Source organism: Podarcis erhardii (genome assembly GCF_964252035.2).
Source record: "Podarcis erhardii genome assembly, chromosome: Z".
NCBI lineage: Eukaryota > Metazoa > Chordata > Lepidosauria > Squamata > Lacertidae > Podarcis > Podarcis erhardii.
In genome coordinates, this window is record NC_138504.1 from 15,964,168 (window position 1) to 16,540,883 (window position 576,716).

Genomic DNA, 576,716 nt, shown 5'->3' on the forward strand with positions numbered 1-576,716 from the left:
TACTGGATCTATTTTTAAAAAAGCAATGTAGACTAAAGCCGCTTCTGGGACCCCTCTGAGATTAGGGGCCCTGAAGCTTCACTAGTTTCATAGTAGCTCCACTCCTGAGGGTAGGCATGGTGCAAATGCGTCACTGGAGCCAATCCTGCACTTCTGCTGATGTGTTTTCACTTTTCTGCTGCCTCAGCCATTCTCTTCTTCCTTCTGGTAATCAAAAGTGACCCACCTTGCCAAGAAGATAGCATAGGGGCTCTGTCCCACGCAGCAAACTGCCTTTGCACTTTGGCAGGGTTAGTCCTGTTCACAGGCTACCTTAGAATCATAGAATCATCAAAATTTGGAGTTGGATGGTACCACAGCGATCATCTAGTGTAAGCCTCTGCAATGCAGGAATTTTTGCCCAGCATGGGACTCAAACCCACAACCCTGAGATTAAAAGTCTCCTGCTATACCGACTATGCTGTTTTAAGAAAAGACGATGGGATGCCAATCTGGATGCTTGCTCTGTTACTCATCACCTACTTCTGAGGATAATATAAGAAGTTTAAAGAACTTTGTGCTTTTAAAGTACAGTGTTAAGCATATGTGAAAATTAAAAGAATGTTACTTGAAATGTCTAGCTATCTCCACTGCCGTATGTTTTATTGGCTTGTTATTTGCTTACAAAATACATCTTCCAAAGCCATGGTTACTTCTCAAATTTTTATCCTCCTGCTCTCCCGCACCCTGACTATTTTAAAAAGTGTTGCTTTATCACATTTAAGCCAGATGGAGGCCTGATACTTAACTTTATTTTGGTTCATCACATCCAGACGTTGGGCTGGAATTTAAAGGTCCTTCCATAACCTTGCAATTCCCCCATATGGGGTGAGGTGGTGGTGGTGGAAGCAAGCATCACAAGTTACATGGCTGAAAATGATTTAACAAACAGGAGAATACTGGGAAAGAAGCTGATCTAGTGTGAAATGTGAATTTCTGCAAGAATATAAAACTTACATAAGAGAAAGCTTGAGATAACAGTTATGAGTTACTTAAAATGTAATTGGCTGCACTATGTTCTGGGATTGCTTTTTCCGTGCAGAGAGTTTGACATTTGCATATCCATATGGCAAAAAAATTATGTTTGGGGGAGAATAGCAACACCTGGGAAATGACTTAAGTGGTCGGAGTCATAAATTTATGGTACGTAAATACAGACCAAGAAGCACATAAATATAAGCTGTTGGTGGCTGATGAGATAAAATGGTATTATTTCTATGGTTTGAAAGTTCCCTGTTTTTCTCCCCGCCTTGCTCCCACAAAGCTGCTGTTATCAAGCTGGTGTTCTTACATACCTGAGCACCAAAGGCTATAAACAACAACTTTGATTTAAACACACCGAGCAAGGCAATGAGTGCCACCCATCACTTACGCCAACATGTTTTTATCAGCTTTCTGCCAACAATAATGGTTCATGCTTAGAATAGCCCACTGAAAACATATCCTCATCTCATGTCACCACCCTTTTCTTTCCTCCTTTCCCCCCGCACCAAGCTTTCCAAAGCGACTTCCTACAAAATGATATTAATCACTCTCCGCTCCATTGCAAGACACCAGCGATAACTTGATTAGCTTGGCTATTTGATGTGCAGAACTGGAAAGGAGCAAATAAATGAAGCATCAGCTCTCAGCATCTGTGCTCCCAGATAGGCCCGTGATTGGATTAATTGTCAAGGTGTATACCATTTCTCAACAACAATATTTGTCAAGGCAGTGGAAATTGTCTAATAGAATAATCGCCTTTACAAATAAAGTGTGGCACACTCTATATCAATTGTCATTCCTCTGTCATTGTGTGGCAGGAGCACTGCAGTACAGTTCATACTGATAAGTGTTTTCTTACCTTTATTGTCTATCCCTTTCAGGGACCAAACCAACTTAATCTAGACATGGAAGGTGCATGCCCTAGCTTAGAGGACCTGAGGTCAGTGTCTTGAGCTGGAAGCTGAAGAAAGCAAAGAAGCCAGTCTAGTGTAGAAGTTAGAGTGTCAGCCTGGGAAACCAGGGTTCAAATCCCCACTGAGCCATGGACCTCACCACATTACTTTGGGGCAGTCATAGCATATCAGGCTTACCTAACTCACAGGGCTATTGTGAGGATAAAATGGTGTGAGGGAGAGCCATGTACATTACCTTGAGCTCTTAGGAGGAAAGGTGGAATATACAGGCAATGCATTAAAAAACGCTGCTACGTTTTCCAGGCAAAGTATGGCCCCATCTGCACTATTCATTTAAAGCAGCATCGTACCATGGCTTCCCCCCACCCCCACCCAAGAATCCTGGGAAATGTAGTTTGTTAAGCCTTCTACGCCTACCACACGTCTTCTAATGTGGCTCCACAGAAAGTTAAGCTAGGTGGAGAATTGGGAGTAAGGGGGAACAAGAAAGGAAGGGAATATAGCTGCCTCAAAGCTCCAGAAGACAGGATAATAAACAGAATAATAAACTTCAGTCCCCATGATTCTTTTTTGGGAAGCCATGGCTGATTAAAGTGATACAACAGAGCTTTAAATGTACAGTGCAGATGGAGTCAATCAAGAACAGTGTCAAGTTTAGCATCCCAGGGGTGGGTCACAATCCAGCTTGTATGCCCCACTTACCTGAGCTATAAAATATTCCAGCTTTTGTTTGTTTGTTTGTTTGTTTATGAAACAGTTGCAAGTTAATGATGTAGATCTTGCCCTGAGACTTGCAGTCTAAGATAAAGTAAATTTGCAATTGTCCCAGCTCCTATCCAGTCCATGAAGACTGAGGCTTTTACCTGAGGGTAAAGAAGGAATCTGTATTAAGCTGGAAAAGAGATACAGGCTCCCTCAAAAGTAGCCAAACTCCACTAGCCAAACTCTTTCTCTCTAGCCCTCGCCTAAGCAGATGTGTGATGTGTTCAGTAGCTAATAGCCACCAGTCATTAAAGGCCATTAAGTAAGTATATTTGGCTATAATTCAAAAACTTTAGGATAAAGTCATTTTGTATATCCAAATAGCACACTTAAAAAACAACAACTGATATAGTCTCAATATTCTATATGTTGTTCTACACTTCAGGACACAGTATGTTTTGTCTATTTCAGAGGTGAATTGGTTTTATTTTGTTGGAATTAGAAAGTATGATCATTACGGTTAGCAGGTTAGGAAGCATAAAGCTTTCTCTCTCTGTGTGTGTGTGTGTGTGCACATATATACATTGAAATCATGATTAGCATTTAGCACTCACATTTTGCTCTTCTATAGCCATTAATAATTGAGGACTAATTCACTGAAAATGCAGAAATCTGATGAGGTATGAACTATACAACTATTTCAGGAGGTAAGAAATGTGGATGGATTTATCATTTATTTAGATGATCATAAAGGCCTTTCAAAACCCATCACGAGGAAAATATCAAAGGGCTTTAGATCTGCATTCCTTCTGCATCGAGCAAGCAGCAGAACTGACCGGTACATTGAATGATATTTCCATAAACTAAAAAAGCCTCCATATAATTGTTCTAAAAGTTGTTCTTGGTTCTTCTCTCCATCTGCAAATATTATCAGGAATTAACTAGTGTAGAAATAAAGAAGCCGCTGCTAGTCTTATAAGGTGATTGAGGATATCGGCATGCTTTCCAAACAACAAAGAGAAATAATCTGTTGAAATCAATAAGGTTCATTGGCTTTCACGTGGGTTATTTGCTCTTTAAAGTGTCCTTTTAAGTAAACATTTCTTTTAAGTAGCTTATTGGTGGCTTAGCTTTGGCAGGAATATTTTGCTTATATTTTTGTAAAAGCACATAGAAAGGGGGGACACAAACTGTTTTAAATGTTAGATCACTAAAGACACTCACACCATGAAGCCCTTGTTGTTTCATATGATTTCTACATGTGTGTAAAATACCCATGTGCATGAGTAATGTGCAGGATGTATCATCACCTGTATATGTTGATCACTTATGCATCACCATAAAAGGAAGAGAAAAAACAGCTATAATACATACATACATCATTTTACTTGTATGTCATCTTCCCAGAGTTCCAAACATGCTCAAGGCAGCTTAACAACATGAAAAAATTATATAACTGCAATGTAACAAAAGTACTCATTAAGAATAAACAAAACATCAAAAAGGTACACAGCCAAACTGAAACAATTTCCACATAATTCACGAGATACAAAAACACACACACTCCCCACAACAAAACTCCCCAGACAACACCCCAGCCCAAGATTCTGTTCAGCAGCCTCAGCTTCTATAGCCAGAGTCGGTCAGGGCCCTGCCCTCCCAGGACAGGTGAAAAAGGCCTGCAAGGCAGGGAACAGGTCTTCCCAGGACTCTCCTTCTTATTAGATTTCTAGACATACCACCCATGTCCCAGTGGGGTGGGAGGAATACGCTGCCCAAGACAGAATTCCTCAGGTCACCTCCTTGGTGCACCATTGTCCATGCTTGCTAGGCAGGGCTTTTTTTCTAGAAAAAGGTGGTGGAACTTGCTGAGCACCCACCCAAAGTTTTTGAGCTTTTTTTAGGGGAGGCAGCCAAAGTTGTTTTTAGGGGAGCACCCACCTTCTCTTCTTCGTCCCCACTGCCACGTTAGGTCTAACTTGGCTCTTGTTTGAAAACTATGTTTAAGGGTTTCACCCAGCCAAACTACAGGATGGAATGCGAAACTTGTGAAGTGATCACACGAAGAATGCCATGCAGTTTCTACCACCAAAGTATGCCCGCCCCCAAAAAATGCCAGAATAAATTCCAAGCATTTTTAGGACAGAGTCTGTCCAAAGTAACTTGAACAAAAACAACTTATCCAGCCGGAGCTCACCATAAAGGGCAATGGCACCCACCTGAGAGGTGTCAGAACTGGGTTCCTGTGAGTTCTGGCTGAAAAAAACAAAACCCTGAACCTATCCCTCCCTTTGATCTTCAAAAATATGTTTGGATAAGGTCTTAGCATTGTAGCATGCTAACAACAGCTTACACAATCAATGTAAGAGAGCCAGTGTGGTGTAGTGGTTAAGAGCAGGAGACTCGTAATCTGGTGAACTGGGTTTCGCGTCTCCGCTCCTCCACATGCAGCTGCTGGGTGACCTTGGGCTAGTCACACTTCTTTGAAGTCTCTCAGCCCCACTCACCTCACAGAGTGTTTGTTGTGGGGGAGGAAGGGAAAGGAGAATGTTAGCCGCTTTGAGACTCCTTTGGGTAGTGATAAAGCGGGATATCAAATCCAAACTCATCATCATGTGCCTGTTATTATTCAGCACCATCCATCCAGCGATTGCACTTCTGATTTTTACTTTGTGTTTCAAAGCACACACCAATATATTAATTTTAATGATTTACATACTGCTTAATATCTCAGTTTGTAAGGGGAGCCCAACAGCGATGCAAATGTGATACAGCATAAAGCCAATTAGCCATAAAATTGAGGGGAGGGGCCTTATGAAATTTTTAAAAAAACAATTCATCAAGTGCTGCCAGAAATTGAACAGAGAAGGGAGCTGCCTGATCTCAGATGGGAGGAGTCCCACAGAATTGTGAAAGCAATGCTTAACACATGACAAATGTTAGCAGTACTCTAACCTAGAGTTTACCAGAACATAGATGACAAAGGTTAGGCTATCCTAACTTGAGGAGAAGCTGTTTGAATTCAAAGAATTATTCTAATGGAGGACCTTAATGGGGTGGGCTCTCTGGATATGGACAGAACTCAAAGGAAAAAAGATACATGTCAAGGGAAACATTTTTTTACGTTAGGGGAAAACAGTGATTTAATTGACATATGGAGATTAAAACACCCACTAGAAAGACAATTTAGTTTCTTCTCAGAACCAAATCAAAATGCAGGACAGATTGATTATATCTGGATTTCCAGAGATTTAACGCCAAGGGTAATAAAATCAGAAATTCTTCCAAGAACTCTCTCGGATCATAATACAATAACCATGGAGTTGAAAGGAAAAGAAGAAACCTCATTTAGGTGGAGAATGAATGAGGGACTGTTGGATGATCAAAAAATAACGGGGAAAGCTTAAAAAATCCTAATAGATTATTTTGAATTGAATTTAAACAAAGGAATTGACCTAAATGTGATATGGGATGCATGTAAAGTGATAATAAGAGGCTTCTTAATTCAGCAAAACGCAATTCAAAAAAGAACAAGAGAGAGAGAAAAGGAAGAGATAATGAAACAAATAATTGAAAATGAAAAGAAATTGATTTTTAAAAATCCAGCTAATAACCAAGTGAAACAAAATATAAAAATTCTACAGATTCAGTTTTTGATATTAATAAATCAAGAGATTGAGTGGAAAATTAAATTATTGAATTAAAGAAGCTTTGAGTTTTGCAAATAAGCCAGGCAAATTGTTAGCCTGGCAGTTAAAAAAGAGACAAAAACAGAATACAATTACTAAACTCACAGTTGAAGGGAAAACAATAGACAATCTGGGAGAGATAAGGAAGAATTTCCAAAAGTTTTATAATAAATTATATAAAAAGGAAAAAGAGGATAAGTTAAATATAGAAGAATAGACTGCAGAAAATTTCCACAGAGAAAAAGAACCAGCTAAATTCCCTTATAACGATTGATGAAGTACAATCAGTGATTAAACAAGCAGAATTAGAAGGGTCCCAGGACCGGATGGATTGACAGCAAAATTTTGCAATAAGTTTATAGACCAACTAGCATACTATGTTATGAATAGTATCTTGATGGGTAAGAAGCTCCCAGAGACATGGAAAGAGGCCTATATTATGTTAATCCCTAAGCAAGACACAGACTTAATGCAGGTCAAAAACTATAGGCCAATTTCACTTCTGAACAATGATTATAGAGAATAGACTGAAAGAAGTATTGAGAGAGGTGATAGGAAAGGACCAAACTGGATTCTTACCTGGGAGACAAATGAAAGACAATGTCAGGAACATAATTGATATAATTGAATATTTGGATTCTAGGAAAGACAAACAAGCAGCTTTGATTTTTATAGTTGCCGAGAATGCATTTGATAATGTGTCTTGGTATTTTATGGGGGGGGGGGATATAATTTATGGATATGGGTCCAATGTTTCTTAATGGTATTCAAGCTATATATTCTGAACAAAATGCAAGACTATTAGTCAATAATACTTTGACTGAAAAGATTGAGATAACGAAAGAAACTAGACAGGAGTGCCCGCTGTCACCACTATTGTTTATAACGGTCCTAGAGGGACCTATTGAGGGACCTATATAAACCCATGTATGTGTCCCAGAGCTTCCTCTTTCGGCCCGCCCACCTCTCTCTAATTTTAGGGCATTTTGCAATTGACCTTGCTATGCTGTCGTGTGTTGTCTGTCATTGGGACAGGGACACGGCAGGAATTTTCCCCACTTGGCTGATTGACTGTGGCCATTTGGGTTTTGCCTGCCGCATAGCAATTCGTCACAACTTGTAAGGTTGCGGATAGGCACTGGTTCATGTGATAGGGATGGGAGAATGGTCTCGCCATCCCTATGTGAAGAGTTCCATTAAAGGAATCCAGGGACTTAACTTGGTTTGGTCAACCCCCGAAAGGGGGTTGTTCCCGTGCCTGAGTCCAGGGGAGCATCTCCAGAGTGAACAGAGTCTGTTCCCAGGCTTTTTACCTGCCTCAGGTATTCACCCTTCACTGACCTATGATAGAGCTCTGGGTCAGCGCTACCTGCAAGGGTGTAGGGAGCTAGTTGAACCAGAGCCTATGAAACCACTCACTTTTCTGTAATCAATAAAGTTGTGGCCTAAATTCTGCCAAAAACCAAAACTAAAATTTGAGTCAAATGTGTCTTTACCTGTATTTAAGGGGAAGGTCTCTGGGTGTGAACACACAAATGCAAGGGGAAGGAATGGAATTTCTTTCATATGTGGTGGATTTGTACTAAGACCAAAGCCTACTGGGATATGATAGATAATGAATTGAAAAAGGTTTTTAAAAATACATTTAGCCAAAAAAAGAGGTTTTCTTATTGGTTATAATAGGAGAAGAAATTCCCAAAAAAGAAATAAACATATTTATATATGCTACCACTGTGGCGAGGACACTTTTAGCCCAGAAATCGAAGCAGCAGGAACTTCCAACATTGGAAGAATGGCAGACTAAGATGATTGAATATGCAGAACTGGCGAAGCTGGCAGGGAAAATCCGAAACCAGTGTGATGAACTGTTTGAAAAGGACTGGAGTAAATTTTTACAATATATGAAGGAACACTGTAAATATTTGAAAATGTTTGCAGGACTGACTTAAAATATTTTGTAAGGTTAAGACTTTACAAATATCAGAGTTACTGTTTTTTTAAGTGCGGAAAGGAGGTAATTAGGGGGATATAGAAATGCTAAGATGAATGTGAATATCTATAGAACCCAGGGAGTGGGAAGGGAGGAAGTCGATGCTCGGTTTGAGCAAAGATATATGTGATGACATGATTTTATTTGATTGTAGCAAAGGGAAAAAAGGAAAACTTCAAAGGGAGTGTAAACCCATCGAGAGCAGGCAACCTCCCATGTATTAGGTCTAGGGAACAGCCTCAGTCCTATCTGGATTGAGCTTCAGTTTCTTGGCTCTCATCCAGTCCGTTGCCAAGGCAAGACACATCCAGTCCATCACATCCACTGCCACACCTGCAGATGTAAAGGAGAAGCATAGTTGTGTATTTTTTCCTAAATTAAAAATCTTGCAACATTTTTTGTAGGGGAGTTGTTCCAGCCCTGTGATCATTTTCACTGCCCCTTTTTTGAACCTTTTCCAGGTGCATTTTGAGGTGAAGCAATTGGCATTCACCCTTTTCACAGCTGTGTAAATGTGTTTCTCCTTTGAAGTCAAATGTGACTGTGTTGGACTTCTCTTGGCAATTATCCACTTAACTAGACACTGAGCCTCATCGCAGTATGCCCACTGTTCCCTATCAGTTCAACATTTCTTTCATCTGGCACTAGTTCCTGGGCACCACTTAAGATTAAATTCAGGGTCACCTCCCTGCTCTGGCCAGTTTAATGACCATCTGTTCTAGGTGACAGTCATTTATGCTATCTAGAAATGTTGCATCTTTATTGAAATGGCCTCTTCCGATTTGATTTTGGGAGAAAATCTGCCATTAAAACATAGTATGAAGATAAAAATACTGGTCTACAATGTGGAGTAGAGGAGTTTGCTATCAGTCTTGAGACAGTTGGAACTTATTATTACTATCACACAAGACCGCTTAAATTCCTCTATCTGTGGGTATATTCATGTTAGCAGCTTGAAATACAGCAAAGTCATTTCCTCCCACTGTGCTTCAAGCCACATTTGCATGATGCTGTTCACATCAGAGGGTGGGTGGGGGTGTCTTCACCTGACTTGCATGGCCTTTTCAGTTTCCCTGTCCCTGGAACCCCCTGGAACTCCCTGGAGCTGTTGTCTGTGCATGCATTGTTCATCTGGATATGCACAATGGCTGTCAAATGATCACCATGAAGTGTGGCTTAGGTTTCCTAGTTGGATTGAGGTTGGTTTGAGAAGAAAAAAAAATGCATCAAACAGCACTATTTGTCAAGAACCCACAGCGTCAATATGGACTGTAGCCAATGTTGTGTGAATGCGGCTTCAAAAACTAGCAGCTGGGGTGCACTGGATGGAAAGTAAGCAGCAATGTAAGCATACCCCGGGTCTCTGCTATCCTCTCTTTCTCTGTTGTGCTGAGACACTTCCTGCTTGTTGTTCCCTCACTCTGTGCTGTCCCTTGGGTCGCTGATTTATTCCTTCTGCTGACATTCCTAACTATCTTGCTGATGGAGCAAACCTAAGACCCAGCTGGGAGCTGCAGGGCTGAATGGAGTAGTGAAACTGCCACTGGCCAGGACAGAAAGGAAGATGATATCTTCCTTGATTATTGCTGTACCAGCTCCAGGCTGGCACAGAATAGAGTCATTGCTTGGTGGCCAGGCTGTTTCCAGTAACTGGACCAGCTTAGGATTTTCCTCCATTTGAGGACTGTTACATCACTGCAAATGGTAGCCTGTAAATCCCTGCACAACTGGCTGATGCAATAGGACCATCCATGGTGGAGGAACACTCCCAACCACAGCAGAGCTCAGTGGGGCTCAGTTGTGCCACCTCCACCTCAGACTATGTCATGAACCCCATAGAAACGCCATGGAGGGATGGGCAGAACCCAAATAGGTAGGTGAAGAGATAGGGAGCTGGAGCTATATGACCCATGGGGAATGCCCAAGCAGGGTTGTGGGTGGGGGGAGGCAGAATTGTGGCCAATGCCTGAGCTGGAGGAGGGAGCAGTGATCAAGAGAGTCAGGAGCTGAATTCTGGTGAAGGTTCAAGCAGGTTGTCAGATAAGTGCCCCATCCCTGTGATATTGTACACCTCCAGTCAGGCACTTCCCCAAAAGCCACCTGGCTCCCCATGCCAGTATGGAGCCTCCTCTACAGGAGGCAGCTGGCAGTAAGTCAGATTGTGAGTCACCATCTCCATTGCTAAGGACACAGAGAGACTGGTACCAACATGAGCAAACCTCACAAGCCCTTCCCTCTCACAGAAGTGCCCATTTGGTTGCAGAGCAGAAGCTCCTCTCATTTTTTTTATGCCAGCCTTGCTCTTCAAAAGGGTATGCTAACTTGTTGCATCAACCTCTCAGCTCATGCTTAAGCCATGCAATTTACCTGCTGTGCCTTTAACCCTTACTTTGCCCATGTATCACAGAAGTATGCATTAAATAATTTGGCAGAAACGGAAACCTGAGTTCAAGTTTTTCATCCAGCGGTGAGAGCTAAGACAGGCTTAGCACCCCCTCCCCAACCTCCAGTGTTGTGGATCAGGAGTTAGGATGGCTCTGTGAGTTCCACCAACACATTTCAGGACTTATGCAAGCTCTAGTGTGGCAATCAATGTACGTGCTCTGAGGATATGTCCTCAATTTATTATCATCATCCCACAAACGGTTTTCTAATTCATAGTGTCCTCTTCCTCCCTGAAGGTATTCCCCAGTGTTGCTTTTCTCAGCAATTATCTTAAGCTAGATGTCTCTTGGATGTTATAAAATGCTCAATGACTAATAAAAAAAAATAAAAAAGTTGTTTCCAGATTGTTGCTGCTCATAACACTTGCATTAAAATGTTTACTCATCAACATTTTATTTTATTTTATTTCATTGCTGCTACATCAACAGATTTTTTTTTATTAAAAAAGAATGCTTAATTCTGAAAGTGCTGTGACTGGGAAGCTGACAGTGTAGCTTGGTTCTCTTCCCGAAATGTCAATGAGAATCAGCTAGGCCTACTACAACTACAACAACTACTACTACTATTATTTTTTTAGATTCTTAATTTAATTATTGGAAACAGCTGTACGTACACAGTTTGCCTAATGTGTTTGCGCAAATGGTAAAGCTGTTTGGACTCTAAAATTTAAACTAATCCACATGCAGCTGAATAAACAGGAATACCCCTCCCCTCCTACATACCACAAACAAGTTTAATTTCATTGGGAACAGGGATGCTTTGCCAGCTGTTTCACAGCACTGTTAAACTGTATATATAGCCCGACCTTTGTGTGGAGGGGTGTTGTTAGAGTGTGAACTAAGGCCCAGGGGTGCCAACTTGAATAAAATATTGGGGGGACCCAGGTAACACCCTGCACCATATACGGTAATCAATCACAAGACACAGCACACAAACCCCATCTGAATGGCAAAGCCCATCAAGCTTAGGGGGAGGTTGGTCCGGTCCCTCAAATATTTTATTGGGGGGCTGCAAGGAACTTGGCCCCTAGGAGTTCGCTCCTATGCTAAGGACCCTTCTGCAGCATCAATTTAAAGTACTATCATGCCACTTTAATGCTATTTTGGAATGGGTTGTTGTCATTATAACAGGAAAACAGCAGGGGGGAAAACAACCATATGTCAGGAGTGCTCTGATGGTGTTTCCTGCTTGGGGGTTGGACTCGATGGCCCTTGTGGTCTCTTCCAACTCTATGATTCTATGATTCTATGAAAAGAGTAAAAGCTCCAGCACTATGACCATGATCCAAATCTCCCCACATTCTAGATACTGTTGTTGTTTTTTAAGTGGCAATCCTATTCACAGATTTCTTGTATAACTTCTAGTTTACCCCTTATATCCTTTGGAATTAAGCAAAGAAGCCAATCCATTTAAAAGAAAGAAAACCCAACCCAACCCAGTTCCCAAAATCCTCCCTTTACCCATGGAAAACTTGGTAAAATGGCTTTGTTAACAGAAGCAGTACCACTTTGCCATTGCCCTTCTAATTTATCACCCTATCTTTTTAGACTGCCAAAACAGCTGCAATGAGAAGGAACTTGAAAATCTAAAGGGTTTTGAAATGCATCCATGAATTCCACAGAGTATTACATATTACGTTGGGGAGCTTCAGAATAGAATTGTATTCTCTCAACTAAAAAGGCAACAAATGTATAGAAGTGAAGAGATATTGCTCTAACCCCGCATTTTCAGCAAGTCCCAGTGATGGCTTTGTCTCTTTCAAACCTCTGCTGTCTGGCTTTCATTGCAGAACCTCTCCAGAACAGGCTGTTAACTTCAATTTGCGCCTTTTTATTATTTGGTTCTTTTTGTCAAGTTTCACCTGAAGTGGCTGCACTGTTGTTAATAGATACCCAGGTGAAAAACAGCTTTGCACCATCTCAGCGAAAGGTCTTTAAAAGGCAAGGTTAAGTAAGCCATCAACTATTTCCCCCCTCTCTAAATTTAATAGCCCAGTTACTATTAAGTACATCAATGGAGAATGTGAACTCTTCAGTACAAGAGGTGCAGTGTATCTTTGTCCCTAGAAAGCAGTTAGCCTTATAGGACAAATTATATTTTTATAAAAAGAAAGAAAGAATGAAAGAAATGCAGCTTATAAAAGAGAATGCTACATACAATTTTAATTAATCTGCTGGTGACTTTATAGACAGTAATTGCGGCTGTTAGTCTACAATTTGCATTAGTATTAAATTCTGCATGCAGTCAATTTTCCCCATGATTGAAGCTTTATTTAGGCAAATTGCAGCTCCAGCAACTGTTGACTGAGAAGTAAGGAACATCTTTGGCAAAACCTTCTAACAACTCAAGTTGAAGCAGTTGCTTTTAATTATCAGCTAGTATGGATTTTAATGTTTCATATTCCAAGTTGTTTCATCCTAGAGGTCCTCACTAAGCTCACACTTAGTTGTAAAATACAACAACGCTTTATTAGTCACGATTCACCTACATTTTAGTAAATGCAGAATTATATCCTCATGCACTCATGTTTGGAATGTACATAGGAAGCTGGCTTGTATCAGACCCTTTTGCCCTCCTTCTAGCCTCAAGACTCTGGAGAACCACGTCCATACAGACTGGATAATATTCGGTTAGAATACTGGAATGGGGAATTTCAGCTAATCATACTCTTAACCATAATCAGGGCCGGCTCACAAATGAAGCGGGGTGCAGCAGCATCCACAGGAGAAACCTGGGAAGAGGCGGCACACCTGCCCTCTTCTGTCTTACACAGAAGGGTCACCATAGCTGCTGTATAAAGTGGCAGCAACAGCAGGAGAGTGACTTCTCTTCCTCTTCCTCCTTCTCCAGGTGGCACCTCTATCTGGGTGGCTGCAGCCAATATATATGCTGCTCTCATAGTTTATATATGAGAGCAGCAAGCCTATTTGTTGAAGTCACCTAACGTGCTTTAATCCTAACCTGCTTGCTCTTTGTCTCTGGGTCAGGCAATGGTGAGAATGCAGATCACTGGTAAATAATTGGCATCACTGAACTGCTCAGTTGCCATTACAAGCCCAATAATATGGAAACTCCTTTAGTAACATCTGTGGAGTGGGGTAATTAATATTCATGGGCAGATAAGGATTTTATTTATAAATAATGATTTTACAATGCAGTTTATTTCTCAACTGCTGCTATAAAATGGAAATTGCCTTCACAGCTGCTACAGAGTACAAACATTAATAACCACACATCTATCTAGTTCCAAACTCCCTGTTATTGGCTAAATTCACTTCGGTTATGCATGACCCACTGCTGCATATGGATATTAATTTCATGAGCAGTTTAAGAACTTCAGCACTAATCAAGCATCATAGTTTTGATTTTACTTTGTATCCTTGTTACACTGTAAAGAGTTTACGCTCCCCCCCCAAAAAAATATATGCTAGTTTTGAAATAGATCTCAAAAGTGCATTCTAACCCAGCCCTTAGAAAACACTAAAATGTTTGGATTCAACTAAGTTCTATTTAGAGTAGACCCATTGAAATTGATGGATCTAAGTTAGTCATGTCTCTTAATTTCAGGGCTCTGAATAGAATTGACATCATATGAAAACCCTGGATTTATTAGGGCATAAACACTGGTTTTGTTCCCAGAAATAATTCTGCACCAAGTCACCAAAGTTCCCATTGGTTAAACAAGCTGAGCCCCAGGCCAGCCAAGATGACTCATAAGCAGCTTGGTTAGCTCTATTTAGCAATGGAAAAGCCTGCTGTTGATTAGCTCAGCTTCAACAATAACCTATCTCTGTTGCTATGCAAAATGACATGGCAAGATTACTTACCTAGAAGGAGCAGATTTGAGGGAATAACTCTTGCCATTTAAGATTGCCAAATTATGCTTAGTTTCCTGGTTCGCTCTCCAATTCACCAGAAATAAGGGTTCTTACCACCTTTTTTTAAAAGGCAGTATCTATAAACAAACCTTGATATTTTTTGGCTGGGTGACAACATCCACTTCATACAATCTAATCTCTCCACTACAAATAAAAATCTGTCACAAAGAGCAGAGATAGCTGCCTTTCTTAACCTTGGGTCCTCAGGTGTTGTTGGCCTACAACTTGCATCATTCCTGACCACTGTGGGCCTGCTAACTAGGAACAGAGTACAACACCATCTGGGGACCCAAAGTTGAGAAAGACAGCTTCAGAGAATTCCTTCTCAAACTGGGTCACTACATGGTGACTATGTTCCACCAGTGGTGGCTGGTGCTCATTGGGATTGGTAGGGCAGAAGGAGGAAGACCAGTAGTAGATGAGAGCCAATGGCAGGCAGAGCAGGACCCAGAGTGGTTGGAAGAAAGAAGGTAGCCAGCTGGGGGCTGACTTGAGAGCAGAATGAGTTTGGTGGGGCAGTGCTTCATTATCCCCAATGGATCAGCCCCGTTGTGTTCTACCTCCACTGTCAAAGGCAGCATACCTCTGAATACCAGTTACTAGCAATCACAGGAGGAGAGAGTGCTGCTGCAGGTCCCGGTTGACCACAGTGGATTAGATGGGCCTTTAGCTTGACCAAATAGTGCTCTTCTTGTGTTCTTGTTGTTGTTTAGTCGTTTAGTCGTGTCCGACTCTTCGTGACCCCATGGACCAGAGCACGCCAGGCACTTTTGTCTTCTACTGCCTCCCGCAGTTTAGTCAAACTCATGCTGGTAGCTTTGAGAACACTGTCCAACCATCTTGTCCTCTGTCGTCCCCTTCTCCTTGTGCCCTCCATCTTTCCCAACATCAGGGTCTTTTCCATGGAGTCTTCTCTTCTCATGAGGTGGCCAAAGTATTGGAGCCTCAGCTTCACGATCTGTCCTTCCAGTGAGCACTCAGGGCTGATTTCCTTAAGAATGGAGAGGTTTGATCTTCTTGCAGTCCATGGGACTCTCAAGAGTCTCCTCCAACACCATAATTCAAAAGCATCAATTCTTCGGCGATCAGCCTTCTTTATGGTCCAGCTCTCACTTTCATACATCACTACTGGGAAAACCATGGCTTTAACTATACGGACCTCTGTTGGCAAGGTGATGTCTCTGCTTTTTAAGACAGGGCATTAATTTCTCCCAAATCAGCTATTTAATTATCTTAAGAACAAAACATTCTAATGATGAGGCTATCAACAAACTCACATAAGTGGCTTTACTTGCCTTTCCTTCTTTCATTTCTGAATGGGGCTAGGGAGTTCTAACCACCCTGGGGGGGGGGGGAACCTTGACCATACCTCCTTATCACAATGACTTTGCCTGGCTGATCCTCATATGGGGGATCAGAAACAAGTCACAGACTATAGATCTCAATGACAAACAGCCACTCCTCCCTCATGAACATTCATGCACTGATTCCCCCCCCCCCCTTTCATTTCTGGGCCGCTATAATTACAGTTTGCTGTGATCTCCATATTAGGCAAATAATGTTTAGAGTACAGTTTGTAATTATTGTGTAGAAATTAGGACTATGCACAGTTGTTTGATTTGGACATTATGGCAAAGTATAGTTAGAGAAACATGGAAAATGATGTTTTTCTTATATGGGGTGGCATACAAATGTCGAATAATATAAATTTTGTTATTAATTTCACTTAATATTATACAATTTAGTGCCAAATTGGAATTCTAAGCTATTTACAAGTGCAAAAAAGCAATTCCACCACAAGCATTAAAATATCCATTATCAAAATACACAATAAAATTGTCCCATCAAAACAACACAGCAAGGAGCCTCGTGTTGAGAGATCAAGGGGATGCCTGTGGAAACAGGTGCTTTTTCCAAAGTTAATGGAATACCAGTACAGATTGGGGGTTGTCTAATTTTTCAGCAGGAAGTGCATTTCATGACACTGGTGCCCCTGTGTTAAAAAAAATCCCTCTCTACATTCCCACAGGTCAATAATCATTAGGCAGTAGAAAGGCTAACTGAATTTCATTTGTTGATCTTAAAACCATTATTAAGCAATGGAGAAGAAGTAAATTTTCCAGGTTGCCCGTTCCAAATAAGTAATTATTAGTGCCTGAGAAGGAAGAAGGCAGAGTAGGAGTAAGCCTACAAGCCTACAACACATTCTTAGATCACCAAATCATGGCGGATCCTCTGCAGTTTCGAGGATCACTTAATCTGAGTCCATAGGGGTACAAGTGTTATGGCTGTGCATAAATAAAGAAGAAGCACTCAGTACATGCTTCTCTGTTATTACTACATATATTTTTCAGGATGGAGTCCTGAGATTTAAAGTTGATTTCACAGTAAGGTCTGGGGCTCAGGTGACTCTTCCTAGTTTATTTCATTTTCTAAATTTAATTGACTTTTATGCTGCCTTTCAGGATAACATCATCCCAGTTAATAAATCATCAACAAGGGGTGGTAGCCAACTGAGGTTTGTTCAGAGTAAACCCACTGAAATTAATGCACCTAATGTAGCTGTGCTCATTAATTTCAATGGGTGTATTCTGAACAAAACAAAGCTGACTATCACACAAGGACAATAAAACAACATTATTTACGTCACACTTAAAATAAATGCAGCAGTTAAATATAAAAAGCAAACCATGCAAAAACCCCTCCCAAACTATTGCAATATTCAAGTTAACAGCTGGCCCATCTTGCTTTAGTGCATCTTCAGTAGCAAGCATCTAGAAGCACTGGGTGATCCGTATTAGGTTTAGCCCCATGTCAGCTCCAGGGCAGAGGGTTTTCCACTGGAACTGGTTGTGCTGCTTTGAACAATAGGAAGAGACAAGACAGAATCGTCTGCCAAGTTCAGAGGCAAGGTGAGCCTTAAATACCTGCCCTGCTCTTACCCTCCTGAGCAGGCACTATGCCAGCACTGCTGTTGCTGAACTGGCTTAACTCGCAGGCACAAAGTCACTTCATGGTCTTGACTTGCTTGCAGCAATGCTGTTTTTATTTCACGCTTCCATAGGATGAACAGGGCTGCTCATCCCTATGATGAGACAGGATTAATAAATTACATTTTAAGAATGAATGCAGTGAATCAAACCTGTGCATATATGCAATAATAATAGCAGAGAGCCTCTGAACAAATACTAAATGCTTTCCCCTCACCTATGCGAAGAGAAATGTTGTGGGCGGAGGGAGATTTTGGAGCCAAACAACAGGGTGGGGCTGAAAAACCTTTATTCATCAGGAGATACTATGAGAGTAAATAAGTGAGAAGCAATTCAGGTTTAGCCAGAGGGAACGAGCTGAGCAGGTGTTCCTTAGACAGTCTAGAAAGCATCATATGTAAATTTGCTTCTGCACCTATATATATCAGTTAATATAGTATTTTTATTTGTTTACTTGGTTAAGGGCAGCTGCCCCCCTCCCGCCCCCCTGGCTACACCCATGATATGTCCTGCAGTTGTTTAAACTGTCTTCATATTTACAAATATACAGTGTTTATAAGTGCAATTGCTTTAACTTTTTATACAGACTCTCTCTCTCTCTCTCTCTCAAGTTATTGTAAATTGCTTTGGGATGACTCATGAGAAGCAATTCATAAAGTAAATAAGAATTAATATATATATAAATAGTACGCTGCAATCTTGGGTATCTTCTCCACCAAGGAAGATGCATGACTGTCCCAAACATCTAATACAAGTGAAGGAAAAATTCAGTTAATGCAATCAAACACTGGTGAGGGCTCATCATTGAGACAGTGAAGGCAGGAAGAAAGGCATGCTTTGCTACCTCCATTGTACCCTCATTGTACCCTCATCCAGCAGAGCTTTTCCGGGTAGTGCAGGACCTGTTACAGTCCAATCTGAAGGAAGTGGCAGAACTGATGGCAGCTTGCTTGCAAAGCATTTTGAGGATAAAATTGCTTGCATCCATTGAGATCTTGACTTTGCTATTACATAAAGGTAAAGGTACCCCTGACCATTAGGTCCAGTCGCGGACGACTCTGGGGTTGCAGCACTCATCTCGCTCTATAGGCCGAGGGAGCCAGCGTTTGTCCACAGACAGCTTCCGGGTCATGTGGCCAGCAAGACTAAGCCACTTCTGGCGAATCAGAGCAGCGCACGGAAACGCCGTTTACCTTCCCGCCGGAGTGGTACCTGTTTATCTACTTGCACTTTGACATGCTTTCGAACTGCTAGGTTGGCAGGAGCAGGGAGCAGCTCACTCCTTTGTGGCGATTCGAACCGCTGACCTTCCAATCGGCAAGCCCTAGGCTCAGTGGTTTAGACCACAGCGCCACCCGCGTCCCTTGCTATTACATTGCCATATTTCAAAAAGTAAAAACCAGGACACCCTGAAAGTTGTTGAGCATTTTTTCTTTTTTTTTTTTTTTACAAAAATGCTCTCCAAAAGTGTGATTTTTCGATTGACTTACCTAAGTTCCAGGACATTTCAGAAATTCTCCTGGAAGTCAATTCCGCTGGACGTCTGGCAGCCCTACTATTACAGCAGATGAATCTTAAGGGCTGCCCAGAGCACAGGCTTCTCCTGTTGTGTCGGATAAGTTTCAGTTGGTAAGGCTCAGGGAGACCATTGTGCTCTGGACCCTTGCCCCTCATGGCTGATAAAAGCTAGCAGGTAAGGGACATTTTATGCAAACTGATGTACTCATTTGTCCTTTTCTTTTTTGATGCATTAAGTGGCTTCTTAGCAAAACTGCAGGCCCTCACTCAGAAGAGTAAATGAGCAGCCTCCCCCGCCAAAAAACAGGGGGAGTTGTAATCCTGAAGGAGGCAGGGCCAAATTTACTTTATTGCTCAAAGACTCACAAAAAACTTTCACGATCTAATGTGTGTGGGGGGGGGGAGCAGGAATGAAATCTGAAATGACCTATCAATCAAATGTTTATTCGGCTTTACGCCCATCATGAAACACAACACAACAAAACAAATCAAATAAAACAGCGGACTCGTACAAGCCACAAGTAGTATAAAACAGTTCACAACTCACAAGGACAAATGTTGGCCAATTCATAAGAAAAGTTTAAGATTAAGATTAAGATTAAAATTAAAATTAAAATTTTTTTGCACTACACTAAAATCAATATCTGATGTCGTTATAGAAAATTCTTATAACTATCAATAATCAGCTAACATTCCATTCCGTCTCTTGTACGAGAGGACGGCTGTTAGGAATTTAGCAACCTGTAGGGTAATATAAGGATCCACTGAAAGTGGTAGCATTTCTTGCTATTCATAGAATTGTCAATCTGCATATCAGATTTCTCCACGCTTGGCTGTAAATCAGAGTGCAACATATTTTTTTTTTGCCTAAAATAAATGCAAAATAAGAATATATTTTTTTTAAGCCTGAAACAAGTTTGCTCAGGAGAGCTGACCTTCAGGTGAACTTTTCTTCTAGACCACCTTCTCTTTGGAAGACAGCTCTTCCCAGTCCTGTGGTGCCAACGCGCTAGTGTCCTTAGCATCGCAGTATGAGCCTTGTTGCTGCAGATATACACCCCCATGTGCTTACACAGACCATATGTGATCTCTCCCCTTTTGTTTTTAAAAGGTGATTGAGAATAGGCAGCACAGAAGGCAGCACCAAAAGTTCTCAAAACATTTTGGTTGCGCATATGTGTTCATAAGTGGTAACTTTCAGGCTGTACTCCTGCTTCCATTATTGCGGCTTAGAAAATGTCATAGAAGAACAGCAAAATCCAGATCCACAGGGAAGATATCTAGCTTGATTTCTATCACAGAGTCTGTAGCACAGACAATTTGGCCACTACAATGTCAGAGCGGAGCAGAAGCAAGCAAACATGGAAAATGAAGATGTACTTAAGTCCACATCCGGCAATCTCTCTGAAGTCAAAGAATGGGAAAATACTTCCATGTTCATATAAATATTTCAAATTCCTAAGTGGAAGCAGACCATTTTTAAACCCTGTAGAAAAGACCCAAAGAGTAGCTTACATGTCTACTCAGAAGTAAGCCCAGAACAAATCAGATTAAAGATGGGGGACTTGGATCTAAATCAACGCATCCATATTTCCCAAGTTGGCACAGACGGTGAGTGTTGAGCATAGATGTGAAAGCACCTTCAGAAACCATGGTCTCCCACATTTATTATATCATTTACTTGCCAACTCTGTTTCAAAAGGTACACCACCACTTTTTTCTTTACTTGATTACTAGTATGCATTAAATGCAATTACCTCCCAGTTGCTCTTATTTTGCCTCCTGCTACACCATCTGTCTTATATGGAAACATGACAAAGGCCAAATTTTGCACACCAGATTTTGAAATCTTGTATCTTTAAATTCTGAACATTTGAAAAAAATGCTATGGCAATAAACTATGTGATATAAATATATTCCCTATACTTTTAAAGGGAAGTATAGATTTATGTTTACTGAGGTATACCACTAAATCCCACCGAAGTGGTTTTCCTTATGCGACAAGTATACTGAATTTATTATTGTGAAATGTTGGAGGGTATGCTATTGTTGCACAAAAAACTCCTGTTTGTGAAACTAAGAGCACCTTTCCTGGTTAGGCTCTACTTTGGATCTACCAAGCAACCCTATCAATTACTGCACTTTATTTTTTACATTTATCCTTTATTTTTATTGGGTTTTATAAGCAAGAATAATGTCATACAAATAAGTATACCAAGTTTTCTCATGTCATATGTATACCACAAAAATAGCATAATAAATGTGGAAAAATATCTACAACATATGTTTCATTATTAGTGGTCAATGTATGAGTTCTTGGTTTATGAATTGATTTAAACAATTAGGAAGAAGAAGAAAATTTCAGTATTGTATTTTAATATTTTGCTGGAAGCTGCCAGATGGGTGGGGTATAAATAATAAATATTATTATTATTATTATTATTATTATTATTATTATTATTATTGAAAAGGGGGGTAAGAGGGGGAGGGGTGTGGGGTGTGGTTATGCTTCTATTATTCTACTTAGTGTGTGTGAGGGGTTGTGGTATCACTATTTGATACCACAACCCCTCACACACACTAAGTAGAATAATGGGAAACAGCCTTATTAGAAAAACTAACCAATAAACTGAAACTGACACGGGGACAAATAAAAGAAGACGCCTTCACCCCGGTTTGGTTCCTTTTATCACATACACAGCCCAACAAGACAACAACAAGAATTCCCCAATAGCATACGAATCAATCTAGCTAACCTGATTAAAAAATACACACCCATCCCCCCTCACACACAAAAACAGTTCTCACTACAGACAACCAAAGACAACCAACCACACCCTAAGCCTCACCCAACCTCTCTCACCACCAAGGAAATACAACAAGTGAATAGTAAGAGAACCCATATTTTATATCCTGCCATTTCACCAAGAATCTTTGTGTATGTGGTTCTCCTTCTTTCTCCCTACCTGTCACTTCCGGGTTTTATTCTCACAACAACCCTGTGAAATAGATTAGGCTGAGATAACCCAAGTTTACCAAGTGAGCTTCATGCGTAAATAGGGATTTGAATCCACGGCTCCCCAGCCCTACTCTGACACTTGAATCACCACACCATGCTGGCTCTCCCCGTATGGTACATTCCTAAGCACACTTACAAATTGATCTCAATGTGATTTACTTCTGAGAAACTGTGTTCAGAAGTACACTATTAGTCAGTTTGTTGCAGCATTTGGAAGGTTCCATAAACCAAACTGGGTGGAAAACCTGGTACCCAGCCTTGGGCAGCTACAAAGGACCAAAAAATTTACAGCATCTCTTCCTTCTGCCAGTGATAGAATCTAACGCATTTGTCCCAATTTCTCTAGTGTCTTTACAGGCTCCCCCACCCATGTCCACCAGAGTGCATTCTAATTGACTACTCAGAAGTAAGTCTCATTGAGTTCAATAGGACTTATTCTCAGGGAAGTGGGTATAGGACTGTAGCCTTGTTTACTGGTTAGCAAGCCCAATAAAGCTTATGTACACCAGGGAACACCCAAAGTTCTATCCTCCAGAGACAACAATCGGAACAGCAATTATGCTTGCAAATTGTGGTTAAATCACTGGAAGCAATTAGCACTTAGTGATTTCCTCATTGTGTGCAATGAACACTGCTTCTAACCTTGGAGTTAGCCTTTTTGTTTCCATATCAACAGAAATTATACTGCCCTTGCATTGATGTTCTGCTTCATCAAACAGGAAATTAGCATCTTTAGAAATCTACATGCATTTACCCATAAGGCTTCTAAAAGGCTCTCCACAGAGAGCAATTTCTGCTGGTCCCTTGAAACTTTCTCTTAGGCATTCAGATGTGAACTAAGAATTGAAGCAACAATCATTTCAAGCTCAGTCTTATGACCAATCAGTCTTAGTATGCCTTGGGAAACTGGTAGGGTGGCTATGTGTCCTGCTCTAGAGATAACAGTCTGCTGGAGCAACTAGACATGAGAAGCGGTTAATTTCCTTCATGAGCATAAATCACCCCAAAGGTGAGCTTATAGCAGGTGCAAGGCTCAGTGCCTTGACTATATTTGTGATTAATGAATGTCAGCACAGTGATCCGTTAGTTTGTGAGTCATCGTAAGTCTGTTGGTGTTACCTTGTCCAGTGTTACATCTTGAATTACTGGACTTATTTAGAGCCAGAGAAATACTTTGTACTTGTTTGTATCTGTATATATCTGTATCTGCAAAAGCCTACAAGCTGTATATATCTACACCCAGAACTGTTTTACTGAGCCTTATCTTCTGCAACAGTAAACTAGCTGAACTACTGAAGTTCTGCTTCTGTATGGTGACTGGTACTGGGAGCAATTTCCACTGCATGGGTATCTCACCTGAGATTCCCAACAAGTTCTATATTTGAAGGGCTATTGGAGGCCACTCTTTGAAGGGCTGTTTGATCCTAGCTTGATTTTAATATAAAGAACCATAAGAAGGAGTCTTGAACCTGGACAGCAGATAGAGCAGGCACACAGGTCAACTAGCCACAGTCTTCACCCACTAGGGTAATAATGTTGTATTTTTATTAAAATTATAGTAACCATTTCTAAATTATTTCTAAATACATACACATTAGAATATGCACCTATCTGTGCCCACTTTTGTTCCCAGCTGCATTTGTTCTCTGCCTCACCCTGCCTTCGTGTGCAAATAGCCATCCCAAAAACTGTGAGTCCATGTAACTGGGGTCCAGTTCCATACTGTCCAGTATGAAGCTTCAAGTGAACATAAGAAGAGCCAGGCTGGATCAGAACAAAGGCTCATCTTGTCCAACATCCTGCTCTCACAGTTACCAGACAGGCTATAGGTGACCTGGAAGCAGAACCAGTGTGAAACAGTACTGTCTCCACTTGTTATTCCTAGCAACTAGCATACTTCCTCCAACCATGAATGCAGAACATAGTGATTATGATGCTAAAGATGACTACTTTATGAGCTGCCAATAGTCTGAAATGAGGAAAAGTTTATGTCAAGAACTCCCTGAGTCTTCTGAAATCTGTGGAATGAGATGAAAGAGCAGGTAGTAATTTTGAATGGCAAGAGCTACAGAGATGGAAAATCTAACACTATCAGCTTATTTTAGCCATTTTATCTGCTGGCAACTGAGCGCATTAAGCCACGATATCCGAAATGCACTAGAAACAGATCCATGTCACACAGGATGAATTTCCTATATAAGTTGTCACATGAAGAACAAATATGAGTGCTCTCACTCTCTGAGAGATGAGAGAGGAAGGCCTTTCCATGAGTCAGCCTTAAACCAACTACCATTTGCTGCTGTCCTTCCCACAACTGCCTCCATAAGCCATCTTTTACACCTGAGTCAGGACCAGCCCAATACATTTTGGCACCTGAGGTCTAATTCCTGGATCCAGCACAGATTCAATTGCTGGAATAGCCAGGCCAGGCTGATAATGGTCCTCTTCTTAAGGGCTGTTAAGGGAACAATTTGGCAGAGGACAATTGGGTGGACCTCCCTACCTCAAAGGTCTGTTAGCTAGAAAGACAAAAAGGCAGAGTTGAGAATTGAGTGATGTGAACAAGAAGCTGGATGCAAAAGCAGCAGACTGGAAAGGCAGAGACAGAGCCATGCCTGATTAACACCATGCCCTTGGGGTGTTAAGGATGTGAACTCCTCCGTCATAGGATAAGGTTGTATATATTTGCAAATAAAGAGTCTCTGCTGTGCCTCATTCCAAAAGGCAATGTGAACTCTACGTAAGCACCTGGAGATTGAGGTGGTGTGCAACACTATCATAGGGCAGTAACAAGAAAATAGACATGTTCTGCTGCTGTTCCTATACCGTGAAAACTTATCCTCCACACACACCCAGGTTTTTGCTGGCACCTTTTTCATGGTTTATTTGCTTTTACATGTTTTATTGGTTTTTTAGGTTGTATTTACCTTTAATGGCATGCTGTTTGTTTTTTAGACTGTACACTGCTTAGAGATTTTAGAAATAGTAAATGGTTTACAGAAGCTTTTAAATAAAATAGATAAAAGCAGACAAAATGCTCCATAAGAAAAGTTGGTGATTATCCTGCTCTGTTAGGGTTTAAGAGCTTACATGAGAAGCGGCAGGAATGGTCAGAATCTCTTCTGGCTTTGGATGCTGTAGTCCCTGCTGCCTGAGCTACACAAAGTTGTTGCAACCAAGGATTAAAGTCATTGGAAGGCTTAAGAGGACAGGCAAGACCTACCCTTTAGGTGGCTCCACTTCCTGGAAGAGCTGCCGGCAATCCTTAAAGGGCCCAAAGATGACTCCACAGTTGCATGATTGGGAAGCAAGAGAAGCTACATTCTAGAAGCCCAAGGATGATGACAGGAACAGTACAGAAGGGGTTTTTGAGGACTTATTCCCTGCTGAATGGGGAATCTGTGAGTTGTCTAAATGTAACTACTCCTCAAGGTGACACAGATCCAGATGCAAGCAACATGATATATGAGAACCTGTCTTCAACAAGGTACAGCTTTCAATTTTAGGTTCAAATCTGAGACACTTAAGTCCAATTGTCAGTTGTGAAAAGCCATGGATGTGAAAAACTCATGCAGACTTGTTTGTTGCCCCTGGCAAAAGCTGAAAGGAACTCTGTTAATCAACAGAATTAGTTGCCATCTCTGCAATAGACTGCTCAACACTAAAAACTTCACTTTATGCAGTGCATAGTTAATAAAAATGAGCATTAAGTACTACAGTTTTATGATTGTTGTAACAAGACTGGTATTCTGCCAGCGCTATTATCTACTGTCAAAGTTAGCAAATGGTGTTTACAGCTATCATACCCACGAACAGCAGTGGTAATAACTATTGTGAGGCATAGGAGAAATCTTTGTGTATCTGATAAATGACTGCACAAACTCTCTGATTAAAGTAGCTGAAGGTCAGTCTGGACATAGCAATGACAACCACATTTTTTTCATTTGTGCTTGCCCCACAAACATGCTCTTTCTGTAATTTCTTTCATTGAAAGGGGCATATGGGTGAGGGGAGTTAAGTCTTCTTCCTCACCACCACTTTCCATCTGGTTGCCTGAGCACCTTCCCTCCCTCTGACAAGCTCCAAAATAGAAAACGAGTTAGATAAAAAGTGCTTGGCTGATGGAATACATCAGATGCGGGAAATATGTCATCCTCCAGGTGCTGCTGGTCTTCAGCTCCATTCAGTCCCAGCCAGCATCACCAATGGCCAGATATGATGGGAGCTGTAGTATACCATAACACGAGGGCCATAGTTTCCCCATCCTTAGATACACTCCATGGGCAGCAGGCCCTTGACAGAACATCTGCTTTGCATGCAGATTGCCCCAGGTTCAAGCCCAGTATCTCCAGTAGGGCTGGGAGAGACTTCTGGCCTGAAACCCCAGAGAGCTTCTGCTCTGAACTGCTGACCCAAAGGAGGGATCATGGTCCAAGGATACCAAAGGAGGATGTCCAAAACACCAGATTGATGAATCCCAGCACTTTATTAAAGGAAAGGTGTAGACTTAGAGCAAATCAGCCTGCCAGGTCTCCCAGCCTTTACAGACATGGGGATGGACACAACAGCAAGGAGATGGCTTGTCTGCACCCAAGCAAACATCCACACACTCTTTATACACAAAGCAGCATATGTCACTTCGGTCAGGATGTCCCATCACTTCACCTGACCAGATGAGGGCACAGGTGGGGTAGCTCCAAAACAGATCATGTGGCTTCCCAAAGCTACAGAAGTGATTTTTGCCCATCAGGACTAGTTTATTTGAATCTTATCAGCTGGTACATACCTAACTGCAAACATCAGTTGGTCCTAGGAGGCTTATCTGGTGTGATAATAACAACAGCAACATGTATGCCTACCTTTCATTTTCATTTCCTGCTATGTACCCAATGTGAAGTTCATCCAAAATGTTGGGGGAAATTAAAATGGCAGCTAAATCCATTTGTCCATTGCTGCTTGGAGTAGCTGGGGGGGGGGGGAGTGAAGCTAGGCTCAAGGCAGATGTCAAGGATGGGCCATGCCATGGTACTGCAGTTCTGACAGCTGCTTCAAGATGCTTGGTGCTGATCAACAAAGTGGTTAAGTTATGTGCAGTTTATATGGCTGTTTATTTATTTTATTTATCATTATTTATTATTAAAATTGTATAGTGCTCCATACCCACAGGTCTCATAAAATCACAATATTAAAATGCTTAATGTTTGAATGAAGATTCATCCATGATTCCCTTCCATGCCAGACAGTCCTTTAGGAAGACCATACTTCCTGTGATCATACTAAAGTATTTCAGAATACAGAAGACATCATACTCTCCTTTCAAACTACCAACATAATTTCATCCTGTTACTCTAATAGTCGATACCAAACAAGCATTGGTCATACACAAGACTCACATTCCAGGCATATGCAGCTTTTGTTCTAGAAGTTAACCTCTGGTATTGTTCAAATGTAATAATAATAATATTTTTTATTTATACCCTGCCCTCCCCAGCCAAGGCTGGGCTCAGGGCGGCTAACAAGCAATAATAAAAACAAGTTGAATGAATACAATTTAAAAACAAAATTAAAATACAACATTTAAATACTGAAACATTAAAATATTAAAATGTAGCCTCATCGCAGGAGGAGAAAGGAAAAGAAAAAAGAAAGAGGGGGAGGGAATCAAATTGGCTCGAAGCCAAAGGCCAGGCGGAACAACTCTGTCTTACAGGCCCTGCGGAAAGAAATCAGATCCTGCAGGGCCCTGGTCTCATGAGCAGAGCGTTCCACCAGGCCGGAGCCAGAGTTGAAAAGGCCCTGGCTCTGGTTGAGGCTAATCTAACTTCCTTAGGGCCTGGGACCACTAGGGTGTTGCTATTTATGGATCTTGAGGCTCTCTGTGGGGCATACTGGGAGAGGCGGTCCCGTAGGTACGAGGGTCCTAGGCCACAAAGGGCTTGAAAGGTCAAAAGCAGCACCTTAAATCTGACCCTGTACTCCACCGGGAGCCAGTGCAGCTGGAAAAGCACTGGGTGAATATGCTCCCATGGCAGAGACCCCGTGAGGAGCCTTGCTGCAGCATTCTGCACCCACTGGAGTTTCTGGGACAGCTTCAAGGGCAGCCCCACGTAGAGCGAATTATAGTAGTCAAGCCTGGAGGTGACCGTCTCATGGATCACTGTGGCCAATGTAGTCTAATAGCTATGAAAGACAGTAAAAAAGCATCTAGTTTAACTCTATTCTCTAAGCCAGGGGATAGAATAAAAGATTTATCTAGCACCAGCAGGGAAGTTGAAGACATCCAGATGTTGCTTTGAGACAATTTCAACACTCAGCTCTGTAAGATCAGCAATTAATTCTATGGCTTCCGTAAGAAGTACAGATCTGCTGCATAAGAACTTTGGTCTAACATATGTGGTATACTTGATTTATTATTTTTTATAGGGCCAAGAAACAAAATTGTGTATTAAAAAGATATTGTAAAAGTGAAGGATAACCTTTGTAGTGAAGAGATTGGTGTTGCTGAGGCTGGGGTCACTAATATTGGATCATCATTAAAAGTTATAATCTGAAACTGTTTAGAACGTCTGTGGAAAATGTCTGTCTAGTATTTCCCCTCCCCCCTCCCCAATTACAATCATATGCCATATTTTGCCACCCTTTTTGCTAGCAGGTACTGGAGGTTTGCCTGCTTATTATAATTAATACATAAATATATTAGTATCACACACCTCTTTTTTATCAGAAGCTCCACAGCTTAATTGGAGACTGGCACAAAGCTCACCAAGGCATTGGTGTGGAATCTATTTTCAGTTCCTAGCTAAGCCTTGTAAGGTGTACAAAAACAATGCATTTTTTTCTCATGAGTCAGTAACCACTACCAGGCACAACTTATCTAGAATTAGGGGAAACGTTGAAAGCAGTGTGTGAAACTTCCAACGGGGATCACTGAGTATCTATGTAATTAGTTGTGTTTCTTTAATATTACAGACATCTCCTTTGCTATTCTATTTTTAAAATTCCATTTATATCTCCCACCTTTCTTCCATCAACCCATGTGGTTCTCAAGGAGTCATCTATCTTGTCACTGATGAGACCTTAATCAAGATAGTAGTCTCTCATATCATATGGCTGGATATCAATATGGATTAGGATTGTTTGAAGATAATGTACGAGACCAAGATGTCTTTACATTCTGATGGTTCAACATGGTGTAGGGAACAGAATGCTGTATTGGTACTGTACACGGGGGCCCAGATTTAAATTCCAACACAATAATTTCATGTATTATTCCTTAGCACCCCTTTCTCCCTTCTCTTTTTAATGAAAGTAATATATGCAGTTCAGGTATTTTGTGTGTGTGTGTGTGTGTGTGTGTGTGTGTGTGTGTGTAGATACAGTAGGTTAGGCTGGCTGTGTTTCTGTTACAGTACAAGGAACAAAGATTGACCGATTTATTATGACACAAGTTTTCCATCACATGCATCATGAAGTTTCATCTCGTCTCTCTCTCTATCTCACACACTCACGTGGAGGGCTAACAAAAGTAAAGAAAATGTGGCAAATCAAATAAACTTTAAGCAAATGAACCGCAGTGATAATTCACCACGGCAGTAACTGGTGATAAAGGCAATCATTCTAGGGCTGCTAGGTTAATGAGCACCAGTCGCATGGCAGGAAAGCATTGTCTCTATCATGCCTAAACAGATCGGCTCAAACTCCTCGATAAGTCCCGATTCAGCACTTTCAACTTGTGAAATATCTTTTTGTAGCTGGAATATCCAGGTCGGGAGTGGGGTGTTCTGGCAGAGGGACCCTGTTGAATTCCCACCTGTGCAGTGAAGCACCAGGATCCCTGTGCCAGGGAAGGTCTGAAGAGAGGTCTGAGCCTTGACAGACGCTGCCCCCTCCCCCTTTCCCTCCCCTACTTCTTAATCCACTCCTTTCTTGTGACTCATCTCCCTTTCACAAACCCTTCTCTCTCCCCTCCTGCCTGCCTTCCATCCGGGCACTCACTTCCGCCAGGCTTTTCCTTTCGGCGCTCACCCAAGTCTTCTTCGAACCGCTTCCGGGCCCCATCCCTCGTTCACCCTCAGCCACGAGTGAGGGCATCGGCGCGCCTTGGCGGCTTCAGCGTGCCAAGAGGTTTGCGCGTGCGCACACAGGAGAAGACCCCTGTGCGCGAGAGAGACGGGAGGGTGGGGGGAAGTGTTGAGTTTACGTCCCGCCGTCTCCTTCCTTCGATTCCCCGGCCCGTCTGCCGTCAGGGCGCGCGTAAGGGAGGGGGAGGGGGAGGGGTGGGTGGGTAAACGAGCGCGTGCGCAGAAAGCCGCCAGTCGCGCGCCGAGTGCCCTGACAGGAGCGGAGCGAGCGTGAGGAGAGCAAGGCGGCGACCAAAAAAAAAAAAAAGGGGGGGGGGTTGGGGGGTGGGAAAGAGACTTGGCGAGGCGGGGCGGGCGCCTCCCTTCATCCCGCCATGAGTGCCTGAGGGAAGGGAGAGAGAGAGAGAGAGAGAGGCAAGGGAAGAGAGGCGGCATGGAGAACCAGGGAGCCGGCGGTGAGGAACCGCCGGGTAAGATGAACCCGAGGCGGGGCGGTGTCGGAGGCGGCGGCTGGCGCGCCCCTGAGGATGAGACTAAGAACAAGCCCAAGCTGGTGAGTGAGGAGGTGGGGGGGGGGGCGGCGCGCAGGGCTGACCGGGGCTTAAAGCGTTGCGTGGGGTGGAGGGTGTTATGCTGTCGAGGGGGCAGCTCGCAGCACACCCGGCCTGGCCTAACCCAGCCTTTTTAAAAACGGAGGGCAGGTGGGATGGGGGTTAGGGGTTAAGGTGTTGGGGGGGGGGCGTTTCAGGCGAGAGTTTTTAAAAACTCTAGAAGCTCGCGGGGGGCACCGTTGCTTCTGTTTCGTCAGCCGCCTCGCTCGAGGGCCTCTAGGCGACGTGCAGTAGAACAACAACAAACAAACAAACCCCAGTTTCAGTAGTGATAAACGACCAATGGGTTCCGACTAGGGGGGGAAATCCTGCGAAGCTGGACTAAAAGACGCCGTGAAATAGCACCACTTCTCTGGTTCCTGCTGCTAAAGGGGCAGTTACTGGGGTGGGGTGGGGTGGGAAGTTTGCAATCTGCTGTGCGTGTGTGTGGAAGTGGAGGGGAGAATACATTGACTAGGTTTGCTTAGGGGTGGAGCATATTTCACAGGCCCTGCTCCTGTGACATCCTGCACAGAGGCTTGGGTTGCCAGCTGTCTCTAGAGGCTCTGCTCTTGTGCCCTACAGGGGTTTTGAGGCGAGGCAGCAATGGGCTGGTTAAGGCTCTTGTGGCATGGAGGTGGACTGGGTTTTCCTTTTGGCTTTTATGGATCAAGTGACTGTTAAAGGCACAGCTGCTGGGGTTGTTTGAAGTGTTGGTAATCCTTGAGGTGGCCAGAAGACTGCCTTTAATAGATTTCCTTAATAGCTATGTGTGTTTGGGGTGAGGTGGGAAATTAAGGGTCAGCTGCTTATCTCATCTCTTGTGCTTTTCACTGAGGCTTGACTTTACTATTTTGTTTGTTTTTGCTCATTGTTACCTGGTTCTTCCTCCTACACATTTTCATAACAGGTCACATAGAATCATGGAATTGTAGAGTTTGAAGGTATCCCGAAGGTCATCTAGTCCAACACTCTGCAATGCAGGAATCCTGCCCACAGCTGTCTCTGGGTGGCCTCAAACCACCAACCTTCTGGTTAACAACAGGCAGATGCACTATGGTTGAAGGATAGTTGTGAGTGGCATGGCTTGGTAGGATTTGAACTTTGATCTCCCTGGTGCCAAATCAACATGCCTAACTCCTATACCAGGCTTCCTCAAATTCGGCCCTCCAGATGTTTTTGGCCTACAACTCCCATGATCCCTAGCTAGCAGGACTAGTGGTCAGGGATGATGGGAATCGTAGTTTCAAAACATCTGAAGGGCCGAGTTTGAGAAAGCCTGCCCTATACCATCCTGACTCTAAATTCTTTCACCTGTGGCTTTTCACAGAAGATTGGTTATCAACTGCAGTGACTGGCCATGTTATTAGGACTTTCCACAGAGGTTTGAGATGCAGAAAGCAGCAGGTGATGCTTTTCATGGTATAGAGATGGATACTCTAATTTGCTCCTTGTTGCAGGCCAGACTACTGTTAGGAGCAGCTTTAAGTACTGTTTGAAAAGTTGGCAGCCCTTTGAAGGCAGAAAGAGGGAGAGTGCTTGAGCTTGTAATTTTTTTTTAGAGAACCTAGGTAGGCTCTTAAATGTTGGCAACTTTTACTGTTGCCAAGACCATATAACACCGGTCTTGAAAGACCTACATTGGCTCCCTGTACGTTTCCGAGCACAATTCAAAGTGTTGGTGCTGACCTTTAAAGCCCTAAATGGCCTCGGTCCAGTATATCTGAAGGAGCGTCTCCTCCCCCATCATTCTGCCCGGACACTGAGGTCCAGCTCCGAGGGCCTTCTGGCGGTTCCCTCACTGCGAGAGGCCAAGTTGCAGGGAACCAGGCAGAGGGCCTTCTCGGTGGTGGCGCCCGCCCTGTGGAATGCCCTCCCATCGGATGTCAAGGCGATGGACAACTACCTGACATTCAGAAGACATCTGAAGGCAGCCCTGTTCAGGGAAGTTTTTAATATGTGACATTTTAGTGTATTTTTTATCTCTGTTGGAAGCCGCCCAGAGTGGCTGGGGAAACCCAGCCAGATGGGCGGGGTACAAATAATAAATTATTATTATTATTATTATTATTACTGGCCTAGTTCCTTTGACTTGAACAGAACCACAATAAAACACACACAAAGTGTTAGTGTTGTGTTAGTACTTGAGTGCTGGACTCAAATGCCCACTCAGCCATAATAATAATAATAATTTATTATTTATACCCCGCCCATCTGGCTGGGCCTCCCCAGCCGCTCTGGCGGCTTCCAAAAAATATTAAAATACTGTAATACATCAAACATTAAAAGCTTCCCTAAACAGGGCTGCCTTCAGATGTCTTCTAAAAGTCTGGTAGTTGTTGTTCTCTTTGACTTCTGGTGGAAGGGCATTCCACAGGGAGGGCGCCACTACCGAGAAGGCCCTCTGCCTGGTTCCCTGTTACTTGGCCTTTCACAGTGAGGGAACCGCCAGAAGGCCCTCGGTGCTGGACCTCAGTGTCCGGGTAGAACAATGGGGGTGGAGACGCTCCTGGGTGAAGCTCACTGGGTGTAATTGGGCTAGTCACTAGCTTAAGTCTAACCTACCTCACAGGGTTCTTGTGGGCATTAAATGTGGAGGGGTGGAACTATGCACACAACCTTGAGTTCCTTGGAGAAAAGGTGGAATATAAAGTCAGCAAATAAACAGATGAAATACAGTGGTACCTTGGATTACAGACGCTTCAGGATACAGACGCTTCAGTTTACAGACTCCACTAACCCAGAAATAGTACCTCGGGTTAAGAACGTTCCTTCAGGATGAGAACAGAAATCGTGCGCCGACGCCGGGAGGCCCCATTAGCTAAAGGTTAAGAACAGTTTCAGGTTAAGAACGGACCTCCAGATCGAATTAGGTTCTTAACCCGAGGTACCATTGTAAATTAAACAGGCAGAAAAACAAACAAGTGGTGGTGTGGCATTATTTGAAACTGACAAATACTTTTGTAGCATGAACTACAGTGGTACCTTGGGTTAAGTACTTAATTCGTTCCGGAGGTCTGTTCTTAACCTGAAACTGTTCTTAACCTGAAGCACCACTTTAGGTAATGGGGGCTCCTGCTGCTGCCACGCCGCCGGAGCACGATTTCTGTTCTCATCCTGAAGCAAAATTCTTACCCTGAAGCACTATTTCTGGGTTAGCGGGGTCTGTAACCTCAAGCATATGTAACCCAAGGTACTGTACAGGATTAAATTACTCCATTGCTCTTCGTATCAGTAGTAGAAAAATCCTCACTTGCTACATTTCTGCATTTTAGACTACTGTTAAAAACACCTGAAGAAAGCCAGTAAAAAGTTGCTTCCCCTGGGCCTTCAGATAATTAAATAAATAAAGAAGGAGGAGGAGGATAGGTGTGGGCCAGGCAGCAAGATAGGGTTGGTAGTAGATACTCAACAGATAAACCTTTCACTGCCCCCAATATGCAGTGATTGGAAATCACTTCATTTCATATCGGACATCTGTTGCTTCCCTGACTAGTATGTAGCTGTTGATGGCACTGGAGCCCTACTGTGAAAAAGAAGACAGCAACCATATCCAAAGAGTTGTCCATTTCTTTTGGTCTTAGCAATGTTCTAAATCTTGAAGAACCATCTGACAAGACTTTAATAGTTTCATATTTTCTCTTATTTGCATCTCCAGACTTGGAAGAGCCACACCTGTTAGGTTTCGACTGGTTCACAACTACCACATACACTTTGCCCTTGTTCTCAGGTAGTGTGGTGTTGGCTTGGTGTCAAGTTATTCTGAGATGGACGGGGTATCTCATCTCTTTTGGAATGTTCTGGGGTTATGGTGGTTTTGGTTTTTCCATAGTGGATTATGATGGAATTATGCAGTGAAGCAATGAGCGACTTTTGAAACAAGCAAGACTTGCCCTTCACTGGCTGGTTTGGAGTCAGACTTCTGGTTCCCCTATGTATGGAGAAATGCCAAGTGGAGCCAGTCATAGGTTGCAGTTGGTAGTGTGAGGCTGGCATGGTGTCTGCGTGGTGACATTCCATTGAATGATGCCTTGTAGTATTTACTTTGGGCTATTTTACACTGAATCAAACTCTTGTTCACATAATCTTCGTTAGTCCATTCTGAGAGCAGTTCTTATAAAGATATTATCCATATTGCTATCCAAAATCTTATTAGTGGAAGATACCTGGGCTTGAACATAGGATATTTTTTACATGTTTCATTGTTTAAAGTGTAAATTTAGTTTAATGGTGTTTCATATGTCACATTTTCTTCCTTCTGGTTCATCATTGACACGTTCCAAGCCATGGTTTATTATGCATATGGACACTGTTCATAATTTGCTATTTTCATGGATTTTTGCCAGGAATTCTATAGTTGGGTATCAGATGTGGCATATGAAGCAACTCTTAGAAGAGATACTAATAAATGTGGTAGGAACCCTTGACCATTTTCTCCTTCCAGCAGAAATGAATAGTAAATTAGCTTCTCTCAGCCTTGATTAAGACTCGCAGCATAATCCTATGCAGAGATACACATAATTTTGCATAGGATTGTGCTGACAAATGGAGCTGATTTAGAGATGGCAATTTTAAGTGTAGCTGGCCTGAAAAATATGCACGAGCAATACTGGACCTGGAATAGCTTCTGTGTTGACCCTTTAGCATTTAAGGATGGGGTGTGACAGAAAAATATAAAGCACTCTTACCTGGCTTTGACAATGGTATGCCATGTTTAACTATTTTTGTGTGTGTTTTGGGGCAGTGTTAGAAACTCAGATATATAAGCTAGGGTCCAACTGGCTCCTTAAGTCAAGGTTACAGAGAATATCTAGTTGCTATTTTGGGGCAAGACGGCTCTAAGGCCTTATTTTTCAAATGATCGACTGACTGTGATTGATTATCAGTTAAGCATCTGGCTAGTTCAGATGACAACCTCGAGCAAGGTAAAGAGCTTTGACAACTTTAAGAAGAAAAGTCACTTGATCCAGGGACAGTCCACATATATATTGGCCTGTTTCTACCACTTTTTCTTAATGGTAACATGGACCATTCATAATGTAAGAATATTCTTCACAACTGTGACCAAGGCAGTAGGGTGGGTAAGTGAAGACAAGCAACAATTAACTATAACATTGTTCACTGCTCCTGCTCAGGCTGCACAAAAAATATTGGTTTCTGAAATTTAATCTGATTGTGCAGATAAAATCTAAGTGAGCGAATTCTGGAAGATGTGGTATTAGTGTGTGAAAACAGTCAAGATCCAGTGATCCCCAGGCATGCACCTCTAGATTGTGGAGATGTCAGGTATCTTCACTTGGTTGCAAGTGGCAAATAGCCAGGTGCAAAATGCACCTGGTGCCTGACTACTGGTAATTTTGAACACTTGTTTGGGGACACCATGTTTTGGCACTAAACTCAGAAGAAGCTCAGCAGTGTCTGTATGCTGGTGCTAAGGATGTGCAAGGCTTGGGATCTAAAGGACCCAATCTTGATTTTCACTTTGTGAGTAATGTTTTGGTTTTTTGGATGTGGTATATTACCCACATATACAGCTGCCTCTTCCTGCAATTGACTACAACTAACAGTAACCACCTGTGGGTCAACAATTGTAACAGGAAATCTTCTGTAGCTGTGTTTTTAACAATATGATTCAATTTTCAAAAATGAGTGATGCTATTTGCATCAGAAAAATGTGATACAAAGCTTGTTTGCATTCAGGTCTAATCTAAGCCAGTTTTGGATATAATATTTTCCCTCCCCATATGCCACAGAACAACACTCTCTTAGGAAAATGAATGGTTTTGGGTATCATTCTCATTTAAAGTCCTGTTGAGGAAAACATGTCCTGCTGTTATGGATGTCTGTTACATCCTTTGGACTTATACTGATCCTATAGGTCTGGAAGACAGAACTTTGATCAAAGTTACCAAAGTTATGCACTGTTCTTCTGTAACTGGTGGGGAGGCATGTGCAGCGTGGTACTCCACTGGTCACATGTGGGAAATGGCCACGCTTCTAAGGTGCGTAAGCAAGTGGCAAATTGCATGGAAGTGTGCCAGACTATTTTCATTACCCACCTAAACATTCAGGCGCCTCTCACTTCTTTCATACTCAAATTTGTAAGAAGATTCTGCACACCTAAGCTCAGTGAAACTGACTTAATCACATCTACAGTTGTGACTGTTCTGTATTGCTTATGTAGCTCTTCTTATAAAACCTACTTGGGAAGAATGATTGTAGCCTTGCACGCTGTGCTACCCTTCATATTTTAGTTGCTATATGCTGCTTTTCTGTATGTTATGTAACAAAAAAGTATAGATATAATGAACTATCTTTTGAGCTTCAAGTTAGCAACAAGGATGCTTTACAGTTATATTAATAATATGGTAACAGTTATTTGCTGGTAAAAGCTTATAGTGTTGAGGACTTATATAATTGAACTGATAGAGCAGTTTCCGCAGGAACAGTTATGTCACTCCACTTTAAGGATGATTTCTTTCCTTGATAAGAAGGGAGCCTAGCCCCAGCCCATGCCATGTTGCACTGTTGTGGGGTTGTGGTAGCAACCACAATTTATCATTCAGGATGAAACTGACCAGACCATAATCTGTCTGGTCAGTGTTAAAATAACATCCTAGAGCAGTTCTGAAAGTATCAAGCATGTGGAGGGCATACAGAGCAGTCTCTTGGGCTGTTTTGTTTTGCCTTGTTTTAAAGTGTTTAGAATTAATATTTTGAGGAGGTTCTAAATTTGTACAGCTTTTCAAATCTGAAATCTCAAACATCTTATTTCCTTAAGATCCCAAAGTAAAATTCAGTTTAGGTACTATTTTATTGAGAACATAGTCCTGAAGATATCTCTATATCTCTGAAGATAAAGTTTGTTCAGTTTATTTTTGGCCTTGTAACTGAAGAAGTTGTCCTGGCAACTGCCTTGCACATAATTTACAGGGTTGAAAACCTGCCAAATTTAACTTTCTAAATTCTGGACCCACTTTGTTGTCTTCACTTTGATCTATCAGTCACTCTGCCCACAAATATAACTTATTGGTAAAGATAAAGGGACCCCTGACCATTAGGTCAAGACGTGGACAACTCTGGAGTTGCGGCGCTCATCTTGCTTAACTGGCCGAGGGAGCCGGCGTACAGCTTCTGGATCATGTGGCCAGCATGACTAAGCCGCTTCTGGCAAACCAGAGCAGCGCACGGAAACGCCGTTTACCTTCCCGCCGGAGCAGTACCTGACAATACAGTGGTACCTCGGGTTAAGAACTTAATTCGTTCTGGAGGTCTGTTCCTAACCTGAAACTGTTCTTAACCTGAAGCACCACTTTAGCTACTGCTACCGCTGCGCTGCCACACAATTTCTGTTCTCATCCTGAAGCAAAGTTCTTAACTCGAGGTAATATTTCTGGGTTAGTGGAGTCTAACCTGAATCGTATGTAACCTGGTACCTCTTGTTATGTACTTAATCCGTTCTGGAGGGCTGTTCATAATTGGAAACCGCTTGTAACATGAGACGCACTTTCGCGAATGATGCCTCCCGCTGCTGCTACGCCGCTGGAGTGCGACTTCCGCATGCATCCTGGGGCAAAATTTGCAACAAGGGGCATCTACTTCCGGATTAGCAGAGCGCATAACCCGAAGCATTCGTAAGGGGGATAGTATGTAACATGAGGTACCACTGTAGTTAGCTTTCCCGAACGCTGAAAACCCAGAGGTAAATGCTTCAGTTTTTGAACTTTTTTGGAAGCCGAATGTCCCATGTGGCTTCCGCTTGAGTGCAGGAACCTCTTGCAACCAATTGGAAGCCGCATCTCGGTGGTCGAACTTTTCAGAAGCTGAATGGGTTTCCAGAATGGATTATGTTCGACAACTGAGGTTTGACTGTATTGTCTTTCTTGGGATAGTTTGTGATTTGTTACAGCACAGTACTATACTATGTAACAATATGATTTGTGTTAGCCTAATGTGACTGTCATTTAACTGCTGATAATTCCTGAAATTATACATTGACTGCGGGATAAATTTGTTTAAAATGGAAAGCAAAGCAAAATACTTTTTTCTAAATCTGAGATTCCAAATAATTCTGCTCCAGCACAGGAAATGCAGCACAGGAAATGCAGCAATGTGTTTAGTACTACATACCATGCATGCCAGTGAGTTGGATTATGCATAAGAGGTTTCCTAGAGAAAAAGACTCAAGTTATCATGGCCTTATTGTTAGAAAGGTGTTTATATATTGTGACCTAAATATTCTAGGTACATTGTTTTTGCTTTTTGCTTTAAATTTTGCTGTGAACTTCATGTGTGCAGGCAGAACTGTACGTTGTGCTGAAATGTAGACCTTCGTTGTTTCAGTTCTGTAAGTTGTGACAGGTCAATTCAAGTAAGTATGTAAAATTGGATATGAATATTATTTAGTGAAATACTGATTGCAGTCAATTCACAATTGACAAAAAAGTGAGCTTATGGAGGCTAGCAGTATTTTTAGGTACTTTGACTCTCTCTTCTTAATATGTCTGGGGCTTCAAAACTACAGGTGGTGTTAATGTGTACAGTTAATGGGATATGACTGGCCGTGCTAGATTTGAAGTTGGACAGACATTTATCTAGTAGTGTGTGGCTTTGCTATCTTCTTTGAAACATCAGAACCTATTTGTCCTACAGGGACCCTGAATTCTATCTCTAGTAACTTGTGGTCTGGTTTGTGTAGGTTAACTGTGCAAGAAGGACAGATGACACAATGGATTAACTTAGATTATTTTTTATTTCTTCTCATTACAAACCATGTGACAAAGCCAGAGTCGTTGAATGTTGTGCTACTGTAGTACCGTATTTTTTGCCCTATAAGACACACTTTTCCCCCTCTAAAAAGTAAGGGGAAATGTGTGTGCCTCTTATGGAGCGAATGCAGGTGGGAGGCTCTGCTCAGCGCTCCCTTTAAAGAGCCGTGTGTAGCGTGTGTGCGGGTCTTTGTGGCTTTTCCCCAAGGAGGGAGATGGGCTGCCCTTTTCCCTCCTTGGGGAAAAGCCCCCAAGAGCCGCACACACACTCAGTGCGCTCTTTAAAGGGAGCGCAGCTCTTGGGGGAGCCTTAGCCACGCACAGCCTCTCGTGGGCAGGGGATGAAGGCTCCTCTTGCCCGGGAGAGGCTGCGCGCAGCTAAGCCAGAAGCCAGGACAGCCAGTGGGATCGCTGTGCTCCGATCCCGCTGGCTGTTCTAGCTTCTGGCTTAGCCACGCGAAGCCTCCGCAGGGCATGGGGAGCCTTCATCCCTGTGCCCTGCAGAGGCTTCGCAGGGCTATCCAAAACTAGAACAGCTAGAGGGAGTGCTGTGCAGTGCTTCCTCCAGCTGTCCTAGCTTCTGGATTAGCCACGTGAAGCCTCCGCAGGGCAGCGGGGAGCCTTCATCCCGCTGCCCTGTGGAGGCTTCATGTGGCTATCCCTGGCTTTTGCGGGAGATGGGGGAAGGAACAGAGCGCACGGCTCTGTCCCTTCCCCCACCTCCCAGAAAAGCCCCCAAGAGCCGCGCTCTCTTTAAAGAGCGCACGGCTCTTGCGGGAGTAAAGCCAGTAGGCTTGCTTTCGCTGAAGCCAGGAGGGCAAGAGGGATCGGTGCGCACCAATCCCGCTTGCTCTCCTGGCTTCAGGGATAGCCCTGCAAAGTCTCCTGAGTGAAGATGGAGGAGCGCTTCCTCTTAGCTCAGGATGCTTTGCGTTGTTTTCTTATTTCTTGTTTTCCTCCCCTAAAAACTAGGTGCTTCTTATCGTCTGGTACGTCTAATAGAGCAAAAAATACGGTAATACATAGTGTTATAAACCTATGCTACAGTTGTAATAACGGAATGTCTACGAACCTTTTTTTTTTGCAATGAAATTTATTATTTTTATGATTCATAGAATTTATAGAGTTGGAAGGGACCACTAGGATCATCTGGTCCAACCCCCTGCTGGGCTTGAACCCACAACCCTGAGATTAGGAATCTCAAGCTCTACCAACTGAGCTATCCCAGTATTCAATTGATTTCCATACTGCCTTATATTTTAAAGGGGGGAAAATATCAAAGTGTTTTAAAACACATTAAAACATCAAATAAAACAATCCTGAATACAACAAATTCAAGCTTCAAGGAAAATATTTCAGATCCTTCTTGTAGTGACAATTGGCTTTCCCTTTATTTATTTATTTATTTATTTATTTATTTGCCTACTTAATTTATATAGCTGCCCCATAACAGAAGTACTCTAGGAGGCTAGTACGGTGTTGTGGTTAGAGTGTCAGACTAGGACCCGAGAGATCAGGGTTCAAATCCCCCCTCAGTCATAAAGCTCATTGGGCCAGTCACCTTATGCCAGTCACAGCCTCTCAATCTATCTCACAGGGTTGTTGTAGGGATAAGGAGGAGGGTGAACTGTGTACTCCTTGGAGAAAGATATAGGATATAATGCAATAAATAAGCTTCTACTTACTTGCTTATGAAAACTGGAGGTGCCAGGCAGATGGAGTTGTCAGATGCCAACCTGGCATCCAGAGATCTCCATGTGGTCGCAATTGTACCCATGACAGTCAAAAAACATGCTGCGTCTAATAGAGAATTTCTAATACTGGTAATATGGGTTAATACTGCTTTCCATCTAGATCAGAGGTTCCCAAACTTGTTTGGCCTACCACCCCATTTTCAGGGGAAAAAAATTCAGTGCCTCTCTGGAAATCTACCTTCTTTAAGCAAGCAAACAAACAAAGATGCAGTGACAAATCTGTGTTCTTTTATGTATCTATATTTCTACCTACATCCTACAACATAGTACATAAAGATGTTGTTATAAGTAAGACACAGCGGTAAGTGTCATTACACAACTGTTGAAACATGTACAAACAATTTTTCAAAACTGGCCGAGGAGGTGGACTAGGCTCCCAGATTAAAAACCCACGTGGCGGACTAGAGTGAAGCCTGCTGGCTCAGTTGATCTGCCCAGTGTTAGGGCTTGTGCCACTGCCGCCTGTCATTGGCCCAACAGGCAGGTAAGCTGTGAGCCACTTCCTGGGCCTGGGTGAATCGGAAAAGGGTATACTGAAGCCCAGGTAATACCCCTTTGGTCCAGCATGACCACTGGTTCCAGGGGAGATCTGGCAGTAAGCGTCATTTCACAACAGATGAAACATGTACTGTACAAATGGTTTTTCACAATTTTCTTATGTGTCCACTGCCCCTTTTCAGCACCCCCCCCCCAGTTACACCTGAGGCTACTACCACCCCCTGGATCATTCCAGCACCCCCCAGGGGCCATTATCGCCCACTTTGGGAAACACATCTGGATGTAAATGGTAGAAGTCTAATGTGCAAACCCTTCCTGCATTGCAAATGTTAATGAAGAATAATAATTAATGATGGTAGTGAATTACTTCCTTTTCTCTGGCCTCAATCTTCCATCATTCAGCTTTGATGGATATGGTCAGACCTTAAGATTCTTTTCCTGGTTAGCTACCATCTGTTCTGACCCTGTCAGTGTATATGTGAAATTATATATATATTTCCCTAATGTGCATTAGTTTACATTTATATTGAACTTCATTTTACATTTTAAACAGTTTGGTGATAGTACTTCGGCTTCGTGGGTAAGCATGTGTAAGAATGGGCTGTATTTAGCCCATTAGTTTCTCTTGGAATTGCTTAAAAGTTACTGAATGTCTTGATGCACATATGAATGTCATTTGAATGACATGTTTCTGTATTATTATTTATAAAATTTATATACAACCCTATACCCATAGATCTCAGGGTAGTTCATGACATAAAATCACATATAAAAAACAGAAAATACATAACAAAAACAACCCAATAATTTCCCCTTAAAAAAATATTCCAGTAAGCTTCTGGAACTATGGATGGTGCACATATCAGAAAAAAACTAAAGTACACAACAATTGGTTTATTGTACTCAACTGAAGGCAGAAATCTCTATAAACAGAGTAAGAGATAGTCGTTCAGAACAGTTTGCAGAACTCCACCAGCTTTGGATCCTTGTTACTTCTCTAACTGGTGGTAAATTAAACCAATGAACAATAATTTAAGTACAGATGTAGCATAGGAAAATAGTGAGTTTTATGCAGACTTCACTGAGCAAAGTATAAATATATGTTGATACTATGCTATCAGTAATGAATTCATGAGAGTTGGTTTCCATGTTGGCACAAATTATGACCAAATTCTTCCATATATTGTTGGTTCTGTTTGCTGTAGCTGACATTAGCTAGACAACATATTGGAACAACCACAACAAACATTTCAGAATATAAATAAGTTTAAGTGTCCATTGGAATGAATGCTTACTATGGCTGTTTTTTCAGTTTAATAAAAGCATTTTCAGAATGTTTTTATGTGTGTGTAGATTCCATCGAAGCATATAAAAAATATTTGCCTGTAACATTTTTGAACACAAACCAACATGTGTCTATATTGTAGAAGGTTACTTAATCTGAGTCATTTTGAGAGTTGCAGAGACTGAAACACGGGAAATTGCAGATTTTTCAGTATGGATAGTAATTTATGTCAAGAGGCTCTGTGTGTGGATTTGGTGCCTCCCCACCCAAATGGCTCCACAATCCACACCAAGTTTACCAACTTTACAAAGAAACATAGGCAGCAAATACTTTCAGAGCATGTCAGGTCCCAGACTTTCTATATAGTACACTCATATGCATGCACATTCAGAAGTATGTATTATTGAATTCAGTGAGACTTCAAGGTAAGTGTAGGATTGTAGTCTTAAACGATCATGTAAGAGTCATAAATGGGAACAGCAAAGAATCTTGGGGCTGCAGTCTATTATATTTTAGTATTCCTGAAATAGGGTTTTTCTTTAGTTTGGAACCATATCAATGAGCATGAAAGTGATCAGGAGTTCGTTTCATGCCATGAAAATGAACCTCAAAACTACAGGATGAGTGAAGGAATTAGGCTGCCTTTTAAACAAGGCAGGACTGGATTAGGCCTGCCAGCCAGATCTTTATTTTCCCTTACTCCCAAGGGCTTGGTTTGACAAGTGGGCAGTGCCAGCTACCTCTCGGGCACCTCATGTCACAGTAATGTCAGGCTGTCCATTTTTGATCACATGGTTTGAAATCATACCTTGCAGGTAAAGGGACAGCCTTTAAGGGTTGCCAACTTTGCTTAACATAGAGTTTGCCTTAAAAAAATAATAATTGGTTTTTAAACAAATACACATACAATGACCATTAAACACTTATCCAGCAGTGTTTCTAATAGTGTTTGTTCTACCCATTGTCTCTACAAATACACTTGCATATTCAACATTCAAACATATTACTTAATGTATCCTCTCCACTGAGAATATTGAGTGATTGGTATAACAATGTTTTGATTTGGGTCATTAACATCATTTGCATTTTTCACAGCTGCTATCTATTGGGTCAGCATTTTCACTGACATCCATCACAAGTCTAGGGTCTCTTTCCTGGTTAGTTACTACAAGTTCAGATCTTATAAACATATATATGCATTAGTTTACATATGCTAACACTGAATCGTACTTGCCATTTTAATATTTGCCTCTTCCTTCCTTTTTTGATTTCCTTGTTGTTCAAAGGTCCAGTGACTTCCATTGGCAATTTCCTGCTTCTAATGCATGTAAATACCTTGTCATTGTTGGCCTTTTTGTTTTTAGTGATGTGCTCCTCAAATTGTTTTTTTTCTTATTTCCTGCTTGTGTTTCTTTTGCCAGAGTTTGTGTTCCTTTTCCTCCTTATTTGAACAAGATTTCTGTTTTCTGAAGGAAATCTTGTTTCTATTGGCTTTATTGATACTGTTCATTGAACATGTTGGCATTCTCTTGACTGGTGGTGCCTTTTCTGAATTTTTAGTGTTGTGGTTTTGAATTACCCCCTAGGATTCTGAAAACAGCTATTATGTTGTGGAGGATGACTGAAGCCAGTGGGCTGGTTTTGTGTGTGAAAGTATTCTTACATGGGATTGTATTTTAGCATGTGATCTATCTGCATTCTGAAGTGATACTGTCCAAGGAAGAGGTCATATGCTTTTTGTGAAGCTTTAGGTTTGGCTTAGAAGCTTTGGAAATCCTATGTTTGGATCAAATGGACGAATCCTTTCTTTTGGGACCCTGTGAGTTCTAGCATATCTGCTAGCAAGGGACAGATTTTCATCCTCTACAGTAGATGGACACTGGACATACTTTTTAGACAACTGATCACTACAAGTACTTATATTTCCCAGGAGTTGGGTCTACAGTCACATCTGGCATATGGAAATGTTTTGAATTTTAGAACGTGCTGTTTGTGAATGGTAACAAAACTTTAACTTAGTGTATATTCGGACAACTATCATATTGTTTTGTGTTCTCCAGTTCTTTGAGTAGTGAGAAGTTCCATGGGCAGCACTACTTGGATTATTTATACACAAGTAGAACATAGGGGTAGTCAAGTAGCATATCTGCTATTGTATACTACATTTTTGGAGAGTTTTGCATTCCACCCCCAGGGCATTCTGACTCTGCCCCCCAAATGGTTTTGTGAAACACACACACCTTACACTCACCCCCTTTCCTTAGCTTCCACATTATCTTGGCCTCTTCCATTCAAAATGCTCAAATATCTCTAGCTATGTTCTGATCATTAGCTTTCCTTTAGAACATCTGCTAGTCATTCTAGTCACCTAACAAGCAACTTGCCTCACAAGTATGGCCAGAGCATGCATTATTTATTTATTTATTTAAATTTATATATCACACCCTTCCTCCTGGAAAACTCCAGAGCAGCATCCACGTAAGTACCGGTAATAAAAATATACCCAAATTATGTGTCTGAATAGGCCCATCCAACCAGAAAAGATTTCAGCAGGCAGCTAAAGGAGAACAGTCTTATCTGTCTTATTTGATGTTCTCATCATCAAAATGATAATTTGGGTGCTTCTTTCAGTTGTAGCATCTGCATGTGATGAGGTTATCCTCATGTGAATAGACTTGTTGGTGGTTGGTAGTAGTACAAAATAGTGTACTGTTACACATATGCAAAATAAGTTTAAAATAACACAATAATTCTTAATTGTCTTTCTGTGAGATTAAGCACCTCAAAATGTGCAAAGCTATTATTACTTACTTAATTTATATGCTAAGATAATTTCCAAGTGTAATTTCTACTTTTAAATTTTCTAAATTCTACTTTTAAATTAGGACTTTGAAACATGCATGGAACCATCTCTGCTATAAGAACATTAGTGTTAGATGCAACTAAACGCATAGCATTGTGTGCTGCTCTGTAGGTGGTGTAACATTTGATCAGAATTTGGATGATTGCTGCCTCAGGTGGAAGATGTCAGGGGACAGCAACAATTTCTCCTAGGTCTTGAGTTTGGATGTTTTTGAAATTAGACTCTTTATATGTTCTTGCCTTCTGTGTGAGATACATCTAACGTGGGCCCAGTAATTTGTTTATTAGAGTGAACGTGCCTTGCTGTATACCTAGGAAAACCACAGGCATCACTTCAAACTAGTTACAAACCTATGCTTCAGCTAGAAGGTTTAATTAGACCATTTGCTGTCCTGCCAGTTACATGCTTAGTGGTTAAGCAAAGTATACTCTCTTGGTGCTTTGTATACCATTGTGTGCTCCCACTTTCTTGTCCTTGTGGTTTTCCTCTTCTTTAGAAGCTGTGGGTGTGGTTGCTCAGAAATGCTGCCCTAATCTTCCTGCTCTTGCACTTTCCTCATCAAATGTTTCACGGTTGTTAGTTCTGTGGAGACTCCTAGTGGTCAGTTGAAGTTAATTCCATGTGGTAGAGCTGCTTGCCACTGAATTTAATACAGTATGTTAAACTAAGCCTTTTTAAAATTATTTCTTAAATGAAGCTGTTGTATACTTGGATGGGTTTACTGGTGCTGTAGCTTTAATAGTATTTTTAGTAGATTCATTTTATAATAGTTGCAAGCTATGTACTGTACTTCATGCACGCTACAGAATTTGAAATTTAGCAAAGCATTTTCTTTAAATAATAATGGAGAGCCAGAAGGACAGTGTAAACTTGAACATAGTCTTCCTTTTCTCCTCTGCTTCCACCAGAGAGTTCAAAATTGGGGTGTGGGTATGAAGGGGATGGCTGGCTTGTGAAAAGTGCTGTGTGAGACACAGAGAAGGGACTATCTTCCAGGAGAAGAGGCTAGGAGAAGAAACGGAAGCTCCCAGGCGAGAGCTGGGAGGATCCACCCTCTTCTGTGTGAGACAAAGGTTAAGATCTACTTTTGAGAGAGGGCTTTGTATTTTTCTTTCTCTTTTCCTTTCCTTTTTTATTTTTATTTATAGTAGTTTTTTTTAATTGTACAGTGGTACCTCTACTCATGCTCACCTTCAGTTCTGTATCCTTTGGGATATGTGCGCAGCAAACCAGAAAGTATTTTTCTGGGTTTTGTGATGTGCAGAAGCGCACTGCACGCATGCGCAGAAGCAGCGGCACCGGATATGCACACCTAGGGATCCGACTGGAGCTCCAGAACGGATCCCATGTGCAACCGGAGGTACCAGTGTATTGTATGATGAAAAGTTTCAATAAAAATATGCCAAAATTGGGGTGCAGGTGATTTTTGTGTCGCGGTTTTTAGAGGTTTTTTTTCAAACTGGACAGTGTTGAAATAATGCAGATGCTTTTTGGTTATTAAGGATGTACTCTTTACAGCAGCCTTTCTCATCATCCCTAGTTAGCAGGGCCAGTGGTCAGGAATGATGTGAGTTGTAGTCCAACAACATCTGGGGATCCAAGGTTGGGACTGGCTGCCTTAGAGAAATGAATTACAATAGGCAAACTATTCCTGCCCATATAAATATTCAGTTTTCTGAATAGTTTGGGATCATATGTTTTTCAGAAACTTTGTAGTCTTGTGAGTAAGATGAATTTTAGTCCCAAGTTCCTCATATCAATTCTGCCATTACAGGAAGATTAGAGTTCAGACTGTTAATGGAGCTAAACATCAGTAAAAGATATACTTCAGGGACACTAACTGCAATAATTGACTGGTAACAGCTTGACATGTATACTTTCACATGGTATCATTGATTGAACACTAAAGACTTGTTTTGTCATTGGATAAGTTATTTGGTCATTGTTAAAAATAAGGAAACACAAGTTGTAATAGCTTTGGTCCTTGTTTGCAATAGACCTAAAAGTGAAGTATCAATATTTTTACAATTTAAATTAGTGTATAAAGCACATTAAAACCAGTTGCTTAAATGAACAACATCTCCAACATAATTTACTTGGCAGTAACAAGCAAAATTTAGTGAAATGTGTCTATTGGTGAGTACACTTAGGATAATTAGAATACAGCATGAGTTCCATAGTTAGATCTAAACTGTTATATGAAAAAGTAGTGTTGAGTGTATGTGTATGTAATGAATTTTGAGTTCAGGGCTATAATGTGGGAGAGAAGAATCTAATTCCAAAATGTGTCAATCCTTATATACTTTAGTGTGTCTGTAAGAGAGAGAGAACCAGGTAAAACAATACTAAGTGAACTCAAGTACCTCATACCGTGGTGCCCCGCAAGACGAACGCCTCGGAAAACGAAAAACTCGCTAGACGAAGGAGTTTTTCGTTTTCTTAGCCGCTTCGCAAGACGCATCTCCCTATGGGCTTGCTTCCCAAAACGAAGCTTGCCCCGCAAGCTCCGGGGATAGCGGGGAAGCGCAGCGCGTCTTCCCCGCTGTCCCCGGACCTCTTTTGAAGCAAGGGGCAGCGGGGAGAAGATCGCTTCTCCCCGTTGCCAGGCCCGCAATCTCCGGGGACAGAGGGGAAGGCGCGCGGCGCTTCCCCTCTGTCCCCGGACGGTCTCCATAGGAACGCATTGATTGATTTTCAATGCATTCCTATGGGAAACTGTGCTTCGCAAGACGAAAAACTCGCAAGAAGAAAAAACTTGCGGAACAAATTAATTTCGTCTTGAGAGGCACCACTGTATAATAAACCTAGTATATTACACTTGATGTTAGCCAAAAGGCCAATAAGTTTTATCCAGAATAACGCTGTAAAAATAAAGGTCCCTTACCTTTCCTGCCCCAACCTGGCCACAGTGATCCATGCGACGGTCACCTCCAGGCTTGACTACTGTAATTCTGCCCTTGAAGCTGTCCCAGAAACTCCAGTGGGTGCAGAATGCTGCAGCGAGGCTCCTCACGGGGTCTCTGCCATGGGAGCTTATTCACCCAGTGCTTTTCCAGCTGCACTGGCTCCCGGTGGAGTACAGGGTCAGATTTAAGGTACTGGTTTTGACCTTTAAAGCCCTTCATGCCTTAGGACCCTCGTACCTATGGGACCACCTCTCCCGGTATACCCCACGGAGGACCTTAAGGTCCATAAATAGCAACACCCTAGAGGTCTCGGGCCCTAAGAAAGTCAGATTAGCCTCAACCAGAGCCAGGGCCTTTTCAACAGTGGCTCCGGTCTGGTGGAACACTCTGTCTCATGAGACCAGGGCCCTGCAGGATCTGATTTCTTTCTGCAGGGCCTAAGACAGAGCTGTTCTGCCTGGTCTTTGGCTTGGAATAAATTTGATTCCCTCCCCCTCTTTCTTTCTTTTTTCCTTTCTCCTCCTGTGATAGAATTCCTATTTGGGGACTTCCCTGGCTTTTTTCTGGCCCTTGTAGGAGCAGTTTGGATAGTTAGCCTTGGTGAAGACTTGACGTTTTCACCCCCCAAAAAGTTTTTGATTTGAGTTTCCATTGAAATGAGGCTGCATTTTAATGTATTTTAATCTTGTTTTTTAAGTTGTATCTCAAACAATTTGTTTTTATATCGGGTGTTAGCTGCCCTGAGCCCGGTGTTGGCTGGGGAGGGCGGGTTATAAATAAAATTTATTATTATGTAGTGGTACCTCGGGTTACATGCGCTTCAGGTTACATACGCTTCAGGTTACAGACTCCGCTAACCCAGAAATAGTACCTCGGGTTAAGAACCTTGCTTCAGGATGAGAACAGAAATCATGCTCTGGTGGCGCGGCAGCAGCGGGAGCCCGCATTAGCTAAAGTGGTGTTTCAGGTTAAGAACAGTATCAGCTTAAGAACGGACCTCCGGAACGAATTAAGTACTCTGGTTCACTAGAAGCGGCTTAGTCATGCTGGCCACATGACCCAGAAGCTGTACGCTGGCTCCCTCAGCCAATAAAGCGAGATGAGCACTGCAACCCCAGAGTCGGCCACGACTGGACCTAATTGTCAGGGGTCCCTTTACCTTTACCACTGTATTAAGATAATGTCCGTGTTTCTATTAGCACTATAAGGGGACAATAACTTCATCCACAGTTGCCTTGAGCCATTTTATTTCTGTGATAAATCATTGGAAGTATAAGTATAAAGAGTGCTACATCATATTTTGAGGGACTGTACGTTTGGTATGTCCTGTACTAAGTAAAGTGTGTAAGATGCTGCTCATGCCTCACAAGCTGATTTTCTCTTAAGTCAAATCTCTGGGCCATTCTTCAAACAATAAAATAAGGTTTTACCAGGAAATGAAAGCCTTCTGATGAGGATAGGAAAAGCTTCACACAGCTCATAATATCATCTTCTTTCTCACTGTCAACCAACCCAGCCAGAAAGCTCCTTAGACAAACCTATAACAAGGACTGGCTAGAATATTGTCCTTGTCTTTGTCACTTGTTATATATTTAGAGTATCATATAGTTCAGAGGTTTTCTTCAAACTTTTTGAACAAAGCTTTGTTTGGTGACTAAAAAGGTGTGAACCACAGTGCTGCCTAAGCAGTTTATTTATTTAGTCAAAGACTGTCCTGTATTGTGTATAAATATTTTGCTGTGTGTTCAGTCCAATGTAATGTTGTATTAGATGCTATTTATTTTTCTCTGTTAACACCCAACACCCAATTTCTTTTTGTTTTGACAATGATACAGTAATGTCAAAACGAGGTTCAAGTGATATGGTATACTAGTAACATACAGTCAATATAAAATTTGGTAGTGCTGGCTTTAAATGCGTTATACCTGGTATGAAAGCATTTTGTGAGAAAATAATGAAAAAAGCTTTAGAAACAAGTAAAAAACAAGCTTTGGGAACTTCATGTTAATTTCAAAAGGTATGTTGGGTAATATGCTGTTTTCTTTTCTTCTTTTTTTAAAAAATTAACTAGAATCTTCAGATAAAAACTTTGGCAGATGATATGGTAAGAGTCTTATGTGCTGGGTTTGTGTCTCTTTCTAGTGCATGCTGCTTCTGCTGCATAAGAGTAATTATGACCAGTGGGACATGAATATTGTGAAGTGTTCCACCATGTAAGGAAAGACTGAGGAAGCTGTTTTCCTTTACATGTTGGACTCCTGACTCCCATCAGCTCCAGTCAGCATTACCAGTGTCTAGGGATTAAGGGGGTTGTGTTCCAGCAACACCTGAAGGGCCATAGGTTCACTGTTCTTGCTATAAGGGAACAAACTTTGGAAAAGCTATTTCTTGCCTATTTGGTTTTAAATAACTACTTTCCCTGATACTTTCCTCCTTTTAATCCTTTCAACCCTGATGCTGTCAAAGACTTTCAGATGTAGATACTGTCTCTCTCATTAGTAATATGACATGTGGCACCCTGTAACACTCCAGTGCAGTGGTGGCTAATCATTTTGGCAAGTGCATTACAAGTCAAGTCCAGAGTCTGAGGTAGCATTTACCTCTCTATCCCTTGATGTGGTATTTGCATCTAACTTATAACCTCCTAAGGTGCCTGTAGTCTTGCCTGACTGTAGCCTTTCTGTTGGTATATGAGCTCTATAGCTCCTATCAAAATGTGCCACAAACCCCTGCTTTCTATATCACTCATGATATATTTGCCACAGGTAACGTCCATTATAATGAATACTTAATAAGTGTTATTAAAGTATGCTAAAGAACACATCCATTATAATGGATATTACAAATTATTGTATTCTTTGAAGAAATAGACTACCTCTGTAATTTTGCATTTTATGTGCATGGAGAACAAGGGTGGAAAGCATTTCCTGTAGAGCTCCAATATTACCCATCTCTCACATAACTGGGTTGTATCCAGTTAATTCATTTTAAGCAAAACTTTGTCCCATGCTTCCTGTAAGACCATCCAGTAGGAGAAGTAGTGGCTGTTGAATATGCAAGCTTGCATGCAGTACTTGCACAGAGAAGAAATCTACTAAACCATTTACTGACAATTCTGTGCTGCTTAACGTTCCCTTCAGCTAATGCTTGTAAAAGATCTTGAAGCAATATAACAGCTAACTTGTTTGTCTGATGAATCCTAAAAAAGAGACTGTACTTAAACCTAGAGTGACTTTTAAGATGTTTTGATCCAAGCCTATCATGAACATAATTAAGTAATCCATGGCTCTGTCATTTTGGATATATCCAGTTCAGCCGTCCTCTGGTTTGTAGTTGAGAACTGGATATTACCTGAAGACTTTGAATGCTTACCTATATAGATAGAGCTGTATACATTACAAATCTGTGAACACAAGCATAGAGTTTAGTTTTGGAAACTCATCCTTACATGGTGATTTCTAGCATGAAAGGCTGCGGGGAAAATACGGTTCAAAAAGGATGCGTAATATCTTCTGAAATCCCAGTCAGATCCAGATTTTCCTGATTAGTAGCAAAATACTTTTATACAAAATGAGCATATTTTCTCCAGTTGTCTGACTTAACAGATTTAGATTTCACTTTTTCTTAAACCAAATTCTGAGCTATTTTGAGCTATCTTGGTTGAGAATTTTGAGACTCTGAACTTAAAAGACTACACATTGCCCTGTTTCTAGGCAAGTGATGCTATGCACCACATTATTTGGACTAAAATTGCATCTGATTTAAATAGACAAATTGTACATTATATTCTGTAGAGAAATATTGCATTTTAAAGGGGAGTACACCCCATGATTAGGCAAAACAAAGCTCTGAAGTACAGTCTCAGAATTGTATCTGTATGGCTTATTTATCTTCAGCACGATTATTAATTTTAGCATGCAAAGTGGAAGTAAATGATTTTCTCTTATATGTTACCCCTAATAGAAAGTATTTGTGTTCTTTCTGCAGCGTGACAGAATAACCAGTTTTAGGAAATCGGGCGTCAAAAAGGAGAAACTTCTCATTCAGCACCCCATTGACTCCCAGGCTTCTATAAATGAATTGCCAGTGGCTCAGCCACTATTTGATGAACGTTCAATGAATTTATCAGAAAAAGAAGTTATGGATTTGTTTGAAAAAATGATGGTAAGCTTTTTGCTTGACAAGCATGTGTTTGTATTGTGAACAATACATAAAATTAGACTTCTGTGTTATCAGTTGTCGTAACTCTGTTATTGAGCTTCTGAGCAAAACGGTTAATCCTTGCTCCAAGACCAATGCAGACACTAATTAAATAGTGAATGAGAAGGAGATACATTAGTGTGTGAATATTCCAACATACATTTTAATTTGATTGTCTTGGATAGAGGACTGGAAGGCACGTTTCAGTTGCCATGGGGATGTTACCCCAAAATTGTTGGGGTTTTTTGAGATAAATCAGTGGCTAGGAGTTGTAGTGTGGTGGAGATGCCTAATGAATGAACAGTATATGCAGATTATGGTTAGGAAAACTATTGTCATCATAGAGAGACAATTCTCACTGTCTTTCTCAAGGTCATTGCTTGCTTCCTTACCTGGAATGTTATCATGGAAGGATGTTTGTATCTGGCCTGGTTTACATGAAACATTTTAAAATAGTTAAAATAAGCTGTATTTTAATGTGAATGTGCTGATGCACACTGATGAAAGCATGGGACCTTCTCTGCTCCTGATATTTTGTTGCCAGGGAGGGAACAGACCAGAATTAAGGTTGTTACTGCATTTGAACATGGGTTTGTGGTTTCTTTTTTCTCCACACAAGTGGTAAGTCAATTTTTTAAAAATTGCTTACTATTTGTGGTCTTTTTGAGAAACTAAATATAAGTTTGGGTTTCCACATAACAAACCAGACTCTAACCTGTTTCCTCATAGGTGCACCAAGAGAGGAGTGAAATGGCCAAAATTCCAGCTGTGTGCACCAGGGCACTGCATGCTCACATTAAAACATAGTTTATTTTGTTTTACTGAGATGTGAGTGAAGAGGTAGACCCCAAATTATTACTTGGGCAGTTAACTGCACTACTGGACTTGTTGCATTCTGTTGCTTAGCATTGAGCATGTGTGTATATGAGCATGCTGGAAATTGTGCATTAATGTTGTTCATATAAACAGATAGTTTAGGATGATGATGTGAAATAGCCTGTCTAGAGTAAACCAGTCATCCCTCCTTTCTCTTTAAACATAGAGCAATTCTTAGCATCTGTACTCATGAAGATTAACTGAAACTATGAAATATTAATCCAATCCTGGCAATGTTATGATTATTTACTTACAGGAAGACATGAACCTGAATGAAGAACGAAAAGCGCCTTTACGGAATAAGGACTTGACCACAAAACGTGAGATGGTTGTCCAGTACATTTCTGCAACTGCCAAATCTGTAAGTAGGAAGTCTCCCACCCTCAAAGATAGGTCAGACTAATACTCTTAACATCATCTGCAGTTTCAACTCAAATCTTCAGATTTCTGCTTCAGTTTATCCTTCCTAGAGTGCTTACAAAGCTTTCTTCATAAAATCCTTTAAAATGCCTTCAACGATGGATAAAAGCCTTAATTAGAATGTATTACATATTTCACAACTGCTTGGTAATCTAAAACATGATGCTGTCTTTACTGTAAACCATTAAGTATCCTAAATCCACTGCTCCAGAATAATCATTAGGGCTTTTCTCAGTATCTCTTACACAGTAAATGCCACAAATGTGGGAGATGCTGATAGTAATTTGAAAACAAGGTGTAAAAGTATCCTAGTTTCAAACCATGTTCTTTGGTACTGGCTGACTGTCCTAGTTTCTGTAGTTTCTGGCTTTCAAATTGATTCATTCAAAGGGCAGCCCCATATACAGCCTATTAGGACAGCTTCAATAAATTATTTGATGCAGCAAGGAACTACTGTGAAAAATGACTTTTGCTTGCATTATTATTGTTGTTGTTACTATTAATTAATTAAATTTATATACCACCCTTTATCCAAGAATCACAGAGCAGTTTACAGTATAAAAACACAAACATAATAACATAACAAACAACACAATAACTACCTCCCTGCACTCATATACATACATAAAGGGTTCTTTGAAACCTAACCAGTGATTCTAATTGCAGAAGTAGTGGGAAATAATAAACACCTGATGATGATGATGATGATGATAATGATAATAAAACATCACTTTAGTGACCTAGATTGAGGTTGTTAAATTCTAGTTTGCAGCTTTCCTTCCCGTGAAATAACCCGTTGCTTTTCATGGGACAATATGTATAGTTTGTTAGGTAATCTGCTCTTCTAGACTTTGAAATGGGCACAGTGTCACATTCCAAGTCTGAAAGTGGGATAGTTTAAGTGTCTTCATAAGCATACCATATTTGTATGTTCAATGAATGTTGACTTTCAATGAGCATGCAAAGAACTCTTAATTTTTTTTTAGGTGAAGTCTTATGATGCTGAAGTTCTCTGTTAATGGACAAGTGAGGAAGCATTTCCCCCTACTAGGTATATTTCCCCGCTGATCGTTGTCTACCTCAGAGCTGGCGGAGCTATAGTGGACCAGATTGTTTTCACACACCCACACCCATGGACCAAATATGACAGGCAGTTGAGGTCACACACCTGTTAATCACAATGACATTACCTAACCTAACTTTTTTTGCCCACACATTTTGTTGAGAAATCATGCAAAGTATCAGAGTTCTCTGCGGCAATCAGCTGAATGTTGTGCAAGACCCCACTGTAGAATGTTCTGCAAGGGAGTTTTCAGGACCCAACAAGCAGGAGATTGTTGGGTCATGTGAAGTCCTTTGTGCAGATATTTGCAGGTGCCCTGAACAGCTTGTTGATTGGGCCTGCAAACCACTTTGGCTGATCCAGGTTTTTACCTGCTGAACACCTGATGTTGTATGTCATGTAGGCCAGGTGCTTAGCTGAACTGGATTTTGTGCCCAAATGAGGAGGTCTGATGGTCTGAAGATTTCCATCTGTGGTTTACCAACTTGTTCTTTTAATAGGAAAATAAAAGGATGCATGAATTTATCATTTTCACAGTATCCGTTTAAAACATTTTTGAACATACGTGCGACAGACACCTTTATCCTTAAATGTTACTTAGAAGTGAGTGAACAGAGATTGCTTTTGAGTAAAACTATTTAGGATTTTAGGTTTAATCCAATGTTAAAGAGATTTTATGCATGTCTTCATGCATGTCTCTTGATCACTTCCTCGCTTTCTTTTAATGAAAACATTCACAATACATAGCAGTTGCCGAGAACCACCTGAAGTTAACGTCTAATCCATTTGTTCCTTCAGCTCTTGTGGCACTCCTTTACAAGCTGCTGAATGTCAACTTAAGTCACACATTGTAGCACTATCCAGACATACTAGCTGCATGCTTTCTAATTTGCCTGGGTATCCAAGGGCAGAAATATGTTTCCAAGTGATAAGTGAAATTTGCCACTAGCCTTATTTCAGTAGAATTACATGATGTGCACGGTTTTACTTTGAAATTCCAATGAATCTTTTCCCAGTTTTGTATTCAAGTTATTGTTTATAGTAAAGTGCTTTGGGAAACCCAAGCTTGCATATTCAGTACTATTTTTCAAATACCTAAAGGCAGAAATATAATCATTCTACATAACTAAATCAGAGTGCAAAATGCAGATAACAGTGCATGAATAATCATGTATTAAAATGAAGTAGTAAATGAGATTATATTTGTGTTTGCCCAATTTGTGTATAAATGTGGAGCAGAATGGAGAGAATTCCGAAGTTGAGGCAGTGTAACAGCACACACAATCAAACTTAAACTACACATGACTAAATTTATTTGAAATAACTTGTTTTATTTGTTGATCTCAGCTGTTATGAGTGAAAATACACATTGCAGCCACTTTGCTAATTGGACACACGGGCCTCATACACATGTCTTTAAAAATCTGAGTTGAAGGCATTACATCTTACTCAATGTAATTCAGTTGTGCAATTCACAGCTTCATTAAAACAAAAAAATAGGATAATAGACTGAAAATATTTTGCTTGAACTTCATCAGGATTTAAAAGTATTATTGGTAAGAATAATGTGAAGGGTTTAAAGCTATTTTTTAGGATGTATTTGTATGGGGAAAGATCATCATCTTTAAATAATGATTAGAACTGTGTTCCTAACCTTGCATTAATATACTACTTTGTTGTAATAATTCATATAACCATTCAAGTTTATTTTTACATAGCAGTAAAATCCTAATTGGGGCATTATTTGCTTTGTGTTGACCAACATGAGAGTAAGGACTATGGGAATGGGACTTCACTAGGATCTAGAACTCTGAAAGGTTGGGGTTCCTGATCCAGAATAAACCTTTACATGTACAACTATATGATGCCCAATTTTTAGAGACACTTATACAGTGCATGAGAAGTGAGCTATACAGTGTAGCCTTACTCCTTGCTCTCACTGGTGAACATTGAAACTAAGTATGTTGAGCAAGCTTAAGTGTGTATAAGCCAGTGAGGTATAATGGGTACACCAGGACTAGAGAGGCTTGATGAAAATCCTTCTTTGTTCACTTAAGTGGCCTTAAAGTCTAACCTTTTTATGGTAAATCAACCATATTGTTTTTTCAGGATAAATTTAGTGAATCCAATTTATTTTACTTGTACCTGCCCTTTACCCTAAGTTCCCAGGGTAAAGGTAAAGGGACCCCTGACCATTAGGTCCAGTCACGGACGACTCTGGGGTTGCGACGCTTATCTCGCTTTATTGGCCAAGGGAGCCGGCGTACAGTTTCTGGGTCATGTGGCCAGAATGACTAAGCCGCTTCTGGCGAACCAGAGCAGCGCACGGAAACGCTGTTTACCTTGTCGCCGGAGCAGTACCTATTTATCTACTTGCACTTTGATGTGCTTTCAAACTGCTAGGTGGGCAGGAGCAGGGACCAAGCAATGGGAGTTCACCCTGTCATGGGGATTCGAACCACTGACCTTCTGATCGGCAAGCCCTAGGCTCTGTGGTTTAACCCACAGCGCCACCCGCGTCCCTTATTGGTAGCCACCTGCAAATCACTGCTTTTGTCCCCACCCCCATATGCTCCAAAGCTTCTCTTACAATAGTCAGTTTGGGGTGGATGGCAGCTCAGTCATAGATTCCAAATTCTGTGACCTCTTCATCTCCTTGGGAGCGAAGAAAAGATCCAAAGCAGCCATTATTACTAAGGATTGTAGGAGGAATTGGTGGCGGTGGTGGGCTGGGCTAGGGGTAAGGACCCCTTACCTTCTCCACTGTGAATAATTGATCATCTACTGCCACTGTCTTCCGTGCTACAGTTTATTTCGCCTGTTCAACTGCAAATTTAGTGGGTACCTGTGCTCTATGTTTGAGTGTAATTTAGTTGCTGAGTAACCAGTAACCTTACTACAAATGGATACTATTGCACTGACAATACAGTGGTACCTCGTGTTACGTACTTAATCTGTTCTGGAGGGCCGTTCGTAACTGGAAACTGCTCATAACATGAGACAACCTTCTGTTCAGCAAGCCCTAGGCTCTGAGTAGGTCACAACAATTTAAGATACAACATTAAAACATTCTAAAACAAATTACAAGAATAGAGTGGGTCCTAAAAATATACATCTTGGATGTCAAAGGCCAGATTAGGATAAACATGTGGTAATTATGCATGGTTATGTATCTCAGGATCGTAAAGTTAATGTTGAACACTGGATAATAAAGATATACTTTTTCCAGAGGTTGTAGCATGGCTTTTTGTCCTGTATTAGTAAAGCAGCTTGGTGTGCCAACTTTAAGATTTATTTATTTTTAATGTCCTGCCAGTTATGTCAAAACTTAGCATATGCTTCGCGTAGATGAAATGTAAGTCTAATAAGTAACATTCTGATATGCAGCAGCTCTTCAGATGAGAGAAAAGAAAGCTGGAAGAAATCTGTACATTATCTGACTGGGGGGTGGGCAGGGGAGTGGGCAGAGGATGAATAACTACAACTGTTTCTTCAAGTGCGGTGCTTTGTACAATAACTTTAATGCCAACTTTGCTTTAGAAGGGAGAAAGCACACACCATTTTTTTAGTAGTACACAAGAATAGTTAGTATACCAAACACATTTTTCAGAACTTGGTGCTAAACCAAACTCTGCCAGCCAACTCTAGGCCAAGAAAAGTGTAGCTAGAGGGGGCAATGTTTATAGCAAAATCTCAGCTGTAAAGTTGTCCACAAACTGCATCTTACTGAGCAGAGTACTGTTTGAAAAACAAATGAATACGTTTCACTGAGGTACAGTAACTTGCCATTATTTTCCACTGTGACCTTGATCTTAAGGAATTCAAAAACATTTCTTTGATAGCCAGGACAGGTGTTGGTACCAGGGGTCCTTGGGCAGCTGTTGACACCCCATTTCTTACACTTGCCCCCTCTCTATCCATGCTGGGTGATTGGATCTGTGAACCACTCACCATTTTAATTATTTACAATTATGTTTACATACTTGGTGCTGTGGAAATTAAAATAGCCACCCCCACCCCACCCTGTGTTGCTACATACTTTAAAAACTTGGGGTGGAAGTGCAATTTGCATATACTTATTTATATGCCTTTGGGAAACAAATGTGGCTAGCAAGGGGTCTCACCAGAACTTAGCCTTGCATTGCACCCAAATAACATATATGCAGAGTTGAAACAAAACATCTCAAAACATGAGGGGAAGGTGCAAGAGATACATACATAGCCCACTCTCAAAGACCTGTCATCCCACTGCCCATCAACCTCTACAATCCCAGTTGGGTAATCCAGCTGTCTGGCACAGATTACTGTTAACTGTGACCCTTAAGCTTGGAGCCAGCCTTATATGAAGCATGTTGTCATTCTTCTCTTACTGATAACACTTATCTGACTTTGACAGTTTGCATGATTTTATTTTAAAAAGGATGCTGATTAATCTGTTATCTCCCTTACCTGTCTCTGTTATGTGCCAATTCAGTACAGTGGTATCTCGGGTTACAAACGCTTCGGGTTGCAAACACTTCGGTTTACAAACTCCACTAACCTGGAAGTAGTACCTCGGGTTGAGAACTTTGCCCCAGGATAAGAACGGAAACCGTGTGCCGGTGGTGCGGCGGCAGTGGGAGGCCCCATTAGTGAAAGTGCTGCCTCAGGTTAAGGATGGCTCTGGGTTAAGAACGGACCTCCAGAACGAATTAAGTTGATAACACGAGGTACCACTGTACTCCAATTCATACATTTCAAAATACCCAAATAGAGCAGTCCTATTGCTACAATTATATGCAGAAACTGCTCTATTTGGGTATTTTGAAATGTATGAATTGGAGTACAGTGGTACCTTGTGTTATTATTTGAACTGTGGGTGTGTGGGTGAGTGTCCATGCTGGTATCTGATTCCCAAAATTACTGGCCTGCTAGCACAATTTGGGATACAGGAAGTGGAGAAATTATAATTTATTTTTCAGATAAATTTTACCCACTGTGCACCATAAGGTTTCTAGGTGTGTTTTCAGAATATAACTCAATATTTAAATCAGTTAAAATACTAGAGTGGGTGCTTGAGAACTGGGCATTGCTTTAGACATACTGATTTTGACACTGCTTCTATTACCTGACTATGGCTCATTCTTAGGAAATGAAAGGCATTAAAACATAGGGTGAGGTGGGAATCTGGTTTATATCAAGGGTTCAGGATAAAACTGGTGCCTTCTGCAAATCAAAAATATTACTTTACCCAGAAATGCTCTCTACGTAGTAATTTGACTTTGTGCTTTTCTGATGAGGCAGCAGGCAGGTCTACCACGAAGTTCTCAGTGTTGGTGCAATAGCAGTTGTCTGCATTGACTGTTGGAATGCCTAAGTACATAGCAAAATACTGTTCTACTATTATCCAGCAGTTGTGGCCAGCTGTGTTGCACTTTTATTTAATTTATTTATGGTATTTATCTACGGCTTTTCAGGTGGTCTTCACATAACAGTTTACATAAGATTACAACAGTTAGACCACTTCCTAAAAAAAATTTGCAGTGAGACAACTTACTTGTTTAGAAAAGCTGTTACTGACACCCCCCCCCCCACTTCGGGCAAGGTCATCCTGCAGACACACTTGTGGCAATTGGGGGTGGGACCACTTACAGGAGCCACTATGTTTCTACAATTGTTGTAGAACATAAATCTGCATGTGCCATAAGAGCTGTATATAACTGCCTGCTAGATAATTATTCATTTACTGTGTAGTGCTAGTTTGTCCCAATTCAGGGTTGCATATTTTTCTTCAATCAATCCCATGTCCTTGGACATCAGTGCAAAGGAGAGATGTAGGGCAATAACTTGTCCCCTGTCACGAACCCTGATAGTTCTAAAAACAAATTCCCAGTTTGAGATGAGAAATACATAAGATTTCATGTTGGAAAAAACATTACTCCAATGCGTTACATTTAAGCACTTAAACATTCAGATGGGTTTCTTTAATTCAAGTGAAGTACCATCCAAATTAAAATGCTGGTATTACAGGCATCTCCTCAATACAGTATTTTTGTGGAAAATAATGAAAGTACTGCTGCAAATTAAGTTATTTGCTGCAGTATGCCACTTTTATAAAACAATACTCAAAAGAGTGTGCTTAATTTTGATGGCAGGTATTAAATGTGTGCCTAATAAATAAGCATTTTCAGTTATTGTGTATGCATGAACTAATAAATAACATATCCCTAGCCAAATAAGTCCATTTCTTCATATTAAAACGTTCTGGAAGTACACAATTATAATTCAGTTTGTATTTTGTTTTTCAGCTTGTTGAAATGACTCTGTGAATATATTCTATGTTTTAACATTAAATATCATTAACAGTTACTAACTACTAAGCTCTTGGCTACTTGTGTGAAATGCTTCAGCTTACTAATTCTGCTTTTTTTATTTATCTCTTATTACTGCTCTCCGTTGATCACTGCATGCAGATTATCGGAAATAAAGTTCCGGTGAGTACCACTGTAGTCTGTCACCACTTGCAGATCCACAATATAACACTTGGAAAAATGTGCATATTGTTTGCAATTATTGTACTTGTATTGGCCTCTTGAATGTCTCTTTGGTATGTATAATGCATTTCTGGCATGCAAATTTAGAACAATATACTTACATTAAAATGCAACTTTTTATTCCAGATTTCCTAAACAAATCTGCTTTTTTAAAGTTCAGATGCAGCCTTAAGTAGCAAAATTAAAACTTCATTATGGCAAGTGCAATAGTTTGAAAATGGTAATTTCTATTGTCAGACAGTAATGAATTACTTCTCATTGTGATATTTGGGTTGGGGGGTGATGTGGGCCTGAATATAGTATTCAGCATTTGCTGGATTTGGTTACCATCTCCAACCCCTAGTATCCAGTGAAAATGGCTTTCTTGCTTCTTACTGCGGGAGGGGGGGGGAGTGCACACCTTTTGCATTTTTCTTACATATATATCCTAACTATCTTACATCATGAAAGGCAAGAACCGTGTGGTTCCAGATCAGAAGCCCTGGAGTGCAGCCACTTCCTGCTGAAAGCAGAGATTGCCATCCATGCTGATCCGATCTGTGCTGATTGCGAACCCTGCTGGTATTGGCTACAGGGATCTTCCTTTGCAGCCTGACTTGAGTTCAATCCAAGTTGCAAAGGAACATTTTTCTTTGCATCAACAGTCTGAACTCAAGCTGAGTGGCAAAGAAAGGAAGGAAAAGAATTGAAAGCACACTTAAGAGTTTTTGTTTCTGAAGTTGGCTTACCTATTAAAGTGTCCTGCAGGGGGTTGGGTAGCTCAGAATCTGGCCTGCTGACCGGATCCTGTTCTTTCCCCCAATCAGGATAATATATATCACATTGCTGTTTAACAGGTTTTTAAGGCAATTATTCCATGACATTGTCACAGCTGCCTTGGGGAAAGGAAAAAGAGCAAAGGAGCAAAGGAGGCAGCTAGTCAACATCAGTGCCTATTTCATCTGGACTGTCCCTTCCACCACCAAACCCCTGACCAACTGTTCATATTATAACATTCATATGTTTTAGTGTTAAAATAGTAATCTGCCTTCCATGTCTTGGCAGAAAGGTCGTATATATACTTAAGAAATAAATAAACATTAGGACTTAAATGTAAAAATGCTTATTGTTTAAATCTTAGTAGTAATGTCTGTTAAAGCTAGTTGTCTATAGAGCTTGCTGCTTATTGCCATTTCTTTCCTTGATATACATCCTTGGTCTAGGGTGGATTTTGGTGAAAAGTGAACACAAACAGCACAATGCAGAAGACAATAGAACTACTGGTAGTGGAGGTAGCCATTTGAAATTAGAGCCCCATACCAGCAGAACTGCTGTAATCCTTCACTGGGAGCAGATTTGACAGTTCCTTATATATTCAGACATAGTGCAAAATTGAGTTATAATTTCAGTGAGAGATTTAACACAATAAAACATGAAAGTAGAACAATGAATTTCCTCAGAATGTGTTTCCAGAACACACTTCAGAAATGAAGCTGGTTTAAATGCAAACCAGGCACAAAGTGCTGCAGTTGAAACATTTTTCTTTGCTTTTGTGCAATTTGTTGCCTCTCAAAGTAAATGAAGCCTGCTTTTTTAAAAAAGAGAGAGCAAGAAATAAAGGTTTGAAGCAGTGTTCAGTTCTTGTGTGCTGAAAACAGGCTGAGATTTTTCTTTAGCTTCATATAGGATAGAATTGTTTTGGTTCTTAGGAACTTAAACTAGTCAAAAATGTTAGTGTTTCAGCTATTGAAATGTTAACACATACACTCCTGTAGGTAGTAAAGTGACATACTGCAGATGAAGATTGAAGTATGTTTTAATAATTTGTATTGTAGGTTATACATTTTCATTGTAACAAAGATACATCAGTGAAACTGTCTTGAAAAATTTCAAAGCGGTTGCTTTGTTCCTCTGTTTGTATTATACTAGTCTTCTAAAATGAATAACTTAAATACTGAGCCATAATATACTCAAAAGGTAAATTATTTCACATTAATATAAATATTCTTCTTGCTCTATAAAAAGAGTTTCAGTCCATTTTATAGTTCATTACATATAAGCAACTAAAAGAATTGACTGTTGAATCACCTTTCATGTTCTCCATCACAGAATATTGTATTAAAGGAAACAGAACCAAGCTTTAGCACTTTAAATTAGCATGTCTATAGCAAAAGAAGATGAACAGAATAATGCTGATAGGTTGCTGCAAGCAAAAAGAAATTGAGAGACAATAATCCTGTTAAGAATTAACCACTATGAACTGTGGTTAGGAATATTCAGGTGAAAGGCTTTGAAAATGGAGTTTGAAAGCCATCTCTCAAAAACAGCAGTTTTAAGAGAATTCAGATAGAAGATACCGTAGAATAGAGCTTTCCAAACTGTGCGCAGGACATGTTAGTGTGTTGGCTGCAGTGTGTAGGTGTGTTGTGTGAACATTTCCCGCACTCCTCCCAGGGCTGGAAAGGTGTTAGTCTAGCCTCTGGTTGGCTAGTAAAACTGAATTACCGTGTCATGAAATCATGCATGTCTAAAAAGTGTGTCACCAACATGAAACGTTTGGAAAGCTCTGCCATAGAATTATCACTGCATACTTTAGCCAGTGCCGTAGCTGTAGTTATTGGGAGGGTGCTATTTGCTTATGGAGGATCCTTTCCTGATGCCCTGTTTCATACAAACATGCATGCATGACTTCGGATAGTGGGTTTTCAGAAACTGCCATGTTACATCATCTTAGTTAATTTACATATTTCAAAATATTGGTTAAATTTAATCTGAGGGTAGGTGGAAGAGTGGAATTCTAGTTATGAAATGAAATCCTCTTCCAGTTTTTGATTTTGCCAAAAGGTTTAGATTTGAAATACTTGAGAGTGCTTAAATCCCAAAGAAATTCAAGAAATCACCAGATACATAAAATAATTCTTTACTTCCATGAATTATTTTATGTATTTTGTGATTTCTTAAATAAACTGTTTCCAGAGTTTGTCTAATCATTTTAAAGGGCACATTTCATTAAACTGTAGTATAGATTTTTCTGGTACTAAAAGCTTTGTATAAAAATTGTCATGGTTGCCACTGTTGGGTAGTATCTGGCATTACTCCCTAAATACGTTTGAGTAAGAGTAATGTGGACGGACTGGTGGCATGGTTACTTGTAACAACAGTACCTCTTGTCATACATAGTCTATGTAGATATGCTTCCAGACCTACAGGATGTGATGATGCCAGCTCTTATAAGGACGTTTTCATATTATTGTTTATTTGAATTATGGATTGATTTTGTAGTTGTAAATTGCTCAGAAGCCATTTTGTTATATATGTGATATGTAAATTAATAAATAATAAGGTACACAATCAGTGTTAGGCTCAAAATGGACCTATTTCAGACTTACAGTGGTTTGAATTGGGCTTCAGCCATTGCTTAATTAGCTAAATCTGGCTATTTTGTAAGTTTGACAATGTTGATGGCATTGCTGGGAGCTGTATAAATGAAAAATACCTTGATCAAACATGTCTAACTGCTTAAAGAGACAGAAGAAGGATTAGTGTGCTTGGTGTGGTCCCTGATATAATTAACTACCAAATACATAGAAATCCTGTTAGAGATGCTGTGGGTGAAAAGAAGTGTGAAAAATATCTGACCTGTCTTCATTAAATTCAGGCAGAGACCATATAGAGCTAAGGAGCTTTAGGAACTGCCTATTAATAATAACCAGTCTTCTGAGATAAGCCAAGTTCCTGTGACTTACCAAAACCACAGTGATAATTCATTCTCTTTTGATAAAGAGATGTTTGCTCATTCTTCAAGATTTTGAGCATCATAGCCTTAAAGACTGATTAGCTGATACTTCAGTGCCAGAATATTGCTTGAATTACGTATTTTAGCTGATATTTTTCAGCAGTAGTACCACCTAAATAGATAGATGGAATCTGTCAAGAGCTCTATATTATAGTTTTATTGTACAGCGAATGAGGCATGTACTCTAGCTGTATTTGAAACCAGATAAAAGAACTTTGAATCAGAGGGCAATAATTAAATTGTGCAGAAACATTTTTCTTAAATCACTAATTTTACTATCGCAAATCTGAGTCCCTCCCATTTGTTCATCTTTCATTGTCCTTTATTTGGGAAGAATAATAAAGAGGAAAATTAAGTCCCAAATGAGTCCATCATATTGATGCACTGCACAATTAACACAGATAAGGTAAGAGAATCATAGCTACAAATAGGGAGTGTTTAAAGAAATGGTGACTTCATAGGAGTGATTCCTGATTTGCGCCAGGATTGCTGCTGTATCTTGAAAAAAGATGCTGCCACGTTGGATTATTTCACTACATGATGCCAGTATGCCTTTGATTTGCCACCACAAATTCTAGGTCAGGAGAATTGCCTTGGCAGAGTAAGGACAAACAGGAATTCCTTGATGTAGCCCACACTGTTTGGGGTTATTTTAAATCTCCATTATCCAGGAAGAATGGTCCATCCCTAAAATCTTGTTGATTAATGAAAAGGAAAAGTGGTGTTGGGGAACCATACCATTTTCACCATCTTGGAATTACAGGGTAAATTGCCAGAAAAATGCAGTTGAATGATAAGACTTAAAATATTTTATAGTGATTTAATGTTTCTGGGCCAGAACCCACTACACACACATGTGTGTGTAAATTTGGAGTTTAATTGTAATGGACTGTAAAAGTACAGTCTGTGATAAATGAATTAGAATTTAAAAGTAAACAAAGTTACCCTGCAGAACAGCATTGATTGGTGAGTCATCTTCACATAGGAGTAAACGTAGCATTGCTGAATAATTTAATACCTTTAGGTGGAATAGGAAGACTCTGAAGGCAGGAAATGAGAACCTGTGGTCATTCTAGATGTTGTTACTCTCTGATTCCCAGCAGCCCCAATCATCATTGCTAATGGTCAGGAATGATGGGAGTCCTAGTCCCACAGGTTCCCCAACACGACCTTAAGGATTGTTAAATGTAGCTGATGGATGAAGCCCTCTTCAAATCTGGAGAAAACAATAGTTTTAGGAAAGCTAAAGTTGGTATGGTACAGTTATTATGCAGAGCACACATGTTCTCTTTCTTTATTTTTTCCTATCAGCTCTTCTCAAATAGATTTCCCAGGTTTTTAAATGTACTGAGAATGTAGAAAATCTGTCTGCCCATACTACAGTAGGGCAAAATAAATGGCAATGTTAGCATAATAGAAAACTTAATAAGTTTTCAGCTTTTTAATGATAGAAATTTAGGTGGGTGGGTGTAGGAGTGGACATTTAGTGAACAGGCCTCCCATCTGGACATAATTTTAGCACAAGGGTGGCTAATCTGTGACCTGCATTTGGCCCACCAAGCCATAGGAAAGGACACAACAGGCCCTGCAGCTGTATTTCCCAATCTGATAAGGAGATAAAGCTTTCTACCTACTCTTTTAGGGAGCCTCCCTAAAGAGCAGACAGAATGGTCTTTCCTCCTCTGAACTTTGAACTAGGCAATTCTATGCTAAGACTGGAAACAAAGTTTTTCTGCTTTTTTTTTTAAGACTAAAATGTATCATTTCTACCCCTGAGCTAAGAGCATGGGGTGGGAAGAAATGCTGCCTTTTATTTTTCCACATAAGTGGAAAGCCATCTCAGTGGCTGCAGTGGAGAGGTCTGGAAATGCTGATAGTATGTGTGTGTGCATGTATGTGAGAGATCTGTATTCCTGTATGTGCAGTTTGCATGCAAATGCTCTCAGCAAGAGCCGTATCGGCACCCCCCTGCCCGCCCTTATGCCCCTAGCTAGGAGATGTAGCCAAATCACCACTGTCCCTTGTGCCCTTATCACTCTCCAGCTCTCTGTCTTTCTTCCCTCTGTGCCCTGCTGGGCACTCTGCTCATGTTTCTAATAATGCTGCTGGCCGACTGGGGAGGGGGCCCTGCAGGGCTGTTGTAATGACCCGCACCAGTGGCTGAATTTTACTGCCAAGGCACCCAGAGGAGCCTGCATACTTTGCCCAGCTGTCCAGAGCAGCAGAGGAATGGCCTGGGGAGCAAGCTCATACCCACCTGAGGCAAAGTTGAGAGGTTTGATTTTTGTACCTCTCTGGACTGCATCTTTGACAGGCCAGCCTAAGTATGCCCCTGTGTGCAAGCAAATATTGGTCACACACACCACAAGCCATCAGTGTTGTCCTTGTACCAAAAAAGGTTAGCCATCCCAATTTTAAAAGTTATTGTGTAATGTACTGATAATCTTCTGGAGAGTTCCTCTTCTAACCAGTACCCCTATCCTTGAGTGTCTTGTGGGGAAATGCAGATATTATAAGTAGGTATAAATTATTGTTTTTCTATGTACCATATAGCAAAGCAGTAGGATGTTGATGCTATCAAGTGATATTGGTCTAATGAGCTTAGAGATCTGTACTGATCTCAACTGTTGAATCTCTAGCCTCATTAACCTTTCAAGACTGACTGTTCATTAGTAGCTTGACCAAGCAACCAGGCACTTAAGGATTGAAATTTTACTGCCTTTGTATCTAAAATCAAGCCATACACTGAGGGGGAAAAGTATTTGATCCCCTGCTAAATTTGCCCATTTGCCCTCTGACAAAGAAATGACCAGTCCATAATTTTAATGGTAGGTTTATTACAGCTGTGAGAGATAGGATAACAACAAGAAACCCCTCAGAAACCCAGAGGACAAGGGGTTAAATACTCACTCCCAACCCCAGCACCATTTTGCCAGGACTGGTCCATGACATTTTGTTTCCAGAGGCAAAGATGAACATGAAATATAGGGAGCTAGTTTATACCAACATGATTGGTCAATGTAACTAAGTTTTATCTACACCAACTGGCAGCTGCTCTCCAGAGTTTTGAGGTAGGAGTGTTTCCCAGCCTTACCTGAAGATGCTGAGGATTGAACTTGTGACCTTTTGCAAGCAAAGCAGGTTTCCCAACACTGAATATCACCCCCAATGCACCACACTACGTTCCACATGCAGAAGTTGGCAACTGAAACTTACTTCTGCATTAATTACACAGCTGGAGACAGCATGCAAACCTAGCAGGCATTTGGTGTGGCCATAGCTTCCTCATCCCTCTTCTACAGAAATCTTACTCTAATCGCTTTCTCTAGAGTGGAGAATATGTGTAAGCGAGAATATTTGCTCCCCTCTGGAGAGAGCGTCTATAAAGCAATGCAAAAGCAAAATGCTTTATAAAGCACTTACAGTGCCATGAGACAGGATCGCTGACCTTTATTTGTTACAGGCAAAAAGTAGATCAAGAAGATCAAGAGAATAAGGAACACAGAGTGCTTATTATTCTTCGCTTAGCAGAAATTAGAACATCTAAATTTGTATAGTATTTCTTTCTAAATCCCCAATAGGGATGGAGACAGCTCTACTGAGGCACCATGGAATCTGCATAGACCTGAAAGAGCTGCTTCTCCCACCTTTTTGATGGGTTCTTTCCCTCTGACTGCTTCTCATTGGTTGTGGCTCCTTACTGCATTCTGCCCAGTGTCAGCCCAAAATAAAAACTTCATCTGAACTTGATACCCTTTTTTGTTTACTAATGTAATTGTGCATATGCAATGCATGACAAACACATGGGCATTAAAAGCCCATTACCATAAATAGCTGCTGTATAGAAAACCACTATTTAGAGGAAGCTGGTGATCCATAATGAACTGAAAAGTTAAAAGCCTCATGGGTTTAAGTGACCGATGTAGTACCTAAACAAAACAAGGTAAATTATAGAGCTATGTCCTGTTTTGCCAGAGGAGAAAGCAATTAACAGTAATCCAAACAGAGTAGAGAAGCCAATTTTCATTGCAGCATGCTTGACGTTGTAATGAAGCTTTATTGATTACATAATGGGTATGGGTCATGAAAATGAAATTGTGGCAGAACAATTTAAGTTGATATCTGTCGTGGTAGAAGTTATGGGAAGCTACAAGTTATGGGAAGCATGTAAGGCATGTCTATATTTTATAACATCAGTATAAAAACTCATTTGCTGTCAAATTGCCAACATAGCTGGGAACTGTAGTTCTGTGTAAAAGATATCCAACAGTATTTGCTGTTCTTGAAAAAATATATTTCCTAGTGTTCTTTGGGGAATCCATGGTAGTTAAAATAGTTTTGGACCATTGTGTAGAGATACTGTTAATCATGAATATGACAGTTTAAGAAATCACATGTGGATTGAATATTTCTCCTGTTAAAATAATAAGATTTCAAGAACTGAAGTCTACGTTATGAAATAGCTTATTCAGGCTGTAGAGGGTACCAGGAAGGCATACGTTTGTTTTGATGAGCTTGTTTTGTTTTGTTTACCTGTATGTTAGTTGCCTTTTCCTTTTTGTGCTGGATAAATTGTTGTTATTTATAAATTATTGTTATTTATTAGTAGCTTTACTCATAAAGTTCAAAGTGACTTACAGACAGAAGTAAGTCTGTAAATATCAAAACCAATCACAGTAAACACAAATATGTCTAAACAAAAGAGGACACATTTAGCAACTCATGCTCCAGCAAAAGAGGTCATACATACATAAAAACCCTCCACTTTAAAAGCCAAACTCCAGGCAGAAAAGAAAGTTTTTGGCTGAAATACAATAGATGAATTAATTAAATTAATTAAAATGAAGTTTTTATTCTGTACATGAAGATTAAAAGAAACTGTTCTTTGAAGGGAAAAAATGGTTCTTTTATCTCCTTTCCATGTGCATAAAGCTTACCTGCAAAAGGTTTTTTGCAAAATTTTATGAATTCTATTACTCAGTTTTATAATGCTTTGTAGAGTAAGGTTTGGGGGGGGGCAACTCTTACCAATGATGCAGGTTAGGTGGAGAGAGTGACTTTTTAATTATCTAGTAACATTTTAACTATGTTAATTTAAAAAAATTATTTCAGGAGAGAGAAAGTCTCCAGCAGATATGCAAACTATAAATATGGGAGAAATGCAATAGTGTTTACTGTATGAATTATGCAGTGTACGTTATATACATAGAGAGAGAGACAGCACGCGCAAAGTGGTTCAAAGTGTGAGATCTGAGGCAGATAAGATCCTCTGTTCAAATTTTCCCTTTGCCATAGTTTTTACTTAACTCCCTTAGAGGTTCTACTTAGACATCCCATGTATAGTATGAGAATAAGAATGCTGACCTACCTTACAAGGCTGTTGAAAATGCTAATTTCTGTGAAGTGCTTGAAATGCTTGACATTCTCTATATAAATGCTAAGTGCAACATTCACTAATATACACATTAACTCTCACTAATTTGTCAATGGTTATGGCTGTTTAAAATAGAAGAGTACATCCTTGCTTCTGAAAACAAATTGAAAAATAATTTTCTTATAGCATAGTTCTGTGAATGTTTTCAGAGTGGCTTTTCTTTAATGAGAAGAAATGAAGCAGTCTAACACTTGAAATGAAATGGAAAGTAATTATGATGATGTTGACTCATTAGAAAGCACTAAACACTTCTTACCTGCTCATCCCTGGAAAGACATAGAGGCTGTATTTTGGGAGGAAACACAATTTTTGCCTAAATAAGCATAGATACACTCTTCTGCTACCTGAGTATGTGCCAAACTGCTGAGAATTAGAATATGAATAATTAGCCACAGTGGCTGTTCAGACATAACCCTAAAATGATTTAGTGAATGTTTATGTGAATGAGCCTGTATGAGCATTGGGTTTATTTGCTTCCTTCTTCTCTTCCTTGCATGGCTTCTGCTTTTAAACTAATCTTTGTTCTCTGTTATGTTGGTCCTCTGAACTGTTGTTGCTTCAAATAAGCGAGGATTAAATATAGATTTGATCTGTGTTTGCATATGAAAGGTATTATATTCTGAACCAATGCTCCAGGCCCACAGTTCAGTTGTTCTTGGTGATATAAGATTAAGATTAAACATTGTTGGTGTTTAGTCATGTCCGACTCTTCATGACCCCATGGACCAGAGCACGCCAGGCAGTTCTGTCTTCCACTGCCTCCCACAGTTTGGTCAAACTCATGCTAGTAGCTTCAAGAACACTGTCCAACCATCTCATCCTCTGTCGTCCCCTTATCCTTGTACCCTCAATCTTTCCAAACATCAGGGTCTTTTCGAGAGTCTTCTCTTCTCATGAGGTGACCAAAGTATTGGAGCCTCAGCTTCATGATCTGTCCTTCCAGTGAGCACTCAGGGCTGATTTCCTTAAGAATGGAGAGGTTTGATCTTCTTGCAGTCCATGGGACTCTCAAGAGTCTCCTCCAGCACCATAATTCAAAAGCATCAATTCTTTGGCGATCAGCCTTCTTTATGGTCCAGCTCTCACTTCCATACATCACTACTGGGAAAACCATGGCTTTAACTATACGGACCTTTGTTGGCAAGGTGATGTCTCTGCTTTTTAAGATGCTGTCTAGGTTTGCCATCGCCTTTCTCCCAAGGAGCAGGCGTCTTTTAATTTCATGATTGCTGTCACCATCTGCAGTGATCATGGAACCCAAGAAAGTAAAATCTCTCACTGCCTCCATTTCTTCCGCTTCTATTTGCCAGGAGGTGATGGGACCAGTGGCCATGATCTTAGTTGGTTTTTTTATGTTGAGCTTCAGACCATATTTTGCTCTCTCCTCTTTCACCCTCATTAAAAGGTTCTTTAATTCCTTCTCACTTTCTGCCTCATCTTCATATCTGAGGTTGTTGATATTTCTTCTGGCAATCTTAATTCCAGCTTGGGATCCATCCAGTCCAGCCTTTCACATGATGAATTCTTCATATAAGTTAAATAAGCAGGGAGACAATATACAGCTTTGTCGTACTCCTTTCTCAATTTTGAACCAATCATTTGTTCCATATCCAGTTCTAACTGTAGCTTCTTGTCCCACATAGAGATTTCTCAGGAGACAGATAAGGTGATCAGGCACTCCCATTTCTTTAAGAACTTGCCACAGTTTGCTGTGGTCGGCACAGTCAAAGGCTTTTGCGTAGTCAGTGAAGCAGAAATAGATGTTTTTCTGGAACTCTCTAGCTTTCTCCATAATCCAGTGCATGTTTGCAATTTGGTCTCTGGTTCCTCTGCCCTTTTGAAATCCAGCTTGCACTTCTGGGAGTTCTCTGTCCATATACTACTTAAGCCTGCCTTGTAGAATTTTAAGCATTACTTTGATAGCGTGTGAAATTAGTGCAATTGTGCAGTCTTTGGCACTGCCCTTCTTTGGGATTGGGATGTACACTGATCTTCTCCAATCCTCTGGCCACTGCTGAGTTTTCCAAACTTGCTGGCATATTGAGTGTAGCACCTTAATTAACAGCATCATCTTTTTAAATTTTAAATAGTTCAGCTTGAATGTCATCACCTCCAATGGCCTTGTTATTGGCATAGTGATACTGAATTGACTTATGCATTTTGAAAAGTTCCGTGTAAATATCCCATAGAGATCAGAATCATAATTGTCTGTCTAATTCTTTCCATGTCTTGTAATAAGGCTTTGACATTACCACCTGCAGTATGTGATGATGGTCAAATTCTTAGATTAGATAAGTCTTATAGCCACTCCTGCAGATTTGTGTATGTTGGAAAGCAGGTTTTAACTTGATATGATTTAAGCTAATGAATTCCAGATGACAGGTCCATATGGCTTATATAGTGACTGCCTTTTGAGGCTTCTGGTTTTTTGTAATCTATAAGTATGGAAAATTACCTTGTCTTTTTCAGTTTTTGACTAGCTTGCTCTTACATTTCTCTGCTGACTCTAGGAGTGCCTCTTTATTAGTTTAAAAACTTGTTCAGCAATGCTTGCAGCAGCATTTTTAGTACCTTGTCTGCTGCTTTCCATTTCTGGGAAACCTTTTTTGATCCCCCCCCCTTTATACATTTTTAGCCTGGAAGCTCTGGGTGTCTCCTGTAGTGTGCTTCAAATCTTTCTTTTTATAAACCATCTTTGTGCTGCTTTCATATTGACCTTCACTCTTAAACTGCCTTCCAAGATGATGCTAGAATTATTACTTCAGTAATGCAAAGTGGCAGTGAAGAGAAACAGGAATTTTGTTATACAGACATATAATGGGGATAAAAAAGACAGTTATAGAGAAGTATGGAACGACTCACAGTACCTGTACGTAGACACCACAAGCTACATTTCAGTATAAGCCTGTTACTGCTATTCAGATGTTTGCATTGAACATGTAGTTTGAATTTACTGTTCTGGAAGGTGGTAGAATGGGAAGTATTAAGGGGAGAGGCACTTCGAATCTCTAAATACAATCATTATTTAAATGTATTCACCTTTCAGATCCTCCACTTCAAGAGGAAAGCATTTGTTATGTTTGGGATGTTCACCCTTCGGTACAGCTTTCAGTGTCAGGAATAGAAGGGGAAAGAGTTGATGTATGCATGTGAGAGTGGGCCATAATAATTTAGTAGTCAGCAGTCTTTTGATTGCTGCATTGATATACCCTACTCTCTCTCACACATCTGCTCTTTCACCCTCTGTCCTTTACTTTATGAACTGTATCAAGAGATAGTACGTTCTGATGTTGAGATCCATTTCCGTTATTCATGAATTTAAAACAAAACAAAGCCATACTTGCAGCTAAAGTCTTAAAAAAAGGTGAATGAAGAGACACTAAATTCACAAATAGTGCTTGAACAGATTCTAGTTTTGTACTGTTGATGCTTTATGGCAGGATTAAAAAGAAAGCAAATATTCAAAGCTTCATTATAATATTGCTCACAGTATAAATATTTCTGTTTAAAATTGAAGCAAAATTGATGTGTGTTACTGATCAAGCTGATATTAATATCAGCGACTGTGCCACCTTGATTAAGATGGGTTTATTGAGTTCTGAATTCTTGACATTCATTTTTAGTGAATATTCAGCCAAGCTATAGTTGCCATAAAATAGAAAGGGGAGGGTAAGAAGTGTAAAAACCCCAAAAACCTCCCTTAAGTAAAAAAAACTATCACATGTAAATTTGACAGATTTTTGTATGAATTGAGGTAGGAATTATTTAAAGGTATACACTGTTCAAGAACTAAGACTACTTCCCTGTTGCATTGTGATTGTAACACAAAGTAGAATGCTGATTGCATTAACAGATGTGATAACCAGCTATGGTTGTTGATACCCATGACTTCTATGGATGTGCATTTAAGCATACACTTCCTTGTTTCTGTGGCCTGTGCTTCCTCCCACATATGCCCAAAACACATGTCCCATAGCAGGTATACTACAAAAAAGGCACTAAAGATTAGCCTAAAAATGGAAACCTTGTCATTTTGATATTGATATTGATTTTGTTTAATTTTGTTAATTTGTTTTTGTTGAGTACAAGGGAAATTGAAGAAATGTGTAAGCTGTTATTTGTTTTGATCCGTAAAGAATTACGAATTAAACTTTATTTTGTTTTACAGGTTAGCATGACACTGTGCAACAAAATTTGACAAAAGTCATGCCTCTGAGATAAAAATAGCTATTTCCTATAGATTTTTAGGTGCTGAGCATGAATATGACAATAAAAACACAAAATTGACTACTTTTTCTTAGAGAGCTGCAATAGTTTTTTATATAATGAAGAAATGCTTATATATGACATGTATTGGTAAAAGCCTTCTACATCTCATGCCGCTTTGCTTGTTACTTGTATAGCTGCTTAGGATTGTCTCTGGCAAATATCCAGCAGTAGTCAGCCAACATGGAAATGGACTACTTTCACTGGTATCATTTCTCCATTGTTACAATTTCCGGATGAAAACTGTTCACCGTGCTTATCACTAACCATATTGCAGTTGATGGGGAATAAATCCAAGTGGGATTGGAGAAAGTGTATCTTTAAGGACATTTTGCAGCCAAATTTGTGATACAGAGACAATGCCAACCAGTTCCTTGTAGTTTTCTGTCCTGACATTCCCAAGGAAGTTAGTTGACACAAGACAAAATGCATCCCAAACTTTTTTCTTGTCACCTTGAAGCAGGTTGTCGAACATCTGGTCTTTAAAGAGCTCATGGGTCAGAGGATCCACAAAAATTCTGTCTTTAATTTTTGCTTCACTGAGTTGATGGAATTTGTTAGATTGAAAGCTGATCCTGTCTAAGTCCATGGCTTTTATGAAATTTTTCATAAGACCAAGTTTGATGTGTAGCGGTGGATTTTTTGTGTTTCTGCCAGTGCTGGGTGTTCCACATTCTTCTCTCTAACCTTCAGAGATTTCCGTTGAGACCGTTCTCTCTTCACATAGTGAAGAAAAAAAACACCCAGTGGCATTTGTATATCCCAGCTGCAGACCCATCAACACAGACACTGCTTTCAAGTCACCACAGAGATGTCATCCATACCTGCTGTATTGAAAGCAGTCTAACAGCTATTTTAGGTTGTCATAGCTTTCTTTCATGTAGACAGCGTGTTCTGACTAGAATGGGTGGGAATCAGATGGTGTGTTCGGGCCCACTACTTTTTCCTTATGATGCCTCCAGAAACAGGTAGTACCATGTAGAAGGAGCAGTTGGTTTTGTGCATAGGGAACAGCAAATGACATTACCCCTCTTTTATGCCTTTCAGCCATTTTGGAAGATTTCTTGCACACATACTGCAGCATATGTGTGGGGTCCAGGCCTTGTCCTGTTCCCTGATATTGCATCTGAAATAAAGCTGATAACACCTTTGCCCCCCCCCTATTGGAGTTATGGCCCTTTTCTGGCTTACAAACATTTCCTATTAATGTAACAATTGTTAACACATGTATGAGGCATCACTACCTCTGGATTTACAGTCCAGGGATTACTTGTGTAGTACTTATGACACAGGAGTAATGGGAGATTAACCCATGAAGTCACACAAATGACTTGCTCACCCTGTGAGACTTCACTTCTTATCAGCAATCTCAACATCTTATTTCAGCGATCTTAAAGTTGCAATGTCGTGACTCAACTGCATTACTCAGCTGTATGCCCTTGGTCTTGGGAGTGGTGTGTATAACGGACTGATGCATTAAGATGCCATATTTCACAATCTGGAATTAGAAATATAACATTGCCAAATGAAATTATGTACTTAATGCGGACTGGGTCATTTTTACATGACCTATCTCCTAAATAGGAGCCAATCAACAAATGTTATTGTAATTTTCGTGATCAGCACCTCAAAATTAGTAAAGATTGGGTGTTTACATTTCAGAGGTACTTTGTGTGTTGTGCAGTGTTATGTTTAACTGGGTTTCACAGTAACTTCTAACCCTGGTTTAAAGTTTATTGAAGGCATGAGAAGATACAAACTGTTTTAACCAGCTTGTGGAGACTATCAGAGGTCACAAAGAGAAAGGAAAAATATATGAAAATAACAACAAGAGATGTGGAAAAACAATAAGAAAGGACTGGATAGTACTGTGAACATCATATGGTTAGATTTGTGGACATTAAAACAGCAGCAAGAAGCAAGAAGTTGATTGGATCCCCTTCAGAACTTGAAATATGGGTACCCCCAACAAAAATTTAAAATTCGGCTGTGTAATTTGGAATTTATGTAATTTGGTTTGATTTGATGTGATTGGTCGGTTAAAAAAAATTATTCTTAAAAAAAAGAAAAAAGAGAAGGCATGAGAAGAGAAGGGATTGTGGGAATGAACAGTATATTCCAACAACTCATTCCTTAACTATGGTTAAAGAATCATTATTTCTGCATAGGACCACCATAGATCACCATAGATGTGCAAGAACTATGATCATCATAATTATTTATTAATTAAATTTGTACACCGCCCATCATCTGTACATCTCAGGGCGGTTCACACAATAAAATTACAATATAAAAAAACCACAACATGCATAATAAAAATAGGAACAAAAAGAGTGAAACTTGGAGATATGATGAAACACCAGTCTTGCTTAAGTTGACATATGTGTTTGTAAAATAACTCTTTGTATTCTGATACATTTATAACACTCTCTTTTTCTTCCCCTAAAAAGGGAGGCCTGAAAAATAGTAAACACGAATGCACTCTGTCATCTCAAGAATATGTCCATGAACTACGATCGGGTATCTCAGAGGAAAAACTTCTGAACTGCTTAGAGTCCCTGAGAGTCTCTCTAACGAGTAATCCAGTCAGGTAGGTAATGAAAATTGTTATCCAAGGAAATTGCATTTGTAAAGTGATGTATGTTAAAAAAGTACAGAATTAGCCAGTTCCAAATAAAAATGTCTCCTGCTGCAGGGATTATGATTTGTTTTTCACTATGAGCATTATTTACTTAGGCCTTAAAACATAATTGGGACTTCATGTAGAAGAAACCCTAATTTAGATTTTTGTGTCAAAAGGATGAAGTCCCTATTTTGTGTGTGTGTGTGTGTGTGTGTGTGTGTGTGTGTATGTGTATGCAGCTTCTATTTTGATCCCCCAAACTTTAAAAAAACCCATACTGTGTAGGAGATACTGTTGTGACTACAGCATTTATTTAAAGACCTACTTTCATTGAAAAATCTATTTGAAGGATTGAACACTTTGATGGCTGATAATTAATTAGGTTATTTATCCTTGGTAAATGAAACAAAAGACTGAAAAATGATACCTGTTGCTGGGTAAGCTGTGAAAAGCTCTATGTATGGTATTTTTGTTAATATGCCTTCTTGAATTCAAAATGTCTCCACATCTTGTTTAATACATCATAGTGGGCTGATATTCAAGGAATTTTGACAGATGGTTCATTTAATTATGTTTTGTCTTAATAGAGGTTTTAATGGAGGTAGGAGAGTGGTAGATAAGGAAAGGGCATAGAGTATGAACCTGCAAGGCCATTTCCCCCAAACCATGCCCACCTGTCGTATCTGCTGCTGCCTTCCACGAGGTGATATCAGCTGTTGAATGGAGTTCAATCCTGCTTGGGGCTGCTTTGCCAGTGTGTTCCCCATAGGGAATATGGTGGTGGATCAGACCTCTCCCCCTTCACTGGGGGTAAACTTCAACAGGTGGCTGGGAACACTTACTATTCACTTGGCATCATCATGACAGTGGTTGGATAATAGCTGAGTTACCCCACCAATCTGTCAAAGTTGGTCCATGGAGCAGAGTGCAATAAATATGGAGCCTGGTTCACTTGATCTTGAAAGTTTTATATAACACATTCTTGTTGAAGAGTTGCTTGCCCTTCCTAGTTCCTCAATATCTGTCTTCTTAAATGTGTTCAATAACAGCATTAGAACCTTTTGTTTGCAGGCTACCAGAACCAGCACAAACTATCACCTTTGATAGATCCGATGACAGCAGTCACCTCTTAAATTTAATGGGATGGTAGAAACAGCATTAAGCATGAAACACTTTGTTATATAGCTGATTGGGGTGGATTGCTGTGTCTGAGTGTTAGCATTTACTATTCATGCAGAAAAAGTGATTTGGAAACAACATATTTAAGCACAAAGATGTAAATAATGTGTTGAGAAATCACATATAATTGGCTTCATAATTGACTGTGGGATTCTTACACTCTGTTATATTTATTATTATAGTCGTTCACCACTATAGTAATAAATATTACATTTGTTTTCACATGACTTATTAGTAATAATCAGTTATCCTTTGCTACTAGGTTGCACAGGAACAACTCTGTCACAGTAACAAAGTAAAAATACGAATATAGATAGGATTGATGTGAAAATGCAGGTATGCATTTTCATTCCGGAAACTATTCCTGTTTCTTAGAACAGAAAATGTGTTTTAATACTTTTAGCAATGCATGTGAGCTTCAAATATGTGGGAAGTAGCTTGTGAGGTGTATGGCATAGGATAGCAAACAAGGACTTGTATCTAAACGACATTCACTGGAGTTTTCCTGCCTAATTCCTTCTGCAGTCCCTTGCACCCCCCTAAGAAAAGGTGATGGGTGGGAAGGTATGGGTAATGGAAAAGGGTGATCATGTGAACCTGTGAATGAAAGTGCCTCTGTTTTAGTTGCATAGTTCTTCTAGATCCATTTACTCTTGGATATATACTCTGGCTTATTTCTTCCAAAACGCAAAGATTTTGTGAAAACAGTATATTGGTTTCTGTGAGACTGAGATTAGTGGATGAGGTGGTGAACAAGTAGTCTTTTAAAAGAGCAGAACTCTTTACTATTGGGAACAGCAAGGAAGCCTTTGTATGAGTTGGGAGTATTATCTGACCTTGTCTGTCTTATGAGGAATGAGAATTCCTTTGCAGATGTTGTTAATTTTCCCCAGCTCTCCTGCAAGCAAATTTTGGCCAGATCTGGACAGTGGCACACAGTGAATCCTGCTTTCCCAGCTGTCCAGTTTGAGAACCATTGTGAGGGATTCCTGACACCTGAATCATATCCACACCATAAATTTGAAACATTCTTATACTATTTTAGCAGTCATGGTTTTCCCCAAAGAGTCCTGGGGACTGTAGTTTGTTAAGTGTGCTGAGAGCTGTTAGGAGGCCTTTGTAGAGCTACAGTTCCTAGGATTCTTTAGGGGAAGCTGTAACTGTTAACATGACATAAGAGTGCTTTAAAAGTGGTTGTTGGCATCTGTCTGTCTCAAGAGACAATGGAGTACCTCCAGGAGTGAAGCCAAACTGCTGGAGAGTCACAGCACCTGCTGTGGCTATCAGAATATCTCTATCAGGACAGGTGACATTGACATCAGCTTTTTACCTTTCTTGACAGCATTGTTCAACTTCTGTGTTGTTCAACAACCAGCAGTTTGTTTTTCGCGTTTTACACCACTGCATTTTCATCCAATTAAGGCATTCTGGGTCTGGCTCTTTATTCCTGGATCATACTTGTATGAAAATGTACTTCTTGTTTATACTGGTCCTAACACTGCAAAACACATAGCATACTTGGACAAAGTGTTTCAAGCCCAGCACATTTCTGAGGACCCTTCCCTTTGGCTGCTGAAGGCAAAGTGAGAAAGGAAACTTAACATGTAAACATGACCTTGATGTGTCTGTCCCAGTGTAAAGACAAGAAAGCAAATTCAGTCCTTTGAGACCTGCTTTGAAAGATCCAGGCTGTCTGAGTCCTTGAGACTAAGATTGCAACCCCATCACTGTTTTATTGTTACCTCTGCCTTCTCTGTTAATTGTGCTTGTATTCATCTCACGAATTAGTGTTATCTATTCTTTCGCCACATTTCCCCCTTTTATTGTCACCTTTTGAATCTTGTCTAAATTGTGATTCTTGGGCTTATCTATTTCTTGGTGCTCTCAGTTGCTACTATAGTTTCTACTGCTGTCTTTATTCAGATGACTTTCAAGCCTCCTTTTGGTTCTATCAGAGAAGTATCACTGCTAATACATTCATATTCATATTCATATTCTTAATAACTTTGTGTCTAAGCCTGAAACTAGATTGTGCTGTGGTTGAGGCTAGAGTTCTCTCTTTGAATACATCTGAAGGTAAAGTCCTAGGAGGAAGGTGGTAGTTCCTTATCCTTTTTTAATGCTCACAGTCTCTGGTTTGTGTTTTTTTTATGATATATGAGCAGAACAGTGGTACAAATATTAAAATATAACTATTTGCTTGATCAGCTTTACTTCTTGTTTCCTTTGAGCCTTATATATAAAACTTGCTTTAACCTTTCAACAAGACTTTTTAAATATGAACATGCACAGTAAAATCTTAAGTATGCCTTCCCTCGTCTCTTACTCCACCCATTCATTCAACCCTAAAAACAAATTATCAATCATGTCACATAATGGGGAAAATAAAGAAAATGGAAGGAGAGGCTAGGCAGTAAATAGGTGTGAATTTTGTTAAATCTACAACTAGCATGCTGTCAGTTAAGTGCTACAGCCTCCTTGACTACTATGTTTCAGTGTGTAACAGGCTCACTCTTTTCAAGTACTGCAAGTTAAATAATTTGGCTATTGCAATGCAAAAATTAAAATGTGATTCTGTTTAACCTTCCTCCAAAATGGAATAGTAATAGAACCAGAAGTGAAATGAAGTTCCACTTTGTTCTGTGTACTTCTGGTAGTAATTGTGGTTAGTAACCCAAGGTAACGAAATATGTCCAAAATTCGGTGAATTCATATCTCAATGATCTGCTGAATTAATTGTAATCTTAAATAAGACATGTTAATACTTTACTATTTCATGTAGGCATGGGAGAATGAGATGGGGTATGTATGACCTACCCTTCATTGGAATAGGTTCTCAGAAGTCTGTGGTTTTGAACTATGGAATTGGGTTTAGTACTTTAAAAGTTATGCCTATTTGTTTAATTTTTCTACCCTGCTTTTTGAAGCTAAAAGTCACCCAGTGCAGGATACAGAATAATAAAAGTAGCATACAAACAGCACCATTGTGTGAGTTCCCAAGATGTATACATACATAGATGCAAAAAGAATCTAAAGTGGGGTGACCCAACTTTTCATACCAGGTAGGCTGTAAGAGTACTTTGACATGGAACGCGCAGACAGCATGCTGCCTTGTCGCGTGGCAGGGGGGAAGCAAAACCAAAGTTTGATTCCCCCCAGCTTTTGCATTGCCTTCCCAGAGCTGGCTAAGCAAGGCACTGGGCTTTGGGAAGGAGGCACAAAGCTTCCCTCGCAAAGCCTAGAGAAAGCACTAACTAGGCTTTGCGAAGGAGATGGGAGGACTCTAGGACACTGTCAGAGCCCTCATGCCTCCTTCTCAGAGCGCAGCGCATTGCTTACCTGGCTTTAGGAAGGCAGCATGAGGGGGGAGGCATCAAATGTTAAAGGCTTTCTAAAGAGAAAATGTCACCACTATCAGCACCACCCAAAGATAGTCAACAGCTTTAATATTTAATGCTGGTGAGACACCAATGATTCCACTTGGTGATAACCTTCTTGAGGAAGTGATGCACACTTTTAGCACCACTACAAAGAAGGCCATGCCCTTTGCATAGTTGCATGTTTGATTTCTCCACAAGCATAAGTCAATGCTCTTTAGAAGATATTAAAACAAAGGGAGGTTTGTAAAAGTTTTATAGCCAGTACTTTTAATTTCCTCTAGGTTCCCTCACAGACACATTGTCATTTATTAGTCCATAGTCTTTTTCACTCTGATGAGTTATTGTCTCTGTTCATGATCTTTATTATGCATTTCTTCAAGTAGCAATCTTGAACCTAGATGGCTCTAGAGAGCCATCTAGTGACTGAGGGTTGTATAAACACCACCAAAAATAAAATACAGAACAAAAAATATGAATAGTTAGCACACACTCTTGACAGATTGCTGAAATATGTTGGTAATTGTGGATATGATAGTAGCTGTTCCTTTATGCTTTCCATGTGACTATTCAAAGTATTTCGCTTTTTATCAACAAAGGATGGGAATTGCTGCAATAAAAATATAAGCTTGCTATAGGTTTTGTTTTATAAATGGGATTGTTGCATGTTCAAAGCATTAATGGAATATTATTGAATGCTTGGTGTGCTGAATACTCTGCTCATTTATTTGAGTTCAGAAACTCAATCTTTTAGATATATGAAGTCAACAGTTCCAAAAATGTCAACAGCAGCTCTTGAGTTGCATTGTTCTGAAGGTATCCTCTTGGTTTTCCTTTGGCCACTTAAATTTGTGTGTCAGCTCTCCTGCTTGTACAGCTGAAGGAACTTGGGCAGGAAGTTTGCAGACATAAAGGTAATGCTTAAGGGAGAGAGATAGAGAAAAGCAAATTAGCAAAGGCTTTACCATTAATTATTGGGAGCTCTACTGCTAATTTAAATAAATTCAAAAGACTAGATCTACCTCAGCAACTATATTGTAAAAATAAGAAAATGTGGAACCCAAGGCAAATTGTAAGGTTATTATATTATTGTTTATATAGTGCCACCTGGTTACTTGCTCCTTCACAGGTCCTTGCTGCAATGAGTTTATAGTTTACATTGTGACAGTGCTGAAGCTCATATAAATGAATCTGTATAAATCTGTAAGGATTAAACTGTAAACTCATTGTGGAAAACATTTGTCTCTCCCCCCCCATTAGGCAGTGATGGGTACCATGGGCTGGCATGACCATAAGTAACATTTTAAAGATAGCTAATAAAAAAAAGAAGAGCAAAAGTAAAGACACTTATTAGTTTCTTGAATATTACACATACTTAATACTAAATAACTTGTAACATGTAACAGTTGACCATATGATTCTTGGAGCAAGGAGGACTACACCTTTCTATTTTCCTACCATTCTCTATTTCTCCATGCAGCTTTGAAATATCACTCTTTTATTTGATGTTCAGTGATGTGACTTACGCTTTGAGATTACTGCTGGGAATGGAACACCATTAGAGGTGCATTCTGTTGCATACCATACATACCACTGAACTCTACCCTCTGATGTTGCACTAACATTGAAAGTGACAACATATTAACACTGAATTTCTTCACACGAGGTCTGTTTTGCCTCCTGCACAAGAATTTGCTCATTTTATAAAAGCCACAGTTTATATGGGAAGTGCAAACTTGAATTATTGGACCTCTGTGTTGATGGAATTGCCATTTTCACATATCCATAGTCTTTCTTGCATATATTGTGTTTTACCTTTACCTTTACTAGCATTGCTTTACTAGCAATGGCTAAAAACACTTTGAAAGCTGCGTCAGAAATGTCATAGTTTCTTAGGTACCACTTATGCAACAGTATGTACACAAGTAGAAGAATAGTTTGAATGTCAGTGAAGAATCTGGAAGATGCAAACATTTAAAAAAGTGCTCCCAGAGATTTTCAGAAATTCAGAAATGAAAGGATATGATTTGTTGATTATCTGTCTAGTTCAGTAGAGCTCAGAGATCATAGAGGAAGAAGAAAAACTTACCTGTATATTCACTGGTAAGCCACTCCATTGGGGAATGGGGTTAGAAAAATAATACCAGAAAGTAAAGAAATGCTGCCTTTGGACAGTGGACATTCTGTGTATCAGTAACTAGATGCCTAGGGGATCTGCATTTTGCTCTCTGAGAGGAGTATCAACTGCCCACAGGCTTCCAATCTAGAGATGTCTGAGTGATGTGGAGGGTTGGTATTCGTGCCAGTGAGATTTGCTGACATTTTATTTTGGGAAATAGGAGGGGAATCTCGACTTGCTGCCTTGCAACTTGCCTTCAGAGTGGCTCACCAATAAGTCTTTTGTTGATCAAAGCCTAGAATTTTTCTTTAGCTCTCCAGCCACCAAACACAACTCTTTCCCTAAGTCCTGGGCTATTTTTCCTGCAGCCAAATTCTTTCACTTCCCTCGCTGCACTTATACTGTTTACCAGAACTCTATTGTTCATTCTTCTCCTTCAGCAGTAATATTTCAGCTTCCTGGTCAGTGGTGGTTATGTGTGGTATGTGTGTTCGTAGGATGTTGCTAGATTGCAGACTACAGCTGGCCATTATTTAGCCTTTATATCTCCAACACAAAGTGACATACAGTGGTACCTCGGGTTACAAACACTTTGGGTTACAGACTCCATTAACCCAGAAGTAGTACCTCGGGTTAAGAACTTTACCTTAGGATGAGAACAGAAATCGCGTGCCAGCAGTACAGAGGCCCCATTAGCTTAAGAAAGCATGTTAACTAATCCATGGGAAGAAGTAAGAAAATATGCAAATAAGGGCTTCAGTGGGGTTGGTGTCTCAATCCTGCTTTCTATTGTTCAGGGCAGTGTTAAATTCAAAGGAGTTAAAGGGAACACAAAATCCCTAGTAGAGCCATAGGTTCATTCGTCTTTCTCTGGCCTTGAACTACATATCCCCTAGATCATAATCATGAAATCCTTAAGACTGAGAAAAACAGGAAGCAAATGAACTTTGCAAGTACAGTGGTACCTCTGGTTACAAACTTAATTCGGTCCGGAGGTCTGCTCTTAACCTGAAACCATTCTTAACTTGTTAACATGCTTTCTTAAGCTTAATTGATGATTATGAACATGACTGCCTTTCGTGTGTGCGTGTGTGCTCGTGTGCATTTCTGTTGTGTGAATGTGTATGACCCATTGGGAGGGAAAAATGTTTAGAAGATTAAATATTCCAGATAAACAAACTGTTAATCCATGTGGTGCATGTGTTGCTGCTGCTGCTGTTGAGGCAGTTAAATAGTTTTATTACCTAATAATATTATGTCACATAATACTGTAATACTTATAACACAGGGATTTTCTGTTCCATAAGATGCTAGCAGTTTTGGATTCCTTAATATCACAAACTAGGCTGGTGAGACAGATGTTGGAGGTTAATCTCTGTGTTTATATACACATTCAACATTATCATCAACCTCTTGTATGTGTATTGGAGCCCCTTTGTCTGTAACAGGCACTTGGTTCGTATGACTAACTTTTGCCTATTGTGATTCTGTAAAAAAGGAAATGTAAACTATTTTGCATTTTATTTTTATACAGTTGGGTTAACAATTTTGGACATGAAGGGCTTGGGCTTCTGTTGGATGTTCTTGAGAAGCTTCTGGACAAGAGACAGTAAGTACAGACATGCTCAGTGAAAGGGATAGTTAAAAAAGGGGAGCAGTTAATACAGTGTCTTACTGTTGGTATTCCCCCCCCCCCTTAAAGGCAAGAAAGTATTGACAAGAAGAATCAGCATAAGCTTATACAGTGCCTCAAAGCATTTATGAATAATAAGGTAAGAATTTCAGTTTCTTCTGGTTTTTCCTTCAAGTGAGTTCAGTTTATGTGGTCATGAGTGACTCTCTCTGTGTGTGTGTGTATTTATAAACAGCTGAAATTAGGAAAGGGAAATTTGGCCTATGGGTGACAATGCTTTACCTGTATTTCTGTAATTACTTCTGTCAGAAGAGAAAAATGGGCAGCTAATTTATCATTTACTTCATTGGTTAACAAGTATATAAAGTGTTGTGAAAACTTACATTCAAGATTTTGGAAGATACACACAATTACATTTCTGAGAGTAGGAACACAGTCACAATTTTTTCCATGCTCCTTTCTGCAGTCCACTAAGTTATGATGTCCATTTAACAGAATAAAGTATTGTGTGGTTGAGTTGGGATTGGGGGCTATGCACCACATGGATGGGCATCATTAAAGGCCCTCCTTCTCTTCAGCCTCTCAGATCAAGCTGAGTGTGAACATGCATCTGCATGTTGTTCATCATTGCTAATCTTAATTGGTAGCATGTGGAATAACTTAAACTCATAACCCACGGATACTGCAGAGTTATGTGGAATGAGAGGGAAGAAAAAAGTGCCCCCCGCATAGGTTTTTATTATTATTAAGGAAACATTGAAACACACACAAACACATGAGGTGTGCATCTTGGTATGTCCACATGGTGGACTCAAGCTGGAAAAATACTTAGCGATCTTATAAAGATGTTATACTAACAGCACGATCCTAACCATGTGCACACAAATGTAAGTCCTTTTGAATGCAGTGGAGTTTACTGACTGGTAGCTTAAGAAAGGATAGAGAACCAAAAACTTTGACTTGCTATTACATTATAGACTACTTTTCTGGAATATTCTTACATTTTTTTTTTGGAATTTCATGATAATAAAATAAGACAATGCAAGGTATATAACACTCGTTTCTAATATAGGTCCACTGCATCCCCCCCATCCCATTCTACTAAATTGAAGGTGGAATTACCAGTTTTTCTCCAGAAGGAGTCCTGTGGCCTTAAAGCAGGTGGTGGCAACCTAAGGCCCATGGGCCACAAGCGGCCCATGAGGGTCGTTTAACCGGCCCCCGAGCCGCCCGCTTGGCGAGTCCCCACGCACTGTGCTAATCCAGCGCAGTGCTGTGTGGGGACTCGCTTCCGCGGCACCAGAAATTGTTTCTGCGCAGATGCAGATGCCAGAAATCACGGGTGCGTGTGCTCACACATGCATGCGATCCAGCCCACAGAGGGATTTCCGCTGGAGTGAACCGGCCCAGGCAAGGTAAACCTTGCCGACCCCTGCCTTAAAGACTAAACATTTTTGTAGCATGATTGCAAACCTATGCATACATATCTGGGAATAAGCTCCATTGAACTAAGTATAGCTTGCATTCTGATGCACCAGCTCAACCAGTCAAACACATTGAGCTTTAACAAAGGATATTCAGTCAGCTGAGATTCAACCTTTACCTTTTTAATTAGAAATGCAAGCAATTTAGCAAGGAAGTTTTAACATTTAAACTGGTAGCCTCAAGTAGCAATCCCATCAGGTAGCGTTGTTTTTTAAACTGGATTCTCTCATTGCTTCCGCTGATTAGCATAGATAAAGTAAGACCCAGCAGAGATCAGATAGGATTCTTCCAAATCATCACCTCTGGAATTGGAGCTAATCTGTCACAAACAGTAGTAAAGCTTGAAAACCTCATTGACACATCACTTACTGGACAGAGGGGAGAGGGTTTGCCCCCAAAGTGGGTTTAGAAGGCTATCATTCACAGATGTTTTGATATTATAATAATTTATTTCAAGTTGTGGAAACTGTAATTTGATCAGCATGTGTGTATAGAGGGGAATTATTTTGGATATAACTATTCCAATTTTCATTTTTTATAGTATGGATTGCAAAGAATCCTAGGAGATGAAAGAAGCCTTCTTTTACTTGCCAGAGCAATTGATCCAAAGCAACCAAATATGATGACTGAAACAGTAAAAATACTTTCTGCCATTTGTATTGTTGGAGAAGAAAATGTGTAAGTAACATCATAACACTTAGATATTGGTCAATTTAATTTCAGTGTTTTATATCCAAGATCTTCTGTATGTCCAGCCAACCTATTTTGCCTTTCTATTTTATGGCCCAAGAGACTTCATGATCCCTACTCTTGACAGCAGCAGCATCCTGCTTTGAATAGAGAATAAGGTTATTAATGTCCAGTAGTATTGATGGCTATTTGCTGCCTTCATGATCAGAAGCAGCATGCCGGGGAATAATTGCTGGAGAGGACTGTTACTCTCATGGCTTGCTTCTGGGCTTCCTTTAGGCATCTGGTTGGCACTGTGGGAAACAGGATGCTTCATTTGATAAGCCTTTGGTTTGATCTAGCAGGGCTCTTCTCATGTTTTCTTTTCACACTTTCCTGTGAATTTTGGCTTGAGGTGTGACCTGCATTGCTGAGAGTGTCATAATGCATGCTTTTTTTAGTGCAAAGAAAGAAAGACTGGGTGGAACTGAGTAGATTTGTTACAGGAGAAGTAGAGGGGTGGTGGCTTTCTTGCACCATGGGCCAGTGGGGTGTAGTGTTTAGTGTGTTGGATGTGGATCTTGGAAACCAGGGTTCAAATCCCCACTTAGCCAAGAAGCTCACTGTGTGAACTTGGGACGATCAATGCCTCTCAGTCTAAACTACCACACTGAGTAATTGTTGGATTAAATGATAAAGAGAAGAATCATGGATGCCACCTTGAGCTCATTGCAGAGGAAAGGTTGGATAGGAATACAATGAATAAAAATAAAGAATTAAGAATTAACATCAGCATTCCATAATAGAAGTATGTTGCAAGAAGTGTGTGTATGTGTATGAGTGTTTTCAGACATAAAAAACGAACCATGAATCCTTATGTTGGATAATTTTTAAAAACTGACCTGCCTGCCTCTAAACAAATAATACTGCATATCGTAATATGGAGAAGGGTAATATTATAGCCTTCAATCCTAAGATAGTTTCCTTCTGTGAACTTCCTTAACTTATCTATCCCTTTCTTCCACCTGAATCCCCTGAGAAGCCTTTTTGGAGAACCTCCACCTAAGTTTAAGCAACTGTCCCTTTCCCCAGCACCCACCCTGCACATTGTTCAGCAAGGCACTGCAGCCTTCCAGAGAGACTTTTAGTGGGATGCATTTGACTGCTGTGGGAGGAAAAAATGTGAAACTTTTCTATCTGTGATCTTCCTTCACTTACCTCCAGATTCAAACCATAATGTCTTGGTTTAAGTTTTGTGTTTGTATACACATACTTTGAAAAAAATACAAAATCCTATTAAGAAAAAGAAATATGTTTATGAGTAGCCTATTAGATTCTAAGAGATAAAGTACATGAATGCCTTATAATGCTTATTCTTAAAATAAAAAATTTCTGTTTCAGTCTGGACAAAATTTTGGGAGCCATAACAATTGCTGCTGAGAGAAATAATGGAGAGCGGTTCTCAAACATTGTGGAGGGGCTTGAGAATCATGAAGCTTTGCAGTTACAGGTGGGATTCCTTGGTTTACAACCATAACTATTATCCTAGTTTAGACTATTTAAATGATTTGTTAAAAAAAATTGTGTAACAAGTGGCTGCTGAAGAATATAGTTAAGACATAGCTTTTTTTTGGAGGGCTAAAGGTTTGGCGCCCAAATAAATATTTGCTTCAAGATTCTTTAATTCACAGTTTCACGTATATTTTAGACATTTGAAATTAGACAACTTCTTTCCTTTAATGCAGTGTTAATAAATTTTTTTGAGAAAGTGTTTGAAATTAAGTGCCCAATAGTTTTAACGTCTCTGTTTATGAAAAACATGGCCCTTTATTCTACATGAAAATAGTTTCATTGGCTGTAGCATGGGAAAATAAATACTTGCATGGTCTCCACACACAACGATATGCCTTCATTCTCCCTGACTCTTGTTTAGTTCTGCCCTAGTTCAAGTGTCTTCTGCTTCTGGGCAGAATCTAACCAGTCAGCAGGTTATCTCCCAGTCACAAAAGTTTTCAATTGTTGCTTGGGGAAAGGGCTGTAGCTAAGCAGTAAAGCATCTGTTCTGTATGCAGAAAGTCCCTAGTTCAGTCCTTGGCTTTTCTGGGTAGGACTGAGCACATTCCCTGTCTGAAACTCTGGAGAGCTGCTGTCAGTCAGTGTAGACAGTATTGAGCTAGATGGTCTGACTCAGGGTAAGGCGGCTTCCTATGTATTTGCTGCATGTGAGCCATACACATGGGGCTACATGTTTCTGTTACATGGACAGTGTTTCCATGTTGTGAATTGTGAGTGAATCCTTCTGCATTCAAGAGATGAATTGTGTGCACAAATGTGTGTGTGGAGGCCATGCATTCACAAAGTCCCTTAGGTTGTGGTCTGCATAACTGATCTACATAATAGAAAGGTTTTTCCATTTGTATGTCAGTGGTGTAGGTTATTGTATTTTTAGGTATGAATATACAGTACTCAGATGGCTGGTTACGGTACTCAGTTTACTGTGAGGGTTTTTCCTCACATATTGTATATTAGCTCTGCATCACAAGAAAGGTAAAATCAAGTCCTGGAATACCAACTTGTGAATGAGATAACGATTGAGTTCATGACTTCTGCCCTGTAAGGTTAAGGCCATAAGACAAAAAATATTTTTGTGATCTTGGCATGACAATATGAAAACTTTGAGTGCTAGAAAGAACCAAAAGGAAAGATTATGTTCCATAAAAGGTCAAGGTTATGCTGCAATAGCATCCCCTTTTCTTTGATGAATGCAAGCTATGTTATGAAGAGTGTAATTGCCAAGTTTCTTTTCTGTAACACTGAGCAATGTAAAGCAAAATTCTTTTTATTACTTGGTCCTAGGTGATATAAAATGTCCAGACATATAAAAGTGATGTATAAAAATGTCATGGAGATGTGTATGATTCCAGTGCCAGCCTAGATGTCTGCTTAGTCTGATGTTTGTTGAAACGGACTAAAATAAGCATGTCCTTATCTGTATTCCCCCTCCCTGAAAAATCTTTAATTTAGTATTTTTGGACATGTCTAGATTTGCATTACATCAATTTTTACTCCTACCAAAGTGTAGTTGAGAATGTTTCCTGCACTTTTATTTAAAACTTTAGGCTGCTTGCAGACAAGAGTATCACAATGAATCGCTGTAACTGCTTGCAAGGGCAGAATGCTTATTCAAACTGCTGCTAACTATCCTTATTGGTGGAACAGCAAAATTTCCTTGAAAAGTTTCTGTACCTTATAGTCTAACAACAACAACAACAACAACAACAACAACAACAATTTTACTATTTATACGCTGCCCATCTGGCTGGGTTTCCCCAGCCACTCTGGGTGGCTTACAGCATACATCAAACAGCATACATCAAAACATCAAACATTAAAAACTTACCAATACAGGGCTGCCTTCAGATGTCTTCTAAAAGTTATGTAGTTTTTTATTTCCTTGACATCTGAAGGGCAGGCGCTACTGCCAAGAAGGCCCTCTGCCTGGTCCCTTGTAACTTTGCTTCTCTCAGTGAGGGAACCACCAGAAGACCCTTGAAGGAGGATCTCAGTGTCTGGACTGAACTATGGGGGTAGAGATGCTCCTTCAGGTATACTGAGCTAAGGTTGTGTAGGGCTTTTGTAAAGGTCAGCACCAGCACTTTGAATTGTGCTTGGAGCCAGTGAAGATCCTTTAGGACCAGTGTTACATGGTCCTGGTGGCTACTCCCAGTCACCAGCCTTGCTGCTACATTCTGGATTAGTTGTAGTTTCCAAGTCACTTTCAAAGGTAGCCCCATGTAGAATGCATTGCAGTAGTCTAAGTAATCTAGGTTCTCTTTTCCTTTTTTAAGGGGAACACTTAAAAGTTATTGTCATTTTGCCCTTTAGACCTTCTGTTATGGTGCCCAGTGCCCTGCTTCTAAGGCAACGGGTAAGAGCTAGATAAAAGAAAAGGGGAAACTCCCTGTGATCAAGAATATATAACTTTACATCACATATTAAGATCAACACATATATTTATAGCATTACATGTACTGCCATTCTGATGCATTCGGTTATACTGGTGTCACAGTGAATCCACTTTAAAGGCTTTTGCAAGTTTTATGATCTCTCTCATCCGAACTCCTTGACTGAAGGTACAACTGCAAGACTCATTAACTTGTTTCTGACTGAAATGTTCACTTTACCAGTATTAATACAAGCAATTAAGCCAGAATTTCTTCTGGCAAAAACAATCACAGCAGATGGCACCTTTTCTCTCTATTAATTTTCGATTGGACATGTACTTTGGCTTGTTCAGTCATGTCACAGTCATAACATAACAAGGATCATTCAGGCAAGTACAATGACAGCATTGTATGCATGTATGGTACTGGAAGATTTCACCAGCTTGCAGCAGTCTGTATAGAAAAGTTACACTTTTCTGGTGTCTCTGGGCACAGATTTCATGTACAACTTGTAGTGCTGCTAAAAACTAAGTGGTGAAAAATGAGGCTCAGTCTTTGCTCCCTCTTAGAAAATACTGGCCAGTAGCTTTTCCCAAATAAGACTTGCTTTTAATCTTTTAGCTAAACTTGGTACTCTCTAATACATGGTGGTCCAAAATGTGGCCTGAGGTCTGCCTGTGGTCCTTGAGACCTTCTTGGGCAGCCCTTGGCAACATTTGACAACCATCTGCCCTGCAGCCCTCACACTGCCATCCTGAAGTGCTGAGTTTTGGGAAAGAAGTGTGAGGCTCTGACAGGGTTTTCGAGTCCTCTTGCCACCTTCTCAAAGTCTCGTTTGCACTTTCCCAGCTTTGTAAATAAGCTGGGGAGGACTCTATTACCTTGCCAGAGCCTCACACTCCTTCCCTAAGCCTAGCACCTCATTTAGTTGCCTTTGGGAAGGCAGTGTGAGGGCTGCAAGGATGTGTGTATATGCACGTGCGCCAAATTTTGGCCTTGCTTTGCCTTCCCATGTGCATGACAAGGCATTGTTCTGTGTCGAAGTACTCTTGTGGCCCACTTGTTATGAAAAGGGCTGCACTGCCCTAATAATATCTCTTAATAATAAGTTCCACCATCTACAGTGTTATATCTAACTCAAACACCAGCATTTAATTATAATGCACAGCTTTTGACACATACTTCATGGAGGTCAGTCTAAGTGGGATGCATTATTGGCAATATAGTTTTATTGTAAAGTATATTACTGTGTTGCTCCATAAAATAAGTTTTTAGTTAGAATGTACATTTCCTTATTTAAGAACGTTTTTCCCCCTACTATGTTTATTGCTTGTGTGCATTGAGAAGGCTGAATCTAATAAGCTGCTTTTACCATAATTTTTAATTACAGGCAGCCTGCATGCAGTTCATAAATGCCCTTGTCACTTCCCCTGAAGATCTTGATTTTAGGATACACTTGAGAAATGAATTCCTGCGCTGTGGACTAAAGAAAATATTGCCAGTAAGTTATTTGCAGAGGTACTACTAATGCACTGAATACCATGACTGCTTGCCTTATGATGATAAATCATACACAAGTTTTTCATGCTGCAACCAAGTATGACTTTAATGGTTATTTATAATTTGTAATCATAGTGAAATGGGAGCAAAATGCGACAGCATGGTTAGTTATCCTGTTCATCTAGGAATTTATCTGTTTTTAGTATATACTGTATATTGGATAAGTAAAACAGACATGGGGATTTAGGTTTTAAATCCACCTTTGCATGATAGACTTTACTATCTGGAATTGCAGTATTTAAGGATCAACTCCCCCATCTTCAAATGACTTACAAGAAGAGCAGGATAATGATAACAAAGCAATTATGACAGATAACAATACACTTCCATCTTGTGTTTGCTGTTAATTGCAAGAAAAAGGTGCCGTCTGTAACTAAACAATACAAGCATATTGAGCATATCATTAGAATAATAGAACAATAGAACAATAGAATTGAAGAGTTGGATGGGACCCAAGGGCATCTAGTCCAACCCCCTGCAACCCACAACAATGTTGGAATTTCAGCTAAAGCATACATGACAGATAGTCATCCAACCTCTGCTAAAAATCTCCAAGGAAGGAGAGTCCTCCCCCTCCCAAGGAATACTGTTCCTCTCTCAAACAGCACTGTCAGAAAGTTTTTCTGTTTAGTTGGAATCTCCTTCCTTTTGAAGCCATTTGTTCAGGTCCTGGCCTCCAGAGCAGGAGAAGACTAACATGGTCAATCTTCCATGTGACAACCCTTGAGATATTTTAAGATGGCTGTCATATCTCCTCTCAGTTTCTTCTTTTCCAGGCTAAACATACCACTCAACCACTCCTAATAAGGATTGGTTTCCAGGCCCTTTATCATCTTGGTCACCCTCCTCTGTACACGTTCCAGCTTGTCAATATTTTTCTTAAATTGTGGTGCCCAGAACTGGATACAGTACTCCAGGTGTGTTGTGACCAAGGCAGAATAGAAAGGGGCTATACTTTCCTTGTTTGGAAGACTATACTTCTTTTGATGCAGCCTAGAATAGCATTTACTTTTTTTTGCTGCTGCATGACACTGTTGACTCATGTTAAGATTGTGGTCCACCAGGACCCCTAGATCCTTTTTACATGTATTACTGGCAAGCCAGGTGTTCCACATCTTATATTTGTGCTGCTAGTTCTTCCTGTCTAAGTGTAGAACCATACATTTGTCCCTACTGAAATTTGTTTTGCTAGTTTTGGCCTAGTTTTCTAATATGTTAAGGTCATCTTGAATCCTGATTCTGTCTTCTGTGACATTAACTACCCCCACCCAGTTTGGTGTCATTTGCAAATTTTATGACCATCCCCTCAGTACTTTCATCCAAGTTGTTTATTACTACATTGAGCAACAACGGGCCCAGGACAGAACCCTGCAGTACCCCACTTGTCACTCTTTTCCAGGATGACGATGAACCATTAGTGAGGACTCTTTGAGTTTGGTCAGTCAACCATTTACAAATCCACCTAATAGTTACTTCGTCTAGCCCACATTTTACCAGCTTCTCTACAAGATGGGGAACTTTGTCAAAAGCCTTACAGAAATCAAGATACACTATATCCACAGCATTCCCCTGATCCAGAGAGAGAGAGGGGGGGGGGAGTTTAGTCAGGCGTGACTTGTTTTTGAGAGATCCATGTTTGGTCTTAGTAATCACAGCATCCTTTTCTAAGTGCTCAAAGATAGACTGTAGAATTATCTGTTCTAGGACTTTTCCTGGTATCAGTGTCAAGCTCACTGGTCAGTAGTTAATTGTGTCTTCTTTCCCACCTTTTTGAAGGTGGAGACATTTGCCCACCTCTAGTGGGGACCTCACAGTTTCTCCAGTAATTCTCAAAGATTATAGACAAAGCCTCTGAGATTCCCCCGCTAACTCCTTTAGTAACCTTTGGTGCAGGTTATCAGGTCCTGGAGATTTGAATTCATTTAAAGTACCACCTCTTTTCCTATGTTGGGCTTTTCCTTTCTTGCATTGTTTATTCTGTCATCACCAGGTTAGGCATCACTTTCCTTTTGAGTGAAGACAGAGGTAAAGTAGATGTTGAGCAGTTCTGCCTTTTCTCTGTCACCCAATAGCAGTTTTCCATGTGGAGGACTTACTACTTGCTTGCCTTCCTCTTGCTTTGAACATAGCTGAAGAAACTTTTAAAATTCTTTTTAACCTCTCTTGCAAGCCTGAGTTCACTCTGTGCTTTGCTTGCCTCAGCTTCTCCCTGAAAGTGTTGTACACTCTTAGTTTGTGATTTCCCCTGTCTTCTACATATTAAAGTGGTACCTCGGGTTACATACGCTTCAGGTTACAGATTCCGCTAACCCAGAAATATTACCTTGGGTTATGAACTTTGCTTCAGGTGGTGCAGCAGCAGCAGGAGGCCCCATTAGCTAAAGTGGTACTTCAGGGTTAAGAACAGTTTCAGGTTAAGAATGGACCTCCGGAACGAATTAAGTACTGTACCCGAGATACCACTGTATATATGCACTTTTTATGCAGCTGCACTGCTTTCTTTAGGTGCCTCCCACTTCTTTAGGTGCGCTCCACATCTTGCCCAGTGTGGATAGGTGGACCCAGGGCTTTTTTCCGGTGGGAACTCATCGGAACTCAGTCCCGGCACCTCTCAGGTGGGCTCCAGCCCCTCTCAAGTGGGCTACATTGCCATTCTAAGAGAACAAATGAGGTGCTCATGGTGAGTTCCAGCACCTCTTTCTAGAAAAATAGCACTGGGTGGACCTCAAGTTGCTGTACCTTCTCTTCCAGCAAGGCAACGAGCTTGCACTTGCTGCAGGTGTAGTTTTGCATGTTCTCAGGCTGAAGACAATCATGGCACAGGTTACTGCAGCAGCCCCCTCAATGCCCATGTCTCTTGGTTTCACACACAGCATGAGACAGCATTGTGGGCTTCTCCTCATCAAACTCCCTCTCTAAACGCCCTCACAAACGTCACTGTTTATAACTCCTGGTCATGAGAGTTTCACCTGTTGGATTTCTTTCTGTAGTGCTCAAATTAAAAGTGCAGCAGCCCTGCCTTCCTGATGGGGCTATTGCCACTGTTCCTATGGTCCATGTTTGAACCTGCTGCCGTGCTAAGATGGTGGCATCCATAAGGTCCAATGCTTGAAGAGAGGATGTGTAGGGAAATCACAGAGATGAGTTTTGCTAAATGCTGAAAGGGAGGCACAGCCAGCTGGGAAGTTCTGAGCAATTTTTGTACCCTACCTCTCCACTTTTTCTTGTTTGCTTTCTTACTTGATTTATTACTGCCTGGACATTGGGAGAGAGGCAAGTGGGAAACCAGGAAGAGGAAGCTTCCCCCTCCTCATATTTTTTCCAGCCAGCTCGTCTTTGCTCCCTTGTTTCATCCTTCATGGATTAAGCGCAGATTAAAAACTCAACTCTGGAGACCCAGGGAGTGCCTGGGGAAGCGGCATGGGAAGACAACCTGAGGATCTAGACTGGGGTGTGTTGGTGGTGTTGAAGACGGGGCTGTGCTTGGCACAGCTTCTCTTCCTCCTGTTTGGCTTCCACCGGGAAGGGTCACCACAGCATAAGGAGATGGGAAGAGGCTGGAAAGTCTTTCTCCTGGAGCCTCAAGGAGGCCACCCTCCTACCAGTTAGCATTTTAAAACATTTTACAGTATATTTAAAATATATACTATTTTTCTAAAAAATACTCTCAGATTTTTTTAAGGGGAAGAAGGTAAGACACACATTGAAAATGATAGCTGCTAGGTCCCCTAAAAGAATCTGGTAAATAGAGAATGTGTTATTTACCAGGAACAGCTGGAGCACAGATAAAGGGAGTGAATTGTTTGCACACTGATTTACTAATGCAAAGGCACTACTGCCAGTAAGTTAAAGATATATGGTGGCACGTGGTGACCCAACTCTCTATTTTGATTCTGATGCTTCACAGAGGGCTGCATGGACAAAATGAATGAAGGTGAAATCTCATTGCATGAGCACTAAATATAACCCAGAATTAAGTTGATAGAATGCCATCATAGTTGCCAAGAACAATATTTGATTGTGATTCTGAATTCTAAACAAGCTGTGATGGAGAAAAGTTTCTTGAAGCCCATATAGAAGGGAAATCACAAAATGATAAAAGAAGGCATGGTTTGTTGTGGTAATGCAAGTCTAAAGCTAATCTGGGTATAGTTGGTTAGTGGCACAGCTTATGTTCCCCAAATCATACCCTATACTTGATAGCCGTGTTGGATCTATTTGTGTGAACTGAAGTTATAAGTATACTTTGACTCCTGTGCAAGCTCTTAAAATCTCCTAGAAGTTTGTAATAAAAATTCCAATCTCCGATATCCATTTCATCTTCCTGATGCCATGATGGTAGAACTTCTTTTCTCATTAGTCAATTTAAGTGTATATAGAATAGAAAACTATGTTCTTGTAATTTTCTATTATAAACAGCTCCTATAAACAAGTAATAAGAGTTATGACTCTTAGACCAGCATTTATAAGATCTCAAATAGTAGCCCTCTGCACCTATGGTACACAGAAAACAGCTTTTGGAATCCTGGGTAGCTTCCAATGCAGTTTGTGATATGTTAGTCTAGGGAAATGAGAGCAAAAATCGGACTGGCTGAACACAAGCGTTTGGTTCTACTAATGTAACACTGAATATCAACCTCAGTTGAAAAAAACATGTAACATATTCTCTGTTTAGCTTGCTGTTGTGCTAAATTTATTCCATTAGTATAAAATCAAGATATACTTTCAGTTACCGTATTTTTCGCTCTATAACACGCACCCGACCATAACACGCACATAGTTTTTAGAGGAGGAAAATCCGTAGGCATGCCACCCGTAGGCATTCCCTCCATAACACGCACAGACATTTCCCCTTAATTTTTAGGAGGAAAAAAGTGAGTCTTATGGTGCAAAAAATACGGTATGTTCTTTTTTTCTAAAAGCCCAGTATACAGCTGAACAACACTTATATCTAATTATTGGTTCTACGTTTTCCAAGGAAAGCTGAATTTATTTAGCTACAAAAACAAATGGGTTGCTGAAAATGCACTTCCATAATAGTATTAGATGGGCTGTACAGGGCCACCCCTATACTGTATAAATAGCAGAAGTGACAATAACTTTCTTGGGTAAGTGCTCCTTGCAGCATCAGCCTTTTGCATTTTAACACGTGGCTATAATTTTTCCCAACACTCTCTTGTAACATCGAACACTTGGTATTTCATCAAGCAAATGCTGCAACTATAATATGGTTCAGTGGGGAGAACTGCAACTTTATCACCTATTTTCTTAAAAACCTCAGCATTTTAAAATATTATGACCTCAATCCTCTGTTGAATTATTTCATTGCCAAAGAAGAATTAGATTAATTCTATTTAATGAGTTTGACTTTCCCTAAGGATTGTTTATATAGACCATAGGTTGAACTCGAGGAAAACAAAATAGTTTTGTGAGGTGATCATACCTTATTTTCTATAAATTGTGCTTGCTTAGAGAATTTTTGAAAGAAGACATAAGCCGTTACATAAATTATGGTTACTATATTCTTTCAAAACTTGTGGGTTCTAAACTACAAGTGTTACCTTCTGGGTGTGACATTACTCTATATTTTTTTCCTAATTCTCTGTTTTAATATAAAAGGACTCTAAACAAAATATGCAGAGTGTTCCTGTCCAGGGTTCCAGCCAATCAGTCCTCTTCATGGATACTCCATTCTATCTTTCTTTCTACCCACCCTGGCTTTCCGTTTCCCTCACCCTGACCAATTAGCATTCTGTGTTCACTGAGCATGCTTAGTTCTCACTAAGCTGTTTGGGTCTCTCCCCCCAATCATCCTGCCCCCAAGATATCACCACCACCACCACCATTAATTCATTTTACATACTGCCCTTTAGCAAAAGATCCCAGGGCGATGTACAACATTAACACATTTTACAGAGCACAATAATAAAAACATAATAAGCAAAATAATAGATAGCATAACAATTAAATAAGCGTAATAACACCCACCCACCCTCACACCAATTATTTAATGTCCAAAAGCTTGGACTGTTTTTGCCTGGTGCCTAAAGACATGTAATGATAGTGCCAGATTAGGCATCCCCAACCTTCGGCCCTCCAGATGTTTTGAGACTACAATTCCCATCATCCCTGACCACTGGTCCTGTTAGCTAGGGATCATGGGAGTTGTAGGCCAAAACATCTGGAGGGCCGCAGGTTGGGGATGCCTGTGCTAGATGAGTCCCTTTGGGGAGAGCATTCCACAAACATGGAGCCACCACAGAAAAGGTCCGTTCTTGTGTTGCCATTCTCCTAACCTCTCAGGGAAGGGATTGCATAAAGAAGGGCCTGGCATTCTTTATGTATTCTACAAGCATTATGGTTCTCCAAGCGATTTTGGCTACATAATGGTGAGACATTCCCCCAGAAGTTTGGAATCAGAATATAAGATGTGATTGAGCTAGCACGTTTTCCTTTAGTCTTTACATTCTTCTCTACTTCTGCTTATTGTTTATATTAATTATGTCCATGGGCTGTGCACTTAACTGTAATCATATCATACTGTTGTGTGACATGCATATGCTCAATGGAAATGCTCTATAAAAACTGTCTTTTCCTTTGCTTGTCTGGTTGTAGTCTCAGTTTACAATGCTACTTGTCCCATTCAAAAGAGGGAGTCAGTGTAGGTGGTATTCAACTAAGTCCTACTCAGAGTAGACCCACTAAAATTAATGAACCTAATTTAGTCATGCCCATTAAGTTCAGTGGGTCTACTCAGAGTAGGACTAGCATTAAATACCACTCCATGCTTGCTCAGGTTGTTGGGACTCTGGCAGATACCATTTTTTATATATGTATATATAAAACCATTGTTTTAAAATTAGTATAAAAGGTAAGGGACCCCTGATAGTTAAGTCCAGTTGTGAACGACTCTGGGGTTGCGGCGCTCATCTCGCTTTACTGGCCGAGGGAGCCGACGTTTGTCTGCAGATAGTTTTTCCGGATCATGTGGCCAGCATGATTAAGCCGCTTCTGCGAAACCAAAGCAGTGCACGGAAACACTGTTTACCTTCCCGCCGGAGCGGTACCTATTTATGTATTTGGACTTTGACGTGCTTTCGAACTGCTAGGTTGGCAGGAGCTGGGACCAAGCAACGGGAGCTCACCCCGTCGCGGGGATTCAAACTGCCAACCTTCCAATTGGCAAGCCCTAGGCTCAGTGGTTTAGACCACAGTGCCACCTGCGTCCCTTTAAAAAAATTAGTATAGGTATAACAAATTGGACGCAGGTGGCGCTGTGGGTTAAACCACAGAGCCTAGGACTTGCCGATCAGAAGGTTGGCGGTTCAAATCCCCATGAGCTCCTGTTGCTTGGTCCCTGCTCCTGCCAACCTAGCAGTTCGAAAACACGTCAAAGTGCAAGTAGATAGTGCAGTGGGAAGGTAAACGGCGTTTCCGTGCGCTGCTCTGGTTCGCCAGAAGTGGCTTAGTCATGCTGGCCACATGACCTGGAAGCTGTATGCCGGCTCCCTCAGCCAATAAAGCAAGATGAGCTCCACAACCCCAGAGTCGGTCACAACTGGACCTAATGGTCAGGGGTCCATTTACCTTTTTAACAAATTGGAACTGGGAACAAAATGGTGTATTTTAATTGAAGTTATCATTTTTCCTGAGCAACACATAAATATAAGAGAGGTAGTTTGAAAAATAACCATATTTTATTATTGAAAATTTAAAATAGTTGTTGACTGGCAGAAAAAAAAAGTTTATTAAAATACATCTATCTAAAGGCTTGCTTTTGTTTCGTGTTTGCCAACAAAACTTGAAAAGTTAATAGCACAAAATACGTTACAGCCAGGTTCCGAAGGATCTTATAAGGCATATAAGGCAAAATTATTTTCTGTTGGTGTCTAGATTCATATTTTTATTAGGTTATTTGAAATTCCGGCTGCAGTCATAATTATGTCCTAACCTTTGGCATAATTTAGACTTTAATTTGAATGTGCAGTTAAGGATCCACATTTTAATGAGGGAATATAGATGTGTAAAGTGAAGGTGATAGATTAGTGCAGATAATCGGTTGCTTACTCATTTAATAAAGCAGGGTGTTAGTAGGTCTGATCAATTAAGGAATGGTTCTTAGGAACAACTTTTGCACAGACAGGTTTATAGTGGAACATCCTGACTGGCAGATGTTCACCCTTAATTAAACCTTTTATTCTACAAATTCAAGTCTTCTTATTTGTATGTAGCCTTCAAGTTAGTATAATTAGGTTTTTAGTGAAAATAACATTTGGGGTAAATTAAAATAGGTTTATTAATATTTTAAGTGTGTTTCAAAACTTAAGGCCTCTTAAGATTGAACTAAGTTTCTCTGCTTCATTGAAATAGTGGCCTGGATCAAATAGTAGCTGATATAGAGGGATAATTCATCATTCAGTTCTAGGTGTTGGATAATGATCGTGACCTTTTCAATGAGCTTAAATTCAGGATAACTCTCAGCTAAGCTTTATTTGTCAGCAGGACTATTTCAAAGTTAAGTAGATTGTGGATGGTTAGAAATCTAGAAAGAAAAAGTTAGTATTTCTGATAATGTTTCTCAGCCCCTTCATAATACATTGCAGACCAAGATCCAGCAGGCTTTCTTGTGAGTAAAAGCACCATACTGATTTCTTAAATAACATGATTATTATATACTGCTTTCTTTTTGTTTGCTATTGTTTGCATCAAAGTAATGCTTTCATTTTGCCTGCAAGAGGTTTTATTATTTATGCATAATGCATGGGAAAAGTTTGACTTTCTTTGCATCTTCTTTGCATTTATACATCTCCATATTATTACTTAAAAACAAGATAAGTTTTTAGTGTTGCATGGTTCAATGACTTACAGGTCTCTGCCTACTTGATACTTCTGGTATGAACATGGGATAGTCATCATTCCTCAATACAGTGAGTTCTGTTCTATGTGGCTAACTGTGGGCTCCACATTGCTGACATTTTTGTTGTAGGCGCCACACCTGGTCATCTTACTTCTCCTATTATCGTCTTTGAATGTCCTCACTTGTGATTATCGAATGTCTTTTGAAATCTGCAAGATAAAAGGGATCATAGTAAAAGAACTTCAAGGTGATATATTAATCCCAACAATCTCTAGTGTGGCATGCTGTAAAAGTTTGGATTTTTCTTTTTTTCTTTTAAAACAACAACAACAACTTTGATGCATGCTGTTTTTACTGTGTTACAAATTAATAATTACTCTAGTATTTAAACACAAGTAGGAACCTAGGCAAAAAATTGTTTTATATAAAAACAGGAGTACTATGCAGGATGCAGTAAGCAATATAGTCATACTGTGAGATTTAAAGTTCACCAGATGTATGTTGTAATGATACATACATTGCAATTTGTTAGAAGTATTTTAAATCAAACAAAAACTGGTAGAAATCAACTACTAAACCAGATTCATATTATTAACAGCCAATAATTGTTCATACTTAGCATTTAAAGGAAGGGAGGAATACAGCTCCACTGTATAGTCAAAGCTGCTTAGAACATAGTACTCTTCAGCCAGTATGCTTTATACTCAGTATGATAGATTTAATGTCTATCCTTTCATATGTCTTCATAGTCTATGAAGGCAGAGTGATTGTTCTGATATAAGGTAATAGGATATGATCATATACATACACTCCTTAGGAGGAAGAGTTTCACCTTGTAGGACCTACAACTGGGAATGAAATACATTTCCAGCAGAGAGTGCCACCCAAGGATAGATACTCGCCATGGGTAGTCTTGAGAAATGAATTTATCACAGCCAGACCACTCTCAAAATTCAGAAATTTAAATACCATCAACACCTTTTTCCATAAGGTCTGACAGTCTATTATAATAATAAAAAAACCGCATTGAAAGAGCTCCGTATTCTGGACAGATATGCACCATTGTAACCTCATTTGAATTAGAATTGTTCAAATTGAGACTTTGAGGTTAATGTCGACAAGCATTAATAGTGCAACATGACTACAAAATAAAGATGCCAGTCTACTGTGATTATGCAACTGAAGGTAACACTTTCACATAGTATTTTAGTTTATGACTGTTCATGGAGAATGCATGAGCAAAACCAGTTCCTTAATGAGCACATTACATGGAATAGGCATTTACGGTTGTAGTGGCAGAGTTGGAGCAGCAATTTAAGCAGAATTCTCAATAAGCCATACTTGGGACTGTTGTGCTTGAATATATCCATGTGCTTCATTCAAATGCAGTCAGTGTTGCAAGCAATTTGTGTCATAGCTGCATGACTCCTTCAAGGTATTTTTCAGCTGCTGTACTGGATCAAGTTTTTATTTGATCTAGAAAGTTTTTGATGTTTGTATGCCTATAAAGTACATAATAAGGTGAAAATTTGTTACACTTTTGCTTTGTCTATGGTATATCATGTACATGTATCAGCAACCAATTGTCCTAAGTCTGTATGTATCATACTGTGGCGAAACATATTTCTTACTTAAATATACAGAGGATGAGAAGAACATACGGTGGTTGCAAACTCAACATATGACCTTCAACTGTGTGGTTATGCTTGGTTGTACTGTAGGTATAGAAGAGTTGAAAAGTATGCCATTAAGATAAGTTTTATGATAAACTATTCAATTTATTTTATGGAATAATAGGATCTAAAAGAGAAGGAGAATGAAGAACTGGATATTCAGTTGAAAGTGTTTGATGAAAACAAAGAAGAAGACTTAATTGAGTTGGCCCACCGCCTCAGTGACATCAAAGTGGAAATGGAATATCCTTTTAAAGGACTGTACAATTTTATTAGAAATGAATGCTTGCAGAAAATAGCTTTTTGCAGTAGTGCTAGGTATTATAATCTCATTACTTGGGGCATGCATGAGGAAGTGGAGAATATGTGCTGGCATGTTATTTCAAACTGGGCATAGACCAGTTGGCATTAATAATAAGTCAATAAGACATACGTACAATTTTTGGAACTTTCCCCTTGATTCACGGAAAGTGCATCTTATTTAAACAGATAGTTGAGAAGCTATAGACTAGGAGTAACTATTGAAGAGTATACGTTGAATGTCTGGAAATAAAGTATAAGGAGAATTAGATGCGAGAGAATTGGCCAACTAATGGAAATCAGTATGTGAAATTTAGTATCCCCAGTATTTCTTCTTGACCCCATTGTCTCCTTAGGGTTCTCAGGTCACAATGCTGCAGTAACAGTTGTAGTCACAACTAGTGGAATTACCTTGCATGATCTAGGATAGCATTCCCCAACTGGGTGCCCACCAGATGTTTGGACCACAACTCCAGTCAGCTCTAGCCAATATGGCTGTGCTAAGTGGAACTGATTGGAGTTGTAGTAAAATAATAATAATCTGAAGAGCATCCATTTCGGAAAGGCTGGATTTTATTTATTTATTTCCCACCTTTTTCTCTGACACCAGCTTGCAAGTAAAATAGAAACAGCTAAAACATATTTTAAAATAATTAAAACCAATTAAACATGCACATGGTTGTATTGTAAGACATAACTTTAAACATCGGAGGGAAAAGTAAGTTTAAAAGAGGCACATATATTCCCTTCTCTTATGATAACCAGCTTCTGTAGTTAAACATAAGTAGAAGAGGAGCTCAAAAAGCAAAGGTGACACTTAATTTGGCTTTTGTTTCTTGTGACCACTTTACCAAGGATTACACCTAATGCTTCTGTCATCTCTTTTCTCACAGATTTTATCCCTTTCAGCCTGTGCCTTCTTGGCTTCCTAATTTATGGTTCCCAGTCCTACAACCCCTTCCTACTTGCCTGCCCATTTCCTTTCCAGTTTTGGAGGTTTGGCAGCTTGTCCTGTAGTCAAACTGTAGTCAAAATATATTGGCTAGTGGAAGCAAGTAAACCTCATAAACTTTGGTTGAAAGTTGGCTTGTTTCACAAACTATAGTTAAGATTAATCACAGTTTCCCTAGATTTGGATGATACTGCAAAGCTTCTAAAGTCATTGTAACTGCACCAGATTGGAGTAGTGGGAGTGCATGGGCAGGGGAGGCTAAGTTTATGTTTATAGCAGACCAGTAAGTGTAATAATATGTCTCTGAATTCCTAACAGTGTAACTTTTCTAAAACTTTAGTTCAAAATTCAGAAAACAATTCTTACTTCCTTGGTAATAGAAATGCTTCATTTCGCTTTACGGTCAGGTTTGTCAGTCTGTGTTAATCGTATAATGAAAAAGTGAGAATTTTCTTACCAGGTTTATATATTACTCATATATTTTTGGATAATTATTTTCAATAATTACTCAGTTTTATCTTTTTTTGTTGTTGTTTTGATGACACATTTTATTACATATTATTAGTTTTGGTTGGTTGTTTTAAGACCCCACCCTGATGTCTGCATAGATAAATAACAGAAATAAATAATTTATATTCTTTATTTATTTATAATTTAAATAAATAAAACTATGTAATATATTGTATTTGCACTAATTCTATGTTTCTAAGCACTGAAGATATTAGAGGCATAAAAATCATTACACAGAGATACTGGCTTCTCAAGGAACCCAGTAACTTATCAGAAGAGCAGCATCTCAACTAGATAGGACAGAGGGGAATCAAACAAGCATCAATCAAATCTTGATTTCAAAGAAGGCTGAAGTTTTGGAACAGTACATAGTGTCAGTTTGAATAAAGCCGTATCTTGGTTTTCGAATAGAATGCGTTCACTTCCAAAACATTCAGAAACGAAGGCGCTGCTTCTGTCTGGACATTTGGCTTCCAAGGCAAAGTTTGCAAACCGGAACACCTACTTCTGGGTTTGCGGTGTTTGAGTTCCAAGTTAGTTCATGAACTAAGCTGTTCGAAAACCAAGGTACGACTGTACTTCTATATTTAATAGTGAATTATACGTTTCATGTTTATGAGTAGCAGAAAATCAAAATTCCATGAAGAGGAATATTAAGAATAGTAATTCATTACATGAATAGTTATTTTGGGATCTAAATAGATACTTTAGGTGTGCAGAAAGGCTTGTGTGCTGCCTTGCACACAGAAGAAATTTTAAGGGCTCTTTAGGCCTAATCTTCAAGAATGCAGTGTTAATTTATGGGTGCGTTTTTCTGTAGAACAATTTTGGTATTTCCTTGACAATCCTTGTACTGATGTGAATGAGGTCTACCACCTATTGTATAACATGCTGAGAGAAACAGCATCTGAAAACTACTTCCTATCTATTTTACAACATTTTCTACTAATCAGGAATGATTATTATGTCCGGTAAGTCAGCAGTGATTTTTATGTCCAATAAGTCAGCAATTTTTGAATTTCAGTTTAAAATTTGGTGTTCACATAACAGAGTGTCACACTACTCATTATTTGTATGTACAAGTGCATACAATTCACTGGACAAAAGTGAGGCTCTTTGGAAAGGGGATGAGGTATGGAAAAGCTTTATTTACGTATAGTTTACAGACCTAGAAAAATGATGTAGTTCCACAGCTCCCATACATGGAGGATTTGTTAGGGAATTAGGACATCTGATTATTCCTTCTATATTGCCATCCAGTCTTTCCTCTTGGCATGAGGAGCAGACAGGAAGGTTTGATTGGGGTCTCCCATCTCCAGTAATAGCTTCGTGTATACTTTGTGGAATTGTACTGAGCGGAGAAGTGGTAAATAGCATATTGAACCTAGATAAATCCTCTGCACGCAAAATTTTTGCACATTTGCAGGATTATACCACCATGAACAGAACAGCAACCCTTCAGTTGTTATGTATGAAAATGGACTAGCTCCCATCAGTTATTAAGTAGACTAAAATGTTTCTTCCTTATTTTTAAAAGTGCCTTGGTTATTAAAATCAATACATTTTTGTGTTTTTTTTGGCAACCAGACCTCAATATTACAAGATAATAGAAGAATGCGTTTCACAGATAGTATTGCACTGTAGTGGTATGGATCCTGACTTCAAGTGTAGAGGAAGGTTGGATGTAGATTTCACTCACCTTGTAGGTATGTGAGCATCATAATGTTATACTATTTTAGTAATTATTGTTTAAGGATTCTCTCCCCCCACCCCAAGATCACCATTTATGTAGTATAGGCATGTTTCAACCAAAGTTAAGCCATTTTAAGTTCTGTTCTTCCTCTGGTAGAGAGTTGAATGTATAAGTCTTCTATTGAAAACACTATGTATAAAAGGGGGTTAATTTTTTTATGTGGATTATGCTCTAGATTTTTAATTAGTGGAATCTATGCCACACACAGTACTTCTATATGGAGGCTTTCTGTTCGTTCTATTATTACAAATGTTCCATATCAAAATTCTCTTGATTCAGTGTTATTGGTTAGGTGAAACCCGAAATAGATGCACATGCATTGGAGCAGCTAGCAGTGACTACAGTGGGCTCTATTGTACCATGCTGTAGCTTTCAGTCTTCTTCCAAAATGTGTGAGCTTGTCCCACCCCCCATTCATGTTTGACTAGTTAGCAAGCTGAATAGAAAGATTCAAATATGAGTAATGATAGGCACATACAAGTTGTTGAAAGTGCTCCTGGATAAAAATGTATATCATTCATAGAGAACAGGAATGCTTCAGTGGCCATTATGTTTTCGTTAAATGTCAGAACTTTGGATCATAAACTTTTTAGGTAGAAAAATCTCTTATAAAGCAATTTTCTGCTCAGCCGATGAGGTACTAGTGCTGTCCAGTTAGCATTACATTGCTACAAAGTTGAATTTGTAATTAAAAATATGAATTTTTTAAACTTTATTGAATCAAGAAATGTTAAATTTTTGAAATTTTTTGTTGTGCTCAGAATCAGTGTTCATTCAGTATACCTCATCTGCATATTTGCCTTGTAAAGTGGATTTTGCATTGGTCTTTATGGTTTAATTTTTTTAGATTGCTGCGTGGACAAAGCAAAAGTGGAAGAAAGTGAGCAAAAAGCTTCAGAATTTTCCAAAAAGGTAGGTACAAGGGAAATTTCTAGCACGGAACACTTTTTTCTTTCTATAATTTGAGATTCCATAATTAATAGACACAACCTGTTTCTTTTTAATTTTAAATTGTTTTAATAGTTTTTCATATTGTATTTCTACATTGTTGTAATGTGCCCTGGGATCTTAAGTGGGAGATAGATATACAGTGGTACCTCAGGTTACATACGCTTCAGGTTACAGACTCCGCTAACCCAGAAATACTACCTCAGGTTAAGAACTTTGCTTCAGGATGAGAACAGAAATCGCATGGCGGCATCAGGAGGCCCCATTAGCTAAAGTGGTGCTTCACGTTAAGAACGGACCTCTGGAACGAATTAAGTACTTAACCCGAGGTACCACTGTAATTGAAATATAGCAAATTAACTGTGCCTGAAACAGGGCAAATTTGAACTATTTATCTGAACTTCATTTATGTATTATTTATTTATTACATTTCTATACCGCTCTACACCCAAAGATCTCAGCCAGTTCACAACATAAAAAAAAAAAAAAATTACAACACAAAAAGCGTAATACAAACAAAAATAAAGCAAAGCTAATAACCCCCTGCCACAAACACATTTAAAAGGCCATAGAATGTTTAAACAGCCAAAGGCCTAGTTTTAGAGAAATGTTTTTGCCTGGTGCCTAAAGATATGTAATGAAGGCGCCAGGCAAGCCTCCCTAGAAAATGCATTCCACAAACGGAGCCGTCACAGAAAAGGCTCATTCTTGTGTTGCCATTCTCTGGAGGAGGCACATAAAGAAGGGCCTTAGATGATGATCACAGAGTCTGAGTCGGTTCATATGAGGAGAAGTGGTCCTTGAGGTATTGAGGTCCTGGGCTGAACAGCAGCAGCAGCAGCAGCAGCAACAACAACAACACCCTGATAACTGACTGGGTTTCCCCAGCCACTTTGCGCAGCTTACAGCACATAAAAATGGTAAAACACTAGACATTTACAATTTCCTGATACAGGGTTGCCTTCAGATATCTTCTAGACATCTGAAGTCAGTTAGTTGTTTATTTCCTGATGGGAGGGCATTTCACAGGGCAGGCGCCACCACCGAGAAGGCCCTCTGCCTGGTTCCCTGCAACCTCACTTCTCACAGTGTGGGAAATGCCAGAAGGCCCTTGGAGCTGAATGATGGGGGTGAAAACGCTTCTTCAGGTATACTGGACCAAGGCCATTTAGGGCTTTAAAGGTCAACAACACCAACACTTTGAATTGTGTTGGAAATTTACTGGGAGCTAATGTAGGTCTTTAAGGACAGGTGTTATGTGGTCCTGGTGGCCACTCCCAGTCACTAGTCTAGCTGTCACATTCTGGATTAGTTGTAGTTTCCAAATAACCTTCAAAGGTAGCCCCACATAGAGCACATTGCAGTAGTCCAAGTAGGAGATAACCAGAGCATGCACCACTCTGGTAGGGTCTCAGAATTGACATGCCCCTCCATGGACAGCTGTGAGTCCAGAATGATTCCCAGACTGCGCACCTAGTCCTTCAGGGGCACAGCTATCCCATTCAGGACCAGAGAGTCCTACACACCAGCCCACCCCCTGTCCCCCCCAAAACAGTACCTCTGTCTTGTCAGGATTCAACCTCAGTCCGGTAGCTGCCATCCATCCTCTAACCACCATCAGAAACTCACACAGGACATTCACTGCCCTCACTGGTTCTGATTAAAAAGAGAGGTAGAGCTGGGTATCATCCGCATACTGATGCAACACCCAGACCAACCCCCCGGTTTCTCCCTGGATGAAGTAGCCTATTTCTCCTGACTAGCGCTGACATGGTTGACTGTGATCAAAATGTAATGGACCTGGCAACAGACCCACATCACAGTTTGAATTTGTCTAATAAGCAGGCGGAAAAACTCTGTTTTTCTTGGTCAGTTTTGATCAAATGGAGGAATTCGAGCTATTCCTATGCTGAAGGGCCAGGAAGGATAGTTTTGCATTTTGAACAAAACAGTTTTAACTTGCCTCCTGTTGGCTGCCTTGCTGTGCCAACCACGTGTACTGTGTTAGCTATATGGAATCATTCCCTATAAGCCCATAGGGAGGTTGAAAGGGCAGGTTCAACAGTAGTTTATTTAGGGGACTTCTTGAAAAAGAGCAGTGTAAAACCATTCATCTACTGCATTCTGATTTCACTAGGTTAATATTCTATGTTGGGGATATGTGTTTGTGGGGGTTTTTTTGCGGGGAGAGGAGTGGTTAAAGTTTGCTAAGTCAATCAGTTTAACTCTCTTCTGTAGAAGTTCTACCTACAAATCTTCTAGAGATACTGCTTTTTTGGGATCAATATATTTGACTGCTAGAATGTTACACATAATCTGAAAAAGGTTCATGTACTATGGCAAAATTTGTAGAGGTAATTTATCATGCCATAGGCTATTTTGCCACAAACTCAGTCTTTTTATTTCTCTCTATATTTCTGGCAGCAGTCTCCTCTATTAATTCATCTTTATCTTGAATAAAGCATTTGAAAAATCTGCTGTACTAGAGAAATAAGCATATTGAAAAGGGATTAACACTTTTCAAGATACTGTGCATGTATTAGCTACCATCCAGTTCAACATGTTTTCTAAAATAAATTGATCAAATTTGATTATTATGAGTTATTGGAAACATGTGCTTCAGTATTCCTTTCAAAGTTTGTTGAGTTTTAAAGTCCTCACTTATTCATGCTGGGAATGCTTCTTCCATTGAAACCAGTATTATATGCTGGTGGCTCCTACAACTGAGCAGATTTGGTAAATTTGAATAATGGTACATCACCCTTGAAAGCTACAGAACTTGAAAAAACACCAACACACCATTTTTTTTGTATTTAGACTTCCACTTTTCAAATGAAAATCAAATTTAACTAGTTTTAAAGATAGCCTATAAGAAAATTTACTTCTTTTAATTGCAAAGAATATTTGCATCACATAAAAGCTTTGGATTTTCATACTAGCAGAACAACCTACCTTATGATGGAAAGGAAATGACATTAACTAAACAAGTATAACAACATTCTATTTGTTTCGTTTGTGTACATGACAAACACATGCATTCATACTCTAACTCAGTTCTGCCTAGCATTATCTAGAAGATTGTCTGCTGTTCAAATACAGATATAAACAAAAAGCTGTGGAAGGTTGTACATGTATTGTTTATTTAACTGAACACAGTTGAAGTGACAGCCCCACCCCATTACAGTGCCAGGTTGGGAGGAAGTAAATTTAGATCTGTTTTCCCCATATCATGGTCCGTTCCCTGTGTGGTCATAAAGTTTTCACATTGTAGGCCCAGGCAGAGTGGAGCCAGTGGCAGGGGTTGAAATAATAACATCAACAAAGTACATGGGGTAACAATATTGGGACTGAAAAGGCCACAGTTTTATTGGTTACAGGTGTCAGATGGTTTGGCATATGTATTGGGTGTATATATACTGAAATCAACCAGCCAAACTGCTGGTTAAGTATAGAGTTGACCAAGTTAAGAGTCACCCTGTGTTGTGCAGTTACTCTTAGTGACCACTAAGATCACTCAGTGGAGGTGATAAGGCCTGTTAACCCCTGAGCTTGGGAATCTGTACAAGAAGTGTCCCCAGGTTCCCTTAAGGGGATACCCCATGACTGCAGGGCAAACGGGGCCCACCCTCCACCCACCTGGCCTAAGGATGCAACCCAATGCATTTCTGCCTGCAAGTTTGTGGCAATTGCTATGAGGAAATGAAACCAGCAGACAGGCCCAATTTGTCTTCAGGGAAAATTTCTCCCTGGCCCGAATATAGCAACTGATAAAATCCATAACAAGATCCATCCAGGGCTTACCTGCTCACCTTTAGGTAGCCTGCAAACCATAGAAATAAGACAGGGAAGGTAGGAAATCCAGCACTGACTAACTGGAAGAGTCCTGGTGTGGCTGATCGAGCGAACCGGAAGGAATAATTTCTTACTCAGGTCTGCTCCCCAGCCACATCCTCCAGCTCACCTACTGGTGAGACTTGCAAGTGAGCACCTGTCTGTTGGTGTGCCAAAAGGAACCAGAAGTGCCCCCTTCCATGAAACCAAAGCTTGAAAAGGGAAACAAGCTCTGCCATTCTGCACCAGGGCCTCAACTGCTGCTCCCAGCAAGTTCTGTGGGAATGGACATTCTATAGCAAGTGATAAGATTCCTCTGAACTTCTAGTCTTTTTGATTATGACCAAAATGTTTCAGGGGGAAGAGGACTGAGGTAAATCTGTCAAATGTTTTTGGAGGAAGTGGACTGAAGTAAATCTGCCCTTTTAGTATTTTAAATATTACAGCATTTATATGCATAATATTAAGTTTTAAAAGCAGGTCCTTAAGATTATGCAGATTCTAATGAAAATGCCTAAGATGTTGAGTCTTGTGTACCTGCAAGTTGACAGGAATGTGTGAGAAGCTGACTCTAGATATTCATTGGTGTGAATGCTTTAAGCCCAGGAAAATTGAAGAAAAAAATATTTGGCTAGTCTAGGAAGCCTAGCAGGCTTCTATTATTTTACTCAATCTATATACCACCCTTGTGAAAGTTAAAGCATTATGTTTGGACAAAGATGGATGACTGCTTCTATGTTGGTGATCATTGCAGTTTGATGAAGAATTCTCAGCTCGACAGGAGGCACAAGCTGAGCTTCAAAAACGAGAAGAGAAAATCAAAGAACTTGAAACTCAAATCCAGCAGTTACAAACCCAGGTAATATAACAAGATGGATTTTACATGTTTTCAAAATGTGTTCTACTTTGGGGAAGTATGGAATTAACTTTTAAAAAATTAAGGGGGAATTACTAGCAGTGGGCTAAAGATAGATGGCAGGAGAAATATTGCATCACTGTTTCAAATCAGACAGTGTGACTGGTTCCTTCTACTGGTCTATGTATGAGCAGGAGCATCACTGACTGGTCATCTTACAAAATTTACCTAATGATCTCAAGGCAGCATACATGCTACCTCCCCCAACCCTTCTATTCTTACAGCAACACTGTGAGATAGGTTAGGCTGAAAGAATGAGTAACTACCCAAAGTAACCCACTAAGTGGGTGAGTGTGGATGTGAATCTATGTTAGTCCAACACCTTAACCACTACTCTATTTAAATAAATTGGGGAGGAGGATGTACTTTAGCTCTGATACGACCCTGAATCACTTTGGCTGAAAGAAGAAATCATGTACAAATATGCTTCTTTGTTGAATTTTATGGCCCTTTCTGATTGCTCTGTAAGCAATAGTCACATCTGTGGCATTAAAACATGAACACTGGATCATCTTGGAAACACAAGACTCTTCCATATTTGAAGATATTCTGTAAGCAACTGCCAACACTCTTTTATGTGCATTTTGGTTTTGCGATGATGTTTGTTTTATTTTTTTAATGTGCTTGTTGGTTAGAAAGCTTAGTGTAACTTCTCCGGAAATGAATGTTGCTTAAGGCATATAATGCAAACTGTAAATGAAAATTTATGTTTGAGTCACTTGCACTGAGAGGATATTACAGAAGATATCTTCTTTTGGGCACTTTAAATACAGTTGGTGGTATGGAGAAATTTTGTTGGTCATATTAATGAGCTCAAATGCTTACTAAATCCCTAAGAAGCAGAATTGTCTCTGTGCCACTGTTGGTTAACATTTAGTGTCAGCTGGGTACTGTGTGTACATAGTACACAGGACACAGAAGGTATACCAGTTATAGAAATCATATCTCTATTTAGAGATAAGAGGGTAGAATCATAGGACAGACTGTCTTTTCTTTTAAAGGAACAGTTGAAAAATAAAAGTTTGAAAGTTCAGCTATTTGGAGTCTGCTGGTAGAAAATCACTTGCTCTAGTGAAGTTTATTCTAGACGGAGAAGTCTGGAGAGTAGATTTCTAATTTATGACTTCTTATCCTAGTGGTACCATATTATGTGGTATTTTGACCAAGGCCTCACTCAAATGGTATTGCTGAAAGCTTATATTAGAACAGATAATAAACTTCCCTGGTGTTATCTTGTCAGTAGAAGTGAACATTTTTAAGCATCACAGCCAAGAGCCAGATCCTCTTCCTAATTTCTCAGCCTGCACAGTTAACATCATTTTGAAGATGGATTTTCTGAGGTAGTGAATATTTGAATATGGGAACCTTAAGATGATAATTCGGTTTCAGCCATTTGGCTTCCTTTTTAACAGTTCTATGAATACCACACAGATAAAAATATCTTAAGCCCTTGGAAAGTATTTTGTTAATGGACCTTTTTTTCTTGTTTTCAAATGTCACTTCATTAATTCTCTTGATCTATTTTAATATGAAGAAACTCTTTAAAAAGTTGCATATGGCGCTTACTAATGTAGTGCCAAAAATATAACCCATTTCTGTTAAATGACTCATACTGATTTTAAAATGATTCCATCCCCCCTTGGTAAAGACCACATTCTTTTTCATTATGGGTTTCATCTCTGTGAAATCCTTCAGCAATGTAGAATAGAATATAGTTGGAACAACCTTGCTTACATGAGCAATCTGGGAAACATGGAAAATGTTCTGGTTCTCGTAATATGCAGGTTGTCATTTACATGAGAATTTACTTGATGCCTCTGGTGTCTCTTGTGTGGCCAGCATTTTCTCTGTTCCCTTTTTCAACCCTCAGATCTAAAACATGCTTATTTTGTAGGCTCCTGTGTCTTCAAGTGGCTCACCTCCTGCAGGAGTACCACCTCCGCCACCACCACCACCTCCTCTTCCAGGTGGTTTAGCCTCTGCAGCACCACCTCCTCCTCCTCCACCACCACCACTTCCTGGTGGTATTCCACCTCCACCACCTCCTTTGCCTGGAGGGTCTATACCACCTCCACCTCCACCTATGTTTGGTGGACCACCACCACCTCCTCCTCCTTTTGGAGGGATTCCACCTATAGGAGCTGCACCAGCACTGCCTTTTGGAATGAAACAGAAGAAGAAGTACAACCCTGAAGTATCTATGAAGAGAATCAACTGGGCAAAGGTATATAAATTTAATTTCACCAATATTTTCACCACTTTTATGATCTTTAAAGGAAAGAATGGCAGGAATTTTGTTTTGAACATAAGAATTCTAGAATTTAAACTCTTTCTAATTTTAGGGCTGATAAATTTTCAATAGTCGCAATTTGTTAACCTTTAAAACTCATTTGTAGGATGGAGTAATCTGAAGGGATTTGGGACACTTTTTCTTAAGAGTAGTGATAGCTGTAGGAAGTGCTGTGCAAACCTGTGGAAACATAACTTAATTAAAAATATTATTATTGAACAACAATATCAATGCACTTGAAGATAAAAACAAGAATTAACAACAAAATAATATAAGCTCATCACAATGAGCTTTTGATAGTAAAGTCAAACAAAAATAAAAATGAAATGAAATGAATACAATTATAAAATTATAAATGGGATATAAAAACACAATTTATGGTCTAATCAAACCCCCAAATAGCACTATTACCTTATTTTCCTTTAGAAATCCAAGGAATGCCTAATAAATATCTCATTACCTATTTGTGAACTGCTGCCAGATTAATAATTGTCAGGTATTGGAGGACCCTTAATGAAAATCTCTTTGAAGCCTGGCTATCACAGACAGGGGACTGTACTTATGGACAAGCTTTACAATGAGAGCACCATACTGGAAAGAAAACACAAACTTCTATGCAACATAGTATCCTTTTATTGGGACGCGAGTGGCGCTGTGGGTTAAACCACAGAGCCTAGGACTTGCCGATCAGAAGCTTGGCAGTTCGAATCCCTGCGATGGGGTGAGCTCCCGTTGCTCGGTCCCTGCTCCTGCCAACCTAGCAGTTCAAAAGCACGTCAAAGTGCAAGTAGATAAATAGGTACCGCTCCAGCGGGAAGGTAAATGGTGTTTCTGTGCACTGCTCTGGTTCGCCAGAAGCAGCTTAGTGATGCTGGCCACATGACCCGGAAGCTGTATGCCGGCTCCCTCGGCCAATAAAGCGAGATGAGTGCCGCACCTCCAGAGTCAGTCACGACTAGACCTAATGGCCAGGGGTCCCTTTACCTTTACCTTTTATCCTTTTATTTAATATGTGTCAGGGGAGAGTTAGAAGTTTCCAGTTTATCAGAGGGAGAAAGCATTCCCCAAGGGGGGGAAGGAGAGCAGTGAATCTAATAGAAGAGAGCAAGAGGAACAACAGGGAGGGACTGGCTGTTCACAGGAAAGGCAAGGGTTAAGTTCTAGCTCAGATTCGAGGAGGGGAGATACAAGCCAGCTCTAGCCAGGAGGTTAGAAAAAAGAGTGGGAAAACAAAGGGAAGGGCGTCTTCGCCATTTTGAGAGTGGCTGGTCACGGAGAAGCAGAGCTCAGAAGGTATCTGAAAGAAGTGACTCTGAGGAATAATATTTAAGAACCGTTTATAAGATTGTTTTCTTAATAAGCAATAAAAAGTTATAAAAGAACAAGAAGCGTTTGTATGGTGATCTGAAGAGGACAGCGACCAGGCCTGACAGAATACCTTCTGCTCTGCGCCTCTTCACTATAAGTAAGAAGGAGAAGCCAAAATGGAGGGAGCTGTGGCGCCAGTTGGGCAAGGAGAAACCCCAGCGCTCCAGCTAACATTACAGGACTTATGGCAACAGAACTTACAGTTGAAAAGTCAAGTCGACATACTATCAGCAGCACTGGGAGAACATAGAACCATGTTGCAAGCGACGTGTGGAGATAGAGTGAGTAAAACATTTACTGTACGTCCACGTAGCTTCAAGGGAGAAAGCTCTGAATACATGGCTTTCAAGACAGAAATTTCTTACATAATTGAGATAAAGGATAAAGAATTTCAATCTGAGCAAGAGAAGGTTGCTTATGTGATTAATTTCTTGGAAGGGAAGGCTAAGGACTGTGTTATACCCCTAATATCTCGAAGGGATGCCGCCCTATGAAATCTACAAATGTTTCTGCAGCATCTAGACACGATTTTCTTAGACCCTGCGCATGAAATAACCACAGCTAGGCAGCTGTTGAGAATGAGACAAGGAAAAGACACTGTGGGAGTTTATTTGTCCAACTTTAGTTTGCTGGTGCAGAAATTAAAATGGGATCTGAATTCCCCAACAGTTGCAGCCCTTTTTAGGGAAGGACTGAATAATGAGATTTTAGACCAATTGGCCCAAATGCCAGAACCTAGTTCCTTGGATTCTCTGGTCCGAACGTGCCTGCAATTGAGCCTACGCGTGGAATGGAGGGCTAGTGAAAAGAAGGAACAATGGAGACCACGGTGGCGGGAAAACAATATTATCGAAAGTACAGAGAGCAGAGTGGGCAACATGCCAGGATGAGAGCGGCCAGAGACCATGGAATTAGAAGCAGCCAGACCCCTCCCAGTTACTACCTCTTCCATGGTAAGAGGAAATGCAGGGAGAGGAAGAGACACGAGACGTTGCTTTGTCTGTGGAAAACCAGGGCATCTAGCACAACAATGTCGCAATCGTAAAGGATGGGAGTCTCTATCTGGAGCAGACATGGGAGAAGGCAATTGCCCAAAGGAACTGCATCAGGGAAACGAAGGTCCCCGGCTGGAAATGGGAGCTTGCAGCCGGGTGGAGAAGCAATAGAAGGCTCTCACGTGGAACCACCTATTCCAGGACTAACGGTGAAGGTGCAACTACAACTACCCAATGGACACAGGGTCCAGGTAGAGGCGCTGTTAGACTCAGGAGCGTCAGCAGATTTCATAGACCAGAAGTTGGTACAGGAACACAAAATCGCTTTGTTACCTTTGAATTTCCCACTGCGAGTGAAAACAATCAACGGCAGACCGCTACTTTCAGGAGAAGTGACTTATGAGACTCCACCAATGATAATGGATGGAGATACAAGCCAGCTCTAGCCAGAAGGTTAGAAAAAAGAGCGGGAAAGCGAAGGGAAGGGCGCCTTCGACATTTTGAGGGTGGCTGGTCACGGAGAAGCAGAGCTCAGAAGGTATCTGAAAGAAGTGACTCTGAGGAATAATATTTAAGAACCGTTTATAAGATTGTTTTCTTAATAAGCAATAAAAAGTTATAAAAGAACAAGAAGCATTTGTGTGGTGATCTGAAGAGGACAACGACCAGACCTGACAATATGCACAAACTATTGAGCATGACTTTCATCCACCAGCATCACACAGAACATTGCAGATGGAATGACACTTTAATCTGACACCTACATCCAATGAACCACAACTGGGATTGCTTCTGTTCTATTTCGCCACCCCCTTTTTTGATGACACTGTACTCTAATGACTTCCTGTTATTGTTGCTATTATTCTCTTCTCTACTTTTATTTATGCAATTAATTCGTAACGGAATATCAATAAGATACTTTTGAAAAAACCCATACAACTTACATTGTGCAATGAAGGAAATGGGGAAAAAGAAAAAGGTGTTGCCTGTTTATAGACATCAACAAATAAAATTTTATTTCAAGGGGATTTGCTACCTGTGTGACTGTGATGTCATATACTTAATAACCCCCCAAATAAATGTGAAATTAGGATTATAATCACCCTTGGTACTTGAATATATCTATCTATCCGCGATAGCAATGGACATAACTTTATTGAACCATGTTTCTAATGCAGTGTTTCTCAACCGGTGTTCCGCGGCACACTAGTGTGCCGCGAGACGTTGCCTGGTGTGCTGTGGGAGGGCACACTCATTGAAAGCAAACAAGCATTATGGCGGCGGCGGCAGCAGCGGCAGCAACGACGGCAGAGGCAGCGCTTAGGCCCGGCCCACATCGCCTCGGCTCACAGGCTCCGGGCGCCGACGCCGCCCCCTCCTCCCGCCGCCAGGACGCGCGATTGGGTGGCGGGCGCTGGGCAGGCGGTGCTCCGCTGGCCCGGCTGAGGAGCGAGCGCAGGCGGAGAGGGGCGGTCGGGGCGCCGCTGCGCCTTCCCGGGGCGCCCAGTCCGCGCGCGGCGGGAGGCAGCTCCACTGGAGCCACTTACCTCGGAGGAAACGGGCACGGGGAGCAGGGCAGTTGGAGGAGGGCTAGGCCTCGACCCTGCGGCGGGGCAGGGTTAGGCGCGCCTCAGGCCGGCATCCGTCAGGGTTTCGCCCGCCCAGCTTGGGCCTGGGACCCGGCTGCAAGAAGTGCACCGCCAGCATTTAAAAATCGCCCGGGACAGCGGAGGACTTCTCCGCTGTCCTGGGGCGATTTAAAAGCCCCCGGGAAGGCAGGCAGGGGGGACAAAGACTTTTGCTCCCCGCCCGCCTTCAGAAGAGGTCCAGGACCTCTTCTGAAGGCTGGCGGGGGGTGAAAGTCTTTGCTCCCCCCTGCCTGCCTTCCCGGGAGAGCGGAGAAACGCAGCGTGTTTCTCCGCTGTCCCGGACAGCTTTTGAAGGCAGGCAGAGGGGAGCAAAGACTTTCGCCCCCCGCCAGCCTTCAGAAGAGGTCCTGGACCTCTTCTGAAGGCTGGCGGGGGGCAAAAGTCCTTGCTCCCCCCTGCCTGCCTTCCCGGGAGAGCGTAGAAACGCAGCACGTTTCTCCTCTGTCCCGGACGGCTTTTGAAGGGGGGGAGCAAAGACTTTCCACTCTCCCGGGAAGGCAGGCACGGGGGAGCAAAGACCTTTGCCCCCCGCCTGCCTTCAGAAGAGGCCCTGGACCTCTTCTGAAGGCGGGCGGGGGGCGAAAGTCTTTGCTCCCCTCTGCCTGCCTTCAAAAGCTGTCCGGGACAGCGGAGAAACACGCTGCGTTTCTCCGCTCTCCCGGGAAGGCAGGCAGGGGGGAGCAAAGACTTTCACCCCCCGCCAGCCTTCAGAAGAGGTCCTGGACCTCTTCTGAAGGCGGGCGGGGGAACAAAAGTCTTTGCTCCCCCCGCCTGCCTTCAAAAGCCGTCCAGGATAGCGGGAAGCGCTTCCCTGCTATCCCGGACTGCTTTTAAAATGCTGGCGGTGGGGAGCAAAGCCTTTCGGCCCCCGCCGGCCTTCCTGGACCTCTTCTGAAGGCCGGAGGGGGGGGAAGGCTTTGCTCCCCACCACCAGCATTTAAAAGAGGTCCCCTGAAATTTCCCTATAGGCTTTCTTCTTGCGAAGCAAGCCCATAGGGAAATTCATCTTGCGAAGTGCCTCAAAAAACGGAAAACCCTTTCGTCTTGCGGGTTTTCAGTCTTGCGAGGCATTCGTCTTGCGGGGCACCACTGTATATATAGTCAATATAGGCACAGAGTTAATTTTTTAAACATTTTCTAATGGTGGTGTGCCTCGAGATTTTTTTCATGAAACAAGTGTGCCTTTGCCCAAAAAAGGTTGGGAAACACTGTTCTAATGTATATCATGAAGCATCTTTCCAGCTCTGAGCAATTTCCAAATAAGTAGATATATGTACAATTAACTGTTTACATATCTGCATTACCTTTATACAAAATAAGCAAAATCCGTAGTTTAGGGGCCAGGATCACATTTTTACGTACAAGTGTACTGATTTCTGTAAACAAATTGTTTCCAAAATTTATGAACTTCGGTATGACTTAGACATTTTCCATCTGAATATATTTAAAGAGTGAAAATTACAGGAGCAATAGCAGCATTTTACAAAGCCATCATAAACAGTTTTCATTATATCTGCACTAAAGGAAGGTAGTTAACTTTTTAGCCTGACATAGGCTGTCTTGTCTATTTAAGGAGGACAGCTGCATTTTTTATTTTTTATTTTTAGAACCATATCCACATATTTTGTCCCTTTTAAAATAAAATGTGGACATTTTCTTTGATTATTGCAAAGCACAGTTATATGCTTTCTTTGTTCACCATTGTGAGGTTCACTTCACTGATATAGGTTGTTTTTATAAATAAGTTTATTGCTTTTCATTCTAGTCTAGTAGCTGAGGCGGAGGATGTTGATATTTATGTGCATGATTTTATATAACTTCAGGACAGAAATTTAATCTAATGACACTTTTGAAGGTAATCCTTTCTGAAGTTTATATACATTAGGAATGCATGGCATAACACATTACTCTTAACATTCTGTGAGGCTTAGGGTTCTGATGTATAAACACCATGTATTATTATCTTATTCAATATGTTCAGAGAAATGCATTTGAATAGATCTTCATTTTATCTGCACATAAAATTATTGTACAATATAGGAACACAATGAGCTCTTTTGGACGGGACTGTTCAGTGTGCCCTCCATATGTTGTTGGACTACATTTACTATCAGCCTTAGCCACCAGTACCAGTGACCAGTGATTGAAGTTGTAGTCCAGCAACACCTAGTGGGGCACAGGTTAACCTCTTCCTACTCAGGAAAAGTTCAGTCTTCATTCTGAAAACTTGTGAAAGGAAAAGGCTCAGATCAATTTTTTCACCTTCATTAAAAAGCATCAGAAGGTGCCAGTTCCGTACTCTTTCCAAGTCTGTTGCACTGTTTTTGTGAAAACTTATCTCTTTATGCTTACACTCCCACTTCTCTTTTGTTTGATGAAGAAGTTCGAAGTTGAAATACTGCTTTCTAAAAATTTCCTGTTCAATTTTGTGGCTTACATCTTGTCATTGTCATGCATTGTACTTAACTGATGATTGCACAGTCACTAAGCACCTAACAAATTTTATTTCAGGTTGAACCACAGGAAATAACAGAGAATTGTTTTTGGATAAAAGCAAAAGAAGAAAAATTTGAAAACCCAGATCTGTTTGCAAAGCTGGCTCTCACTTTTGCTACACACATGAAAGGTAGGTACTTCGTTCTTTTCCCCTAAATAGTCTGTGAATAATAGATATGTAATTTTTTGCTTTTAATATTGTTATACCACCAGTGTGCATGGTGTTTTAAAAAGTAACATAAGCAATAAATAAATAAATACCATTGGGCAATAATTCCAAGATTCATACAGTCTACATTTAAAAGGGGAAGATAACAGGAAAGAATGAAGGAGATGCAAGTAGGGTAACAGGTACAGAATATGTGTAAGTTCAGAGTAATGTAGTCAGGCTTAGTTGATCTAGGTTAAATTGACTGAGTGGTTAAGCAAAAGATCAAACAGAGTTTTGAGGAAGCATTCTGAAGTAAACATGAATCACCGGTGCTATGGAAGGGAGTCCTAGCATAAAGGACAAAGGGAAAGAAAATGCATTTATTCCCAGGGTGTGGCTGCTGTTGCATTCTGACAGCTTCTGGGAGCCACAGGTGAGAGCTGAGTGCAGGGTGGAGACCAAAGGGATACAAACTACCCCAGAAGGAACACAACATGTTGCTCCACCAGAGGTACTACCACTCCTCTAAAACCCTAAATAACCTGCTAAACCAGGTGAGAGTAGCTAATGTGTCTCAAACCCTCAGTGAGTTAGGAACTTCCCTTTCATGCAAGGACAGGCTCCAGCAGTTGAGACCAATGGTAGGTCCAGTGTTCAAGAAAGTGGTTTCTTGTGCTTTAGGAGCAGAGTTTCCCAACCTTTTTCTGACCGTGGCCCCCTTCCGACCTTGTTTCCTTCCTGTGCCCCCCATGGGCATAGCCAAAGGTAGGTGGGTGGGTGGGAATCTGCCCTCCAATAAGTAAAAATCAATACAAATCAATACACACCTGAGGTTCTGCCCCTCCTAACAAAAGCCTGCCCCCTAACAAAAATCCTGGCTATGCCTATGTCCCCCCCCCCCCATGGTAGAAAGGTATATATTTAAATGTTTTGTTTGTAAACATAACATGTTTTATTTATATTTTTTATAATTTATACAAAATACAGTTACATAAAATGATAGGAACATAATGAAATATTGTTGAAGCAGATAAACATGGAATCAGAGATTTGGAAGGGACCCCAAGGGTCATCTTTCTAGTGCAGCCCCCTGCAACATAGGAAACTCAGGTAAAGCATCCATGACAGGTGGCCATCCAACCTCAGAATCCTCCAAGGAAGGAGAGTCCAGAAACCTCCAAGGAAGGGGAGTTCAGTCCAAAAGGCGCACAGAAAGTTCTGATATATGGAATAATTTTAAAAAGCAAGTGGTCCTCACTGACCTGACCCAAAACGATCTTGTAATCTGGAGGAGCCCTGGCTGCCTATAGCCCCACACACCCTTACCTTGTGGCAAGGCCCACTGAACTCAGCATGGCTTTCTTCTGAGTAGACACTTAGTTATTTACTAGTCAGCAGCACCAAATGACCCTGCTTGAGTGGTGCTGGGGTGGATTTTAACCCGTTCCTTGTAGAGCTGGGTGGTTGTTCTGCAAGGTTGGGAAGGTTCCCAAAAGGTTGGGAAACATCTGAAGGCCTGATCTGCTAGGCGCTGGGGTGGATTGTACCCCATACCTTGAGGAGTCAGGCCCAGGCTGCCACCCAGCCCAGCACTGGTGGCAGCAGCAAGCAGCTCTGGCTCACTCAGCCCTACCCATTGCCACCTCACTACCGCACTTACCTGACCTGGGGTTCTGGATCATGGGCTCTGCTGGTCTAAATGTGAGCCTCAGAAATCGTCTTCTCCTGCTGGAAACAAACCAGGACTGCTCCATGAAAATACCGTATTTTTCGCACCATAGGACGCACCGGACAATAGGACGCACCTTGTTTTAGAGGGGGGAGAACAAGAAAAAAAATTATCCCCCTCTCTGCCCAGCGCCCCTTCAGCGAAGCGGCCGGAGGCACTGCGCAGAGAGGGGGAGAATTTCCCCCCTCATCTTTTCCCGCACTAAAACAAGGTGCCGTTTAAGGTGCGTTCAGGCGGCTACCTTGGAAGTCTGGAGAGCGAGAGGGGTCGGGAAGCCCACCACCAGCCCCAAAGAGCAGGGTGCCCCTCGCGCCGGGCGGCAGGCTGCTATCCGCAGCGAGGGGAGCCCTGCTGTGAACTCCGGCAGGGCTCCCCACACTGCGGATCTCTGCCCGGTGCGAGGGACGCTCTGCTTCAGGGCGCACTTCGCGCCGGGCGGCAGGCTATCACCCTGGATGGTGCTTTGGACAACTCCTTTAGCTAAGTACCGTATTTTTCGCTCTATAACACGCACCTGACCATAACACGCACATCGTTTTTAGAGGAGGAAAACAAGGGAAAAAACATTCTGAATGAAACAGTGGATGTATCATTTTTGGGCCTCATGCTGTGGCCACAGACATGTGATCTGATGGTGAATTTGGGGTGACCCAATGCAAAAATCCTGAGAATTCCTGTGGATCCATGCTTTGTAACCACGTTTTTGCACCATTGCAGCCCCAGGCAACAGTGGGTGCGTGATTTTTTTGGTGCAGGCTGTAGCCATGGACATGCTATGTGATTTGATGGTGAATTTGGGGTGACCCAATGCAAAGATCCTGAGAATCCCTGTGGATCCATGCTTTGTACCCACGTTTTTGCACCATTTCAGCCCCAGGCAACAGTGGGTGCGTGATTTTTTTGGTGCAGGCTGTAGCCATGGACATGCTATGTGATCTGATGGTGAATTTGGGGTGACCCAATGCAAAGATCCTGAGGATCCATGTGGCTTTGTAACCACATTTTAAGTGGGGAGCGAAGGAAAAACAAATAAGGGACATGAGAGGGGTGTGCAGAGAAGCAGCTGGCTAAGAATGCAGGAGAGGGATTTAATGGGAGGGAGGAAAGAAAGGCAAAAGTTTTCCCCCACCCAAGCCAGCTCTCTCTCTCTCTCTCTCTCTCTCCCTCCCTCCCTCCCTCCCTCCCTCCCCCCCTCCCCCTCTCTCCCTTCCCCCCTCTCTCTCCCCTCTGCTTGCCTGGAGGGGAGGGGCTTTCCCTGCTCTTTGTTCCGTTTCAGCAAACACAGCAACGAAACAGAGGAGGGTGGGCAGTAAGACCCTGAGGCAGAATGCAGGAAAGCAGCCGCTTCCTCTTTTCAGGTTTCGCTTCTCCGTGCAGCGCCGCGATTTGAGTTTTTGCCTGATTTTTGCCTGATTTTTCGGCTCCAGGGACCACACATTCGCTCTATAACACGCACAGACATTTCCCCTTCCTTTTTAGGAGAAAAAATCTGCGTGTTATAGAGGGAAAAATACGGTAGTTCCTCATGTATTGTTCTGTTTTCCTTTGGACCACATCAGCAAGGTTGAGAGGGGGATATTGCTGTCTGGGCAGCCCAGGACCTTTTAACACATTTCCTAGGCTTGCGCCCTGGAGAGGTCACTTTTGATGCAGTGTTTTTTTTCTAGAAAAATACATGCTGGTACTTACCATGAAGTTGTTACAGTAAGTGCCACACTTTTGAACAACAAAAAACAGGTGCCGGTACCCTTGAGTACCCCCAGGGGAAAAAACCAGCTGCTTTGGTGCTGCTAACCCAGTAGTTTGACCTAACTCCTAGAGGCACACTTGGTTGTCTCTCAAGACAGACAGATTCCAACTAGACTTTCCAACTGCTAAGGGTTGTAGAGCTTGAAAAGCCAAGCTTATGGGGCAGGAATGTTTTATAGAATCTGTTGGAGGAGAAAGGGCTATGTTGGGGTTTGAGTGAATGTAAAGGTGAGGATTAATTTATGTGTATAATTCTCAAATAGAACATTATAGAATTCTGCAGTTGCAATATGGTTGAAATACTTGGAGTGAAGCCTTTATTTTCGTATTTCCTGATAGAGGCCTTTCAGTCTCTTCTCATGTAGATCCAAATTGGGTTTCCTGGGTGATAAACAGACACCAGAAATAGGTTTTAATAAGCTTTTAGTGAGTATCATAAGATATGAAGTACAATGATTTCAAATTTGCTTATTCTAGCCTTGGGACACAAGGCATATTTTTGTGTAAATTGCATAACAGCATAGTAATTGTGCTCCTGGGGTATGCTAGACATGAATTTCCTCTACATGGCTAAGGCAAATAACTGTCAAGTGTTGTCAGGTTTGTTGCAGCATTGCTTCTCCAGTCAAATTCAGTTAAGAGATCTCTACTGAATGCAATAGTAATATATCAAACTCTAATTTAGGCTTAGTTCCCCCCCCTTCCTGTCTAGTTCTCTTCTCTCCCCCTTTTCCTATGTTATATCCAAATCGCCTTATACTTATCCCTGTTGAAAATGTAAATGGAGACATCATCAAATCCTTGAGGTCTGATTTGTTGGCTATATTATGAGGGATTAAATGATAACCATACATTAAAGTTAACCCAGAAGAAGTATTTCAGCTGGGTGAGATTTATGGTTGGTAATAAAGGAAGTGACAAGAAGTTGAGCACTAACAGGTCTAATAAACTGATGGCCACGATGAAAGCGTTTTAGCAGTGGAATTGCAGTGAAATATTAAAAACAACAACCTGCAACAGTAAAAATGCTGCTAAAATTATTTTTACCACAGTTTTGATTGCAGCAGATGTTGTCTGTCAGATTTCAAGCTGTGATATGGTATTGCTGGAAGACCAGGAAGGATTACCCTGAATGTTCACATCTGCCTTTACTACATCTAGAACCTTTTTATTAGCCACTTTTAATTTGGCTATGTTACTAATTTACCATTACTCATTGACTTTCAAATGTTGTTCATTAACTACCACAAAACAAGAATTTTTAAATAGTTATTATAAACAAAATGTTGCTTACCTACAGACTTAATAATTTTGTTATAATATACCATGTTGGGAGTGGTAACCTGAGTGTTAAATTTCATTATCATTCCTAAACCTGTGTATTCGCGTGACTATGTCTACAAGAACTATGTGCCTCTTAAATAAATTCAGCAGACACAATTTTATATTGCCTTCAACTGACTTATTTGACTTATTTGAAGATACATTTATAGCTTGGTGAATAGAGAAGCGGAACTAAATGATGCCAGAAGCCTTGACTTGTATCTCAGGGCGGTCAGCAAGTTTGGAAACTAGATATAGCTGCCATGGGTTTAGTTGTTCCAAAGGCACGTTTTTGTGATGCCAAGATTGATAGCTACCATTATTTGTAATGTTGCATCTTGAAAAGTCTGAAACTCGGTTCAGACAAATACATTGATGTATTTTCCTTGTATTCTGTACAGTGAAGTGGAAATATCTCTTGTTGTTTTTTTCCCCTATCAAGAGGGACCATAAACTTCTGCTATTTTCTTTATGAATCTGCACTAATATAGATGAATGCAAGATTATAAAGAAGGTATTGACTGACAAATATGTGAAATTTATTTTTAACTGTGTGTCACCTTTCAGCTGAATGATGGGGGGAATTAGAATCATAGCATTTGAATCCTCATCGTAATTTTTTTAATGACTTTTGGGCTTTAAAAAACGCCAAGAATAATAACAAAATAATGTTAGGGGGAGGGGAGAGCAGCTCACTAGTTGAGAACATATGTTTGTCTGTACAGCTTATGTAACCTGAGGTATAGAGTTAAGCACTCTTAATTCTTTTATTGATTTTATTTAATCTTTGCTTGCTTAACTGTCAGCTAGGGGTGTGTGGCTGTGTGTGTGTGTGTGTGTGAGAGAGAGAGAGAGAGAGAGAAGCAAACTGAATTTTAGCTTCCTGTTCAGGCTTCCCAGGCTTCCCATTCAGTGAAAAGTGGAAAATCCTTGCACCTTTTTAATACAGTTACAAGTGTGGGAACACAGTGTAGACTTCAGTTCATTTGCAAATTTTCATTTTATATTTATAAACTCATTACAAATGTGATTGCAAATTAAAGTAATATGCAGGGGTTACCTTCATCTCGTCATTGCACTCTTGTCCCAACCTGATTGAACTTTTGCAGATATCTGATGTTCACTTTTACTTTTTGCCAGGAAAGCCTTTTCTAGTATGCATGCACAGAAGTTGTTTACTTTGATGTAGAACTCATGGTAAAATATTATGATTGGCAAATTATGGAAACACTTAAGTCAGATACATACAGAACACTTTTAGAAACAATATCAGAAACAATTGACATGAGCACTGGTAGAAGCAGAAGGGACGTACCTCATTTGATAAACTTTGTTTCAAGTATGAAATCATAAGGGGAGGGGGCGGAATCCCAATTACTCAGGAAATAAGTAAAATAAAAAGGGGAAGTTCTGAAGAATTGTGTTAGACACATTGAAGGAGTTTGGAGTTTTCTGTCTGTTTTGAACAGCAGACTCCATACCATATAGCATTGCTTCTGTAAGACCTTCTAGTTTCAGCACTGGTGGTGACCATTTTGCATGGGAGTTCTGTTGCTGGACCTGCGTGCATCAGCAGAGTGTGTATAAACACACCCCATCTTGCTCTGTTTTGCCTTCTTCTGGGTCCAAAAGTACCCACGCGCCTGTGTGCCAATTGGACATGCCTAAAATTATCGCTGCCTGTAATAGGTTGCTGTTTCTTTTGTTGGTGAAGAGAGTAGTACAGTGGTACCTCTGGTTACATACTTAATTCGTTCCGGAGGTCCATTCTTAACCTGAAACTGTTCTTAACCTGAAGTACCACTTTAGCTAAAGAACTTGGTGAGTGGCATTACAGGAGAAAATTGGAGAAGAGGCAGTAGCATGGCCATTGCTGATTGTCAGATGGAGACCAGACTTACTTTCCTCAGCCTTTTCTGATGCACCTAATGAACAGCAACCTTTGGAAGAACCATAGGGTTAGGGTATGACAAGATTTATGGCACTTCCCCTGTACAACTGGTTGTAGATGGGCTTGCTTCTGGATAAGAAACTGGAACAACTGGGATGGTGCTACATGGGTAAACCTTGCTTCCAAATGACAAGGCGTAGTACTAGAAAGCGATGGCTTCAGTGACAGGGTATACATGTGACTAGTGGTTGATATTTTAGGGCTTTTTAAACAAATCTTTTTTATACACTAAGATCATTTTATTATAAGTTGGTGAGAACCTATTTAGTATGTTTATAATTTATTTTTAATAAAAAATATTTCATTTTCTGGTATATACTTATTTTTTTCTGGTAGGAAGGCAATTACATCATACATACAATCACCTATCACTGTGGGAGTGACTCTGAAAGGAGGAAAGATCTGCTTTGTCTCAGCAGATAACTGAACAGTTTACCTTTCTGGAAGAATGCAAATGGCCAAGGGTGTGTGTGCTTCTGGAGCTATTCTCTTTGGATTTAGAATATGATATAATTGAATGAAACCAACCTTATAATTAACAGGAATGGATTTAAATGTGCAAAATGTGTTGGTGACAATAGGGCAGGCAAAATTGACTGTTAAGTGGTTTCTGTTTAACTTATCAATCTTTCAATAATTGCTATCTGACGCATAGTTCTTAATAATTGAGATTGGCTAAGTCACAAGACTTATGGAATAAGCTTGATGCATATTCACAAAGCAGGTTTCCGTTCTTAGACATAGTTCTGACTATTGTATTTTGGGGGTTTCTGAAAAAGAGTAGAGGCTTAAAAGTAGCAATTATCTGGGTCTGTTAGAAGTACACTAAGATACAGCTTCATTGCACCTGCTGTTCAATACTGCTTCACATGTTAGCTCCTGTTATCTCTAACTACCAGCCATGCTGCCTAGGCTGATGAGACTTGAGTCCAGTAGCAACTGGAGGTCCATAGCAGTGAACCTTCAGCTGCCTGAAACTGATGAGTAAGCCAATTAAATATTTCTCTTCAGAACACTGTCTAGTTGTGATTCCTGCTTTGCAGGAGTTTGGTCTACATGACCCTTGGTAGTTTCCATGATTACATGATACTGTGTGCAGGATTGCATTGCGAATCCAACAACAGCTTGTGTCATGGAGTTGATCAAGCTCTTATTTTTATTGAAAACTTTAAAATTGATTTTTTTATTGGGGAAGTATCATATTTTAATACAGTTTAAATAATTCTAGTGGGGGAGGTGATGGGGACCTGAATTATGTTTGACCTTATTAATTTTAATTGTGCATGATTTAATAAAGGCAACATTATGGCTTTACAGGCTACAGTATTCTTTATCCTTTTAACTAATGACCTTGTGAAATGTCACACCTTGTGAAATGTGTCAGAAGAGTTCTTGATGTATTTAAATTCATCTTTGAAGGTCAATAATTCTATTACGCCATTTTTTCGGAAATATGTTGACAGAAATTAGTGATGTAGCCCAATGCTAGCTGACAGTGTCGCTTAAAAATAATGTCTAGCAGTTTGGTTGACTTGAAAGAGACCTACCATAAAGACTTATGTTGGTTTAAGTCTGTACTTAAACCAGTTGAACAACTGAACAAAAAGGATTGTGTTAATTTTTGGCTCTTGTAATTTAGGTTGTGTATTCTGCTAGTGAAGAATAGTGATACTCTGAAGAAATTAATTTTGTGTACTGTAGATCGGGAAAGGTAGTAATTGATATATAAAAGCCTTTAATAGCTGTGCATAATGACAAAGTTCCATTGCCAGTTTCTAGAGGGTGAGTGAAACTACTTCTTTTCTTCTTCTTGCATTTTGGTCATTTCACATAATTTGTGTTTTTATTTATTTGAAAAAATGGAACACAGTATAAAATTATCCCTTCACCCATTTCTATGACGGCAACCCTGAATTTTAGTGGGTTTGTGTCCAACTACGTTATTACTTTCCTTAAAACTTAGGACAATTAAAGCATTGAATATATTGCAGCAAAGCTGTCAGATACTTAGCAACAAGCAGATGCTTCCAGATGAGAGAAACTTTCATGATTCTTTTCACTTATATTCAGGAATCTCCATATGAAAATATTTCTTCTAAAATTAGTAATATAAAATTGCATAATTTGGGTTGCAGGCATGAACAGATAAAACTTCCACAGTGTTTTGGGAGATAAAAGTATATTGGGCCGTACTTACTTACTTAAAATCAAATATTGGGTTTCTTCCCTTCCCTTCTGCACACTAGGCTTCCTCTGATTTCAGAACCAGCCACAAGAGGGCACATTTATGAACAAGACTGGTTCTTCAGTTGCAAATGGTTGTTAGTCACAAGGGTGATGTGCTTGCCGTGATGCAGGCATAGGCTTGGGAATCAGAAATCTCTGAAGGTGATTAATGGGAATAAAGGAATAAATAACCCTATGTTGGAGTCTTCTTGGCTTCAAACTGCAGGTGGCTCTCTTGATCTTCTGGATAGCTCATGCTGAATAACTTCAGCCCAGCCTTTTTTTTAATCACTCCTCACACCCCATTATGTATGTGAGTGCCACACAGTGGATAACGGATAACTGTTCAAAGATTAAAAGGCTAATTTTCAACTGGGGAATAGGGAACTGAAGCAAAACAGTTAGGTATCTCAGTATATGATTTATACGAATGTCAATATTGCCAGTGTTAGTGGAGAAGCTGCAAGATAGTCATATTACCTATGTGTGTGACTTTAGGACTGTGTCATTGTTTCATCAGTAAGAATTCATTCATAAAGTTAGTTGTGGCTTGCCTTGCTCAGGTTTTTTTTTGGGGGGGGGTATAATTCTGGATATTTGATTTTTTCCAAAAATTGGTGAATGGTTCCTTGACAAAGTGGCCTAGAACACAAATAGGATAACTTTCACAAATAGGAAATAATTTAATAAACACTTTATCTATAGCAAAATTCAACCCAGACATTGAATCTTCATTCTCATTAAACTTTCATAGCCAAAATTGCTGCAGAAGAACATGGATTGCAAATTGACCTTAAGGATGATAGACGCAGCTTTGCTGCAGCTGGGCCATTGTTTAAAAGCTTCCCTGTGTGGGCCTCCCAGGAATTGCTTGTATGTTCTCTCTTTTGTGTAAACTTTTTGTTTGAGAAGCCACTCTGCAAACACTAGCCATTCGATAGCACCTGCTTCTGTTGTAGGGTGTGTGAGTCTTTTTTTGTTGTTGAGAGAGCATCAGTCCACTTCATTCATCCCTATACAAAAGACCTCAATAAGAAGCAGGATACCAGTGACGCCAGCCCAAACCAATGCTTCTAGCAACATTGAGCTTGTAAACATTGAGCTTTCTCTGGTTTATCTTTTGTTCAACAGACAGTTATACAGGAACCTATTTTTCAAAGTAAAATAGCCACCATGGGAGTGTAGATTTATTCTCTTTCATAAGGAAATGCAGATAGAGATAAAGATAGATATAAATATAGGCAAAATGAAGTTAGTTTTCCAAGGCTAGTTTTTACATTGAGTTTATTACTTAAAGCAGTGGTTGAAGATGACTCGCAGATTTGTGGAGTCTTATCTGAGACTTTTTAGTGAAATGTTTTGTAAGCATTTGTTTGGAAGTCTTCAGAACCTACTTTAGGTTGTAGAATATTGACATCCTCACTTACTGTAGCATTTAATGCCTTTACTGAATTCTGTTAGTGGTTAGCTTGTTTTATAGAGAGAAGTGTGTCTGAATTTGGATTCCAAAATTAAGAGGTAGATTTTTTGGCTCAGGTTCAATGTAACACTGAGCTGCAGCTTACTGCTGCAATCCGTGAGTGTGTTTGAACTTCAGGTTTACATGTTCTTCCACTCTTTCTTCTTCCTGGTGCATCCCAGAGAAGGAAATCCAAAGCAACAGTTTAGACTAACTAAACTGGTTTGCTGCTACGTTTGTTGTTTAAAATATGGGTTACTGTGACAAGTCAATTACACTGTGATGTTGAATTGTTGAATAATCTAATTGATAGAATTATAGAATTATAGAGAATTCAGGATAAGCAAACTGCATTTTCCTCTTCACATATAATGGCAAATTGTGGTTAATGAAACTTTAGAAGCATGTGATGTCCTCTTCCTGGTGTTTGCTGATGAGAGGAGGAGGGAACATTCAGCAGGCTCATACACAAAATGCTAAACTCTAGCTTTGTGTTATTTCAGCACAACCATTGGCTACACAGTTTAAATCATGACACTCATTCCGTAGTTCCTTACTGCTACTGTCTTTATAGTTGCTCCTGTTAGAGAATTTGTACAGGCTTTCACTCATGTGGTTGCTTCTAACAGCACAATTACAGAACATATAAGTCACTTGCATGTTTTGTTAATATGCGGCTGGAAGAAACCACATGACTGAAAGTCTGTACAAATAGTCTGATCAGTACAGTTATACCTTGGAAGTCGAACAGAATCTGTTCCGGAAGTCCGTTTGACTTCCAAAACATTTGGAAACCAAGTTGCAGTTTCCGATAGGCTGCAGGAAGCTCCAAGGTACAACTGTATATGCAACTGCAGAGGAAGTGGTAGTCATGCCACTAAGAGAACATGTAAATGATGACTTTCTCTTTGGTGTATGATGTGGGAGGGGCATTTTGCTGAGCCAAAAAATAGAGAAACAAGGCCTTGCTCATTTGTAGTCACTTATATACAGGAGTCCCTTTACCTTTTATATACTGAAAATTGCATGTATAGATCATGGCGACCATTAGAAGTGATGAATTAAGAATATCATGCCTTGTGAATACCATGACCTGCCTTTGAAGGAAAAGCTGGCAATCTAGGACTGGTCTTGTATAATACGTGAGAGAAGGCAAAAGGGAGTTAAACAAAAATATGGATATTTAATGAATTCAGTTAATACACTTGAGATTTCTCTGCTTCAGTGTTAGTTCTTCCTAACCACCTCCTGATATTCGTGAAGAATTAATTTTCAAGTGATCCAGGCCAGGTGGGAATGTTATCTTAGCTACTTAGGAACACTCTGTTTAATATTCTCCATGCTAAAATTAAGTAATGGCAGAGGTGAGGAGGAATGAGTGAGTTTGGGATTTATAATCACTGAAGAGGTGCCTCCGTATAACAGTGAGCACTATATTTTTCTCAACGTTGTTGGTCTCCAAGGTCCCCATTAAACAGGATAAGGATTGCTACTTCTCAGAACTTGTCAGATCCATGGCATACAACTTGCATGCACAATTGAGGCACTAAGGACACTGGTCTACCTTTGTGATAACCTTGTTTATACATTTAGAGAACATATTGACTACTGTATGCATTATTTCTACAGCAGAACTAGAGCTGTTCTTGTAAAGGTTTTGTAAGAAATACACAGGAGGAAGGAAGCAAGAAGCTTTGGATTCTAAAATGTCTAATTCAGTCACAGTGATACAGTGCTCAAATGAACTGTGGCAAATTTAATGAGCAATCGAGGACAGAGACACATGTACTGGACACACTAGGGAAAGAGATTATGTGTACAGGGACTAATTAGCATGAAATATGAATACATTCGTATAAGTAGTCTTGATCTATGGGCCTCCTATATTATAGGAAATGATTTTTGCATGAGTTTAATGAAGAGAAATTCAGAACTTGGTCTGTGGTAGAGAATTTTAAAATAGTACTTGAGCTTTTGGATTTCAGGAAACTTAAATGTTGTGGGGGAAGTTGTGCTAGTGATGGCCTAAATCAAATCAAAAACATCTATCTTTCATATTGCAATGTCAAAGCAAGACAATATATTCGTATAGACTTCAGTAATTTTATCTAATGAACATTAAAACCAGATATGTGAGGTGGGATACATTCGATTACAGCGGTACCTCGGGTTACAGACGCTTCAGGTTAATGACTATGCTAACCCGGAAGTAGTACCTCAAGTTAAGAACTTTGCTTCAGGATGAGAACAGAAATCATGTGGTGGTGGCGCGACAGCAGTGGGAGGCCCCATTAGCTAAAGCGGTACCTCAGGTTAAGAACAGTTTCAGGTTAAGAACGGACCTCCAGAACGAATTAAGTTCTTAACCCAAAGTACCACTGTATAATTATACAAGTAGAGCAAACTGTACTACTGTACTTTGTGACTAAGCCAGTTCCTTTCCTCTTCAATTTCCTCAGCCTTTACGTCTAAGAAGCCACTCCGATTATTATAGCTACAGTACTTTGAAAAAAAGTCCTAAAGCGTAATTTTTATTCACATCAACTATAACATTGCTCATAATACTTTAATGGCTGCTCTGGCCAACTACATTTCTCCCCACATGGCTACTCCATTGTTTGTCCCTCACTTTTCCTCATGGCTTCTCTCTATTCCCCCCACATCTCCTCTCTCATTTCTCACCTCATTGGTGTTCCCGTCCCCTTCTCATTGCTCCTTCCCTTCCTTCCCTTCTCATGATTGGGAAGGCCATGTCTCTCTTTGTCTTTTCTTTCTCTCTCACCTCCTCAATGTCCCAGACATACAATGAAAACACTTTCAGTACTTGGTTGGTCTCTAAGGTGCTACAGGAAGGAATTTTTTTATTTTGTTACGACTGTGGCAGACCAACACGGCTACCTACCTGTAATGAAAACACTGCTAGTGTCTTTGCTCAGGTATCATAGAATCTCAGAGGGTAACATGGACAGCTTGTAAGAAACTGGCGGCTGCTTCCTCAAATTGTGTACAGTGGTACCTCAGGTTACATACGCTTCAGGTTACAGACTCCGCTAACCCAGAAATAGTGCTTCAGGTTAAGAACTTTGCTTCAGGATGAGAACAGAAATCGTGCTCCGGTGGCGCGGCAGCAGCAGGAGGCCCCATTAGCTAAAGTGGTGCTTCAGGTTAAGAACAGTTTCAGGTTAAGTATGGACCTCCGGAACGAATTAAGTACTTAACCTGAGGTACCACTGTATTTCTGTCACAGAGGGGAATAGAGAATGTGACAGTTTTTTGGCATGACCTTGAGGACACTGTCGTATCCATGGGCACCATGTTGGGAAAGCCTGATTTAGTGCTACATTTGCAAGCTAGGATGGGCTTGATTGAAGACTTAGTGTTGCAAGTCCTCCCCATGAACAGCTGGACTTTACTAACATTTATCTGAACTTTCAAGAATTTAGCTTCTTGTTTCATGTGATTTAGAGGTCTTGTTTTAAAAGAATCTTAACAGTTTCTAAACAAACCAAAATGGGATGGTTCTGAATGCAGGGGGTGGGGAAACAGTACTTAAAGTTCTTAATGTAAAAATGTTTCATTGTACTCAGTGCATTTCAGAATTAATGATTTCCTTCATCAGGGGCAAAACTTTATACCAGCAACGTGCAAAGATTAACTTAAAATGTTTTAGATTTAGGTAGGTAGCCGTGTTGGTCTGACACAGTTGAAATATATATAAAAAATTAAATGTCCAGTAACACCTTAGAGGTATCTGAACATGAAAGCTACTGGACAATTTTTTAAATTTTTTTTTTAAAATTTGACACTGTTCTCCTTTCCCTTGCTTTTAAACATGTCACCTTCAAAGGACCAGGTGTGCAGCCTAGCGGTCATTTTGGACTCACAGCTGTCCATGTGCAGGTTAATTCTATGTCGAGGGCAGCTGTCTACTAGCTCCATTTGGTATGGTGGCTGAAACACTATCTGCCTGTGCACTGTCTCGCCGGAGTGGTACATGCTCTTGTTATCTCCCACTTGCAATGCTCTCTACATAGAACTACTGAATACATAATGCATCAGCTAGACTGGTGCCTGGGAGCAGCTGCCAGGACCATATAGCACCAATTCTAAAGGATCTATACTGGGCCAGTATGTTTTTGAGCACAATTCAAATTGTTGATGTTGATTTTTAAAGCCCTAAATGGCCTCAGTCCTGGCCTCAGGTAGAGACACTCCTTCAGGAGCATCTCTACCTCCACTGTCCAGCCAAGACAATGAGATACAGCTCTGAGGGCCTTCTGGCAGTTCCAACACTGTGAATCGTGAAGCTACAGGGAACCAGGCAGAGGGCCTTCTCAGTAGTGGCACCCGTCCTGTGGATGTCACCCCCCATCAGATGTCAAACAGACTTTTAGAAGACATCTGAAGGGGGCCCTGTTCAGGGAAGTTTTTAAAGGTTGATGTTTTACTGTGCTTTTAATATTTTGTTAGGAGCCACCCAGTCAGATGGGGGCATATAAGTAATAATAATAATTATCATTATTATAATGGGTTGTGAAGATAATTTGTTTAGCTAACTAGGGACTGTTATATACCATAGTGAAACGAAACACTCGCAAAATCATGACCATGAGGGAGAAAGAGGGAATATTGTATCTGTGTGCGTGTGATCACAGGTTTGTAGCTTGAACATCTACCAGTTTGTTTGTTTATTTAATGTTATGTTCTACCCATCGTTCCAAGAAAACCCACTTAAACTATGGTTCAACATTATATGTGAATCTGCACACAGAGAGTCATTCTTAGAGGCCCTGAATTAATTATATGGATCTGAAATAATGAATATTTTGGGTGCCAATATTTGACACTTTCTTATGGACAAACTTTTATTGTTGCACAAAAAGAATGAGGGTATGAGTTATCAATTTATTTTTAATTTTTGACATACAGTGGTACCTCAGGTTACAAATGCTTCGGGTTACAAACACTTCAGGTTACAAACTCTGCTAACCCAGAAATAGTACCTTGGGTTGAGAACTTTGCCCCAGGATGAGAACGAAAATTGTGCAGCAGCGGCAGCGGAAGCCCTCATTAGTGAAAGCGTGCCTCAGGTTAAGAACGGTTTTGGGTTAAGAACGGACCTCTGGAACGAATTAAGTTTGTAACCCGAGGTACCACTGTACAATAAATTTCTTGTAGGATATCAATGAATATTGAATCTTAGCGTTTATCGCTAAGGCACAGTTGGGCATATTGCAGCCATTTTTGCCTAGGAATGATTTGGATTTCTTCAAGTGTATAGCTAAGAATTAATTTACTATATAATAGCATGCCCAAAAATAATCAAAGATCACAAAGATTCTAAATGCATTGAAGAAATAAATATTCTTGAAAGCTGATAATCGGAATGAAATACATGGGTTTAGACATATTTTTCTTAATAATGTGTGTGTGTGTGTGTGTGCGTGTGTGTATGTGTGTGTGTATATATATATATATATATATATATATATATATATATATCTCAATCATATGTGTGTGATGTTTTCTGCCAAATTCATGGGCAATACTAGAAATTTCTAAAAAAATCATACCATCAGCCTAATTTTATGTCCCTGTTCTACACACATATTAGATTTTTTTTTTCAGAATACAATATTTTGAATTATGGGTGGAAATTGACAGCAAAGCTGAATAAGGCTGTTGGCAGACAGCTTCCAGTATCTAAAAGTGTGTTGATTAGACATTCTGAGATAATGTGGCATTTGTGTCTTACCAGAATACTTCAGTCTATGCAACAAATGATTAAACACATAAGAAAACCATTAATAAGATGCATGTCATAAAAATACTAATCTTTTGTGTGTAATTGTCAGATCTTTTTTAGTCATTAAACTAAAACTAGTTTTGATCATCATTAGTGAGGAACCAGATGCTTGATGAATAATTTAGTGATTGATTTTTTGTATTGCCTGATATATGTGTAGCCACAGCACTGAGTATTGCATGTCACTATTGCATCTATTTTAAATAAATTGTCTGTTTGCTGATGAGTACCACAGCCATCATATTTATTCTCTATATTTTTGGAATTGGTATAAATTTCTCATATTAATTTCTCTATGAAGTTATTATATTGAATTTAGTGAGGTTTAGTTTTACCTGCTAAATATAAGAGAAGCAGCATAAAAACTTTCATTCCTTTTTGTGACAGAGTAGTAAGAACAGGAGCGCCTGGCAGAGACTTGACCTCTTTGGTTTTATGTAGGGTTCTCTTTATTAGCTGAACCACTGTAAAAGTAGACATATATGTGAAGCAGGACACACACACACATACACACATGAAAATTGTTTTGCACATCAGTTATGAAGTTAACTTATCAGGACAGAATATTCCTATAGCTATATTATATATAGATAATATAGCAATAGCAATATATATTGCTATTTGTCAACTTGGAGTCAACTTGGATTTCCAGTTTCCTAGCTTAGAAATGACAGAATCCTTAAAGAAAACACATATATTTTCCTCCAGATTTGTCACAACTTTGCAGATATCCACAATAGTAATCTCTGCAATGAGCGGAAAAAAGACATTTTGAATTCTAGGAAGTGTGTTACATCCCTGTCTAGGTTGGTGACAAAGGGCATTAAAACAAAGTATTGAACTCATCTAAGCTTTTAAAATCAATACTAAGTTGCTACCCAAGCAAGAGTAGCTATTATGCTTGACCACAATTAAACTCCTAATGACACAGCCTGGGAAATGCTAGCCATTTTAATATAACTTCTGTCTAGCTATCACCAGTGGGAATGGGTGACTTCTAAAAGATGAACAATGCTTCAAGTATGACCATTAGAAAGTAAATGATCAATAGCAAAGAAAATGAGACATTTAACTGGAATTTATTAAGGTATATTTTTAGACTAGAATTGAGTCTGTGTGGGAGAAAAATGGAAGTGCCACAGTAGGAATTTGATCTATTTCTGTTTTCACCTATCTTATAGTTGCAGTGCAGACACTGTTTCCTGTCATAGTTAGGAGACTGGGGCATGCTGTGACCTTGCATGCACCTTGTTCTGCTCTCTCTCAGTCTTCCCTCTTCATTTGCTTTGACCTTAACTTATTTATGTATTCAACTTATTAGCCGCTTACTACAAAAAATCTAAAGTGTCTTGCGGAAAGGTTAGGAGCCAAAAAGGCATTGTTTAAAAGCAAAAGGATACCTTTCAATAACTAGTAACCCCCCCCCCCGAAAATAGCAGAAAAAATCAGCAGCAATAACATTTCAACAAATAGGTCACTATACAACTAGAGGCAGTCCTGCCTGGGAGAAGAGATGTTTTAACCTGGTACCAGAAATATGTTAATGATGGCAGCAGATGGACCTCACAGGAAAGAGCAATCCACAGATGCATTGTCACAGCTGGAAAGGCCATCCTGCGGAAGGCTTTAGACTGAATGGTTCAGGCAGGTTCATAACAGGAGAGGTGCCCTGAAAGAAAGTTGTTGTGATCCTGTCTGTAAAGGGCTTTTTAGCTTAAAACTAGCGCTTTGAATTGGGTTTGGAAACATATAGGCAACCTGACCAACTGTGCCAAGATCAGTGTTATGTAATTGTCTCTCCTCAAGCCTATCAGCAGTCCGACAGCCAGATTCTGCTCTGACTGCAATTTCTGGATCATCTTAAAAGGCAGTTGCCATATAATGCATTTCATTAATTTAATCTCGAGGTTACCAGAGCACAGAGGACTGCAGCTAGGTTATCCCTGTCCAGGTAGGGTCACAGCTGGGCAACTCACTAAAGCTGGTGTCATTGCATGCCACCAAGGTTGCCTGTACCTCAAGTGACTCCCAAACGATAGATCTTCTCTTTCAGAGGGAGCATGACCTCTGTCAAAAGCAGGCTAAACATCACAAATATGGTCAGAGAACCATCTACCTGCCATGTCTCAGTCTTGGCTGGATGAACCTGCAGTTTACTGGGCCTCACCCAGCTCATTATTGCAACCATGAAACAGACGGACACATTCACCACGTGATCTGCAGAAGATGAAGAGGGGAAATAGAGGGAAGACAAAACTTTTCTTTGGTTGCAATTCATTATTTAAGTGGGCAGAATACTTTTCAGAGCAAGCAATCTTGAATACACTTCCTTAAGGGAAAGAGCTGCTTCTTTTTCTTGTATGTCATATGCTTCCTTCCAGAAATAGAAGACAACAGTGGCTTTTAGCACTCAAAGTGTATTTTATTTTAAAATTGTTATAGTTTAATCCTCTCTCAAGTTTTTCCTCACTCTTTAATTTTAAAATGATTTGTACAGTAAGGATAGTGTGATTTGTGAGACAGTTGCACAGCTTTCTGCAGTAACATATAGCTGTATACCTTTGAATGGTATGTAGACAATGATATTTAGAACTTTTTATGGGCATTTTGTGTTTCTACTCTCAAGGCAGTAAATCAGCCCACTGCTTGAAAAGATACAGGAAAGAAAGAGAAAGGAGGGGACAGACAATGTTGAAACAGTAATTTATAATCAGGTTTCCATGTTGTAATCCATTCATTCCTTAAACAAGAGTACTTGCTAACTGGTTGCTATAAAAAACTAAATTTGCAACTAAAGACCTAGATAGCACGTCTAATTCTTCTTAATTCAGTTTATATAATTCCACCTATCACTAAAAGGCTCCAGAGTGGGATGCATATAATACAAAAGTGGAAGAAGAAAATTCAGCAAATAAGCAGCCAAACATTTCCAAACACAAATAAGCATGTAATAAAAATAAATAAATAACTGGCATAGTTCCTTAAACCCTCCCATAGCTTTGTGCAAAAAGGTGTCTTCAACTGCTGTTGAAAGGTAAACAATGTCAGTGCCAGACACAAGTCAGAGGAAGGTCATTCCACAGATGGGGCACAACTGCTAAGGCTGTATCCTGTATCTAGTGCCCTGTGCTTTTCACCTGGTAAGGGAAAAGGTGGACATTCAGTTGTAGTGAGGTGTTTCTTCAGGTATTTGGGTCCCACATTATTTAGAGCTTTCAACACATTGAATTGGGTTAAGAAATAAATAGGCAGCCAGTACTACACTGTTGTTAAATGTAATCAGTTAACCACTATGGCATCTTCATTCTGCGCTAGATATAGATTCTGAGCTATCTTCAAAGTAGTCACAAGTTCGACACTGTTTCACACACTAGCTAAACCTTATAATAGGTACTTGTTGCCACTGATACCACTTGGGCTTCTAGTGACAAAGCTAGTTCTAGAAGTATACCCAAGCTATGCATCTTCATTGAAGGGAAGTGCAGAGCAGGCTATCTGTGCAATATTCAGATGCAATAATCTCTAATCCATAGCGCCATCATCTTGTCAGGATTGAGTTTCAGCTTGATGGCTAATGTCTAGTCTGATACTAATATTTAAATATATTCATATGTTTAAGGCCCATATTTATCCATGTTCAACCATGACACCTTCTAGATGATTGGTAAAACTTTTCCTACTTGAATTTGTCAAATCTTGTTTCTAGAGTCCTCTTTCTTAGTGGCAATCACTCATAAATTAAATGTTAATTATGCATTTGTAAAAACTTCGTATCTCGGCCTGCAATTTCACTGTGAATTCAAATGAGACTTCAGTGCTCTCTGGATCTTTGAAATGTGGTTGACTATTAACCATTCCATTATACAGTGGCTTGAATACTGATATAAATATGTGAAAGAGAAGCTTTATTTGGGTCAGAAATATTTTCAGTCAGTTTTTGAACGTATTGGTAGAGGAATATTGAAGGCACCAGAAACATACGCAACTAATGTTTGCCTGAAACTGTATCTGTTCTTCTATCACTTTTGTATGTGGGGACTGATTAAAAACAAATAATACTAATAATAATTTTATTGTTTATACCCCAACCAACTGGCTGGGTTTTCCCAGCCACTCTGGGCGGCTTCTGGCAAAATATAAAAAATAATAAAATGTCAGACATTAAAATCTTCCCTGAACAGGGCTGCCTTCAGATGTGTTCTAAAAGTTGTGTAATTCTTTATCTCCCTAACATAGAAAACCTGAATAAGTGATATAATTTTTTTTAATGGTGATAACCACAGTAATACATGTAATTCATAAACTTAAAGAGGATATATTGTTTGCAGCTGCCACATTATACAAGGTTTTTTAAAGGCTGAAATTGGAATACATCAAAGACTTTACCCAGTATTTTGTAATGAATGCAGTTCTATTAGAAATTGGAAACTTGTATGCAAGCAATATAGATTGTCTGATTTGTATAGGCAGAAAAAGGTTTAACATCAAGTGAATATGCTATGCCTATTCCCTTATCTGGATAAATGGCTGATGAATATGTATTTTTTTGCACGGGCACATATGGCAAAAGAGAGAAATGTACAAAATAAGATGAAGGATCTGAAATATTTGTGGCAAAAGTAGGTACTTTGAAGTTTTGGATAAATAGCTGAACTATGTGGAATACTTATCTCTTTCCCTGTTTTTTCATGTTTATCCCAGGTGGAGTTTGTGTATTTAATTAAAATGAAGAAGAATATTTACAGGTGTTCTTCTACTATGTTAATTTAAATTCAAGGATAAAGTAGAATTATTCATACAAACTCTCAGTAGAATGCTTCTGGCGGAAGACTTTATATCTATGTAATAAGCAACTCTTTGGACTAAGAATTGTGTTTGCTATGTTCACAGCTGTCTTTCAACAACCAGTGTCTGAAAACTAGTAAAAAGAAACTGGCCTTTTGGTTATGAAGTTTGTTAATGAATCACTTACAGAGGGCTGTTTGCTGAAAGGCCTTAATGTTTGTTAAAATGCCAGGGATCTCTTCTACAGTGGTGCCCCGCAAGACGAATGCCTCGCAAGACGGAAAACTCGCTAGACGAAAGAGTTTTCCGTTTTGGAGGTGCTTTGCAAAACGAATTTCCTATGGGCTTGCTTTGCAAGACGAAAATGTCTTGCGAGTTCCTGCGGGTTTTTTTTCCTTCCCCCCCCTTTTTCTAAGCCGCTTATCCGCTAAGCCGATAAGCCGCTAAAAGCCGCTAAGCCGCTAATAGCGCTAATCCGCTAAGCCGTCAATGGGCTTGCTTCGCAAGACGAAAAAACCGCTAGATGAAGAGAATCGCGGAACAGATTCTTTTCGTCTTGCGAGGTATCACTGTATGTGTATACACAAAAACACAGAGATGCTTAATAGTATTCCCAGTCTGTAAATTGTGCTAATTGTCACAAGTTGATAATGGAGAAGGGAAACTCCAGAGGTTTGATTTCTATAACTCACAACTGGATTTTAATAACAATAAAATGATTATAAAAATAGAGGAATATGTCTCCTCATCTTCTGTTACTCAAAGAGAGTCAAATTTTAAAATATTAATATTCATATTATATCACATTAAGTCAAATAGGTGTTATTTTGGCAGGTTAACATCTAATTGGTGAATCATAAACAGCACTGAATCTGCTATTTTTTGCCCCGGAATTGTTTTGTTTTTTTACTCACTTAAAAAATAAAGGTTCTGGAAAGAGTTGGTTGTAATGATATACATTGCACTTTGTTTAGGTATGCATGAATAATCTGAAGCTGACTCCATCAGGCTGGCTGATGAAGCAACATTATCTCACATGCTTTTGGTTTTGTTCTTATGCTAGCACTGACAAACAGATGCAACTTTACATCAATTATTCTTCTCATTTTTAATGTAGTTTTCGTATCTGGCAGGCTTTGATACAGTAACTTTTGATTTAACTTGATATCACAGTCTAAAAATGAATCCTCCTTGTCCTTAAAAAACAAAACAAAAAACCACCTTGTCAGGATTGTTGGCTTTTATGATTACAGGGAGGATTGGAATGCAGCAGAGACACTTTATTTTCACTGCAGGAGCTGATAAATGTGCAATTTGCATCTCTTCCAGGTGGCATCATATGTATGCAGTTAGATCACACAGCTGTTGACTTAATTGGAAAATGGGTGTGGCTAGCAGGTGCTTTGGAAATCTGGGATGAAGAGCTATTCTCAATTCATCTCGTATTGTATTGTCTTCAGCAGGTTGGGGAATATGGATAATTTCATCAACGGCATCTGATTCCGTATCAGTCTGTCTTCTCCCTCCACCCCTGGCCCGATATTGAGTATTGTCATGTGGAAGATAATAGTGAATATCTGCTTCCATAAAGCCCAAGTGATCACAGTTGTAATATAATTTTCTCTGAGAATACCCTGGATGTAACATTAGAAAATTTCTGTGAAGCTGCTAGAATTTTCTTATTTTTTGTTTCTTGTACATGGGAATTTTACAAAGTTCTGACCATTTGGTAGACTAGTTGTTTATCCTTTTTCTATTTCTCTGTAGAGTCTAAGTCCTTGTAACAAGTTATACGGAATAACTTTGATATATTCTATTGCAACACCCAGAAGAGCCTGCCTTTTGAGTAAATGTCAAAATGGTAATAGTCTTTCATCTTGTATGCTCAGGGACAAAAATGGGGAGTTTTTAGGAAGCTAAATAATTTTAACCGGCTCTGAAAGCCTTTCTTATCTATTGTTATGTAGGAAGGGATGTTGTTGAAGTCTTCCCACAGGAAAGGATACATGCTGACTGTGACTGGGGTGAACAGGGTCCATTGCTTATGAAAGCAGAATTGTATATTGAAGAATTTTGTAAAAAGAGAAATCCTTATTTAAATAGTGTCCAGGTCCACTTTGAATTGTTAAGAAAAAGTCATTGTAAATTGTTGTCTTTATTCATAACAAATGGACATCCGGCTGCAGAAATAAAAATTGCTTAGAAACAGGTCAAGCAGCAGTAAAGATATCACTAATTCTACTATCTTACATTATGTTCCCTAAGTTAATCAAGCCCCACCTATTTAAAGGTTTCAGGTGCATTAATTCTGTGAGAGAAGGTGTGTGTGTGTGTGTGTGTGTGTGTGTGTGTAGAAGTTAAGAAGGAGAAAAAAGAAAAGGGAAAATCTGTATTTATATTCAAGTTTTGATGTAGTCTCTGACTGCTGTTGAAATTTAACTGCCTTTTACAAATACTATTAGCTGGTTTGCTAAACCAAGCCTTGTTTTAGTGAGACCACATAAACATGTAGCCTATGGAGGGGAGCTCACAACTGCTAGTCTTTTTAATGGGAGCAGGTGGCACTGTGGTCTAAACCACTGAGCCTCTTGGGCTTGCTAATCAGAAGGTCGGCAGCTGGAATCCGCATGACGGGGTGAGCTCCCGTTGCTCTGTCCCAGCTTCTGCCAACCTAGCAGTTCGAAAGCACACCAGTGCAAGTAAATAAATAGGTACTGATGTGGCGGGAAGGTAGATGGCATTTCCGTGCCCTCTGGCTTACATCATGGTGTGCCGTTGCACCAGAAGTGGTTTAGTCATGCTGGCCACATGACCCAGAAAGCTGTCTGTGGACAAACGTTGGCTCCCTTGGCCTGAAGTGAGAGGAGCGCTGCACCCCATAGTCACCTTTGACTGGACTTAACCATCCAGACGTCCTTTACCTTTTTTACCTTTAGTCTTTTTTAAAGCAACATTGTGCTAAGCTAAGCTAAACCAAGGTTTGGCTTAGAATGCCACCGAAACTGAGACTTGTGGTTAAACTCTTTCTTCACTAACTATTAGCTATAGCCAATGCTATTTTCCTTTTTTTTAAAAAAAATGTTTAGGTATACTCTCATTTTGACTCAAGAAAATCACCATTTTATAGTTCGAATCGGGTAAAATAAATACAGTAAATGGACAAAAGTACAAAGATTCACAAAATGTTTAGGGGTATGTGTCCCCTTGTGTCCCCCTAGAAAAAAGCACTGGTTATAGCCAATAACAGTTGGGTAGACCAGGATTGGATAGCAATGTTTTTGAGTTATAGCTACCGTCAGTTGTTTGGGTCACGCTAATTACCTTGCTTCAGTGGACATATCCTGCATTCTTCTTTCTGCTTAGTCTTTATTCCTTGTCAGATCTCACCCACCTTCCCTTTCAAGATCAGTACTTGCCACTTCACCATTTTTCAAGTGAAGAATTGCATTTAAACCATCTCTCCATAGCTGCCTTTAAGTATCATGTATGTTAAGAAAATAAACTTCATCAAAATATTCTCAGAGTTACTAGATTTCAGAGGAATCCTGTTAGCATTGAATTCTAGGGAGTTTTTTTTAAGTAGGGGGAACAAAACACCTGGAGGAAAGTTGCTTGGAATGATGAACAGGGGTATTATTTATATATTTCCTTCTTTAAAAAATCATTAAAAGGCTCAGAAAGATTGCTATTGTATTACAAAGTGCTGCATTTGGCCTCTCTTCCATTGTATTGCTTCACAGAGGGCACCTCCCTCCCTTCCTCTTAGGAACAAAATCTTTATTCTCTTTCCCATGAGCTACCTGAAAGAGTCAGAACTGCGCTCTAAGCAAAAGCAGACAGAGCTCCATTCTGATATGACCCAGGAGCAGTTCTGACTGTCACGAACAATTCCTTCCCTGGGGATTTGGTTGCAGTACATCCCTTCAGAATGCATCATTGCCCTTATTGTGTCCCAAACTAAATAGACACTTGTACTAAACAGGCAAGTGTGTGTGTGTGTGTGGAGGGGGAGGCTAGCGGTCACATTGATTTTGTGAAACTTTTCCCATCTATAAAATAGAACTTTAGATATTGACTTCACATACTGCTCCCCCCTAAATTTCAGACACAATTTTTATACAGTTGGAGGAAGCAGGCAATGCTACCATAACTTAGGTATTTAATGGTTCATAAGAATAATACTGTTAAACATCATTGTAGATCACCCTGAATAAAAATTTTTGTTGAAGAGAATTAATGATATTGTATCCTGGCAACCTGACCGGGGTGGGGGTTGAGGAGGGAGAGAAACCACTTAACCACAGCTTGAATAATGTTTAAAGGCTAGTAATTTTAACAAAGACTCTTCTCCTCTCTTATTTTTGAAAGCCAACCATGAAACTGTCTAGAAAAAAATGAAAGTAGAAAGCTATCCATTTTCTATTAATTTCTCTGTATACTACAAATGCTTCAGAATACTTCAACATTTTAATTAAGTGTGGGTAAAATGTTATGACTGAAACAGAAGGTAATAAGCCCACTTGTTAAATCCTCTGCTTCATAAGAACAAGTTTCACGTATTATAAACATGAAGAAATTTAAGTGGTGCTGTACTGACCTCTTGTTCTATATTCCGGCTGCTTTTCTTCAGTTGCATTGTGATTTCATCATTCAGTGTTGAGTGCTGTGTGCCACGTACACTACATGCTGACTTTTCATATCTCTTGAACTTTCCACAACAGAGGGTTCATAAGCACTAAAGTGTTAGTCTATTTTCTAGGATACTCCCTTTAACATCATTCTTTCCGCATGGAGTCATAAACACAAAGGGAAATGACTTTCTGATAGTCAAATATGCATTCAAACCTGGGGGTTCGAACCAGGCAACAATTAATAACATGTAGTAAAGTCTCTTAAAACTGAAACACCTACTTAAGAATGCTACCTTATTTACTAGGCATGAATGCTTAAGCAATTGTAAAACCTACATTGCTTTATGCTTCCCCCATCCCTTTCAGGAGGAATTTCAAAATACTAGGAGGCAAGCATGACCGTGCTGCATCATAATTTTATGAGTGGTGATGATCAGAGGTTTAGTGGTTCATAAGAAGGCCCCCTTTTACTATTTCATTATATCTATTTTTAAAATTAATATATCACCCTTGGGTATGTGGGATGTTAGGGAGGAATAGCACCTCTGGTGGGGGACATGTTGTACCCCCCCCCCCGGGGTAGTTTATCCACCTTTGGTCCCCACCCTGCACTCAGCTCTCACCCGTGGCCCCTAGAAGCAGTCAACATGCAACAGTGGCCACATCCCTGGAAATGGCTTTGACTGGGCGGCTAAACCAGGTGTCTCAAACCTTTGGTGAGTTAAGGACTGGCCCAACTTGCAAAAAAGGGCTCCGGGGGATTGAGTAGACGAGGCCAATAGTTGGTCCAGCAGTTCAGAAGGTGAAATGAGGGGCAGATGGGGCTTGCCAACCTCAAGATGGAACCTTGAGATGGAAGATAACCCATCTCATAGAAGGAAAGCTCCAATCCAAAACCTCTGCTGCCTTATGGCTGTACTCATTCATTAGAAAGGCTTTGGGAGTAACCCCCGAGGAAAAATCTTCTACCAGTCTTTGCAGCCACAGCAGGCACACTCCATTGTCTTTTGAGGTAGACAGATGCCAGCAAAAACAAATACTAGGAATCTCATGGTGGTTTACAGCATAAATATACAAAATAATAATTTTTTAAAATAATAAAAACATGAACTAAACCAAAGCAATCCAGTAACCCTCCCTCCAACAAACAAATTTTAAAGGACATAGAATGTTAATCAGCCAAAAGCTTAGTTGAAGAGGAATGTTTTAGCCTTGCACCTAAATATGTATAATGAAGGTGCCAGGTGAGCCTCCCTAGAGAGAGCATTCCACAAATGGGGAGCAACTGTAGAAAAGGCCTGTTCTTACGTTGCCACATTCTGGATGCTTCATTCATTAGCTCCTGTTCTGCCCCTCATAGTAAACTGTACTGCTCTAGGGTAGGATTAGCAGCATTTTCTAGTGTGCCTTCCCAAAGTAAGTTGTCATATCTTCAAAATGTAAAAGTTCATGATCCTGCCCAATTAATAATTAATGACACATTCAACATGAAAAAGAAGCTTCAGGGGAGGCCAAAATATTTTCTGAAATGCTTCTCTCCAGCTTCAATTTCATACTCGTTTATTGCTGTATTCAGTGAATCTTTCTTCCTATACAGTGGTACCTCGGGTAACAAACACTTCAGGTTACAGACTCCGCTAACCTGGAAGTAATACTTTGGGTTAAGAACTTTGCTCCAGGCTGAGAACAGAAATCCGGCGCTGGATGCGTGGCAGCAGCAGGAGGCCCATTAGCTAAAGTGGTACCTCAGGTTAAGAACGGTTTCAGGTTAAGAACGGACCCCCGGAACAAATTAAGTTTGTAACCAAAGGTACCACTCTATACATAAAAACTGCATCTTCCTATACAGGGATACCTTGGGTTACATACGCTTCAGGTTACATACGCTTCAGGTTACATACAGACTCCGCTAACCCAGAAATAGTACCTCGGGTTAAGAACTTTGCTTCAGGATGAGAACAGAAATCACGCGGTGGTGGTGGTGACAGCAGCAGCAGCAGGTGGCCCCATTAGCTAAAGTGGTGCTTCAGGTTAAGAACAGTTTAAGAACAGTTTCAGGTTAAGAACGGACCTCCGGAACGAATTAAATACTTAACCCGAGGTATACATAAAAAATTAAGGTTGTTGCCATGCTGTGCAGTTCACAGGGGGTGGCTTGTGAACTCCAGCCTGAGGACCAGTAGACAGGAATTGATGAAGCAGCTCTGATGGTTGTTGGCCAAGAGACCCTGTTTAACAGAATGGGGAAAGCCATTCTGTGACTTGTGAAGCACCCAGCCTTAAAAGCACACAAAATTTAACAGAGGGAGGAGAGGTTATTCACAGAGCAGTTTGACAAGCTGCTCTGTGAAGAGCCTCTTCACTTTAAAAGGGGATGAAGCAAGCTGTGAGGGGAGGGAGAAGAGCTTGGGGTAAGCTGTGGGGAAGGCTGGTGGTGGGAGACAGGTGAGGTGGTAGGGAAATGGTCAGATGTGTGGGGAAGGCGTTAGCAGATAGATGAGAAGGGTGATTAGGGAAAGCAGGGGAGGCAGTCTCTAGTAGTAGCATATTTATGCTTGAAAGCTAGCACTTTCTGATAACAGTCATGTCATTACAGAGTCTATGAGGTTTTACTGTATAGTGATGTCACTAAGGGAAATGAAGCTATTTCAATGGGAAGGCATGACTTTCTGAATATGACATTTTCCTCACTTGAATTAGTAGGGCCTTATCACTGGGTCTTTTAAGGTAGGGCCTTTTCATTGTCTCCCATTCAACATCATGGCAAGTGAAGCTGTATCTTTTCCTCTGGGCTTTTGGAGGCAAGAATGAATAGTTCATTGAGGTCAGTGTGTGGTACCTGTTGTGCTCTTATGTTGTCCTCTCTTTATATTGAGTGCACTTTATATGAATTTTAATTGGTTTTAGAAATATGTATTGGTTTGTTTTAAAATGTAGTATACCAACCTAGGGGGACATGGGTGGCGCTGTGGGTTAAACCATCTTGGTTCTCCCCTATATGAAACATGCATAGTAAGATGCCCTAAAACGTTCACAGTACAGATGTTATCTTGATTCCTAAAAGCATATGCTATTAAATAGGTAATGCAAGCCTTTCCAGCCAATTAGATTTGAAAACTTTCTTTTGACTGGAATAGTGATTTAAGACTTTTGTTTATGGGAACAGATAGGCACTGTTTGTTTGCAGCTGTTTTGTAACCCTACAAAAGACGCAGTTAGTGGCAGTGTTAGATCAGTAAGTATTTAACGGTTCACAGTGTGACAAACTTACCTCATGATAACCTGAACTGTCATCCAGAGAATATCAAACTGTATCTTCTTCTGCTGAATGAGAACCAATTTTGGGTGTGTGGGGGTGGGAGGAGGAGGAAGAGGAGTTTGGATTTGATATCCCTCCTTTCACTCCCTTTAAGGGGTCTCAAAGCGGCTCACATTCTCCTTTCCCTTCCTCCCCCACAACACACACTCTGTGAGGTGAGTGGGGCTGAGAGACTTCACAGAAGTGTGACTGGCCCAAGGTCACCCAGCAGCTGCATGTGGAGGAGCGGAGATGCGAACCCGGTTTCCCAGATTACGAGACTACCGCTCTTAACCACTACACCACACTGGGGTGTGTGTGTCATTTCTCTCTGTCTAACCTTACTTGATTATAGAGGTATTCTTCCGTGTTGGCAAAGCAGTTGCTAAAAGTACTTCATATCAGTTTGCTGAATGCATCTCACTATTTCTACTTACGTTTTCATCTATCACAGCTGAATATTTAGTTTCATAAATGTATCCTGTAAAAGAGAGGTGGAAAAACTCTAGTCCATGGGGCTAATTAGGCTCACTAGGTATCCTCATTTGGCTCTCAAGGCTGTTTAAGCCAAGGCCACCCAGATGTCTTATCAGCTGACATCATATGACATCAGCTAAGCCATGCCCACTTGTTTATCAGCTGTCATCAAACAGTGGTGAATTCAAGCCATTGTTGTAAAGAAAAGTTCCTTTGCAGCTGCGGCTTAACATTATTATTATAATTTTGTACCTTATCTCATCATGCTGCTGAGTATTTGATGGGATAAGGTGCCCAATTCAAAAATTCAAACATCACCTAAGCTGAAGTTGTAGCTGCACACTCCCAACTGAACCTTTGTAGCCACAGCTTTACATTGCCTTGACTTTGTTTATTAAATTTATACACCACAGTTCCTCCCAAATTTGTTAGGGGATTGACTGTTGATGTGATTTGAGGAGGGTTGGCTGTATATGGCTGTAGTCTTCCAGCCAAAAGTTGTTCTCCATCTCTGCTGTAAAATTATACCACTGTATAATTTTTTTGCTGTACTTTCCCTTATGAGAGTAGAGTAGTCAAACTGGGAGATAAAAAATGTTGGTTTGTTCATTTGTCCCACTGGGAAAGGAAATTGTTGATGGCCGCAGGTAGACTCTGCCATGAGAGAAATGCTCCCTACCTCGTAACATTATTTTTAAAAAACTAATCCATCCTTCATCAGAACATATGGGGGGCACAACATAAATAGAAATTTAAAATACAGAATCAAATAAAGCATAACAGATAAGCAATACAGTAATAAAGACCAACACAGTGAGACGTCTCTGGATGCATCTTTGATGGGAGGGGGGAGGTTGTTGTTTGGAGCTGATGGCATAGTTCTAGATTAGTATCAACTAGCTTGAATGATCAGACTAGTATTTTTATAGTACTGTTATATTTGAAGATGAAGATTCAGTAAAATTGTGTTAGTCAGTGCAGACAATACTTCTCCCAAAACACGTGCCAATCCATAGGTTAGCAGTACATCACAGAATCTATATCTGGAGGTGACTGCATGTGTGGAAGGACATTGCTCTGCACTCATTTATGATATCCTGGATGATGTGTCTCTTATACTTTTTCATCATAAATCGTGTCAATTCAGTTTCCCTGTTCCTGTAACTAAATTTGTTTGGAAGCTGTTATTGGCATGGGATATTGTAAATCTGAGTTTTGATTCTAAGATCATAGTAATTATAAATGTAAGCTACTATTCTACAAATATCTGACAACTGAATATACATTTTGAACGACTGGATATTCCTGTACCTCAAAAATTGCTATATAAAACAGGCATTTTTGGTTAACAGTTCAATAACCCCTGCCTTTTGCTATATGTGGTCACTGTTGGTGACAATGTTTTGCTTTGTCTTAACGTTAGAAGAATTAAATCATGCAAAGGTAATGTTTAATGGTGTTCAGTAATTGAGTTAATGATCAAGTGTGAGACACAGTAGGTATTGTGCAGCTGTTAATTTTCAAAACCCATGTGTTTCCAGATTTTGGGATGAGCTAATAGTGAAGTTTTGCTTAATTAAGTCTCTGAACCATTACATTCTTGTGGGTTTTCCTTTTCACCAGAACAATTGGATGCATTTAATTTCCTTCAAATTTTTGGCTTACCTTGGTTAATGTCATTGTTTCTTGTGCGGGCACCAAGCAGGTGTCATAATAAAATTATCCTTTCAGGGGAATACATTAGTTTACAGGTGTAGGCAATGCAACAATAGATCCATCTCTCGGCTGTACATGCAGTACATAGCATTAAGAGTACAATGGAAAACAAACTCTTACAGCATGTTGCATCAGCTTTTCTTCTCCTGCTTTGATAAACAAATACGTTATTGCTCACAAAATAGATCACGGTATTAAATGAAAACAAAATATTGGTTGCTTACCAACAGGTTTAATTTAGATCCTGTATTTGATTTGTTTTTTTAAGCATTTAACTCTGACTTTACCGACACCTGAACCGTTTTTCATTTCTCTTGACCATGTTCCAATTAATGTGTGGCCTCATTGAAAAAATAACATAGGGATTGGCATTGCCTGGTTGCAACCAGTAGGAGGCTCTGATGTGCTGAAGAAATTGTGATAACACTTTCATTCTCTCAAATCACTGATGTAGATGGGCAAGGGCAATAGAGCTACCTACACATCAGCTTTAGACAGTGCCTGTTGGATTTGCTCTGAAGCAGTTCATTAATCAATTTTAGCAATGACATTTTTTTTTATTCCACAACAAAGTTGAAATGTCACTGTTCATGTTTCATGCAGGTTTTCACCATGCACATGATGGGTTGATCTCTGTTTATTAATGGAAATTCTTAAGTTTAACATAAAAAGCACAGCCATGGAAATATTGTGAAAGTTTAAACAGTTTGGGTGTAGAAGCTTTGCTTCTGTTAGGTCTGCACATACTGATAAATGTCCCCTTTGTTTAGCAGTTAAAAAGCCTGTCGAGAATACAGAAGAAAAGAAGGTGTCTCTGCCTAAGAAAAGAGTTAAAGAGCTACGGATATTGGATGGGAAGACTGCACAGAATTTGTGTATGTAATAGGTTTTTCATCTTGCACAGTCCTTGTCTGAGCCTAAACCTTAAGGGTTTTAAAAAACTTTGTGAGACCTTTCTGTTGTCATTCATTTGATAGTTAGAAAGAAATGTCTTAATGTAGAAACTGTTGCCTGACAAGCATCGCTGTCTTCATTAGCTGTGGCTCCTTGGACTGCATGAAATTTGAGGTATTAGCTAATTTTATCTGGGAGACTGTGACTCTGGACATCAGCAGTAGATGAAATTATGTTCAAGAGTACTCTGATTCAATAAGGTAATGATGGAGTGACCTGTTTCATAGTTAGGTCAAACTTGAATGCCTAGGAGAAAGAACACTCCTGTATACTTATGCCTCTCCACACTTACCAGAGCCAAGAATGTTCCTGTGCTGTTGACCATAAACAGTGTCTGAGGACACTGATGTAACAACAAAGGTATTATTTAAGAGGCGTGGAAGTCATTTGCAATCCTAGAGTTGTCATAGAGCTGGTTCCTCTTTCATCAGGACCCGTATTTAGTTTATTTAATCAGAGTGATGCATCTTTGTACTATAACACGGGTAGCACTGTGGTCTAAACCACTGAGCCTCTTGGGCTTGCTGATTGGAAGGTCAGCAGTTCAGATCAATGTGACAGGGTGAGCCCCCGTTGCTCCGCTCCTAGCTTCTGCTAACCTAGCAGTTCGAAAGCATACCAATGCAAGTAGATAAATAGGTGACAGGAAGGTAAATGGCGTTTCTGTGTACTCTGGCACTCATCACAGTCCCCCGTGTATCAGTAGCAGTTTATTCATGCTGGAAAGCTGACACGGAAAGCTGTCTGTGGACAAATGCGCGGCCTGAAAAGTGAGATGTGCACCGCACCCCATAGTCATCTTTGACTGGACTTAACCGTCCGTCTTTTACCTGTTACTATAAGGTCATGTTTTTCTCCACCAGGCCTCACCCCCACTCCAAGATTTAATCTGGCCTGACACGAGCATTTAGAGTTTACTTAAATGCAGAAGCCTCACTTGTGTGTAGATGAGTTTATTCCCATGTTGGTGTGCACAGTGGATTAATACTTAGTGTCTCACCATAAACCCTACTGCCCCTTCCTCAAACAAAAGCCTATGCTGTAATCCTATGCCCACTTTATGTGGGAGACATGCCTAAATACCAATCATACTTAAGGTATTTTTTTTTATTGAAATGATTTTTGTTGTTGTTTAATTGATGCTTTTCCAATGACAATTTTAACGTAACAATACAAAGTAAAAGTCATTTCCATTTGACAGTAGACTCTGAAATAGTGGTGTTTCATTTCAGCAATTTTCCTGGGATCTTTCCGTATGCCTTATGAAGAAATAAAATATATTATTCTAGAAGTGGATGAATTAAAACTGAGTGAAGCACTGATTCAGGTAAGTTAACATAGCATCTCTTAGAATCACAGTTTAAATCATCAGAATGATAACCTATTCAATTATCCATATCTTGGTAACATGTTCTTATTTTTATTATGTACTTTGTGGTATTATTCTGTATTTTTATGCTGTGAACCACTCTCAGATCTTTGGATAAAGGGTGGCATACAAATATAATAAATAAAATAATAATTAGTAATAAATATTCACCATAGTGTGGTATGGGGTTAATGACGTCACATACACCAGGGGTTGCCAATGTAGTGCCTTTCAGAAGCTGTAGAACTACTATTCCCATCATTCCTGGCCATTAGTGATGTTGGCTAAGACTAGTGAGAGTTAGAATCCAATTAGTATTTCTGCCATGGTATCTATATGAATAATAAATATCTGGGGGACACCACATTGGCTACCCCTGACATACCTGCTATAGGGAAACTGATTCAGAACGGAGCTGCTTGTAAACTTTAAATGTCTTAAATTAACACTATGATTGACCTAGATGTGTGCTCCACTTGAACCACTGTGTTGCCATTTGTAAATTTTGAAATATTAATTCACAGTGTTCATTTGAACTACATCAGAGGTGGGTAATCTATAAACCTCCAGATGTTGTTGGATTCCAACTCCCATTTGGCCCAGCCAGCATGGGCAATAATTTGGCATGGTGGGAGTCGGAGTCCAGTAATATCTGAAGGCCCCCAGGTTCTCCACTCCAAATGCTTTCTTCACTCTTTCTGGAAAGCCTAGGACTGTTTTAAATAGGTTGTGTCCAACTAAGTTCTGCTCAAGTTCTATACAAATCGCCCAACGATCCTTTTAGGAACAAATTTACAGATTAGATTGCTAATTTTATTTTAGTGGGCACTCATGTTTCAAGTTAAAAATATCTCCTCTTTGTTTGAGACCTCATCATATGAGGCAATTGGGGCAGTTAATTATCCTTTTAAAATTCGTAAACCTTCTGTTAATCTTACATTTCGTTCTATACCTGCCCCCAGTTTCTGATGCTTATGATGAGAGTTAAATGCAGAAGCCTCCCCTTGCATGCAGCCAGTAGATGTGCCTGCTCATTTAAAGATAATTTCAGGATGATTATGCAAGCATAAGCCTCAAAATGATTGGCTCCTGTGGCTTGCAAATGTCCCAAGTCAAAGGATACAAGCATAACCCCCCCCCCCCCAGCAATTTGGTGGAGGAAGTAGAGGGGTTAGAAAACATGATGGGGGCTCCCCCCCCTCTTCTCCTTGATGCTTTTTTTTCAGAGGAGAGTGCAGGAAAGAGAATCTTTCATATTTAAATACTGGACTGCCAGACGACTTTCCTTGTGTTTTAGAAATAAATTTATGGAGGTTCAGAAATCTTAGTGGGAGGCAACATGCTACACAATAAGAACTATTTCCAAATTGTCATCATGTTGGGATTCCTAGTCTCCTTAAAATAAATAAATGAATGGTCCACAGGCCTTCACATATAAAGTTCCAGACAATAAAGTGAAAGGCAGCTGACTGCAAAACCCACTAACAATACATTGTTATTGCTAAAAATTAGAACAAAAAATAACCAATTTGGCTTAACTATTCAGCAGAAGTTGCTTATTTTTTTAAGGAAGCTTGAAATACAAGCTTTGTAACTAAATCAGTTATATAAGATTAGGTCTGTTTTCATTTAACACAAATCCAGAGTTATTGGCTTATCATTTATTTATTTATTTTGCAAAAGGGTAGCATGTGGTCTGATAGCTTTCATCTTACTCCTTCCCTGGCATGAGCAGGATAAAGAATGAAGCCTTGGTTTCATATTATATCTGAACCAGGGATAAATAAGTGAGCAGCAAACCATTATTTAAGGTTCGTTAGCGATTGCATGCTAGACATGTCAAAAAGGGCAGGGCCAAAACCATCCTAACACATCCATCTATCCATTCATATAAACATACAACCCAACATGCAATACATTACGCAGAGAGAGAGAGTGACTTAATGAGATGTTTTGAAGCTTCTTGTTTGAGACAAGAAATGTATGCATTCATATGAACATACAACCCAACATGCAGTACATTACACACAGAGAGAGAGTGCAGATCACACACACAAAAAATAAGATTTGGCATAAGGCAGCCTCCTGTGCTGTCTATACCAGTAGATTTAACTAAGAATCATAGGTATAATAATTGGGAGTATATTGATAACAACTTCTGTATGTCATATATCCTTAAATTTGTTAAGTATCCAATCTGGGTACATTATGATGGGTTTTATAATGAAAAATCCATGTGTGACCAAGGCTTGAGTGACTTAATGAGATGTTTTGAGACAAGAAAGAAAGGTTACATTTTTGTATGCAAGAAAAGGCACCGTGGTTCAATATCTTCACTTAACTAACCTTTAAGTGTGCAATTAACATTTAAAGAAAATAAAAGTTTGTGGAATACTGTTGAATAATTGCAAAAATGTGGAAAGTAGTTAAATGTCTCAGTTCTGTTTAACAGACAGTTTTTTTAACATCACAGTGCTGACATGCCATAAAATTAGAGCTATGAGGCATGAACGATTGAATACAAAGTGTTTTAATGCTGTCACAAACACTTTCTTTTGACTATCCTGTCTAAAACTGGATCAGTAAGGTGCCACTTGAAATGTGATTCTATGCAAAATATTGTACTGTTCTGTTATGCTGTGAATGTGTTAGCGGGTGCATGTATGGTATGTATTAAAATTAGAACTGGGGACAACTGTCATACCTTCATCGTAATGAAGGCTGCTTGTTAATCCAAGGTTGGTATTTTTTGTTTGCCTTCTGCATAGTTTTATAAACTAGCCTGCAGTCTAATGACATTTCCATCTAGCATTTACATATGGAAACAGGGAAACTTCCTTGGAATATTTTGCAACATAAGGTGTAAACAAAACTCACTCAATTCTGATCAATGTCAGAATCAGATGTTCTTAAGAACAGTTTAACTTTATACATACAGCTCCAATAGCTGTTCACACTGAAATGGAAATAGAAAAAATAAATCTGGGTAGCATTTGGTGAAATGTTAGGTTATGGTGGTTGACTCTGATAAAGTGATTTTGCTACCTCTTGCAACTTTGTGGTGAAGGAGTCCCTTGCTCCAATAAATGGTAGTAAGAAAATACACCATGCTTTAGCAGGTGATGGCGAACTACATTTTCACCACTATTTAGAAGAATGCTTTGCCACAACAGGATTGCAGTGGAAAGAAAATTCAGTGAATGCCACATTAAAATGATCATAAAAATATTCAAAAAACTATTTTGAGTTTCTCCACAAACTTTGATAGCCTCTACAAACAGCACATGTGTATTTGAACATGTCTATGTGGCAAATCCATGTGTGACCAAGGACAGAGAAACAACAAATGTTTGTAAATATAGTGTGGGCACAGAGCCAGACATGCTCTTCAGGGCATGTTCACTGTGTATGTGCAGTTGGAAAGTTACAATTAATACTGAAAAACGAATATTAATCTGGTTTTAACTAAACGTAAATGCATACCTCCCCTACCATATTCCACCAGTCCTTGTCATGCAAAGCGTAAAAGTGTTCCTGTGGTTTTTTGCTTTTAGTTTATAGTCCTGAGAGAAAGGCCTGTGATTCATTAGGAATGTGCATTGGCTTTGTGTGTACCCCAATAACAAGACAAAATGGAATGATTTATGGCAGACTCTTATATTCTTGAGTTGAATTGCACTACTAAAAAGGCATGTTGAGGCGGATCAGGGAATTCCTCTACATCTTTTCTTTTCTGAGAAATGAAACCAACATATTGGGGAAACACACAGAGCTCCAAAGGGGAGAGGTGCTGAGAAAAAGGGAGAAGGTGGAGATATTTCCTTTTGGTAGATAGATCACACTATTAATTTCAATTTTTCAATTCAGTTGTCGTTAGTGTTTGCTTTGAGAACGGGGTGTGAACAGTGGAGTCACACCATTGGGGTTGCCTGTTACTTTCCCAATCATTTTTTCTCCTGAAAAACAATTTTAAGATTTTATTCATTGAGAGTGCTTCCAGGAACATGGAGGGTACCTTAATTATATAGTTTTCAGACACGCTGAAGACTTACCTCTTTACCCTGGCTTTTGACACTTGAAGTCTATGTTTTTAGGACCCACCTTATTTTTATTTTTTGATTATAGATTTTTAAAATTGTTTTTAATGCTGTAATCTTACAGTGAAGGTTAGGTGATAACATAATTATCAGCAACAACAACAATTATGTGGGGCGATGCCTGTATGGGACAGCTGCATATTCCTGCATTGCAGGGGGGTGGACTAGATGATCCTCAGAGTCCATTCCAGTTCTACAATTCTGTGATTCTATGACTGTTACATAAAGTAAATTTGCCTAAAACAATAGTCCCTGGACCTAGGTTAAGGTTTTATACAGAATCATAGAATTGTATAGTTTGGAGTGACCCTGAGGATCATCTATGTATCTTTATTACAGAACTTTCCAAACGGTGTGTCGGCTGCAGTGTGTGGGTGTGTTGTGCAAATGCTTCCCGTAAGCCTCCCAGGGCTGGAAAGGGGTTAGTTTAACCTCTGGTTTGCTAGTAAAACTGAATTACTGTGTTGCAAAATGATGCATGTTTAAAAGGTGTGTCACCAACATGAAAAGTTTGGAAAGCTCTGCTTTATTAAGTTGAAGCTAGTGATGTTAAATTCTTGAGAACAATCTTTTGGAGAATAGTCTCAATTAATGATAATATTAGAGAATTTTCATTTAAAATAGGAGAATATTCATTTTATTGCATTGAAAATGATATAATTAGTTAATATACATGTTTATTCATGGGCAAACTTGTTCAGATGGCAATCCAAAAATGGAACGATACTTTTAATCAATGGGGCAATGCAGTGAATTCACATTCTTTGATTTTTTGCACCAAACTTGAAAATTCAACGTGAATGACTCACGTTAATCACTTAGCCTGCCACTAACCATATATTTACCATCAACTTTGAATTCTAATTATGTATGAAATGTAGCTTTTAAAGTAGAAGGAATATTAAAAAAAACACTGATTGACAGTGTGGATGGGATCATTAAAGCTACTTTCTGTAAAAAATAAATAAATCACACTGTATGGCCAAGGGTATAGAATTGCAAAGAATAAGGTCACACCAAAATAGAAAAAAAGGCTATTACATATACAAATTGAATGAATAGCATTTTTAAAACTAAAAAATAAAATAAAATGTTTTCTGTAGCTCACATTTCAGAACTGCCAATGGGGAATGACACAATGCCCAGTAATGTAACTGGATCAAAAAAAAAAAAATCATTATTCATTACTTACACTGGCAATATCACAGTTTGACTGATTGTTTATTAGATTTTTTAAATGTGGGTTGTAAAACTGGTTCTTACATTAGAATTTACAGTTTGTGGATAATTTTCTAACGGAAAATATGCTCAAGAATATTCTCATCTCACATCGCTAGTTGAAGCATAATAAATCTATATCTATATCATCTATACCTATGATTAATAAATATAAAAATAATTCTTATTTCTGTTTGTGTCACTAGAATTTGGTAAAGAACCTCCCTGAACCGAAAGAGCTCAGTGCCTTAGCCGAGTTAAAGAATGAGTATGATGATCTCTGTGAGCCAGAACAATTTGGAGTTGTGGTAAGTTCTGTTTCATAAATTCAACCTGTAATTGATGTCCACTGTGCATTTTGGCAAGTTTACCAAAGATTTCTGAGAACATCTCTTTAAAAATAGTAGCTGCTTTTTTATTAGTGCATACCGTATTTTGCCCCCCATAGGACGCACCGGCCCATAGGACGCACCTAGTTTTTTGGGGGGAAAATACAGAAAAAAAATAATATTTCCCCCCCCCCCCAGGTGTGGGGCTGGAAGAACCAGGTCGGGGAACAGCGGGAAGGCGCGCTCCGCCTCCCCCGCTGTCCCCGGAGCTTGTGGGGCTGGCGATGGGGAGAAGTACGCTGAGCCCAGGACTGGAGGCAGCTCTGCACAGCCATCGGGAGCCGGGCGGGACTTCGCGCCCCGCTCCCGATGGCCGCGCAGAGCTGCGCTGAGCCCGGGACTGCAGGCAGCTCTGTGCAGCCATCGGGAGCCGGGCGGGACTTCGCGCCCTGCTCCCGATGGCCACGCAGAGCTGCGCTGAGCCTGGGACTGCAGGCAGCTCTGTGCAACCCTCGGAGCCGGTCTCCCGAGGGTTGCGCAGAGCTTCCTGAAGCCTGGAGAGCGAGAGGGGTAGGTGCGCACCGATCCCTCTTGCTCTCCAGGCTTCAGCGAAAGCCTGCATTCGCCCCATAGGACGCACACACATTTCCCCTTCATTTTTGGAGGCGAAAAAGTGCGTCCTATAGGGCGAAAAATACGGTAGCTATATGCTGTCTTAATAATACAGCTGTACCATAAAATGGTCATTAGGCTGGTTGCCACCCTTCCTGCTACTGATGATGAGAGCATGCAGAAAAGAATTTCTGCCAATCATCTTACCACATGGACAGAGTAAACTTATACTCTACCCAAAATGGCTCAAAATAATAAATTCATCCCCAAAATTATCCCCTTTAAAAACATTTGTTAAAGTCTATCTAAATAACATACATATATGTGCAATAATATGCTAGCCAACAGCAGCAATGCATGTGCTCTTTCTAGTCGCATCAGCTTTCAAAATTGTTTTCTGAAGCAGTATTGTGCTCACAAATATCTAAAACAATAGAATATCTTATTGCTATCTGGTTCATTTGAAAGGTGCCTTGCAGTGGCAAATGGCCTACGCCTTTTTACCTACTGGCCACAATGTAGATCTAAAATAATGTTACATTTTGACTAAGTGGCTTCTATGCAAGTCATGCATTGATAAAAGTAGATATTTTGCTCCTTGTGTAATCGCTTCTGAAGTTCTACATTCAAGGTCTTGTAGCACAGTAGTATGCCCACATGGCATTTGTTTATGAGATTTATAAACTTTCGCTTAAAAACCCCAGGACAGTATGCATAAATAATTAAAACAGAATTAATTGTGACATAGTATAATACCACATATCAGACACAAAAAAGTAATCTCTAAAGCTATCAACACCTAATACCTATGATCACAGAAGCAGGCAATAAAGACTAACTGGCATAATGTTATCCCTTCCAAAGACCTGAACAAATAAATGCATCTTCCTCTGCTAATGAAATGTGGTGCTAGACTCAGCTTGGAAGACAGTTTGTTCCAGAGATAAAGCACTGCTTCAGAGAAAGTACTCTCACATTTTGCATCCTCATAACTTTCATCAGGTGAAGGAATCTCAAGTAGAACTTCCCCTGTCAATCTTAGCACAAAGGATTTTGTGTCTAGTCATTGAAAAGAACCAATGTGTAGAGTGGCTAAAATGCTGAGAAGGCCAAATTTAATTCCAGCTCATCCCTGGTGATCAGAGGGTGGCATTGGGCAGTCACTTTCTCAAAGCCAAACCACCCTGACATGTTTGTTTTCAGGATAAAATATTCTAACCCTGTGAGTGCTGCTCTAGGTTCCTTGGAGAAAGGGCAATAGTGACATGTGAGAAATCCTAAAAAAACATTTGACTGTCTTTATATATCACATTTCTTTAAACATTGAGGACAACTGGATTCATTATGATTAAAATACTGTGCATTTGAAGCTGTGATTAACAGCCAAGAACTGACAAGGTAACAGCAACATCCTTCAACTTGGGCCACTTCTTTGTATTAACAATTTGTTATACTATACAACCCCCTCCCACATACATGTGATTGACTCATGTGTGACCGTGTATATATGCAGTGCTGGTAAGTAAGTAGATAGATAGATAGATAGATAGATAGATAGATAGATAGATAGAAAGATTCAAAACAGGAAATGATGGAAGAGAACTGGAGAGTCATTGTGGCTTGCAAGGAGACCCCAGAACCCAAAGAGGAATTCAGTGAAAGCGGAGGAAGCTCTAAAGTGACAGGAGATACAGTGGGGCTTGTTTTGGCTGCTCAGCCTCCCAGCCTAGCAGCTGATGTGCAGCAGCAGCAGTAGCAGCAGCAGTCATTTTTCTGCACAGCTTCTAGCCAGCCCCGCTTCAACCATGGTTGAAGAGGGAGTTGTGTGGAAAGAGCATGGGAGGGAGAGCTGGAGAGCAGAAAAAAGTGAATGTTTAGAGGCTTTTTAGGGGGTATTCCCCACAGTCACGTGAATATTTTTTCCTAAAAAGCATTGGTTCAGTTTTTGTTTTTTTAGCATAGATGTCATTTAAGCTTCAATTACATCTTTTAGTACGTTTCCAAGCACAATTCAAAGTGTTGGTGTTGACCTTTAAAGCCCTAAACGGCCTCGGCCCAGTATACCTAAAGGAGCGTCTCCACCCCCATTGTTCTGCCCGGACGCTGAGGTCCAGCACCAAGGGCCTTCTGGCGGTTCCCTCACTGCAAGAAGCAAAGCTACAGGGAACCAGACAGAGGGCCTTCTCCACAGTAGCACCTGTCCTGTGGAACGCCCTCCCATCAGATGTTAAAGAGATAAACAACTACCTGACATTTAGAAGACATCTGAAGGCAGCCCTGTTCAGGGAAGTTTTTAATGTGTGACATTTTAATGTATTTTTAATCTTTGTTGGAAGCCTCCCAGAGTGGGCAGGGTTCAAATAAATAGATAGATAGATAGATAGATAGATAGATAGATAGATAGATAGACAGACTCCTGAGGTGTCCACTTCTGCTGTTACTTTGGTGCAAAGTAGATTTCACAGACACTTTTGTTCTTTATGACCTGTAGTACAAGCAAAAGCATTGGATAAAATTCCTGGTTGTTTAAAACTATATGTTAGGTTGATTACTATAGTTGACCAAGTAATAATCCATTTACGTAGCATGTGAACATTACTTACTTCTGGGTGAAGCCACCTTCAGTTCCTAAACATGTGAATTAAGTTTTAAGATTAGGTTGAGGTGGTGTTCCTAGGAGAAGGGGGAATTGTTATTGTGTATATTTGAAAATCCATACTTGAAACAACCCGAAAACACCCAAATCCATTATCCTTGCACATATCAGAAGTAATTCTGCTGGATTGAATAAAGATTTACCTGGCTGTAGATCACTGAACATAGACTTCATAAAGTGATTTTGAACTAAATGTTTTGCCTAAGGCTGTGCTTTTTATTTTCAGCATACATTCTGACTCCTTCTCTGCCTTTATATTACAATATAATCTGTTTGCTTTGTGTAAAATTTCATTCAAATGCTCCTTTTCAGGAAACTGTGAAGCTTCAATCAAAAGCTATTTCCACCCTTTTCTACCTACTATAGATAGATGCTCACTTGTTTTATATCTTTATTTTTGAAACGTATTCATGGTAGCTAAGCCTTCCACAGCTCTTCCCTATTTTAAACAATAAATTAATCTTAGCATAATATCTCATTGTCCTTCTTAAGGCTTATCCCGATTTTGAATAGCTGCTTTTTTCCTATATTTGTTTTGGGAAGAGAGTGTTACTATCAAACTACATGTTATATACATATGTGGGAATTTAACCTCCAATGCCTTCTTTTAAAGGAGAATTACTTCAAAGGGGGAATCAAGAAAGAAGTATGGTGAGAAGGCCATACTATTCACACACACCCTTTTGGTTGGCTATACACTAATTAATTGCAATAGAGCTCAATGTCATGGCTTTTCTGTCTGTAGGATTTACAATATATGTTTGAAAAGCCACTTCATTTATAACATTGCATTGTCATTGAGTATTCACAGTTTTCTATTGTATTGAGCATGTTTTAGGAACTCTTTGCCAAGCTGTATCAAAATAGGTGTATATACACCTAGTGTATAACTGTACATGGGTGTTCTCTTTTCCTCTCTGTAAGAGGGAGAAATCAATTCTGTGCACATACTTCTGACATTGAAGCATTAGGTTCTAATATAAAATCTGTTTAACTTGACAGTGTATGGAGATTTCTCCTGTTCAGGTGGCAATTATAGATCATAGCTTGGCTAAAAGACCTCTTGCTATAATAATCTGGATACTGCTATTAAGAACAGGTTAAGTAAGAAGAGGATGATTGAAAGGCTGCCTTCTATTTGAAGTTTTTCTTTTCAGAATGTGTATACCTATTTGCATATACAAATTAGGTAAGTTAATTATTAATATAAGGTTTTAATTGGATAATCAATATACCCATCAAACCTAATAAAGGTCAGAATTAGATGTTTAAAATTCATTTAGAAAAGTCACACTTTGTAATTAGGTTACTTATTATAACACACTAATTAGCTTAATATTCTTATTTGTGCATGAAAATTGGAGCATCACATTTTCATTTAGATGAAGCATTAAGATGAATTATATATTCTAATGAACTACAGTTTTTTGGAGTTATATCTTAGAATCAAATGAAGTTTCACATCTAATATGAGTGAGATGAAATTTAATGACAGATAGCAAAGAGGAATTTCCAGTCTTTGCTGCCACAGTGTGCTATTGTACGCCTGTGAGATTAAAAACTCACCTGTTATCTTGAAGCAATATTGTTGCTAATGATTCACCGTGAGTTGTATAGGTTAGTGACATACAGGTAACTCACATCTTAAGCAGAACTAACGTTCTGGGGATGGGGCGCATATGCAAAAAGCATATACTAAAAAAGCACCGCATAACCAATCTAATCTTCAAGAAGTGGCACATCAGATGGGTCTTGAGCCCTTCCCTCTAAGCAAGGCAGAGAGTTTGTAACCTCTCCATCTTGCTTACTGTGCTCTGGAAGGCTCTCGCAAGATCTACAAGGACGACTGAGTGCCTGCACAATCTTGTGAGAGCATCCCAGAGCACAGTAAGCAAGTGTGAAAGTAAGCTTGTACAAAATGAGCTTTTAAGCTCTTTGCCTTCCATGCATTTAATTTATGTGATTTCAACTAGCCGCGTAAAGCTGAAATGCGGGTAAATGCGTGTAAGTTGCAAGTTACCTGTACTTTAATCTTTATGTGAAACCTCTTTGTTTTATTTTTTTTTAAATTCAAGTGATGTATAAAATTTATGAAATAAAAATAATAAAAAGATGATAATAATACTTCATTTGATTATATTGCTTTCCTGTCAGCTCCTATAATCAAATTTCCAAACACCTTCTTGTATGATTAGCTACCATTATTATTACCATTATTATTTAGCACTTTATATAGCTTGGTTAGTATGCCAGCACTTGTAATAAATGCATCCTACTGGTGCCTGCATTTTAATATTAAAGTAGAAACCTAACTTGCTTAAATGGGCTCTTCAAAACCAAATAATCTTTTCCCACAAAGCAGTGAATAAAAAATGCTAACACTATGCCTATCCATACTAAGAAAAGGAAGCAAAATTTGAGAAACACTTCTAATAAGTGCTAGGCCACAGTATTGCAAATCTCTTCAAATGAAATCCTGAGATTTCTGTTTTGTTTCTTACCGGTGCAAAAAAAGAAAAGAATAGCGAAGCTAATAATGAAGTGTAGTAGTTAAGTAGTCAAGACCCTGATTTATTAATTATTTAGTAGACGATTTGCTGCTCTTCATCAGGGAAGCCTACCAAAAAAACAGTGTCCAATTTAACCATCACATACATATAAACTCTTTCAAACCATAACTATCAATGAAACTATGCCTCCTGTGTTATCTAGTTCTTAATGTAGCCTCTTTTTCTGTTTTCTTATTGGTACTTTAGAAAAAGAGCAAGTGAGGGTGAATTGAGTGGAACTGTGCTTGTTTCTAAAATGCTGGAAGTGAGTTTTTGAAATATACAGAATCCCTGTTAGACCAGGACAAGTCTTAGACAAGTTAGATTTTCTCAGCATGGCTCTATTATACATATATCTTGAATCCCTTTATACAGCATAAGGACATACCACGCTTCCAGGACCTGCTTACCCCCCACCATTCTACCTTCTTGGCCAAATTGGAAAATAGTAGTTTAGAAAGGGGTGGCTACACAGTTAGAATTACTGTCCTGCTTTTGGGTTTCTCGTAGGCATCTGGTTGATGCAGCCTGATCCAGCAGGCTCTTCTTATGTTAATAAGAAACAGGACACTTCTGAGATCAGAAACTTGCTTTTAGTGATTGAATTCCCATTCCACACCAAGGCAAACCACTGCTTAGCATAGACGTGCTAGCTGCTGAAGAGATTGTTGCAGCTTTGCACCCTCCCTAGGTCTTTTAGGTCAGCATAGTAGCGAAATCAATATTTGGCTCAGATTGTCAACCAAACCAGGGATCAGGGTTTAAGGTTTCTCCTCCTTAACCACAACATATAGCCAAGTTTTGCCCTGTGGTTACAAATCATGCCTAAGGGAGAAAGACCTTAACTATGATCTTGAGTTTGGCCAACATGCTAAGCCAAAGAATGACTGTCTTTAGAAGCCTGAAGGGGAATCAGTACATATGTGCAGCTGTGGTAAGTAGTACTCTGGCTTATGTTGATGAGCAAACAAGGCCACCATCACGAGCTCACAGTCCATTCAAAGGGGTGGGGATTGCTGGTTCCACTCTTACCCCCTGCTTTCTTCATTTTAGCATCCTATTTTTTAGGGGGAAATGGTTGCTATCATTAAACAATTAGATGTCAAACATCCTTTTTGATCTTTTGAAAAGGACCCAGAAACCCAGTAGCAAATCTCAGTCTGCTTTCTGCCTACCCCTGCTATAGACCATCAAATTCCACTTGATTCTCACTTTGTGTTGGCTCAGAAACTAAACCTGTTGGGAGAGGGGGATATGGTTGACTGAATTCCCCATCTGTTCAAAGGGAGGTCTGATTATTTTCAGTGACAGGACTGGAACACTGTTTAGAAATCTTGTAAGTAGCAAAAGCATAAATCAGATGGTCCATAGGGAAATAACGCACTTGTAACAGTTATAAAAATCTGCCAATGCCTCTTCCTCCCCATTTTAATAAAGTGTAGGATCAACTCAAAATAATGAAATTCCCGTGGTAGCATTTTGATGGACAATGACCTCATAATACAAATAAACCCTTGCATAATGCACAATTGTGGTCAGTGACCTAGAGCACTTATGCAATGAATCATTAAAAAAAGAGTAAGGCATCTGAAATGCAGTAAAAGATCACATCTGACAACTGTCACTGGTTTCAATCAAATACTTTTAGGTGCTTATATGGCTTAGTCTGGCTGAATGCTGTTGTGAGACTAGAAGCTTTTAATGATTTTATCTGCCTGTGGCATTATTTGTGTATCCCCAATAACTATTATGTTCCTACAGATTCATGACTGGCTGTGAACATGGCTTAAAAATATAATGGAGTCATTTCCCCTCCTAATGTCAAAGGGAAAAAACAGTTTTGGTTAAGCTAGTATTAATTAAATATTTTTCCTTCCATAAAGGAGGGTTTTTGTTCATTTGTTTTGGTTCTGTGTTAAATAACTAACAATAATTCCAAATTGCATATATTTGGAAAACATCTCAAATTATGAATAAAAGTGCAGTAATTAGTATATGGCCCTCAGAAATTACAAAGTGGTATACACATCTATATTATGTTTATTACCCTTTTCTTGCTAAATTTTTGTTACTATTTCATTAAACACAAAATGTCCCAGTTTGCACACAATGTTAAGCCAAATGATGGTTTTTTGAGGATGTGTGAGTTCCTAGATAGGAGGCAAACTAAGGCCTGGGGGCCAGATCCGGCCCAATCACCTTCTAAATCCAGTCCGCAGACAGTCTGGGAATCCGTGTTTTTACATGAGTAGAATGAGTAGATTTTATTTAAAATGCATCTCTGAGTTATTTGTGGGGCCTGCCTGGTGTTTTTACATGAGTAGAATGTGTCCATTTGTTTGTTTGTTTGGGTTATTTGTGGGGCATAGGAATTCATTCCCCCCCCCAAAAAAAATACTTCGGCCCCCCACAAGGTCTGAGGGATAGTGGACCAGCCCCCTGCTGAAAAAGTTTGCTGACCCCTGTCCTAGATTATGGCCACTTTGCTCCTCATCCAGTCTTCCTGCTGCTGTGCTGTTGTGAGCTGAGCTCTGGTTATTGTGTAACCCTAGCTTGTGGTTTGTTCTGCTCTAGTTGAGCTATAACTAAGGTTTTGTTTTTTAAAATTGGGTTTACATCTTGCAGCTATCTGGAGAAGATAAGCCATAAGTCTAGATTCTGACAACTTGCTAAGCCAAGCCATGCCGGCAGGACTGGAGGAGGAGCAAAGTAGCTATGATTTCTCCAGGTGCCTACACAATTATGCTAAGCTATGGTTTGGTTTAGCATCCTGTGCAAAGTGAGACAGTGTGTCTTCTGCTCCCAGTGTTTCTAACTGGGGCATCTACGCTGGGAAACAAAATAATTATTGAAGCAGGATTTGGAAATGTGTGTGTCACCCTTTGTCTTATTCAGCCCTCTGAAGATTTAAGCTTGGACTCTAAGTTGCCTGACAGAGTTTTCTCCCTTCTTTCCCCTATCAATAGCTTCTTTTGAATAGCAGGAATGGGAAGAAGAGAGCAAGAATCACACAGTGTGTGAATATTAGGAAAAAGGAAATAGAGCTATATGGGGATGTTCCCTTTTATCTCCTTGCAAGAAGAAAAGAAAGGGGTTATTGAGAATGGGTGGGAAGAATCAACAGGTTATTACATTATGAATATCAGTGACAAGGATACTAAAACATGTCAACAACTAGGCATTGTGCTGATAGTATATTAAAAGTGATCCAGTCCCTAGGCTTTCAGTCTAAAAGACAACAGCATGAGAAAAGGACACAAAGAAAGGGGGAATGGTGAAGGATAGGCAGAGATTAAGGAATAATGCTGTTTAAAAGCCCACTGCTGCGTATTATAGAGATGAATGAAGATGGTACAATAAGATGGCATGAGGAGAAAAGAGAGATATTTTCTGAAGGGAGGGAAAAGGGTCCTCAGAATCAGTAAAGTTTTGTTTTTGCTTGGTAAACCCTTGAGTCATACTGTTTACAGGGACGTAGGTGGTGCTGTGGTCTAAACCACTGAGCCTCTTGGGCTTGCCATTTGAAAGGTCAGCGGTTCGAATCAGTGCAGTGCAGTGAGCTCCCATTGCTCTGTCCCAGCTTCTGCCAACCTAGCAGTTTGAAAGCGTACCAATGCAAGTAGATAAATAGATACCACTGCGACTGGAAGGTAAACAGTGTTTCCGTGTGCTCTGGTTTTGGTCACAGTGTTCCGTTGCACCAGAAGTGGTTTAGTCAAGCTGACCACATGACCTGGAAAGCTGTCTGTGGACAAACGCTGGCTCCCTCGGCCTGAAAGCAAGATGGGCGCCACAACCCCATTGTTGCCTTTGACTGGGTGTAACCACCCGAGAGTCCTTTACCTGGTTGTGGTTTTTTTAACCTAAATGGTAAAAATGTGCAGTAATTGTGTCTCAGGAATAAAGAAACATGGGCTTCTACTACTACTATGGGAAGTAGAGCAAATATGTCTTTTCAGGTGGCATATATACATTATGGAAAATAATATTTTAAAAGTGATCATATTGTTCTGATTACAGGTAGGTAGCCATGTTGGTCTGCCGTAGTTGAAACAAAATAAAAAAATTCCTTCCAGTAGCACCTTAGAGACCAGCTAAGTTAGTTATTGGTATGAGCTTTCGTGTGCATGCACACTTCTTCAGAGAGAAGGTATAGAAGGTATCTGAAGAAGTGTGCATGCACACGAAAGCTCATACCAATAATTAACTTAGTTGGTCTCTAAGGTGCTACTGGAAGGAATTTTTTTATTTTGTTCTGATGTATTGCATGAAGAGTGTTTTTGCACATAATCCACAAGCTGTTTCTAATCTTGCAGATGAGCTCGGTGAAAATGTTACGGCCTCGCCTCAATGGCATCCTTTTCAAACTTACATTTGAAGAGCACATAAACAATATCAAGCCTGGCATCATGGCAGTAACAATCGCCTGTGAGGAACTGAAGAAGAGTGAAAATTTTAGCAGACTGTTGGAACTTGTGCTACTGATAGGAAACTACATGAATTCAGGCTCAAGAAATGCTCAGTCACTTGGCTTTAATATTAGCTTTCTTTGCAAGGTAAGCCTAAGCTACACAAAAATACGTAAATGTTGGTGGTAGTGTTGAATATCTTTAAATGTTGCTATAATGTTGCCTCTGGTTCCTGAATATTTCCCTATACAGTCTTATTTCTTGGCAGATATTAGCTTGGAAATAATACTTTAAGAGCAGCTAACAAGTTGTTACCTGGCACTTGCCCCTCTTGCACAGGTGACCTTCTTATGCAAGTAGTGAGATGGAAGGTCTGTTTGTTAACATTGCTTACTCTTATAGATCAATAAATGTTTCTGCTAGGCTGATATGTGAACGTTCAACCCAAGGAAAGAATCCTGAATTTCACTGAAAAGTATCTGGTAGAGTTGGGACGGAAACACCATATTCCTGTGTGGCATCAATGAAGTTAATAATAAAATACTGAATTTTTCCATGTATAAGACTATATTTTTTCCTAAATTTTTGAAGTTTAAAATAAGATGTTGTTTTATACATGGATAGTGCATAGTGCATTTTCTTAATTTTGAGTTCCCAATAATAGGGGGCGTCTTATACACGGGGGGGGGGGGGTGTTATACACAGAAAAATATGGTGATATATCTAATACTGATTGGAAAGTTCTAGAAGTTTTTCTTAAATCTGATTAAAATCTGTTTTGAAATATCCAGTTGAAAAATGTTTTATAAAGAAGTCTGCTCAACTGTGGATTCAAGTGGGGTGTTTGGGTACAATATTTCTTAGAAGCCCCACACAAAGTTTTATTTACATTGTGAAATAGATAGAAAACACTATGTAATCGCTTCACATATTTTGGGTTTTTTTCTTTTAAATTATTATTTTAAACCACAGTGAAAAATTATTTGGGTGAATGTAAAAGATTACAACATCATTTGGAAATGCATGTTATGAAAATGGTTACTCTTTAAATCTTTTTGTATACCGAGACATGTAGATGAATCAATCATGGATTAACCTGGTTTTAAGGTCTCCCTCCCCCATCCCCATGTGCACTGCTAAATTTGAAGCATGGGGAATTAGTCGCAACTATCTTGGTCCCAAATTTTACATACAGTATGTTTGTGTGTGTATTAAAAATTCTGTATGTAAAAATTGATATTGTCAACAAGATTGTACATATGTGTTACAGGGCATATAAAGCTACCCAATAGTTAATAAGCTTGTCTTCTTTGACCAGCAGCTATTTAATTTTGAAATCATACGACTGACCTATAAAATTGTGAAGTAAATAGAGGAATCTATCCCTAGTTCAGTTTTATTGTCCTGTAGGATAAAGGCTCAGGGTATTTGATCTGGCCTGCTCTATATGTGCCAAAATGGACATTTGTTGGCCTGTTAAAAAATTTCCCGTTCTGATATTCAGTTGGCACAATTTAAAATCCAAGCTAAGTAAACATATCTAATGGGAAAAAGTTAATTTCCACAGATAAGTAACCCTTTTATGATCGGATTTAATTTTTAATATACCAAACTGAAAACTTACATAATTCTTCATATATTCAAAGTCCACTTTGGCTACTTCAGCAAAAATTGCTTCACAGATCTTGTAGTCAAAAATAACAGGGAAAATTTAATAACTTAATATCAAACAGTTACAACTTGCCTTCTCAGTTCTGTAGGTCTAAAAAATAGTTTTGCAAAATGCTAGTCTGACATAAGCAGTAACATACACATATATTTCAGTATAGGATCATGGATTTATGAACACGTTATTTCAGAGATGGTGAACCAACAGTTCTAAGTAATCCATTAGAAGTGCTAGGTGGAAATCCAAGTAATGAACAATTACATCTCTGCAGTAGCTGTCTCAAATTGCTTCACCATGTAGCAAGATACGGTTTTAGCAATAAAAGGTTTGACATCGGTTCTAACAAACTCTTAGTATGATAGTTTAGTATGAATAAGTAAATGAAATGTTAAGTGTCTCAAAATGGGTGTGCCATAGGGTATTTTCATTAAAACAAAGTCTTAAGTACATAAGTGAAAGAACATGGCTGTATGAAATGACAATCCAGGACCCTGCCTTTCAGAGAACACCACCACTGGGATAATATCCTGCTTGGGATACTTATGTAAGAGTCATGCTGTCTATATAAAATAGCACTGGGATTTTTTGATTACCAAGTGGGGTTGGAGAGAGAATGAGAACAGCAAAATTTATATGCTAATTTATATGTGTATATGCAAATCTAGAAATAATTACTGTAATTTTAAAAGTAATACAAAACATCTTACCATAATAGGGAAGACCAGCCAAGTAACCTGTGCATCTCATAGTCTCATGCCCTTGCTCCCTCTTCTTATCATTCATTCTCTTTAAACTGGATTTGCACTGGAGAGCCTTTCAAGTACAGTGGAGCCTTGGGTTACGTTGCCTCCGGCTTACGTCACCCTCGGCTTGCGACCGGCCCAAACCCGGAAGTACCAGAACGGGTTACTTCTGGGTTCACGCACATGCAGAAGCGCTAAATCACTCCGTGCGTGTGCACTGAATGCTTTGGGTTGCATCATTTTCGAGTTGTGGCGGGGCCTCTGGAATGGATCCCTGCCGTAACCCGAGGTTCCACTGTAGTGGAGTGCCATCTGTAAAGAAGGACATCTGGCCATCCCAATTTAAATATGAGGAAAGTTTGTTCAGGTGCAAGGAGTCCTTCAAATAATTGGTTGCAAACTATTTAGGATTAAATGTCACCAGTAGCACTTTTAGATTGGGCCTGGAAATGTACAGGTAGCTATTGCAGCTGATATAGTATATGTGATGGAGCCACTTTGTCCTGAACATTTCTGGGAAGTTACATTCTGAACCAGCTGGAGCTTTCAAACCTTTTTGTAAAGTGGTTTCATGTAGAGCACATAGCAATATAGTCTTGTCTGGATATAAGCAGGGCATGTGCAACTATGGCAAGGTCATCAGCAAGCTTTTTGAAGTGTGTAGGTTAAGATGTTAAGAGGAATGTCTATGATAAGGATTACAGGGTAAAAATAACTAATTGTTAATGAAGCCTCATACATTTTATAATTGCACATTTTGTGCAAGTGTAATGGTTTACACTTCAGCCTGTTCCCATTCTTCACCCTAGCCATAAAACGATGCCCACAGATTTTGCTTATGTTGGGACCTGCGAGCTTTAGTAGCCATATAGAAAACTGAGATGAGAATCTGTCATTTTGTTTTTTGAAAGAAACATAAGTTATTTCCATCGTAGTCTGCCATTATGTAGTGTACATACAGTTGTATTCATCAAATGCATTTTGCATTGAGGCCAATTAAAAAGTAACAGTTCATAATCATTAAGATTTTTTTTTTAAGCAACTGAGTCAAAATGTCAAATGAAACTATAATTGTGCCACTAATATACGGTTGTAAGAATCCTCTGTAGGGTATAAATCAACTATAGGTTGCTGATGTGCCTATGAATACTTAACAGAAAAGGCAAATAACTGGAATGAAGATGTTGTTCCAGACACAGTAGGCTTGATGGTAGGCAGAGACTTGCTGTTTATTATTGCTTGCTAGTTCATTATAGTGGTGATCTGCAGCAGTGCTTAAGTGAAAGTCTATTTGCCATTGTTATAGAAACTCATGTCTTCAAATTATTCTAATTACGATCCAAGCTCAGGCTGATGTTTTTAAAACAGCCTTCAGTGCAGTTTGTTTAAAAATAAATCATCTATTACTGTTTAATTCATTGAATAAAAGTTCTCTCACAACATTTTTCTTCTCTCCTCGCTACCATGCCCCACTTGTTTCCCATGTATTACATGTTACAAAACCAACAGATAGCACTTTAGGAAGAGGTTTGCAGTGAAAACCCCAAGTTTCAGATTAATGGATGCTGTACATGAACACCTTGCCAAATACATTGCTTTAAAATCAGCTACCACAATGCTGGTTGTTTCTGCAAACCTGTCCTTAGACTGTTCTAGTTATGGAGCAGTGGGGAAGGGCATTGTTTAGTGGCAGATGTAGAAATACATCCAGGAAAGCATGTATTAAACCTGCCTAGTGCTAGCTACAAAACTAATGTCTTTATGTTGATTGCAAATCCTTAAAAATGCATTATCTTTCCGGATGTTATATTGTAGCATGTGGTGTTATTGAAGAAAGCGGTGATTTGTAAACAACCCTTGGCAGCGAGCACAGAACTTAATTTTGCTTAAATAAAGGAGACTGCCATTAGAATTCATGTACTGTATCGAGGCTGGCAAGCAGGAGCAGTAGTTTTGATATATGCACTGAAGCGTTCATGATTGTTGATTCACTGAACAGTTAATATTTATACAAATATGATACAGAAAGAAGCAATATTTGAGTGAAAGCAAAACTGCATTAGCAGTCAGGAGCTTACTACATCTTGCTGGTAGTTTTGAAGTGACTAGGTGCTATTTTTCACTTTGAGACATGTAATAGTGCATGCACTCACACCGCTGTGGGGCAGACCATCAAGTTGAACATGTGGTTGCAAAACATCTAAATATCTGTCTAATAATCAAACCTATAGTTTAGTACAGTAACCACCTTCATTTTGTTAGGAGAATCAGAAGTGTGCCATGAGCTCATATGGTCTAATCTTCCATTTTGTGTGCAAAATCCTGCCTTTGGCTAATCAGATCTAACCATAGTGCACCACTACATCTGACTTATGCTAATGGTAATAATGGTTCTCTATCTAGAGAATTAAAAAATATAAATATTTGTTGAACATTGCAGTTAGTGTTAGGCTCAGTGCAGACTGTGATTAGGAGGTCAGGATATTGGAGGGGGAATTCCAGCCGGTGGCAGAGGACAGAGTGACTCCAGGAGACATAGGTGTAAAAACCCAAACGGAAAAACGAAGACTTTATTACTAAACAAATAAACACAAACTCTGGTGGATGTTATTACTGCAGGCAAGCAACAAAACTCAGCTTTTTTCCTTTATAGCAACGGTCACCTGCAGCCAATTAATCCCAGAAACTTCTTAAAGGTATACACACATGTTTCTGTGCCGAATGTCCTCTAACACAGGAATGTTATTTTTTTCTTCAGGACCTAAATTATGTTCAGTGCAAATATCAGTGAAATTCAAACATTCCAGTATGTAAACTACTTCTCTCTCTGTGTGTGTTTCTATGTTTGCTTGTTCTTTTTTCAGCCTGTGTAACCTAACCTAAGGATAAAGATCTTGTAACACCACATTATGTGTCTAGTGTTACCTTGAAAATGGTGTGATTTAGAGCTGGAAGCAGATGCTGGACTGTGGGTAAAATGATGAAAATGTCTCTTTAAAAAGAACAGGAAATGTATTACTAAGGAATAATGCATTTCCCTCCTTATTTTTCTTTTTCCTTTTACAGATTAGAGATACTAAATCCTCTGATCAAAAAACAACACTGTTACATTTTCTGTCTGAAATTTGTGAAGAGAATTATCGGGACATCTTAAAATTCCCAGATGAACTTGAACATGTGGAGAGCGCAAGCAAAGGTATATGGCGAGATAAGGCACTAAGAGTAATTTGTATCTACTTAGGTGTGGAAAGTGCTTGGAACATTTCATTTTAGATTGTAGGATTATGTAACCTGTAAACATTAATAATCCTCGCAGATATATTTTTTCCCCTTCTAGATGTTTATTGACCTAAGGAAAAGGGAGGAAATGTTTTTCTATGAAGCACTAACAGTAATAACACAGCATAGCACCTTGTAACATTGGTATCATTATAATGTTTAGCTTGCTAACTACCTTGTTTTATTATCCATATGTGCAATTATAACGCTCACAATGATGATTTTCCTTATCTGTTGCAAAACTACTTGAATCAGTATTAATTGCAGCAACATAATTTTGTAAAAAATCTTTTCCACAACACACACTGTTTATTTTTGTAATAATAATAATAATAATAATAATAATAATAAATAAAAAGATAAACAAAAAACAAAAAACACTGATACAATATTGAAGAACAGTGTTGTTAAATAAATATATATTTACATTAAAATATACCATAATACTACTGATATACTATATAGTAAAGTTTAAAAAGTAATAAAACTATCTATCTATCTATCTATCTATCTATCTATCTAGGTGAATGCACTGCATATGCAAATACATTTAAAAGCACTGAGGTAGATGTTTAAATTAAAAATTCAATTAAATCATTGCAATTTACCATATTAGCCTAAATAAAATTTATCCACAGCTTTTGAACTGCTGAGCAAAACTTGTAACTTTTTCTGTCATGAATTTGTCAGAATCAGACAATAAATATGTAATTTTTGTTTGATCGGCACCATCAAGTACCATGCTTAAAAATATACTCTGCCTTTGGTTCAGAATACAAGGAGCAGTATAGTAAATAATGATAAAGATCTTCTACTGCTTGGGCATATTTGTTTATTTATTTGTTTATGGAAGTTTTCAAATATCTACACATATACACAGCCTTTTTGAAAATAGCTCTGCAAATATTTTGATAAAAAAGCAGAGTAAAGATGTTTATACCCAGTTGCTATTTTCATAAGTATTTGGACCGTATGTATTAATGGATAGTTGTTGGCATCCGTCTGTCTCGGGAGACATTGCAGTGTGCCTCCGGGGGCAAAATCAAACTGCTGGAGAATCACAGCACCTGCTGTGGCTGCAGAGATTGGTAACTCATAACTGCTGCCTCCCATGTCCAAAGGATAGCAGAGCAATATGTTTGGCACTAGCTTGGCTGAAGGAGTTGCTGGAAGGAGATGTAGAAGGTGCCATCCAACCATATTCGGGACTCTACTCTGGATTTGTGTAGGGTTTACTCCTTGGCTTTTTCTTCTCCTGAAGATATCCCACAAGACTGCAGAGGTTTAGGGTCAGAGTTTTTCTTCTCCTAGATGGACCATATGGGGTGTTAGGGGAGGGGTGGTACCTCTGGTGGGGGACACACCGTGCACCTTCTGGGGTAGTTTGTCCAGCTTTGGTCCCCATCCTGCACTCAGCTCTTGCCACGTTTGACAGTGGGCACACTCCCGGAAGTTTGACTGGCCAGCTAAAGCAAGTGAGGGTAGTTGATGGGTCTCAAACCCTCACTGACTTAGGGACTTCACCCTCCACATGAATTGAGCAGATGATACCAATAGTGGGTCCAACAGTCCAGAAGGTGGTTTCTACATGGAAAGTGAAGGGCAAATAGGGCTTGTCAACCTGTGAAGGTACTGTATAGTAGCCCCCATCTAATCTAATCGTTTGTAAAGAAATAGCACACAATGTCTGAGGAGCAGAGTTGTGCCACTGCATCTGCCCCATAGTGTTTTATTATTACATTGTTGCATGCCTGGGCCCTCATCATCTTTGATATCAGAAGAAGAGACCCTAAACATGAGCTGCTGCTTGTGTCTAAGAGCTCCATTGAGTGATTGAGTGGTTAGCAAGGGGAGAGCTTAACAACAGGCCCAGGTTTGAACAACATTCTCAGCCAAATCTTGGTTTGTTCAGAATGATACAGGGCAGGGAGGCTAAGTAGCTGCGAGCTCCTCTCAGAGGCAAAGCAGGGTCCCAGTATGCAGATCAGTGCTTGTGCTTAATTTCCCTTCACTAACAGTTTTTTAGTTCCAGATCATAGTGATTTGTATCAGAGCAAATTCACTCCTGACTGCATATCCCAGAATCAAGAATTTTACTTTTACCAAGTTTCAGACAAAAATGATGTCAGTGATAATTCACAAAGTGTGTGTGTGTGTGTGTGTGTGTGTGTGAGAGAGAGAGAGAGAGAGAGAGAGAGACAGAGACAGAGACAGAGACAGAGACAGAGACAGAGACAGACAGACAGAGACATAGAGAATTCAAAAGCAAGTAAAGAGCTAGGTACTTAAATAAATACTAAATATGTTTTTGATAGATCCCGGCTAACTGATTAGTCTACATGGTAATCATAGAGTTTCTTTTTATTTTAAAAATAAACTTATAAAAAAATCTCTTTTACAAAGCCTTACTGGTTACTAGACATGTTTGATAAATCCTTTATTGGTTTTCTCCTGTGGCTAACACTTTAAGTTGCAGCTTTGAGGATTTTTTTGCAGTTTGATTTAAAACCTCTAGTGTGTGAGAGGTCAGCTCAAGGGATTGAACTAAAAGGGTTGGTGAAGTTTAATTAAAACCATTGCATCAGTAGGAGGGGAAAATATTTATTAATGGATCTGAAGTTCCTATTAATCTTAATTTTTTGTATAAATCTGAAGTCGGCTTTGCTTCAGTTAAATTTGTTCCGTTCTACAAGATAAAAGCTAGTTAAGTTTTCTGTAAACAGTGTTAACTGATAAGCAGCATAAATTATTCCATACTTTAACAACTAAGCTCAGGGCTTTAAAGTCCTCTATGCACTAATAGGTAAGAGGTATTCATACAATTCTTTCCACAGCCACCACTATACTGCACATGAAGGAAATACCTGGAGGAGAGCCTCTGAATGTGATCTCATGCCTTTTATGCAAAATTAATTATGTATAGGGGGGAAATACTTTTTTAACTTAATAGAATTCCAGAATTCTAGAGTTGGAAGGGACCCAGAGGATCATCTAGTCCAACTCCCTCCAATGCATGAATATGTGGTTGTCCCACACAGGGACTGAACCTCCAGACTTGATATTATCTGCACTGCACTCTAACCAACTGATCTATTATGGATTTAAAATATTTTTTTAGAAGGGTATAAAAATTGTATGGGAAATTGGAAGAAAAGGACAACAAAGTTTCAGATAGCACATAAGATAACCCATCCTGTATGAGCAGTATGGAAGTCATATTTTAATATGAAAAGTTCAGGAGATTGAGAGAATAGATAATAAACATGCCGGAATCATCATTAATCTGTTCTTAAGTCATAGCAAAATATTTCATCTTATTAAAGAAAGGGGTTAGTTGTATGCCTATAAGCTTATTCAAATGAAAAACAGACACATAATTATTTCAGCTCCAAAAGAAGTATCACAAGTTGTGGATACCTCAGTAGTTAATTTGACTGACAGAAATTACCGTATTTTTCGCCCTATAGGGCGCACCGGCCCATAGGGCGCACCTAGTTTTTTTGGGGGGGGATAAAGAAAAAAAAATCCCCCCCCCCAGGCACGGGGCTGGGGTGGGGGAAGCCTGAGCTTCCCCCGACCCCAGAACAGGCTGCTGTCCGCAAGCCTTGGGAGCCCGGCGGGAAGTCACGCTGGGCTCCCAAGGCTTGCAGAGAGCTTCCTGAAGCCTGGAGAGCGAGAGGGGTCGGTGCGCACTGACTCCTCTTGCTCTCCAGGCTTCGGCGAAAACCTGCATTCGCCCCATAGGAAGCACACACATTTCCCCTTCATTTTTGGAGGGGAAAAAGTGTGTCCTATAGGGCGAAAAATATGGTAGTCCAAATGGGGCTTCTGACAAACAAGGCTGAGCTATCAGTGTTTGCAAAGGAACTCAGATTTGCAGAAGTACAAATGAAAACAGCTGACCGAGAAATAAGCATGCTCAGTGGTCATCAGGAGCAATGAAATGTTGAGTGTCATTTGGAAAAGATAAATTTGGAAACTGAAAGAAGTTGGGAGATAGAATTGACCTCTTTGCATTGCTAGCAGCCATAATATTCTAGAGCATGGCATAGCTAGCTGGAACCTTAAATGGGAGCAATTGTGTTAGAGAATGAGAATGTATCACCAAATTTTTGTTTTACTGCTTGTGGTAGCGTTGTTTACACATAAGATGTCATCTCCCAGTAATTAGTTTTATTCTGCTTGTGTTGTTAATCCTTGTTTTAGTTTGTTACTGCCCTTTTGTTTGTAATTTTTTGGGAGTTGGTGGCTTTGAGTTACTATCCCTTCCGAGTTTATCCCTCCTCAAACACGGGAATGAAGGATAGTCAGGCTATGCAGTAGTTTAGGTAAAACACTTTTCCCCTTACTCCATAGTAGGGTATATTTGATGTGACTTAACTGGATATCCATAACCCATGAAAATATTAACTGTTCCTATGGGAGAGGACAATGAATTTATAGTTGACATCCACATATATTTCTTTCTTTGAATGGCTTTTGGGACAGCACATTTTAACTAACAGTTGTTTCTTAGGACTTTGTAAATTGATAACAATTCATTTATGTGCATACATCCTGATGCATGCTCTCATGTATTTACATTATTTCATAAGGTTTTCACCAGTTAAGGTTTGAGGAATAATGCATAGATATTATTTTTTGTTTGGTGAGAATATCTATCTAATTGGTTTTAAGTGCTTTTAGTTTCTTTTTATTTCTCTGTGTGTAATTTTATTTCTTACAAACCTTTATTGTGGAGCACCCTGAGATATTATGAAGCAGTGTGCAAATGCAGTAAAATAAACTAATAATTTGTTGTGAAAGTATAGTTGTACTCACCTGAAATGTAGTTTTCCTATTCCCAGTTCTAGGTCAGCAGGATGGCTCCACCCCTTTGATCAAAGTCAGGGAGCGAAGTTTTAGAGGTACAGCTCCCATCATGCAGTTCTGCTGCAGCCTTTGTCATGTGCAGACAGTCGCTATTAGCTCCTGTTGATTTCATCAGGTTCCTCCCTTCTTTGGCACTAAGACCTTTAATAGCAAGAATAGCTTAGTCATTGTCTTTTTTTCACTTTATTTTCTTCTGCTTCGCTTTGCCTTTATTCCTTTTTTTCTGGAGCACCCTCTGCCTCTACTCCTGCTCTCAACTTTTTTAAAGGCTTTATCACTGCCCCCCAACTCAGCAAAGATACAGGGTAGGTTCAGTTAAAGTTTCAGGTGAGTACAACTGTACTTTCACAACCCCTTTCCCTGGTTGTGGCTATGTATATCCAACCAAGGATAACCTTTTGTGCATCTGATGAAGTGGACTCTTTTCAGTGCAAACAGATGCAATAATAAATTTATTTGTCCTTTAGATGCAGCAAGAGCTTGCTTTTCTTGCAACAGAATAACATTTCTACTCCTCTGGAAGGGAATAATAATAATTATATGCTTTTTGTCTTGTTAATAGAAGTGAATAGTAGTCCAGAATACTGTGTTGTGGAGCTAAGTGGTTGTGATGGCCATTGCTGCAGATATATATATATATATAGCTTTATATTCTATTTTATAAATGGGCAAAAAGAATGGTGACAAGGTTTGGCTTTTTATAATTTGATTATACATCAGGGTGGGAAATATTTGATAAATGTATGCCCCTTATCTTTTCTACCACTGAACCAGAGGTTTGAATTATAAAACACTTAGGATGGTTTCTTTTCAAAGGCTTAAACTGTTGCGAACCAATTAACTGTCATAGTTGTTGAGTCATCGTGTATTGAAATGCAGTCGAGAGAAAAGGTGGGAAGAGGTAATTAATATCTTTCAATGAGAAATATACAGTAAAGGAACAGTAATCAATGGTGCATTGTCATGTATATGACACTTAATGACATTGATAGAGGAAACATAAGTGGACATTTCAGAGTTCCTTGGTATAGAAATGTCAGCAAGGAACTTCAAGGACGGCTTATTTGTTCAATTTAAACTTTTAATATATTTGTGTATTGGAAGCCTTCAAAGGATGCTCTGTTCAGGATAATTTAATGATAATTAAATTTAATTTTGTTGCTATGAATCTGAAGACAGTGCATTTAAAGAAACCATAAGAACAAGTTAACATTTTGTGTTTCATAATTGGATTTTTATTTCTCAATTTTTGGTGATACTGCTTTGAAAATCCTTAATACAGTAAACATGATTGGTGAGGTCGGAAGAAAAAATGATTAAAAGCACTTTTATGTTATTGGAAAAGCATGTATTCTCCACTTTAAAAACAACAACAATATTTCAGGTATTTTCAAAATAATGATGCAGTAAAGATTAGCTGAACTGAAGGTTCTCTACTTGAAGAAGGGTGTTTACTGTGTCACTGATTGTACCTGATTAGACTAGTAACTGGTTCTTGATAGTGAAAGATTGGACATGGGTTATGGGGATGAAATACAACTCTCATTGCTGTCATTCTTCCTCCTGCAAACTCTGCCCCCTCCCCTGCAAAGCAAAATCAATCTCCTGCACAGCAATAATAACTTCGGTTTTTGTGATGGCTCTTGAACAATGAGTAGTGGTGAGAGATAAGGTAACTTAAAAATAAGAAGAAGAGTGGAATTGGGATGACCGCAGCATCTTGGCCATCTTCTGAATATGACCAATATAATAATTTAAACTGAGTTGGGAAAGAAGTTTTTCTCCCCTTTTTTCTAATGTGTTGCTATCTGAATCTCTTGGCAGCAAAGAGTTTGATTTCTTCACCCACCTCTACAGCATTATTTAAATTACAGTGGGTAGTGCATCTCTTAGTATTTCCCCTTTCTACAGCTTTAGAAGGCTCTTGGGGAGGCTGACTCCCCCCACCCCCATGTTAGATCTCGCCACTCTACCTCTTTGTGGCCATGTGGTTGGCTGGTCTCCAGTTCAGCTTTATTTTGTTTTCTGAGGCTATCTATTCAGTTCTGCCTATTAGCTTTAGCTACCTGCCCACCTCAGCCAACATTTGGTTTAATCCTCTTAAAACATCCAGTAGTTCCAGCTGTCTTAAGAATCTCTTTGCATGTGCTTAGTGAATTTTCTAGTCGGATGGAACTCCCTTACTGTTTAATTTACACCTGGGACTATGCATGGTCATAGCCAGGATTTCTGTTGGGGGGGAGGGCAGCCAAAATTGTTGAGTTTTTCTAGGAAATCATGGGTAGATATATCCCCCAAAAGAGAACATTTTTGTGGATCTAGGGAAGGCATCACCTCCACCCTTAGCTACATGCATGAGACAATGACAGCATCCAAAAGAAACTTGACTTCCAAGGTGAGCACACCCTTTAGCTACAGAAAAGGAATGAGGGTGAGGCCATCAGGAACACACAGAGGAGGGTTGGCTGCATTATATATTTTTGGACCAAAGGATCTGCAGGGGTGGGGAACTTATGTGGAAAAGAAAAATGCTTAGGTGGCCCAGAATCAAAACATGAAAGCCGTGAACAAATTTCTGAAAAATCCCTTATACAGTAGAATAAAGTAAGTGGCTGAAGGATAGGTTCCTGACCAGAACAGGATGAATGGGAAAAGTTATTTTGTGAAACTCTGTAGCTGGACTACAGCAGATATTTCATTGGTCAAGGAGGGTTTGATTAGTGAAAGGAATAAAGTATCATCAGTTGCCTGGAAGGTCTTTCCCGCCCCCCAATGAACCCAGTTCTGAGTGATGTTTCCCTTTCTTAATCTCTCCTCTCTGAAGTATAGCAAGAAGAAAATGATATTGCTGAAGTTGTTTGGCTATTTTGTTTTGAAAAAGGCAGCAGAAATACAACTCCACAGAACATAGACTTTGTTTTCTCATTTAAAATAGTTAAGCAGGACAAGTGGGTGCGGTTTATGATGAAGTTCGGGCTTGTATATTTAATTAAGGGTCCTCATAACTTGATTCATGCTGTACCATGTAGTTTTATACACTTCTAGATGCTATTCAGAAAATGGCTACAATTTATTATTGTTCAGATTGTTGTAGTAGTTTAACTGTGTCACCTGAACTGACAGGAATCAGGTCAGTAGCAGTACTCCTTTAATTTATTGGTTTTGCCTTTTTAATGCAGTGCTTATTGTAGGTCTTCCAAATAGTGTGTGCCTTGCTTTGAATGGCTGGATGTTGTAATGCCTTAATTAAAAACCATAGCTGTGTTGTCACTATTAAACTAGGGCTTTTTGAACTCAAGTGCTCCCTTTCCCCACTGTCTTTTTTATTTTCACTGGGAGGAAGAAACAGTCCTTTGATATCTGAAGGGGGGTGGGAACCAGACAAAACCTGAAGTGCTAATTAAACTGTTGTGGAACAGTATTACCCTCTTTAGTTGTACACTGACAATTTTAAAGCAGATTCATTTAAACAGGCTTTCTAATCAGAATGCACTGGACCTCTTTATTATTATTTTTCTAATTCAGTGAAGAAATTCATTCCTGCACATCTTAAAAATGCAAAACAAGCCAATATGTGCACAAAAAAAGCAAAACTAGGCAATATAAAACCAACCCCCACAGCACACAATCCAACATGTGTATGCACACACAAAAAGCATTATATCATGAAAGTTTCATTAGTACCTTTATGACGCTACAGATAAAAGACCTTTCTCAAGGAGCTATGTGTGAGATTAATTCATATAGAAGGTTGTATAGCAGGTAACATTTTTTTTATCTTTAAAAATCATAAGTAAGGCATTTTTTTAAAAAAATGGAACATTTTTAGAAATCTAATATTATCCTATGCTGTGTTCACATGTGGAAGCTTCTTGGCAGCTAGGCTGTAAAAAGATTTTTATTTTTCTGTAGAATTCTCTAGAGTTGTAGAACACACAGTAGTTGTGTGTTACACTGAGTTGGTTTGCATATTATAGTAATCCATGAGTAGCTAATGCACGCAGCTTGATCCCTCCACCCTGCCAGGAGCATCTCATGGCTTATTATGACGTGCAAACCAGCTCAGTATAAACAATTGTGTGTCTACAAGCTTAGAGAATTCTACAGGAAGAAAACAGTTGTAGCATACTTGCCAACAAGTGCTAAATGTGTGAAAGCATGCCTAGTTAGCAAATTACTACAGTTTTTAAAAGGGGGGCCAGGCTTCTTTCTCCTGGCTGGAGTGAAGTGGGAGCAACTAAGCAGCATGCTTTATGGTAAGATTATTGTGATATATAAATCAGTTCATTGGCAGACTAACACAATGTATTAGTCTATCAAGAGTCCTTTCCTCCTCTGATTCCACTTGCAGATTAAAAGGACAGTGCTTTATTATTTGGGATGGATTTCCATATTTTCAAATAAATGATCAGTAAATTCAGTACAGTGCTACCTCGGGTTACAAACACTTCAGGTCACGCATTTTCGGGTTGCGCACTGCGCCAAACCTGGAAGTACCGGAACGGGTTACTTCCGGGTTTCAGTGCAGAAGCGCCGAATCATGATCCGCGCATACACAGATGCAGCACTGCGGGTTGCGAACGCTGTGGGTTGCAAATGTGCCTCCCGCACGGATCACGTTCGCAACCACTGTAGTGGAATTCAGTTACTCCTTCCATGGCCTGATGATTATCAGCTTGTTAGGATGCAGAGGTGGGCTTTTTTGCTGTTGATAAGAGTGTTATGTAATGCACTTTATATACAAGGCCACACCTGTATTGGTATTCTGCTGTTATTTCAAGATGCTCCTGCATAGAGACATTTCTTTGATCTCTGAACCTGAGTCATGTTTTCATGTCTGTGGTTTTTTAATAGGATTTATTGCATATTTTAATTAAGAATCTTATATTTAATGTTTTAATAGGATTGTTTAATTGTATGGCTTAATTTTGAATATGTGAGGTGAAGCTCTCTGGTATAGAAGCTGTCAGCCATTAGCTGCATCTAAATTCCAATTTGAGGCCACCACCATTCTAAAGCTAGGCAGGTCCTAATATGTTTACTGCCTGGATGAACCACATGTACACTGCCTGGTGTTTCATGATGGAAGAAAGATGACATGTAAATGTAATCAATTTTCACAGGTGTTATAGATGAAAACACAATTCAGTAATTTGTATATTGTTTATTTAGAACATTTTAACCCTGTTCTCCAGCTGAAAAGGCTCCCATAGCACCTTACATACAGTTAAGCTTAAAATCTAAAATGCATGTAACAAAAGGAAAAAGTAATATGGAGGAAAGAGAAGAGAAGCAAACTTGGACACCATTTCTTAAATGTTAAGTAGTAGTTTTTAAGGTGATTAGATGACTGGAAATGACTTGGGTTTGGGAGGACACTAGTGGAACTGCACTTCAGGAGAGCAGATGAAATAGCCCTGTGGAATTTCCATCTATCACTGCTACAAATATGAATATAACAATGTGTTGGCAATTATATAGAGCTACTTAAATTTGACTAAATAGTGATTACAGAAACTGTATGGTAGAAATGAAATTTAGAAGATACCAAAGCCTATGAGACTTTTTTAGGTTAATCAGAAGTTGCCTTGAGGAAGGCTAATTCATAACATTTGATGCAACTACATTGATTAAACTTTTCAGATCCAGATAACACTTGCCATTTTGCCAGTTTCTTTTTTTTAAAAATAGACAAATTTTCTTCATGTCCCCCTACAATGCATTTGTAAGTAAGCCATGCTTTGTTTCGTTCCTCAGTTTTGTGTTGCAAAATTGATTATAGAGCTTGCTGTTAGAATGGGATTCCATTTAACTTATGCTCATTTTTTCTAGTTCACTGCATGATTTGGCTTGCTGTACAAACAGAAGACCACAGAGCAATATAGATTTCACATAAATGCTTGCTGTGTTTCATTTTAATTTCCTGGCAACATGGCAGCACCAATATAAATCATATCACGAGAGCAGAAAACATTTCTCACTAAATCATAGCAACTATGCCTTTAACTTCAAATTTAACACAACTGAAATTTGAGTGGTGCAGATGTGATACTGCAGATTTGGCATAGAATGGGAGCACATGTGGCCTTGCCAGTCGCTGAGCCACAAAGCCATGTACTCCCCGCCCCCCGTCTTTCTCTTCTAAAGTACAAATCCTACTCACCTTGCTTTGCTTGCTTTGTTTGTTTCTGTATTTTCGTTTCCAAAGACCAATGGGAAAAGGGAAACAGACAAGCAGCTTTTCAAATCAGCATTTGGAAACTCAAACTATGGTTTGGGTTCTAACCTATGGTTAGAGCAGATCATGACTTGATACAGTGCCCAAATTTAGCCAAAGAATGCAAGGGATTGATGTGACTTAAGGAGGGAGAATGTTCCACAGTTTAAGTAGATTCTCACAGTATTTTTATTGTGCATGCTAAAATTTGCCAGAAGCGGCTTAGTCATGCTGGCCACATAACCCGGAAGCTGTACGCCGGCTCCCTCCGCCAATAAAGCGAGATGAGCGCCGCAACCCCAGAGTCGGTCACGACTGGACCTAATGGTCAGGGGTCCCTTTACCTTTACCTTTAAATGAATTAAATGTTTGAGCATTTTTATGTTGAAAGACCACTTAAATGCTAAAAAGAAATTGTAACAATTAAGTCTTGTGACAACGTGACTTAATGGTAACAATTAAGTCCTTTTGCAACAATAGATTAGCTTGTTTTCCCCTGGGTGAATATTTATTCGTTTATTTTAATTCAAACATGGGTATTTGGACCAGTTTATTTGTTTGTGTGTCTTGTGTTTGCTTTTTGTTTTTCAGAGTAACAGCATAATTGCTTTGACTTTTATGATTACATTGGCTTAGTGTTATACATTTCATGTCTTATGACCTTACTGTTCACAAGTCTCTCACGACAGTTATATGAAATTTTCATTACTGCACAATCTATTAAATGTAGCATTTGAAAAGTCATTTGGTAGTTTGGGAGCTTGGAGTGCTTCTGCAATATTTCAAAATCTGGCTACTATCTTATTTGTATTGAATTAGCTTAATCTTGCTTGGATCTGGATAGCACTTCTCAGGACTGCAGGTCCATTTGTATCTTACCGTTTTGCCTGAACTCCATGAACATACCCAGCTTCTCTCTTAATTTTTCTGTAAGCCTTTTACATGCTAAAACCAGCTTTCACAATTCATTTTCTGTTCTTATTGCTTGACACAATTTGATAATATTGATATTTCAACTTCAGAGCCATTTTAGAGCAAGTAAAAAGAGATTAATTCATGGATACCTTACTCCTTGTAAGAATAGTGGGATACAAATTACATCCAATTCTTACATTGTATTAATGCACACATACATATAAACTTCAGTCTAAGTAACACACTATACATTAGGCTCACTTTGAAGATTGGGAAGTATAATTGGTGCAGAATGTAGCAGCCAAATGCTTACTCAAACTGGGTGTTAAGATCATAATTAAGACAATTGTGTTGGCACCTGTTTCTAGGCCCTAGTTTCAACTTTTAAAGCGCTTTATAATTTAGGATTAGAGTAACTGACCATCTTACTTGACACAAGTGGTTACCAGAGGGAGGACTTCATTGATAGTATTAGAAATTTCTCCCCAGATAAATTTGTCTGCCACCTATCTTACTGTCTTTTTGGCTCTGGGCACAAACCTCATTTTCTTAAGTTTTTTAGATGTAACTTTATTCCTGCTGCCTGTCTTATGCTGCATTGATTTTGGTTTTTAATTCACATTTTAACTGTTTATTCTTTCTTTACAGTTACTTGAAATTATAACTGAAGTAGCAATAAAGGTATAATAAATAAATGTGTACCCATTATGACTTTAAGTTTTAGAATTTTTCAGGGCTATGTGAATATAAAGCTTTCAGGGTACAATCCACAATCATGAAATCCAACATGTTTGCTTTTACTTGAATGCAAAGTAGATTGCATTCATCACATCAGTGATGCATTAATGTACTCATTGAATTTAAATTATAAAATAGAGATTCATACTTTAGAAACAGGAAAAGTGCATAAATAAGAAATGATAGATGGCAACAACAAAAAGTCATTTTTATATAGGAAATCCTTTTCCTGTGCATTTACAACACATTTTCTTTTTAACAAAAATGAGATTTCTGAAAGTAGCCCAAGGTAAATCTACGACTTTCCATTCCACTTCACAGGATTGCACTGCGTTATTTGATAAGTGTGAATCCCAGTTTGTTTGAAGATTTTACAAGAAGTCACTTTGTCAGATAATCTGCTTGCTACTTACTATTTCAAACCTTACTATCTACAAAGATGCACCACATCCCAATTCTTCCATCATCATCAGTATGGTTATTTATTTATTTATTTATTTATTTATTTATTTATTTATTTAGTGTTCAGGAGTCTGTTCCCTGTGTTGTTTAGGTGGGCTTTTGGGGGTGAATAAAAACCAAAACATTCTGAACCTGCTTATTTGTTACCAAGAGATACCCCTTGTGCTTATTGGGCAACATGATCAAGGAATAGTGGCAAAGTTGATCCCTGTCATCATGTTATTCTGGGCAGAGATCTTTCAACATCTCCACCTACCCAGAATGGTGATGATGCTATCTCTCCCCTGCCCTGCCCCGCCCCGTCAAACACCCCCGCCCTGCAACATCAAACATAGGAGCAGCAGAACAGAGTGACTTCCATTGTCTTTGACAGTTGGCCTTACTAGTTGGGACTGATGGAAGCCCACAGCATCTGGAGGACACCACACTGGCTATATCTGCAATAGAAGCTCCATTAATTTAAAGATAGTCATGTTTAATTTTAAAATGTTCAGATCAAAGAAGTTTGGATTTTTTTCTAAGGCATTCCCGTGTTTCATTTCATGTGAGAGCTACCAACTGAAACCCTAGGTCTACATTGATATTTATCAAAAATACTTAAATTATCCTGATGTATGGTTTTGAATGACTGTAACTCTGTCCTCACAAACACAAAGATGTTTCAGTTTTCATACACAATGAAACTAGACTGTTAATTTGATGGGGGACTGACAATTAGGTGACATTGTTTGCAGGATTGTCCAAAGTAGTTGCTAATTAACATCCTGGGATTAAAATGCTACAGCTTTTGAATTTAGTGGTGTGTATTGTACTTTCAACCAATGTAAATGAATTGGATGCAACAGCCTGTGATAACCATTAGGGCATCCAGTAGCTTGAGGCATGCTCTGGAAAGTTCATTTTAAGTGTTTGACAGGAATGAGAAGATTAGTTCCAGCTGAACTGAAAATCATATTTGACTGGAAGTCAGGTACTCTTAAAGATAGCTAATTTGGGGTAGGGTGTGCGACATTAATGCAGTGTAAATTATGTGGCACAGTTCTTGGTGTTCGTTTGTGCACCATTCTGCACTGTATGGAACACTCAGTGCTGTCATTCAAATGATATCTAGGAAAAGTCACACCAGTGAGGTTCTAGTAGGAGTCCTACATGTAGTTTGGATCTGATTAGTAGAAAACCTTTTTATCACTTTAGAACTGGGTGGGAGAAAACCTCAACCTTGTTCTATCTTTATATTTTCTTAGCAGTGCATTGCCAATTTACAGGATCAATTCAAATGGATAGAGCTTTATCAGATCAAAAGAAAGCAGCTAATCCTTGATAACAGTTTCACATGATCACCAGTGGTTGTTTTTACCAGATGAAAACTACACCATGAATTTATCAAGAACAGTTGAATATTTTAGGTCGAATCAAAGAGATGAAGAAGATGTGAAATGCAGGTATTTGCAGATGTAGCTGTTTATGTTTAGTATGGTAATTACAGTGGTACCTTGGGTTACAGACACTTCAGGTTACAGACTCTGCTAACCCAGAAATAGTACCTCGGGTTAAGAACTTTGCTTCAGGATGAGAACAGAAATCGGGTGGCGGCGGTGCAGCAGCAGTGGGAGGCCCCATTAGCTAAAGTGGTGTCTCAGGTTAAGAACAGTTTCAGGTTAAGAACGGACCTCCGGAACGAATTAAGTACGTAACCAGAGGTACCACTATAATAACAATTAGAATGTCTATGTAGATGTTTCAGCAGCTAACATACATTATTTTGATAATTCTTGTAATAACCTGGAAGGTTGGTCAGTATTACTGTCTCCAGGTTGCAGATAATTAGGTATGGCACACAGAAAAAGAAATTGAGTGCAGAGGCGGACTTTGGCAATATGGTGTCCTGAGTGAGGACAAAATTTGGTGCCTCCCTAATATTTCTTATTTTCACAATAATTCCTTTTTTATTTATTATTATTTTGCATCCCCTTGGCTCTGTGCCCTGTGCATGGGAACTGCCTTCAGTGCCTTACATCGGGTGCTGGTGAGTGCAAGGTGGAGGTGATATTTCAACTGCAAACTTCCAGCAGTTCAACATACAGCACACACTCCTAAGAAGGGGTTATTCTTATGTATTACTAGTTATTAGATATTATTGGGGAAGGGCCATAGCTCAGTGGAGGATCTGTTTTAACATCCTTTTGAGAAGGGCCAAACATGTGCAGGCTGACATTCGACCTAGACAGATTATTCACTTCATCGCCTCTACTACCATTACTACCATTAAGACTCTGACCAAACTGGGTGTACTCTAGCCTCAGGATGGCTGATATATAGGCTTATGTGAATTTTAAGAGCAATTTCTTTGCCAGTTCAGTATGCCACAACATGGAGCACAGTTTAATTTATTTTTCTGTTAAATTTATATCCACCCTTCCACACAACAGAGATATCAGTTGCCTCATAGTCCAAGTGGCGGTATGGTAGAAAGAGCCACAACCTTCTCAGTGCCTCATGACTTGCCTGCTCCACTCCTACCTGTGCCATCACCTTTTGGGTTGGACCAGTGCCAGCACTAGAAACCCCTTACATGCTGAGTAAAAGTAACTCGGGAGACAAAGAAATTCAGATTGGGAGTGGGGGGAAAGGAAGATATTCCTCTTTGAGAGGAAAGGGCCAGATTATGCGTTGAAAAAAACATTAGAAATTCAGAGAGAAGGTTAATATTTGTTACTATTTATTAATAACAGTAAATCAGACTGTGGAAAAAGGAAAGCGCTAAGAAGCACAAGAGGAAGTAAAAGGACTAGGGAGAAGGGATAAAAGAAATGCGGATTTTGGGTGGTGACAAATGGTACAAGCTGAGCGTTGAATGATATAATGAGACAAGAAATTACAGGATCCGGTTCCAATAGTTGGAAGAGGAAAATATAAAATAAGAAGCTCTGGATCACCAAATTCTGCCTAAAACCACAATGCCTCCTGAGCAAGCATTGGCAAATAATGTAACAATTTAACTTGCCCTCCCTCTGCCACCATTTTATGCATGGCTCTGCCTCTGTACCACCATTTTCCAACTGGTGGGCCTCAGTAATTTTCAGCTATCTCAAGTGGGCTCAGGCAGTAGAAAGTTTGTGAACCCCTGCCTTAGAGTACAGTATGTGTGCTAAAGTCAATATTCTAAGATGGCGGGTGCGTTCAGTATTCATGCCTGTTAGGTAAGTACCATTAAGCCCCATAGAAACAGAGAATGTTAACTCTGAATTCTGATTTTCCCTAGGGATTCATGCTGATACTTAACTGAAAATATTAAACTACTGTAATTCAATTATATTTTAAAACCTCTTCAGATTAGGTGTATTTGAGGGGAAAATACCTTTGGTACTTGCTGTGTTTTGAGGCTTCCTTGGAAGAAAACCAAATTCACTCTGAATCTTGTCACAGAATGTAAACCTCTAGAGAGTGTCAACATTTAGCTCGCTTCTCTCTTATTTTTTGTATGAGAGCGGAAAAGAGCATGAAAGGCACTAATGAGGTAGAAGCCTAATATTTTCATTTTGCTCATGTGGGTGAATGCAAAAGCCTAGCCCATTAAAAGAAAGCTAGCAAATGTAAATGATTGCACTTAGATTTGGGGAATGGATAAACTAAAAAACTTGTGCATGCAATTTTTTGCTATTACAGTGTTTGCAGTGGTACAACCAAGTAGTATAGATTTTATAGGTGCTTTGGTTTAGTTATATCTATTCTTCCAGTTGCTTTTCATCAGGGTTGAGGGTGAGCTGAGTATTAGGCATTAACCAACCAGTCCAATAAAATTAGGAGTCTGTCTAAAAAACAAGCTTAGATTAAGCAGCCAGGACAGTCTGCAGCTTTATTAGCCCAGGTGGCCCTCTCTTGGCTTCTTATCATATAACCTCTACTGAACTGGTCATTGCAACTCCACTCTTTGGCTGTTGTGAAGCTGCAATGAAACGAAGGCAAGCCAGCATCTGTTTCTGTAGCAAGTTGTCACAATGGCACAGCTGAAACTAGTGCTTTTTTCTGGGGGGGGGCACATACCCCTAAACATTTTGTGAATCTTTGTACTTTTGTCTATTTACTGTGTTTATTTTCCCTGATTTGAACTATAAAATGGTGATTTTCTTGAGTCAAAATGAGAGTACCCCTAAACTTTTTTTTTTTAGATAAAAAACACACTGGCTGAAACTATGAGTGAGTGAGTGAGTGAGTGAGTGAGTGAGTGAGTGAGTGAGTCCTAGGGTCTCTAGTTTGAAACCCATGGCATTGTACAGTCTTTGTTCTAGAGTTCTCATTGATTATACTTCAATTACAAAACAACAATATTTTTAGTACAAGTTATTCACTTCTCATTTAATGAACAATATGCTATTTTTAAACACACATTAACACTGTCAATTTTAATTTTTTTTCTCCCCTGCTAGTGCATGTGTTCAACATGGTGCAGTGCCTTTGCAGCACCCTGTTGCCTTCAGTATGCAATTAAATTAAGTTGTCAACCTGTTTTTAATTATTAGTCTGTCTCTCACTTTATTAAGCTAAATTAGAAGTGCATTTGTCTTGTTGGCGTGGGAAGGCCTTGTGTTTTCAGTAGGTTTAACTTGCAAACAGTGTTGCTTTAATAAAGTTATTTATTATCCCACCCCTATACTTTTCCCTGTATTGTCGGCTTGGTCACTCTTTGCTTCCCCCCTCCCCTGCTATTGTCTCACTACATATACCCTGACTGAAAAATATCCACACCAGGACGTTTCATTCTGTCTTAAAGTGGTCCTAGAATTTTCTAGGGATGCAATTCAGAATTTTCTTCCAATTAATTAGAAATATCATGCTGGGCTGAGCTCTTAAATCTGAAATTGTCAGATTTGATGCCTTTGTTCTTCGACTTGGTGGGGTCATTATAGGGAGTTTCACCTTTTATCAGGAAATTTCTGGACAGCTTGGTTACCCAGAAGTTTGGGATGGTGCTTACAGTGTCTATTGCAAGTTCAGAGATAAAATATGGAATTCATGTCAGAGTTAATGTCAGAAGAAGGAATTAATATAGGAAGAGCTGGAGCTATCATTCTTTGATCAGCTTCCCCTATCGCTTTTGGTGCCTGATTGAGGTTCCATTGTTTTGCAGTTGCCAAAATGTGCCAGCTGAATGGACTTTCACAGTTGTTGTTTTTCGTGTGATGCTGATGTTCTGTTTTGTGGTTGTGTTTCCTTTTGTTTCAAAGCAACAAAGACTAGTCATGCACGACAATTGTGGTTGAGTAATTACTCAATGAGTGGAGGGGGGAGAGGCTCACTTGTAAATGAAAGCATTAAAATGTGCTGTTTAAAAGTTGGTACGCAATATTTTTTCAAATTGGTATGTGATGTACTGTTACCCTGTGGTTGCTAACGAAAATTCACAATATTTTCTAAATAACTGGAATAGATCCTCACCAAAATGGCATAAGTGATTATACATTCTGGTATGTTAAATTTTATTCCTGCATCTGTGACCGCTCTGTCAAATATAGCATCTGAAAACTCATGTTTTGTCTTAAATTCAAGATCTACCTTCATGCTTCAAAGCAGATCCCATTATTCTACCATGTCAGTCAATCACTAGTATGCTGTGTCCAAAACATTTTGTGTGAGCACATTAATACAAGGAAATTAGGTACATCAGACACAATAAAGTGTGCCTTATTTGACATACCGTATTTTTCCCTCTATAACACGCAGATTTTTTTCTCCTAAAAAGGAAGGGGAAATGTCTGTGCGTGTTATAGAGCGAATGTGTGGTCCCTGGAGCCGAAAAATCAAGCAAAAATCAAATCGCGGCGCTTCACAGAGAAGGGAAAACTGAAAAGAGGAAGCGGCTGCTTTCCTGCATTCTGCCTCAGGGTCTTACTGCCCACCCTTCTCTGTTTCGTTGCTGTGTTTGCTGAAACGGAACAAAGAGCAGGGAAAGCCCCTCCCCTCCAGGCAAGCAGAGGGGAGAGAGAGGGGGGAGGGAGGGAGGGAGGGAGGGAGGGAGGGAGGGAGGGAGGGAGAGAGAGAGCTGGCTTGGGTGGGGGAAAACTTTTGCCTTTCTTTCCTCCCTCCCGTTAAATCCCTCTCCTGCATTCTTAGCCAGCTGCTTCTCTGCACACCCCTCTCATGTCCCTTATTTGTTTTTCCTTCGCTCCCCACTTAAAATGTGGTTACAAAGCATAGATCCACATGGATCCTCAGGATCTTTGCATTGGGTCACCCCAAATTCACCATCAGATCACATAGCATGTCCATGGCTACAGCCTGCCCCCCCAAAATCACGCACCCACTGTTGCCTGGGGCTGCAATGGTGCAAAAACGTGGTTAAAAAGCATGGATCCACATGGATCCTCAGGATCTTTGCATTGGGTCACCCCAAATTCACCATCAGATCACATAGCATGTCCATGGCTACAGCCTGCACCAAAAAAATCACGCACCCACTGTTGCCTGGGGCTGCAGTGGTGCAAAAATGTGGTTACCAAGCATGGATCCACAGGGATTCTCAGGATCTTTGCATTGGGTCACCCCAAATTCACCATCAAATCACATAGCATGTCCATGGCTACAGCCTGCACCAAAAAAATCACGCACCCACTGTTGCCTGGGGCTGCAATGGTGCAAAAACGTGGTTACAAAGCATGGATCCACAGGAATTCTCAGGATTTTTGCATTGGGTCACCCCAAATTCACTATCAGATCACATGTCTGTGGCCACAGCATGAGGCCCAAAAATGATACATCCACTGTTTCATTCAGAATGTTTTTTCCCTTGTTTTCCTCCTCTAAAAACGATGTGCGTGTTATGGTCAGATGCGTGTTATAGAGCGAAAAATACGGTAGCTTCATTGGCAGAGGTCTTAGTACTGAATAACGAATTGATTCTTCAAACAAGAAAAAAACTACTTTTGATTTCTAAACTAGAGGACAATAAAAGTGAATGTGGATTGAATTTTGTAACCTGGGGGGGATATATTTGGCTGTTTTACAAATCTTTTTGCACACTCTGCCTTCTCCTTATGCACATCTTTAATGATGTACTCAATACATTTTATATAAAATGTTCACCCTTTGTTATTCATTTCAGGTCTTCCTTAGTTGATTATTGATCTTTGAACCTAGACTGGTGTAATCAGCTGCTTCTCTCACGTGTGGGAATTTTTATAATTCCACTTCCCCTTTAAGTGGCAGCACCTTCTCAAGGTGTTCCAGTGCAATGCACAAAGGCCTGCTATTTGAAAGCATTTTTCTCTCCCCCCCCCCTTGAATGAATGAGTGGGAGAAGGGTTTAGTTCTCACCTTAAATATGAAAAGTATGAAAAGTGAGCTGTATGGATAGGCACTTCCATTAGTTCCTTGAGTAACATATGGTAAGCAATGGCTAGGTTTTCTTTTGTTCCTTTTAATAATTTAAAAACCACAAGTATTGCTTGAATTCCCCTTTTGATCTTGCTAGGAAATGATTGAGCTAATAACTATTTTCTTTTAAGGGGTTGCATAGTTTGCATAGTTCGTTGCTGAATTTCTACAAGAACTCATTTTATAATTTACAGTTATAAATTATTTTCTCTTTCCAATTCCCCACCTTCCTCTTGCCTCTCATCCAAGTTGTCTGGCATTTTGAATTATTAAAATGATTTTGCATGTTAAGATATTAGTGTAAGTATTAATATTATAAGGTAAATTCCAATTATACCTAAGTAATTTTTAATGGTTGTTTCAACTTCAACAGTATACAAAAAATATACACACAGAAGATTTCTATTATTTTATATTATTATATTATTTATAGGATTATTTTTAAGAGAATGCAGAAGCAGCATTTGACTTTGCATGCTGTAACCTAGACAAAACCTAGACTTTGCATACTGTAACCTAGACCATTAATAGGTAAACTCGTGGTTGTACATTGCTGCTTTAATTGTTAGGCTTGGAGTCAAACAAAAACCTATCCAGCTGTCACATTAATAAATACAGCTTGATGATTAGATGTAAGAAGTATATACAAGAAGTAAGCCTTCTCAGACTGCTTCTATTGAGATGCTTCATTGAGACTTGGCTTTCTAATCTGATGCCTGGTTTGGGAATGTATTGTTGAAGTCCTTATTTCAGTTTGTTACTTCACCAGATGTACAACTTGTTGAACTGCTTTAGAGTGTCCAGGGCCAGCAATAGAATAAGACTCATCCTCTGAAAGCTTGGGGGCAAGGACATTACTTTCTTTTGTTTCTCTTAGTTTTCAGATCCTTCCTTATTTTATTTTATTTTAATTGGTTATTTTATATACTACCCTTTATCTGAGGATCACAGGGCAGTTTACAATATAAAAACACAAAAATAGATAACATAGGAACAAACAGGAACGATAATTCCCACATACAGTTTTTTAAAAAAAGATTGTTTAATTAGTCAGAGGCCTGGGAGAAGAGGAATGTTTTCACTTGGTGCCTCAAGATATGTAATGAAGGCGCTAGGTCAGGCTTCCTGGGGAGAACATTCCACTAAAGGGAGCCATCACATAAAAGGCCCATTCTGGTATTGCCACTCTCTGGACCTCTCATGGAGGGGGCATACAAAGAAGAGCCTGAGATGATAAACACTGGGTCTGTGTAGGTATGGTCTTGACCCATTTAAGACTTTACAGGTCAAAACTAGCACTTTGAATGGGACCTGGGAACTTTGGAAGTCAGTGCAGTTGGGAAAAGATTGGTGTTACATTCTCAAGCTGTCTTGTCTTGGTCATCAACCCACTACTGAACCATCTTCAGAGGCAGTCCCATGTATAACATATTGCAGTAATCTAACCTAGAGGTTACCAGAGGATAGATATTATACATTCCATATTACGTACCTTTTGTGTTGGTCTTTTGAGCTGCAGTTCTTGCTTCTGTTGTATGTCTATCTGATGCCTTTCAACATTTCAAACAAAAATATACGAAAATAATTCTAATAGAGTGCTGGTCAAATTCCAGCTCAGTCATGATGCTCACTTGGTGATCTTGGGCCAGTCACACTCTTTCACCCTAACCTACTCTTCAGCAGTTGTAGTGAAGAGTGAAATAAAAATATTCAAATAATCAATCAATCAATCAATCAATCCAGGAGTTTATTGGCAATTACTGAAAAAAATAATTCTGTTACCACTAGTATTCTTCTTTGGCTTCTTTGGCATGCTTTCCATGGTCACTAAATTATCATGTTTCCAGTTATCAGCTGCTGCCTCTCTGTTACTGCTTGCCTTCTAAATAGTTAGTTTCTATCTACACATTACTCTTGGTCTGTCATGATCTGGAAAGCTCACAGGAATGAAGCATCAAAATACATCTTTGCAATGGAAAGTTTCAGAAAGGAAAAGACTTGCAGTTACTACCAACATTTGTAAACTGTTTTGCTGTATCAAGAAAAATGAAGGAAGCTCTGCTGGCTCATGGCCTCAGTCATGAACTTCTAAGGTTCACCAATCTTTGTTCCACAGAGAGTCATTATATCCCAAACAATTGACAAGTCTTCTGCTTTATTCTCCATACATTATACTGCTATTGCTGCATAGACCTTTTGCACATACCTGCTTCATTAAACACGATCCCCACAATGTCAGTTAATTTATTTCTTAGATTGAATGTTTCATTAAATTCTGATAAGTCCAGAAGCCTCCCTGGACTAGAATGATTATGAAAGACTCCTACCTTAAAAAAAAAAAAAAAAATCTGCCCCCCCAATGGAAATGTAAGTGGAAAGAGCAGTGTAAAACTGGGTTCAAAGTTCTCTCTATCTTTGACAAAATAAGACAAATATAAACCTGTAGAAGGGAAACACTAACAATATAAAAGGCAAGATCAGTTTTTGTGGTGTTTGTTTGTTTTTCTTATACCTTTTTGTACTTTGAATTTTTTTGTTGTTGTTTTGTTTTAAGAAAATCTTTGTGCTTAATTAAATAGTACTGTAACAAGTGCTAACTTATTTTGGCAGCATATTTCATTGTGGTGATTGAGCTAGATAAGGACCCATGTGATGAAAAAAATATATATGTTGTATTTCAGCAGTTAACCTAGACTTTTAGGGATAGTATTTCTGATGAATTGCATTAGAGAGTGAAAATCCAAAATAATGCAGAAGACAAAATAGTGTAAGGCAAAGCAGAGCACTCTGTATGTGTTATTAGTTCCTCACAGGTTGTATAACTGGAACAAAAGCAAAAGTTCAAAAGATACCGTGTTTAATGCAGCACCAGCACAGTAGGTAATCTGATCATACTTTGGGGATCAAATCAGTACTGGCTTTGACAATGGTGCCTTCTTTATTGATTTTGCACAATACCTAAACTTGAAACCTCCTTTATGTAGGCAAATCCATTGGGACTTGAAGAGAACTCCTGATGTGCATACAGACTACCTAGAAACAGGAGTATGTTCCAGTTTTTCAGTTGCCAGGCATACTCTGTTTTGCCTTGCTTCCCCTTCTCAACTAATCAATATATACTGAAGTGAAAGTGGACCTGCTCTTTCTCCATCCCCAAATGCTTCAGACAGGTTGTGTTTCTTTTGGTGTATGAGGAGGAGGAATTTTCCCTTATACCTTACATATTTATCTGCTCATGTATTTGGTACTTTATTTATATCAATAATACCATTCATTTAAAAAAAAAAATCTTGAAAATATGCCCAGAGAAGGGGTGGTAGTAGAAGTGTTTTACTGATTGACAGCATGGCAAATGTAACTGTGCTATGCACAGCCAATTTCCTACTGGGCCAGGGTAACAGAACTTTTTCTTAAATCGCATGTGGCAACCATATGCCCATGTCTTTGTGTAAGTATGAATGATCCTTGCATTTCACCTCTTTATTGTTCAAATTGTCTCCCCATGCCTCACTAAAGAACTACCATTACAATGTTGGCACGTTTTAGGTGTTTAAGGAATTATTTATTCAAAACTCAATGATAATAAAGTTACAGTAACACAATATCTGATATTAGGAGTTCAGTTTTGTCATCTGATATAATTTCAAGCTTGGTGTAATCAGCATGGTTATAAAAAATTGGGATCCTAATGATTGTTCCTCTATTTTGAAAAGCAAAATAAAATTTTAGCTGGTAAAAATGTGTGAAATACATGCAAGTGACAGATTCCTGAAAAGTTAGGGTTGGAAGTTATGTCCTGGACTTAAACCCCCTTCCGGGATAAAAACACTAATTAGATCCAGTGGTGTGTTCTGCTAGCCAGTTCCCTAGAGTCTACCATTTAGGGTGCTGTCCTGTACATTTTCAGCTGTTTGAACAATAGTGTTTCTTCCATGTCTCTTGGAAATCAGTTTCATGGTTTAATTGGTGTATGCATTTCCTCAGAAAAAAAGTGCATCTATAATTTGTAAAGTTCATAATTAGTTCAAATATTTGCTAGTCTGTTGCTGGAAGCTTGTAAAAATGCAAATAGATACAGTATGGTAATTATGTTTTAAAGCATTTATTTTTGAAATGTGTTAAATAAGTTGAAAAAGCAATTATTGTTGTAGTTAGACTGCTTGATTTGAGATTCAGGGGTCCACAAATCAGCCAACACAAAAATGTGTACATCTGCAAATTCATTTATATTTTTTCCTATTGTCATTCTTTTCCTGTTAGTGAAAGTGTCGTCCGTCCCCGCCCCCCCCCCCCCCGATTTTGACAGTACTGGTGTGATTTAGACATAACCCCAAACCATGAAAAGAACTTACATGCCCCCTTTTCCCATCCTGTACATCGATTAATTACTAATGCTAGGGGGAATTTGAAGCAGTCCACATTTAAAGGCAAATCTATAAAATTTTCACTTTCCAAAACAACATGAAAACTGAAACACAGTCATCCTTCAAACTTACCAAATCAGGTATACAACCCCCCTCCCCCCCCCAAAAAAAATAGAGAACAGTGTGTATAAAAATAAATACATTAGTTCATACAGAAATACATCATATTAGGGGAAATTGCTTTCAAAGATGTGTCCATTAGTCCAAACTGCATGGAAAATGTGTTTATTAGGAGAAATTTCAGAAAAACTAAAATACTGAAGAATTTTCATGAGGATAAAAATAATCACAAATTGCTTATGAAATGAATGAATGAACAAGAATTGGCAGATCCTTTAATCCCTACTAACTGCTTTCATGAAATAATTTTTTGCATTGCATCTGAACTGTCAAAACATGGGTTTGTAGTTACCTTCTAAACAGTAATGCAAATCAGGGAGAAGAGGGATGGGCAGGAGTACATCAATACGAGACTTATTTCCATGCTTCAAAACTGTGACCTGATGATTAGTTTAAAATTACATATGCTCTGTTCTGGACTCTTTGTATGTTAATAATATGTAGCTCAACATTATCAGCCATTATCTCGGCATATGATATAAGCAGACCTTGCTGGTCATCTTGTCTGCACTCTGTAATATTCTTCTCCAACTAGTATTCAGAGGATCTTCTAGCCATTGCAGAATGTATTTATACATTCTCACAGGGATTCCCAGTTCAGCCACAGAAAAACATTTTATTACTTAGTATTGACCCTAGCAACCTTTCAGGAAGTACCCAGGACTAGAGTGCTCATGTACTGGCAACACAGATAATCTGAGGGAGGATGATGTTTTCCACCCTGCCTTCTCATTCTCTCTGTAGGCTATTTGTGCAGCCGGAATGCATAAGAGTCTAGTAAATTACTTGTCTAGGCAAATAGATGAGGCTTATGACCTTTCCTGGATTCCAGACACTTGCAAGGATGAATTGCTCCTTAAACAATCACCTGTTTAAAAGCTAGTTATGAATTATTTGTGCTTCTATGACTTGATAAAGAGAAAATTATGGTATGACAGGAATTCTTAACCTGTCTTTCATCATCACCAGGGGTGTGTCTTGCCATTCACCGTGACTGAAGTATTTTCTTCCTCTTTCTGTTTGTGCATATATATATGCACACTTTGAAACATACTTCTAAATCCAACTTGTAGTCAACAAGCATAGATATGTTCCTGGATGATAATACAAATCTTTTCTCTGGTTATCAAAGCCCAATACTCATGCTTCAGACTTTGCAATCTGACGATGTGGGCAAGAGATTTGGAGCTGTGAGACCATCTTGATTCTTGGCTTCCTAACTACACAGAGCAAGCCACATGTGACTGACTATATGGGTTCAATGTGTGGTTGACTCATCACTGTAGGAGAAGCGGGAGGTGCCATAAGGAAACAGTAATGTGTCTGCTCACAAAGAAGCCCACATTTGACTCAGAGGACTACAGTAGCTACTGCCCGGTCACTAATGTTCCATTCTTGGGATGATTAAGAAGGTGGTAATTAGTTTATCAACTCCAGTTACTCTTGGATGAAATGGATTATCTAGTTTCCTTTCAGTCAGCTATGGGGACATTGGGAGTAGGCGGAATAATATTCTGACATGGACTCAAGGCTGCTTACAGATAAAATTTGTTGTTGTTGTTTAGTCGTTTAGTCGTGTCCGATTCTTTGGACCAGAGCACGCCAGGCACTCCTGTCTTCCACTGCCTCCCGCAGTTTGGTCAAACTCATGCTGGTAACTTCGAGAACACTATCCAACCATCTCATCCTCTGTCGTCCCCTTCTCCTTGTGCCCTCCATCTTTCCCAACATCAGGGTCTTTTCCAGGGAGTCTTCTCTTCTCATGAGGTGGCCAAAGTATTGGAGCCTCAGCTTCAGGATCTGTCCTTCCAGTGAGCACTCAGGGCTGATTTCCTTCAGAATGGATAGGTTTGTTCTTCTTGCAGTCCATGGGACTCTCAAGAGTCTCCTCCAGCACCATAATTCAAAAGCATCAATTCTTCGGTGATCAGCCTTCTTTATGGTCCAGCTCTCACTTCCATACATCACTACTGGGAAAACCATGGCTTTAACTATACGGACCTTTGTTGGCAAGGTGATGTCTCTACTTTTTAAGATGCTGTCTAGGTTTGTCATTGCTTTTCTCCCAAGAAGCAGGTGTCTTTTAATTTCGTGGCTGCTGTCACAATCTGCAGTGATCATGGAGCCCAAGAAAGTAAAATGTCTCACTGCCTCCATTTCTTCCCCTTCTATTTGCCAGGAGGTGATGGGACCAGTGGCCATGATCTTCGTTTTTTTGATGTTGAGCTTCAGACCATATTTTGCGCTCTCCTCTTTCACCCTCAATAAAAAGTTCTTTAATTCCTCCTCACTTTCTGCCATCAAGGTTGTGTCATCTGCATATCTGAGGTTGTTGATATTTCTTCTGGCAATCTTAATTCCGGCTAGGGATTCATCCAGCCCAGCCTTTTGCATGATGAATTCTGCATATAAGTTAAATGAGCAGGGAGACAATATACACCCTTGTCGTACTCCTTTCCCAATTTTGAACCAATCAGTTGTTCCATATCCAGTTCTAACTGTAGCTTCTTGTTCCACGTAGAGATTTCTCAGGAGACAGATAAAATAGGGACAGCTAAAAACAGGGGGAAACCCATTATTAAGAAAACCAATTAAAGATTTATATATAAACAATATATAAATATAAAAGAGCTATTAAAACATAGTTATAATTAGAGTAAAAACAGCACCAGCCATTTCATTAAAAGCAACCAGTTCCCAAAAACCTGTTGAAATAAGAAGCTCTTCAACTACCTTGGACCTATGCCATATAGGGCTTTATAGCTCATAACCAGCTGTTGTAACAAGGGAGTCAAATGCTCCCTATAACCAGCCCCGCTCCACAATCCAGCTGCAGCTCTTTGAACCAGTTGAAGTTTCTGAGCACTTTTTAAAGGAAGCACCATGTAGAGCATTAAGTATAAATGAAACAAATAATGTTTTTCTTCATCTTACTTGTTTTGCCTGGAACTGCATAATACTGCATACTAAGACATGTAGTTACTATTGATAAAACCATTTATATTTTCAACACCTTTTCTAAATAATTTATGGTACTGAGGTTGGCTTTCTCACTGCAGTAGAACTATTAACTTACATTTTTAGGGAGCTTCTGCTGTGACCCCCATATCTCTTTCCCATGGCTTTTATTTGCTCGTTTTGATATTTGAAGTCAGGCTTAATTTATTTTTGATCTATATATGTTTCACTCACATGACACAGAAGTATTCCTCAGTCCTACTCTAGTGCACTTGACAACATGATTAATCAAGACTTGCATAAAATTTACAAGTGGACTCTTTTTGGACACTGCTGATTATATTATTTTTGTGGGATCACTTCGTGTGGTAGATGAAAGTTCTGGATGCTTTATACTTGCTTTTGAAATAAATAACAGATGCTCCTTGAACATGTTTCAGCCATATTGGTCATGCAAAATGGGCAATTTAATAACAGAAGCTCTTACTGATTACAATTGTGATTGTGGAAAGCTTTGTCAATAGCACTGTTTCTTCTTCACCAAAATACAATTATTCAGTCTTTGTCCTTTTGCCTTTGTTAATACACAACTTGCAAGATTATGTCCTCTAAGATATGAAAGTTGTTCATTTTGACAATAATCTGTCAAATTTGAAATAAGTCATTATTGGGGTGAAAGTGGGGAGGAGGGAAACAGCATTCAGTTTCCCTAAATGCAGCATGGGTTTTTAAGGTCACTAACAAGACAGCAATTCAGATAACACATTTGTTTACAAGCAAATGTGTTCTTGTCTGCTCTAGTAGCCCGCTTAATTCCTGCCAGTATGCTAGAATTCCACCCATGAAGTGGTTATTTGTTGTTGTTTTCATTTGTACACAAGCATGACTTTGTGAGCACACATAGACACACACTCTTAGAAGATGTAATCAAAACAATGTTATATTGTATGACTGAAACAATCTTATATTGCTTCCCAGCTCAGCCCCTTCCACTACCCTTTCCTTACTCTGCCCCTTCCCACCCTGTGCTGAATTTTTGATCAGAAGCTTCCTGGATCAGAAAATTGTACACTTATGCTCTCTGAGGCTCCACTGATAATACAATATAAATTAGTAATGATGGTGTGATGATGATTATGATAACAGTACCAAATACTTTTGTAAATGAATTTCATAATCACTGATCACCTACCCTGCTACTAGCTTAGGCACTACTGGAACAGAAACTTTTAAAGTCATGTAGTCTTTCATCATAACTTTTGTGTTCTTAGATTCTATTTGTCCCTTGTTAGTTTGTTTGTTTTGTAATTCAAGCCCCTTTCATATTCATATTGACAGTTTAGGTATCATAAGTATATCTCACAAATGTAATATTTACATTCTTGTACAGTCATTGTGTTTTGAGAAATACTGTGTAGGTTACATGGCACAATAACATTTTAAATATTTTCTATGAAACTGTGCGGGCTAGAGTAATACTTCTGTTATGAAATGAAAGCTGAAAGGCCTTGTGTGTTTGTCTCTGCCTCCTCATCACTTTCAGGAATTTAGGAAATAGGTTTTGCTTCACTGATGACATCTCCGTTTGCCTCCTTGTGTGTTAACTTTGTCAAGGTATTCTACCAGTGAAGCAAAGTATCAGTGACATTAGCAAGCACTTTCTGCATTGCTCTCTCTCTATGTCCAGAGTAGATCATAGAATCTATTCCAGATTCTAGAGTGTATTCATTCATGACTGTAGACCAGCCTCATTGCCAACCTACCTCACTCCCAGTTTCTTAAAATAATGCAGGAACAGTCCATGATCTACTAGTGTTATACATGTGACTAACTTTAAAGATTTATTGGTTCTTTGTTTAGAATATGGTCTCTGTACCACTAACTGAAACCAATTATGGTGAACAAAGCTTACCTGCACTTAAAGCCAATTCCAGTTAGTAGCGAAGAGGCCATTTCTCTAACCTAACCCCCAGTATATAAGGAACTAACAAGGTCACCTATAATCACTTACAGATAAAGGGGAGAGGGAAAGATACTCAAATATGATTTAATAAAACTTTGAGCATCAGTAGTTTGTATTATCTCAATGTTTTAAAAAATGTGTGCAGGAAAGAAGCTCATATAGGTACAGGCCTATACAGTATATTACAGAGCAAGAAGAAAAATATTTGAGCTCTTCTGCAGTTCTCTCTAAATCATTTATATAACCAACTATATGCATTACTAAGATAGAATCTCTTTTGAACCTTAGTTGCTGTTTAATCTACAAATTAGATTTAAAGGAATGAAATATTAGCATTTCTATCAATAAATTTGAATAGAAATGGATTAATTTGAACTAATGGCAGAATAAAATGGTGACATTCTCACATTAAACATGATGATTTGGTATATTATATTATATATTCTCACTTATTTCATGAAGAGTAGAACTTTTATGAGCAGTAATTCAGAAAAATGGGAGCACGTTTTAATGGAATTATCCTCACAGCTTTCAAGGATTTTATTTCTGACACTGCTTTTCTTTCCTACACCCAGAATTGGTTTCTGAGTTATCATATTTTCCCTCAGTTTCAGCTCAGAGTCTTAAAAGCAACCTTGATTCCATGGAACATCAGATACAGCGTTTGGAAAATGATATTAAGAAGTTCCCTAAAACAGAAGATCCGCATGATAAATTTGTTGAGAAGATGATAATATCCTTTCCGTATTAATACCAGTATTTGTTAGCTAGTGAAATATGCAAATTACATTATATTCTTAATTTTTATGAATCTTTTGCATAAAAAGCTTTGCATGAAAAAACTACACAAAATGCATTTCCTCCCATTTTGTGTCGTTGGGGGATGACTAGTAGTAAGTTAAGACATCACACCAAACTATTGTGCATTAGGTAGTGTGTAAATATGAGGCTTGTGAGCAGAGCCTATATCAATCTTACCTTCTCTGATAAGGGAAGATTCTGGGTGTGCTCGAATTGCATGTGTTGTAGGTTTCTCATAATAATGTTCTGTGGATTGGTATTGCAGAAAGCAGGTTTTTAATGTGGTTCATTTGACACAGATGGAATCTACACACATATAAAAAAACACTGAAATGTTTTTTTTAAAAAAAGTTTTGAAAAATATATTGAATTCACCATAGCTCACCATCGCCATCTAGTGACACATTTGTATAGTGCATTTTACAACAACACACTTAAAATGTTTTATTTGCAGCTGTATAGCTGAGTCCACAGTCTTCCATCTGTTTTGCTTTTGGTTTATTTTATGTTCCTCTTACTGGTCAGATATGCAATATTTCAATAATGCACTTGGGAAGAAGTACAGCTGTGTAGCAGCAGTCTGTCTGACAGCACTGAAAGTGACAACTTGCTTTGATTACTTTGTTGCGGTCCAAGGTAGAGTCACCTGATTGGGACTTCTGCTCCACCTTCCTAGTTTTGAAACAAAAGAAATAAGGTAAGAAATTCTTACTATTTAAGTGATGCTACTTTTATACTATTATAATTTAACCTATGTCCAATGGCAATTGAAAACTTGGAAACACAGCTAATAAAATAGTTTTACTTCATTGCACTTCTTCACACCTCTAGCCTGAAAGGTAGATGCCAAGTATAGGTCATTGCATTTTTTTTAAAAAAAGTTGTCTTAGTTTTATTGTTGCCTATAAGCATTAATTATACCATAACACTGAAACAAATTTGACAGGATAGAAACAATATTTGTGTGATGTCACATTTTAATGTATAGTTTAGTTTGCTGCTTACTACCATTAATAACAGGCTCTTGTTTTGTTGCCTTATGGATTCTTCATAGACTGAAGAAATACTTGAAAAAGATTTTTAATGCAAACAACTTTATATATCTGCATGCGCTGCAGTTATTATTGTTGAATTTTGGGGAGTCTAGGCCAGACATGTGGTGGTTGCCCCTTGAGTGTATCTTTAAAACACAAAGGAGGCAAAATACACTGAAATATTCATCATTTTTGAGTGAAATCCCTGCTGTTCTCACCAGCCTTCTGTACATTCCACAGGAGTTAGGGGAGGGAGTTGGTGGCATCATCATCACCATTATCTATCTATCTATCTATCTATCTATCTATCTATCTATCTATCATCTATCTATCTATCTATCTATCTATCATCTATCTATTTTTCCCTGACAGGGACTGAAGGTTGCTTACCGATAAAGAATGGCATATAACATAGATAAAACCATAATTAAAAAACAAACACTAATAGAATTAAAAACATACAATCACAATATAAACAGCACACCAGCCTTCTGGACAAACTGTTCCAGCAAGTTTATGTAAATGTTAAAATAGTATGGGGAAAATAACAGAACCCTGAGGGACCCAGCAGGCCGATGACCAAGTTATTGAAGAGGACTACACCAGCACCACCTTCTGGATTCACTGCTCTAGGAAGGAATAGAGCCACTGTAAAATAGTGCCTCCAAGTCCCATCCCACTAAGGCAGCACAGAAAGATACCATGATGGTTGGTATTAAAAGCCTCCAAGAAGTCCAGCAGAACCAACAGGGACACGCTCCTGCTTTCCACTTCCTGGTGCAAACCAGCCAACAAGGCAGCCAAAGCTGTCTCTGTCTCATAACCAGTCTTGAAACGAGATTGAAATGGATATAGATAATCTACATCCTCCAAAAACTCCTAGAGCTGGGATGCTACCAAACACTCCAGGACCTGGCCCAAAAATGGGATATTGGAAACTGGCCAATAATTGCCCAGTATGGTGGGATTCAGGGAGGGCTTTTTCAATGGAGGTCTTATGTGTTGGGGCCGGAGGAAGAGACTGTTACATTGAGGGTTTTTTGCGGGATATGCCTGGGAAGAAGGGAGTGGGGAAGAGGGGGGGGGGGCATCATGGTCGTTCAGAGTAGGGGGAGGTATGGTGGGACAGGCCAGGTGAGAGACACATAGCACAGGCAGATAGTGATTGTGCCATGTGCCATGTGCCAGCCCCTCCTCCAAACTGGGGAAATGCTGTTGTTATATCAGCCAGCCCTCTGGTATGTGGCTGCTGCTGTTGAATACAAGGTCAGTTCCTCATTCATGACCTGATTGTGGATGACGGGGCCAATCTGGTCTGTATCACTGAGACCTGGATGACTGAGCAAGGTGGAGTTGGTCTTGCCCAACTGTGCCCACCTGGGTACTCAGTGAAGCTTCAGGGCTGACCTGAGAGTCAGGGAGGGGGAGTAGTGTATAGACATTCCATCTCTCTCTCCAGGCTCTCTGTCCACTTCGTGGGGTATCTAGAGTGTGTGTTCCTAGCGTTGGGCAATTGGGACAAATTACAGATTCTGCTGGTTTACTGCCTGCCTCACTGTCCAGCAGTCTCCCTGCTTAAGCTGACAGAGCTGGTCTGAGAGGCAGTGTTGGGGACTCTCAGACTACTACTTCTGGGGGATTTCAACATCCATGGTGAGGTGACTGGCTCTAGGGTGGCTCAAGAGTTCATGGATGCCATTATAATCATGGGGCTTTCCCAACAGGTCGCAGGCCATGTGCAGGTGGCAGGTCACACACTATACGATCCTTTCTCAACTGGGCAGGAAGAGGGTGATCTGAAGGTGGGGGATATTGTTGACATCATTCCCTTGTCATGGTCAGATCACTTCCTATTGAGATTGAGGCTTTCAGCACCTTTTCCCTTCTGCATAGGTTAGGAATGATGAGTATGGAAGATGCTTGTGACAGTAGGAGTTCCTGGTCTGGTTCATTGAGATCTAGAATAATCTCCCTCAGAGAGTCTCAGAACTCCCTCGGCCAATAAAGCAAGATAAGCGCCGCAACCCCAGAGTCGGTCACGACTGGACCTAATGGTCAGGGGTCCCTTTACCTTTAAGGACCAGCTTGAATGGAAACAGTTTTAGAAAATGGATCTGCCCCGCTTCTCATTTGCTGTTGCTTGATGGAATGGAATGAATAGTCATCCCTACTGATTTTTGTAATTCACATATCTTTTGAAACCAGGGAGCTGTCTTGTGGCAATGCATGATCCAGAAACAGTAACATTTGAGGTGCTGTATATTCTTAAACAGGATTTGTTGAAATGCAGTGATACTGGCATTCATTTGAGGAAGTTAGCTATGTGAAGCCTGCATGGCCACCTTTGGTTCTTCCTGGAGGTATTGGGAAAAGAAGTGTTCTTAGGTTTAATTCTCACTGAGGAATTATACCTTTGTCTGGATGACACCACCACTTCATGCTGCCGGTAGGGGTTCTCCTGATAAAATAAAATATCCACACACATAGAAAATGAGCTTTCTTAATATTTTTTTGTTCTTGTTCTTTTGTTTATGTAGGAGCATTTAATCATATGTATGAGCCCTCACCTGCAAAATGCAGTAGGACAGCCTAAACCAGGGACAGCCTATATTGTTTTACTGCCTGAGGTGAAAGTGTTAGGTGCGCCCCCACCTACTCCCGGCAAAGCTTTGCTTACTGGTGTTGTACAGTGGCGGCAGCTTCTGGTAAGATCTCACAAGAGTTTCATAAGATCTTGCTTGAAGTCACCACAACTGTGTGACCCTGGCAGCAGCGCTTCCCTGCAGGGTTCCGTCACTCAAGGTGGATGCTTCATAGGTAGTCCAGCCCTGGCCCTGACCTCTCTGACAGTTTGGCCTCAGGCACCTCTGTGAAAAGGTTTTATTAGAATCTGTTAGAATCTGTTGTTAACAGGGGTTATGCAGAAATGTAGCCAGTAACTACCGCTGTGTTACTTGATTCTTGTTTTAGATTAGGGATCGGAAGGCAAAAGAAAATGGTTACTAGGATGTCATGTTTCACTTCAGTGATTCTTTGTTGACATGTGGACCACCTCACAATTTTCCTCTTTAACTGCATAAAACTGTTCTTGGGATGGACTGTGCAGGTATGCTTCTGTTCTGTGAATGGAAGCTCAATTAGGTTTGCCACCAGGATTTTGGCAATTTCTTCCTGCTTTTCTGCTTGAACAAACTCTTCCTTTAATAAGGCTTCTGCTAAAATCATCCTGGAAACATTCAACACTGAGAAGCCTAGCTTTGATAATTTAGAAAAAGAAAAGCAATTTCAGAGCCTTGTGAACTTGGCTTTGACTTCTTATATTGTTTCTCTCTTTCTGCAGGTAATTAAGGCATTTTAAAATGAAAGTCCTCTGCATTCTATATCAGCAAGTTACAGATGGCTGGTTATTCTTCATTATTGTCACCAAAGTGTAACTGTTTGTCCACATGGGATAGGAATTACATTAAATTGTGAGGGCTTTTTTATTCTGTGCTTCTCTTAAAGAAAAAAGCAAAATATTTTCAAAGAACTTAATATTAGGATTTCACAGAGCCTAATAACTGATCTTTAAATACATAAATAATATAATGATTAAATTAATTCACTAGTTGGAACCATGTGTTGCTTTTATATTTCTGTACAAATTGTGATCTACCAGTAAAGTCATTATATATGACTTGTAGCTCATTTCTCTGCAATATTCTATTACTTAAAGAAAGGCTGCGTTGTAACTTACCAGTTGCACTATGAGAGTCAGAGATCTTTTTGTGATAATTGCATAATTTTGTAATTACCAATAATAAAACTTGAGACATGAATGCTACACATTTCAACAGGAAGCCAGCACTGTTAAATAAAACTGTACCATTTAGTTTTTATTGCACTAAATTAACTGTCCCCCTCAGTCCTTTAGTTTGTGAGATAATATACTTTTGGATAAGAACATTAATATCCGATGGGAAAACCAAACAATTGAAATCCAACATAGATTTGTAACTATTGCTATATTTCTAAGGGGAGAGGATATTTCAGATAATTGAAAAGGGCAACAGATATTTCGCTTCATGCTATACTCTTATCTCCACAGTGGGAAAGCAAGTAGAAAAGCTGCACTTCTCCCATTTGTGGGCATAGTACTCAGACTCTCAGTACAATTATTTCCAAAAGTATTATTCCAGAATACCCAAACATATATCAAGTTACAAAGTGTGTAAATTAGCTGTAGAGTTCATGGCTAGATGTAGGCTAAGACTTTCCCCAAACACTGGACATGCCCCTTGAGATCTCCTTTTGAAGAGCTGGGTGGGCACATTCATTTCAATGGGTCTGATTCCCGAACCATGGGACTGAGCAAGCAAGTGAGTAGACTGGGTCTGTTAACACCAGAACAACTGGCGTCACATCCTTGGAGACAGAGGTGGGGTTGACACTGTCTGTTCACTGTTGAATGTAGTCTGTGGTACATCTGTGGGGTTGAGGAGGAATGCTTCACTGGTAGGAGGTGAAACTGGGGCCAATTTGAGCAGCTCTTCCTTGAAGCTTGAGATGCCCAGTGAAGCAGGTTTTCCCCCCAACAAGGTACTCAGACCCTCCCCAGAGATGACCTTACAAGATTGGTCCTACAAGATTGGTGGGCCCCTCCCCATGATCGTTCCATACTGTCATCATATTCCTCCTCCTCTGACCAGTCCCACCAAGACATCTCAGTGGGGCTTTTGACATCAAACATAGTTAGATAAACCCAGGCATAGTCAAACTTGGCACTCCAGATGTTTTGGGACTACAGATCCCATCTTCCCTGGCCACTGGTCCTGTTAGCTAGGGTTGATGGGAGTTGTAGTCCCAAAACAAGTCCCAAGACATGTAGTGAGTGAAGTTGGGAAATAAAACTGAAATGATGTCATCTTCAAACCCCAAACAACACTGTAAGGCTCCTGTTCCAAGAAGCCTGTAGCCCTGAACAGGATATAGAGGGTGATATTTAGGTGCCCAGATATCAGGGTGATAGAGCATCATAATGGGAAGTAGTGTTAATAAGCCATTCTATTGTCAATTAATCAAGATTCTTAAAAGTGATTGTCATATTTACAATAACTTGGACCCAGCATCAAATTTCAAACAAAAAACAACTCCTAATCTAATGTATCATGAAACCGTTAGCAGAAAACTAGATATGCTTAGGTATTTGAGGGTGTCTAAAACAGTTGTCTGGATCCAAGTACAAGAACTTGAGTAATCAGATACATTCTTAAATAATTCTCTGAGGTAGACTTTATTGATTGATATACTTTAAAGTGAAGATTTATTTCCTCCAGTTGAAGGAATCTTCCTCCAATGAAATGGGGGCAGGAATATTTGGGTCCAACTCATTATACATCATATACGATTGATGTATTTCCTTGTAGCAGACATTGAAGTATTCATCCCAAACCCTTTTAAGTGTTAAGAAATACATCTATAGAAAAACCATCAAGCCCTCTCCTTATTTACTATGACATTTTAGCAGAGAAGACTATCTTGGCTTTTTTATCCCTTTCACTCACTTCTGGGAAGGCTGTAGTGTAGAATATGTTCAGATTTTAATGTTGGTTATAAGGCAGCAATGTAATCCTCATTTCATTTAGACTTGACTGCAAAGGGAAATGTGCTGTGCAGGAATAGCATCTCAACATACTTTAAGTGAATTATTTCTCCATAATGAGCTTTGAGGAAATCCCAGGTGTTGATAGCTGATGGGGTGTTAATGTCATTAACATTCTGTCAGTATTCCTTGTCAGTGTGTTAATGATGCCCTGCTGATCTGATACACTGAGTCCTCTTCCTGGAGTAAAACTTTCTCTACCAGTCAGTTAGGATTAGGAAACTCTCCAGCATGCCCCTTGGTAGGTAGATTTGTGTTTTTCTCTCCACTATAGCTGATGAATAAAAAAGAAGAAGAATCCTTCAGGAAGAAAAATACCACAGATTCATTGCATAAGTCTCCACAAACATTTCTTATAGCTATTCTTGCTTGTTAAAATGTGTTGCTCAATCTCTTGTGATGCACCCTGATTCAAAGGAGTATATGTAACCCTTGAAATATAGCATGGAATCTTGCCATTCTGTTTTTTTATAGGGGAGAGTGGATTCCCTCTCATTTCTGTTCTTGGACTGGGGTGGGGAGGGGGCTGTGTTATATATTTATTACCTGCCAACATATTCTTCCTTACATCAAAGTCCCAGGGCAGCTTACAAAAATAACACACTTAAAATAAGTACAATTTACATTAAAATTTTATATATATATATATATATATATATATATATATATATATATATATATATGTGTTATATTAAAAAATTATATATTTTTAAATTAAGGGTGTGTGGCACTAGCAGCCCGATTAAATGTTTTGGCCCCTAAACAACCTAGTTGGATATTTGCCTCTATATAAAAACAAAGCAAAAAACAATATACTGTTTAGGACATGCTTCTGTGCACAAGGAGAGGTAATTATGCCATTCTCATTTCTCAGAGAATATAGAAGTATGCTTTATTTAATTAGGGTGTGGTAGGCTATTTATTCCCAGTGGGAGATTACTGACTGATTTGAGAGTGTTGTTTGACTTGATTTGAGTGGTGTTTGAGTTAGATGTGCTACTAGATTCTGGAATTAACTGAGGCCAGATGCAACCTCCTGATTATGGCAGGCATTTACTGGGATTCTCACAGACTTACACAATAATGGCTTTCCTTGTCCTTCACAATTATATTCTCTTTGCTCAGAGCAAAGCCAAATTATATATTTAGCCTCAGGGCATGTGCAGAATTCCATCTGAACCAAGCTTATTTCTTTTCTTTCTTTCACGTAATGATGATGAGAATAAGACCAGCAAAATACCTTTTCTCCTTGTAGGGTAAATCATTAGCACACTTACTTATGGCTGGATGAACAGGAATATATTAGGAAATATATAAAAATATGTTATGACAAATACTAATATGGCAGCATTTGGCTCAGTGTATTACATGGCTGTATAATTTTATGTATTTTTTTCCTGGTATAATTGTGAAGCTGAGAAGGTAGACACTGTAAACAAAAAGTTACATTTTACTCTCCTATGGTTATTTTAATGTGGTTTCTTAGTGGGGGACACTGTTAGGGACAATGCTAGGGGAAAGACAGCAACATGGGAAGCATTTAAAGTAGTGCTATTTTTAGGTAAGCTTGAGGAATTTTGTATTCAATGCCTGTGTGAACAGAAGGCAGCTTTTTCAGTAATCTCCTTCCCATTTCCCCTGAAATTCCCTGCGCTCTTCTGCCACCCAAAAGTCTTTCCAGAAGGTGAGGGACCAACAGAATCCTTTGGGTTGTATCATACAGGATGATTTGTGGCACTCAACTAATATAAGGATATTTTCTCAGTTTGAGGCAGTTTTCCTCTTCCCCATAGGAAAACAGCCCACAGTGTTAAGTAAGTCTGCTGACCCCTGCAAAGGATTTGGGTTTCTTGGGGTGGGGAGACTTGCAGAGGGATGTTGATGTACAAAATATTGTGACTGTGATGCACATAATTGTCTGAATGGGGGTGTTGTTTCATTTCTTGCTTAGGAATCTTTTGTGATGTGTAGCAAACTGGCTCTAAGAGCAATATGACTTTCCAAAGTAATTTATACTTATAGCCGTAGGAGGGGTCCCACATTTGATTGGAAGCAGGCACTGTACATGCACAGTGTACCATAGGCACAATTAAAATGACTCTTCATTCATAGCATCCTGCTGTGAATATTTGCATGTGAGCAAACAGTTGCTGAGATAAGAAAGGTGGTCAAGTATAGTAATATAATTTTTTTTACAGTTAATAGCCAATATATGTATGGGGAAGTAGGAGCAAGAGGAGGGGCACTACCTTTAACAAAAATATTACTGGTTACCATTTTTGGAACTCACTGTAATTAATAGAGAAAGAAACATGTTTCTGATAAAATCTGAGTAGAAGTCTAATAGCAAAACTAAGTATATTTGCATTCTTAACAGTTCCATGACAGTGAAATTAAACATACATTTAGGTAGGATTTAACAACATTGTGTAGAGATCTTAGCTGACATTAGATTCTTCCAGAGCTTATTGCCCCTTGTTTATTTGCCTTCGTCCCCTGGTGAAACTGGAAACATTATAATTGTGTAGTTAAATTAAGAGACACAAGATTTGCCAGCTATGATTAAGGATATCATGCAGGAGGGAATATCATATCCACCCACATCTGAGCTGTGCCTTTTTATCAAGTACACTTTCAGTGAGTCATAGGAATTCTCTACTTACTTGTCCTACATTTTATTAAATGACTAGAAAGTCTTTAGTTTTACAAAACTATTTCTAGTTGTATTGTAATTGTGGGTGCATTTTTTTGAATGAATAAAGTCCCGAACACCTTGCGTGTCAAACATTTTGGCTCCCGAATGCTGCAAATTCGGAAGTGAGTGTTCCGGTTTGCAAACGTTCTTTGGAACCCGAACATCCGATTGGGCTTACATGGCTTCCGAACATTTTAGAAGTCAAACGGACTTCCAGAACGGATTCTGTTTGACTTCCAAGGTACCACTGTATTTGTGTACACATAATATGTGCACGTACCACACAAAAATACTCTCCAGTAATGTATAGTTGATTACATTTCTTGAAACCGTTTTGATCAACTAAAAGATGGGCAGCAACTTCTTTTATATTCTAACACAAATGATTCTATAAACTGAAGAAAAGGCTAAGGAGAGTTGGATGGTGCCTTCTATTTCTCCTTCTAGCAACTCCTGGTGCCAAGCAAATCACTCTGCCTTTCTTTGGACCATAACAGTGAGGTCGAGGAGGGGGCATGTTGTCTGAGCAGCCTAGGACTTCCATACACACTTACCAGGCTTGTGCCCCAGAGAAATCACTTAGGTGCTGCTAATGCAGCAAAAACCACACAGGAGACAGCTTTGATTCTCCAGTGGTTTAACTTCACCCCCAGAGGTGCACTCCATTGTCTCTTGAGACAGATGGATGCCAACAGGGTTTTGGTTGGATTGTGACCACCATAGTATGTGGTCCAGTGAGCTGCTTTATACTTGCCTGTAGTAGAAGTTTTCCTAATAAATACCAACTTCTATCTGTACCCTCCTCACTATGCTGTACCACAGACTGCTTTGAATAAAGCCCCACTAGATTGGAGGATATTGTGTTTTTTCCTAAATTGCCATTTGTCTCGTCTCAGCTAAACGTGCACTTGATCCAGCCTATCCTTGTTCCACATCTCATTCCTCAGGTGTTGTCTTCCCACATAAACTTAATCTATTTGGCATAAGTTACCTCAAAGCACCTCAAGCACAGTAGCAGCTATTGCACTCTGTTCTGTAAAAGCACACACATAGTCTCCATAACAGCAGAAGTATGAGTAAGTTGGAATGAATTTCTTATTTGATCTTCCTTTCACGCATCTTAGTTTGGAAGATACAGTGGAGAAGAGAGTAGATATAGTTGCATTATTTGCAAAGATTACAAACAGATATGCAGCTTTGAAATGATGAGATGTGCATGACTGTTAATTACATATGTAGTTCTATCAATTAGTTTATAATCTGTTCATTATGCTGAGTCTATTGGTCTAGCTAGGTTGAGTATTGCTCACAATAATTGGTAGCAGCTTTCCAGGGTTTCTATAGAGACTCTTCCCTTGTATTACCTGAAGATGTAGGGATTGAACCTGAGACTTTATTCATGCAAAACAGATGCTTTACCACTGAGTTATGGCTCTTCTTAAAAATTCTAGTTTGGAATATAATACAGGAACCAGGGTTAAGAGAGCAAAACACACATACTCTACTTCTCTATGATTTGATCTTTATATCTATTGTTAAACTTGTTTTACATGAACCCAGGCATCCTCTTTGTAACAAAGTGAGTTATAGAAGCATAAGAACAACATATGAGAGAGAGAGAGAGAGAGAGAGAGAGAGAGAGAGAGAAAGAGAGAGATTGAATGTTGGGGAGAGTCGGAATGAGGAAGACCGCTAGAAGAGAATGCTTGAAAGGGAAGCAAGGGAAAAGGACTGGTACTCTAGATACCTGGAGGAAAGGGGGTTGAGTATGTAGAAACACTGTTTCCCATTCTTTATTAAATAACTGCATAATTTTTTTGAATAAATATAATCAACAACAGGTTTGAATACCTGATGTATTCTGGTCTGAGTGGATTCTAATATAACATATATCATTGCACATTTTTGCCATGTACTGCAGCAGCAATTCTCCAGCCATAGACTAAACCCTATTTTAACTGCAAATAGAGGTGCATTATCAATCAAATGGCTGGTGGGTTGCATTTAGATTTGTGGTCTCAATCTACAGCCACTATGACTTCCTAGCTAACTATGAATAAAAGCAGTAATATTATCATGTAGCACTTGTTAATGTGGATGGTCAAAATAAGTGGAGTCTTTAATTTGTTTTTATTATAAAGTGAAATTGGGGGAACCTAAAAGAAAGGTAATGAATAGCAATATATTATTACCCTGACATGTTTAGTGGGGGTACTTCTGGGATCCATGTTGGAACCAACTTTATTTAAGTCCTTTATATGAGATCTGCAGAAAAAGCTAGAGAGAACTTTAATTAAATTTGCAGATAATGCAAACAGTAGGGTGGATAGAGCAATAATAGGAAGCCTAGGGAGAGCTGAAAAATGGACAGGGAATAATAAAATATCTAAATATCTAAAATTTGCCCTTTCAATCCCCAGAGCAAACACGCTGTTCACATAAATGTAATGAAGGAATACTTAAATGTGAGATGGTGACAAATACCATACAAATTTACACGTGTGAAATGGCAGCTGAAACATCTTTGAAAGTCATTCAGGATGTGGATTTCTAAAATAACCAGGAATGATTGTATTCTTACTCTATATTTTATCCTTTGTTCTTCTAGAAAGTATTGGTAACTTGAACTAATGCGTAAATTAAGTTGGATTTCTAAGATGCAAAAGGTTGCATGGAAATCTTACATTCGTCAGATTAAATTATTTGCTGTCCTAAGAGACATATCTTGATTTTCAAAGTATTAAAACGGCTTAAATGTGTCTACTATAAAATACATTATGTGTGCTTTAACATGTCTAAAGAAAGATTATCATACCCTGTACTTTCATTTACAAGTTCCTTTTTATTGTTTCAAATAATATGCTGATATATCATATATATGCACTTCAGACCAACATTGTGCATTTCTTTTGCTTCAGTACAGAGCTGTTTCATAGACTTGCAGAGCTGGGAGGGAACTTGAGGGTCATCTAGTCCAACCCCGTGCAATGCAGGAATCTCAGTTAAAGCATCCATGGCAGATGGCCATCCAATCTTTATATAGACCTCCAGTGAAAGAGAGTCCACAACCTCCTGAGGGAGACCGTTACACTGTTGAACAGCTCTTAATGTCAGAAAGTTCTTTCTGATGTTTAGTTGGAATCTCCTTTCTTGTAACTTGAATTCTTTAGTATGGGTCCTACCCTTCTGAGCGGGAGAAAACAAGCTTGCTCCATCTTTCGTGCCACAGTCCTTTAGATATTTGAAGATGGTTATAATCAGTGCTATTTTTCTAGAAAAAGAGTTGCCAGAACTCACCATGAACACCTCCCTTGTTCTCTTGCAATGGTGCCGGAACAGTGTTCTGGTGAGTTCCTGCTGGAAAAAACCCCACTGACTATAATATCTGCTCTTTACCAGGCTAAACATACCCAGCTCCCTTGATCTTCATAAGGCTTGGTTTCCAGACCCTTGTGGTTACCATCCTCAGCACACATTACAGCTTGTCAATATCCTTCTTAAATTGTGATACCCAGAACTGGGCACAGTATTCCAGGAGGAATATTTGGAGGGTGGAGGGTGATACGTGAAGTGAAAGGGCTCCAAGGAAGAGTATCTTTAAAGAGTTGAGCTTTAAAGGCTCAACAAATAGTTTTGTGAATTAAAATATATAGCACTTAACTATTCCTTATGTGGTGTGGCAGTGAGTGAGGGGCGGATAGCTAAATCCCCCCAAACAAACCAAGCCCTGAGCATAGAAATTCACAGCAAGAATTTCATTTTGCTATTGCTGCCTGTTTATATGAAGTAATTCGATCCTGAACAAAAACCTAAAAATGATTAAAATTGGTTGCCTGTGAAACCATTTCTTAAAACTGAAATCATTGGAGAAAATTTGGTAAGCATGAAACCAGAGTTTATAAATTGCTTTTGTAGAGGCCTAAAGTGTTTCCTTAATTGTGTATTGTAAAGTACCTACTAGCTGAATCGAGAATTGTTAAGATGCTGCCTGATAATATCCTATTAAGTATGGTATTCCAATGCCTCTATAGGTTATTTTCTGATATGTCTTTATTTGCTATCCTGTTTGGTTTATTTGACCATATAAATTTTAGTATCTTCTTCTGTAGAGAATTAAGTTTCGGATAGTAAGAATAGCAGATTGGGTAGAATATTCATAGAGATAGCCGATATTGTACCCACCCAAGAAAGTTGTAGTGTCTGCCACCTTTTAAGATCATCTATTTGTGTGCTTTTATTATTGTAGTTGTAATCAGTGGTTATTTGTGAATGTGGGTGCAACAAAACCCCTAAGTATTTTATTGCTCTATTTTTAATTGAAATCCAAAGTCTTTGTGGAAGATATTTATCACTTGAGTTGTCGGGTTTATTCTGAAACTCACTGATTAAGTATTATTGATATTGTAACTGGATCCTGCTTGAAAGGTGTTTATTAAAGTCCATGTATTTTGTATTGATGTTTCTGATTTTTTAAAAAATTATGCTACATCATCTGCATACAGTGAAATCTTGAATTCTTTCAACCCTAAGTTAAATCCATGGATCCTTTGGTTGGTTCTTCTCAACCTTGCTGTTGGTTCTAAAAAAGATGCGAACAACAACAGAGATAATGGGCTCCCTGGACATGTGTTGCTCTGTAATCTTAATGCCTTTGACAAATAATTGTTAACAAAAAAATATCTGTTGGGTCCTTATATAGGGTGTCAAACCATTCTTTAAATCTGCCATCAGGATTCATTTATTGAAAGGGTTCTTGCTACTCAAACCCTTTCAGTTATGGAGGATCATCTATTGGCATCTTGGTTTAGTAAAGAAATCTATCACTATGACTGGAATAATTAAGGATCCTTGGTTAGGAAGAACTTCAGTTATAGTTTCTGGCCATGAATCTGGGGTGTTTTTGTTTTCTTAAAAAAAAACGAGAGAGATGCAGTGATCATTGTTGTATAGTTATGAGTTATTTTATCATTGAAAAGTTTTTAGGTGAGCTTTTTCCATTGTTCAGAGATTTTCTCTATCATTTAAAAAACAACAACAACCAATAAAGGCTTTTGGTGCAACCCAGGTTACCTCTGGCATAATATTCTGCCTAAACAAAATAAATCAAGATGTTTTGCTAATATACATACTCTTAAATTTTTTAATAAGTACGTATATTAATTATTGTTATTTTAAAAAATCTTTACTCAGTTAATCAGGGCAGATTTTACATTACTTAAAAATGGTTGTTAATTGATTCATCTCGCCCTGTGATACTCCCAGCATGGTTACTCCATAATTATCTGAGTCTGTTCTTTCTAGTTATTCAAATAGGACACAAATACCAGGGTTAGTTGGTTTGATCCAGGAAGCTAAGAAGGTACTTGTGCTGATTCTTTTCTACAAGTATCTGGAGGAAAAGGACATTATTTGAAGAAGGTTGTTTGATAGATCTTTGTCAGCTTGTGTTGGGGCTCAGCAACGGGTAATATTTGTGAACTTGATACTTCTCTTCTTGGCTGTTAAGTCTTGAAACCAGCATACAATGTTGTATAATCAACAACATTTACATGTACAATGAAAGGTAGGTTATAGGTTTTTTTCTCTTTAAAATAAGCTGTCAAGCATGTTACAACAAATAAGGCAACACAGAGCCTTTCGGATTTCGTGAAGTCTCATAAATTTCCAGCTGATTGCTTTTTCATTACCTAAGAAGCTGAGATGATGAGTAGAATTAAGGCCTTTTGCCAATTCAAATACAGCTATGACCACTTTGCAGATACACCTGTAATATTTTTGTAAGTTAAAAGGTATAAAATTAAATAATGATTAAGTGTTTTCATTTTATTATCCCTCTTTTAAGTGGGATAATGTTTTACATTTTTATATAGTGCAGCTTTAAATAAAAAACCTCTAAAAGTAAGACTAGCTTCTTCCTTAAGATTATTCTAGTTTTCGTAATTAATGACTTTATTGCATTTTACATTCTGTCCTAAAGTGCAGATAAAGCATTTTCTGCAATTAAATTAAAACAAAGCTATTCCCATTAAAATTAATGGCTACTTTGAGATACTATTTACCTCTAATGAAAGTTTTGAAAAAGTAAGTTTGTTTTTTTCAACTCATAGTAAACCTTTTCTCCTTTTTTTTTTTATTTTTTTTTTTGCTGTTTTCAAAAGCCACTTTTGCCAACAGAACAGTCTTTAGAGGTAGGAGGGGTCAGTTGGTTGAGACACTGAAAGTGTAGTTTTTCTATGCACTTTTGACACTAATTTTGTTCTTCTGATTTCTAATAAGCAACTGAGACAGCTATAGTAGAAACAGACAACTTTTAAAAAATTCCAGATCAAGCCACCTTCATAGTAAATTGGGTCATTTGAACCTTTACCCTATGTAAACTGAATGCCACTCTGACTACTTTCTAGGATGAGTTAAGTCGCTGCATTCAAATTACAATTAATAGTCTAAATTATTTGTATGCCCTTTTAGTTTATTGAGGGTATTGTAATATGAGTAGGGAGATGAGAAAAACAGCAGCTGCCTTCACTTAAGAGTATCTTAATCTAACACAAAATAGTTTAGTCTGATTGTGTCTTAGTAGTAGATGTTATTTCTGACATTGCTTCACATCATATTATTACAACTATGTCTTACTCATTTGTTTGAGTTTATGGTTACATGAATACACAAGGGTTTCCATGGAAATCTGATCATATGAAGCACTTGTGTGCTGCAAAATGGAATTACTTTGCTAGAGTCTTGATGGTAAAAACATTAGCTAAACATTTGTCCAGTGCTTCTGCTGTAGAGCTGGTGGTGCTAAGGTGAAAAGGGCACCTATTTCACAGGATGTTGGGCATGGCTTAATTCAAAAGGAATTATTGAGATTTAGGCTTTCTTATTAGTATTCTTTAAAAGTTCTAATTTATCACCTTTGTTTAGGCAGAGTGAGGACAACTCTGCTTGTGTGCCATGAACCTGTATCTTACATGTATATTCACTAGAGCATAATGTAGGAAAATTGCTGTGCTTTTTTTTTTTTGTATTTTTACTGGAGACGATTGTATGCTACAGACCTTATTGTAATAGGCTAATTTCTTTTGTATGGAAAAAATATATAAATACTCCCTTGCTTAAAGTTAAAAAGTTTAGCCATAACCACACCACTGTTATAAAGGTCATTCAGCTGATGGTACAGCTTCTGGTAGTGGAACAGGGAGGGAAGTAATTTTCAGTCATTTTCCCCCTCCCTTTGCAGCTTAAGTGCCCTTTTTCACAAAAAAGTGCCCAGGGGGGTCCACCAATCCTCTGAAGAAGGTTTAGTTACAAGCCAAAGGCCTGGTTATACAGGAATTTTTTTGCCTGACTTCTAAAGATATATAATGATGGAACCAGATGAACCTCCCTGTGGAGAGCATTCCACAAATGGAGAACCACCACCAAAAAGTCCTATTCTCATGTTGCCAGCCCTCTGGACCTCTTGTGAAGGAGGTACATGAATAAGGTCCTCCGATTATGATTGCAGGATTCAGGGTGGTTCATATGGGAAGAGACAGTCCTTGAGGTCCTTGACAGTCCTGGAACTCAGATGTTTTGGCTCCCAAACGCCACAAACCCGGAAATAATTGTTCCGGTTTCAAATGTTCTTTTGGAACCCAAATGTCCGACGGGGCTTCCACGGCTTTTGATTGGCTGCAGGAGCTTCCTGCAGCCAATCAGAAGTCACAATTTGGTTTTCAAACATTTTGGAAGTCAAACGGACTTTGGAACGGATTCCGTTCGACTTCCAAGGTACAACTGTATTGTGGTCCTGAGCTGCTTAAGGCTTCATAGGTCAAAACCAGCACTTTGAATTGGGCCTGGAAGCTAATTGGCAGCCAGTGCAGTGAAGTGAGGATTGGTGTTATGTGCTCAACTGTTTTGCTCCAGTGAGCAACCTGGCTGTTGAATTCTGCATCAGCTGAAGTTTCCATATCATCTTCAGAAGCAACTCAAAATATAATGTGTTGCTGTAATCTAACGTAGAGGTTATCAGTGCGTAGACCTGAGCATAGGATGAGTAGAGAAATGTTAAAATTAAGAATTTGGCTGTAACCTAGTGGCACTCAGTCACTGTTGGGATAGAGGGCTGATAGGGATTTGATGTTTCAGATAATTTTCCCACTTGTCAAATTGTGGGCCCGAAGTGGTGACTGTCAAAACTATTGACTCAGAACCTATTTCTTTTAAAGCATGGTTGCATTTTTTCTTGATTTTATTGTTTTATCTTTCTGTAAACCACATTGAGACTTTTTACAATCAAGCAATGTATAAATTTTATGAAGCAAATATAAGAAATAATATTTTTTTTTTTTTAAAAAAAAGAATTAAAAAACTGAAAAAGAGAGAACCAAGTCTATCAGGATGAGAAAATTGCCCTCGGGTTTAGAGTTTGATTGACAAGGGCACTGGTTGAAAAAGCCATTGGGTCCTGTTCCCAGATTGCTTGGCATTTGTGCCAGATTCTCATCATTTTTAGTAAGCAATTTGTGACATGTTTTTTTAGTGTTATCCAAATAGTCATGTTTAATTAATGTGAAAGCAGAACACACTATTAAGTTGCATGCTGTATCATAAATAAGCATTTTATTTATTTGTTCTACCCATATTTTACTGATGAAGTTTTCTCTATTTATTGTGGCAGATTTTTTTTACTAATCTACTGTCCAGGGAAAGTACACCAGAGTTCCATTATTCTTACCATATTTTGTATTTGATAAATTCTTTGCTGCCATATATTTGCAGGTTGTTTTCTAATTCGTTATTAAACAGAAATTACAGTTATTTGTGGCCACCACGAAAAGTAACTGAAATTTAAATCTTATGGGCTGCCTGAACACTTTAATGAATCTAAATCTTTGTATTTTAACCGGTATTGTTTAATTCATTTGAATTATATGCACAATTATATTTTTCCTTAATAAAGAAAATAAATAGTAACATGAGCATGTTAGAATTAAAAGTCCACCATTGCAAGGGATCAGACTAGATGACTCTAGGGTCGCTTTGAACTCTACAATTCTGTGTTTCTCCTAAATATTATAAAATATAGAACCAACATTTTAGGATGCCAGCAGGACTGGTCTTTTTATAAGGGGCGCCACATATATTTGCTTCTTGTTTTTTTGTGAAAGATGCAAGCATGGAGAAAAATGTTGGTAGAATGCTGCTTTCAGTATCAGAGATAATATGTGTATGAATTCTAGTTGCTAGAAATCATACAAGTGGAGAATGCTGTTGCCCTTGGGTCCACTGTGCAGGATTCCCATAGGTATATTGTAGGCCACTATGAAAACATGGTGCTGAACTAGATGGGCCTCTGACCTGATCCAGTAAGGTTATTCTTAACTTGTTTAATTTTGGTTTGTATAAAGGCAAACTTTGATCTATCTATCTCATATTTTGAACACATATGAATGCTCTTAGGAAGTAGAGTCATAGCAAACTTACTTACACAAAGACAGACCAGTAGTCATGGTTTTCTTATTTGAAATGTTTCTATCTCACCCAAATTTTGTCAATGACTCAATGCAGCCATCTTGGCAATATTAATAGAGAAGAGCTTTCCATTAAATAGAAATTTTGTGGGTTCATAAATGCAAACCATGAGCACTGCCTGTTAGTCATAGCCTTTACTTGAGTCTATTGTAGAGGATAAAAAAGGCAAAGATGTATATATTCAAAAGAAGAAAAAATAGAATGTTTCCCACAATCTGCAGTATTGGAAATATATATATTTTCCAATGTATATATGTTTTATACAAGGTTCTTTTGAAAATCTTTGAAGGAAGAATCAAACAAAATGTTTCTTTGCCAAAATAGGGCCAAAGCATTTATAGCATGAACTCTGCAAATCACAAGTGCTTAAATTGTAGTGTATTTTTTATTTCTTTGAATGATGGTGAATTACCATATTATACTTTCCAGAGATGAAAAATTATTTCTAAAAGAAACAAAACCCACGTTTTCATATCCAATCTTTATTCTTTCATATCTTGGTACCAAAAGGTCACCAGGCTCTTAAATTAGAGTGTTTCATACAGTTCTTACTTTTTAACTTCAAATATTGGAGATGTAATTCATTGTTTAACTGTACGTGTTTAAACTCTTCTGACTTCTTTTTCAGTCTTGCTCCCTGTTATGGGTGGCATTAAATATGCATAATTTGTCCATCTTGTAATATTCAAAATCTTGTTCAACCTTATATGAAAAAAGGGAAATAGAACATGGATAACTGACAGATTTCACAGATTTCTTCCAGACACCATGGTATCTTTTATTACCCCTTTTTCTGCCTTACACAGAAATCTGCTTCTGCATGGCTCTAAGATAAAAATGTTTATCCAACTTGGAAAAATATTTTTTACATTGCAGAAATAATGGGCTGAATACAAAAATGCTAGGCCGATTATCATGAAATTGCGAGGACACTGAAAATAAGAGTGCGTTTGGATAATTTCCGAGGGGGAGCACTGAAAAATATACCATATTTTTCATCTGTAAGACGCCCCCATGTATATTTTTGCTGCAACAACCAATCACCAGTCCACCCTTGGCACTATCTGTGTATAAGACACCCCCTAATTTTTGACATTTTTAAGGGAAAAAACCTAGTCTTATACATGGAAAAATACGGTATATAGAAAACAACTTTAGTCCGAAAGGAAAAGAATCCCACTGGGAAGTGATAGTGTGAGCATTCTGTGGCGTAGCTACTTATAATACATTTTTGCTAGAGTATGTCAGCGGATATCATGGAGTTTTATAATGTCAGAATTTGCTTTCAACCCACCACTTATCTGACAATCTACATGTAGTCTACATTATGTACCATCCGCTAGCTCTCGCCCGGCACAACTTTTTAGAATAATTAGGTCAATAATGTCCTTAGGAGGACAACCAAATTTAAGCACAAATTCGACCCACAGCTGTGAGGCATTCGCGAGGTTTTTTTTGCGGAGAAAGTCCTGTTGCTCCGCCGTGACCTCCCTGCCAATTTTAGATACAGTGACTGAACTGGAGGCCCCTCGACTAACTTTAGGTCCAGTGTTGGACCATTTCGAATTGATACTCCCTGCTGATGTGGATAGATTCCTCCAAGTTGGTAGGCCCACCACCTGCCTCCTTGATCCGTGCCCGTCTTGGCTGATTAGGGAGTGTCCAGATGTTGCATGGACCCCCCGGTTGAAATTATCAATTTGTCCCTTGACACGGGGACATTCCCAGGGGAACTGAAGGTAGCAGTGGTGTGTCCACTCTTAAAAAAAACTTCATTAGATCCCTTAGACCTATCCAATTACCGCCCAGTTTCAAATCTTCCATACCTGGGTAAGGTAATTGAGAGAGCGGTTGCTGAACAGCTTGGTAGGTTTCTGGAGGAAACATCGGCATTAGATCCATTTCAGTCCGGTTTCCGTCCTGGTTTTGGGACGGAGACGGCTCTGGTTGCCCTAAAAGATGATCTCCATAGACAACTGGATCGAGGCGGGTCAGGACTGCTGATCCTTTTAGATTTTTCAGCAGCCTTTGACATGGTCGATCATGATCTTCTGGACCACCGCCTTGCAGATGTGGGGATACAGGGCATAGCCCGTAACTGGTTGTGCTCTTTTATCTCTGGTCAGGGACAGAGGGTGGCACTAGGGAGGGAAATGTTGTCGCGCCACTCCTTGGTGTGTGGAGTGCCGCAGGGCGCAATTCTCTCCCTGATGCTTTTTAACATCTTTATGCGCCCCCTTGCCCAGATTATCCGGAGCTTTGGGCTGGGCTGTCACCAATATGCTGATGACACTCAGCTCTATCTGCTGATGGATGGCCACACCGACTCGACCCCGAACACACTGACCAGATGCTTGGAAGCTGTGGCTGGATGGTTTCGTGGGAGCCGATTGAAACCAAATCCTTCGAAGACAGAGGTCCTATGGCTAGGTCGGGATGGCATGGGGATGAGGGACCAACTCCCTTCTCTTGCGGGGGCCCAATTAGTTCCATTGCCTTCCGTTAAGAGTTTGGGTGTAATCCTTGACGCCTCCCTTTCCATGGAGGCGCAAGTTACAGCAACAGCCAAGGCGACATTTTTCCACCTTCGCCGCATCAAGCAGTTGGTCCCTTACCTTTCCCGCCCCGACCTGGCCACAGTGATCCATGCGACGGTCATCTCCAGGTTTGACTACTGTAATTCTCTCTACGCGGGGCTGCCCTTGAAGCTGTCCCAGAAACTCCAGCGGGTACAGAATGCTGCAGCGAGGCTCCTCACGGGGACTCTGCCATGGGAGCATATTCACCCAGTGCTTTCAAGCTGCACTGGCTCCCGGTGGAGTACAGGGTCAGATTTAAGGTGCTGCTGTTGACCTTTAAAGCCCTTCACGGCCTAGGACCCTCGTACCTACGGGACCGCCTCTCCTAGTATGCCCCACGGAGAGCCTCAAGGTCCATAAATAACAACACCCTAGTGGTCTCAGGCCCTAAAGAAGTTAGATTGGCTTCTACCAGAGCCAGGGCCTTTTCAACTCTGGCTCCGGCCTGGTGGAACGCTCTGCCTCATGAGACCAGGGCCCTGCAGGATCTGATTTCTTTCCGCAGGGCCTGTAAGACAGAGTTGTTCCGCCTGGCCTTTGGCTTGGAGCCAATTTGATTCCCTCCCTCCCTCCCTCGCTCTTTTTTTTCTTTTCCTTCTCCTCCTGCGATGAGGCTACATTTTAATATTTTAATGTTCCATTATTTTAATGTTGTATTTTATTTTTGTTTTTAAGTTGTAATCATTCATCTTGTTTTTATTATTGTTTGTAAGCCGCTCTGAGCCCGGCCTTGGCTGGGGAGGGCGGGGTATAAATAAAAAATTATTATTATTATTATTATTATTATTATTATTATTATTACCAAATGTCTGTACCACTGCACTTCAGCCATCACATTGACCCTTCTTAGCTTGTGATTCTTCTTTAGAGATTAAGCTGCAAAAAGAGTCCCAACCATGATTGGGATGACAGCTGAAAGTAGATCCCACCATCAAATTCCTCTGGCGTTCACCCAAGCTCTTTGAAATATTTAAAGGAACTATCTGAATCGTGGATGGAGTACGTCTTTCTACTCTAACTAAATTATACATTTTGATGAGGTAGCGGACATCAACTGTTTTAAATATTTTCTTTTACATTTTCAGTAATTATTTAGGTGTATATCAGGAACAGCGGGTGGCGCTGTGGGTTAAACCACAGAGCCTAGGACTTGCTGATCAGAAGGTAGGTGGTTCGAATCCCCGCGACGGGGTGAGCTCTCATTGCTCGGTCCCTGCTCCTGCCAACCTAGCAGTTCAAAAGCACATCAGTGCAAGTAGATAAATAGGTACCGCTCCGGCGGGAAGGTAAATGGTGTTTCCGTGCGCTGCTCTGGTGTGGCAGAAGTGGCTTAGTCATGCTGGCCACATGACCCGGAAGCTGTACGCCGGCTCCCTCAGCCAGTAAAGCGAGATGAGCGCCACAACTCCATAGTTGGCTACGACTAGACCTAATGGTGAGGGGTCCCTTTACCTTTACCTTTATACCAGGAGCAAGGAACCTGTGATGTTGTTTCAGATGTTGTTGGACTTCAGCTTCCAGCATTCCTGCAGTCCTGGCTATTGGTCACACTGGCTGGTGCTGCTGCCTGTTGACTGTTAAAGTCTAACAACATGTAGAGGCTCCCCATTTCGGATGTACAGTCTGATTTGTGTTAAGCTGTCTTACTTAACAAGGAGAGATTCTAGACTTCTTTCTCAAACGTAAAAGGTACGGCACAGAAGCCTTAACTATTTCTATGCTTTTGGATACATGAATACAATTATAAACACCTTCAGCCCTTTATACTTGAAGAAGCATCTCCACCCCGAGCATTTAACCCAGACACTGAGGTCCAGCTCCAAGGGCCTTCTGGTGGTTCCCTCATTGTAAGGTGTGAAGTTACAGGGAACCAGGCAGAGGGCCTTATTGGTAGTGGTGCCTGCCCTGTGGAACACCCTCCCATCAGATGTCAAAGGAATAAATAATTATACAACCTTCCATAGGCATCTGAAGGCAGCCCTGTATCGAGAAACTTTTAATGTGTGATGTTCTGTTGTGCTTTTGTATATTGGAAGCCACCCAGAGTGGCTTGGGCAACCTAGTTAGATGGGTGGGGTATTATTATTATTATTATTATTATTATTATTATTATTATTATTATTATTGGAAATTTTTGGATTTGACAGTAATTGATCAGAAAAGTCCTATAATAAAGATGGTGGTGCACATTCCTGGCAGAAATAAAAGAGGGCCTGTTGTCATGATTCAACTGGCATGGTGCCTTCTCCTCACCTGTGAAAGATCTGACATCCTGCCTGCTTCTAGATCAGCTCATATCTTTTCTTTCTGTTGTTTTCCTCCTTTTTCCTTCAAAGGAAAAAGTTTTGGGGTTTTTTTGTATGGGAGGACTTCCTCTCTTTTTTTGCAAGGGCTGTCACCCTTTTTGTGTTCAATATTTTAGAACTGTGTGCGTGTGTTTCAGCATGTTCATTCATTTCTCCCCCTCCTTCTCCCCATTTCTCTATGCTGGCAGTTTTTTGTGTGGTTTCATCTCCCAAATTGTTGCAGTTTTTCAATCTTTTGAGCTGCTATGGATCTCTAGGAGTAATAGCAGTGATAATCCAGACCGCCATACTACACAAGTAGAGCTAAACCTATTCTTGAGAATTGTAACTAAACTAAACAGGTGCTTAGCATAAGCAGAGATGTGCCAGAATACATGATATTTAACATACCACTCTGTTACTCTCTATGTTCATCTTCCCATGGAGTGGAGAGAAGGGCAGGAGGGGAGAGGAAACTGGGGTGTGATTATATTGGTGTGACTGAGTTGCTGAACTCATTCCAAACAAACTTCATGTTTATTGTAAGATGACTAAACTCTTGATTATGCCCTCTTAGAGAAAAATTGAAACACGTTCTACCTTCATGACTGATTTACACCAATGCAATGCGATCATTAAATGAATGCCAATTTCTCTATCACCAAGCTTAGTTTACTGGTCTTGTAGAATCTTTATGATAATGTGTAAAGAATTATTTGATTTCAGAAAAACACTTTCTGACAGAAAAAAGTGGTATAATTGGTGTCTTCCACTGCAGTCAGTTTTCTTAATTAAGTATTTGCTAGAGCCAATTTCAACATGCATAACAGTATTGTAACAAATCATGTGAAGTGTACACTCATAGATCTCATTCACAGTGAAATCAGGAACCAATGGCTATCTTAGTTGAAATCCATTGATCTTTCTTAGTTATTGAATCTTCCTGCACAAACCAGGGTTCACAAATATATTTTACCTTTGCACATTAAGGTTTAAAATGGGTAAACAAAGTAAATGTGTTATTTACTAATTGTGTAAACCAGGCTTTACAGGAAGGCCAGAAAAGGTTAGATATTTATGAAGTGCGAGATGCACAAACTCAGTGTGCCTTCATTAAACACAGTGTGTTAACCTTTTTTGGGTGTCAAACACTGAATTGCTATTTCTCAGCCTTTTGGCTAAAACCAAATGCAGTTTCAATATCATAGTGTTTCCCATGAGCTTACTAGCTAATTCATTTGTTATTTCCTTTTTTGGCATGGAGTCTTATGTGCTACAGCTTAGTGAGCCATATATGATGAAAGTTGCTTCCAAAGTTAGCGGCAGTTGCTTTGAAAGTAATTTCTAATGAAATCTGGTTAGGTTCAAAGTCTAACTTTAGGTAAAAAATTATGCTTGCTTTATTAGCACTGGGGCAAAGTCAGTCCTGCCATTCTTTGTATGAGGTAGCATTCTCAAATGGATATTGGTGCATATTTGCTTATTTGTGCATGACAGGTAGAAAATTTGAGTTGAGCATATAGAAATATCTCTGTTCTAGTATGGTTTCATATATTCCGTTGAATGGTGTACATAATAGTATAAAGAAGTAGTAGATTTTAAGCCAATGAAGGGAAACTTGCCAGATGAGGAAGAAATTATTTAATTTTTAAAAAGATATATTCCACTCTTCTGTTTTGTCAGGATTCAACCTCAATCTGTTAGCCGCCATCCATCCTCCAACTGCCTCCAGACACTCACTCCAGACACTCGCACAGTACCTTCACCACCTTCACTGGTTCTGATTTAAAAGAGAGGTAGAGCTGGGTATCATCTGCATACTGATGGACACCCAGCCCAAACCCCCTGATGATCTCTCCCAGCGGATGCATGTAGATGTTGAAAGACAAGAGTCTGTTGGAGGCAAGTTGCATTTCCTTTCAAAGAGAGCTACAAAGTCTAGTCATGGTGAGCAAAAAGGTGCCTTCCCTGGTCCCAACCAAGTGTATTTCCAGGATTTGGGGGCACACAAGCGGGCGCCTGAAGATGATCTCAGTAGGCAGGTGTACTTGCATGGCTGAAGGTTGTCTTTGTGATATTGCTGTCAACCATAGATAATTTATATCTGGATCTTGAGGCTGTCTGCTGCTTTGGTCCTAAATTCAGGCATTTAGATACAGTTTTCTGTGTATCAGTGGGACTTATAAGTAACTGAACAGAATCTAGGTGTAAGAAATATAACATTTGTAATATGTTTGGTTTTGTTCTGCTCTATGAGTTGCTTCCTTTGTGAAAGCCCCGGTCTCCGTTTTAGCAACTTTTCATTCCTTATACTGCTGCAGAAGAGTGAACGAAGAAACAAATAGTATGAACATGAAGCAATTTGTCACACTGTACAAATGACCTTTCCTTTGGGAGGCTCGAAAAATATGAATATGGGCTCTGTTCAACTGCTGTCAGATCTTGCAAGATAGTTTGGGGGGGGGGGTCTGGAGGTGGTCCCTTATGGCCTTTCTCTTTGTCCAGAAATCTCCTTCACGCAATTTAGGATGTTGATGACACACACATATTTAACCCCTGTGAGGGGTACATGTGCCACACACAGTAGGAAATAATGTATGGTGTTGACCTGTCGATTCCCCATTGTGTCTTGCAACATGTTTTGAAAGTGTACTTTGGTGTGTGTTTTTTCAGAATCTTTGCTTTTGTCTATCACAAACACACTTTTAAAAGGTGTTGCAGTTGAAATGGAGGAAACTGCTGCAGCTAGCTGATTGTTGGCATCATTAACTAGCTTGTGGGGTCTCAGGATTTCCCAACCCTACCTAGAAATTCTAGGGATTGAATATGGAACCTTCTGTGTTCAAAACATCTGCTTTATCAGTAAGCCTTGATATGGTAAATCTGGTGGAGGATCTTGTGAGGACTATGGTGCTGGTGCTGGGAAGCTAGAAATGCAGGGCTCTGGGAGTAAAGGTAGAGCACAATGGAACAAGAGCCTAAGGGAAAATATTGATCCTCCTCCTAGTGATGCAGCAGTAAAACTACTAGCACATGCGAAAAGCTTAACAGGGTCTGGTACGGTATCAGTGTTGATGAGGTCCATGTGTTGAGATTCCTGCATTGCAGAGGGTTGGACTGTATAACTCTCAGTCCCTTCCAACTATACAGTTCTATATTTCTATGATGCTACTAGATGTAGAAAGAGCTTTAGGTAGCTTTGGGGAAGCAGGCAAATTGAGGAAATAGGCGGGGAAAGTAAAGAACTTGGGAATTTTGAGAACCTGGCATTTGCTCAAGGAAATTTAACTGGAAAACCATTTTGGCTAGGCCAGGGGAGGCCTAAGGGCTGGCTGGGAACTACAGTAGAACCTCTACTTAGGACTGCCTTTACTTGGGCCCGATCCAAGTCGCGACTGTGGCAAACCCAGAAGTAAATATTGGTTTTGCTGCAATTCACGCACCCACAGAAGCAGCTTCTGCCATTTGCACACGCACAGAAGTGGTGGCCACCGCCTGCACATATGCAGAAGTGGCTGCCGCTACCTGCACATGCGCACAGTGGCGCTTCTACCACCAACCCGTTTCACCTAAAGGATGGGCCACCGGAACGGATTATGGTGGTAAGTACAGGTTCCACTGTATATTTGAACTTTGAGGGAATAGTATACAGTCGTACCTTGGATCCCAAACACCCTGCAAGTTGAACATTTTGGCTCCCGAATGCCGCAAACCTGGAAGTGAGTGTTCCAGTTTGTGAACATTCTTTGGAACCCGAACATCCGATGCAGCTTCCGGTTGGCTGCAGGAGCTTCCTGCAGCCAATCAGAAGCCATGCCTTGGTTTCCAAATATTTTGGAAGTCGAACAGACTTCCAGAATGCATTCCATTCGACTTCCAAGGTACCACTGTAATTGTTTCAGACATCTTTTCAAAGCCTTCAGTAGCTTGCCCAGTTACCCTGACTCTGCTTATGACACAAGATTTTGTGGTCCTGAACTCTTAAACATCTTGTAATTTCTCTTCGTGGTCCTGGTCCATATTTTTGTCCATGTCTGCCAGACTTTTTCATTGGGAAATCATATTACTCAGTAAGAATATTTTGCTAAACTTGAGCAAATTGCAAGTTTTGACGTGATTATTTCTTACATAGTTTGGGCTGGTTTTCCATTTATTTGGGAAAGTTCTATATAATAAACTTGTCAAAAGTCAACAATAATGTCAAAAGTCAACAATAAAGCCCCAGGAAGTGATTTCATTGTTGCTGAACTTCTGAAAGCGCAAATAAACTGGTGGGCCCCGGTTCTTGCAAATCTATTCTCATATATAGATAAGACAACCGAAATCCCTAAAGATTGGGGACTGGCTATAATTGTTCCTATATTTAAAAAGGGCAACCCCTCTGATCCATCTAATTATAGACCAATTAGTCTTCTGAATGTGATCTGCAAACTTTATACAAAACACCTATGCCTAAAATTGTGTGAATGGTTAGACCATAATGATTTGCTAGAAATTGAACAAGCAGGATTTACATCTGGACGTTCCACCATTGATCACTGCTTAGTGTTAGATTATTTTGTTTATAAGTATGTGAAACATTGGAAAAAGTCATTGTATGCGGCCTTTGTGGACCTAAAGGCAGCATTTGATTCTGTATCCAGGGGTAGGCTCTGGGCCAAATTGGCCAATATGGGTATTAACAGAAGGTTATTACTTCTGATGATCAAGCTTCATGAGAACAATACCCTCCAGATAAGAGTCGCACAGGACGGCAGACTCTCTAGAGAAATCCCAGTCCAAAGAGGAGTCAGACAAGGATGTCTATTAGCCCCATTTTTATTTAACATCTATGTTAACTCCCTGGTCACATGTTGCCGTGAAATCGAAACCCATCCCCCCGTGTTCTCTAACGGCAGAAAAGTACCAGTTTTAATGTATGCGGATGACGCTGTTCTTCTCTCTCAAACCAAAGTGGGTCTGAAACGTGCCTTAGGAAAGTTTAGTGACCAATGTAACACTGAGCTGTTAACAATTAACTTTGCCAAAACCAAAACTGTACATTTTAACCGCTCCTTCAGGAAAGATAATTGGAGCGTAAAGGGAAACGCCATTGAACAGACTAAGATCTTCCAATACCTAGGCATTACTTTCTCTTATAATGCCAAATTGTCAACACACCTGACCACATCAGCTATATCAGCAGGAAGAAGTGCAAATGCCATCCTTAGATTATTCAGAAGGAAAGGAGCTGGCTTCCTCCCGATGGCCCTTAAAGTTTTCCAGGCAAAATCGTTAGCCCAACTCCTGTATGGCTCTCAAATTAGCCCTTCTACCAACCTTAAGACCCTTGAAACAGTACAATCAAAATTCTTAAGATCATTATTTGCTACCCCAAAGTGTACACCTAATGCAGTCTTAAGGCAAGAGGCAGGACTGCCCAGAGTGGAATTAAAAGTCTGGGAGCAAGCAATATCCCTCTGGTTGAAAATCCATTACAATCCTAAGGGACTGTTACCTTACTTCCGGGCTGCAGTTCCCTATCCTCCTTGGCTTATGCAAATAACTAACAAGATCAAACAAATTGGCCTAAACCCTGAAAATCTTCTTATTGGAACTCTGAACAAGGCTAAAGTAATTATCACTCAGAGACTCTACGATGTCGAATTACAACAAGAAGACGCCCTACTCCCGGAGACGTATAGATCTTTAAAAGCTTGGTCTAATTTTTCAGCTGCCCCTTACTTAACTAACATCACTAACGAAGCTTATAGATGGGCTTTCTCCAGAGCCCGCTTTGAGACAATGCCCTCAGCAGTGCTGTACGGCAAATTTACGCGGGTACCAATGCATGCGCGTCTCTGCCCCTGTATGTCTAATAAGGTAGAATCTGTCACTCACATCCTTCTATTTTGCGAATTCTATAGTGAAGAACGAGTTCAACTTATTTTGCCGCTTTTATCAAAATTTATACCCCTTCAACATTATTTGGAATCCTCCCCCGAAATTCTACGAAAATACCTTCTGGAAGATTCCTCAAGCTCAATATCATATGAGGTGGCCAAATTTTGCACTTTAGCAATCAGGAAGCGTAAATCTCTTTTGTTGAATGGCACACTGCGAAGCTCCCTTGTGTAATAATTTTCTTTTTTTTTCTTCTTCTTGATGCTGTTGTTGATTTCCTTTTGTTTGATCTTGTGGTGTTCTGTGTCACTGGCTTTTGCCGCAATATAACTTGACTTGACTTGACAATAATGCTATTTCCCCTCCCTATTACAGCCACTCCTAAACTTCCCAATAGTAGTGTTTTTCTTCAGTCACTTTCATTTGGATGAATAAGCAGGGAGGAATCTGTATATAATTGGTCATTAGTATACTTCCTTCACTATTAACCTGAATCCATTTTGTGGAGTTTCCTGTGTATTAATTCAGGAGCTATCAGATACTCTTTGAGTAGGCATACATCTCAGCTGCTCCATGTATATTTTGGATTAATTCCAAATATTAGTTTCAGTATGTATGGTCTCACAATAAATTTGGGGCGTAAGCAGAAGCTGAAAATTAAAAGTTTCCATGAGGAATATTAAAGTATTGTTTAGCTCAAAGCAGTTGAGGAAGATTATATTATGAAATAATGCCCCTCCCTTTTTTGTTCTTTTAATGTTTCAACAGTTAATTGGGGGTTTTAGCACACAATCAACAGATAATTCATTTCATCCTCACCTGGAGCACCAAAGACTCAACTATATGTTACAATGGAGATGCGTGAATGCATCTCCATGCATTTATTTTACCATTAGCAGAGAGGCACAAACTTGTTCAGCACTGTAGGAGAGGTGAAGGGATTTAATGCCCCTCCCACATTTTCCCAATGAAAATCCTCTCTAAGCAGCTATTTGTCCCAGTAGCAAAAGTGTGTGTGTTTAGAGGAGGGGCTTTTCGCTAGGAAAGCAATGCAAGATAAGTTGCAATGTTCTGGGAAAGGGATGTCAAAAGTGGAGACAAATTCATGAATAGTATTTTTAACATACTGCTAGGTCCTGATAAGTAGAGAATAAAAATGTCTTAAATATAAATTGAAATGAAACAAATTGCCTTCAAATTTCTGATTAAAATTTGTTCATTTGTACGTAGGCATAGGAAAATCCCAAAGCAAGTAATGGGCAATCAAATGGGCTATACATTCATATAAGGATATCACAAGTTAACCTAAATAAAATGTACACAAATCCAAACAAAATTGTATACTTTCATTTATTTACTTCATTTATTTATAAAAAATATATACACTGCTTAATTGTAAAAATAAAACCCCCCTCGAAGTGCTTTACAAAAGACAAAGCAGTAAAACCAAGGGAAAATTACAACCCTATTTTAAAACATTAAAAAGTTAAAATACTAAAACAGATTAAAATTACCTATACTTTCTCAGCATCTGGGTAGGCTTGTCTAAACAGCAATGTTTTTAGCAGGTGCTGAAAAAAGGACATTGACGGCACTTGATTTCATTAGGCAGGAAGTTCCAAAGTGTATGTGCTGCCACACTAAATGATTACGTTCTTACAAATGCGGAGCGGGTATTATGTGATATTAGTAATGCCAATTCCATCGATTGAAGTGGTCAAGAGAGCATGTGTAGGGTAAGGTGATCTTGAAGGTAAACTGTTCCCAGGTTGTTGAGGGCTTTATATGCTAATAATAACACCTTGAACTTAGAGGATAGCAAATCTGCAACCACAGCAAATCTCTGAGGTGTTTAATGCTGACAAGGCCTCACTCCTGTCAGCAGTCATGCTGCAGCTTTATGTACTTGCTGCAGCTTCTGGATCAAGTGTGAGGGAAGCTTCACATAGAGCTCATTGCAGTAACCAACACATAAGCTACTGTGGCAAGGCTTTTCCAGTCCAGGAATGGCTGTAGCTGTCAAACCAGTTGCAGTTGGTAGAAGGCACTTCTAGTCATAAAGGCTACCTGAGCCTCCAGTGACAGAGCTGGAGCCAGAAGCACCCCCAAACTGTGAGCTTGTTCCTTCAGGAGGAGTTACCCAGGGCAGGCAAAAAGAACAAGCTGATATAAAATTCTGACTCTCTGTGATGATGGAGTATAGCATTCTCCTTTTTTAAAAAACAAAAACAAACCTTGACATCAATTGTTGCAACTAGAAAAAGTGCAGTTTTTGCATATCTTTCATAGGCATGTCATATTGATTATTCTCTTGGATATACTTCTTCAGATATCTCCTTAAGAACTGACCAGAAAATTGTTCCTTCAGTATATTATTGAAAGAAGAATTTGTAATAATAGGTGCAAAATCCTCAATATTAATTAAACCAAAAGGACATGGGTTATAGTCTATTCATGTGTCTTCATTATAAAATGGTAATAGGCATCAGGTTTAAGTAAGCTTCAATAAATGTCATGCTGAGTTTCTGCAGTAATGTATGAAAAGAGGAATGTAAAGGAAACTCTTACTCAATAGTGTCATTTTTTTAATAAAAAACTTAAATTGTTGTTCTAGCTATCTGAAGGTATTCCTGCCCCCAAAGCCTTTTAGTAAGCTCTGTCCCAAAGTTCAACAGCAAGTCGTGGCCAATGGATGTGGCTAAAACTCTGGGAAAGAGCCTTCTCAGTGGTAGCCCCCATGTTTGTGAAATTTCCTATGGCACAACAAAACACCCCTTTAGCATAGACCTTCAAACATATGCCTTGAAGACTCCATTGTTCCAGTCTGCCTTTCCTTTACAATTTTTTGTACCACTGATACCTGAAAACTTGGTGCTTCAGTTTGATTCAGTATTCTTAAGTTCTTTATAGTGCAACTTTTTCTGTTGGATTCCCTTTAGTTATATGCTACATTTAGACAGCTATATCTTCACATCGTTCGATAATGGAACTTGCTCCCACAGGAGGCAGTGGTGGTCATATACTTGGAATGCTTCTGAAAATCAAAGGAGAGACACTGCTTTTATGCTCAAGTCCTGCTTGCTGGTTTCCCACAGGCCTCTGGTTGGCCACTGTGAGAACAGAACACTGGGCTAGATGGACCTGATCCAGCAGGCTCTTCTTATCTTGTTACATATTTACACTAATTTTGTCACTAAAGATGAGAAAAAGTCCCTTCCAGGGTGATAGCTTTTTCTTCAAAAACTTTTTTAAAAGGGCATCAAAGCTCACTAATGATAATTTCTGTCCAAGGTTTATTTTATTTGCCTCTGTTTATATTACTGCTGTGGTCAGTTCAGTTCTAAATATCAGTGTATCAACATGTCCTGTTTAACATGGTTTAGGCTAGGCTCCTGTCCATACTTAATTTGGAGAAACTCACTTCAAATTCAGTGGTGCTTTCTTCCAAGTTATCATTCACAAATGATTCGACTGTTAGGGTCAAGGTTTGACAAGGCTTGCCAATTTGTTTTAAAATGATATTCTGGCATTCAAGACAATAATTTGTGCTTGCTGCAAACACCTCAAATGACAACTGCATCAAGCTAGGGGCCAATTAGATTGCACAGTTGTATGAATTAACAATCTGTTGAGAGGAATTATTGGTAAGAATTGCTGGTGATTACTAAGCTTCACAATCTGGTATTAATGGATGACATCATTGAAAAAGGATTGAGGTAAACTGTGTGAAGCACATAAAACATTTATACATGTCATATATGTGCTACATCAGCCTTGTGATTTCTGCAAGGAACAGGACCTATGAAAACTGAATTGTTTTGTTCCCACTCTTCCTACTGAATATTCATGTATTTTTGTTAATGAAAGAACTAGATAACCGAGGTCACTTCATTTCTTCATAATGCTATGCACGTCAATGAGCAATCTTTTGTTTGTGTTGCTTTTGTTGTTGTTACTTTAGCAAACCTTGGTTTTTAAAGAGAAACATTTACTTGTGCTGTTATTTTGCTCTGCTACTGCAGTGTATTTTATATTTATAAATAGCAAGTTGTTCTTTGTTCCCTATGATTGCTTGGGGTTCTTTCATTGGGAAGCGGCTCTGCACGAGTTGCAAACCTCTTCCAACCCCTTTCTTTCTTTTCCCTCCACTGGCAGCACACAGTGATTAATAACATCCAGTTGTATAGTGGTGTTTACTGTCAAATATGCAGCGAAAATGAAGGAAATTAACAAAGCACAGGTGTTAGCTGAAACATAAAATGTTTCAAATTACAGCTCTAGCAGGATTATGTCCTTATTTGTTGCCTTCTCCCAGCAAAAGAAAGGTGGTTGTCCAACTGCCCTTTTCATTGAGTTTTCTCTTTCCCTTTCTGTTCCACTGAGCTACAAAAACGAAATGGTAGAAGTCTGCAGAGCTTTCATGGATTTGTAAGTGGTGGTTTATCCAGAGTTAATAACAATATTTGGATATGCATATTAGAAAATGACACTTCCCTTCTTTAATAATAGTATCATTCAGTCTTACTGCTGTTCTGTAAGTCTGTTTATTTCATATTGGGACCAGTGTGAACTATTAAAAAAAAATCTTCAGAAAACAGCAGCTTCCATATAGTATTATGAAGTATGTGGTATGAAGGAGAAAACTTCAAAATTCTTTCACATGTTCCCTTTAAATTAGTTATGTCAGCTGTTCTCTGGAAGATGTTCATTTGTCACTTCCCTCTTCACTTCAGTGTCAGTGTCAATTTATTCCATCAGGTTAGTCCCTAGTCCTTTATACTCTATGCTGACAATGGTATGCTGCCTGCTGTGAAAGATATCCCTCCCCCGCCACGTCATTCCATTCATATCTTCATTGTTTGCAGGCTTTGTAAAGCATTTCTCTCTTTTCTACACGTACTTAATTTAGTAACTGGAATAACTTCCACCAGCTTGCTAACTTTTAAAATATTTATTAAAAGTCTCCAAAAGTATGAATTCGGGTAAACTAGCTCAATGTTGTGACAGAGAGGAAACAATGAGAGCAGAATCACATTTTTGTTTTTAATGGGTACACATCTATATAATGTAAAAACCCATGCTCTAGCAACATTTTGCAGCCCAAAAGCCTTCTAAAAAGAGAAGAATTTACTTCTTAGCAGAAGGCTATTGAGGTAGGGAGCAAAACCTGGACACCCAGGTGCAGTCACAGATCAGACACACTTTTGTCAAACAAAATTTGTTGGCAACAAATTATCTTCATATTGTAATATGACTGGCTGATATTTAGCACAAATCCATATGCAATAGCCAACTTATATCATCGTCATAATCATAGATTCAGGTAGGTAGCCATGTTGTTCTGAAATATATATAAAAAAATAAAAATATTGTCCAGTAGCACCTTAGAGACCAACTAAGTTTGTTCTTAGCATGCACATGAAAGCTCATACCAAGAACAAACTTAGTTGATCTCTAAGGTGCTACTGGATGATGATGATGTTGATGATGATGATGATGATGATGATAATAGTAATAATAATATTTAATTTCCTTTTCTCAGTTCCTTTACACATCTTCCTCTTGACTCACATTTTGCTTGCTTCCCTGCCTGTTGGCTTTTACTTCCTGCTAATAAGAGGAGAAGACAGCCACTTTAAGATGGAAGTAGGTCTGATAAAAGTGAGCAAGTGAAATCCCCTCATACAGTTCCTCCACAGGGAAAAGACAAATGCAGTAGGCACTCGACATTTCGAAATGGGAGTTCCTTGACAGCTGAATAATGGAAACCTCAATTGCCTGCATCTTAGCAGTCAAGAGAGACAACATTATTATATAGTTTAGATGCATTTCTGTATCTTGCATTAAAGGTTGTTTGTTTTCTAAATCTTGTGTTGTGTTATAGGTTTTATGGATTTTTTTTTTTTTGACACTTTTAGCCACCGAGAAAATTATTTTTCCTACCCAGTGCAGAGCAGTGTACATGGTTTTCACCATCATTCCCAAACTTCTTCAGCATATCAACCATCCTATGCATCAGGTTAAGTTAAGGTAAAAAGCACTGCACCGAGGTAGCTTAGTAAGTTTTGTGGCTGAGCAGATTTTTGAATCAAGATCTCTCTGGTCTACGTCCATCAACCTTACATGACTGATTTTGAAGCTCTCCTGGGTTTCAAAATAAGTTAACCTGTGGTATGATGGGGGTGTGGTGCAGAACTGCTCTTTGAAGGAAATAGAAGTCCATAGCCCACTTAGACTCTTGGAGCTGTGTTCATAGTTCTTTGAATCTCAGATATATATATAATTTGCTCTTCATTTTGTCTCAACCCCCTTTTATGTCTGAAACCTTATTGTAGTTTCAACTTTAAAAAGTGTTTTTTACCATTTCTCTCTGCAATGGTTTGTCTATAATTCTTTACGTTAAAAGAACTATGAATGTTTGATCCATTGCCCCACCATCCCAAACACGATTTTAAGAAGTTCTTCATTTTTTATTAGAAATCAGTTACCAAAAACAGTAAGTAGAATATATCACTGGAAGACTCTACAGTTTATCACTCTATTCACAGCGCATCAAGAGTACATTCTTAAAAAGGTTTAAAACAGAAGCCAAAACTTTGACAGGTCGAGTCTAAAATATGAGGTAGCAAAACTCCAGTGCATCCCCTTTCTGTGTGCTTTGTATTTGGATGTCTCTATGTTGTGTACATCTAAACAGCAGCTTTATAGACAGAAAGATACATAAATTGGCCTGACTTTTAAAGATTTGGTGTGCTCACTAGAAGAACATTGGCAGAAATACGGAAAATGCAGTACTGGTGTGCAGCAAACACTTAATTTATTTAAATTATTCATTGTTCACAAAATCCCAGAGTGAGATGCAGCATTAAATTACAATAAAGGAACATTTCATTTAAATACAGCTTAAGTAAAAACAACAATATACTTAGACACAACTATGTTAACCAGGTGAGAAACACCCTTTAGTCAAATGCTTGAGTCAGCAGCCCTATTGTTTCCTGCTGCTGAAACTCAGTCAATGTTGGTGCAACTCACACCTGATAAGGAAAAGCTTTCCAAAGTCAGTGTGCCACTTGCAAATACCAGCTTGTTCAAGGCTAAAGCCACCACTATAACACAACCATTCAGCCTGCAGTTGGTTAAAATGAAAAGCTACATTTTCAACAACTTTTTTAAAAAATAATAATTAAATGAAACATTTATTTAATTTGAAACAGAAGAATGGGAGCAATATGCCTTAATTATTCTCTTAATAGAATGTTAACCTTTATTTGCCTTCACGTTGTTCTAAAAGTCTAACTTCTGTGTGAGATTGCTTCCTTCCGCTTTAGGTAACAATTATGCAATTTGTAACTGCAATTGTTGTGAAGGTTAAGTAGATCTCAGGTTGATTTCCAGTCCTCTTCAGTTGCTAATAAAAAGCTGCAGTGTGCTTACTATAACAGAATAGTGGCACTTGGAACAATGCAAACCATTCCTTGTTTAATTTTACTTCACTGCATGGGAAGACACACTAATATTCAGCCAATAGCACTGAAAAATATCCTGTGTTTAAACAAATATTTGTATTGCTAACACCCCCACTTCTAAAATATTGTAAGCTACTTATTCTGCTGGGAGGATTAAGTATACATTTAATTGCTCTACCACAATTTTTAGGGTTCCCTACTTGTGTTTGAAATAGCCCCCAGATAGTCAAAGCTGCAGTGTTGTAGGATTAGAGGCAATTAAGTCCATATTTCTTATTTATGTATGTGCTATTTGTATCTGACCATTTTGATGGTTAAATGCTTTCCTGTAACCATATTCTGGTGGTTTCCCTGCACCTGACTTCAAAGTGTGAATAGATAAATGTAATATAGGAACCATCTAAACCAATGATGGTCATATGCCTTTTTGTTCCAGATGTATTGAGCTTTAATGTCTTGTGATAGCTAAGAAAAATGCCAAAAAGAAGACGACAGTAGATAGCTGCTATTATCTGTATATTACTATGTGGAAGAATCTTTTTTTTTCTTTTTTTTTCTTTTTTCTTTTTTGCATAGTAATCAGATAATCTTTTACATTGTTTTTTGACCATGGTTTATGTGTTGTTTTCTTGTTGTGTTATAAGTAAAACCACTTTAAAATAAATAAATCACAATAAACTGGTTAGACTTGCTGCTGATCTCATGGGGAAAATGTGTTTCTATAAGTGATGTTATTTCCTTATTCTTTGCAGGTTCAGTGTTCACACTTTGGTCAAGACCAGACTCAAGGAGCACAACCTGCATACCTTGCCATACAATCAGCAGTTCTATAGAAAGTAAAGTTACGTTGGGCACATGTGAAAAAACGATAGCCTGGTGGATTTTATTGTGCTTAAAGCATATTAGAATGTGTGAAGCATGGTATCTATATAAAGTCATCAATTAACAAATTCAGTAATTAGGAGGAATGCATTTAAGTGACAAAGCAATCTTATTTTAAACTGTTTTGCTACTGATTTTATTTGAACTTCCTTAACTTTAAGTGTACAGCTTTGCGAAGAGTGCTAGAGAGCAGTACGAGAAGTTATCTAACATGCACAACAATATGACCAAGTTATACGACAATTTGGGGGACTATTTCTGTTTTGATCCCAAAACTGTTAGTGTTGAGGAATTCTTTGGAGATATAAGTACATTCCGGACACTGTTCTTGGTGAGTATCCCCCTCTCCCTTACGTTTCTAAATAAATTTATTTATTTCTACACTTAACTGCATTTCTTTCTTTCTTTGTTCTTTTATATTATATATGGTTTCTAGCACATGCTGTTAATGAAGACAGATAACTAAGATGGATTTAATGTTGCCAAGTATAAAACTAGTTCAGATTATTAACCAATATTCTAATTTAACAGCTGGAATTTTTGTTATTTTTTTTCCATGTACAGTGATATGTTTTCATAAAGTTTATAAGGTGCCATATCTCCTATCTAGGGGGTATTCTTTAACTGTTTAAAAAACTATGGTATTTAAAATTTTAGATGCCTCTGATAGGATGACAGTAATAAACAACTAGCTGCTTCTTAGCACGGCCTAATAATGTTCTGTATACTTAATATGCACTTAAGCCCCATTGATTTAAGTAGAGCTTAAGAGAAACATGGAACTCTCTGCCCTATCAGGAACTGTGTGTAAGCCTCATATCACACACTAGTCTCTTTATGATGCAAGAACTGCTGAATTGGATTCAAAGAGCTGCTTGCAGAAATGAAAACTTTTCCGCTTCTGTGGTGGGGGTCAATTGATTTCTGTTCATTTGTTCATCCAGCTGTAGTTCTCGATTCAGAGGAAAAGTATAAAAATGCCTTTAGAGATTCATAATTTGAAAAATATATATCAAAAAACAATTTTGCAAATAAATGCTAAAATGTTACAGAATAGATTTAGGAACAAAAATATGTAAAAGTGGCAGGCTGGAAATAGTCTGATCCCCAACTTCAGGTGTAGCATTTTGAAGGAGGGGTGTTGCCAGGTATTGTGATGGAAAGGAAGAGGCAATAAAGCACTTTCCATAAGTTGAAATCTGCTTGTAGGTCTTAAAATGCAATCTGTTGTGTGGAGTTTTTTCCTAGATTTTGAATACCAGTACATTTTTCAAGTGGATCATGGTTTGTTTTTCATAGCTGTCTCATACATGTGTATAGAATTATCTGTGAGACAGAAATTTCCCACCAACCATTTCTCACTTTCACTCATCTTAGATTGGGCTCTTGCTTATGTTTTGCCCAGTGGCTGCCTGTGGGTTGTTGTAATTAAGTGCATCATAAGGGGTGGATGAAAAAAACATGGCCCAGAATATGATGCTTGCCTTCAGGGAGTATTCAAATTGCCTAGAATTATCAATACTGCTCAGCCATTTGCTGAGCATGTTGATCCATATTGCCAGCAGCAAGCCTTAATCTGTTGCGTAACTACAGTGGTAACTCGGGTTAAGAACTTAATTCGTTCTGGAGGTCCGTTCTTAACCTGAAACTGTTCTTAATCTGAGGTACCACTTTAGCTAATGGGGCCTCCCGCTGCCGCCACGCCACCGTGTGATTTCTGTTCTCATCCTGAAGCAAAGTTCTTAACCCGAGGTACTATTTCTGGGTTAGCGGAGTCTGTAACCTGAAGCGTCTGTAATGTAAACAGTCCTCAGAGTATAATTTCACTACATGCAATTTTATTTTATTGTAAATTCTTAACCATAGGATTTTAAGAAAACAGAACATATTTTTATTGTATTTTTACAAATCTGTTGTAACTGGAAATCACCACCAACACATTCATGACAAAGAAGTATCATCCAGAAAAAAGTATGTTTGTTTTCTGTGCTTTAATTTTGATAGATGAATATAAAAATAAATTGAAATCAAGTAATTGGAGGTACTCAAAGATACTTGACACTTTTATAAAAACGAGGCATGGTTTGTTGGTTAGGAGGTAGTACACATCTGTAGTCCGAGGTTAACTACTATTAACTGCTGTACTGCAGCGTATTTATGATTGGTTTGTCCATTGTGTTACCACATTAGAACACTCTCTGGGACAAATCAGTTGACCAAAGGAACAGGCATTCTTTTCCTTCACGTTTGCAAGCCATGGTTGTAACTTCTTTGTTCTTCCACTCATGGGGGTGTCTTGAGCACACCCAGTCAAGGAAGGCAAACAGCCGACTGTTAATTCTTTATTGACAAAAGCACACACTTACAGCACCAGATACACATGGACACATACTTCTAGCATCTCCATAGAGATGGTATTAACTTTTCCAGGCTTGTGCCCAGTGGAGCACTTGAAGCTACACTGAGCTTATGTTCCTTTGTCTGATGGAGTGTGCTCAAGCAACTGGAGATTTTTTTTCTGCATGGAAATTGTCACTGTGCTTCTCTCTTAGTTCTAGGAGACAGGGGATTGCAGGGATTTGACCAGCCTGCCACTCACCCAAACAGCCTCTTCCTCCACTTCCAACACGACCTGTGTCCCCACCTCCATATCTGACTGCTTTGACCCTTTCTATTCCTCCTACCCTGCCTCCTGCCTTATGGGTGACACCAAACCCCAAAAATTTCTAGGCCCCTCTCCTGGGCCAGCCTCTCTCCCCCCCTTCCCTGCCACCATCACACACTCACCAGATTGCTGCTGGTCCCTGGCATAGGGGCTAGATTGCATTGATAGCTGTAAGTGAGTAAGGGGAAAGGAGTATATAGTCCCCCTTTCCAACTATATATGCAGTTTAGTGTCAAAACTGGCTACAGTGATGTCCTTAGTTCATCATCTCCTAATGATGAACTGTTGAGTGATCAATATCAAGAACCAGAGCAGGTTTGAAAAGCTTTGCTGCAACTTCATAGAGCATCTTGCTTTCATGCAAGATGTAACCCTGGATGCCACACACTTTACTGCCCACTCAATGGCTGATGAAGTTGTTACATGTCAAATCCTCTCTCTTTGCCATTGGGATGCAGATAATACATCCAGAATAAACTTATTTATAGCTTTGTATTTGGGAACTAACCTGTTTGGAGACAAGGCCTTCAAGATCTTGGTAGGCCCCGGGAGAAGCACAAAACTATTCTAACTACTGTCACTCAGATCAGAAGCCCTATCTTCTCTTTATTCAATATCACACATATCACAACCTTTTCCATGGAGACACCCCTTTGGTAGGGCCCATGATGCTTGCCCATTCTACCCATCCTTGAACAGACAGCCATTCCAATGACATCTGTAGTCAGCTTCTGGGCGAAAACCTGGCCAGTCTTCCTCAGCTGCAAAGGGTGCAGGTGAACGCTTTTCATCATGCTTTGAATCACACTTTCAGTTTGGAGGTACTATGGATTTCTAAAAAAAAATATTGAAAAGAGCCACCTGGCTGTGAGTCCGTATCTACACCTGAGGGCCATTTTCGACACTTTGGCAACACATTGAAATGTTTAAATATTTCTTTGATTGTCCTTGAATCTCTCCACCATACTTGCCATCCTCTCTTGACACATCCTTTGAAAACCACTGGTCTATTGGTACAAGTGAACACTTTTCATCATGCTTCAAACTATATTTGAATCTCTTTCAGCCCTGAGGGACCACAGGTTTCTAAAAAACAACACACACATGGAAAAGAACCACCTGATTATGAGGCAGCATATATACCTGAGTGCCATTCTGGACACATTGCCATCATTTTTCTTTTTCTCCAGAACAGATTGTGGCCATTTGGGAAATGGCTCGTTCACTGTTGCAAAAGCCTTCTGTAGATGTCACACTTCTGGTGAGAGCCCAGAGTCTCTTTGTATTAACCACCCAGATTGTACCTTGGGCGTATCACCACACTTTTAAGCTTCAGTAGTTCCTCTTGCTGTTCCAGTCACACATTTCCAATACCTGGTACAAGCTCCTTTGACCATTCCACAAATATTTTTGTTGGTTGACGTGTCTCCAGAATCTCCACAAGGGTGTCTGTGCCAAGATCCAGAAACAATCCTGCTGGAGAGCTCCCCTGCTAGGGAAAGTTTACCCACAGTTTATGGACTCTGATGGAATCTGCCCACAGCATTAATTGGCTTGAGTTGTGGGCAGTGTGCCTTGCCCTTCTCTATTTCCATCAGTGCTCATTCACACTGACAGCTCTACAGTGAAATCTTCCATCTTCAGGCAGAATCCTACCTTATTTTCAGCTGGGTCAAGCATAATCTGTTCAATCCAAGTGGAACATTGAGCAGAGATATGGATGTCCTGAAGTGGTTGCTACTATTACAACGTCACATCGGCCATCTTCAAACAGGATTTATGAAAGCTTGTGGTCCAAATTTCCCCACTGTGTCCTTCTCAAAGTTTTTTTTCCATATAACATGATTGTACAACTGCTATCTTTTCTGCATAAGGCTTCAATTTGGGCCCAAAGTCTAATATTCTTCACCATAACATCTCAGCAAGTGAGGATAGGAAGTAGCTGCATACTCTTCAACTCTGAACATCCCTTGCCTTTGATGCCAGGTAGCAGTACTGACCCATGTGATTGTCTGACATCCATCAAAACCTTCTTTCAGACAATATGTATGTCTGAGTTCTGTAAGTGACACACACCATGCACAAAATAGAAAACAAGATTGCAATGCTACAAAGATGACTGATGTTGATATTTGCAAGCTGCTTCTACTACTAGGATTAACATTGTGCTGGCTGGTTTTTGGAAGCAGCTTCAGTGCTCAGACTTGGCAGTTAATGTATGGTCTACATCAGCTCAGGATAGCTTTGCAATCTCTTGGCCCAACTAGAAACCCCAAATTGCTTTACCCTAAGTCTGGTGTATTGCCTAGTCTCTTCATGTTTCACACAAACACAGTCTTATTCACTTAAAATAGACTGTTTTCATTATATAAGAATGAAATCAATATGTTCAGTGTTTATTACATTAAATGAAATAAACTTACAAGGCTGGTGAAAAGTTGCCTAAATAGATTGAATAATCTTCAAAGGAAATTTCAAGGAAACTTACCATCCCTACCCCAATAGACAAATAATAAAATGTAACGAAATACAGTGGTACCTCGATTTATGAACTTAATCTGTTCCAGAAGTCCGTCCTTGAACCGAAACCATTCTTAAACCGAGGCATACTTTCCCTAATCAGGCCTCCCTCTGCCGGTGCCCTTCCACCATTCAGATTCCGTTCTTAGACCAAGGTAAAGTTCGCAAACCGGGGCACTACATCCGGTTTTGCGGAGTTCGTAAACCAAATTGTTCGTAAACAGGACTGTTCATAAACCGAGGTACCACTGTACTTGTTTCACATGTTCTGGGTTTTTAAAAGTCATTGTGATGTATGAAAGATTTTGTAAGGGGGGGGCAGACAATCAATGTTAGAAGAAGAAACCAACTTCTTTTATTCTGATCAAAGCATTATCAGTGACTTGAAAACAAGAAAAATCCCTTTGGGTCCTGCGGTTCCTCTTCACATATGATTTTTCCAACAAAATGTTCCCTATAAATAAGTTATTATTGCATTATCAGTAAGCACCAAGAAGAAAGCAAGTTATAAAGAAGGCTGTGTGGATAGTATAGGCTCTGACCTTTCTCAGTTGCTTTGTGAGCTTCTGCAGGTATTGATTATCATCAAAATTGTTTCCTTCCTTCAGGACAGAGAGACTTGGTATTCTGAAAAAGGGCATTACTTCTGTGAACCATGTTTGTTTTCTTGTGTTTCTTCTTACTGCTTTGAATTACTTTCTTATATCCCATGTCTCAAATTGGCATTGAAGGGATAAATTATTCAACCTGCATAGATTTCATCACTACAGGCTGTTCTCATGTTTTAGAAACCATGTGGTGTTTGTCTTATGAAGTGACATCATTTTACAGAGAATGATGAAATAAGTATTTTATGGTCAAGTACACCTCAGGTCTCCTGACCAATATTTTGTATTTGTTCTTTTGATGAATTCTTATGTTGTGTGACAGTTTCTTTGTTTTAAAGACAAATAAATACTGGGTGCATAATCATGCCCTAACCTTTTCTTTCTCTTTGGAAATAATGGAACATGATATTACTGCTTTTCTTCCTAAATATATTTTTACATGATTGCTGTCTTCAGGCTTTTCCCATGTTAGCTAGTTTGTACACACTGAGTACAGCTAAGTTCTATAGAATGGTAGGTATAACTGCATCTGTGCCATAAAGACTAAATGAAGGATATACTGCTGCAATTATACAAGCAATTCCATTGTTTTACATAATCATCATTCACATTATACTTTAGCACATTTTTTAAAAGCAGCCAAAAGTGTGGTAGGTGGGGGTATTCAAGAAGTATGTTTAAACATAAATCTGCAACATGGTTACAACCCAGCACTGGTAACAACTCATAGAAAGTCAACTTTAAGTATAGATCCCGCAGAGTTATCACTTGGTCATACTTAAACAATTTTTGGAGTGGAGAGAATGTATATTTATTAAGCGAAATGAAAGCCTTAGGACAGTTAGTCTTAAGGATTACTGAAATACAGAATAAGCTATATACAGAAAGGGAGGTGGAGTACAGTGTTAAGCACAAGTTGTGAATGGCATTTCTCTGCAGAATGTGGTTTTTATCTTGGGAAATACAGTGGTACCTTGGGTTACATATGCTTCAGGTTACATACACTTCAGGTTACAGCCTCTGCTAACCCAGAAATAGTGCTTTAGGTTAAGAACTTTGCTTCAGGATGAGAACAGAAATTGTGCTCCGGCGGCGCGGCAGCAGCAGGAGGCCCCATTAGCTAAAGTGGTGCTTCAGGTTAAGAACAGTTTCAGGTTAAGTACGGACCTCTGGAACGAATTAAGTACTTAACCCGAGGTACCACTGTAAGTATTTGGGAGAAGGATAATAGTGGTGGGTTATCCCTGCCTTATAATATGGCAGGCCTACAAACAATGACTGAGGCAGGGACTGAAGACAATATAAATTTCTGTCTTCAAACCTGCAGCTATGGTCAAGCCAAGTCTCACTCCAGATGTCCCTTCCGTTTATACTTTTGGGTCCCTCACACCTGTCTCAACTCATTCTGAATGCTCTTCCCATCCACCTCTCTCTCTCTCAAATGCTTGTTAGGATAATTGTCCATTGTACCACTGATTTCTTTCTGTCTTTCATTAAAATATTTTCAAGAAGTTAATAAAGACACATTGCACCATAGAATTAAATGCACAACAAGCATTTGAGAAGAAATTGATAGCTTTATCAACTGGCAATGGAGGCAGATGAGCTTTTGTGAAAGATGTTCAAAAGCTAAGCTGCTGTTTTATGTCAACAACAGACATTGTGAGTCAATCAACATACAGAAGATTTGCTTTAGGGTTATGTCATGGGATGAAGTTTGGCTGTTTGTACTACAGAAGAATATAATGGTAAACTTAATGCATTTTTAACTCAATCAATTATGATTCTCAGCATTGTAATGCAGGGTCTCATATTATTAGTTCATGGTCTGTCCACATCTGGATGTAAGACTCTAGCTACAGCAGGATTGCAAACCTTCTTTAGTTACTGAAGAAGAATGGATTTGTTTAACTTTCTGCATTCTATGTTGGTGTTTCCTGCAGGCTCTTGTTCTTATTCCTAAAATCTCCTACGAGGAACCACTTTTGTCATCCCCCCCCCCCCCCGCAATTGTCATGTCATTGTTCTTTGCATAGTCTTTGCTCTGCATGTGTCTTGAATGAGAATGAGCTCATATTGTCCCTTCCTTACTGTGAGGGGATAGTGAGCTGCTTGTGCGTAAAAGCTTGATCCCTCTGGGGTTTGGCTGGTCATCCAAACCGATGCACTAACGGAGCCCCCAAAGCATGACTCCGTCAGTCGCTGGTAGAATCTGACAGTGGGCGTCTACGGAATTTACGCCAACATAAAAGCTCTTTGACAGACATGCGCTTTTGAGACTCTCTGCGTGACAGTTTCCGGCGAAGGGTGGGCGTTCCCAACGGGGGTCCCGTTACCTCTCCACTACTCTCACTGGAAGCATCCCAGAGCCTCCCCTCCGCTGTGACTCCTGCACTCCCCCTGCTGGTTCCCTCTTCTGCTGCAGATTCTCTCCTATTCTCCTGGAGCCTGTCCACCACCTGTCTCTCCGATGGCAGTTCCCTGACACTTACCATAGGATCTATCTATCTGAAGACATAGAGCAAAACCACATGCCCTATAGCAATAATATGAATGTAATGCTTGTTCTGAGCACCTATGTCTGACAGAGAAGGTCCAGAATATTTATAAACCTAAGACTGTCCCAACAATGGAACACAGGTTTCACAATTCATTCTAACAGCAACATGAGAAGTTGCTTTATACCAGGTCAGCCTATCTGTGTATCTTGTCCACTACAGTGGTGCCTCGCAAGACGAAAAGAATCCGTTCCGCGAGTCTCTTCGTCTTGCAGTTTTTTCGTCTTGCGAAGCAACCCTATTAGCGGCTTAGCGCTATTAGCGGCTTAGCGGCAAAGCGGCTATTAGCGGCTTAGAAAAAGGGGGGAAAGCGAAAAAAATCGCAAGACTCGCAAGACGTTGCCGTCTTGCGAAGCAAGCCCATAGAGAAATTCGTCTTGCGAAGCGCCTCGAAAAACGGAAAACCCTTTCGTCTAGCGGGTTTTTCGTCTTGCGAGGCATTCGTCTTGCGGGGCACCACTGTATTATTTATTGTGACCAGTAGTTCTCCCTCTCCCAGCCCTGCTGCCTGATCCTTTTAACTGGAAATGTCAGGGATTGAACATAGGACTTTCTCCATGCAAAGCATGCTTTCAACTTTTGAGTTATTGTCCCTCCCTAATAAAAGGTGTTAAGGGCAATTAATGAGGTACTGCAGTTGTGCAGCCTTCTGTTTCATTTCAGCAGGAAATTCTGTGCATGCCCTGATAAAATGGATGGGAGTCAGGAAACAGAAATGGTCTAGTATTGGCATAAGGAAGCCTGAATTTTAGTCTTCATCTTTAACTATTCAATATCTGAAGGTGACTCTGTTTTGAAGAAAAAACAAAGAAGAGATTGCTATCAGACAGCTCAAAGAAAGTCCTATGTTATAACTGATCCTAATCTATGATGGAAGTTGTACAGTACAGTGGTACCTCGGGTTACAAACACTTCAGGTTACAAACTCTGCTAACCTGGAAGTAGTACCTCGGGTTGAGAACTTAGATACAGGATGAGAACGGAAATCGTGCACTGGAGGCGCGGTGGCAGCAGATGGCCCCATTAGCAAAAGCGCACCTCAGGTTAAGAATGGTTTCGGGTTAAGAACGGACCTCCGAAACTAATTACCGTATTTTCTTCTCCCCCCGCCAGCCTTCTAACCAAGTCGGGGGACAGCGGGATGGCGGCCTTCCGCCTCCCCGCTGTCCCCCGAGCTTGTGGGGCTGGCGGTGGGGCTCTCCTGAAGCCTGGAGAGCGAGAGGGGTCGGTGCGCACTGACCCCTCTTGCTCTCCAGGCTTCAGCAAAACCTAGATTCACCCCATAGGACGCACACACATTTCCCCTTCATTTTTGGAGGGGGAAAAGTGTGTCCTATAGGGTGAAAAATACGGTAAGTTCATACCACTGTATAACCATAAATATCCCAAACAGTAAAGTTAAAGAAATATGGTGTTGTGAGTCAGTCTTGGTGGTTGCTTGTTTCCTAAAGTGCTACAGTCCTTTCTGTTGCAATTTAGCATGTATTTAGCAAAAATAGGGAGAATAGCATATTGCTTTAGATGGAAAGGGGAAAGTCTGTGTTAAGTGGTCTTCAAACTGTGATCTTGGAAGTCCTAGAGTTGCATAGAATTTTATCGGGGATTCAAAAGGCAATTAATAATTGCATACAAGTTTTTTTAAAAGACAGCTTAATTACCCTCTGCAGGGCAGTACTGGGACTTCTAGGGTGCACTCCTAGTAAATCCAACGTTATGGTGAAACCAGCATTGAGTTGTAGCCCAGCAGCAGCTAGGGACCCAAGTTTGAGAAACACTGTCCTACAGCAAGCTCTAAAGTTCTCTAGAATGCACAATCATGTGACAGGACACAGATGTGCTCCTTGAAAGGTAAGTGAATGTTGAGTGCCTTCTCTGCTTGGGAAGGGCCGTGATGCAGAAGGTCCCAGATTCAAGCTCCAGGATGGTGTTTCCTTGCAACCTTCAGAGACAGCTTTCGTGGACAGTCTTTGCCTGTTAGTGTAGACAATACTGAGTTAGTTGGGTCAAATGTATCCTATTATATTATGTTCACTGTAGGCCAGGAGTGGAAAGCCTCAGGCACGGGCGGAAGGGTGGCAACTGTGCTTCTTGGGGCTCTCTGTCTGACCCTTGCAACTCTTCTCAGGCCACATTCCTTCTCCCCAAGTCACATCCATTCCAAGCTCTGTTGTACACCCAAATGCTTTTGTGTAACTCAAATATGACCTTGAACTATGACAATTCATCTTGCTTGCCTGGATAGAAAGGTGTGTGTGTGTATGTGTGACTGTATAAACTTCTGATTTTTGCATGGCTGAAATGTAGACAGTCTGAAAACCACAAGCCAGCATTATGGAATCAATGTGGTAAATACAAATCAGATGCCAGTAGAAAATTAGACAAAGTGAGATTAGGGAGCTTTAGACATATGTAATATTTTAAGGAGGGGCCAGAAGTACAAGATAATAGCTTGAGGAATATAGTGCAAGAGGCACAAAAATAGAAAAGCCTTTTAAAAATAAGCAGTTTTAAAACAATTATCCTGTGTATTTATGGGGTGCATATGTTTACCATCATCACAGGCATCTGTGCATGGTTACCAGTTTTGGAAAACCAAGAATGGGACATTTATTGAACAAACATTGAAGGAGACATTTAAGGCAAAGCAGTATAGCACAGATGTTTCCCCATTAACCTGTGCATCTGTGTTTATGCTGACACTATGCTCCACTGTGATTCCACTCAGCTTCCTCCAAATCTTTTGTGCTTGTGACATTTGCATGTTGGCATTTGTTTCAGGTGGGACTACTAATTCGTTAGGAGGGTTATAGTTAAACAGTCTTTTCTTTATTTAATAAATTCAGTTCTTTTTTAGGAGGCACTCAAGGGTTTGCAGTACTTGCACCTCTTTCTTTTTCTTTTTCCTTTTTTTTTTTTGTTAAAAAGTGTGGCATTTACTGTAACAACTTCATGGTGAGTACCAACACCTATTTTTCTAGGGGGGAAAGCACTGAATAAATGAATAAATTTATTAGAATGGTCCAACTCATTTGATATTAAAGTGCTTCTGATTAGCAAACAAGTTTAGGATATATTAAAAAAAATTTCCTAATCACAAATTGAGATTCTTTGGGAAATGACATGCTATGAAGTTTATAATTCAGGGGTAAGTACCGTATATACTTGAGTATAAGCTGACCCAAATATAAGCTGAGGCACCTAATTTTAGCACAAAAAACTGGGAAAACTTATTGACTTGACCTGGTGGTGGCAGCAGCGGCAGCAGCAGAGGAAGAACAAGCAGCCCGAAAGGGCTGCTTTCGGGCTGCTCTTCCTCTGCCGCCGACAGTGGCAAAGGCAGAGGAGGAGGAAGGAGCAGCCTGAAAGAGTTCCTTTCAGGCTGCTTTTTCCTCTGCGACAGCCTCTGCCGCTCGCAAGAGCAGGCATAGGAGCCGCAGTTGGGAGAGGCGCAGCGCAGCACCTCTTCCAATCGCGGCTCCTATGCCTGCCCTTGCAAGAGGCAGGCAGCGGTGGTGGGATTCGAGGCAAGAAAGGGCTCCTTTTGGGCTGCTCGTCCCTCCGCCGCCACTGCCCATCTTCCTCGAGTATAAGCCAAGGGGGGCTTTTTCAGCATAAAAAATGTGCTGAAAATGTTGACTTATACTCGAGTATATACAGTAGGTGACTGTGTTAAAAATAGAATGATTAAGAATGTGAGGCACATTTCACTGAAATTCCCCACTGGAAGATATCAAGTTGGAAACATTAGCTTTATGATTGGAAAACACTACAGCGCACACAATCCAATGTTTTTTTTAAGTTCTCCAAATCCCTAGTTAGTGACACTTGTCTAAGTTGTCAAAGTTAATGTTACAAATCCTCCAATGGCTATTCTCAAGAAGATTCAGGAAGAAGGCAGGAACCATCTCTTCAAACAAATGTAGATAAAATCTGAGAGTTGGGTGGAGCTCAGGCATAGCTTGAGCTCTATTAGCGTAGTAATGAAAGTGGCACTTGCATACCATACCTAATCTCAAATAAAAGCAGTGACATTTTGTGGGGAGCAGGAGAGATGTGTGTGGCGATCACACAGGGCCCCCGGACGTTTGACAGTCTATTGATCCCTGTGCCACCACTGTGCTCACTTCCCTGCTGCCACCAACCCATTACTCTCGGGTACACCCTGAGTCCAGACAGTTGTTAAAATTAAACCAAATAAACAAGTTTATTTTATAAGCATTAACAAGTTTATGGTTTCTCAGATAATGTTCCTGTCAGTTTCTTAACCTTAGTTTCTTTACCAGCCTATACCTTCCTAATACCTTCTGACTGATTATCTCAACTGTTTGACTGACTCCTCTTAACAGATTCTCTCACTCTCTCACATCAGACTAGCCCAACCCACAGACTTATCCTCCCTCTCTTCTCTAACTCCAGACTCACTTCTTAACAACTCTAACTCCTCCCCTTGGGTTCCTATAGGTTAGTCATTTTACACTTAGTTAACCCTTTCCTTATGAACCCAGTATGATGTCACACACCTAGGAGGGCAAACACCTCAATGTGTTTGGGTGATTTACAGATGACTGCTTGTAAGTCAAGAGGACAGTGGGCTGCAATAGTGACTTTGCATCAAATGACTTAATTAAGCACACCTTTTTGTGCTAGGAATTCCAACCATCAGCCAAAGGAAACGTTGGGTTATGGTAAACGTGCACAGCGGGTTAGTTGGTTTGAGAGATCTACAAAACTAAATGGAGCATATTTGAAGGTGGCTAAACTGGGATGCACTTTTCTCATCACCTTCTATTTGTGAAATGCCACAACTGTCAGTGTTTTTTATGTATTCACTTTTTAAAAAGACTTGTAAACATGCTTGCATTAGTAAATATATGCAGAATGACTGGAAGTAGCATAATGTCAAGGCAATACAGATACATGCATGTTTCCACTGAAATAAATAACAACTTGATAAGAATGCAGTTTGCACAATACTCCTTGCTTGAAAGTAGACCTACAATGTGCTGTATATAGGGCTGCATTTAAATACTGTTTAAAGCTTCAACTGGTGCAGAATGCAGGGACCTGGCAAGTTCTTGGAGCTACCATATTTTTCGCTCAATAAGACGCATTTTTCCCCTCCTAAAAAGTAAGGGGAAATGTGTGTGCGTCTTATGGAGCGAATGCAGGGGGGGAGGCAGGCAAGAAAAGCTCCCAAGAGCCGCACACAAGCTCCGCGCAGCTCTTGCAGGCTTTTTCCCAGGAGGGAGAAGGGGCTGACGCAGCCAGTCAGTCCCTTCTCCCTCCTTGTAGAAAAGCCCGCAGGAGCTGTGCGCTCCTTAAAGGATGTGCGGCTCCTGTGGGCTTTTGCGGGAGGTGGAGGAATTGCCATAGCCTTGTGCAGCCTCTCCCAGCTGAAGAGGTTGCACGCAGCTAAAGAGGAAGCCAAGACAGCCAGCGGGATGGATCCCACTCTCTGTCTTGGCTTCTTTGCTCTTCGGGGCTGGGGGGAAAACCGGGGCTTCCCCCATCAGCCCCGAGAAGCTCTGGGAGAAGTGAGCAGGCTGTGCACAGTCTGTCCGCTGCTCTTTGGGGCTGGGGGGGGAGGGAAATAATATTTTTTTTTTCTTGATTTCCTCCTCTAAAAACTAGGTGCGTCTTGTGGTCTGGTGTGTCCTATAGAGCGAAAAATACGGTAAGCAATTAGAGCATGTAGCACCTGCCCTGGTTGCTAGTGTTTTTCTGAGTCCAATTAAAGTGTCGGTTAGCCTGATCCCAAGCAACTTAGGGTTTTAAAGGTCATTTGAAGACCTACCTTCAGCTATATGAAGCTGCCACAAAGATCCATCAGGTTGGTCAGCACAATAGACAGAAGGATGTTTTATGCTCATTGTCCCATCCTTAGGAAATGTCATTTCATTGGAGAAACACCCAACCCTTTTCCCCAGCTATGTTTAAATGGGCTTTAAAATCCTGTGTGTTTCAGTTCACTTTTAATTTAATTCGTAATATTCTGCATTTTATAAACAGTAGTTTTTGCTGTTTTATGTTTGGTTCATATTGAAATGGAATGTTTACACTGCTGCTTTCATTAATTGTATGTTACATATCTGAAAGCAGCCCTGCTTAGGGAATTTTTAAATGTTTGAAGTTTTATCGTGTTTTTACTATTCTTCTGGGAACCGCCCAGAGTGGCTGGGGAAACACTGCCAGATGGCAGGGTATAGTAGTAATAGTAGTAGTAGTAATTATTATTATTATTATTATTATTATTATTATTATTATTTGTGGGGGCACATGTAAAATGTATTGGGGATACTTTTTCCTTTAAAGACAGTATAGGAAAAGAAATTGGCAGTAAATAAATAAGTACATAAATAACAATAAGCATAGCACATGCGACACACATTTCTTATCAATAGAGTTGGTATCCTGCTTACTCAACTTATGTTCCATCATCCAGTAATAAACTTGCAACAATGATGCACTTTCTCTTCTGTTTTCTCTCAGGTCTCCTTAGCTTTCACTACCAAGAAAGTAATAATAATAATTCATCATCATCATCTTGGTTGGGATGGTGTTGATGATGCTTTCTGTCCTCAATAATACTAGTTCATATGAAAAATATGATTTTATAAATAATTCTATCAATGGCTAGAAAGTCATTTAGGTAACAGTACACAGCACTCGAGAAAATCCATCATGTGCATTGCAAAATATTTGAAACTTGCAGGTCTTTCTATATAATTCAAAAGCGTAGTTACAACTATTTTTGAAGAATCTGCAATGAAGTTTCCAGAAAGAATGAAAACCTTTACTTTTGATCATTACTTTTCTCTGGGCTAGGTTTTAAAAAGATAACTAAAAACACTGAATGCTATCCTTTCATCTTCCAGCCTGTTGATCTGGCATGATTCCTGTGTGTGAGCCATCTTGCAAAGAAAGTATTTTTTTCTTTTAAATAAATAATACAAAGTAACTGCAAACTAAACCATCTGAAAGTTTTCATTTCTTTAAAATCTTCAAATAACTTAAATCTTCTAAAAGTTGTTTGTGTGCCTTTCAGTTACTCATTTGGGATATCATTCTGCTGTATATGTTGTAAAAGCACTATGCAAGTCAGAAATTTAGGTATATTAAATTAGTACACTGCTTCTCACTAATAAAATTCAGAAGGGGTTTACAATTAAACTACAAATGCAACAACAAAATCACCTAAACATTTTAAATCAAATCTAACTATACAGTCATATCATTGGTGCTGCCCAAATGCCCAGGAAAACAAAAGTGCATTTGCCTTCCACCTTAATGGAGACCAAGTTGGTGCTGGGGTGGGATCTGTATGCATAGAGAATCCAATAAAGAGAGGACTGTTCCTAAGAAGGCCTGTACTGTCCTCTCCACTCTCCAGACCTTACTTGAAGGTGGCATGCAGAGAAGGGCTTCAGATGATTATCTCAGGATGTGGACAGGTTCATATAAGGAAAGATGGTTATTTATGTTTACTGGTGCCAAGCTGTCTAAGGCTGTTGAATTAGGCATGGAAACTAATTGACAGCCAGTACAGTTGGGCCAGTACTGGTATTATATGTTTATGCCTTCTAGTTCCAGTTAAAGATCTAGCTGATGCATTCTGCACTAGCTGCAATTTGTATACTGTTTTCAAAGGCAATCCCATGTGCAACCAATTGCATAAGTTTATCAAAGCCTGGTTATTTCCATCCAAGCTAGTTTGCAAGGCTACCAGCCGAAGTTTGTAGCAGGTGATTCAAATGTGACTCAAATGGATCTAATGTGATTTGCATGGCTACCAGCCGAAGTTTGTAGCAGGTGATTCAAATGTGACTCAAATGGATCTAAGAATACCCCTGAGCTGAGGACACAGCATTTTACTTAAAGCCCATATTTAGATCATTACAGATTGAATACTTTTGCTGAGTTGCTGTCCCATACTGCTGCTTCTAGATCAGCAACCTGTCAGTTAGTGAAGTTCATTCCCCAGCTGAATTTATCACAATATCTTGGTGTGCCAGGAATCATAATCCTTTTTGACATTTCTCTGAAGTTTCATGTCAGATGTGATGTTTCCACACAAGCCAGAAGGTTCAGTGCAAGCAGAGTCTGTCGGTCTCTCTTTTTTTCATGCCCCCTGACTAGGAAGCACACAGTTTATCTGCCGCTTTGGATACTACTTGCTTGGGGTATTTTTTTTTTATTATTAAATTTTGACATAAATATATTTCACAAACGTACAAAAGACAAAATGAAAAAGAAAAAACAGAAAAAAAGAAAAAAAAAGAAAAGAAAAAGAGAAAAAAAGAGAAAAACACAAAATACATACAACTTTAAATAACATTGATCGACTTCGCTTGGGGTATTTTTGTTGTTAGTTTGACTTGTTGCTCAACAAACTAAGTTATCTGAATTTGTAATTAACTCCAAGGAGATTACTAGGATATTCAGGTGCAAAAGGAGTGAAATAAAACTAAAACTATCCAGAACTGGATGAATAACAGGCTAGAAATTTTCACCCTGGGCCCTCATATGTTACACATTAACTTCCTATTAGCCATTGTACATTGTACTAATGAGCAGTGACAGGAAATGCATTTTTCCTCTTCTTACATATTCTGAGCTTTTTTGAGGAGGGTGTGGGGACAGAGTGAGTTAGGCAAGCTTGAAGGAAAAGCCTTTTGGAGTAGAACAAATCTTTAATATAAGTGCATAATGCATAGTACCTGACTGTATATTTAATATCCAAGGAGGTGTGTATAGTCAGTTCCTTTCTACTTATTTTTAATATTTAACTTCAGAGATTTTTCCCCATAACTGCCTTGGTCTGCAAAGCTTTGCTCATCAAACCTCAGGACATAGCGTATATGATAAACCCATTAATTTTTCTTCTTAGAAAGCAACAAGGCCAACTCTGTTGAATATTAGAGGTGTATTTATGTGAATCCTAACAGAAAAGGAGGAACATGGACTTTTTTCTGCTTACTTCAGTAGGTTGCAGCTATAGTAAATACCACAACTAACCAATTTCCCAAGAAAAAGAGATACTTCTCTCTTCAGCTAAACTCACATGAGATCTCAGATAGTTTTAACACAAAAAACTAAAGCTTGTTTTTGTTGTAACTTCTGCTTTTGTTACTATCATCTTTTTTCTGTTTTGTTTTTAATCATTAGGAGTGTGTGTGTGTGTGTGTGTGTGCGTGTGCGTGTGCGTGTGTGTGTGTGTATCTATATCTATATCTATATTTATATATATATATATATATATGATTTAGCAAGTAGATAAAATTATAATAACACATAAAAGTATTCCCTCTTTTGGACATCAAATGCTTTTCCCAACTAATTTTTGGTGCACTTAATCCTTTCTCATTTCTACCCAATTATATGTAATTGTTTTCTAAATGACTCAGTGATATAGCCTCACCAACCTTGTCTACTTAGCTGTTCATTCATTATTATTTTTTCTTGCATGAAAAAAGGGTTCCTAACAACTGCTCTAAAGTTATTGTTTTTCTTGGTTCTTATCTCCCTCAACCTAGCATCCTGGATAGAAAGTAGAATTTTTAACAGGAGACTTTGAAAGCAAAAACCAATAAACAGTAATTTGGGAAAGATAAAGTAAGCTTAGTTGCTGGGCTATGCCAATACAGACTGCAATGTGGGTGATTTCAATTTGCTCATTTATATCCAAGAAGGCTATGCCCATTCAAAACTAGCATCTCAGAACAGCACCTGTGTTAAACACTTCACCCTGAGGGACTTCCTCTGGTTTTGAAGCTTTCGTGTTAGCAGTATTTCCCAAATATAATAAAATATTATCTTATTTTTGAGGTTTGGATTTTCTGTTTACCCTGGAAAAAGATTCTGAGATAAATGCATTTACTATACATTTAATTTCAGTTGCTTCAAAATGTAACTCTACTTTGGAGAAAGCACTTGGTCTCAGTAGCACCTGACTTTGTTAAAGGATAAACATCCATGCTAATAGAAGCATTCGTTTTCATTGCCTTTTACCCTTAGAGAGAGAAGATAATTTGAATGAAATAGGCAGATAAAGAGGTAATCTGGATTTTATTTTATTTTTGTAAGGAAAAGCTTAGCATTTTTATTGGTCTTATATGCACATTCTGAATCCTAATATTAGACTTCACCTCCTGTAAGTTTGTCCACAAAGCTCATCGAGGGAGATTCAAATGGCTTAATTCATATGCCATTAAATTTAATGGTTGAGGAAAAGAGAAATTACTGACTTTTCATAACAGATTTGACCCCAAGGCATTTTAACATTTATATTTACTGTTGTCCACCTTTAGATAGACAAGTATAGAGGCAGGTGACACAATTTGGAATGTGTTTGCAAGTGTCTCTCCCCCCCCCCCAACTGTTAAATTGCTTACTTCATTTAATTGGCTTCCTTCTTAATTTATATACTACACTACATTGTGGTCTGTTTTTTTAGCACAGACTTTTCTGTTCCTGTAGTATGTCAGATTCACTATAGACAAATCAGTCACTACAGCAGCAAAGACACTAAATATTTCTGAGTTGTCCTAGATGAGACAACCAAAAACCTCTTTGACAAATGAGCAGACCTGGCATTGGCTAACTTCTCTTACAACTTTTTTTTTAATGACATTCTAATTCAGGGTGAGTTTTAATGTATAAGAGTATCTTATATCAGTTTATGGAGATTTCCAAAGACATGAAGCATTTTTGGAAGTTTATTTTTAAAAACCTAAAAAGGCACAGTTGTTATTACTAGGTGTAATAATAATAATAATAATAATAATAATAATAATAATAATAAAATAAAAATAAAAAATAAAAAAATCCTACCAATGAGTTTTGATATCCACCCAACGGGCACAACATAAGAGGAAATTTAATTGTTAAAGTGGTGACCAACTGCTGGTGTTTGGAAGGACTCAGAACCTTCATACTGACCAAGTTCCCCATGTGCTTCACTGCACAGATAGAACTCCTGTAGGAAGTAGAGTTTTCACTTGACTGAAGTTGAGAAGGCATATCTGTGAGTGCATTCCTTGGTGTGTTAGAAGCTACCCTTTATAGAACATAAAGAGAAGGTTCTAGGTTCTTCCATTGATAAATAATTTAAAGGTTTACTCCAAACAAAAGTGGTGTTATGAACCATCATTGCCAAAACAAGATGACACCTGATTGTCTCTCTAAATACTCATTTTTCTGGTTATTTGGCTATAGCTTTTGATAGAATACACATAATTGAACAAACTTGGTTGCATTATATTCTTCATTAGATTATCTTTCCATTGATGTATAATTTTATGGTATTACTCCAAAACAAAGTGGTGTTATGAGCCATCAAGCCTCAGAAATACACTTTCTCCAAAAGGTTTCCACAATTTTGGCCACTAGTGTAACATATTATATGCATAAGTAGGCTTAAACCTCAGCTTATATGTTCACTTTTCCTCTTCCCTTCTTTCCTGTTGTGCTACAATTTCTTATTTGGCAAATCAAACAAGGCAAGCTATGGCATCAACATTGTTGTACCACTGTGGATGAAACAGAAAACTATGGTTTGTTAAGATCCCATAAGTAAGTTAAAAAATTGCAGTGCAAGAGTGGAAACCGGCCATTTGGTGTGATCCAGACCATAAGAACCTTTATGTGTATTTTAAAAGGTTTAATTCCAGGACCTAAGAGCACCCCCCAAAAAAACAACAACAACCACAACAACCACACATGTGTCTGGTCATAATTGCCTGCTAGATCCCCAAAGATGGTTTTGTATATATTAAACTTATTAGTTGTCTTTTCATTTCAAATTATTGTTTGTGATGTGCACTAGTTAGACACATTCCAAAAGAAAACTGGGTGGTAGTGGTTACAATTCATTTGAAAAGACTAGCAATGTTTTTGTTGATTTAAAACTTCATCAAATGTAAGTTTCCAAAGAAAGAAATTTGCATTAGGAAGATATTTCCATGTTTCTGCTATATTGAAACCATAGGATACAGAAGTTGTACATTTTCTTAGGCATGTATGGACTGCTACATGTTCTTTTGTTTCCTTTGGAGGTATGCCATAGTAGATTAATACCAAGTGTCTGTTGGTTGAGTGGGCACAATGTATTTCTGAACTTCACTTTGAAGTTTATCTGTACTTGATGGGGACTTGTTCACTTGCTCAAGGTGTTATCCATTAATAATTTTGTAACATAGGCATTTATTTTCCATTACTTTGAATTTCTGTTCTGGATAGGCTTGTATGTCAAAAAAATTTCAGACTGAAAGGCACAAAGACTTGAAGGGGTGTTTTTTTATTGTTAGTTAGAAAACTGTTATTCACCTGGCACCTTCAAAGGCGACATGATCTTTCTCCAGGCAACTAAACTACAACTCAGGTCTATACACAAACAAGGTTTTCTCAATTTGCTGTGCATAAGTAATGGAAAAACACTGTGTTTCACTTTCCTAATGCAGGAGGCACTGAAGGAAAATAACAAGAGAAGAGAGATGGAGGAGAAAATTAAGAGAGCCAAGCTAGCAAAAGAGAAAGCAGAACGTGAGAAACTGGAGCGGCAACAGAAGAAGAAGCAACTGATTGACATGAATAAAGGTAAGTAAGCATTTGTAATAGATCTGATCTGGTTAAGACCACTCTCAATTGTAAAAAAGACTTAATTGCTGCATTAAAGGTGCAGAAAGAGATAGCATGTCCAGGCATCTTCTCCATGTCTAGTTTTTTTGTTCCTTCTTCCACTGCCATTTCTTACAGTCTTTTCCAAAGCATTTTGTATTGATTTATTGACTTGTTTTCCTTTGGTACAGTTAAATGTGTGTGTTTTTAAATGGATTTACTTGTTCTAAAAATCACTGCAGTGTTTTAATTTTTTATTCTACAAACATCTTTATAATAGTGGGTGTGCAGCAGTTAACATCTCTCTTCTGTAGTTTGAAGGTTTCCTATTATAAATGGATGCGCTCTCAGCAGTGCTCTTTCAAGAGCTGGTTCAGCTGCAAGCCTCACTACAGATTGACAATTGGATATGATAAAGAAAACCTTACGTTAAGATTTCTGGTTAGTTGAAATGACACTATAATGTGTACATCAGCATTCTGTGAGAATGGGCGCAGGAAGGAAAGGAGAGGAAGAATCAATAGGCCCCTAATATCTGTGCTTTGCAGAGTTCCAAAAGACAGTTGAAATGCATGCTTTATTTTCCATCCCTTTGGGTTCCTGAAACGGAGAAGAGAGATGACACAAAAATGAATTAGATTGAACGAGAGATTACTTCACCCTGCAGTTTGCTGTTCTCCCTTCTGTGATCATTTCAGTTCTGTTGTGAGGCAGAGCTTAATCCATCCCAATCATAAAACACATAAAAATGCTCAGTGTGTGACTGTGACTTGTCTTTTCTACCCAGTGAGCAAATCTGACAGGATTCAGTTCTAGCAAAAATAACAACATTTCTCTCTCGACAAATCTTATGTAAGATGCCAAGGTGTATTAGTTGAATGGCAGAACAAGCCTTATAATTAGGGTGAATTGAGGCAACAGGACTTCTCAGAATTTGAACCAATTAGATGAGTTTTGGAATAAAAACATTGCACATTAAAGTATCTTTTTCTATTTTAGAGAAAGGCAGCACCTTAGATTCAAAGTCTAATATTGCACAAATGAGCTAGTGGTTTGCTGTTTGACTCAAGGCTCTAAAAAAGAGAAAAGAATACATGCTGCTGCACCCAAGCTTTTCTCTAATGCTGTAGCTATTGTTTGTATGATGCCTATCACAAAGCATAGCCCCTTGCTTGTTTTTTACCCTTCCCAATTTATATTACCTGTTGAGGAGGAAGAGATAGGTTGGGCTATGGGCTTTCACACCTCCTCCTCCTCTTGCCCCCACCTTTCCTTCTCCACTCTCTCCCAGAACCAGAAGAGATTGAAGCGGGAGGAGCAAAGGTTACACCCAGGCGTAGCTCAGAAAGGGGAGATACATAAGCAGAGGTCGAGTGTGGGGCCTCTTTGTTGCAGCAACTGCCTCATTTGGTGCACACCTAGGAGTACCTGAGAGATGTAGGACTGATTGACATAACTTTCCCTAACTTGTCAGTGTCACTCTGGACATTCCGTGCCTGACAGCACCATGACACTATATTCGGACCATTTCCATGTTTAAATTTTGCTATTTATTTTACTTCCACTTTGAATTTCTCCCCACTTTTAATATTTTGTTGATTTTGTTAAAAACTACAAACATAACAGAAGTAAAGAAAACAACTAATAAAAAAATAACCTTAAAGCATTACTGGCTGGATTACAAAATGAATAATGAAGTATTGAATCATACAAAGATTCCCTTTTACAAATGAGATATGTAAAAATAAAAGTATTCTTCACCTGTGAATTACATCTTTATTGAGGACAATGTTTATATAAAGTCTTAGATGACATTGAGTGGCTATATTCGTATAAGAAATAAATCATGTCATATAGCAAAAACAATTTAAAAAACCCAGTATTATGAGATCCTCCCTTTAGAAACCTTTAGTTCATGAGATATATTTTCAAGGCAGACAAGTTGCCAGACTAGATTATCAGCAATCCAAATTATTAAGATTGAAGAGCTTCCAGGATTTGGCAGTGGAGCTCTGGGCTGCTGTTGTGACTTGCATTCCAAGTCCTGTTCTGTTTCCATATATAGTTTCAAAAGCACAAGTAGAAAGATGCATCAAAAGTTTAGTTAGTTATTAAAGAGATTTCAGAAAACACCTTATTCCAAAATTCAACCTTAGGACATCCTACCACATGTGCTTATAGGTGCCAACTGTGTGGCAGCCCCTCTGATGATATACCTAGGTGCACAAACAGAAGCTGTTGCAGAGTAAGGTGCCAGCCATGTACTAACATTAAAGAAAGTTTGAGCTGACAAAGACCTGTATGGAGGCTTTTTCCATAGAGTATTCCACTGCTTATCATCTATCTCTATGTCCCAATTAGATATCCACCATGACTTTTTGACACTGGACCCTAAAGGAGGCATTAATAAAAAAATTTGTGTAATGTAAAGCTGAGTTGCTTTACATAATGTGCTATGTTCAAAAGGGGTTAATTTCCCGTTAGCATCTTTTTGTCAAAGGACATATAAGAAACGATCTCATCTGGCAGTCCAATTGTCAGGGAAAGGATTGAATAATGGCAAGAATTTGAAACACTTTTAACAGCCTTCCTGTTAACAAGTGCACATTTGATCTGAATATCTGCTATAGTGAACTATATGTGTAACTCAGCATACACAACAATTGTGTGTGTGTGTGTGTGTGGAGTGGGGGGGGGACAATAAATACATAGCCTTTTAAGAAGAGCAAATTCGATGGCAGTAATTTTGATGCAAATGTTATTTAATGTCTCCATTATATCTGATTACCATGACAATTAAAATTACTTTTTAACTAGCAGTGCAAGGATAAATGGAAGAATGAGCTGCTTCAGTCACAATTAGTATTGATTTAATTGTTTTGAAAGGTATATTAACATTCCCTTAGCACAGATGAAGACAGTGGAATGGAGTTCATTACAGGGGGCTGACAGCTATCTGGGATGTCAAGGTACTTTACTTTTGAAAAAACATTTGAATCCCAAAAGCTGAATCACAAGTCACTTAATAAGCTCATATATATATTAATATTAACAATGACATTATTGCTAATAGCTTCCCTGTACTCAAGGTCGGCCCACCCATGAGGCAAAAGGGTTCACAGGTACAGCAGATCCAGCCTCCCAGGAATGAGTTGCCTGCTGCCACCGCCACAGTGGCATCAACAGCATTCCTTGGAGGCTGAATCCATGCCTCCTTGGCAACCCCCCTCTCATGCCATCTTTACAGTGGCTTCTTGGTGAATAGGAGGTGCTGATGCTTTTTCCCACCCTTGTTCCCAGTGTAAATCTTTACCCAACCCCATTCATGATCTCAATCTTCACTCACTCATTGTTCTCTGGCGGGGAGTGGGGGGAGGGAGGGCGTCATTTTGTGGTTTGCCACGGGTGCCAAAATGTACTGGGCTGGCCCTGATAGCCCTTTACACAATGAATGCAACGTGTTCATGCCTTTTTAACAGTCCAGTGCAAAGAAACCCTAGTTATAGCTAAATTTGTCAGTATTGCCTTCCGCTTACGGATGCATACAACTGATACACCTCATTACCACAGCATTAAAAGATAGAAGAGACAATGTTCACAGCATAAACTTTTGTTTTACCATGCACCTAAGCCATTTGTAAATAATTATCTGATTCTAAGATGCCTAGACATCACTTGTTTTCTCTATACTTCTCTACTTTACACCTGATTATTAGTAGCAGAATGCACCAAATGGACTCCATAGGCGGGGTATAGTGTTGACTGTCACAGAAACACAATTTGGTATTATTATCATTATTAATAAAATTTGTATACCATCCTTTATCTGAAGATCACATCCAAACATAAAAATACAAAATGAAAATACAAACTACACAATAAAACAAAAGCAAAACAAATGAATAATGCCCACCTCCATTTAAAAGGTCATAGAATGTTCAGTCAGCCAAAGGCTTGGTTAAAGATAAATGTTTTCTTCTGGCGCCTTCATTACGTATCTTTAGCCTCCCTGGGGAGAGCATTTCACAAATGTGTTCTTCAACTGATAAGTGGCACGTTGGACTGTGTCCTTCAAGAAGAACAACTGAGAGAGAACAGTATAGCAGGCATAGAAACATTATGGACACAACATTGCTTTGTGCCCCCTAACCTTGCCTTCACTTGAGCAATTGCTCTGTAGGCACTCCTTGCAGTAGTTTCTTCTTGTGGCACATGTTAGTCTGGATTGCATAGGTTGGTGTGTGAGTATCTGATGGTTCCATTTCTGTGTATGGAATTAGCCTTAAATGTTTTTTAGGTTTTGTGCAATTTTGTGATCTTATACAGGATCATGTACAACTTGTAAAGCCTTGTCATTTGCGCACACGCGCGCGCTCTCTCTCTCTCTCTCTCTCTCTCACACACACACACACACACGTATAAAGTGAATATTTTTACACATGAAAATAGTCTGGAAATAATCTAGGTTAGGAGTAGGGAAATGCATTGTAGCAAGTACCTTTGAAGGAAGGTAAGGAAGCAGTAGATTGCATCTTTATTGAACCATAGGTGTTACTTCCACACACTTTATAGTACAGATGCTCCACTGCAAGTTAAGTCCCTTTGCTTATTTCTGTCTGCTTAGCTTTCATTCAGAGTGCTCTTGAGAGAGCTTCTCATCAGCTCCTGAAGGCATCCTGGGACACCTGTTTCATGTTCACCTCCCTTTCTTCCCATGCAACTTGACAGTAAAATGCCAGATACTCTCTCTGCACAGAAATACTTTCATAAGTCCACAAGATGCCACAAAGAGCTTTCACTAAATGGGGGAAACATATCTGTTGGCTGTATCTTTCTTCACTTTTTGAAACTTCTTTGTTAGATGAGTTGAGCTATACTTGCACACATTTCAACACAGGCACTTGCATCAGGATCTCAGGAAGCTTCCTGGTTTTGCTCCCTGTCTGGGACTGCAAAAAAATGAGTTTGCATGATATATTTGGTTTAGTGGGGCACAAGTTTTGCAAGCTTACATTAAAGTGGCATTGTAAACCAAACAGTAATAGACAGAAAGTTGCAATGTCACTTATGGCACACAAGCCAGAGTTGTGCTTCATTAAAAATAAATAAATAAATGTTACAGAATGCATCAAACTCAAAGAAAGGTAATAATTCCATCTGTTGGCTTATATTACCACTTTTCTATAAATGAAGAAATGAGAACTTTGAGCAGTATCACAGAGAAAGCCACAAGTGACAGTCCCAATTTGCAACTACACAGATTTATTCTATTTAAGAAATAGACTTTACAGCTTTTGACAATGATTTCAGTAGATTTCAACTTGATAGTATCAATTTGATATTTTTAATAGAATATCTGCAGCTTTCTCTTCATCAGTCTAGAAATTCCTTATATTACTTAAGCAGAGATTCCTTAATTATTGAATTATGTGCTGTAAGAATGTGTGATCAGTTTTATTTATGCGAAGAGAAGAAAAATATTGGGAAGTCTTTATCCATGGATTTAAAATTCCTGTATTCTAACTTATCCACATTGGAATTTGCTTATTATAATATAAAAGTAGAGTGGTGAACTCTACCAATGTATAGCAGTAGACTGAGATATTTTTCTCAACTTACTTTAGAAGATGTGTTCATTATGAAAACCTGCCCCTGAAATGTTATTATCCATTCTTATTTTTAATTCTGCTAAATTAATATGGTGGATTCCGCAAGTGTTTTTGGATGTTGCACATGTTCTGAAAACAGTCCAGTGTACGAATATGGTATTTTCGCCTGCTTCTTTTATATTGCAAAACGTAACCCTGAAGTCCTAGAAAATACTTAAATCTAGATGTAAGAACAATTCAAAGTGGTATAAACAAACAAACAACAACAATGCTTCAGGAATGCAAGCCTGCATCTTATTTTCAATCTCCAGGAAAACTAGGCAAATAAACTTGGCTACTTTATATGCCAACCTAGCAGTTCGAAAGCATGTCAAAGTGCAAGGACATAAATAGGTACCGCTCTGGCAGGAAGGCAAACGGCGTTTCTGTGTGCTGCTCTGGTTCGCCAGAAGCAGCTTAGTCCTGCTGGCCACATGACCCGGAAGCTGTACGCCAGCTCCCTCGGCCAGCAAATCGAGATGAGCGCCGCAACCCCAGAGTCATGCGTGACTGGACCTAATGGTCAGGGATCTCTTTACCTTTACTTTATACGTATGCTAAAAGCTAGTTATATTTTTTAAAGAAACAAATGAATTATTCCTTTGTTACTGTAATGCTATCCAAAGTTCAAAGAATGATTTTCAATGTGTTTTTGAAGGGTAAACACAGTCCAAAGGTTATATAGCAGGATTTTTTGGTTTTGTGTTGTTGTTTTTTTGCTTTGTTTTTTGTCATGAGGGCTACATTTAACCATGGCCAATTCTCCATGCCTGCATGCTAGTGGCAACTGTGGCAGTATAACGGTGTGTCCAGTACACACTCTTGCATACCGAGCCCTCACACAAAAGGCATATAGAGCCTTGGGCATACACACAGGCATGCATCCCTCCTCAGCTAATTCATGCAGATCAGCTGAGTGGGGGGCTGTAAATTTCTCTCTGCTCATCAAATGAGCAATCTGCTGGCTGGGGAGAGGAGACAGTTTGCATCTCCAATAGGGGACTGAGCTTTGCCCATCCTAGCTAGGTGCCTTTGCAGCCAACATCAGCGGGTTCTAGGAAAAAAATAATCCTTGGGGACCAGATGAGATTCCTGAACTGGGAGTTAGACACCCCTGTTATATACCATGCGAAATAAGTTTTGGTTAGCTTTTTTGTGGCTTCCATTCCTGGGCATTAAGACGGTTTACCTAACGAGACAGGAAAATTGTGTGCCACTCAAAATCCAGTTTACCCCTGTGACGCTGCAGGATTCAAGATGCCCATTTCCTAGACATGGTCATAAATAGGAATATCCTGCTATTTCAAGAATCACAATGAACCCATGTAAAGTGGTCCTTAAGGGCTTTTCACATTTGGTGTAAAACATTGCTAATCTAAACATTGCTAGGAGAGACACTAAGTTTAGAGTTGCATGAAAATTATCTAATCTCTTTTAGAGGGTGTGCATGCAGCAGCTTTGTTCTTATTGCTGCCAGTAGTGCTTTAAAGCGGCTGTTTTCTCAGTGTGCTCCTGCAGGGTTAAGAGAGGATAAGCCACAGAGCTCTCAGAATCAGAAGAAATCAAGATCATACAAAGGATATTGGTCCTGAAGCCCCAAAAACAAAATAATTGGCAAAGATGACTGAACACACATTCTCTATGGTGCCCTAGTCTCAATGGAGGCTGTTGTTCTAAAAGGCACAGATATGAAAGGGAAGTCTGTTCTTAGACAGTAATCCCAAGGTTTTAAAGGGGTCCGTGATGAAACTAGCCTTTCTTATGTCATTGTAAGTATGATAATGAAATTATGCACAGAAAAGCAAGCATGGTGACCCAGTGTGAGTTCCAGTATCCAGTCTGTTCCTCAAGTTATTTAATGGGGGCATGGTAGTCTTTGCAGGAAGATCAGGCAAGTAACACTAAAAGGATGCAAGCACTGTGATGATTAGCTTGTTTTTCTTAAGTTTGTTGGACTATAATATAGATGTAATACAAACATATTTCTGAAAACAAATTGGCTATCTCTCAGAATTTGTATTAGATTATGAAACTAGATGAGACAAGCTCCCACAGCTGTTTAGAATTGGACAACAGGGTTTGCCCTTCACTACTCAGTCATTTGGCAGGGAAATTGCAGGGAGAAATAACATGCCCCCCCCCCACAATTTTCTGCATAAAAATAGGAAACCAATTGGACTCTTTTGTTGAATTAGACACATAAAGACTTACAGTAAAGGTGCAGTACACCCTTTCAACCACAAGCTCTCGGATGATTGAAGAAAAATTACCACCAACAGAAAAACATGATGGTTTTGTTGTAATCAAATGCAGTCTAGTAATGGTGGAGTTGGAATAAAACAAACAAACCAGAACTCTCTATTGCATGGGTTGGCAAACTAAGGCCCGGGGGCCGGATCCAGCCCAATCGCCTTCTAAATCCGGCCAGCAGACGGTCCGGGAATCATTGTGGTTTTACATGAGTAGAATGTGTCCTTTTATTTAAAAGGCATCTCTGGGTTATTTGTGGGGCATAGGAATTCATTCTTCCCCCCAAAAAATATAGTCCGGCCCCCTGCTGGTCTGAGGGACAGTGGACTGGCCCCATACTGAAAAAGTTTGCTGACCCCCTGAGTTATGTATTATCAGCATGGCAAGAGATAAAGAGCAAGGCTGAGAAGCAAAAGAAATTTCTCATTAAGGCAGGATTTTGGGTATAGCATGTCACTGAATGTCTTGATGAATCCTGATGCCTATTTTCTTATTTTTAAAGTTTTATCTTTTATATAAAACATGCTACCTTTCAGCATTAGTTTTTATGATAGTTTTCTATCATTCCTGGACTTTGCATCTGACCTTTGTATAATTTCCATACTATTCTTTAAATTATTAGCTATTTTAGTATAGTTGCTTTTTATGTTGTTTTAATTATATTACAGTTTAATTACTTTTGAATGATCAGTTTTGCATACACTACTCCGCATACATTGTCACCTTCAATTGTTCTCCACATTCATATATCCCAACTTCTTTTTCTGTTTTATACCAATGTATTTGTGTTCTGCATGGTTGAAAAAAAGAAGAACCTAGGTCATTTCTGAAAGATCCACTTGAGATAATGCTGAACATTTAAATTAAGCATTTTTTAATCAGGAAAACTTTGAAAAACATATTTTAATTCTGAAAAAGTGTTCATTTCTTTAAAAATGAACCATATCTGTATCTTGCCAACTCTTTCTCAATATGTTAACCTGATCCTAGATGTATCATAAGCAATCTGCTAATTATTCACCTTCTTTTACAAACTGATGCGAGGTATAGCTTCACTTATTTGCACTGGCACAACTTGCTGTGTTTTAATTAAAAAGTGAGTATTATTCACTGTTTTTGGAGAAAAATGCTTACTAGAAAACCTGGTTCTGAAGGTTATTTATTTAGCATTCAGGATACATTTAGTTAGCAATGAAATTGTGGCAAGTGGTGGTTTTAGATGACTGTAATCTATGTGCTAACCACTTAAAAGTTTACTTGTAGTAGTTATTAATGTTATAGGCAGGTAGTATCTTCTTCGCTGTAACTGCACCCAATTAGTTACCATCTTTGTACTGTACTAGGTTTATAATCAGTGCTTTTTTTTCTTTAAAAATGTTTAGGGGTACTCTCATTTTCCTACTCATATTGAAATACTGCCCCTTAATGAGGCCAAACTTAGATTCACATAATGTTTAGGGGTATGCATACACCTGCGCCCCCCCAAAAAAAAACACTGCTTACAAGTAGCTAACTTGGTACAGTAGTGCTGAACAGCTTTGCTGAAGGCTACAGATGACTTGCTTCCCATGTGGTTGCTAGTGTCATGTAGTACATAATTAAGAAGCTACTGCAAGACTATCCATTGTTTCCATCTATTTGGGCAATTATGTCAAGACCCTAATCAAGAAATGGTACAAGAATGCGATGGAAGCCTGTAGAAAAGAGTACAAACAAAGAGGACAACCAAATGATTTCATAAGGCCCTAAAGATGATCCCTTGTAGATGAAGCATTTTCTTTGTGGGTATGGAGTATAGGAATACTTGACCATGAAATGGCTTCCTGAAAGGAGATGACAAATCCCAAAAGCTACAAATCACTTTTAACCTTCCTACCATTTAAATGTGTACACATACACACAGACATACACACACACAAAATGTAATGCAAAGTAATGCTCTAGTACTAGCTCAGTCTTGTTCATACCAAACTTTGTAAAGTTCTTAAGAAAAGTGTATGAACAAAATTAGGACAGATTGCCATTTTCTAAAAATAGCAATGCTTTCCCAGTGTATTTAAAGTCATTTGGGAGATTTTTCAGAAGTACTTACCAGGTGTCAAATTAAATGTAGCCCAAGGCTAGTAGCTGTTGGATGGTAATGTCATTTTTTTCGGTGCCAATGCATGCTGTTGTCATTATCATCTTGAAAAAGAGAAGCAGATAAGGTACAGTATAAGAAGTATAATGGACAGCATACAATTTGGGATGCAAGCATAAAAAGTGTTAATAGATGGGTTAAAAATTACAAACAGTTTCTGCAATATTTTGGTTAATTCTATATTCTGCCTAAAAATTTCACACCACTTAACTGGCCTACCTTTGCACACAAAATCCAAATGAATGGTTAAGGATATATATTTTAAAAGCTTGAAGAGATTATGAGTACAGTTTCATGCCCAGTAGTGGTTAGTAGTAATTAGACCTGGAAGGCTGGTGCTAAATCCCTGTTCAGCCATGAAAGTTACTGGGTGACCTTGCACCAGTCACAGTCTCTCAGCCTAACTTACCTTACATAGTTGATTAAAGGGGGAGGAAGAGAACTATATATGCACCTAGAGATACTTGGGTAAAAGGTAGGATATGAATTTATTTATTATGTCACACCTTTGGACACAAGGGTAGCTGATCTACTGGGCCAGTGAAGGTGCTTCCCTCTCCATGCCAGTGTTTGTGTGTGTGTGTACACACATACCATTTCTTATTGGACCACAGCATTGTTTTTCAGCTGCTAAATCTGGATCCATTATCTAAGAATCACCAGGTGAAACCTGTTAGCTTTTTTTTTTTTTTAAGGGAAGAGGAATGAAAGGAGTAAAACAAAAAGACAAATATTTTAAGGTTTTTTGAAGTCTCTGTTGCAGATTGGAATTAAAGATGAGTCCTGGTCTGAAGACATTTAAGGACTTCAAGAATATAGTAGTTGCTGGTGTGTGAATGCACTATGTTAATGTTATAGATAGGTAGCCGTGTTGGTCTGCCATAGTCAAAACAAAATAAAAAAATTCCTTCCAGTAGCACCTTAAAGACCAACTAAGTTAGTTCTAGGTATGAGCTTTCGTGTGCATGCACACTTCTTCAGATATGTTAATGTTGACTGTGCAGTGTGCTCCTCTCTGTATTATGAAAAAATATAATTAGTATACCTTAGATATACCAAGCCTAGGGATGCAGGTGGTACTGTGGTCTAAACCACTGAGCCTAGGGCTTGCCGATCAGAAGGCCAGCGGTTTGAATCCCCACGATGGGGTGAGCTCCCATTGCTCGGTCCCGGCTCCTGCCAACCTAGCAGTTCGAAAGCACGTCAAAGTGCAAGTAGATAAATAGGTACTGCTCCGGCAGGAAGGCAAACAGCGTTTCTGTGCGCTTCTCTGGTTTCGCCAGAAGCGGCTTAGTCATGCTGGCCACATGACCCAGAAAAACTGTCCGTGGACAAACATTGGCTCCCTCGGCCAGTAAAGAAAGATGAGCGCCGCAACCCCAGAGTTGTTCGCGACTGTACTTAACTGTCAGGGGTGCCTTACCTTTACCTTTTTAGATATACCAAAAGTATGATGGCACATTTGCTCACATATATTGTTCTTCAAGATGGCCCATTAAAGGTTTCCTGCAGAGACCCTAAGTGTCCCCTGTGTTGAAGAACAGTAAAATTTTGGCAAGAAGTTATTTAAGTCAATGAGTCTTGGAATATGCCTTAGCCAGCTTTCTTTTCCTCATTCCTACTGCTTGAATTAAAAGACTTAGTATTCTAGGAAGAAAGAGCTAACACTTTTGGATTCTAGTGAAAGACTGGATATTACATAAAAATAGGAGCTTGTAAAATAATATATTTATATAGTTTGACTGTAATACTTACTGCTGATTTTGACTGAGTTACTGAATTAAGAGGCCTTTTCACTTATCACTTGTCAAATAGCAATCATAATACTTTCAGGCAGGCTTAACTGCAAAGGAGATCATAATACATTTGCATTGAACACAGATGCTTATCTGAGGTTTTGGTGATGGCATTTATCAAGGAAGCATTCATAATTGTGCCTTGAGAACTGAATGATAAGGGTTACCTCAGCAGCTACATTTGTTGAGGATTAATTTCAACAACTTATTATTTATATGCCACCCATCTGACTTGGTTGCCCCAGCCACTCTGGATGGCTTCCAACAAATTAAAACATCAAACATAGTAAAACATTAAACATTAGAAACTTCCCCAAACAGGGCTGCCTTCAGATGTATTCTAAAAGTCAGATAGTTGTTTATTTTATTGACATCTGATGGGAAGGTGTTCCACAGGGCAGGTGAGGCTACCAAAAAGGCCCCCTGCCTGGTTCCCTGTAACCTCACATCTCATAGTGAGGGAACCTCCAGTTGGCCCTCGGAGCTGAAACTGTCCCCTCCTGGAATCGCAGAAAGCAGTGGTTCCAGCACAGCCATGACAGGGTGGGGTGCTCCCTCTTTCTTGCTTTGGCATGGTGGGAGGGGTTACTTCCTGCTGCATGAGTATAGGTGGTGCAGGCATTAGCACTTGCATAATGAAAGCCGATCACCATAATATTTGTATATTTCTATAGTTTCTGGTGGTGGAAAACTCATTCTGAATCAAACCAGACACGGGCTAGAGCTCAACATTGAGCCTACCAAGTGGCAATGGCGACAGAAGACCTTCTTCACCGCCTCTATTGCATCTGCAGAAAACAGCAACAGGAGACTCTTTCAGGTGGTTCGCAATCTATCGGAACCACCTTTGTCACTGGGGCTTGGTAAGGACCCCAAAATCTCCTGCAATGCTTTTGCAAAGTTTTTTTGCAGATAAAGTCACTCAGATTCGGAAGGAGGTAGACGCCACCGTGGGAGCAGGGCCGGGGCGGGAGAGTGCTGGAGTCCTGTCTAGTCATGTTACATGGGATCAATTCCAATCTGTTACCTCCAAGGATGTGGACAGGCTGCTTGGACTAGTGAAACCAACCAACTGTCTCCTTGATCCTTGCCTATCCTGGCTAATAAAAACAAGCCGGGAAGGGCTGGGGGATGGGCTCTGAGGGGTGGTGAATGCTTCCCTCTGCGAGGGAGCCTTCCCAGACCTGCTGAAAGAGGCGGTCATTAAACCACTTCTTAAAAAAAACATCTTTAGACCTGGCCAATATGGCCAACTATAGCCCAGTCTCAAGTCTACCATTCTTGGGCAAGGTGATTGAGCGGGTGGTTGCTTATCAACTCCAAGCACGCCTGGAGGATGTGGACCATTTGGATACCTTCCAATCAAGATTCAGGCCTCACCATGGGACTGAAACTGCCTTGGTCGCGCTGGTTGATGATCTCTGGCAGGCTAGGGACAAAGATGAGAGCTGTTTCCTAGTTCTGCTGGATCTCTCAGTGGCCTTTGACACCATCAACCATAACTTTCTTCTGGACCGTCTAGAGGGGCTGGGAGCTGGGGGCACTGTTATACAGTGGTTCAGCTCCTTCCTCCTGGGCCGTGTTCAGAAAGTGGTGTTGGGGGATGAGTGTTCAGACCCCTGGGTTGTCACTTGTGGGGTGCCTCAGGGTTCTGTCCTCTCCCCCATGCTTTTTAATATCTATATGAAGCCGCTGGGAGAGATCATCAAGGGGGTTTGGGCTGGGTGTTCACCAGTATGCAGATGATACCCAGCTCTACCTTTCTTTTAAATCAAAACCAGTGAAGGCGGTGAAGGTCCTGTGTGAGTGTCTGGAGGCAGTTGAAGGATGGATGGCGGCTAACAGATTGAGGTTGAATCCTGACAAGCCAGAAGTACTTTTTGGGGGACAGGAGGCGGGTGGGTGTGGGGGACTCCCTGGTCCTGAATGGGGTAACTGTGCCCCTGAAGGACCAGGTGTGTAGCCTGGGAGTCATTTTGGACTCCCAGCTGTCCATGGAGGCGCAGGTTAATTCTGTGTCCAGGGCAGCTGTCTACCAGCTCCACCCTACCTAAGATCCTACTTGCCCGCGGACTGTCTCGCCAGAGTGGTGCATGCTCTAGTTATCTCCCGCTTGGACTACTGCAATGCGCTCTATGTGGGGCTACCTTTGAAGGTGACCCGGAAACTACAACTAATCCAGAATGTGGCAGCTAGACTGGTGACTGGGAGTGGCCGCCGGAACCACATAACACCGGTCCTGAGAGATCTGCATTGGCTCCCAGTATGTTTCCGTTGGTGTTGGTGCTGACCTTTAAAGCCCTAAACGGCCTCAGTCCTGTATACCTGAAGGAGCGTCTCTACCCCCATCATTCAGCCCGGACACTGAGATCCAGCGCCGAGGGCCTTCTGGTGGTTCCCTCATTGCGAGAAGTGAGGTTACAGGGAACCAGACAGAGGACCTTATTGGTAGTGGCTCTCACCCTGTGGAACACCCTCCCTTCAGATGTGAAGGAAATAAGCAGCTTTCCTATCTTTAAAAGACATCTGAAGGCAACCCTGTTTAGGGAAGTTTTTAATATTGAATGCTGTATTGTTTTTAACACTCGATTGGGAGCTGCCCAGAGTGGCTGGGGAAACTCAGCCAGATGCACAGGGGTATAAATAATAAATTATTATTATTATTATTATTATTATTATTATTATTATTATTATCATCATCATCATCATCATCATCATCTTTATTATCATTATTATTATCATTATTATTATTAAAACAATGCTTGAGGTGGCTTAGAACATGAAAATATTTACATAACAGAAATAGTCAAGAAGTACATATATGTCACAGGAGCGTGCTGGTCAGTGATCACACAGTTCAAAGATGGAGTTTATTGGCAAAAACACAATCCCCACAAACTTTATAGAATGCCATTGCTAATGAAGAGAGCAGCTTATTCCTGGTTGTCTTCATCCAGGAAAATCAATTGCGAAGCCTGAAAGTCCCTACTTCCTCAGGGCTTTTTCCAAACAATTGGAAACTGTGCTTGTGTGCAGCCAACCCCCCTCCCCCTTTTATGCCTCTTCTGATTCTGGAAGACAAAGGGGGAGGGAGCTTATTGCAGCAGGAAGGGGAGACACTATGCTTCTTCACCAGCCTAATTCATCTTGGCCTCCCTCATCCCACTACTCTCTGCCACAGACTCCCAACTCACTAAACCCTGTTACATCTTCCAAACTAGGTTTGGTAGCCTAGTGTGCCTGATGAGCACTATCCAGGGTCTCCATCTTTAACAGCTTGTTCCGTTCGTGCACAAATTGCTAAAAACTGTCACTGGGTGCATAGTAGAGCAGCGTCTTTTACATATCTAAATTGGCTGAGTTGCGTAGCTGTGAACTGGGAAATGCCACTTTAAGGGAACAACATTTAGCAGCAAGGTTTAGTGGTGACGCAACTAGCTTATAAAAGTGCTTCTAGCATTTAGCCCTCAGTCCATTTTTCCCCTTTGCTTCTAAATTATACCAAAAGACATTTGAGGCATTAAATAGAAAATCACTTTGCAGAGGACTGGTTGTTAGTATGAAAAGTACACTTAAATGAATATTACATTTTCATGTATTTTTTTTTTAAGATGGAATGGAGTAATTCAACATTATTTCATTCCCAGCTACCATTTGTGAGGAAAGAAATATAAATTGCAGCAACAGATTCTGAGCACAGATTATCAGTCTTTTAAGACTGTCATGTCTTTCTCTTGTGAATTTATTCTGCTGAAGCAGCAGCAAATAGCATTAGCAAAAGAGCGATCTTCTACCTTCAGGAGTGTTTTTGCATGGGGCAAATACAGGCAGCCATTTACCAAACTGTACATACCATAATTCACCATTTCCCTACTTCTGCAGTTTTCTAGAGTGGTGAGGAACTATTCTAAAATTATCCCCACAAATTAAAGGTAAAGGTAAAGGGACCCCTGACCATTAGGTCCAGTCGTGACCAACTCTGGGGTTGCGGTGCTCATCTCGCTTTACTGCCCGAGGGAGCCAGCGTTTGTCCGCAGACAGCTTCCGGATCATGTGGCCAGAATGACTAAGCCACTTCTGGCGAACCAGAGCAGCACACGGAAATGCCATTTACCTTCCCACAGGAGCGGTACCTATTTATCTACATGCACTTTGACATGCTTTCGAACTGCTAGGTTGGCAGGAGCAGGGACCGAGCAACGGGAGCTCACCCCATCGCGGGGATTCGAACCGCCGACCTTCTGATCGGCAAGTCCTAGGCTCTGTGGTTTAACCCACAGCGCCACCCGCGTCCCGCCCCCACAAATTAGGATGATGCAAAAGACAGCTTTCAGTTTGTAAGGGTTTTATTAAAGTTCTTCATTATAGAATAAGATATAGAAAATTAATGTAAAAGTCACAGCATCTCAAAATCGTTCATTTCTTCCAAGAGGCGTTCCTGAATTGTTTTATTATTGGTATATGTCAACCATGTTTTTTTCTTTAATACCAACTTTTTCTCCCTTAACTCCTACCACCATACCAAGTAATAGTACATTCTTCCATCCATGTCCATGTTAAAATCTCTCCATTGTGATCACATATCGGAATAATATTCCACAATTCTTTTATTGTTACATATCCTTTAATTCTCACCCAGTTCCATATGTTCAAATTCCATTTCCTTTCTTTTTTCCATTTCCTATTGTGTTTACCCTAGTATTCTAATCTCCTCCTCCAGGACTTTACATTTACATTTCTTCCACTCTTTTTCCAGAGAGAGTACCATAAATTTAGTAGCATCATTCTCTGAATTCACTCCAATTAGTATGTCAAATGCTTTCTGTTAGAACTGAAGAAAGGCAGGACTGAAGTTTTCCCAAAGCTTCCCCCCCCACATCAATTACATCAATGTTAGATCCAGATGACCAATTATGGTTTAATCTTCCCCTCCAAGCCCTTGTATGAAAGGCATTTTCATTTCACCATGTGCTTTCTCCAATTTTGTCATTTCATCGTCCAGCTCTGCATCAATTTTGTCTCTAAGTAGTCTCCAGTTCCCTTTTCAGAGGTTCAGTGGCCATCCTTCATGTATGATTTAGCTGAATTTCCTGCATTACAGGGGGTTGGACTAGCACAGTCCCTTCCAACTCTACAATTCTATGATCGTGTGATAAATTAATGTCTTACAAAAGCTACACTTAAGCAGCTTTCAAATGGAAACTTCAACAACCCACATCCGAATGGTTGATGATATTAAGCTTAAAGGAATTGTGCTTAAATTCCTCCCATCACCTTCAGTTTTGAATCATTTCATATTCCTCTTCAGATTTCATGGATCAGAGCAATGTACAAAACAGCAGAAATACTTGAAGTTAACTAGGCTGGATTGTTAAACAAGCATACTGAAGAAACTGAAGCCAACCTGAAAACTTGTCAAAGCAATGGGAGTTATTGCACTGGGATCAGCGATGGTTGTACCTTTCTGTTATGTCCTCAGGCAGCCTCACAGTTGGAGGGCTATTGGTTATGCACTAAAAGCAGTCATAACAAAGTTCTTTTGCTGGATTCAGATGGAGGAAATTCCTCTGATTGGGATGACACTTCCCACTAGTGATGGCCAGTAGGGTCCTGTCTTCTACTGTCCTCCTGTCCAGGGGGAGGGGTTACCTGTTTGCAGGTTTGTTCTGAGCAGTGCTGGTAGAAGCTTGTTTTCTTGATCGTATGCTTGAGCAAAAAAGTTTTCTTTTTACTGATAGTGAAAAGTGTTCATCCTTTTAGTTTAGATTCTTTGTTTGGGTTGTAAGTGATTTGGTGTGACTGAATGTTGTCCTTCTCTTTTTTCTTTTTCTCAGGTTGTCCTTCTCTTTTTTCTTTTTCTCCTCTTCCCTCACAGGGCAGGGGCACTTTACACCCAGGGCATTCTGTCTAGCTGCTTAGTTTAGTTGATAGAGGTTTTTCTGTGTGGTTCATGGCTGCGGCAGGGCTGGACAGAGTTGTTGTTTCCCTCAATAAACTTTGGGCAGGACTGCCATTTTGAAGTGTTCCTCAACGGCACATTCAACACAAGCGCTTGAGGCTTGGTTTTTTTGCTGCTGTGCTCCATGTTCTCAGGTATTCTATCTTTCTCTGCTCTGGCCAGATCACCCACATCCAACCCAAACTTTTATCAGTACGGCATTTGAACTATTCCTGTTAGTGAGATCACTCATTCTCCCTGATTTTTTTTATAGCTTCAGCTGCATGTATACTGGAAAGTTGGAGCAGCTTCAGGAGGGTCCTGTCAATGTGCCGTTTAGACAAGAGTGCCATTCTGTGCTGGGATTGTGTGTGCACCTGAAGGGTGTCAGTCGGGTTTTTGTTTTTGCTTCTCAGTCCATTTTTTCTGCCCAGTTTTGTTCCTTATGTCCTGGTTCCCCCTGTGTCTTAATATTGGGTCTACCTTATTCACCTGATCAGCAAAAGTATTGCTGTCTACTCTCTTGCTCTCAGGTAGGTTGGGTTGGGGCTGTCAGGGTTTGGAACTTTAATTGGGTTTTCCAGTTTGGGGGGTTCCTCTCATCTTCTGCCTTGGGTATGGCTTCTCCCGCTATTTCTGTGGCCTTTCAACAGGAGGTGGTGAGGGAGCTTTCTGATTCCAGGTTATTAGTTTCTGGGGTTCACCTTTCATTAGTTTTTACAAGCGTTCAAACTGAATCATGCTCTAGCTGAAAATATACATGCACCCTCTAAGGCTCTTTTATTACTATTTTGCATGCAATGACTCTTAGATTGCTGACTTCCAACCCCCAACTCCCATTGATTTTCAGCCTCAGTAAAGAATGGTGTTTGCTAAGAGTAAGTAATGATTTCTAAACCTTGCAAAAATCAGGTGGTAGAGTCTTCATAGAACTATAATTTCTAAAGGCAAGTGTGAGATCACCTGCTTGGTGCCATTGCCATTATAAGAGAACAAGGGAGCTATTCATAGTGAGTTCCGGCATCTCTTTTTCTAGAAAAACAGCACTGACACTAGTCATCTTGGTGATACCCTTGTTTTCTGTGTATTGGGAGGATTTGTGTTTGTGTTTGGGGATGAATGTTCAGATATACAATCTCACCAGCTTTCTGAAATGGTTCACTTTTCCCCATGGAAGTGATATCAAGTGCTTTTCTAAAGATGAAGATCATGTCTCCATTTTGAGATAGTACTTTCTGACATGGAGAACATTACATCATTTTGGCTCAAACAGATTACCATTGTAGCGCATCATAATGAACAAGTAAATACAATTGTAATGGAGGTGTGTACGGATTATTTATATGTCTGTAAACATTTCTATCATTTCTATTTGAAATATTCATATGTTTATAGGCTGCAATTTGGCAGGTAGGCAGGAATGTTTAATGCCCATTAAAATATATGAGTCTATAATGTGTGTGTATGACTGAAAGCATGTTTGTAAACTTTATATATAATGTTACTTTTATTCGTCTCACTAAATGGTGTTCAGTATGCTGAACATAATAATCCAAGTTGCATCAAAGATTTGATTACAGACAAGTATGGGCAGAATAAAAATAGCAATAATAATATCAAACTCTTGTTATTTGCTTTCAGAGTATATATATAGTTAGCTTTTGCAGATAAGCCTATAATGTGGGTAGGAACAAAATAAGCATCATGGTTCATTGGCCTTCTACTACTTATAGCTGTTTCTGCCCTGTATGTCTTGCATTATTACATACCTCTCCAAGACCTTATTAACAAAACAAATTGAAACATGAAGTGTTAACCATGCAAGTGAGGATTGGACAAATAATTAAATAAATCATTTTAACCAGCTTCCCTTAGTATACTAGGGATAAAAGAGATTTTAAGACACCCGCCCCCCAGCCCTCACTGCTTAAAGTGGTGGATTATTTTCTGCCTATGGATTTGGGGAGCATTATGTTTCTTTCGTCGGTCTTCACTTGGAGGTTCTTTATTTGAATAAGTAAGTTTTAGTATAATTGCATCTGCCTAAAGTATTAACATGGGTGTGGGGGAGAGAGAACAGTTGTATAAAGTGTGACCTTGGTACCTGAGAGGACTAACAATTAATTCCCTGCTTTCCCATTCACTTCAACATACGTGGCAGATTAATAATTTGTTTTGCTTGTTCCATTGTGTATACACCTACTATTAAAGTGAGTGAAGGTCATGTATGGAAGAGCTCCTTGTCTATACTGAATGGAATGGCAATGATGTCTTTGCTCCTTATTAAAACTTATGGGAAGTTCACCTGGTGTTGATGAGTGTATCAAATTGCTTCATGTGCATCAATTCTGCTAAGCAGGCTTGCGTAGGGATCTTTCAAAAGGAACTTAGGACTGCAAAAGATGTTTCTGATCAGCACCTGTTTATTTGCATATGGAACATGTCATCAATAATACAGGAGACAAGGTCTTAAAGTCAGAAGAACAGCAAGTGAGGTTGGCATCAATTTTGCTTAATAGAACTTCATAAACAAACTAGTCAATGGTGTAACATGAAACTGACAGCTTTCATTACAGTAAAATATATGTCTTTAATTTAGTGGTTTTATGTAAATGTGACCCTATTTTTTCTTTTCATATTTTTTCCCTGTGTTATAGCCTTAATTGCAAAGAGATTAATTTTACTTCCTCTGCTATTCACAGAGGGCGACGAGACAGGAGTGATGGATAATCTACTTGAGGCACTGCAATCTGGGGCAGCATTCAGGGATCGCAGGAAACGAACGCCAAGAACTCAGGGTAGGACATTTACTGAACTTTTTTGGGGGTGAGGAAATGTATCTTATGTTCAAAGTCAGGGGGGAAGGGAGTCTGTTTGGGGAAAGCTTGTATTACTGTTTTTGACTCATGTGAAAACTCAGCAGGACATGTATATGCATTCACAAGTTTTAAAATTCTAACTGTATCTACAGATAATTGTAGAGGGCAAAAAAGAAAGGAACAGAGGGTTCCCTGTGTGCTTGATACAGCATTAAATATAAATAAACACTCAACAGTTTGTGGAAAATCATCACCATAATTAAATTGACTTAGCTGAAATCTTTAGACTCTGGGAATTGTGAATTTTTATTATAGTTAGATTTTGTTTATTTGCTTGCTGCGCTTTGGCATCAGTCAACCTATTTTTGAAGAGGTATATCCTGCTTTGTATATTTAAGTTGAGCAGTTACTGATGCAAGATTGGTCCTGCCAAGAAGCACCCTGTGCCTGCTCAGCCAACTCTAACAGCGGGGAGGGAGAACACACTCAGCGCAGACTTCTTGGAATAGAGGAGGAAGCATTTGAAGCTGAAGCAGGAATTGGCTTGAGAGACTGAAAGCACAGATATAGGAGTTGGAAGAGGAAATTGACCTTTTGTTTTTCACACACTAGGATCAGAAGTTTCTAGTTGTGGTACATGAGGATGGAGAAGAAGGGAATGGGTGGACCTAAGGCTTATGATTGTCTGTGCACATAAGACTATAACCTACTTTAGTGTTACTTAAAAGTGATATGTGACTATAAAAATGCATACATATTTGCTAACCATTTGTTAATATTTACTATATTTATACTAAGTTTCTATTGTGTATATATTTACTTTGCAAAGAAAAAGAAATGGTTTAGGGCTAGGTCTCAATATAGGCACAAGGAAAGTGGGGTATAATTTACCAACTGAAGAAAGCATAGATTGTATTGTAATTCTACAGAATTCTAGAACAGAGATGCAATGTAATGCTTCCTTGTCCCTTTGTTAGATCCAGGAATATTAGCCTTCGCTGGTTGTAGTTGTGGGTGAGGAAGATTGTTACATCTCCTCCCTTCCTTGTTCAACTCCTGTTCATATGAAATTGCTAGGAATTTTAAATATGATCATGAAAGGGAACCAGTGGACAGGCTCCTTATGCAATCTTACAAAATTGTGAGCTGTCAACAAATCTGCTTATTGCAGAAGATTATTATGAGTAATCTTTGGCTGGGAGGTGGAATTGTATCCTGTGTACCTGTGTTTATAGAAATAGTATTAGCTAAAATGTTTTCTGATACATACATAGATAAGACAGAATGCTCCCAGGTATAAAGGAGGATTCTCTTTGTTGAGACAAAGTAATATGTTTTCCTTAGCCTCTTTGCTGTCTAATCAGTTTACACCGTCTAATATTTTCACAAATAGCCTCCACAAATCCTACTAATTGCCCTGTAGAGTAAATTCAAATAGGAGGTTGTAGTATTGATCCTACCATAATGTGTTGTAAATGTCACATATTAGTCTGTGCATATTAAAGGCTTATTGTAGTCTGAAGTGTAGGTGTCTGAGGTACAAGTCCACAAAACGAAGTGTATATGTCATGTTTCTTTTTATGTACTTTTGACACTGCATGGCCTACCTTTCCCAAGGACTCAATATTGTATCCTAATACAGGTTCAGACATACAGATTTAATAGTAAAAACTGTATTTCAGGTGTTCATTCATATGTCACAAAACATGGTATAGCAAACTAATGGTTTATTTATTTTATTTTGACTGAACGAAATATAATTAAATATTGTTGCATCAACTTTCTGCCTATTTATGCTGTAAAAAGGAAAAGTGCACCCTACATATTCACTGTTGTAATACAGTCAGCTGCATGTGAGCAAAATGTTTGCTCTTCTATCTACTGCACATCTACATGAAATATGATTAAATCACACTGGCACTGAAACATTTTAAGTAGTCACAATTTCTCTCTTTCCTACTTATGTAAATATTGTAAAGGGGATGAGTATTTTAAATGTGGAATTTGAATCTTACCTGGCTTTCCTCTTTAATGATTCAATGATAGTGAAATCCCTTCTCCTTTAAACAATTCTGCCAGCATCCTGTCATACCAGAAACTTCTTAAAAGGACATATGTTGAACAGTATCCATCACTCTTTCACCAATTATCCATGACCTTTTATCCTAGCCTCAGGCTATGAGATTATAAAACAAGACCAATTCTGAAATATATTCCCTCTAATATTAGTTTAAGCACACCCCCCTCCCACATTTCTAACAATTTTTCTTTTTTAAAAAATCCACTAAGCTGCTAAATCTTTTACCATCGAATTACATTTCTGGAAACCTTAATAGCTGCTGCCCTTTTAGGAGTGTCCTAGTTCAGAAATACTGCAGCTGCGGTGTTACTATGTGCCATCATTTCCCCCTCTTTCTAATTACAGCAAAGTTATAGCTTTGAGGTACATACTATGGCTGTTTAGCCGTTACCTGTGGTCTAAACCACTGAGCCTCTTGGGCTTGCCGATTGGAAGGTTGGTGGTTTGAATCTGCGCGACGGGGTGAGTTCCCGTTGCTCTGTCCCAGCTCCTGCCAACCTAGCAGTTCGAAAGCACACCGGTGCAAGTAGATAAAGAGGTACCACTGTGGCGGGCAGGTAAACGGCATATATGCAACATTGCACTCAGCAGGACTTTCTTCAAAATAAACAATCATAAAATTGGGTTGTTAGCCCATTTTTAGATTAGCAGTTAATTTCAGAAATATACAACTGTCCCAGTTCTTATGCCATGGACCTTTATTATTTATACCCCACCCATCTGGCTGGGTTTCCCCAGCCACTCTGGAAGGCTTACAAATACAATGTTCCAGTTCTTATGCAGATCTTCCAGCTAGTAAAAGACGAAAGATTTATATGATCTAGGTGAACCCAGAGTATAGATCTTCCAGCTAGTGTGGGCTTTCCAGTTTGTTATAATTCTAGAATTTTGCCTTGGCAATTATCATCATGTATATAAAGGTCCTTTTCATGGTCAGGGGTCAGCAAACTTTTTCAGCAGGGGGCCGGTCCACTGTCCCTCAGACCTTGTGGGGGGCTGGACTATATATATATATATTTTGGGGGGGTGAACAAACTCCTATGCCCCACAAATAACCCAGAGATGCATTTTAAATAAAAGGACACATTCTACTCATGTAACAACATGCTGATTCCCGGTCTGTCTGTGGGCCGGATTTAGAAGGCGATTGGGCCGGATCCGGCCCCTGGGCCTTAGTTTGCCTACCCATGGTGTAGGCAAACTAGTTTTTGAGCTGGGGTCAGTGTGGGGATGCTTTTATAGCTGTAACATATACCTTCCTCATTATGTGGCTGAAGATAATGAAGTTCTTGCCCTGTGTTCATGTTTCTCATAAGTGTGTTGCACTTCAGAAATACTAAACACCTCTTGTTTACATGGTTTTATTTGGTTCCTTAAGTCTTGCTTGCTTTAAAAAATATTAATTCTTCATATCTATTACTATTTATTAAATTTATATATTGCTCTTCATTCAAAGATCACAAAATACGTAACATAATAGCAACAAACCACAACACATCCGACACATTTAAAAGGCCATAGATTGTTTAATTAGCCAAAGGCCTGGTTGAAGAGGAATGTTTCCTCCCAGTGCCTAAATATATGTAATGAAGGCACCAGGTGAGCCTCCCTGGAGAGAGCGTTACACAGACATGGAGCCACCACACAAAAGGCCTGTTCTCATGTTGCCACCCCCTGCACTTCTCATGGAGGGTTCACACAATGAAAAGCCTCAGATAATGATCACAGAGCCTTGGTTTGCTCATCTGGGGAGAGGTGATCCTTAATATATTGTGGTCTTGAGCCATTTTAGGCTTTAAGTGGTGCCCTCCTTGTGGAATTCCCTCCCATCAGATGTCAGGGAGATAAAAAATTACACAACTTTTAGGCAACATACGAAGGCAGCCCTGTTCAGGGAAGTTTTTAATGTCTGATTTTATTATTTTTTATTATTTTTATATTTTGCTGGAAGCCCTAGGTTAAATTACTGAAATGCATTATATGTGGGGCTGCCTCTGAAGATAGTCTAGAAACTTCAGCCAGGTTGCTCACTGAGGCAAAATTATTTGTGCATAAATAATTTTAACCTAGGGCTTACCAGAGCATAGAGAACAGAGTTACGATAACCTTTCAACTGATGCTGCTGAGCCACCAGCCAAAACTGATGGAAGGTACTCTGTGCCACGGAGGCCCAGTTGACAGCAATGGATTCAGAAGTACCCCCAAGTTGCATACCTGCTCCTTCCGAGGGAGTATAGCCCCATCAAGAGCAGGCAACCCACCATCCATCTGGTCTAACAGTGCCTCAGTCCTGTCTGGATTCTGCTTTAGTTCATTGTCTCTCATCTAGTCCATTACTAAAATGTAAGCCTATGGTCTTTTGAAACCAAAGCTTTGTTTTTTAGAGAGAGATTATTATGTTGTTTTGGATTAACAATGCTTTAACAGAAAATAGTTCTTTATCACTAACAGGTCTTTTATATGTTTTATATGTTTGAGCCCATTTCAATGCATGTAATTTATAATCATATCCCCCCCACAAAAAAAATGTTATTTAGTAATTGCTTTAGTCACAGACGTCCATGAACTGTCCTGAGGCAATATAAAAACCTATATTCAGTAAATTACTTCAATTTCTCATGCTGCTTATTTTGTAATAGTTCTAAAATAAGTAAGAACTAAATTATATATCTTAGAAGAGTTGGCTGTAAGCAACGGTCTTGGGAAGATGTATTTACTTAGCATATGATGTAATCATCATTCTGATGGAGAAAAACATAAAGATATCTTTGTTTTAAATAATAATCACCAGTAATTCATTTTTAATTATTTGACTTCATTTTAATCATTTGGCTTGATAAATACTTTGCAGGAGGTTCCAAGAAATAGCCATTTGGGAACATTTTAGTTCATTTTTTCTTTCTCTCTGAAATAAAGATTCAGGCGGTCCTTGTCCCTATGATTCCTATCAATCGGTGACACATAATACTTTTTGTCAATGCCTTAGCATAATATTGCACTGGATTAGCAGCAATACATTGAGACCTAAAGCATACTAGTCTGAGGCACTGTTAATATGTGACTGAACTGCCCAGGTAAGTGGCATTCAACCTGAACTGAAAGGGGGTCTATTTCCCCTAAAATTTCAATTATGTCGTGCTCTAGCAGGTAGATAGCTTGGGGATGTTCCTTGATTGTCACTGAAAGTATGTCATGTGGCATGAAGCCATTTATCAGTGTAGGTTGTAACTCTGCCTGGATAACAGTGGTCTGACTTCAATTATTCATACTGTCAGGGACTGGCTGGACACCGAGGAGTGGAGGCTGGATACTGATGAGTGGACACTGGGAGAGAGGGGTTGGAGACTGACTTGGAAGAAGGGAAGCATGAACTGAGGGAACATGTAACAGCCAGAAGACAGAGTCAGAGGCAGGAGAAGCTGCAGGATTGGAGAGTGAAGAACAGTTGCAGGAGGAGGGATAGCTAAGTCAGGCTGGTGTAGACTCAAGGGCTTCCACACTTCCTCATCCTGCCCCCACCTCTCCTGCTCCACTGTCTCCCAAGACCAGAAGAGGATTGAAGTGAGAGGAGTAGAAGCAGGTTACACACATGCATAGTTTGCGCCGGCTTGCATACAGCTTGGGTAGGGAAGATACATAAGCTGAGGCCAGGGGCAGGGCCTCTCTGTTGTAGCAGCTGCCTCATCGGGTGAACACTAAGAGTAGCTGAGAGACGGAGGGCTGATGGACATGCCTTTCCATAACTTGTAGGTGTACTTTTTACAATACAAAGTTAATTCCTCACTCTGGATATTCCATGCCTGGCAGCGCCATGGCACATACCTTAGTAGCATGTCTTGTTCCTGTTTTTTTAATGTGGTTTTTTTTTTTTGTATTATTCTGTATTTTTATACTGTGAACTGCCCTGAGGTCTTCAGATGAAGGGCAGCATACAAATTTAACAGTTAAAGTAAAATAAAAAATGTCAGTTTCAGGAATCATCATCAGATATTTCACTTTTATTTAGTTAGCTCATGTTTCAATTAGAAATAATACAGTGTGTTGTGCGTACTCATCATACTTACAGTATTCAAGCCCTAAATTTCCTGATGATTATTCCATAAAGGTAAAGGAACCCCTGACCATTAGGTCCAGTCGTCGCCGATTCTGGGGTTGCGGTGCTCATCTCGCTTTATTGGCTGAGGGAGCCGGCATATAGCTAAGTGGCCAGCATGACTAAGCCGCTTCTGGCGCAGCAGAACACCAAAACCAGAGCAGTGCATGGAAACGCTGTTTACCTTCCCGCCAGAGCAGTACGTATTTATCTACTTGCACTGGTGTGCTTTCAAACTGCTAGGTTGGCAGGAGCTGGGACAGAGCAATGGGAGCTCATCCCGTTGCAGGGATTCAAACCACCAACCTTCTGATTGGCAAGCCTAAATGGCTCAGTGGCTTAGACCACAGCGCCACCCTAGGCAGCCCTAATTCTAATTGCCAAAGGTGGCCACCCAACATCCTAGAACAATAAGCAACTTCCAGAACAACATGTGGGCACTACTGTCCAGGAACCCTGGGAACAGAAAATCATTGTAATAATTTACACACACACACCGGGATCCTGGAGGGCAGTTCTAAGTCTGGGAGATATAAGAGCGATAACGTTCAAGGTGTGCTACCTGAAGGCAGATCATGGGTTAAATATCCTCTGGAGCACCATCTGCAGACACTCAGGAATCAACCATGTATTGCTTTGGAAAGGTATGCATGGAAGCCGAAGTAGCCACCTTACAAATCTCCAGAATAGGGAAACTCTCCTTGAATGCAGCTGAAGTAGCAGCCCTCCTCAGAGAATGAGCTGTGAGACCACCCAGAGGCACTTCTCCAAGTGCATGGAATGCTTGTATAATGGCCTCCTTAAGTCACCCTGAAATAGTGGGAGAGGAAACCCACTGCCTTGGGGATATCTCCCCAAAAGAAATGAACAGTGCTTCTGGTTTCCAGAAAAAAAGGCCTGTCCAGGTAGAAACTCAAAGCTCTCCTCACATCCGGGGTGTGCCACAAACATTCCCAATCAGACTGTAAAGGTAAAGGGGACCCTGACCGTTAGGTCCAGTCATAGATGACTGTGGGGTTGTGGCACTCATCTCGCTTTACTAGCCGAGGGAGCTGGCATACAGCTTCCAGGTCATGTGGCCAGCATGACTAAGCTGCTTCTGGTGAACCAGAGCAGCGCACGGAAACGCTGTTTACCTTTCCGCCAGAGCGGTACCTAATTATCTACTTGCACTTTGACGTGCTTTCGAACTGCTGGGTTGGCAGGAGCAGGGACCGAGCAACGGGAGCTCACCCCATCGCGGGGACCTTCTGATCCGCCAACCTTCTGATCCGCAAGTCCTAGGCTCTGTGGTTTAACCCACAGCGCCACCTGGGTCCCTAATCAGACTGTAGATTAGGGCAAAAGGATGGCAAAACCACTGTGCCCTATGAAATTAGACCTTTGTCACAAGAAACCCTCAAGAAACCCTGGGAATAGAAATTCACAGTAAGAATTTCCATTTTTCTTTTAAATGCATACTATGGTGCATATGCTAATTATTATGTAAGCTGCTTTTGGCTATATTGTCAGTATTGAGTACCCTGAAGCACAATGCACATTAATTAGAAAGAAGGTAGCTTTTTGGCAAATTCTCTTCAGTGAAAGTCATGTTAGGAAAGGATTATATAAACTTATTTTCCTTCCAATGTACTTCTTTTTATTAATAAAATTAGTTCTCTTGCTCTCCATTTTTTCTGTGCATAATCAGTTTCCAAAAATGTTTTTTTTAGTGGGACTGATATACATATTGCTAGGAATGTTTTATCCAAAATACTTTAAACTGAAAAAATTATTCCCAACCTCAGACTTTCAATGTACAGTTGACTTACAATGCATGTGCATTTAACTTGAGTGAATTCAGCTTTTTTGCTCAAGTCTTCCAAGCAGTAAAACACATAGATGATTTGATTGTTGACAGTTTAATCTGTCAGTGAAACAAAGCCTCAATCTCACATGGGATTACAGACATTTTGAGATCTTATCAGTTAATGTCTGATCTGCTCAAGAGACAGCAGTGGGAAGTTCCCAGTCGCCACATTTCTCACCAAAAAAACCAGCAGCAGCAAATGAGCCCATGCAATCAACCTCTGAAGGTGAACCACAGACAACCACTTTGACTGCAGCTGGCTATTGGTGATTGTCCTCCTCTCCTCTCCTGTCCTCCTCTCCTGAAACAACATCAAGATCAAAAGAGCAAAACAATTGTCATGCACCTGTAAGTGCTGTGTTGTATGGCCATTTCCTGGTTTTTAAAGGATTGTCTTGACCATATACAGTGGTACCTCGGGTTACAGATGCTTCAGGTTACAGACTGTTACAGACTCTGCTAACCTTGGGTTCAGAACTTTGCTTCAGGATGAGAACAGAAATCGTGCGGCAGCGGGAGACCCCATTAGCTAAAGTGGTACCTCATGTTAAGAAGCGTTTCAAGTTAAGAACGGACATCCGGAACGAATTTAATTCTTAACCAGAGGTACCACTGTACTATTTTTGCTTTACACACTATCCTTGGAAAATACCTCCAACATAAGTTGTAAGTTGACTGTAGTTATTTTGTGCTTGACAAAGAGAACTGTGTGACTAGGAGCAGAATTCAACAGGATTCCTAAGTTACTCTGAGCATCATTTACAAAATGACTATCTGGAAGTGGAGAATGCTGCAGCCTTACATTAGAGTAAGTTATTATGATTATTATTAATAAGTCCTAGTTAAAATTAAGATAGCTAGCTAACTGATTGCTTCTATAGTATAGTTCAGTCTTCATCATTGCTACACCGCATACTTAGAAGTAGGCATCACTGAACATAGTGAAATTGACATCTAAGTTCACATACATATGATTCTGTGTTGTGTGCTGTGTTTGGTTCCTGTGGGTAAGAGAATATAAGGCTAGCTCCATTCACTAGATGGCTTATTTGCTTCTTGATCTATGTAGTTGTCTGTCTGTTGTTGGGAGACAATGAATCTCAAATGTCCAGTTTTCAAAATTTTAACATTTGTATCTTTGTGAAGCAACATATGATGAAAATGTAGTGTTCACATTGAGAAACACTGTAGTAGCAGACTAGCACATTAAAATTATGGAGATGTGAATGTTCAGCAAACCACTTGCTCTTGAGAGATGGTTCCTTGCTTAGCTCAGTTGTACATTCTCTCAATTACACACACACACCACACCACACCACACCACACCACACCACACCACACCACACACACTTAACATTGTTGAATTCAGAAAAAAAAACAACTAGGAAAGAGAAGGAAATTGGTTAAAGAGCTGCATGAATGTCAGAAGTGCATTAAAAATACACAGCAGGAGGCCTGAGAGCATTTTCCAAATTATAAGGAGGATTGATAACATGAAGACGGTTACTCTCTTCTTCACAGAGGAGATTTTTTTTTAAAGTGAAATGCTACAATTTGCAACAATAGTAGGTAAGTAATCAGGCAAAGTGCATTATAGAGAGAAGAATAAAACCAAGCAACTCTATAACAGTTGCAAGCAAGTGTAAAATTTTAAATGGGCTTAGCTGTTAGTTGCCATCAACTTCTTCAGCAAGATTTATCACCCAGTCCTCTGCCAGTCAGGGCATACAGTACTGAACTAGATGAAGCAATGGCCTGATTCCATATAAGACAGCTACATTTGTTCAAGTGAGGAGAGCCTTAGGCTTCCAATTTGGGATTATGCTGCCTGATTCACATATATAATTTTACATGAAATCAGCTGATAGAACTTGTTTTTATGTTATGTTACAGAGATTTACCAAAGTCTTCTTTGGTGGGTTTTTATTTATTTATTCACACATTCAATTTTTTTTTCCTATTTGAAGCAGAAGTTTTGAAGACATTTCACCTAATTGTTATTTCAATGCTTTTGGTGTGGTCATAGGCATTAGATCTTTAGTATCATATTTATTGACATAATAGTGTGCTGGTCACTCACCCATCATTGTCCTATAGTCCCCATTTTGCATGACAGTGTGGACAGTTTTATAGATAGATGTTTATCATATGGGAAGCTACTTGTGCTGCTCCATTTCTATTATTGTGTGTTTGAACTCCTGTGTGTGTGACATTGTAAGGATCTCAAGCCCTCAGTCAGCTCAACAGGAAATAATCTGACCATGATAAGGGACTGATGTCAATATCCCCCACTTTCAGATCACCCTCTTCCTGCCCAGCTGAGAAACCAAGGTCCCAAGTGTGGGCCTGCCACGTGTGTTGGGCTGGTGACATGTTGGGACAGCCCCATGGTTGTCATGGCAGCATGAAGTCCTGGGCCATCGCAGAGCCTTGGCATGTATGTTAAGTTAAAGTCCCCTTTAGGAGTGCTTGGAATGTACTGGGAGCCAACATAGGTCTTTTAGGAGTGGTGTTATATGGCTCTGGCAGCTGCTCCCAGTCACCAGTCTGGCAGCTGTGTTTTGGATTAATTGTAGTTTTCAGAGTCACCTTCAAACATAGCCCCACATAGAGTGCATTGCAGTAGTCCAAGTGGGACATAACCTGAGCATGTACCACTCTGGTGAGACAGTGTGCAGGCAGGTAGAGTCTCAGCTGACGCACTAGATGGAGCTGGTAGACAGCCACCCTGGACCCAGAAATAACCTGTGCCTCCATGGACAGCCATGAGTTCAAGATGACCCCAAGTCTCCGCACCCAAGCACAGTTGCCCCATTCAGGACCAGGGAGTCCACCACAGCTGCCCACTAGTGATACAGACTGTGAGAATAGGATTCTAGACTGGTTATGTTTTGTCCTGATCCATCAGGGCTCTTAATAACTTATGTTCATCTTCAAAATGCACATAATTTCCTCTTAAGTCTTCCAGACTTACCTTAAGTGGGCTACAGATGGGAACTAGATGAACCAAAAAGTCATACTAGCAGTTTTCCTCCATGTGTTATTTGAAAAATATACTTACGAATAACACAAAAAACAAATTGCAAAAATGTTGCTTCAACCTCCTGGCTTGTGAAACTTTCAGCGATTCCTGTTTCTGGAGTGAGACTTCCCCTAGCCAAACTGAGAGATCTGGGGTGTTATTTTCACAGCAACTATACTTGCTTTGTTTCACTGCAGCGTTTGGTATCTGTCTTAGTTCTCATTTTATTAATTTCATTCAACCTTTCCCTTCCTTGATGGTTATTATGCTGCTGATCATCAGTGTCCAGCACCTAACCCTTAAAAGTTTTTTAAGTCTGTTTCCCTCTCCTGAAATGCTGTGTTTTATAGGCTTGCCATATGGAGAGTTCTATATAAAATAAAAGGTGGTGCAATACTTCTCATTCATTAAATAGCTTTCAAATAATTTATCATTCATGGAGAACATAAAACTATCACTTAGCTAGATACATAAAAGATGTATAAAAGCAATAATAGTGAAGATTTCTTAAATTTAACAATATTGAGTTTTATTAGTCTAATCAAACTTGATATACATGTATGCATTTGGTACACTAGATTGCTGGCATGGCATTTATTGGCTGGAAGCAATTCATTTTTAATTCATGAGAGGCTATTTGAACATTGTGAAGTGTGCTTTTGTGTTACACATTTTTTACAAATTTAAGAGATACCCCTTAACCTACACATTTTTGTCAAAGAAAAAGCAGAAGGGAAAACATAGTTTGTTGCACTATTATGCTTACAAGGCAATGGAACTGCACATAGCTGGAATTCCAGCAAAAGGCCGAAGGCCAACCATCTTTTATTAGAAGCATGAATACTAATGTTAACATGATGATTTTGTTATACCAGAGGAACATTTATATTATGCCATATATATTGTTCAATGATGAAGGACAACAGAAGTGAGAAACCATGTATCCTGCAGAGTACTCAACATTCCTATGCATTCAGTCATTCTCATTATGTACTGGAAGTTCAAGGTTAGATCTTTCTTATAGTTAGCATGCATTGTACTATTCAATACCAAATGTGTTATGTTATAGAAATCAAAACAGTTTTGTGCCCTTCTGCATCTTATGCTTTCAAACAAAATGCAGCTGTGTTTGAATCAGAGGCCTGGAATGTATCATAACCAAGCAGGGTTAGTGTTAAGGGTCAGTACAACCAGCTACTTGCTGAGGACCATGCTTCAAGAAGGGGCTCCCTTCTGGGCCTCCTGCTGTTGCTGCTCGATGCAAAACTGCAGATATTGTCAGTAGAAAGGGACAAATATAATATTAAATCCTAACCTCATATATACATTGATAGAATCTGGAACTGGTGGTTACCGACGGGAAAAATATATTTTGTGATCACAGCAGCAAACTAACTGTATGAAAAAGGCAAAGTCAATGTCCGAGATCATTAGGAAAAGGATTGAAAAGTCTAAAATTATGCATGTTGTGTACAAAGTGGGTAGAGAAAAGTAACTCTGCTCTCAGTTTTATTTATTTATTTATAAGGGTGTTTATGAACTGCCAGCTCATAAAAAGAATATGTGGACAGTGTAGAATAAAATAATTAAAATTATAAAAGCGTAAAACACAGAAAAAATATCAATAATATTAGAACTAGGATCATCCAATGAAGCTGAAGGTCCAGGGCAAACCAAATGAAGAACTTCTTCCTACAGCACGTAGTTACTGCTACCACAGTGTGGCAGGTAAATTTGTTACCGCAAGATCTAGCCATGCCCAGCAACTTAAATGACTTTAGAAGGGAATTATACAAATTCAGGAGGAGTTAGGCTGTTAATGACTAATAGTCATGATGACTAGTACTTACTACCTTCAGTAACAGAGGCAATATGCTCTAAGCATCAGCTCCCTGTTGAGGAAGATATTGCACTCATGTTCTGCTTATGGACTTAGCCACTATAAACACAGAATGTCTAGGTGGACCTTTTGTCTGATCCAGCAGGGCTTTTCTTATTATTAAGGTAGGTGAATGGGCAGCAGTGAAGAAACAGACTGGTTCAGGAAGAGCATCTTGCCCAAGTGTTCCTTTAAAATCTCGAGTTGTCACAAAAATGAAGCTGTCAAAGCTGCATTTCAATTATACTGCTTCAGAAATCATTAGATGAAAATAAGACTCCACAGACACATAACTGAAAATCCACTTTTTTCATCTGCTCACCTCATCAGCTTGTGACTAATTCACCTGAATGAAGTCTTCTAACCCATTGGAGGCTTTATAAACCTATTTATAGTTTCTATCCCTCCTTGGACCTGCATAAACACAGAAATTGCCAAGCACATAGTAATCCAAAATGAATCACAAGATGTGAAGACCAGGATGAGATTCATATGGCTATTTGTAAAAGATGTATGTGCTGCAGAACAGATAGAAGAGGGTTTAACTATTATCATCTTTGGATATGTGATCTTCTGTTTCTGATATGCTCTGATATGCTCTAAAGAAATTAGGAGATGGCCATTCTCCAATTCCTGTCTCACCTCATTTTTCAAAAGTCTCTCTGGTGATGGTATGTTGCAGTCTTGACAGTTTTGTGCAATAAGTGTCAGAGCATGCAGAACTGCGCCAAGCCAGTAAATAAGCCTGCACTTGCTTTGTCATATTTTCCATTTATCATAATCCATCCAACATTTCCAGGGACAACGTTCTGGGAACCTTTCTTTTTTTCAGGAGGGGCACTGGATACTCTTTTTTCTTTAAAAAATGTGTGTGTGTAAATGTAGCACTTCTTTTCATTGGGTTAGAACTTAAATTTAGATTCTGCTACCTCTGCTATACTTTTCACATTTTTCAGCAATAAACATTAAACTCTGCAGGTCCAGAATCACCTCTGCATGATGTGGTATATGATTTCACTGAATGAGATTTCACTACAAATTTACTACATATTTCTTTTCCTGGAATTTTAAGTGTGACCCTCAAATTGCCAAAGCAAAATAATAAAGGACATCTAGTTGTTGTTAGGGAGAGATTTCACTACAAATTTACTACATATTTCTTTTCCTGGAATTTTAAGTGTGACCCTCAAATTGCCAAAGCAAAATAATAAAGGACATCTAGTTGTTGTTAGGGTCATTATTTGAATGTATAATTAGGTAAGTCTGTCATAGCTCCAGGAGTTTTAAGCAACCATTGTTTAATTAATAACCTGACTTCCCCCTTCCCCCTACCGCACACATACACACCACCTGCAAAATCTCTTCTAAGATTTTTCTTTTATAACAGAGGTTCTGAATAACTAAACCAAAAATAGTATTTTAAGAAGCATTAGCTCTTCCTTTAAGTTATAAACCAATCCAGAAGTGATTTTCTAGTAAATGAAGCTTGATTGCAGTGCTAATGTTATTTCTGTGCAGATTTTCATATTGTTCAGATGCAAGCATCCATTACTGATAACAAATGGTGTTCAGAAGTCAAAAGATTGCTGTGTCTGCATCCATCTAGCTCTGTGAGGAGCACCAATGTGAAATTAATATTTTAGGCTTACATTTGCTTTCATACAACATGTATTTTACAAGCTAACACTGTCTTGTTGCCATCCTGAAATGATGCATGTGAGTTTCTTTAAAGACAGACTCAAGGCTTTCACCTTGAATTTTTCTGAAGCTGTTTGGTCATCATCACAATTAAGCCTTCTAACTTCCTTTCTTTGGTTATATACCAATGCAGACATTAATGCTTTTAAACAACTGAATTTCTTTTCAGATAGAGATAGGTATAAAGACAAGACAGATTCTACAGAATCCTTATTTTCGTATACTCCTTTCCCCGTTTGGGTGGCAGTAATGCTGCAGAAAATTACAAATAGAGCTCACTTTCTCTCTCTATATATATATTGCTTGCAGTGCTTATGACTTTCTTAATGTTTATAGTTGAATTTACTAACACATTAGTACCTGCATAAATTTGGGGATCCCTTAAGGGCCAGGGATTTATCAGTGAGTTCATTCATAATAATTAAGAAAATTAGACAAATTCATAGAGGAAAAGGCAATAAAAAACTACTAGCCTTGATGGATATGTTCTACTTTTACTGTCAGAGGCAATATTCCTCTGAATACCATTGCTGGAAATTACAGCTGGAGAGAATGCTGTTGGATTTAGGCCCTTCCCATAGGTTTCTGGTTGGTCACTGTAAGAACAGGATGATGGGCTAGATTGGCAATTGATCCTGCAGGTGGTTCTTATCTTTATGACTGCTCTGAAAAAATAACAATTTATTCTCCCATTAACTCTATCATAAATTACTTACATTTGTACAATCTCCTCTTTAGAAAGAAACCACTTGTAGTCGTCTTCTTTTGGGGTGGGGTGGAATAAGTCTTATTCCTTTGCAATAATGTTATATGAAGCATTCCGTCTTTAAGAATACTGCTCAGGTCTTCATTGGATTAAAGCCAATGGGCAGTATTTATATTCCCCCCCCAATGTATTTTATTGATTAAATAAATTGATTAAATTGATTAAATACAAAGATGACAAAACAACAGCATTCATATGCCATTCATAATACGTATTCAATAAACTTACCTATGCAGTGTTAATTTATGTACCCTCTTGATACGTTTTCCTGTGAGGAATGTGGAGTAAAATGATTTTGGGTCTCATTCATAAGAGAAAAGAAAAGAAGCCATGTCTCACCAATAGTGCCTTCTGTTACCCTTCAGTGGTGGGTAAGAGCATCACCCCGAACTTTATTTAGCCAGACTTCTTTGGGATTTTAATTTATTGCTTCCAGTACTGAGCTATGGATGCTGCTGGCTGCTGATGAAAAAGAGAACACTAAATCTTTGCATTTGAGGCCATTGCCTAGGTTCAAATCCAGTGATAATAGATGTCAGAGCCACCCTGGGTCCCAGCTCACAAGAGACCAAAGTCCAGTCCAAGCTATATACAAAAGGTTTTATTGAAGATCATTGTCGTCATTACATCCAAACTCCGTGGCTCCGCATCTGTTACCCTTAGATGTTAGAAGTCCCCTCTGAGTCCGTCCCTCCCCTGCACCAATTTAAGAGGCTTGTACTGCTCCACCTTTTCCTCTCTTTCCTTTTCCACAGGGTCTTCCTGCCCCCCTGTCTTCCCTCTTTCCGGGACTCCCCAGAGGCTGAGTCTTCTCCCGCCTGCTCCCCCCTCCTTCGTGCTTTGGCACCAGGCTCCTCCTCAGAGCTCTCCTCATTTCCGCGCGCCTCTATATTTGAACTTGGCGCGCGTACGTTGCCTCTGACCTTCCTTTCTACAGTTACGCTGCTCTCGGTACTACACTCCTCCCTTTCAGGCAGGACGTCTTGCTCCGAACTCCTCCCCCTTCCTCCTTCCTGTCCTGCTCTTTCTGACACACTGGCAACTCCCCCCCCTCCACTCCTTTCCGACGGGGGAGCTGGTCCCGCTTTGCCACTCCCACTGGGGATTCCCTCTTCGTTCCCCTCTTTCTGACTGCTTCCCTCTCTATTGCCCCTTGGCCTGACCAGGGGGGCTCCCTTCTGGGAATCCTCTGATTCGCTAGACGGACTTTGGGACAACCTCGGCTCGTTGTCGTCCTCTTCCTCCTCGCCCTCGCTCTCTGTCTCCTCTCTCCCTAAAACCCTGACAATAGAGTAAGAGCCTGGTTGGGTGAAAGGGACTATCTTGCAATGAAAGGGACTATAGTCTTGTGAAAGAGACCATATCTTGTAATGTATAATACTTTTTCCCAAAAGGAGTATGCCAGTGTGCAGCCCTACTAGATGTGGAAATATGTACCAATCTCTCCACAGCGTTTCTAGCATAGAGGGGAGACACTGGTGCTTATTTTAGTGAAACATAGAATCATAGAATCATAGAGTTGGAAGAGACCACAAGGGCCATCGAGTCCAACCCCCTGCCAAGCAGGAAACACCATCAGAGCACTCCTGACATATGCTTGTCAAGCCTCTGCTTAAAGACCTCCAAAGAAGGAGACTCCACCACACTCCTTGGCAGCAAATTCCACTGTCAAACAGCTCTTACTGTCAGGAAGTTCTTCCTAATGTTTAGGTGGAATCTTTTTTCTTGTAGTTTGGAACCATTGCTCCGTGTCTGCTTCTCTGGAGCAGCAGAAAACAACCTTTCTCCCTCCTCTATGTGACATCCTTTTATATATTTGAACATGGCTATCATATCACCCCTTAACCTCCTCTTCTCCAGGCTAAACATGCCCAGCTCCCTTAGCCGTTCTTCATAAGGCATCGTTTCCAGGCCTTTGACCATTTTGGTTGCCCTCCTCTGGACACATTCCAGTTTGTCAGTGTCCTTCTTGAACTGTGGTGCCCAGAACTGGACATAATGGGGTCCAATGCCAACCAAAAGGAATTTTGAGAGAAGCCTCCTGCGAGCGGACTGAGATTGTTTGTAAGGATGTGTTGTGCCCAATTGATTCCTGTCAGAAGGCCTAAACTAAAATATGGCTGGAATGACCAGAAGACTGGTGGGACTACCGAAGGACAGAAAGTCATGGGAAATTTTTGAAGCTTTGTTCTAGAAGCTGTTCTTCCAAACAAAAACATGGGAAGCAGATGCATTTAAGAAGTGCATCTGTGTCCACCAAAGGCACATCATGTACTGGTGACACTTCTTCTCTAAATGCAGGTGTGCTATTAAAAGAAATAAGGAGCCAGTCTTGACTTTTAGTTTTTTACCATTAATATTATTAAGGTTCATATAACCCTAGAAGTTCTGCTTTTCAACTTTTGTGAATGGGCTTAGCTTTAAGCATTCTAATTGCTAGAATAAGCTGTGTTGTGCCATGCTTGAAGAAAGAGGTTGAAACTAATTAGTGCTTAGCATTATAGAACAAGAAAAAATTAAATCAGACACTGTCAATATTAAACACAGACTGCTGTGAAGATACTTTCTTTAGTTATGGAGATTTCTGAATGATGGACAAGCTGAACCAAAATTCATAATCTTATTAGTATTCTCCTATAGCCATCTAATAAGCTTATCAGGTTGCTTCTTCACATCTTGTGATATTACCTTCTTCCTATAACTAATGTACTCTAATTTCTATAATGTACTCTAACTTCTTATTGAGTGTCTTGTTTACCAAATTTGTGTACGTGCTCCTATACTTTAACTTTAATTATTTCGTTACCCTCTAGAAAACTTTAAATTGCAGCTTTGTCCTACAAAATGTTAATCCACAGATATCAGCATACTTTACAGTCTTTGGAGAATAATGTTGAAGTTCAGGACTACAAGAAAATGATACGCTTTTAGTTTCTGTTATTAATCATTTTATAGCATTTTTCAGCATGCAAATTTCTTTATAATCTCATATCCACAAACTATCCTGCAAAGTGAGTTAGAATGAGAGATTGTGACTTGACAAAGGAAATCCAGAATGAGGAGACATTTGAATATAGGTCAGCTCTATTGTAAATGAACTTTACCGATGTGTTTGCTGATCCTCACTGCCCCGTTCTGCTTCATAATTCTTGCTAAAATGTTACATGGCCCCTTCAAACAGGTAACAAAGCTAATACTATCCTCCTCTGCAATCAACACATACAGTTGAATTTGACTTATTCTCTTTTAAATATAACTAAAATTGGTGACCATCACCACATCTTGTGGTAGCCATTGAAAGTATAATCTTCTATTTTTTATCTCAATGTTCTTCGTTCCTTTATAAACATACATGCATATTTTCAAATTTAAACTATCTTTTTTGGGAGGAGCACAAATTAATGGTAAGAATACATGCTTTTTATATATAAGGTCCCAGGTTAAATCTGTGGCATATTCAGTTAAACCAAGATGCCCCCTTTTCAGGAAAAAAACAAAAACCTTGGCACCCCCCTGAGTAACATACTCAGTGCACTTATTCCTGCTGATGCATGCTGGACTTCCCAACAATACATGACACACTCGCCTGCCAACACCTGCTTGTTAAGACCTGTTGGTAGACTTGACCACTTTGTTATATTGCATTTTGTGTGTTTATTTGGAGAATAAAGCAATCACTACAACTTTAAAGCTATGTTACATCTGTAAGCATCATTATACAACAGATGAAATATGTACAAAAGATTTTCAAAACTGGATGAGGAGGTGTACTGGACCCCAGTATTAAAAACCTATTAGGTGGACCAGAGTGAAACCTGCCAACAGTCCAATCCGCCCCAGTGGCAGGGCTGGTACCACAGCCCACCTAACCACTGGCCCAATAGGCAGGCAAGCTGCCATCCCTTCCCAGGCCTCAATGAAGCTGGAAAGGGTTCATCCAAGCCTGGGAAAAACCCTCACTTCCAGCACAACCGCTGGAACCAAGGGAGGCATTATCACCATCCCACAATAGCACAACAGATGAAACATGTACAAATAGGTTTTCAAAATTGCCTTCACTTCTCTTCTTTCTTTATGCTTCCACCACCCCCTTATTTTTATTCAGCGGGACACAGGTGGTGCTGTGGTCTAAACCACCGAGCCTCATGGGCTTGCTGATCATAAGATCAGCAGTTCGAATCTGTGTGAGCTCCTGTTGCTTTGTCCCAGCTCCTGCCAACCTAGCAGTTTGTAAGCATACCAACACAGGTAGATAAATGGATACCCCTGAGGCAGGAAGGTAAGTGGCGTTTTCATGCACTCTGGCAGTCACAGTGTTATGTGTCCCAGAAGCAGTTCAGTCATGCTGGCTACATGACCCAGGAAAGCTGTCTGCAGACAAACACCTGCTCTGTTGGCCTGAAAGCATTGATGAGCACTGCACTCCATTGTTGAATTCTACTGGACTTAACCGTCCAGAGGTACTTTGCCTTTTTATTCAATGCCCCCCATTGCACCCAAGGCTACTACCACCCCCCAGGATCATTCCAGCACTCCCCAGAGGGCAGTATTGCCCACTTTGAGAAACACTGAGTTAAATGGATCCAATAGTAGGTGATGGCACAGATCTGTGCCTGAGACCCTGGTTGCAGTACTGGGTAAATGGACAAAATGGTGTAACTTAGTGTAAGGCAGCTTCATTTGTTCAAAAAGATGATGTGATATACTATATGTTCTGTTTTGCAAAATATTCCCAAATCATTGGAAACTGGTAATTAAAATCTTGCACTGTAAAAGGACATATAGCAACATTATTTATTTATTTAATTCATAAAATTTATACGCTGCTTGATTGTTAAAAACCTCAAAGCGGTTTACAAACAATAAAACAGGAGAATCAAGAAAAATTCACAGGCATACTTTAAAACATAAAAAGCTAAATACTAAAACAGATTAAAATTACCTCAATTTCCTAAGCATTTGGGTAGGCTTGTCTAAGCAAGAATGTTTTTAACAGGCACTGAAAAGAGTACAGTGAAGGCACCTGCTTGATCTCAGTAGGCAATACTGCATATTAGATATATAAAACTGAGCATTTGCCCTTGTCTACTTGTAATAAGATTCAGTCAATAATAAACCAAGTTTTTCAGCTGTCATCTTAACAGATTTTTAAGAATTATGTACAAACTGAAAAAACTAATGCCAAGATATGCAAAACTTGTTGCATATTTAACTAAATTGTGTTATTTGAAATGCTTCCAAAGGAATGCAGTGGCAGAAAAAATCAATTCGACAGCATCCCTGGAGGGGATTGGCCTTCATCAAATGTTTACAGTCGATTTTGGAGCCCTTGACATCGCAGTCATATTACTGGGGGCTTGCAAGACAATGCCCAGAGTGGAACTTGCGTTCATCACTTATTGGGGAGATGTGTGAAGACTTGGGGGGTTGAAAGGTTCATTAGGTCAGCCTTTAAGCACCATCAGTCAACTGAAGCAAACGGATGAGCAGAAGAGAAATGAACCAGAATTGAGATGGAGCAATAATCCTTTACCATCAGTTGTTTGATTTTTCAAGAACTGCGGATAATCTGTAAATTGGAATTGCATGGCTGATAATTTAAGCATAAATCAACATTTATTAGTATGGAATTTTGATTGCAAAGCTTACATTTAATAGGCTTTTAGCATAAACTGCAAAGTCATTTTACTATGTTATACTACTGTAAGTGATAGAACTATGACTTCTGAGGATGCCCGTGAAATCAGCCAAGTTGTTTTGGTCTCTTAGGAAATCAGGTTATCAAATAAAAAATATAAACCATAGTGAAGTTTATTTCTTTTAATTTGGTCAAATATACTGGAAATAATTTATTATCTCCTTGGTTGGCTTGAATTATTTAAATCTGCTTCTTTCATTCAGCATAAGACTGCTTTATTTTCAAGGGTCATCCATTACGTCCAATATCTTGAAAAGGACACTGACCAAAATGTTCATATCCTGCCCTGGAAGTACAATAAACTGAGGCCTAATGGAATATGTGATCTAAGCCTTCTGATTGAGCAGAGTGCAGTTATATGAATATTTACTGACTATTGAATGAGAATGCTTCCTAATACTAAGGGACATCTATATCATAGGAATTCAAGATATACTCACTTGGGATAGCCTTATTTTACCTGACTAGCTTGAAACATACAATGTCTGGCAAGTAGAGTGAGATTAATTGAATAACTCTTGTGTGCAGGATTTTGTGGACTATGCATGTCTCACACTGCAGGAGGCTGTGAAGGGAAAAAACCCTATTTTTATCTGTGTTATGTATACTAGGAAGGGACTAAAATATTTGCCCACTTTGTTCAAAAACCATGTAGCTGTCAATGCATTTTAAAAAACAAAAACATTATTATTGTGCTAGTTAGATCCATCCATCCTAACATTAGGCAGTACCAGTCTAAGAGGGTGGGGTAGCCCCTCCCCTTGGAAATAATTTTTGGACTATGACTATCCTTCTCAAAGTGAAGGAATGCCTCCTGGGTGCCTCTGGAGAACTATAGTTTGACGCAATGTGAACAAGCTGGAATTGGGTGAAACAAGCCTTGCATATAGCTGGGAGGAACAGTTTGGAAGCTTTCTCTTCGGTTAAACCATGATTTATTGTTTCACCAGAACCAACAAATTGTGGTTTAAAAGAAGTCAACTTGAAGCACATTCAAAACAGTGACGAACTGCTTGAACAAACAATTACTGCAGTGATATGATACCACATGATTAATGTCACTCGCGGATGGGGGGAGAGCAGTTTCGATAAAATTGAGGAGGAGGGCTTCAGTCAGCCAAGACAAACAAAACCCTAGTGTGCCCTGAATCAGGAATTGCCAGTTTTCACAAGACTAGCCACCGTTCAAAAAATTCCCGTAAGTCAGCTTGTGGCTGTGTGCATCAGTGTCAGATTGTATAGACACAGAAATACAGGGCTAGTGTTCATGAGGAACTGTCAATTGTTCACCCATGTTCAAGCATGCTGCAGGATCACACACTCCCATCTTCCCTCCTCCTCCATATTTCGGGTGGAAATTCCTTCCACCCTTGCTCCTAGCAACCTTAATAGGTAATGCATCAGTACCAAAATTAACAAAGCTTTATGGCACTTCAGAGACTAGCCTATTTATCATGTCATAAGCTTTCATGAATTGGAGTCCCATTTCATCTACCCCACAAAGCTTGTACTGTAGTAAGTGTTCTAGTCTTCAAAATGCCACAAGACTTTGTTTTTGCTGCAACCAACTAACACAGATGATGCAGGGTTCCACTTTAAATAGCTTAGGGTCTTTCTTTTTCCACTATTATGTTAATTTTCCAAATTACAAGAGGAGAGGCCAAGGTGAATCTCTATGAATGGAAAGGTAGAAAAAAAATCAGAGTCATTAGCCTGTAAAAGCAAGAAATTTGCTGGTGGGGGGGGGGGGAACTAACACTGTTCAGAGTAGGTCAACCCCACTAGCAAAAAATCTGCACAAACACATCATTTTCTGCCCATATGTCAAAAGATAAATGTTTTAGTGGCTGCTTAAGCATACAGGTGCAATTTGCAAATGTTTGGCCTTAATCTTAGTTGACAAGGTCTTCTGGATGTTCCCCTAGGCCCATTGCTACAGTTGCTTCCACATGGAATAAAACATTGCCCATACCTTCGCCAGCACATGGTTATAGCTTTTAGTTTACTCGCTAGTCATTCTCAATGCTCTATTCATTGCTATTGTCTTTTATGTCGATATGTATGTTACCAGTAAACTCTGACCACAGTAGCCTATTCATTCTCTCATTAGCACATCCCTATGACTCAGTGTTAAACTACAGAGCCTAGGGCTTGCCGGTCAGAAGGTCGGTGGTTCAAATTCCCGCGACAGGGTGAGCTCCCGTTGCTCGGTCCCTGCTCCTGCCAACCTAGCAGTTCGAAAGCACACAGTGCAAGTAGATAAATAGGTACTGCTCCAGCGGGAAGGTAAACGGCGTTTGCGTGCGCTGCTCTGGTTTTGCCAGAAGCGGCTTAGTCATGCTGGCCACATAACCCAGAAGCTGTCTGCGGACAAACGCCGGCTCCCTCAGCCAGTAAAGTGAGATAAGCGCCGCAACCCCAGAGTTGTCCGCGACTGGACCTAATGGCCAGGGTCCCTTTACCTTTATGACTCAGTGTATTAATAGGAATGAACATACCCAGGAGCTATCACTCTACCTTGTTACTGCAAAAAGTGAGGTGATGCTTACTAGTGGTGTCAGGGACCAAGGGACGTCACTGGAGGGAGCTTGGATGTGTTTTCCACACATGCCAATATGAAGAAATGCAGACACCTTTCCTTCTCCCCTCCCCTCTCTTGATTTTCATATGTTCCTGCCAAAGCCTACAATATAATCATGGTGCAATTATTTTAGAAACTAATACAATACCAATATTATGGGAACGGCTGGAGAGCTGGCTGGCACAAAGAGCAGCTGGAGCAAGGGAACAGAGATTGTCTTGAAAATAAGAAGCCGCTATCAAACTAGAGATTTGAAGAAACCACTTCCTATAACAATAGAAGTTGTTATTCACAAATGTTTTGAAGCACAAATGGTGGTTTCTAAGGCATCCACCATCAATTCAGTCTTTAGTGATACATAGCTATGGGTTGGGTAAACCAGGACTATTGTCAGGACAGTTAGCCCATGAGTGTTTCAGAAAATATCTCAGCAATTTGATCAACCAGACCAGGACCTGTTTGCTTTATAGTCAACATCCAAGTCCCAAGGTTCATATCAAGGTTTTTTGACAGGGTGGAAGTGTGCAAGTGGAAGCATGGCCAAAGTCCTTTCTTTATATCCCCCCACCCTATTGCCTCAAACAGTTGAAAACTTTAAAAGAATTGAGGTGATTTTTATAGCCAAGACAATTGGCCAAGACAATTATGGTTTCCAAAAAATGATAAATATGTTGACCTATGACCACAGGAAACTCATGAATACAAAGTACCTACTTCACTAGGGACCAGTCCTGCATCCAAGACCAGAGTTGTTCCATTTGATAACCTAGTAGCTGAAAGGATCTGGCCAAGCTGCACTGGCTCCAGGTTAATGTCGTCTCATAAAGTTTTGATCAACAGATTGTACGGCACCTTAGGGAAGGCCTTACTTTCATAGTATTCAATAAAGGTGAGAAAGCCAGGAGGAAAAGTCATATAAAATGCCCTGTGATTCTTCCAAGCAGGGCTGAACAAAATTGCAGCCGTCAGCAGCATTTGCAGTTGCAAATTTAAAAGTCTTTTAAATATTTTCCTGCTCCCATTCCAAGTGTGGCCTTCTGAACTGACCCCCTCCTAACATTAGGCAGGACCAGTCTAAGAGGGAATTCTATATGGAATTGAAATTGTACCCTTATGGCTCTTATGTGACCACTTGAATCCATAGCCATATCTTTTTCAAAACTGCTTGACCTTAGAACAGTGGTTTGAGGAACTACAGTATTATATCAGCTAGAAGGATTTTGGAGCTGGGACCTCTCTTCTCCAGACCTCAGTTGTGTGTTTTCCATTCTGACAAAATGTTTCTTCAGCCAGATCCATCTTTCATACCACAAGAAAACATTGTTTTCCATAGGCTTCATGAGACAGCATTGCCTCCTGCCCAAATCTGGCTCATTCTCAGGAACAGAATTGGTACGAATTAGAGCATTTTGTTTTTGGTTAGAACAGCTACATACAGAAAGTCTGATTCCCTATTTATGACTTTTAGTGGCCTATTAGCAGGCAAGGAGTTCACAAAAAAACACCATATCCAGGTGGTTTCAGCAAGCCATAGCAGAGGCACAATTGGCATTGATGGGCATCTGTTGAGGTGATGGTAGGAATTATCTTTTTTTTTTTTTAATGAATATTTATTAGAATTTTCAATAATAAACATAGACACAAAAAAAGAAAAAGAAAAGATAACAAAAAATACAAAAATCTTTGAGAAAAAAAAACAGTTAAAAACAGATAAAATTTCCGTTACTTATTTTCATATAACTTCTTTCTCAGACCTCCTCACTCCTCCCCTTCTTGTATTCCCATTCAAGTTATTAATCCCGCAAATCCTTATTACTTATTTCTCAACCTTCACTTAATAATTTTTACATACTGTTGTTTTACCTTTCCTCTTTCTTCCATTAAATTACTTTTGCATACCTTATTTTCATTTCATTTTGACCATTCTAAAAACCAATTTTAACTTATCTAATCTTAAACATCTTATACATCATTTCTTATTCTTTAACATATTTCTTAAAGTCGATCAATTTTTCCCTTCCATGGCTTTCCCAGCTTCCATACAAATAACAAAACAAGTTAAAACAAAGTAATTAATAGTTATGTACCCTTTGGATTACCAAACTCCACCCCCTCCCTTTCCCGGTTTTGGTCCCCAATAAATGTTCATCAATCAATACTATTTAGCCTGGAGATCTCACGTCCGAGGCTCTCAAGTCATCCTCAGTTCCTCTCTGCCGGCCTCTTGGATAGTCCTTTAGGTTGAGCCCCAAGGCTCGGAGGGGCTCTGACCCAACAAGATCCATGTTTTTTCCAGTTGACCCTTCATGTTTAAAATTAGTGCTTATGAGGTGCTCCACTCTCAGATTTACAATTTCCAGCTCAGTCCAAACTTTCCACCTCAAATTTTTATTCTCCTTTGTTGTCTGCATGTCAGGCCCCGAATTGTAACTCTCCCTTGACATCTGCAAAGTTACCACTCCTCCTTCCTTTTCTTCAAAAACAACATGTGTCTCTTCCATAATCTCATGGCTCTCAGATTTCTCTTGTTGTTCATTTGTGTAAACTTCTTGCTTCCACTCCCTGTCAGTTTCAGCAATGTTATTTACTGCCAGGACCAGAGTGTTCACACTTGTAGTCAAAACATCGGTCTGGTCTTGTAACTTTCCCAGGAGAACCAGTATTTTATTAAGTTCAGTCTGATTTTTACTTCCTTCAGCCATTCTTGTAATGTCCCTACCCCCCGCAAGGGGGATTTTGGTTCTTTAATGTCTTTCAGTTTAAATCCAGTAAACAAGTTAGTTTGTATCAACTCTCCCTTATTTTCAAGAAATTGCAACAAATATAGCCAGCAGATGCAACAAAGACAAAGTTCCCTTTTTCCTTTTCTTTTGACAGCTAATTTGACAGCTGTCAAATTCTTCAATACTTCCTCAGCAGGCTCTCTCACGGGACGCCCCTGGGTTCGGGGGGGGTGAAACTTTAGCTCCTAACGTTACGTTTATCCTCCGGTAAAATTCTGTAGTGTCAAGCCATGAAGGTTAAAGGCTTTTTTTTTTTTTTTTTTAAAGAGAGAATTCTCTCGACCTTAAGTAGCAAGCTCTTTGCTTTAAAATATTTACAAGGGGGGGGGCGACTTCCTTTTTGACCCTTCCCCGCTCGTTCCTAATTCAGCAGAAATTTCTTTAAATTCCAAATTCCATATTTACTCACGGGTTCTTATTTTGAGTCCAAATGTTCCAAGGAAAAAGTCAGCGCTTCTCCGACAATGGCATGCGGCTTCGCTCCGCAGAAGGAGCAATCTACTCACAGCACCACGCCGTACCCCGTCCCCGTTCCGGAGCCTTTAAAAAGGCTCCTTCACGGTTTGGGGGGGCGCAAATGGTGCCCGCCGAGTCACCACGCTCACAGGCATCAGCGCCTGTGATTTTTAAGTGTCGCCGGCGCGGACAAGACCCGATCCTGCGGAGCCGATTTCCTCCGGAGCTCGGAGGGAATCCGCCATTAGTCGATGGCGCTAACCCGGAAGTCCGATGGTAGGAATTATCACCCATTCTGTTTAGGGGGCAGTGACCTCAGCAGTGTTCAAGAGAAATTACCACATTGTAGATAATATGCAGTGCTGTCACTCGGGCATCCCTCACATTATTATTATTAATAATTAAATTTCTATACCACCTTTCATTCAAGGATCACAGGGCGGTTTACAATATAAAAAACAAAAATGTATAATATAACATAGCAAGCAACAAATAAAGCAATAACTTTCCCACAGTTTAAAAGGTCATAGACTGTTTAATAATTCCACGCGTCTTCGCTTAACACTACAAAATAGATGTGTTGCCCTCTGCAGGCATAACTTTGGGTAGGAACATTTTGCAGGAGGTGCTGGTTTTGTGAAGTGTAGATCACCCAGGGTTAATACTGCTCTGACATATCCTGAAGTGAAGGAATGTTCTCTGAAACCCTCTTGAGAATATGGAAAAATCATACTATGGTTTTCTGTTCTCAGAGGCTCCCAGAGTTCATGCTGCCTCTACTTCTGGGATTAGAATAATCGCTGTATTTGTGAAAAAAGACCAAAAAAAATCTGTATGTGCCACACATGTGGGATAATAGACAAATCCTTTCAAGGAGATATTGCTATTATTGCTATTATTTATTAAATTTGTATACCAACTTTCATCCGAAGATCCCAGGGCAGTTTACAACAGAAAAGTAAAAAGTGAGAATACTGAATACATAAGAAAACAAACACAAATAACCCCAATCCCAGAAACACATTTAAAAAGCCATAGAATATTACCTTTTCCTTCCTGTTTAGAAAAAAAACATTTTTCTTCTTCGTTTGGTTCACACTTTTTATTCTCATTCATTTATTATTAACAGAATAATAAATTGTTACACAGGAATACCTCGGGTTACAGACGCTTTAGGTTACAGACTCCGCTAACCCAGAAATAGTACCTTGGGTTAAGAACTTTGCTTCAGGATGAGAACAGAAATCGTGCCCTGGCGGCGCGGCAGCAGCGGGAGGCCCCATTAGCTAAAGTGGTGCTTCAGGTTAAGAACAGTTTCAGATTAAGAACGGACCTCCGGAACGAATTATGTTCTTAACCCGAGGTACCACTGTACATTGATTTTGTTGGCATTAAGGAATCATTGCTCTTCTAATTTGGTCTGGGAGTGCACGGTGGCCCCTCCCCCTAGAGAGCCATCTGAATAATTTTTGGATCATGCTTATCAGAAGCAGAGCCATCCCAAAAATGGAAGAATGGTCTCTGGAAGATTCTGGGAGCAGAAGTATGTGAAAGTGGAAGAGAGAAGATTTTGTTGACAGGATGACTCCTCTCTGGATCTGATGCCTTCTCTTCTAAGACGAGGAACATGGAGGTGGTTTTTAGGGTGCCCCCTGTGCCTTATATAGAGCACATGATGTTTAGTTCCCCTGTAGGTCTGCATTTTCACATGATGGTGTCCCGTCCCCCACTTCGTTTATTGCATAATTTTTTTTGGAAAGTGGTTATAGGGTTGTTCCCTTCTCTGTCAGTTAGATCTGGAGGGTGGGATAACTCCTTTGGGCTGGTTTTTCATGAGCTCCAGTTGACTATGGGTCAGCTGTGACACCAGTCACTTATGGTGCTGCTGTCCATTTTTGATGATGGCAACAACAAGATACTTTGTAAGAGTTTATTAGTTTCCTTTTTAATTGTAGCCCTTATGCTGGTAACCCTGTACTGTATTGGAAATTAGTAACAGGTAATTTGATTGAAGAGTGATATTTTCAAATTTTGTTAGCGGCTTTTATGGGAAAACTTACTGTATTTTTCGCTCCATAAGACACACTTTTTCCCTTCTAAAAAGCAAGGGGAAATGTCTGTGCATCTTATGGAGTGAATGCAGTGGGTGACAGAGGGATCCCTCGGCTACTGCTGCAGTCATGAGCTGAGGGATGCCTCCGCAGCTGAAGCCATGGCTCCTGTCTGTCGCTCTTGCTCTGCTGGCTTCTCAGCGAAGCGGGAGGAAGGATGGAAGGGAGCAAGCAAAGCAAGAGCCACTTACATGGCTTTTGTCTCACTTTGTGCAGCTCTCACTTTGCTTGCCCATCTCTCCTCCCACCTCGCTGTAAAGAAGGCTAATAATAATAATAATAATAATAATAATAATAAATAATTTTATTTATATCCCACCCTCCCCAGCCGAAGCCGGGCTCAGGGCGACGAACAACAATAAAATAGTGCAACATTCTAAAAACATTTCATTATAAAAATTAATTAAAATCAAATTGATGGCAACCATAAGCTTAAGTTCTGTAAAGACTGCCAAAGGAGGGACCTGTCCCGGTGTCTCTTCCTCTTTTACAGCGAGGCGGGAGGAGGGATGGGCAAGAAAGTGAGAGCTGTGCAAAGTGGGAGAGAAGCCATGTAAGCGGGTCTCACTTTGCTTGCTTTAAAGCAAGAAAAGCAAGAGCTGCTTGCATGCTCTGCACAGATTTTTTTTTCTTGCTTTCTCCCTCTAAAAACTAGGTGTGTCTAATGGTCAGGAGCGTCTTATGGAGCGAAAAATACGGCACTTGTCAATGGAAGGGAAGGAATTCTTATGTGAAATAGTTTTATCTTATTAAAATGCTGGTAAAATGCGGACTTGACTATGCTACCACTCAGTGAATTTGTAACTGGCTGACTGACCGAACCCAAAGGGTGCTCATCAATGGTTCCTCTTCATCCTGGAGAAGAGTGACTAGTGGGGTGCCACAGGGTTCTGTCTTGGGCCCCATCTTATTCAACATCTTTATCAACGACTTGGATGATGGACTCAAGGGCATCCTGATCAAATTTGCAGATGACACCAAACTGGGAGGGGCGGCTAACACCCCAGAGGACAGGATCACACTTCAAAACGACCTGGACAGATTAGAGAACTGGGCCAAAACAAACAAGATGAATTTTAATAGGGAGAAATGTAAAGTATTGCACTTGGGCAAAAAAAATGAGAGGCACAAATACAAGATGGGTGACACCTGGCTTGAGAGCAGTACATGTGAAAAGGATCTAGGAGTCTTGGTTGACCACAAACTTGACATGAGCCAACAGTGTGACGCGGCAGCTAAAAAAGCCAATGCAATTCTGGGCTGCATCAATAGGAGTATTGCATCTAGATCAAGGGAAGTAATAGTGCCACTGTATTCTGCTCTGGTCAGACCTCACCTGGAGTACTGTGTCCAGTTCTGGGCACCACAGTTCAAGAAGGACACTGACAAACTGGAACGTGTCCAGAGGAGGGCAACCAAAATGGTCAAAGGCCTGGAAACGATGCCTTATGAAGAACGGCTAAGGGAGCTGGGCATGTTTAGCCTGGAGAAGAGAAGGTTAAGGGGTGATATGATAGCCATGTTCAAATATATAAAAGGATGTCACATAGAGGAGGGAGAAAGGTTGTTTTCTGCTGCTCCAGAGAAGCGAACACGGAGTAATGGCTCCAAACTACAAGAAAGAAGATTCCACCTAAACATTAGGAAGAACTTCCTGACAGTAAGAGCTGTTTGACAGTGGAATTTGCTGCCAAGGAGTGTGGTGGAGTCTCCTTCTTTGGAGGTCTTTAAGCAGAGGCTTGACAACCATATGTCAGGAGTGCTCTGATGGTGTTTCCTGCTTGGCAGGGGGTTGGACTCGATGGCCCTTGTGGTCTCTTCCAACAAAAAATAAAAATAAAAAAAATACTTTATGTTTCGGTCAAAGAGCATGTTTGGCTTCATCCATGAGGATTTCTAGAATGAGATTAGAGGCTGAGTTAATTTTTCTTCTGTTTATACTTGGTTAGTTGATTACTTCTATTATTGTTCCCTGATTGCTTCACTTAGCATTTATTTGTTCTTCTGTTATGGATTATATACTTGTGGAAGATTTTCTGTTGCCTGCTTGTTTTGCTCTTAAGTTTGCTGTAACCAAATGTGGAGGTATATATGCACTGAGTTTTTACTGTTTCTTTTATTTTTTATTTCTTATATGGGAAGACTGTTCTTAAAATAAAATTATGTATAGTGGTGTATTGGCATGTGTTTTCACAGTGCTTGCTAATAATGCAGCAGCTTCTACTTTAAATCCTGTAACATTACAAGTCACATGCAATGGAAGACCATAAAAAGATCCTTAAAGATAATTTGTATTCTGAATCTTGGTTATAGAAAGAAATTATTAGTTGTAGAACAGGAATTATTTCAGAAGAATAGGCAACTTGGTCACTGGATTCTACATTTCAGTGCTGATCATGAAACAGAATTTGATGAAGGGAATTAACACCAGAGCATTCCGATTTGCTGAATTGGAAGCCTTTTCCATTTATGTTGCTGGATTGTCTAATTTATTCTCTTCATTGTAGTTTTGTAAATAATCCAGACTCTACCCATGCAGCAGGATTCCTTGCATATCCTTGAAGTGTTTGTATCACTTAAGGAGAAATGTGGGATCAGTAGGACTTTTCTCTTCATATAGTTATCATATAAATATTACTAAAGTGCACACTCACATAAAATTAAAAATATATTCTGTTCTCAATGCAAAAGCCCAGGTCAAATAGAAAAGAGACAACAGATCACATTCATTAACAATTTTTCTGTTATAGAATTGGCCTGAGGTGATTCATATCCAAACTCATTTAAAAGAGTTTTCTTTTTTATGTAAATTTTTATCTCTTAACATTTGTGCATTGTAGCAAATTTCTGCACTGTACCTAATATAACCTAAAATTGGAAATTACCAGCAGGAGCAATCCATTAAGCAGTGTGTTTATTTTCAGAACATCAGTCCCAAGGATTCTCAGAGCAGTTTACAATATAATCAACATTCTAATGATAAAATAAGTAAATAGCAAAAGAAAATCAAATACCCCAACAACCAACATAGCCAGTTAAAAAAAAGAATTTAAATATATAATCCAAAAGGTGTAGAACATGTTTACTTGATTGCATTTGAGGACATCCTTTCCGCAGGATGATGTCCTCCCTCTGGATGTGACAGGAGGGCCTTGAAGTTTTGCCTCCATCTCCAGGGGAAGAAGTCTTCCAACCCTACAGATCTTCCATGCCTCAGGCAGGCTACATTGGGTCTTTTAGATGCCTCCCACTTTTCTTTCTTGTTGGAATTGTTTGCCTTACTTCCAAGGTTCCCAGTACTTCCACCTTGCCTATCAGTTCCTCTCTGTTAGTGAAGACCAAGACCTTCTGGGTAATGAAATTGTCAGCGAGGCAATGGAGGAATTCATTGGAACTAATATTCTTGGAAGAGTTTGAGTTCTAACACATATCAGGATAGTTGAAGTCCAGTATGACTACTATATTCTTTTTTAATGTTTGGTAATTTGCCATCGGAAGGCAGCATCTGAGTTTTCACTCTGGCTTGGTGGTTGCTCTCCCTTGTTTCTACCTCCAACACTTTTTACCCCTCAGTTTCTGCGTTCCAGTCATGAGTCTTATCCAACCATTTCAGTAAAGCCTGTTAGGTCATATTCACCTGTATTATTATCTTTTATTTAGAGCCACATTTGTCTTGCTTGTTTTCCATACTTTGTGCATTGGGGTAGAGACAACTGAAACCGTGATTCATCCCCTCAGTGGCTTCCTTCTTTTAGTTTCCTGCCCTTTAGCAAGTTTCTGTGCACCGCCTCAATTTTCTGTGCATCAATGAAGCTATTATCCTCGGAACCAGGTATTTCCCCCTCAGGATTTAGTTTAAAGCTCTTTGAACTAGCTGAATCCTTCAATGCAGTTTTCCAAATAAACAGGACTTTTTGTGTCCTTGGTGGCAAAGAAGGGGGGGGGGGGATGATATCCAAAGCTTCTTGTAGGTGAATTAAGGTTTTAATTGACTATTTTCATTGCAACTGATTAACCACTTCAGTTAAAATAAATATTACAATATCTGACACATGTAATTTGTGAAACCTATTTAATGAAGTCCTTTCTGTTTAGAAAAGAATGTGAAACTCATTTCTCATCAGAATATGGAATAAAGATTTCTCACACAATTGGCACCAGCATTTAAACCATTTTTAAAGATGAAGTCTTCATTTAAATCTGCTTTCATAAGCATTTGGCCAGAACAATTCATGTTTTATACATAAGAGGTAAAATTATGATAGGAATTGCACAGAAAGTGCAGAACTTGGCCATTAATGTTTGTGGTTTATTAAAGAAAAAAACTTCATTTAACTGGGATCTTGTTTTGTAATACAACCAGTGGAAAACAATTGATTTCTCAAATACTGTAGGAGTAAAGAATACTAAATAGATCCAATGAGTGGTAGTGTTGTACTGCAATGTTTCCTCTGAGGCTAAAGCAATCCAGAGAGGGGGTCAGCAGGACATGCCCACATAGCTATAATGGCTCTCCATACCATTTTTCTGTTGTGACTTTGGCTCTGGAAAGGTGAAACTTTTCTATTCTTTTTTAAATCTCAGCATCTAACAGTGCAGCTGCAGACAGCAGGGGGAAGAGTTCGGCCAAATTACCAGCCTCCAAGAAACATCTATAAAACAAGAACAAGAACAAAACAAAAAAATTACATTACCAATGACAAATCAAAGCTGAAAGTTTGCTTTGCCTGTTGTCATTCATTGCCATTCATATTTAGAAAGCAGACTGCTGTGATAATTGATTTGATGGTCCAGCTTGAGTGGAAGCACTTCTGGGCATAGCAGGCCTCAAAGATGCCAAAAAAGAAGAAAAGGTGGGAATGAAATAATGCACTACTTTCTCCTTAGAGGCATGTGGCCCAGTTTTGAGAGTAGAAAAACATGCCTTAGAAAGGGGGGAGGGGGAGAGAGAGAGAGAGAGAGAGAAACCCTTAAGAAGTCAGTAATAAAATACAAAAATGACCATATACCCTCAGCTGGATAAAAATAGGCATTCAAACAGAGACAATGAGAGTACATATTTTACTGGCAGGTGAACAATGGAAGAATGCTGTGGAAATAATCTGATTTTTAACGGACCCAGTCCACAGGAGTACCTTTTTTTTCTTTTTTTCTTTTGCTGTTCTTTGTGTAAGGACAAAAGTGCTTTCCCCTTTATAAAAGGCTTTAAACTTTTTTTAAAAGCTGTTCAAAATGGAATTAATGGCTGAGAAGCCAGGAGAGAGAAAGAGAAAAAATAAAACAATAATTGAGTTTGAAAGGCAGTAAATATGCCCAGGATTATATGAGCACCTATTGAGTTTATTTACTTGGAGCAATATTTGATAATGAAGCTTGTCTCTGTTTGTGACCAGAGGGTGGTATTCATCCATAGCCCCCCTGCTGATATGAATAACTTAGAAAGCTAAAGTGCCAGATGAGGAGAAAATAGATAAAATAGGTACTGAATTCAGTGTCTGACCTCTTAATCGCAATGACTAGCTCAGCTGTTTGCTCTGTCATCAATTCAGAGAATGAAACAAAACCAGATCAAAGATGTGAGTTGTCACAACACAAATTTTATTCAGAACATGTTTGTCTTCAGAAACGAAAGGTTCTTATTTTCTGGCTGCAGTAATGTGGTCTTTTAACTCTGTTGCGCTTCTTTTGTCTTTCTCCTTCTTTCCTTAATCCAAAGTGTTGCTGGAGTTATGCTGAAAAGATTGAGGTGGGGTGTGTGGGAGGCCTTACAGTTTATGCAAGTCTATGAATATGCTAGACTAGTTCAAATAGAAATACTGGTACTTTTAAGCCTGCCCTTTTAATTCTTTTAAAAGGGATACAGTAGGCATTGTGAGCAAGGGATGGAACTGATTTCTCATTTTTCTGTTCGTAAATTCACCACATTGCTGCATAAACGCTCACTGCCGAAAGCATGTTATGAAATTTGTATCCCAAAATCTGGCAGCCACTCTATTGCTTTAACATGTGTATACCCACTCAACTTTAAAATAATCCTATGCTCTCTCCCCCACAGAAAGAATCTAGGGCTCTTGTGTGGAGAATATCTTATTTTAAATTACCGGTATTATCCCTGGCATTGTTTTCTCAAAGAAACTAAATCATGTATTTTGTTAAAGTGTCTCAATAAAGTGTCTCAATATTATTTTATTTTATTTTAAAACACACAGAACAAAACACTGATAATTTGCAAGAAGGAAATAATGATGTTACTTTGTATTGTCTACGGTTGTCAGATTACCCTTATTTTGAAAAAGCATCTATGACCACACCATTCTGGGACAGTTGATGAAACAGGACTCTGGAGGAGTCACTAACTTGAAATCTAACCTATCTCAGAATGTTTTAGTGAGGATAAGTGTGAATGGTAAAGAACTAAATACAGGGCAGATAATTCCCATAGCAAATTTCAGAACTGTGCACAACACTTCAAAACATAGACATCACAATCCAAAGCAGTGTATTTGTTGTGATGTGTAGATTTACACCTAGCAAAATGTGCAGTCCAAAATGTATGTGACTGTATAGCTAGACTTTACTCTTGAGACATCCATTAGTTTGAACGTAAATCTCCAGAGATGGAAAGCTAATCATGTTTGCTCCATCAAGATCCCCAATATTCTCTAAATGATACCAACTCAAAGTCCCCTTCTGCAATATCTATAGCCTGGGCTTTTCTCTCACTTTGCTGTAAGTCACCAGTGTGTGAAAGCCTCTACAAAAATACATTTTGTGTAATAAGCTGTGTTTGCCAAGTGAGCAAGCCATCTAATATTGGTAGATAGAAACCTTTAAAACTTTATGAGCTTGACTGCTTGTATCACACTATGTTAAATCTATAGCAGTTGAAAATAGAAAATGAATAGCAGTTTGAAATAAATTTGGTACTTTTACTCCAGTGTAAATAAATTTATATACAGAGAGAGGAGAGGAGAGGGAGAAAGGAACACCCAATTTTTTCACTGTATCCCTTTCAGAATGATCCAGGCTGAAAGGCTTGAGTGATCCTAGTAATTTCACCCCAGAGTGCTTGCAGTGCTAACTTTATACAAGGAGCTTCAAAAAGTACATACTAGGGAATATGAGAGTTATAGTGTACACATTTAAACATAAATAGCCTAGAAAAGTGGCCAGAAGCTGTTCAGTTCAGATACATAGGAACACCCCCTTATTTTTTAAAGTAGTAGTCTGATCTCTCACCCCTATGTATTGAGTTGGTAGTAGAGCTGGTATGGCATAGTGGTTGGAGCAAGGGCTGGGAAAACCAGAATTCAAATTTGCACTTGGTGAAGGTTAAGCTCCTTCACAGGGTTGTTGTGAGGGCAAAACAAAATTCATGTTGACTCCAGCTCCTTAGAGACAATTTATGATATAAATTTAGAAATAAAATCCTAGAATGTTCAGTGAAGTTTAGAATGCATGGTTTACTCCTCACCCAGCATCCTGCCCCCTAACCTTAAAAAGGGACAGGTCATGGTTTCCATAAAGTTTATTGGAACATTATGATTGATAGCATATTGCATATTCTTTTAACTTATGTTTCCTCAGGTAGTCAAATAAAGGATCCAAAACATCCCTTTATTTTTGCTCAGGGGATCCCCCCCCCCCCACACACTTACTTTAAATAACATGTGACATGATATCTACATATAATTTGTGGGGCTCTGAACAGGTGGAACAGTCTGTCATAGACTTCTCAACATTCATTTTATCGGATGTTTCATCAGCATTTCTACCTAAATGCCAGCATTTGACATTTTATTGTTTTTAGTCTAAAGTTTGACTTTTATATAACAATAATAAAAAAAAAATGTGCACAGTAAAGCTGAAAATATAAACTATTGATCTTCATGGTAACTGTTTAGTTTGTAAATTATTGCAGCTTTTCTCTAAGTCCACTGCTTTCTCTTTGTTACTTCACATTAAAAATGAGTGCTTTCCATAACTACTTCAGAACTGTTCACTTTTTATTTATTTTTTATTTTTCAAAAAATAATTTCCTAAAGATTAGGTCTGAAATTTACAGATCCCTTTATTTTAAAGGGTGTGTGAATCATTTTGTGGAAGTGAGTCATTGTACATGATTAAACAAGCAGAGGTGCCAAATGGGTGCCAAAATGCTGTTAAAATATTACTTGAAAGTGATGTTCTCTGAACATTAAATCAGCATTGTTTTTCCCCTCTGCCTTCTAAATTGTTTCCCCAGTGAAACTGGGTTTTTTTAGCCTTAGGAAGTGTATTTCTCATCCTGTTTATTCTGCTTTTTCAAAAATGAATGGAAAAAGTCCTTCCCGGTTCCAATGACTTTCTACTAAAGTCATACACCTCTAAGATCTGTTTTTCACTCGTAATCGGATGTCTGTAACACAAGCAGCACCTCTTTTGCTTATGTAGCATGAAGTGGTTGAAACACATGATTGTATTCATTTGTGAGTTGGGAAATTATATGCAATATTGTACATTGTGATAGCTATGTCTTTTAACATGGCAAGTCTCCCTAGATAAAACACTTGGATGATTGTTAAATGGTAACTAGCAAAAACAAAGTACAGTGGTACCTCAGTTTTCGAACGTCTCAGAAGTCGAATGTTTTGGTTTTCGAACACCATAAACCCGGAAGTAAATGCTTTGGTTTTCGAACACGCCTCAGAAGTCGAACATGCCACGTGGCTTCCGCTGAGTGCAAGATCCTGAGGCCTAGCTGTCGGCTATTGAGTTTTTGGTTTTCAAATGTTTCAGAACTTGAACGGTCTTTCGGAACGGATTACATTCAAAAACCGAGGTACCACTGTGCAAGTCTTCAAGAGACCTTTCTAGGCTCAGTAATGATATGACAACCAAGCATACATACATTCATACTTCATTGAAGCCCTGCTATTAATTCAGTGTATAGCCACAATCCCTTTCAAAGTAAGGATCTCCCATGGGAATATTTACAAAGGGATGAAGCTAGATTGCAGTAGACGAGCAGCAATGGCCTGGCTGCTCTGAATAAGCTGTTGTGCAATTCTTTCCCTAGGTTTTTCATGAGATGGGTTTCGGGAAAGAAAAGCCATCTGCCTGAAAAGGGGCCTAGAGGTCAGGCCAGCCTCTTGCACCGTTTACTCATTAAATAGTTCACTCATCAAATCACCTGATACCATTAATGTGGCAATTTCACAAAGCCTTGCTAAGTACTAGCAAAACCTTTGTTAATCCAGGGGCAGCGTGAGGTGGAGGGGGATCTATGTTTGTCACAGCATTCAAGCTCCCATAGAAGATTGAAAGCCTATCTTAAAATACAAAAAAAGAAGAAGATTTAATCACTAGTTTTTTATTTGTCCCAACCCCCTTTCCAATCTTTGTGTTCAGCCAGTGTTACCAGATCCTGCTATATGAGATACATATACAGGAGAAAAGCTGTGTTGAATAGCAAAAGTTGCTCCTTTTTCTCTTCCTCAGTAGTGACTTGGTCCCTAAAGGGCCCAGAGCCCGCATCCTTGGTCCTGGAGAAATGTACATGAACATAATTCAGAAAATGGGTGTAAAGCTGAAGAAAACTTTCCAGTGATCTTGGGATGTGAACTTGGTTTATGAATGTTTTGATGTGTCCAGATAGTGACTTTACAGGTCTTGAAAAATAGTAGGAAAGTTGGTTACCCTAGCACAGGAATTCTCAATATTTGCTTCTGCATGCCAAAAGCAACAGAACAAATCAACTTTCATACTAATTTGGGCTTGTAAAATGAGATCATATCAATTGGCTGTTAAGTGCAGATTTGACCATTATCAGTTCACTTTTGCAGTAAAAGAGCTTTGGAAGCTTGGAAGATTTTCTGCTCTTGTTCTAATCATCATCTAATCAGAGTTATCATCCTCCTCTCCTACATTTCTCTGAAGTGGCAGGTGAGGCAAGAAAATCAGAGCAGAACTAAATGCCTGTTGATAGTGATTTGGAACTTTCTCTTCACTTGTGTATAATGGAAAGGGAAGCCTATGGAAAAATTGCAGAAATACTGTAAAGAAACCAGTGCACTGCTTTAAAGCAATGTAAAAGTGCAAATGTATTTGTTGCACATGAAGTAAACTGCTAGAAGTTGCATGTATAAAATATTTGATTTGTGGAAAACATAGACTACGTAGAAAGGCATAAAGCCTAAAATGCAAAGTGAGTACATGTATTATTATTATTTGTCAAATGCATACCATAATTTGTATTGTTTCTTGGCTGTTATATATCTAATACATTTTTAGAGGGGAAATTATTATACTTTATTTCTTCATCATCACGCGGAACAGTAGCTTTTCTGGTGTAATTAACCATCCAAAGTAATGAATTCTAAATTGCATTTTCAATTACTTATAACTAAAATGATCTTGAACTGAAAAAACACATTTTGCTCCCATAGACAGCTTCGCTGCTTTATCACTGTTGTTGTACTAGAGCTTTAGATTAGGGTAACTTAGTTTTTAAATTAAATGTCAAATATAATTTGCCAGTGGAAACATGAAGTGTAGCTGGCTATATTCTGAGGCGGGAAAAGCCAGCTCAGCATCTCTGACTATTGATATATACATAAAATCAGCTTTCCACCCTATTAGATCATATTTGGCAGAATATGAAATGTGGTTTTACATATACATGCATGCATACTCTGCTTATAAATGTAGAAAATAAACTGTACCTAAGGCTAAGACTTTGTCACAGCTGTCAGAGGAGTAATGGATTCTATAATTTTTATTTTTATTAAATATGAATGAGTTTTGACATTTTTGTGATTTTTGCTATGATATTTGACACTCTGGAAAATCTGTATGCAGGGATATGTATCTTACTGGACTATAGCCCAATAAGTTTCTTTACAGTCTTGGTAAGGACTACAATTAATAAAGAAAGGTCATAGAAGGTTAGGTAAATTGGTTGCTGGAGATACTGCTTTGGACTCAGTTTCATTCAACTCTGAATGAGCTTTAATTCAAATAATAATAATATGAGCCCACCTATGTTGCAATATCTGAATTTGCATATGCTTGAAAAAAGAATAATTGATGTTCCCAGCAACCAATAATCCCGATTGCTCAATTCCCATGACTAGGAACTTGTGGAGAGTAAGGAGTACAAAAACACAGTGAGTTTAATCTCTGATCTGACACAAGGTGCTGCTAACCCCCCCCCCCATATGCCACATGTAAATGTATCCTGAATAGGAGGTGCAAGTTATCAAAGTTGTGCACAAAGAAGAAAAAGGGGCACTCCTTGCCCTACAGTATGGGCATGCTTCAGATACCTGTTTTGATGAGTAGAATGAAAGCACCTGAATTTTCTACTGTGGTGGAAGTGCCTCTCCAGTTTCCAACCCACAACCTCCCATTTCATAATCCATGTGAAATCATTGGAACTTGTACTGTATAAGATAAAACACTCATTTGATTACTGGGATATTTTAAAGTTTTGATTCAGGCCTAGTCATGGCACCGTAACAGCCTTGCTCACCCTTATTGATGACATTTATTGGGAGAGAGATGGAGGGAGTGCAAGGCTACTTGTTCTCTTTCATCTCTTGGTGGCTTTAGATACTGTTGCTCATCATATCCTTCTGGAGCATCTCAAGGAGGTGGACTTTAGTGGTTCTGCTCCTGCCTGCAGGACCATTTCTAGAACGTAGTCATGGGAAGCAAATGTTCAGCACCATGTGAGTTGTCCTGTGGGGTCCCACAGAATTCCACCTTGTCCCCCACTCTATTTTACATCTTTATGAAGCTCCTGGGAGCTGTCATCAGCAGATTTGAAGTGAAGTGTCATCAATATGGTAGACCAGTGCTTGGAGGCAGTGATGGGCTGTTGTGGGCCAATAAACTGAAGCTTAATCCTGAAAAGACAGAGGTGTTATGTGTTCTGAGTTCTCAAGTCTGGGAGGTTGGGAGGCAGCCTACACTGGATAGGATTGCACTCCCCCGGAAGAAGCAGGCTCACAGTTTGGTAGTACTCCTGCATTCAACACTGTCACTAGAGGCCCAGGTGGTCTTGGTGGTTAGGAGTGCCTTTTCTAGCTCTGGCTGCTTCACCAACTACAGCCCCTTTTGAACAGAGAATACTTGGCCACTGTACTCCATACTCTGGTAATTTACAGATTGGTTTATTGCAGTGTGGGGCTGCCCTTGAAGACGACTCAGAAACTTGGGTTACTCCAGATTTCTGGCTAGGGTTCCATTTAGATCTCATATAACCCTTGTTTTAAAACAGCTGCACTGGTTGCTGTTTCATTTCCAGGCCCAATTCAAGTGCTCGCATTAGTGCTTAAAGACCTAAATGACATAGTCCTCGAGTACATGAAAGACTGCTTCCATCCCTACAGACCCTTTCGGGTGCTAAAATTGGCAGTTCCTCCATCCTCAGAGAGTCAGGGAGAGGATGACCCAAGAGAGGACTGTGGCAGCACCTAAGCTGTGGAACTCTTCCCACAGAGTTGCACCTTCGTTATACAGCTTCTGAAGAAACACTTATTTGCCCTGGCTTTTGAAACTTGAGGTGCATGTTTTTAAAAGGTAAAGGTAAAGGTACCCCTGCCCATCAGGGCCAGTCGTGACCAACTCTAGGGTTGCGCGCTCATCTCGCTCAAGAGGCCGGGAGCCGGCGCTGTCCGAAGACACTTCCGGGTCACGTGGCCAGCGTGACAAAGCTGCATCTGGCGAGCCAGCACCAGCGCCACACATGGAAACGCCATTTACCTTCCCGCTAGAAAGCGGTCCCTATTTATCTACTTGCACTTAGGGGTGCTTTCGAACTGCTAGGTGGGCAGGAGCTGGGACAGAACGACAGGAGCTCACCCCGCCGCGGGGATTCGAACCGCCGACCTTTCGATCAGCAGGTCCTAGGCGCTGTGGTTTAACCTACAGCGCTACCCGCGTCCCTATTGTGCATGTTTTTAGGATCTGTCTTATTTTTGTGATTGTAAACGGTTTTGAACAGTGTTTAATCTATTGTGCTTAATACTGTATTGTAACCCACCCTGGGCCCTTAGGTTCAAGGATAACTAAAAATGATAATGATAATAATAAATTTATTTCTGGATTTGTCATTTTCTTTCCAGTCATCTGGACAAATGAGTATAGGATAGTAGATTAGTTTAGAAATGGAAGAATATAAATATATATTGATTTCACATTCCTGAAATGAAATCCTATGTTCCTATTGACCTCAATGAAGTGTACAGTTTTAGGATTAAAAGATTCATTAGTGGGAAAGTATTAGTGGGAAAGCAAAAATAGCAGTAAAAAAAAAGAATGTAATGCCTACAGGATTTTAAATCTGGCAATTCTTGTCAGTTCCAAGTACTAACACATGTTTAACCTTGTGTAAATTAACATGTGCTCTAGCACAAATTTATTCGTCCAGGTAGCAAAGCAATAAGGAATTTCTTTTTCTCATCTACTGAGATTGTTCATCCATTGAAATGAAATTTCCATTTACAGATCCCCAGAATGAGGTTTAAATGGAGTGGCTAGCATTTCCAAACGGCAGTTTTCTCCTGTTACATCGACTATAGGAAACATTAACAGTTGTAGCTATTAAATAAGAGCTAGTAACACTCTACTTCTGTTTCTTAATGCAGAGGTGTTTCCCTAGTATAGAAGTTACAGTGCATTTGGGCACATGACAGGCTACTTGTTTTAAGATTTGCTATATTATGTTAGATATTTAAAAATAAATAAATAAGCAACCTATACATTTTGTTCAATAAATAAAATGTACGTGCTCACCATACCTACTTGAGTTATCAACAGACTCTTCCTCATGAATTCTGCTGTGCTCTATCACTCCCATCCATGTCTTGTCAGGTTAATGTGGCTTGTCAACCCTTCTAGGAATAATCTTAGATAGAATCATAGAGTTGGAAGAGACCACAAGGGCCATCAAGTCCAACCCCCTGCCAAGCAGGAAACACCATCAGAGCACTCCTGACATATGGTTGTCAAGCCTCTGCTTAAAGACCTCCAAAGAAGGAGACTCCACCACACTCCTTGGCAGCAAATTCCACTGTCAAACAGCTCTTACTGTCAGGAAGTTCTTCCTAATGTTTAGGTGGAATCTTTTTTCTTGTAGTTTGGAACCATTGCTCCGTGTCCGCTTCTCTGGAGCAGCAGAAAACAACCTTTCTCCCTCCTCTATGTGACATCCTTTTATATATTTGAACATGGCTATCATATCACCCCTTAACCTCCTCTTCTCCAGGCTAAACATGCCCAGCTCCCTTAGCCATTCTTCATAAGGCATCGTTTCCAGGCCTTTGACCATTTTGGTTGCCCTCCTCTGGACACGTTCCAGTTTGTCAGTGTCCTTCTTGAACTGTGGTGCCCAGAACTGGACACAGTACTCCAGGTGAGTTCTGACCAGAGCAGAATACAGTGGCACTATTACTTCCCTTGATCTAGATGCAATACTCCTATTGATGCAGCCCAGAATTGCATTGGCTTTTTTAGCTGCCGCGTCACACTGTTGGCTCATGTCAAGTTTGTGGTCAACCAAGACTCCTAGATCCTTTTCACATGTACTGCTCTCAAGCCAGGTGTCACCCATCTTGTATTTGTGCCTCTCATTTTTTTTGCCCAAGTGCAATACTTTACATTTCTCCCTATTAAAATTCATCTTGTTTGTTTTGGCCCAGTTCTCTAATCTGTCCAGGTCGTTTTGAAGTGTGATCCTGTCCTCTGGGGTGTTAGCCACCCCTCCCAGTTTGGTGTCATCTGCAAATTTGATCAGGATGCCCTTGAGTCCATCATCCAAGTCGTTGATAAAGATGTTGAATAAGACTGGGCCCAAGACAGAACCCTGTGGCACCCCACTAGTCACTCTTCTCCAGGATGAAGAGGAACCATTGATGAGCACCCTTTGGGTTTGGTCAGTCAGCCAGTTACAAATCCACTGAGTGGTAGCATAGTCAAGACCGCATTTTACCAGCTTCTTTACAAGAATATCATGGGGCACCTTGTCAAATGCCTTGCTGAAATCAAGGTAGGCTACATCCACTGCGTTCCCTTCATCTACCAGGCTTGTAATTCTGTCAAAAAACGAGATCAGTTTAGTCTGACATGACTTATTTTTCAGAAATCCATGCTGACTATTGGTGATCACAACATTCCTTTCTAGGTGCTCACAGACTGTTTGCTTAATGATCTGCTCCAGAATCTTCCCTGGTATTGATGTCAGACTGACTGGGCGGTAATTATTTGGGTCCTCTCTTTTCCCCTTTTTGAAAATAGGGACAACATTTGCCCTCCTCCAGTCTGCCGGGACTTCGCCTGTTCTCCAGGAATTCTCAAAGATGACTGCCAGTGGTTCTGAGATCACATCTGCCAGTTCTTTTAATACTCTTAGATGCAGTTCATCTGGCCCTGGAGACTTGAATACATCTAAACTAGCCAAGTATTCTTGTACTATCTCCTTAGTTATTCTGGGCTATGTTTCCTCTGCTGAATCATTTGCTCCAAATTCTTCAGGTCGGGCATTGTTTTCTTTATTGGAGAAGACTGAGGCAAAGAAGGCATTGAGGAGTTCAGCCCTTTCTGTGTCCCCTGTTTGCATTTCACCATCTTCTCCTCTGAGTAACCCCACTGTTTCTTTGTTCTTCCTTTTGCTACGAACATACCCATAAAAGCCTTTTTTGTTGCTTTTAACCTCTCTAGCAAGCCTGAGTTCATTCTGTGCTTTAGCTTTTCTGACTTTGTGTCTACACGTGCTGGCTATTTGTTTGAATTCCTCTTTGGTGGTTTCCCCCCTTTTCCATTTTTTGTACACATCCTTTTTTAATCTTAACTCAGTTAAAAGTTCTTTAGATAGCCACCCTGGCTTCTTTAGGCACCTTCCATGTTTCCGTCTCATTGGTATTGCCTGAAGTTGTGCTTTTACTATCTCCCTCTTAACAAACTCCCAGCCATCATGAACTCCCTTTCCTTTTAATATTACTGTCCATGGGATCTCACCCAGCACTTCCCTAAGTTTTATAAAGTCGGCTTTCCTAAAGTCAAGAAATTGAGTCCTAGTATGCTTGGCTGCTCCTTTCCGCTGTATAGTAAACTTCAGAAGAGCATGATCACTCGCGCCTAATGATCCTTCCACTTCTACCCCACTAACCAGGTCATCAACATTGGTTAGGACCAGATCTAAAATGGCTGTTCCTCTTGTTGCTTCTCCCACTTTCTGGACAATGAAGTTGTCTGCAAGGCCAGTGAGGAATCTGTTTGACCTTATGCTCTTGGCTGAGTTTGACATCCAGCAAATATCCGGGTAATTGAAGTCCCCCATTACTACTCTCTCTCTTCCTTTTGCATGCTTGGCCATCTGTTCCAGGAAGGCATCATCTATGTCCTCCGTTTGGCTTGGGGATCTATAGTAAACTCCCACAATGAGGTCCCTGTTATTCTTTTCTCCCTTAATTTTGACCCAAATGCTCTCACTTTGGCTTTGAGGTTCTAAATCTTGGATCTCTTCACAGGTATACACATCTCTGACATATAACGCCACTCCTCCTCGTTTTTTGTCTGGTCTGTTTCTCTGAAATAGATTGTAACCCTCCATTATTACATTCCAGTCGTGGGACTTATCCCACCAGGTTTCAGTGATGCCTATTATGTAATATTTAGTTTGCTGTACCAAGAGCTCAAGCTCATCTTGTTTATTACCCATGCTTTGCGCATTAGCGTACAGACATTGAAGTCCATTAATCATTCCCCCGTGTCTCTTATTTAAGGACTTTTTCCTCCCACCACTAGGTCTGCGTGCTGTTTGCTCCATTTGGTCTATGACATTTGGATGATCATCTTCATCAATTGATAGACTCCTACCTTCAGGAGCACTGTCTTCCTCCCCCACATTAGTCAGTTTAAAGCCCTCCTGATGAGGTTTCTGAGATTTTTGGCAAAAACATTCCTCCCAACCGTTGTGAGGTGCAGCCCATCTCTTGCCAGAAGTCCATCTTCAAGAAACTGCAGTCCGTGATCTAAGAATCCAAACCGTTCCTGTTTACACCATTTGCGAAGCCAGCTGTTCACTTCCACTATTTTTCTCTTTCTCCCTGGGCCACGTCGTTCAACTGGGAGGACAGATGAGATGACAATTTGTGCATTTAATTGCTTCAATTTCCTGCCCAGAGCCTCATAGTCTCTTTTGATCTTCTGGAGGCTATTGCTTGCAGTGTCATTGGTTCCCACATGAACCAAGAGGAAGGGGTATTTATCAGTGGGTTTTATGATTCCTTGCAGTCGTTCAGTTACATCTTCGATCTTAGGCCCGGGGAGACAGCACACTTCCCGAGACATCTTGTCATTTTGTTCATCTAGATCTTCTTTACAGACACAGGAGCCACATTTAACCCAAACATGCATTTGTGAACCAATTCTATATTTCTTTTACCTCTTTTTTATATATGCCACCAGTGCTGCTGTTTCAACCCACCTTGAATTATGTCCTGACCAAGGTGTGAATCCCAAACCACCAGTTGAAGTCCATTGGTGTGATACCTAAATTATTATTAGCAGCTGTTGGTTGTTCAGCAGGACCAACCTGATGGACCATACCTAAAGTGCCTTTCATATTTTTAATGAAAGAGTTTAACATTGTTCCTACATTGTGAAGAAAAATGTGTTTGTGTATCATTTTCTACCTCTTTTAGTCATTTTTTTTATAAAAATGCTCTACTCTCTATTTTACTTTTTCTTATGCCATTTGCCTGATTTCTTTTGTGACTGGTCACTTACTTTCATCCGTTAGTGTCCACAACAGAGAAACATAACATTGAAATATAGGAAACAAAATATTCTTAAGTATAAAATATTCCAGGAGCTGAGTCAATCTACCAATCTGATTTGAACAATATACCACAAGTAGAAATTCCATTTGGCTATATATTGTTCATAAATAATGAAAATCCACTTGTTTTAGGAAAAACAGGCTCAAAATTGATTATCTTCCCAACCGTTGATGTAGAGTGTATATGACAGGAGATTTCTAGTAGAATCTAGAGCTGCATGACTTCTTCTTTTTTACCTAGCCCAGGATTGGGATAAGTGGTTAGTATTTTAGAGGTAAAGCAAGTACTCAGGCAAAGCAAGTCAAACCAAACTCCCATCTATATGTAGCCTAACTTTCTGATAACACTCTGTTCCACAGGTTGATACTACTGTCTTTGTCAGGGTGAATTTAAAATTCCCTATAACTCAGAAATCACTATTTGATTTTTTTCTTATGAAAGAGAAGTGGTTTTCTGAAGCCATATAATGTTGGAAGCGATTGGCTAGGCTTGTAGGTATTGCCTTCATACATGAGAATAGTGCAAAGATGAACATGCAAAGTGGATGGGATTATGGCATGCTCTGAACATGCATGCATACACATGCATACTCTTGTCTGCCTTAGTAAATTCCAGCAGATGACATGGTGTCATTGATATGAAATTGCATAGATTAACATGTCCTTTAATATATAATTGCAGAATTGTGGAGTTGGAAGGGATCCATGGGTTCATCTAGTCCAACCCCCTGCAGTGCAGGAATTGCAGCTAAAGAATGAAGAGATCACAGTGAGGCAACTACTCTGCTGTGTATTAAACCCTGACCCAGAATCAGGTTGTCTATAAATGATATAGCAACGAGTTCCCCATGAACATACGGTATGCTACAGGCAAGAGGCAGGCCCCTTCCGGCCACTTTCACTCCTGAGACAGATGGCTCTCAGTACCAAGCTGGGCAGCCAGTTATCTGGGGCCAAATGAGGCTTCTCAGTGCTGTGGTATCTTTACATTTAGGGGGACTTCTTACTTAGAGGCATTCAGTCATAATCCCACAGATGGTATCTTTGCCCCATTGGCTCCTCAGCCAAGCACATACACCAAATGTCTGAACCTTTGGTTCTTCTCATACTGAGCAGGATTATGATCACAACAACATGTCTTCAGTAGGATAAAACTAATCTGTCTCACTACAGTCTAAACCCAGATCACATTCCCTATTAGTGGGAATTCTGCTTGACAATGATAAAACGAGCCAACATCAAAGGATCAAAAAGTAAGAACGCTATGAATGCTTGGCCACCATCAGCCAGTTATCCTTGTGGTAACTTTTCTGACACCTCTTGCTTAAAACCCAGAAAGTCAGAAGGACCGTGAGACCCCACTTTCGTGGTTTGTATTCATACTGAAAATCAATATAAAGTGAGCTTTTGCCCTTCTGCTCCACGGGAGATTTCTGTCCTCCCTGAGCTTGCCTTAGGACACCTGCAATACGGTTTGACAAACTCCCCACCTGATGCTGTCCCCAGAGTGGGTCAAACCTGGCAAACACTGGTCACTTGTAGCCAAAAGTGAGACCTGTTAGGGATCCCCCCTCACTGGGTAAGTGGAAAAAACTGTTCTAGATAACTCATCAGAAGTGTTGGATAAATAAGATCATGTCAGTAGTTAGCAAATGGATAACTACTTGAGTTTTGAAGTATAAGAGTCCTAGGCAAAACAACTTGAAGTTGTAAAGTGTATGATGGATTGTATTTCTAGTGACCCTGGCCATTATTGGAAAGCAATATTTCTAGATTTCTCCCATGCTAAACAAAAAAGCAACAATAACCAACGAAGAACTTTTTAAAATAAGCATTTGAATACAGAATTAAAACTTGTTTGAACTAGTTCAAAACACAATGTGTTTTCCCCCCTGGACATAAACTGGTAAGAGTTACTGTATGTATATCATGAACCATATTGGTACAGCAATAAAATTGCTAGCACATTTGCAAAGTTAAGCAGGGTCCAATATGGTATCAAATTGGATGGGGGACAATGTGTTGAGATTCCTGCATTATAGGGGGTTGGTCTGGATGACCCTCAGGGTTTTTTCCAACTCTACAATTCTATGTTTCTATGTAAAAGAGATTGACAGTTGACAGCTGCTAACAGAATCTGAATTCCAGTATCTCAGGCATCCTTAGGGAGAGGTCTCTAGATAAAATAATTGCCTTTTGCTGCATGGAGCACACGTTCAAGCAAAACATTAATGCAGAAGGTATAAATATTGTAGGGCTTGGACACTTCAGAAAAAATGTGGAAGTAACGCATGAACAGTTTAAATGCCTGAATGTTGGTGACCCTTCATTAGTAAACATGTACAATATCAACTTGTTTATCTCTAACATGGTATGATTATGGGAAACAATCAAGTATCATTCATCTGGAGATACCTGCTCTGAAGAACCTTACTATGATTCTGTTTGTTAATTCTGATCATTGGTTGTGGCAAACTGTAGCCTAAACTATTTGAGATCATCAACAGAAATTGGTGGAAGGATTGGTTCTTCATCTGAATGTGGTTGAGGGCAGGGATCTACTTCATGGCCGAGTGCTTATTTTTAAAAAAATGGTTTCAGCCATTTTTAAAATGAATGCTCAGCATAGTTTTATTTTTTAGAAAAATTATATGCCTATCATTGGGAATTCTCAGTGACAGTGAGCCATTCCACCTATAACTCTTGAATTCACTGAGCTAAAACACTAAAAATCAAGCCTTGCATCTTAGCCAAGACCAACACCAGATATGCTGAATGTGAAAAATCTGTGTATACAAAATCTATGAAAGCACATATTTAATTATCATTTTGGTGATTTGAAACATTTTAAAGAGTTATTTTTTCAAGTTTGGCTGCTTCATAAATTCATCTGCATCAGTTTGTTTAACTCTCTGTTCCTTGTATGTAACTTTCGTCATATTTCTTGGATTGAGATTTATTTCATTATTAAAGCAGGTAAAATACTGACAGAAAGAAGAGTCCTACATCCATAAGCCATTATCCATTATCCATCAGTAGAACTGCAGCCAAAAACAATATATACTAAATATGAGAGAATTTTAAGAGCAAACTTCTAGAAAATGGAAAAGGGCAGTTGTATTCTATATAAATGAGATACTTTTCATGATGTTCTATCCTAATAACAGTATCATATTTGAGGATAAAGCCTACAGCAATCATTCTAGTAGGCTTCAAAACATCTAGGATATTTCACTTTTGCATTCCCTGTGCTTGATTAATACTTATGAAGAGGTAATTTGCCTACGTTTTGTAATTTACAAAGAATAAAGGTTCTTCACTGCTGTTCTATATTCTAGTCAGTTTCTCAGGAAGTACATTGTCTGGTAAAAGCATAAATACTTAGTTGCATAGTTTGATTAAGTAAAATTGGTACAAGGATTCCAATGCAAAAACCACAAAAATGGGGGGGGGGTAAAACATATCTGAAATAGTAAAATAATTTATCTGCACTGTAGCTACTCAGTAGAAGGATCAGTCTGCAGTAAATAAATCCTGAGGCACACCTCCTGCATGAGGCCATGGATGTTTATGGTTTATCAAAGATCTGCACATCCTGAACTGAATTCACAATGGTAAAAAGGAGACGGAGAGAAGATATGATAGCCATCTTCAAATATCCAAAGGGCTGTCACATGGAGGATGGAGCAAGCTTGTTTTCTTCTGCTCCAGAGGCTAGGGCCCAAACCAGTAGCTTCAAGTTACAAGAAAGGAGACTCCAATTAAGCATCAGGAAGAACTTTCTGATGGTAAGAGCTGTTCAGCTGTGGAACAGACTCCCAACAGAGGTGGTGGACTCTCCTTTGGAAGTTTTAAGCAGAAGCTGGATGGCCATCATGTATAATCTAGTTGAGATTCCTGCATTGTAGGGGGCTGGACCATCAGACCACTTCCAACTCTAGAATTCTATGATTCTATGGTCTTTGTGACAAAAGTGGGTCTAGCAAGATCCAGTGCACAATGTAAGCAAGAGGTTTTTTCCAACACCACATCATCCTTCTCCTTGTATTTCAGTTACCGACAATTAGGATACCTGCCCCAAAGCTAATCTTTTGAATTAGACATCTCCCTGTTGAGACATATTTCTGGTTAGCTGAACTAGACTGTCAACTGAACTAAAGTATGTAATGGCTCAGGTGGCTAAGATAGAAGCAAGTTGCCCTCACATTGTTGTATAATATTTCTGCCAGCAAAAATGAGACTAAAGGAAAGTATGTACAGTTTTTAGCATTTATATTTTCTGTACCACCTTTAGTTTTTGGATGTGACTGATGTGCAGGGGGAGAAGAGGAAGAATAGGAGCCACTTCGCCATCTTATAACCATTTCATTTACAACCCACGTGATGTTGGTCAAATGATCAACATGAACGCCCAAACTTGGATGGGCTCTGATATAAGTGCTTAGAATACCAGCAGAACATATACCTATAATGATATCTTGCAGCGTGCTACAAATCATGTAGCTGATATGTACTAGTAAAGATCTTCAAACAGCATATCTGGGCATAAATGCATGAATTAAAAAGTTTTAATTTTATTTACTGTTGCTGAAACTGTCATTTTCCTTTTTGCCAAAAGATAGTGGTAGTTCAACAAATAGCATAAAATCTTCTATATATTAAAACATTATTGAACTTTGCATATTAAAACATGCAATTTTTGTACTGCATTTAATCAACATTTTCAGACTTCATAAAAATTAGTCACTTCTCCCAAAGGAGAATGTCTAAACTAACATTCACTACTCATTCATTATTCTGTATAATGTTATTTCTTAACTATATGTGTTAAGACCACTTTATTTTGTCTGAGCTATCATTTACACTTACTTTGTTATTCCTAAGGGCTATCAACTGTTCATTAAATCTTGATTTTCTGTCATGAGGAATTAATAATCTGGCCTTCCAAGTGAATTTAAAAGCAAGGAGGGACTGAGCTCAAATATTTGAATAGCATCTCCGAGTTAAACAGCACATGGGATTTTCAGTTAAATTATAACCAAGACTGAAAAAACACATTCACTGCATACATTTCTGTTCTTTTAAACATTTTGTTCTCTTCTGCCTTGAAGTTGAACACGTTTCTACCTCATTCACAATATTTAAATGCAGATATCTGTTTTTCACCTAGTTCATTTGTATCTACCATATACAGTGGTACCTTGGGTTACATACGCTTCAGGTTACAGACTCCGCTAACCCAGAAATAGTGCTTCATGTTAAGAACTTTGCTTCAGGATGAGAACATAAACTCTGCTCCGGCGGCAGCGGGAGGCCCCATTAGCTAAAGTGGTACTTCAGGTTAAGAACAGTTTCAGGTTAAGTACGGACCTCAGGAGCGAATGAAGTACTTAACCCGAGGTACCACTGTATTTTGGAAAGTTGTTTGTCTATTTGCTGTGCATTTGGACACATCTTAATCTACAATATTTTTGCTAGGGACTGCCACTCACTTACCTAACAATCGAAGCACTAAAAACATTGCACGGAATTGTTGTACAGCTTTAATGACTACTTTTTATTCATGTTAATCATTTTCTTGTGTTGCATTTCAATTATTCTACTGTGATTTTAAAAATCAATTAAAACAGCAAAGGACCAGGATTTATTTGCAGTGTTTTACTCTCTTCCATATTTTTTAAATATAGATGTGTTCCACATCCTATGTTTGCTATCATAGAATATGACACCGGGACTGAGTTGCAAGTGTCACTTTCAGAATTTTGCAGCCACACCTATGTACAAATGCAAAATTAAGTGGAAGCCATAGTAGAAGACACTCAACACAAAGCATAAACGATTGTAGAGGTCACTTACATATTACATTTTACTTAAGGTTCTTTTGGTATGTAAAAGTTTTTAAATAATAAATAAAATGAAGATTAATATCCCACATTTCTTGACCTCACTGCAATGCAGTATGCTGAGCTGAACTGCACCTGTCACAATTGTAGCTAAGTCCAAGTGAAACTACAGTGTACGGAACTTAATTACAACAAATAGTATTAATGATTATCTTATCAGGAGGCTGACAGGGGTCACCTTTCAGTTATTCAATAGCATCAAGTAAAAAGCTTAAAGTTAATTGCTTTGTGTATTTGATTTCTTGGCCTACATGGACTTTTAGAAAGTTTCATAATTTAATCACAGAGTTATAGAATTGTAGTTTGAAGGGACTGTGAGGATCATCTAGTTCAGTTCCTTTCAATGCATAAATATTTTGCCCAATGTGGGACTCGAACCCACAACCCTGAGATTAAGAGTCCAAACTCTCCAATATTTCTCCAATGAAAACAGGGACATCCTCATCTGACAGGGTTGCCCTGGTCACATTGGCGGCTTCCAACATATATAAAAACATCATAAAAAGCTAAACATTAAAAAACTTCCATATGCAGGGCTGTCTTCAGATGTCTTATAAAGGTTGTATATTTACTTATCTCCTTGGCTTGGGGCTTGCATAACTCCACACCCTCCAAAGAAAATAGGAACACCCTACCGTATCCTCCAACATTTCTCTGATGAAAATAGATATGTCCAAAGGAAAAGCAGGACATTCTTGGAACAAATCAGAAACCGGGATGGCTTCAGTAAACCGGGACTGTCGCTGGATGGTCTGAGCGTCTCATGGTCTGCCTACTGAGTTAATATTCCTCCATATATGTAAACTTCTCCCTTCTGTGAATATCCCCCCCCCCCCAAACAATTCTTTCCTTTGAAATATAGGCTGATTAGTCTGGGCTGATTTATGCATGGATAAAACCCTGTAAAGTTTTGACTTGAATTATTCTGACTGAGAAGAAAAGCCTTCTCAGTAAAATGTGATGATGCCTTTAATGCCCTGGCAGAGAGTGGAAGCTATTCTGTTTATGGAATCCTTATCTCCACCTCCACAAGTACTCTTTTGAGACCCTTCCTGCTGCCCATCTGTCCCACCTTGCCCCATCCAACTTCAAGAAGCTAAAAAACCCACCATGTTAATACAGAAAATCAAAGCACTCTCATATGCACACACATTACAAAACATTATGCAGGGATATGAGGGCGATCTGGCTGCAACATCTGTCACCCCATTGATCGCCAGGGTTGATTCGGCTGATCTGGCTGGCTAGGCGGGTGTCCCCTTCCTCCCTCACTGCTCCATGTGCGTCCCTCCCGAAGCTGCGCGCTCGGTGGAAGAGGACTACCATCCCAGATAGAAGGAGTGTACCATTCTTCGGTCAAGGGTATACGATAGCTGCACTCCCCTGCTAGAACCTCCAAACAAGCACAAAACATTATGCAGGGGTATAGTTACCAGAAACAGGGGCTCTTACTACATTATTAGTCTTGTTCATTCAGAGTCTAGTTCAGCACTAGTTCAGAGTGCTTAAGGAGATAAAATAATGGGACTACAACATAATAGTGCTGCTCCTGGTCTCCAGGTAGCTGCAGAATTCTTGCCCCCAATCTTATCCAAAGACTAGTACATAGAAGGCTTAAAGACTAAAGGTACAATACTGTAGAAATGTTAAAAACAAGTTCTAAAGTGGGGAGGGAAATAGAGTTTGTGCCTGGAAGTCATTAAAGACCACTTATAGAGAAAGCCAATGCATGAGTCTTTCGTAAAGAAAGAGCAAGCTTTTCAAACTGCAATTGAATTGTATCTCCTAACACCAAACATGAATATTTACATTTTAAGACTGCCTCTAAACTTATAACGCATTTAAGGTTTTCATTTGCTTCACGTGACATTTACTTCATCTTCTAGGACAGAAAAGATTCACCTTTCTAGTCCACAGGATGCTAGGTGAATAATACACAAGGTCTTTTTGAGCCAGTGTGGTGTAGTGGTTAAGAGCGGCAGTCTCGTAATCTGGGGAACCGGGTTTGCGTCTCCGCTCCTCCCCATGCAGCTGCTGGGTGACCTTGGGCCAGTCACACTTCTTTGAAGTCTCTCAGCCTCACTCACCTCACAGAGTGTTTGTTGTGGGGGAGGAAGGGAAAGGAGAATGTTAGCCGCTTTGAGACTCCTGAAGGGGAGTGAAAGGCGGGATATCAAATCCAAACTCTTGTTGTTGTTGTTGTTTAGTCGTTTAGTCGTGTCCGACTCTTCGTTACCCCCTGGACCAGAGCACACCAGGCACTCCTGTCTTCCACTGCTTCCCGCAGTTTGGTCAAACTCATGCTGGTAGCTTCGAGGACACTGTCTAGTACAAGGTCTAGTCAGCTCCATTCATCAGTAGATCTTCCAGCAGAAATGCTGAGGGAGTCAGTAAAATGCAGATTTGAAGAGTTCCAAATTAATATTTTCCTCAAGTCTATTGATGGAATTGATAAATGAGGGTGCTACTCATGTGGCCATGTTTTAAGATCATTTCTATTTGATATCTAAGCCCACACCTTTAAACTTCATTAATAATGATGAATGACGGTGCTGCTTAATATAGAGGGTTTTAAGCTCTTGGCAGAAAATAGTTTTGTGCGCTCCCATAATTTATTTTTCTTCCATTTCCAACAATGTGCCATGGCTTGCTTCCAACATTTTTAATATTCTAAAGGTGTTAAATTTACCTAAAACCACAGGATTTCGTGTCCATGGGTACTTAAGTATGAACTCTGCCATCACAGAAGGAAAGCCACAGAAGCTTTCTGATATTGGAGTTACAATGGCAGCACTGCAAAATAACATTTTCTACCCTTTTGAGCCAAGTTCCATAAAGCATGCTTGAGAAAAATAATGCCAGCTGAGAACAAATGCTGTGTTTCTAGATTACTAGCCATTTTTGAAAGGTACATGTCTCCCAAGAGCAGTAAACTTCCATGATATGTGAATAGCTAGCAAAGCTCTGAAGGCAGTGGGTTGTTTTTAGGCATTTACAAGTGTGCTAAAGCTTTAGCAATTGCGTTCTGTTAAAAAGAAGTGATTGACACAAGCAAAGACAAATTATGCTATGGAAAGATCAGTTTAAATCTGACATAGGCTGATACTTTTCTGGCTAAATGTTCCTATCTGATATCCATATACTTAACACAGTAAGAGCAACAGTAGCAGCCTGAACATCTGAGAGGCTGGGGAAAGGTTTTACAATCATTGCCTTATCCAGCAATTCACATTTGCTGCTCTCAGCATCCTCTGTAGGAAAGATGAGTGAGCCAGCAGCGAGCCATCTAGCCTGGTGAATAGAACCCACTGCCCATGAACTGAATATAAGCTAGACTGCTGTGTCTCCTTGCAGTGCAGCAAGACTAGCACTCGCTAGCTCTTTTTTTCTAATTATTTTTATTTTTGCTGTGTACTTCGGTATTATGTCCAGAGTATCTATTTGTAATACTGAACTTATTATATGTTTGTTGAAATTATTATTCCAAGGTGGTATCCAGTTTGCTTCCCTCCCACCCCAATTTCATAACATAGCAACATTAAATTCTGTGTTTTATTACACTAGTTCAGTCAATGTGCCAATCTCATCATACAAGTTTTTTCATCTTTATTTCTGATACCCATATTTGTTATCAACACAACTTGTATTCCTATGGTTGCCCTGGTTGTCCTAAAAAATGTCAATCCCGTATGTGGTTTTGCTCGTGTATGTGTTATAAAACAACTAATATATACAGTTTAACCTCGGGTTAAGTACTTAATGTTGGGATACTGCCAGGGAGATAAAGCCCATCATGGCCCCCACGTCGCCACTGGACAATCCATCGATCTCCCGTAGATACAGTATCAGCAATTAGCGACACGAGCTCCAGAAAATAGCTTGCCACATTCCAGAGCTGATGCACGCTCTATCAGCAGAATTCGCACAGCGAAAGATGCACGCAGGAGAGCATTATTTAGAAGTTTATTCAGCGTTGGTCAGAACAAAGAAAAAACATGACTGCCTGCTTGCGTGTTCAGGCACAGAGAGAGAGAGACAACAGCTCTATCAAAACAGAAACATCCTGTGAACAGGAAATACGTAGACTCTGTGACTCACAAAGCCTGCTCCCTTTTAAGGTGGAAAGGAAATATCCTAACACTTAATTCGTTCTGGAGGTCCGTTCTTAACCTGAAACTGTTCTTAACCTGAAGCACCACTTTAGCCAATGGGGCCTCCCGCTGCCGCCGCACGATTTCTGTTCTCATCCTGAAGCAAAGTTCTTAACCTGAGGTACTATTTCTGGGTTAGCGGAGTCTGTAACCTGAAGCATATATAACCTGAAGCGTATGTAACCTGAGGTACCACTGTACTGTTGTTATTGCTGTATCCATCCCCCCTCCCAAGGTGCTCAGGGCATAACCAATCATATACAGAACAGATATAATTGTAGCATGCAGTTCTAATATACATTATTTAGAAGGTTTAATATCTTGGTCTCTGAAATAATTTGCATATATCATAGCTGACCACCCATTAGTCACACTGAAAACTTTGTGTCATGCAGCACAACAGATCTGCACTCTTCCTTGTGGCCTGGCCTCTCACCTGCGAATATTTAGTATCGGGGGCACTGCTGTTACTCTGCCATGGTAGCAAAGTGGTCAAGAAAGTTCCTACACGACTCTCCAGTAGCATCTGGTGTAGAATGAGTTTTAATGAGCAGAAGAGGATATATTAATTTCAATTTATTCCTCACATCCTTGGCAGCAAAGTTAAAAGCATAGGAATTAGGTTGACAAACATTGTTTTGAGCAAGTCCAGCTATGAAGCTATGAGATAAGCGAGCTTCTGCCTTCTTACCCTGCATCATTATCATTATAATTTTATTATTTATACCTTGCCCGTCTGATGACTGGGTTTCCTCAGCCACTCTGGGCATCTTACAGCATATATAAAACATAGTAAAATATCAAATATTAAAAACTTCCCAATACAGGGCTACCTTCAGATGTCTTCTAAAAGTTATGTAGTTCTTTATCTCCTTGACATCTGAAGGGAGGAAAAATCAGACAACCTGGAAAGTCAGTTTAAAAATAATCTTTACTTGCTATAAACATGCATTGGTTCACAGCAAAGACAGCAGCATATCTATGCAGACAAAATACTTACATTTACAGCTTCAGTCATGTGCCTGGAGCTGGAGCAAGCAGAGACATGTCTGCATCCAACACTGCTCAAATGAAGAAAGGAACAGGAAATACCAAAATACTCCTTCCTCTCCAGGAGAGGAGGACAAATGACATCACATAGAGCCCTCTCTACCAATTGTATTTCTATGGTTTTAGTATCTGCATATCAGCAGTACAGCTCTGTGGACTCAGCCCCTTCTTGTCTGACCTAGTAATAATATTTATTTGTTAGGTTTGGCTGCTAATTTCTCACATCTAGTCATCCGCACCCTGGTTTGAAGAAGGATCCTTTTTAAAACATAGCATACTGGGAGAGGTGGACCTGGTTTGTTGTGGCAAATAGGGTTTAAAGTTTAACACTAGTAACAGTTTGCTGCCATTAAACTTCAAAGTATTGTTTATAACTCTGTCAAAGCAGAAGTGGAGCACGTACTCTCTGAGGGCGTCAGTAGGGTTGTTGTATTTCAAAAAGTAAAAACCAGGACACCTCAAAAGTTGCTGAGCTTTTTATGGAAAAAAACCCAAGTTGTTGAGGATTTCCCCACCACAAAAACATCAAAAAAGGGATTTTTCAATTAACTTGTCTAAGATGCAGAACAAGGCCACCTTTCGGAAATTCCCCCCGGATGTCAATTCCGCCTTTGAAATTCTGGAAATGTCCAGGACGTATGGCAGCCCTAGGCTTCTGACTCACAATGCCTCACTCTGGAAAGACCCTGTGTTTCCTAGGTTTCTTAGTCAGAGTGAAGCATTGTCAGGTGTGAAACTTTGGTCAACCTCTGCATGCCTATGCTGCAAGAGAGAGTTTGGGGAAAGGACCAGGAAGGAGGAAGTGATCAGTGTGCAAGCAGGGATTGACTCTGCCTCATGAAACATAATGTCTTGTGCAGATCCTTAGCTTTCAAGACTCATACAACTTCCTGGAGATTTTGGGCATGATACCTGACTGCATTTGGTGAATGATAATATTTAGGACCCCCTCCCAACTTTCTTAATGCATTCATTGGTATTTCAGCATAAAATGTTACAGTATTATTATTTTTATGTCTAACATTCCTAACATTCAGTAGGTCTACATGGTCCAATGCAAAGCTGTATGTTCAAATGCATGGCAATGTATTCACCTATTCTCTGTATTTTTTCATAATGACAAATCAGCCTGATACATACCATTTCAATTATTCTGATGAATTCCAGAATTCATTGACTGCTTTAAGTGCAGTTGATCTCAAGCCATAAAGAGTACTACTGAGAGCTCTTTTTACTCTGGGTTTACATAATTATCCTGGTATAAAGTTCATCTTAATTGCTTTGTTTAGAAAAGAAATAGAGAAAATTGTGCTCAATCTCCCATTCTGGAGTAAGCATTTATCAGGCCAAAAACAGACAAGGCATTGAAAGCTCATCTGTTGTATGAGCTTTGTGTTAAATAAGATGTTATCACTTCCAAAGAATCACTCCTCCCCAGCTGATATTTGCCATTACTTTGTGACTAATAATAATGTTGGGTTTACAGGGGCTCAAAGCATTACAGAGCAGAGAGAGCTATTTTTGTCATGGAACTTATGCCTAACCGTTGTGTTTCTCAAACAGGCAACTTCCATTTGTGCTGGAAATTCCAAGAATTCCTTTTAGTACAACTTATCTTTTGAAGTACAAAAGGTTAATTGGGTACGAACCAGCCTTTATACCAATTAACGCTTTCATCAACATGGGTGATTCACTAAATATAGAGTATTCTCCCAGTGGTCTCTGAGGGCAGTTTTCTCAGTCAACTTGCATTTCTTTTGGTTCATCCTACATTTGCTTTTTGTTGCCACCAAAATTTCAAAGTTAATTCACAACACTGTACACGTGGTGAAATGCAGAGGCCCTGCAATTATTTCTCTGTCACTTCTGGTTGCTTAATGAGGGTCTGGATAGAGTTGAACAACAGTTAATTAATTCTAACAAATTGTAAGTGAGGTGTTTATATTACCACACCAAGCCAATCACAACTTTCTTTTGGCAACGTTTGTTATTGCATTTCCCTGGTCTGAAGTTTAATGTTACTGCATTCTGCCCCAGAATTAGCATTGCAAATATTGTGGACAAATCATTGCCTGATTACGTTATTTTGCCTTACTTAAAGGGATTCCTTATGGCTAGGGTTCCTTGAAGAGTAGATTGAAATTAGTGCTAAAAGATGCGCTACAATTCTGAGTGGCAACAAACCAATCAAGCACAATTCTTGCCTGATTAAGAATATATTTGCATTAACATCTTCCCCTAAGATTCTTAAAATCACTCATACACAGCCAGTTGGAATCACTCTTCTATAAAACTTACATATTTATCTAAAATGTATACCTTTTATATGCAAGCATAATTCTACAGACCAAACTTGCATGTGTTCGCTGTCTTTAGGAGTAAATTTCTTGTAATGAATGTATCTCCTACCATTTTTGCAACTAATGTTTTTAGAATACAGCATGTTAACAACAGTCATTTGGCATTTGCAATCTTTTGTGAAGATTGTTGATTTTGTTATTATTAATGTTTTTATTTTAAACCTGATATCATATAGCTGCCCTGGACTCCTTCTGGAAGAGGAGTAGGATTAAAAGCAAATAAATTTATTTATTTTATTAATTTAACTGAATTTATGTACTGCTTAATCTCCAAAATCTAAGCAGTTTACATAAAACAAAAATTCTCAAAATACCAATATAATAATAATAATTAGGTCTCCCCCTCAAGTATGAATATTAGGACTTTCTACAGTAGTCTTCAATAGCATATCAAACATCTAATGTTTGTTTATTTCCTTACAGAACTATCCTTCTTTCCCTTTGTTCCTTGAATCTTACTCTTCATTTTAATTTAATTAATTAAAAAAACATTTATTTTAATAATAGGCTTGGAGTGTGAATGATTTCTTTATGTTTTTACAAATCCTTATGCCTCAGTGGAAGTACTAGTTGGGCCCTCTGTTGCCCAAGAAATATCTGTCTCATAGCAGTGGTCTCACTGATGACGTGTCAGAAAAGAAAGGGAAGCATAGGTGTGCATTGTCATCGTCCCCCCACACATACTTTACACAGGGGCTACTTTCCAGGCCCCTGTGCACATAAGCAAAAATCACATGTGGGGAGAACCTGTTTAGAGTTGAAGCTGAGGTCAGCTGGAGGCTGGAGAACAAGCGGAAAAGTGTCTTATGCTGCTATGTCAGCTGCTAGGTGGGGAGGCTGAGCAGCCTAAACAAATCTCCACTGTGCCTCAGTCTCTTTGGGGCTTCCTAAGCCTCAATGAAGTCCTATTTGGGTTCCAGGAAGGGTCTAGTTGCAGAGCCTCCTGGTGAGCCACAATGACTCTGCAGTTCACTACTGCCATTTCTTAGTTTGAATCTATTTATTTATTCCTGGTGCTGCACATGGTCATATGCAAGTTGATCACATGTAAGTGGGGGACACTGACATAATGAAAAATGAATTGTTCACAGTTGACCAACTTCACAAGATAGTTGTATGCATGAAGATGGTTGCCACACAAGCAAGCCACTTTGTAAAATTTGATCTGGATGTTAGAGACAAGGAAGACAACATTGCACAGCTCTGTAATAAAATATATCTTTACATTTCCAAAAAAGCAGCTATATCCCTGCCACCTCCAGTGATTTGGATCAAGACAGTGTTGCTGAAAGAAAAAGGACTAATTATCTACTTTCCGATCTGTTTTCCTGCTCTATTTTTGTTTTGTTTTAGTTGTCAGAGCTGCCCGAGGTCCCAGCTCACAAAGGACCAACGCCAGTTCTTATTATATACAAAAGTCTTTATTGAAGTTCAGTTTCGATTTCAAAGCCGTGGCGCACAGCTCTACATCTTGGACTCTAGACCGCTGAAGCTCCGTCTGAATCTCCTCCCCCCAGACACCAGTTCAAGACTCTAGCCTTGCTCCACCTCTTCCTCTGCTCTTTCCTCCTCTGGGTCCGCTTGTCCGCTGGGGTCTTGCCCTTTCTGGACTCTTCTGACGCTGAGTCCCCTGATTCTTCCCCCTGCCTCCGGCGGGCTTTAGGACCTGGTTCCCAATCTGGGCTTTCTGCTGTCCCGCGCGCCTGTACATTCGAACTTGGCGCGCGCACCCAGCCGGCAACCTTTCTCCTGACCGTTACACTGCTCCTGTCACTGCTTCCCTCTTCGGGGGGGCTAGCTGGACCTGACTTCCCCTCCGTTCCCTCAGTCTGCGATAGAGGCGTGGCCAGCCTTGACTCATCTTCTCTCCCTACTGGAGGAGACGCTGGCCCTGACACATGGGACTCTTCCCCCCCCCCACTCTGCTCTGGTGGGGGAACTGGTCCTGATCTCCCGCTGCTGCTTTGGGAATCCCCGCTGGCCCCTTGCTTCTGGTGTGTCCCCCCGGGACCCCCCTTGCCCTGGCCATCGGCGCCCCCCCTCTGGGAATCTTCTGAATCGCTGGAGAAGCTCATGGAATCTCTCGGGCCACTGTCATACTCCCCTACGCTGCCCTCAGATTCCTCCCCTTCGCTCTCCGTTTCCTCTCTCCCCTGTGTCTCTGCTCCTGAGCCCCTGACAGCTTCTTTGTTGCTATAGTTGTGTTTGATTCATAGAAACAAAACTCAATAAAATAGTAATATGCATAAAAATAGGTATAAGTAAAGAAAGAAAATTATTCTGCCATATTAAAGACCAACAAATTGTGGGCTAAGTTTTTGTGGGAAATGGCCTATTTCATCATATGCATCAAGATATAAATAACACTACCCCAGATCAGAATTTCTGAATCTAGAGAGTACTGCTGGTTTCTGGTACTTGTGAGTCAGGGTGATGATTTTCTTTGGGGAAACGGATTGTAGGGAGGGAGATTTGAATTCATTTAAAGTGCTAGTTTAAATGAATGGCTTAGGACCCCAATATCTAGCCCAGGCTTCCTCAGCCTTGACCTTCCAGATGTTTTTGGCCTACAACTCCCATGATCCCTAGCTAGCAGGACCAGTGGTCAGGGATGATGGGAATTGTAGTCTCAAAAACATCTGGAGGGCCGAGGTTGAGGAAGCCTGATCTAGCCTAATGGGAAGTCTCTCCTGAGGAAGGTTCAGAATGTGGCCTCAAAGGAGAGGGCCTTTTTCACTGTGGCCCTGCATCTACCCCTGCATCTACAGTAGATTCTCTCCAACAAGGTACACCTTGCGCTGACATTAACATTCTTTCAATGCCTGGTTTTTGAAGAATTATGATATTCATGCTTATTGCTGTTTGTGAGTGTATGTATGCTTTAGAGGTTGTCTTGTTTAATGTTAAGCATGAAGGTGTGCTGTTTTGTTTTTCTTGCTGTGTACACAAGTTGTCTGTAAGTTGTATGTAAGAAGCATTGTATAAGATGACAAATTAATAACAACGATAATGAATTAGCCTGCCTCTTTCAACAATAATCAATGCTATTCAGCATATAATTTGAAGTCCTTTTCTCCGCAGCTTTCAAAGTCCTGCAACTATTATTTTCAAATGGTGAATTAGTTTCAAAACTTTTCTCAGTGGCATGTATTTCAGAAAATACCTGAGGTTTAGTTCATGGCCTTTACATAATTTATGAGCAAACCTGTATAGCAGATTGCAAATTGCAGTGTTTTTCAGATACTATTTTTTTCTCTTTGATGAATTCTGGTAAAACGTTTTGCTGTATTTTGATAAATACTTGAATTTCACTAAGTGAAAAGGAGCTAGTATTAAACTTGGTAGTTGCAACCAAACTCTATTTAAGATAATTTAAAATTGCTACTCAAGTCTTATTTTCCTAAAATGTAGACTATTAACATAATATACAATTAACTATCTCTTGTATTATTTTCTTCTTTTTGTTACACCAAGGATAAAATAAGAATGGTGCTAATTGGTTGGGGGTGGCGGCTTATTATTATTGTTCATTATAAATAGCTGCCAAAATATTGAAATATGCCAAAGTAGGAAAAGGAAGCTACTTTATCTTAAGGGAAGCAAGCATTAAAGCAAGAAGTAGCAAAATATATCAGTGTTTCCAATGAAGAGAATTGAGAAAGAAAGAATAAGTGTTAACCCAAACGTTGGTCATAGGAGTACAGTCCATATCTCTGGGTTGCCCAAAGCAAATTCCAAGCAAATGCTTCATTGTGGCTGTGCTGCCCATTGAGGGTATGCTAGCTCCTCACACCATTCCTCAAAATCCCCTTTTCTTGCTCTCCAGAACATGCCCAGCCACCTATTCTTAACTTTCTACCATTCATTTAAATCACATTTAAAATGCATTCTTTCCCACAAAGAAACATCAGAATTTTAGTTTGTTGGTCTGAGGATTTTACCTGGGAGATTCCCAGAACCATGGGGAAAATAATATTCTTTGAATGTTATGCAATGTGCATGCAGCCTTTCCTGTTTCACACAACATCACGGGTCATCACCAAACTCTCATGTGTCTTTTCCTGGATTTTTCCTTATTCTCACTTCGGCTTTCTCACACAGGAGATATGATTTGTGTCTGAAGACACTGCTAAGAACGAAGCACAGTTATGCTATTTTCCTCCTTCAGCAGCAGCCCAATCTTATATGTCCTGGTTTGTAAAATGGGGTGGTCCATGTAATGCCACTGGAAGGCAACAAATGCTGGTATGAGACTATTACATTACATTTAAAACCAATACTTTGGTGTTATCACTTGTGGGACCAAATTCAATAGTTTAACTTTGCACTGTGTGAAGAAGTACTTTGTCCTGAATCTGCCAACATTCAGCTTCATCGAATGACACCAGATTCTAATATTAGATAGGGAGGGACATTTATCTCTGCCCACTTTTATCATACAGTGCACTCTTGGACTTCCGGAGGCGGCGCGAACGGCAATGGCGGTCCTCTTCCTTTCGTGAAGGGGAAGCTCCGCGGGAAACGGGTCGTCCGCTACGGCGAAGCGGAGACCCGCATCGGAAACCCACAGGCAGCAAGAGCCTGTGGTCCTGGGACTCGGGCGCCAGAAGCAGCTCCCGAAACGTAGAAGGAACCCCGTAAGGGGCTCCGGAACGTGGAGGGGGTATCGCGGCGCTGTGAGTCGATCGCTATTCCTGTGGAGTGAAGCCGCACAGCCGCTGTCGGTGAGCGCTGACCTTTTTTCCTGGAAAGATTTGATTCAAAAGTAACAACCCGTGAGTAAGAGGGGACTACAAAATTTGAGCTTAAATTATTACTAAATCTGGCTGAAAGCGGAGAGATGCAAACAGGAAGTCCGTCTTCCGCTGCTGCTTAAACATCAAAGCAAAAGACTCTGACGTTTGGAGCCTTTGAAGAGGCGCTAAAAGATAGATTGATCTATGCATTCATTGAAATTGCTTCTGTGTAAAGTGAAGACCTAACCTAATTCTGTGACTTATCTTTTATATGGACACTGCTAAACTTCTTCTTTTGGAATTACATTTTTCACTGAGAAACCCAGGTGCTGGGACTGCCTGAACAATAGAACTGTCAGACTGCAGACTTTGTTACTTTGTAATTGGGACTTGCTACAATTTGAGTGTTTATGGACTGGATATTTTGAAACACCATTTTGGCACTTGCTAGAGACAAAGTAATGCTTTCTAAACCAACTCTGCCAAATACAATTTAACTGAAGGCTCCTGGAAATTTAATTGGACTTTATTGACTTTTATTGACTTGGCTTCTTCCCTTAAGACATTATGAGCTCCCTCTAGAGGATTTCGGATTTACAGATGTGACTGAACTTTACTTTCTCTTTCCTTTCCTTCTATTTGACTGTTTACTCTCTGGGCTGCTGTATTCCCATGGGAAGAACTTAGCTTGACCTTGACTGCTAGACAAAATTGGCATGAGTGGCGCAAGAAAAAAAGAGGCCAGAGTTAGAACCAGACAAACAACTTTAACCTTAGCCTCACAGGCACGCAGATCTTCTGTTCCTACTCTGCCGGTGGCAGGAGAAGAAGAGACTGAGCAACTACAGCTGGAAGATATGGCTGCAGGAGCATTCGGTCCAACTCTAGAGAAAATCCTGGAAAAACTGGAAACCTTGGACAAGAAAGTAGATGAACAAACGGCTAAAATTGACCAAAACGCAGCCTGTTTAAACAAAATAACTGAACAAGTGGCTCTGAATGTACAAGCAATTGGACAGTTATCTGAAGCCACTGCAGAGAACCGCAAATTGGCTGAGGCAACTAGCCAAAAAGTTGAAAATTTAGAACAAGAGGTAAAGCCACTGCACAAACAAGTTGGTGAGCAACAGATGTATTTGTCTATGATAGAACTGCGGAACCGGGAAAATAATTTAAGATTGAGGTCGATACCAGAGCTTGAACAAGGAAACTTAAGTGAGTTCCTGTCCAAAGAATTTTCGAAATTTTGGCCTTTAGAAGAGGAAAAGGATTTCAAAATCGTGTCGGCCTTCAGACTTGGAAAGTTTGCGAGGAAAGACAAGCCCAGAGATTGCTTGATAACCTTGAGGTCGAAGGAGGAAAGAGATAAAATACTAGGCCTACATTACGAAAAGTCACTGGACATCTTGGATAGAAGAGCTGAAATTTACAAGGATATTCCGAAACAACTTTTGGACCTTAGATCCACCTATCTTGAATTGGTCAAATTGTTGAGGAGCAATTCAATCATCTTTAGGTGGGAATTTCCTCAGGGCCTATCCTTCACCTTCAGAGGGAAGAAGGTTAAAACAGCTGAAGATAGAGACAAATTTTTGATTGCCTACGGAGAGGACCTTCAGAAAGGGATTGAAATACCCCCCGGGGCCTGGACCATTAGTCGTACCTCCACCTTCGGAACCTGAAGTTCCAGAGAAAAAGATACTACCACCAGAGCAATAACAGATTTATTCAGGATGTCTCTGCAACTTTTGAGCTGGAATATTAATGGATGCAACTCCCCGGAAAAAAGGAGGAAGATATTTCACATATTGGAAAAAGAACAATTGGACATTATTTGCTTGCAAGAAACACACGTGACTAGGCTCCATAAAAAAGTTTTAATAAATAAAAGATTAGGCCAAGAATTTATTTCCTCGGACAGAGTGAAGAAAAGAGGAGTGGTGATCTATGCAAAGGAGAGCCTGTCACCAAAATTTGTATTCAAAGATGAGCAAGGAAGAATTTTGGCAATTGAGACACAACATCAAGGAGAGAAGCTTTTAATACTAGGAATTTATGCACCGAATGAGGGGAAATCAGAATTTTACAAGAAGTTGCATGAGAGTATGCTGGATTATCTGGACTATGACAACATCATAATGATGGGCGATATGAATGGGGTGGTATCAACCAACATGGACAAGTCACAAAGCCAAAATGTTACAAAAGATGGCAGACTACCTAAGACTTTCTTTGAACTGACTGACAATATGGACTTGATTGACATTTGGAGGACAAAGAACCCCTTGGGAAGAGAGGGAACATTCTTTTCTGAAGCCCAACTGACATGGACAAGAATTGACCAAATATGGATATCTAGAGGTCTGGCACCTAAGATCAGAAAGGTGGAAATCTGCCCAAAGACCTGCTCCGACCATAATGCAGTAAAGATGGATATGAGACTACTACCAGCTGGCTCCTTCAGATGGAAGATGAATGACAATTTGTTTCGAGATCAGGAGATTACTAAGAAGGCCCAAAAAGCTTTGAAAGATTATTTCGAGATAAATTTGAACACGACGGTGGAAAAAAGAATTATCTGGGACGCAAGCAAGGCTGTGATGAGGGGGTTCTTGATACAACAGAATGCTGTTAAGAAAAGGACACAAAATGAGAAAAAAGACATTATTTTGGAGAAAATCAAAGAATGTGAGAAGAAATTAAGATCAAAACCGAAGTCACAGCCGATTCTGAGAGAAATTAAACTTTATCAAGCACAATATTCCAAATTGATAAACCAGGAAATAGAGTGGAAAGTTAAACTAATGAAACAAAGAACATTTGAATCGGCAAATAAATGTGGGAAACTGCTAGCATGGCAGTTGAAGAAGATACAAAAAATGAACACAGTTACAAACTTAGAGATTGAAGGAAGAAACATACAGAACCCTACGGAGATTAGAAAGTGTTTCCAGAGGTATTTCACACTGAGAGCCAGTGTGGTGTAGTGGTTAAGAGCGGTAGTCTTGTAATCTGGGGAACCGGGTTCGAGTCTCCACTCCTCCACATGCAGCTGCTGGGTGACCTTGGGCCAGTCACACTTCTTTGAAGTCTCTCAGCCCCACTCACCTCACAGAGTGTTTGTTGTGGGGGAGGAAGGGAAAGGAGAATGTTAGCCGCTTTGAGACTCCTTAAAGGGAGTGAAAGGCGGGATATCAAATCCAAACTCTTCTTCTTCTTCTTCAAACAATTGTATACTCAAGGGCCGCAAGATGAGGCTGAGATAGAACAATTTTTGATAAAGAATGGATTACCAAAATTGTCACAAGAAAACAGATCAATCCTGAACTGCAAAATAACACGACAAGAGATTGAACAAGCCATTCAGAACATGCAATTGGGCAAATCTCCAGGGCCAGATGGGCTTACCTCCAAGTATTATAAGACATTGAAAGACTATTTGATACAACCACTGATGGAGGTAGGCAACGAAATTTTGGAGGGGAAGAAGGCGCCGGAATCGTGGAAAGAGGCTTTCATCACATTGATACCCAAACTGGAAACGGAAAAGACACAACTCAAGAATTATCGTCCCATCTCCCTTTTAAATGTGGATTACAAAATATTTGCAGACATTTTAGCAAGTAGATTTTAAAAAGTTCTAAATGAAGTAATTCATAAGAACCAGGCAGGCTTTCTCCCAGGTAGACATTTGTTTGCTAATACTAGGAATATTATCGACATTTTGGAACTCTTGCAAACAAACATTAATACAAGAGCTGTGTTAATTTTTATAGATGTGGAGAAGGCCTTTGACAATATTTCCTGGAAATTCATGAAGAAAAACTTGGAAGGGATGGGAGTGGGACGGGGATTCGAAAATGGGATAGATGCAATCTATTCAGAACAAAAGGCCAAATTGATAGTTAACAATGTGGTTACAGAAGAGTTTAAAATTGAAAAAGGGACACGACAAGGCTGCCCTACTTCCCCATTGTTATTTATTTCGGTCCTGGAGGTGCTCTTGAATATGATTAGAGGAGACCAGTTGGTTGAAGGAATCCGGGTCGGAGCGAAACAGTACAAACTTAAAGCTTTTGCAGATGACTTGGTTTTGACTTTACAGGAGCCAGAATCTAGTACGAAAAGAGTATTACAATTGATTCAAGAGTTTGGTCGGGTGGCGGGATTTAAATTAAATAAACAAAAAACTAAGGTATTGGAAAAAAACGTGACAGCTACAGAGTCAGAAAGGTTTCAGAAAGAGACAGAGTTAAACGTGGTTAAAAAAGTAAAATACCTAGGGGTAAACATAACAGCAAAAAATTTGAGTCTATTTAAGGACAACTATGAGAAATGCTGGTCAGAAATTAAGAGAGACTTAGAAAGTTGGACAAGATTGAAACTTTCCTTGCTAGGCCGAATCGCTGCTATAAAGATGAATGTATTGCCAAAAATGCTGTTTTTGTTTCAAACTTTGCAGATTGTGGACAAAACAGAGTGCTTTCGGAAGTGGCAGAGAGATATTTCTAAATTTGTCTGGCAGGGCAAAAAGCCCAGAATTAAGTTTAAGATATTAACTGACGCGAAAGAAAGAGGGGGCTTTGCCCTGCCAGACTTAAGGTTGTACTATGAATCAGCAGCTTTCTGCTGGCTAAAAGACTGGCTGCTTCTCGAAAACACTGATGTATTAGATTTGGAAGGTTTTAATAATGCTTTTGGTTGGCATGCATATTTATGGTATGACAAGGTCAAGATTAATAAGACTTTCAAGAACCATATTGTCAGAAAAGCAGTGTTTAATGTCTGGACAAAATACAAAGACTTACTGGAAAATAAAACTCCAAGGTGGCTTTCACCATTGGAAGCTAAGGCCCGGAAAAGACTCAATATGGAGGCCAAATGGCTGAAGTATTGGGAAATACTAGAAAAAGATGGTGATAACTGGAAATTGCAGAGTCAGGAGAAAATGAAAGACAAAGTGCGAGATTGGTTACACTACGCTCAGATAAAAGAAGTTTTTAAACTTGACAAAAAGTTAGGATTCCAGGTGGAAAAATCGAAGTTAGAAACGGAACTGTTAGAGCCTAAGACTAAGGTACTTTCAAGAATGTATAACTTGCTGTTAAAATGGAACACACAAGATGAAACGGTCAAATCGGCCATGATAAAGTGGGCACAGGACATTGGATATAACATCATGTTTGAGGATTGGGAGAGGTTGTGGAATACTGGGCTGAATTTTACTGCATGTAATGTTTTGAAAGAAAATGTTATGAAAATGATATATAGATGGTATATGACCCCAGTCAAACTTGCAAAAATATACCACTTGTCTGATAATAAATGTTGGAAATGTAAAGAAAATGAAGGAACATTCTTTCACCTCTGGTGGACCTGCCCTAGAGTGAAGGCTTTCTGGGAAATGATATATAATGAGCTGAAAAAGGTATTCAAGTATACCTTCCCTAAGAAACCAGAGGCCTTCCTTCTGGGTATTGTCGGCCAGAAGGTGTTAAAGAAGGACCGAACATTTTTTATGTATGCAACAACAGCAGCAAGGATACTTGTCGCTAAGCATTGGAAAACCCAAGATTTACCCACACTGGAAGAATGGCAGATGCAACTGATAGACTATATGGAACTGGCTGAGATGACTGGCAGAATCCGAGACCTGGGAGAAGAGACAGTGGAAGAAGATTGGAAGAAATTCAAGATTTATCTACAAAAGTATTGTAAATGGTATGAATGTTAAGAAGGATGCTAGAATATAAACAACTTGGCACCGATAAGCTAGATGAAGTGAAATATGAAGATAAGCTAAATTTAAGAAAAGACAAATTTTTGGATAATTTTCAGGTTATATTTGAACTTTTAAGATTTGAATAAAGGATATCTAAAACTAGAGATACAATACTGAAAATTAGATAATAAGAATAGAAACAAGGGGATAAATTTGCTGGATAAAATTTTATAGTCAGGAATGCAGGAGCGGGAGATGCGAGGGAGTCCAAAGAAGTTAAGAAAATTATGTTAAGAGATGTGTTATATTGTATTGTTTATTGGCATTGTAATTAAAAAAAACTGTTAATAAATATTATTTTTTAAAAAAACATACAGTGCACTCTTATATATGACTACTCAGAAGTAAATGTCTTTGAATGCATTTTTCATTTCTTGATTGTAAAGGGGAGAGGAATCCTCAAAGCACTTTACAGAAATGCAATTAGCTTTTGTCTCAAATAGGGGGTACAGGTTTACAACTAAAGTACCTAGTAACAGGAACATTATACAGTGGTGCCCCGCAAGACGAATGCCTCGCAAGACGGAAAACCCGCTAGACAAAAGGGTTTTCCGTTTTGGAGGTGCTTCGCAAAACGAATTTCCTATGGGCTTGCTTTGCAAGACGAAAATGTGGGGGTTTTCCCTCCCCCCTTTTTCTAAGCCGCTTATCAGCTGATCCGCTAAGCCGCTTATCAGCTGATCCGCTAAGCCGCTTAACAGCTGATCCGCTAAGCCGCTTAACAGCTGATCCGCTAAGCCGCTTAACAGCTGATCCGCTAAGCCGCTTAACAGCTGATCTGCTAAGCCGCTAAGCCGCTTATCAGCTGATCCGCTAAGCCGCTAATAGCGCTAATCCGCTAAGCTGCTAATGGGCTTGCTTCGCAAGACAAAAAAACCGCAAGACGAAGAGACTCGCGGAATGGATTCTTTTCGTCTTGCGAGGCACCACTGTATACCGTGTGTGTGTGAGAGAGAGAGAGAGAGAGAGAGACAGACAGACAGACAGACAGACAGACAGACAGACAGACAGACAGATATTTTGGAGGAATGACAGCCCTAAACTTTAACTTTAATTTTTGCATATTTATTAATTTCTCCTTTTGTGCTTGTAACAAGATACAGAGAGACATTCTTTGAGTAAGCAAATGTATTTTGGAGAATAACTTAAAGCAGGGGTAAAAAATATAGTACTTCAAAGATTTTGGGGACTACAGTTCCCATCAGCCTCATTCATCATGCCCAGTGGTCAGGGATACTGGGAGTTCTCAAAAATATCTGGAGGTCGCTTCACAGGTATCCCTGATTTAAATGGAAGGTTCATAGTTCAAGGAAAATAATATATTTTCCATGCAAAAAACTATAGATGTAAAATATGGCTTGCAAAATTACAATAATGTAGTTGACACAGGCAAAACAATGGGTCTTGGGTTAAGATGACAGATGATGTAGTAGATGTAATTGGCATATAGAAAACTTGAGAACCTCTTCAGCATTCATTCCTTTTGATTGCTGTGTGCAGATCTTCTCCTGGCGCCATGGAATCACCCGATCTGGCTGCAGCTAAATCCTGGTTACAAGGCAGGAGGAGAAACTCTTTGGGGGAATGGGCAGATCCCAATCAGTTTTTTGCTCCTGCCTGAACAAAACAGTTATGCAGCTCTTGGCTCCTACTCTTATAGTTCTTTCAGGTTTATTTCCCTCATTATTAACTTCTCCCTCACTTGAAGCCTTCTCCTTGAAGCTACAGCCTTCTTCTTGCTTCCTTAATTCCTTTCACCTTACTCTCCTTTGATCCTAACTTCCCTCCCCTACACATGTGACAAGGTGTTTTAGTTTTGTCTCCAGAGTAGAGGCTTCCTTTGAGACTTTGAGTAGAGATCTCACCCAGCAACAGTGCACCCAGCCATCCAATGGCCAGCAAGTCTCAGAAGAGGGGGAGAGCCAGAGTAAATTTCCCACCAATTGGAACTTGTGGTTCCCACTCATGGCTGTAATGGACTGTAGCAAGAAGGCCCACAAGACCCACAGATGGGTTTTTGCCACTCTGCTCCTCTGCAGCCCCCTCAGATGTGCATAGAAGTACCAAGAATTTGGGCAGTGGCAGTCAGCCAGCAGCCTCCAGTGGCATAGGCCTTCTGGTGGCCTGCAAGGTCAAGAAGATGAAACACTTGGATGGTCTCCCATGCCATCTCCAGCTTTGTGCCATCCAGATCACAAGGAAATAGAATTGAGCCCCATTGTTCCTTAAGCCAGCAGTCTGTTCTCTCTTTGCCTAAGACTCCTTCCGTCGTGGGTCTCTCCTTCTGGGGTTTAATCAAGTCTTCACCATCCAGACCTTCCACTCTCTGTCATCCTTGTTGGAGGATGAGAGTGTGGGCTTTGAAGAGGCAGCTTCTCACCACACCCACTTCTCCCCTTTCCAGGGAGCAGTCTTCCCTTCCTATCCCCTCCCTAGTGTCAGGGGCTTTCTGCTTACTCCAGAGATCAATCAGCAGGTTTCTTATTCTGTTAAATTCTTAATATATTAAAAAAGTGACTGAAATATCTCTAGATAAATACAGAAAATCAAAAAATGATGGCAGACTATTTGGGGAGTAATTTAGCAGCAAAGGGGTCAGTCGTGTTCTGACATTCAGTGAAAAGACAAACATTAAGAACGTACTTAGAGAGTATTTAATATTAAGCTCTATTAGTGCACTTTATGGCTGAATGCATGCTCTCCTTGCCTCTGTTGACATTAATAGTTCATTCAGAGTCAAAAGAAGAAGTAATATCTTGTGAGTTTATAAAAGAGAGCTCTCATTTAACACACTCATTTCCCATTCGGCTAAAATTATATCGGAAATGAACTGAAACTGAAATTCAGAATTGTGTAGGTAGAAAAGGAATGTCAAAATGCAATATTTGCTTGCATGTAACCAAAAGAATCTGACACTAACTGAGACAGGCAGCAGAAAAGTTAACCTTGGCACTGACTGCTCCAGAGCTCCTTCCATTAGTGGGAATACATTTTGTAAGAGTTTTTGGTGTCAGAAAGCTAGAAGTTCTGGCATCAAGGGATTTGAAACTGCCACTCAATTTTCTACATGTCTCTTGCCTAGGCACTTGGAGGTGCACTTAACAGCTTTTTGATGTTTTAATATGGAAAGCCCCAGGATACAGTAGTGCTGGTGGAGGGCATGCTGTCCTATTGACAGTCACCCCCATATTCTAATGCAGAAGGTGATATTTTCTTGCTTTCATTTAGCCATCGTTTGAATTGTGATTGTGGTAATGAACAACACCTTCATGGGAGCTTACTTGAAATAACGAGCACTACTTGTAGAGTGAAGATCTCCTCCGAATAGTATTGCTTTATAATTTTCTCATTAGTTTCTTTTAGGAACTTGTTTATAGGATCCAGAAATTCATCACATACCTCTTGCACAAGATGTGTGTGTGTTTTCTTTGGTATAAATATACTGAAAGTTTTGAGAACATATGCTGCTGACCCCACAGAAAACCCATTACAGAGTATAATGGAAACAGGACGCATTCAAGTGTTACTCATCAGAAGCTGTGGCACTTCTGTGAAAATAGGTGTAGAGAAAATTACTGAAATGCATATAATTCATCCAGAAGCTTACAATGAGTCATTTGGAACTAATCTGTTTTTGTATGCATTGGCAAAAAATAATAATAAGACTGGTAATCACCTATCTGTTTGTGTGTAATCTTACAATTCTTTCCATGTTGCTATTATCTTTCTCCGATCTGATGATTCAAAGCCAGTTACTTCAGCCAGTACCAAGGGTTACTCCTCACTGACTTCCCATGTGTATTTATATTTAAATCCCACTCTTCATATAAATCCCAGGGTGGGTAACAACAATATTAAAACAACAATAAAATACAGTAAAAGAAACAGACACTTCTATTCTCTTCCAAATAAAATTCACTTAAAGCTAAAATGGAGCCTGCTAGGTTTATTTGTTGTATCTATATCATGCTGTTCAACCCAGGAGTGCCTGAAAATCCTATGTATGCCCATCTTACAAGCCTAGTTATCCTTAACTTCCTAGGGAAACCTGTAGCAGGTTTTTTATATACTTTTCTAGATCAGAGTGATGAAGCATAAGAGCCTGGAGGTTTTGTTCAACCTTTGGAAGCCCAATTCCCACAGAACCCCTGCAATATTCCACACAAATGAGTAGATGATTACTAGGTGATTTTTTTAGGGCTAGGAAATGATGCCCTGCCAGTGTCTGCTACTGTACATCTCAACATTGTCTTCTCATTTCGGGGTAGAAGCAGATATGTGCAGAAATGTGGTATTTACCATTTTACATGTGAAATTGGTTGTTGGGACCTTTCTCAGTGTGCAGAATGACTATCCTGAATCATGGTGAACAGGTAAAAGTAGTTCCTGTTCCACCAAAAGAACATGCAGTGGCTGTGTTCATTCATATCATGAATTCAAATGTTTGTTTTGTCTTTCAAATAACTCTTTGTCCAGTCCTTTAAAACAAGAAATAGCTTCTCATTTTGTAACTTGCACAGGCTTTTGTCACAAATAATTTATAGCTGTAGAAGCATACAATATTTATCCTTTCCCAATAGGTAGGCATTGGGGGAAGCCACAGGTAAGTGACAAGACTATCTAGCCAGCCTTAGACAGGCTCTCCTCTTTAATGTTAGATGATGAAGGCAACGGGCAGGCACTAATGATTGTTCCTTGCAGCAGTCACTCACACAAGAAAGATGCAGTCTTCAGTTTTCTCATAGCATATTCAATTCCATTTAAATATTGCAAACTGCTGAATTGCAAATGTTAGCCTAGGCATGAATAAAAAATGTTGATATTTTATTCTAAAAATAATAATTGTGGATAGGCTGCCTTTATTGTATTATTTAAAAATATTTCATTTTACATGTACAGGCTATTGCAGAGTTGCCACTATCTCTCCCCCACCCCCCACAAAAATGGTTCCTGGAACATTAAAAATACAAAAGGGAGGCTATTGCAAGGATATGGGGGAAGTTATTTGCTTTTGACAAGGAGTGTCAGTAATTGTCAGCTAGAAAGAAAAGCGCTGTAGTCAGTTTCTGTAAAATTGTGGAAGGAAAGCTGAGAAGATTGCAATCCAACCCCTTTGTAGAAAAGAGGTATCCTCTTACCAGCACCAGCACCTTGAACTTTGAATTCATTGCTTTCATATTATACACTATATGTAAAGAATACAACATCTGTGCACGGACGACTAACTTCTGGTATTTAAACTACCAGCTGCTGAAAGTGATTGAGTTTGAACCAGGGAGGGGGGTGTCTTGCTGAGGCAACCACATTTCTACACCCACCTTTAATAAAATATTGTAAGGAATAGCTAGAAAGCTTTCCCTCGGACTTTCATCTAGCAGCTTTTTATTATTATTGCAGCCTTGTGAAGGAATCACTATTGACTCCTGTCAGGCACTTTTGGATAGAAGGTGAAGAGCCTTCTCTCATGGCTTTCTGTGTGTTTTGTCAAATCTGGTACTTTCAGCTGAAGTGTGAAGTGAAAGCTGATGTCAGGAAATGCCTTCGAGCAGGAGCTGGTGCTGGTCTCTTGTGACTAACTTTTTTTAAAGAGAGAGAGGGGGGGGAATCAGATTGGGTTGTAAAATGATGGCAATCTAACTGGACATAAACACATTTATTGCAGGCTCAGCAGCTGTTACATATCATTAGAGAAAGGAGGGAAAGGGGCCACTCTGATGTCAGACTTCTTCTTTTAGGGACAAATGTGTCCAGATGAGATGATGCTAATGTGATGGCAGCTTGTTTACTTAAAATTCAAAACCCATTACTGTCTGTCTTTGCACTCTTGTTGCCTTGAAGTAAAGCTCTTTTTTTTTTAAGGCTAATGCAAACTAAGAATTATAACAGGTGTTGCAAATGCTTGAGGAATGATCAAATCCGGATATTGCTTTACCTTGTGTTGTGGCCAAAATGTGACTTGTAAGGGGGATACAAGAAGTTTTTACCTTTTCTTATATTATACTGTATTACTGCTTTTTATGTTGTGTCTTGGTTTTTATGTTTTGTTGTTTTTATGCTGTGTTTTTGAATTTATTTATTTTTTGGTGTGTGTGTGTGTGATGTATATTTATTGTATCCAACTAAACTTTACCTAAATTAGTTTTGGCCATTAATAAGAGTTATCTTATTAAATAATAAGAGTGATCTTATACAGGGAGATTGGACTGCACTACTTTAGACTAAATACAAGTCTTGCCATTTTTAAAAGCTGTCCTGCAAATAGAAGATCATTACATCAGGCACAGATCTGGGAAAGACCTTTTGCTGTGAGGTTTCATTCACAATGAGTTTATTATATGAGGAGAATGCAATAGTGGTATCCCCACCTATGTCTGCAGTTGTTGTTGTTGTTGTTGTTGTTGTTGTTGTTGTTGTTGTTGTTGTTTGCTCCATTCCACCATCTTATGCATTTTTTTATTGATAAAATATGAGATTTGTTTGCTTTGTGAGTGTTTTTTGCACTTTTCTAAATATTTGACATGTTAGGAAGTGGGAAAATTTTTGGAATAATTTCCAAGAGAAGTTCATCAGCTGCATTTCATCCAGGCTGCCTTCCAGTAAGGGTGTGGGGGGGGGGGTGTGGTGACTGAAAAACTGGTAAGGAGGTTCAAAAGCTAATTTCCTCCTTAGATCATCAGGTGGCTATTTGCAATAGCAAAAAATAAAAATGGAGGGCAGCACACAAAAATGGAAAAGGAAAGAGATGAACCTCAAACTGGTGTTATATGGGGAAATTATTGGAGGGGGGGGAATACACTGCCCAGTGAGTTTCAGCAACATGTCTTCCTCAATGGTATTGTTATTCAGGTTTAAAATGTACGTTGGCTGATGCATAATATTTCTCTCTTTTTCAAAAGCGAGAATTCATCCTGCCCTCGAGTAGGATGTTTTGTCAGCATGTATCAAGCAGTGAATGAATTTTACATCCAACTTTAGTTTGACGTTTGCTTCTCTTATTCCACTTTCTAGAACTATTCATACTAGTGATGACTTACCAGAATCCCTGCATTTCACATTGTGTTAAAGATTGCATTTATTTATATGCATTTATCACTTAACACAGATTCAGACTGAACTATAACATTACTACTCATATTTGTATTTCTTTCATGCTGACATATCTTTATTTATTTATTTAAAAGGTTTTTGCCCTGCTGCTTAGCCAAAAATCCTCCTAAAGCAGCCTCTATTAAGATCTATAACAATAAACACAGACTCTACAAAGCACAGAAGGAAATGAAGATAAAAAGAGAAGAGGGGAGAAAGAAAGCAGACCCCATTTCTTACAAGTTACAAAGTAATTATAATGACCAGTTGTAGGAAAGTAGGGTTTCTTGTGTAATAATGAATGGAAACAGTTTCAAGAAAAGAGGAGCTCAGCTAACCTGGGGACTTAGCAATGCCAATAGAGTGAACAGTCCTGTTCCTATATCTCCTTCAATGGAATATTTGCTTAAAAAATTCTCACATGTTCTGTTCATTCCACCCTCACCCTTCCTAAAGTCCAACCTTTATAGACTTATTCATTAATGTTCCCAACAGAAATGCATCCTTATTCAATACTGCTTCCTGCTCTCCTACCATACATCCCGTTTTCATCTCATCAACCTCTCTCCCTATTCTCAACCCTATTTGCTTTTTCTTTTCTTTTTTTTTCTTTTTTTGCACATTTGGTATTAGATCAAAACCAATGCTTCTATAGATATTAACGCCACTTCTGACTGTCTGCAGAAGCCACCAGAAGAATGAGTATAAAGACATTGGTCTAACATAGTCACCTTCAGAAACTTTTTGAACATCTTCATCACCAGTGCCATTTTTCTAGAAAAAGAGGTGCTGGAACTCACCATGAACACTTCCCTTGTTTTCTTAGAATGGCAATGGTGATCACCTGAGAGATGCCGGAACTAGAAAAAGAAGCCCTGCTTCTCAGTCACTTGGAATCATACTGGTCAAACAGTCTTACTAAGGCATAATAGGGAACATATTCCAGTTTAAACAGATGTAGAATTTCAATGCAGTATAATATAAGAACAATAATAATGTTATCATAGGCCTGACCTGTCTCTCAGATACATAATAGAAGCATTTTTTCTTTTGTGTTGGTTCCCCCCATCCCAAGTACTTTCAGTTGTCCCATTTGGTTTTAAACAAATCATAAATTCATGTCCTAAATGTTTCACTAGTCAGAATAATTAAGTTGATCAGGTCTGGGAGTACTGAAAGGAAATAATGGGGTCATTGAAGCATTGAAGCTCTAATGGGAACCTGAATTCATTCAGATATCAAATCTAATAATTGCTCTACACCTGTATACACAGTCCCAAAGAGAAAATTCACATTAAATGTTTAGTGGAAGTTTCAGTACTGTGCTTCAAAAGGATTTGATCCTCTCCTCCCCCCACCCCACTCCTGGAAAAAAAACAGCTTTGTATCTTTTTCTCCAACTTTTACTTGTGGGGGCTCATTGTATTTTAATAGAATATTCAGTCTTCGAAAAGAAGAACTGAAAGATGGTGTGTGGGTGTATGAGACTATTTGTTTTGTATAAGTTTTTGTACATTATCATGTTTTATTTGTACTTTTTTGTTTTGTTTTATGTCCTGTTGTTGTTTGTTTCTCTTTTGACTATGTAGTATTATTCTCATGTTCTGTTTGACAAGTGTGTGTGTATGTGTTGTAAATAAACTCAAAAAAATTTTTTAATGAATATTCAATCTTCATTCATAAATATGCAAACATTAGGAAACTATATTCATGCATTAAATTAGTAATATGGATTGTATTCATCATATTGTTTAGAATAGAAAGCAGGAAGTAATACACAACTGTAGTTTATTCAAATGGTCAGCTACAAGGAGCTCTCTCTCAAAGAAAACTAAGGAAAAAATGCCAAATATTTAACATATTAAAAATTATATGAAAACATTTACATCATCAGTCTTTTCTAACTTAGTCCCTCTAGCTCTTTTGAACCCAAAGTCCCAGCAGCCCAAGACAGCATGACCAGTGGTTAGAGATGTTGGGAGTCCAACAACATCTGGAAGTCAAGCAAGGAGGTGTGAATGACCATAAATTGCCTGGTATTTTCTGGTCTGGATAATTAGGTGTCAATCAAAATCAGCAGCTCTCTTATTACTACATGGGGTGGAAGGGAGCCCATCTCCTGATCATAACTGGTTGCTCTTAAATTCAGAAACAGTACACTTAGCTGAATCATCACTCTATTACATTCAGTGAAATTCTTTTGTAATAACCAGAATATAAAATGAAACATGCTTGTACTGTTGAAATGAAATGTAATAAATATGACGTGATTGAATTCTAACTTCAAGTTATTCTCACTACAGTCTTTATTTTATAATGTGTGTCTTTGCAGTGTCTTGCTTGATACAGCAGTTTTTTCTGTCCTGTCCCTTTTGCTACATTCCCATCCGGGAGCTGAAAATCAAAATGAGGCAGAAAATGGCTGTACGCGGCTATGTTTTTGTTGGCAAAGAGACCTATTTTCCTGTGTGATTTTAAAGGCCAATTACCCTTGGAGGAAGGGAGGAAGGAGATTGATTTGTCTTGTAACCCTTGAGGCAGGCATGTGGTAGTGTTTCAAAATAAGGCTTATCATAGGCTACGGACATGGAAGAGATTTCGGTCATTTCAAAAGCATTTCTCCTAAGTGGTGATGTTTCTGAGGGAAGCAAAGTTAAATTTGGAGTATTAAATAGACAACAGCAACAACAAAAATCTTAAAGTCTTATCTGGATAGGTTCATGACTTTTAAAGGGCAAATCGTGCAAATAAAATTGATTGTGATATAAAGCTACTTTAAAGTACAGAATACCGTACTTTCCCATGTATTAGACGAGGATTTTTTACGCCAAAATAAAGTAAAAAATTGGGGGAGTCATCTTATACATGGGTAGTGCAGTGGGGGGACAGGCAATTGGTTGCATCCATGAGGAGGATCTAGTGATTGGGTGGGTGAATGGTGTCAGCTGCAAGGGCTGCTTTGGATTGGCTGATGCTTTGTCAATTGGGCGGGTTATTTGTGGATGCGGCAAGGATTGCTTTGGATTGGCTGGCGCTTCGGCAATTAGGCTTGTGTTGCTTGCGATTGTTAGTGCTTGCCAGTTGGGTGAGTTATATTCAGTTCGGCAACCCCCCCCCCAAAAAAAAAAAAAATTAAAATGCTCAACAACTCTGGTCAATTATTCTTCCCTCAAAAAAGCTCAACAACTGGGTAATCCTCCACCAAAAAAGCTCAACAACTCTGTGCCATCTCCCCCATTTTCTTAAATTTGAGCCCCCCAAAATAGGGGGTGTTGTATACATGGGGGCATCTTATAGATGGAAAAGTATACTTTTAAAGTATGCCTACAGTCCCATGCTCACTTTCAAATGACTTACTTCAGAGTAAGAATGCATAGGATCACTCTTCTGGATTTAGGATTGTGATTAAGGCACTTGGGGTTTTTTCTTTTCTTTGTGAGCTGAAAGGACAATGGAAAGATGCTGAATCACAGTGATTAGAGATATTTAGGAAAATGTGTACAGTGAAAACAATCTCATTGTCCTCCCTACTTTTTATTTCAATTGCAGGAGAGTATTTATTTTTATATATTGATGTTGCTGCTGCTGCTATTTAGATTTGCAGCCCACTTATTTCCAAATAAGTGAAGAAGGTAACAAAAGCAAAAAAACACTAGTGTAGAAGAGTAACACCTTTCCCACACCATATTTTTAACACTTGTATGTAACATTTGAGCCTTCTCCAGCAAACCACAAGTACATCTTCCCTCAGTTTGACCCTATAGATTATCACCCAAACTGAATGCCGGGAGATTGTCACTTGATCTTTTTCTGAGTTCTAGTTACAAAGGAAACTAATTCCAATAAATGTCACCTTAAGTCAGTTCTAAAAGGTCACATTCAGATTTATTTTGCTGCGCATTTTTAGGAAGCCTTATTCAAACTGTTGTACTTTTAAAAAATAGTTGGAGTTTAAAAGTCTAATTAGCCAAAAGAAAGAATGACTGTGCTTGATACTACAAGGTGAATGTATTCAAAATCTCTTTTTAGTCTCACAGTCTGTTAGAAATTTAATAAATCAGCAAGATACAATTCTGGGGTCTGTTGTATTGATCTGCAAGTTCAGAGGAGATAATGAGAAAAGTGGTTGCTAGACCTAAGGAATGGAGTATGGATTACTTGTCTTGAAATACTTTCTGATCTCGATTTGCCCATAGATGGTCTTAAGACTCACCCAAGAACTCAAAGCCAGCTGCCCCCTTTTTCATCGGTCTGTCAGACACATACACCCCATGCTTTTAAACCTAAAATGAAAGGAGGGCTTTTGAAAAAAAAAGGAAAGGAAACTTGATGATACAATAGATGTAGCAAATATTTTCTTTTCAGAGCTTCCTCCTTTTCAATGTTGAATTCTAAAAAAGAAAACAGTGATGAAATACTGACTTTAATGTAATGGATCATTTAATTGTCTTGGATCCATAGAAATTTCAGCAGGTTTCAGAAAACTAGAGCACCTTTAGTAACCTGCTACATAGCTAGGGAGCCTGGCTCTGGAGTTGTCAAAATGTGTATTTGCTACATGGGACAAACAAACCAAAAACCTGATACTCTTGGAGTGCATATCATCCATAATTCCAGACAGCAACATGACCTAATCTCTAACTAAACTGAACATAGTAAATACAGTAGTTCCTCCCCCACTTCTCCAACTTAGACAGATTTGTCTTGGAATATAGTACTTGTACACACACACACACACACACACACACACACACACGAAATCATGATCTCATCAAATTGGTAACCTAATCAGTCAATCTTTTACTTTAAGCAGGAGCTCTCTATAAAGCATTTGTGTCAGAAAAATAACTATTCATTCTTACGTCTAATAATAGATTCCTTGCTAGAACTAACTCCAAACAAACAAGTCACTTTAAGAAGTGAGGATCTCTTAATCAAGAAAGAGGATTAAGGCAGAGTGAGAGAAAGCAAGGCACAAGGTGGCAGGATGCGAGTGAGCTCTTATCACTTTGTTCAGGCCAGGGCTGGTGAAACGGTGGCTCTCCAGATATTGCTGGACTCCAGCTCCCATCTCACCTGACACCAAGCTGAATAGGGCTAATGGCAACCACCCTTACATTTAGTTCTGTTCAAGCCAAGTCTTCCTTCTTCTATCTGCAGTTGAAAAGGAGAACCTATCACTAGCCTTCCTAAGGCCAACCCTTTATGTATCTCAGTACTACTCTCAAGTCCCTGCTTTCCATCTTTTCTTCTTCTAAACCTTTACTAGGCTTACTCAGTCTGTTTTTCCTATTTAACACTGCTTTCAGGACAAATAGTAGCCAGTCTTACAGTGCCTGTCTGCACCATTTGTGGGTGTATCCCAGGCAAAGGAAATATAGAGCTACGTGATCTCCTTACTGCTAAATTTTCCACAACAACCGAACAATTTCCCGTGGATCAAACTGGATGCTTTCCACTAATATGTGCTCTTATACTATGCTTCCTTAATATTACTGCTATTTCAAGATGGATTCTTCTTTCCTGAGCTGCGTCTGATGCAAACCACATTACCTGTCAGCAGTAGCTTACAATTTACAGAAGAAAAGCCAAAAAATTGCAAAAAGAATAGTGTTTGAGTGTGGGGGAAAGCAATCTCTTCTCTACACAGTAGCTTTCTAATGCATTGTTTTATCTCAGATGACACAGAGTATTATATTTACTTGCCAAAGACTGTCTAAGACAGAGAAGACTTTGGAATTAATAGTTAATAAGCATCTGTGAGCCAATATCACAATATTGTACAAGGTGGTGAATAAAAGAAACTGGCATTCAAATTCTTGCATAGCCAGATGATCGCTCCCCCATCCAGCCCGAAAAGGAGTCCAGGTGAGGAGCGCCTTTTCTGTGGAACTAGAAGACTAGCATGAAGTTACTTCTGGCTCTGGAAGCTTGCATTTCCACCAATGGGGGAGGGGCAGGCAGAGATATTTAAAGTTGGCCACCCACCCTTTCTTCTTCTTTTTCTTCAAGCATGTATTGCTGCACAATTGCACTCACTTCACACGCTAGTAAGGTTATGCTTAAAATTCTACAAGGCAGGCTTAAGCAGTATGTGAACTGAGAAGTCCCAGAAGTGCAAGCTGGATTTCGAAGAGGCAGAGGAACCAGAGACAAAATTGCAAACATGCGCTGGGGTATGCAGAAAGCTAGAGAGTTCCATCTGCTTCTGTTTCATTGACTATGCAAAAGCATTTGACTGTATCAACCACAGCAAACTATGGCAAGTTCTTAAAGAAATGGGAGTGCCTGATCACCTCATCTGTCTCCTGAGAAATCTCTATGTGGGACAAGAAGCTACAGTTAGAACTGGATATGGAACAACTGATTGGTTCAAAATTGGGAAAGGAGTACAACAAGGCTGTATATTGTCTCCCTGCTTATTTAACTTATATGCAGAATTCATCATGTGAAAGGCTGGGCTGGAATTAAGATTACCAGAAGAAATATCAACAACCTCAGATATGCAGATGACACAACCTTGATGGCAGAAAGTGAGGAGGAATTAAAGAACGTTTTAATGAAGGTGAAAGAGGAGAGCGCAAAATATGGTTTGAAGCTCAACGTCAAAAAAACTGTGAGAGATTTTACTGTCTTGGGTTCCATGATCACTGCAGATGGTCACAGCAGTCACAAAATTAAAATACGCCTGCTTCTTGGGAGAAAAGCAATGACAAACATAGACAGCATTTTAAAAAGCAGAAACATCACCTTGCCGACAAAGGTCCTTATAGTTAAAGCTATGGTTTTCCCAGTAGTGATATATGGAAGTGAGAGCTGGACCATAAAGAAGGCTGATCGCCAAAGAAACAATGCTTTTGAATTATGGTGCTGGAGGAGACTCTTGAGAGTCCCATGGACTGCAAGAAGATCAAACCTATCCATTCTGAAGGTAATCAGCCCTGAGTGCTCATTGGAAGGACAGATCCTGAAGCTGAGGCTCCAATACTTTGGCCACATCATAAGAAGAGAAGACTCCCTGGAAAAGACCCTGATGCTGAGAAAGATTGAGGGCACTAAGAGAAGGGGACGACAGAGAATGAGATGGTTGGACAGTGTTCTCGAAGCTACCAGCATGAGTTTGACCTAACTGTGGGAGGCAGTGGAAGACAGGAGTGCCTGGCGTGCTCTGGTCCATGGGGTCATGAAGAGTCGGATATGACTAAACGACTAAACAACAACAACCAAATGCTTGGCTTGTGCAAATTAATTCAACAAGTCTTCCCAACAGGCACTTTACTCAAGGTTCATAACATCCTACTTGGGGGGAGAGATTTTGTAGAGATGGGAACCTCTATGGCACTCACTAATCTTACTGTAGACTCCACCGAGTAAGTAGTTCTTGAAGGAAGAGGAACCCAATAAAGAAGCCAATCAAGCCTGGCATTGCTTCTGTTTTAATGTTTTTCACTTCTGTTTAGAAATCAGGAGGTGCCACTATACTAATGCCTTGTGCTGTTGTATTTTTGGTTTTGTTTTTTCTTTGGGTTCTAAGCTTTTTAATCCCTTAATAAAGCCTTTAAGCAGAAAATGTAATGCACTCGCCTCTATTCACTCTGGTCTGTCGTGTTTAGGTTTCGTGTTGCTTATATTGTACTAAAGTTCCCTGGAATTGTATGAATATTGTCCCCTGGGTCTTTCATAAGAACTAGATGTGTATCTCATTAGGCTTTTTCCAGTGAGCAAAGTTTTAAATGAAGGTACAAATAAATATTTGATGCAAAGGCTTTCATTGCCTCCCAAAGGTACAGGCCATATGAATGCCTTTACAAGGGTGTTTTCTCCCCCATGTTCTTTGCTACTTCAACAAAATTTTGTCTAATAAGGTGGAGCTTTAGCAACAGCCCTTTTTATTACTAAATAGGCATCAAGGGTTTTTTGTGTGTGTTCATTCATATTCACTCTGCCAGGCTTTTTTTTAGCTTTAAGTTTATATATTGTTCTGTCACAGCAATATTTTAAATGATTCTTTCTGAGTTCCAGAGAAAATAAAATTAAAGCAATGCTCCCTGGACATTTAATTCTGGAATGCTTTTAGAGAATATGAGACCAAAAGCCACTTCTGCTATTAGAGTCAGCTCACATAGTTAAAGGTAAAGGTATAGGACCCCTGGACAGTTAAGTCCATTCAAAGGCGACTATGGGGTGTGGCGCTCATCTTGTTTCAGGCCGAGGGAGCTGGCATTTGTCCACAGACAGCTTTCCAGGTCATGTGGCCAGCATGACTAAACCACTTCTGGCGCAGTGAGACACTGTGACAGAAACCAGAGCGCATGGAAATGCTGTTTACCTTCCCGCCACAATGGTACCTATTTATCTACTCACACTTGTATGCTTTCAAACTACTAGGTTGGCAGGAGTTGGGACAGAGCAACGGGAGCTCACCCCATTGTGCGGATTCGAACCTCCAACCTTCTGATCAGCAAGCCCAAGAGGCTCAGTGCTTTAGACCACAGCGCCTCCCGCATCCCTACAGCTCACAAAGTAATACATATATGAATATAATTTCATACCAATCCTCTCTCTGTGTATCTAAACAGTCAGCTTTCCATAACTGTCGAGCCTCAAAAGTTTAGGGGATGTCTCAAGAGTCCTAATCACATTTTAGTTCTCAGGTTTGCAAATCAAATGAAAAGTTGCACTGGCCAAAACTTGCCATCTTTTAAAATTGCTTTTTTCTATATAAAAAAAAACTTTCTATTAGCAACATTTGGAAGTGGTGCACTTCCATCTATCTATAGAATCTTCTATTCTCCCTTCTAGATCAGAGGTAAGCAAAATAGACGCTGAAAGCCACATTCTGAGGGGCAAGTTGTTGTTTTTCTTTTTTCACTTGTTACTCCTTGGCTCCCTGAGAAAGGTCCTAGGCTTTTAATTCTGGAGAATGATACAGGCAGCTTTCCTAGAAACTCTGGTTTTGTAGATTGCACCTGGGAAGAGAACCTGTGGCGTTCCAAATGTTGTTGGACTCCAGCTTTCATCAACTCCAGGCAGCATGGTCATGATGCATGATGGGAGTTGGAGACCAGCAACATCTAGAGGCCACAGGTTCCCATTCTGTTCTTTAGGAGGTTGAAGGAGACAGTGGGAGGGAAGTGACCATACTTGCATCGTTCATGGGTATATTCTCATTTTGTAAATGCTTATTGTTACCAATAACAAAGTTTGGTTCGTAGTCCTGTTCAATGCAATTTTTTTTAGAAAAAGAGGTGCCAGAACTGTGTCTGAATTTCCTGTGTCTGAATTTATAGCCCCTTTCCTCTTAAAGCCCTCACAAATAGTGTTTGCTAGGGAAAAACAACTGCTTCTTTACCCTGTCTGGTTTATAAAAATAACGGCCTAGGTAACTAGATATTAAGAGCATTGCTTCAAACTTTATCCTTCTTTCACTGAAAAGAGTAGCAGAGCTGCGTAAATTGTCATGGTCCTTCCCTCTTCTCCTGGATGCTTTTATGTCTCCCAGGCTATCTAAAATAGCTCTTAAGGGTATTTTCACAAGCTTATGCCCTGTACACCTTTTTGTCTCCAGTGCACCACTTCCAAATGTTGCTAATGCAATATAGAAAGTTTTTTTATATATACAAAAATGCCATTTTAAAATCAGATGACAAATTTTGGCCAGTGCAACTTTTCATTTGATTTGCAAACATGAGAACTAAAATGTGATTAGGACTCTTGAGACATCCCCTAAACTTTTGAGGCTCGACAGTTATGGAAAGCTGACTGTTTAGCTACACAGAGAGAGGATTGTTATGAAATTACTGCTATGTGGGAGTTTCAAGTCATCCTGAGCACTGCAGATTGAAAAGTTCCAGCCACATAATTGACCTAAGAACAAGAATGCAGGGTGGTATATTTCATAGAGAAGCAGTTACAAGCTAAGTTAATCTTCCCTCATGTGCATCAGATGAGATAGGGGGAGAAAAACATGGGGTATTTATGTTTTTTAACTGTTACAAGAACAATAGATATCCCTGACAAAGCTCAAAAAGGCAGAGCCTTGTAGTTGCATAGCCAATGTATTATGTTCATTGCATTTGTGTCCTGGCACACTTTATTACAATTTCAAAATCAGCTCTAAGTGGGTTTTGCAATTAAAATGAATGACTGCATTCCATTTCAGAGGCAGGGAGAATGGTTTTCCAATTCATGCAGAATTACAGAAATGGCAGACACAGTAATTGCATCTGCCTGTATACCTTCCCGAAAGCTTGTTTCAAAGGAGCTGCTTCTAAAACCTATTCTCATAAAACATGTACCAAATTAATAAATTTTAAAATAATGGGTTACTTTATCTTTGAAGAATTGTTATAAACCTAGGTGACACTACCAATCAGACATTAGACAAAGAAATTAGTTGCACAAGAAATGTCACTGCAGGATTCCCTGTGGTTACATTCACACAAAGCCTAGTCATGTAGATAATAGGCAGAATTCTTAGTTAAGGCTATTGTTAATTTATTAGTTTGACTGTATGTTGTCTAGTTTTAAGGATTTTGCTCATTTCTGTGTGTGTATACTGATTGATAGCTGTCTTGATTCCCTTTGGCAGCATAGGTGTGATAGGTGTGTTCAAATCAAATAATAAATGTACAGTTTGCATGTGTAAGGGTCTGAGAGCAAACACTAAGCTTTTGCTCCCTCCACCACTTTTCAGAAACGCTTCAATGAGAACTGGTGATTATGCATGTAAATCCTCTTACTAGTAACCCAATACAACCCATCTGTCAGGGCTGGTTACAGGATTTAACATCAGTCCACTGTTGGCCTTCAGAACTACCTGGTCCTGCTCCTATGCCTCCTTGCAACCAGAGGGAACAACCAAGAGATGAAGAGACTGGGTGACAATGGTAATTGGCGCTGGAGGGAAAGAGAGAGAGAGAGTAGTTGATGGCAGTGAAGAGAAGGGTAGAGCCTACTGGGGATCTCTTGTCTGAACTCCCTCAAAAGCTAGAATCAACACTGCAATTGGCCATGTAATGTCTGAACTTGCATGAGTTATGCCCTATTATATACACATTTAAGTTATTCTTCTGTGTTATCACAGTAATACTGAAGAAGTATTGTTCTTCTCTAATGTTAGAATACCTTCCACCATGCAAGCACTTACCATGTTTGCTTCTATGCTCTATGTGACTATCTTTGGAGCAAACAGAAGTGCATTTATGGAACTGTCATCCTGAGACAACAAGTTCCCAAAGTATGAAGGCAACTTCAACTTTTAGGTTAATTTATCAGCTGATAATGCAGCTTCAGCTTCTAGTTTAGTGTTGTTTCAGGTATTGGAGAGTAAGCCATAGCTTTTGGTCTTTGGAGCACCAGCAGGTTGCAATGTGCATTTGCAGCTTAGCATACAAATCTGTTTTGTCCCAAGATCTTAAATGCCACTCTGATACAGTCATTTAAATTTTGTGTCAGTTGCATGGATGTGGTTGTTTAACAGTATTCTTCTAACAATTTTTGTTGTACTTCAGAGTTAATTACTCAACTCTGAAGTACAAAAATAATTGTTAGAAGAATACTTTTAAACTACCACATCCATACAACATCCAGTTCTTCACACATCCTTTCTTCCACATTCCACATATATTTATTTGAACACACACACTTGGGATCAGTTTATTGTGGGATAAGCTTCTGCTAAACCATTCATTCTACAGTACTGCTGTTTCTAGGAATAGCAAGTTTGTGTGCCTCTGTGGTAGTAGTAGTAGTTGTTGTTGCTGCTGCCGCTGCTTCAAATTCCCTGCTTAGCCACTTTGAGCAAATACTGCCTGCAACAGATAAAACTTGGATATGCCAGATAAGTCTGTTTGAAGCAATTTGCACTCAGTTGTGTACTGACAGCAAGTATTTGCTATACTCCCGGGATATCTCACTTAAAGACAGCAAAAATCACTAGAACTTCAAAAGATTTTTTGTGCCCTGGATACATTTGTCTGCCCAGCACCCTTAGCCTCCAAAATGTTGCTATAAGATGCAAAGCAACAGATGGGACTATATGTTGGTTCCATACACAATTCTCTATTTCTCTAGCCTCCTCCCATGGGGAGGTATCCTTTTTTCCTCTAAAATATTTCTTTTCGGGAGACACCCAAATAGCCCCATAGATCTGGGTGAGGCCATGTATAGCCGAGGTAGGTGCCCTGATGGAGAGGTGAGTATTCTGCGGGCAGAAAGGGGCGCACTTTTCATGCTTTGAAGGAACCATGTGCTAAATCAATTGAAAACAAACTGATTCTCAGCTAGGGTTTTGTACATACTTAAACAGAAGAGAATTAATTCAACAACTTACCAGTCAAAGTACAGAAGGCATTTAATTTGTCTGATTACAACATGAATATTTAAATACTGCTGTTTGTGCACAGATTGGAATGTTCTTTTTATACTATGAATTTTCATTGGAAGCAGTACTAGGGGAACGTTCATAGTATGAGCATGTTCTTTTCTCTGAGAACAAATGGTTGAATCAGTACTGTCTTATCTCTCTGAGGTTTCTTCTCAACCCTACCAAGGTTGAACCTGGGCCTTTTGCACACAATGCATATGCTCCAGGGAGGCCACTGGGCCTCTTCTCATACTGTTTCTTCCTCAGTTTATGCTGCTTTGGATAGAAAGGGGCTATGGAGGGTTGTTTGCTTTTGATGAAGAGGAATCTCACCCTGTCCTAGAGAAAACTGCTCTGTTATATCCTATTCACTGAATGTCCTCCAGTCCACTCAAGCAAAAAACAGAAATTGGTCTTTGCTGTGAATTTCTGTTTGAAGAGTGTGCTGGAAGACATTCACCCACCTCTGTTTTTTCCTCTGCATTATCTTAGTCTCACAGAGTGTAGATCAGGGGTCAGCAAACTTTTTCAGCAGGGGGCTGGTCCACTGTCCCTCAGAACTTGTGGGGGGCCAGACTATATTTTTGGGGGAAACTGAATGAATTCCTATGTCCCACAAATAACTCAGAGATGCATTTTAAATAAAAGGACACATTCTACCCATGTAAAAACACACTGATTCCTGGACCGTCTGCGGGCTATTGAGAAGGCGATTGGGCTGGATCCGGCCCCCAGGCCTTAGTTTGCCTACCCATGGTGTAGATTCATATGCTTTTGTTGTCCTGGTTTGGAAATGTGGGGTTACGTAATTTCCAAATGTGGCATTTTTTTAAAAAAAAAAATTGTGCTGGGCATAGTCATCCTGGCTATGGTTATATTTTGGGGGAGAGGGGTCATTTTTTGCTCTGCAACTTAGAACTGGAGGGTGGGATGGCTGGAAGAGGAGGCAAAAGGATTTAAAAGGCCTGCCTATCCAATCCAGTGGGTCATCCTATTCACAGGTTATTCTCCAGTCCACTTTTCAAATATAAATTCATGTTAATTACAAATTTCCATTCTTTCTTAGTAAGGTTTCTGGATAGAGATAACTTAGCCACTGTGAGCCATGCTCTGATCACCACTCCTTTAGATTATTGTAATGCAATTGGTGAAAAATGTGGCTTTCAATATATTGGCAGGACAGCTATCAGGAACCACATAATACTGATGCTGAAAGAACTACATTGGTGACTGAAATTAAAGGTGCTGGTGACTGAAATTAAAGGTGCTGGGGGAATTACACCAGATGGTGATATGAAAAAAAAATACTCAACTTAGAAATACCTTCCCTGAAATGTGTGGCATCAACTTCACTGACATTCTAGCAACAGTCTAAAATCTACCTGTTTACTTAGGCATTTATTAATAGTCACTGGTATAATGAGTATGTGGTAATTATGAGCAGGTTACTGCTGAATATATTTTATCACATTTGGTGGTTTTAATATATGCTTATTTAATATTATTGTTATCTGCCCTGAGATTTATACAGAGGCAATATGGAAAGCGAGTGTTTTTCTTTTCTATAATGTAAGATGCATGTGTGGTACAAGGATAAGAAATACAAGCAACAGACACTATGCGCCTTCTCAACCTGTCATTCTTTCCTTTTGTGAAGCTGAATGCTTTGTCCAATGTTGGTGTACATATTTCACTTCCAAAAAAAAAAATAGCTTAAACTCCAAATCTGGCAAACGTTCCCCCCCCCCCAGCCCCCTTAAAGTGGAAATAGCAGAAATTATCGGGTCATAGCTAAGAATCTCTCCCTGGTCCTCCCCCCATTTCTTCAGCAACTTAAACATTCTAAATGCAACAGCAAATAATCATTTTAACAGCACCACAGGATTGTAGGTGTTAATTAAAAATTCAGTAGTTTGGTTTTGCATTCTGTCAACAACATAATCCCAAAGAGAGTATCTTCTAGCTATTTTTACTAGACATTATCCAAATTCGTGAAGTTGTCACTCTTTTAACTGAGGTTTTGTAGTCCAGGGATACGCCCTCCTTTTCTAGAACTTCTTCAAACAACAATCGATTCAAGTTTTTTAGGGCCTGTTATTTGTATGTGATGATTTCATCCCTTCATGGCAGAGATCTATATTTGTAGGAGGTGCTCACCAACTGGTTCCAGAGTTTTCATCTCCATGATTAATGCAAAAAGCTGGCTGTATTTGCATGATGCCCTCTACCTTCCATAGTCTTTTACAAGAGATTAATAAAAACATATTGTACATTTTATGCAAATTGGACTTTAGTTCAGCAGGATTTGCTGAATTAATGTCATAGTTTGTGGGTTTCACAGAAGAGGTTCAGCCTATCATCAGGTGCAGTAGGATGGGACACTTGTGTCTTTCATTGTGTGGTTGGCTGCATAACTTCAAATTTCTTAATACAGGGATTTCAGGAGGAGGAAAAGGGGAGAGAGACATTGCCCAAAAGTAAAGTGGCTGGGAGGCACTTATCCATGAATTCTAAAATCCATTTTTCTAGCTACTTATACAGAAGTAAATGGAAGTTTATTAGTTTTTAATCTACCCATTGCTTCTTGAACCCTTCCCAGAACTATTTAACTCTTCTCTCAATGTGTCACATTTATTTATCTCCAGAGAGCTAACATTTGTCATGCGATTTAAGCTAATCAGTTGCATGTCTGTATCACACAGGAATTTCAGCCATGTCACTTGCATTTTACTGGTCAGGAGATGCTAAACACATTTGAGGAAATACCATGTTTGTTAATATGTTTTCAACTATAGCATGCTTGACTTAAAATTGTGCTTTCAGGACATTGGACTTGTAGCCCATGAAATAATCTTCCTATGCTATGATTTTCCATTGCAATAATTGCTGTGCAGTAATAGTTTATATTGAAGTTGCTCATCCAGGTAATTTGTAGGAAGTGTGTGTGTGTGTGTGTGTGTGTAAAGGAAATAGTGAGTTATCTCATCTGTTCCTACTTTATGAATGATGCTGGTGAACTTGCCTCTCAATGAAAGGATAACGTTACTTTCTCTTTCCCAAAGCAAGTGGGCACAGAGACATCTTTATTTAGTAACACTTTCCCCTGCATTTTTGGTTGTCACCTGCTATTTCCAAGGAAGAGTGCCACAGAATTCTTCCAATGCCTTTATCACCCCAGAGTTTCAGATCAGGAGATTAATTTATTGTTGATTGCAGAACTTTTGAATTCCTGGCAGCTGTACTCTGAAATTTCTCTGATCCATCCACCTAGTAATTTATTTATCTACTGCTTTGAAATTATTTTCAGGACTGCTTGAAAACCTCTTGACATTGCAGTATCCATGTTTTAAAATCTTATAATGTTTCCTTCTCCCTTTATATTCCAGATAACAGACGAGTAAATTTGGAAAGGTCACGTTCTCGTCACAATGGAAGCATCACGGCAGTATGAACCCCTCCCAATGCCAAAGAACTGGGAAGTGTTTTATTTACTTTAAATGGAGACATGGTGAAAAGAGCTAAATGTGGAAAGAGCAACAATGAAGATAAATGAAATTCAAATGAATTCCAGAAAATAACAACCAGAAAAATAAATATGTATTTTTACAAAAGTTATTGTGCAAAAATACCCACACAACTTACTGTATATTAAAAATGCAATCCTCAATAGATATAAGCAGTGTTAAAATATAATGTTCCTACTCTTCTTCTTTAGTATTACTCACACGTGTCAACCTACTATGTTTTTATGCAGCTCCCATGAATTTCAGGGAGGGTGTGCAGTAGATTGTTCCTAAAAGTGTGGGGAATGGTTTATATGAATGGAGATGAATAACATACAAAATTGCTTTTAAAACAAGCAGCATCAAAAGATCTGGTCAACGAAAGAGAACAGGAGTCCATTGGCAGTTCTTATTTTGACATGAAAGGAAAAAAGTAAAATTTGCATATTAATTAATTCAGATTGAAGCTGATACAGCACACATCATAACAGGCCTTTTTTGTAAGCCTGAGAAAGCACTGTACAGCCCCCATCAATTTCTTTAGAATCTTATCTCTCAAGTTTTAAGCATGATGGATTCAGCTATTTTGGTTTCAGTTAAACTTTATCACAAATCTACAGCATCAGTCGTAGAAAGATATATGGCTTCTTATCACTGCAAAAAAAAATTTTTTTAAGAATGAGAACATAGGATTGTACCAAAGTTAAACCATATCATTTGCAGAATATGTTTTTGACTCTATTTAAAGATGTATTTTCTAATTATGCACTTATATGAACTTTATATGGATATTTGGAGGAAAAATTCTTACCTATTTTGATGGTTCTAAAACTCATTTGCCTTTGTTAAAGCTTTCAGAAACATAATCTATTAATATGAAGGTAATCAGAATTAGATTCTCTAGATACAGTCAAACATGCTATATAAAAGCTAGAATAGGACATGTGGAGATGAGATGACCCAGTCAATGAGCTAAAATAGTTGTAGCGGGCTGGGGAAAAGAGATACCCTATATAGTGCTCCCTAGCACATCACACAAACACACACATGTGTATTTGAGTCATTTTGACCATACTACATTTTGATCAGCCCAAAAGCTGTCCTTTGAGTATGCCACATGTGTAGTGACGCACTGTAAAAATTGCTCCTAACACATTTTCTGTTTGATTCCACCACACACATACATGTACACACACTTCAGGAGGATATGGTGTGTTTTATATGATGGAATATTTTTTCTTTACTGCAGATGATTAAAGAGAAACACTCAGATGTGCAAAATACCTTACAACAGTGAGTTTATAGGAGCCATGTTGGTGGGGCTCTAAGCAACTGATGTGCATTCTCTATGAGGGAGGGGAGGTCAGCTGGTGCTCAAAACTGTCAGGAACAAAATCAGCCTAGACTGTGAGCTTCGGCAAGAGCCATAATACTCACGGCGGCCTGATTTTGTAGTGAAAGCTGCTTTCACTATCGTTTTCCACTAAATGTCCCTCTCAATAAAATATCACAAAAAGCATACATTGTTTTCCTACCCTGGGAAAGTGGGTATTATTAACAACACTATGTATCCCATTTTTACTCCAAAGGGTGAAGGGTTTTTATCCTCATAACATCCACATATTGTGGGTTTGACAGAACAACTGGCTCAGGGTCACCCAGTGAACTTTGAAGCTAAACAAGGAGCTCAGACTATGTCTTCCTCATCTGACATTCTAGCAACTATACATTCTTTTCTTTGGTTGGGACGGGGTGGCTAGATTCAGTATTATATATACAAGGGGTATAATCATTCTATTTAAACTTTCCCACCTGCTGTACACCTGCTGCATTTTAAATAAGTGGTGTATACTGGTTTGTTTGTTTTTTTAAGAAAAATCAGTTACCCACAAATTACTGTACTTCACCACTAAATAGCTTATATTATAATGGAATTATCAGCCGCTTTTTGTCCATGCAGTATTCGATTTTCTTGCGCTAGCTGTCCAAAAGAGAATGGAACCATCCTGTTTAGATGGGGAGCAGCATATGAGGTCAGGTTCTACATCCTGCAGCTACTTAAGACCCACATGTCTGGGTCAAGGCTACTCACAAGGAATGAAAAAACCATGTAGGCTTTGCTGGCTAGGGTTTGTGGGAGTACCAACAACAAATGGGAGCCACGGGTTCCCCAACCCCTGCTAGACATCTTTCTTAGAAACACAAATGTTTCTAGTTAAAGAAAAGGCATTCTGCTGTTACCTCCCACTCTGTTGAGAATTGACTAGTAGGCATAAGGCAAAAAATTGCTTTTGTCTAGTCTACGTTTTCAAACTCATGTCAAAATGTGTTTAATACATAAAGCCAAATTGGTAAGCCACTTGGATGGGCAAAGTGTATATTTTCTAATGCACAGTATTTTGAAACAATGTACTGAATCTCAGAAAAAGAAGAAGCAATTTGCTAGAATTTAAAGCCAAAATGTTAAAGTGATTATTAGAGCATCTGTGAACATACTACTTTTTTTTTTTTACGCTAATGTTAATTATTATGGCAGTTGCGTTGTTTTTTTCTGTTTCCTGCCATGCTTCTGAGCAGCCTAGTAGCTGGCAACCAGAGATTTTACAGAACCAAATTCTGACAAAGAGCAAGTCCAAAAAGATGCAAGATGGCCTGATGCTTCAGTTTTACTAGCCCAGTCATGTTATTCCACATTTGGAACATGTTATGTAATTTAATGGACATGTCTCTTAAAGGGGAAATGGGGGGGGGGGGTTGGTGTTAGAAGAAGATATATTGTAAATACAGGAAGCTTGTATCTATAAAGTCTAAAAAGTATTTTCTGAATATTATGTTCGGTCACAGAGTCTTTTGATAGCTTTTTATCCTATTTGAAAATGCAGATTTAAAAACAAAAAGCCTTGCTTTTGTTATTGATATAATTCCCACTCTTGTCATATGTTTACCTGGTGACCTAGTAAGAGCGTAGTCTGGAGGTCATAGCACCTTTTTCTGAACAGTATTTGCCTTATTTTCTAATATTAAGAGGGGGAATTACTAAAGATATATTTCCAAATAGATATTCCTAGGAAACCTACTACCAAACTCCCTTGTAAGCAGAGGGACTGGATGGGGTGACTAGGCCTCAAATTATTCATGGAAAGTTAATCACTGGAGCTTTATGCAACCACTGAAATACCGCTTAGGAATCTAGCACTCACATACATTTAACATGAAATGTATTTAGAATATAGCAGAATATTAGCATGCATTCATACTTTTAATTTAATAACTAAAAACATCGAGTTGGTTCCCAACTTGTCCTTCCATGAACGGAAAGGATTCTTCCATTTGCAGCGGGGACCAGGATCGAGCAGCAGCTTCTACTGAATGAAGGGAGGGGGCAACCAGTTTCACCACTTTCACCTACAGTCTCACACAAAACCTTCCTTGCTATTCCAGCAGGTCCTTCAAACCCCAGTCGCAGTTTTAGGGGGGGTGGGGGTGGAGGATTTGCTTAAATGGCTTTCTGCTGTTTTGCCCCAGCGCGAGTGGAACTCTGCTGAGCACAACACTTAATCTTTTTAAGTGCTTTGCATCTTAACATTTCTCAAAAGGCAGAAAGATGTACAATTCATATAAGCATAACGTATAATAGGCTATGCTCTCATACAACTGCCCTTCTCTTATTGAGGAGTGACATCTTAAATATCATTGTACCAGTTTCAAACAAGACCAAAAAAGCCCTTTTAGGCAAAGTTCCTTATTTGAAAATTAAACCACTATGAAGAATTTCTAAACAAGCCACTTTAAACGGTACATTCTGAGCTGTATATGTAGGCCATGGTGAATAAAGCTTCCTTGTTTCAACTGACCCCTATTTACAGAGCTTATCACAGCTATACATAAATGTCACATAATTAAATGTTTTGCCTTTACATCTGCATATATCACTATATGTACTACCTCAGAATGCAGTATAGCTACACACATTCCTTCCTCCCACCACAAAATTAAGTTGTCTAAAAACATAGGGCCATGTTAGACTAGATATTGTTGTTCTGTGTTCAGATCTCGAGGGCCCCTGAATAGGACTGGGATCGTAACACCAGGGGAAGGAGGTTAAACCCTTTCCCCCATGGTGTGTGTTCCCAATCTAAGTGTCTTTTCAATGTATCTTTCCAGAAAGAACAGAAATACAGAAAATGAAATAAATCACATATACTGCTGCTATTTCTCCTCTTAGGGAAAACATATGGGTACACACACATTTTCCCTAATAGGGCAAAGAGCAGCTCAGGTACTATAGTCCTGATCTAATTCATCCCTCCTCCCCCCACAATTGCTTTTAACGTAAATTAAGGGATGGGAGGTCTAATCATAGATCTCCAAAATGTCAGATGTCTAGGATTACAACCTTGCTTATATTTTATTTGAGCTTGCTTGATCATTGCTTCTTGAGAGCTTCATGTAACGAGAGATCAGTTCAGATGGCATTTTTGCTCTCTTAAGTGTCACACAGTATGTTTTATCTGGAATATGCATAACACCTGAGCCAGGAGCTCATGGGCGTTTGTGCTTTGCTGTCTAGAACCTTTGTGGCACATTTTCCAGCAGCCACAGCCCACCTTCTGGTTCACCGGTTGTTCACGAACAAGCAACTTTCACTTAGGGATAGATTGCCATAAGGAACTTTTTTTAAAAAAAAAAAAGTTATCAAAATAAGCTCTTATGGATTAAATTGTGTAAGAAAATTCATCCACTTTTACTAAACATTTTTGTACAGCTCTAATTATACATTTAATCTGAGTTTTAGTGGAAATGTGTAGGCACCTTTTTGAAGAAGAAAAAATATGGTAGTTGCAGGTAATTTCAATAACACTATTAAACAGTGGTGACTGGCTCTCATTGGAATGGGCAGGGTAGAAGGCAAGGAGAACATCGGTAGCTAGAGCTGGTGTCAATAGTAGACAGAGTCAGCTAATTCTAGTTTTGTCCCCATTGTCCTCCCTGCTGAATTATACCAAGCCAACTACTCCTGGACATGCTGCAAGTAGGAAAGCTGACAGCAGAATCAGGTTGGTGGGTAATGTCCCATTTGCCCTAATGTACCAGCTGCCCGTGCTTTTAGGGTAGAACTCATCCTCGGGTCAGATGCCCAACCATTCTGTAGTGCAACTCTTGCCTTGCTTCCATTCATTCCATTCCTGATATTATGAGTACGCACAGAGAGAGCAAACGTGTTAGGCCATAAGCCACTTTAGGGTGAGACATGCAGGAAGGCCCATAGTGTAGGTTCATAGGAGCATATTCAAAATAAGTCTGTGACAGGTCACGTTAAGGCCTTTGCCCTACAAAGTGCTGTTAAATGTTTTTATACAGTCCAGCAGAGGAAGGAAGCCTAAACTTCCTACATGAATTTTGGCAACCTGGCTGTTAGAACTCACAAGTTACTTAGTTAGCTGTTTTGCCTAACTATAGAGGACAGGTTGGTAAATGTAGTAACCTTATGACAGTATGCATGTAAGAGTTTCAGTAATTAACATGAGGATATTTTATTAACTTCTGCTTTTAAAAAATGCTATATTAATATCTACTTGATTATGGCAGAGTGAAATCAATTCATAATTGCATGAAAGTTGTCCCTTTGTGGCATTCCTTCACCATGTCTAAACAAGGTTGGAGAACAACAACAAAATACCCACAGCAATGATTCCAGTCTCTAATGTGTTGACACTTCTGTTTAACAAAAGAAACTGTCCTTGCTTCCCATGTGCCATAGTGTATTCAAAAAAGAGAAAGGATAAAAAGATTTTATAGAGTCGAATAAATACATAGCATGAAATAGCCCCTTTTATAACATACTGCAGGCGCTTGTAAAAGTAAAAACAAAACTTTACAACTCTATCTCCACTGTTATCCTCCTTCCCCTTGCAGCTCTGGAAGTGAGACACTTAGCAGCATATAGAGGAAATCACTCCACATTGCCCAGTACACGAATCACCAATACCATTTATAATAGCAGTCCACCCATGAATGGCTCACTTGATTGTATGGAAGTAAAGTGTGCTGAGATATGTAGTCCTTCATAAGGAATATATGCATCAGTTCTGCATATGTATAGGCAGATGTATTAATTACACCACTATTGCGCCCATAAAGGTAGTAAATTACACGGTGTTCCCCAGGTCTGTTCCTCCTTTTGCCCAGAAGCTGTGGATGGTCAGTGATTTCTGGAAATAACCTCACTTTCAGGCAAAAAAAAAAAAAGGAACATGCTGGGCCATCCACCACTGTAGAAAGCAAAGAAATATTGTATTTGAGAGCTTCATGTAACTGCACCTGCCACTTCCATGTCTTATTTAAAGAGGGCTGCCTAAACATTGCATGGATGTCTGAAAGCATATTTTAGTCTTCTGAGATAGTTGATGTTCCCCAGATCTAAGTAAATACTCTTTGTAAGCAAAAACTATTTCCACTAAAACTTCTTCAGAGATACAATAAAACACAACAATTCTCTCTAACCTAGTTATTTACGTAAATTCCAGCCTCCTGTCAAGATGTTGTTAAGTTGCCATCTAGTGCAAATTGTCATCATTTATTTGAGTGCAGGTTAGCACATAATTCTGAGTTGGATTATAGCATTTAATATGATAGATATCAAAAATATATTGCAAATGTCATGCACTAAAATGTTGAAAACCTTTGTGTATAATACCAACGTTTCCCTATTTGCAAATTAAAATTAGTTTTGGTATTTCAGATCTGGTCATCAGCAGATCCTAACTTCTTTGTTGTTGTTTAAAAAACACACCTTGTTTTTGCTTTTCAATACTTTGTGCAGTTGCTTATGTTTATTTAATACCTCTTAAACATCATCACTTTGAAGTACCTCTGTGCTATGAAGTTTTGGTTTGGGGAGTGGGTGGGGTGGGTTAATCCTTTTTACTCTGAAGTGTCAAATATATTTGTTTGAAATGGGCAGGGCAAATGTCTTCTGTAACGGCTAATTTTGGGGGGAAATACTCAGAGATTATATTCTTTTTAAACTGTCAACACCTTGTGATACAAGTTTAAAATGTAACAATATAATGCAGTCATTGAGCACATTAAAACATGTCTTGTGTTTTATTTTAAAGACAGTAAATTGCGTTAAAGAATTTGTGATAAGCGTAAGACCTTAAATTAGAGAGTCACTTTTTTCTAGTTCAAATAATTTACAGCACTTAAATGAATGGATGAAACTAGTCTAATAACTCAATGGGAACCATTTTTGTCAGAACCTGCACAAGTATTGAGCCCAGTTTGAGGGAAAAGGGACTGAGAGATAAAAACTTTTAACTGAAGAGTGGGAAACATATCCCAGTTTTGCAGCAGACAAGCTGTTACTGCAAACTCTTTGTTAGCTACCCGCCCCTGCCTAGAGTCACCCACGTATTCCCCTACAAATTACTTTTTACAGGCCCAATCAGAGATAATGAAGCTGCTTGAGATTCACCACATTGAAAACACCAACATTCCCTGCATTTCCCACTGCCGAATTGAGACTTTTTTTTTTTTTTTAAAAAAGGACCATAAAACCTGTTTGGGGAAAGTGTGCAATTTTTAAAAGCCTTCAACTGGTACTAGATTGTCAATTCAAGCCCCCTCTGTTACAATTCCTGCAAGGGTCTAGGATTCTACTTGCTTACCAGACTTTTTTGCCCCAGAACAAATTGTTGGTCTCCTCTGGATCTCAGCCTTGTGCAGGGGCCAGCAAACTAAGGCCCGCAGGCCAGATGCAGCCCGCCGGGCTCGTTAATCCAGCCTGTGAACCTTGCGGACTCTGTTGCCCACTCAGTCAGTCCCTGCGCTAAAGCGATGCAGCGCGGAGGCCTCGTGTGGGGACTGACTTCCGCGACACGGCTTCTGATTGGCTGCAGGAAGCTCCTGCAATCAATCAGAAGCCGCAGACGCCTTTGGGTGGGCGGCTACACTGATGTGGCCTCCATGCTGTTGACACTTCCTCCCACTCGGCTCTTCCTGCTCAGCCGCTTCCTACTGACCTGCTGACCACCTCAGCAGGAAGGAAGTGGCGGCGCTCAGAGGTGGTTGAGCAGAAAAAGCCGAGCAGAAGGAAGTGGCAGCGGCGCAAAGGCTGCCTCTGCCACCCAGGCTAGCAGCATGGGCTCTGTGCAGAGGCAAAGGATGATGAAAACACTGCCGGAGATGAGGCGGTGGCACTGTGAGTGGCGGCGGCAGGAGTCCTTTTGGGAGGGGGTGCTTTTGGGAGGGGAGTGCTTTTGGGAAAGGGGGGGTCCAGCCCCCCACAAGGTCTGAGGGACAGTGGACCTGCCCCCTCCTGAAAAAGTTTGCTGACCCCTGTCCTTGTACTTCCTTGCTTGCTTTGTCCAGTGCTGAGACCATGATAGGTTTCTTCTTCCAAAGGTAGAGAAATGTCTTTATCCAATCACTCATTTGCAAAGACAAGGGCAATGTCAAGGGAAGCTCTAAGTCTTCTACAGAGGGATAATATTTGAGTTTGGTGCAATACATAGCATGCTTCTGGTGCTATGATGCATATATGCATGGTAATAGTGACCAAGCTGCTTTGACAACACCAAGTATGCTGGGTGACCAAACAAGTGACAAACGGAGACAGCCAACCAGAAGGACAAGCCCTCTGTGGAAAGTGTAGCCTGAAAGTCTTGCATTGGGCAGGTCAGTTTTAAACACACACACACACACATCAAAGTTGGCCTTTAATGATAAATGCCTTGCTGGTCTGTTTTTTATTATTATTTTCAACAAGTGCAAAATCTGACACTACCTTGCCAGAAGACCTACTAGATAGCACATGTGAAATCTTTCAAGTTGCTTGATATGCCTGCAGTGATCTGTCCATATTTCACACCCATGTAAAAGTGATGATCAGTTCTGTTGACAGTTGGATAGTATGCTGGTGGAGTACCCTTGTGGCAAAGTATTTCAAAAGCCTGGCTTTCCTTTTGTATTCTTTTGATGTCTCTTGATCCAAAGAGCTGTCATTAGAGATGGTGCTGCCAAGGCTGATAAAGTCCCAGATAATGTTCTTCAGCATTGAGCTGCCCCATGATGATAATCAACTTAGCATTCGCAGTTGATAAAACCCAATTGGAGGATGGCATCATAAGTCACTCAGATTGTTTGTGTTTCTGAAGACAAGTGATGGATCCAGTGCACGGCACCATATTAGGGCTAAGTTGACAGCCTGCTGATGAAGCTTCACACATGTTCTTGAAGGAATTAAGAACTACCTGACTAGGTTAGAGAAGAAGCCCTATGAAAATGGGATATTGCTGAGCAAGGATAGAAACATCATCATGGGTTGCAAAGGTTAGCAAGTCACCTGACCCTGTTGCATCACAAAGATAAACTCAGTCTGCCTATTGCCCATCAGAATATACCCCCCCCCACCATATAAACTGTTAACAATGCATTAAAAATATCCAAATGATGTTTCTGATAGTAGAATGGTTTCCCTTATTGATATTCTCTAATGATAGCAGTAGAGATAAAAAAGATAATATTTCAAACGGGAACAATCTCAAAAGAATATTTAATGGTTGGAGTCAGAGCCGGTGCATGCATGAGGCAAGATAAGGTGACTACCTTGGGCAGCAGAATCCACAAGGGCAGCAGGTCTGGTCTCCAAGGAATGTGTCGCCTACCGTCACAGTGACAATGGTTGCAGAACATTCCCTGGAGACTCCAGAGGGCAGCCTCCACCATTTCCTCCCCAAGGGTGTAGGAGACCATAATCAGTGCTTCCTCTATGCTCAAGAGGCCGCTTTTCAGGGTTGCCTCCTCAGTGGCTTCTCGGCATGCACACAGCATGATTCAGAGTAGGCTCCTATCTTCGCAACAATGGACTTCAATTCTCCACTTCAACCATCAGGGAAGGATGATTTCATTCCCCCGACCCTTGTTCCCAGTGCACATCTCCACTCACCCTTTCTTGCCTGGTAGGGGCCAGGCATTTTGTGGTTCACCCCAGGTGAAAAAGTATCTTGGGCTGACACTGGCTGGAGTTACCATTTCTGCAGAAATGATTTTCCTACCAGCAGGGAGCCCCTTTGCTGGACTTTGTACCATATTGCTGAACTAATATGGTTAGGGTGAAGGTGACCCATGGTTAACTGAGCTGTACTATTACCATTAATAACAAGTTTAATTGTTGAAAGATATATCCTACAGTGAGCACAATGCACCAAAATGAATTATTAAGAGATGCCAGTCAGATTGAAAACTGCAGCCCCTGAAATTGCCAGTTTGTTTCCATATTTTGAAGAGGCTGGCCAAGATGATGATTCTCCGGATGAGCTGCCTTCACTAGTAGATGTTCCTATTGTATTTGATCCCTTGGGCAACAGATTGGCCATTTCCCCTTGTTAGGCACTTAGCATAACTGTTTTCATCTCCACAACGCTATTCATTTGAGCACAATTCCAAGTCCTGTTACAAAATTGAGAGTGAGACACTGGTACGAGAAATGTATTTCAAGAGGAAGTATAAGAAAAATCTGGCCTATCACACTGATTTGCATTTGCAATTTGCAATGAAAATGCCTCCAAGGATCCTATTACTGTATTAATTCACATCAGATGTGTAAACTCTCTAGAGATACAATCAGAGCCTGAACTATATGCAGGAGTCTGTTGCATGTGGTACTCTGTGCAATCGTAATGCTTTTTATATTGATTGACTCATATCCTTGCTGCTTGGAAACAGCAGCTAATCTTAAAGAGCTGTAGCAGCTGCTGGGATGTGATTTCTGTATGATGGAGTGAAGCTTATTCAGCAATCTTGTGATGATTAAGGTAATAAGGGTAATTTATTGCCTCTTCCATCTTAGCAATACCACAAGCCAAAACACAAAACCACTGCTAGGGGAGGCAAGAGCCCGCAGAAATGCTAGTGGATACTGGAGGGCACCAGGTCTCTTGCTAATGACATGCAAATCACGCCAGTCAAATCAGCAGCTTTTTAGCTCTGCAGAAAAGCCTTAATATATATGGAGCTGGAGATGACTATATAATTAAGATTTCAAGTCAAACACATTCAGAACCAAAGATTCTGTAATATTGGGACAAACTATAAGACAGTAATGGTGGAATAGCCAAGCAATGTTTCAGAAATCATATATTGTCTGTTTCTCTCTGTGCCCCAAAGTAAACGAGGTAAACAAAACAATGACAGAATCATTGTCTTTGGCTCTTCCAGCATAGATGGCTCCTCTGACCTCACAGACCAGTCAGAGGGAAGAAAGGGAAGGGATGAGTGGAAGCAGAAGGTTATTAGCGGGATACTTTGCATTAAATTAGATCCACAACTATAGTGCAACATCACCCAACCATGTGTTATGTAACACATCTTCAGAAATCCCATACCTAGCATCACAATAAAAAATGTGCAGGTTTACATCCCTACTAACTGGTACATGAAATTGCCTTTTATTGTCAGAGCAGGCAGACATTATCCCAAAATATTTCAGCTGGAAACTGAAATTGACCAGAAATCCAAATTGATACAAATCCATGAGCTCTGGTAATATGATGCTTAGCATCTACTTGCCCCAAAACTCAGAATAAAGACACAGGACAAGTTTATGGTTAAATGATCACAACATATAGAAGGTCTGCAGCAAATAAACTCTACTTCAGACTTGCCAATTTCAGATCTCTCAGTTCTGGAATTTTTCCATTCCAAAATTCAGTTTTCTACATTTTGAAGCAATTAGCAAAATTCATCATTTAGTGTGAATTTTTCCCCATAATTAACACATTTTTATATGCGGTTTCGACTGATGTACACATTTTTGCAAGCAATTTCCTCTAATACGATGTGTTTTTTCTTCATTTTTATGTACAATTAATATATACACGTTTATAAACATTGGTTGGAGGGCTGCATTGAAAAATTCAGATAAGTGCGGATTTCAAAGGATAGCTGTGTTTCAGCCTGCATATTGTTACAGACCGTGCAAATTTGATATATTCAGCCTTAAATGCATACTGAATTGAATTGCTCTTCCATCCCTACCTGCAGGTAACTCAGATCTGAGAGCGTAGAAGAGAAAATCACCAAAGCCTATCACTTAAGCAATGCTACCCATGTTCAAGCCCCTTCAACAGTATTGGGCTTCTTCGTGCCATATCAAAGGGCATTCTGCTAGTCTACCTTGCCCCTGCTGATCAGGTTCAGGAGCCAAAAAACACACACCCATAAACATATATCCCCCTATCCCAAGCCACGGCTAAGGGAGCTGGGCATGTTTAGCCTGGAGAAGAGGAGGTTAAGGGGTGATATGATAGCCATGTTCAAATATATAAAAGGATGTCACATAGAGGAGGGAGAAAGGTTGTTTTCTGCTGCTCCAGAGAAGCGGACACGGAGCAATGGTTCCAAACTACAAGGAAGAAGATTCCACCTAAACATTAGGAAGAACTTCCTGACAGTAAGAGCTGTTCGACAGTGGAATTTGCTGCCAAGGAGTGTGGCGGAGTCTCCTTCTTTGGAGATCTTTAAGCAGAGGCTTGACAACCATATGTCAGGAGTGCTCTGATGGTGTTTCCTGCTTGGCAGGGGGTTGGACTCGATGACCCTTGTGGTCTCTTCCAACTCTATGATTCTATGATTCTAGGTAGCAATGTGAGGATCGTTGCTCAAGTGCTCCTCATCTAAATAGTGCCTCTGATTCCCTACAAGGTCTATGATATAATATACCTCCCTGCCCGTGCTACCTACCCCTACATCAAATGAAACCCATCCAGGCCAAATCAACAGCAATATGGAGTAGCTGGTAAAAAGGTAATGGAACACACACACACAAATCTTCATTAGATGTCAGATGGGCAATCGGCTAATAAAAGGGAAGGTGGGCAGGCTGTCAGGCTGGAAGGAAGAGACAGACCCTGAGTGGGTGCTGGACCTTTAAAAAGCCCATGCATGTCCTAGAGTGATTGACTCCACTGGCCACATGATTCCATCCCCTTTGAAGCAGTAGGTTGGGGCATTTTTGCCAGAATTCAAGAAAAGAGGGGGGAGATAATGAAATGTTATGCAGCTTGGATTATCTGTAAGTACATTAAAATAGTCAAATGTTGACTGCTCTTCATTAGGCCCAGTTTATGGCAACTTGAATCAGCAAACTATCCACTACATCTCAAAAGTGCCCTCTCATTTTGATACCCACAATGAACGTTGCAATGAACATATGGGATGTGGAAGTTTAATCAAATGCAATGTCTGTTCTCAGAGCCGCTTCATAAATATTTATTCTTAGAACATATTGCCTCATTACGTAATACCAATTTCATAATTACTTCATTAAAGAGTACTTGTGCTCTGGAATGCTTTAACCTTTATTTGGTGGGAAAGTAATGAGAGACTTGGAATTTTGAATTGGCAGAGATCAGAGCTTCTAAAACTTTACAGCAATGACCACATGCCTAACATGCATCCTCTTCTAAAGACCTCCAAATATCATGGGAACCTGTCAGCTGGACCTGCCAACCCTTATCACATCAAACAGCAGAATGGCAACTCAAAGATGAACTATGTAGGGCACTCAACTTCTATTGTAAAGACAAAATTTTCTAGCAAGTCAGTGTGTTCTACTGTTGGAAACGAAATATTATAGCCTTGGGTAGTTGATGCCTTAACACTTAGCATGTAATAATAATAAAAAACCCCATAGTTCCTTTCATTTTATTTGATGAATTGTATATTATTTACTTGACTAAGTGGTACAAATTATTGAATTATTAGATCTATATACAAAAAGGAGTTCTTAAATAAAAGAACATTGATTGTTTCTAGATGATGCTTGCTTACCTCTCAGCTGGCACCATAATGGAAGACATATTTCCTATTCTTTCACACACAGGAGTATACTACTACTACTACTACTACTACTACTACTACTACTACTACTATCATTATATTTTTATCATCATCATCATCATCTTATCTACTACTACTACTACTACTACTAATAATAATAATGTATTATGTTGCCATCATCACTATTATTTCAGCGCCAGGCAAAAACATTTCTCCTTCGCTGGACCTTTAAGAATAGCTATGGTAATATTAAGATTTTTAACTTAGTAAAATCTAAAGTGCTCTATCTGTTTGAATTGATCGGTGATGTTCCCGTTTGTTATTTTGTATGTTTTATTTTACTTCTAAAAATACTTTTATTGTTTCGTACTACATTGTAAGTCACACCGGTAACATATATTTATGTTGAAGATATACAGTGCAATGTATGCAAGGTATGTAATTAGTTATTGGATCAAATTCTTTTTAACCAATGAATCCTAGCTGTATAACTTCCTGAACAATGTGGCTTTGATAAAATGGGATCTAGTATGAAATTTTAACGCTGCAGTTCCTCTATTTGTTAACATGACTGTTAAAGAGTGGAGGGGAGTTTCAGATGCCCTTGGTATATTCTATAACAATTTAACAGACCCTACTTAATAGACATTCTGGAACACAAATGTACATTGGGTTCACTTTTCAAGGTTAGAAAAATATAGTACAATGCATGCAAACTATGTTGTAAGAAGTACAGTGGTACCTCGGGTTAAGAACTTAATTCGTTCTGGAAGTCCATTCTTAACCTGAAACTGTTCTTAACCTGAGGTACCACTTTAGCTAATAGGGCCTCCCGCTGCCACCGTGCCGCCACTGCACAATTTCTGTTCTTAACCCGAGGTACTATTTCTGGGTTAGCAGCATCTGTAACCTGAAGCGTCTGTAACCCAAGGTATTACTGTACTTGAATTGGGGGCAGGGTATTGTTTTTGTTTCTTAACTATGTTATGTATTTTAGTGTTTTTATCTTGTAAACTGCCTTGGGGTCCTCAGAGGAAGGGTAGTATAGAAATTTAATAAATGAATATATATCTATAGGACCAGCTTCTCTTTCTAACATAGCACTTTGTAGCTGAAGACCAACTTTGAATCACAGTAGATAAGGCCACGTTCCTAAAGTGGTAATAGGAGCAAAAATCTGAAGTGCCACAGCCAATGTCTTCCCACTCTTGACACAGCAGAATGTGAGTGAAGGTGGAGAAACAATCTTACATTCCTCTATTTGTTAACGTGTTTTGATTTATGCGCGCACACGCGCACACACACACACACACACACACACACACACTTCCTCCTTGGGAATACTAGGAGGGTAAGAGGAGGGAGAAATTTAAACATTTCCCTGGTTTGGGGGCATGTCCTTTAAATCCAAGCCATTTTTAGTTTAACAGAAACATCAGGATGAACAAGATCAGCCAACATCTGCAGTTATTGCTACCTCCTCCTGTATGCTTTATGTGTAGGCCAATATGTTCATTTATCAATGGATCCATTCTTGAATGAAGGGATAGTTGCTGAAGGTACCCCTTATGCCACTTGGTCATTTGTCCCAGTGACTGATTTTCTGTTGATCAGCTTCTGGGCAGCATTATATGACTTCCCTTCTATCCTCTCGCAAGCCTGAATATAGTTGGTCTATTTTATCAGCATGTTCCCAGCAGTTTGCTTTACTAGGCAGATCCTATCATTGCAAGAAAGTGAAACACCATCACATCACGTTCATGGATATCCTTCATGAGATAAGCGGCCCATTGTAAATGTACTGTTGACATGCCATTTTCTCATGCATTAGTGATCTCTTTTCATATTCATAGTTTTATCACTGAAACAAACAAACAAAACCATTGTGTTGAGAAAGTCGCCGGGGAGAAGTTATTCTTCTCTCATAATACTAGAATGATGGGATCACACAGTGAAACTGACTTGAGTCAAATGCAATATAATTTCACACAGCACCTAATTAATTCACTGCACAAAATACGTTGATGGTCATCTTTGATGGCTTTAAAAGCAGGGATTAAAATAATCCACAGAGGATAAATCCCTTAATGGCCATTAGTAACGACGAGGAAGTGAAATAGCATGCTGCTGAATGCCTTCAGGCCCTGCATGCTGGTTTCTTGGAGGCACCTGAGTGGCCAGTGTGGGATGAAGGATGCTAGACTAGTCAGATGTTGGTCTGATCTAGCAGGGCTGTGCTAAGTTCTTAGGTATTGCTGTCTGAGATTGTAAGAACAGCTTCCCGTGGTCAGGCAGACGCCAATAGGAAGCCTGCCAGCGGGACCTGAGTGCAATTGCAGTTCATTCACTAGTTATTCCTAACAGCTGATATCCAGAAGAATAATGTCTTTTACAGTGGAGATAGGACAGACCCAGCATGACTAGCAGTTGTTGGTAGCCTTGTGCTCCACGAATTTTTAACAGGAAATGCCAGAGATCCTACTTGGGACCTCAGGAACATGCTCTTCATCACATATGGCTCTTCATAGTCACAGACCAGTCTGATCCCAGCCATGTTTACTCAGAAGTCCCATGGAGTTAAATTAAATTTGCTACCAGGTAGTAAGTGTGCATAGAAATGCAGCTGTAGTCTTCTTTGTTTCTACGTACAGAAAATGTATGTCAAGGCGGAGGTTTCACCAGCAGTATTAAAACCACTTTCAAATTACATTTAGGTTCAGTAAATGCCATATTTTCCAAACTACATCATTTCTAAATGGGGTGTAATGTTATTATTCAAGCAAAGCCCCTTTCTTGCCCAATAATAGACATATCTATCTTCTTAATATGCAGTCAAATTAAATACGTACCAAAGTGAGATGGCTGGTAGAATTAATTCAAATACTTAGTCCTTTCCTTCAACTGGCATTCTTCCAAGATATCATATTCCTAATATTAATCATCTACTTTAGTAGCTGTGACACATGAAAAAGGGTCAGGGTTAAGTGATTCTGTGAAAATTCAGGTGCTTTCCAGGCTCTCTGAAATTGCCCTTCTGCTCAGCCCCTAAATCCTTCCTCTCTCTTAAAGCATTATTTATGGTGCCATGGCTACTTTAAAAGTGCACCAAATCACAAGAGGCATAATCCCTTTCACATAAAGAAAAAGGACCGCTCTGAAGGATAAACTCCCCTGTTTCAGTGGCTTTCAGCCAACTACATGATGAAAACCTCTTCAGTCTCTGCTTTTGTGTTTGGGAGCAAAGCTTGCTAAGGTGGCAGCCATGTAAAATACACAGCGCAATAAGCAAATCAATGCCTCTGCAAAAGGCAGCATTCGCCAACCTGATATGCTCCAGATGTTTTGAACTGCAACGAGAATGGTTGCGCTGGCTGGGGCTGATGGAAGCTGTCGTCTAAAATGTTGGGAGTGCAACAGGTTGTTGTTTCTGCTGCTGCTTCTGTAATAGGAACATAGGAAGCTTCCTGTGACCATTAGACAGCCCATTAGTCCAGGTTATTCAACTGGCTGCCAGCAGCTCCTCCGGGTTTTTGCTCTGGGCATCAGATATTCTGTGTGCAAGGCAGATGCTCTACTCCTGAGCTTATGGCCCTTCCCCAATAATTGTTGTGGTTGCTTTAATCAAGCAATTACTATATTTTGTAATTTTTCCTAAGATTTATACACTGCTTGATTGAAAGAAAAAGAAAAAAAAACTATAAAAGGGGTTTACAAAAAGAATAGAACAATGAAATTATTGATTTTTTAAAAACCCAGAAAAAGCCCTTACCTATCTGGCAACATTCCCTGTCTCTGAAGTTCTCCACAGTAGGAAGCAAATCTCATTTCCAATGTGTCATCTGTGCACAGTATTTGAAAGTGGTGTTTTTGTTTAAAAACACTGGTATTTTTAAAGCTTAATATAGGTGCTAGGCGTTTTGCTGAAGAGTGACAGTATATGTAACGCATCAGATCATAGGCGAGGAGCCACTGAAACTCTTATTAAGACTGTTTTGTCGCAGCTAGTAACAGTTTTGTGTAAAGCCTGCTACTGCTAACAGAGATATATGAAAATATTAGTGAGAACAGCAAAAGAAATAAGAAAAAAAAGAAAGGTTCTTCTACCTTTTCTTTTTCTGAAGTCTGCAAAATCCAACTGTATGTTGAATGGAGAACACTCTGGGATAATCTCAGATTAAAGAGGTTAGTGGGTAAGCATATCTCTTGGATAACGTAAGGGGAATGTGTATATGTATATGCGCTAGGCTAGCCCAAGACATTTTGCGCCTTGAGGTGAAGGACTAGATGGCTCCCTCTCCCTCCCTATTCGACATACAGAAGCTGTCTGAATTGGCAGCAGTGTCTTCCTTCAGTACTAGTGACATAAGAGAATCCGTCAGTGCACCTGAGGCATCAGGCTAGCTTAATTTAGGGAGCTAGTAGGGCTGTGCACCAAACCCAGCTGGGTTCCAGATCCCAAAGTGACTTAGGCCAATTTGGGTCAACCTGGGATTCAACCAGATCCAGTTAGAGAAGCCCTGTACCACTCAGGATCAGATCAGGTTCATCCAGAGTGATTCAGGACTGTCAAAAGGGAAGGCAGTTTGGTGGTGAGGAGAAGTGGGGAGAATTCAGGGCTTGGGGCAGCTGAGATCACCCCAGGGCATCAGATCAGGGCTCCTTTAAACTGCCATATTATTATTATTATTATTATTATTATTATTATTATTAGGGGGGTGAGCTGTGCACTTCGCTAAAAGCTAATACAGGTCATGTATAATACAGAGCTCTGACTTGCAACAGGTGGGAACAGCCAGGGAACTCTCTCCTAGACAGTGCTCCTGAAGGTAGGAGTCTATCAATTGATGAAGATGATCATCCAAATGTAATAGACCAAATGGAGCAAACAGCACGCAGACCTAGTGGTGGGAGGAAAAAATCCTTAAGTAAGAGACACGGGGGAATGATTAATGGACTTCAATGTCTGTACACTAATGCGCAAAGCATGGGAAATAAACAAGATGAGCTTGAGCTCTTGGTACAGCAAACTAAATATGACATAATAGGCATCACTGAAACCTGGTGGGATAAGTCCCACGACTGGAATGTAATAATGGAGGGATACAATCTATTTCAGAGAAACAGACCAGACAAAAAACGAGGAGGAGTGGTGTTATATGTCAGGGATGTGTATACCTGTGAAGAGATCCAAGATTTAGAACCTCAAAGCCAAAGTGAGAGCATTTGGGTCAAAATTAAGGGAGAGAAGAATAACAGTGACCTCATTGTGGGAGTTTACTATAGATCCCCAAGCCAAACGGAGGACATAGATGATGCCTTCCTGGAACAGATGGCCAAGCATGCAAAAGGAAGGGAGATAGTAGTAATGGGGGACTTCAATTACCCGGATATTTGTTGGATGTCAAACTCAGCCAAGAGCATAAGGTCAAACAGATTCCGCACTGGCCTTGCAGACAACTTCATTGTCCAGAAAGTGGGAGAAGCAACAAGAGGAACAGCCATTTTAGATCTGGTCCTAACTAATGTTGATGACCTGGTTAGTGAGGTAGAAGTGGAAGGATCATTAGGCGCGAGTGATCATGTTCTTCTGAAGTTTACTATACAGCGGAAAGGAGCAGCTAAGCATACTAGGACTCAATTTCTTGACTTTAAGAAAGCCGACTTCATAAAACTTAGGGAAGTGCTGGGTGAGATCCCATGGACAGTAATATTAAAAGGAAAGGGAGTTCATGATGGCTGGGAGTTTGTTAAGAGGGAGATAGTAAAAGCACAACTTCAGGCAATACCAATGAGACGGAAACATGGAAGGTGCTTAAAGAAGCCAGGGTGGCTATCTAAAGAACTTTTAACTGAGTTAAGATTAAAAAAGGATGTGTACAAAAAATGGAAAAGGGGGGAAACCACCAAAGAGGAATTCAAACAAATAGCCAGCACGTGTAGACACAAAGTCAGAAAAGCTAAAGCACAGAATGAACTCAGGCTTGCTAGAGAGGTTAAAAGCAACAAAAAAGGCTTTTATGAGTATGTTCGTAGCAAAAGGAAGAACAAAAGAAATAGTGGGGTCACTCAGAGGAGAAGATGGTGAAATGCAAACAGGGGACACAGAAAGGGCTGAACTCCTCAATGCCTTCTTTGCCTCAGTCTTCTCCGATAAAGAAAACAATGCCCGACCTGAAGAATTTGGAGCAAATGATTCAGCAGAGGAAACACAGCCCAGAATAACTAAGGAGATAGTACAAGAATACTTGGCTAGTTTAGATGTATTCAAGTCTCCAGGGCCAGATGAACTGCATCCAAGAGTATTAAAAGAACTGGCAGATGTGATCTCAGAACCACTGGCAGTCATCTTTGAGAATTCCTGGAGAACAGGCGACTGCAGGAGGGCAAATGTTGTCCCTATTTTCAAAAATGGGGAAAGAGAGGACCCAAATAATTACCGCCCAGTCAGTCTGACATCAATACCAGGGAAGATTCTGGAGCAGATCATTAAGCAAACAGTCTGTGAGCACCTAGAAAGGAATGCTGTGATCACCAATAGTCAGCATGGATTTCTGAAAAATAAGTCATGTCAGACTAACCTGATCTCGTTTTTTGACAGAATTAAACCCTGGTAGATGAAGGGAACGCAGTGGATGTAGCCTACCTTGATTTCAGCAAGGCATTTGACAAGGTGCCCCATGATATTGTTGTAAAGAAGCTGGTAAAATGCGGTCTTGACTATGCTACCACTCAGTGGATTTGTAACTGGCTGACTGACCGAACCCAAAGGGTGCTCATCAAGGGTTCCTCTTCATCCTGGAGAAGAGTGACTAGTGGGGTGCCACAGGGTTCTGTCTTGGGCCCGGTCTTATTCAACATCTTTATCAACGACTTGGATGATGGACTCAAGGGCATTCTGATCAAATTTGCAGATGACACCAAACTGGGAGGGGTGGCTAACACCCCAGAGGACAGGATCACACTTCAAAACGACCTTGACAGATTAGAGAACTGGGCCAAAACAAACAAGATGAATTTTAACAGGGAGAAATGTAAAGTATTGCACTTGGGCAAAAAAAATGAGAGGCACAAATACAAGATGGGAGACACCTGGCTTGAGAGCAGTACATGTGAAAAGGATCTAGGAGTCTTGGTTGACCACAAACTTGACATGAGCCAACAGTGTGATGCGGCAGCTAAAAAAGCCAATGCAATTCTGGGCTGCATCAATAGGAGTATAGCATCTAGATCAAGGGAAGTAATAGTGCCACTGTATTCTGCTCTGGTCAGACCTCACCTGGAGTACTGTGTCAAGTTCTGGGCACCACAGTTCAAGAAGGACACTGACAAACTGGAACGTGTCCAGAGGAGGGCAACCAAAATGGTCAAAGGCCTGGAAACGATGCCTTATGAGGAACGGCTAAGGGAGCTGGGCATGTTTAGCCTGGAGAAGAGGAGGTTAAGGGGTGATATGATAGCCATGTTCAAATATATAAAAGGATGTCACATAGAGGAGGGAGAAAGGTTGTTTTCTGCTGCTCCAGAGAAGCGGACACGGAGCAATGGATCCAAACTACAAGAAAGTAGATTCCACCTAAACATTAGGAAGAACTTCCTGACAGTAAGAGCTGTTCGACAGTGGAATTTGCTGCCAAGGAGTGTGGTGGAGTCTCCTTCTTTGGAGGTCTTTAAGCAGAGGCTTGACAACCATATGTCAGGAGTGCTCTGATGGTGTTTCCTGCTTGGCAGGGGGTTGGACTCGATGGCCCTTGTGGTCTCTTCCAACTCTATGATTCTATGATTCTATGATTCTATGACTGAGGCAGTTGACTCACTTTGCCTAATGGTAGGGCCATTAGTATCAAATGGAATGAGATCCTATAAGACCCTGTTTTTTCTTACTACGTTATACGAATGACTTGGTGAAAGCATAGTGTAAAGAACTAACCTCTCATAAGGTCACTGCTGTAAGGGTTATGTAGGCATCTAAATGGAGAGTGCACACAACCCCATCCATAAAGGAGCAGTCAGAAACAATGTTGGAGCTTGGCTCAGTGGCTAAACTCACATTTTTCATTAAGAATAAGAGATAAGAGGCAATGGCAAGATGAGTTTATTTCAACTTGGTCTATTTTTATTAATGGTCTATTTTTTATTCATTACTGTTAAATGAACTCGATGGCTTCAAAAAATGCAACAAGGTTTTCCAACAGTTGATTGAAGTAGGTATAATCTGAGCTCTGTTATTTATAATTCAAAGACCCAGAATGTCTGAAGCAGGAAGCCTGCTCTGTCTACCACATTGCATTCCAGCATTGTATTTGTATTTTTATCATCTCCATTAGCAATGAGAACAGCCTCCTCACTTCAGACTTTCCAGACTTTATGGAAATGGTAGGTCCAGGCCCTTGAGTGTGGGTGGGGCCAATGAGTGTGGCCCCACTCTCCCCCTTGAATGACTGAAATTGCATGGCGTTGAGTGCCCAAATATGCTTTTAACAGGATGTTACATTAATAGGCTGACACTACCCGGCCGTTCAGCATAATCAGGTGTAAAACACACACACACACACACACACACACACACACACACACAGATGTGACTTGCTATTTCCCTTGTTCCCATCCTACCACCCTGCAGCAAACACAATTGAGCAAATCTTGGCTCAATCAGAATTTGGCAGTATGGGGTATTACTTCAGCATGTTGCTGAGCTTCAAAAGAGGCTCAAAAGAGGACAATAATTCTATGTAGCACACAGGTGCAGGTGACCATTCTTAAATTGATTTTTTAAAGGCATTTAGCTTTTTGGAGGCTTGTATAAGATGATGGTGGGCAAGATGCACAGGGATTGTAGGATGCACTCTACAGTGCTCTACAGTGACAGCCTCTCAGTCATCTGAGGAAATGTAAGTATACAGTGGTGCCCCGCAAGACGAACGCCTCGCAAGACGGAAAACCCGCTAGACGAAAGGGTTTTCCGTTTTGGAGGCGCTTCGCAAAACGAATTTCCCTATGGGCTTCCTTCGCAAGACGAAAGCCCATAGGGAAATCTCCGGGACAGTGGGGAAGCGCAGCGCGTCTTCCCCACTGTCCTCGGAACTCCTCCGAAGGCTGGCGGTGGGGCGGAGAGCCCTCCTCCCACCGCCAGCCTTGGGATGGCTGCTCCGAAGGCTGGCGGTGGGGCGGAGAGCCCTCCTCCCGCTGCCAGCCTTGGGATGGCTGCTCCGAAGGCTGGTGGTGGGGCGGAGAGACCTTCTCCCTGCGCCAGCCTTTGGATGGCTGTCCTGAAGACTTGCGGTGGGAGGAGGGTTTTCCTTCCCACCGCCAACTTTCAGAATGCTGTTCTGAATGTTGGCGTGGGGAGGAAAAACCCTCCTCCACTGCAAGCCCCGGGAACAGAGGAGAAGCGCTGCGCGCCTTCCCCTCTGTTCCGTACCTGTCCTGAAGGCTTGCAGTGGGGAGAAAAGCCCTTCTCCGCACCGCCAGCCTGGCAAGCGGTTTCCATAGGAACGCATTAATTGATTTTCAATGCATTCCTATGGGAAACCGTGCTTCGCAAGATGAAAAACTCGCAAGAAGAAAAAACTTGCGGAACGAATTAATTTCGTCTTGCGAGGCACCACTGTACTTCTCGTGCATTGTTGATGTTTGAAATTGGTGCATGTGCCAATGGTGAAGCCACACAGAAAACTGCATACAGCTAAGTCGTGCACAAAAGTTGCATGGAAACGTTGATAGCACTCACAGCAAGGCAGGAGTAAAATGCATAGAGTAGGGTGGAATGGCATGGTATAGACCTATAATTCAGCACCAGTGAGACCAAAATAGCATGGAATTAACTGCTCAACCCCCATCTACATAGTCACACTGTACAACCATCTCTTCTACATGCACCCTCTGCATCATGTATAGAATTCCATGACCCTGGTTCTTCCATTCTTCAGCAGAAATTCTATTGTATACCCTGTGCTGTGCCTTCAGCCTGTATTTCTTCTCCTACCACTGCAGCAAAGCACGAGAGTAGCTGCTTCCTACTGTCAGAGCACATCCTCCTCCTAGATTAATTCAGAACTTTCCCTCTTTCTCCCGACTCTACCCCTTCCCAATCCATTGCAACCTTTGTTCTGGGCCACTGAGCCAGGAAAGGACTCTTGTTATTGGAGCGTCACAGTTCATAGTCCTAAAAAGACCCTCCAGTTCTTAGCACAAATGTTGCAGACCAGAAATATTTCTGCATGTAAATGGAGCTAGCCTGGCAGAAGGTGAACGAAAGGACATTCTCGGGACGAGACCAATGATGTGCTGCAATGCTCCAGAGAGATTTATCCTTTTTTATGCCTTTTGGGTCTTACATAAAATTCGCTGTTCTTTTTGGTTGTAGTGACCATTTGCAGCAAAAGCTCGTTGTAGCTTTACATGTCCTAAACTGCTTCATTCTTAGGCACCAGAGCATCCTTCCTCAACAACTAACACACTTACTGTGGCATAAACCAAATTATTTAGCTCATTGCTTGCTTACTTCTTTGTTTATATGGTGTCATCCATATACATGGCATCATTCATGTACATTTAAAAAGAATGGGTGAACAAGTCCCTCTTTCAAGGGTGATTCTGTGCTCAAAAACAGCATGAGAAAGGTATTAGATGACTGGGAGGCAGTGATAAATAGCATTATTATTGCTAAATGCTGCAATGGACAGGGATGGGAAGTTGGACTGCAACTCTTTTGGGTTGCCGCCCATCCCTTAAAAAACAGGATGGTCCCATTTTTGAACAACAGCATTCCCTGTCCTGTTTGAACTTCAAATGGGATGCATTTTGTCCTGTTTTCAAAGTCATTAAAAATCAATTTTAAAAGTTTGTGTGCTCCCCCTAATTTGCTTGCCTTGTGCAGCCTAGATTGCTAGGCATCTTGGAAGTTGAGTCCACCCTCCAAAGCTTACTGATTGATGGTCCAAGCTAGCCAATAGAGCTCGCCAGCCAGCAGGCTTTTCTGGGTTGGGTGGAGCTCTTGCTAATGGTTCAAAGAAAATGTTTCCTGACGAAGCTGCCCCAGGAAGCTCATTTGAAGCTAAGTCTCACTGTGCCTCTCACTGTATTTTAAAGGGTTATGTTGGCTTATTGCCACCTCTAGAATGGATCGCCTGGATGCTGCAAAGCAGGCCTTTTCGCATTTTGGTTTCTCCTGCTGAAATTGACTTTGTGCTAGAAATGCAAAAAACAAACAAACAAACAAACAAACAAAAAAACCACTTTCTGAGCCAAGTCACTCTAATGTACATTTCCCAATAAGTTTGTTCCATTCCCCCATCAATTAATTTGCCATTTAAATCAAAAATCAAAAATCACATTTATCATAAATTTCAAAATCATATTTTGAAATGTAGCTTCCCTCAAAATATGTGTTTTTAAAATACACATTTTAAAATGCTTTCTGATGCTGAGTATTGTGTCAGAACATTTTGAAAGTGTGAGAACTTGTGAAGAACTAAGTTTCATACTAGCCCCTGAGCATATTAACCCCCGAGGTGCAGATCAGGTCTCTTCATATCTGAAAACCCAGATCACTTCCTTTAGTCATGCTTATCTGAGCCAATCATAAGGTTTGTTCCCATGTTATACTAAACACAAGTACTATCTATAGCTACATGTGCGCAAGTATTTGTGTGAAAGAGTATGCAGTTGTTGATTCAGGTGCCTCAACTACACAGACTCTACATGCATTGAGCGTTACATGTGAATAATGTACAAGTGTACAGTCAAGCTGTTGTATACACAGGTCCACAGCTTGTACACTTGCTGAATGCAATGTGAGTACACCTCCATATTCTCAAACTAATCTATCATTTTATGTTTGTAGTAATGATAAAATGGGATAACCCTAGGTACAGTGCTGGGCTGATTGGGGGGGGGGGGAATACTACGGGAATACAAAAAAAATGGGGTTGTATTTTTATTCATGGACACTGGTAAAAGAGAAATTGAAGGGAGGTCCTAGCTTAGTCACATCCAAAATAAAGAATTCTCTGTAACATTAATGTATTCCTTCCCCCACCCCAAGAGTTGACCTAGGTGGTTTTGTGGACTGCTATAAAAAATAAATAACAAATCTTCCTTGAATTAACTCCAATGTCAAAATGACAACTGCTTTCTGTAGCCAGATATCACTAAGCGGGAATTCATGCTTGGGATAGTCTTTGATGGAGGAGTTGGCAATGAGCAAGCAAACGTCCCTCACTCTAGAGTAGAGAAAATTGGGAAGATGCAATTAGGCAGTTGGAACAAGAACAGTGAAGAGAGATCAAGGGCTTGCCTCCAGCTCACAAGGTTAAACCAAGGTCTCATGCCCCCAGACTCCAAGGTCTTCTTTCTCTGTATTGGAAACAAGAATGCCCGGGAGAAATCTCCATGAATTCTTGGCAGCCTTTTTTGCTTGGCTGTGAAACAAACAGGGATTTACAAGGAGACGTGTGAATAAAATAGAATGTGCCGGCCATCAATCATTCTAATCAGCTTGCATATATTCTATTTGTCTAAATTTTCCTGCAGCTGTTTATCATGCTGCTCTTCTATGCTATAGTAAATCTGGGGGTGAGCACTGCTCACCAGCACCACTACAGAACTAACAAAGGGGCCTAGGAAGCTGCAATATACAGAGTGAAACCATTGGCCCATCCAGCACTGTCTGCGTTCTAACTCTGTCCATATTGCTTTGAGGGCCTTATTTATTTATTTCATTAAATTTATACACTGCTTGACTGCAAAAAAGAAAAAGAAAACGAAACCCTCAAAGCTGTTTACAAGAAGACAAAACAATAAAACCAAGAGAAATTTACACCAGTACTTTAAAATACACAAGCGTTAAAATACTGAAACAGATTTAATAATACTTCAACTTTCTAAGCACCTGGGTAGGTTTGTAAAAACTAGAATTTTTTTAGCAGGCACCGAAAAGAATACCTGGAAGGTGCCTGCTTGATACAACAGACAGGGAGTTCCAAAGTAGATGCTGCCACACTAAATGATTGAGTTTTTGCAAATGAAGAATGGGTGTTGTGTGGCACCAGTAGTTGTGCCAATTCCACTGACTGAAGGGGTTAAGTAGGGTAAGCCAATGTCATAGGTAAACTGGTTCCAACATGTTATGGGCTTTATATACACATATAACTTTTGGACAAATTAGGTTAGTTTGCTTTAAAATGCAACCTGAACAAAGGCCTCCATCCCTAGTAGACTTATTTACCATACTTTCCCATCACAGTAGCTGTAATAAGGCAAGTGTTTGCTCCATGCATTTGCAGGGAAATAAGATTATGAGTGCAGACCTTTTTCCTTTGCCTCTGGGACAAGTGATAATTAATGAACTCCAAATGACAAATTGAACCTCCTTGCCAGTCCTCAAATCATAGTTCCATTAAATCTTCCTAAATCGTCACTTGCCTATGTGCTTGATTATTATACGCTAGCTTCCTTCACTGTCAGTGTACAAGTGATGGTAATTGTGCAAAATTGAATTCATGATCTCGGACTTTGTCCCATTGAGTGCGCCAACGATGTGCTCTCTGATCAGTCCCTGAAATGCCCAGCAGTTTTGCTTTTCTGATCAAATGCAATGCTTCACGATTTATGATGAAGAAGAGCTGATCCCGAATGAAGTACAAACCAGTTCTTTGTGTCAGTTATCTGATGTACAGCTGTGAAAATCAAAATGATATTGCCCTGCACCAGTGAGGTGTGCACAGGCAAGCATTCTTAAGCCAGACCTAGTTGCACAAGGGGCCAGTGCCAATGAACTGTTCTCCTTTTAACAGAAGTGCTTCTGTGGGAAGAAATGGGCTCTAATTTGATGTAAGGGGTTTCAGTAGAAGTGTGTGCCTGAAACACATCGTGTTGTTTGAAGATGGTCCGAAAGCTATATAGAATACTCAGTACCAGCTTGTTCATACTTGCCACACTATCTGACATTATTTAGGTGCTCTTTAGGTGGTATGGCTCAGTGGTGGAGAATCTGCTTTGCATGCAAAACATCTCAGGTTTGACCCTCAACCCCCTCAAGGTCCAGCTAGGAAGTTTTCTCTGCATGAAACCCTGGAGTGTTGCTACCAGTTTTTGTTTGTAAGACTAAGTTAGATGGACCAATTCTTTCAGGCAGTTTCCTATGTTCCTAAAAGAAGAGGCATTGAATAACAGGCCAGCATGAAAATATGCATTAACCATTAAATACCATATCCCTGCTCCTGCCAACCTAGCAGTTCAAAAGCAAGTAGATAAATAAGTACCGCTCCAGCGGGAAGGTAAACAATGTTTCCGTTCGCTGCTCTGGTTCGCCAGAAGTGGCTTAGTCATGCTGGCCACATGACCCGGAAGCTGTACGCCAGCTCCCTCGGCCAATAAAGCAAGATGAGTGCCGCAACCCCAGAGTCACCCGCAACTGGACCTAATGGTCAGGGGTCCCTTTACCTTTACCATATTAGAAGCAATGGAAAAGTCTCTCTCTCTCTCTCTCTCTCTCTCTCTCTCTCTCACACACACACACACACACACACACACACACACATACATCCACACACCTGTGGTCACTTGCTTTCGAAAACCATCAACATACCCAAGTTGAACACTTACATGATTTCAGGGTTAGCATTTTGACTCAGAAAATGGAAGGGTTCTTAGTTTATCCACATTTTGGAATATCAGCCAAGCTGCCATTGCTGCCGCCACCTCCTCCTCTCTAGAGATGGAAGTCAAACGCAGTTTCTGAAACGTTCTCAAGAATTTCATCATAAGCTCAGATTCTTCAGACACTAAGCTTTCATTTTAAAGAGCCACTAGTGGGCCACAGGAACCACTTTAGAGTGCTCCAGAGAGAGTGTTTTTCATTTCCTGCTCTAAACTGCAGTGCAGTGTAATAGGAAACAGCTGCTGTGTTCCTTCCCACAGGTAGCTGGATTTCGGCAATGAGCAAAATAAGTCCTGGAGAGATAGTGGCCCATATGCTCATTTTCTTGGGAAGGAATCATGAAGGAAAGGCAGGCGCCGGGAACTATACTTCATTCTGCCCCAGATGTTTATTTGTGTGGTGTTACCTTTATGGTGCTGCCTAGCACTCCTTATTTCGCAGTAGGTTTAAGCTACAAGTTTTGGAAGAAGAGTGGCCAGGAGAGAAAAGATTAACATTTGGCTAAAGTGACTATGCCACTGACAGCAAGCTGCACCAATTCAAATTGAGGGCAATATCATGCAGGAAGACTATCCTTCACTCTGAATTTACTTTACATGGCCTTACTGACACCATCACATAGCAAAATTTGTTTGATTTACATAATGTAAACGTTATCCAGTCTCCTGGAAAATGGTTGAGGTGGGATTCCTTTCCCCAAGGCTGGGAGTGTTAATGAAAAGTGACCACCCTTCCTATTTTTACCTCAGGGCATAATCAAAATTCTTATCATGTGACGCGTAGTTGTTGCCATGTTGTGAGATGGGAAAGCAGTTTCAAAACCCACATTTGAGACTGTGTGCATATTCTATCCAACTCTATGAGTTGGATTCTGAAAGCAGAACATAGTTATTCTATTTATATTTATTAAATTAAATTATGTATAACCCGCTCTTAATTTCTCAAACAATTTCAGAGTAAGACACAATATTAAAAAGCAATAAAACAATATTTCAATTAAAAGCAACTTAACTAGAAACAACAATGTACACACAAACAACGTCAAAAAGGAACACCACTTAGCCAAATGCTTGGATAAATAGCCACTGTCCTATCTGGCAAAGAAACACAATCAGTGTTGGTGCTGTTTGTACATGAGAAGGGAGAAGATCCCAAATTTGGGGTGCCCCTATTTAATCAATATTCTCTTTCACCAGACCCTGCATACCATATCACAGAAAACTGGCACTGTGAGGAAGAACATTCCCCACAAAGAAACTCTCTATAGCACCCCTATTCCCAAGCCCTACCAAGGGTCAGGGGACCCTTCTGAATGCTGTAAGCCTGGGCCCAGGATGTAGAGTTAACAGATTTTTTAAAAAATTAAAAAAAACCACCCTTTTTATTAAAGTGGGGACACTTTTAATAAAAAATAAAAAATAAAAAAATGATATATATTTTTGAAAAGAGAGAAAAAAAATTAAAAATAAATAAACAAAAATTGAACACCACAGATCAAAGTTTGCCTTAAAACTGAGCTTTGGTTAATTTAAAAACAACAATAAAACCCTGCCATGCAATGTATTAAATCCTGTGGAAGAAATGCGCAGGAGTGTCCGAAAGAATCCAGGCGTGGCTGGTGTGCCCCAAAGAGGAAAGGGGCGTAAAGGGGAGGGATGAGCATGAGCATTGGGATGCCAAGCGCAGCGCGCTGCTCCTCTCTAAAAGCTTTGGTGCAAATACACATAGGACGCGTTGAAAGCAAGGTATGGGGAATTGGCTGAAAAGCCGCGCGGAATAATGGGCTGTAAGTGCGACTGGAGCTCTCCCCTTTCCTTCAGCGAAGCACAGGCACACAACATGGACCCACAATCAAGCGCCAACAAAACAAGACGAACACCCGGCACATACGCTAAACACAGCAGATTTCCCTGCCACCAGTCCCCTTGCTCAGTGCGTCTGCTTGCTGAGAGGTGACGCGGCTAGGAAGGAATTAGCAGGTGGACGGAAGGTCCTTTCACCTTCCGTTGCTCAGTGCCGGCCGTCACCACGCAGTAAGCAGATGCGCTGAGCAAGGGACTAGTGGCAGACAAACACAACAAAGAGCAGGGAAATTCCTAGGCCTAACAGCAAGTGGAGGAGAAAGGATCGTGTCCTTCCTGCTAATTCCTTCCTAGCCGCACTGCGCGCAGACTTCAGCCCACACAGCTCAGCTTCCGGCGGCTAGGAGCACAGCCAACAGCCGCTGTCTCCTCCTCTCCATGCTCCAGTGCTGCTGCTGCGTCCAGGGAAGTGTGCCAGGGAAGCACAGGCAGCTGGAAAACATGCAGATGGGAGGGAGAGGGGGTCTGGCTTGGGGGGGGGGAGAACTTTTGCTTTCCTTTCATCCCCACCCCTAAAATTCCCCTCTCCTGCATCCAGTTAGCCACCTCCTTCCCCTCACACGTGTATCTTGTCCCTTCAATGTTTTTCTTTCCCTCCCCACTTAAACTCCTCTCCTGCATCCAGTTAGCCTATGGTTACCAGATTTTTTTCAATGAAGCCTGGCTCCAGGCTGCTGAGACTGCCACTGCCGCTGCCACGTTTCCCAGGGACATTTAATAAAATCCGTGGACATAATTTGTCTGGGGACATATTTGCAAATCCGGGGACGTCTGGTAACCCTACCCAGGAGATGTGCTCCCCACCCTTTATATCTGACCCCTTGCAGAGACCTAGCAAGCCCAGGTTGTACCATGTGCAAAAAAAAATTTGTCACCCCCCCATGGACAGCTCGGGATAGGCTTGGGAGTCGTGGGTAGGCACTGAATGTCACCCCCCTAAGCGATGACACGTGGGGTGGTCCGCCCACTTCCTACGCCTCTGCATCCCCACCCCCACGACTCCCAAGTACCCCGAGCCATCGGGGGAAGGGGGGAGCTATGCCGCTTTGCCGGAGCACTGGCAAAGCTGTGCAGCTCATCCTCTCAGAAGCCACGACTCCCATCTGTCCCCCTCCCTCCCTCCCTGGCTCGCTGTAAAGCGGCAAAGCGGGAGCTGCTTACTGCGAGCCAGGGAGAGAGGGAGGCTGGGAGTGGGGCCCCCGGCTTACCGTAAGCAGTTCCTGCTTTGCCACTTACAGCAAGCCGGGGAGACTGGGAGGGGGGCCCCCGGCTCGCTGTAAGCAGCTCCTGCCAGTGGCGGAGGGATCCCACTGCTGTCCATACGGCGCTTCAGCAGTGCTAGCGGCAAACCGCTATGTACAGCACATGTGCGGTGTTGCTATACATAGCACATGTGTGTGACACCGCGCATGTGTTGTGTGTAGCGGTTTGCTTCCCGCACCGCCCGAGAGCTGTATGGATAGTGGCAGGATCCTCTGCTTGTGGCTGCAGCCATGAATGATCCTCCACATGCAGCTGTAGCAGCTCGATGGCTGCTCATGCTGCTGCGCCCAGGCTGGGGCGGCAGGGCAAGCACCCCGCAGGGTCCCTTCTTGTCACCCCCCCCCCAGACATGGAATCCGGGGTGCACCGACCCCACTTTGTGACGCCACTGGCCCCTTGGACTCCTGCTGAGCCCATGCTTCTTCCCCAAACCATGGGCTTCAGTAACTGTTCTCCACTGTTTTAGTATGGTTTGAATGTGGAATTGCTTGCCTGGATGAAGAGATATAAGTGTAGAAACCTCTAGCTACTGTTTGGCTGGACTGCAGTCTACTGTACAATGATAAGAGTTACATTGGTAATTCCACTATCCATTGGAATGTGGCTCCTAGAAAGTCATCCACTAGGGAGTGTGGCCCTTGGGCTGAGAAAGGCTCTCCAAACCTACTGTAGGCTAATGTGCAGGGAGAGTCAAGCAGGTTGCCTTATTTGGGGTAACTCACTTTTCCCACTGTGGATTCCTGCTCCTCATCCCTGTGCTATTCAAGAGGGCCCCTTGAATCACCAAAAACCCTCTTTGGTGGTTCAGAGGAACTGCACGACAGAAAAGGGGGTGGCTTCCATCAGCCCTATGTCAATCTCGCTTCTCGGGATCCAACCCTTGCTCTGTATCCAGGTTGAATCGTCGTCAAAAATGTTGTCCTTCCTTCCAAATACAGTTTGGCACACATCACTACATGGAAAACTGCCTAATCAAGTTGTAGTAATGAGAAATGAAAACAAAAAAGATGGTTTTGTTATCCAATGGTATGGATTTCTAAGATAGAAATGAGACCCAACGGCAACAACAAGGACACCACAGACACATGGTGAATTCTGAAAGACTTGGCCAGAGGAAAAGACAACTGTTCCTTGATTATTACTTATAAAATTGTTAATGCTTGACTTGTTTGTGTAAAAAGCTACACACACACACACAGAGAGAGATGCACTCCTTATGAAACTTCCCCTCTCAGCTTCCACCCCTTCAAACTGGCTGAATTCAGGGACTGCTTGTTTTCATCAAAAGTTAGGCCCCAGAAATGAACAAAGGAAGTTGGGCTCTCCCCTCCCCACCTTTTAAAGTAGTTGCATGACTGGAAAGAGCGAGCACTCGCTAGAGGTGGTTGAGTCAGAATCTCATCCCTCTAAATTAAGCTTCACTTGTCAATACACATTTCACCTGTATGCTGCCAAAGCAAACACAATTCCATATTTATTTTGTTTGCGGACGAGCTAAGTCAATGAGAAGTGAGAGCAACTCTCAGGCAATCCCCCTGGGTCTTACCTCCTGCAATGATTTGATTGGGTTTCATGTATTACTCTCTTAAATCTCTGCCTGATTTGATTTCTGTTCGGGCTGTGTGTCTGGGTCTGAGAAGACGGACTAGAAAACAGACATAGGAATCTGCTGTGTTTTACGATAGTGGAGGAAAAGTTTAGGTGCCCCAACATTCATCACAACTCAGTTCCTGCCTCTTGTCCTAAAGGGTGGAAAGTATGGGAAGGCACTTTATTCAAGACTATTTGTCCAGCATAAATTACTCTAACTGGCACATGCTCATCAAGGTTACTAGAAGAGAAAGGCGTCGTTCCTATCACCTGATAGCTGATCCAGAGGGGCCAAGAACTGAACCTGTGTAGAAAGCAGGTGTTCTCTCACTGAGTGATTAACCCTCCCTTAAGGAAGTCTTGAGCCAGGATTAAAACACTGACGTTGGAGGGGAGAGGTCAATTATTCCCCATTTAAAATTCATAGCAAGACCACACAAATACATCACTCTTCTTTGCAATGTCTATTTCCATGATATTTAGGCACAACCTGGCATTCCCCAAGGATTGTTCTGTGTTTGGATGGGGATGATCAGTCTGCATGATGCCTGTGGCTCTTGTAATTTCTGGGTTCCTGGATCCAGCAATGGGGTGTATGGGGAATTAGGGCAGGGGTAGTACTTCTGGTGGGGACATACTGTGCTCCTTCTGGAGTAGTTTGTACATGTTTGGTCCCCACCCTGCACTCAACTCTCACCTGTGGCTTCTAGAAGCTGTCAATGACAGCAGCTACCCCTTTGGAATGGCTTCGACTTGCCGGCTAAACTAGTGAGGGGAGACATCCCAATGAGTCTCAAATCTTTGGTGAGCTGGGGACTTCCTCAGGCTCTGGTGGATTGAGCAGATGAGACCAATAGTGGGTCCAATGGTCAAGAAGGTGGTTTCTGCACATGCTGCAGAGGGAAGTGAGGGGCAGATGGGGCTCATCAACCTGGGGAGCCCAAGATCTGGATGACCCTCAGTGGTGGACCTACATGTTCGAGGCCCAGAAGCTTAAACTGTTATGGGGGCCCCTTCACAACCAGCAACCAGGTCCAGGTAACCACTGTTATCTTCTTCAGTTGGGTTATTCCACAACAGATCACCACAATTCTTTAAAGAAAATAATGACTGCATCTCAGATTTTGATTAAAATTGTTGTACTGGATTATCTCACATGTCGAAGTCACTGATGTGAATAAAAATGTCCTATGCCTTATAGTTTCCGAGTTGTGCGGCTCAAATTGAGTCTACTGGACCCCCCCCCCCAAAAAAAATATTAGGCAATGTGGACTAATGCCCCTGGTGCCCCTCTGGGATTAGGTGCCCTGTAGCTTAAGCTTCCTTGGTTTCATAGTACATCTGCCTCTGGTGACTCTAAACTATGAAGGGGGGGAGGGAGTGTATTTTTTTGATAAGCTGGCTCAGGAACCCATCTCCAAACATTCTCAGGAGCTTCGTTTCCCAGAGAAACCCTCCTCCCTTTCTTTTTTCTGTGAGGAGATAAAACCTACCTCACAACCTAAAGGCAGAACATACTCAACCACTAGGCCACTTGAGGTGACTGCAAGGCAGCTGATCCCCATAGGTGCCACTTCCCCTTAACGCTTCCTCCAGCTGCTGCCCGTTGTCGCCCCTCTCCCTCTTTGGCCTCTGGTTCTGGTTTGGCTTTGGCCTCCTTTTCTACCTCAGGCCTCTGCGAAGGAAGAACTCTGCCTTCTTTTCAGTGAAGCTGGAGATGGATGGCCAGTAGAGAAGGTGGAGAAGGAGAAGCTGCGACTTTACCAGTGTTGATCTTCACACCCACTGCTTCCCCACGTTGATCTTTTTTTTAAAAAAAATAATATTTATTCAAAGTTTAAGAGTTACAGAAAGAAAAAAAAGAAAAATACAAAATACAAAAAAATACAACAACAAAAAAGAAAATACACTCGCTTGAAAAAAAGAAAAAAACCAGATTAAACCTTTCCAAAACTTTCTTCCATTACTTATTTCCTTGACCTCCTCACACCTCCCATTTTTGTATTCTAGTTCAAATAGTTATTTCTGCAAATCCTTCCAACCTTATTTTCATTTAAGTAATTTAATTTATTTTAAAAACCACTTTTACTTTATCCAATCTTAACTCTCATCCAAACCTATATATCAATACTTATTCTTGAGACGTTTCTCTAAGGTCGAAAAAGATTCCCTTCCACGAATTTCCCAACTCTCATAAAAAACAAAAAAGCAAATTATATTGTATACCCTTTGAGTTCCCAATGTCCATTCCACCCATACCCCCTTCCCAGTTTCAGTCCCCAACATAAGTCCATCAATCTCAAAAAGCCATTAGCCCGGAGATCTTACATCCGAGGCTCTTAAGTCTCTCTCATGTCCCCTCTGCCAGTCTTTTTGATAGTCCTTAGTATTGAAAGCCAAATCTCGGGGAAGCTCCAACCCAACAGCATCCACATTCCTTCCAGCCAAACCTCCGTACTTAAAAGTAAGGCCTATGGGGTATTCCAAATCTTGTTTCATTCTCCTTTCAGGTCCAAATGTCCCCAAAGCTCCAACTTCCACCTGAATCAAATTTATAATCCTAGGGTCATCTGATCTCCACGTAAGGAGATCTCTCTATCTTTCACTTTCCAATTCAGGCCAAGCTTCCATCTTCAAAAATTCATTTCCCCTTGTTGCCATCATATCAGGCCTCAAATTGCAGCTCTCCTTTCGCATCTGCAGGGTTACGGCTCCCCCTTTCTTCTCTTCAGAGACAACATAATTCTCCTTCTCAAATTTCCCTGTTTGTTCAGTTGAATAAAATTCCTGTGCCGAGTTCTTATCAAGTTCAATGATGCTACTCACTCTTGTGTCCAAAGTTGTAACATTTGTAGTCAAAACACCAATTTGACCTTGCAACTTTCCCAAGAGAAAGAATGTCCTATTCAGTTCAGACTGGATTTCCTTTCCAACAGCCATTCTCTGCAATATCCCAAAGCTCCCTCTAGGGGTATTTAAGTTTCTTTTTACTCCTTTCAGCACAGATCCAAAAGTCCAGTTAAATTGTAACAGTCCTTCCTTCTTTTCAAAAGCAAGCTTGTAACAAATGTAGACAACAGAAACAAAATCCTCTTTTTGCGTCTTGACAGCTAGCTTGACAGCTGTCAAATTGTTCTATACTTCATCAACGGGCTCTCACGGACCACTTCCGGGTCCGGGGGGGGGGTGGCACATCAATTCCCAAATTTAATTCTTTTCCTGCAGGCTCCCCTGCTTCCAGATAGAGTTTCTTATAGTGTCAATCCGTAGAATTAAAATCCTTTACAGAAAAAAACAAAAAAAAATCTCTCCATGACCTTAGTTGGCAGGTTCTTTGCTTTAAATTATTTACAGAAAGGGGAGGCGGACTTCCTGTTTGGACCTTCCCTGATCGTGCCGAATTTAAGAATATTTTTTAAAATCCAATTTCCGTACTACTCACAGGTTGTTGTTTGAAATCCGAATGTCCACAAAAAGAAGTCAGCGCTCTCTGACAACGGCTGTGCGGCTTCACTCCGCAAAAATAGCAGTCGATTCGAGACACCGCGTCACTCACCCCGCGTCACTTCGGAACCCCTGAAAAGGGGTTTCCATGTGAGTAGGGGGGGCGCTCCTGGTGTGAGCCGAATCCCACGTTCCCAGGCTTCCTCCGCCTGGGATTTTTAGAGGGTCTCCGCCTTCGCCGCGGCGGCCAGACCCGATTTTGGCGGAGCGGGTTCCTCTGAATCAGAGGAATTCCACCATTGCCGATGGCGCTAACCCGGAAGTCTCCCCCCACGTTGATCTCTGCTCCTCCTTTCCCAAATGCTGCTCTCCATGTATGTGCTTCTTCCCTATTTTGTAAAATAACTCACCATTTAAATGAAAGGAAAATATTTATTGTGGCTTTCCCCAAACTTAACTAGTGCAGATTCTAATCCCCCAATCCATATTACCATTGCTCTCCCTTCCCTAATTGTAAGACATCTCTCTCCCATTTTATTGTTACAAAAGCGTTATCTTTCCATCGAGGCCCCCCCCATCCAGCAATCATTTACAGTGTTGTTCCGAGGCCCCAGTGAACAAACATCTGTACGTCTTTGGCATGCAGACGTTTGGGCTGTTGCATTGCCAGTAGACACCAGATTTGGGAAGATCCCAGCCTTGATGCTTTACATGGACCATTAACTACAATCCTTTTCTGGTGCTTGAGAAGTTGAAACCTGCTCAGTCTGGGATCAGGGTGAAAAAAATGCTTTTGGATTTCCCCAGTGATCTCTGTAATTAGCCAGGTGCAGATGGCATACTAGCACTTAGTGTTTCCATGCACCTGCAAGAGGCTCTCCATTTCTTTCCCTAAAATCTGTGCCTGGCTTGCTGTATTGCTTAGATAAGGAGGAAATTAAGCTCTTGGCTCCATTGTGTTATGGCTCGTCCCAGCTTACCAGCCTTCACTAATGCCAGGCTGAACATTGCATATTAGTTTAAGGTTGCCATCAAAATGTCAGCTAAAGTAAACTTTCAAGTGGAAATCGTTGTTAAAGAAGAAAAAGAAGTCTGGAGAATTTCAAGGGTAAACCCAAAGAGTTCCAATTTCGCATGGGGGAGAAATTTGTAATGCAACCCTACCTAATTTGTACTTCCTGAACCAATATATGAAATGAAATGGAACTTTGAAATTCATACGAACCAATATGAAGCAATTCAACAACAACAAAAATGCATACAAAACCATAGGGTTTTTATGGGGGGGGGAGAAGTTTGAACAAGAATATGTCTGTTAGTGAAAATAACATGCAAATTTGTAATATACAAGTGGAAACTGCTCACAAAAAGATATACGTTAGGCAAAGTTGCACACAATAATGTGCACACTAGCAGAAATACACAGGGATTTTAATATTGCTTATTTATTTTTTAAAAAGCAAGCTGATGAAGAAACTGAATTTAAGAGTTAAGAATATGTGATTAGAAAAATTAGAACCTGAGAAAAGTCACAATTAACAGATTCACCCTTCCATCGCTTTACAGTGAAACTTGTCAAATGGGTTCACACATCCTGAAACTGTCACTCAGTCTATCTGCAGTGAAATCTAAAAATGAACTTGAGGGCTTCTTTTCAGGCAAAACACCTTGATATACCTATGCATGAAGCTAAACGAGTTTTGAGTTGGCTAATAAAGATTTAGTAGAGGAATGTGGTATATACTTCATTTATTTGTTTTAAAGTCCTACCCCTAGAGATCCATTACCAGCAAGCAATCTCTGGTGCAAATAAGGACCGTGTGAGCTGCTTTCCGCTGAATCAGATCATTGGCTTATCTCTTGGTATTGTCTATTCTGAAGACCAAGATCTCAGGCAGACATCACCACGTTCCTAGCCATTTAGCTTCCCCTCAAGAGGCCTGGGAACCATAGATGATGATGGTGGTGGTGGTGATGATGATGATGAAATTAATATACCGCCCTATACCTGGAGATCTCAGGGCAGTTCAGAAGATAAAATTACAATATAAGAACACAGAATATATAATCAAAATAAAAAGAGAAACAACCCCCCACCCCACCCCATTTTTAAAGACCATTGAATGACAATCAACCAAAGGCCTGATTAAAGAGGAACATTTTTGCCTGGTGCCTAAAAGTGTATAATGAAGGTTCCAGGCGAACATCCCTGGGGAGAGCATTCCAAGGATTCTGGGGGGGGGGGGGAAGCCATGCACTTTAAATGCATGGTGAGGATGTAGTCAGAGATGCTGCATTGCGCCATTCTTCAATACACTTGTTTTAAATAAGAAAATAATTGTATTCAGCCAGAAGAGGAGTTGTGAGAGGTGTGTGAACTCTATTCCATAACATATTGGTTTCCTCAGAGGTGCCAAAAACTTACTTGCGACCACTTAAGAAGCGCTTCTACAAACAGCTACTTTGTGAGAAATAAACAAGGAGGGGGTGAAGTCTTCCTCCACTGTGCTGGGAAAGTTGAATTAACACTTTTATATTCAGCTTGTCAGCAGGATGCTTAACACCCTTTCCATGTTTGATGGCCTTGTTGTACATACTCTCATTCCCTGTTTGTTGCACTTCCTGGGTCTTCTTCAGCCTACATCATCTGTGGTCCTTCGCTCTGAGAATGTTTCCTCTCTGCTTCCATATCCTTCTCTCTGTAACAAGCGTCTTTAGGAATGAGACCGTGAATCCTGTGATTTTGTAGCCAGGCAATTAGCTGCAAAAATGAGCCTTCTTTGGGTATTCAAATATGTAGCAGGTACATAGGATGCTGCCTTTTACTGAGCCAGACGACTGGTCAATCTAGATCGGTATTTTTACATTGACTGACAGCAGCAGTCAAGAGTTTGAGGCAGAATTCTCTCCCAGTGCTGCCTGGAGATGCCTGGGATTGAACATGGGACCTTATGCATGCAAAACAGAAACTCTACAACTGAGCTATGGCATTGCGTCGTCAGCCCATGATACAGACATATACTACTCTGATCAGTTATTATCTCTTCCCCTCCTGCCAACCTAGCAGTTCAAAAGCACACCTTTTTACCTTTATCTCTTCCCAGGGCACCATGGAAATAATTGGATAAACCAGGCATTGGCAAACTTGGCCCTCCAGATGTTTTGGGACTACAACTCACATCATCCCTATCTAACAGGACCAGTGCTCAGGGATGATGGGAGTTGTAGTCCCAAAACACCCGGAGGGCCAAGTTTGCCTGGGCCTGACTTAGCTCATTAATTATTCCCTTCTAAACAGAATTAGGTCCTACTCAGAGTAGACCCATTGGAATTAATGGACCTAAGTTAGTAATGTGTAGTAACATCAATGGTTCTACTCTGAGTAGGAGAAACATTAGAAACAATTTTAAGAAACCCAGAAATCCATTCTACGTTCCTGCTGAGGCTGTGGAAAACCATTAGTTCTCAGCAACTGGGGCCGGAGGTGGGCTTAGAAAGCCACCCATCCCTTCTCCGCCACTGTTTTAGCTTATTTATAAGATTTTACCTTCTCCCTTGATGTGGTAGAAGCTGGACTTCATCCTTCCCTTTGCACATACAGAACTTTCTCTTCTGCAGTCAACACAAAAGTCCTTGGCATTAGAAAGAGGTACTCTCTGCTGTTTTGTTCACATATAAATACAAGGCACCACAAAGAAGTAAACACTGCAATAAGAACCCCCTATTTATGGACAAATATCCTCCAGCGGGTGGCGCTGTGAGTTAAACCACAGAGCCTAGGGCTTGCTGATCGGAAGGTTGGAGGTTTGAATCCCCGCGATGGGGTGAACTCCCGTTGCTCGGTCCCTGCTCCTGGCAACCTAGCCGTTCGAAAGCACGTCAAAGTGCAAGTAAATAAATAGGTACCGCTCCGGTGGGAAGGTAAGTGGCGTTTCTGTGTGCTGCTCTGCTTCACCAGAAGCAGCTTAGTCATGCTGGCCACATGACCCAGAAGCTGTACACCGGCTCCCTCGGCCACTAAAGCAAGATGAGCGCCACAACCCCAGAGTCGGTCACGACTGGACCTAATGGTCAGGGGTACCTTTACCTTTACCTTATCCTCCAGCAACCATGAATATGAATTTGAATAGCATCTGCAAGGAGTTCCAGGGAAAGGTTGAAGAGCGGGGCCGGGGTGTGTGTGTGTCAATGGACACCACTGCTTCTCTCTCCTTTTTAACTGTTCATTTTTTTTATAAGTTCCCTTCCCTTCCACCTCCCCTGATTGATATACAGAGCATGTGTGAATAGCAGGAACTAGTCCACTCTGAAGAGAGATTTAACAAAGGAGTCTGTCCACAGTCTGCTATGGGTTGCTGGTGAATAACCATGTTTTTTGTGTGTGTCCACATATGAAAAAAAGTCAAAGTATTCATCTTTTTGTTTGGCTATTGTCCATTCTTATAATTTTCCAGTCAAATTGTCCATTAATGTCAAATCTCTGGGATAGCCACATCTTTTATACGTCTGCGTTTAGAGATCTACAAATTCTGGTGATGGTCAAATGAGCCACTGTTATTAATTGCATTATGAGGATAAGCCCTCATTGTTCTTTGGTTTTTATTTATTACTATTGTATCCCTCTATTCCCATTTTATCCTCAAAATGACACTGTAAAGGAGTTTTAACACAGAGTGTCTGGCCTCAGGTCACCCATGGCTGAAATGGAGATTTCATACATGGACTTCCCGTTTGTTGATTTATTGGCATTCTGGCTTCCATTGTTTCAAAAAATATAGGTCCCTACTCCCTGGTGGTCCATGGCATGGGGGGGGGAGTGCAGAACCCCAATGCTGAATGACTGCTTGGACCAGTCACTGTCTCTCAAGCCAACCAACATTCATATGAAGTATATTAGGGATGCTTTCTAAATGCCAGAATGTTCTTCCATGAGGACACTATCAAAGATATAGCAACCCACTGGCATTATGAGATCATAATCCATTTGAATTGGTCGAAAGGTCATTTGAAATTGACTGAAAGGTCATTTGAATTGACTGAAAGGTCTGCATCCCATATTAGGGTTTGTGGAGAAATGTGTTTACTGAGGTAGAGTTTGTTTTATGTACAGTGTATTATAGTTTACTGCGAATGTGAAAGGCCAAGTTTGAAATGCTAAGTTTTGTTGCTGGATGGCAGCTGCATAAAACAAAGTTGCATAAAACTGGCCCAAGAAGCTAGTCCTACCCCCACCCCCAGCATCATGTTATACACAAGAAGTGGCTTGGTGAGGGGGTAGAATTCTATACCATTAAAATCCGATTGGTTGAAGGGTATGCTCACTGGAACATATATAGATAGGCCTGTTCTGCCACAGTTAACAGTGGAGACTGCTAACTACAATATGATGAGGAAGCTGGGAGAGAAGGCTGGAGCAGAGGCAGGTAGAAGCAGTGGGCGATTTGGGGCTCTCAAATTTCAGCAGCACCCTGTGCAATGCTAAAATTCATTGTCCCCTGCCTCTCGCTCCATTCTACAGTATTGTTTTGGTGCCCCCCACAGTGTGGCACCCTGTGCAGCTGCACCAGTTACCCTACCCTAAAACCGCCTCTGGTGGAAGGCAGACAAGAGCAGAGCCTCCAAGTGTCCCTGTTTTCCAGGGACAGTCCCGGATTTACAGAAGCTGCCCCGGTTTCTGATTTGATCCCAGAATGTCCCACTTTTCCTTACAATGTTCCTATTTTCATTGGAGAAATGTTGGAGGGTATGGAGTTATCTGACCCCTGAGCCATCTGAAGGCAATCCTGTATACAGGGAAGTTGTTGTTTTTTTAATGTTTAATGTTTTATTACGTTTTTATATATGTTGGAAGCTGCCCAGAGTGGCTGGGGCAACCCAGTAAGATGTGTGGGGAAAAAATAGTAAAATTATCATTATGGAATGGGATGTCCCTATTTTCATTGAAGAAATGTTGGAGGGTATGCTAGAGGTTATTGAACACTCTAGGAAAAGCCTGGAAGTATACAATCATACCTTGGCAGCCAATCAGAAGCCACGGGAGCCCCGTCAGACATTCGGGTTCCCAAAGAGTGTTCACAAGCTGGAACAATCACTTCCGGGTTTGCGGCGTTCAGGAGCCAAAATGTCCATGTTCTAGGGTACTCAGGATGTTTATGTGAATCTTGTCATGTTGTAAGCTGCCTTGAGCATTGTTCTAACTATGGAAAGGCGGAATACAAATAAAATTATGATGATGATGATCCAACATAGTTTGTTTCCAAAAGAGCTGAATCAGTAGCTTAAGCCAAAAATTGGCATAAAGGCCATCAAAGGGAAGTGAGGAAGAGCTGAGCAAGGAGTTTCTAGAACTGGCCAGAAGGAGAACTGCTTGCAAGTCCAGCTCATAGAAAACCAGCAATAGTGCTTTGTACTAGGTGGTGGTAAAATTGAATGACTGAGGAAGAGGCACTAAGGATAACTGGCATAAATGTCTGATAGGGGGAGGAAGTAAGCTTTACAAGCCAGTCCTGTGTATGCTTTTGTATTTACAAGCAACTGCTGTTTAAGGTAATAATAACCTTATTAGAACACACATTAAAGAAATAGTAACCAATTTAAGTATAGTATTTACCTTATTTCCCCCTTTTAACTATAAAGTTTATTTACAAAACCCTAAATAACACTTGTAACTTTTTAATTTATAATTTGAGTCTGGCTTGTTTTGTGCTACATCTAAACTACCACAGCTACTGGGTTATAGATTAAAGTTTTAGTAAGCTGCAGCAGACAGAAGAATTTGGAACAAAAGTACAAGGGTGGGAGTAAAATAGGAAGCCCTCCACACAGTTGTTGAATCAAAATGCCTTGTTGAATCAAGATAGAAACCAGTTCTCTGCTGTGGAGGCACGAGGAGGAGAATTCCTGGTACGACTGCTCTCCCGCCTAGACGCACCAGGTTAAAATTGCATACCTGCGTTTGCAGAGGCTAAAACCTCCTGCCACAGATGACTTTAGCAGGTATCCAAATCATGAATCAACTCCATTATAGGCCCACACCAACCATTTCTGGGGTGTTTGTTTTGCAAGCTGACACATCTCAGATAAGTTTGGCAGCAATCTTTTTAGAAAAGTCCATGCCTAGAATCATAGACCTGCAGAGCTGGAAGCAACCCTGAGGGTCAAATCTAGTCCAAATTTGCATGTGTTAATATTTAGGTCAGATATAGATAGATCAGGATATGCCTGAATGCCTTTGTACCAGGGTCACCACAGTTCATCATGGAGGGTTTCCTATGTTATTAGAGTTATGTCAAAAAGGTAAAGGCAAAAGACCCCTGACAGTTAAGTCCAGTCGCAGCTGACTCTGGGGTTAAGTTAAGTCCAGTCGCAGGAGGTCACCCCGTCACAAGGATTTGAACCGCTGACCTTCTGATCAGCAAGCTCAAGAGGCTCAGTGGTTTAGACACAGCGCCACCTGCATCCAGAGATGTCAACCTTATTATTAATGCCATGATCTACAGCAATAAACCATGGAAATAAATTCAGATTGACACACACCCATGTGCAACTATTCTCTTTCTACGCACCTATTTTATACTCCTCCATCTTACAATTTTTGTCTGTTGTTATAATTTTTCTCTCTGTTTTATATACATTATAAAATGAAATAAATAAAACCCCAGCTTCCCACACTGAAAGTTAGTCCCCCCCCCCTACTGCGAGTCAAATTCCTGACCATTAAATTGTCAACAAATTGCAAACTAATTAGGAAATGTGGAGAACTGAACTTAAGATTGGGAAAAAAATTAGAACAATTGACAGATTTGTCCCTCTCCCTCCCTGGTAGAAAGTCCCATCGAACCCAATAGGACTTGATTTCTGAATAGGGTTGTGCTGTAAATCTCCTGCCCGATCTGTCATCAATGCCTGTCTGCTGGTGGTTTCTCCCAGCCCCCATCCTTTGCATAGTGATACTGAAACTCCAGCAGGTCTGCTTGTCCTTGATGGATAACTTTTACTAGTACATGGTGTTTGATCAAGAGGAATGGCAGCCGAGTGAGATGGCAATAAAATTGGGGAATTTATGTCCAGATTTTAGTCTCCATTATACTGGAGTGAAGCTAGGTGGAAATCCACAGGGGTAAGAAATTTGATGGCTTCTTTCCATGATAACCACTATAGATTTTCAGCCTCTTGGAATAAAGGGTATACATTGTATGGAAAAAATACTTCATGTTACATGTGCAACAGTTTACAACAACAGGCACAAGTTCTGGTGCATAAGCTACCCAGGCCTGTTCTTCCACTAAAGGATTAAAACGTTGGCCTTTCTTGGCAAAGCACTGTAATTCACTGACAGAGCATCTGATTTGCATGCAGAAGGTCTTAAAGTTAGTCTCTGGCATCTCCAGGTAGGGTTAAGCTAGACAGACCAGTGAGTGTGCATAAGAGTGAGTTCTGACACCAGCTCTCCATTGACATTCCCAGTCCTACCCGAGGACTGAATGGGTGACCTTCTGTCTGCAAAGCTTATTCTCTGCCACTGAGCTATGGTTCTCCAAGTGCTATTCTTCCCAGTCTTGTGTTCTCTTTCCCTTTTTAGAAGCACGGGGAGTAGCAGAGGTGGTTAAAAAGTTAAAATGCCAGATTATAAATTACAGTGGTACCTCGGGTTGAGTACTTAATTCATTCCGGAGGTCTGTTCTTAACCTGAAACTGTTCTTAACCTGAAGCACCACTTTAGCTAATGGGGCCTCCCGCTGCTGCTGTGCCGCCGGAGCATGATTTCTGTTCTCATCCTGAAGCAAAGTTCTTAACCTGAAGCACTATTTCTGGGTTAGCAGAGTCTGTAACCCGAAGCGTATGTAACCTGAAGCGTATGTAACCCGAGGTACCACTGTAGTTAAAGGTAAAGGTAAAGGGACCCCTGACCATTAGGTCCAGTCGTGGCTGACTCTGGGCTTGCGGCGCTCATCTCGCTTATTGGCCGAGGGAACTGGCGTATAGCTTCCAGGTCATGTGGCCAGTTTACCTTCCTGCCGGAGCGGTACCTATTTATCTACTTGCACTTTGACATGCTTTCGAACTGCTAGGTTGGCAGGAGCAGGGACCGAACAACGGGAGCTCACCCCGTCATTGCGGGGATTCAAACCACCGACCTTCTGATTGGCAAGTCCTAGGCTCTGTGGTTTAACCCACAGCGCCACCCGCATCCCTATAAATTAGTTAGGAAGAGCCAAATTAGTTGGAAGCACAGACAAGGGTTGGGGGGGGGATTAAAGACTATGTTGTGACCAAGATTATGATCACTTTGGTGGTCTGCACATAAGCAGCAGCAATAATAATAATAATAATAATAATAATAATAATAATAATAATAATTTTATTATTTGTACCCTGACCATTGGACTGAGTTGCCCCAGCAGCTTCCAACAAATAGAAAGGCATAATAAAGCATCAAACATTAAAAACTTCCCTATACAGGGCTGCCTTCAGATGTCTTCCAAAAGTCAAATAATGGTTTATCTGTTTGTTTGTTTGTTTGTTTGTTTGTTTGTTTGTTGTTTTTTTATAAATATTTATTAAGATTTTCCAGTTTTATACACAAAGAAAAACAATAGACAAAAAAAGCAAAAATACACATTTAAGACAAAACAAAACAAGTATAATTCCCAATTCTTATTTCCATTACCTTATATCCCGGACCTCCTCTCACCTCCCCCTTTTGTATTCCAGTTCAAATTCTTAATTCAGCAAAATCCTTGTTGCAACATTGATATAACTTATTTTAACTTATAATTCCCTTTACATTACAGCTGGTAACCATTTAATTTCTGTCCAACATCATTCTAGCATTCATTAATTTTGCAATATTTCTGTAGATAGTCTTTAAATTTCCTCCAATCTTCTTCCGCCTAATGGTTTATCTGTTTGACATCTGATGGGAAGGCATTCCACAGGGTAGGGGCCACTACAGAGAAGGCCCTCTGCCTGGTTTCTGTAGCCTCACTTCACAATGAGGGAACCACCAGAAAGGCCTCAGAGCTGGACCTCAGTGTCTGGGCTGAATGATGAGGGAGAAGATTCTCCTTCATGTATACTGGGCTGAGTCCATTTAGGGCTTTAAAGGTCAGCACCAACACTTTGAATTGTGCTTGGAAACATGCTGGAAGCCACTGTAGATCCTTTAGGACCGGTTCTATATGGTCCTGTCAGCTGCTTCCAGACACCAGTCTAGCTCCTGCACTCTGGAGCGCCTCTCTTCATCTCGGAGGTGATGGAAGGAAGGCAGTGATTTGTCATCTCCATTGCATCCGTTGCTCTTCCTTATGCTAGCCTTCTCTTCAGCCAAGTTAAGGGAAGTAGCAGAGCAACTGCAAGCACTGCTGTCATGCCTCTGAACTTTATCACTTTCCTCCTGCCAGATGGCACATTCCAGTGTTTCAAACTGGGGGCTTTTTCACAGACATGCCTGCAGCCATGCTTGCCTGAAAACGACTGGAGGTCTTGATAGGAGCTTTGCCTTGTTCCTATGCCAACATCCTCTGCATTGATGGAGGCAGCTGCTTGCTGTGCCGAGATGGAAAGCTCTGGAAGCCCCTGGTGGGGCTAATTTTCACAAGCTGCGGAAGCTTGTCATTGTCAAACCCTGCTTGTGAGATTAAAAAATATAAGAAGCTGGAGGCCAGCATTATTAAGAGCAGGCTTCCTCAGTATCATTTTTGTACATCCAAGAATGGGGAAGTCAAGTCATGCTATAGCCCAAAGCTGGCACGTGCATGGAAATATATTTTCTCCTGTTCTGTTCACCCTCATCAGGTCAGTGGCTCATCTAGTCTAGCATCCTGTTCTCACAGTGGCCATCCACTGGAAAGCCTACAAGTGCAGCAGCACTCTCCCCTCCTGCTGCTTCTAGAAACTGGTATTCAGAAATACACCACCTCCAGTGGTAGACGTAGATCATATCCATCAGCGTTAGGGATGCAGTGGTTATATCCATTTTTTAACAAGGTTAAAAATGAAACAAAAATGCAGCACCAATTTGAAACTATAGATACATGCCCCAGACAGGTTTCTGAATAATTATTATACATATTATACATACATACATACTAAAATTTGTTGTACAAGAAAACTAATTGGAGAAGGGCCATAGCTCAGTGGTACAGCATCTGTTTTGTGTATAGAGCTCCAAGGTTCAGTCCCTAATATTTCCAGATAATATTAAGAGTGTCCCATCTGAAACCCCAGGAAGTTGCTGCCTGTCCATGTAGACAGTGCTAAGATGGATCAGACTTAAAATAGTCCACTATGTTCCTAAATGACACAGTATGAGTGCAATAGTTTCACCTTTTCAACAAAAGCCCAGCATCATATATAATAGCAATATGGCCAGCACTTTAAAAGGGGCATGATGTTCACTCATACCTGGTTATGAAGTACTATTGTGAAATATTTGGAAATTTGTAATCCCACCCTCCATGCCCTGTTCTTACATAATCCCATACTTATCTGTTTGCTCCACCGAGCAAGCTGGCCACTGAATTCTGCAGCAGCTGAAGTTTCTGAACCATCTTCAGAGGCAGCCCCACACGTGACACATCACAGTAATCTAACCTAGTGGTTACCAGTGCATAGACAACTGAAGTTAGGCTGTCCCTGTCCAGGTAGAGGCACAGCTGGCCCACTGTCCGAAGCTGATAGAAGACACTCCACATGGACCCTCTAGCAATAGCAATGGATCCAGAAGAAGCCTCTTGCTGCATACCCACTCCTTCAAAGTGAATGTAACCCCATAAAGAGCAGGCAACCTTCCGTCCATCTAGTCTAGGGAACCACCCACTAGCATGCCTTAGTCTTATTTGGATTGAGCTTCAGTTTATTGGCTCTCATTCAGTCCATTACTGAGGCAAGACAACAAATGGTCCAGCACATCCAATGCCTCACCCACAGATATACAGGGTAAGTACAGCTTATCAGCATGTCATCAGCATATACTCCAGATGATTCCTCTCAGTGGCTTCATGTAAATGTTAAAAAGCATGGGAGATAAAATCAAACCCCACATGGGACTGGAGAGCACTCCCCAAGCATCACCCTCTGGAAATGACAATCCAAGTAGGACCAGAACCACTGCAAAGCGGTGCCACCCACCCCCAGGTCCTGGAGGTCACTATAATCAATGATATCAAAAGTTGCTGAGAGGCTGAGCAGAATTAACAGGGACACATCTCCCCAGTCTCTCTCCTAAAAGAAGTCATGCAGGGTGACCAAAGCAATTTCTGTGCCAAAACTGTGCCCAAACCCTGATGGTTTGCTGGCTTTCATTTTGGTTAAAGATTTTTTTCCCTGTCTCTCTAGATACAGACTCAGCCTAATTTGTCTCCCTACCATTCCCATTAGTAACATATAAAATTATCCATTTGGTTCTCTGCGTTAAATTGCCTTACATGTTCACCCCCTCTCTTCCCGTCCCCAGTTTTGGCTGTTTCTTAATTAGATTTTAAGCTGCCTCCTGCCCACCCAATACTTTATAATTCTACTATACCTTTCTAACATCCTGCTTTGTACAATCTTCTCTTTTCCTCCCCACTGTCATATCCTACTAGGCACCATCTTGATGAATAAATTATCAGGATTGTTCTACAAGAAATCTGTCGTGTGTTATGTGACCTCTTTGAAGTCTGAGATTTAGTCATGAATCCCATATTAGTGCTAAATGAGCTGTTCTGGTGCCAAGACATTGTGCCAGAAGCTCCTTCTGATCACGCGGCATCCCCCTCCCCAACTTGCCTTTCAATTCATCATTTTTAGGACATCATGAGCAAAGCTGCAGATACCAAAATAAAGAGAAAGAGATCCAAGATTCGAATCACCCTAGGTTTGAAACCACATTCAACCTGATAGTCTTCATTATTTGTACAATAGCATCAATCTGGAGCCGGTTCCCAGTTCCCAGGAGCTGCTAATTAAAAATTTGACACAAGAGAGGAAGATGTGGGTGAGAGGAAGGGGGAAGGGCTATAGCTCATTGGTAGAGCATCTGCTTTGTGGGCAGAAGGTGACAGGTTCAATCCTTGGCATCTTCAAGCAGGGCTTGAAAATACTCCTACCTGAAACCTTGGAGAGCCACTGCCAATCATTGTGGACAATACTCAGTTGGATAGACCAGTATACAGTGGTACCTTGGGTTACAGATGCTTCAGGTTACAGACGCTTCAGGTTACAGACTCCGCTAACCCAGAAATAGTACCTCGGGTTAAGAACTTTGCTTCAGGATGAGAACAGAAATCGCGCGGTGGTGGCGCGGCGGCAGTGGGAGGTCCCATTAGCTAAAGTGGTGCTTCAGGTTAAGAACAGTTTCAGTTAAGAACGGACCTCCAGAACGAATTAAGTTCTTAACCTGAGGTACCACTGTACTTAGCCTGAAAACCTTATAATAGTTCTGTGGCAGGGCTGTCTTTACCCGGGGTGCAAGGGGTGTGGGGCACCCAGGCGCTGAATTCTGAGGGACACCAGGCGCCCGCTGCTGAAGCCGCCTAAGCTCTTAACTATTTACCTGTTATGAAATAATAAATAATTTTGATCAAGCTAGAAAAACAAAATACGTATATACCTAGGTATTACTGAAATGTATACCTACAGTTTCACTAAAGGACTTTCGACTTTGTGCGCTCATTTACCAAAGACGCGCTGCGCTAGTGGCGCTGCATGTCAGACTCAACGATGGCGCCTGTCATTCACAACGGCGCCGTGCATGTGAAATTAACTCTTACATCAAAATATTATGTTACATATTGTATTGAGCTGCTATGCGGCAGTGGAGTCAGCGGCACCTTTGACACGACTGATGTTTCTCCTAAGTAGGTGCCTAAACAATACTTATAAAGTTTAAGTGTGGTGGTGTTGTATGCTTAAGTATAAATGTAATGTAAATAAATGAGCAAATAAAAAAGTTTGCTTCTTTTTCCTCCCTTCTTTTGTAAACAAGAGATAAGGTATAAGCGTGGTGTCTGACATAAACTTAATAAAAGTTAATTTGGGGGCTAAACTAAATTTGGGGGTGCTGGGCGGATCTTTGCACCCCAGCGGTTCATATGCTAAAGACAGTGCTGCTCTGTGGTTCAGCAACTGCTCTGAATGTAGAAGGCATCTCCAGGTAGGGCTTGAAAGGACCCCTGCTGGAACCCTGAAGAGTCACCCTCAATCCCTGACATTTACAGGCAGGGCTGGGAGAAAATCCTATTTGAAACACTGGGGCATATAAAGCAGTCCCTTATTTTTGTTGCTAGAGTGAATAGGTGGATCATGTGTGTACATTTCACATTCATTTATTTAAGGGCAAGCTTTAATGCTTCACCCCCCCCACTAATATGTGGATGTTTATGCATTGTTTACCACAGCCTATGCATTTGTTTTGCACACATTACGTGGCTGCAGAACTGCATTGTAAAATTTAGAGAAGTGCAATGCACATTTTGAAGGATGGCTGTCTTTCAATACGTGTATTGCTTCTAAAAATGTGTATTAGGTAACTTCACCTTGAAATGCAAGCTGAATTGAATTTCTTCCCCAGCCCTAATCCCACTGCATATCTGCAGCCATTCTATACCATCTGAGAAGGTTGTTTGTTAAAACAGTGGCATCACAGACACAACCGCTACCCCAGGAGTCCAAATCATTCCAGAATGTTATTTACTTATTTTGCCTTCATGTATCTGAAAAGAAATCTGCTCACCACTTTGAAGAAGCTCGTTATCATTTTATATCATCATCATCATCATCATCATCTTACATGGAATCACAGAATTGTAGAATTGGAAGGGATCCCAAGGGCCATCTAGTCCAACCCCCTGCAATGCAGGAATCTCTCACCTAACATGGGGCTCGAATCCAGAACCCTGAGATTAAAAGTCTCATGCTCTACTGACTGAGCTAAAGAATATACAGTCATACCTCGGGTTACAGATGATTCAGGTTGCGTTTTTTTCGGGTTACAGACCGCCGAAACCCGGAAGTACTGGAATGGGTTACTTCCAGGTTTCAGTGGTCACGTATGCGCAGAAGCGCTAAATCGCACTTTGCATGTGCAGAAGCGCCAAATCACAACCCGCACGTGTGCAGACGCAGAGCTGCGGGTTGCAAACGCTGTGGGTTGCGAACGTGCATCCCACATGGATCATGTTCACAACCCGAGTGTCCACTGTAGTTTTGCTTGTTTAAATTGTTTTTTAATGACCCCCACCCCTTGTGTTTAGTGGTTCTCATTTTTTTAAATGAAAGCCACTTTGAGTCCTATTATGGAAAACGGTGGGGCAATAATACTAATAATACTAACAACAACAACAACAACAACAACAACACTTATTATTCTATGAAAACTTAGGGGAATGCTTGACGAAGACTCATGAGATACTGACCCAATTCAAAGAGAGAACTCACTCACAATATTACATCGGTTACAATGTTAGGTTGATGGTGCTTAGGGATGACAACAAACTCAAAGCCATAGCTCAGTGGCAAAGCATCTGCTTTACATCCAGAAGGTCTAAGGTTCAATCCTTGGCATCTCTAGGCAGGGCTGGGGAAGATTCCTTGCTTGAAACCCTGGAGAGCCACTGCCACTCAATGTGGAAAACATTAAGCTAGATTGTTAAGTATTCTTAGTATAAAGGCAGCTTCCTCTATTCCCATTTCTGTAAACTGTTCTGCTATTTTCTGAATGTAGAGTGGTTTATAAATCCTGAAACAAACAAATAATCTAAAATAATGAAAGAGCTGGGGGAAAAGGAATCACTTGTGTGCAGGTGCACAGAACTGTTCTTAAAGGAAGATGGAAGACAAAAGACAAGTCATGTCCCCAGACTGCATTCACATGACAGTTTATTCCCTTTTCTGTTTTTCATTTATTCCACTTTTTCCTGCTTCATGTTTTCACCATTTTCCATTTTCACATGGCAGTTTATTCTGTTTCCCCAGCATTCCCCTAACTTAGACTAAAACGATTGGTTTCCACATTATATTTGAGCTTTTGCCTGATGTAAAAGCCACTTCCAGAAATATAGCGGAATATAGCTGTAGCTTAGGCTTCACTTCCATGTTATTATTCCATGAAAATTGTTTCTTTTCCTGGAAGCAAATAACATGGAAATGAGTATTAAACTTGTGCTACATAACACAACATTTCTGGAAGCAGCTTTTACATCAGGTTAAAGCTCAAATGTAATGTGGGAATTAATAGTTAGGAATATGGAAGACACTGTCATGTGAATGCAGCTCTAGTTGTCTTGAGATGTAGCTTTCTGCCGTGCATCTTCCTTGATATGTTGGGCAGGCTGCAAAATTAGCTGTGTGTCAATGGAATTTCATCTGTGGTGCTGAATAGGGGAGGGGGGAAAAAGAGAAACCAATTCTGCCTTCACCTCAGCGGGAGCCTGACACCCTGCTCCAGACTATTTGGCTGAATACAAGGATTTCTTTTCATTTCTCTTTCCTCTATTAGCTACAGCTTTCCAATAGATTGGTGCCTGGTGAGTACCCCACCAAGCTCTGCTGCAAAATAGGGCAAGATCTAATCAAGGGAGAGACACTTAAGGGATGTGGGGAACCAAGGCTGGAATTATATGGGCTAAGGTAAAAATATTTTCCCCTCACAGTGGACTCATGCTTGAGTTAAATCTCTTGCTTTGTACAAGGGGCAAAAAATTCTGATGCATCTCCCTTCTCCCAAATGGAGCAGCAAGGATGTTATGGATGAAAATACCTGTCTGGCTATCACCTTCAGGAAGTGCCTTTCTGATTACTTAGGAGAAATCCCCACTGAACTGTATTTTGTGCTTCTACCTTTTGCTTGTATGCTTGTTCCATATTATCATCATCCCCACCCACACATCCATTCGATTTATTAGTCGCTTGACGCATAAGGAGTCTTCAAGTGCCTTACAAAGTTTTAAGAGCATAAAGCTGGGGTGAAGGAGCCTTTTTCGCTCTGTGGGTTTCCTTATCAGAATCTTAGTCAGGGTTAAATTACATTGTTATTCATAGCCAGTAGTCATTACAACATATACATAAAACACATATCTGTGAAATACAGAAGGGAAGAATTATCAGTCCAGTAAGAGCAGGATCAACCCTACAAAGATAAATAGACAAATAGATTTCAATAGTGTAAGATTTTGGCCTGCTTTTTCCTGGTGGGTGGGGGGCTGCAGCTTGTGTAAGAGAAATTCCCAGTTCTTTATAACTCTGTCTTGTGAGAACCATCCCCGAACTAGATTTGGGTTATTTTGTCCTGTCCGTATATTTGAGGGCTTTGTTTGAAAGAAACTCAGAGCATTGTAATTAAGCTCAAATAGTTTTAGATAACCTCAAGGAGTTTTGGATGGCTTCCGCGGGATTTCAAAGGGGCTTTAGAAGAGCCTCAAAGGAAGGGAGGATGTTTAAAGTGTCATCCGGCAACTCCCGGAGTCCTTATCTGGCTGGGATATAAGTTTGTTTTCCGGGAGTGTATCTTCCCCCCTAATTTTTTTTTTTAAGAGTTCCTACTCACTCTGCCGAGGCTCACAGGAGACTTGCTTCAGGCGCCATCTTCTAACCGGAAGTCAGTAACTTAATAGGCTTCAAATTACAATGCACAGTTGATCCACCAGGTTCTGGCTCTATCAGGTGATAGGAGACAGAGGCAAAGCCTGCTTTCTGTAGGCACCAGGTGTTCAAGGGAGTTCCCCACCCCATAATCCAGACTTGCAAGCCCAACTTGAACCCCTGGTGAGTATTGTTTGGTTCATGGACTAGAAGCCTGCTTTTCCCTGCCAATCCTCAACAAGGAGCACATTTTAAGGCTAGTTGTACACTGAGAGCTGCATCTCTACCTGTACCACATAAATAATGTCAAATATTAGGTGTGAGACAGGTGGGTGTGTATTGGGGAAAACAGCCAAGTTTGGCCTACAGGCCTTTGATTCCTTACAGTGGCCATAAAGTATGACATAAAATCAGAAAAAAGAACACAGCATTGTTTATAATCGTCACCTATTAAAAACAAACAAACAAACAAACCCCAATAAAACAGCAGCAAAAACATACCCTCAGTAGAAAACAGGATTATCACTATCTATCAAACGCTTGGGAGAAGAGATATATTTTCCCTTGATACAGAGAGGATGTTAATGATGGTGTCAGGAAGACCCCACTGGGGAAAGTATTCTATAAGTAAAGAATCACAACTTTAGACTTCTCTCCCATCCTTATTTCAGAAGCCCAGGCCTAATGGCAACATCAGGTGGAACACCCAGAGGGCACGGGGGATGGAGAATTCCAGGTGAAGGAACTGCTAAATCCAAAGCCTGCTTGGGCAGAAGTTGGAGATTGGGCATTACTAATTTTGGGGGTGTAGTCTTTCTCCCCCTCCATGTTTTCCTAATGGGAGGGAAAATCAGTATGCCAGGTACAAGTCTGGTGTATGCTCCCATCCTAAAGGAAGCTGCCTTATAACATGTTAAACTACTGGTTTATCTAGCTCAGTATTATGTACACTGACTGAGAATGGCTCTCTAGAGTTTCAGACAGGGGACAAATCCCAGCCATACGTGATTATGCTGCGGATTGAACCTGTAACTTTCTACATGCAAAGCAAATCATCTGCTACTGAGCCAAGGATGCTTCCCATTTTGGGGACATGGAGAAATGGGTGGGTTTTGGACTCAGCAGAACCAACACTTCCCCCAATCCACCCAAGCATTCCTGTCTCCCACCCTACTACTATCAGTTCACCAATAAAATAAAAAAATTCCTTCCAGTAGCACCTTAAAGACCAACTGAGTTAGTTCTAGGTATGAGCTTTCGTGTGCATGCACACTTCTTCAGATACCAATAAGTTCACCAATAAGTAAGGACAGCTGCAGAGGTTTCTGCAGGTGCGATCTCTGAGCAATTATGGCTTTTAGTGGTTCTACCGCTGATTCTAGGTTAGTTTCCTTTGAGTGACATCACTGGAGACTGCTTATGCTTTTTGCATGTAGTGTTTTATCATGTTCACTCTTTAGAGTGCCATGTCTGAGTATTCCCCCCTCCACCAGCACTTTCCACATGAAAGCTGTCTATTTTGTTGCTTCTTCAGCTTGTAAATAGTAATATTGTGTACAGTAATATAGAAATGCGGTATACAAATTAAAAGTGAAATGAAATGAAAACCCACTCTTTAGTGCTAAATAGGAGCAAACAGCAATCCATGAAAAACCTGAATCGCCATTTGTTCTGATTCAGAGTTAAAGAGCATGTTTTCATGGGGAAAGTGGCAAGGCAAAAAAAGAGAAAATGCTCAGGCATGGGGCTATAAAACATGGACTTGTTCTCTTTCACACAGAGTGACTATTTGATGACATCACATCTTGCCAAGGGAAGGGAGGGAGGAAGACACACTATTTTCCAGAAGAATAATCTTCAATCAAAATCACTTATACTTGGCCATGTCTTTATTATGTGAAGGTCCATCTGCCCAGCAAAAGTGAATCTGCTTGCTATCTCCATTTGTTGCCTTTTTTTTAACCATCAGAGTCACCGAATTGGACAGGGGATAATTGATAGACCATTCTAACCCCACCCCACCATCTCATTACAATACCCAATGGTCCCACGTCTGTCACATGAAGGAATCCAGCACCCAAAAGTAGATAAATCCATACCAATACACTTCCTTGTCCTCTTTACTTTTTTCTCCCTAAAACAGGTTCTTCCCCTTCCACCCTACTCACTAAATTAATGTGAATCAGTAATATCAGTAAAAGATATGTAAACAAACTTGTTGCAAGCAAACTTGTTTACCTTCCCCACAAATACATTTCATTCTGGAGGGTTAGAGAACTAACACAACCAGTTTAACAGAAAACCTTGCAGCAATTAAACTTTAGAGCACAGTGTTGGCCAAAGTGAACCCACACTTTACTCTCCTAGGATTCTTGCCTTTTCATTTAGTGCATGAAAGCAAACCTCAAAATGATGTACTTTGCCTCTCTCCCTGAATGAAACCATCATAGTAAGGGAAAAACCATTTCCCACTCTTCCCAGAAGGGTACAGTGTGTGTCACCAATTATACATGTGTCATTAATCACAGAACAAGCACTTCTACAGTTAAAAACCTCCAAGCCACAGAACACTGGGAGAGGACTTGCAGGGAGAAACCAGAGGTTAGTGGGGGCGACTGAGGATCAAATTCAGTATCAGAAATGTTTTCATGTGCAAAGCCTAGGCTCAGATTTACTGAACCACCTGTACCAGCACATGATTCTTTTTCTTATATGGATACAGGCTGCAGCAGCAGATTTATGCTTTATTTAATTTACTGAAACATTTTTATGCTGCCTTCCCATCAGACCATCCTCTGGGAAGACTATGGCATCTGTAGCCAGGTTCTCCAGTCTTCCACATGTGCCCACCTTGGGGCTGCCCATGCTGGATGCCTGCTGAGCTGTGCTATACCTTTGTCCCTGGCTCTCTGCCTATGTTGAAATTGGCTGCAATGCAACCAGGGCACAAACCAGCAAGTAGATGCTAGAAAAAAAGGGCAGCTGGTGTGAGAGTTGGGTGAGATGATGACACTTTCAGATTGCTGCCCAGAAAATTGCAGCCACAGAAAGCCAGAAAACTGGAAGAGGCTTCAGCTATAGGATAGGAAGATTGCACAAGCCTAGAGGCTCTGTGCTGGACCACACTGAGACTGGTGACATAGCTAGAAACATAGGGGTTGTCTTATATTGAATTGAGTGGTCCATTTGGCTCAGCATTCTCTGCACTGACTTTGGCGGGTCTCAGATAGGGTTTCAGATAGCGGTCTCTCCCAACCATTCCTGGAGATGCTGGGAATTGAATCTGGGATCTTCTGCATACAAAGCAGATGCTCCACCACTGGATCACAGCGCATCCCCAGGTTGCCAGCAACCTGGGAGCATCCTAGCAGTCAAGGTAGCTCCAAGATCTGCAGCATAAAGTCTGTCGGACCCAGGAAAGCCAAGGACTGAATAAATCTCACTATGGATGATCACTTTGGAGTAGTCATTTCCTTTGGAGGACTACTGAGACTTCAATCAAGAAGAGCTTGGTTTTGTTGTCACCCACTTTGGTCTGTCATTGTAACAAGTAGGACTGGTCTGTTGGAACTCACCATGGTTGGCTGGGATGCTGCATACTTGAAGAGGTTCTGCTTGCGGGGCATGTTTTGGGACTGTGGGCCCATTAATAAAACAGTTTTAACAGCAATGAAAAAATAGCCCCCTGCTCTGACTCTCTGACACACCTACCAGCCAAACAGATCAGTAAAACCAGCACTGAGTTACCAAACTGGTTACCAAACTTATTTGAAAACTACATGTGTGACCTGCAACAAAATCTTGCAGTCTGGAGTGTTTGTCTTCAGGACACTCCCTTTTCATCTCCCCAATTTTCTTTCCCCACTGCCATCAACAGCCAGCATTCGGTGGCCCTCCACATGTTCAGTCTTCATTAAGTAGTTTTTGTAGTCACTCCATAAGAGTATATTCTTTCTTTCTTTGGTACTTCTGAAAATAATTATTATTTATAGCCTATACAGTGGTACCTCGCAAGACGAATGCCTCGTAAGACGAAAAACTCGCAAGACGAAAGAGTTTTTCGTTTTTTGAGTTGCTTCGCAAGACGGATTTCCCTATGGGCTTGCTTCGCAAGACGAAAACGTCTTGCAAGTTTGTTTCCTTTGTCTTGCAAGTTTGTTTCCTTTTTCTTAAAACCGTGCATTCAGGGGGTGCAGTTGCGACTTGACTTCGAGGAGCAACTCATAGCACGCGGTGTGGTAGCCTTTTTTGAGGTTTTTGAAGACTTTGGTGATTTTTGAAGCTTTTCCAAAATCTGTGCTTCGCGAGACGAAAAAAATCGCAAGGCGAAAAAACTCGCAGAACAAATTAATTTCATCTTGCGAGGTACCACTGTATAGACCATACGTATTTATATATATTTAGTTCAAAATTAAATATTAGTTTCAAGCAGGCAATGAAAGTTTCTTAAAATAAAAGGTGGGGCTGAAAATCTGGAGTGAAAATTACATTTCTGAAAATCTCTAATCTTCTGAGTCCTATTTTGCACTGTCACCAAAAAAAGATATCCTTAAAATGCAAATTCTGCTGGGATGCTGCTTGTGTCATAAGGTTGGGTCAAGAAACAAAATCAATGAATCAGAGAGAATGAGAGATAATGTATGGGATTGCCTTGTAGGAGAGGTTAAGCACAAAAGGGGAATTTTGATTTGACAAACATTCTTATGTAATACCAATCAATGCTTTGTTTGTAAGAAATATCTTCATTCTGTGGGTTAATGAGATTGACAATTGGCCATGCTTAAAGAGTATTAAGGTAATGCATTGAAATATCTCAGGTTTACAACCCAAAATTGATCATTTCAGCTATTTTAAGTACAAGGATCAATACCATCAGCTCCCCCATCCTTAAGTACTAATAAATGCTTTAAACCACAACAACCATGGATTCCATTTCACAATTAAATTAAACACAGAATTAAATTCCTTACATACACTGCAGAAGGCTATTTGGGATAAACTCAATAACTACCCTCAATTATCAAACTCGTTGGATTCCTAACAATCAAAATATTGGCATAGACATCTCTGCATGGGCTCACTCTGGTTGCAAGACAGAAATGCTAATAAGATGAAGAATGAGTCAGGGTTTTCGAAATTGGGCTTCAAATTTTAGAAGTTTGATGACCTAGAGCAGGGATGTCCAACAGGTCGATTGCGATCTACTGGTCGTCTCCCCAGGAGGTTTTGTAAGATTGAAGTCGATCGCTGGGTTCCTTTCCTTAGCATTGATAAAATAGAATTCGGTCCTGTCCCCTCACCCCACCCTCCATTGTTGCACTATTTGCAGAACGGAAGACGGAGTTTACTCAGTGAGGCTGTTGGTGAGTTGTTGTTCCCCCTTTTCCCTTGAGCTTAGGTTTGAATTCTCAAAAATTGGGGCTTTCCTCCTCCCTCAAAAAACCTCAACAACTCTGACCTGAGCCCCCAAAATGGGGGTAGATCACTGTCAGTTTCTAATTCCGTGAGTAGATCACGGTCTCTTGGGAGCTGGCAACTCCTGGCCTAGAGGATGGACCAGGTCAATAGGATGAAGGCATAACACTCTTGGATTATAAGAAGACCTCTGCTGGATCCATGCAAAGGCCCCTATCTAGTCCAGTATTCTCTGTCCTACAATGGTCAACCATTGTACTTCTGAAACATGTGCATAGCATATAGACATCATGATTAGAAGCTATCAGTGGAAATCTATCAGTTTCATTCTCTTTCCAAGCAATCTTAACAGTGCAATCCAAACCCAAAATATGTTGGGATGAGAAAATTTAGGGCTTACCTGGCTGAGCCAGGGTTCCATACTGTCCAACTTTTTCCATTGCAAAATGTTGTTGGGGGCCATGTGTTTTTGGGTACCATGAGAGATCACAACCCCCAAAAAGAACTTTTGTCAGGGTGAGTGCACAGTGTGAGCATGAAAAGGTGGGGTGTCCCTTTTTTCCCTGGGCACTTGGAAGGTATAGGGTTCAGCTGGCATAAATCCCTCACTCCAGCTCAACTGGGGCTCATGCAAAACTTACACCAGCATGTCCCCTCCGCAAAGGGGTGTTTTGGGCGGAGTGGTGAGGGTGAGATGGGGCAAGGAGGTACTTACACCTATTTCAAACCCCATTCAGCTCAGTCATTTGAACTATGACCCAATCCTCAAAACAATCACCCACAATCACCTGCTGGCTCAGACAGGAGTAGCCCTACCCAGAGACTCCTGACCAGCATTTAGAATGGGGAAATTTACATTGGTGTGAGGTACATCCGCTTTCCTTAGTTAGGATTGCTATGTTAGTTGGTGGTCGTAGCTTTTGGGATCAGGTGGTAACTTTCCTGATCTGTGGTATATATTCTATTACTTTGGTTTTTCAGGAATTCCCTAAGCTTTGCCTTTTAACTTCCATTTTACTAAAATTCTCATTTCTGAGAAGTTTCTTTTTTCATTTGATAGCACTGTGACCACTGATCCAACAGCACGCCTCACACCAGGTCTTGGGCAACACTTCAGGCCAAGTCCATCCCTCTGGTTGGTTCCTTGGTCAACTGTCTTCAGGCAGAGCACTCTAGACATTTGTTGAAACTGGAGCATGCATTTATTGAACATATTTGAAGGTAACTAACACCAGCCATTTTACTTTTTAAGAGATTTTACATTTTAAGCGATTTTACTTTCTTGGGTTCCATGATCACTGTAGATGGTGACAGCAGTCACGAAATTAAAAGACACTTGCTTCTTGGGAGAAAAGCAATGACAAACCTAGACAGCATCTTAAAAAGCAGAGACATCACCTTGCCGACAAAGCTCCGTTAAAGCTATGGTTTTCCCAGTAGTGTTGTATGGAGGTGAGAGCTGGATCATAAAGAAGGCCGATCGCCAAAGAATTGATGCTTTTGAATTATGGTGCTGGAGGAGACTCTTGAGAGTCCCATGGACTGCAAGAAGATCAACCCTATCCATTCTTAAAGGAAATCAGCCCTGAGTGCTCACTGGAAGGACAGATCCTGAAGCTGAGGCTCCAATACTTTGGCCACCTCATGAGAAGAGAAGACTGTCTGGAAAAGTCCCTGATGTAGGGAAAGATGGGGGGCACAAGGAGAAGGGGACGACAGAGGACGAGATGGTTGGACAGTGTTCTTGAAGCTACCAACATGAGTTTGACCAAACTGCGGGAGGCAGTGGAAAACAGGAGTGCCTGGTGTGCTCTGGTCCATGGGGCCACAAAGAGTCGGACACGACTAAACGACAACAAAACAACACCAGCCATTACAACAAATGTATACTTCATCCTTGAATGCCTCTTTGATTTTCTTTTTGGCTACAAGGTCACTTTCCTACACATGAATGCTCATTTTGATCAGGTGGGGATTGGCATTACTATGTTCCCAGCATTAAGTCACCAGTCTGGCATTGCCAGAGTTAACAGATCAGATTCAAATAACAAAGTGAATTGGAATGTCATAGAGCAAATCCAAAACAGCTCGGGCTACTTCCAAATGCTACACATACAATATGAATCTTCTGGCTGCTGCACACCCCTGATATTTATCTTATTTAAGCCCAAGCATTCCAACACCCACATTTTGGCTTGTAGGCTTCTAGCTTTAGCATGTAAACACCTATATTTGTCAACCCACTCCAAATGTCAGTCCGTCAGATCTTTATTGTTTATAGCCAATGGCCATTACAATATAAATCACAAAGAAATACCAATTAAGACAATTCAAAACCCAGTGTGTGGCAGCTGTGCAAAAGGCAAATTCCATGCGAGGGATCGTTAGCAAAGGAACTGAAAATAAATCTGCCAATATCATAATGGTGTTATACAAATCTCTGGTGCAATTGCATTTGGAATGCTGTGTACAGTTCTGGTCAACTCACCTCAAAAAGGATATTGCAGAGTTGGAAAAGGTTCTGTAAATGGTAAATGGTCAAGAGGATGGAGTGACTCCCCAATGAGGAAAGGTTGCAGCATCTGGGACTTTCTGGTTTAGGGAAATGTAGGTAAGAGGACAAGTGACAGAAGTTTTTAAAAGCATGGATGGCATTGAGAAATGGATAAAAATTCTCTCTCTCTCTCTCTCTCTCTCTCTCTCTCTCTCTCTCTCTTTCTCTCTCATAAGAGCCAGTGTGGTGTAGTGGTTAAGAGCGGTAGACTCGTAATCTGGTGAACCGGGTTCGCTTCCCTGCTCCTCCACATGCAGCTGCTTCTCTGAAGAGACTTCACACTTCTCTGAAGTCTCTCAGCCCCACACCTTACAGAGTGTTTGTTGTGGGGGAGGAAGGGAAAGGAGAATGTTAGCCGCTTTGAGACTCCTTCGGGTAGTGATAAAGCGGGATATCAAATCCAAACTCCATTAGGACAGACAAAAGAAAGCACTTCTTCATAGTTGAACTCTGGAACTCCCTTCTACAGAAGGCAGTGATGCCCACCAACTTCAATGGCTTTAAAAGAGGATTGAACAAATTCAAGGAGAACAAACAAGGCTATCAACAGCTGCTAGCCATGGTGGCTATGTTCTACCTCCACTGACAGGAACCGTATGCCTCTGAATCCCAGTTGCTGGGACTCACAGATGTGCAGAGTGCTGTTGCGCACATAGCCTGCTTGCAGGCTTCCTAAAGGGATCCGGTTGCCACTGTGAGAACAGGATTCTGAACTACATGGACCACTGGCTTGATCTAACAGCCTTTTCTTATGTTCTTAAGAGTCAGTCAAAACACGCCAGTTTTCAGAACTGCAAATTGTAAATATTTCAAATTATTAAGTTTCCCCGAAAACAGATGGCATTGGGGGTTGTTGTTTTTTTAAATAGCAGGTTTTATTAGTTGAGAAAAGAAGGGGGTTCCAAGATTTGAAGAAGTAACACAGAATGGAAGGCAAGACATTTATAGTAGAATTAAAATATATACAGATACAGATATAATACGTACATATAAAATATCACATAGAGGTTATTGCAATCACAGCACCAGCCCTTTCCTTAAAAGTAAGTGGCCTTAAAAGGGGGGGGGGGCGGGATTTCGAAGGGCTCATTGTAGTTACCTGCTAATGCTGTAGGTTCAGCCTGTCTGTACTTAACAGCAGGGAGAATAAACTTGCAAGATAATCAAAATATTTGTTAAAAGCTTAAAAAGAATGAATGCCTTAAAATATATTCCTTAGTGCAATACAAGATTCTTCCTTCTATCAGACATACAAAATATTCATGAATGTTGCCAAATAAACTCGTATTTAGTGGGAATGTGCCAACCCTGAGATAGTTTGGTCATATAAATCACAAACAGCCTACAGCAGAAGCAAAGACAGAAGGGTTCACATCACCCCTGGTGGCATGCATTTTATGAGCCAGTGTTGCCCCCCCCCCTCCAGTGGCAATAAACATAACTTTTAAAAACTATAGATCCAAGGAATAACAAGACATATCCTTCCACCCTTGAGGGATCACTAGATGAGTGGCAATGAACAGACACAGAACTAATTGTTGAGAAGCACATCCCCGCCACAGCCATCTCCATTTGCATGATCAGGAACATTTTCAGCCTTAGTCCAAACTGAATCAACATCCTCAGCTCACATCTAAAGGCAAACTTACTTAATTACATTACCTAATTTGCACTTTCCAGAATGATACAAAAACTGACGCGGCCATCATTCAAAATTCAGTTTCCAGACAGGTAATGTATACAAATAAATAAATAAATAAATAAATAAATAAAATGCATATGCTGGAGTAAAATGTACATAACAATTCATATAGCAGTGAAAATTGCATTGCAAAAATGTATATATTAATCAAAATTGCATATAGAAATGTGAATATTGGGTGAAATTTGCACTAAAATGCTGAAGAATTTTCATGAGGAATTAAAAATGACAACTGCAAACTGATGTGAAAATGTGGAGAACTGAACTCAAGAGTAGAAAAACGAAAAGCTAAAGAAACTAAAATTGCCATACCTGTCCATCCTTATCCCTAGCTCCCGTTGCTTTTTCCTCAGCAGTGAGTTTAAAAGTCACATTGAAACCTCTTCTCTATTAAGCTGAAGCAGTCAGGTCATGTTTTGGTGCAGGTCATGTTTTTGCACAGGATTGACTTCTTCCAGAACATCCCCTAGTGGCTAACAAATCCAAACCTGTCCTCCTAGCTTATCTATGAATTAGACCCCCCGTTCTGTCTATCTACCTGGGCTTGTGCAGGGAACAGGTCGCGTCTCAGAAAAACAATGTAAGTTTAAGAAAGTTAACAAGCTGCTATTTGTCTAATTAGCCCAGTTTAGAGGGCTTTCAACTCATCTATTATTTGATCCTTCTAGCCAGGGATTGAAACTAGGCCCTTTTGCATGCAAGACTTGTCCTCTATCACTAATCTACAGCCTCTCTCCAGGGACCATATAACATTTATATGAAATACAGAAACTCACTTCATCAGCTGCAAGAGAAACTGTGAGCAAACTTATTTTTAAACCATACCCCCATTAAAATTTGATAGGCTCAATAGGATCTGGGCAGGTAAACTTCCTTTGGGGATTAGAGACAGCCCCTCCCCCCCCACCTCAATTCCCGCATGAAGAATGCCATTTTCCTTTTGCCTTAATGATTATGCTGCCCTTCTATTGCAAGGTTGAAAGGCCTCTCTTCCCCATCTTATGATTCCTCCCATATAATTCTCCAGGCCAGACTCATATAACTTATCTATATATGAAATCTCATAATCTGACAGGTTGCTAAGCTCACCTGGAAACGACTTTCTTTCTGCACAATCTCTTATGAACATCTTCCATTTCATTGTCTTTAGAAGAAGCCGAAGCCAAGTTAAGCATAGCAATTGTTAACAGATTCTGTTGAGAGAGAGAAAAAAACACCGCTTGGATCTCTCAGTTGCACCAATTTGTCATTTTATTTGTCATTTTAATATGCAGTGCCTAAAATGGTGAGATGTATCTGTTGTTCTTTTGGGTGGAACCAGTACCAACCTGCTGGAAGGAATAAATTTTAACTAGAACCAATGCATTTCAAATTCCCACACAATTTGGAACCACCTTGGTTGGTAGTCATTAAGATAAAAAATATATATTATACTGGTTCTCTACAAGTTTCCCTTATTTGGAAAGTGACATAGAGAAAAATAAGGGCCCAGTAGGTTATGAACCAGTTGCCAGCTTTCACAAAAATAATGAGTTTTCTTCCCATTTTAGTTGTTCCACAGAGCCTGGAACGCCTTTGGCTTGTCAAAACTTTCCTTTCTCTGGACCAATCTTATGTATGATTTAAATGGCAGCAGAAGGTGTGAGGGTAATTGACCACCCTAGGATGGCAGGTGGTGAAAGAACATAGTGGACGTCTTAAAGACAATGGATAAGTTGACACGCATCTAACTCAGCCAAAAATTGATTAAAACTTTGTTGAGTGATCTTAATGTTCTTCAGCTTTTTTAAAATACCCCTTTCAGAAAACCTAGCTATATTGCACAGTTTTCTCAATAAGAATTAGAGAAGTGTATAACAGGAAAAGGAAAAACAGCTGACAATTGTTGATAACACAGATACACACAATCACCATCTATTTCTTCTCCCTCAGACCAACTTCATACCTGAAAATTTAGGAATACAACAAAATGAAAAAGAACCTAGAAATCCTGTAACTGGTCCATTTGTCCTAGGCTGGAAACACAAGACAGCAAATGTCCTGCAGTTGAATAATTTGAACTCACGACTCCAGTTCTGGCAAAGGCTTTAATCCTTAGGTCAGATTGGCACATGAGGTACGCCTGTTACAGATTACAGTGGTACCTCTGGTTACGTACTTAATTCATTCCAGAGGTCCATTCTTAACCTCTAACCATTCTTAACCTGAGGTACCACTTTAGTTAATGGGGCCTCCCGTTGCTGCTGTGCGATTTCTGTTCTCATCCTGGGGCAAAGTTCTTAACCCGAGGTACTACTTCCAGGTTAGTGGAGTCTGTAACCTGAAGTGTTTCTAACCCAAGGTGTTTGTAACCTGAGGTACCACTGTACAGGAATCATCAGGTGCATGAGAGGTTAAAGGCATGAGCTAAGCATGAGTTAAGACATGGATCCATCAAGCAACACATTCCCTTCACCTGCTTTTTGAAGAGCAAAGAAGTCACAGCTATTGGCATGGCAAGCGACTGGAGTCCCTGGACTTGGCAAGGAAACAGACACTCCTTTTTGTGGGCTGGATGTTTGTGCCAGTGCTGGTGTTCCTGTGTTTGTGGTGTCAAAGGCAGAGTTGAGGCTGGTTGTATATCAGATTTACCCTCAGCCATCTCCCCTGAAGGAGCCAAAGTCAGCTCCTTGCCGGAAGGCAGTAGTCTGATAGGAGAATGGTGGGACTAACCTCTACTAGTCTTCTGGGTCCCTTCCCCGGGTTCAGATCTATGCCTCCCAGGTGCTTGGTTCCTCCCTGGGTTCAGAGATCTCTTGCGACCCAGAGTCACCTTAGGGTTCCCTAATTCCAACTTGGCAAGTTCTTCACATTCTTCTTCGTCCAAACACCCCCTCAGGGACATCTCCATAGAATTCAAGATATTGAAACTGGTAGATTTGCCTATCCCTAATTCAGTGTAATGTGTAGTTTGACCCCATGCGGGTTTGAAGAGGTTGAGTGACAAGGACCAGAGCCTGTCAAAGGACAAGTGAGTCTTATGCAAAGTAATGGGATCCGTCCCACCCCCTACACCGTAGCCTCTAGATTTGGCACACTTAGCACAGTTTGCTCAACTCCTTTCTTGGTCTTGCTTCTAGCGGGGGATGGGGGGATGGTGCTGCCTGGTTCTATGGTGTGTGCTCCATCAATTTAATCCAGCAGCTTTTGAAGGAGGCAAAATGGGTGTCAGGAAGAATTTACAGGAACTATTAAGTTCACTTAGTAAAATTAGCAGTCTTATGCCATCACATATAAATTGATTTCTTTCCTTTTATCCTCTCCTCCCCCACTGTAGGCAAACAAACATGTTCCCTGGAAATATACATCACAACAGAGTGACAGTCACTCAGCGAGCAAAACAATTTACCCACAAAATCCATCATTCAGTTCATTACAGGATGTCCAACAACTGCAGGCTTGGCATGTAGGGGATACAAGAGGCAGAGAGTTCTGAATACAGAGTGCAGTTCCTTAAAGGAAGCCGGAAGAAGAGGTTGCCTGAAAGCACTCTCTCTCAGTTTATGTTTGCTTGCCCTGGTTCTCCCCACCACCCTGATTACTGCAGGGATAAAGGTAAAGGTAAAGGGACCCCTGACCATTAGGTCCAGTCGTGGCCGACTCTGGGGTTGTGGTGCTCATCTCGCTTTACTGGCCGAGGGAGCCAGCGTACAGCTTCCGGGTCATGTGGCCAGCATGACTAACAATGCCTATCCTTATCACCGACACCCATCACTCATCACACCTTGGATGGTGAAGATATATAGCAAGCACTCCTGGGCAATGTAGAACCCAGGCTGCTTTGGGCTTTACGTCACATGGGAAGTCTACATAGGAGGCTCTCTACTGCAGACCTTCACTCTCCAACTCATGAAGGACAGTTGGGCCAGGCAGAAGGGAGATAATGCAAAGGGCAAGGCTGCACCCCAGCTCTCCACTCGCACAAATCTTAACCATGTGATGCTTTGAATGCCTGGACAGGGCCATAGTGAATAATGAAAGCATAAACATGTAGGGTGAATAAGGAGAGCTTGAGATAACTGTAGTGAAATGTACATACTTAGAAAGGTAAGAATGAGCAAAGGGCGATAAGCTTCAAAACAAAATTCTTTTAATGCTACTTACTGACCCATTTCCACCCCTATTTCCACCATTTCCTACTAAAGGTCAATGTGTATCCACATGGACTGCTAAATGTCCGTATCTCTGTGTGGGGTGGTGGTGATGGTATGAATTGCTTTCCAGACTTTTCTTGCACACAGCTTCTCTAAAGCTTTTCTAAAGTAACTGCAAATATTACAAACAATTCACTGATAATAGAAACAATAACAAACATGGTTACAAAAGGGCAACAGGAGACAGAACAAATGACGTGCAGCAGGGGCATTTACTATTGAGTAGGAGCACAAGCCTCTACCTTGGAATGCCACAATGAGTGCTCATTCGTATGCAGATATAATTATGGATTGGTATACTAGCCTACTGGCAGACTGGGGGATATCTACTCATAAAAAGCAATTGATGAATTTGTAAATTTTGATTTCTCTCTGTTTCTCTTTTTTTTCAATCTTAAATTTGGTTCTCCACATTTCTGCAGCAGTTTGCATTTTTTAAATGTCCTCATTAACATTCATTTCTATTGGCAAAACCTGTTGGTGTTTCGCAGCTTTCTGACTAGTTGCAGGACCTTAGCCAGAGCTAGCAGAGTACACGCAGAATCCACGGAAGCAATTGGCGACTTGGCTGCAGACAGGATAGACGAAGCAGGAACCAGGAACTTGTAGTTAGATGTTTATTATATACAGTGGACTGAACATGGATCTTTTGCTAGCTCTCTCTGACACGACTCACAACTCCTACACTGACACAGAACTCTGAACCTCTGAACCTCTGAACTAACACATTCCAGTTAGTAGGCCATTATCAATCCCTTGAGAGAGCTTGACCAATCAGAGCGGTCTCCATGTCTCTGTTATAACCAGGCAGACTTACTCCTTCAGATTGCCTTCTGGCTGTCTGCCAAACCTTAATTGACTCTGTGTGAGTAGCTACACGTACATAGTTTCCCAACAATTTCTCCACATATATACCTAAAGGAGCACAATATCAATCTTCTCAGGCCTTATTGTGAGGCCTTGTCTGTGGTGCTTGCACTGGCTGCAGCCTGGCTGGCACTGAGCCATAGTAGGGCCTTCTTGGTGGCAGCTCCCTGTGAGGATATGTGATTGTTTTCAAATGTTTTGAATAATTTTATTTTATTTTACTTTTATTGCTTTAACATTTTTGCATTTGCCACCTCGGGGATCCTTTGGGAGGAATGGGAGGAATACAATTATTAATTTATTTGACCCATATTCCTAATATGCTCATTTATACAAGCAATCCCCCCTAACATACTGCATTTTTACAAGTTATTTTCATTAATCTATGCACTTGTATGCATGCTTCCCTCTAAAATGTGCATGTTTTGTACCCTTTACTTAGATAACTGCGAATTTCTAAGAAGTGTGAATTGAAAAATAGGTTTCAAAGCCACCGAAAAGGAAAGGAAGAGAAGAAATGGGAGGAGCAGAAGGGAGGGTAGAAGTACTAAGGGTTCAAGGTGACAGGGGAAGGAAGAGAGTACATAAAAGCAAATCACATCCAGGAAAAAGTAAAAGAGTGAAAACAGAAAAAAAGTTAAAAATGCATACAGTCAAAAAGTCAAAAAGAAAAAAGAACAAGACAAACCTTTACATATTTTCCTTTCTTTAACTTATTTCCTTGACTTCCTCACACCTCCCCTCTTTATATTCTAGTTCAGATAGGTATTTCAGTAAATCCTTCATCTTGTTTTTATCCTAATAATTTATCTTGATATCCTGTAATTTTTCATTCTCTCTTTCACCAATTATCCATCCATTTTTACTTTATTTAATCTTATTTCTCATTAAAACGGATATATTTGAACTTATTCTCTTAAGACGTTTCCCCTAGGGTTATAAAAATTTCATTCCACGATTTTTCCATTTTTCATTAAAAAAATTTTTTTAAAAAATATATCTCAATATATACATTTTAAATTCCCAATTTTCTTCCACCGTATCCCCTCCCTGGTCTCGGCCCCAGTGTTGGACATACATGAGACCAGGGCCCTGCAGGATCTGATTTCTTTCCGCAGGGCCTGTAAGACAGAGTTGTTCCACCTGGCCTTTGGCTTGGAGCCAATTTGATTCCCTCCCTCTCTTTCTTTTTTCTTTTCCTTCTCCTGTGAGGAGGCTACATTTTAATATTTTAATGTTTCAATATTTTAATGTTGTATTTTAATTTTGTTTTTAAGTTGTAATCATTCAACTTGTTTTTATTATTGCTTGTAAGCTGCTCTGAGCAGCCAAGCTGCTCATGCCTTGGCTGGGGAGGGCGGGGTATAAATAAAAATTATTATTATTATTATTATTATTATTATTATTATTATTATTATTCTGCAATTTTCAGAAGATGTATGTATGTATCCACATACATGCATCCATGTGCAGACATGCATGTGTTATATGCAATATTGATATGAACTGTCTATTTCTCTTAGCAAACACACATTTCACTCAAGCACTACAGTGGTACCTCTGGATGCGAACGGGATCCATTCTGGAGCCCCGTTTGCATCCTGAGCAGAATGCAACTTGTGTCTGCGCATGCACGGGTCGCGATTCATCGCTTCTGCGCATGCGCGTGAAGTCATTTTGAGCGTCTGCGCATGTGCGAGTGGCGAAACCCAGAAGTAACCCATTCTGTTACTTCCGGGTTGCTGTGGAACGCAACCTGAAAACGCTCAACCTGAAGCATCTTTAACCCAAAGTATGACTGTACTAGGTTGATAGTGTGATTCTAGACACGTCCCCTCAGAAATTCCGTGGGACTTACTTCAGCCCCAATATTTTTTTGTGATGTTTTTGTGGTTCAGGCTGTTCCATGTTTCATAAATGAATATAGGTAATTTTCTATGTAAACCGCTTAGAGGTTTTGACAATGAAATGGTGTACAGATTTCAAATAAATATTATTATTATATTATATTATATTATATTATATTATATTATATTATATTATTATAATTTTATTTTATTTTATTTTATTTTATTTTATTTTATTTTTTTCAGTCTCCTAATCATGATCAAACCAATGAACAAACACCAAGTGACCACCCTGGGTTTTTAGCCAACAACCCAGTTTTTAAAAAAATGATGGGTTGGCCAGCAGCTGTTGGAAAAAAATAACTACCAGTTTTCTATATTACATGGAATAGAGGTTGGAAAAAGCTTTAAAGCAACCCTAAAATAAGGGAGGGGAACCAAAACTGAAGATCTAAAAGGTGCACCAAAGGTGACTTAAACTTAATTAAGCTTTCCATAAGTCGAAAAGAATAGGAACGAGGAAGGGTATTGAAAGTAGTGACAAAAAAAATTAGAGATAAGCAAACCTTGCAGGGGGGGGGGAGAGTTTAAACCTAAGGTCAGAGGGGAGAGGGGATGGAAAGTTATGCTGCTAAGCCTTTTAATTATTACTGCTGGGACACAGACTTAATTTTTTCCTTGTCTCGGTCTGCTGGTAGGTGGCCGGTACGAACACCATGCCTAATGTTCACAGAAACCAATAAAACATCTTGAACTGCACAGACTGTCTTCCTTCCGGCTGTGCAGCAGCTTTTAAACCAGTGTTTTATGTAATAATCCTTTGTAGGAATGTGGGGAGAGGAAATTAAGGTGCAAAAACTTAATAAAAATCCAATTTTCTGAAGCATTTGAGACGAATAAAATGGAGCCCTGCGACTGGTTCTCATTATGGCATGAGAAGTCCTTTATCACTGCTTCCTCCCTCATATGCAATCTCAAATCGTGTTTAGCACAACTGTGGCATTTTCAAGAATCAGGCCACCCTGCGGATATAAAAGAGGCAAGTTCCTTTGAGGATCCACTTCCCTCGCAGGAAATATGGTTAGATTTTCTGTGCTTCTGGTCAGCTAGGAAAGCTGAATATCCGTAATTATAAATATTTTCAGTTCCTCCCCTGCCTCCACCCATTTCCCACTGTTGCTTTTATCAAGGCTAGGATTCATCAAAACTACGCTGGGGCCATGCTGCAGTTCAGCTAAGTAACAGGGTATTGTTTATTGTTGTTGTTGTTGTTGTTGTTGTTTAGTCGTTTAGTCATGTCCGACTCATCGTGACCCCATGGACCAGAGCACGCCAGGCACCTCTGTCCTCCACTGCCTCCCGCAGTTTGGTCAAACTCATGCTGGTAACCTCGAAAACACTATCCAGCCATCTCGTCCTCTGTCGCCCCTTCTCCTTGTGCCCTCCATCTTTCCCAACATCAGGGTCTTCTCCAGGGAGTCTTCTCTTCTCATGACGTGGCCAAAGTACTGGAGCCTCAGCTTCACGATCTGTCCTTCCAGTGAGCACTCAGGGCTGATTTCCTTAAGAATGGAGAGGTTTGATCTTCTTGCAGTCCATGGGACTCTCAAGAGTCTCCTCCAGCACCATAATTCAAAAGCATCAATTCTTCGGCGATCAGCCTTCTTTATGGTCCAGCTCTCACTTCCATACATCACTACTGGGAAAACCATAGCTTTAACTATATGAACCTTTGTTGGCAAGGTGATGTCTCTACTTCTCAAGATGCTGTCTAGGCCTGTCATTGCCCTTCTCCCAAGAAGCAGGCGTCTTTTAATTTCGTGACTGCTGTCACCATCTGCAGTGATCATGGAGCCCAAGAAAGTAAAATCTCTCACTGCCTCCATTTCTTCCCCTTCTATTTGCCAGGAGGTGATGGGACCAGTGGCCATGATCTTCGTTTTTTTGATGTTGAGCTTCAGACCATATTTTGCGCTCTCCTCTTTCACCCTCATTAAAACGTTCTTTAATTCCTCCTCACTTTCTGCCATCAAGGTTGTGTCATCTGCATATCTGAGGTTGTTGATATTTCTTCTGGCAATCTTAATTCCGGCTAGGGATTCATCCAGCCCAGCCTTTCGCATGATGAGTTCTGCATATAAGTTAAATAAGCAGGGAGACAAAATACAGCCTTGTCGTACTCCTTTCCCAATTTTGAACCAATCAGTTGTTCCATATCCAGTTCTAACTGTAGCTTCTTGTCCCACATTGAGATTTCTCAGGAGACAGATGAGGTGATCAGGCACTCCCATTTCTTTAAGAACTTGCCATAGTTTGCCGTAGTCGACACAGTCAAAGGCTTTTGCATAGTCAATGAAGCAGAAGTAGATGTCTTTCTGGAACTCTCTAGCTTTCTCCATAATTCAGCACATGTTTGCAATTTGGTCTCTGGTTCCTCTGCCTCTTTTAAATCCAGCTTGCACTTCTGGAAGTTCTCGGTCCACATACTGCTTGAGCCTTCCTTGTAGAATTTTAAGCATAACCTTGCTAGCGTGTGAAATGTGTGCAATTGTACGGTAGTTGGAGCATTCTTTGGCACTGCCCTTCTTTGGGATTGGGATGTAGACTGATCTTCTCCAATCTTCTGGCCACTGCTGAGTTTTCCAAACTTGCTGGCATATTGAGTGTAGCACCTTAACAGCATCATCTTTTAAAATTTTAAATAGTTCAGCTGGAATGCCATCACTTCCACTGGCCTTGTTATTTGCAGTGCTTTCTAAGGCCCATTTGACTTCACTCTCCAGGATGTCTGGCTCAAGGTCAGCAACCACACAACCTGGGGTATACGAGCCATCTATATCTTTCTGGTATAATTCCTCTGTGTATTCTTGCCACCTCTTCTTGATGTCTTCTGCTTCTGTTAGGTCCTTTCTACTTTTGTTCTTTATTATGGTAATCTTTGTACGAAATGTTCCTTTCATATCTCCAATTTTCTTGAACAGATCTCTGGTTCTACCCATTCTATTGCTTTCCTCTATTTCTTTGCATTGCTCGTTTAAGAAGGCCTTCTTGTCTCTCCTTGCTATTTTTTGGAAATCTGCATTCAGTTTCCTGTATCTTTCACTATCTCCCTCGCATTTTGCTTGCCTTCTCTCCCCCGCTATTTGTAAGGCCTCATTGGACAGCCACTTTGCTTTCTTGCATTTCCTTTTCATTGCGATGGTTTTCGTTGCTGCCTCCTGTATAATGTTGTGAGCCTCCATCCATAGTTCTTCAGGCACTCTGTCCACCAAATCTAAATCTTTAAACCTGTTCCTCACTTCCACTGTGTATTCATAAGGGATTTGATTTAGATTGTATCGTACCGGCCCAGTGGTTTTTCCTACTTTCTTCAGTTTAAGCTTGAATTTTGCTATAAGAAGCTGATGATCTGAGCTACAGTCAGCTCCAGATCTTGTTTTTGCTGACTGTATACTCTTTGTATCCTGTCTGTTCTCTCCTGACGCTGAGATGCACAAGGCAGCCAACAGCAAAATTCAACAAGAGCAATGATATAGAATATCCATATCTACCTAGAAACCAGGAGGATCAGTGAGGAGGTATTCTGCCATGCAGGAGGTATTCTCCCAGCAGTGAACTTGCTACTACTTTCCATAAAGGAGAGGAAGAGGGAGAAGCAGCAGTGATGCACCAACGGCTCGAATTTGGCACCTCTGGACTCCACCAATAGCCCAACTGCCCCAACCCCTCCCTGTTGTTGTTGTTTAATTAGCCAAAGGCCTGGGAGAGGAGAATCATAGAATCATAGAATTGTAGAGTTGAAAGGGACCCTGAGGATCATCTAGTCCAACTCCCTGCAATGCAAGAGTATGCAGCTGTCCCACACGGGGATTGAACCTGCAACTTCGGTGTTAACAGTGCCATGCTCTAACCAACTCCAGGCTCTAGGAATGTCTTTTTCTGGTGCCTAAAGATATGTAATGAAGGTGCCAGGCAAGTCTACTGAGGAAAGCATTCCACAAATGGGGAGCCACCACAGAAAAGGCCCAATCTTGTGTTGCCACTCCTCTGACGGAGGGGGCACATGAAGAAGGGGTGTCAGATGATGATTGAAAGGTCCAGGTTGGGTCAAATGGTATGCAACAGAAAATCTGATAAACAACGGTGAACCTGCTGCCGGGAGGTCAGGTGTGTGGCACTGCCCCTTCATGCTGCCCACCACTGCTCTAAACAGCACTGCAAATAATGACAATCAAACAGAAAGCAAAACATCCACATACCTGACCCAAAAGAAGAGAGACAGGTGTGGCAGGGACCGTAGTAGGGAAATAGAGCTGCATCATTCAGTTGCCCTGCACTGTCTCCCGGTGGTCACTTTGGATGGGTCTGGAGGAGAAGGCAAGTGCATAGACTGAAGGAACAGAAAGTCACTCTGGGTCTACTTAAATACCTTTTTCAGCTCATTATATATCATTTCCCAGAAGACCTTCACCTTAGGGCATGTCCACCAGAGGTGAAAGAATGTTCCTTCGTTTTCTTTACATTTCCAACATTTATTATCAGACGAATGGTATATTTTGGCAAGTTTAACTGGGGTCATGTACCATCTATATATCATTTTCATTACATTTTCCTTCAGAGCATTACATGCGGTGAAGTTCAGCCCAGTGGTCCACAACCTTTCCCAGTCCTCAAACATGATGTTATGCCCAATGTCCTGTGCCCATTTTATCATAGCCGATTTAACCATTTCGTCTTGTGTATTCCATTTTAACAGCAAGTTATACATTCTAGATAATACCTTAGTCTTTGGTTCTAACAATTCAGTTTCTAACTTCGATTTCTCCACCTGGAACCCTAACTTTTTATCATTTTTAAAAACTTCTTTAATCTGAGCATAATGTAACCAGTCTCGCACCTTATCCTTCATTTTCTCTAAACTCTGCAATTTCCAATTGTCTCCATCTTTTTCTAATATTTCCCAATATTTTGGCCATTTGGCCTCCATATTGGGTCTTTTTAGGGCCTTAGCCTCCAGAGGTGAGAGCCACCTTGGAGTTTTATTTTCCAGTAAGTCTTTGTATTTTGTCCAGACATTAAACACTGCTTTCCTGACAATATGGTTCTTAAAGGCCTTATTGATCTTAACTTTATCATACCATAAGTATGCATGCCAACCAAAAGCATTGTTAAAACCTTCCAAGTCCAACACGTCAGTGTCTTCGAGAAGTAGCCAGTCTTTTAGCCAGCAAAAAGCTGCGGCTTCATAGTACAACTTTAAGTCTGGCAGGGCAAAGCCCCCTCTTTCTTTCGCATCTGTTAATATCTTAAACTTAATTCTGGGCTTTTTGCCCTGCCAGACAAATCTGGATATATCTTTCTGCCACTTCCGGAAGCACTCCGTTTTGTCCACAATCTGTAATGTTTGAAACAAAAACAACATTTTTGGCAATACATTCATCTTGATAGCAGCAATTCGGCCTAACAAAGAAAGCTTCAATTTTGTCCAACTATCCAAGTCTCCCTTAATTTCAGACCAACATTTTTCATAATTATCCTTAAATAGACTCAGGTTTTTTGCTGTTATGTTTACCCCTAGGTATTTTACTTTTTTAACCATAGTTAGTTCTGTTTCTCTCTGAAACCGTTCCGACTCTATATCTGTCAAATTTTTTCCCAACACTTTAGTTTTCTGTTTATTTAATTTAAATCCTGCCACCCGACCAAAATCCTGTATCAGTTGTAATACTCTTTTCGTACTAGATTCTGGCTCCTGCAGAGTCAAAACTAAGTCATCTGCGAAAGCTTTCAATTTGTATTGTTTCGCTCCGACCTGAATCCCTTCCACCAACCGGTCCCCTCTGATTAAGTTCAAGAGCACCTCCAGAACCGAAATAAATAACAAAGGGGAAATCGGGCAGCCTTGTCGTGTTCCTTTTTCAATTTTGAACTCTTCTGTAACCACATTGTTAACTATTAGTTTAGCCTTTTGTTCTGAATATATTGCGTCAATCCCATTCTCAAACCCCCGTCCCACTCCCATTTCATTCAAATTTCCCTTCATAAATTTCCAAGAAATATTGTCAAAGGCCTTCTCCGCGTCTATAAAAATTAACACTGCTTTTGTATTTATATCTGTTTGCAAAAGTTTCAAAACGTCAATAATGTTCCTAGTATTTGCAAACATATGTCTGCCTGGGAGAAAGCCTGCCTGGTCTTTATGAATTACTTCATTAAGAACTCTTTTAAATCTACTTGCCAAAATGTCTGCAAATATTTTGTAATCCACATTCAGAAGGGAGATGGGACGATAGTTTTTAAGTTGTGTCTTTTCAGCTTCAGATTTTGGTATCAATGTGATAAAAGCTTCCTTCCACGATTCCGGCGCCTTCTTCCCTTCCATAATTTCATTACAGACCTCCATCAATGGTTGGATCAGATAGTCTTTTAATGTCTTATAATACTTGGAGGTCAGGCCGTCTGGCCCTGGAGATTTGCCCAATTGCATGTTCTGGATAGCTTGTTCAATCTCTTGCTGTGTTATTTTGTTATTCAGGATTAATCTGTTTTTTTGTGACAACTTTGTTAGTCCATTTCTTTCCAAAAATTGTTTAATCTCAACCTCATCTTGCGGCCCTTGAGTGTATAATTTTTTAAAGTATCTCTGGAAGCACTTTCTAATTTCCATGGGGTTCTGGATATTTCTTCCTTCAATTTCTAGGTTTGTAACTGTATTTAGTTTCTGTCTCTTCTTCAACTGCCAGGCTAGCAGTTTCCCACATTTATTTGCCGATTCAAAAGTTTTTTGTTTCATTAATTTAATCTTCCATTCTATTTCTTGGTTTATCAATTTGGAATATTGAGCTTGATATAGTTTAATTTCTCTCAGAATCGGCTGTATACCTTCACTAAGAAACCAGAGGCCTTCCTTCTGGGTATTGTCGGCCAGAAGGTGTTAAAGAAGGACCGAACATTCTTTATGTATGCAACAACGGCAGCAAGGATACTCATCGCAAAAAAATGGAAAACTCAAGATCTACCCACACTGGAAGAGTGGCAGATGCAACTGATGGACTATATGCAACTGGCCGAGATGACTGGCAGAATCCGTGACCTGGGAGAAGAGAAGATGGAGGAAGACTGGGAGAAATTCAAGAAGTATCTACAAAAACATTGTAATTTGGTTGAATGTTAAGAAGGATGCTAGATTATAAAAAATTGGCCACCACTAAATTAGATTTGAAATTTGATGATAAGTGAGACTAAAGAAAATATAAAACTTTTTGGAAGAAGTGCTAGATTATATTTGAATGTGTGGACATGAGATTGTAAACAAGTTGATAATTTGTTTGGAAAAAACTTTTAACGATGTAAATGGGAGCGGGAGACGCGAGGGAGTCCAAAGAAGTCATGAAATTATGTCTGTGATAGAAGTAAGATTGTTTATTATTTGTGCATTTATATTTAAAAACTTTAATAAATATTTATAAAAAAAAACAAAAAACAGAAAGTCACTCTGGGTCAGTGGTGGAGATTCAAGCTCGGGGGGGGGGGAGCAGGCAGGGGCATGGCCGGTGTGCATCCTGGGGGCATGGCATGCTGCTCGCGGGGGCGTGGTGTGCATCCTGCAATGGCACCCCACTGGAATCGTGCCGCCAGGGGCAGTGCGCTCCCTCCACACCCCTGCTCCTCCACCAGTGGTCTGGGTATCTTGTGCTGTGGCCCTCTCAAATCTGGAACTGCAGCTGACCCCAAGATTTGTTTGTTTGTTTATTTACTTACTTACTTACTTACTTACTTACTTACTTACTCCACCCTCCCCAGCCAAGACCGGGATCAGGGCAACTAACATCAAGTATAAACACAATTGATTAAAATACAACTTAAAAACAGGATTAAAGTACTACTTAAAATGCAGCCTCATTTCAGTGGAAGCCCAGATCAAAAACTGTTTGGGGGGAGAAAACATCAAATCTTCACCAAGGCCAACTATCCAGACTAGTCCTACGTGGGCCAGAAAAAAGCCAGGGAAGTCCCCAAATAGGGGTTCCATCACAGGAGGAAAAGGAAAGGGGGGGGGGAGAGGATGAAATTGATTCCAAGCCAAAGACCAGGCGGAACAACTCTGTCTTACAGGCCCTGTGGAAAGAAATCAGATCCCACAGGGCCCTGGTCTCATGAGGCAGAGCGTTCCACCAGGCCGGAGCCAGTGTTGAAAAGGCCCTGGCTCTGGTTGAGGATAATCTTCCTTGCTATTTATGGACCTTAAGGTCCTCCGCGGAGCATACCAGGAGAGGTGGTCCCATAGGTATGAGGGTCCTAGGCCACAAAGGGCTTTAAAGGTCAAAACCAGCACCTTAAACCTGACCCTGTACTCCACCGGGAACCAGTGCAGCTGGAAAAGCACTGGGTGAATGTGGTCCAATGGCAAGGACCTCATAAGGAGCCTCGCCGCGGCATTCTGCACCTGCTGGAGTTTCTAGGACAACTTCAAGGGCAGCCCCACGTAGAGCAAGTTACAGTAGTCAAGCCTGGAGGTGACCGTTGCATGGATCACTGTGGCCAGATCAGGGCAGGAAAGGTAAGGGACTCTTTATCTCTCTATAGAGTAAAAAACACAAAACAGCCTGATGACGACTGAGCACAGATAGTTGTTATGAGTTGCTACCTGACTGTTGAGCAGGGGTATAAATAGAAAGGTAGGGAGGAGGGATGGAATGGAGTATCTTGGGAAAGTGCAATGGCTTGCTGGAATCCTGAACAGGATCCTGCCACTCTGCAACATTGTGTTGCAGGTTTCACTTGTAGTTACTATTGTCAGGGGAATGATTGCGTAGGAAGCCACCATCGGGTGGTGGTTGAATTTGCTAATTGTTAGAATGGCTTTAATAATCCCATTCCAAAGTTGCAAAGAATAATAGGGTTGTTCCTGTTTTTGAAATTATTATCAGTCCCAAGAGAAAGCAACAGCATTTTCATGGCTCAAACTGTTACACAGCATCAACCTTCTTCAGTTTTCAGCAGAGAATTTCCTCCGCCCATCTTCACTGAATTCAGGATCCCTATATTATTTAGCAAGATGTCATTTTTTTCCTGGCCTTTGCACACTCGTGTAGCCTTGTACTTTCTTTTCTTTTTTTTCCTGAGGTGAAGGTTTCTATGCCTGACAACTATTGCCACACAACATTTGTGTCAAATGTTTGCAACACCATAATTTTCGACAGTGCATCTCGAAGTCTAACAAATGCCCAGAGCTACCCAGTTTGCAAGTATGGTGGCAAAGAAATGAGTTCTTTAAAGGTGCAAACGTATTCTGGAGGTGGTGATTGAAAGCATTTTTGCATCTCGACATAGATGCAAGTTAGCATTACTTGTCCCCGACATCCTGTCAGGCCCTCGAGTGATCAAGATAACAACTCCAGGAAGGAGAAAGAGGAAAAGCATCTCTAACCATCAGGGTGCCGTTTTGCTCACAGTTCAGCTATAAAAATTTGATTAATATGTTGTGCTTGCAGGTTACCGTGTTCAAGTGATGATTTTATTTTATTTTTGCTTGCTTCTCTGCTCACAAAACTCTCAGTTCTCTGTGACTCATCTGCTTTACAAAGTTGAACCCAGAGTGCTGGCACACAAAAGGAAACTACATAATTGAACTAAATTCTGCAAATCAGGAAAAAAAATCTAGTTTTTAAAAAGGTGTTTTTGGCTCTATATTCCATTTGCAGAGAATGCAGTCACTTAGCAGGAACATTTATTAGCACTGTTAATTTCTATTCCTGGTAGAATCAAAACTCAAACAGCTTGTTACCCAATAAAATCTCAACGGGTTTCTCCCCCTCTTACTTGTAATCTGATTAGAGGAGCTGTCATTTACTTAGAGCGTAAGCAGCCGATCTGAGTTGCATCTTTTATAGAAAAGCTCCATTAACAGCCAAAAAGAAATGTGATCAGTGACTTATATACTTAACTGTCAAAGAACAACATTCAAGTCAAAGGAAAAATTTAAAACAAATGAGTAATGAGGACTCAGGGAGCAGGGAGGGCAGCTACTGCAACAAAATTTTAATAGCATGTTATTCCAACACACTAATTGGAATAGATGGAATGGATGTGCCAGCAGTCAGCCAAGCTAAGCAGTAGAGAAGGGTCCCATGGATGCAGAGGGATCCATAGCAACCCAGGGGGATATGCTGAAATTCACCACCCTCCCCATTGGCCCCCTACCGGGCAAGTAGCAGTGATAGATCTATAAACTGAGGCTTTGCATTTTAGGTAAATTAAGATGACGAGCGACCATCATAGATGGGAGATGAGCTTGGTGGGGGCAGCAGCTGAAGAGAGAGAGAGAAAAATACTGCATGGTTACACTGGGGTGGGGGGATGTTGCATCTGTGTTGAGGGTGGGTGTGGGTCCATTGGCAGCACTGTGCCAGGAGTTCCCAGGAACCTGGAACCAATTCTGCCCCTGCTTAGTTTTACCTGGATCTGCTAGTATCTCCCTCTTGTGCACGGATGATGCTATTTTGGCTATATAAAGACTGACAGCCCTTGAGACCGCTATTAGTGTATATAATGAATGTTTTACAGCAGAATTCAAGTTTTGCGGGTGGGTTTTCAATCTGGTGAGAAGTACAACCACCATCTCTCATCATTAGCTTGTACATGACATGTTCAAAGGTCCATACCAAGAGCCTCTTTATAGGATATATGTTAAGTGACTCACGTTGCATGTAAGGGTAATTTAATATAATTTGATTTACTTCTTTCTCTCTCTGGTTTAAAATATGGGCCAATAAAATGATTCGCACCTGCCTATTTTTCTTCTTCTTCTTATCCTGGCCAATATCTTTTCATTGCACAGATGTATGACAAGAACAAGTAGTGTGCTCTCCTCAATGCAAGAGGGAGGCTTAGCCTGGCAGTTTTAAAGCAGGGAGCTTACAGTGCAAAAATAGGATGCAGAAACTACACAGGTGTTGAGGAGAGAGCAAATATGAACAGATCCAAGCCTATAATAACCAGCTGGTATACATATATATATATATATATATATATATACAGAGAGACACTGGAAAAGAGAGAGGAGCAGAAAATTCTCAGCATCTCAGCAAGAACAGAAATAAACACTCTTTTATTCTGTCAGGAGTGGTTGCATGTCCAATTTATGCAGAAGTGTTGTCTGTTTACATGTGCAAAATAGGTGCATAGAAAAAGTCAGCTATGACGTACAGTGGTGCCCCGCAAGACGAATGCCTCACAAGACGAAAAACCCGCTAGACGAAAGGGTTTTCTGTTTTGAAGGTGCTTCGCAAGACGAATTTCCCTATGGTCTTGCTTCGCAAGACGATAATGTCTTGCAAGTTTTTCCGACTTTTTCCCCCTCCCCCCCTTTTTCTAAGCCGCTAAGCCACTTATCCGCTAAGCCGCTAAAAGCCGCTAAGCCGCTAATAGCGCTAATCCGCTAAGCCGTCAATGGGCTTGCTTCGCAAGACGAAAAAACCGCTAGATGAAGAGACTCGCGGAACGGATTCTTTTCGTCTTGCGAGGCACCACTGTACAATTGGTGGAGGAACCTGTCCCATCTAGTGCAGAAAAATTCTCTGGCAATGGTTAGTTGATATTCCACTGAGGTCCCAATACAAGCTGTTTCACATTTATATGTCAGTACTGTGTAGTGGTTAGAGTCTTGGACTGGGACCTGGGAGACCAGAGTTCCATTTCCCACTCACCCACAAAGTTCACTGGATGACCAAAGCTACCTTACAAGGTTGTTGGGAGAATAAAATGAAGGGTGGGGGAAGAGAACCATGTATACCACTTTCAGCTCCATGGAGAAAAGGTAGGCTATGCAAATGATACCCAGGGAGGGCAGTGAGCGAACTGTGTGATTGTCACGGTTGGAGGATGGATGGAGGTTAAGAGATTGTGTTTGAATCCCAACAAAAACAAAAGTGTTGTTTCTTCGGCACAGGGAGCAGGCAGGTTGGGGGACTCCCAGGTCCTGAATGGGGTAACTGTCCCACTAAATGACCAGCTGCACAGCCTTGGGGTTATTTTTGGACAGCTGTCCATGGAAGCACAGGTTAATTCTGTGTCCAGGGCAGCTGTCTACCAGCTCCATCCGGTATGCAGGCTGAGACTCTACCTGCCCGCAGACTGTCTCACCAGAGTGGTGTATGCTCTGCTTATCTCCCACTTGGACTACTGCAATGCATTCTAATGCATTTTACATGGGGCTACCTTTGAAGGTGATATGGAAGCAACAACTAATTCAGAATGTGGCATCTAGATTGGTGACTGGGAGTGGCCACTGGGGACCATATGACATCTGTCCTAAAGGATCTACAGTGGCTCCCAGTATGGTTCCAAGCACAATTCAAAGTGTTGATGCTGACCTTTAAGCCCTAAACAGACTCAGTCCTGTACAGTGGTACCTCAGGTTACATACACTTCAGGTTATACACTCCACTAAGCCAGAAATAGTGCTTCAGGTTAAGAACTTTGCTTCAGGATGAGAACAGAAATCGGGCTCTGGCAGTGCAGCGGCCGCAGGAGGCCCCGTTAGCTAAAGTGGTGCTTCAGGTTAAGAACAGTTTCAGGTTAAGTACGGACCTCCAGAACAAATTAAGTACTTAACCCGAGGTACCACTGTATACCTGAAGGAGCGTCTCCACCCCCATCATTCTACCCGGACACTGAGATCCAACTCTGAGGGGCTTCTGGCAGTTCTCTCACTGTGAGAAGTGAGGTTACAGGGAACCAGGCAGAGGGTCTTCTTGGCAGTACCACCCTCCCTGTGGAACAACCTCCCATCAGATGTCAAGGAGATTAAAAAAACTACACAACTTTTAGAAGACATCTGAAGGCAGCCCTGTTCAGAGAAGTTTTAATGTTTATGGATTTATTGTGGTTTTAGTGTTGTTGTTGTTGTTGCTGCTGCTGCTGCTGCTGTTTTTTAACGCTAAAATACTGATAATTTTTATGAGTACTTTTCTTTGAAACAATTGCAAACTAATGTGGAAATGTGGATAACTGAGTTTAGGACTGGAAAGCTGAACAGATTCACACCTAACAGATCTAGCCAATCCAAAACAACACCTTAAATCAGAGCTTTCCATTTCCCTCCTATTTTTTTAAAATATTTTCAATAATTTAAAAATTTAACATCCAAATTACTTACTTATCCATCCCTTCTAGACTCCACCCTACCCCACCTGTGGTTTTCAATTTCTCCCCTTTATTACCTTACACATCTTTATTTTCCCATTCAGTTACAAGTCCATTGATAACCTGACTCACATTACTTCTAAGATGCTATGTCAATCCTGCTAATGTTTTTAAGTCTTTACAGTGGACCTTAAGATATTCTATAAAATTAGTCCAGTCTTGTATAAACTTTTTTTCATCTTGGTCCTGGATTGATTGATTGATCGATAGATAGATAATTTATTACGGTTGGAGACCAGCTTATAAAACACACTTGGGGGTACAGTCACAGAAGAAAAACAATTAAAACAATATTCACAGTCATCTTTGCCATTTCAGCATAGTCTATCATCTTAGTTATCCATTCCTCCTTCATTGGTACTTCCCCTTCTTTCCATTTCTGAGCAAGTAGCATCCTTGCGGCTGTAGTTGCATACATAAACCAGAGCTTTCCAAACTGTGTGTTGCAACATGTTAGTGGCTGCAGTGTGCAGGTGTGTCACGCATACGCTTCCCACACTCCTCCCAGGGCCAGAAAGGCATTAGTTTTACCTCTGGTTCGCTAGTAAAACTGAATGCCTGTGTCGTGAATTGATGCATGGCTAAAAAGTGTGTCACCAACATGAAAAGTTTGGGAAGCTCTGCCTTAAATATATCTTCTTTGGGTTGCAAATGCTTACTCAGGAGTGCAACTTATTCAGATCATTGAGGATAGACTTTAGGAATGATACAATTATGTGGCTAGGCAGTGACTCACGGGGTGTGTGTGTGAAAGGATTGCGCATCCCTGGATCTTTACATTTGCCACTGATAGGGCTAGCCACCTTCCATGACTTACTGGCTAGCTGATTGGCTAGCTAACGCTGCCCATGCTACTCCCCCCCCCCGCCACTGATGCTTCTGCCCTCCCATTCAACCATTTCCTCTTGCCTACCTGGTGGTGGTGGTGCACATGCTCCTTTCTGTTCTCTGAGAATGGGGTCCTTCCTTAGAGCGAGGCATTGTGGGCAGGGTCATCAAGAGTGCCTGCGCTTCTGCAATGATGGAAGAAAGCTACTTTTGCAAATTCCTTCTAGCTTTAAAGGGAGTTTAAAAGGATGAATGGGGTCTGTATACTGCAGACCACTAGTGGGTTGGTGAAGAAGCAGCAAAGCATGAGATAGGATGATGCCAGTGAGAGAGAAGGGTCAGCAGGAAGAGGCATGATCTTTGCGCTTTGGCTAGTACAGCGTTTTACACTGGCACTGGAAAGATAAAAATCTAATAAGAGGAGGGCTTCAGGTTGCAAAACTTTGCAGTTTTTAAGACATGATGGGAATGTTGTTTCTCTGGGTTGCTTTTTGAAAGTTCCCCAGATCTCCGTGAGGTTACTTTTTCCTGTGCATCTGTTTTAAGGGAAAGTCATGCAAATTGGCCCCAACATCCTTCATTCTGCGAGATTCCCTTAACAAATCATCTCGTTGTTCATAGCTTATGGATCGAATTTCATCTGCAGTGTCTGTGTCAGGAAGTCAGACCATCAGAAATGCTTCTGCATGCTAATGCAGGGGAAGGGAAACAGAGCACAGGCAATAGCAATAAATGGGCAATAATAATGAGTGATTAAATTTTTAGACCATCTATAGTTTCTTCCACCCAAAGATCCGGAAGCACTTTGCAGATGGTAATGGGTTATGACTCAAATGATTTCCTGTAGAAGAGGCATCCATCCCCATTTTACATGTCAGACCAAGCTTACCTTCTCTTCCCCTGTCCTCTTTAGCTGTACCTAACCATGTTTCCTTCTGCAGAAAATATATTCATTTCCACTTTTATACGAACTGTTTTGACCTAATTACTGTCCCCTGGCAGAAACAGCAGAAGTGGAGCTTTCCAAATTGTTTTGTAGATATAAGAACTAGTTTTCCCAAACCACTTCTTTTGCTGCTTTCTGCAGCTCCTGACCTATGATACACTAGTTCCCTAAGTTTCTTTGTCTGGGCACTTCCACAAACAACACACATATCATCCTGCTTTTTACAGGTTTTATTCTTAAGGTCAACATGAATTTCCATTTTCCTCACAGAAGTGGTATTGTTTGGCAGAAGCCTATTACCCCTTCAGAAGTTAGAATGTTTGTGAGCATTCCATGGAATTACAACAAACTAACCAACAGATATAAATGGAGTCTGGGCATGGTGTCATCAATATGCAGATGACACCCATCTCTATTATTCAGTTACAGCTGAATCAGGTGCAGTCATGCAAGTCCTGGACCAGTGCCTGGATGCAGTGGTGGGATGGATGAGGGCCAATAATTTAAAACCAAGTTCTGGCAAACATAGGCATTGTGGGTAGGTGGCTCTCAGGCCTGGAAATTTGGCAATTTGCCTGCTGTGGAGAAGGCTGGGAGTCCACTTACATTTGTCACTATTATTGGAAGACCAGGTGGCCACAGTAGCTTGGAGTGCCTTTTCCCAGTTTCAGCTGGTGTGGCAGCTATGACTGTCCCTGGACACCAGTAGCCTGTCCATCGTGATCCATTCTTTGGTAACCTAATGGCTGGATTACTGTGCTCTTTGCAGGACTGCTCTTATAAGGTTGGTCCAGAAGATGCAGCTTGTGCAAAATGCAGTGACTTGGCTGTTAACTGGAGCAGCCAACTATCGACATGTGGCACCTTTGCTGAAACAGCAGCACTGCCTGTTCACTACTGTGCCAAGATTAAGGTTCTGTTGCTCATCTATGAAGCACATAGAAATTAAATGGATAAAGCTTTTGCTGCACTGCATGCCTGGAAAAACTTCACAGGCTAAAGTCCAGTGTTCCATCGTGCCATCTCTCACCCCAGGCCATACCACTTTCCCCCAGACTACACCACCACAAGTCCTGCTTTTATTGAGAGTTAGCCTGTCTAGATTGTGCCCTTGAACTCTGATAATGGTTCATGCCCCATCTGCACCATGCATTTAAAGCAGTATTATACCTCTTTAAACAGACTTAAGGGAAATGCACTTTCAATAAGGGTGCTCAGAATTGTTAGGAGAACTAGTGGTGGACACTGGGGTCTCAAATTTCAACAATTTCAAATTTGATGTGCAAATTCAAAATTTGGTGCCTCCTGCCTCTTGCCTTCTATTCTACATCATAGTTGTGGCACCCCCTGTGTTGCCCCCGAGACCAAACCGCTTGTGCTCCTTTAAATCCTCCTCTGGGAGAAACCTATTTCACCCAGAGAACTCCAAGACAGATGTTAAAATACCTGACCTGTAATTTCCAATTTCTCCCCTTGATTCCTTTGTCAAGATGGTTGTTACATTGGCTACTTTCCAGTCCTTTGGTATGGGGACTGATCTGAGGGAGAAGTTACATATTTTTGTTGGAAGCTCAGCAGTTTCATATCTGAGTTCTCTGAGAACTCTCAGGTGGATTCCATCAAGACCAAGCAATTTCTTGAGTTTTATTTTGTCTGAGAGGCCTAGAACTTCATCTCTAGTTGCTTAGACTTGCTTCTTGCAAAGGGTAATTAAGGCACTGGGATCTGCCGTATATCTTCCAATGTGAAGGCAGATGCAAATAATTCATTTAGCTTCTCTGTAATCTCCTTATCATCCTTTAGCATAACTTTGCCTCCCTTGTCATCTAAGGGTCCAACCACCTTCCCTAGACAACCTCTTGCTGCTAATATATTTAAGAAATTTCTTATTGTTGGTACTAATGTTTTTGGTAATATGCTTCTCAAATTCTTGTTTGCTATGAGTTTCTATGGCTTTTCTACACACAGGATTATTTTTTTAAAAAAAAGAAGAAACAGAAGCTAACATAATGTCATTATTCTTGATACATGGTCAAAGTTAATGATGATTTGTTCAACTATTGTTAACATCTTCATTGTTATTTTAATTACTTTGCCTCTCTGTCCAACCTGAATTACTGAAATGTGTGTTTCTTTTAACTTATCTGATATTGAGGTGATGATGGTAGCGATTAACATTCATTGTTTGATACTTAACCTGTCTACTCCTTTTTATCTTATTTGTTAAAAAAATATCCAGCAGTCCTTCATACGGCATTCATACAGCATGTCTGCCAGTGTGTCACAGATATATGGCTCACTCATTTGCTTCACTATAAATGTTGTTCTTTACTAGTCTGTTGCCTCAGGCAAAAAGGATCTCACCAGGACACTGAAAAACTGGCTAAGATATGGGGTAGGGGGAAGGAAGCAAAATAATCAATAAAAAGTTCATTGCTGTGGTGGTGGATCCAACATTATCAAGTTTTGGTTGGTCTACATCAAGCAGTTTGCCTGTTCAGTCAAGTACACAGAACTGAAGACCTGAAGTTAAATTGTGCTCAGTTTCCAATTTCAACACAACATAGTGGAGAGAGAGAAAAATCAACTTACAAAGCCTCATTTAATTGTGGAGTAGAGTGGGGAAACCATCTCCTTGGACAGACAGTAACCCTGAGGCACGATGCCCCCCTGATAGGCAACTGAGATAGAATCAGACAATAGGAAAAAATGAAAACTATAATATAATTTTTGACAATGGACAAGACCGAAATAGCAGTAGCAGAAGACAATACAGTGGTGCCTCGCAAGATGAAATTAATCCGTTCTGTGAGGCTCTTCGTATAGCGGTTTTTTCGTCTTGCGAAGCAAGCCCATTGACAGCTTAGCGGATTAGCGCTATTAGCGGTTTAGCGGCTTTTAGCGGCTTTTAGCGGATCAGCTGATAAGCGGCTTAGGGCTTAGGAAAAGGGGGGGGAGGGAAAAAATCCCGCAGGAACTCGCAAGACATTTTCGTCTTGCGAAGCAAGCCCATAGGGAAATTCGTTTTGCGAAGTGCCTCCAAAATGGAAAACCCTTTCGTCTAGCGGGTTTTCCGTCTTGCGAGGCGTTCGTCTTGCGGGACACCACTGTAATATTTGAACTGCAAGGGGCCTTAATTAGCTGCCTCTTCAGCAAACTGGACAACTGAACTGATACCCAACAGCAAACTACATCCCCAGCCCTAGCCGGCATGACTATGTTGCCTAGGGCTGATAGGAATTATGAAGGCACACACGCACCCCATTTACGTGGGTCTTACATTCTGAGGCACCGTGTGCATCAGTGAAATCACATGTATTTGAAACACCATTGAAAAAGACTGCAAACACCCCGTTCTGCCCCATCCCTTTCTGCTCTTTTTTGTGATATTTTGGGGTCACTTCTGGGTTCAGCATGGTCATACACATATTTAATGCACATATGTAAATGTGTGTGTGTGTGCCTGTAGTCCAAAACATTTGGAAGGCACCAGGTTGGGCAAGGCTGCAGTAACACAGGAAGCTGCCTCATATGAAGTCAGACCATTGATCCATCAGGCTCAATATTGTCATTATAGTGGTAACCATTAGGTCCAGTCGCAGACGACTCTGGGGTTGTGGCGCTCATCTCGCTTTACTGGCTGAGGGAGCCGGCGTTTGTCCGCAGACAGCTTCCGGGTCATATGGCCAGCATGACTAAGCCGCTTCTGGCGAACCTGAGCAGCACACAGTACTGGAGATGCTGGGGATTGAACATGGAGTGCTCTACTGCCCAGCAATGGCCCTTCCCCAAAACTGGATTTAGATTTCCATCTTGCAAGGCAAAGCGATGGTGGGTCAGAATCTTGGGGGGGAGAAACAGGAGGTAGATATAAGTCAATGAATTTCCACACACAGCTCTATTACACAGAAATTTACAATCTCTGTTACTACGAAGTCCGCCAAGTTCCCCTAAGCACCTGTGTTAAGGGCACATTTCTTTGCTGATGAATGACCCACATTTCACATAGTGATTTGCCATTAATCATGATAAGGAATAACCCTAACGAGTCATACATTCAACGTACAACTGTTTTACCAGCTTAAGCCTGAAAGAGTCTATTAATTTCACTATATTTCAGGCAAAGTAAGGTTGGAGAAAAGTTGCTCTTCTGATGGGCACTTTTATTGAGGGCTCTTTTGAAAATTAAGTCAGCTAAGAACACTAAAGGGGGAGGGATGCCCAAAGCAGTCTAATGCCAGACTCAGCATGCTCAGTGGCTACAGAATGCTGGGAAAGAGGGGAAATGGAAAACCAGGGTGGTGGAGAAGGGGGAATATAGTGGAACGACTGTTACCCTGAGCAGTAACATTCTACTATTTTGTTGCAGGCCCCACTTGGTTATTAAAGATGCTCTGCTTTTTTTTACTTTGCCCTTTTGATTTCATGAAGATTTGAAGTTAATCCTTTCTTTCTTTTTTAATCCTGGTCCTTTACTTTGTGCCCACCTTTCTCAGCCATATGATATGCTACCTGTCAAAATATGCTACCTGTCACTGTATTAAGGATGTTCCTCTTTAGTTCCTGTTCCACGAATAGCTGAAAAACTGAGACCAGGGGTTAAGTTGGCACTTTGAGCTAAGAATCCCTGAGAATGGGAATTCTCTGCACAATGTAACCCTTCAATTAGACCAAGAAACCTGGCCAAGGCGCACATCGGTTGTTGGATCAGTTCACAGAAGAGCCTGCAAACAAGCTCCCAATAGTCAGAAGCTGCCGGGTGATTGTAGCAGCTATTGGTTATGAACAAAATTGGTTCTCAAATCCATCATTTGAGACGGCCTTTCAGCCGACTGTCCAGTAGAACCTGGCTTCTTCGCAAATGCTGAACTCCAGAAGATGCTGAACACTACCAGAGTATGAGGAAGTGATTGGGCAGCTGTGCTGAAGCTACTGTGAGGGCTGGAAAGAGGATCTCAGTGCCTGTAGCAGCTTAGAAGATTCTGACAATGTGTAGCCTAGTTCACAGGCTTCAGTTTGATGCAACCCTCACTTTATCTTTCATCTAGGCAAGCAAGGAGTATTATCAAAGTTCCAGAACATATCCCAGCTAGACAACAACACTTGAGGAAGGTGTGAAGCAGGGTTGGTGAGGGGTATGGCTTGGGGGGCTGTGTGGCTCCTGAGGGCTAAACAGAGCAGCATGGTGCGCCTTATGTGGCCCCATGGCTCAGATGGCCTACCCCTGCATTTTTGCAACAGATTAGCATACCAGACCAAAATTTGTCAGGGGATGCTTTTCCTGACATGTTGATGCAATGATGGCAAAAGCTCAACTGTTGTTTTTTTGGGGGTTGTCATGCAGATTTTTAAAAGCATAGGAGCCCCTGCCAGAAAAAAAGTTGGCAAGTCTTCACTTGGCAATGTTCCACAGTTTCCAGAAGATGTGATGATGCCCTCCAAGCCTCCATTCTGTGTACCCTTCCGTAGGAACAGAACATGAAATGCCCTTGGCAGAAATTGTTCCCCCTCCCTTTAAAATGTCTGTTTTACAGCCCGAAGTGCTGTGGGAACCAAATCACTTTCAAGAGTTATTTTCCAAAGTGCCAACCAAGATGAAATTTGCAGCGATTGAGAAGAAATACTTTTGGAGTTGAGTTATAGCAAACAAGAAAATAATTGCAGTGGCCATTTCTCTAAATATTCTGATCTGGGAGAAGTGTGTCATCATAGATTTTAAAAAGGGAGAGGCCTACAGGCTGCATTTCCTGTGCCTGTAACTAAAATTCATTTCCTTTCTAAAACCATTTTGTCAGGAGAGCATGTAATAGCTTTATAAGTAGTGCCTGTCCTCGACTGTTGCATTACATTTCTGTCCTTTGTAGGTTTGGGAAAGTGATCACGGCTTTATCAAAATCTTATGGCAGTTTTATGTACTAATTTTAAGTTTCAGCATTGGATCCAGTGAAGCCTGGAGCCCATTGGCACCGGGGAAGCCAGAAGCCAGGGAGCCTGGCAGTATTTGGAGTCAGCGCCAATGAGAGCCAAGGTCATAGAATCACAGAAAGAATCACAGAACTGTAGATTTGGAAGGGTCCACGAGGGCAGTGGCGTAGCGTGGGGGGTGCAGGGGGGGCCGGCCGCACCGGGCGCAACATCTGGGGTTAGGGCAAATCCACGGGTTAGGGGGCGCAAATCCACGGGTTAGGGGGCGCAAATTACTTGCCTTGCCCCGGGTGCTGACAACCCACGCTACGCCACTGCACGAGGGTCATCTAGCCCAACCCCCTGCAATGCAGGAATCTTGCCCAATGTGGGGCTTGAACCAACGACCCTGAGATTAAAGATCTCATGCTCTACAGATTGAGCTCTTCTGCTCTCCAGTCAATCAGTTCTAGTTATGTCTCATCCCCTCTCCTGCTGAGTTCTAGAAGGGCACATCAGTATGAAGGAGGAGGAAGCTCACAGGCAGTGTTTATCCATTTCTCATTTGTCCAAACTTACATTCATCCTGTTTTCACACCTGTTTGCCTTTTTTTAATGTTTGCATGAAAATTCATATTCCTTTTTTGTGTTTCAGTGTGTGGAATTTTGCCAAATGTATGCATTTTGTCAGCAGTTCCCCCCAATGCAATGCATTTTGTATGTTATTTTCCACAAACATGCTTTGTTGTGCACACTTCCCCTAATATATATATATCTGTTTCACAGGTTTTATATACTGCTTAATCATAAAACCTTATAAGCAGTTTATTTATTTATTTTATTTTTAAAAAGATTAAAATTATCACCCAAATTGGTTGCTAAACAAGGTTATATGTTTTTCTCAATATAGACATAAAATCAGCAGTAAAAAAAAAAGGTAAATTACAATTGCATATTAAACGTCATGCTAAATTTACATGCCTTGGTAGTACTCCTTAAACAGAAATATATTTAGCAGGCCCCAAAACTGTATTGCGAAGGCACCTGCTTAGTATCAGTGGGCGGTCTTGCCACCCTGAAGGTCTGATTTATTCCATGTGTAGAATGAAAGGCATGTGAAAAATGAAGCAAAATAAACACTTATATAGAATGATCTTTTAAAAAATCAAGTTAATGTGCCACCCTTCCAACAAAGTGCGAAAGCTGGCATATGAATGAAAAGTAAAGTTTACAACCAACTGGTTTAGCCAACAGTTACATACCCACTTTGGGAGGTTACACCTTGGTGGATAGTCTTATTTATTCTCTGTTAGTTTTGTGGACAGCCCACTTGTACAACAGTGGTGAGCACTGTCATGTTCAGGTTGTGCTTGCAGGCTTCCTATAGGCATCAAGTTGGCTGCTGAGTGAAGAGAGTGCTGGAGTAGATGAGCCTTGGCCTGATCCAGCAGACAGGTTCTTCTTATGTTCTTAAGGCATCAAATGTTTTCCATATCTTGTTGTGATCCAAAGGTGGTGCAATTCATTCTACTTTCAGGCTATGTGTGCATGGGTTCTATGCACACCCAAGGAGCTCTCCAATGCACATGGGCCAGGACAGCCAAAATTTGCCATGCAACCGCCCAAAAGCCGATTGAACTGCTGTTTAGTGTATGTGTTATATGGCTATATTTTGTTCAGACTATTATTATTATTATTATTATTATTATTATTATTATTATTATTATTTTATACCCTGCCCATCTGGTTGGGCTTCCCCAGCCACTATAGGCGGCTTTCAACAAAATATTAAAATACAGTAATGCATCAAACATTAAAAGCTTCCCTAAACAGGGCTGCCTTCAGATGTCTTCTAAAAGTCTGGTAGTTGTTCTTCTCTTTGACATCTTTTTTTAAGGCAAGCTTTCTTTTATAAAATGATATTAGGTGCAATGATAGCTTGAATTCAAAGGGGTATTGTGGAGTAAGAATTACTATTATTATTAGATACAAACTGAAGCTCAATCCAGATAAGACTGAGGCACTGTTAGTGGGTGGGTTCCCTTGAGCAGGTGGGTGGGAGGTCGCCTGCTCTTGATGGGGTTACACTTCCTCTGAAGGAGGGGGTTCATAGCTTGGGGGTACTCCTGCATCCTTTGCTGTTGCCCGGGACTCAGGTGGCCTCAATGGCCCAGAGTGCCTTCCATCAGGTTGGTGGCCCAGCTACACCCCTATCTGGACAGGGGTAGCCTAACTATTGTTGTCTATGCTCTGGTAACCTCAAGGTTAGATTACTGCAATGTGTGATACATAGGGCTGACTCTGAAGACGGTCTGGAAACTTCAGCCAGTGCTGAATTCAGTGGCCAGTCTGCTCACTTGTGCAAGACTGTTTGAACATATTATGCTGATCCGGGCCCGACTGCACTGGCTAACAATTAGTTTCCGGACCCAATTCAAAGTGCTGGCTTTGACCTACAAATCCTTAAATGGCTCAGGACTGCAATACCTCAAGGACCGCCTGTTTCCATATGAACCTGCCTGGACCCTGAGATCATCTTCTGAGGTCCTGCATCATATGCCTCCTTCTTGAGAGGTTAGGAGGGTGGAAACACTGTGGAAAGCTCTCCCCAGGGAAGTTCGCCTGGCGCCTTCATTATGCAATTTTGGCACTAGGCAAAAACGTTCTTTATTAACCAGGCCTTTGGTTAATTTGATTGACATCCTATGCCGTTTAAAAATTGGGGGTTTTTTGGAAGGGTGTTGTCACAGCCACCCAGGTGGGTCCCAGCTCACGAGAGACCTTACTCCGTTATAGTTTACTTACAGGAAAAGTTTATAGAAGATAATTGCTTCTTTCACAGTTCAGCATTGTGGCTGTACGTCTGTCACGTTAGACCGCCGAAGTCCCCCTCTGACTCCTCCCCTCCTCCACACCAACTTAATAGCCTGGCTCTAGACCACCTCTTCCTCTCCTTTCTTTTCCGCAGGGTCTTTCTGCCCCCCTGGGTTCTCTCTTTCCGGGATTCGCCTGAGGCTGAATCCTCTGCCGCCTCCTGCCCCCTCCTTCTGGCTTTGGGGCCAGGCTCCTCCTCTGAGCTTTCCCCACTTCCGCGCGCCTCTATGTTTGAACTTGGCGCGCGTACGTTGCTTTTGACCTTTCCTTCGTCCTCTATACTGCCCCCTGTTCCACTCTCTACCCTTTCCGGCTGAACACCTTGCTCCAACCCCCTCTCTCTGTTTTCTCCTGTTCCTCCTCCCTCCGAGAGGCTGACAACTCCACCCCCTTTACTCCGTTCCGGCTGAGACCCCTCTGACAGCGTCTGTGCTTCACTGGGCTTTCTCCCCTCCTTTCCTGACTTTTCACAGCTTCTCTCTTCTCCTGCTTTTCGCCTGATCATGCTAGCTCCCTTTTGGGAATCCTCTGACTCACTGCTTAGGCTCATAGATTCCCTTCGAATTCTGTCATCTTCTTCCTCGTCTCTCTCTCTCTCCTCCCACTCGCTTTCCGTCTCCTCTGCCATCTCCTCACTTCTCCCAGAAACCCTGACATCCATCCCCCCCTCGAAGCCCCCCCTTCCCCCCTCCCGGTCGCTGGGTGCAGGTTGAGGGAAATGTGGTTCTTCCTGGGTCGGTTCAGGATACCGGGTGTCCACGTCAATCTTCTCCTCTGACAGCTCCGTATACGTGTGTTCGAACTCGGGTTCCCCCCCTGAAGGCATCACAGTCTCTTCCTCCCTCACTGCTTCTCCTGGCGCTGCCTGCCAAGGACCTATCATCCACCTCTGACTCCATACCTCCCTTGGCTGATCCACCCACCAATAAGGGTTTGTCTCTCCCCCCCCCAGGCGGGGATCCCTGGTCGGGCTTGCTTTGGGCGTAGAGCCCTCGGGCGAGGAGAAACCCCCGAACGTGCTGCCCGACAAAGTGGGCGTGAAAAGCCAATCATCAAAATACTCCTCGGGCATGGGTTTGTGCGGAAAAATTGCATGAAACTCCTCCTTCAACAGGGGTTCGTCCAAAGCGTAACCCGGCACCCAGCTATTTGCAGAGACTGGAGTGCCTTCCCTGGCGAGAAAATATTCAACTCCCTCCTCCCCCCATCGTGAATCCAGTATCTCTGTGACCTCATTAAGAGGTTCTGGTCTTGGCGACTCCCCTCCCTCAGGCGCCCTTCTACGTGGCTCTGGAGGTGCTCCTGACTCTTGAAACCTGTGTGGGGCTTTGTAGGGAGTGAGCACCGACCTATGAAAGACCGGGTGCACCCTGGAGCCCTCCGGAAGGGCTAGGCGAAAAGCCACCGGATTGATCTTAGCCTCAACTTGATATGGTCCTAGCTGCCTGTGTTCTAACTTCTTTTTGGCCAACGACCTGGCCGGCATCGCGTGGGCTGCTAACCATACCCAGTCCCCAACCTGAATGTCTTCCCCCGCCCTTCTGTGTTTATCGGCTTGCACCTTATACGCCTGCTTTGCCAGCTCCAAATGTCTCCGCAGCTCCTCGTGCACCTCTTGCAACTCTGCTGCAAACTGGTCGGCATTTTGAGGTCCCCCCCCCTTCAGGTGCTGTAAAGCTCGGGAAGGTTCTGGGATGACGTCCATAGTTCGCGAAGAAAGGCGTCACCCCGGTGGATGCGTGCTTCGTGTTGTTGTAGGCGAACTCAGCCATCGGCAGGTAGTCCACCCACGCCGCGGGTCGCTGGTTGGCGTAACACCGTAGGTACTGCTGCATGATCGCGTTGACCCTCTCCGCTTGACCGTTGGTCTGTGGATGCCTCGCCGACGTCAGGTTGATCTTGACGTGCAAGATGCCCAGAAGCTTCCGCCAGAAAGTGGAAACAAATTGGCGCCCCCTGTCGGACAAGACGGACTGCGGTAGTCCATGCACTCTGAAGACGTGATCGATGAAGAGCTTTGCGGTCTGTTCTGCCGTCGCCACCTTGGCACAAGGAATGAAGTGCGCCATCTTGGTGAACAAGTCCACAACCACTAACACCGCCGTCTTACCTCTGGAGCTGGGCAGGTCTGTAACAAAGTCCAACGCTACCCTCTCCCACGGTTGCTGCGGTGTCTCCAGCGGTTCTAACAATCCCGCCTGCTTCTGATGCACTGGTTTGGACCTCTGGCAGATATCGCACCTGGCTACGTAGTCCGCCACCTCTCCTCTCATCTGGGGCCACCAAAAGTCCCTTGCCACCAACTCCATCGTCTTCTCTTTGCCGAAATGGCCCGCACTCGGGGCATCGTGCAATTGTTGCAAAACCGTGGCGCGAAGCTCGTCGGTGGGCACGTAAAGGGCGCCCTTGCGAGTCAACAGTCCATCCTGCAACTGAAACTCATTGTTGTCAGGCGACCCTCTGCGGAGCTCCTCCATCTTGGATTGTGCAAACTGATCCTCTTGCAGCGCGCGTCGCACCGCGTCCAGGTCGACTGCGATGGTAGCGCACGTCCACGCCTGCGGTGCGAAAATGTACTTTGCTGCGAGTGGAGCTACTTCCTCCAGGTATTGAGGCTTTCGGGACAGCGCGTCTGCTATAACATTGGAGTCTCCAGGGATGTATTCTATTTTGAAATCGAAATCCGCAAAGAATTCCGCCCAGCGCATGTGTCGTTGGGTTTGCAATTTAGCCGTCCGCCAATACTCCAAGTTCTTGTGATCCGTGCGGACCTGCACCGTGTGCTTGGCTCCTATCAAGAAGTGTCGCCACGCTTTGAAAGCTGCATGAATGGCCAACAACTCCCTGTCCCATATGGTGTAGTTGCGCTCCGTCTTGCTGAGCTTCCGGGAGTAGAATGCACCCGGTCTCCAGTTGCCTTGCGAATCCTCTTGCAAGAGGACGGCCCCAACTGCTCTGTCTGATGCATCTGTCTCTACCCGCATGGGCCTGCCAGGATTCACGTGCAGCAGCTGCTCCTCGGAGGCGAAAAGGCTTTTAAGCTTCCGAAAGGATCGCTCTGCTTGTTCGGTCCAGACGAACTTCTTCTTCTTGGAACTGAGGGTGTCAGTGATTGCCGCCGTCGCGTTTGCAAAACCTTTAATAAACTTGCGATAAAAATTGGCAAAGCCGATGAACCTCTGGACCTCCTTCCGATTTCGAGGGCTCTTCCAGTCCAACAGCGCTTGGACTTTAGTCTTGTCCATGGCCAGTCCCTCGTCGGACAACTTGTAGCCAAGGAAATCTACCTCTCTCACATCAAACTGGCACTTCTCCAACTTGGCGTACAGCCTGTGTTCCTTCAGCCTCTGCAGAACTTCCTTCACGTCCTTATCGTGATCCTCTGGCGATTCCGAGAAAATCAGGATATCGTCGAGAAAACAGACACACTTCTTGTAGAGGAGACCTGCCAGGACGTGATGCATGAATGCTTGGAAAACATGGCTGCCATTTTGTAGACCGAAGGGCATAACCCTGTATTCGTACGTGCCCAAAGGAGTGAACATGGCCGTCTTCCACTCGTCGCCCTTCCTGATGCGGATGAGGTTGTAAGCTCCACGTAAATCCAGCTTGGTAAAAATCTTCCCCCTCCTGACTGTAGCCAAAAGGTCGTCAATTTTGGGCATGGGGAAAGCCTTGGGCTTAGTTAGTCTGTTTATGAACCGGTAGTCCACAATGAGCCTCTTCTGGGGCGTGTCTTTCTTTTTCACAAAGAAAACAGGACTGCCTCCCGCTGCTTTAGATTCCTGGATGAATCCGCGCTTGAGGTTGTGTTCTATGAACTCCCGAAGCTCTTGCAGCTCGTCTTCCGACATGGAGTACAGCTTGGCAGTTGGCAACTGCGCGCCTGGCACTAAGTCAATCGCGCAGTCGTAAGGTCTGTGAGGCGGCAATTTGTCAGCTTCCTTTTCGCAGAAAACCTCCAAGAACTCCGCGTACTTGTGAGGAACCGCTTGCACCATACTCAGATGCAGCTGCTGTTCGGCTTCTCCTCCTTGATCGGTTTGGATGCAATTCTGGGCGCAATACGATGAACAAAAGGTGATCTGCCTCTGGTACCAAGCAACCGCGGGACTGTGCCTGTCCAGCCAACTCATGCCCAACACGATGGGCGTGTCCGATAAGTGGGTGACATTGAAACTAATAAGCTCTCGATGGTCTCCAATTTGCATCATCATGGGAGGGGTTTGCTGCACCACTTGCCCCCCCAGCAACTTCCTGCCGTCTACCGTGACCACGTTCAGAGGCGTCGTTGCAGGCAGGAGCGCTATGTTATGCTGCTTGACGAACTGTAATCCCACGAAATCGGCGTTGCTTCCCGAATCGATGGTTGTTGGAACCTCGAGAAGCCGCCCATCAGGCAGCTGGAGTGTTGCTGTGAGTAAAACTGCTGGTTTGGGAGGTAAAGGGTCCATGTGCTGCAAGGATGCTGGGGACTTCTCTACAGATCCGCCTGGCTGAGCCCCAGTAGCTCTGCTTCCAGCCAGGCACTGCAGTTTCCCTGAAGCTGCTCCTCTGATTGCACCTCTGCTGTCACAGTTGCTAGTGCTGCAGTGTGCTTCTGGAGCCTCTGGGGGCACTCTTTCGCCATATGGTGTGCACTGTCGCAGATGTAACACTTCCTGGTCCCTCTAGGAGGCTTCGCTTTGGCTGCAGCAGGGATGGGGCTCTGGGATGGCTTTTGAGCCCTAGCACCACCAATCTCCATTGGCTCCTCGCCTTCCTTCCCCATTGGTGAGGGGTGCGCACGGCTGAAATCCCTGTGCACAAAAGGGAGAGCTTTTGCTTGCGCGCGCGCTTGGGGCCCCCCCTCCTCGTGCCACGGACGTCCCTCATGTCGAATTCCTATAGCCAAAGCCCGTTGCACCACGTCTTCCAGGGTCTGGGGTCTGTCCCCCCTTGCGATCTCATCCTTGACGGAGGGGCTCAATCCCTCCCAAAAAAGATCCCTGACCGGTAGACTGTCCTTCGGCCAATCTAAGGCGGTGAGCAATGCAAAAAATTTAGAATGATATTGGCGTACAGTGGCTCTCCCCTGCCTCAGCCCGTGCATCTGCCGGCGCGCAATGTCCTTATCCACAGAGGATTGAAAACAAGCATCCATTGCCTTGATAAACGCATCTGCATTGCGACGGGCTGGTCCATCTTCGCGCCACAGATTGCGTAGCCAAGCCCTGGCCTCCCCATGCAGGTGCGAAACAATAAATCCCACTCTCTCCTCCTCATCTCTAAAATCATGACGGAGTAAATGCAGTGCATACACGACATCTGCCCTGAAGTTGGGATAGTCTTGCAAGTTGCCATTAAAATGCGAAACTAGGGCACCCCCCCTCCTTCCAAGCGCAATGCCCTCCGCTCTGGAGCCCGGGGTCCCCGCCTTGTCCGCATTTTCCCACCTTGCTTGCAAATCCTGGCACGCTTTCTCCAAGTCAGCATTCTTCTTCTGCGAAGCAATGACTGCCGTTGTGAGAGTGGTAATCTGATCCCGGAGTGCAGCCAGCTGTTCCTCAGCACTCATGGCTGCCCCGTTCGTGAGCTTCGCAAAAAAAAATTTTTGCTTTCAGAGGGAGGGGGACTTTCTGTCACAGCCACCCAGGTGGGTCCCAGCTCACGAGAGACCTTACTCCGTTATAGTTTACTTACAGGAAAAGTTTATAGAAGATAATTGCTTCTTTCACAGTTCAGCATTGTGGCTGTACGTCTGTCACGTTAGACCGCCGAAGTCCCCCTCTGACTCCTCCCCTCCTCCACACCAACTTAATAGCCTGGCTCTAGACCACCTCTTCCTCTCCTTTCTTTTCCGCAGGGTCTTTCTGCCCCCCTGGGTTCTCTCTTTCCGGGATTCGCCTGAGGCTGAATCCTCTGCCGCCTCCTGCCCCCTCCTTCTGGCTTTGGGGCCAGGCTCCTCCTCTGAGCTTTCCCCACTTCCGCGCGCCTCTATGTTCGAACTTGGCGCGCGTACGTTGCTTTTGACCTTTCCTTCGTCCTCTATACTGCCCCCTGTTCCACTCTCTACCCTTTCCGGCTGAACACCTTGCTCCAACCCCCTCTCTCTGTTTTCTCCTGTTCCTCCTCCCTCCGAGAGGCTGACAACTCCACCCCCTTTACTCCGTTCCGGCTGAGACCCCTCTGACAGCGTCTGTGCTTCACTGGGCTTTCTCCCCTCCTTTCCTGACTTTTCACAGCTTCTCTCTTCTCCTGCTTTTCGCCTGATCATGCTAGCTCCCTTTTGGGAATCCTCTGACTCACTGCTTAGGCTCATAGATTCCCTTCGAATTCCGTCATCTTCTTCCTCGTCTCTCTCTCTCTCCTCCCACTCGCTTTCCGTCTCCTCTGCCATCTCCTCACTTCTCCCAGAAACCCTGACAGGTGTTATTGGGTTGTTGTTTTTATTTTGATTATATATTTTGTGGTTTTATATTTTCATTGTTCTGAGGGATGCCCTGAGACCTCCGGGTATAGGGCAGAATAATAATAACAACAACAACGTTTGATGTTTTATTATTATGCCCCAGAGTGGCTGGAGCAACCCAGCCAGATATGCAGGGTATAACTTCAATATATGCACCATAGGAAGCTGCCTTATACTCATACAATCATAGAATTGTAGAGTTGGAAGGGACCCTGAGGGTCATCTCGTCCAACCTCCTGCAATGCAGGAATCTTAACTAAAGCATCCATGACAGATGGCTATCCCACCTCTGCTTAAAAACCTTCAAGGAAGGAGTCTGCCACTTCTTGTGGGAGTCTGTTCTACTGTCAAACAGCTCTTCCTGCCATAAAGTTCCTCCTGATGTATAGTCGCAATCTCCTTTTTCTTTTTCTGTTTATTCCGAATCTGCTTTCTTATAACTTGAATCTAAGAAAGGACACATGTTCTATGACTGAGCTATGGTCCATGTTCTATGACTGAGCTATGGTCCAGTGGTGGACCTTGGCACCTCAAATTTCACCTTCCATTGGATGCCATAGCTGTGATGCCTGCTGCAGCGCCCCTGAAGCTTCATCACCAAAGTAATCGGACCAGTTGCACACCCCTAGATCCACCTTTACATGGCCCTTTCCTAAGTCTTTGGGAAATCTTTGGGGCTTTTAAAGTTTAGAAAATAAGGAGGGAATTGGTGAGGGTTTACAAGAAATTATCTGTGGTAGAACATTTTTGGGGGGTTCCTCTCTCATAATAATTGCAGTTGGGGTCAGCCAGTGAAACTGATTACTAAGGAACTCAACAGACAAAATGCAATACTACTTCACACAAAACAATAATTAATTGATGTGATTTGTTTCAAGAAAATGTGACAGTGACCATTAGCTTCAATGACTTTAACAGAGGAAGAGACATACCGGTAGCTATCAAAGGCTATCAGCCATGAAGATGCCCAGGTTCAGAAACAGCATTTCTCTAAATACCAGCTTCTAGGATTTAGTGTGAGAGGGCTAGTGCCTCTATGGAGTGCTGTGGGCTTCCCAGAGGTTGGCCACTGCAGAAAATACAATGCTGGACTAGATTAAACTTTGTTCTGACCCAACAAGGCTCTTCCTATATTCCTAAGGACCACTGGCAGCCTTCCTCATATGCACCAAAGCTTCCTATTCCCCCATCTTATGACAACCCCTTGCAGTCCCCCTCCTGCTCCTGAGGATTGGGGAACTTTCTGGAGGGGCAGCTGATCTAGACCAAGAGGCTGCAGAGGGAAGAGAAAATAGAGAGGTTCCTTGAGCATTCTAAGTGCCTCAGGCATGCACCTGGTGCTCTTTAGTTCCCCACCTGGGTTTTAAATTCCTTGCAAATTTCAGCACTGATCTTTGAAATGGAGAGCCGCGAAATATATCCCATGGTTCCAAGTTTCAACACTTGTTTCAGAAATGGCTGTCCTCCCTCCCTATCTATTTGTTAGGTGCTCTATAAAAAGCAATCACCATGGCACCTAAGCCTTTTCTCATTAAAGAAACACTGTTTTCACTGCTTACTTAGCAACACTGACAATAGCCTCCAGCAGCGGTGAAGCAAGCTGACTTCATGGCATTTTGCAAGATGAATTCTTCACCAACACAGTCTGTTTGCTCCTTGCGCTCTTCCTTTTGCAAAAGATGCAGCTTTCCCTCCCACTTTTTTTGGGGGGGGGAAGAGGGGGGGAGTAAGATGTTCCCTCATCAGCAACTGCTGCTTGTTCATAGTGCACATGCCACAGTTATGGATCAGTGGCTGCACTATGCACCTTTGCATGCCTAGAAGAGGGAAATCAATTTCCCACCTTGAAAAGGTGAAACTTGGGTTGCAGAAGATCTGCACACGGTTCCCAGGTGCTCAAGGGTAATGGCAACTTGATGAGAGGGTTGAGCAAAGCTTGACATAGGAATGAGTCTCTGCTTGAGTGGTAAGTGATGCAGTGCAAAGGAGGCACTCCTATGGGGATGAAAGAAAGGCAGGAACCACATTCATTTGTTGATTCCATTAATCTAGATTTGTATCATGATCAGCTTTATACCCCGCCCCCCGAGATACCTGAACCGGGACTCACACACATCTTGTGTATAAATTGACTTAGTTATTTGGTACACACGTATAGTTTTAATTGTCATATATTAACTGGGTTGGGGTTTTTTTACTACTCCTGTTAGCTGACAGGGTGGTGCCAGTTGTGACTGAAATGTGCAGAAGAAGTACAGTGAATGAATGCATGAATATTATACGCTGTTCTATCTCATAGGCTTATCTCATCAATATCTATCTTGAGCCCCTAAAGATTCAGACCCTAAGACAAGAAATGTATAGCATCAGCCTAAGGGATACATTCCTTCATGGACAACCCTGCAGGGCTGCATACCAGGGGTAGGAGTGTCCAAGGCAAAAGTGGGCATGGCCAGCACCACACAGTAGAAAGTTTATTTCAAGCCTCATGGTGGCATGGTGTAGTGGTGTTGATGGTGGAGGGAGGGGAGAGCTAACACTCCTTTCCAAAGCTGTGTCCCTTCCCTTAACATTAGCAGCCCAGATATGAATGGAAGACGTCATCTACTGGCTACAATAGAAGACTCCTCTCTGCCCCCAGCCCTACTTGCAGGAGGGGGGAGAAGGAGAAAGGGATGCATGATGAAACAAAGGAGGACAAACTGAACACACTACAGAAAAAATATTTTTGAATCACCCGTGTATTTTGATGCCTATGGAACAAAGGCCCATACTGTCCTATAGTCCTACATTCAAAAGCTAGCATCTCCAATTACTTCATTTGCTTTAAAAGAAATAAATCAAATACATATACTCCACCTTTTAATACTGACTATATGCTACTGAATGGATCTCAGGGAGCAGGTGATGGGAGAGAACCTCATCTGGGCAATTCCATAGCCACTGCCGGTCATAGAAGACAATACTGGGTTAGATTTGACTAATGGTCTTTCTTGTCATACGTTGGCATATGTGTGGAGGGAAACCTTAAACATGTTGCAGAGTTCCCAAAATTAGACTAGAAGCAATATTTCATCCAGCAGAGCTTTACTGTTGCTGAAGGCAAATGTAGCTAAATGGTCACAAATCCAAATACAATCAGGAGGGAGAAAGGTTGTTTTCTGCTGCTCCAGAGAAGCGGACACGGAGCAATGGATCCAAACTACAAGAAAGAAGATTCCACCTAAACATTAGGAAGAACTTCCTGACAGTAAGAGCTGTTCGACAGTGGAATTTGCTGCCAAGGAGTGTGGTGGAGTCTCCTTCTTTGGAGGTCTTTAAGCAGAGGCTTGATAACCATATGTCAGGAGTGCTCTGATGGCAGGGGGTTGGACTAGATGGCCCTTGTGGTCTCTTCCAACTCTATGATTCTATGATTCTATGATTTTTAGGACTGGCTCAGTTCATACAAAAATCCAGTTGCAGCATTTAGAAGCTTAACTCATAATAAGACTAAACTTTAGCACTAAGCATCCTATGTACAGAAACACCACACCAGAAGGAAGAGAGAGATAGAAAGAGAAAGGTACTATCTAGGCTCCTTCTGGCCTTTATTTATAGTCAGCATGACCTTAATTGGAAGAGATAAGAGAACCAGTTCAAACCAGCTTCCCAGAAGGTATAATCCAAACAATTATTAACCCTTCTGTCTGCTTCTCTCACACAGAGAAGCTTCTGGTAGCTTCCAGAACCCTCTTGCATTAAGCAGAACAGGAAAGATCTCTATACAGTGGTACCTTGGGTTACATACACTTCAGGTTACATACGCTTCAGGTTACATACTCCGCTAACCTAGAAATAGTGCTTCAGGTTAAGAACTTTGCTTCAGGATAAGAACAAAGATCGGGCTCCAGCGGCGTGGCGGCAGCAGGAGGCCCCATTAGCTAATGTGGTGCTTCAGGTTAAGAACAGTTTCAGGTTAAGAACAGACCTCCAGAACGAATTAAGTACTTAATCCGAGGTACCACTGTACATCAGATCAATACTTTCTGCACTAAGAAATGCAAACTGACATTTCTCACTATAATGCAGTTTCATGCATTTCTATCTGCTGTTTATCCTTCTACAAGACTATTAGGAACTTTTGAGGGGCACAGTTTATATAAAAGAACTGCTGTAAAACCTTAAGGCTAAACCTCTCCATCCCTCAAGTCCAAGATGAGTTCAAAATCACCATCACCATTTGACATTTGTAAAATTGCTAAAAATGTACTAGCCATGGTAATTTAATACTAGCACTTACAGGTTTACAGTCAACATTAGACTTCTACAACCTGGTGCCCTTCCAGTGTTTTGGACTACAGGTCTTAACATGCCTGGTCAGCGTAGCTAAAGCTCAGGGATGATGGGAGTTGTAGTTTATAAAATTTGAACTTGTTTGGGGAAGGCTAGTATGAAGGGGGAGCCTTAGACAGACTGGAGGAAGATTGCTGTGACTAGCTGCTGAAGGCCAAGAGGAAGAAACTATGGGCTAGGGATACGAGTAGCCATCTTTCACTAGTTCCTTCTTGCAGAAAACTCACATGTAAAGATGTGTATGTCTGACAGGATTCTGAGAAACTCAAGGCACCAGATATAACAACAACAACAATTTACTTATACCCTGCCTGGCTGGGTTTCCCCAGCCACTCTGGGCGACTTCCAACAGGGGATTATAAGGTAAAGGTAAAGGGACCCCTGACCATTAGGTCCAGTCGTGACCGACTCTGGGGTTGTGGTGCTCATCTCGCTCTATAGGCTGAGGGAGCCGACGTTTGTCCTCAGACAGCTTCCGGGTCATGTGGCCAGCATGACTAAGCCGCTTCTGGTGAACCAGAGCAGTGCACGGAAACGCCGTTTACCTTCCCGCCAGAGTGGTACCCATTTATCTACTTGCACTTTGGCGTGCTTTCGAACTGCTAGGTTGGCAGGAGCAGGGACCAAACAACGGGAGCTTACCCCATCACGGGGATTCGAACTGCCGACCTTCTGATCAGCAAGTCCTAGGCTCTGTGGTTTAACCCACAGCGCCACCCGTGTCCCTAACAGGGGATTAAAAATACATTAAAAACCTAATCTGGGAGGATTGTCTGTGATGTTTGAGAGTCTGAAGAATGAGGGATGGGTGTTAATCTGTTGGCTATTGAGTTGTAAATTAATTATGTGCAAGAAGCCAAGTGAAGTTAAGAAACTGATTAAACTTTGTTTTGGAAAGCCAACCTAAGGTGTTCTATGACAGCATCTTACCAGATAAACCCTGAGTGAAACAGCCATCTGACCTGATATTCTGAAACCCTCCTAGTATAAACACCAACAGCTGGGATGCAAACAGCAGAAAATAGTGACTGTTTCACACATCAAATACAGTGTGTTCCCTGCAATGTCCATGAATGTTGGGGGGGGGGGGGCGGGATTGGGATGCTGAAAATAGCTACGATGTTCTGCTTAAAATGTGAAATCTGCATATTTGCTGATGTGGATAAGTGTCTGAAACTGGCAAAGGGTGACAGGAATGGTGCCACACTCTCCATTTGTGTGTTGATTTAACATAGAATATGAATGCCTGAATAGAACTTTATGGGTCTGGAAAAACCTCTTTGGATATACAGTACATTGCAATTGATTTAGATGCTGTAGATTTCCTCCCTTGCAATTTCCAAAAGACAGCTGCCCATGGTGCTTACTTTATATGAATATAAAATCCTTCTTTGCTTTCCTTCTTCAGTATGTACATTAGAATGGAAATAATTTTTTCAAGTGTTAATGTTACCAGGCCCTATCTTCCCAATTTTAGCTGGAGGAATTTTTGGGTGAGTCAGATATTAATATTTCAGGCTTTTACTGAAAAGGGTTCTGGTAGGGAAAAAATATGATATAGGCTTCTCTCCTAAGTGTTTGAATTAAAAATACATTTTTAAAAAGTTCATGGCAAGTAAAGTTTTCAAGAGAATTTTTAGGACTTCAGGGCCTAATTCCTCATCACTAGGATAAGTCTCTCTCTCCCTTTTTTCTTTCCTGAAAATCAAAGTATCACACTCCAAGCCCAGCCTTTAATGCCACTTGAAGTGAACAACCTAAAATTCAAAAGACTGACACCCTAATTTTATAGATGTGCAAGGTCAGAGTCCAAAAAGTTTATAGGCTGGGGGCTCATGATTCCTTCTCTCCCAAAGCAATCATGTGGGAGGGAGGAGATGGATTGGTAGGGATCACAACCCAAGTGATAGAGCAGGGGTGGGGAATCTCTGACCCATGGACCCAGCTGGGTCCAGCAGGCTTCCCCATTTGGCCTGCCAGGACATTTTAGCATACTTCCCAGCATTTCTCTAATGAAAATAGGGGTGTCCTGTTCTATTATTATTATTATTATTATTATTATTATTATTATTACTACTACTACTACTACTACTACTACTACAGCCACTTTGAGTGGCTTCCAATGAAACATTAAACATTAAAAAGGTTCCCTATACAGGGCTGCCTTCAGGTGTCTCTAAAGGTTGTTACCTATCTTCTTGGCTTGGAGTCAGATAATGCCACACCTCCAACATTTATCTGATATAAATAGGGACGACCTAAGGGACGCGGGTGGCGCTGTGGGTTAAACCACAGAGCCTAGGACTTGCCAATCAGAAGGTCGGCGGTTCGAATTCCCGCGACGGGGTGAGCTTCCGTTGCTCGGTCCCTGCTCCTGCCAACCTCGCAGTTCGAAAGCACGTCAAAGTGCAAGTAGATAAATAGGTACCACTCCGGTGTGAAGGTAAACGGCGTTTCCGTGCACTGCTCTGGTTCGCCAGAAGCAGCTTAGTCATGCTGGCCACATGACCCGGAAGGTGGCTCCTTCCGCCAGTAAAGCGAGATGAGCGCCGCAACCCCAGAGTTGGTCACGACTGGACCTAATGGTCAGGAGTCCCTTTACCTTTAAGGAAAAGCATTCTGGGATCAATTCAGAAAATGGGATAGCTTCTGTAAATCCAGGACTGTCCCTAGAAAATAGGGACACTTGGAGGGTCAGTTTTATTCAAGGCACACCCACCTGCTCTATGTTAAGTTCCAGCTAGGAGCAAAAGGGCTTTATGGGCACCAATGCTCAGCTGCTCAGTGGCTCTCACAAAGCCCTTTGCGAGGTGCTTCAAAGCCCTGACTATCAGCTGATTCCTGGGGCTTCAAAATGAAGTGTACAGCAGAAGCCCTGATAGATGGGACCAGCTGCACTAGGGAGTCCTAGATATACAGTTGCAGACACGATCTGTTCTGGGGTGCCGTTCGCACCCCGAGAAATCCGCAACCAGAGCAGTGCTTCTGCGCAAACGTGGAGCACGATAGGGTGCTTCTGTGCATGTGTGAAGCATGCAGAATGCTTCTGCGCACATGCATGGCAAAACCCGGAAGTATACACTTCCGGGTTTGCCGCGTTCGCAAGCCGCAAAGACGCAACATCAACCTAACGCAAGGTATGATTGTGGTTGTAAGAATGGAGGAACATGGAGAAAGCTCTGCCCCCATGCTGCACGGCTAGTCCTCTAGATGGAAAAGTTTCAAGGATGGCTGTTCTGTAAGTTGTTCAGATAACTTCCATACAGAGTCAGGGTCCAATTCCCTGCTTCCCTTGCTTTCATCACAATCAGGGTTTAAATTGTTCTTTTGGCACATTTGCAGCACTTGCCAGGAGACTTTGGGGTCTCTCTCTGTGTGTGCCTTCTCTCCTTTTCTTTTAAAGCTAATACTTTCCTGCAAAGCTGTGAAGCTCACCAAGTATATGAAACCTCTTATATTTCGCTATTCTGCTAAGTTTGATAAGGAAAGATAGAACTGGGAGATGTGACAAAATGTTGCAGGAAAGTTCCTGTCCAGGGATCTTGCCAGCCCTGTCAGTTTTAGCTTCTACATTCTGTTGTTATTGCTGTTGATTATGATTTAGTTGCTCTTTTCAAAAAAAAAAAAAAAAAAAAAAAGGTGAAGTCAAAGCAATTACAAAAAAAAACATTAAAAACAAGTGCAAAAAAACAGAGTAAAAGCAACCTAAAATGCTTGTCTATAACATGCATAAAAGAGCAGATCCATCTCAACCCCATTCCACCAGAAGATAAACAGAAAATTAAGGCACAAAGGTGATGTTATTAGGCATGCTTCCCTGAATTCCTATCCATGTATTTTAGTCTGTAATTTTCTCTTATTATGTCTATTTTAGACTGTTCAATTCTTTTAAAAAACAAACAAACCAATTTTAATGCATTTCTATATTCTTTGTAAAATGCTTTGAGGATTTATTTCCAGTTTTAACCTGTAGATACATTTTATTAACAAACAAATAAATGAAGAGTTTAAGAGCAGGACCTTCTAATCCTTTCCTCTTGATTAATTTTGTCTTTTTTTTTTACTGGATAGCCAGCATTCCTTGACTGCTAAGCATTCACAATCTTCATTAGCTGTATTGCCATTTGCACTACTGAGAGTTTTTAAAAGCATACCGTACTTTCCGTGTATAACGCGCCCCCGTGTATAAGACGCACCCTATTTTGAGGAAAAATTTAAGAAAATGGGGGGAGATTGCCCAGAGCTGTTGAGCTTTTTTGGGGGGGGGGAGGGGAGAATTCCCCAGAGTTCTTGAACTTTTTTTAGGAGAGATTGCCAAAATTCGCTCACCCGCCTGCATTGCAAATGCAACCTGTCATCTGTCCCCGCGCCAGCCAATCGCACACCAAATTGCCGCAGTGACAGCCAATCAACACTTGCCCTTGCCACAGCCACCAATAACACGCACAATCGCTGCTGAAAATCTCCAGCTCACGGCAGCAACCAATCCCACATCCCCACTATGCACTATCTGTGTATAAGACAAGCTGTTCTTTTTTTAACATACTTCTTTAATAAAAAAACAAACCCTCGTTTTATACACAAAAAAGTATGGTACTTTTATTGTATTTCTGCAAGCCTTGTTCCTTCTACCATACTGATAACCTCCCTCTTCTTTTGATTCCATTTCTATCAGCACCTACCAACTATGTTTGCTATTAGAAGGAATGATAAATTCCTCTCACCTTGAGCCTTGGCGGCAGTTGTTGTGCCATGTGGCTTGCTGCAACTGCTGGACTCTTTCAGTGGCTTCCTAACAGCTAGCAGGAGAGGACACTAGCACAACTGTTGCAATGGATTCCTCTGCTGCACAGCAACAAAACTGACCATCTCTCATACAAGGGCCCTTGTGCTGGTGGACAGATAACACTAGATATAATCCTAAGATTGCAGCTATTTAGCTAATATCCGTGTTAAACATGGTTAACTCACCCATTGCTAGAACACCTGTCCAGCTAATTAAAAGAGCTTAGTATGAGTTCCCATGGGGACGCAGGTGGAGCTGTGGTCTAAACTACTGAGCCTAGGGCTTGCTGATTGGAAGGTTGGCGGTTCGAATCCCTGTGACGGGGTGAGCTCCCATTACTCGGTCCCTGCTCCTGCCAACCTAGCAGTTCAAGAGCACGTCAAAGTGCAAGTAGATAAATGGGTACTGCTCCGGTGGGAAGTTAAACGGCGTTTCCGTGTGCTGCTCTGGTTCACCAGAAGCGGCTTAGTCATGCTGGCCACATGACCCAGAAAAATTGTCTATTGGCAAACGTCAGCTCCCTTGGCCAGTAAAGCGAGATGAGCGCCACAACCCCAGAGTCGTCTGCGACTGGACTTAACAGTCAGGGGTCCCTTTATGAGTTCCCAGCAGCTTTGTGCACAGTGGAGTTTAAGGTGTGTGCTACACCAACCTCCATACAGGAGCAAAGCAACAGTATCCACAGCTGGGCAAATGTGTGGAACATCCCCAAGTTTCAAAGTGAATTCTTTGCAAAAATAACAATAATTAAAGGGTACTGAGGTTTCAAAAAATAGAATAAAAAATCCTCTGATAAATAGAATGGCGAATTACATTCTGAATCAACAAGTAGTGAGGAACTGAGAAGAAAATGTTTGTTGTTGGTTTTTTTTGAAAAAGAGGTGCCCCTGATCTAAACCTAGACATTGCAATCATCTCAATGTCATTTAGAATTTGGGTGGCAGATTAGAGACAATAGGCTACATTAAAAGCACCTTATCACAACTTCCACAGTAATTGCATAGTATTGAAATAACTGAGAGCCGCAAAGTTGGGAACTGGAGAGTTCAGAAACAAACCCACTGAGTTTAGAGTCCCTGTGGCACATTCAGAGTCATATTCAGACTCCTGAAATATCCAGGCCTACTTCATAATGGTCCTATTGCTGCTGCATTTTTCTCCCATTCATGGGAGACTTAGGGCAGATCTTCTTAGCTTCAAGAGTAGAGATGCAGTGTGTGCAGTCTATCAGTGAGGTCAGTTGTCATACAGACTATCTGCTGAGCTATTTCAGTTCTTGAAATAACAGGGAACCTCTTGATATTGTTGGACTCTCACTCCCATTAACACAACCTGCATGGCCAATGACCAGCGATTGTGGGGGTTGGAGTCCTGGCAGCATCTGGAAGTCCACAGTTTTCCATTTCTGCTGCACTGCTTGATGCCCTTTTGGGCTTGTCTGTGAATGGTTGTACACTTTTTGTCAACTGTTATTCTGCTGTTTTATTCCAGCAATAGTTACAGGTGGGCAAGAATATGTTTTAATTGGGATGAGAGCCACTTCCAAGCAGAGATAATATGGTGTAGTGTTTCTCTCTAAAAAAAAGAAAACCACAACCACAATCCTTGTTGCTGTGAAAACAAGTCGTTAACAATACAATTTGGAAGAATTGGAAATGTGCCTGAAATGATATCTGGAGATGAACAAATCATGGATAACTGGTTGTTTTTGCAGTTATTTTGCTACAGTACCTCATTCTAAAGCAAAGGCTAAAAAGGAGATAGTCCAAATTCCATCCTTCTTTCGGCTCCATGCCAGAAGGGTTTTGGAGACAAATGTGAGTTTAACTTCAGTTTATTTCAACCTCTTCAGCTGTTGGATGAGTAGTGAAGCTTTTTAAGCATATGGCCAGCCATATATACCCATCAATATGCAGAACTATACCTTCAACAGCATGTGAACAGTTTGGGATTGTATGCTAGGTCTCACATGGATGGATATCCAAAGACATAATACAAATGAATAGATGCCACAAAGTGACATTTGAAAGCAGCAGCAGCAATGATATCTCAGCAAACATTTACATTTTACTCACAGAGCGAATGCACCTCATTCTAACACAAAGAGAAGCCAAAATAATTCCCTGAAATTCTTTGCTTTCATCAGTTCATTAAGACTGACTTGATTTTTACCAAAAGAGTTAAACCCAAGCAAACACCCACGTCCACTGCAAGCAAATACAAAGTCCAAAGCAAAGAATACAACTTCTTACACACATACTTTTGCTTCCAGACAGATTTCAACTGGATTTTAAAGGTTTTTTTTAATGCAAAACAATTAATTATGATGAGTTTTCCTGCATGTTTTGCAAAAAGCCATCATCAGGATTGCTTCTATTTGACAGCAGAATTTAGACAGATGTGGCCCAGAGGTACACAATGGCCAGAAAAATGCATACTTCATTAATACACAAGATGAGCCATGCTACTCCAGAAGTGAAGAATGAGTTGGTGTTCAGGCAGCAGATCTTGCAAACAAGAGGTGTGTTGTTGTTGTTGTTGTTGTTTTTGAAAACCAGCTATGCCTTTTTGATATCTCCAGCAAATGTTTCTACAAGCCCTGGCTTGTAGAAATTGCCAGCTACCATAAGATTGGCATAACTGCTAATCCAATATCTTTTTTGACACCCTAAAGTGGAGAATAAAATAGAATGGTGGTAGTAGATCTCAAAAACCATCTATTTTTGGATTGCAGGTGAGTGTTGCATGTATTCCAAATGCAACCAACAGAAAAGGTCACTTCACATAGAAAACGAGCATATCTGGGGAAATTAGTATTATCTGAAACAGGCTTCCCCAACCTGGCGTTTTCCAGATGTTTTAGGTTACCCCATGTGGGAACTCCTGCAGTCTAGAAAGACTGCTCTAGTCCAGTGTCCTGACTAAAGGCAGGACTGTCAAACCAGGAACCCTAACAGATCAACACATACCTTCTGTAGATGGGGAGACCCATAGCTCTCCAGATGTTGTTGGACCACATCTCCCATCTCCCCTGCTTTGGCAATTTCAACACAACAACTAGGCAAGCACCTAAATTTATCCCACCGACCCAAGAATGCTTTAAAAAACCTTCTGCTCTCACTTGAAGACCCAAGCACTACCTCTTTGTAATGAAATACACAAATAAGGAGGCACACATGCTGAATGCAATGCAATGCTTATGCACACCCAGCTGCACATGTTGGGAGTTTCATCCTTGTCATGGGTTCTCCTGGCTGTGACTTCAACAATGAGGCCATCAGCCTGACGCAGCTAGGAAGAGCAGAACTCCCATGCCGATTTCCCTGAGGTAGCCCAGCTATACTGCAATCCCTAATGGGAGGGGGGATGGTGAATGCTGGGCTGCAGCCAATATTCCCCTTGGTGGTATGGCAGCATTCCCTTTGGGAATGTAAAGTGCCAAAAGTAGTCCCTCACTGCCAGTGCCACACCCCAAGAGCCCTCCTGCAAGCAAAGGCCCTTAAAAGTGCCCTTGCAAAAGCAGCTCTGGTGCCTTTTAGTGTCAGGCAAATGCAGTGAGAGGGGAAACTCAGAGGTCCCCCAAAGCACAACAGAGTTACCCACAACTTGGTCTTGCATTTTCCTGTGCAACAACGTTCTGATGGTGCAAAACACTTTGCCAGTGGAATAAGTATACCATTAAGTGACAAGTGAATAACTTATTGCAGATACAGCATTTTTAATCTGTCCCAAAGCTTTGGAATGTGGTGGGATATAAATTTAAATAAATATTAAGCATGCGCGCGCACACACACACAGAAAGAGAGAGAGAATGGCTGAAATTGTAAATGGGGGGAGGTGTGATACTGCCAGGTTTTGCAGAATATGAAACAACATACTTTTTCTTTTTAAAAGATGCATTCATTTGCCCCGTTTTGAACAAGAAACTCAGAACAAGTTTGGCATTCAAACCCTCTTTTCTCTTCCAGATTTCTAACGCAGCTGCCTCGCTGGAAGCGCAGAATCTTTTCCATTGATCAGCCTCCTATTCATTATCTGCATTGTAACATAAGCAGGGGCAAACCTATTGCCTGCAGCCCACACAAAAGGGACTATGAACCCATGCATTAACTATGTAGAACTGCTTCATTGTCCATCTTGTTGCACTATCTTTCTGACAGTTCGGTTTCTGAATGAAAATCAGAAAGGACGGGTGGGCGGGCAAACCATGCCCCCCCTAATAAAAAGTGTTTTTGGCCTTCAGCCCATATTCAAAAGAGAGATTTTGCTTTCATGATCTGGGGTTCATTGCTACAATTAGCAGCTGGACATTCCAGAGCCCTAACCCCTTTCTTTCTTTCTTTCTTTCTTTCTTTCTTTTCCCAAATCAAGTCATTTACACTCCTCCAGAAATCTTTGCCCTGTAATGTTTTTAAATGCTGACATGGAGGACAATGGGGTTCAGGAGAAATTGGCCATGCCTCTTATTTCCAGCTCAGTATTATTTCATTGGCATTAAGCATTGCATATTCGCTACACTTAATAGGACTGGAAAGCATTTTTGTCCCCCAATCCCCACCCAATTGGTTTTCCTAAACAATGGACCTCCAGAGTAAGCGTATCAAATCAAATGCTTTTCCAGCTGCGCATAGGATATGTCGTGACAAATCGCTAAGCGGTTGAATGAAATAAGCCTGAGACATATCAGCGTGAAAAAGTAGTTGGAGGATTAAAAACAACAGCAACTAAACAGCTCCATGTATTCATTGCCTGAACTTGGAAACCTTTAGAAGAGTTCTGGGGGGGGGGGACCTTTACAAAAGGGTAAGGATAAGGCATATGCCTGCATTTTCCCACATTGCTGGTAATAGTTGCTCCTGATATGGTCCTTTTCCCACCCTATACATGCACACATCAGCTGTGTTCCTTAATGTTATAAGCACCTGGATAAAGAGAGGTATTCTAAGATCAGAAAATGACCCCTAGATCCTTTGAATGTGTACTACTGGCAAACCAAGCATCCTTTATCTTATATTTGTGCAGCTGATTCTTCCTGCCTAAGTGTGAAACCTTCCCTTTTGTTCCTATTGAACTTATTTTGTTAATTTGGGCCCAGTTCTTCAGTCTGCTCAGGTCAACTTGAATGCTGAATCTGCCTTCTGCAGCATTAACTACCCCTCCCAGTTTGGTGTCATATGCAAAATTTGTTGAGTGTTCCCTCAATGCCTTCACCCAAATCATTTATAAAGACATTGAACAACAGGCCCAGCACAGAACCTTGTGGCACAGAATTACCTGCATCATTATTCCAGGACAGTCCACTTTGCTGTATCCAGAAATGATGCATCTTGCCCAGTAGCTGGAAGTTTGGATAGGCAGGCCTCAAGCTTCTGTAGCTTCTCTTCCAGCAAGGCAACCAGTTTGCACTTGTGGAAGGTGTCATTTTGCACATAAGTGGAGAGACTGCTGTTAATGCTAAAGTGAGGACAATTGGTTGACCACTGTAGGAATGGGATGCTGGAGTAAATGGGATATTGGTCTGATCCAGCAGACTCTTCTTTTGTCTTGTTGTAAGTCACCCATCCACAGTTAGTTACCTGGGCTGAAGGCTGAGCAGGGACATAGCTCACCTGGTGAAAGCCTTTCCTACAGCCATGAGATATAAAGTATTTCTGTGTAAGCTATAGCAAGTTTTTCTAAACTCTCAGCTATACATCTAAATTTGCAGGTGCACATCATATGCAAATTACCCCCTGTGCTCTCTTTTTGGTGATGCTTTCCCCTATTGTGACAAGGGGTGAGTTGCAACCTTAGTCTGGCAGGTCTGGTGCTCCAGAAAGGATTTATGTCCCAGGAGCTCCCTGCTGGTGTAATGTGAAAAGGGGTCTTGGTTGGTATCAAGGTCCTTAGCAGCAACAGGAGGAGATTGAAGAGATGGTGGGAAAGGTATTAAAGTAAAGCCTTATGCACGAAGAACTCCGTGGGAATGAACTTCTACATTCTAAGCAGCCAGAGTTTAATCCTTATTCAGATTCAGCTTCGTTTTGAAGGGTGCCAGCCTGTTACACAGACAACAAAAAGCTTGAGCACCAATGTGTCAAGTTGGTATCTTTTCAGTCCGTCAAGCTTGAAAGGGAAGTGTGAGGAACTAATTTATTTTAAACTAAGAATATAGTGAGAGATGAACATTGGTGGTTCACACAGAAATGTTGTGTTTGGCTTTATAATTAAACAAAAAATTAAATAGTGATTAGATGAGGCCCAGTTTTCTTGGTTGAAGTCATTTCTTTGAATTAAGCTGGGATCCAAATGGCTAATTTAGGCATACTCTGTGGGATTTTTATACCACCACCACCCAGAGCAGCGGAATCTCCATGCTTTCACAAGTTTTGAAAGTTGCTTTGGTTTAAAAAATGGCACAGTGGAATCTTGGTATTCCCCATACCCAAAGCCCTGTTGCAAAATTAAGAAGAGACCTGTTGGATCAAGTTCAGTGTCCTGAACATACTCATGGTTCATCTATTCTACACTAACCTTTTGCCCCACATTTTCTTGGCACAGCTTTCATGGTTCATGTCCAAACACTCTTTGCCCCCCCCCCCCAACTGTTTTCCCCAGGAAAACCTGGTCTTTACTGCTTAATTGGAACAAAAGTCAATTTGGTTTTTCCACGGAATCGTTTTCAGCAGTAAAGAGCAGTTTTTAACAGTGAAAGTATCAGGGCAAAAACCAAAACCAAACTCAAAACACTCAGACATGGACCTCGAAAGCCCAAACATGTGCCTAAAGCTGTACAGCAAAGGTATAACAATAACAATAACAATAGCATCACCAGGACATCCAATCTCAGTGATCATGGGCAGGAGGAGGAGTTATGCCAAGACCAGACCATGTCATTACCAAGGAGGCAGGCTTAGTCGTTGTTTGAGGACTATCCCTGCCTCCGGGTCTGCTCCTGACCAGAAGAATATTAGAATCAGCAAGGCAAAACCCACATGACCTGAAGGTGCTGCTGTGCAATGTCAGGTCAATGATGAATAAGACTGCTGCCATTCACAATCTGATTGTGGATGGAGGACTTGACCTGGCATGTGTGACAGAGACTTGGTTGGATGAAAGAGATGGGCCTGTTCTTGCCGCTGCTTGCCCACCAGGTTTCTCTTAAACACAGCAACTCAGGTCATGTGGGAAGGGAGGGGGAGTGATTTTTAGAAAGTTATTAGTTTGCACCAGGCATCCTATTGGAAGCCCAGTCAAATAGGTGGGCTATGTATGTATGTATGTATGTATGTATGTATAAACAAACAAACAAACAAACAAACATACCACGGTTACCCCAACCAATCTTGGCAGCTTCCAACAAAATATTGAAAATACAATAAAACTTCAGACATTAAAAACTTCCCTAAACTGGCTGCCTTCAGAAGTCTTCTACAAGTCAGGTAGTTGTTTATTTCCTTGACATCTGATGGGAGGGTGTTCCACAGAGAGGGTGCCACTACTGAGAAAGCCCTCTGCCTGGTTCCCTGTAACTTTGCTTCTCACAGTGAGGGAACCGCCAGAAGGGGGGGGGTATACTGGGCTGAGGCCATTTAGGGCTTTAAAAGTCAGCACCAACACTTTGAATTGTGCTTGGAAACATACTGGGAACTCAGCCACAACACAGTAATGATCAGGATTGAATGCTTATCTAGTACTATAACCATGTGTCTTGAGAGGAAGGCTGGACCAGCATCTTTCTAAATAACTTGGATGGAGGTATTGAGGAGATGGTCATCAGTTTTGCAGATGACACCAAATTGGGAACGGCAGCTAATGCTGCAGAAGAAAGAATCAACATTCAAGATGAACATAGCAGATTGGAGAACTGGGCCCAAACTAACAAAATGAATTTTGATAGGAGCAAATGTGAGGTTCTATACTTAGGCAGGAAGAACCAGCTGCACCCGACTTGCCAGTAGTACACATGAAAAGGATCTAGGTGTCTTCGTGACCACAAGCTAAATATGAGTTAACAGTGTGATACAGCAGCAAAAAAGTTTGTGCTATTCTAGGCTGCATTATCTCTAAAACAGGCCTCTGTCAATCCCACATTTGTATCTGGAATAGGTAGTCAGCTAGTCTTAGAAATTATCTATGTTGGCTGCTGCCAAGTGTGAGCAGTCTTTTGCTTGGGTGGCAACAGATTCACCATCCAAACACAAGATGTGACTTAGGCAAACCCAACAGTACAGAACCCTTGGACCTACCTCTGCAAGAGAGAAGTTCTCAGATTGCAGAAAGTGCAGGGTACTGACCAAGCTCCAGCTCCAGGAATCACATCCATTGCTGATGAGAAACTGCAGGGACATAAGCATAATTGTAATGCTTTGTAGCTTTCTTTGGTTAATTTAATAAAATATTTAGCCTTCACCACAATTGTTTGTTCATTGTGTTTAGAATCCAAAAAGAACATCTGCCCCTTGGGAGATGTTCATTGGGAGGGCATCTGCTCTGTATGAAGAAGATCCTTGGTTCTTCCTCTGTCATCTCCAGGTAGGGCTTGGAATGCCCCTTGCCTAAAACTCTGGAGAGATGCTATCAGTCAGTGCAGACATACTGAATCAGGCCATTGGTCTACCAGACTCCCTATGTTCTTTCCCAGTTTGGGGTATGCACAGATCTGATGCACACCTCTAGTTTTTGTTTTCAGGTGCTCACTTGGTGGGAACCCTGAAAGCACTTTAGACCTCTATAGTTACAAATTTGAAACCATGGCATACAATGTATTTGCTATCAGCAAAAGATAAATATTTGGTTTTCAACCTTGAAGCAGAATGAAATCCCTCCACCCCCAGACACATGAGCCCAGATTTGACCCTCTGCTTAATCCATGTCACATCCCTCAACTTTCATTACAACTCTTCACTTCTCCACACTAAAATATTCCTTTTGTTCTATTCATACTGTATTGAAGGCTGATGGAAAATTCTCTCTCTCTCTCTCTCTCTCTCTCTCTCTCTCTCTCTCTCTCACACACACACACACACACACACTCCCATTGTGCAGTTGGTGGCACCAGAGAGACTGCATCAAAAAGGTGGGGGGACAATATTTTGCAGGACATCTGGCTATTTCTCTATTCAAAAGCCTTCCTTTACTGACAGAAGCAACGAGTCCCTTCCTCCCTCTCTTCTGTCTTACATTTCTGTGCTAAAACAATCGGCGTGTCATTTTGCATTACGTCACAACACATGTTGAAATGCAGACTGACATCTTGTACCCTAAAGGTATTTGAACATATCATATCAGAAACTGAAATAAAAAGCATTCTCCCCTTACTTTCTCTCACTTGGCAGTAATCATTCATACTTGTCTTGATTCACCTTCATTTACATTTTATTTTATTATTGTTGTTGCTATTTGAAAAATAAGGTAAGGACAAACAGCCAGCCACACCAGCCAAGCACAATGTCTAGTTTGCTAAATGCTTTTCTTTAATAAAGAGAAAGGGACTATGATAGTAGCAGAAAAGAGCCAGTTAATCTGCTAGGCTGCAAACGAGGAGGAGGGGAGAAAAGAAAAAGTCCACATTTGCCAGACACGAGAGCCTGAGGAAAGATTAATTAAATTCAATAGAGAATTTAAAAGCGAGAAAATGCAGGGCAACAAGAAATCATCCTTGCAAGCCAGAGGGGCCCAGTGCCAGTCAACATTAATTTGTGAGATGGGATATGTCAGGAACTGAAAACAAGATTTGGCAGCTAATACTAACCAGTCTTGGGCTTCTATTCAGGGAAGAAATGATGGCTGTTACTGCAGCTTTGGGCTCACAGCTCTCATCTGGGTGACTTCCCCTCCAAGAAATCTGATCTTGCCCCTTGATTCTTCATTTTTCTTTTTTTAAAACTTAGCATCATTGCTGTCACTTAGTTCAGCATTCTGGCTTTCACTCCTCCTTTGTTCACCAAACATTTCATCCCACCCCTAACTCATTGAAGGCGGAGCTGCCAACTTTCCATTTTTCTTTTTTTAAAGTAACCCCCTGGGTGGTGCTAGAGAGGAGAGCTATAGCAACTGGAATTAGAGTGGTGACTGGTGGATCAGGAGTGGTGCCCTAGTGGAATCTGGAGGCTCAAAGGTACAGCCAGGATAGAATCTGTTTAATAGGGGCAGAATACTGCATGTTGGTGCTAGGAGCATTGCAGGGTTTTCAGACCATTCCCTCCTCTGCTGTTATTTTTCTTTGGGAGCCAGTGTGGTACAGTGGTTAGAATGCTAGACTAGGACTAAGGAGGCCAGAATTCAAAATCCATACTCAGCCATAATGCCCTCTGGGTGACCTTAGGTCAGTCACTATCTCGTAGCCTAACCAACTTTGTTCTGAGGATAAAATGCAACAGGGAAAATGTGTGTGCATCAGCTTGAGCCCCTTGGAGAAAATGTGAGATATAAATTAAATACAACAACAATAACATCCCAGTACTAGTGGCGCTGTGGGTAAAACCTCAGTGCCTAGGACTTGCTGATCGTATGGTCGGCGGTTCGAATCCCCGCGACGGGGTGAGCTCCCGTCTTTCGGTCCCAGCTCCTGCCCACCTAGCAGTTCGAAAGCACTCTTAAGTGCAAGTAGATAAATAGGGACTGCTTTATAGCGGGAAGGTAAACGGCGTTTCCGTGTGCTGCGCTGGTGCTGGCTCACCAGCTGCAGCTTCGTCACGCTGGCCACGTGACCCGGAAGTGTCTTCGGACGGCGCCGGCACACAGCCTCTAGAGCGAGATGAGCACGCAACCCTAGAGTCGGACACGACTGGCCTGTACAGGCAGGGGTACCTTTACCTTTTTACTGGTTAACTGGTAGATTTACTACTCAGAACGTTAAGATTCTGGTTGAGTCTGGGTGGAAGAAAAAGGGAGGCAAGTTTGAATTGCCAGTAAATTAGATTTAAGTATATCTGATTTTATCTTTACTTTTCCTTTCTATTGTTTTTGTCAAAGTCTCCATGTTAAGCAATGTATAATTTGAAACACAAGTACATAAGAACAACATTGGCACCTAAGGTGGACGTGTCCATTTTTCCATACTGTCTGGACTGTAGTTATGGGGGAAATTAGTACCATTATTGGTAATTTAATCCGGCCAGATCTGGCTCTGTGCCTTCTCTCCATATTTAAAAGCAACAACTCCTCAATAACACTAAAACCACTTGTCCTTTTATCTTGTAGTGACGGTCCACCTTCTCATAACTCAGTGATGGCAAGATGGTTCAAATCTCACTACTGGTAGCTGGCTCAAAAAGAATGCACAGTAATTGAAAAGCTTACTCACCATCTGTGTGGGCTTTGGGGAGCAGCAGATATCTGGTGGACCTTTATGACGTAGCTTAGTAATCACCCCTATCTCAATATAGTCCCCACAGAATATGAATTCATCTGGAAGCAACTAAAACTCATTTTTCCTCATTTGTTTTCCTCATCAATGACCTACCTTGCTTCTCTATTCCCCCACGCACACCTTATTATTTTCTTTACAATTAGAAGTTAATACTCTTTCCTTGGAGTTTTTTTTTAAAATAAATGTGTATTATATATATTCGGGATTGTAAAATCTATATTTACGCTTTCTCTCTCTTTCTTGTATACCTGCTATGTCCATGATGTGCATTTTTGTTTTGTTTGTTTTCTTTTATTTCTGTCTTTTTGAAATATGTATATTTTAGAATACACACCATTCAATTAAAATTTAAAAAGATCCTTCTGGACCAAGCCAAAACGCCACCTAGCTCACCATCCAGTTATCACAGATACCTATGAACAGAACATGACAGCGACAGCACATTCTCCACTTCCAATTGCCAGCAACTACCTCTGATGGTGGAGGTAGTACATAGGCTAATAATCTCAGCTAAAGCATTCAGGACAGATGGCTATCCAACCTCTGCTTAAAAACTTCCAGGGAAGGAGAGCCCAGGCCTGTGCACACATTCAGATTTTTGAATGAGTACGGTGGGCACTGCTTCTCCTCCCCTTTCTCCTGCATCTTCTTCCACCATGGATAGATAGAAATATGGCAAGTGCATGCATAACCACCCTCTTCAGTTTCCCAAGGGATCCGAGTTAAAATTGGCTCCCCAAAAATAATAATACGAGTCATGAAAATCGTATGAGAGTTGAAGAAGAAAATGGGAAACAGCATTCTCCTTCCAGCTTCCCTCTTCAGCTCTATGTATTTTTCAAGGGAGAAAAAGGTAATCAACTTTACTACTTCATGACTGAGGGGGCAATTAATTGGCAGGCAGAGGGGAGAGCTCAAAGGAATGCCATGGGTACTGGGAGAAGATGTCAAGGGTGCCACTTTGCCCATGGGTGCTGTGCTGGTCCAGGTTCTACCCTAAAGACACTTCCATCAAGTCAAGTTAGGCCCTGAAATGCATTCATTTGAGAGGAGGGAGAGTGTTTTCTCTGTGTCTTTCCCCAGGCTCTGAAACTCCTTGAAAGCCTGCTCTGTCTTCTTATACCTTTTCTCATCTGACTTTCTAGGCTATTGATGGGTTTTAATGGTCTCCCAGGCCCTTTTGCTTCTAAAATGGTACCTGATGACCCTCCCACCCCATATATTTGTTTCATATGACCACTTGTATTGTTATGCCTTCATTGTTTTAATTGCATCTTTAACCACGTGGAGTATTTTTAACTGAGAAGTGGGACAAAAATGCTTTTGATATATAAACATGCCATTGGGCATTCTGTCTTTTATACTTTATGTCTATGTAGTGTAGTCAACCTTGCAAAAGTTCCTATTGCTCTTCAGGTGTACTCTGGACTATATATTCGTGGGTGTGTTTAAAAAGAAAAAGAAAAAAAGAATAGGGAACAAAATATCAAAAGTTCTACCACTGGTTCTCTAACCAACACTTTTTCACCTCCACTGGGATAGTTTTTCACAATTCAAACCTCTAAGCATATTGTAGACAGCTGGCTTCTTAGAAAAAAAAACAGAGTCAAAGTTTACCTTCTCCCTCCAGCCAAAATATGTCAGGTCTCCACCTGAAGCCACAGAGGGCCAGAACTCCTCAATGGCTTTTGAATCAAGTGTGCATGCAAAGGGCGTGACAAAACTCTTCGCTGGGGAAAGCGCACGCACATTGCAATGCTGACTTTTCATTGCAAAGCAACGATCACCTTCCTGACCTACATGTATTTTTTTTTCCTTTTTAGGGCTTAAAGGGATAGATTTTTAAAAAGCTCTCTCTCTCTCTCTCTCTCTCTCTCTCTCTCTCTCCTGTTTTGAAGGGAGAAAACCAGAATATAATTAGGTCTAGAATTGCTCATGATGCATTTATGAGTGTTAAATGAATGCTGTGAGGCTAGCTCTGTGTCTCCTCACATTCTCTCCCCCCCCCCAATCCCACTTAATTTGCAGTTGTGTTTGGAGTCAGGAAGCCCAGGACACGATGACAAGTCCCAGTTCAAAGGACCACTGTTTTAGATCAGAGATAGACAGCCTGCAAGCTAATTTCATGCACCTGAGGAGTTCTCAGGTTTCAGAATATCAAAAGCTGGGGACAACTGCAACACTTATCTGGGCTGGAAATAATCTGATGTGGTGATCCAGCAAAGTATTAACCTATTTATTTATTTATTTAAGTCCCCCCCCCCTCCTGTCCTCCTGTCCTGTCCTGTCCTCAAGCTTACCATCTACAATAGGGATGGGAACCTGTAACCTTTAAGATGTTGCTGGACACATAATTGCCATCAGACTCAGTCATCATGGCCAAGTATGATTATGGGAGTTGGAATCCAATGGCATCTGGAAGGCCACAGATATTGTACAATACCTCCCATGCATAGCTGTCAACTTTTCCCTTTTCTTGCGAGGAATCCTATTAAGAATAAGGGAATTTCCCTTTAAAAAAGGAAAACGTTGGCAGCTATGGTCCTATGTATACCACAACGGTTAGGGGGAAGAGATTACAAGAGGAGAGGGAAGGATAATTCAGGAACTACTTAATAGTTAATAACTAAAGTGTTGTGCAGCCCTGTGGGATTTTGAGGGGCCCTGTCCATTCCTTGGAAATCTGAGGGGAACTTTGGCCCCATTCCCCTGGATAGCACACAACAGGGAATCCTGACCTCACATGGTCCAAGTGAACTTTGAGGGGGAACGTCCCATCCTTGAAATTTGGGGGGGGGCACTTGTCTCCTGCCCCTTGAATGGCATGAGCACACCATGGGTCATAGGGCACTAGGGAAAATTGAGGGAAATTATGGGGGGCTCTCAGACCATGACCCCCTAGATAGTGCAAGCACATCACAGGGAGTGCTCATGCTGCATGATCCCAGTGAAATTTGAGAGGGCACCTTTGAAAAAAAAATTGGGCCACCCCCTTGAAAATTTTGGGGCCCTTGGCCTCCCTTCCCTTTATATGGCATGAGCACAACATGGGGTGCGCTGAAATTGCATGACATGACCCTAGGGAATTTTGGGGGGGGGCGCTACAACATTTTGGGGGCGCTCAGTCCATGCCCCCTAGATGGCACAAGAATACCATGGGTGCGCTGAAATTGCGTGATGCCAGGGAATTTGGGGGGGCCTTCAACATTTTGGGGGCCTTCAGCCCATCCCCCCTAGACGGCACAAGAACATAATGGGGTGCGCTGAAATTGCGTGACGCCAGGGAATTTTTTTTGGGGGGGGCCTTCAACATTTTGGGGCCCCTCAGCCCATTCCCCTCTAGATGGCACAAGAACACCATGGGGTGCACTGAAATTGCATGACCCCAGGGAATTTTTTTGGGGGACCCTTCAACATTTTGGGGGCCCTCAGGCCATGCCCCCTAGATGGCACAAGAACACCATGGGTGCGCTGAAATTGCGTGACGCCAGGGAATTTGGGGGGGCGCTTCAACATTTTGGGGGCCCTCAGGCCATGCCCCCCTAGAGGGCACAAGAACACCATGGGGTGCGCTGAAATTGCATGACATGATGGCAGGGAATTTTGGGGGGGCTTCAACATTTTTGGGCCCCTCAGCCCATGCCCCCTAGATGGCATGAGCACAACATGGGGTGTGCTGAGGGCCCCCAAAATGTTGAAGCGCCCCCCCCAAAAATTCCCTAGGGTCATGTCATGCAATTGAAGGGTCCCCCCAAAAAATTCCCTGGGGTCATGCAATTTAAAGCCCTAGGGGGACATAGGCTGAGGGCCCCCAAAATGTTGAAGGCCCCCCAAAATTTCCTGGGGTCACGCAATTTTAGCACACCCTATGGTATTCTTGTGCCCTCGGGGGCATGGACTGAGAGCCCCCAAAATGCCCCCTAGATGGCACAAGAATACCATGGGTGCGCTGAAATTGCGTGACGCCAGGGAATTTTGGGGGGTCTTCAACATTTTGGGGGCCCTCAGCCCACCCCCCTAGATGGCACAAGAACACCATGGGGTGCACTGAAATTGAGTGACGCCAGGGAGTTTTTTTGGGGGGCCTTCAACATTTTGGGGCCCCTCAGCTCATTCCCCTCTAGATGGCACAAGAACACCATGGGGTCCACTAAAATTGCATGACCCCAGGGAATTTTTTGGGGGGACCCTTCAACATTTTGGGGGCCCTCAGCCCATCCTCCCTAGATGGCACAAGAATACCATGGGGTGTGCTGAAATTGTGTGATGCCAGGGAATTTTTTTTGGGGGGGGCACTTCAACATTTTGGGGGCCCTCAGGCCATGCCCCCCTAGATGGCACAAGAACACCATGGGGTGTGCTGAAATTGCTTGACATGACCCTAGGGAATTTTGGGGGGGGGCGCTTCAACATTTTTGGGGCCCTCAGCCCATGCCCCCCTAGATGGCATGAGCACAACATGGGGTGTGGTGTGCTGAAATTGCTTGACATGACCCTAGGGAATTTTTTTTGGGGGGTGCACTTCAACATTTTGGGGGCCCTCAGCCCATGCCCCCTAGAGGGCACAAGAACACCATGGGGTGCGCTGAAATTGCATGATATGATCCTAGGGAATTTTGAGGGGGGCCCTTCAACATTTTGGGTGCCCTCAGCCCATGTCCCCCTAGATGGCATGAGCGCAACATGGGGTGTGCTGACATCGCACCACTCCAGGGAATTTTGAGGGGGGCACCCCCTTGTAAATTTGGAGTCCTTGGCCTCCCCATCCTGTATATGTCACAAGCACACCATGGGGGGGGGGTGCTGACACTGTGTAATCCCAGGGAATTTTGAGGTTGCCCACGCCTATTGAAAATTTTGGGAGTACCTTGACCCCCTAGATGGCTCAAGCACACCATAGGGAGTGTTAAAGTCTCACTATCCCAGGGAATTTTGAAGGGGCCCACCCCTCATTTAAAATTTTGGGGGCCCCCAGCCCTTTGCCACCATAGGCTGTGCAGTCATGCCACCATAGGGTGCTGATATCAGGCCTCTGGATTTCCCTCTTGCATAGATGCTGTATTGGGTCCCTAGTCAGCAGGTGGAGGATATTTGCAGGATTAGGAGCAACTGAGGAAAGACACAGTTGTTGAAAATTAGGCTTTGGGGTACTTAATAGAGGAGAAGGAAGGGGCGAGGCATACAGAACTTGGCTGGGAGTGGGATTTGTGGGGTTGGCAGGGTGATGTTTGGGGCTGGGGCTGCAGCAAGAAACTGCTAGGGTGTTTTCCTTGGGGGAACAGTTTGTGATATAACACTGGGGAAAGAGTTTGTGGTGTAAAAATCCTTTTTTAAAAAAGTTTTTATTGATTGATTGATTCTTATTCTAAGATAGACAGAAATAGTATCCATTAGAAAGAGCAGAAAGAAAGTCAGAAGGAAGAAAATACAAGAAAACAAGAAAACAAAAGTAGAAGACAGGGAAAGAAAGAAAAAAACTAAAGGGAGAGACTAGAATAAAAGGACTTCTGGGTCTCAGTAGCTATGTATCATACTGGTTTATAGAAAATAGAATGTTAAAGAGAGTATTTTTTTTTCAATCTTCAAATTCAGATACTGCAAGATCATTTTCTCTTTCACACAAAAGGTCCATAGGAAACTTCCAATCCTTAACAAATGCTAGTAATGATTTTTCTCTAATTAAACATATTAGCTTAGCCATCTCAGGCAATGTGGGTTAAAACTCCTGTGGTTGTAGATATTTTTATTTTATTTTTTCAACAAGGGGAAGGCTGGGAGCAAGGTCATTGAGGCTTTTCCCAGTCCATGAAATTCAGAAGCATTATAAACAAACATTACAATTCAACTTAAACACATTCCTACTTTCAGGGTTTCCCCCACCTTAAAAAAGAAAGAAAAAAATCTTTCAGACTACCCAAAAAGGATTAGCAATGAGACTGTAAACTTTAGGACAGGAACTATTTTTGTTTGTTTGTTGGGGGGGGGGAATTATTCACATAAACAAAATGTTAAGTAGGTACAAATATTATTATGTCTATCAGTTTTCCTATTACATAAAAACCAAATATTAATACAACTTTTTTAGTAGCAAAAAGCAAAGGCAGTTAGGCATAGCCTATTGCGTTTAGGCGGTATTCAAGCTTAAGCTTTAGGCCCAGACCAAAAATTTCAAAACCAATGTTTCCAAAAGATTGTGCTGTTTTAATATTAAGTGGGAAAACATTTAAACATATTTAACAATACTCACTTACAGTTCCCATAGTTGCTTGCTAATAGTAATGGAGAATCTGTGACTCTTTTGACGATATCGGGCGTGTTCAGGGTAGTATGGCCATAGAAGAATCTGTGACTCTTTTGGATGCTATTGGGACTCCTAAGTTCCACCAGAATCAGCCCCTGAGTCAGGAATAGCTGGGGAAAGACACAGCTGTTGATAATGAGGCTTCAGCGTTCTTAGAGGAGAAAAGGGCGAGGCAGAAAGGCTTTTGATTTTCTTTCACCCATAGAAGCCCAGCTAATACATTTATATATATTAGAAAATTTCAGTACTTCCTAATCCATGAAATTCAGAAGCTTTATAACAAAACATTGCAGTACACCTTTAGCTTAAACACATTCCTGCTTTCCTCTCTGGTACTGAATGTGGGAAACACACTATATGCTTTACAGGCATTTCACATAACCTTGCCGTTACTTGATAAGCGTAATTGCGTGTCAAGGTCCCCAAGCCACCCCTCAAATAACTCACAACACACACATAATTTTTGTTTAAGGTTTTTGGCATAATTTTGGCCACAACTTTATTAACATACATGATTGTCAGTGGTTGCTTAGGCATTGGTTAAGACTATCTGTCCCCCGCCCCCCCCCCCCCCCGGCCTGGGGACAGAACTGACTTCTGGATTCCACCGAAAGCCAGTAAGGGAAAACAATATTGGGGAGAAATGGAGCTGAGTGACAGGCCCTCACTTCTCCCCGCATGCTCCCTAGGGCTTGCCGGCCCTAGCCCCATTCCAGGGATTTGGACGAAAAGATGGCAAGCCCCTGGATTCCTTTAACGGAATTCCCTTTCCGCAGCAACCATGGAGGGGAAGGCCCAGCCTGTCCTAAACCCTCCTCCAACCAATTTATAACCAATGCCAAAGCGCAACCTTACAAGTTGTGACGATTTGCTACGCAGTGGGCAAAAACCAAATGGCTCAGCCAATCAGCCAGATGGACAAAATTCCTACCAGGCCCCTGCCCCAAAAGTAGACAACCTCATGACAGGCATAGCAAGGTCAAATGCAGAAAACCCTTAAATTCAGGGTGGGCGGGCGGGTGTTCCGATGCACGCAGCAAAGAGAAAGTTTCCAAGCTGCGTGCACAGAATATAAAGCATTAGATCCCTTCCACCAAATTGCAACACATAAATTGCCCCAGCAACTCAACCAACCAATCATTGCCACAGGCCAACTTTCCAATCCTGCCTGGCAACCAAAGGGTGGCCTGATAGACCCCACCACAACCAGGGCTCTCCATTAAGGAGAACACTCTTTGTCACATGAAAGTGGTGAGGTGTGGGTGAGAAGGCCAAACCTGTTTACATCCCAGGGGAAAGAAATGACTTGGGTATCGATCACCCATTTTCTGACTTCCTTCTACACTTGACCAGATGTACTCTCTTCGGCTGTGTCTGTCTTTCCAACCAGGGAAATGTTAATGCAATTTGGACTGTAAACAGAGTCAGGTACAGCTGTCCCCATGATCATAGCTGGAAGAAAATTACATCTGTGTCCACAGAAATGCCTGCCAGTGTTTCAGTCAGTAGTTCAGTTCATGCTTACATGCCCACATGTGCTTTCAGCTGAAGTCTGCTTATGTGCTAGGGAAATTAAGCAGGCAAACATTTGGCAGCAACTCGCCATGCACTCGTAATGTACAGTACTTCCAGTCTGTAGGATGGTTCAGTTAAGAGAGATGTGATGTTTCGTTTCTCTGTGCCAAGTTACTCTGCAGCATCACAAGCAAGTTCCCCAGAGGTTGCAAAACTTGACACAAACATTCCATAAGCCCCTCTGCTTCTCAAAAGGCTAAACTGTGCTCTCGCCTCTTTTTTTTTTTTTTTTGCTCATTGTTAGTGCCCTCGCGTATGCATCTTGCTTTGTTGGGTTGCCAGGCTCCATAGCATGCTATATTTTTTCATTTTCAGCTAGCTGGCACTTATCACTTTATTTGTCTGTTCCCTAAGATTGCCCTCCCCCCCCCACAACTTTGAAACGTGTCATTCATTGAATAAATGAGGGAGATGGGAGGGGTGTGTGTAGGAAGCTAGCACAAAACTGCAGACAAACTTAGCAGGTCTGACAGCAAAAACCCTCGGTCTTGTCAAGTTTGTTTCAGAAATTCATCTCTGCTGCTACCATTGATAACCTGGATTACTAGACTATGCCAGTCCAGAGAATACCAGGCTGTTTCAAAGTGAGTTTTAGGAACATAGGAAGCTGTTTTATACCAGGTCAGCTGGTTTGTCCATCAAGCATAGTGTTGTCTATTCTGACTGGCAGCACCTCTCCAAGGTGTCAAGCAGAAGTCTTTTCAATCACTTGCTATCTGATCTTCTTAACAGGAAATGCCAAGATTTCAGTCTGGGACTTTAAACGTGCAGTGTATGTGCTCTGCCTCTAAGATTGTGGTCTCTTCTTTGAAAGCAGATACCTTGTGTAGCAGCTCTAGACCCTTGGTTGGGGGTACTTAAAGGGTTAAGATGTTTTACATGAGCAGAGGCTTGTGCTCACAGGGCTCAAGTTTGTTATTTCTTCAATATCAAGCTGCAATCTACTCTGAGTTTTAGAGGCAAATGGCAAGTTGTCTTTTTTGAACATTTCATTTAACTGGTGATACTGTAACAAGTTTTCTTATCCATTTTTGAATGTCTTTTGGAAGAGCATACATGCAAGAATGGTGCATGCACGCACGTGCGCACACACACAAAAATGGCAGTGTAGTCCATACTTATTTAGCACCATGTAGTACATCTTTCAGTTCCCTTTTCCTATTTGCAACCAGAATTTGAGGCATCTGGGGTTGACTTCTCTCCTGTATGGAAGGTTAATCTTTGAAACCCTCAGAGATAGAACACTTAAAGCAAAAGAGTAAGAGAGTGTGGTTTCACTCATGGCCTACGGGTCACAAGAATGTGGCCTCCAAACTACATCTCTTCCTTAAACCGGCAGGATGGCTATTATTTGGAAGAAGGGGGTAGTTCATCCCAATTCTGTGTTCTTATCTCTGCTTTGCTTTGTTGATGGTCTGAACTAATTAGTGCTGAAAGCAGTCCTTGTTACCACATATGAGACTCTGGATAAGTGACAGGTCTTTGTGCAGATGTGAATCCTTTCTTTTTTGTAACTCACTGTTTTGTCTTGTCTGCATTCGGCATCCCACAGAACAAGCGTCTAACAAACCTTACCCATGCTGTGCAAAATCTATTGGAAACTGTCCCTATCTTCAAACATACAAAGACATATTATCCTGATTTCTCCCTCTCTCCTTCCATAGACTATGATCAGGCATTACTGAGCTAGCTTGTCTGCAACCTATTTCCTTCACTGAAACAATGCCTGAATTATATTATTGAAAGCAGGAGAAGATCATTCCCCCCCTTTGTTTTCTTTTGAAAAGAACAACAACAAACAAGGTAGAACAGGAATGGAGATCAAGGCAACAGATCTGGAAGTGTGCTTTGAAAGTCAGAATACGAACTATTCTAGGGGAAAGGGTGGACAATAGAAGAAAATATACAGATTGACAGAGACTGGCCTCAGGCCTGCTGACTGGGAAGTTGCATTTATTGACTCCCTAAGAATTGGGAAAGGTGGTAATTCCATCATCTTGTTTCATTGATTTCCATAGGATTTAAATATGACTAAAGGAGTGGTATAATGGTTAATTCTGCATTGCTAGAGCTAACCATCACAGTCCCAAGTCATGTCCTCAATGCAACTAAATAGCACAAGGCCCAGTTTATTAGGATCATTATGCTCCTACATAAAGTTTCTTGGTGCAAAGCCGCATTGAATACAATGAAATTTATTTCTGGCTGCATAAGTACAACTTGCAAAACACACTGAGCTTTAACAAAATCTTCAGCCAGTGCAAATGCAGCTTTAGTTTTAATTAGAAATGCAAACAATATTGCACAGGAGTGTTACCATTCAAATTACTAATGTACAGTAGGAACCCCATCAAAGTAATGAAATGTGTGACCTTCCTTGGTTACTTCCCCTGTTCTCTTGACCTCCTCCATTCTAACGTTACGAAGAATGAGGCAAGAATAAGGCTTTCACTTCGCAGAGGAAAGAGGGTGTAAATTAACTGGACACCCCTGCAGATAATATCAACGCTCTTGTTCTACAAAACATCCAGGAATTAGATGCTTCTCTACATTCTCCTTTCAGCACACCACAGGACTAAAGTTTGACCAGTTCCATGTGTTTGTGATTTGCTCTGGTTAGCTTATGTAACAACACCCAGAACTTAATTGCGTGCTTTTAAGTGGCATATTTCAAGTCTCCACCTCTCCTCAATTGCTGCTCAAAATAATGCGTACCTTTTTTAAAAAACTGCCTGATAGAGCCATTTCCTTTTCTCTCACTTTTGTTTTGTTACACACACACACACACACACACACACACGTAAGACAGAATTAAATGACATGGGTAAGGATATAAGGGGAACAGTTGAAGTTCTAACGAGGTCCTTGTGGATGGCATAATGACCCGCAGAGAATCTTGTGGTAGATAATGAGGTATGAAAAACAATAAATCACATTTTCTGCTACATTGTTAAGCATCAGGTCACCACTAGATCTTGACAATTGCCTGCAATGATCGGTGCTTAGAAAGCCTATGATTCAGTTCCAGGAGATATTGGTGACAGGCGCTGTAAGGCAAATACTGCTTCAGCCTACCAAGAAATTCCTCTTGAAAGAAATTTGTCTCTCACCTGAGGGATAATTACCTCCTGTACCTGGAAATGCTTCATTTCAAATTACTGTGGACTTGACTGTTCACATAATTTCACTCTCTGTGCTTATGTGCACATTCCACATGTACTAATCCAGGGATTCAAAGGTGAAAAGTAGGCGAATAGGTAAGCAGTGGCGGCGGTGGGGAGGAGAATGGTGGGGCCAGAATGCACAAACTTTTCAAGGCTAACTTGACTGAAGCTGCATAGGCAGACCAAGCAGCTACTCACAGGCAGGAGAAGGGATGGCGGGCACAATTCAAGAGGCAGCTGCTATTCTGTAATCAGCTTTTTGCCAAATTGCAGTCAAATTCCTCGGATGTGACCCAGGAGTGTCCATCCATGTCCATTGCATATCCTACTTGGCTACCTACATCCCATGCCTCCTGTGGCTGCTCAGGACAGCCACTTACAGTCCCATAACAACCCAGCGGTGGCCGATGGCGGCCCCTTCGGTATCGGAGGGACTGATCCCCCGTCTAGAAATATTGAGGGGGCTGAAGCCCCATATACCCATTTCCCCTGCTTTCTTGTATCTTTTGGTTTAGAAAGGGGTCCTTACTGTCACAGTTGCTTCTCTCATAGGAGATAGATGGTGAAGATTCCACCTGTTCTGATTCTCTCATGTCCCACTTGGCAACCTATGGTGTTTGCCTCCTGCAGCTGTACTGTCATTTGCAGTCCCATAACTACAACCTGGCGATGGGGGATAGTGGCCCCATCAATATTGGGGGGGGGCTGAGCCCCCATGACCAGGATTTAATCCAGCTGGGAATGGATTTAATAATCTTGTGTTTTCCCAAGAATGCATGTAGCTGCCCCACCAGTTTGCCTGAGATGGGGGGGGGGAGTTATTAACATTCCAAATTCTCCTCCATCTTTCACTAACTGACCCATCTGTGTAGTCAGATTCCTCAATGTGACCTAGATGTGTTCATCCACATCTGTCGTACGTCCCGCTCAGGTATCTACGCTCGGCGCCAAATGAATTGTTTGGTCCCATAGGCTGCATTAATATGGTGTGAAAAAACTAAGGATTTTGCTCTAGTTTGAGTTGCCAAACATTCTGGTTCCTTCCTCTTGGTTAAAAGTTTTTTATTTGTTTGGAAACCTGTTACGATACCCTGCAGTATGCAAATGGATAAAATCAAATCTCCCCTCTCCTCCCTCTTTGCCTCCCGTGCCAGGCATGGCCATTCATATTTGTCACATGTCCCTCGTGGCTAACGGGGCCCTTGGCCTCCCATGGCTGCTGGTGACAGTCATTTGTGGCCTCACAGCAACAGCCTGGTGGTGAGGGATGGTGGCCCCCTCAATACTGGGGGGACTGAGCACCCTTCTTAGAAATATGGAAGGGGCTAAAGACCTGGCAGCCCATGAGGTCTGCTCTGCCTTGCACCTGCAGTCAGTCATTCAGGCCAACTGAGGCAACAAGTCCTCAGTAGAGAATCAGCTCTGCTGGGATCATCAGAATTCTGCAAATAGCAGGGGCATAAAGAATTTAATAGTTTGATGCCATAGGCTGTATTCAGATGTAGTGATTATTGCTTTGGTTTTCCTGATTATTCTTTTGGGCTTCTGTTATGTTTTCCAATGTTTCTTTGATACTACATTACTTGTTCTGCCATGGAAAAGTTTCCTCCATATCTTTTACAAAGGAAATGGGGCTGTTGCAGTTCAACAGTTGCCTCACTTGGTCATATGGCCCAAATGGTTGGAGGCCCATGCTCTTAAAGCTTAAGACATGCCTGCAACAAGGTATGGGCCAGCTCTGACACAGAGCATGAGGTTATTCCCCTGGTCTCATTGTTTTCCTAAAGAAAATGTGATATTCACTGTCCCCGCCCCCCCAAAAATATTGATTTTCCAGCTCTGAAACAGAGCACTCTGCATGTTCTGCCATTTGGGTACAATCAAACTGCAGAATCTGAACTATACATGGGCTGATACCCCAGGATGGACCACTGAATTTTTCTTCAAAAATCAGTGCTTTCTTAATTCTTCACCTTTTTCTTTCCGCATCGTCTTTTACAAAGAAAATGGGGCTGCTGCAGTTGGATGGTTGCCTCACTAGGTCATATGGCCCAAATGGTTGGAGGCCCATGCTCTTAAAGCTTACGACATGCCTGCAAGACGTGCCTTCTTTATAAATTTAAACATATTATTCTATAACATCACGTATTTAAAACCTAGGCCAATCTGGTATTTGCAAGTATTTCTATTTAAGTTATCTTAGCATATTTAGATTAATAGTCTTTAAATTTCATCCATTCCTCCTGATACTCCTCCTCATTCTGGTTGCGGAGTCTTCCGGTCAGGTCGGCTAGCTCTGAAAAGTCCATTGTCTTCATCTTCGTCTTCATCTTCATCTTCATCAATTCCAGAGGTGTGGGCCAGCTCTGACACAGAGCACTCTGCATCTTCTGCCATTTGGGTGTGTGCTGGTCCCGGAGGGTGGGGTTACCGTGAGGCGTGGTCAGAGTCCAGTCCTGGGCTGAGGGTCTGGAAACTGTCCAGCAAGGGCAAAGCTGGGTCCAAAGCAAGAAGTTGGGCATGGTCGGGAACTCCGGAAAAAACAGGAGTTTTCGTCTTCCCCTTCGTCTTCATCTTCATCTCTTCAGCGTTACTGGGCTGCCCCACCCTGTATTGCTTTACCACAAATACAGGCACAAATTCAACAGGTCCAGTAGGCGGACCAATTGGTCAGGCGTTAGATTCAGACTTCCCGAGCAGAAGGCACAAAAGACAGATCAGGAAAAATTCTTTCCCCAAAATTTATTTTAAAAACAAGCTTATTCAAACTTAAAAGTTGGCACATCTCTTACAGGGTTTAAACAAGAAAATAAAAGCATTGTTTAATATCACTAGCTGAGATGTAGGAAACATCACAATATCATACTCTGAGAAGGTACTGTCAGTACAGGACTGGACCAGAGCAGGCCGTCTGAATTGTCAACCATTTTGCATTCTATATTCCCTATCTTTTAAACAACCCTCGTTTGTTGCGGTTGTTGCGGCAGTTTTGTGGCTATTAACAGCCAGAAGAGTACTAGCAGCAGGACCAACCTACAACCCTCAGCTGCTTAGAACGTTCCTTAGGCACAATTTATACATGATTTTTGTTTTGGAGCCTTTTCAGAGCATGAGGTTAATCCCCTGGTCTCTTTGTTTTCCCAAAGAAAAATGTGATATTCAATGTTTTTGGTTTTTCTTTCCAATTTTTTAAATTGATTTACCAAGTTTATAACAAACATCAAAAAGCAAGCAAGCAAGCAAACAAACATAAATCCTAACCCCAATAATTCCCCTTTTGTTAACATTATTGGGTGACTTCATTGAATCCCCCTGGTTGAGTTTCTATGTATATCATTGTAACGATTTTCTAAAACGATTTTCACATAAAATTTACTTAGTCTATCATCATCATCATTATTTTTTTTAAAAATTTAAACATATTATTCTATAACATCACGTATTTAAATCCTAGGCCAAACTAGTACTTGCAAGTATTTCTATTTAAGTTATCTTAGCATATTTAGATTAATAGTCTTTAAATTTCATCCATTCCTCCTGATACTCCTCCACATTCTGGTTGCGGACTCTTCCGGTCAGGTCAGCTAGCTCCGAAAAGTCCATCATCTTCTTCATCTTCACCTTCACCTTCACCTTCATCTTCATCTTCATCTTCATCTTCATTTCCAGAGGTGTGGGCCAGCTCTGACACAGAGCACTCTGCATCTTCTGCCATTTGGATGTGTGCTTGACCTGGGGTTGGGGTTACCGTGAGGCGTGGTCAGAGTCCGGTCCTGGGCTGAGGGTCTGGAGACTTTCCAGCAAGGGCAAAGCTGGGTCCAAGCAAGAAGCCGGGCGTGGTCAGGAACTCCGGAAAAAACAGGAGTTTTCGTCTTCCCCTTCGTCTTCATCTTCATCTTCATCTCTTCAGCATTACCGGGCTGCCCCACCCTGTATTGCTTTACCACAAATACAGGCACAAATTCAACAGGTCCAGTAGGCGGACCAATTGGTCAGGCATTAGATTCAGACTTCCCGAGCAGAAGGCACAAAAGACAGATCAGGAAAAATTCTTTCCCCAAAATTTATTTTAAAAACAAGCTTATTCAAACTTAAAAGTTGGCACATCTCTTACAGGGTTTAAACAAGAAAATTAAAGGACTGTTTAATATCACTAGCTGAGATGTAGGAAACATCACAATATCATACTCTGGGAAGGTCCTGTCAGTACAGGACTGGACCAGAGCAGGCCGTCTGAATTGTCAACCATTTTGCATTCTATATTCCCTATCTTTTAAACAACCCTCGTTTGTTGCGGTTGTTGCGGCAGTTTTGCGGCTATTAACAGCCAGAAGAGTACTAGCAGCAGGACCAACCTACACCCCTCAGCTGCTTAGAATGTTCCTTAGGCACAATTTATACATGATTTTTGTTTTGCAGCCTTTTCAGAGCATGAGGTTAATCCCCTGGTCTCTTTGTTTTCCAAAAGAAAATGTGATATTCAATGTTTTTGTTTTTTCTTTCCAATTTTTTAAATTGATTTACCAAGTTTATAACAAACATCAAAAACCAAATAAACAAACAAACAAACATAAATCCTAACCCCAATAATTCCCCTTTTGTTAACATTGTTGGGTGACTTTATTGAATCCCCCTGGTTGAGTTTCTATGTATATCATTGTAACGATTTTCTAAAACGATTTTCACATAAAATTTACTTAGTCTATTATCATCTTTATTTTTTATTTTTTTTATAAATTTAAACATATTATTCGATAACATCACGTATTTAAATCCTAGGCCAATCTAGTACTTGCAAGTATTTCTATTTAAGTTATCTTAGCATATTTAGATTAATAGTCTTTAAATTTCATCCATTCCTCCTGATACTCCTCCTCATTCTGGTTGCGGAGTCTTCCGGTCAGGTCAGCTAGCTCCGAAAAGTCCATCATCTTCTTCATCATTTCCAGAGGTGTGGGCCAGCTCTGACACAGAGCACTCTGCATCTTCTGCCATTTGGGTGTGTGCTGGTCCCGGGGGGTGGGGTTACCATGAGGTGTGGTCAGAGTCTGGTCCTGGGCTGAGGGTCTGGAGACTGTCCACCAAGGGCAAAGCAGGATCCAAAGCAAGAAGCTGGGTGTGGTTGGGAACTCCGGAATAACAGGTCTGGATGCTGGCAGAAACAGGTTTCCAATCTGGTACTTGCAAGTATTTCTATTTAAGTTATCTTAGCATATTTAGATTAATAGTCTTTAAATTTCATCCATTCCTCCTGATACTCCTCCTCATTCTGGTTGCGGACTCTTCCGGTCAGGTCGGCTAGCTCCGAAAAGTCCATCATCTTCTTCATCATTTCCAGAGGTGTGGGCCAGCTCTGACACAGAGCACTCTGCATCTTCTGCCATTTGGGTGTGTGCTGGTCCCGGGGGTGGGGTTACCATGAGGTGTGGTCAGAGTCTGGTCCTGGGCTGAGGGTCTGGAGACTGTCCAGCAAGGGCAAAGCTGGGTCCAAGCAAGAAGCCGGGCGTGGTCAGGAACTCCGGAAAAAACAGGAGTTTTCGTCTTCCCCTTCGTCTTCATCTTCATCTTCATCTCTTCAGCATTACCGGGCTGCCCCTCCCTGTATTGCTTTACCACAAATACAGGCACAAATTCAACAGGTCCAGTAGGCGGACCAATTGGTCAGGCGTTAGATTCAGACTTCCCGAGCAGAAGGCACAAAAGACAGATCAGGAAAAATTCTTTCCCCAAAATTTATTTTAAAAACAAGATTATTCAAACTTAAAAGTTGGCACATCTCTTACAGGGTTTAAACAAGAAAATAAAAGCATTGTTTAATATCACTAGCTGAGATGTAGGAAACATCACAATATCATACTTTGAGAAGGTACTGTCAGTACAGGACTGGACCAGAGCAGGCCATCTGAATTGTCAACCATTTTGCATTCTATATTCCCTATCTCTTAAACAACTGAAATATATTCAGAGTCAAGAGTGGATTTCATGCTCTTTATTCAGTGCTGAGGAGGAATGGAAGAAGAATGTAGGAAACATCACAATATCATACTCTGAGAAGGTACTGTCAGTACAGGACTGGGCCAGAGCAGGCCGTCTAAACTGTCAACCATTTTGCATTCTATATTCCCTATCTTTTAAACAACCCTCGTTTGTTGCGGTTGTTGCGGCAGTTTTGCGGCTATTAACAGCCAGAAGAGTACTAGCAGCAGGACCAACCTACACCCCTCAGCTGCTTAGAATGTTCCTTAGGCACAATTTATACATGATTTTTGTTTTGCAGCCTTTTCAGAGCATGAGGTTAATCCCCTGGTCTCTTTGTTTTCCAAAAGAAAATGTGATATTCATTGTTTTTGTTTTTTCTTTCCAATTTTTTTATTGATTTTCGAAATTTATAACAAACATCAAAAACCAAATAAACAAACAAACATACATAAATCCTAACCCCAATAATTCCCCATTTGTTAACATTGTTGGGTGACTTCATTGAATCTCCCTGGTTGAGTTTCTATGTATATCATTGTAACGATTTTCTGAAACTTTATTTTCACATAAAATTTACTTAGTCTATTATCATCTTTCTTTCTTTTCTTTATAAATTTAAACATATTATTCTATAACATCACGTATTTAAATCCTAGGCCAATCTGGTACTTGCAAGTATTTCTGTTTAAGTTATCTTAGCATATTTAGATTAATAGTCTTTAAATTTCATCCATTCCTCCTGATACTCCTCCTCATTCTGGTTGCGGACTCTTCCGGTCAGGTCGGCTAGCTCCGAAAAGTCCATCATCTTCTTCATCATTTCCAGAGGTGTGGGCCAGCTCTGACACAGAGCACTCTGCATCTTCTGCCATTTGGGTGTGTGCTGGTCCCGGGGGTGGGGTTACCATGAGGTGTGGTCAGAGTCTGGTCCTGGGCTGAGGGTCTGGAGACTGTCCAGCAAGGGCAAAGCTGGGTCCAAGCAAGAAGCCGGGCGTGGTCAGGAACTCCGGAAAAAACAGGAGTTTTCGTCTTCCCCTTCGTCTTCATCTTCATCTTCATCTCTTCAGCATTACCGGGCTGCCCCTCCCTGTATTGCTTTACCACAAATACAGGCACAAATTCAACAGGTCCAGTAGGCGGACCAATTGGTCAGGCGTTAGATTCAGACTTCCCGAGCAGAAGGCACAAAAGACAGATCAGGAAAAATTCTTTCCCCAAAATTTATTTTAAAAACAAGATTATTCAAACTTAAAAGTTGGCACATCTCTTACAGGGTTTAAACAAGAAAATAAAAGCATTGTTTAATATCACTAGCTGAGATGTAGGAAACATCACAATATCATACTTTGAGAAGGTACTGTCAGTACAGGACTGGACCAGAGCAGGCCATCTGAATTGTCAACCATTTTGCATTCTATATTCCCTATCTCTTAAACAACTGAAATATATTCAGAGTCAAGAGTGGATTTCATGCTCTTTATTCAGTGCTGAGGAGGAATGGAAGAAGAATGTAGGAAACATCACAATATCATACTCTGAGAAGGTACTGTCAGTACAGGACTGGGCCAGAGCAGGCCGTCTGAATTGTCAACCATTTTGCATTCTATATTCCCTATCTTTTAAACAACCCTCGTTTGTTGCGGTTGTTGCGGCAGTTTTGCGGCTATTAACAGCCAGAAGAGTACTAGCAGCAGGACCAACCTACACCCCTCAGCTGCTTAGAATGTTCCTTAGGCACAATTTATACATGATTTTTGTTTTGCAGCCTTTTCAGAGCATGAGGTTAATCCCCTGGTCTCTTTGTTTTCCAAAAGAAAATGTGATATTCATTGTTTTTGTTTTTTCTTTCCAATTTTTTTATTGATTTTCGAAATTTATAACAAACATCAAAAACCAAATAAACAAACAAACATACATAAATCCTAACCCCAATAATTCCCCATTTGTTAACATTGTTGGGTGACTTCATTGAATCTCCCTGGTTGAGTTTCTATGTATATCATTGTAACGATTTTCTGAAACTATTTTCACATAAAATTTACTTAGTCTATTATCATCTTTCTTTCTTTTCTTTATAAATTTAAACATATTATTCTATAACATCACGTATTTAAATCCTAGGCCAATCTGGTACTTGCAAGTATTTCTGTTTAAGTTATCTTAGCATATTTAGATTAATAGTCTTTAAATTTCATCCCTTCCTCCTGATACTCCTCCTCATTCTGGTTGCGGACTCTTCCGGTCAGGTCGGCTAGCTCCGAAAAGTCCATCATCTTCTTCATCATTTCCAGAGGTGTGGGCCAGCTCTGACACAGAGCACTCTGCATCTTCTGCCATTTGGGTGTGTGCTGGTCCCGGGGGGTGGGGTTACCATGAGGTGTGGTCAGAGTCTGGTCCTGGGCTGAGGGTCTGGAGACTGTCCAGCAAGGGCAAAGCTGGGTCCAAGCAAGAAGCCGGGCGTGGTCAGGAACTCCGGAAAAAACAGGAGTTTTCGTCTTCCCCTTCCCCTTCCCCTTCATCTTCATCTCTTCAGCATTACCGGGCTGCCCCTCCCTGTATTGCTTTACCACAAATACAGGCACAAATTCAACAGGTCCAGTAGGCGGACCAATTGGTCAGGCGTTAGATTCAGACTTCCCGAGCAGAAGGCACAAAAGACAGATCAGGAAAAATTCTTTCCCCAAAATTTATTTTAAAAACAAGATTATTCAAACTTAAAAGTTGGCACATCTCTTACAGGGTTTAAACAAGAAAATAAAAGCATTGCTTAATATCACTAGCTGAGATGTAGGAAACATCACAATATCATACTCTGAGAAGGTACTGTCAGTACAGGACTGGACCAGAGCAGGCCGTCTGAAATGTCAACCATTTTGCATTCTATATTCCCTATCTTTTAAACAACCCTCGTTTGTTGTGGTTGTTGCGGCAGTTTTGCGGCTATTAACAGCCAGAAGAGTACTAGCAGCAGGACCAACCTACACCCCTCAGCTGTTTATAACGTTCCTTAGGCACAATTTATACATGATATTTGTTTTGTGTTTTTTTTTTAAATAATTATTCCAAGTTTAAAAGTTACAAAAAGAAAAAAAGAACAATACCAAATACAAAGGCAAAAAAATACAACAACAAAGAAACAAAACAACTAAAAATACATTCTCTTAAAAAGAAAAAAAAAGAAAAAGAAAAGGAAAGGAACAGATTAAACCTTTATATAACTTTTTTCCTTTACTTCTTTCCTTGACCACCTCACGCCTCCCAATTTTGTATTCTTAGTTCAAATCATTGTTTCAGCAAATCCTTCCAACCTAATTTTCATTTAAGTAATTTAATTTAATGTGTTAAATTTTAACGTCCTCTCTTTCGTCGATTTCATCAACTCATTTTTATTTAATCCTTTATATCATTTCTACCAAAACCACCTAACTTTCTTTTTCCAACATCTTTCTAACATTCCTTAATTTTACAATATTTTTGAAGATATGCTTTAAATTTTTTCCAATCTTCTTCCACCGATTCTTCCCCTTGGTCCCGAATTCTGCCAGTCATCTCAGCCAATTCCATATAGTCCATCACTTTCGTCTGCCATTCTTCTCGGGTGGGTAGTTCTCGTGTCTTCCAATACCTTGCGATGAGTATTCTTGCTGCTGTTGTAGCTTACATAAAAAAGGTTCTGTCCTCCCTTCTCACCAATTGGCCGACCATGCCCAGGAGAAAGGCCTCTGGTTTCTTCTGGAAAGTATATTTAAATACCTTTTTCATTTCATTATAAATCATCTCCCAGAAGGCCTTAATCCTTGGGCATGTCCACCAAAGGTGAAAAAATGTACCCTCAATCTCTTTACATTTCCAACATTTGTTGTTGGGCAAATGATAATTTTTTGCAAGCTTGACTGGGGTTAGCTACCACCTGTATATCATTTTCATTATATTCTCTCTTAAGGCATTACATGCCGTAAACTTAATACCTGTGGTCCATAACTTTTCCCAGTCAGCCATCATAATGTTGTGTCCAAAGTCTTGTGCCCATTTAATCATAACAGATTTAACCGTTTCATCTTGTGTATTCCATTTCAACAGCAAGTTATACATTCTTGACAAATTCTTAGTTTTAGGATCTAACAATTCTGTTTCCAATTTTGATTTTTCCACCTGAAAACCAATTTTCTTATCCAAATTGTAAACCTCTCTTATTTGATAATAGTGTAGCCAATCTCGTACTTTAGTTTTTAAGCTGTCAAAGCTCTGCAGCTTTAATTTATCTCCATCTTGTTCCAAAATTTCCCAATATTTTGGCCAATTTGTCTCTCCATATTAAGTTTTTTCAGAGCCTTAGCCTCCATTGGTGACAACCACCTTGGTGTTTTACTTTCAAGCAAGTCCTTATATCTCATCCAAACATTAAACAATGCTTTTCTGACAATATGGTTTTTAAAGGCCTTATGTGCTTTAACCTTGTCATACCACAAGTATGCATGCCATCCAAAAACATTATTAAAACCTTCCAAATCCAAGATGTCCATGTTTTCAAGAAGCAGCCAATCTTTCAGCCAGCAAAATGCGGCTGATTCATAATAAAGTTTAAGGTCTGGCAGGGCAAATCCACCTCTTTCTTTAGCATCAGTTAAAATCTTAAATTTTATTCGAGGTTTCTTGCCCTGCCAGACAAATCTTGAAATATCTCTCTGCCATTTCTTGAAACAGTCCATCTTGTCCAAAATTTGGAGTGTTTGAAACAAAAACAACATCCTAGGCAATACATTCATCTTTATCACAGCAATTCGGCCCAACAATGATAACTTCAATTTTGACCATATTTCTAAATCCTTTTTCACTTCCATCCAACATTTTTCATAGTTATCTTTAAATAAATTCACATTTTTAGCAGTCATATGAACCCCTAGATATTTCACTTTCTTAACCAATGTTAATCCTGTCTCCTTCTGAAACCTCTCTTTCTCAATCTCTGTTAAGTTTTTCTCTAACACCTTAGTTTTCAACTTATTCAACTTAAATCCCGCAACTTGACCAAATTCTTGAATTAATTGCAATACTCTTTTAGTACTGGATTCTGGCTCCTGTAATGTCAAAACTAAATCATCAGCAAAAGCTTTCAATTTATACTGTTTAGCTCTGAGTTGTATACCTTTAACCAATTGGTCCTTTCTAATCATATTGAGCAAAACCTCCAGGACCAATATAAAAAGCAATGGAGAGATTGGGCAGCCCTGTCGTGTTCCTTTCTCAATCTTAAACTCTTCTGTAACTACGTTGTTCACAATTAACTTAGCTTTTTGTTCTGAATAAATTGCACCTATACCGTTTTCAAAACCTTGGCCTACCCCCATTCCCTGTAAGTTTTTCTTCATGAAGCTCCAAGAAATATTGTCAAAGGCTTTCTCCGCGTCCACAAATATCAAAACTGCTTTAGTATTAATATTCACTTGTAATTTTTCTAAAATGTTAATTATGTTCCTTGTGTTATCTGACAAATGTCTCCCTGGGAGAAAACCCGCTTGATCTTTGTGAATTTTTTCTACCAAAACCTTTTTTAACCTTTTAGCCATAATTTCTGCAAAAATTTTGTAATCCACATTAAGTAAAGATATGAGACGGTAGTTCTTAAACTGTGTCTTTTCCGATTCTGTTTTCGGTATAAGTGTAATATAAGCTTCTTTGCACGACTCGGATGCCTCCCCCCCCCCCCAATATTTCGTTGCAAACTTCCTTCAAAGGCTGTACTAACCATTCTTTCAAAGATCTATAGTATCCTGCAGTCAAGCCATCCGGCCCTGGAGATTTGCCCAATTTCATATTCTGTATGGCTCCTTCCACCTCTTGGTCAGTTATTTTGTAGTTTAGCATTAATTTACTCTCTTGAGAGATTTTTTGTAATCCTTTTGTTCTCAAAAATCGATCAATGTCTAGTTCTTTCTGAGTCTCCTGTGTATATAACTGTTTAAAATACTTCTGAAAGCACTTCCTAATCTCCACAGGATTCTGTATGTTCTTTCCATCCACCACCAAATTCGTGATAGTGTTGAGTTTTTGTCTTTTTTTTCATTTGCCATGCCAGCAGTTTCCCACACTTATTCACTGATTCAAATGTCTTTTGTCTCATCTGTTTACTCTTCCATTCTATTTCCTGATTCATCAATTTCATATATTGTACTTAATATAACTTTATCTCTTTCAGGATCTCCTGTGATTTCGGTTTCGCCCTCAGTATCTTTTCTCCATCCTTTATTTTCTCCAAGATTTTTTTCCCTTTTTTCATTTTGAACTCTTTTCTTAATTGCATTTTGTTGTATCAAAAACCCTCTCATAACTGCTTTGCTTGCATCCCAAATCACTCTTTTTTCAATAGTGGTGTTCATGTTTGTTTCAAAATAGTCTCTCAAGTTTTTCTGGGCCTTTTTAGTGATTTCCTCATTCCTAAACAAGGAGTCATTCATCCTCCATCTAAAGGCACCAATTGGTGTTAATGTCATTTACATCTTCACTGCGTTGTGGTCGGAGCAAGTTTTAGGGCAGATTTCCACTTTTTTTTGTCTTCGGGGCCAGTCCCCTAGTTACCCAGATTTGGTCAATTCTTGTCCATGTCATTTTGGCTTCAGAGAAGAAAGTTCCTTCTCTTCCCAAGGGGTTCTTAGTTCTCCAGATATCAACAAGATCCATATTGTCAGTCATTTCAAAGAACGTCTTTGGTAATCTACCATCTTTCGTCACCGTTTGTCTTTGGGCTTTATCCATATTCGTAGACACCACTCCATTCATGTCTCCCATCAAAATCATGTTATAGTCTAAATAGTCCAGTAAAGTTTCATGTAATTTCTTAAAGAATTCCAATTTTCCCTCATTCGGTGCGTAGATACCTACTATCAAAAATTTCTGTCCTTGTAGTTGAATTTCAATTGCAACAAATCTTCCTTGGTCATCTTTAAATAGAAATTTTGGTGACAGGCTTTCGTTGCATAAAGTACTACTCCTCTTTTTTTAACTTTATCTGATGAAATAAATTCTTCTCCTAATCTTTTATTAGACAAAATTTTCCGATGTAGCCTTGTCACATGCGTTTCTTGTAGGCAAATCAAATCCAAATGTTCTTTTTTCAATATGTGAAATACTCTCCCCCTCCTTTCCCGGGAATTCAGTCCATTAACATTCCAACTTAATACTTGCAGTGTCATGATGTAGTTATTCTCCTTCTCCTCCAACAGCGCCCAATAGTTTGTCTATATCAGTTGGTGGCGTTGGTTTCCCTTTTTTTGGTGAACTCTTGTCCAGTATGGCTGGCTCTTTTCCAAGTCCTTTCTGCAGATCTTCTCCGTGTGTTCTCAGAAACTTATCTTTTTCCTCCACTGATCTTATTTTTATCTTTCTTCCTTTAAAGCTGAAGGATAGGCCTTGGTGGAATTCCCACCTGAAGATGATGTTGTTTTTTCTCAATAGGGCAACCATATCTCCAAAGTCGTGTCTTAGATCCAAAAGATGTTTCAGTATATCTTTGAAGATTTCCACTCTTGTTTGCAGAATTATCAAGGGGTTCTGGAAATGCAAACCCAAAATTTTATCCCTTTCTTCTTTGGATCGGAGGGTAATCAGACAGTCCCTTATTTTGATCTTTCTTCCTCCTTTTCCTAACCTGAAAGCCCTCACGATCTTAAAATCTTATTGTTTCAAATCTGATTTCCAAAACTCTGCAAATTCTTGTGTCAAAAAATCTGTCAAGGTGCCCTTTTCCAATTCAGGAACTGGTCTGAGCCTTAAATTAGTCTCTTTATCTCTCAATTCGATCATAGACAACGTCAGCTTATGATCTGCAATTTCTTTCTGTAGGCCAGGGACCTTCTCTGTTTCCAGTTGCACTACTTTAACTTCCACAGCAGCAGTTTTTTCCTGAGTCAATTTCGATTCCTGCAATAATTTCTGAATAGATTCTGTATTGCTGTTCACCTTTTCCCCCAAATTGTCTAGTGTTTCTGTATTTAAATCAATTTTTTTATTTGCAGTATCAACCTTCTTATTGGTCTCTTCGACCTTCTTATTAGTCTCTTCAACCCTCATACTGAGTTGTAGTAAAGTTTCATTAATCTTGACCAATGCATTCGCTAAGGATTCTTCTGACATTCCACTAGGCTTAGATTGTGTTGATACAGACCCAGGTGCAGTAGGCAGGCCAGCAGTTGATTGCCTTCGCTGCTGCCCCCCCAAGCTTTCCCAGATCTCAAAACTGATGCTTCTACTTTTTCTTTTCCATTTGCCATAACAATGAAGCAGTAGAGAAACCAAGGTCACTCAGATAAGCTGTTCCTGTTTACCAGTGGAAAATTCCCCTTGTTACAATTTCCCCTTGTTGCAATTTCTGAGGGTCCCTCTAGGTGGACACAGTTACAATAGTCCGAAAGGATAAAAAACAAAGGAAGCTCCTGCCAAGAAGTAGAAACAGTTCCAATTTAGTTACCTTCCAGTTGCTTTTTTCCCCTTCTTTGCAAGCAGAGAAACTAAAGCTGGCCACAATGTATCCAACTTACTGTTGAAAATCCTTCTATTTGACAGCTGACGCACAAGCTAAAAAGCAACAGTCTTAGCTCCCAGGCAGATCGTTCCCAAGTCTGAGCGGTGAATTTTAGGCTCTTCCCCTCTCTTTATGCAGGTTTGAACAGTCCAAAACAACCCCCTTCCTTCCCCGCTTCTAGGAGGGGGGTTCAAACAAGTTCTTGAGTTAGAAAACAATCCTTTTCAGGCTTAATTCCAATGCTATAGCTCAAAAGTCTCTATGCTTTGATCTATTTACAAAGCGGAAGGCTGACTTCCTGTTTAGACCTCCCGCCGCGGTAGCCAATTAAGTCTTTTTCTCCTTTTTCAATAAGTCCAATTTCCCCTACTCACGGGTACTTTCTTTAAAGTCCAATTGTTCCAGGAAAGAAGTCAACGCTCTCCAGCAACGGCCATGCGGCTCTGCTCCGCGAAAGAAGCAATTGACTCACAGCACCGCACCACTTCCCCATTCCGCTCCGAAGCCCCCCAAAAGGGCTTCCTTGCAAGCTGGGGGGGCGCAGAAGGTGCCCGCTGAGTCCCCACGTTCTCAGGCTTCACCGCCTGCGATTTAAAAGGGTCCCCGCTTCGCCGCAGCAGAAAGGACCCAATTTCCGCGGAGCCGATTCCCTCCCAATCAAAGGGAATCCGACATTAGCTGATGGCGCTGACCCGGAAGTCCTTTTTTTTCTTTTTCTTTTTTTTATCCCGCTTGCCCACCCCTCTATTGCCACAACACTAACGAAGGCCTAGTTTTACACCTGATGGTTTCCTTAAGATAGGAGGCCGATGTAAACAACAAAGATCCAGGTGAGACCAGCTATCGCAAGAGCCAGGTGGAAGCATTGTTGAGGAGTTGCACATTTGTCTTTACAAAAATAAGAACTCTTGAGCATGTGCAGGGGGCAGTTCAGGGGTCTCAAGTCAGCCCACAAACAAAAGCTGCACTGGGCCGTCTAGAGAGGCCAGGCTCGCTCATGTCTTAAGGAGTGTAGGCTCTTCAGCCTTCCTGCGTTAAGACTGTAAACGTTCCAGATACTGAGGCAGTGGGTTCTCCTTGATGTATTTTTGGATGTACCAACACGTCAGGTGGGCTTTCAAGTCCTCTTCGACCACAAAATCCAAGGCTGCCTTTGCCAGATGTTTGGCTATTCCTCTTCCTCTGTAGGCATCTGGTACTTCCGTGTGTTGCAGGTCCACTATCCTTTTCCCCATGTACTCGTACAACAGAACTGCTTTGTCATGACAACCGTTCAGCCTGACGGTGAACTGCCTCCTCTTGCGGTCGTGCTCCACCTGGATCGGGCAGCCGGGCTTCAGGATGTTGAGCTGCCCTGCCTGGGCCATGGTGGCATGGGCACAGCAGGCCAACCCGGTCGCGGGCTGGCTGCTTGGCTGGCTGCCTCCTCCCTCAGGCGCCCCGCTTCGGCGTGCTCTTCGTGGGCTTGGTTCTTTTGTGAGCAGGCGGGGGGCACCTTGCGAAAGGGCCGCCCCTGCTGCTGCTGCTCCCTTGCCTTCCCTGCCCCCTCCCTCCCCGCCGCTCCTGCCAAACCAGCCAGATGTGTCCAAAAGAAAGAAAGGAAAAGGGGAAATGTTCGGCGGGGAGCAATTAATAGTTAGGCAGGACCTGCTGCTGCTGCCGCCCCGTCCACCGCTTGTTCTGCGTCTTCCTCCCCCTTCACTGCCTCCCCCCCCCCCCAGACAACTTCAGCGGAGAAAGAGTGCAGGGCAGTGATCAGGGAGAGAAATCATAATCTCCTGCTGAAACTGACACACAGGAAAAATTCTTTCCCCAAAATTTATTTTAAAATCAAGATTATTCAAACTTAAACGTTGGCACATCTCTTACAGGGTTTAAACAAGAAAATAAAAACATTGTTTAATATCACTAGCTGAGATGTAGGAAACATCACAATATCATACTCTGAGAAGGTACTGTCAGTACAGGACTGGGCCAGAGCAGGCCGTCTGAATTGTCAACCATTTTGCATTCTATATTCCCTATCTTTTAAACAACCCTCGTTTGTTGCGGTTGTTGCGGCTGTTTTGCGGCTATTAACAGCCAGAAGAGTACTAACAGCAGGACCAACCTACACCCCTCAGCTGTTTAGAACGTTCCTTAGGCACAATTTATACATGATTTTTGTTTTGCAGCCTTTTCAGAGCATGAGGTTAATCCCCTGTTCTCTTTATTTTCCTAAAGAAAATGTGATATTCAATGTTTTGGGGGGGTTTTCAAATTTTTTCATTGATTTTCCAGCTCTGACACAGAGCAGTCTGCATTTTCTGCCGTTTGGGTGCAATCAAACTGCAGAATCTGAACTACACATGGGCTGATACCCCGGGATGCACCACTGAATTTTTCTTCAAAAATCTGTGCTTTCTTATTTCTTCACCTTTTCTCCATCTTTGCCTCCTGTGCCAGGCGTGGCCATTCATACTTGTCGCATGTCATCGTGGCATGCTGAAATGGGGCTGCTCAGTTGGACAGTTGCCTCACTTGGTCATATGGCCCAAGTGGTTGGAGGCCCATGGTTTTAAAGCTTAAGACATGCCTGCAAGGAGGTGTGGGCCAGCTGTGACACAGAGCACTCTGCATCTTCTGTCTTTTGGGTGCATTCAAACTGCAGAATCTGAACTACACATGGGCTGATATCTCGGGATGCACCACTGAATTTTTCTTCAAAAATCTGGGGGTACACCACCAAGCTTTGAGCTTCCTCTCCAATAGTGACCAGTCGACACCAAACACTTTGTCATTTGGCATAGTTCTTCAAGTAGGAGGCTTCCTTAGCAAAGTAAACTGCGCTATTAACTAACCAGGCCAAGCAGGGGTTAAAGTTGTCTGTGCAAATGGGCTTTATCCAGGATGCTCCTGTGCCATGGAAAAGGTCTCTGTCCAAGGAGGTCTGGTCCTCGACTGAGTGTATCTGGGAAATGTGCCTCTTCTGCCTTCTGATAGGCTGCACCTGAAAAGAGCCACTTCTGGCATTGTGAAAGCTGAGCCCTCTTAAGGTGGTGGGAGGACCCATGCAGCATGATAAAGCCCACAATAAACATCTAGAGGACCCTCTCCTGCGAGGGCTACAGTGGGAAGGGATGGAGCAAGCAACCATAAATAGTGTGCGGTAAAGGTAAACATTTATAAAACGATCTGGAGAATTTGTTGGGCTGCAGACTTGGGCAAATTTGGGCTGAGTAAAATAAAAGGACTTAAAACCATTATCTTAGAGTTAGTTATTCCATTATTAATGCCTTAGTTTCATACTTGGATGCTTCATATATAGTTAGTGCTGATGAATAAAGCATACCTGATGATTACTTAGAGGTGCTTGGTTTTCCTTTAAAGCAAATAATGGGTACAATGATGGAGTTTTCCGCTTCTCACAATTCCTTTGTCAGCTGAGTTGCTGCCAAACCTCTAATCTATTTTTGAAAAGAGTCTTGGTAATAGTAATAATAAGCAATAATGGGAATATTGTTGGCTCTGTACCATGCCATGCTAATGAGTACTCCTTTTTATTTTAATGTTTTCTTGTTTAAGGAGAAATATATTAGTTTGCTCCCTTCCTTGCTACCTTTCCTGCTGTGGAATTCTTGAAAACTGGCAAATTTTAGCCATTAAACAGGAACTTTGAATAGAAAGCACGTATTTGCTTCTGTGATCCAAACAAAGTGATCTTTTTTATTTTCTCCATTCAGTTTATACCTGCTGGGATGTATTTTGGTAATGCACTCCATAGGTATGTTCTCTTCGGTGCTCTTTCCTTGTCTGAAAAACAAGCTCCTTTTTATAACTTGCATTTTGTAGTAAAAGAATGCTAAGGATGCCTTTAGCATAAAACAATTTTTTCAGGTGGGTTCACTAGTGACAGTGAAGCAGTGAATATACCTATCATTGGGTGAAGAATGGAAATGTCTACTGTAGGAATGGGGGACCTGTAGGCCCATCTAGATGATGCTAAACAATATCCCCAATCTTCCCTAGGCAGCATGGCCAGTGGTCAAGAATGATGGCCTTCAGAGGACCAAAGATTCTCCATTCCTGGTGCAGGTAGAAGAATTGTAATTATTCCACCACAGGGAAAAATAATACATAGTGTGTGTGTGTGTGTGTGTGTGGTGATACAGATGTGTGTGTGTTTGTGTGTCACAATTCATCATGCTGTTTTGTGTCAACATAAGCTGAGTTCTTTTCTATTCTTGCTGGATGTTCAAGAAACTGCCAGTGTAACGAGATGTCACACACAAGGATGTCAACTCTTAGTGAAGCTTTTGAGAGCGTTTCAATTTTAGAGGATGGTTGAAGGCAAAAATTGGGAGACTTCATAGTGAAAATGGATTGAATGCCCACCTTTTAAATTTGTTTTTAAAATAACGTTTCTATCTGTCAGATTGAAGAGCATCTTGAAAACATGACTGCCATGAACAAGCACACAAGCAGCTAATAATGCAAACAGCAAGACTCTCTATATAGTTTGTCTCCCACCTCTCAATGGCTCTTTAACTAACCTTTTGATTTGGGGTCCTTTGTATGACACCATATGCAGCTTTATTATTTGGATCTGAAAAGGATGCAGGTACCTTTCCCTTTCAAGATATTGCGTGATAATTTTACTTTTATTTAAATCTTTAACATGTGTAGAAACTGCTTTACCAGTCTGATGCTGGGGTCACACAAACCCCAGTTAGATGGTGGTGGTGATGTTTGAAAGATTTGCTTGACTGACCCCAAATTAATATAAAAAGGATGAAATTGTATTGAGGAAAATTGTACAGGGATAGAAGTATACAGGAATTATGTATGGGGTCTGTAATGATCACTGCATAAAATCCTATGGCAAGGGCTGGCAGTGGTCTACCCATTTTGCAGGGGGGGGGGGGTTCAGAGTTGTTGAGCAGCAGTCCTTTACTGAGCCTGTCAGGCCCCGCCACAACCCAGGTAAAGAGAAGCAGGGCAGGGCCTTTCAAACTATCAGCAGGTCAGTCCTGGGCAGCAGCAGCAACGGTTTGAAATTTCAGAAAATAAATTGATACTTTTTTTTCTAATGTACATATTTTTCAAGATTCAAAAAGCAAGAGAATAAGAATTGGGTCGCTATCCGTGGCCGCTTCTTAAGACCAAAGAGAAGCAGAAAGACCAGACTCCTCCACTGCCCTCACTTCCGATTAGACGCTGTGCCGATGACACATTTGTTGACTTTTCTGGCCAAGCGGATGGTATGTTGCACTGAATTTCATATCGGTAAAAAGTAATGTTGTCCAATGTTATATGATATGATTCTATGATAAGAGTCCCAATCTTCCAACAAGGCCTCTCATTACCTGGAACATAAATGATCCAGGCTCACTCCCAAATAGGAGATGGGTTTGGAAAGAATTTAAAAGAGACAGAAAGAGATTTTAATTCAGGAAATTCACCAGAGGAGCTACAGTTGATTTTTGTGCATATTTCCTAAGCACAAAAAAGGTTGTGTTTTGTATTTCTTGGTTCCTAGCACACTCCCCAGTCCTATATGCCTGTCTGCAGAGTTAGCTTCACTCATGCTGTCAGGCAACTAAGTTTGCCCTGAGTCTCTTCAATTTCCCTGGCATTGGTGTTCTATGGCCAAAGGATGCTGCTTCTTGCATCTGTTCATTCACTGTAGTAATGCCAACTTTCCCCACTTAGGCAAGTTAGAACCAGGCCTTTTTCTCAGCTGGAACTTGCTCGAACAGATCCAGCACCTCTCAGGTGGGCACCATTAGAGAACAAGGGAAGTGTTCATGAGTTCTGGCACTTTTAAAAAAATAGAAAAAATATTATACGCGTAACTAAACATGAAGCTGAAATATATTGAAGAGACAGAATTTCAATGAGTAACAGGTTTTTGTTTGTTTTTTTAAATAATTCACATACATAGTAAAAAGGTGCCATGATGCCATTCTGCGAGCTATGGTAAAATAGCATGTATATCTGCAGCAAAGCAAAAGGAAAAAGTGCCCCATTTCTGCTTTCAGTTGTATACTAGGAATCAGTTTTGTGAACTTTATGATACAAAAAGTTAACCATTTTTTTAAAAAGCAGCAACCCAAATATAACTATGAAACAAAACGTATCAAGAACTATACAACCACTACACCTCATTTGGATGCTGTGCCAATGAAGTAGTTCATTTATTAACTTATTAAAAGAAAAGCCACTCCTAATATATTTTATTTTTATTTTTTTAAGTAATTTTTATTGAGTTTTCCATTAAATCATATTCACATTTTGTTACAAAATTCTATGACTTAATATATTACTCTGTAAGAGCATTGACCTCCTTCCCTCCCTCTTTCTGACTTCCACATAACTTTCCATATTCTTCGCAATTCTATAAGCACTTATTTACCCTTTGTCAAATTATAATATTTCACCTTATTATCGGTAAATCAGTTCCTTATAGTTACATTACAAAACATTTCAATTCAAGCTGTAATGGGATGAGGGGTTGCTTGTGCGTAAGCGCCAAACCGCTCCAAGTTGAGTAGTTGGCTAAAACCTTCCCTAGCCGGACAGCCCTTACTTCGTGGCTGTCTTAATCACTGGCAGAATCCGTCAGTGGGCGTTTCCTGAACTTTTTCCAACATAAGAGCTCCTTGACAGAAAGTCTCCGCCTGGATTCCCTGCGCGTCAGCTTTCTGAGCAGAGTGGGCGTCCCCAGGGGAGGTCCTGAGCTCTCTCCACTGGTCTCGCTGGAAGCGTCCCTGAGCCTTCCCTCCGACTCCTCCTCCTTCCCTTCTTCCTCAGCGGAAGCTCTCCCTCTTTCCCTGCTGGTTCCTTCCCCAGCATCCGAGAGCCTCTCCACCCCCCTGAGATCCGATGGCAGTTCCCTGACACAAGCCTACATACGTTTTCAAATGTTTACAATTTTCTTTCATATAAAATATAAATTTGTACCAGTCCTTTTGAAACAGTTCATCACGCTGAGTCCGGATTATGTCTTCGAACTCCATCATCTTGACCTGCCAGTCTTCCAGTGTTGGAAGTTCCTGCTGCTTCCATTTCTGAGCCAGAAGTGTCCTTGCAGCCATTGTGGCATACATAAACATGTTTACATCACTTTTATGTATTTCCTCAGCAATTAAGCCTAATAGAAATGCCTCTGGTTTTTTTTTATTAAAATTATATTTCAAAACCTTTTTTATCCCGTATATTATGTCCCAGAAGGCTTTCACTTTAGAACAAGTCCACCACAGATGGAGGAAGTTCCCCTCCTTCTCCTTACACTTCCTACAATTTTTGTCTTGATTTCTATACATTTTAGCAAGTTTGACATGTGTAAAAACCATCGATACATCACCTTAAATATATTTTCTTTGAGTGACACACATGCTGTGAATTTAATTGTTTCGGTCCACAGTTTTCCCCACCTTTTAAAATCAATATTGTGCCCCAAATCCTGGGCCCACCTAATCATAACACTTTTTACCTCTTCATCCTTTGTGTGCCACTCCAGTAGTAACTGATAATTTTCAACAGCATTTTCATTTTACTACCCAGCAATTCTGTCTCTAACTTAGATTGGTTACTTCCAAATCCGTTTCTTTTATTATCCTCTCTAAACACATCTTGTAACTGATGTTATTGCAACCAATCGGCTACTTTTCCCCTTAGTTCTTCAAATGTCTTTAACTTTATTTTATTATCACTTCCATCAGCAAGTCTTTGTATGTCGCCCATTCAGTTCCCATATTTATTTATTTATTTTGATTGCAAAAGCCTCCAGAGGTGAGAGCCACCTCGGAGTTTTGCATTCCAATAATGTTTTATGTCTGCTCCACACCTCATACAATGATTTTCTAATAGTATGGTTCAAAAACCCTCTGTGTATTCTGACCATTCTGACCACTGGTAGGCGTGCCACACAAATCTGTTGTCAAATCCCTCCAAATCCAATATATCTGAATTATCTAAGGTTATCCATTCTCTCAACCAACAAAAACACGCCGCCTCGTAGTAAATTTTTAGATCTGGCAGGGAAAAACCGCCTCTTTCTTTTGCATCTGTCAATATTTTATACTTAATTCTTGGCTTTTTAACCTGCTAGATATATTTAGACAATCTTCTTGCCATACATTAAATTGTTTTGTTCCACTGATAACCGGAATTGTCTGAAATAAAAACATCAGTCTCAGTAACACGTTCATTTTGATAGCTGAGATTCTACCCATCATTGATAATTTCATTCTAGTCCATATCTCCTGATCTCTCTTCACTTCATTCCACACCTTTTCATAGTTGTCTTTAAAGAGGTTTATGTTCTTAGATGTGAGCCAGACTCTAGGTATTTTACCTTTTTTTCTATTGACATACCTGTCTTTTGTTGTAGTTCTCCTATTTCTTTTTTTTAAAAAATATTTATTAAGATTTTTCAATTTAATACAAAAGAAAAAGCAACAGACAAAAAAGCAAAAATATACAATTAAAACAAACAAAACAAAACAAGTATAATTCCCATTTCTTATTTCCATTACCTTATATCCCGGACCTCCTCTCACCTCCCCCTTTTGTATTCCAATTCAGATTCTTCATTCAACAAATCCTTATTATAACTTAATATAACTTATTTTAACTTATTGTTCAGCTTTTACATTACAGCTGGTAACCATTTAATTTCAGTCCAACATCATTTTAACATTCCTCCTATTTCTTTACTGTCCAAATTTTTAGTTAATATTTTTGTCTTATTTTTGTTGAGCTTAAAGCCTGCTAATTACCCATACTTATCAATCTTTTTCAAAGCTTCTATTGCACTGGACAGAGGTTGTTCTAAATTCAAGACAACGTCATCGGCAAAGGCCTTATACTTATATTCTTTTGAGCCTACACCAATCCCCTTTATTTCTTTTGTTGCTTCTATTTTCCTCAACAGGACCTCTAGTATTGTTATAAATAACAATGGCAATAGTGGGCACACCTGTCTGGTTCCTTTTGTTATCTCAATTTTGTCTGTGAAGTTATTATTAACTATCAATTTAGCATATTCTTCTGAATAAATAGCCCGAATACCATTTAAAAGTTTTTCACCGATATCCATAAATTCTAAATTTCATTTCATAAAATGCCAAGACACATTATCAAATTCTTTTTCAGCATCCAGAAACATTAGGGCGACTTGTTTGTCTCTCCTGGAGTCCAGATATTCCATTATATCAATTATATATTTTTTTCTCCCCCCCCCCAATAAATTTATTCACAGAAAAAAAAGTGTGTGGGTTTTTTAAAAAGTGAAATCACTCTCATCATTTATTAAGTTAAAAAACACCAATTGAAAAGCACCGATCAGACATTGCATTTCGAGGCCTCCATCGCAGACTCAAATCTGGTTGCAATTTTTTTTTTTGGGGGGGGGAGGATCTTGCCTTTTTAAAAAGGGATTCGGCATTTAGGGAATTCCAAGATGCAGGACGGAGACGCATTCAGGGCGGGCTAAAGACCTCAAGGGATCCCACTCTGACATTTGGAAATCTCTCCTCTCCTAGGGCTCCCTTCTGGCTAGCCTCAGGGAGGGGCAGGGCTGGCTGCTCTGGCATTGGGAGATGGGGGCCACATGGGGACAGAATGGGGTGTCAAGGGGCCATGGCGATCCAGCCGAGGATGAGGAGGGAACCACCATACGGGGCCACCTTGGTCAGGATCGGGTCCCCTGTCACGGTGTGGTAATACAGGGCGGCAGAGAACATCCCCATGCCCAGAGACAGAATGCTGCCGGCTATCATGGGATAGCAGCAGTGGGGCACAGCCAGGAGGGCCAGGCTGTGGAGGAAGTGGTTTTTGTTGGCTGTCTCATAGAGCTCTTTCAAGTAGTCATCTCGGTCACTGCGATGGAAATCGTGAGCCCATTTCTGCTTTCAGTTGTATACTAGGAATAGGTTTTGTGAACTTTATGATACAAAAAGCTAACCATTTTTTTTAAAAAAGCAGTAACCCAAATATAACTATGAAACAAAACGTATCAAAAACTATACAACCACTACACCTCATTCGGATGCTGTGCCAATGAAGTAGTTCATTTATTAATTTATTAAAAGAAAAGCCACTCCTAATATATTTTCTCTTTTTATTTTTTAAAAGTAATTTTTACTGAGTGTCCTTGCAGCCATTGTGGCATACATAAACATGGCATAGCCAGGAGGGTCAGGCTGTGGAAGAAGTGGTATTTGTTGGCTGTCTCATAGAGCTCTTTCAAGTAGTCATCTCGGTCCGGATTATGTCTTCGAACTCCATCATCTTGACCTGCCACTCTTCCAGTGTTGGAAGTTCCTGCTGCTTCAATTTCTGAGCCAGAAGTGTCCTTGTAGCCATTGTGGCATACATAAACATGGCACAGCCAGGAGGGTCAGGCTGTGGAAGAAGTGGTATTTGTTGGCCGTCTCATAGAGCTCTTTCAAGTAGTCATCTCGGTCGCTGCGACGGAAATTGTGACCCCCATAGGCGGCCGACCCGACGGCCGCAGCCCCGCTCAGCGCTCTGAGCTGTCGGAAAAATGCCCCGGCGCCTTCCATATCAATTATATCTCTAGCATTGTCCTTCATCTGTCTACCAGGTAGAAATCCAGTTTGATTCTTTCCAATCTCCTCTACCAATACATCTTTAAGTCTATTGGACAATATACTGGCGAATAATTTGTAATCATTATTTAGGAGCGAGATTGGCCTCTAATTTTTCACCTGCCTTATGTCCATGTCTTGTGTAATATGGGCTTCTTTCCAAGTAATATATATATTTTTTTAAGAGGAAAAACTCATTGGTTTAAAACGTTATATATTTCCAGCCTGATGTAGGGGCTGTGTTGTTGTTTTTTAAGCCAAATGCAATGAAAATGCATTGTTTGAAGAGTGAATAGATGTATATGCAGAATATGTAAACGTGCACTGCGAAAGCTTTGTAATATTACTTTTGTGATTTTGGGTAAAATTGATGGATGAAGAAAGTGTTGAACTAAAAGCAAACTGTGTGCTTAACTTGTGTTTGTATCTTTTCGTTTCTAAAGGGACCTTTATAAATTGAATTTAAAATAAACAAGCAAACTCCAACATTTTTTTAAAAATAGAAAAAATAATACTGGTTGGAGCTTTTCTCTGCTTCCTCTAGCTACTCTCCCACAATATATACTGCTGGGGAGGACAAAGCATATGCACAGCTTTGCCACCCTTCTCTCAATATGAGCTATACATTTTACTTCTGGTTGGGCTGGAGCTGGCATTTTTCTGATGTCAGCACATTCTGTCATTGTTGCCTCAGAGCCAATAATATTTATGCTTTAAAAATGCAGAGGAAAAGAACGATAATAGTTATTTTATATGGGTACATGGACAAAGTCTTGTTTGCTATGGCAAGTAAAAATTGCACGAAAGAAGAAAAAGTAATTCCACCAGACTTAAGAAATCCATCTTAATATCATTCATAGAGCAATAAATAGCATTAAGTGGGCCAATCCAGACATAGATCATACAACCCTAAACCACTTGGAGACACAAGATGGATTTTGTTCCAGTCAAATAAATCACTTATTTTCTAAGGGAGCAATATTTACAGCAGTGGAAGGGGAACAAATTAACACTATTTTCAGTATAGAAAAGGCCCAGGGGTGGAATTAAGAAGTATAGGCACATCGATCCCACCCACCCCTCACACCCTCTATTTATTTTTTATTAATGAGAACCTACAAATCCACTGTTTTATGGAATTGTAGTTGAACAAGGGAAACAAGAAAATAGTATTGCCGCTCTCTTTTATTGGTTTTGTTAAAATAGGATTTTCCATTCTGACTGGCCAATTTGACTGCAGCTGCCTGCTGCTGATATTATGGATAATGTTTTCTTAATGAAACTTGGATCAGAATGCTATGCCGTCCTGCATATCAGATGGAAATAGGAACACCCTTCCTGGCCCAGTCAATTACCACTAGTTTTTATCAGCCAAGAAGGGCAAGAGTCCGAAGCACAAGTCGTTGCCCTGACTAATACAAACACCTTGTCCACATCCTCAAGCCTTACTATCTGAAAATTATGCAAAACAACAGGACTAGACAGTGCTCTGGACACCCATGAGACTCATCTGCTATAACAGCAGAGTCAAGATCTCAGTGGATGCAAGTGGTTTTATCCTCAAAATGCTTTGCAAACAAGTCACAGTGGTTAGACATAGTTACCATTGGTTCCACCACCTCCTTGAGTCGGACTGTCTTTCTTCTTCTTTGGCGATCACTTGTAGTACTGAGTAGTACTGCTATCTTCAATGCCACTATGTATGCTTAATGATGAGTCCACACTACTGTTCAGTTGTATGCAGCCAGATCTTTCCTCCACTTGCGCGGAGACATCTTTCAACTTGTTTCCTTTCCCTAAGTTCTGCAGTATACCAAGGAGTCAAGTGGGAAAGGATGCTCAGAAGTGATCATGTTAAAAGCCTGAGCCATTCAGATGTTCCAGAGGCTGGCCAGGGCTTTGATAGGATTGCCAGTCATATCAAACAGAAAAAACCCTCAGCGTTACCTGGAAACCCATTAGATACATCAACCTCCAGGGGCGGATGATCCTAATACGTCCCTTGCCTCTAGAAAGGGAAAAAGTGGGTTGAAAGTCTAAATCTCAACAGAAAGTCATCTGACCATCAGAGGGCAAGCAGAACCTCAATACTCCCTCCATCCCTCCTCCTATGACTAGGTGGACAATGACTTTTTAACACACTGAAAGCTCCCAAGCCCAAAAGGTGCAAAGCAAAAAGCTGAGGTTGCCAACTCTCCTCCACTCACACTGGCAAAGGCACTTTATCTGCTTGAATGGCTGAAATGTAGGAAACATCACAATATCATACTTTGAGAAGGTACTGTCAGTACAGGACTGGACCAGAGCAGGCCGTCTGAATTGTCAACCATTTTGCATTCTATATTCCCTATCTTTTAAACAACCCTCGTTTGTTGCGGTTGTTGCGGCAGTTTTGTGGCTATTAAAAGCCAGAAGGGTACTAACAGCAGGACCAACCTACACCCCTCAGCTATTTAGAACCTTCCTTAGGCACAATTTATACATGATTTTTGTTTTGCAGCCTTTTCAGAGCATGAGGTTAATCCCCTGGTCTCTTTGTTTTCCTAAAGAAAATGTGATATTCAATGTTTTTGGGGGGTTTTCAAAAAAACATTCTTGATTTTCCAGCTCTGACACAGAGCACCCTGCATTTTCTGCCATTTGGGTGCAATCAAACTGCAGATTCTGAACTACACATGGGCTGATACCTCGGGATGCACCACCGAATTTTTCTTCAAAAATCAGTGCTTTAGTACTTCATCCTCCATTGGGTTCCTCATCATCTTTTACAAAGGAAATGGGGCTGCGACAGTTGGGCAGTTGCCTTACTTGGTCATATGGCCCAAATGGTTGGAGGCCCATGGTCTTAAAGGTTAAGACATGCCTGCAAGGAGGTCTAGGCCAGCTCTGACACAGAGCACTCTGCATCTTCTGCCCTTTGGGTGTGTGCTGGTCCGGGGGGGGGGTTACCATGAGGCTTGGTCAGAGTCTGGTCCTGGGCCGAGGGTCTGGAGACTGTCCACCAAGGGCAAAGCAGGATCCAAAGCAAGAAGCTGGGTGTGGTTGGGAACTCCGGAATAACAGGTCTGGATGCTGGCAGAAACAGGTTTCCAATCTGGTACTTGCAAGTATTTCTATTTAAGTTATCTTAGCATATTTAGATTAATAGTCTTTAAATTTCATCCATTCCTCCTGATACTACTCCTCATTCTGGTCGCGGACTCTTCCGGTCAGGTTGGCTAGCTCCGAAAAGTCCTTCATCTTCATCATTTACCACTGTTGTGGTCGTGAACTCTGGAAAAACAGGTCTGGGTGCTGGCAGAAACAGGTTTCCAACGTCGTTACTCCTGCAACCTGGGACTGAGCTGACTGGCCTTTATCTTCTCTGGGGCCTAGGGTGGTCCCGGCCCACAGGTGACTCGCCTCTCCTGGCGTTAGATTTAGACTTCCTGAGCAGAAGGCACAAAAGACAGAACAGGAAAAATCCTTTTCCCAAAATTTATTTTAAAAACAAGATTATTCAAACTTAAAAGTTGGCACATCTCTTACAGGGTTCAAACAAGAAAATAAAAACATTGTTTAACATCACTAGCTAAACATACTCACAAATGAGAACAAATGAAGGCTTAGGATAGTTCGAAGGTTCTCGGCTGAATCCGCATTCTAGGATAACAGGTAGGCACTCTACATCACAAAGAATGCGCATATGAATGTAGAGATGATGGGCGACTGCCAGCAAGTTGGTAAGCCTGGCAGAAGGGCAGCTTATGAAAAATCTAAAATTCTAGTTTTCAAAAGAACCTTCTCCTGGTCTAAATGGGTGCTGGATGGCCCATAACCTTGAACAGATCAAATACTTCATTTATCTAGGGCTCACATTCCATGATACAGGATATTGGAAGCATCACGCAAAACCCATTTCCCAACTCCTGTACACTGCAAATGTATTGCATAATGGGGACCTGCCAAAGCTAGATGGCTTTCAGGCAAAATTTCTACGATCTCCACCTCTATTGGTCTGTCACCCCCCCCCCAACTGTATTACCTGGGTTATGAAATCGCCCTAAAGACGTTAAAGCAAAGATTATTGGATAATGCACACAGTGACTTGTGATCTCAAACACACGCAGCCTGTAGTCCGCTGGCAGTAGGAGTACAATATAGGCATGTCTTTAAGTTAACATCTTACATTAAAAATCTGACAGTACCAAACCAAATTGAAGGCTTTTCACCAAAGCCAGACTAAACATCTTTCCTTCTGCACCTGTTGGATGGCAGGTTGAGAGGAGTTCCCTACCAGGACAGACTTTGCTCGTGGGCTCAAGACATCGATTCCATAAAACATATTTTGTTGCACTGTACAAAATATGAGCAAGCCAGGGCTGAACTGATATTACCCTTGCTGGTACCTTTCCCGGGAAAATCAGAGGCTCACTATGTCAGCACCATCTATACATTATTTTCATAACATTTTCCTTTAACATCGTACATGCAGTGAACTTGACCCCTTTCCTCCACAACCTTTCCCAATCTTCAAACATTATGTTATGTCCCACATCTCTTGCTCAATCTATCATCACAGATTTAACTTGTTCATCCTTTGTATGCCACTCCAACAGTAAGCTATACATTTTGGACAAGATACTCAATGTTTTTGGCTTTGCCAAATATATCAGCACATAATTATTTCTGTCAACCAGAGATGTCTAGTCTGTCATCTTTCTCGCTGGAAGTCGTGAGCAGACAGCTAGTCTTTCCTAGCTGTGGTTCATTAGGGCCCCACCTTCTCTACCAGAGGAAAGATGCTTGTGGGCAGGCAACTTGCTGTTGTTGTTGTTACGCAGCTAATAAGTGAGAACACTGCTAGGAGCAGCAACTCTCATCCTACCACTCTGGAAATTTTGTTTGGTCCAGCATGGTTGCAGAAGTGCATTTATTTTATCAATTTGGATGTACAGATGTGAATATCAATAATACTTCCCAAAATGCTACAGAAATATGTAAAATGTAATAACTTTGAGCAATTTCATCAATTCCAATCTAGCCCCGTATCTTTAGTGACTGGTATGCTGAGGTAATATTGTAAGAGCAAATTTCAGAGATTAACTTTGAGTGGACTCTTTCAACATTTTACTTCATTGCATGTTCTTGTATTTGTTTATTTTGAAAAAATTACATACCATGTGATTATTTTCTTTTTCTTTTCTTTTTCTACAAACAAACCTCTAAGTATCGTTCTACTATTATGCGAGAGAGTATTATTCATTTTCTCCACACAGTGGTTAATTTATCTGGTCCCTCCTTATCTCAAAATCTGCTAATTTAATTCCATGGATAAAAAGATGGAAGCTGAGATGCAGGGAATAGAAGAATGTGAAGGTCTTGAGAACAAGATGTGCTTGGATGGCAAAGCTATGCCACAGAAAATTCAATTCGTGGGGGGAACTAACAAGCTTTTCCTTGGTGGTGGAGCTGCAGAATCTAACAAAGAAACAAAAACCATTTGTTAGTGACCAGAAGAATAAGGACAGTACTTCTGAACACAGCTGTACAGGAAGAGAGAAGTGACTATCAAGTATCAGCAAAGGGTAATCACAAATGGCAGAGGAGGGAGAATGGAATGGGAATGTGCCCGCCTCTCTGTCCACTGGGAATCTATTGATGCCCACTTTTATTTAACATCTTACAATAAGGAAATTATACAGAAGAGGCAAGCAGTACCTTAATTGCATTTGGCATTCCAAATGCAAACAAGTTTTGTGGATTTATTAGTTTAAAAAAGAGCACATTTTAGAAGTGGAATAAACTGTCTCAAAACCAAACATTTCAAGATTATGTCTACACTACAACATTTATGTTGTACAGTGGTACCTTGGGTTAAGTACTTAATTCGTTCCAGAGGTCCATACTGAACCTGAAACTGTTCTTAACCTGAAGCACCACTTTAGCTAATGGGGTCTCCCACTGTTGACGCGCTGCCGGAGCACGGTTTCTGTTCTCATCCTGAAGCAAAGTTCTTAACCTGAAGCACTATTTCTGGGTTAGCAGAGTCTGTAACCTGAAGCGTATGTAACCTGAGGCACCACTGTATATGATTTTTATTTTTCGTATTCCTCAGCAGCTATGGATGCCTCTTGTGTTATTTGTTAGAGGAGAGCCAGTGTGGTGTAGTGGTTAAGAGCGGTAGTCTCGTAATCTGGGGAACCGGGTTCGCATCTCCGCTCCTCCACATGCAGCTGCTGGGTGACCTTGGGCCAGTCACACTTCTTTGAAGTCTCTCGGCCCCACTCACCTCACAGAGTGTGTGTTGTGGGGGAGGAAGGGAAAGGAGAATGTGAGCCGCTTTGAGACTCCTTAAAGGGAGTGAAAGGAGGGATATCAAATCCAAACTCTTCTTCTTCTTCTTCTTATATTAATCGGTTTAAAATATGTTTATTTGACTACAAAGGCGTCCTTAATTAATGGACCTACACACTTTTTTTTAAAAAAAGCATTTTTTTCAATATAAATACTATAAAAACTGCAAATGGCCGGTACCATTTTTAAAATAAAAACCCCATTCCCATCTCTCTTTTGAGATGTCATCATCAGTGACAAATAATGCAGAGTTTTAAAGAATAAGAGCTTTACTGAGTTAAAATAAGCTTCTTCATAAACAACATGGTTCCAAATAGTTTGACTGAGATTACATACTGCTCACAACTGAGGCAAAATGACTGCCTGAAATCTTACAGAGAACACACAGAGAAAATGGCTGCTAAGTCACATGTCAGAATGACTCAACAGTTAGCAGTTAGGCCTGAATAACTTTAGTAGGCCCAAAAGATTGTGCAGTCCCAGCACTTCTCAGCCTGCTTTGCTGCTTCTGCTGTCATGTGTCTTTGTCACATGACACACATGTACCATAGGAGAACTACTGACATGACAGAAGGCCATATATTATGTAGTAGGACAGAGCTGAGGAACCAGATATTTTTGGACCCCAGCTCCCATAATACCACATAGCCAGTAGCCAGGGATGACAGATGCTGTAGTCTAGCAACACATGGAGGACCACAGGCTCCATGTCACTATAGCAGGACTTATGACTGAGTAGGGATGGGGGAGAAATTCAATTCAGTTTGCATTTAAAGGTGAATCTATAAAAGTCACGCATTCTGCAACAAGAGATACAGCCTGTGGTGATCACACAGGGTCCCCGGACATTTAACGGTCTATTGATCCCTGTGCCACACCTGTGCTCGCTTCCCCACTGCCACCAAGCAGTTACTCTCTGGTAAAACACTGAGTCCAGTCAGTTGTTAAAAGTGAACAAAAAAAAAAGTTTATTTTACAAACATTAACAAGTTTATGGTTTCTCAGATAATATTCTTGTCAGTATCTTAACTTTAGTTTCTTTACCGGCCTATACCTTCCTAATACCTTCTGACTGATTATCTCAACTGCTTGACTGACTTCTCTTAACAAATTCTCTCCCTCTCTCACACCAGACTAGCCCAACCCACAGACTTATCTTCTCTGTCTCTTCTAACTCCAGACTGTCTTCTCAACAACTCTAACTCTCTAAAAAAGTCTGTGCTTAAACCTTATACACAGTTAACTCTGCCCCCTGGGTTCCAAATGGTTAGTCATTTTACAATTAGTTAACCCTTTCCCTATGAACCCAGTATGATGTCACATACACAGAAGGGCAAACGCAACAAACCATTCTCTGAAATCAGCATTTATCCAAATTTTGAAATGCTGTTTTCCAGTTAGCTAATGTTTATCTATCTATATCTATCTATCTACGGTATCTATCTATCTATCATCAGGGGAAAGTGAGCATAAAAATGAATATATTATTTGATATCAAGCAAAAAGGCATGATATTATGAGAAAGTGCTTTGCAAAAATGTGCACATTAGTAAAAACAGCACATAAAAATGTGTTCATTAAGAGAAATTCATACCAAAATACTGATGAATCTTCAGGAGGATATTTTTAAAAGCATTCCCACATTGCTGCAGAAATGTGAAGAACTGAATTTAAGATTGGAAAAGTGAGAAACAGAGAAATGAAATTGTCAGAACCTTCCATCCCTACTTCTCAGTGAATTTCCATAGGTTTGTGCTGTAACCTGGATAGTATAACTTGGCAGATTTGCTCAGAAATACTGGTAACTCTCATTACAATACAAGGAGACTTGCTCCCAATAAAGTCTGCATTGTAGCCTAAGTTTTAATTGGGTGATAAACCGACTTTTCTGACATTTTGTGTCTAACTCAGTTCATCATCAATCTCATAAGAAATTGCAGAAAAATAGAGGGGCACATCATGGTCTGAAACTGAATTAAAGATAACCAACCATTAATTAATGAATCTGTATTGGGGGGGGGGATTGAAAAAATGTTTAAATGTTCACCCCATTTTTTTAAAAAAATGTTGCCATTTTTAAAAATTTCATTGCAATGTTTGACCCACCTGTAAGTGTCAGAACACGTCTGTTTCATTTCCATTGCCTTAATAGTGCTGACATTCTCCACCCCTGAAGCACAAATCTCACTAAACAAGGTACAATTGGATTTAAGAAGCATCTCTATCATAATGTATTCTCTTCTGCACACAACAGTGACTTATGTTAGGGATGCTAAGAAACAGACCCTTTGTTTTCCCCTGCAAAGAATAGTGTGGTTCCTAGACTATAATTGGATAGCTTGAGATGTTGACATTTTTCCCATTTTGACAGCCAGATCAATGTTATTGAAAGTGGTTTGTAGGCGTTCATGACAGGCTCAGGATTAATACTGCCAGCCTGTCTCAAAATGGCTGCTGTTTATAGGCAGGTGTGATGGACAGCAGAGCCAGACCAGAGTCTGATGATGCAGTCCCTCAGAAACTCTATCAGAGTGTTGGAGCCTCTTGCTGACTGGCTACAAAGCCAGCTAACCGCAAGTGGGGAGGAGCAGTAGTCTGTGAGGGAGAATAAAAGGAGCGGTTTCTGTGAGAGAGTTAGATAGGGACAGAGATAGTTTATTTTGAGATGGGAGATAGGAATTAGGATAGGATTTGACGGAGGGAGAACTAGTTCTGATTTGAGTTGAACATCCACTCTGAGGAGACTATTTACAGCAAGAGGAAAGGGCATTGCACCTTATGTAGGAAGACTGGGTTGAGTACAGACAGGAATTAACTGGAGGGCTGAGTCTGAGCTGGGAGAGGTAGAAGCTGTGGGAATACAGGCTACCTGGGTCTCATTACAGGCAGGTGGGGAGAGTTCTTCTAAGTAAAGTGTGGCGTAGGGAGGGCAGTGACAAAATGGTGAAAATATAACTTCCGCACCCACCATATGCCCCTTCCTACACCACTGCAGGAGCACTCTCCCTTTAAGTGATTTCCAGAAACCAGAAGCATTGCTGCCTCCAACTTTGCAGGCAGAGCACAGCCTTTATGGCTAATAGCCTTCAACAGCCCTCTTCTCCTTGAATCTGTCTAATCCAGAGGCATAGCTAGGTGAGGCGGGGGGCACTGGGTGTCACACTGTGGGACCCGCAGCATGCCTGAGCCACGTGTCTCTCCTGAGGGGAGGCGACGGACTGCCTGCAAGTTCCACACTGCTTTTTCGAGCAGCGCAGGGCTTGCATCTGCCCACTGCCTCAGCCGCCCTACAGCTGAGGGGGAGGCTGCAGAGAGGCTCAATGCCGTGCACCCTTCCTTGGCTCGCCCTGCCCCCATGGGGTTTGTAGCCTTTGCTAGATTAGGCCTTACTTGATAAAAAAAAGTAACACTCATCCCATCAAAGGCAGAGAACCCTAACCATTATACTTCCTTGGGAAACATGCCTAAGAACTGAATTCTTGCTTGTGTGAGGCTAGCGAGCACACAAGACAGATTTTGTAGGGGTGACTCCAACATTGTGGAACTTTAATATTTAATATTCCAGTTAATATTTGCTAGATCCTTTTGGTTCTCGTATTCAAGTAGGCTTTTAGACTTCACCTTTAAAAAAGAAGAAAAAGTTTTGCTTTTCCTTAAGAGTGTTTAAGTTTGAAGTCCTTCATAAGATTTCACTTATGGTGATCTAATTCAGTTTCTCTCTTGCTGTTTCTGTCTACTGTTCTGTTGTCTTTACTTCTCTCTGTACATACCTCTGCGAGGGCTTGTCTGGAGGGGAAAAGACTAATAAATAGCTATAATTAAGCTATAACCATATAGCCAGCCAGCTAGGCCGTTTGGGAGGAAGGGTGGGATGGAGATTAAGCAAACAAACAAACAAACAATATGGAAATTCCAGTTCTGGCCCTACAGGAAGAGTTACAGCATAGCAGGCAACCTTCTGTAGGCCGTATGTCACAGATGGACAGGGGAATTACCTTTGACTCTCATGCCACCACGCCATCCTCCATTCAGGAAAACAAGAAGCATTATCAGAGTTGAAGGATGCATTCCAGTCAGCCAAAAACACTCAAGGAAGTTGCAAAGAACAGCTGATCAGGTGTGCAGCCTGGGGAGAGGAGGGGAGAGTATGAGGGCCAGACAGAGATACCTGGAGGGCTACATTTGACGCATGGCCTAAGGTTTTCCACCCCTGCAGGATATATTTAACCAAAAGCACCTTGTAATCGGTCTTGTACAATTTTGAGGCGCTTTATACGGGAAAGAAGACATACAAAGAAAGACTCTCCTTCCTATGTGGGTAAGGAATAGAGGGTTTTCTGTCTCTTTTATCCCCCTTGCTCCCTCGCTTACCTCCCACATCAGAATGCCTCTATGCACCTGTGGAAACCTGATTGTCTCCAGGGTCCTGCGGGTTAATCAGAAATGGCACCAAATTATTTGGGGTTCACTTCCTTGAAATTAAAAACTCTTGTCAGAAAAATGTTCCACCATCCTACATTAAAGACAGTCATTAGAGCTTGTATAACCTTTCCCTGTAAGCAGTAATGAAAAGTGCTTGGCAGTTCTGGGTTCAGTTGGTTTATTCATGCATCTGAGCCTTTTTCAAATGCTTGTGCTTCTTCTTCTTCTTCTTTTGGCAACTCCCTTTCATACCCTTATAGCTATAACATATTCTGGGCTGTCTTTCTCAGAAAATCCCCCCTATAAGATCTTAAGAGCCTGAGCTCATGACATTAATATAGTCAAAGATGAAAATATAGCTTCATGATCATTTTATTTCCCCTACTGCTTTTATCTGTATGGAGAGGGCGGGGGAATTGGAAGCATTGTAGCACCCACAACAGGAGAAATTATGTCACTTTATCTCTGAAAAGTGCACAGCTGACTGACTGAATAACCTGCACAGATAATATGCTAATAAAATGTATCTGGACTGCATAAAATTGGATTGGCCATAAACGAAACAGCTTCCTGAAGGAAAGACGGTGGGGGTAGTGGAGAAAGAGACTTGGCTTTGCACAAGACTCCCTTCCACCTTCACATAAGAAGAAATTCATTGTAATTAAAATAAAAATGAAAGCTTTCCAGTATCTTTTCCACAGAGAGTTTATCAAGGCAATAGTCGACCTAGTTGAAGCCTGGCAATTTGTACCCAATAATATATTTATGCAAATATGTCTATTATTTCCCCAAGCAGGAAGAGGCATGCCTTTTTATTGCATTTCTCCCTCCTCTCTTCTTTTCATAATAAAAATGCATAGGTAATGAATAATCTCTGGATTTGGAGACGAGATAATTTAAATTATCTGGTGTTTAGCAGTTAAGGTGGTTTAAAGGTTAAGGGTGGTTTGAGCTGGGAATTAAAGCAGTCACCATTTTGCTCTTTTGAGATCTGTTTGGAAGAATGATAGGTTTCCTCCTGGAGATGCATAGAAACATATATGTTTCTACAATATATTACCTCTCCTCACCTGTATTACTCCTCCCCACCCTCTGCACAACAGGGGTAGGGCAGCTGTGCACCCAGCAGGGGGAAAGGTGCAGACAAGTATCAATGGCCTTGAGCAGTCCAATAAGTCATGCAGGCCTCATGCAGTGTTGCCAATGAGGAGGCAAAAATTGTCTTGTTTAGAGGGCCAGGTGCAACTGATCCGCAAGGAGCCCCAGTTGCAGCAGAACAATCAGGAGCTCAATTTGAGCTCCCAGTTATTCCTAAGTAGCCTTGTCCTTACCCGCCTGAAGTCATTTGTGATGTCAGGTGTGGGGAGAAATGGCCTGATGGGCCAGATTAACCCATGAGCTAGAGGTTTCCAGCCCCTGTTTTAGAACTAAGTAGAAATTTGTTGCCTGCATCCTGCATCAGCCTTTGGTTGTGTGACTTCCTGCCCCATACCTTGCACTGTTGGGTTGATAGAGTGGAAATCCCTTGCTATTGAGACTCTGGAAACAGTGATGTTAATATAGTGAAGAGGTGTGGAACTTTTCCATCCTGAGAGATACATTCCCTACATTCAGGGGCTACATACTAAGTCGGGAAAAAAACAGGAATCCAAGGAAACAGAATAATCACAGGAAATGTCAGACTCCAACCCACATAGAACTAAGTCCAGTGCCACCTACTGCAGCCACTATGGCTACCACATTTAACTATGGTAGGCACTCAAGCACTGCCTGCTGCAAAAAAAGAGGACAAAAGAGGACACACGGTTGCATACTATAGCTGTGTGCGTACACTAAGGTATTAACAGTTGATGAACAATGTCAAGGTCTCTGTTCTCCCTTCTTAAAATTTTGTACTTTAAAACCAGTCTTGAACTGGGCAGATCTTCACACTGAAGGCTCCTTCAGACAGAAGCCCTACAGACAGACAGTTTACCAAAGACTGCCATCTATTTGTAGTGCTAAGACACACAACCATCTTATGTTAAGGTGTAGAATGGCACTATCCAGACTCAATGAGAGGCAGGCCTCTGCCTGCTTTCATAGTCTTGCCCAAGCCACGAGCTAGACCTGCCCCACAAACAATCTACATGTTTCAGTCTCACTTAATGAGGGCTTGAACCTCACATTTATTCCAACTCTCTTGTTTTCCATCCCCATTCCCTGGTAAATCACCTGGTCCCGTGGAGACCACCAACCTCATTCTGCCCTCAGTTAGCCTCTATTTCCAAATGCCTGTTTCTTATTTAAAAGTTGAAGGTTTGGTTTTGGCCATTAGTTGTCTCTGGCTGTCATTAGCTTTGACTCCACCTTCTGTTTGTTTGTCTGCCTGCCTGCCTTCTGTCCTACTAGTTCCAATGGGCCATCACTGACTAGGGAAAGGATTAACAAGGGGGTGTTTTTAATGTGTTTATGTATACAGCATTATTCTTTTGGAGAGGAAATCTCTTTGCTGGTCAGCAATATCCTTCAAGGCTACTGCCATCCCTTTTTATTGTTCTTCATTTTTCAACCCAACATGGATTATGTAGCCCTCCAAACAGTAGAGGACCGCCCTCTGTAAAATAGGGCACATGTGCCCTAATAAGGCCACAATGAAATGCATGTTCTGCCATAACAATCAGGGAGTGAAGTGACTTTTGTTGTAAGAATAGGAATTTTGTAAGCAAATAAAAGAATATCCACATGTGAAATATTAAAGGTGATGACCTCCAGCACTCTTCATTCCAGTAAGTCCCACCAAAGCAGTGCTGATAAACACATAATTCTCTATTTAATCTCACTGAAGTGGGCCTAACTGGGAATAATTTTTTAGTCGGCCTTGGGAGATCTGCAAGCAAACGCTTCATCCAGATGGAGCAGTTTTATCAGTAGGAATGCAGGAGATGGGATAATTTGACATCCTGCCTAACTTTTATCTGTTCTCCCCTCTTCAGGCCCTAATGGATCATTTCCTGCCAGGGAGGCTGCCAAGAGCACAGAAATATTTTAGTTATCTGAATGAACCTCATGGCAGTTGATCAGAGACTTCTCCATTGATTTGTGGCTACCAAGGACCCATCTTGCTCCATTTCATTCCATGTGGCAATAAAACTGAAATAGATTCAGAGTATCAAAACCCAGAGCAGTTGCCTAACAATACAAGGATTTCTGTCGCAGGAGATTAATTGTAATGAGATTCTTGCATGATAAAGCAAGGTCCTCTTAAAACCACTAAAAGTGGGGGAGGCTCACAAATCTATGCTGGGAAATAGATAAAAAGGTGTACGGAAACTTTTCCTGAAACTTTTTATATACCCAGAATCCACTTTATCCATTGTCAAAAGCCCTTGTCAGGTGTTGAAACCTCATGTGACAAGGAGGAGTGAGGAACACTCTGTTGGTCCCGCTCAGGGCCAACCCTACCACTAGGCAGAGTTGAGGCAGCAGCAACATCCTGGAAGTCAGATCTGTATGTGCCACATTCCCTACCATACATTCCCTTAACCTAGCCTGTTGCCCTCAGGTGCAGTGGAATACATTGTTCTGTCACCAGTAACTTTCTTCTTCTTCTTGATTGCGTGTGTATTTTAAAGATGCAAATATATCAACCTTGTGCAAATTACACTTTTAAAATGTTGGCATCTCTGAATTATCTCAGTCTTCAGGACAAAAAACATGAGTGACATGGAAAAAAGGCAGAACTTCCAAATGGGAAGAGAAGAACAAGGGAAAGAAGATCAAGATATACCAGGGTTCAAATTCCGCATTTTACACATTGGCGTCTTGGACTCACCTCAAGTCCAAATGGAGTTAATGGACCATAAAATGGCAAATAGACTGGTTCTTGAAACAGTTTTCTTAATGGTACTCCATTACTGAAGGAATAATAATAATAAAACCATGCTCTAACCAACTGAGCTAACCAGGAAGGCTATCTGCAAGACCACTTGTTTCCTGACCCCTTGTTATAGTTTTGTCTCCAAGAGCTAAGGCACATGTTCAGGGAAGTTTTTAATATGTAACAATGCACTGTTTTTAACACTTTTTTTTTAAAATATGTAACACTGTACTGTTTTTAACACTTGATTGGGAGCCGCCCAGAGTGGCTGGGGAAACTCAGCCAGATGGGCGGGGTATAAATAAATTATTATTATTATTATTATTATTATTATTATTATTATTATTATTATTATGTTATAGTCAGTCACAACATGTGTTACCCATATCTTCCCTGTACATGGCCCACAAAAGCTATCTGTGGACAAACGCCAGCTCCCTCGGCCTAAAAACGGAGATGAGCACCCCATAGTCGAATTTTACAAGACATAACCATCCAGGAGTCTTTTACCTTTACTTGTATTTTTTGCTTCCATTTTAATGAGGGAACAGAAATATGTGAAAAGCAATGTTGTCCAATGATATTTGATAATGTTTCATACCAGGCCCATTGGTATGGATCAAATTCAATGCAACATACAAGCAAGGGATAACATTAAATTTAGGGGAGCTTTTAATGTTTGACAAACTATTGTATTTTAAGATATTGTTGGAAGCCGCCCAGAGTTTTAATGCCCATGTTTTAATGTACTTTTAATAAGTTTTAATGTAAAGATCCTTCTTGTGAGGGTCTTCCTGGTGTTAGCCTGTGTGTAGTTCAGATTCAGGAGTTTGATTGCATTTCCTGCCATTTGGGTGCAGAGTGCTCTGTCTCAGAGCTGGCCACACCTCCTTGCAGGCATGCCTTAAATACCATGGTGCTCCAACCATTTGGGCCATCTGACCAAGCAAGGCAACTGTCCAACTGCAGCACCCCCAATTCCTTTGTCAGCAATGGTAGGCTCTGGTCCTCTGGTTCTCTACTGAGTGTATCTGGGAACAATTCTCTTCTGCCTTCTGATAGGCTACACCTGAAAAGAGCCACTTCTGCCATTGTGAAAGCTGAGCCCTCTTGAGGTGGTAGGAGGACCCATGCAGCAGGATAAAGCCCACAATAAACACCTAGAGGATCCTCTCCTGAGAGGGCTACAGTAGGAAGGGATGGAGTTCTTTCAGTGGAAGGCCTAAAAACGGAGATGAGCACCCCATAGTTGAATTTTATTAGACTTAACCATCCAGGAGTCCTTTACCTTTAGTTCTTTGCTTCCATTTTAATGAGGGAACAGAAATATGTGAAAAGGAATGTTGTCCAGTGTTATTTGATAATGTTTCACACCAGGCCCATTGGTATGGATCAAATTCAATGCAACATATCAGCAGGGAAAAACATTAAATTTAGGGAAGCTTTTAATGTTTGACAAACTATTGTATTTTAAGATTTTGTTGGAAGCCGCCCAGAGTTTTAATGCCCATCTTTTAATGTACTTTTAATATGTTTTAATGTAAAAGGTTCAAGAAAGATCCTTCTTCTGGGGGCCTTCCTGGGGTTTGCCTGTGTGTAGTTCAGATTCAGGAGTTGGATTGCATTCCTGCTATTTGGGTGCAGAGTGCTCTGTGTCAGAGCTGGCCACACCTCCTTGCAGGCATGCCTTAAACCAGGGGTTGGCAAGGTTACCTCGCCTGGGCCGGTTCAGTCCTGTGGAGGTCCTTCCATGGGCCAGATCACTCATGCATGTGCAGCCACAATTTTCAGGATCAGTTTCTGTGCAGATGCAATTTTCAGTGCTGTGGAAGCGAGTCCCCACGCCACGCTGCGCTGGTTTTGTGCAGCACGCGGGGACTCGCCAAGCAGGCAGCTGAGTTCAGGGGCGGCACGTAGGCCGGTTAAAGGACCCCCATGGGCTGCTTGGAAGCCTCCCAGAGTGGCTGGGGAAACCGAGCCAGATGGGTGTGGTACAAATAATAAATTATACAATGTTTTTAAACAAATAAAAAAACCCTAGTTTAATCCATGGTAACATTAACACTGTATACAGCAATGGGTTCCTTGCATATCTTTGTGTATTTATTTAAAATATTTTTACTTTTGCTCTCCTTTCCTTTCCTTCTGAAAAGATCAAGGCAATTAACAAAAAATAAGAAAATCAAGCCGCCATTTAGCAATTTAAAATATTAGTTGGAAAAGCAGCAGCAGGAAAAGAAACTCACCTCGTACTTCCCCTAGCAGAGAAGCTACTATGACAGCAAGGACCACTTGTAAACAAAAACGGAGATGAGCACCCCATAGTTGTATTTTATTAGACTTAACCATCCAGGAGTCCTTTACCTTTACCTATAGTTCTTTGCTTCCATTTTAATGAGGGAACAGAAATATGTGAAAAGGAATGTTGTCCAATGTGATTTGATAATGTTTCACACCAGGACCATTGGTATGGATCAAATTCAGTGGAACATACCAGCAAGGGAAAACATTAAATTTAGGGAAGCTTTTAATGTTTGACAGACTATTGTATTTTAAGATTCTGTTGGAAGCTGCCCAGAGTTTTAATGCCCATGTTTTAATGTATTTTTAATATGTTTTAATGTAAAAGGTTCAAGAAAGATCCTTCTTCTGGGGGCCTTCCTGGGGTTTGCCTGTGTGTAGTTCAGATTCAGGAGTTGGATTGCATTCCTGCTATTTGGGTGCAGAGTGCTCTGTGTCAGAGCTGGCCACACCTCCTTGCAGGCATGCCTTAAACCAGGGGTTGGCAAGGTTTACCTCCCTGGGCCAGTTCAGTCCTGTGGAGGTCCTTCCATGGGCCAGATCATGCATGCACTCATGCATGTGCAGCCACAATTTCTGGTGTCAGCGTCTGTGCAGACGCGATTTTCGGCGCCGTGGAAGTGAGTCCCCACTCCGCGCAGCGCCAGTTTATTGCAGCACACGGGGGACTTACCAAGTGGGCAGCTCAGTTCAGGGGCAGTTCGTGGTCCAGTTAAACAACCCCCATGGGCCACTTGGTAGCCACCCAGAGTGGCTGGGTACAAAGAATAAATCATACAATGTTTTTAAACAAATAAATAAAACCCCTAGTTTAACCCATGGTAACATTAACACTGTATGCAGCAATGGGTTCCTTACATATCCTTATGTATTTATTTAAAATATTTGTACTTTTCCTCTCCTTTCCTTTCCTTCTGAAAAGCTCAAGGCAGTTAACAAAAAATAAGAAAATCAAGCCATAATTTAGCAATTTAAAATATTTGTTGGAAAGCAGCAGCAGGAAAAGAAACTTACCTGCTACTCTTCTAGCAGAGAAGCTACTATGACAGTAAGGACCCCTTGTAAACAAAATGACACAAGAAAGATCCTTCTTCTGGGGCCTGCCTGGTGTTAGCCTGTGTGTAGTTCAGATTCGGAAGTTTGATTGCATTTCCTGCCATTTGGGTGCAGAGTGCTCTGTGTCAGAGCTGGCCACACCTCCTTGCAGGCATGCCTTAAATACCATGGTGCTCCAACCATTTGGGCCATCTGACCAAGTGGGCAACTGTCCAACTGCAGCACCCCCAATTCCTTTGTCAACAATGGTAGGCTTACGGGAAGGAAATGGATGCAGTATTAAGAGCCTATTTCACTTGTTGCTGCTTTTGAAATGCCATCCAATTTAATGAAGGAACAGAAATATGTGAAAAGCAATGTTGTCCAATGTTATTTGATAATGTTTCACACCAGGCCCATTGGTATGGATCAAATTCAGTGCAACATACCAGCAAGGGAAAACATTAAATTTAGGGAAGCTTTTAATGTTGTATTTTATTGTATTTTATTGTATTTTAAGATTTTTTTGGAACTATTGTATTTTAAGCTATTGTATTTTAAGATTTTTTTGAAAGCTGCCCAGAGTTTTAATGCCCATGTTTTAATGTACTTTTAATATGTTTTAATGTAAAAGGTTCAAGAAAGAACCTTCTTCTGGGGGCCTTTCTGGTGTCAGCCTGTGTGTAGTTCAGATTTGGAAGTCTGATTGCATTTCCTGCCCTTTGGGTGCAGAGTGCTCTGTGTCAGAGCTGGCCACACCTCCTTGCAGGCATGCCTTAAACCAGGGGTTGGCAAGGTTTACCTCCCTGGGCCGGTTCAGTCCTGTGGAGGTCCTTCCATGGGCCAGATCACGCATGCACTCATGCATGTGCAGCCACAATTTCCGGTGTCAGCGTCTGTGCAGACGCGATTTTCGGCGCCGTGGAAGCGAGTCCCCACTCCGCGCTGTGCCAGTTTATTGCAGCACACGGGGACTTACCAAGTGGGCAGCTCAGTTCAGGGGCAGTTCGTGGGCCAGTTAAACAACCCCCATGGGCCACTTGGAAGCCACCCAGAGTGGCTGGGTACAAAGAATAAATCATACAATGTTTTTAAACAAATAAATAAAACCCCTAGTTTAACCCATGGTAACATTAACACTGTATGCAGCAGTGGGTTCCTTACATATCCTTATGTATTTATTTAAAATATTTGTACTTTTCCTCTCCTTTCCTTTCCTTCTGAAAAGCTCAAGGCAGTTAACAAAAAATAAGAAAATCAAGCCATAATTTAGCAATTTAAAATATTTGTTGGAAAGCAGCAGCAGGAAAAGAAACTTACCTGCTACTCTTCTAGCAGAGAAGCTACTATGACAGTAAGGACCCCTTGTAAACAAAATGACACAAGAAAGATCCTTCTTCTGGGGCCTGCCTGGTGTTAGCCTGTGTGTAGTTCAGATTCGGAAGTTTGATTGCATTTCCTGCCATTTGGGTGCAGAGTGCTCTGTGTCAGAGCTGGCCACACCTCCTTGCAGGCATGCCTTAAATACCATGGTGCTCCAACCATTTGGGCCATCTGACCAAGTGGGCAACTGTCCAACTGCAGCACCCCCAATTCCTTTGTCAACAATGGTAGGCTTACGGGAAGGAAATGGATGCAGTATTAAGAGCCTATTTCACTTGTTGCTGCTTTTGAAATGCCATCCAATTTAATGAAGGAACAGAAATATGTGAAAAGCAATGTTGTCCAATGTTATTTGATAATGTTTCACACCAGGCCCATTGGTATGGATCAAATTCAGTGCAACATACCAGCAAGGGAAAACATTAAATTTAGGGAAGCTTTTAATGTTGTATTTTATTGTATTTTAAGATTTTTTTGGAACTATTGTATTTTAAGCTATTGTATTTTAAGATTTTTTTGAAAGCTGACCAGAGTTTTAATGCCCATGTTTTAATGTACTTTTAATATGTTTTAATGTAAAAGGTTCAAGAAAGATCCTTCTTCTGGGGCCTGCCTGGTGTTAGCCTGTGTGTAGTTCAGATTCGGAAGTTTGATTGCATTTCCTGCCATTTGGGTGCAGAGTGCTCTGTGTCAGAGCTGGCCACACCTCCTTGCAGGCATGCCTTAAATACCATGGTGCTCCAACCATTTGGGCCATCTGACCAAGTGGGCAACTGTCCAACTGCAGCACCCCCAATTCCTTTGTCAACAATGGTAGGCTTACTGGAAGGAAATGGATGGAGTATGAAGAGTCTTTTTCACTTGTTGCTGCTTTTGAGCAGGGCATGTGGAACCATGCCTTTTCTTTGCAAGATCACATCTACAATGTGGATTTCAATCAGTTTATCCAGTGCAACTTAAGGATGCGGTTCTCTCATGATATCACATGCCAACCCATCTGGAACTCATTCTCTTTTACTGCACACTGTTTATGGGCGTTTGCTCCTTCAATGCCTTATCCGCAAAGTTGTGGCTATTGCTATGGTGAAGACAGAACCTCCAAACGGGGTCAATCTGTTTGGAGGAAAATTCCTTCCCAGCTCTGAAAATGGCAACCATTATTGGACCACAACAAAGCCAATGAATGCAGTGCCCTAGAAGGCACACAGCATCATTAAATGGGTCGGGGGGGATAAGGAGGGTTTTTCTGCAACCAACTGTGGAGCATGGGGTCAGATGAAGACAACCTTTATCGGGTCTAAAGGCCTGTCAACTTGGCCTGTTCACATTGGCCACGATTCAAGTAAAAAGATGGTGGGAAACTTGGCACTCCCCTGTGACTGGTCTAGGACAGGGGTCAGCAAACTTACTGCGCCTCGGGCCAGTGTCTCCAGTGCTGATTGTGCGGCAGGCCAGAGGGCGGGGGAGTACTTGCCCATATGCGTGCGCACATGCTATTTCCGGTGCACTTCCGGGTCAGAGGAGCATTGGAAATAGCTTGTGTAAATGTGCACGGGCCTCTGGCCTGGATGTGCACCGGAAATAACACTTGTGCATGTGGAAATAACACTTGCGCATGGTGCACAAGCTATTTCCAGTGCTCCTCCGACCCAGAAGTGGGCAGTCACACAGCGCAGCACCGGTAAGAGTGCTTGGCGGGCAGCGGGGGCTGGATAAATGAGTCCCTCGGGCCTTATCCGGCCCGTGGGCCTTAGTTTGGGGACCCCTGGTCTAGGAGTTCCTTAACTGCTGACTGCCTAACCCAGGTGTTGCTCCTAGGGGGTAGGCATTTGAAGTAAAGGGTCACAACAGTCGCCCACCAGGTGACCGAGTAAGCAGCCATTTTGGCCTCTGCAGGGTGGATGGTGCTGGGGGAGGGGAGAGATTAAGAATCTATGACAAACAAAACTCTTTTTAATGGGAGAAAATTTGACAAGCTGAATGCTGAGGTAGAACTGTGTTACCTTTGGAAGGAAATGCTGCAATCGTGCATCACCAATCAAGCTACAGGTTCATTGAGCAAAAAACCAGCCCCTAGATAAAAACTGATAGAGAGCATGGACCTTATTCCCCCCCCCTTTGAAGCACAGCTTTGAAACTACAGCAGAGAAGATTTTCATAAACCATATTAATAATCTATCATTTGCAAGCATCCAAATGAATTCAGATATTTGAATCCACTCCATCAGAATGATAAACATATCGGGGCAGGAGAAGTCATTTGTTTCTTGCTCAGATGAGCTGGTGGTGATTGGAAAGGTGACAATTTGGATCACTGAAGATGACAGTGTTGCTCAAACCATTTTCTTTCCCCACTGCCCCCACCCCTGAGGAAATGGCTCAATTATTTGGATGTGGCATTAAAGAGCAAATATTTGAAGGCAGACAGAATTAAATACATTGGAAGCATGCTTCTAATCTAAAACTTGAATGTGCAAAATTTATAGATGGGTGGATCAGTCTGTTTTTGATCCATGCCAGTTTTGCACGTGCTCATTCATAAGCCAACTCTGTCTTGTTTCTGTTAGGGATGTACACTTGATTCAGACAAATCTTGAACTGAAGTGGGGTGCTTCGGATAGGTTCAGGGCTCGTATAAACCAAAGTTGGATTTTTCAAAAGCACCCCAAACTGAAGCAGGGACATCCAAAGTGAGAGATATTGGGAAAAAAAAACCCAATGTAGACAGTCAGTGCTTTTCTTCTAGCAAAAAAGGTGCCAGTACACACCACGAAGTTGTTACAGTAAGTGCCACATTTTAAACCAGCGCTTTCCTTCTAGAAAAAAAGGTGCGAGTACTGGATGCCCTTGAGTACCCACAGAAAAAAAGCTTTAAGGGTCAATACCACCATCTTGAATTGTGCTCAGAAATGTACTGGGAGCCAATGTAGATTCTTTAAAACCAGTGTTATATGGTCTCGGTGACCACTCCCAGTCACCAGTCTAGCCGCTACATTCTGGATTAGTTGTCATTTCTGAGTCACCTTCCAGCCCCACGTGGAGTGCATTGCAGTAGTCCAAGTGGGAGATAACCAGTGCATGTACCACTCTGGCGAGACAGTGCACAAGCAAGTAGGGTTTCAGCTGTATGGCGTACCAGATGGAAGTTCGTAAACGGCTGTCCTGGACACAGAAGTGACCTGCACCTCCATGGACAACTGTAAGTCCAAAATGACCCCCAAATTACTGTGCACCAGGTCCTTTATGGGCACAGTCACCCCATTCATGACCAGGGAATCCCCCACACCTGCCTGCCCATCCCCCAGAAACAGTACTTCTGTCTTGTTGGGATTCAGTCTCAATCCATTAGCCATCATCCACCCATACAAGTAATCTATCACATTGTTCTCGTCTCTTTCTAGTTCTACTTGTGGTTGTTTGTAAAATGCTGGATGTTCAAGATGTTCTGCCTCTGGCGTAAGTCCACGTACCCACTCCTGTGAATTCAGCTTTGCATTTAATTTCTGTGACTCTTGGTGCCAATTGAGCAGAGTGCAAGCTGAACAGTGCACCCCCTCCGATTCACCATATCTCCCTAGCTTTTGCACCTATCATCCTGAAATTTAACAGTTGACCCTCCTAAAGGCACCTCTACAACATGTGCCATTTTCATACTAAAATAACAGAATAGGGAAAATTAAGTGAATCATTTGCAATCACTCAAAAACTGTTTGTCCTTGCAGTAAACCATTGTACCCATCCTTCTGAAATTTGGCAGGATCGATAATCTCAGATGGGGCTACCATGCCTACGAGTTTCAGCCATTTCTGCCAAAAAAATAAACAAAAATATAGACTGTTGCTTTGTATTATGACAACAACAACAAATTTAAAACCTGTTTGTACTTTTGCAGGTTTTATCCTCTGAGGAGGGGCTACTATGTCATAAAATTTCATCTACTTATGTCAAAAGGAGGAAAAAAAAAACCGCTTTAGCCTTCTTAAAAATAGAAAGCCCACAAGAAGTGGGGGAAGCATAAGGTTTCATCTTTATGAATCAGGATTAAGTTCCAAAATTATTTGGTCACCCTCCAAAATGCTTCAGACCCAGTTGGGCTGTTTTCCAAAGGGCCAAATCTGGGTCCAAAAATACCTTGCAGTCAGAACACACAATAGCAATATGAATTTATTTTCCTGCTTCCTTTTTAAAATTATGTTAAAACAGAAATGTACCGTACATATTTTATCTTAAAATACATTTTATGTTTCTTAACGTAAAATACACATTTATATATACTTTGTTATCAATTTTGAGCCAAGATTAGTAAGAGAAATTTTAGAGAAGTGTGAAAACTGAAGGATTTATTTGTTACAATATGTGTATCAGTCCAGTAAGTGCAGTTGAGTTTGCTTCACTTAAAAATGTAGATTGTGCCAAAGTCTAGATCTGTTTGGACCTGTGTGGAGAAGAGACATCCCCCTCAACATGTAACAATATATTTATTTTTGGAGAAAGGAAATTGTATACAAATGTTGCTTTCTTACAATGGAAGGAGTGTTCCAGGATGTGGAATACACAGGCATACATTATATTCTAAAATATCAATTTAAACATTTTCCATGTGCCATGGCTCTCAGGTCCGAGTTTTATCTGTCCTCAGTGGGTTTATATATCAATGGTTTTATTACCGGGGGAGTGGGGGAGGGATCCATTATGCGTGATTTCTTCCCAACAAAATTTCACATTCACAAGAAGAGGCTCTCATACTTTAGCCTCTGTAGGGGGACTTGAAATGGAAAAACTGGCGAATATATGACAAGCAAATCTCTTTTTAATCTCAGAAAATTTGACAAGCTGAATGCAGAGGTAACTGTGTTACTGATGGAAGGAAATGCAACGTTCATGTGTCACCTATCTAGCCGGCAGGTTCACTGCATAAAATACTGGCCCCTAGGTAGAAACTGAAAGAGAGCATGGCCCTTATTTATTTCCTTTTTGATGTACAGCTCTGAGACTAAGCCAGGCAAGATGCTCATAAGGCATATTAATAATCTATCATTTGCTGACATTTGAATGAACTTGGATATTTAATTCAATACGAGTGCAGCCGGAAAAGGATGCTTACTGAATCTATACAGATTGTACTCTAAAGGCAGAGAAGCTGATGACAAGAGATTCCAGGTTGAGGCACTCTGGCATAGTCGCCAACAAGAGTTGATCTGTAAGTAACACTCACCAGAGGGATTGGCATTCCCTTGTTGTGTTTCCCACACCCCGGTTGTATCATTTAGGAATCTGAGGTCTGGGAGCAAAAATGCAGTCCTTCAGGCGTATCTGTCTGTCCCCCATAACATTCCTGAGTCCTTCGTATATGCTCCATATATCCCTTGAGTATTTTTGCCTGCTTGGAATATATCATTGGACTCTTGACAACATCTCTTGCTGGTCTTGATTGGGGGGAGGCAGGTGGAAGAGTGTGTGAGTGCATTATGTAAAAACTAGTCTACTGTACAAAAGTAAAATCCACATTGATTGCTCTGCCCAGTACTGGCATCTATTTATTTTATTCATAAAAAACTTATATTCCGCTTGATTATTTTTTAAAAAAACCCCTCAAAGAGGTTTACAAAGAGATTAAAACAATAAAATTATCAGTAAAATAATCCAACCCCCCCCCAACAACTCTGTAAAATATTCAAAACATGAAATAGTTAATTAAAGACAGATAAAAAATGCACCAGCATTCTATGCATTTAAGGGAGGCTTGCCTGAACAAGAATGTTTAGAGCAGTTGCTGTAAAGTGTACAATGAAGGTGCCTGCCTGCTGTTGTCAATAAGCAGGGAGTTCCAAAGTATAGGTGCTGCCACAATAGACCATCTATTTGATCATGATTAAAGGAGGAGGAGGAGTTTGGATTTGATATCCCTCTTTATCCCTACCCGAAGGAGTCTCAAAGTGGCTAACATTCTCCTTTCCCTTCCTCCCCCACAACAAACACTCTGTGAGGTGAGTGGGGCTGAGAGACTTCAGAGAAGTGTGACTGGCCCAAGGTCACCCAGCAGCTGCATGTGGAGGAGCGGAGACGCGAACCCGGTTCCCCAGATTACGAGACTACCGCTCTTAACCACTACACCACACAGGCTTGTTCGTTCATTCTTTCTTTCTATCTTTCTGCTCACAAAGAATCAAGAGTTATGGTATGATTGTGTGGTATGAGATCAGAATTTGGTAATGATTCCTATGTTTAATAGGGGAGAGGGAATCCCATTTGTTCTGTGACTTTTCATGGCATCTTTCTGCTTTGACTAAGGTTCGTATATCTTGTCTGTACTGTAATTCAAAATGTCTGCTGGGGAATTATAAGGTGAACTGGGTTACCTAGTAGACTGAGACCTTTCTTATTGACCTGTCGGTTTGTATCCATCAGCCTGAATGGTTATGTACATTGGGCAAATGGCGAAAGGCACAATCCATTAAGTGGTGAAACACGCCCCCCCTCCTTCATTTCACTGGGTTTTGTGCAGGAGACTCACACAAGACTCATTTCAAATAATAAGAGGTTGTACAGCTGCAGTGCTTAGTGAACTGTGCCCTTGGTGATAAAGCAGATTGCTTGTTTCCCCCAAGGTCTGATTTTATAAGAGGGAAGCCCATTGAATGTAAACCAACCCCTTGGAAATAATGGAAGTTAACGGCTAAGTTTAGTTTGCTGCTAAGTAGCTGGTGGTTAGTAACTGAGGAGTTGATGAAAGTAAGGTGAAGTTCAGCCCTGTGCAGGTATACTCAGAAGCACGTTATTCTGTGTTTGCTCAGCTAAGTTGCAAGCATATAAGATTTCAGTACTTTATAAAATGTGGTGCTAACAGTGGTAATAGAGCTGATCAGGATTGTATATTAGACAACTTAATGAGTGTGGGGCAGCCTTTGGGGGTGAATTTGCCTGGTGGCGTATGACCCACAAAGCAGCAAAATGGAGCAGATTTCCAATCATACCTTGGTTCCCATGGGGCCTCATGGAAGGGGGGGAGAAGCATTTATAAGGTTCCCCCCTCAAGAGTTCAGGGCCTTATAAAGAGCAGATTGTGCCACATTTGGAACTGGGGTGAGGGAAGAGCACAGAGATGTGTGGAGGGGGACTCCCTGGCCCTCACTGCACTCGCAGTGGCCCTCCTCCCACCCCACCTGTGGTCCTGGCATCCTATTATCTGAATGGGGTGTTTGCTCCTGACCTCCTAGGGAGATGCTGGCCTGGGACCTTCTATTTCCCCGTTTCCTCTCCCTTGAGTTTGCAATCTGGTGATGGATCTGGGGTGAGATAGCCTGGCCAATGTGTGTGGCTTGTAGGCCTGTTTTCAGGACTCTGGATCATAGCCTGCCTTGACCAATTGAATGCAGGCTTAGGTGCAGGCCATCCCCCAGATGCCCTCCTGTGGGTATCACTTGGGTCCACTTCCAGGGGTTAAACTGAAGTCTGCCTAGTCTTCCTCACCCAGTTTGTTGCCAGATCTTGATTTGTACAGCTCATCATCTTGTGTGTACACTTGTTAAAGATACCTGTGAATAACCAGGTGAGTGTCCAAATCAGCTCTTTGTATACACAGGAACACAGATGGATATAATGTGTTAACACTGCTAGTGATTATAAGTACGGATAGGATTCAAAATGGATATATGTATATTGGATTCTAAGAGATGGCCTCTCTTGCTCTCCAGGTCTCGGTAGCTTTCCTACCGAAATAACCCGACCTCCCAAATGAGTTATTGTTCCCTACAGACAGGGAGTCCCTTTCTTGCTTTGCCCAATCTCTCTCTTTACTGGTGATGATATAGCTTCCATTTATCTCAGCAACCAGACTGTGTCATAGCAAATGTAAAGGCAGTATTATATCCAGCAGGTGACATTCTGATATTGTCTGCTTCTGAAGAACCCTGAACGATTTGAATGTTATCATGATATACAGAACCCCAAGGAGGAACATTGTCTGCTGTGGTATAATGCATTTAAAATAGATGTTTTATAGAGCGAGCTGAATTATTCATTTCAAATAAATTATTGGGCAGATTTAGACCTTCCCATTCTGTTTGTGAATTGCTCATGAATTAGTCTCAAACCTCCTGGTGTATCTGCAGTGTTGATTGGTACTTAAGAAAATTAGATTTCACTTCTGGGTCTGTTAGGAGAATGGTTGATGCTTTGTTACCTGTGGGCATTTTAAGCACACTGACATGGAATGATTTCATTTCTTACTCTCTCCCCCCCTTCCCTCCCTCCACATTGCATGAGTGAAACACTAGAGTAAGAATGATGACAACAAAAAGAAGCATAACATGCTCTGGGTAAGACACCCCCTTCCCTCTTCAAATGATCATGGAACTGCCTGGAGTTCATTATGAGCTTATCAGGGGTTCCCCAAAAAAGATTAATACTGGCAGACAAGACTCCCTGACGGACAACTTGTTTACCATTGAGGGCCACTCTGATCTGCTTGCACAAAGCACACAGAGAAGTTAGGTTATATCCGGTCTTTCTTGAACATTTCTTCTGACTTGTTCTGTGGAGAAAGCTATGCAACAATGAACTGTCATCTTGAGTTCATCTTGATTTGTTTGCAAGGCATTTATACATCTTCTTGTTAGTCATTTGTTCATCTGACGTGGATCTGATTCTTCTTTTCTTTTTGAGGCGGATTGGTTGGAACCCTTTAATCCACTTCAACTGCACAAACCTGAATTCCCAGGTTGCACTTGAATCCCTCCTGCAAAATCAGAAGGCCCAGTGACACTGTTCCCATACAATGTGCAATTCCAGGGATATTTGCCCCTAGAAATCAGAGACTACTGTACATTGATGCCAACAGCACAAAGAGCTACAATTTTATCCCTCTACCGAGTGAACTCTAGAAATTTTGGCTCTCAGGGGAATACTGATCTCCTTACAACTCACAGCACCCTTAACAAACTACAACCACAGAATTCTTTAGGGGCAGCTGTATCTTTTTAAAGTGGTATCATAGTGCTTTAATCACAGGGTGTGCGTGTGGCCTTAAGTGTAAGCATTTTTGTACATGTTCTTTGGCTGGAGAAGTGCATTCCAAAATTTGGAGAAGTGTGTGTTTTTTGGGGTGGGGAGGAATGGGCTCTGTTTCAGTTTGCATGTTGTTTTGGAAATTGCAAATGACACAAGTTCACACTGAAATGCTAATCGGATCAAATTTGTCCCCCATCCATGGACATGAGAGTTTTCCCAGACACTCAGAAATGTTCTGCGCCTTCAAGTTCCCTTTGTTTTCAGTGTGAATTGAGATCATACAACCTCTTCCAGTCTTTGACTTCTAAATCTGCAAATTGCCAGCTTTAATATCACTTTTGACCTTTTTAATATTCTGTGTTTAGACAGTTCCCTCCCCCCTTGCTGCAGTGTTTTACAAACGAGGAAGCTACAGCAGAATCCAAGATGCCTACTCTCTGTGTGTCTGTGTCAGGGGGTGGGAGAAAGTGAAACCTGAAAGGGGATTTTAATATAGTTTAGCGCTTTTTTGGGGGGGGGGTGTAATTGTTGCAGCAGTACAAGTGTAATCTCTGCTAATTATACCATCTTCATATTGTTAGTGAATCTGTTTCTTACCCAGATTCTGTTGCTGCTGACTTCAAAGCAACTGAGCAAAGCTGCCTTACACTGAATCAGATCATTAATCCATTTAGGTTAGTATTGTCTATTCTGACTGGCAGAAGCTCTCCAACATTTCAGGCAGGAAATCTATGTGGTGATGCTAGGGATTGAACCTGGGATCTTCTGTGCAAGACAGATGCTCTACCACTGAGGCACAGTCCTCCCTGCCCACCTCACTTACCATGTTGATTTTTTTTAATTTTTTTTTTATTCATGCATTTTACATATCATAGTAAATCAGTTATACAATTGTCACCATTTATCTTGCAGTCTTTGACTTCAACACACATCCCTCTGCGGGGTCTTGTTAAGCTGCATCTCCTTAATTACCACACCTCATAGCTTATTTTCACTGCTGCTCATATATATAACCCCACTTGGAAATTTATCTGATTGTTATATTTCTTTAAATATTTGCCAAAGTATTCCCACTCTTCTTTTCTATCCGACTCATCCTGATTTCTTATCTTTGCAGTCAACATTGCTAACTCCGCGTCAGTGGCGTAGCGTGGGGGGTGCAGGGGGGGCCAGCCGCACCAGGCGCAACATTGGGGGGGGCGTGCTCGCACTCGCAGCTCTCTGCCCCTACCTGGCTCACTCACTCTCTCTCACTGCAGTGCTGGCTGTGGTCATCCGATCCGAGCTGCCGGGTCGCCGCCCACTGTGGAGGGGGAGGGTACCAGGCGTGCGTTGCGTTGCGGAGCGGAGAGAGAGCGAGGGAGGGACTATCTGGGGGAGGGACAGTGCAGCAGCTGCCCAGCGCAGCGCTGAGTGCGGGAGAGAACCACACCCAACCAGCCCAGGCAGCAGCAAGAAGAAGCTGGCAGCGACGGCAGGTTAGGGGTTAGGGGCGCAAATTACTTGCCTTGCCCCGGGTTAGGGGGCGCAAATTACTTGCCTTGCCCCAGGTGCTGACAACCCACGCTACGCCATTAGCTTATTTTGCCAGTCTATTTTTGCGGGACTATTTTTGTCCTTCCACCTTTGGGGATAAATTATTCCAGAAGCTGTTATTGCGTAGAGGAAAAGACTAAGTACTTTCTTGGGTAATTCCCCCTCAACTATACTCAATAAGAACATCGCTGGTTTCTTGGTAAATGAGAACCTTAACATCTTTTTTTAGTTCTGAGTATATCATCTCTCAATACTCTTTGGCTTCCTTACAGCCCCACCATGTATATAAATGTCACTTCAATCTCTTCACTTTTTAAACAAAAACAAAATTGTTTCCTTTTTCGTTTGGTTTTTTTACATTTTTTTACAAGTTTACTAGGGGTGAGGTACCATCTATATATCATCTTTTGTAGGTTCACATTTAGGGTATAGCATGCAAAGAAGTTTATCATTGTTTTCCACAATTTTTTCCCAAGAGGCCATATCTATGTTGTGTTCTAGGTCAATTGCCCATTGAATCATAGAGGCCTTTGTCGTTTCTTCCTTAGTCTCCCACTCTAATAAGATTTTATAATTTTTTGAAACCAGTTTTTCTTCGTTGCTCAATAAGACTTTTTCGAGTTCTGAGCTTTCCTCAGAGAATCCTCTTTCTTTGTCTTTCCTAAATATCTAATTTAATTGGAAATACTGGAACCAGGTTTTGATTGAGTTTTGTATGTCTTCTCTCTCTTTAAGTTTGGTTTTCCTTCTTTGAATTCTATAATAGATTTATAGGTGCCCCAATCTCCTTTCATGTTGGTCTTCTTTTACTGATAGCACTTCTCAAACAAGCTCTGCATGGGCCTGGATGGGCTTCTGCTGACAAGGCAGGGGTAGAAAACTATGGTCATCTACTAGCTGTGGACTTCATCTACTTTCATCCCTGACCATTACCCATGCTGGCTTGAGCTGATGGAGGCCACATCTGTAGAGCCACAGCTCATTCCTGTGGAAAGAGGTGTATCAGAGCTGGGCTGTAAGCATCTGTCAAGTTGGAAATAGAAGGCAAACGTCAAGCTTGGGGTGAAGCCAGAAGATCAAGCCAGCCCAAGCAATGAAGAAGCCTTTCTATACCTCCTGCTTAGTAAGGGCCAGTCTGTCTGAGTGGGAGAAGCTAGAAATTTTTAATGCTTAGGAAGTTGCTGTAAGCTGCAGTCTTCCTGGTGGTTTGAAGCACAGGGTCAACCCCTGAATACTCATTCTAAGACACAGAGCATTGAGACATACTGTACACCCTCCAGATGCCCTTTCAATTTGCTAACCTTCCTTCCATAGGTATTCCACCCATCATAATGAGTTAAATTTTGTATTAATAGAACATATTCTCTCCAGTTACTTATACAAACTGCATACATCCTATATTCAACAGATGCCTTTCAAATTTGCATTGATAATGCTCACTTCATCTTCTGCAGGGGATAAACATGTCTTTCCTGTTTCCAGTGGGTCAGAACCCTACTGTTGCTGTATTATGGGATGAACATATTCATTTGCCACATCTGACGTCAGCTGGTAGCTGTTCACATATCTCTAACCATGGTATTTATCTGGATTAAGACCTACTTCCATTTAAAAGTCACAGATTTCTGTATAATTCAATAATGACACATTTCCCCCCAGCCCAATGGAAAATCTATGTGACAAAAACTTTTTAAGATTATAATGCTGCCAGATTAATCTATTCATTCAATAATTCCTCTCTGCTATATTGCTAGAAGAGTTACTTGAGGATTTATGGCTTTGGAAGAAGGGTTTAATATTTATCTGAGGGGCTGAATTGGATGGGGTGGTGGAAACAAGGAATAAAGCTGAATTAACTTGTAGACAGGTGCCTTGATCACACTAAGGAGATCTGTAAAAGTTACCAGGATTATGAATGTGTATTACTTTTTGGATAAGGAATCGGAAGCATAAATCTGATATGCATCAAATGTGCAACAGCATGTGTATTCTGGCTACAATCCTGTGCACACTTTCTTAGAAGTAACACCACTGAAATCAATAGGACTTTGGTAAACATGCACTAGATTAGGCTGCCAAGTGTGGATGCTCACTATCTAGCTAGAATGTTTAGTTGCTGCCTTTCATTTTTTAAAGGTATTATTATTTTTGCAAATATAACAGAAAAAAGAAAGAGAGCTGATAATAAAAATATTCAATCAATCCCAACTTTAACCTATAAATGAATTAGGCATTCCATATGTCCAAATAGATATGCAAATGAGATTGATGATTATAAGATATACATTTAAACATAGAAAAGGCAGTGAGATCTTCAGACTACTGAGTAGTAGATGCTGGCTCTATCTTTCACCCTTTCAGTGCAAGTCTCTTTCCAATTAATGGACTCACAGGATCCACTTTTGTTGTCCATCTGTTAGTCCCCACACCACTGAAATATAACTTTAAAATGTGTGAATATCACAGTTATCAAGGATTTTTCCAAAACAGAAAGAAGACACCATGAGCATGCCCATATCATGTGCCTTTCAGTTCTAAAAGTCACACACACACGACAACTAACAAAAATCATAGCTAAAAAAAAGAAAGAAAGAACAGAAATCAGAGAAAGTAGCACAAATTATTATAGAGAGAATTCATTTGGGCTTCTTTTTCTTCTTCTAGTACTTAAGATAGCTTAGTCAGTAGACCCACAATCTCAGCGTTGTATGTTTGAGCCCCACTTTGGGCAAAAGATTCCTCCATTGCAAAGAGTTGGACTAGATGACCCTCATGGTCACTTCCAACTCTACGATTCTCCTCCTTCTCCACTTCTTTTCCTCTAATGAACTCAAGGAAGCATGAATGTTTCTCCCGCTTCTAACTGTCTCTTCACAACAACCCTTTGGGAGAGATTAAGCTAAAAGATAGTGACTGGCCCAAAGTCACAAAGTGAAGTTCATGGTTGAGTGAAGCTTTGAACCCTGTTTTACCAGGTCCTCACCCAACACTGTAACCACTACAACCACATCAGCTTTCATGGGCATGATGGAATCAGATAGCTTTCACCAAACACTGAAACACCAGAGAATCCTCATAAGGCAAGATGTCCCTTAATTCTTCTCCCACTCTCATAAACTTGGGCCATCCACTGAAGCTAAATGATGGAAGATTCAGGACAGACAAAAGAAAGTCTTTCTTCAAACAGCACATGGTCAAGCTGTGGAGTTCACTTTCACAAGGTAGTGATGGTCGCTAACTTGAATGGCTATAAAAGAGTGTTAGAAAAGTTCATAGAGCATAAGGCAAGCAATAGCTGCTAGCCATGATGTCTATGTCCTGTCTCCACTGTCAGAGGCAATATGCCTCTTAGTGCCAGTTGTTGTGAATCACAAGAGGGAAGAGTGCTGTTGCACTCAGAACATTTTTGAGGGCTTCCCAGGTATCTGGTTAGCCACTGTGAGAAGAGGATGCTGGACTAGAGGGGCTGTTGACTGATAGTGCAAGGCTCCTCTTTTGTTCTTCCTTTTGGTGGCCTTAAGTCTACTAGACCGTTGGAGAAATAAGGAAACTATTATGACATTTGCTCTTTGGCCATGTGCTCTGCAATGCTGGGTAGTGTTCATATGACATTCTGCCTCTCTTTCTCTTTTCTCTCTGCCCCCCCTCTCTCCTTGACATATCGTATCCCTTACATCAATCATATATATTGGTGTCAGATCCCTTTGGTTTTTCTTGGATAGCTTCAGGCTGATTTGGTATTCATTTTTCGTAGGATTCCTTTTGATTCTCTCTCCCTCCTCCTCCTCCCCACCACCCTTCTCTCTGACTTTAATTAAGCTCTTGAGCTTTGTGGATTTGGACAATCTTTATTAAAAATAATAAATGGGCACTTTTTTGGAGGCCCTCCAATTCCACTTGAGGTCTCCCATAGGTTCAGAAAGGAAGCAATTGAATCTGATCAGAATAAAAATGAGTTCTAGAAGGTGCATTTGAGATCAAATATTTCAACCTGCCCTTAGCATGCAAAAAGATAATTGAAAAGTATTTGGTTTTTTAAAAAGAATTCTCAAAATTATTTGGACAATTAGTTATACAACTTGCATTCACAGTTAACAGTGATTTCCAGAACACTACAAGTGTCATGTAGTACCTAGAGTTTACACACACACACACACACACACACACACACACACAAAAGAAGGGAAGAGAAGATTGACATTTTTGTTTAGCCAGTTCTCATGCATATTTCTGCAGAAGCAAGCCCCATTGAATCTGAAGGAACTTAGTCCCAAGAAAGGATTACATTTGGCTTTGTTCCAGTTGCTCAAAGTTCAAATGTCCTACCGGAGGACTGAAACCAGGTCAGGGTTGTGCCAAGAATTATGTCCCCCTCAAGATGCTGATCTACAGAGGTGACCATCCTAAGATTGCGACTGGGCTTGCTTCTTCTGCCAATGGTGCTGAGGGCATCCAGTGCAGCTGGCTTAAATGCATCACTGTCCAGCCAGGCATGAAAGTGAACAGTAGCCAGCCAACCAGCAAGGCGCGAACCAGCCATAAGGGCCTCTGAATGGCCCATTTAAACTTCAGGTCTTGGCAGGCAGTCATACCCAGACCCGGCAGCCAAGTAAATTACCAGCTAGCAACATAAGCTCTGACCGCCCAGGGAAGATGCCTAGAAGCAAGGGTGGTTGCAACCATCACCCATCTGGGAAAGGGTGAGTGGCCATTGGTGCACTCCAGCTCCAGTCAGCCCCATTCAACATGGCCAATGGTCAGGGCTGAAGGGAATAGGATTCCAACACCATCTGGAGTGCCACAGGGACAGGGCCTCCATCCCTGGTTTTCATTTTGAATGGAAACAAAGCCAGATGATGTAATCCTGTGCACATTTACTTCTGATTGCCTTTAGAATTAGGGAGATTTTTTTGAAGTCACCAGACTGCATTGAGCCAAAGACTTCACTGACTATCTGGGTTTTGAGCAAGGATTGGAAGAGAGACTAAGAAAGAGCATGTGGTAGATCCCCACCCCCTCCATAACGTAGAGAACAATTCTGAATGTGTGTGTGTTTGAATGTATAGTGGTACCTCGGTTTAAGAACAGCCCTGTTTATGAATAGTTTGGTTTATGAACTCTGCAAAACTGGAAGTAGTGTCCCGGTTTGCGAACTTTACTTCGGTCTAAGAATGGAACCCGAACGGTGGAAGGGCACCGGTGGTGGGAGGCCTCATTAGGGAAAGCATGCCTCGGTTTAAGAACGGTTTTGATTTAAGAACGGACTTCCAGAACGGATTAAGTTCATAAACTGAGGTACCACTGTATGCATTATTCTTTTAGGATAAAAATAGGCAATGAACCAAAAAAAATATTTGCAGCTTGGAAGCTTTGACATTAGTATCTGGATCACATTTTGCTTGTCCATGAAAAGTGGCTGGGGATTTTGAAGTGTTGCACCCAGGTCAGTGCTCTCCTGAAAATACTGAAATCTTGACCCTTTGTTCTTATTAAATGGCTTTTAAAATAGCATTTGTGGAGTGTAGAGAGCACTCCAAGAATCTTGAGTCATTAATGCATAGTGCAATGCAGCCATGAGTGTTCCCTGAGAACTGATTCATTGCTGCCGAACAAAGGCCTACATCAGAAGGGTCTTCCCCCTTTGTGACACCAATCTCCCTTCAGAAGAAAAAGGACCTACAGCGGTACCTCGGGTTACAGACGCTTCAGGTTACAGACTCCGCTAACCCAGAAATAGTACCTCGGGTTAAGAACTTTGCTTCACGACGAGAACAGAAATCGTGTGGCGGTGGTACGGCAGCAGCGGCAGCGGGAGGCCCCATTAGCTAAAATGCTACCTCAGGTTAAGAACGGACCTCCAGAATGAATTAAGTTCTTAACCCGAGGTACCACTGTACATGTCTATATGCAGTGATGCACAGGTGTTTATTTTGGCACATGAACCCTATATGTCACCCCATAAATTGGCTAATTAGCAAAATAATCTATAGTCTTATGCTCAAACATGGAATTCTGATTATGAGTAGGTGGCAAAGCGGGGAATGCTCAGCACCCTGCCCCAACACCCTATTTGCATTGCCCCTATTTTGCACTGCTGACCTTTCTACATATAATGAGAAGGTCTGAAGGGGAATTGTAAGCACGTTCTGCAGAATGTACTAAAAATCCTTCCCTGATCCCTGGAATGATTGTAAGTGCATTGAGGTCATATCTACACCATACATTTAAAGCACCATTATACCATTTTAACAGCCATGGGGAATCCTAGGAACTGTCCAGGGTTTTCCCTTGACGTGTTATAATGGTATGGCGTGAACATATTATGTGGGTGTGGCCTTAGTTGAACATGTTCACAAACCTGCTCTAGACATTGCCACTCAACATGTGAAGGGTGAGAACATTAGGAGCAGGGCTTTCAAGCACATCTTGCCACTCTTGTCATACAATGTCCACCATCCCTGGCCATCTTTGCTGGGACTGATAGGAGCAACAACATCTGGAAAGCCAAAGGTTCCCGATACTTGGTCTAAAGTGTCAATGGCTCTCCAGGGTTTCAGACAGGGAACTGCTCCTAACCCAATGTTGAGATGCCAGGGTTTGAGCATGCTACCTTCTGTATGTAAAGCAAGTGCTGTACCACTAAACTATACTTCTTACACAATTTGGGATCCATATGACCTGACACATGAATCATTCCATGCACGTTGTGTCATAAAATGAATGTGTTTTTTTATATTAAAAAAATGGTTAGGAGAACGTAATTGTTGATACCCCCATCTTCCCTCGCCTCCTCGCCTCAGCATCTGGCATATCTCGTTTAGATGCGTAATAAATGCCAGAGAGTCAAGATTTATCTTGGATTTCCTTGGGAGTTTTGTTGCCGCAGACATAATTTATGGAGAAACGGTGCTTTTTCCCTATGCTTTATTCTGCTGTCACTCACACCACATGCATCTTAGCCCATGGTGCAATTGGAAAGAGAAAGCTCCATTGCTCAGGTTTCTTTCTTCCTGCTGTCCCTTCACTATCCATGTGATACCAGATCAATATCTTCTTTCTGCTCGAAACTGCTTTGTAAACTGGGGCAAGGTCCCAACCACAGAGAGTCCTATCAATAAAGGCCAAGACAAGAGTGACGTACTCGAAATTTGGCTCAGTTATGAAATCCAGTCCCTTTAATTTAGTGTCAAAAACTGCAGGTAGCCATGGCAATCTATTACACAAAACCCAAATATTTATCTTTTTCTTTACTTGCTGTATTTATATGT

The 576,716-nt window shown here is 40.7% G+C and overlaps 1 protein-coding gene, 3 long non-coding RNA genes and 1 pseudogene across 12 annotated transcripts; 2 read left to right on the forward strand and 3 right to left on the reverse strand.

Moving 5' to 3' along the window:
• The first annotated feature begins 30,584 nt into the window (after positions 1-30,584).
• DIAPH2 (diaphanous related formin 2) lies at positions 30,585-389,046 on the forward strand. 7 transcript variants are annotated; one of them, XM_081847906.1, is made up of 28 exons: positions 30,585-30,802; positions 50,985-51,017; positions 52,901-53,077; positions 54,246-54,350; positions 61,925-61,945; positions 77,931-78,070; positions 86,313-86,387; positions 86,481-86,550; positions 88,438-88,574; positions 89,967-90,075; positions 93,900-94,010; positions 104,724-104,842; positions 107,216-107,332; positions 107,949-108,067; positions 108,962-109,026; positions 113,648-113,752; positions 115,704-116,033; positions 122,623-122,737; positions 154,679-154,783; positions 156,095-156,189; positions 161,753-161,854; positions 172,009-172,248; positions 177,580-177,709; positions 208,441-208,565; positions 246,784-246,948; positions 267,427-267,562; positions 288,058-288,153; positions 381,836-389,046. In XM_081847906.1, the coding sequence occupies exons 1-28, from the start codon at positions 30,683-30,685 to the stop codon at positions 381,898-381,900; spliced, it is 3,327 nt and encodes a 1,108-aa protein (XP_081704032.1). In that variant the 5' UTR covers positions 30,585-30,682; the 3' UTR covers positions 381,901-389,046. The 7 variants fall into 7 exon arrangements, with proteins under 7 accessions (XP_081704032.1, XP_081704033.1, XP_081704028.1 ...); XM_081847907.1 differs by having other exon boundaries at positions 154,682-154,783; XM_081847902.1 differs by lacking the exon at positions 381,836-389,046 and adding an exon at positions 288,573-289,953.
• A 53,588-nt stretch (positions 389,047-442,634) lies between these two features.
• Positions 442,635-444,977, forward strand: LOC309334091. Its single transcript, XR_014152864.1, has 2 exons — positions 442,635-442,810; positions 444,558-444,977. It is a non-coding gene; the product is annotated as an uncharacterized lncRNA (long non-coding RNA).
• Positions 444,978-445,069: 92 nt separating this feature from the next.
• LOC309334110 lies at positions 445,070-467,140 on the reverse strand. Of its 2 annotated transcripts, none has more exons than XR_014152884.1 (4): positions 466,872-467,140; positions 457,012-457,142; positions 446,935-447,038; positions 445,070-445,776 (listed from the first exon to the last, which is right to left on the reverse strand). It is a non-coding gene; the product is annotated as an uncharacterized lncRNA (long non-coding RNA). The 2 variants fall into 2 exon arrangements; XR_014152885.1 differs by lacking the exon at positions 466,872-467,140 and adding an exon at positions 461,088-461,157.
• Positions 467,141-529,719: 62,579 nt separating this feature from the next.
• On the reverse strand, positions 529,720-530,397 carry LOC309333301 (protein NATD1 pseudogene; annotated as a pseudogene). Its single transcript has one exon. The product of its transcript is annotated as a protein NATD1 pseudogene (transcript).
• A 12,113-nt stretch (positions 530,398-542,510) lies between these two features.
• Positions 542,511-547,218, reverse strand: LOC309334055. The gene is made up of 3 exons (XR_014152806.1): positions 546,240-547,218; positions 544,727-545,027; positions 542,511-542,995 (listed from the first exon to the last, which is right to left on the reverse strand). It is a non-coding gene; the product is annotated as an uncharacterized lncRNA (long non-coding RNA).
• Positions 547,219-576,716: the final 29,498 nt, after the last annotated feature.

Bases quoted from the DNA above. Each gene is read 5' to 3' on its own strand.
- DIAPH2 (XM_081847902.1), top strand. From the start codon at position 30,683: ATGGAGAACCAGGGAGCCGGCGGTGAGGAACCGCCGGGTAAGATGAAC. The intron at 61,946-77,930 runs GTGAGTACCACT...TCCCCTAAAAAG, and splicing joins TTATCGGAAATAAAGTTCCG to GGAGGCCTGAAAAATAGTAA. The intron at 172,249-177,579 runs GTAAGCCTAAGC...TTCCTTTTACAG, and splicing joins ATATTAGCTTTCTTTGCAAG to ATTAGAGATACTAAATCCTC.